A 552,612-nucleotide genomic window follows, 5' to 3' on the forward strand; every position below is an offset into this window, starting at 1 on the left:
GCAGAAGACCAGACAGTCAGGAGATGGCAACCCATCAACATGGAGGATTCATTCCAGGGAGCAGTGGAGGCCATCCCTTCTCCACCAGTGATGATTGCCCAGCCAGCAAAGACTCATCAGGGCCTTTTTGGGGTGGTGACCAGACTAGGGTTTCACCTGGGACCTAAACCCACGCACCCATCGTGTACATTAGCCCAGGGACAGTTTGCAAAGTACGTATCTCCTGCTTTAAGAGTCTCTTCTGCACACAGCAAAAGGTGCCCAGAAGGTGCCTCAGGACCGGACTGTCATGCCTATGCACCATAACAACATCACGGGGAGGAAGACCACGCCTGACCATGAAGTCAAAACTCGATCTGACTGTAATTTAAAAAGGATCCCCCAGCATAGGGATCCTCCTCCAGTACCCAGCTACCTGCTGACCTCTCAAATACTGGCCCTCCTGCCACCACCGAGCAGCCACCAGCAAGGGAGGTGTGGCAGGCGCACCTGCCCCGATAAAGGCCGAAACTTCTCAACCGCGGGAAGGAAAGAGTTAAACTAGAAGGTTTGGGGTCGAGCCGGCCAGCCAGCCAGCAACTGGAGTCACGTCCATGTGCCCCAGCTACCCAAGCCCGCCAAAAACACCTCAACCAGCGAAACCCCTCGGTTGAGAGAAGTTTCCAGACCACTGACCATCTATGACCACGAGCCCCGATCCCACCTAGGGTATAACTGGAGCCCCGCCGGAGGGCACATGGAGCCAGTCCTCCTTGGAGCAGCGGGTCTGCAGCCGGGGACTCTCCCCGTGGGTCGGGATGCCGCCCACGGAAACTCCTGCAGGTTGAGAGCCTCGCCTTATCGGTGAGTGAGTGCGCATTTTGAGTCATCATTCTAAGCTTAGATTTGGTTACAGTTCGGGTAGTGCTAGTTCCCAACTGACGTCCTGAACCCATAAACAAGTTGTGTTCGTCGCAGTGTTATGACCTAATATTCCTGTTTCATCCGGCCATTATACCTCAATACAACAGAACATTCCTGTTGAATTTGACCGTTACATATTCATAGCATTAAAGAAAACTGACTTTCAAAATACGTTGCTATCCGTCTAGTGTTTCTGCAACAATAATTGGCATAGTCGGCAGGATGTCGATCGAGGAACTATTACGGAGGCACGGCTGTGCGCCTTCTCCCCCGGGACTCGCCTGGGCAAAGGAGAAGTGGTACCACCCAGCAGCGGTCGTGGAGAAAATAGAACAATGCCGCGGTAAACGTCGGGATGGCAAGGGGAAAGGAACTGTGTGTGCTGACCTCGGCGCCTGCCTGACTCAGGCACAAGATCATTCTCAATACGTCGAAAAATTAGAAGAAAAAAATCTAAAACAACAGCTAGAGGTAGATTGCCTGAAAGATAAATTAAAGAGAGAGGAGGAGCGTACGTGTTTGGTAGAACAAAGGATTGAACTCACGCTAGCACAAGCAGAAAAGCCCCCCAGTGTTGTCCAAATCCAGAAATTGATTACAGGCACGGACCCAGAGGAATGGGATGGTGTCCTGGTTTCGGCTGGGACAGAGTTAACTTTCTTTTTAGTAGCTGGTACAGTGCTGTGTTTTGGATTTAGTGTGAGAATGATGTTGATAACACACTGATGTTTTAGTTGTTGCTAAGTAGCGCTTATCTTAAGCCAAGGACTTTTCAGTTTCCCATGCTCTGCCAGCAAGCAGGTGTGCAAGGAGCTGGGAGGGAGCACGGCCGGGGCAGCTGACCCCAACTAGCCAAAGGGGTATTCCATACCATGGAACGTCATGCCCAGTATATAAACTGGGGGGAGTTGGCCGGGCGGCGTGGATCGTGGCTCGGGAACTAACTGGGCATCGGTCAGCGGGTGGTGAGCAATTGCATTGTGCATCACTGGTGGTTTTGTTTGTTTGTTTGTTTGTTTTCCCTTCCTCCCCCTCCTTTTTTGTTATATTCCTTTTCATTACTATTATTATTATTATATTTCATTATTACTATTGTTAGTATTACATTTCACTTCAGTTATTAAACTGTTCTTATCTCAACCCATGAGTTTTACTTTTTTTCCCCTCTTTCCTCCTCCTCACCCCACTGGGAGGGGAAAGGGGGAAGCGGCTGCGTGGGGCTTAGTTGCTGGCTGGGGTTAAACCACGACAGCTGGGGACATCTGGGGAGACCCCAATGAAAATAACTGTAGAGAGCCAGAGGAAAGGGCCTCCGAGGAGGTGGAGGAATTGGAAGAAAAGGACGTACGGCCACTTATTAAGACAGAGAGACATACGGGCCCCCATGGCGGCAATCCCCGCACTACCATTTGCACGACCCCCTGGACAGGACCTGAGCTTAGTGAGCTCCAAGCCAGGTTTTGGCGCAAGCTGGGCGAAACCCAAACGGAGTACTTGTGGAGAGCTTCTTTGGCGGGGGGAGATCGGATACTGTTAAGCGAGGACGAGGCGAATGGGTATTGGGGTATTGGGGACCGGGAGTGTTTTTGAGTGACGGGCCAGCGGGTGATCGGTCGATAACGTCTCAAGTAGCGTATTAGGCTGGTGGACCCCAAGGAGAGAGGAGAGCCTGTTATTATTCAGGTAAAGGGATTGTCGGAGTTGGCAGAAGGAATGCAAAGAGCCGCCTGTGTTCAGGCGATGTATGAAAGGGGGCAGCACGGGATGCCCATGGCTGCACCGGTGGACCCCAGTCACCTTAGACCCCTCATTAGGGGACTACTGGACGCTTTAAAAATACCTGTCCAGTCCCTTAGGGAAAGGATTCAAGGGACCATAGAACGTAACCGGCGGGGCCCCAAGATCCAGAGCATGTACTCACTGGGGGGGAAGTGCTGCACCGTATAGTTACTTACGGGTGCAAGATGGAGTGGAGCGATCTGGGTGGCGGTGCCGACGGGAACAAGAGGGTCCAGCAAACTATTCGAAACTCTCTTTCGAAGCAGACCCCCTCCCCGGCCCCCCGACAGACTGAGCCCTCTCGAAGGAAGTCTGAGAAAGCCCATGACCTGGAGAGGAATGATCTCTGGAGAAAGGCATTAGCCCTAGGGGCACCTCGATGCTGCACGGGCAGCCCACCAGCCACATCCGCTGGCTAGTGACATTGCTGGAGGGGAAAGATAAGGGCCCGGGAAGCAAAGGGGTGACCGCCCCTCCTCACCACCCTACTGCCAACCCTTTTGCACCTCTGCAAGAGGAACTAAACAAACTAAAAAACTAGAGGTTGCAGTTTGGGATGCGGGCCGCCCACTCCGCATGGTAAATTCCTGCCAATGGTCCGCTGATAAGCAACCTTATATACATATCCCCGTGGGCCCAAGGCGAATAAGTTTAGAATTTTTAATTGATACAGGGGCCCAAATTAGCGTTCTGAACAGACAACAAGCTGATGAGCTAGGAATCAAACCATCGAGAAAGACTGTAAACATATTAGGTGTGACAGGGGTGGCAGAGAAATGTCCCATAGCTCGAACTCAGCTCTGGCTACCTGGGGAAAAGAGAATGATGGCTGTGGAAGTGGCTGTGAGTCCTTATAAGGGAAATATACTGGGATTCGATGTGCTAGCAGGTAGACAGTGGTGCCTGCCTGGTGGCGGGTGTGGAGTTTTGGAAGCAGAGAGGCAGAAGCCACGGATGTAAGAGTTCTGCAAACTGCTCCTGCACTACCACACTCCAAATTAACTTGCATTCCTCAATACCCTCTGCCCAGCGCAGCAAGACGGGGTATTACAGAACTACTTGATGATCTTGAGAGGAGGCAAATTATAAGCCGAACCCACTGTCCCTATAACTCCCCGGTTTGTCCAGTCCGCAAACCCGATGGACGGTGGTGCTTAACTATTGATTACCAGAAACTGAATAATAATACTCTGGCATTGACTGCCACCGTGCCAAGCATAGCCTCCATAGTGACTACAATACAAGCTGCTGCCCACCCCTGGATGGCTACCCTAGATATAAAGGATATGTTTTTCATGGTTCCTCTAAGGGAAGAGGACAAGCCCCAGTTTGCCTTCACCCGGGAGGGGACACAATACACCTTCAACCGCCTCCCACAGGGATACAAACACTCTCCCACCATCGCCCACAATGCCCTGGCTAAACTCCTTAATACATTAAAAGTGCCAGCGGGCATCCACATCTATCAATACATAGACGACATCTTGATTGGTGGGGATGAGAGAGAACAAGTGAGACAAACGGCCGAAGCCATATGGGACTTGTTAACCAAGAATGGGCTGGACTTCCAAATGTCAGGGTCCTGGACAGGAAATTAAATTCCTGGGAGCTTGGTGGATAGCTGGAGCGGTAGCAGTGCCCGATGACATTTTATCCGCCATAGAGAAGGGGCTAATCCCAAACAACAAAACAGAGTTACAACAATTACTAGGGACACTGAGTTATTGGAGGAAACATATACCGGGGTTTTTGGTAATCGCCCGCCCACTCTATAACTTGCTGCGGAAAGGCAGGGAATGGAACTGGACCTCACAGCACACTGAAGCCCTTAACATTTTAAAGGACGAGCTTAAAACCCACCAAAGATTAGGCCCCTTACATCCACAAGACCCACTGAGAGTGGAATGGGGATTTGCCACCCACGCCTCGTATGGCAACGAGTTCCAGAAGGGACCATGAGGACCAGCTAGACCATTATTGTTCTCCTCCACATCATTTAAGCAGACCGAGCTGCGATACTCAGACTGGGAGAAGGGAGTTCTCTCCCCTTACCAGGGCAATCAAAGAGGCGGAAAAATTGCGTACCTCGCAGGATGTTGTAGTGCAAGGCCTTTTTCCCCTTTTAAATTCCATCCTCAGTGGATCACCCCCGCCTGAGGGTGTAGCCCAAAAGGCCACAGTTCGGAAGTGGTATGCATATGTAGAGGGTGTTAGCCAGCTACTGCCCCTGAAGGAGGGCCCAGCCAAAGTGTCCAAACTGCAGCAACCCATAAACCCAGATCCAGCCCTATTAAACCAATCCTGTAAGCCCTCCCCCATCAAGGAGGCACCTGAATTCACAACTGACTCAGAAACGGAGGGGGGGTGGTTCACTGATGCATCTGCCAGGCGGATAGGGTTAAAATGGCAATACAAAGCAGTAGCACTAGAAATTGGTACCGGGAGGACTGTTCAGGAAGAGGGAGAAGGCAGTGCGCAAGTCGGAGAGCTACGAGCTCTCCTACTAGCCGCCGAAAATGGTGCCACTACTATTTATGCTGATTCTTATGCAGCCTATAAGGGCGCTACTGAGTGGATATGCCACTGGGAATCTAACAAGTGGGAAACAGGCCATACTAAGGTGTGGAGAGCGGAGGACTGGCAGTGTCTATTGGAAATAGGAAGATCACGACCCTTAAAAATAGGGTGGGTGAAAGGCCACGCGTGGGATGAGACCCCCGCAACTAAATGGAATCAGCAAGTAGACTATTTGGCACGAATCAGAGTAGCTGCTTGCGAAAAGGGAGACTGGGATCGCTTAGTTGAGTGGTTACACATTAAGCGAGGCCACTCAGGCAAAGCAGACCTCTACTATGAATACCGATCCCAAGGCTGGCCAATATCAATGAAAGCATGTGAGGCAACCGTTACTGCTTGCCCACAATGTCAAATAAGACTCAAAGCCAACCACCCAAACCAGGCTCCTCCCCAACACATTAGACAAGGAAAGGCCCTTTGGAGCACCTGGCAAGTCGACTATATTGGGCCCTTGAAACCATCCCACGGGAAAAGATACATCTTGGTAGGAGTAGAGGTGGTATCGGGATTGACTATGGCTACAGCAGTTAATGCCGCTACTGAGGAACAAACAGTCCGAGTCCTGAAAGAATGGTTTAGTGTTTTACCCATCCCTGAATGCATCCAAAGCGACAATGGGTCACACTTTACGGCCACCATGGTAAAGGACTGGCCATGAGGAGAAGGTATCAGATGGGTGCTTCACACACCATATTACCCCCAAGCTAATGGTATGGTCGAACGCACCAATGGTTTAATTAAGAAACATGCTGACGTGTCACGTCATAACTGGGATGCACGATTACCACAAGCGGTCTTCATTGTTAACAACCGCTGGGGAAGTTATGGAAACCCAAAAATTCAAGCCTTTTGCCCTACTGAGCCATTAACAAGTGACATCACCTCACCTGACAACCAAAGGAGTCGGCTTCCAACAGAAATACATGCAGGCCAACCCGTCATGGTAAAACTGCCCTCTGTTGGCATTGTACCTATGACCCTGACAAAGCCCAGAGGCCTGCATGCCTGGGAGGCCTTAGATAGGAATGGGAAAGGCCATCGCATAAGTGCTCGATGGATAATTCCTGATTTCTGAGACCCGGTTTGTGCTCTCTCGCAGGACCACGCAACAGCAAACCATTTGGACACTCCTGCTGATAGCAGCGACAACAGCGGGCATGGACAACAAGAATCTGGACAGCAATGTGGTGGCTCAACTGATAGTGATATTCGCGCGTATGGTAAACTTAACTTCGATAACAGCCTGTCTACCCACCCCTAAGTCAGTTGAGGACCCCCTACCAATCTTTGTGCAAAATATTAACGTATCACTAACCCTTGAACTTGCATGGCAACAGTGCAATAATCACAGCTGGGCCTGGGGAACAGATGGAAAGGATGGAGGTCACACTCACACCATCTATAGTTGGTCACCTGGCGTAATAAATGCCAATTCAGTATGGAAGGCAAAATGTAATTACCTCTTCCTACCCCCTGATAAAGCCACGGGGTGGAGTTTTAATGGTACAATGCCATGCTTCAATGTTCCCTGGGGAATTACTGAACCCAATGACCAATGGAAAACAGACGACCATTCCTTGCAATATACTGAATCGTTAAATGCCACGTGGTGCATTAAACACCCTGAGCATAATGGTAGTGATTGCCCCAACACTTGTCAAGAACCAGGGTTCAAGGGAGCCTGGGAAAAATGCCCCCTCAATTGCACATGGGGACCTGACTGCATTGGGCAAAGAAAGGGGCACCACCGGTAAAAACATCCCCACCTTGGAGTTGCCAAACGGAAATCCAGTGCAAGAACATAGATAACGTGCCATTATTGTGGTTATAAGCAGCACCCACTGCTTCTGCACCCCTGATAATGCTGACAGAGAGCATGCCACGGAAAATGTCATCATCAATGATGTCACCCAAATTATCCGTTTCAGCTCCCAAGGCCACGGGAGCATCCTCAGGGCTGCCTTCCCACCTGCCCTTCGGCCTTGCAGTCTCGCTCCGACACGTCCCAGCCCGGTCCTCTGTCTCCAGAGCAGGGAGGCAAACGGCACCAGGGTGCAGGTGCATGCACAGCTCCACAGCCGCCCCGGCTCCCGGTCCCCGGCATGGCTGGGCTTCAGGTGAGCGCACCCATCCTGACCCACCATGGGGCTGGGTTGTGCCCGGGGCGGGCAGGATCAGCCCCGGCTGGAGGAAGCATTTCCCAGCCCGGGCACGGGCTCACGACAGGGAAGGGGCTCTGCAAGGGGTCTGTCACCAGAGCAGACAGCAGGTCCCTCACCATCCAGCCCTGCTGCCAGCTCTTGAAGCCAGGCTTTGCACCTCTGCAGACACCAGTCTGCCCCTGAATCCCCCCCGGATGCCTCCTCCTTCCTCACCTGCTCCCGCACTTCCTCCTCTGCCTCCTTCCTGCCCTCCCAGTTCAACCCTTGCAGCACACACAGGTCCCGCGAGCTTCCTCAAGCAGGCTGCTGAGCAAAGGCTGCTTCCTCCATCCCACTTTCAGAGCAGAGCCCATTTGCTTGCTGCCCTCAAACCCCTTTTAGCCTTCCCTGGCGTCTCTCAAGTGATGGGAAAACGCATGAAATATGAAGCAGAAGACAAACAAGATCCCTGCTCGGTGCTGATCCCTGGCTCCCAGCCCCAGAGCTCATCAGCAAGGTCTTACCGTCTCCCTCTCACGCTCGGCAGCTCCCAGGCTGGTGTCAGCCCAGCCTCTCCCTTTATATAGCCCTCCCAGTCGCTTAGGTGGGTTGCTGCTTTCTGTTCATAGAGGCACCGAGGAGGACTTCTGCCTTACAGGAAATCTGGCCATTGCCTGGAATAGACTGTGAAAGTGAAACTTAGCAGGAGCTGCCTGCGCTGGAGCTAAGCCAGGAAGCTCAGAAGGCAGCAGCAGCCCTGGGCACCCACACCAGGCTCCCAAATTGTGTCCTGCACTCTGCACAGGGGGTGCCCGGTGGCACCCATCTGGCACCGGTGGGGTGCTGCCAAAGCTGCTGCCTGTAATCGGGGCGCAAGGCAGCAAGAGCTGGGCAGCGTTTGGGGCTCTTGGCTGGAAACCTCCCCGACCTGCTCCTCTTACTCCCGAATCATCGAATCATAGAATGGTTTAGGTGGGAGGGGACTTTCAAAGGTCACCTAGCCCAACCGCTCTGCAATAAGCAGGGACATCTTCCACTAGAGCAGGTTGCTCAGAGCCCCGTCCAACCTGACCTGGAATGTTTCCAGGGATGGGGCATCTCCCACCTCTCTGGGCAGCCTGTGCCAGTGCCTCACCACCCTCAGCGTAAACAATTTCTTCCTTATATCCAGTCTGAATCTCCCCTCTTTTGGTTTAAAACCATCAGCCCTTGTCCTATCGCTACAGGCCCTGCTAAAAAGTCTGTCCCCATCTTTCTTAGAAGCCCCTTTAGGTACTGGCAGGCTGCTATAAGGTCTCCCCGGAGCCTTCTCTTCTCCAGGCTGAACAACCCCAACTCTCTCAGCCTGTCCTCACAGCAGAGCTGCTCCAGCCCTCGGATCATCTTCGTGGCCTCCTCTGGCCCCGCTCCAACAGGTCCGTGTCTTTCCTGTCCCGAGGACCCCAGAGCTGGACACAGTGCTGCAGGGGGGGTCTCGGGAGAGCGGAGTCGAGGGGCAGAATCCCCTCCCTCGCCCTGCTGGCCACGCTGCTGGGGATGCAGCCCAGGACAGGGTTGGCTTTCTGGGCTGCGAGCGCACATTGCCGGGTCATGTCCAGCTTTTCATCCACCAGTACCCCTGAGTCCTTCTCGGCAGGGCTGCTCTCCATCCCTTCATCCCCCAGCCTGTATTGATACCGGGGGTTGCCCCGACCCACGTGCAGGACCCTGCACTTGGCCTTGTGGAACTTCACGAGTTCACACGGGCCCACTTCTCAAGCCTGTCCAGGTCCCTCGGGATGGCATCCTGTCCCTCAGGTGTGTCAGCCGCACCACTCAGCTCGGTGTCATCTGCAAATCTGCTGAGGGTGCACTCAATCCCACTGTCTATGTCGTTGATGAAGATATTAAACAGTACTGGTCCCACTACAGACCCCTGAGGGACACCACTCATCACCGATCTCCATCCGGACATCGAGCCGTTGACCACTACTCCCCGGATGCGACCACCCAGCCAATTCCTCATCCACCAAATAGTCCATCCATCAAATCCACCCCGAATCCTCCTTTCCCCATCTCCGCATCACCAGTGCCCTCTCCTCAGAGCCACCCTGCTTTGCATCCGCCATTCCGAAAGCCTTGCAGGATGTATTCACCCTCATCCCGACCGGCCTGCATCCCCTCCACTCCACGCGTTTTGTGCCGGTTTTGCACCGGTTTTGCACCGCAGCCGCTCGGGGCAGCCCCAGGGGGCTCAGCTCCCGCAGGGCAAGGGCTCGGCTGCAGAGAGGGGTCCCTCTGCCTCCACGGGAGAGTGGCTCTGGTCGGCTGCCCGCGGCGAGCTGCCTCTCGCTCCAAGCTTGGCTGAGCGAGCGTGGGTCAGGCCCCGGCGGCAGCGGGTGCTTCGCTGCATCCCTCCGGCTGCCCTGGGGGAGATGCTCCAGCCCTGCAGGTACTGGTCCCAGGGGCTGCGAGAGCACTGGGAGCACCCGGCTGGCTGGTCCCTGCAGGGAGCCCTGCCAAAGCGGCGCCTCTTGGCATCCTCCATCCTTGGGAGGGGTTTGGAGGATAAACTCTTGACCTGATTGATAAGAGAGAAAATAGGCTTTTTGCCTGAAAGCACATGAGCCTGAGGAGCAGTTTCAGTTCCATAGTCTGCCAGAGCCCTCTCCGAGAAGGGCTCTGATTTCCGAGAAACAGAGTGGCAGCGGAGTGGGCTAAGCATAAGCCAGGAGGAAAAATCAAAATTAGCTTTGAATCTGCCCGGAGTCTGTGCAAGGAGCAGCGGCCGGAGAGCGAGAGCAAACTGCTGTCTGCCTGCCCCCCAGGTCACGGCTGCAGATCACGGTCCCCCCCGTCAGCAATTAACGGGGAAGGGGGTCATTAACATCGTGAGGGGGCTCTCGAAGCCTGCCTGCAAACGTGCGTCGCCCTTTTCTCTGCCCAGGGGAGGTCGGCCAGCTCCCCGTTATTTGGCTGGAATTGCACAAGGGGAGCCCTATCAGTGCCCCGAAGCAGGAGGCGGACGGAGGGGAGCTCGGGGCCGCAGCGAGGAGCGGGGAAGGGAGCAGACAGCAGGTCCCGCAGAGGGGACAGGGATGCTCAGTGCCTCCTCCTGCCTCTGTAGGGGAAGGCTATAGGGCAGCCAGACCTATAGCCCAGGTGTAGGGGATGGAGCCGGGGAGGGAGGGATGGGGAGGGCTGCTCGCCAGCCGTGCTCAAGTCAGCAAGGTGCCTTGAACAAGCCAGGGATATCAGAGCCAATCTCCAAAACCATTAGCCATCATCCCCAAGAGCTCGTGCAGGATGGGGAAAGCCCCCGGGCTGGAACAAGGCAAAAAGAAGGAAGATGGGAACCAGGCACTCACAACCCCCCCCGGCACAGCTTCCACAGCCAGAGCCACCCAAGCAAATCATCAGACGATCGATTTATAAGCACCCCGGGGGATAATAAGGCGAGACAAAGCAGCCAACGCGGCTTTGCCAAGCCCAAATGCTGCCACGCCAACCTAAATTCCTTCCCTGTGACGTTCCTTGGCCATGGGGATGGGGAAGCAGCGGCGGGCATCCTATCCCTTGGCGCGGCGGGGCTGCCGGCCCCGGCTCCCACCACGTTTTCCAGCACGGGAAGCGGGTGCAGATAGTGCCGGCACCCAGGATCCGGGGTGCCAGGCCACGGGGTAAGGCTGCTCCCGAAAACTACCTCTCCTTTTGGGGTAGAATAGCGAGGATGATGCGCTGGGGAGGTTTGTCCTCCTCTGCGCAGCGGGGCGGGAGGGAAACCCCAGGGGCTTTGGGGCGGGGGGCAGAGAGGAGGAGGAAGGGAGAGGGTGCTCGGCGTTCCCCCAGGAACGGGTGCTCCCACGTGTCGGAGCGGGCTGAGGGCCCAGCAAAGAGCCCGCAGCAGGGCAGTGCACACACACACACACCCCGTGCACATACAAGCACACACACACACATGAACACATGCATATGTGTGCACACACATAGACACATTTGCACACACGTGCACACAGAGACATGTGTATGTACACACATGTGCGCACATGCATATGCAAACACACATACATGCATACATATGCACACACATGCAGATGCGCACATGCATGCAAATGCACGCACACACATGCACGCACATGTGCATGTGCACATGCACACGCAACATGCATTTGCACATGCACACATGCACATGTACACATGCACACGCATTTGCACATGCATACATGCGCACATGCATGCATACACACAAATGCACACACATGCGTATGCACATGCACACACATGCATATGCACACACACGCATATGCACACACACGTGCACCCGCACATGCCTGCATGCACACAAATGCCCACACATGCACAAACACACATGCACACACACGCACACCATGCATATGTGCGCACACGCATATGCACAAGCATCCACATACATATGTACACAGGCACACACGTGCACGTACACACACGCACACACACACACACACGTGTGTGTACACACCCCCCCACACCCACAGGCACCCCGGCTGCCGAGCCCTGGCTGGGCCCCCCGCCAGCACAGCCCAGGCCTCAGCCGGGCTCCGCTCCTGGACACTCTTGGGGTGGGCGCCGCGCCCCCCACCCTGCCCAGCACCCGGTGCCCCGGGGCCAGCCCCGGTTTGGGGACCAAGCACGGCCAGGGCAGGAGCTTATAGGGGCAGGACGGAGAAGAGACGAGCAGTGCGGGGGGCTGCAGCGGGGAGCAGAACCCCCGGCACCCCGCAGCCATGCCTGTCCTCCCCCTGCCCCGGGCGGCAGGGAAGGGGCCAGGAGAGAAGGGGCTGGTTTTCATGGAATCGTGCACGGAGCCGAAGAAAAGCGCGTGGGTAAAAAAAATGGTCTCCCAGCCCCTCGGTCTTCATTTGATCTTTACGGATGCTCCTTTAATCCCCCCTGGGGCTGGGCAGAGCTGGGGGGGTTCAGGCTCTCTGCGGGGGGACGGATGTCACCCAGAAGGCCACCGTCGGCTGGCACCGCAGCAGGACCCTGCTCTCCCATCCCCAGGGCCGCGGCGGTGGCTCCTCTCTGCCCTCCCTCCCTCTCTGCCAGCCACTCGCCCTGCCGAGGGGACGACGCTTCATGCTTTCACAGCCCTAAAGCACCAGCCTTTGGCCCCAGGGACCGACACGGGCTCTTGCCCCTCTGCTTCCCAAAACACCGTCTCCATCCAGCACGCGGGAGGCTGAGATGAGGCTGCAGACCAGGGCTCAGCCCCGAAATCCCCCCCCCATCATCCTCAATACATCAGCACAACCAAAATACGCCCACAGCTAACGCACAAATCACCCGGAATAATGCCTCCATGCAAACCGCCCCGGGGATGCACGGATCCGGGATAACCTCTCCCTGCGGTGGGATGGGGGCCGGGCACATCGGCCGGTGCTGGGAGGGGGATGTCCAGTCCTCTCCCCGCTTCCCTGACCACCTCCGGAGCAAGGGCTGGCGATGGGCAGGACGCGGGCAGCACCCGCGGTGCCACGGGATGCACGTTTCCCCGTGCAAACCGGCTTCACGCAGGGGACGGAGCAACAGCACTGGCAAACCATCCGGGTGCTCAGCCTTGTTTTGGAGGCGGGAGAGGAGGGACACAGACATCCAGGGGCGAGGACGGAGGCTGCTGCTCATCTCATCCCCCACGTCACCATGAAGCAGCTCACAGCAAAAACACGCTCGGTCACAAGGCTGGGGCGGGAAGAGCCAGGATCTGCCGTCGTGGCTGGCCGGCAGCAGGAAGAAGAAACACCAAAACCCAGCTTGAGGCACCGTGAGCACCGTGCACGAAGCAGGGCGATGCCGCTTACGCCCCGCTCCTGTGCCCCGCCGCTCCCCGTGGATCAGCCGTGCTTCTGCTGGCAACGGGCACATCAGCCACGAACGGGTCCGTGCCCATGCCAGGGCTGGAGAGACCCCCTCTGCCAGCCGCTTTCGGATGGGTGCCCCCACCCCAGGGTGCACCCCAAGGGCCTTTCCAGCCATGTCCCTGCGGCCACGATGTCCCTTTTGCTGAGGAAGTGGGCACGGGGTAAAGCACAGCACGGCTCCAAGCCCTCGGGGTGATGCTGTGTCCCCCGGCCCCCCCCACCATCGTCACCTCTGCACCTCACCCCGGGGAGCTGATCCGGGGAAGCCCAAAGGCACCCCATTAGGCATCACCCCCTCAACCACGGCCCTGCACCCAGGGTCCCCCCAAACCTGCTCCCCCCAGACCCATCTCTGCACTACCCAGCTGATGCTGCCTGCCCAGGGACTCCTCCACTTCCCGGACCCCCTCCCTCTTTGGGGGGTCCACAGGATCCAGCCGGAGCCTCCTGACCTCTGGGCCCACACGAGACTCGGGGTGCCACAGGAGGGTATTGCAGGGGGAAGCAGCGCTTGCCCCCGCTTCCTCCCCAGGGAATCAGGTCCCAGGGAGGGATCCTGCCCCCACAGCTCACAGGCACCCGGGAAGCCTGCCCGGTGCTGGCTGTAGCAGGGCGAGGGCTGGCCACCTTCCCTTCCCACCGCTGCAAAAGTTTAGGGCTGGGAAAATAAAAGGGGAGAGGAGGCTCCAGCCTCCCTCTCCTGGACCGCAGCAGAGCGGTGTGGTGGGCTTCGGCTTTCAGCCCCAACTGAAATTCGGGAGCAGGGACCCCTCCAGCACCATTACCAGGAAGGTGTTTATTGTGGCCGGCCGGCTCTGCGCTCCTCCTGCCAGCCCCGGGCACCGAGGCGACGGATTTCCCCAATGCAGCAACTCGGGAACTTGTTTCCCCCCCCTGGCGCCAGCCCCTCTGCCCCACGGAGGGACAGACGGACAGGCCACTGTGCCCCATTGCTGGAGGGTCCTCCTGGGGCTGGGCTGCCCCATGGTTGCAGCAGGATCGCAGGGGGCTGGGAGGGCTCCCCCCCAGCTTGCCAGAGCCGGGGGGACCCCACGGGAGCCAGCAGTGGTGCGAAGGGCAGCCACCCTCAACTTGTGCCGCCGGGGGCCCGGTGGCCACTTCTCCCTGCCTCGCCTGCCAGCACCAGCCAGGTTTGGGCTTCTTCTTTGGGGGGACGCGGTGACCTCGGGGCTCCCTCCAGCACCGCTCCTGCCTCGGGTGCTCAGTTCCAGCTGCTGCTTTGTCCTCCCGTGACGTCACCTCTCCTCCCAGAGGCTCCAGGACATCCGCAGGGACGTCATCTTCACTCTGGGGAAGAGAGGTGATGGTGACCACCATCCACCCGGGGGGAGCAGCCCATGCACCACCACCACCACCCCTCCCGCCCCCGGCACCCTGAACCCATGGTGCTGGTGTGGCGGATGCTCACCCCCAACGATGCTCAGCAGCTCCTCGAGCTCCTGCTGCAGCCGCAGCCGCAGCAGCTCCCGCAGCAGCTCCCGGCGCCGGCTCCGCGGGGCCACCCCCATGCGCCGCAGGGTCCCCTCCGTCAGCCGCAGCAGGACCCGGCCCGAGACTGCGTGTTCGCATGCCAGCTCCGCCAGCTCCTCGGCCCCGCTCCGCGCAGCCAGCCAGGCACCCACCTCCGCCACCGTCCACTGCCCCGCCGGGCGCTGCTCCCACCGCGCTCCCTCCGACACCTGCACCGGGAGGAGAAGGGTGAGCTGGGGTGTCCCCTCGTCCCCCAGCCTCTCCTTCCAGCCCCATAGAAGCTATAGGGTCAAGCTGGCTCCTCCATGCCACAGTCCCCCCTACCCAGCCTGAACGTGACCCTCGGTCCCATCCCCGCGCTGACACTGGTGGCTGCACCCACGTCCCCATCCTCCACCCGTGGGGGTCCCCCAGCCCCCGGGGCCCAGCCGCAGTTATCTGTGGGGTGTCTCCAGCCCCCGAGCCCCTGCCCACGCTCACCTCGGCCGTCGGGCATCCCTCCGGCAGCGCCTCGGCCCCATCCTGCACCCGGGTGTCCATGCGGGCAGCGGGCAGGGTGCGGGGCAGCTCCGGCTCCCTGCAAACGGGGCTTCATCAGCCGGGGGGTCCCACGGCTTGTCCCCGAACCAGCCCCCCATGTCCTGCCAGCCAAATAACCCCCCCAAACCCCCCGCCATGGCAAAGCACCCCATCCCATGGTCCCTGCCCACCGCCGCCTCCCCCGGGGGGGATGCGGGTGGCCGTCCTCCTCGATGCCACCCGCTCTGTGCCCCCCGGCCCCCCCACCAGAAGAAGAGGGCTGCTCACCGGGGCGCCAGGCCAGGGGCCGCAGCGAGGCCCCGCTGCCCGTCCCGCAGAGCCCGGCACACCCAGGAGGTGAGATCAGCCCCGGCTCGCCCCTGCCCGCTGCCTCCATGAGCCTGGCAGGGGGGGGGACACACCGGCACAGCACGGCACGGCTCCCCCAGCCCAGCCGGGACCCCTTCCCCAGCCTGACCCCCTCCTCCTCACCGCCCTTCACCTCACACCTCCGCGCCGGGTCGGTGCCAAGCACCGGGAGAGCGAAAGAAACCTTTGCCCCGTGCCCTGCCTCTGCGGGCACAGCCCCACGCGGGCCCCGACAGCCCGGCTTCCCCCGGCCGACAGCACGGCCAGGCTGCGAGGGACTCCCCGCCATTTCGGGGAGCCGAGGGTCAGCGCCAGGCCGGGTCAGAGGAGAGCTGGGCTCCGTCCGTACCGAGAGCCGGTGAAGGAGCTCTGCAAAGTCTCCTCCATCTCCCCTCCCAGTTCAATGCAGCCAGCCCGCTCCCATTTGCCCCGAGCACCTTGTCCGCACAGACCAGCACGGGATGCACCGGAGCAGCTTCGCCGACGATGACGGCGAGGGTCCCGGCGGGCGGCGGGGACACGGGACAGGCACCGGCAGAGCAAGGCGGGAGGAGCAGGATGAGCCCCAAGGATGAGTCAACATCCCGAAGGGCTGCGGCCCTGCCCTGCCGAGCGTGTAGGGACCCAGCCACCGCCTGCAACAGCCCACGGCGCGGCTCTGCCCCCGCCCCGAAACCCTGGAGGGGGATTAAATCCCCCCAAAAAAAACTGTGAAAACCATCCACCGTGGAACAGGCAGGCCAGAAGGGTCCGGCAGGGCCACGGGGCTGCAAGGGCTGCCCAGGACACCGGCAAGGCGCTGGCACCCGAGCCGTGGAAATACTTCACGCAGTATCAGCTCACCTCCCGGACAGAGCACAAACGGCATCTTCCCAGCCCCGAACACGCCAGCCCCGAGCGGCGTACATCCTTCAGCTCCCTCCGGGCCCTGCAGCAAGGCCCATCCGCAGCGTTTCCCCCAGCACAGCCACAACAGCCCCCCGCCCCGGGGCTTGCAGCGGGGGTGCTTGTGCCCCCACCTCCATCCATCGCTGCCCACGCAGGCAGGACGAGCGGGCTCAGCCTCATCAACAAAGCAAGGAGCTAACGCATTTTTTGTCGCGTGGTGCTACGTTATCTTTAAAGACAGGCAGAAAAGCCAGCGGGGCCCCTTCTCCCCCTCGCCCAGGCGGTTCCCACTTGCAGCCGCCTCCCCATCCGCGCGGAGCCACAGCATTGCACAAGATTTCCAAGCAGGAATAAACAAGAATCCACCCATGGTCGCGCCCGTCCCTTATCTCAGGTGTGCCTCCCGACTCGCGGGGCCGTACAGCAGCCGGTGGGTTGCAGAAGCCGTTTCCTTCATACAAAGGACTCGAAGGTTTTTGCAGGTTGTTTTAGAAGAATCTCTGTTTCCATCCCAGCTAACGGAACCAGAGATGAGCGAGGAAGATAACCCCGAACATTAAGCGAAAGGGCAAGAACAACCGTCTCATCTTCCCAAAATCTTGGGAGAAAGACCACAAGTCTGCACACCTGAAGTTTACCAACGACTTGATCCCGCAGAAGCATCGCGCCGCCTCTGTTTCTGAATTTTCAAAATGCCAGGCAATGGAAGTGTGTAATCCAGGCACCACAAAGAAGCAGGAGTTAGCAAAACAGTCTCAAAAGCACGTATTTCGATGATTCGTTGGGGCTCTGGAGCTCAGGGTGGGTTCCGGGCAGATTTCAGAGCAGCCGTCTCCCGTTGCAGAAAGCAGACACCTGGGGCCACCTCAGAGCACACAGCCCCCACGACAAACACCACAGAAACCGTCCCCAACGTATTTCAGGCAAGTGGAGGGAAAGAAGAAAGCCAGGCTATTTTTTTTTTTTTTCCTGATTTATTGTGGCTAACATCAGCGACACTCATTTGTCAGAAGCAACTTGCTAATTCCGATGCTGTTTGGACACTGCGCAGCAAACTTCCTCCTTACAAACCAGGTCAGCCAACTCAGTTTGAACCCATGCCTGAAAACGGTTGTTACTCCCTACAAGGACACATTAACTCGCCGACCTCCAGTACTTCACGTTCTCCTTATCGCCAAACTTAATTCTCTGTACGCAGCTTTGGAATCATTCTTCTCCGGGGGGAAGAAATCTTGCTTATCGAAGAGTTGCAGTAGAAATTACAAGGACTCTGGAGAGACTAAGAGCCACATTAACTTTTACTCTCCTGGAAGTGGAGTATTTCTTAGAGCGTGTTCATTAGCTGAAAATTACCAGCTGAGTAGCTAAACGGTATTTACAAAGGCCACCGAAAATCCTTTCCGAGAAGGACTGTACGTATGTTTTTATTAGTGCAGTAAAATGGCATTGCCAGGCCCAGGACATACGAATACCCACTCAGCAGTCCCCTGTCCCGTTACTGAGGGTAAAGCTCCACTATCATCGCGTGCCCCTGGAAGGAAGAGAAAGAGAGGGAACGGTGACCAAAGGGACTAATTATTACGGACACGCACTCAACAGGAGATGCTCATCTCCCGACTGTCTTAAAATAAAAGGGGAGATGAAAATCCAGAGCCAATTCACTCAGAGGATTCTGCAGACAGTGGTTTGACGGCTTCGGGACAGCACAGACGTGCTTCAGGCCGGCCAAGGCACCAGAGTCCACCCTGACCAACGCATCAGGCTGTCCTGAGGGCCAACCCAGGAATTCAGAGTGGAGGCAACGTCGGGAGCAGCACCCTCAGGTTACAGAGGGCCAGCCGTGCTGGGTCCCCACAGAACTGCCACCAGTCACTGCGGCCTGAACCAGGGCTCCCATCCACAGCCACAAGAGTTGTAGGAAGAGTCTCACCCCCATTTTTCTTGTAAAGACCTTTCTTCCCAAGATTAGAAGAATGATGCTCACAAGCCACAGTTTGGGAAGTCTTTGAGAGTCACCAAACGAAACCCTCAGAACATGGCAGAAATCTCTCCTTCCCTGGAGAGATTCCACTGCCCGGGGATGATTCGGAGATGAGCTGGAGAGCCTCTAAAGCGGACGAGGCGGTGGGAGCTCACTGAACTGAGCTGCGCTAAGGAGGCAGCCAGCCGAGCCGGAGGGGGTTATGAACACCCAGTGCCGCGGGACTTCAGAGGTGCCCCCACACCCGGTGTAACTGGACAGGGTTTCAGAGCACCAAGAGGAGCAGAAACGCAATCGCTGCCCCTCTCCAGAGGGAACAGCGTCAGACCGTACAGCATCGTTACCTGCCCTCCTGCAGCACAGGCAGCGACCAGGCCGTACTGTCCTCCCTCCTTCTTCAATCTGTGGGCAGCAGTGATTACCAGACGGCAGCCAGTGGCAGCGAAAGGATGTCCCAGCGAGAGGGAGCCGCCCCAGTTATTGAACTTCTCCAGAGGAGGGGCTCCGACCTGCAAGAAGACACAGAGGGACACACACAGTCCCCTGTCTGGAAGGAGACTGCCTGACCCACTCACGACAACAGCAAACCTACAGCGGTCCAGGCTGGCCGTATGAAGCGTTCCTCGGCACGTACAAGTGCCTGATGACAGGACAAAACTGTGCTCAAGGCTTTACTGCGTCGCCTGCAGCCACACAGGTATAGCCCGTGCTGTTAGAAAGCATGCAGAAGGACTGAGGCCCTCCCACTGTTTTTAATTCCCTCCTCTCCAACAATTACTATTACGGCTCTAGATCTCCGCCTCCTGCTGACAACGGGAATGCCGTCGTTCCCCAAGAAACTGCTCACATGGGGATTTGCTAACCCAGAGTTCAAGAAACACTGCTTCTCCTCACAGGACATAACAAAAGCCCTGCTTTGCAGCACTAGCATGCCCCGCTGCAAACGAGGAATTCAATTAATCCTGAAGTAAAACTAAACCAAGGACAAAAGTGTCCTGACTGCATCTTACCTTTGACTTTCTGCCCATGCAGTTTTGTGCAAACCAGTCCGAATCCATAGCTTTCAGGTTAGCCAGTATCTGCCCCTGAAAGGGAGGGGAGGGCAACGTTCACAAGGATAACGGCAGACTTCGAGGAAAGCCGACAGAGAGTACTAGCAAATAGGAGATATCCTGAGACTAGCTACAGCCACAAAACTAACACAGCCAACAGAAAAAAGCATTTTGCAGGATCAGCCCTGTCAGTCAGTGTTAGCTCAACCTCACCTGGAAGAAGATGCTGTCCAATTAACAAACCACCTCTCCATAGCAACACATATCCCCCACCCAATCAGCAGATGATGTAAAGAAGTGGTTTCCTTCAGACAGGGGCCTTGGGAAAGTAAGATTATTTTTTTACGTATTATTTTAGAAGAATCTGTATTCCTTTGGTGACTTCAAGCAACATAAGCCACTCTTAGCATGGATTGTGTCAATGTAAAAATGTTATATATTTTAAATACATACAGTACTTATATTTAGACATAAACGTAGAATTACACCTACCTACATTTAGTGAAGGTCTTAACAAGAGCTTTCACCAACACGAAAACAGATGTCTACAGAACGGCATTTTACGGTTAGAGGCATCCTTACCGTTCAGAGTACTTACAGCAAAAGCTTCGTGGAATTCAAACACATCGATATCAGCCATGGTTAGACCAGCCTTCTCCAGCACTTTGGGAGTAGCGTATGTTGGACTGAAGAAGAGTTAAGAAACAGAAGTCTTACATGAATATGCCTCCTCACATCATCGTCCCCTTTTTCCACAGCCACCCACATTACATTCCTTCTCTCTAGGGTCCGTGGTACAGCTCTCCGCCTGTCCCGCTCCAACTGAAACACAACCCCAAGTAACTACTGCTAGTACCAACTCGCTGAGATGCCCCCCAGCAAATCAGGGTGGGTATTTCTGCCACAGCTGCTCTCCTGCCTCCCCCTCCCAAGTCACACCTCACGCACCGGCTCTCCCACCTTTGCGAGAAAGCCCGAAGAGATGTAGTATCTCATGAGATACTTCCCAAAAAACCAAACACGTAATGGCAAGTCAAGGCCGCTGTGCTAGTACGGACTGTTAGGGGATGCTCTTGATCATCGCCACCTACCCCAGTAGCAGCTGGTCCTTTGGATCCTGGGACACATACACAAAGTCCCTGCACAGGAGAAACGCTATTAATAACAGAAAGAGGAGCAGAAGGAAGCAAGAGCAGACTTCAGAGGCCACGTAGAGCCGTCCCTTTTCACCTTAGGTAGGCCTTCGGTTTGTATCCCATTGCCAGAGCCTTCTCCTCGGACATGAGCAGAACTGCTGAAGCACCGTCTGTCTGAAACAGGCAGGCAGAAGTGAGGTCACTGCCTGAAGAACAAGCACATCCCGCGCACAAAACGAGCCCGAGCGCCCTCCTGCAGAGCAGCGGGCAAGAGAGGGCCCGAATATAACCAGAGCTTCCAGAACATCCCCCTATGATACGGGATAAAGAACAAGTCTGCATGACTGAGCTGACGGACGGATGGACAGATGATCTCCGAACGATGTTAGCACACACCTCGCTGAAGCACTTCCTTACAGCCCAGACCCACAACTTCCCTTGGTTTCAAACAGGACAGAGGTGCCTAAAAGCCCTGCCAGTCCTGAGGACAAGCTGGTTACCCCAAACACTCACCTGTCCGCTCCGCTCCACCCCAAAACCCGAGTATAATTCTGGGATAACACAAGCCACAGGCTCGCCACGTTGCAAAAATGAACATCATGGCTTTGGCACCGCTCCTTTCTGGGGTAACAGCCTAAGCTGGCCTACAGACCTGCGGCACAGAGCACACCAACAGCCTTTCAGCTGTCCCTAACACCAAGGCTGCGGCGTTACCAGGCTTTTGTAAGTCCCTGAGAACGCTAAGGAGTAAATAGCATTGCTGCTGAAAGAGCCCCAGCAGTAGTTACTTGCTGCCTTTGAAAGTGCTCATCACAAAAGCGTGAAACAGCCTTTTAAACACGCAAGAATCTGTCAGGGCTGCATGCAGGAACAGGACAGTCACCTCGAGCCCTCTGCGGGAGACTTTCAGTGGCAATCACCTTCTACTGAGTCTCAGGAACTGGGGCTCAGATACACCTCACCTCATTTACACTTAGACTTCAGCATCTGAAAAAGCTTCCTTTAAAAGCGCTAAAGAGAGAAAAAGGAGCATGTGCAGAAGAGAGCTCATCGTAGATGTGCTAGAGAAAGCTCTCCTTCCTCTGTGGATTACAGGGCAAGCCTTAAAGTGACAAGTTTAGACTAAAACTACTAACTTCTAGACTTACAATGTGATCAATCCCATCCTGGGACAGAATTTCTACGTGTGCCTTTGAATGATCAACCCTCATGAGGCAGCTACAGAAAAGCAAACAGGTAAGACAGACCGAAACTTCAGGGGTTTAGTTACTGATTTTAAAATGAAACAATCCAGTACCCAAGTTCACCAGATTACAATACAGTTCAAAGTTACCCTTCAAAAATCCGAAAGCAGGTGATATTACAAAGGAGAGAACTCATTCCCACAGATTATACCAGCTTGATCTACGTGCCTATGGGAGGCAGAGGGTAAACTGGACAGTTTTCCCCTCTGGCTCACAGTGATGGGAACACGCATTACCAGGAAGGAGGAGTTGGCAGCTGTGACAGTTCCGAACGGCTTGACAAAAGCCGGCTTCAGCTTGCCCATCTGCTCCATTGAGGAAGGACGGATCCCATTATCTTTGGTAACGGTATCTTTGCCTGTTGATGAAAAAAGCGTATTTAAACTCTGAAAGTCAGCAACATACATGAATTTGCACATCAGGAGTCCCGGAGGGGAGGGGGGGGGGGGGGGGGGGGGGGGGGGGGGGGGGGGGGGGGGGAAACCACCAGAAAACTGCTTTTTTATGACAAGCAGGAGGAGGAAAAAAGGGAAAAATCCATTCATGGTATCAGGATATTTAACATGGCTAAAAAACACCACTTAAAAATTGAAGCTACATTACTTTCTCTCTGAAGACTGCAAAAATGAAGTGCTGCAATCTATTTACTGTAAGAAAAAATTATCACATGGAAAACCCAGTTGATAAAAGAATTTAAATTCAGATTATAAAGCCTAAATTGGAGAACTGGGCCTAAATCAGTACACATTTATGTGCCAAGTTTTGAACCAAATACATGCATCTTCAACTATACCAACTGCTTAAATAAGCCAGTTAACAGAAAGTACCGATTTTAGGATAAAGACCATATGTAACCGTGGATCTACAAAAGGAAGGTCTCTCTAGGAAACTAACTACGGAGTAAAAGTGCCCCGAAGGAATAGGTATCACACCAAAGCGTGCCCACCGGCTGACGGGGGATGAGGGTAGAAATCAGGCCACAGAAAGGACAGCTTAAAGTTTCTCCCCAAACTGTTTCGCATCTGCGCAATGACTGTGAGGCCTGGTGAAGTGGAGTCTACCAAGCGGAACACATTTCAGCTCTTCCTATCCAGCACCTGATTTATCAGACCAGGGTTTCATTAGCCTTTCTATTTGTTGTTAATAGCTTGGGGTATAAAGATGGCTTCTCTTGTCTGACTGAAAGAGCAGGGGGATTCTTGGTCCAACCATTCTGATTCCTCTTGCTCTGTCACCACATTAGCACGGAGATGAGGTGGGTACGACAAAATATAGATATGTAAGGATATGTTTATATATTTAGATATGCATGTTTAGAAACATGCTGCTGTGTCAGTAGTTTTCCAGGGAGAAACAGACAGCATTTCAAAGACCTAAAATCCGTATCAGATACACAGAACATTATGAATCCGACCCCAGTACTTTCCCTCCTTTTCTAAACAAAATATTTCTGTATTGAACTAGCGCATGCTAGCAATGAAACGCGTGCACTTTTACCTGGCACTTTGAAGGGTACCACATCAAGTAGCAAGCCTTCATCCTGGGCTTTCTTAGCTAGCATGTGTGAGCGGAGGGCATACTCATCTTGCTCCAAACGGGAAACGGCAAAGGCAGCAGCCAAACGATCGGCGGAGTGCCCCATGGTCTCGCTGGTGGAGAACTCTGCCACAGCTGGGAGCTACAAAACAGAAAAATAAAGTCAGCACACACAAGTACCTGTTCCTGGGCAGTTACATAAAGTTCAGAAGTTGGTTAAGCCCCGCACAGTCAGCCAGCGAGGCCCTTCCGTTTATTGAGCAGTTAATATTAGAGCTATGCAATTAACACACGGTAACCATACCAGAAGTGACCCGGTCAAACATTTTAGAGGAACCATCACTTTCAAACATTTTAGAAAAAAAATGGATAAAAACGAGGTCCAGCCTGCTGCTTACTCCAGGGGTTCAAGAACTGTACTGCATTTGCACACGCAGACACAGAGCAGCTGCCTTGTGCATTTAACAAGGACTCCCCGACGAAGGGTGACCGGACTTCTTGGACTAAGGTGAAACACCACGTCCTGGGACCTTAAAACTCCTTGTCAAATACCTCCACAAGCGAAACCAGAGACAGCAGGCGATTCCAGCTTAGCTTTTATTCTTCCAGCAGCACACAGGAAATCCCTGCATGCATTTAAGTCTGCAATTTTCATATCTTATTTGGACTTTGGATCTCTCTGCTGTACGTACACTGTGCTTCGCTGCACTCACGCTAACGGCAGCCAGCAGCGGCACAGACGCACGCAGTTTTCTTTTGTGAAGAGCTCGGTGGTGGCAAGGAGGGAAGTGCTTTTCCTCCCAGCTCCACCATGTCGTAATTCACCTCTCTCATGAGCGCCAAGACAGAGAAGGGTGGCTCCCTCTACAGCAGACTCCTCACATGAACCAGCAGACTGCCGATTCTCATCAGGGCCCAAACATGGGAGCTGAACACATTCAGCACCTGGCAGGATTTGGCCAGGAACAGTAATCATAAGGCATATTTAGGATGCATTAATCAAACAACAATTACATTAATATACTGAGGATATTCCTCTCTGATATTAAGCATGTTACTTCTATTATCTAGGAAACAAATATTCTCCTGATCCTTTAGGACCCTTGCATAAGTTTTATATTTACGGGAAAAAGCTTCTACTACTAATCTCCAGCACAGTTTGTCTAGGAGTTGCAAAAGGAGAGGGAGGTTTTGAAATAAGTTAGGTTTACTGAAGACCAACATGTAAGAAGACAAAGCAGAGAGTCACGAATGCTATGAGATGCATTAATCAACTGTAGTTTTAACCTAAAGCGCAGGACAAAGATCCGATAGAGGCGAGCCACAGGCAGCCACCTTACCCTTTTTAAATCCTCTCCACTGAGGCTAAAAAATTACCTAAGCCAACATATTTTACACCTCCTTATAAAACAGTTTAGCTAAATATCTAAATGCCTGAAAAAAAATTACCTCAGGAGCAAAGTAGTCAGGGCGAATTTTGGAAATCAGGGCGAGCTTTTGGCCCAAGGTCTTGGCTCGGTTAAGAGTCAGCATAGTCTTCCTCATCTTCCTACTGTGACGAATGGGAATGTCTGACATTAACTCCACACCCCCCGCTACGACGACGTCGCACTGTCCAGCCGCAATCATACCCACGCCTGCAGAACAAGACAGAGTTTCCCATGAGAGCTGCGGGGAGAAGTGACGCTTACCCCATTAGTGCCTTGGATACGACCACATTTTATTTCCTTCTCCAGCCTCTGGCTTTGGCAGAGTTATACAACACGTGCTTAACAGAGACCGAGCAGGTTGAACAGAGATCTTCTGAACCATACTGGTTTTGCAACTTTGCTTCCACATCTCTTTGTCACACACAGCAGCTGGGAGAAGAATATCCTCCGCAATTTGAGACAGTAACCGGGTCTCAATTTTTCTGCTCTGTTTAGGCTAAGTCAAAGATGAAAGTAGCCTGAAAGGCAGCAACTTCCTTATGACGTAGTCTTTACCTCCCAAGCTAACACGGACACTGAGCAGAGACTCTTGCTGAATGCAAAGGGTGTCAAGCTGCTGGCAGGTCTACAGCAGACACTCGATTCATTTCATTGGTTCAAAAAAACTTTCCTTCCCTTCCAGAACTTCTTCAGATGCTCACCTATATTCACTAAGCAGTGCAAGTTAGACGAGGGATGTAGAGGAGTTGCTAAGCTCAGTCTCAAACCCACAGCTTGTTCTTCCAGCCAACATACCTGTGGTCATAGCCTGGTTTGAAGAAATGCAAGCCATGGTGACTGTATGGGCTGGAGTTTTGTCAGAGAAACCCGCTCCCAAGGCAGCCTATGAGCAACAAAGAACGGCTGTTAAAACCTACACCATTTGCTCCACAGGGTCAGAGCTACCTTCTGCCCAGCAACACACCTTTCCAGGCTAAGCTGAAAACAAGTACATCGAGTTTTCATTCAGCCAATGACTGCAGCAGCTCATCTCCTCCCCAGGCCCTGGGAACAGGAGGAGACGGCAGCTGCCCAGCTGCCAAGGCTCTCGATCGCATTATGCGGACAGTCACTGGCCCCCCATTAATAAAGGGACAAACTAATCACACACCTCACAATTTCAAAAGAGCTTCCAACTACTTGACATCGTCTTTGCTTCACCTTATTTGCAAAGGCAACACGCGAAAGGAATTATTTAGACCCCCTCAGCACAAGACACCGTGACTTGCTTCACACAGAACAGATAGCATTTCCTGCAGTTCAGAACGCAGCGCCTCATTTGACCCAGCTGAGAGCACGGCCTCCCATCACGGGAGAGCTGCTCACAGCAAGACCTTCCCTAGTTGAGACGTGGCCAACTAGTTTAAAGTTCAACAGTTGTTCCCAAGTTAAAATTACACCGCAGCCTCATCGGACTGGCTGGCAGGTGACCAAAGCAAGTATTTGCATATACAAGGCTAAAACTGCCGACGGAACTGGAGAGCTTCATAACCTCCTAAGTCTTTCCAGCCCAGGTTACGTCATGGTTTTGCCCAGTTGCAGAGAACAACAGCAGAGGCTCCAGGTTATGGAAAATCACATGCCGCCTCTGTAACATTCCTTCAGCGGACCAGCTTCTTTCTGTGTATAATACGCGAATTGTGTTTTCCGACTGCCAGAAAAAAGGGCAGCTAAGCTACTCCATTTCAAATCATTCAAAAGCTGCATCGGATCAGCCAACTAAAATAAAAAAAATACCACAGTAAAGCAATCTATCACAGCACGCTCTGGTCCTCTCAAGTACTTCGGACGAGCCAGCATTTGAGTCCCACTGGTAGTTAAGAGCTGAGTGACCAGCAATCGTTATCAAAAGCTTCCCTTTCAGGGAAGAATCAAGCAGAGGCTTCACAGCATTAAAATGCACTTGATCTACGGCAGATTTCAACAGGAGGCAGAGTCCCATACAGTTATTTGACAAACAATACTGCACAACTAGTTCACACTCTCAAATCACGTTTAAATGAACCATAATACTGGAATTTTTTTTTTTTTGCAAGCGTTTGTCACCTTCATACTAGTTGCAGAAATCAGACTCGCGAGGGAAACGCCGCACGTAACCCACCTCTCTGGCAACATTACTCGTTTTCACCTCCTGGATAACTGTGCCATAAACAATGTGATCAACAACATCCCTTGGGACACTGGTCCGGTTCAGCAACCCCCTAAGGAGAAGATGAAAACAAACAGAATTTGCACCATGTAAGCAATAACCTTGTCACAGTCCTCAAACATCCTCTTTCCACCAGCTTGGCTGGAGAACAAGGCAACAACGGAGCCACATCTTCTGCCCCTCGTTCAGAAGAAATCTTGTGTGCATATGTACTTAATGAAAAGTGTAATTGACTACGGAGCGCAAGTAATCATGGCGATAATATCACTACAAATGATTACATAATTTCATGAAAGCAACTACTCTGCACCCACCCCCATCCCCCCAACGACTGTTAGTATCTTCCCCAATTTGGAGTATTCTGACATCAAAATTAAAGGAAGAAGGCCTGAAGAGATAACAAAGCCAATCAACCTTCGGTGGAGGAACATGTAAAACTTCAATAAAGACACACAGAAAATAAGCAGTGTGTTTTCACAATTCATTAGAAAACATATGGCATAACTTGCCAGAACATCTTGACAAACATGCCGCCACAGCAAGTCCCATTGCAGGCAGCAACGTAAGGCCGCTGGGATTCAAATGCGGTTTCATGCTCTACAAAGCACCAAATAAAAATGAAACTAAAGGCACCTCAATCAATAACTTCTCTTCAGCAGCACACTAAAACCCGCCCAATATCCAGGACACAGCCCTCACGCATGACTAACACACTGCCTGTCAACCAAATCAGCCTGCCTCGGCTAAACATGGCATTCAGATTTGGCATGACCGCATCCAACCTCACGATCTTTCCTTGGGCCTTGAAATCTTCTTTCCCCCCCAGCCCCGGTAAAGCCTTCTCTCTTTTCAACAGCACTTTGCCCTGCTTCTCAACAAAACCAACCCACTGCTAATGACTACAGCTTTTGTCAAATCACTGCAGAACGGAAGGGACAGGCAAGATGACAGAATTAGCTTCGTTATTCTTGTTGCCGCTCAGTTTTCTCTGCATTGCCCAGATTGTTTTTCCCATGAATTGTAAGCACACCTCAACAGTAGCTATGATCTCTGTATTTAGAAAACTACAGTCAGAATTCAAATTAACTAAAATTCGTCAAGCAGGACAACAACGCCATCTCTTTGTAATAATACGCTTTAACACAAGCCTATTGTAAACCCTACCGCTTAAGCCACCTACTAAGGTGGTGGTGGACCATGAAAAATGAAGCACCCGGATGGTATCGTTCAGAGACAAAGCTAGAGCCTTCCTTGGCTTTCAAATCTGCTAAAGCCACCGTACCAACATTGGGACCCCAGCAGTTCAACGAGTTTTCTGGGCCCTTCTAGTATTCAATTTACTTACTGCAGTGCTGCTCTTGCCAAGTCATGTGGCATAAGATCCGCATACCTGGAAGTTAAAGAAGAGAGGCAGAAACTTAGGGGTGTCAGAAACCGATACAGATGTCTGCTTCACCACTGTCAGCGTGCATCAGCAGCAAAGAACCAGTGACATACCAGAAATGCTCCACTGCATTTATAATCAAACATTTCATACCCCAGGTTGTGAAGACTATCTGTGTATAGGTCAGCACACAATCGCTGTACTAAAAACACTGAAAAGCAGCAGTAACAGAATAAAGAAATCCCCTATCCATCCTAACTTTAGGTCTGGTCCTAATTCAGCTGTGAATTTGGTGGCTTAACAGTCCAGTAAGAAGAGTCTACAGCAGATTCTCTGCACCTGCCCTGCTTGTTCTGTGAAACTTGTTGCTTTATCTGCTACAGATTCACCAACAGCTTCCTCTAGACGTGCAGCATAAACCCTCATTCTTCTCAGAATTCATATACGTGGGCAAACTTCTTCAAACCACGTTTTTTAGTTAGGTAAGCCGGAATAACTGTAGCAGCCTAACTCATTGCCACTTCAGTACTTTTAGGCATAAGAATAACTACAATAAAATGAAGGAGTAAGCCAACTTTTTTCACAGAAAGATTCTACTATTACCCAAGTTAGCATGTATTTTCTTCTTATTTTATACTTACGAGGTGCCAGACTGCAAAAATGGAATACGGACACCCTCTACCACAACAATATTCTTCACGCCACTTTTGGCTAAGGTCTTCTTGCTCTTAGGCTGAACTGCTAAGAGAGAAGTGATGTTAACAAGAATACCAGCAAGCTTAAAGTAAGACCCTGTAAAAACTACTAGAAAACTAGAGAAATTGTTCTCTTTTGGTGCATGTCAGAAGCAGAGTAGGTAGGACACCTGACGTGTAATCTTGTCTCTGTCTGGCTAATTACGTGATCTGTGAAAAATGATTTAACAACTCAGTACGTCCCCCATCAGCAGAGAGATTAATCTATAGCTACACTGAGGCAATGGTACAGCTGAGAACAAAGGCACATAACTCCCAGCCTCTGTTACCACTGACAAGAATACTGCAGGAGGAGGTTCCTCTAAAAACGCTGTACAGGTTACAATATGAATGAGGCAGACCAAACTCAAAGCCTGAGTAAGATCTCTCACTTGGGGAGCAGCAAGGACTGCAAATAGCAATCCACCTTCCACAGTAACTGCCTATATATGCGCTCTTACTGCACAGTAAAGGTGAGATAATTCAAGGTAAGTCAAAACACAGTTCAAGAAGTCAACTAACTTCCACTCCCGTAGGAAAGCAGTAGCAAGAAGAGCGCATGTAGTTGCTGTGAGTAACTTGCTACTTCTCCGTAAGGTGTCCGAGCATCTCAGGTTCAAGACAAAGCATGTCATGATACAGTATGTTCAACAGGCCACTGTCAGTGCCCTTCTGGAGCGATGATTAACAAAGAGTTCAACGAGAATTTCCAATGCAATCAAGCCTGCAGATCTTAATGAGCATACACGGCAGCATGGGGCAGCTCCTTTTACAAGCAGGAAAAGGACAAAGACACGTAAAAGCAGATTAAGTCCAGCTAAATACTGTGCTCAAGCAAGCGCGAGCACCAGGATGAAACTCCAGCACTGTCTTGCGTTACAGAAAGCTCTCTGTGCAAAGCCAAGGAGACGAGGGGGAGCTGCTGTCTAGGCCCGTTTCCCAAATCCAGGCAGCTCAAAGCATTAATCACCTGAGCAACCCCCCGACAACGAATCCCAGAACACCGGATCACCCCGACCGCTCACTAAGGGCCACAGCTAAAAACCCACGCAACTGTGCACGCTCAGCGGCTCCACCGAGACCTGAGCCTCTTAGTGGTCTCGCTGGGCTTCAGAGCTAATTCCACAAGCTTCTCCTTGTCAGGGACAATCCCCTCCCCTCTGGGCAAGCGATCTGGTTATGCCCGGACAGCTTATAAACCCCAAGCTCAGCCTCTCTGTTTAGGTTCTAGAAATAGCAATCTATCGGGTGACGATGGGGACTGGGCATAGCTGCTGGGAGCGAGGGCATTCAGAGGTTGAGAGGACTCTGCAGCGAACAGTGCTTTGCCTGTAGTTTTATTTGTTTGCAACGTTCTTGAACTAAGGCAGTCTGCATTGCATTTCTGAGATTTAAGTAGAACGAGACTCTGGGAAAGGGAGGCAGCTTCAAAAATAGACCTTCTCCAGCACAGACCCACTGAGATTCCCGGTGTTTTCACTCTACCTGCGGCTTGTAACTGTGAAGAGCAGCTGAGCGATCGAGCGACTGAAAAACAAGAAAGGAAAAAACAGGGTCTGTCAAACCTGAAATGTTAAGAACATTTCTAGTTTCCCTAAGAACTGTTAAAAAAATAAGATAACGTCATAGTAAGACAACTGCACCTGAATATCTGTCACATATTTCTTAGTTTACTCTGTTCATAAAAATGACACAGTTCATATTACCTGTTAACGCGAGATTCCTCCCACATCTGATGTGGGAAGGGACAAATATGGCAACAATGGAATTAGTTATTTTAAAAAAACCATTGTCATCTTTTTTAAGATGACAACGGAACAGAAATTCAAATACAAGCACCCATTCCAAACCCAACACTTAAAACAGAAATTTATGACCTCCCAATTCAAGCTTTTAATAAATGTAAAGATACTTACAGACCCTGGCGGCCCATGCTGAGGAAGCAGGGAGGTTTCTGATGGCATGGGTCAGCATGGAACTCATTTTGATATCTAGAGAGCTGGAAAAAGACTGATATTAGTCCAATCTGGTCTATTTGGAACAATTTCAAGGTAAGCGATCCGCCTGCTTCACACAGAGCCAAAAAAGCGAAGAAAGAGAAGACACTCCAAGGGCAGCAGCACAGAGAATTACTTCCTATTACACTTTTTGAACAGCATCTAACACACGAGGAGTCTGGCTTATGACTGTGGCCTGCAAGTGTTCCTGTAAATAAATACTCACCTCCCCAGTGACCCAGCACTGTACTAACAGCAGCCAGCGCAGTTTTCGATTCCCCTCCCAATAACTGTTCCACCACTTCCCCACTGGAAAATTGTCCCAGTGCCCAGCCAATCTCGCTGCCAGCGTCACTCTCCTGATGCGCTCTCCTTGGCACAATTTCATGCCACTACCCCTCGTTTTAACTGTTGATACTAACCTCAGTAACTTCTGTTGCGTATCCCCATGGGAAGCAGAACCAGTTGGTATCCGCTACCGCAAAAACTTCCTCTGTAGCTTCCCCAAAGCTCATTCCAAAATAGGGTTTCACTACAAACAAATCCTCATCTGCAGTTTTTATTGCCCAGGGGCAAAAAAACAGTCCTCAGAGCTCCAGTTCTTTGGCTGCTTCACAGCAACGTTCACCTCACTCCGTCACGCTTTTAGCGTTCCAGCTAACAGCACTCGCTCTCCCCCAAATACACACGCTTTCCCTAGAGCGTTATGGAAACACCCGCAGTCCCAAGCCCAGCTCGCCCAGGTACTGCAGCTCCCTACAGCTTCTCAAACCTCAGCGTAAGCTGCCAGCCAACCCCTTCCACTTTTACATCTCACGCCCTGCAGCTCCTCACCTGCGACATGCCACGCAGCGTTCCTTGTTCCCCAGCCCGCTCCGCCTACGCTGGCATCCCGCAAACCAAACCTAGGCTCCTCACGTCAGTAAAGGTCCAGAAAACAGACCTCCTCCCCGGCACCTTGCTCTGTCTCATCTCTCTGCAGGGAGTGCTCTTCCTCCATCTGTGCCGAGCTCCCTCCCCACACCTCATTGAAGCTCTTCCCCAAATCTTCCCCGCCCAACTGACAAACCCAAACCAGACCCAGGCCCTGCACAGCCGCTCTCCTCGCAACGTACCTACTGGCCTCACCCCCCCACAACACACGCTATGACCCAGTTTTCAACAGTCAGCGGCTCCCCGGGCACCTCAACGAGACAGCCCTACACAAATCGATCCGGCCAAAGCTCCTTCCAGAGCCTGCAGCATCTGCCCCGCTCCCACAACGGCCACCGCTCCCCCTCCTCTCTCCACACACACAACACCCCTGACCCTTGTATGCACCGCAACACCTTTCACGTACGCGCTCACGCACTACACATCCACCCCGCGTACTCACAGCGCACACAAGCTACGCCCCCCCACACTACACACCCGCTTCTCTCACCCCTCTGTCCTGGTTTCGGCTGGGATAGAGTTAATTTTCTTCCTAGTAGCTGGTACAGTGCTGTGTTTTGGATTTAGTGTGAGAATGATGTTGATAACACACTGATGTTTTAGTTGTTGCTAAGTAGCGCTTATCTTAAGCCAAGGACTTTTCAGTTTCCCCTGCTCTGCCAGCAAGCAGGTGGGCAAGGAGCTGGGAGGGAGCACGGCCGGGGCAGCTGACCCCAACTAGCCAAAGGGCTATTCCATACCATGGAACGTCATGCCCAGTATATAAACTGGGGGGAGCTGGCCGGGAGGGGCGGATCGCTGCTGGGGTGTCGGTCAGCGGGTGGTGAGCAATTGCATTGTGCATCGCTGGGTGTTTTTCCTTCCCCCTCCCTCCTTTATTTTGTTATATTCCTTTTCATTACTATTATTATATTTCATTATTATCGCTATTAGTATTATATTTTACTTTAGTTATTAAACTGTTCTTATCTCAACCCACGAGTTCTGCCTTCTTTCCCGAGTCTCCTCCCCATCCCACTGGAGCGGCTGCGCGGTGCTTGCCTGCTGGCTGGGGTTAAACCACGACACCCCCCCACCAAACACCCCCACACACACCCCCCACGTACCCCACACCCGCTCCTCACCCCACGCACCCCCCGGAGCCACTACGCACCCACTCCTCGGCCGCACACACGCCACGCACGGGCAACCCCTCCCCAGGCACACACTCACGGGGCCCCACGCACACACACACCCCCCCCCCCAAATGAAGCAACACCCTTCCCCCACGCACCCGCCCCTCACGTACCACAACTCACCGCCCCCCCCATCCGCAACCGACCGACCGACCACCTTCCCGGCCGCCGCCCCCCCAAGCCGCCCGCTCACCTCCGCCCGTACCCAGCACCACCCCGCACTGCCGCCGCCGCCGCCGCTCGCCGCGCCGCCACTCAGAAGGACCCTGCGCCCGCCCCACCCTCCGGGCTGCCCGCTGTCCGCCTGAGGCACGCCGCCCGTCCCGCGGCCCCTACCGGCGCTCTCCCGCTCCTCCGCCCGCCGCTTCCTCTCGGTTGTGGACTAGAAACGTCCGAGGCCTTGCGGTGAGCGGAGAAGAGGGAGGGAGGGGGGAGCCGGCGGCGGCGGAGCGGACAGGCAGCGCGGCGGGCAGCCACGGGCGGGGACGGGAGGGCGGGGACGGCGCGGCCAAGCCGCCGGGCGGCCTCTCCCTCATTCGACCTCGCGCGCAGCAAAGATGGCGGCCGCGGTGCGCGCTATCGGCAGCCTGGGGCGCTTCACGGCCGCCGCCAAGTACAGCCCGTCCCGCCGCCCACCGCCCGCGGGTGAGCCGGAGCCTCCGGGGCGGCGGTTGCTGCCTCCTGCGCCGGGAGGGTTGGGGGGGAATGGGGGGAAGTGGGCGCGGTCTCTCAGGGTGGGAAATCCTCGCGTGAGCGTGTCCCGGGCGGTGTGCCCACGCGTGAGGGTGGAACTGGGCGGGGGGAAGAGGGACGGGGTGTCACTGAGGGGGGTATGCGTGAGGATGGCACTGGGGGGAGGGGGGCGGGCCTGTGAGGGGCAGCGGGTGGTGTGCCCACGCGTGAAGGTGTTGCTGGGGGGGGGGCGTGGCGGGCAGGGTGTCACGGAGGGGGTCGCTGGGCGGTGTGGCCTCGGGGGTCAGCGCGGGGGCTGCGAGGAACGGGGTGTTACCGGGGAAGGGTCTCTGAGGAACGGGGCGGGGGGGGCCGTTCCCGGTGTGCGTGTCCCTGGGGGAGCTGTGGGGCGGGGGGGGCTGCTGCCGCCCAGGTGTCCCTGCGTGTGTCTGTGTCCCACGCGAGGTGGGTTGTCCCCACGGCAGGAGGATCCCTGGCGTGTTTCTAACCGACACCCTTCCACCCCCCCCCTCCAAGGTTTCCCCAGGGCAGGGGTCCATGCCTCCGTGTCCTGGGGGGCCACGGGGCACGTGGGGGTGTGTGCGTGGGTGTGCCCCGACAAGGGAGATGCTGCCATGCCAGTCCCTGAGGCAGGCCGGCTTTCGTGTGGCCAGCCATGGTCCCTGTGTCCTCGCACATGGGCCCATTTTGGGAGTCCCTGTATGGCTCTGGGGGAGTCCCCGTGACCCTGTGCTGCGGGGCCGGGGGGGGAGGACATGGGGGACACGGACCCTCCACGCAGGATTGTCCTCGGCACTTGAGCTGATCCACAGGAAGAGACTGTCCTTGCGTCCTTACACGTGTGCGTGTCCCTGGTGCCCCCCTGTGTGCGTGCCTGGGGCGTGGGGGGGGAACGTCCCCATGTCCTTGGATGTCTGGATCCTGGGGCTGTCCTCCAGGCACGCAGGTCTATCTGTGGGAAGGGGGTGTCCCCGCGTGGGTGGGGAGAATGCCCCCAGGCGTGTTAGCATCGCCAGGTGCCCCAGGATCTGTCTTTATTTTGGTCTACAGGCACCTCAGCCCGTTGACTAACGCTCCTCCCTTGCCATCTGCCGACCCGGGCAGGCCATTGGCACTCTCCTGCCTGTTTGCGGTGCTGGGTCGTGGTGCTTCCTTGCCGAGCTACCAAAGCAAGGAGTCACCAGGTTGCCCCTAGGAAGGCCGAAGGGCACGGCTCAGAGGCATTGGAAACCGGTTCTTATTTCTGCCCTTTGAAGGACCTCAGGGTCTGGTGTCGATGTTGAGCTGAAATCTAGCAGCGTTTCATTTAAACCTGATACCTGTCTTACGGGCAGCGTGGGAGCGAGTTTTGTAGGTGAGCCGGTTGCTCCAGGAGCAGGGTTGCTGCAATCGATAACGAGCAGAACGGCGGTAACTCAGCGAGTGCTCAGGCTGTCGTTGGTTGGGCTTCTTGTCATGACTGGCAATATTCTTCATCACAAACGGTCCTGGAGCTGCTATGAGGACGCTGTCACTCACCGTAATTAATAGCGTTGTTCTGCCCTAACAAAGTGTTTGTTAAACTGGATGCAAACCTTGCCAGGGCAGGCCGAAAGGCAGCAAGCAGGCAGAAGACAGTGTGAGCTCGAGAGCTGGCCGTACCTGCTGAGCCACATGCCGTGTGCTAGCAGGTTCCCAGAGGGACAGGAAAGTTCAGTTTGTCAAAAGTTTCCCATCTCGCGGCTCGCAGTTCGACGTTCTGTGCCATCAGCTCACGGGTACAGGCTGAAAGCGTGGGCGGTTGTCGTCCTGAGCTTCAGCTGGTTCGCTCTGCTGGTGCTTGGCTTGATCCAGGACTGCAAGAAGGCTTTTCTCCGGAACCATCCATGGATGCTGTTCCCACTTCAAGTGGCATGCCGCATCTGGGTGAGTGGAAGGGTGGGAAGGAGAAGTGCTGGACAGGGAAGCAGCCGATGAAATAATAGAGAAAAGAGAAAGTGGGAAGAAGCAGGTCCTGGCTGGACTGTGTGACGGGGGCGTTTTCTGTTCTCTGCTGCATCCAAGTTCTCGGCAAAGTCCTGAGAGCAACTGTCTGAAGCGTTGGTGTCCCCGTCTCTAGACGGTCTTTTAATTGGAGTGAGTGAAATAGTGGAAATGGAGTCGATATTCGAGGCTTTTAATTCTAGAGTGAACGGTAGTGAAATGGCGGAAGCGTACATCTGGCCTGCTGCTTCCTTCAGCATTTTGAAGGAGGATTTTTCTGGCTCCGATCTTGGCAAGTTGCCATTGTACTGCTGAATGAATCAACGCCTAAAGCAGATGTGCTGTGACTGTGACCAAGTAAATGTGCTTTTCGTTTTAGACGTGTTTTCCACAAGTATTCTGGGCTCTAAAATAAAATACTGTCAGGCTAAAGACACCTCACTCGAATATTAAGCAGCTGTTACTCTAATGACAGTATCTTTCCCAAAAGAGTTTACATTAAAATGTAGTGAGATTTGTTCAGTTGTGCCCTTGATATTTTTTTTTTCCTAGTTCATATCTTTTGTTTTGCTAGAACTGAAAGGCAAAGTGGAATTCAAGGCTTACGGTTTTCATGGAAGCAGTCTGTTTGGAAACTGATATGAAAGAGGAAAGCATGTTGGACCATAGAAAGAGAAAAAATATAATTAATCCATTCACTTTTTATTTTTAATTGAGATTGTGTGTTTTGCATGCGATGTAGTTTTTACTGCATAGTCAGCGCTTTGCTTTTGGTAAGCGTTGGAGAGCGATGTGCTGCTTACCTTCCCGCATCCCAGCCTTAGCAGACGCCTGACCGAGGGTGTGGAAGGAAGACATCATCACTTGCCTTGCAGCTGAGATTTGTTTGGTCTCATTCTCCTTCCTGCCGTGCCTAGCCGCATGCAGCGATACAGGATTGAAGTGAATGAATTCAGTAAGATCAGTCCCTTGCCTTCTTTTTAAAGTAGCGGGGCTGTGTGGCTTTTATCGCGTTAAAATACTGCCATTAGAAGTGCAGCATATTCTGCTGAGGAGCGTCTGTCAGCAGGGAGATTGTTGTCAGACCACGCTTGGTTTTGTGAGAAATGAACGTTGGCGCTTATTTTCAGAAGTACCTGACTTTAGCGCATGAAAAGTTTAGGGAAATTAATGTTGGCTACAGCAATCACAATCTGGGTATTGTCCTAGTCAAGAAATACTTTGAAGTAGCTTTGGAGTGGAAACCAGTTCAATGTCTGTTTATAAAATGGTATTATGGCCACATGACACACACGCGCGCACACACAGACCTGTTTGCCGGCACAGACCGACGCTGAATTTCCATCCCCGCAGCCTCTCGCCGTGTGTCCTGGGCTCGGGGAATGGAGCACAAAGGTCAATCCCTACTGCCAGCACCGGAGACAAAGTGGAAAGAGGGCCAAAGTGCAGCGGAGCTCCAGCCCTGAGCCCGGGTCACGGGGCTGGGGGCAGCGGGAGGCACCTGTTGGTGAGGTGCAGGCTGAGGTTTTAAGCTTGTTTCCCCTGTGCTGGATTTTCTGCTTTCTTGCTGCTGGGAATGGGAATGTTTCGTTCCTAAACATTTTACCGGCGTTGAGCCGTAAATCTCCCCTAGCTAAATGGCTGCGTTCCAGTTGGTAGGTGTGCGTGCGGTGCTTAAGAAGTAACGCTTTTACTAGATTTCAGACTTAAAGCAGCTTTGGCAGGGATTCAGCCTAGATCTGCGTTAGAGGATCCTCTCAGTCAAGATCAAGGTCGCTCGAATGGAACTGAGATTCATCTGTGTACTGAGATCATCAGGCCAAATACAGTTTCTCAGCAGAAAAAGGAGATCTGGGATTTATGAGCCAGAAAAGTGGCATTTCACTTGTGGACAGAAGTTGTTCATACTGTGGCCTGAGTTTTCAGAGTGCTTTGAAACAAGACAAGTTTGTCTAGGTGCTTCCATATGTAATTAGTAGAGATGGATCAAATATTTTCATGATAGGTCAAGGCGAGAATAAATATTTTGTGTGCTCTTTTTGTGGTTCACCAGATGTACATACCCTGAGATCTGTGAAGTAATACTTGGGGTGGCACCATTCACTGGCACAAGAGTGTGTTTTTGCAGAAATATTCTAGGGCGGTTACGTTTGATTTGCGGAGAAGTTAACTTGCAGGCTTGAAACTCTCCAAAGTGCAGCAAGGTCTCTGGTTTAGCATGTGAAGAAGTGTTGAACTGTGCATGCTGACCCAAAACACCCCTGTGTGCCACCGGCTTCACCTCTTGTCAGCTCTTTGGGAAGAAGGCTTTGATTTTTATTTTTTTGCTCTCAGTTTGGCATTGCTGATGTTGGAAGCTGCGGTGTGGAATTTGTGCTGCGTAGGTCACTTCAATAGCGTGGAATCTGCTGAACTCTGGTGGTGGCACAGGTCAGGCCGTAAGAGAAGGAAGTGGCTCATACTCAGGATTTTCCGAAACACTGTACTCAGCAGATGAGGGGAGATGGGAGGATGCATTAATAAAGGAGAGTTGAGCTGAGACTACTGAGAATTCCTTTAACATCTGCAACGTCTTTTCTTTAGGTTATGCTTGCCGTACCATCTCCACCTCCACTGCTCTTCAGAGTAAGTGTAAAGCTTTTCTACGTGGGTTCATTTTCTTTCTTAAAATCCACTGAGCATAAGCTGATAACGCGTTTCTGTTTGTTTCCAGCTAGAACCCACGTTAGCTGTGATATCAAAGGAGATGTTGCTGTTGTACGCTTCAACACACCAAATTCCAAGGTACTGTTTTAGCTGGCTGTGGTTAATAGGCATATCAGTGGAAATGGCAGAAATAGCAGTCGTATGGAGAAGGCATTGAAAATTCTAATTTAAGACTAAGAACTTCCCTAACCTGCAGCCTTTCAAAGTTGCGAGCAAAGTAGAAATAGGAAAATGAGCATTTGGGCGTTTAATGAGACATCTGAAAATGCCTCATGGAAGTATTTTGTGTGTACTAAGCTAACTTGTCTCTCTCACTGGCACAAGATACCACTAAATCTTATTAAGTTCCTGGATTCAAGATGGTTAAGGAGAGTGTCTGTTAAATAGAAAAAAAAAAAACAGCTTAGAAGCTTATAAGATCTGTGTTTGAGGTCACAAACCCACTGTTGGTGAGGTTAAGGAGGAACTTCTTACTAACAGATTACTTGATGACCTGCTGCAGGGTTTCATCTTGGAGGTTTTTTCTCACTGTATTATGACACAGGATGAACTAACTTGTATAGCAAATCTGGGCTCAATTTGAGCGCCCCAGAAGTGTTATAATTGTGCCAAGCAATGGTCTGGCTGTTGGGCGAATTCCTGGATGGTCTTGTCCTGGTTTGGTTCCCCCCCCGCCCCCCCCAGAAGGCAAATCTTGGAAGGCTGTAGAGCCGCTGCTCCTACTGACTTGGAAAATCCATTCAGACCTACCATTGGCTTTGGCTTTTTGTTGTCAGTCTGTCTTCTGTGCAAGTTTTCCTGATGATACGATGGTTGAGTCCAGTACTTAATCAGAGGTTAAACTCCACTGTCTCCTGGGCTCCCTATTTACAATGCTTATTTGCCGCTTTCAGGTGAACACTCTCTCCAGACAGCTGAGCTCAGAGTTCACTGATGTAATGAATGAGATCTGGGCCAATGAAGCTGTCAAAAGTGCCGTCCTCATCTCTTCAAAGCCAGGATCTTTCATTGCTGGAGCCGATATCGAGTAAGTATGGAGGGGTTAGAAGTTACGCTGATGGAGCTTTCTCTGAAGTCCAGCATCGAGGGGCAGTGGTCTGGTGTGCTGTGAAGCCCGAGCAGTTTGTCACTGACATCTCCCCAGGGCTGAGGCAGAGGCTGGGAATGAAATCCGTGTGCGCAGCATGCCTAACTTGCTCAAATGATGTTAGGACCTTGAAAAAGAGGAACATGGCAAGTCATTAAACCCCATTTGGCTGTAACGCTTGGTCACTCCTTCCTGCGTGCTGGGGTGCAGCCAAGGAAACCCATCCTGGCTCCGGGGTGAGCATTGTCCTTTGGTCTGGGACACAAGAAGAGCAGATAATTTACATGCAGAACTTCATTTAAGCTGGGTTTGAGTGCCGGGCGGTCTGCCAGCGTGGCCCCTTGATTAGGCAGGATTCGGTGCTCTGCCATGCGGAGCATCTGAGCAGCCTCCCAGGCGATTCAGCGTGGGTAACTTTTGCAAAGTGTGGCATGACCCATGTGGGTGCTCTCACTGGGACCTGGAGTGCCATTGGCTCCTAGTCCTGACATTGGGCAGGACTGAAGAGTTGTTTAAAGACATTAAAAGCCAGAAAGCTCTGAGGAAAGAAGGTAAATTACAAACAGACCCTTCAAAACCTTATTACCTTTTTGGCTGGTCTTATTCAGGGGCAGAGACTTGATATATGTTGTGGTGGGAAGGAGGCAGTAGCTAGAGCAAAAGGGCAGGCTGTGTTTAAGAGGTGTCTGCTGGTCTCAACGCTACGAGCCTCCCGAATTGTGCCTGCCTGGCAAACGCTGCTAACCTCCGTGAGAGTAATTGGCACGGGGAGTCTCTAATTGGCGGAGTGCAACATCGGAGCAGTGGCCATCTGCTCCTCTACAAAGTGATCCCGGGCTCTCCCCTCCACCCTTCCTGGCAAGTGCTTTGAGGCTTCCTATGACCCTTCCTCCTCTCCCCCAAAGGCTTTCAAAGCTCTGACACAAGGAAACTCATTCACTGCCTGCAGGCGCAGCCCAGTGTCAGCATGCAGTGACTTAACCCACTGAATTTAGTAGTCTTCCTGTGTTGTCTGTTAATCTAAGACTGGGGGACTAAATAGCTCTTGCCTGTCAGTCAGTCACTGGAGCTTTGTGGGAAAAGAGGAACAAACTCGTTGAAGCACTCTCATTTTACTGCTGTTTTCTCAGTGCTTTTCCAATTCTGATCAGCCTTTCTGCCTCACTGCAGCATGATTGAAGCCTGCAAGACTGCTCAGGAAGTGACTCAGCTCTCTCAGGAAGGACAGAAGATGCTAGAAAAAATTGAGCGGTCTCCAAAGCCCGTAGTTGCTGCCATCAGTGGCTCCTGCCTGGGAGGAGGACTGGAGGTATTGAACAGTTCTGGGTCTGACAAGCAGGAGTGGGAGTTGATAGCGCTGGTTCTCTAAACAATCCAAATGATGCCTGCAGGACTACTTACTGTGAGAAGGATTTGAGACCTGACGTGGGCTCATTACATCCATTCAAATGAGTTTGTGGCAAGTTAATGGCTTGGTTGTGCTTCAGGGCTCTGCCATGCTAATTTTTCTGCTTCCGTTGAAACAGAGCTGATCAAATATGAATCTGTGTGGGCCAGGCTAATATTTAGATGAGAGCGTCCCAGGGAAAACCGGCTGTTTCCAGTAGCCATTGGATCTGGATAAATGCTGCTGGCAGAGTGCAGGCTGGAAATTGCTGCTTTTCAGATGAACTGAGTCTTGTATCCCAGCAACTTCTGTTCTTTAAAAGGTTGTTTAAAGGTTTTAAAGGTTGTAAAGGTTGTTGTGAGAGGGATGAGTGTGGGGAACCTGGCCAGGCTCCACCCTGGCCTGCGTGCTCTGCTCCGTCCCTTGCCACTTCAGCTGGGTGCAGTATTTGCTTCGTAGTCTCCATCTAGGATTTTGTAAACTGAAAGACTCTGTGGTAATTCCTGGAGCAAAGTTGTTACTAAAACAGGATGGCTTTGTGGGAATGGAGTCTCTTCAGTTCTGTACTGATTTCTCAAGCAGTCGCAGCTTTTTACAAGCACTGTGGTGACAGATCTGGACTTGGTGATCCAGTGATAAACCAAGTGTCATGGCTGATCTGTAAATGGGACCGTGCTCTCAGTGTAGTGAATGAATGGTCTAGATGAGATTTAAAAATAGCTTGGCTCAGTTTGGTAGTTTCATGTGCATGTCTTAGCTGCTTGCTGTCATCTGCCTGTGTGCGCGTCTTGTGCTGGAAGAAGCCATCAGTGAGCACGGAGGGAATTTGGGCAGTTGAATTAGGGAATTGGGGTAGGGTTGGGAGGAAAGTTGAGGCAGTGTATAGAAGAGACCTTTGTGATAGATGCCCGGTTCTTCTGTGGTCTTTCACAGGGAAACCTTTAGTTTTCTCTTCCTTTTTTAAGGTTGCCATTGCGTGTCACTACAGAATAGCAACAAAGGACAAGAAAACAATCTTGGGAACACCTGAAGTGTTACTGGGTCTCCTGCCAGGGGCAGGAGGTACTCAGAGGCTGCCAAAGATGGTAAGTAAGAGGAAAAACTTCACTCGATAGCCCCTTCTGCTGCATGGCACGCTCCCATTCTGAAATCCCCTTTCTGCCCTTCCAGGTAGGACTTCCTGCTGCCTTTGATATGATGCTGACTGGAAGGAACATCCGTGCTGACAGAGCAAAGAAGATGGGTCTGGTTGACCAGCTGGTGGACCCACTAGGTCAGACATGATGCCTCTCAGTTTCTTGATCTGCTGCCTGTCAGTTAACCTCTCCACCTTACTGAAATGGGTGGAGAAGCCACTGATGCAGTCAGCAGTCTAGTGGGGGCAAAGCATATGGACTGCAAGGTCCTTACTGTGCTCTGCAGTGCAATCTCCATTCCCACCTTAGAGGCATGTGCACAGGGACCTGGAAATGTCAGGCTCCTGCTAAAGTGAAGTGAATAGGGAAAGGTTAGCATAGAGGGCAGGCCTGTTGGCTCTCTTGCGTAAGCTAATTACAGATAAGGACCTGCATTCCTCATTTATCATGTCAGAGGGACAGATTGCAACCCATAATGAAAGGAGAATAGATGACCGATGTCTGCATTTATGCAGCCTGCAGATGTTAATCTCTGTGACAAGATCTTGAGAAGAAGCCAACCCCCGTGGCTTAGGCGCTCTGAATTGCCAACTGACTTTCAGTTGGATGGAGAAATTCCTTGCAAACTGCAGACTTCCAAGTGCTGAATGGGTTAGTGAATAATTTCTTGCTCCTGCTGTTCCTTCACTAGCGCGACTTTCTTGGAAGGTGACTAAATGGAGGGGCAGACCCTCCACAGCCTCCTCTGAATGGTCTGAGCAGCTACAGCCAGGAGTTAGAATGGAAACCACTGTGCCAGCTGGTGCTGCCACGCAGTTGTGCTGTGCTGAGCTTGGTTTCCCCAGGCAGAGCGTGGCCAGAGAACCCTGGTGGCCCTTAGCTCCTGAAGTTAAAGGAAATAAAATAAACAGAAAGAAAAGGTGCTGCTGCCTACCCTGAGAAATGCAAGGGTAGCCCTTGTGTCTGCTCTGTCTCACATGCCAGCGTTCAGCTGGATGAGATGTCCTTAGCTGTATTCTTGCTTATAAAACAGATCACTGGTACCCAGGCTTGAGTTAAAATTGCCTGAATAAACTTTACCACTGTATACTTGCTTAAATGTGAATTGGCTTTTAAGAGCCAGCAAATGCGACTTTTTAAACCAATGATTACACTGGCTTGCTTAAAGGAAGCCTGAATTTTTTGAAGAGCTGTTTGGAATCCTAGCTCAGACCAGATAAGCATGTAGGAGGAACACAAAAAACAAACTACATGCAAGCATTAGAGGCATTCCTTGTTCATTCAGATAGCAGCCAGTGCCAGAAGGCCTTCCGCTGAGTATTCTCATTTTCATTCTTAATGTCTGGGGGAAGGCAGCTTTAACTGGAGTGATGCTTCAACTAATCATTGAAAGCTTTCAAGGAGAGAGACAGCATTAATCAGGAGGCAATTTCATGGCGTGCAATCAGTTCTCCTTCAATAGGGAGCTCTACAGCATTCTCTTGATCTGTTTACTACTGTGCCCAGATCTGATTCTGGCGTGTGCCTTTTAAATAAGAAAGCAGATGGAAGCAGACAGCTTGGAGCTCCTGGGTTAGGACACTACAAAATGTTGAGCGGTAACCACAAGTAAAGTAAACCCACGTATGTCGGTTTGACCACCTTGCCTGAATAGTTCTTATAGCTCAGACTTACAAATAAACAGCTCTTTTCTTCAGCTGTAATATCAAAGTCCAGCGCTTGTTGACGTTGAACACCCAAGCTAATGGAAAGGGGAAATCAGGTATTCGCATCTCGTAGCACACCGGGCCACTGAAGCTGAAGGCCTTGGACGTGTTGCCTTGAAGGGGTGGGAGGAGAATTTGGAAGCTGGTAAGGTTTGAGCTTTGAAATCCTAAATGCTCTCAAATTTCCAATAAATTCTCTAAAATCCACTGGGCATTGCTGAAATGTAGATTATGCAGCAGCTCTGGGTTAAGTTTTCTCAGCTGCCTGTAAAATCATAGAATCATAGAATGGTTTGGGTTGGAAGGGACCTTCAAGATCATCTAGTTCCAACCCCCCTGCCATGGGCAGGGACTCCTTCCACCAGGCCAGGTTGCTCAAAGCCCCATCCAACCTGGCCTCAAACACTTCCAAGGATGGGGCATCCACAACCTCTCTGGGCAACCTGTGCCAGTGCCTCACCACCCTCACAGTGAAGAACTTCTTCCTTACATCTCATCTAAATCTCCCTCTTTCAGTTTAAAGCCATTACCCCTTGTCCTATCACTACCTGTCCTTGTGAAAAGTCCCTCTCCGGCTTTCTTGTAGGCCCCTTTAGGTACTGGCAGGCTGCTATAAGGTCTCCCTGGAGCCTTCTCTTCTCCAGGCTGAACAACCCCAACTCTCTCAGCCTGTCCTCATGGGAGAGGTGCTCCAGCCCTCAGATCATCTTTGTGGCCTCCTCTGGACCTGCTCCAACAGGTCCATGTCCTTCTTCTGTTGGGGGCACCAGAGCTGGACACAGTACTGCAGGTGGGGTCTCACCAGAGCAGAGTAGAGAGGGAGAATCCCCTCCCTCAACCTGGCCACGCTTCTTTTGATGCAGCCCAGGATGGGGTTGGCTTTCTGGGCTGCGAGCGCACATTGCCGGGTCATGTTGAGTTTCTTGTCAACCAACACCCCCAAGTCCTTCTCCTCAGGGCTGCTCTCAATCCACTCATCGCCCAGCCTGTATTTGTGCTTGGGATTGTCCCTGACCCATGTGCAGGACCTTGCACTTGGCTTTGTGGAACTTCATGAGGTTCGCACAGGCCCGCCTCAAGCCTGTCAGGGTCCCTCTGGATGGCATCCCTTCCCTCCAGCGTGTCGACCGCACCACACAGCTTGGTGTCATCAGCAAATTTGCTGAGAGTGCACTCGATCCCACTGTCCATGGCGCCGGCAAAGATGTTAAACAGCGCCGGTCCCAGTGCTGACCCCTGAGGAACGGCACTCATCACTGCTCTCCACTCGGACATGGAGCCGTTGACCACAACTCTTTGAGTGCGACCATCCAGCCAATTCCTTGTCCACCGAGTGGTCCATCCGTCAAATCCATGTGTCTCCAATTTAGAGACAACGATGTTCTGCGGGACAGTGTGCACATCTAACACCTCTTGTTATTCCCCATGCTATGTGCGTTTGTGTAGAGGCATTTAAGTTGGGCCCCCGATGAAGCTGACTAACTGGCTGGAGTGGCTGGAATTCCTTTGTGCTGCTCTTCAGGTGCTCTCCTGCTGACCTGTGATCCCTCTCCAGGCATCTATTGCTGGCACTGGCATCCAGCTGGTAGGAGTAGGATGGACTGAGGTTCCCCTGCCCCAGCAACTTTAGTTGAAAGCCCTCTTCACCAGCTTGGCAAGCCCATGACCGAAGATGCTCTTCCCCTTCTCTGACAGATGGACCCCATCAGCCCCCAGTTGACCAGGTGTCTCTAAGCGAGTCCCATGGTCTAAGTAGCCGAACCCCTGGCTGTGGCACCAGTCCCGTAACCATTTATTGATTCACCAGATTTGACTGGCCCTTTCAGACCCCTGTCCTTTGGCCGGGAGGACTGAGGAAAAAACTACCTGCTACGGTAGTCTCTCCATGACGTCCCTGATAGGAGCCCCCGGTAAGCAGCACACCTCTCTAGAGAGTGCGTCAGGTCAGCAAATGGGTGCCTCCGTACCTCTCAGAAGAGAGTTGCCTATTACTGTCACCCATCGCCTTTTCTTACGTTGTCTTACAATACGTTGTTTTGTTTGGACTGTTTTCCTCTAGAATGGCTCTGACATACTGCCAGGGTATGAGCGGGAGAGCTGAAGAGTGAGCTTTCATGGTCTGGTCAAAATGTACATGCTACTTTATTTGCTTCTTGCTGAGAGACCCTCCAGCAGGCAGCAGCATTTGGGGTCTGCTGAGTATATGCTCTCAAGTCTTTGTGAGAAGAGAGGTGAAACCTTAAATTTGAAGACCTTGGCTTTTGGTGGAGGGCGAGAGTAGTGGGAGGTGAAAGGAGAGGGGTTTTCTGGTTTGTTTTTGTTCTTTAACTGCCTCCTGTGTCAGGGAGTAGTTGTCTGCTGTGGTGTTTTCTTAGATCTGAAGGCTCTGTGCAGCATCTGGGTGTGGTTGGAGCAGCTTACGGTGAAGGTCAGTGAGGTTGCCCAGCTGTAAGGAGACAGAGCTGTGGCCTCATCAGGTTTGTTCTGCTAGTTCAGAGGCAGCCCAAGGCTGCACGTTTAGCTGGTGGCTCTGTGCAGAATCGCTGGGCATCGCTCTTTCATTAGTGACTCATGGTGTTTGCCTCTAGCAACTTTACACAACTGCCTTTTCAGCCCTGTACTCTATCCTCCTGTACTGATGATACAAGTCCTGCACTTGGAAATTGTGCAACCCACCCTCAGAGATTGCTAAAACTCGTTTTGCGGTGGCTTGCTTCATTGTTTGTGGGACAGCTTTAAGTTAGGCTAGGTGTTGCTGTGTGTCGCACTAGCTAAAGCAAGTGAGAGATTTCCTGCACCTGAGGTCAAAGGTTGAGGTTTCACTGGACATCAGCTCCAGTACAGGCAATTTTCAGGGACACAGTGCTTTGTAACTGTTGTCTGTATGTTTAATAGCAACAGTGTTGGTACAACGTGGTTGTGCAGACTTACTGTAGCACATAAGGGAGGGGAGGCAGAACACTGAAGTTCTGTTGAGATACAGGGGTGCCTGCAATTATGCAAAGTGAAAGGTTGAGGAATAAAGGGCACAATTTGCAACAAGATGGTCAGGCACTGAAACAGGGGTCCAGAGGGGTGACGGGACCTCCGTCCTTGGAGGTGTTCAGAGACTGGCAGAACATGGCCCTGAGCAACCTGATCTAATTCCAGAGCTGGATTTAACTTTGAGCTTGGCCCCACTTCGAGCAAGTGGGTCAGACCAGATGGCCTCCCATGTCCCCTTCCAGCCAAAGCTATTCCGTGGCTCTGTGAAAGCAGTGTTGATGTTTAAGTGGCATACTGCTGTCTGCTCCCATTAGGAGCTGGCGTTTTGGCATTTCTGTATAATGCCGTGTATGTTAAATGCCTTGGGGCCTTCATATAGTTGCCTGTTGAGCCTTTCCATCATTGTTCATAATCAAGAAAAGTCAGACGGGCGGGGGGGAATAGAGGGGTAGCGATTCAAAGGAACATCGTGTTGCTGTCTCATCCTTGCTTTTCTGCATCATCATCCATCAGTGATAACTTCTGCTGCATTTCCTTGAGACTTCTTTTTTTTTTTATTCACAGGGCCAGGTATGAAGGCTCCAGAAGCACGAACAATTGAGTACTTGGAGGAGGTAGCAATTGGCTTTGCCAGAGGACTAGCCAACAGGACTGTGTCTGCCAAAAGATCGAAAGGGCTAATACAGAGTAAGTCTGTGGGCATCACGGCCAAATCCCAAGGGACTGTAGTGAGTATAATCCAGCTTTGCTTCTCAGGGATGTGTTCGTGCTCCTACTTAATTCCATTTTCAAAACAAAGTTATTTCCTGTTGTAATCGTCTCTTGAGCCAGGTGGGTTGGTAGAGAAAACATTGCTCTGCAGATCTGATCTTCCAAGCGGCATTGCCAGAGCTGCACATGGCGGCTCCTGAAGTGTACTAGAAGGGAGCCAGGCCTCAGGGAGAGAGCAGCAGCTACCTCCAGAGGACTACCCGTCTTCAAAGTTTTAGTAGCAAGTTCTGTAGCAAGCTTGTGTAATCAAGCGGGAAGAGGCACATGGGTCTGCTCTGCACTAATCCTCTTTAGCCAAGCCCTTATGCAGTTAGCGGAGCCCAGAAATGATGACATCTTTGTGCGAGTTCTGCTCCCCAGAGCTCAGTGTGTCACCAGTTGTATTAAGAGGATACTTTAGCCCTAAATGAGACTTGTCTGTGGAATGAGCCATAGAAACCCTTCTAAGCAGACCATGCTACCTGTGGCTGAGTTTCAGGTGCTTGTTTCTGTTGCAGATATGCAACATTCACATCTATACTTTTTAACTTTCAGGTTGATCATTTAAAGGCTGATTGTGCATATAGCACCGTGCTGAAACATGTTTTGTCCCGTCTTGCAGAGATAACAGACTATGCTATGGCTCTTCCATTTGTGAGGCGGCAAGTCTACAAGACAGTGGAGAGCAAAGTTCAGAAGCAAACCAAAGGACTCTACCCTGCTCCACTGAAGATCATTGAGGTAACCCCCACCGCGAGGCCCAAGAAGCTACAGTGAAGGTGGATCTGTGGGATAACAGGGCAGCAGACAGAGGGAAGGTGGTTCCTTCCTCTGAGTCAAGCCATACGTCCTGATGTTCACAGAAGATCAGTCCTGATGAGAGCTAGCTATGTGGTATATCGAGCAAGCATGGTAAAATTCAGAATAGCTTCCCAGAATATGATCACCAATTTATGTGGGACTGGTACCGGTAAGGGGTAGATCAAGAAACCCAGTTGAGGGAAGGCTTAGCTGGAATACTTTGTCCATGAAACTTTCGGCTGCAGTTTTTCCAGGTTTCCTATACAGTTTCTAAAGAGTTGGGTGAACCTCTTGGAAGCTAGGAAAATATAAATTGCTGTTTTCATAGCACTAACCACACAATACTCTAAAAGTTAGTCCCCTGAGTTACACAGGCATTGTACTACTTACAGACACTGTCCATGGTTGAATCCTTATTTTAAAATGACCCTTCACTATTTAAGTTATTGCCAAGACTTCTCTAAAACCTGTGAATGCCCCCCTCTGACTCTGAGAGCAGTGACATTACAGGAGCACAGTCCTACTGAAAACAATTCCTGAAACCACAAGGTATGTGTAGAAATTAACCTGATGGAAAGCTCCTTGCCATCGTAGCTATTCTGTGCTAGAAGGTCAGGGTGATTCATAGCTCCGCGTTGAACAGCGTGGACAGGACCCAGAGAGTCTGACGTGTGCCTTGAATATTGGGGAGGGGTCACTTGTGAAAACAGGAGGTGCAGCTAAACAAGTAATCTCATTAAAGCATAGCCGTTGGCAGACATGACTTAGCAGCGGTGTATCTTTATTGTTCTTTGACTAGGTTGTAAAGACTGGTCTTGATCAGGGGCATGACGCTGGATACCTCACTGAATCCCAGGTAAGGAGATTAGATCCCTGGTAGTAATCAGTGAATTGTGTAGTCGGGGGGGGTTGCATTTAACTACGCACAAAGGATAATGCTCGTCACAGGCTGCTCAAAGTGGTGTCTTGCTCCCTGCCCCTTCTGGCAGTGGGGCTGTGAAGAAGGTCTGTCTTGAACAACAGAACTGTTTGTCAAGGTTCTTCATCTGTGAAAACAGTTTGTGCCTTTTCTCATTCCTGTCTGTGTTATCTTTTTGAGTGGGGAATAACCAGACAGAGTTCACCGATCTAGGTTTCACGTAACAGGACTTTGATTTCTCTGTGTGTCTGAGCACTGTTTTTTCTGATTGTCACATGGGACAGATAACCTAGAGGTGTGGCTATAGTGCTGTCAGTCTCATCAGTGTTTCCAGGCAATTTGGTGCAAACAAGTCATTTCCTCCAAGAATTAACTTCCATTTTTACCAGTGTTCTGTTTACTCTATCGCCTTTTTTCACCATCATCTTTGTTCAGGGTGTTAATTCTCCATTACTCTTGTTTTGCTGTTTGTCCTGTTTTCCAGTCCGGGTACTTTGCGCTGGTCCTTTTTCACCCATTGATAATTTTGGGTACTTCTGAAAATTAGGTGGGTTTTTTTTTTTCAGTAGTGGTTTCTCGCCCAGAACAGGACTTCTCTCTCCTTATCCCTTGGTCGAACTTACCTTATTTAGTAGCCACTCCAGTCAGCACACTGGCTAGTACTGGCCATTCAGGGGGACCTCAACAGACCAGAGAACTGGGCAGACAGGGACCTCATGAAGTTAAGCAAAGGGAAATGCCAAGTGCTGCCCCTGGGGAGGAATAACCCTGTGTACTCGTGCAGGCTGGGGGCCAGCTGACTGGAGAGAGTCCAGCGAAGGGCCACAAGGATGATTGAAGGCCTGGAGCATCTGGCACACGAGGAGAGGCTGGGAGACCTGGGACCGGAGAAGAGAAGGCTCGGGGGGATCTTATCAATGTATATAAATACCTGGTAGGAAGCAGTAAAGAAGGCATAGCTACACTCTTCTCAGTGGTATCCAGTGGCAGAATAAGAGGTAATGGGCACAGACTGAAAAGGGAAATTCCACTTAAATACGCAAACCAGCTCTTTTACTGTGAAGGTGATTGAACGCTGGAACAGATTGCCCAGAGAGACTGTGAATTCTCCCTCCGTGGCGATACTCAAAACCCAACCAGACACAGTCCTAAGCAGCCTGCTCTGGTTGATCCTGCTTTGAGCAACGGGGTGGGACAAGACAATCTCCACAGGTCTCTTCCAACCTCAACTATTCAGCGGTTCTGTGATTCTGTGAAACGAGCCTCTATTTCATTCTTCCTTTCCCTTCAATTCTTTAGTTCCCTGGCACATCGGTTAAGTCTAGCACCAGTGATGACTGTTAAGGGTAGTTAAGTCTTTTGCATTTTAAGGCCCGAAAGACTTCACCTCTTGTTCTGCTTGCTGCTTTTCCCCTTCGTAGGTCCAGCCAGTGGTGAGGCTGAGCCGATATTGCAGAGGTGTGGGTACACACACACGTGCGTTCACAAACACAGAGTACACGCACGGCTGGCCGCACAGGCAGCGCCGTGCCTTTACTGGTGACACCCATGTAAACACAAACCGCTCACAGGCATGGCCAATGATTTGTACTGGTCAGAACTGAAGTTCACGCGCGGCAATAAGTGCACATGTGCGCACACACACCCACACGCACCCCTTTAGTAGCTGGCTGTAGATGTTTCATCTGTCAGTTAGGTGGCTGCAGGGCCTGGTCTGACCAACTGCTGGCACATGGACCTCATGTCCTAAATGCCATCCAGTCCTGCTTGAGGTTTGCTAGTGACACACTTGGGAAAATAGGAATAGAGTTTAATATGGGGGTAGGACAGACTGTGGTGGGCAGATCCAGGGTCTGAGCAGGCAGGCGTACTCACCAGCAACTTGCTTATGCGTGACCCTTTTATTCCACACACACACACACAGAGTCTTTGTTTTCTCACGCTTGTTCATCCTCAACCATCTCGATCCCTCCCTTTCTCTGCCCTTGCCTCTGCCTTAATAAACAACCTGCCCCTAATTAGTTTTTCCTCGCTGGTCCCAGTTTTGCTGCATCTGTACTCAAATTTGTTATTTTTGATACTGAAGAGGTAATTCTGGCTGTGCACAGTGTCACTGGTGTGGTTACCTGGGCACTGCTGGCTCTGCAAGGCCTGACTGCCCCAGAAGACCCACAACACTCCCATCTGGTTATCTGTGCGTGTGGGTCATCTCTTACATCGCTGGGGGGAAATCCGTCTGTCCCCCGCAGTACTATCTGTAACTTTCACCAGCTTCTCACGCTGCTGTCTGTCACATCCCGCAGTCTTTCCTGCCGTGCTTAGTAGCTCCTTTTGTTGTCTTCTGGTGACAAGGTCCTGGTCTGAGATGTAGCTGTCTGCCTCCTACCTTAACAGTGACCTCCTGGGTATACCCCATCTGTTCTGGTTATGCATTCCACCACGTTTGGTCTGGTGCTGAATAAAAGGCTTGGGATACTCTGTTCTTTACAAAAAAGAATGAATGTTTTTTCCTGAGAATAGCGGCAGGATGGAGATCTTCCCAGAACCCTCTAAAGAATAATAAGTGTCAGTGTCGTGTCTTTTTTAATGCCTCCCTCTTTCCCCTAGGATAGGAGACTTGCAGATTCTCTTCCAGGCTTTGTGTTTCTGATATTTTAACAAGCCTTTAACTGACAGGACAGTGGAGAAGGAAGATACAGCCTGCTCTAAACTACATTGCGTTGGCAGCTTTCCTTAGCTGACTTGGCTCAGGCAACATTAGTTTTCTGTCGCCTTACGCTGTCTTTTGTCTTCCTGACTACTTTCCCGTTTCATGCTGAGTGCTGGGAGGTTATGCAGGCCTTAGATTTTGTTGCCTGTCTATGATCCTCCGAAAATAGTATCAGGCTACTGCTGTCAGTGAGAATTGGCCTGTTTAAAGATTTTTCTCAAAAGTCTCAGGGCAGGGCCCTTCCACCTGGAAGCCGCTGGGACAATGGCCCCGGCTGGTGCAGGATGCACATGGGGGAGAAGGGGTCTCGTGTCGGTGAAATACAGTCGTGCCACTGGGGAAGCAGAAGTGGCTCCTGCATTGATCTCGCAGGACCCTGCAGCTGCCGGCTGGCCGAGGCAGCCGGATCACTTCTGGCTCACCATCACGCCAGTGAACTGCCAGGGAATGCTCCTCCCAAAGCTGTGCTGGGAGGGTGGAAGTGAGCTGTGAATCATTCAGGGGGTAGGAATGAGATGGACATGGAAATACTGTGGCTGCTCTTGTTCCCTGGCAGAACCCCTGCCCCTCCAGACACGAGTGTTAGAGGTACACACTCTTTCAGATGCTTTAATTATATTGTTTATGGGAAAGGACATTGAATGAGCAGTTTCCTGCTGCTTTCTGGCAGCCCATATGGGAGGCAGCGGTGCAAAGTGGGCTGTGCTTAGCACAGAAGGTGCCTCTGGGCAGAGGATACATATGCCCTGTCCGTTCTTCCTTTTCTAACCAGGTTACCAGTCTGTCCAGTTGCACTGGTGGCTGTGCTCTCCCCTTGCCAATGTTTTTGACGTGTGCGTGCTGGAAGCGAGACAGCTGTTAAATGTCAAACTCTCTGCTTCCCTCTTCCCTTTCTTCCAGAGCTTTGGCCAACTTGCAGTGACTAAGGAATCCAAGGCGCTGCTTGGACTTTACCATGGGCAAGTGCACTGCAAGAAGAACAAGTTTGGAACACCTCAGCGAGAGGTCAAGTAAGTGCAAGCGTGGGATGCCTGAGGAGCAGTCGGAGGACGTCTGCTAAAAGGCTCTTGGGACCGAGTGGCCTAGAGCCCTGAAAAGCAGTGTAGCAGAGCAGAGTGATTTGCAGCCTCCAGAAGGCTAATCCTGTGCAGTTTGGAGGTCTCACCCGCAAGTGAAATCTTTTTGCATGACCTCACTAAAAATAGTGCCTGGGTGGACAGGATCTGTGCGAGTCTGACAGCAGCAACGGAAATTCAGCTATTTCTAGCTTTGAATGTGTCCCCTGGTCCTTTTCTGTGCAGGACTCTGGCAGTGCTGGGAGCAGGGCTCATGGGAGCTGGGATCGCACAGGTTTCAGTGGATAAGGGACTGAAGACCATTCTGAAGGACACATCACAGCAAGGCTTGGACAGAGGACAGCAGCAGGTCTTCAAGGGGTATGTGAGTTAAAAGGAATTTGCTCGGGATGGGATGGGGCTGCCTTTAGTCAAAATACTCCTCTGCTTTCAGGCAGTCAGGAACTCCTGACACCTCTGTTCCTTTGGAGTCTTCTGCCATCAGACGTGACAGAAATGCTTGCTTTTACAGTTGCCCTATGCAGTGTGGTGGGATATTGCTACAAAATAGGCCCAGTGTATTCAGCCTTAGCTCCTTAGGTAGGTAGATGACCTAACAGATGATTGCTTTAGCTTTTAGATTTAGCAGTAGCTTATAGACCTAAGGGGAGAGGGAGTAATCCTGGCTGCCTAGAGGCCGGTGTCAGGGGAGGCATTGGGTCAGACTTCTGAAAAGCTGGATTTCTTTCCCCTGTCCTCCTGGCTCAGCAGTAACAGTGCTTAGCTGTGCATTGTCAGGAATATCAGCGACTGACCTTCAGGCTAATGCACCAGCTGAGCTGCGTGAGCACGGCTCTCCTTTTTCTAGATGGAAGGAGGGGCCAGGAGTGACAGTCCTGCTGGACTGGAGATGGTGTTTTGGGTCCCGGCTCTGGGAGGGAGGGCTGCCCTTGGTGTTGTGGTGCACCTCCAGCAGTCTGGGCTGGCCTGCCCGGGAGCTGTGACAGAGCTGTCCTTCCCTAGGCTGAACACCAAGGTGAAGAAGAAGAGTCTGACATCATTTGAGAGGGACTCCATTCTCAGCAACCTGACGGGCCAGCTGGACTACAAGGGCTTTGAGAAGGCAGACATGGTGATCGAGGCTGTGTTCGAGGACATTAACATCAAGCACAAAGTGCTGAAGGAAGTGGAGGCCGTGAGTATCGGTTCTGAGCAGCTTGTGCTAGATGTGGCCCCTGTATGGTGGAGACTCAGGGTGTCCTGTCCTGTGCTGCTGGGTTTGTCACATCTCCTTTGTGCTGCACTTTGGTGCTTGGTGCAAGTTATTTATGTCAGTACCTGGGGGAGTGTCAAGGTTCAGCCTTCCTATTCACTAAGGGTATTCACTGTTCAATAAGCAGTCACTAGTTCTTAGCTGACTGGGGCAGTTCTGACATTCCCTGACTCCTGGGAGCTGCTCCAAAAAACCACTGATACGACAGTAACGTCTTTTGGTATCTCCACAACTTACAGTTCTTTACTTACTATCTCTAGCTTGCTGCCACTGCTCTTTTCTGTTCAAGAGCACGCTTGGGGAAATAACTGCATGGTAAAGGAGCTGTTCTGTGCGCCTTTCTGAAGCCCCACCCTGCAGTGTCTAATGTGGTTGCAATGGTTTGGCAGAAACATGGGGACTCTCAGACTAATATTGCAGACCTGGAGAGAGTTCAGGGGAAGTCAGATCTGGCTGACTTGGGCTGTTGCTTTACAATTAGTTTCTAATGCTGTCTGCCCTGACAGAGAAAATCGGGTTTGCCTTGTTTGTCGGGGTTACCAGGTGCTGGTACTGTTCTCTCGGGGCTCTGCACACCCGACTCTGGAGCCTGTGCATTTACCCTGTCTCTTCCACCCCCTGCCACAGGTGATCCCTGCTCACTGTGTCTTCGCCAGTAACACCTCTGCCCTCCCCATCAACCAAATTGCTGCTGTTAGCAAGAGGCCAGAGAAGGTGAGTACCCAGTGCCACGTGCCTGCTATGAGTCTGTGCTGTTCGTGGCAAACTGCCTTTGCTGTAGGTGAGCGCTGGGATCTTCTGCTTCCTCCTCAGAACATGAAACAGCTCAACCTTTGTCCCCAGTGCGAGCTTTGAAGAAAGAGCTTGTGATCTTTGGACAGGTAGGAGGGGGATGAAGGTAGGCTCACCCCAAGTGCGATGTTGGCGAGGCAGGGTGCAGTCGGGAGGTCAGCGCACTTCAGGAAACGTTAATGCACATGGGGGCAGAGAAGCTATGGAAGGACTCGAGCTGAGAGAATTCCAGCCAGGAAGACTTCAGTCGTTTTGATAAACTGATTAGACATAGGAGTGACTTGCCATGATGGGAAAAGGCCTTCTCAAGGAGAAGGCACTAACCTAGCAGCAAAAAGGGAAGAAAAGTCGGTGGCGGGAAGCTGAACTCAGAGGTCCTGAAACTGAAGCCTTGGTCAGCCATGGGATCAGCTCCTGAGGGGGTGGTGGGGTTTTCTCTCTGGCTCCAAATGATCCCTGTGAACAGGATACCAAGAGCAACATAGCAGCTTGTGGCAGAGGTTTGGAGCAGAGGACTTCTTCATCCCTTTGCTTGAAGTCTAAACAGCATATAAAGTAACTGCCTCCTCATCCCTTAGCCCAGGCAAGCACAGCGGAGCAGGAACACTGCTTCATGTGGAGCAGCCTGCCCTGAGGGACGTGCTTGGTGGAGTTACTATCTGAGGGGTGTGAATGCGCGGGATTGGGAGGAATCAGCTGCACACTGTTTTTCATTGCCGTCTGTGGCTGCCAAGGGTACCTGTGATACCTGCTAGCCTGAGGCTGGCAGATCTGACACGGGCCGTACAGGAGACCTGCGCCCTTCGGGGAGCAGCGGCAGGAGACCAGACGTGACACTGCAGCGTCTGAAGTAGCGTGGGGGATCTGCGTGACCAGGGGGAGTCACCTCCCGAGGGCTAAGCGTTGATCTAGGGCAGCCGTGATATAAAAAGGGGGAAACGCTTTCCCCTCATTTGAGGAATCTGCTTTGCCTACCTGGGGCTGCAGAAAATGAAGGAAAGGGCAAGCAGTTCTCCTGTGAGATAATCCCATCTCCCTCTCTAAAAAAGGTGGGACAGGGACGAAGTAGCAGCTTGGGCAGAAGGAGGGGGAAGCTCTAGAGCTCAGTTGGAAAGCGTTACACAAATGCAAAAGCAAAAGTACCCTTGGCTGGTTCCCTAAACTCCCGCAAGGGTCTCAAGCCTGCCCAGGGCAGTGCGTTGCCTCTGCTACTTGTCTTCCTGCAGAAGTTCTGTGATCATCTGCAAAGTTGGACTAGATGATCATTATAGGTCCCTTCCAACTGAAATATTCTGTTCTAAAGTCCATAGGGTGACAATGTGTGTCCCAACTGTTGGAGGTTCCTGTGACCTTCGTGATCTTCTTCCTGGTTTGCTGTCGGACCTTAGTTGCATCGGAAATGCAAACTGAGTCATTTGTTCAGACTTGCATAGAACATCCTCTGATGTATAAATTGCCTGTGTAATGGCTCTTTATGGGGAAAGTAATAGGAAATCAGTTAACTAATTAGTGTATTTTCTTTAATTAGTTTTGCAGTCTGCAGCTCTCCTGCAAGGTGCCTCTGACTTATACAGATCTTAGTGCCAAGTGTAGCTTCCAGGAGGCATGAAGGTGACATGCTGATTACATGGTCATGTTAAGAAAGTGAGGCACGCAGCCGAATACTCTCCACTTAAATGCTGTTCCCAGAGGAAGGCTGCACTTACCTCTGTAATTGGTTTCTGGAAACGTGCCGCCTTGTCCTTAGATTCACTTCATCACAAAAAAAAAAAAAAACAACAAAACAAAAAAACGCACCAAAACAAAACATTCACAAGCAGAACACAGGGACTCTGCTCAACGTGTCTCTGTGACTGCTGTTCCACTCTCATAGTTCAGAAGAAGCACCACCCAGGCGTGTGGCTGCTCTGCCAGCTCAGATAGTACCTGCAGATCACGCAGCGCTTGTCATTCGCCCGAGGACTGAGCTCGGCGAAGATTCCCAGACAGGTTTTGCTGCCAGACTATTAACAAGTACAGAGAGAGCTGAGCAGCACTCTTGGTCCTCTAAGCATTATACCTAAATCCTCACTGAGGCAAGAGCAGTGGGGCATGTGCTGTGTCCTTGGGAAAGCCGAGGAGAGAAGGGGAGTTGGAGAGCACTCCCGTCAGGGAGGGATGCAGTGGAGCACGTGGCTGAATGGGTAGCGCACTGTGGTGCCCATGCTGGCCTGCTTCCCTCTGCAGCTGGGCACTTGACTTGCCCAGCAGATTACTCTGGGAGCCAAAGTCTGTCTTAACCCTGCTTAACCCTGAGCTCTTCCTTCTGCCTAGGTGATCGGGATGCACTACTTCTCCCCTGTTGACAGAATGCAGCTGCTGGAAATCATCACCACAGACAAAACATCCCAGGACACGGCCGCTTCCGCTGTTGCTGTTGGCCTCAAACAGGGCAAGGTCGTCATCGTGGTAAAGGTGAGGGAACGCTGCACAAAATATGAGCTGGGATAGTAAATAAAAGGGCAGGCTTGTGCACTGAGAGGAGGCTGAAACATGGCTGTGAATACACCGGCATTAGCTACTTGTGCTGAGAAGTAAAAACGGAGGTTAGAAGGCGGCAGGTGCCCAGGTGATCCCTCGAGTGTCCTTTGGAGCAGCCATGGAAGGCCAGAAGGCGCAGACGCAGTCTGATCGGCTAGCACGAGGAGCTGGCAGTCCTGCTCCACACAGCTTCCAGGAGGCTGAAGTCTGTAGTGGCATCCGAGATGGAGCAGAGTCTGGGCAGGACTCTCACCTCCTCTTCTCCCTGGCAAGCTGCAAGGACAGAGGGTCAATGAGCAGTAACCCTCCTCTTTCTGGATTTGAATCTCGTGTGAGAAGGAGCAGAAATACAGACAGAAGCGCAGGGGAAGAGCTATACCAAGCAGAGGGAGAAGGCTGAGCACAGCATAGCAAGGCAGCAGTTGAGAACAAACTGCTGTGGTCTCTAGGAGGAGGCAGCAGAGCCTCAGAAAAGCCATGGGCTTTGAATGGTTTGTTAGGCTCACAGCCGCTGTTGAACACGCGGCCCTCCAAACGGAGCTGGTCTCGTGCTCCATGGTAGAAAGCATCTGTGATGCTATTTCAGCTGTGTGGGAGGTTCAGCCGGTAGGCTCAGGGCAGTTTGATGAGCATATTTTTGGATTGGTCTTTTCACTGATGTGTGAGGTTGCCAGCAATGCTGAGCAGGCCTCTCCTGTGGTGCGGGGAAAACTGGCTTGTCTAAAAGTGCTCTAGGCATCTCTGAAGGCCAGTGGAGATACAGCGCTGCTTCTCTAACACTCATCCCCACATCAGATCCTTCCCTGAATGGCAGTTTGCAGCTAACCTGTTGCTTCCTGACTTTATGAGCAATATCAGAGGTGAAACAACTGGTTTATGCCTATTTCACTTGTGCTGAGCACCCTTTCCCCCTGTCAGCCTGTTGGGCTTGGTGAAGCAAGGGGACTTCTGCAGCCTGCTTGGGACCTCCAGGCACGATGTCAAATAAAAACACTCTGGTGGGAACTTCCAGGGAGTAAGTTCATGGAAGTCTTCAAACACTGCTGAGCCCTACAGGAAAAAACTATTCTAGCAGTCGATAACGTACTGTTAGAAATGGAGTTCAGTGTGTCTGGCCTGCATGTCAGCGCCCAAACTGCAGCCTGGGCTGTGAAACGCAGTTCTTGTGCTGCCGAGAGAGGCCGTGTTCCTGCAGTTTTTACTCACCTGCCTTCCTGCCGCACTCCTCTTCCCTAGGACGGGCCTGGCTTCTACACCACCAGGTGCCTGGGGCCGATGCTGGCAGAAGTGGTCCGAGTTCTCCAGGTGTGTATCCCGTCGACTACCGAGCATCCCCCAAATAGTTGTGTAAACTCTGCTGCTTCCTTGCCCCCGACCAGGCTGACCCCAGCCCTGGCCAAGAAGGGAGGTGGGTAACCAGCCCCGGTGCTCGTGGTCGTCCCCAGCCTGCTCTTGGCTGAGCTGTGGGCTGGTGAGACCTGGTGCAGGCGGTGATGAGGCTCTTTCCTCCCCACACGGCACCAGGGGAGGGTCAGGAGCGGTGCAAGCACGATTACACTGCTCCCATCTGTAATCAAACAGCTAACGGGACTGGTCGCAGTCTGTGGCCCCAGATGAGCGAGGGCTTTCTGCCCCCACGCTGGTTTTCCAGGACCCTCACCCAGAGATACCATTGCTTCCCCTTCTGTTCTTGCAGGAGGGCATTGACCCAAAGAAAATAGATGCCATCTCTACGGCCTTCGGCTTTCCTGTGGGTGCTGCCACGCTGATCGACGAGGTGGGTGTGGATGTGGCCACGCACGTGGCTGAGGACCTCGGCAAGGCCTTTGGCGAGCGCTTTGGAGGAGGCAGTATCGAGTTGTTCAAGCTCATGGTGGAAAAAGGCTTCTTAGGTGAGACGCTAGGCTCTTTTGATCGAACACGTTTCCCCTTTGTTCAAGGAAGAGTAGTAGCGTCCATCAGCCTCTTCTGCCTCGGGTGAGGGCAGTCAGAGAACAGTCCTGGGAGTGGGTCGGGAATCCCTCCCAGCTGTACCCTGGGCAGACCTTTGGCTGCAGCCAGACCTTCCTTTGCAGAAACGGCGGCAGCAGCAGCAGGCAAAGATGCTGCCCGGAGCAAAAGCAGCAGGCAAGATCTCATGAACCTCTGTCTGACCCTTTCATTAAATCTGTACAAGTGCTCTGGGATATGGGGAGCAAGCGGCTGGAAATAAATGTGCCCAAGTGAAACAAGCCCTGAGCTGAGCTTTAGAAGCTCTGCGCAAGGACAAATTACGTCTCTGTCTGCATGGTAGAAGCTGTGCCGCGGTGGCACTGGGTGCCAGAGGCGGCTGTGCCTCTGAGCGCACACCAGGACGGAGCAGTGTCCGTCAGCGGGACCTGCGCTTGGGCCACGACAGCTCTCACCCTCCGATGACCCTTGCTGTCACCAGACCCCTGGCAGTGCGGGTTACTCAGGTGATCTTGTCGTCTCTGTCCCTTGCTCCCAGGTGTGGACAAGGACCGTGTCTTTTTGCTGCTGTAGCCACGGAAATGGTGGCGTTATGTGACTGTCCTCTGGACAGCATTAGCGCCTGGCACAGCGGCAACGTCTTGCCAAGGAGTCAGCTGGACATGGGCCCCCTTTCCTCTGTCCTTGGTGAGGCAGCAAACAGGCTCGCTCTGAAGTGCAGAGAAGCTGCCTGTGCCGGGAGGATCTGCTCGTGCTAGCAGAAGCAGGAGTTACAAGAAGATCAGAGGTGAAGGTGTCAGGAGCAAACGGGACGCGTGGCAGGATGTGACTGTCTCTTTTTATCCCTGGCAGGTCGCAAGGCAGGGAAAGGCTTTTACGTTTACCAGGAGGGGGTGAAGAACAGGAGCGTGAATTCTGGCATGGATGAGATCTTGGCGCGGTTCAAACTGCCAGCCAAACCTGAAGTGTAAGTAGCTGTGCATGCTTGAGCGGTGGTGTGGGCTGGCTCTCACCCCAGCTCCTTCTCCTGCCTCTGAGCAGCAGCATGAGGGCTGCACCAGGCAGCACGGGAGGACATTGCTGAACACGGAGTCGCTCCGGATGGCATTGGGCTGTTCCCAGCTGGCGGGCAGGGGGGCAGGCTGTTGGCTCTGGAGAGCCTGTGCTAGCAGGAATGGGGCATCCTCGAATTTATCAGCGTTTGCTTGGGCACCTTTGCAGAAAGCTTTCCTGTGGTGGGGCTCATCCCCGGGCATGCGGGTTGGTGCAGCCCCTGCTGTGACCTTCCTGGCGTTGGACCTGTTGTACAGCCTGGCACTGAAACATCTGGAGCAGCTCCCATCTGGCCTGGTCGAGCCTTTTGCCGTTCTTACGTGCCTGCTTCAGGACACGTCACAGAACTTTAGTCCTTGTCCTCATGCGGATAGGGGCAGTCTCAGTGAGAAACTGTTCTCTCCCCTACCCCAGGCCTGGCTCTGTCCCCAATCTGTGCTGGTTTCACGTGCTCCTCCATCCAGCTGCTGTGTTACCTGCACAAGCCCTTACAGGCTCTTTCCTTGCAGCTGCACTGATGAGGACATCCAGATGCGCTTGGTGACGAGGTTTGTGAACGAGGCAGCCATGTGCCTGCAGGAAGGGATCCTCAGCAACCCCGTGGAGGGAGATATTGGTGCTGTGTTCGGCTTGGGCTTCCCGCCGTGCCTGGGAGGTAAGCGGTTTCAGCTGGGGTTTGGGCTAGGCTGCATGGCTTGGCTTGAAAGCTTCATAGTGGGCTTGCCTAGTGGGCTCTAGCCACCAGAGGCGAGTGAGTCAGCTATTCAGGCCAGGTTTGAGCTGCAGTCTGACAAGCCTGAGTGTCCTTCTCCCCTATAAAGCCTGAGCCAGAGGTTGCTCCAGCGTTCCCACCCCACGAGAGGTGGCAGTGAGCCTGAGAGCTGCTGTGAGACTTTTCTGCCAGGACCCAGTGGAGTTCCTCTGCTGGGACAGCTGTTTCACAGAGCGGTGGCTGGTGGGGATCAAGGGACTCTAACCAGGCCATTTGCTGTGTCTTCAGGTTTGAATAAGAAGGCAGAGCTATGCTGGCCCCAGCCTCATCAGCACTTCCCGTGAGAACTTCAGAGAAAGAGCTTTTACCGTGCCTGATAGTCATGGGCACGTAGGTGGGATGGGAGACTTGCAAAGGCCCTACATTTTTAAGAAATCCCTGGCTTGCTTGTGTGCAGCCGTATGGTGCTTGGTGAAAAACGAGGCTCTGGTATCACATCTCTTGCCACTGCTACTTGCCTGCGTGGGCAGGCAGGCGTCTTTGCAGCACTTCTGGAAACCTGGTCTCGTGCTGCACGTAGAGTTGAGAAATGGTGGCCGACGACCCACTGTTCCCCGCCATGCCCTCACATGGCACAGATAAAGCTGAGCTGATAACCTCAGCCGTGGTGCACAGCACTTTTCAGGCCAAGGTACTTGCTGGGCCCAGCCAAGAGCATGGGCAAAGTTCTCCTGGACCCACCTGCAGCCTGCCTGGGTGGCCGTGGCCATGGCCTGGGCAGTGGATGAGGCACGAGCTGAGGTTTGGGTCACAACTGAAGGATACCAAGGGCTCTTGGGCATGGGGTAGTGCTTCTGCCAAGTACCTAGCACTTTCCCTCCTTGAGGCAAGCTCAGACTAAGGGAGCAGTCCCAATTATCTGTGCCCCAGTTTGGCCCCAGCAATCCAGTCTGCCTCTGCTCAGCGCAGGTGGGCAGGCAGGGAGCAGGGTCCTGTGTTGCCATGCCGAGAGACTGGGAGGGGGGTGTCTCTTTTGGAGGAGGACGGATCGGCTGAATCCAGCGCTCTCGCCCTTGGTGCTTCTCGCTTCCTTGGCACGGACGTGTCCCCCTGTCCCCGGCAGGTCCCTTCAGGTACGCAGACTCGTACGGAGCCAAGCAGCTGGTGGACAAGCTGCGGAAATACGAGGCCGTCTACGGCAGCCAGTTCACACCCTGCCAGCTGCTGCTGGACCACGCCAACAGCCCAAGCAAGAAATTCCACCAGTGAGCGTGGCCCGAGGCCGCCCGCCCGTGACGCACCGACAGCTCGAGCTGGGGCCACCGGCTCTCCAGCGACACCCCATTCTCTGTAGGTTAATCTGCAAAGCACCCGGGGGAGGCAGGGAAGGAAGGAGGGTGGCAGCGGATTGCCTCATGGCTTGTAGTCATTTCAAGTGCCTTATCCAGCTACTGTGTGTTGGGCACGTCCGTCCCGTGCCAGCGTGGGCCTGGTGGCTCCTCGCTGGAAGAGAGAATTTCTTCTGCATTCACCTCCGTGCTGTGACCTCCAGAGCTCCCGGTCTGGCAGGCAGCATCCACCATGCAGCTGGCCCTGAGGCCTTGCCTTTCCATAAACCTCCCAACCAAATAAATCCCCATCTCCTGGGTTTGGACTCCATGCCTGCTTCTCCTCCTGTCTCGCTGGGGCAGCAGCCTCTCGGCACCGAGGAAGGGAACCGCTCGAGTCAGAAATAAAGCGTTCAGGCAATCCTCTGGGGTCCTCTCTGTGCTTGCCGGCTGAGAGACCCACAAAGGGGCTGCTGGCAGTTGCTGGAGGGTGGGGAAAGGCAGGGGATGGCGGCAGTGCAGAACAAAGACCGGCTCTGTCACCTCTGCCATCAATCAGGGTCTGTGAGGAGCCTCCGGCTCTTTTGTCTGGCCCCGAGCGCTGCCGCCGGGGTTATCCTGGCAGATGGACCTGCCTGTAATTGCAAATCAAGCAGCCAAGGGCCAGAAGGGTCCCCCGTGGGGAGAGCTCAGTTTAAACTAAAAGGCTTTAAATCTCTGTGTACCTGTCACTAATTTCAGAGCCGGCCTGGCCTCCACCTCCCTGCCTTGCTGCGGCGCGGGGCCTCCCCAGGCTCCAGCCCTTTTTCCTGCGCCCTGGCAGGGCTTGGGCCAGGAGCTGGGTGACGCTGCTCTTTTCACGTCACGTCTGTGCTCGTTTCTCAAAAGCTAACAGGACAAAAATTAGGCTGAGACATCATCTCGTCCTGCCTCTGCTGCCTGCGGAGCTGGTAACCAGCCTTCAGCCCTCCTTGGGGGGGGGGGGTGCGGGATGCCGCAGCCCCCAGGACCTGCCCCCTGCATGGAGGGCTGCGCAGGAGCTGTGCTTGCAGGGTGCGAGCAAAGTCCGGGGCAGCCCTGCTCCCGCTCCGTGGCCGAGGGACTGGAGTCGGGGCTGGGGAGGTCTGGTCCCAGACCCTCCTGTTGCTGTGGCCCCATCGAGCTCTGTGCAGAGCAGGGTTTGGGGAGCTTGGGGATCCTTGGGGTACCTCACGCCCTGGGAGAGTCGGGTGCACTGGGTGGTGGATGCAGCCCTGAGGGCAGGTCTCTGCTTCCCTTCCCCAGCATTGGCCATGTCGGTCAGGCAGGGAACCTTCGTTCCAGGGCCATGAAATCACCCTGGGGTGTGGGCAGCCCAGAGCAGCTCTGAGAGCAATGCTTTCCCTTGCATGGAGGACACAGGTCCCTTCCCATGAGGTGGGAAGGGTATGCAAGGATGGGAGCAACCCCCGGAGCCTCCATCCCCGCCAAGAGCCCCTTTCCCCCTCCTCCCTGAGCAAGGGGCTTCTCTGGCAGCTCGTTTTTCTCCCATACCTTTATTACGCTAATCCACAAGGATTAAGTTAAACCAGTCAACGCAAACTCCAGTATTTTCCAGCCCGTTCGGGCCAAAATTACTGTCCAGTGTTAAAAGGGAAAGGAGGGAGGGCTGGGTAACAGGGCCGAGCGGCCGGGGAGGAGGAAAACCCACAGCCGGTGGGCACTGCCAGAGCGGGGCAGGGGACGGGAGTGGGGAGAGCCAGAGCCGTGGTCCAGGTGGCTGGGGGACCCCCAAGGTCCAGGGGGTCCCCAGCGTGCGGCTAGATCTTGGGACGCCAGCCCTTGATGAACTGCATGATCTTCTTCACTTGGAGCTTGGTGAGGCGGAAGTCGTCGGCCAGGATCTCCTCGCTGAGCTGCACGAAGATGCTGCCGTCGATGCGTTCGCGGGCAAAGAAGCTGACCACGTCCTCGGAGAGGCCGATGAAGCGCAGGCACTTGGAGACCTCCTCCAGCGAGAGGGCCGAGAGGTCGGCGGGGGGCAGCCAGGGAGACCCGTCCCCGCTGGGACGGGGGGCGGCCGGCGGGGCCCCCCCTCGCCCCGCGCCGCCGGCGGCACCTCGATGACGCCCTGCGCCAGGTAGACGCGGGTGACGCCGCCCTCGGCCCCACGCAGGACGGCGGGCGAGAGCGGGGCCGCCCCACGGATGACGATGCTGTCCCCCTCAAAGCCCTTGGGTGGGCGAGGCGGGGGCGCCGGCTCCTCGACGGGGGCGAAGGGCTCTGGCGAGGAGGAGGAGGAAGGGGCGGCCGGGGCCGAAGGCGGCTTGGGCCATTCCGGGCTTTCCGGCCATTCGGCCGGGCCGGCGAAAGGGTTGAGCGCCCCGAAGGGAGCGAAGCGTTTTTGGGGGTGCGGGGGCTTGAGGCGGGGGCAACTGCGGTAGGGTTTCAGGGGGGGCTCGGCCCCGGCAGCGGGGTCGAGCAGCCGCTGCCTGCCTCGGCGTACGCCCAGGGGTCCGACCAGGAGGTGGGGGTGGGCTGGGTGGCAGGGGGCAGCGCGGCGGGGGGCAGCGGGCGCCCGGGGGCCTCCCCGGCTTTGCAGTCGCCCCAGGTGCAGGGGTAGCAGTACAAGGAGTAGGCGTCGGGCGAGGGCGAGCCGCTGCCGCTCCGCGGGACCGACCTGACGGAGGAAGGGGAGCACGAGCATCACCATCACCCCGGGGCTGCGTTACCCCCCCCATCCTCAGCCTCACGCTGCAGGGACATCCCAATTCGGGGGGTGTCAACCTGCCACCCCATCCCCACCACAGCATCCCAACGTCCCCAACCGTGCCGGAGCCACTCACCCATCGTGGAGCCCTGAGGAGTAGTAGGAGAGGCTGGGGCTGGGCGAGGGAGTGGGTGCCAGCTTCGGGCAACGCAGGGGTGCCGGGGGGCTGCAGGGTGCCGGGGGGCGGCTGCCACGGGGCGGCACAGGGGGTGCGTTCAGCAGCCGGCATTCCTCCTTCACCTGGAAGGGGGGCAAGCGCCGTCAGGCCCCCAGTCACTGGTGCCGGGGGATCTGCCCCCAGGACCCCGCGGCTGGAGGGGGCGATGAGGGGCTCAGGGGCAGCCAGCCCCGGTCGAGCCACGAAGCTCTGGGTACCAACGGGGAGCCCCAGGGAACCGCATACTCCATGGTTCAGGGAGCCCCAAAAATTTGGGTACCCCAGGGTGAAGGGGAGCCTGCAATTTTGGGTACCCCGTGGTGCAGGGGAGCCCTGACTTCACAAGGCATGGTGCAGGGGAGCCCAGAGGATTTGGGTACCCCACGGTGCTGGGAAGCCCAAGAGATTCCGGTACCCCATGGTGCAGAGAGCCCTGGGGAACCAGGGACCCCACGGTACAAGGGTGTCCTGAGGATTCGGGTACCCCCTGGTGATGGGGAGCCCTGGGGAACTGGGTACCCCGTGGTGCCGGGGAGCCCAGAGGATCTGGGTGACTGAACAGACCTGGGGAGGGACCCCAAAGCCAGGGGACTGGGCTCCCAGCCCAGAGCCCTGCAGCACCCGGCGGGGGGGGACGGTCAGGCTGGCTGTGCCATGGGGCCGGCTGTGCCATGGGGCTGATGGCACGGCCCCGGGGCTGCGCACCCCCTGCCCACGGCGCAGGGCTGCCAGCGGGGCCGTGCCGGGGCTCGTGGCCCGGCTATCCCGGTGCATCGCCCCCAGCCAGGGCAGCAGGCGGGACCCCAGGATCGTCATTCCCCATCCCCAGGGGACAGGACCGTGGCTCTTACCGCCTCCGACTTGGGTGGCACGGGGGGGGGGGCATCCCCGCGGGGCTCGTCCCCGGGCACGCCGGGGCGGTGCAGGGAGCCCAGTGGGGTGACGGCCCCGAAGGAGACGAGGTCCTGCCGGCCGACGCCGCTGCCCGGCTCGCAGCAGCCCTCCGGGCTGGGGTTGCTCCAGAGCTCCTCGTAGGGGATCTCCAGCGGCTCCTGAGTCCTGAACTCGGGCTCGGCCCAGTCGGGCGTCATGTATTCCCGGTCGGGGTCGGGGAATTCGGGCAGCGGCGGGCGCGGGGTGCCCCCCACGATGCCCCGCGGTCCCTGGCAGCGGGCGGTGGGCTCCCGGGGGACCCCCGTGCCGCAGGCGCAGAGGGAGAGGCGCTGGAGGGGCTGGCTGAGCTCCTCGCGGGCGCAGGCCGGCAGGCAGAGCCGCAGGCGCCGGGGGCTGGCGCACTCCTCCGAAAAGTCAGGTTTGGCTTCCCGCACGGCCCGCGAGTACTCGTCGGGGTTGAAGCGGTCGTGGCAGTACGCGGCGCTGTCCCGCAGCAGCTTCTCCAGCTGGGGGTCCCCGGCGAGCAGCCCCTCGGGCAGCTGGAAGCGGGGCATGTCGGTCAGCAGGAGGAAGTGGAAGGGGACCAGCTCATCCCGGCGGAGGATGCAGCAGAGCACCACCGTCTTGGAGATGATGCTGACCAGCTTGTAGCAGTGGCCCTCGCGGATGGCGTGCAGGTCGTAGGGGTTGCGCGCGGGGCGGCTGGGCACGGCCACGTTGACGGGCAGCCGCACCTTCTCGATGATGCTGCGGATGGTGTGCTCGCCCTCCTGCAGCCGCAGCTCGAGGGGGCTGCGGGTGCTGAAGCGGCCCTTGCACTGGAAGGGCAGGCTGAGGCTCTCGTTGGTGCGGTGGTTCATGCAGATCAGGCAGGGCATCTTGCCCTTCACCTGCCTGGCCCCCGCCGCCGGCGCCGCCTTGCCCAGCTTCCGCAGGATGGTGTTGAAACGCGACTTCTCCTTCACCGTCTTGGCGCAGAGGATCTCCGCTTGGCCCATCAGCGTCAGCTCGTCCCCCGCGTGCAGCGTGAAGTTGTACACCTCGCTGTCCTCGCTGAACTCCCCCGACACCACCTGCCCCAGGACAGCCCCACCATGGGACCCGCTGCCGCGGCACAGTCCCCCGACCGTCCCACCACCATCCTGCAATGTGCCACCACCATCCTCTGATGCCCCACCGCCATCCCCTGCTGTCCCGCTGTTCTCTCCTGATGTCCCACCACTGACCCCCAATGTCCCACCAACAACAACCCTCAATGTCCCACCACCACCCCTGATTCCCACCACCATAGCCTGCTGTCCCACCACTATCCCTGAGGTCCCACAATCTACCCCCAATGTCCCACCACCATCCCCTGATTCCCACCACCATCCCTTGCTGTCCCACTGTCCTCTCCTGATGTCCCACCACCTACCCCCGATGTCCCACCACCAACCCTTGACTGATGTCCCACCACCATCCCTTGCTGGCCCACCATCCTCTCCTGATGTCCCACCACCATCCCCTGCTGCCTCACCACCGCTCCCTGCCATTCACCTGCTGCCCTACCAGTGTCCCCTGACGTCCCCTGACATCCCCTGCTGTCCCCATACGGACCTTCACACTGAAGGTGATGGCCTCCATGACGAAGACGCGGTCTGGGAAGATGCTGGCCACCTCCTCCACGCTGTTGAAGTACTGCACGGGCTCGCGGATGTCCCGGTCCTGGTCCAGCAGCTTGAACTTCCCTGCGTGGGACAGCCAAACCCATGGTGGTGAGAGGAGCCCATCTCCAGTGCTTGGCCCCAGGGACCTGCTGTGACCCACCTCGGGGCCAGCACGGCCCTTCGTGGGGGGCAGCCCCCCTCGAGGACGGCCTGGGGTCCCCCATCACATTTTGGGGGGGGCATTTCTGTGGGCTTCACCCAGTGTGTCCAAGTGCTGCGAGGGGACACCAGAGCATCGCCCATACCTGTACCCCACACACGCAGCATCAAGGGGGGGCTTTTGGGTGGGACAAAGCACAAAGCCCCAGGCACACGGGGCATCTCGGCGATGCTGCGCCGGCACCCCCGGCGCTGCAGGGACCACCCCAAAGCAGCCACAGAAATGCCCCGTGGATGGAGGAACCCGCCTGGAGCAGGGCCAGAGGAGCAGCCAACGTTGCAGGGAGCCCCATTGCCCCCCAAAACCCAGCTCCAGCCCCACCGGGGCCCCACAACTCCCCTCTGCCCCACGCCTCGGGCAGGAGAGCCACCGGGGAGGGGACGGGAGGGCTTTGCAGCAGGGACGGTGGCGGAGGCAAAGGCAGGAGCGGGGAGTGGGGAGGGGGGGGGGGGCTGCACCCGGCAGCGAAACTGCCGCCATTGGCATCGGCTCGGCGGGGACAGACCTGAGGGGAATATTAATCCCCCGACGCGCCCGCGCCAGCCGGCTCCGCCGCCGCCAGCCCCGTGCCGAGCGGTACCGGGGCCACGGCTGCCCCTCGCCGGGCAGGGTCCTGGCCAGGGCCACGGCACCGGGGACGCAGGAGTCGGTTGAGGCTGGAGCCGGGGTGCCTACACCAGGGGCAGCCCCACGTGCCGGGGTGGCCGGCTTGGGCACAGCCGAGCCCCCGAAGCCGGTTAACACGCTGCCCAACCCTCCCCTCCTCGGCCCCCGCCTTGGGATGGGCGATTAACCCCTCCCCCGCTCCATTTCCCATTATTTATTTATTAGCAGGACTCATTACCGACATGGCGAGCACTTAGAGTGGTCATTAAGGCTCTTGCTACAGCGGGCGCCGGCATCTCAGCACCTTCGTCTGCATCACCAGCCCCAAGCCCGTTCCCATCCCTGTCCCATCCCCATCCTCATCCTCATCCCCATTCTCACCCCATCTCATCCCTGTCCCCGTCCCCATCTCCATCTCTGTCCTCATCCCCATCCCAGCCCATCCCATCCTCATTACTCTCCCTGTCCCCATCCTATCCTTCCCCATCCCCATCCCATCTCCTCCCTGTCGCTGTCCCCATCCCATCCTCATCCCTCTCCCATCCCCACCCCATCCCATCCTATCCTGTCCCCATCCCTGCCCCTGTCCCCATCCTTGTCCCTGTCTGCATCCTATCCCATCCCATCCCATCCCATCCCATCCCATCCCATCCCATCCTGTCTCCCTGTCCCTATCCCATCCCAACCTTATCCCCATCCCCACCCCATCCCTGCCAGCCCCCCCCCCCAGCACCCCAGCTTTGGGCTGAGCGCTGGCAGGGCAGGAGGGGCAGAGAGCATCCCCCTGAACCAGAGCATCTCCTCCCCCAGACTGGGCCCTACTGGAGCACCCCCAGTTCAGCCGCCGGAGGGGGGGTGTCCCAGCCCTGATGCCCCAGGGGACACCGACACCCTTGTCCTCGCCCCTCGCGCCCCGGCCCCCCCCCACCTGGGTACTGGAGCGGGATGTCGATTTTGGGGCCGATGACGTAGTGTCCCTCCTCCAGGCTGTGAGCCGTCACCGTCGTCCACTGCCGGCAGGAGTGGACCAGCAGCACGTCCTGGGCGCTCACCCCCTCCACGCGCTCGCCTGCCGGGGGGACAGGACTGTCACCATCCCCAGGACACCCCCCACACCCTCCCCAGGGGGCACCCGGGGGTGGACGGACGGACGGATGGACGGACGGCCAGCCGGAGGGATGAGCAGGTGCCCGCTGCCAAGAGCCGCCAGTTGCCCAGGAAACAATTTCTTTGTCCCCCCTGAAAAGCCGCAGCCGCCGCAAACAACAAGTTTATTGAGACGGGGCCGGCACGGGGGCCCCCGCCGCCGCTGCACCCCACGGCCCCGGCACCCACCCCCGGCATGGCCCCGAGCACCCACCCTGCTCCGGAGGGATGGACCCTGCTCTGGGGGGGTGAGGGCCACCACCAGGGTGCCCCTGTGCACCCCACAGCGCACCCCCGCTCCCCACCCAGCCTGTGCGTGGGGGTCACAGCCAGCCCCCCCCCCCCCCCCCCCCCCCCCCCCAGCCAGGCTGTGTCCCGGGGAGGGTGGCGAGGGGACGCGGTGGCTCCGAGCCCCTGCCAGCCTGGTGCCACCACCTCCGGCGTGTCACCCGGAAAAGGGTGGCGAGGGCAACCCGCGCCCGGCCCCACGGCTGGGGGGGTGGGGGCAGCCTGGGCCCCACCCTCACACCCCCACCCTCACACCCCCACCCTCACACCCCCACCCACGCCCATGGGTGCTGGCCCAGGCAGCACATCAGGCCCGGGACAGGAGCCCCAGGGATGCAGGTGAGAGCCCCCCCGCTGCCCCCGGCCCCCTGCCCGGCGGGGGCAGCCCCGGCCCCCACGGGAGACGAGTCCGAACAGCAGCAGCCCTGGACCCGGGACAGCAGCTTGGTCACATCTCACCTGGCCCTCCAGCCTCCCTCCCTCCTCCTCACCTCTCCAGCCTTCCTACCTCCCTCCTCCTCGTCACCCCTCCAGCCTTCCTCCCTCCCTTCTCCTCCCCACTCATCCAGCCTTCCCCTCTCCCTCCTCCTTGTCCCTCCAGCCTTCCTCCCTCCTCTTCCCCATCCCTCTAGCCTCCCTCCCTCCTCCCTCTACCCTTTCTCCCTCCTCTCCATCCCTCTAGCCTTCCTCCCTCCTCCTCCTCACCTCTCCAGCCTTCCTATCTCCCTCCTCGCCCCTCCACCCTCCATCCCTCCCTCCATCCTTCCTCCCTCCTCCTCCTCATCTCTCCATCCTTCCTCCCTCCTCCTCCTTCCCATCACTCCAGCCTCCCTCCCTCCCTCCTCCTGGATCTCCTCCATCCTTCCTCCCTCTCTCCTCCTCCCTCCTCCTCCCCATCACTCCAGCCTTCCTCCCTCCCTCCTCCTCCTCTCTCCATCCTCCCTCCCTCCTCCTCCCCATCACTCCAGCCTCCTCCCTCCCTCCTCCTGGTTCCTCCAGCCTTCCTCCCTCCTCCTCCTCCTCTCTCCATCCTCCCTCCTCCTCCTCCTCCTCCCCATCACTCCAGCCTTCCTCCCTCCCTCCTCCTCCTCTCTCCATCCTCCCTCCCTCCCTCCTCCTCCTTCCTCCAGCCTTCCTCCCTCCCTCCTCCTCATCTCTCCAGCCTTCCTCCCTCCTCCTCCTCCCCATCTCCAGCCTTCCTCCCTCCTCCTCCTCCCCATCACTCCAGCCTCCCTCCCTCCCTCCTCCTGTTCCTCCAGCCTTCCTCCCTCCTCCTCCTCCTCTCTCCATCCTCCCTCCCTCCTCCTCCTCCTCCTCCCTCCCTCCTCCTCCTCATCTCCAGCCTCCTCCCTCCTCCTCCTCCTCCCCATCCCTCCAGCCTTCCTCCCTCCTCCTCCTCCTCTCTCCATCTCCCTCCCTCCTCCTCCTCCTCCTCCTCCTCCTCCTCCCCATCACTCCAGCCTCCCTCCCTCCCTTCCTCCCTCCTCCCGGTCCCTCCAGCCTTCCTCCTCCTCCTCCTCTCTCCCTCCTCCTCCTCCTCCTCCCCATCACTCCAGCCTCCCTCCCTCCCTCCTCCCGGTCCCTCCAGCCTTCCTCCCTCCTCCTCCTCCTCTCTCCCTCCTCCTCCTCCTCCTCCCCATCACTCCAGCCTCCCTCCCTCCTCCCGGTCCCTCCAGCCTCCCTCCCTCCTCCTCCTCGTCCCTCCAGCCTTCATCTCCCCTTGTGTACTTCATCCCTCCCTCCCTCCCTCCCTCCCTCCCTTCCCCCCCCCCCCCCCCCCCCCCCCCCGCCGCCCCCGGCCCCGGCGCCGCTCACCCTGCCCCAGGCAGACGAGGGTGGGCAGCCGGCACTGGCTGACGATGGCGTCGAGGGGCAGCGCCGCGGGGCTCCAGCGGAGCCGGGCCAGCCCCGCCGCCAGCTTCTCCATCGCATCGCGGCTCAGGCCGGCCCCGGGCCGCGGGGGGGGGCGGCCGCACCGGGCTCCATCGCCGCCACCGGGCCGGGGCAGCGGCGGGGCCGGGGCCGGGGGCGGGGGGCGGCGGGGAACGGGGCAGCCGGGAGCCGCCCCCCGCCCGCCCCCGGCCCCTCCTGCCCGCCCGCCCCGACAGGCGGGACCCCCCCCCACCCCCCGCGGCGGGGGCGGGGACACCCCCCACACACACCACCCCCCCTTTGGCCGGGCATCCCCCCGGCGGGGACCCCCCCGAGGAGGGGGCTGCTCCCGGGGGGACACACACACGGACAGACAGACGGACACGTTGCCCCCGGGGATGGGGGCTGCTCCGCCCGCGCTGTCCGGAGGAAGCGAGGCTCTACCGGGGGGCTCAGCCCCGCCGCCCCGGGTCCCTCCGGGGTACCGGGGGGGTCGGCTCCCTTTGGCCGCCGAGGGGAAGGGGGCGAGAGGCGAGCTGGAGCCCGGCAGCGGGGGCCGTGCAGGGCGGGGGCGGGTGGGGGGGGGGGGCTGAGACCTCGCCGGGGGTCTCCCAAGGAGACAGCAGGGCTGGAAGGGCTGAGATGCGGGTGGGGGCTGCGGGGGGCCGGGGGGTACAGAGGGCCCAGGTGGGGGACAGGCGGAGAAGCCCGATGCCGCCCTGCACCCTGATCCCCCAACGGGGACCCCCCCAACCCAGCACTTGCCGCACAGACCCGAGGCACGAGTGGCAGCAGCACAGGGAGCGGGGACCCCCCCCCGGCAGGGACATCCCCATCACACTGAGCGGGGACCCCGCACCCTGGGGACTCACGGCCACCCTGAGCTGGGGACGCCAGGCCCTGGGGGGGTCCCCGCACCCTCACTCACAGCCACGGAGGCTGAAAAAGCCCCGGCCGAGCTCAGCAGCATCGTGCACTGGCCACCGTTTTGGGGTCTCCTCCAGCCCCGCCGGTGCCGCAGCGGGGAGCAGAGGGGACACAGCACCCCCGGCCACCACCCCAGGGTGGTCAGAGACCTGGGATGAGGATGATGAAGGAGCAGAGAAAGCAGCAAGCATCTGCAGGGCCACTGCCCAGCCCTGGGGCCCTGCCACCCGGCTGTCCCCCCCCCCGAGCACCCGCAGGCAAAGCACGGGGGCTGCTGCCAGAGGCCCCCAGCGACGGGTGCTGAAGACCCCGACCCCTCCTCAAGGGCCTGACTTGGCATAGGGGTGGGGTCCTCATGCGGGCTAGCGGGGGGGGACACCCAAAGGTGCCATGGGAGCAGCAGTGGGGTCCTCTGGGGCAAAGCCCGAATGTGTTGGGACACACAAAAAACTTGCCAGAATAAGCAGGGACGGGGACGGAGCAGGGACGGGGACCGAGCAGGGATGGGGAAGGAGCAGGGACGGGAAGGAGCAGGGACAGGGATGGAGCAGGGATGGGGAAGGAGCAGGGACGGGATGGAGCAGGGATGGGGAAGGAGCAGGGACGGGGATGGAGCCGGGATGGGGATGGAGCAGGGACGGGGATGGAGCCGGGATGGGGAAGAAGCAAGGACGGGGATGGAGCAGGGATGGGGACGGAGCAGGGATGATACAGCAGGAGGAGGAGGATGGGGAAAGACTCAAGACTCACTGACAGGGACGACACCGACAAGCGGGACACTGAGAGCTGCCGGCCGGTGTCCGTGGGGGAAGGTCCCTGCCGGGCCCCCTCTCCCTGAGCCCCCCCTGGGAACCCCTCGCACAAACCCCACCGTGACGGCGATGGCTGCGCAGAGCTGGCACGCCGTGAGCCCCCGGGCCCTGCCACGGTCCACGAGGCCCCGGGCTCCTTGTGGTGGCAGCAGCCAAGCCGAGGTGACTCGGCCAGGCGTGAGCTCTTCCCTCCCTGCTGCAAAAATGCTAACGAGTCTCCGGGGATGGGGAGGATTCAGGATGGCTGAGCTGCTCCCCACGGCCTCGTCCCTCTGCGAGGGGGACCCAGGGGCTGCCGGGGGGCTGCAGCCGCAGCCTCGGCAGCATTACTGACAGCAGCACAAAAACACCCTCTCCCGGTTACCGGCACCATGGCAGCGGGAGGGAAGAAGGAGAAGCACGTCCCCGCTCTGCCATCCCATGCCACGGTGGATGGGGACAGGCCCCTCGCCGAGCTTTCGCAAGGCGGGGGGTGATGTCCCCCACCCAGGAGTGCCCAAAGGCTGTGGGAGACCCCGGGGGCACCCGCTCCCTGTGGGCAAGAGAGCTCGGGGAGACGGGACTGGGAAGTGAATGGATCCTGCTGGGTGGGGAAGGACATCAGCTCGGCTGTAAATACAGCCGGCTGCTGGCACGGCAGCGGGGGCTCTTGGAAAGCTGGCAAACCCGCCCGTAGCTCGCACCCACACCGGGACCCGGGGGTGCGCAGAGGGAAGGGCTGAAACGGCCGTGTTCCTTAAATGCGTTTGCAAAGGGCCGCTCCAAGGAGCCGGGGATTCCCGGGGTGCTGCAGTCGCGGGCCCAAGAGCCGGGTGTACCCCCACCCACGGAGGCTCCACGTTAGGAGCAGGCAGATGCCAGCCGCCTCGGACACGCCGTTGCACTTAATACAGTCCTGCCCTTGAAAAATAACAGCCTAAAGCTTTTCCGTAGAGGAGAACAGCTCGAGCCCCAGCCCGACGACGTCTTAGAAGCAGAGACCAGCTTGCGCCATCCAGGTTTTATCAGCGGTCACGGCTGCTGGGGCTGAGAGCAGCTACAGCCCAGAGGTAAAGCTTTGCAGGGCGGGCGGGAGGGGGTCTTGTCCCAGCCCCGGCACCCACCTCCTCCGAGGGGCAGCCGCAAGCGGGGCCGGTGCTCGGCCCTCTCCCCCGGCACGCAGGGCCACCGGGGCCCCGGCCAAGGCTTGGCGAAAGGGAATTTAACGGGGCCAAGGAAGTAAGCAATGCAAGTTTATAAAAGCTTTTATTTGCTCTTGGTATGACCAAGAATGGGACAGTGATCTTTTATACAATTTGATACAGTAAGTGGTACAAAAGAATGTGTTTTAAATAAAAAGCCAGAGTGGAGTAGCAAAAATATTAAAAGATTAAGTAAAAAATTGTAGGCATGGGAATTAATCCTAGACCTTAAGTTGATGCTGTTTTTCCACCATCCGAGTCCGAGAGCACGAAGCGCCGCTTTTACCCCTGCCCCGCACCGCCGCGGCACCAGCAGCTCCCCGGGGCAGAACAGAACAGGACAGAACAGAAAGCGGTTCACACACTGGTAGGATAGATTCGACCTCGGGTTTTAGTTTATCATGACCAATTTAATCAAGTTACATTTTTTTTTTTTTTTTTTGCCGTGACAAAAAGGTAGCGCTGAATCTTCCTCCGCCGGCTAGGTCGGCCTAAAGCCCCCCCAACCCCCCCCCGACCCCGCGGCAGCACCGCCGGCACCGGCGCGGCACCGGGCAAAGCCGGGCACCGGGGCGGCTGGCGCGGGGAAAGCTGCTTTCGCATCCTTTGCTAGGCTGGCCTTAGGCTTGATTCCACGCACAGGGCTGGGGAGGGGGGGTGTCTTCCAAGTAGAGGTTTCACAAGCAGTTTAGTTTGCTAGCTAGCAGGAAGTTTAGATACTGGCAGAAATAAAGTTACTGCAGATTCCTCCAACATGATTATTATTACTTTTTTTTTTTGGTTTGGTTTGTTGTTGGTTTTTTTTTTTAGCATCTGCATCGACTCTTGTTGCTCACTCCTCCTCGGCTGGGCCTTGCACTCCACAACACAAAACAAAAGCCAAGCCACATGGTTAAAATTCATGGTTTTTATATGAACAGAAGTAGACCGTCTAGAAATATTTCAGTTTATTAACTCGGTAAGGAGAATACGAAACGGAGGTGGTAGCTAGTAGTACCAGCGAGTGGCCTGTTCTCTACCTGTTGGCTTGCAACGAACACAGCGTCTACAGAGGATCCCGAGGGATTTACACAGAGGGAGCCAAGCCCCTGGAAGCAAATAAAAAGCTCACGTTGAAAACAAGGATTATACAAAAAAAAAACCCAAACCCTTGATGTATATTTCTCCATTTTTCCCTTTTTGATAACGTTAGAAAGTGCAGGTTTAACCAAAAAGTAGCCGTACTCTATTTACAACGCTGACCGGCAGGCGCGGGACGTGAGAAACGCAAGGGTGCCGATTTATCCGCCAGCCCCCGCGTCCTGCCCGACCCCAAGAGCCACTCGACTGGGAAGGGTTAACACACACGGAGACAAAAATGCCAAAATACAGAGGAAAAGGGAGACACCTCGGTCAAGTTACTACACGGGAAGCCGTTCAAAACTAGAAGTTCAATGTTGTAACACCGTCATTTCATTAAAATCGAATCAGCGTTATTGACTACTTAATTATTTACCGGAGACAGTCCAAAACCCAAGCGGACAAGAGCGAGGCACAAGCTTGTCCAACTTTAAAGGAGAACGTGAGGCTTGGGGAGGAAGAAGCGTCTATTTAAAATATCTTTTTGTCCTTGGCCGGAGCAGCTCTCCTACGTGGTATTTTAAATGCAAGGCAAGTGAACGTACAAACGCTCCTGCAGACTGAACGCCCGATTCGGCAGGAGCACTCGACAAAGTCAGACTGGCAGTCCTTAACCCCCTTCCTTTACAGAAATGACGAGGCCACGCCATCGGTGACACCGGAGCCTGGCCGGGGCAACGCAGAAGGCGAGCTGGAAAAGCAAGTTAATCCCAGGGGGGGCTCAGCAGCCCTGCTGGGATCACCCGCCGCGTTCCCACAGCACGGGATTGAGAGCAAGACTGACCCAAGTACCAGTGACTCAGCTTTTAACACTGGAAAATGGAAAGTTTTCAGGGAGGTAATAAATTAAACTGCCAACTTTTTTTTTTTCCCCCTCCTTTCTTTCTTTCTTTTTTTTTTTTAACTCTAGTTTCACTCAGCCTTTTGCTAGGCTACCGCACAACTTGTTGGAGCGGCTAACAGTAAGAGAGAACTTAAAAGTTCATGTTAACTGCTGTCAGTTTGGGAATTGCATGTTATATTCATACACATAAAGTAGACAACCACATCACCCTCCATAGAAAACTAGTGCATGCAAATAACTCTTCCATATCATAAAACCCAACGGCTATGCAGGAGGAGAGAGAAGATATACTAGTGAACTGACATTGGCTAGAGGGAAATTAGTAGGTATCGTCAACATTTTTACCTTGAAAGCTAAATCAGTGCTTTGTATTAAATTTTTGGCAAACATACCACGTTGCCATCCTTTTAATTAACACATCACACCATGAAGAAATGCAAATAAAAGCAGCATGCAGGCAAAAAGGAAAGAGCTGCAAGTGAGGAAAAAAAAATGGCAGCAGGAACAGTTCTGAATGGCTAGATCACCAAAAAGGAGACACAGCAGATTAAATGCAGTATTTTTTTTTTTTTTGCACCACCCTTTGTCCTCGATGCATTACACGAACAATTACAGAAAGCAATCACAAAAGAGTTCAGTATTTTAAAATGGTCAAGTATGGATGGTATGTCTCCTGCACATGCTTCCACCAGAAGAAAAGAAAAGGAAAAAAGTGAAAACAAAAGTTCCTTTCCACATAAGGCACAGGACAAAATAAACCCCATTCACAGACTCAAGGCGAAAATGAGTGTTTTCCTGGCTCTTCTGCTGATGCATCTAGAGAACATGGTGACTCAAGCACATTATCCATGACAGAAAATTCCACTGTTGTACAAAATAAATTGTTAATTCTAACTTTTATTCTTATACAATTTGCAGAATAGAGTTGAATATGATTGCTATATGTTTTAATGTCAGGAGGAACAGGACTATAATACAACCAAAACGTAGTGGTAAGTTGAGCAGGTACATTAAAAAATGAAGTCACGGAGATGATTTTCCTATACATGTTGTTGAGAAAATTATAGTACGCAAGCTGTCCTAAACGGAATAACAAAGGGAGACAGGAGCTTGTTAAGATGAGGAACAAAACATTGGTTTAAGGTTAAAAACGGGCAGAGTGGTTTGTTTTGCAGCGAGAAAAAAGGGGCGGTGGATGGCGATTGGGGATATAGGAGAACGTTCAGCAACACTTGCTCTTCCAGCCTGTCACCCCACCTCCACTGCTGATATCTACATTTTCACTGTTGGGCTCTTTTACAGGGGTCTGCAATGAGACAAGTAAAAAGAGTTAGATGGCTCTTGAGATATTCTGAAATAAAGTATTCAGAGCTGAAGAGACAGCGGCTTACAAAAAGACATCACCAAATAATATTACGAATAAACTCTGGACAAAGAGCTCCACAGAAACGTAGGGAATCCTCCTCCCCCCTCCAGCAGAAGTACGCAAAACCAATTTAAGCGTTTTTTTGTTTGTTTTGTTTTAAATAAACAACTGGAAAGCTGGGAAAAAACCAAAAAACTTCTGAACTTGGACCACCCCAAAGTAAACTAAAACTATTTCTAGATCCTGCTCTTAGGACTGACACTTGGACTTTGGTGGAGTAAGTAAATCACAGCGTACAACTAACACAAGCTCAAGTTAAATTATGTGAACTAATGACCTTAAAAAACCACAGAGTAATTTATGGATAAAGAGGGGTTGTTCAAAAGCATCTGCCTTCCAGTTAACCAGGACACCAGTTTCCGAGGCAGTGGACAAAACAGGCTCATCTGCGTCATGGGATGTAAACTTGGTTAGACCAAAGCAAAAATCAAAGTCAAGTGGTTTTGATCAGATGCTAACATCTACTTTCAGCTGTTTAGAAACGAACCTAAATGTTCATGAGACTACTGCAGTTTGGTCTCTCTATTCCTTTTCTGATACTCTTTGTCACAGCCTTGCAAAAGCAAATCCCCCCCCTGCTCTTCAGATAAATACGCTGAGGCCCAAAATAAAAATTTAAAGGTCAAAAGGGTCAGTAAGACTTGCTAGCCTGACCTCCTGTTTACCAAAGGCCAGGGATTGTCATCCAGTTTCTCACATAAAGCTTGTCAAAAACCAATTAAGAAACAACTCAGAACTACAACGGCAAACCAGACGTTGTTGAGCAGATGTGTATTTAAAAGGGTCGTGAAAAGATTCACCATTGACCTTGCACTAAATTCCTAGCCAATTAACTCAGACGACATTATCAATAGCATGCATGCAGGAGAGCAGTGGAAGACAGTGATGAAGGCAGCCTCAACAGGAGGCAGTCCCTACCGCCAAGATGGAGCACAGAAAAAACACGCAGGGTCATTCATTTAGGAGCAAAAGCACATACGCTAGAGTTGGCCAACCCATGTCTCTTGAGCTCCACAGAGTTTCAGCGCTGGAGAGGCAGGACCTGACCGTAGGCAGGAACGTGCTAGCACAGGGGTTACTGCGTCAATCAAGCCCTTGGCTATGGGAGCACATCAGCTAACGGGAACCAGCCCTGGAGCCACCCACGTATCCAGCCCAGCTCAACCCCGCAACAAAACAGCGGCAGCCGATGCATTTTCTACTCATGAAAGGTATCAGGGACACAAGCATAGCAGTACCCTGTAGCTCTGGGCATACAAAGATTTGGGTACAGGCCACAGAAAAGACAACCATCTTTATGGTATGCTGTACGTTTCAGGAAGGGGAGCCAACCACCAGGATGAAGTGGGGATCCACGTTCTTCTCTCGGTTGCCATATAACCATCCAATAAATCTCCAACGAAATGCAGAGGCTGAGAGGGCTAATCACTGGAAACAAGGTAGGAAGTGACAGAGCTCCTTCATCTGTTCTATCAACCACACCTAAACTCTTCCCAACAGGCGCTTAAGAGTTTTTAGACAATGTTGTGTATTGATGGAGACGGTGGCAGGGAAAGGACAATTCTCTTCCACGCCAATTGGAATGTTTTAACTCCAAGCACGTGTACGACACAACCACGAGTTTAAGGGCCAAACAACTATGAGTTGGCTCTTTGATGTATACTGCTCTCTCTACATAGTAGCCCTACAATAACGAAACATCAAACAAGCTTCAGAAGCTTAGAAGCTTTAGATGTACAATACTCCTCCTTCAGGGACTCATTTGTCTTAGCTTGCCAAAGTCAAAAGCTGCAACAATTCAGGAAAACATCAAAAGCAACAGGAGCTGAAATTTTAAGGTGTTTTTTTTCCCCAAATGAATCCTGTAAGCACCTACCTTTCGAAGAATGTCTTCTGCTAATGTGAGGAATGCCTTCTCAATGTTTATATTTGCTTTTGCACTAGTTTCGAAAAACCTAATACCATGCTCCCTAGCAATCTAAACCAAAAAAGAAAGAAGGTGGTTAGCGTTACTGTAGAGTTATTCAACTGGTGCTGCTATAACTTCAGGGATTAGCGGCATTTATAAGCATGTAATACTCTTTCGGCCGTAGCAGGCATCAGAAGTACTAGCTAGGCAAAGTGTCACAGAAGACGATTCGGAACTTAATGATTCAGAAAAAGCAATTAAAGTGTATTAAATCACAAGTCAATGTCTGACATAAGACAACAGATACCATCCAAGCCTGTCACATGGTAACTTAACAAAGGATGCCTGAAAATTTTTAGTTATCAAAGAAAGCAGAAACTGCAGCTGAACTCCTTCCATTCATGGCAGTTGTTTGCAATGCAGCTTCTGAGAAAAGATTCCCTAGACTTACAAACCATTAGCAAACCCAGCTACCTCGTTCGTTCCCTGGCACATCCCGCTGTGGCATCTCAGCCACGTGGAGACGGCGGGAAGTCTTGGCACTGATTCGCTTACTTTGATAAGCAAGTTTTTGTCTGACACTTACCTGTTCGCCTTTTGCTTTAGGGACAACTCTTTTATCTTCCATGTCACACTTGTTTCCTAACAGCATCCTCTCCACATCTTCATTGGCATGCTAAAATGAGACAAGAGACAGGTTTACACATCTCCCCCAACAAGCAGTAAATATCTACTTCACTTTTGTATTTCCAAGCTGTTTGAAGTCCAGCATGGCGTTTACAGGCCTCGGTGTCCTGCACTTGCCTGAGTTGTAACAAAGACTGCTAGAAATCATTCTTCAGGCAGTGCCTTTAGACTAAATTGCTCATATAACCTGGAAGTGGAACGAGACAACAGCTACAGGTTTGACACAGCTCTATTGCCTTCCCAATGCCAGTTATTTTCCCCCTTCCTTTTTATTTCTGTAGTTTAAGCGTGAAGTCTTCCTTTCTGAAAAAGACTAAGTGCTGTTCTGCAACACAGATCCTTCTAGTTAATGACACCAGCCTACCAAATCTTCATTAGTTTGCATTCAGTGACATGGGACAGGAATCAGCTTCCTGCCTGGCATGTAGAGGTGTCAGCTTTTATGTGTGCTAGACAAGCACATCACAGAAGTGATGCCACAAAACGTGACAGGACAAGGGCAGCCCCGCATCTACAGCTGCCAACAACCAAGCTTCATGCACTGGAGCAGCTCTAGCTGACACTACTACTTTTTTGGGGTTTAAAGGGTCCTTTGCATAGTTTTATTGTAGACAGGTAAGTCTCCTTGACAACTGCAACTATGCTTTTAGCCACCGCAAAGCCAAGTAATGGGGAAGTTAGTAAAAAACCCTTTTGCCTGTGATTTTTTTTTTTTTAGAGGAGTTACTGAGTTAACTAACAAAGGGAAATTACAGCTCTCTAGCATCATGCTGTTGCTCTGATGTCGCAATCATCAGAGCAAGACCGCATGTCAGCTTTGTGCTTTAGCTCTATCTGCTAAGTACTTCACACAGATGTTGAGAAACTCACGCAGTGAAATGGAACGCAGACTGTATACCAAGCACACATAAACCAGGACATCGCAAAGGGAAAACTGAAGTGAGCGCCATCCTAATGCTCAGGATCCAAAGAAAAGCAGGACCACATACACAGGGAATCACCTTTGTAAGGCAAACACAAGTGCCACTGCTTTCTCAAGGAATGCTGAATGAGCAAAAATACCTTGGCTGTTCAGTTATCGAAGTACTGCCAATATCCATCATAGTAAGGAAAGAATATGCCAAAGATATCTACCAGGCTAGCAGAAAAGTTCCAGCAGCCACAGCACAAAGCATCACTTAAGTGGATAACTGAAGTACTTTGAAACCTGCCATGAGAAGCTTCTTGGAAAGCCTAATCTGAATTTACTTTCACTCCAACAGCCTTAATACTACTTTACGGTAGCATTACCAGTAGAACTACAGAGGCAAGAGATCCATGTACCCAGTACTCCTGCTTACAGTAACAACCCATTTCACACTCCTCAGGAGAATCGCCTCCATTTTTTTTTTCCTTCAGGTCACAAGGCGGAAGAGCAACCAGACGGCAAAGGTAGATTAAGATATCATGTAGAATAAGACCCTGAAAATGTTAACTTTTCATGCAGACACGCTAAACTGCTTACACAGCAACAGACTTCTTTCAAATACAGCCAGCCCCAACGTACAAAACTGTGCACTTGAGCAACTCAACTAATTCCTACTAGCCCAAAGCAAAAGTGCATGGCATAGTACACCTCTGCAGAACGTGTGAACTTTAAATAATTAAGTATTTAGCAAGGATGAAGGTGCAACTTCTCCAGGTTTCCTGGCTATTTCTAAATCAAGGCTTAGGCATCCTGTAGAAGAGCCTCCTTGCACAGAATAGCAATTCAGAAGAGCAGCTGGCTTACTGAAAATTCTCCTCCTTGAGACAATATCCTCGGCAATATTAACTCCTTGTAAAACCAAAGCACTTAGTTACTTCATGCACAACTATCATTTGCAATCCTGTACGTGAGTGGGTAACACCTGCCACACATTTTAGTGAGAAGCCTCAACACTGCATCCAGAACCTCAGAACATTGACTTCACTCGCCATTTCTGCAAACACACTCCGTTAGTGAGCTTGTCCATAATAAAAAAAGCTTCCTAAGGTGTCAAACATCCCTTATAAAACTGCAGTAACCATGCAGCCTTCACAATGCACCTGAAATGAGCTGCAGAGGTTTGTGTGACACAGATTTAAAGACATGAGGTCAGCAAACATGCTCGCTTCTCAGACACAGTGGTATGAATCACATCCACTACTCAACTTCCTGGATACTACTGAATTTTTTAAACAAAGCAACTGCAGAATCTAAAGGCCTTGGTTTCAAGTTTACATTCAACTCGTCGCTGAGTCTCTTCCTGTGCTGCCTTACTTCCCTGCCCCCCGCTTCTGTACCCACCAAAATGCATACCTTTCCATAAACAGTACAGTTTCCCATTTATCATGCTAGGAAATTAAAGTTCCAATATCACATTTTTGCTCTGGAAGAACCTTTCACCAGCTTCAATGCTTCAACTAGCAATGCCTGACAGCACCCATCTGCTGACGCTCAATTCTACAGGGCCGTCTTCATGCTTTCTAGGAAAATAATTGTCGTGGTTTAACCCCAGCCAGCAGCCAAGCACCACGCAGCCGCTCCCTCACTCCCCGTCCCCGGTGGGATGGGGAGGAGAATCAGGAAAGGCGGCAGAACTCGTGGGTTGAGATAAGAACAGTTTAACAACTAAAGTAAAATATAATACTAACAGTAATAATGAAATATAATAATAGTAATGAAAAGGAATATAACAAAAAAGGGGGGGGGGAACCCAGTGGTGCACAATGCAATTGCTCACCACCCGCTGACCGATGCCCGAGCAGCGATCCGCCCCTCCCAGCCAACTCCCCCCTGTTTATATACTGGGCATGACGTTCCATGGTATGGAAGAGCCCTTTGGCTAGCTCAGGTAGATCTGGATTGGCAGCATAAGGGTGAATTATTTCTGGCTCGGTGGGCCCACGACACCTTGTCCTGGTTTTGGCACGGCATTGAGTGGGTGTATCACATCCCCTGTCATGCACCAGCCTCTGGGAAAATCGAGCGACACGATGGATTGTTAAAGACTACATTGAGAGCAATGGGTGGTGGGACCTTCAAACATTGGGATACACATCTAGCAAAGGCCACCTGGTTAGTCAACACTAGAGGATCTGTCAATCGAGCTGGCCCTGCCCAATCAGAACTTTTACGTGCTGTAGAAGGGGATAAAGTTCCTGTAGTCCACCCTTTCTATGCATACTGGCAGAGTTTTTGTACTCAGAAAAACTTTGCTTGGAAAGAGAATATGACAAAACTGAGTGAAGTGCAGTAGCAATGGAACCAGGACTGACTTCAGCATGCAACAATCCAACACCACACACCATCCTCCTGCTGCGCCCAATGTCACCCGCCCGCCGCACCACACCGAAGCCCAATCCAGTTCTGCCGACTGAGCGGACTTTGCATCATCCCTCCTGCCCAGACAGACTGTTACGACAGATGGAGCCCAAAGTCATGGACTGAATGAACTCAACAGACATTGGACAGAGATGGCCCATAGACCGCGGGAATGATATCTGTGTGTATATATATTAAAAGACAGGAAAAGTGATGGTGATTAATTGGAAATGTATCAGAAAGCATGGGATCTGGGCATAATGTAAATGGTATAGAATAAGGGGTGGATATTGTCCTGGAATTAACAGAGTTAACTTTCTTCCTAGTAGCTGGTACAGTGCTGTGTTTTGGATTTAGTGTGAGAATAATGTTGATAACACGCTGATGTTTTAGTTGTTGCTAAGTAGCGCTTATCCTAAGTGAAGGACTTTTCAGTTTCCCCTGCTCTGCCAGCAAGCAGGTGTGCAAGGAGCTGGGAGGGAGCACGGCCGGGGCAGCTGACCCCAACTAGCCAAAGGGGTATTCCATACCATGGAACGTCATGCCCAGTATATAAACTGGGGGGAGTTGGCCAGGAGGGGCGGATCGCTGCTCAGGCATCGGTCAGCGGGTGGTGAGCAATTGCATTGTGCATCACTGGGTGTTTTTCCTTCCCCCCACTCCTTTTTTTTGTTATATTCCTTTTCATTACTATTATTATTATTATATTTCATTATTATTACTGTTAATATTATATTTTACTTTAGTTATTAAACTGCTCTTATCTCAACCCACGAGTTCTGCCTTCTTTCCCAATTCTCCTCGCCATGCCAGCGGGAGCAGGGCGGGGAGACAGATGGGGAGTGAGGGAGTGGCTGTGTGGCACTTGGCTGCTGACTGGGGTTAAACCACGACAATAATGAAGCTGGAAAATCCAAACATTTATTCAATTTGGGAACAGCATAACAAAAGCAAGAACTAACAGATGTGCTGCTCTCTAACATCTCAGAACGCGTGGACAATGAACTCTTGGGGATCCAGGCACTGAATGTTTCCACATCAGTTTCTTCTGCTTCACTTGACCTTGCTTGAAATTTTACCAGCCTCCTTGTTTGGTACTCCTCTAACAAGGACAAAAATCAGCTATGCAGGTTTGAGTAGTTTGCTAACATTCAACAACAGCTATTTGCCATCCTACCTGCAGCCGCCATGATAAACTTGCAAATATTTCATGACATCAATTTTGAGGGAGCGGAGGTGGTCATATTTAATTATCTTTGAGGATTCACATAGTCGTCCTTATAAAATAGGTTGGTCCTAGAAGTGACATATTCTATAGCTACTCTACAGCTTATGGCTTAGTGTTGCTCCTCTGCACACCACCTTGTGGTGGCAGCTCCTCCTGAAGACTGCAACTCCCACTTACTGGAAGATGTATTCCTTACCTCTAAGTGTTCTCCAGCACAGAAACAAAGTTTGCTCATGTATGAATTTGACATTTTAGGACACCACTAGCCCCTGCGATCCTTCATACCATTGTTGAAGGGAGAGTTGAGGGAGGGAACATAGGACAGCCGAAGAACAGCACACAAACCCCTGTGTTAATTTACACCTTCTGCCAGGGTAGAAGCAGAAGGTGCAATCCAGAAGCTGAGTTCTGTGAGATTCATCACATGCTCTATAGGTCACAAACAAACAGCTCAATTCCGGGATCTTACAAACATTACTCACCTCATCTATGTTTCTGAGCCACTTGCTGATGTTTTCAAAGCTCTTGGCATTGGTGATGTCATATACTAGCATGATCCCCATGGCACCTCTGTAATAGGAGGTGGTGATGGTGTGAAATCGTTCCTGCCCTGCTGTGTCCCTGCAGAAAACAGACAAGAGTACACATCAGAGGCAAGCTCTGAAGAAACCAACATGGTATATCTATCAGACAAGTGTGCGATGGCCCAGCACGTGCTCTATTGCACCACTACCGAGGGATGTGCAATGTTTTCGAAGGGTGGTAGGACACACTCCAGTGTGCAGCAGCAGCAGCTTCAAGGCAGGCCCACTCCCTCCCAGATGTAGCTGAACACTCAGAGAACAAAAAGGGCAAGCTTCAGTAAGCCAGGCTCATGAGGGTACAGAAACTCTGGTTTGAAGTTTCTCTTCTGGATTTTACTTTAAAGGGGATTGTTTTTTTAAAAACACATTTCAGAGTCAACTATGACAGAGACAAAAAACACTGGACCGCTTAACTGGGCTTACACGACTAAGGTGGCAGAAGATGAAGCTATCTGTGGAACAGCAAAATGGTGAACAGCAAAGTGGTAGGTTGCAGTAGGTCTTCCAGTATCTTACCACAATAAATAAACCCAATATCAAATCATGGTAGAAGTCTGTTAATTTTAAACTTTGTATTTTTATTGACAACTTGAAACTTGCACCCAAAAGGAGAAACTTTTATTGCCAAGTCTCATATCGCAGGGAAGTGTCTCAAAGACTTCTGTCCTCGGTGGAAGCCAGTAACAGACAGCACAAAAACAGGAGCAAGAAATGCTCTACCAACATTTCAACAGGACTGTCAGCTCCACGGCACAAACCCAGCTGACTCAGTACTCAAGTTTCTGTAGGAAGTTCCCAAACATTGTAGGTTGTTTACCAGTGCTGCTGTCAAAGTCAGGAGAGACAGGAACCGTGACCAGCGATGACTTGACCAAACTATCCAGTCAACACCACCATGATGCCTGAGAAGATCCCTTTCCATTTCAGCAGCTGCTCAGCAGCCACGAAGACGATCACTCAACATTTTCTGGAACTCAGACTTAACACTGAGAGGAATTTTGTTTTCAGATCAGTTTTATAAAGCTTTAACTTGATCTTACAAATGTATATTCCTGAAATTTTTTATCAAAGTGTATGAAAAATAAATCTAGGAGATGTACTGTAAGATTAAATTGTTGATTTCTATAAGCAATCTGCTGAAAACTGATCATGCAAGATTAATGACAGTATTTATCTTCCCATCTCATTCTGAGACCTTTGATGGAATGCATGAGATTTGGTTAAAAAAACCTGCATGCCATTGAGAATTAGGAGTTAACTGCATATTCTACAGTGTCTTTCAGAGGACATAAACCTAACAGATTACATGTTTACAGACAGTTTTCAGTGACTCTATTCACATAAGAAGGACATGGACCTGTTGGAGCGGGGCCAGAGGAGGCCACGAAGATGATCCGAGGGCTGGAGCACCTCTGCTATGAGGACAGGCTGAGAGAGTTGGGGTTGTTCAGCCTGGAGAAGAGAAGGCTCCAGGGAGACCTTCTTGCGGCCTGCCAGTACTTAAAGGGGGCTTCTAAGAAAGATGGGGACAGACTTTTTAGCACAGCCTGTAGCGATAGGACAAGGGGTGATGGTTTTAAACTAAAGGAGGGGAGATTCAGACTAGATAGAAGGAAGAAATTGTTTACACTGAGGGTGGTGAGGCACTGGCACAGGTTGCCCAGAGAGGTGGGAGATGCCCCATCCCTGGAAACATTCCAGGTCAGGTTGGACGGGGCTCTGAGCAACCTGATCTAGTTGAAGATGTCCCTGCTCATCACAGGGGGGTTGGACCAGATGACCTTTAAAGGTCGCTTCCAACTCAAACCATTCTGTCATTCTATGACAAGGTAGAATCAAAGGTGTCTCCAAATTTAAGCTGGACTAAATTGAGATTACACATTTCCTAACCGCCTTCAGAAAGGCGCAGTGTTCCTCCCCAACCCACAGACCCACATTTACTTGCTCACAAACCAGTAACCTCAGAAAAGATGATGGACTGCAGCTGAACTAATTCAACTCATTTCCCTCTCAACTGTTCCTGAGGTCACAGCAAATGCCTTGGCAGAACATGGACACCACCAGGCACTGAGTCCCGTGACAACTCAGCTCTTCCCACTGCCCCATCACCTACACTCGAACCAACAAATGCTGACCATAGTTGCCAAATCAATTTGTTTAAGCACACATCAGATTTCTGGCAAAGTATCAGTTGGCAAATGGGGAGTAAATGAAAAGCCTTGAAATCGAAAGATGCCATGGAGGAAAAGTTCCTGAGATGCAGGGGAGAAGCACTACAAAGTTTCTTCTCAAAGAGTCTTATCGGCTCTGTTTGGCTCAGACCCCAGATCATGGTTTTGATTTGATTGCTCCCGAGATTTTATCTCCTCCTAGGAGATGACAATCACCAGGAAGAGGGCAAAGAGCAGAGGAGGAGGAACAGGGCCAGATCCTAAACCCGAGCACCACTTTGTTGAGAGATGTTCTAGCAGGCCGTGCTGCACAGAGGTCTGGCTCGCTGGCAGTAGCCTCAAGAGGCAATCTAGTCCATTCCCTGGCTCTACAAAATGTTGAGGGATACCCACATTATTCCTGAAAGATGCCTGATGTTCTGCTGGGGACCTCTGACGACTGCTGGCTTGAATCCCCCTCTCTCATTTCCTTTCTGTCCCATTTGGAAGTTTCTCCTGATGGCACACTTGGGTTTTCCTTAGTGCAAATTAAGGCCGTCAATCCTTGTCTTACCTTTCATAGGTAACTAGAGGAGTTCATTTCCCTTCCTTCTACAACTAATTTTGCATACGCAAACACAGCTCTTGCACCTTCTCTTGAATTCTCTCACACCACCTCAAGCTCTTTAGACCTTACTCACTGGCCAAACATCTAAGATACACAGCCTCACCTATTACTCTCTTTGGACTCCCTCCAGTTTGCCCATGTCTAACCAAAAACCAGGACACTACTCCAGCTGAAGTCTTACCAGCCTCGTACAGGAATATTTTCTAGAAGACTTGGGCATGCCTGTTTACGCATCCCATTCCCTTTCCTCATGATTAAGCAGATTTTTCTGACATTTGAGTAATTGATTACACATACTGAACTTGCTAACTTTGCATTTGTCTCTACTGAATTTCACAGAACTTTTGCCAATGACATTTCTCCAATCAGTCAAAAGCAATTTGAATTATAATCCAGTCCTCTACACAATTTATACTTCGCAACTTCATCTTTTCCTGCTTAGCTTAAATACAATAACCATACTCTCTATTCCCTTACCTCACCCATTAAAGAAAACATTGCCCATCATGAAACTCAGGACAGACTCCTGCGAAATATCTCACCAGAACTCTTACTCACACATCATTTATTTTCTCTCGCCATGAGTTTTGTATCCACTTGATAGCATCTTCACCTAAGTCATTTCCCCCTAACTTGCTCATATCAAGCAGGATAGTGTCAGAAAAGCCTTACCAAAAACATCAAGACATACAGCATCTGTGATTTCTCCCCTCCTGATAAGGCCAGTAGCTGTCACAGTAAGAATTCAGATTGATTTTACACAAGTTGGCGTTGGCAACAGTTAGTTGTTACTCATTGCTTGTCACGTCCTATGTGCCTACAACTAACTTGCTTAGTTAACTCCTCCAGTGTTTTTTCTGGCAACTGAAGCTAAGCTAATGGATGAGAAGAAAGCTGGGGAGGGAAAAAGCAAAGAACCTGGAGTGTTTCCCCCCCTTTTTTTTTTTTAAATAAGTACTATATTTGCCCTTTCCCCTTCTTAATGGATTCTCCATTCATTATTCAGAGATAACGCTTAATGGATGCAAGATTAGAGAACTGACTGAAGCAAACAGAGGAAATGAGTTATGGTTTTCAAACTGCCTACGACTGATGAATCCACCCTGAGCAAATGGCACAAGACAGTTGGAGACCGCATGTCGTGTTTACTGACCTGGCTTTCCATTCTTTTGTTCAAACCTCTAGGATGTAAGAATATGCTCCAAAGCTATGGGTGTGGAGTAAATCCTTGATGTAGGCAAAAACATTTGTGGAAGCTAGCTAGCTCTCCAAGCTAAAATAAATGTAGACAAGGACTATTAAGATAGCTAAGGAAAATGAAGCTCTACTGCACAGGAGGAAACTGAGAGAACGTGGTTTGTTTAGCTGCAAAATGAAGACAAAGAAGTTCGTCCTGTGGGACTAGGGAAAGGAGAAGCACAAGGAAAGTGAAAAATCTATTTAAATTACTCTCATGCCAACATTAAAGTATGCATAAGCTATATCATATTAGAGGTTTAACCAACAGAGAAAGGAATTTCTGGGACAGCTTTCCAGTTGACCTAGCAGAGACTAAAGAAACCTTAAAATGTACTACGATTTATGAAAGATTTACACAGATGCAACAAGAAGAGATTATAACTGATGATCTATGAAGATCCTTCCAGTCCACACAGCTCAAAATAAAGGTCGCCAACATATTAAATATTCCTAACAATTTTATTATTGTCCCACTGTTTCTTCTCGTAATATTTTTTAAAACTACACAGCAGAATACTGCATTGAAGAAACTCTACTGCTGACATCAGGCACACTCTGGAAGCTTTAGCGACTGGTCGAAGACTTTCCTTCACAAAGGAACATCTGGAAGATATTTCATGACTGGCAAATTTCAGCTTTTCTGAAAAATATTCAGCCAGGGGGAAAAAAAAAAATTATGAGTGAATTATCTAATTGTTTTATAGGAAGTCAGACTGACATGCCAAAAGAGTCTCTTCCACCTTGAGCTATGCGCATGGTGAATAGTCTCAAAAGCTCTCAGCAGCAAGAGTTAACTTCTAGATGTTCCTAGGGTAATTGCAAAAATTAATGAGACTGATCGTACACTAGTTAGTGGTGCTGTCTGCAGCTTTAGCTGTTCACCACCATACTTATTAAATGCAAGAACTTGCATATAACAGGGAATTACCACACGTATAACTATTTTGGATAGCTATGCAGCTGCACATTTCTTTCACCTGGGCAGGCGTTCCAGGTCAGATGATTATTTTTGCAACAAGCTCATTGCTGAATAAAACAAAATTCTGAGACACTTTTCTAGCCACGTAAAAGTGTTCTCAGCAAAGATGCACTGATAGAAAAATGTTACCTTATGGCCTTCTACACAGTTAAGAGCTGCATACTAAAAAAATAAGGCTGTTTCTAAAATTTTGAATCAGTCAACACGACTGTAGGAAAACAGGCTGACATACAAATTGTATGTAAAGACAGGAGGGTCAGAGTAGCAGCTAAGTAGGAAAAAAGAAAAAATTTAGGTGTCTTCGACTCTCCGAGTTAAGTGTTTTTTCAGTTTACTACAGAAGCAATTTTGTCATTGTACTGCTTCCATACTAATACAACACTATCAAGCGTGATTGTTTCATACAGCACTGAAGAGAAACAGATCATTTGTCTTACCCAGCTCTGGCAGCTCTTCAGGATCAAGCCTTTTAGATCTCAACTTTCTGGCCTTAACAATGCAAGTCACTGCCTTGCAACAAGCCTGCACAGACACTCCTGGGGCAGCAGCTCTGCAAACAAGCCTGTCCCAGATGCACAAGAATCAAGCACTTTGCTAACTTGTACCTACTGTCATTCATCTCCGTCTATCAGAGTTCCTTGTTCGGGCTTGACAATACACACTGCCCACTGACAGGCTGCCAGGAAAGCAATCTGCATGAGAACTGGTAAATGGAAAATTCACAAGTGAGGAATCAACAACTGTTAGTCCCCATGAACCCCTGCAAAACTAACTCTTCATACAGCTCTACCCATATATTTTGGTTACTCCTTAAGATCAGTTTAAGACTAGTTTAAGACTAGACCCATATACACCATGTGGCTGTTTAAGGAAACTTGGGATTACTTACTACTCTTGACTTGAAATACGGACCTCTTGAAAAGGCTAATCACTCACCACTGCTCACATAACCCCAGTCTGCTTATAATCCCTAGAAACTTGTTCCTAAATACTGCAGTTATTTCTTGAACGGCTTTCCGCCCTACCCCATCCCTCCACCATTCCACCGTCAGCATAAGGGTGTTTGGGTTTTTTTTGTTTTGGATTCACTCTCCCAATATCAACATCTTGTAAATCCACCTTCAGGATCACCTCTTACAGTTCCTAGCTGTCTCCCCAGACTGCGGAGTCTGTGAACGGACAGACCAGAAAGTGGCTGCATTTTCTGCAACCAATTTTCACAGAACATTCTTGAATGGAAAGAGGACTCCTGCAGCAAGTTCTTCTGCAACAGCAGAACAGGATCCATCATGATCCTTTTGTTTGTCACGTTCTGTTCTGAAATACCTGGCCAATCTGGGTCCCTCCACACTCCCCTTTCTCTATTTCACTTCCATTATGCTGAACTAGAGCTTCTCCCAGAGTCTCCCACTCCTGCTGGTGGATTTCCAGCAACTTTGATTTCCACTGTCCTCGAGCTTAAAGAGTCCTTCCTTCTCTTCTGTGTCTGCTACCACTATGTATTTTTTAGATGACGGTAATATTTCCTTTCAGCCTTCACTTCACCAGGATGAAAAACCTAGATTTGACTTCTGCGCGTTCTCACAAGCGCCTAAGAGCCGTACCTGGTCAGACCAGAAGTTTTCCAGCTTCCACTTCTGTGTAGTTCAAGGACTTCTGGAGCCAGAGATCACATCTGTGTATTCAACAGTCCAAAAGACTGTTGCTTCATGAAATCCCTTGTGAACCCACGTACATCTGCAGCTACCACAACATCCTGTGGTGAGGAGTTTCACAGCTTAACTTCATTTCCTTGTGTTCTGCATGTGCCACCTTCTAGCCTTATGCTAGAACTAATGTTCTGGTATTGGAAAAGGCAATGAGTTATAACAATCTCCACCTACCTTGTCCAGTATACTCATGATTTTAAAAATGTGCTTTGGTCACTTCTCTGACATCCTGATGAATCCTAATCTTTCCAGTTGTTCTTCCTAAAATAGCTATTACATCCCTCTGATCTTCCTACTTGCCCCTTTCTTTCTAGGGCACGCTAATCAAAATTGTGTATTACGTTAGACTGTGACACTTCTCTGCCCACTGGAAATGATCGCACCCACAGTATCAGAAAAATCACATTTAATTTTTCAATTGATACATTATGCTATTAAGTGTAGTGAATTACAGGATGCCTAAGCCTTTTGGTTTCCATTTCAAAGCAATTCTATACGAGTTCCTGGAGTGTATGATATTACACTCTTCACAGCTGAATTTTTAGTTCTACTACTCTATTCCTCTAAAGCATTTCATCACTTTCGCAATGATGACACCATCTTTTCCCGGAGCAGTAATCTCTCATTTTGGTTCTTTTATTCTCCCTCCCTTCTCTGTACTATGAGCATTACTGTATTAGTATTTTTCAAGACATTCATCAGTGTCAACCCTCCCAGGTCCCACCCTTCATAAGCATTTCTACCCCCAAATCTTTACTCTAATTCCTTTCTCCTAAATCCTGTACTACGCCCACCATCGGTGATTTTCCATATGGCATCGTATCATATACTGTCACATCAACAATTTTTCTAAACAGACAAGTAGTACCATAACCTAACCGAGAAGATACTCGATTCTTTTACGTGCTTCCACCCAGAATTTGACATACCAGTAGTCCTCCTGATGGATCTGCCCTGAACAAGCTCATTCCTTCAGAAGGCCAGTCCCGAGAGCTGTGTCCCATCCTCCTCCTTCTTGCAGCCCATGCACCACACCAGGCTTGCCCAGCCTAGCTGAGGCTCCTCCAGAAGCTCCCTGCACACAGACATAGGCCCACTCGCTACCCAGTCCCACCATTCTCCGCTTCCTCTTGTCCCAACCTCCCCTCTCCCCATTTTAACATTGTTTTGCAACAGGCACATTTACTTTTGGAGCAATATGAAAACATTTTAATCCTAGCTTGATCCTTACTGAACAGCAACCCTGCTTTTTAATAGCTATGAAGTATCAAGTTGCTTATCGCTTCTGGCAAGGTTTAACTCAGCTTGACCTTTGTATTCTTGCTTTACTCCTATATATATATTTTAGAGGTCAAGGCATGACTGAGATACTGCCACGTCTGCTCATTTTCCACACCCAGGAAGAGAGGTAGGTAGCTATCCCGCTGTGTAGGAAAGGAGCAGAGCTATATTAGAAAGTGCCAGTTTTATCTGTTTTCTGTAAAACTAATTGCCGGTTGCGACTGCACCCCCACCCCAGGGAGTACAAAAGCCAGTACTAGCCACAGTAAAACACAGTGACAGCTCTGCAGGCAGCCAGAGAGCAACTCCTATACCAGGACAACAGCAGCATGAGAAAGATTTAATATGTGGGTGATGGAGGATTATACGGATCAGCGAGAGGCAGGTCAATATAGCAATCTTAAACTAAGGAACAGTTTATTTCTATTGCTTTCTGTATGTGAAAAGAAATACACTTTTCACCTATGTAAATAGCAAATGCTACATAATCAAATACATAATCACTCCCACTGATGTAGAAACCTTATTCTGTGACAGGTTTGTTCAGCCATCGAACACAGTTCTTTCACAAACATTGAGCAACCCTATGTAAAGAAACTCTGTCATATTTGGGAAATGGCTAACACATACTAAGTTCTTTAAGGTACAAAATTCTGTCACCGTCTGTCATTTCGCAAACAGCTGAATGTCACTATTCTGAAAAAATAAAGAGGTTTCAATCTGAATAAGCACCAATAATAATAATGATGATGATGATAACAACAGCAACAATGACAAGACAAAACTGCCTTTGCTTCTAACAATACAAGGGACTGTTAGGAAGCAAGAAAACAGCATTACGAAAGGCTGGACAAAGATACGGTGACACTTTGAGAGCCGCGGCTGGACTTACACTCGTGGACTGGGCCGCTGTCATTGCACCCGGTATCCTGTCTCTGTAAGCAACCAGAAGCAGCTCCGACGTGCGTACAAGAAACAGGGCAAACTGACAGGCAATCTCACAAATGGGACGATAGTTTTCAGATGTTTCCCAAATGAAACAGCAGTCATTCCTCCTCTAAATTCTGAGCATGGATACGCTCCATAAATACAAGCACACCTGCAATGCAATACTAACTGAAAGCACACAAGCGCCAAGGGTCTCATCTCCTGTCCTTAACCCACAGTCTGTTTTCTCTTCACCACCCGTCTTTTGTTACCTTCTGATCAGGTTAATCAGGTATGGAGCTGTGTCCCAGTGGCAGTGCTACCTACAACTCAGAAGACATGTTCTGTTGATTCACCTACATTAGCTCCTGTGCATGTATTTCAGTTATAAAAGCACAACCCATCATCTGGACACAAGAACAGCCTCAGGTTTACAAGGGAAATGTTCCACTAAATGCATGCCTTGCTGACTAAACCGCTGCAGCGGGAGTGAAGTGTAGTTCTGGAAATACGTTACACAACTCCTAGAAGTACAGGGTGAGTTTAAATACAGGAAGCGGTGGTTAAATATAGATGCATTGCACAAAATATCTTCACCAAAAGACACTACTGTTCTAGCCACCAAACCACTGCTGGGCAAAACTCCTTGTACAGGAAAAGCTGGAAACTACAAAGCCTAGATTTCTTCATTTTTATTTTTTCCATCAAAAGTGCATGCCATAGGAACTTCATTTTCTGCTTTCCAAGTTTCTTTTCAAATGTGAAATTTTAAACTGGCAGGAACAAGAAGCTGATTCAGACAAGGACCTCCCAACTTTGCAACGTTTAAAAGTCGCAATTTCAGAAAACTCAGCTCACCCAAACCCCTCTTCATTTCCCTAAGCCACTAAAACCCACAACGCGTACAGCTTCACTACGGCTTGCTTCTTTGTCTATATACACATTAAACATCCTCAGTATTCCATATTTTCAGTTTTTACATTTCATGATGACTTTTTCCTAAATTTAATCTAACACTTCAAGTCATTCCAATGTTTTGTTCTACCTTTTTATCCCACAGTAATTCACAGCACCTACCCTGTTGGGGTAAAAAATATGGCACAAAATGATTGTTAGAAGTTATGGTTTGATCTGGGTTGAAAATCAGAACATTAACAGTCTGGTGAACTCATACAGCAAGAGCTGCCCAGCAAGTCAATGAGTGAAGCTGCATTACACCTGAATGCCTCTTTAGCCAATGCTCTCTGTTCCTTCCTTTCCACTGCTCTGCTTTCGCTTCCCAGCTGATCTACGCCCATCCTTCCTCAGGCAGCTCCATCTAAAACACTGCCCTTGCGAAGACGGTTACCCTTTGTGGCTCCCCGCTAAGACACTCCAGCGTGCTGAGTTACTTCATCATCCAAGTGCTTCCTTATCGACTGGCTGCCCAGTTTATACAACAAATCAACTTCGACAACTCTTCCCCTTGCAGGGCACAAAACAAAATAACTAAGTCAGCCAACTTCTGCTTGCTGGACTGGGATATCGAGAAACATCTGAGACCAAGGTGGATGCTCAGAGCGATGGTAACAAGATGGATTCAGAATACATTCATTAGGAAGGATAATCATTCAGCCAGTTTTCCTCAGACAGAGGAAGACCAGTGCTTCCTTCTAACTGGAACCCATCCACCTGCATCTACAAACGTCAACGTTATCAAACCATAAAAGATTTTTATTAGTGGGGGACAAAATGGACAAATTCAAGTCCTAAACAAAGTCAAGTTCTGAACTCTCAGTAAAGCTGGAGAATGCACCAGCAATACATGTACGTGGTTGAGGAGGGAGTCTAAACAAAAACAGAGGCTAGGAGAAGCCATTAGCTTTCCTGACCTGACTTGTTACAGGGCTATTAAAACAGAAGAAAAATCTCTACTTAGACATGCATAGCAAGCTAAAAGGAAAGAGTTTAAGTTTTGCCTCATGTTAGACTTTCCTACAGAAAAGCAGCCATGTTTTCAGCCAGCTGAGAAACTCTCCACAGTTTACCGTGGAAAAATATAAAATAAGTGCAGATGTGGATTACACTTTCTTGCTGACAAAAGCAAGGCTACTAGTCAATTTATATTAGATTCGAGGCAACTCCTAATTTAAGAATTCCAGTTTTAAAACACTTCCCACTAAATCACACACTGCGAGGATCCTGTCCTCCCAAACAGCAGATGTGCCAATAGCCTGTCCAAGGGAGCAGTCAGTAACAGTGGTTATAAACGCAACACACAGATCTCTTCCCTATTTCTTAAAAAATGTTTAGGGGAAACACATGGACCTTTACCGCTACCGAAAATACAAAACACAGCTACAAAATTAGATACCTGAATGTAATCTCAGAAAGAGTAAACTCTTCTCACAAAAACCTGTCTCTGAAAGAAGCCATCCAGAAGGATGCCACCCCATAGCTTCTTGGGTGTATTACTCACCATATCTGTAGCTTGATCTTCTTTCCTTGTAATTCAACAGTTTTAATCTTGAAGTCTATCCCTAAAATAAACAAACACATAAATAAGTAATTAGTATTTGTTTACAAAAAAGCAATTCCACATCAACTCAGAACTTTCTTCTGTGAACCAGCAGCTGTTTTCAGACAACAAAGAAGAAAGACCAAAGGCTGAGAGATTACCATTTTACTTTAACAGAGTAACTATGATCCAATGGAGAGGCAACCGTAGAATAAGCAAATACAACCTTGCAGGCACCTGGTGAGAAATTTCCATCCGAGGCAGGGAAATGTGAACACCATTGCATAAGACCTTGGTGAAACCTCATTTGTGCAATGTATACAACTAATCACTCTTCCCCAGAACAGATGGGCTCAGACAGAGGTGGATGCCATGGAAGACAAGCCAGGATAAGGACCTCCCCCACCAGCTCCTCCACAGCGAAGAGGCTTGAGGACCACGTCTTGTTTCAACCTTCTCTTCCCAAAACTGCCTACAAGAATTACTAGTACAGACTACATCAGAGGAGCAGGAACGCTACAAGACATCTTCTCAAAATGCTCTGACAGTAATTAGATGCCAGAGTTCTGACTTTCAATTTAAATCAGAGAAACACCACTGATAATTTTTCATGCTTTCCAAAAATCTGTTTATATTTAGACTTTTTAAATGCCAGCAGCTGCAATCACAAACTTCCCTGCTAAATCTACAAGGTCATTTTATACCAAGTAAGATTAAAGAGAATTTCTGAAACATACTATTATGTAAGAAGTCTATATGGGAAGTCTGCTTTAAACTCTACCAAGTCCAACTCCTTTTGGCTCTATATACTGCACACACTACTTCATTTTAACACTGAAATATTAAATTAGTAAAATCTTTTCACATAAAAAATCAGGATACCAGAGCCTCTCTGGGAAAGGTTACACAACTGGGGGGGGGGGGGGGGGGGGGGGGGGGGGGGGGGGGGGGGGGGGGGGGGGGGGGGGGGGGGGGGAGGCGAGGGGGGGGGGGGGGGGGGGGGGGAGAATCCCTGTCCCCACAGGCCTGTGTTGTGCAGGGGCAGGAACAGTACTTGCTAGATGGACACGTACCGCACATGCAGCCAAAAAGGAAAATGGAGAATAACCCTTAAATGAATACCAAATGCAGCTCCTCAGGGAGCCTCTTACGGTTACCAAGTACTTCATAAATATGAGTCAGAGTGTAAAGGGGCAAAATTCCCCTTTTCTAACGATTTAAAGCAGTACAGTGACTAAAGGCCAAGGTTGTCCACTAATTCTAGGACGTCAGCTTGGGACCTTCAGATCTCCGTTTCAGGTCAGGGCTCCATTTTTTTCCAATTAGCCAAAGCAGTACTTCATCATTCATGTTAAGTTAAATTTATGAATCAATATAGCTAGTATCATATGTATGTGGTTTGAAAAATAAACGCGCTGAATGATTAATAGTCAACACACAAAATTGCCCCAAACACACTTAACTATCCCCACATTTTGCAGCATTTAACCAAGTTGTTTGCTATGATGTAGTGCTCCACAGCAATGCTATCGAACAAATGAACATAGCATTTGCCAAAAGATCATAAATAAAAGTATTTTATACGGCAACACTTACTTTTAGGTTCTGCCCAGATAAAGCAGGATGTTTGACACTCACTTTTTATGCGTTAAGATAAAGTAAGCTATTAACCCAGCCAAGGAAATTAACTCTTCTCTGCACTGAGAGGGATTTAGCTAACTCTAGTATTTGGGGATAAAATAAATCTCTAATCCCATGTTATACTCAGCTTCCATTCCAATTACAATATACTACTAGTTCAGCCTTCATAACAGAAAGACTGTTATAAATAGCAACGACTATTTGCCTCTAAATACTTTCAAAGTAGTTTTAACACACTGCAAAAGCTAGACTTCTGCATCGCTATAATGCCCGTTCAGTTCTAGGCCTTTCCAAAGAAGTCGCCGGCGACAACGTGCCGGCAGAACCACAAAGGCTTCAGAGGGAAGAGATTACAGGTATGGGGAGTTTCCAGTAACATTAACTTCAGGAAAGAGTTTAAGAGGGTAACAGGCATAAAAATTGAATAGCGTGCAGAATGGACATATTACTATCACAGGAGGATAATGACAGAACTAATGAATTAAAGATGAGCATGAAATTACCCCCTCATTAAGTGTCGATAAGGTACTCATCAACTTCAACAGGGCAAACTGGAATTCACAGAAAAACCTGGAAGTATACTGCCAGCCTATTAAACACTTCATGTAACTCCATACGTTCAAATGAAAAATTAGGAAAAGTTTGTTACACTTCAGTATAGCTCACACAATTCAACCACGAAGTTTCCTTACAGGCAGATCAACCCAGGTTTCTGGCTCACTTCTGGGTCCCCTTCCAACTTCAAGTCTTGGGCCCATATATTGCTATAAGCAACTGGTATAAGTCTGACCAAAAACTGAACTCACGGCTTTAAAGAAGACAGAAGCTATTTATGGATTCTTTAGGTTACTGGTCTTTGAGCATCAAGGCTTAGGAAGTACCACTAGCTGACCTCATGGTATGTGCAAACAAGATCTGCCCTTACACAAATACTGAAAGTCACTTCTGCCTAGTCACTGTAAACACGCAGACCAAGAGGAGTTTCAGAAGCTGGACGGTCAGACTTGTGCATCAGGCCACTGAAGTCACGCTCTTCCGTCCCTACATCAGCAGAGGTTATCGTCAATGACTCCCGACAAAGCATTCCGGCTTTATTTGTCTAAATTTAAATATCTGAATGTCTTGGTGAATACAGAACTATTTGCTCAACGGTGTTGTGTTTCCATTGCTCTCGGACGAAAGACATTAATGAAGACCCAGGACTTGCGTCAGCAGAACAGTGTGTTTTAAATCCATAATCCCTGCATCCAAACAGTTCTGTATCACTTTACACCTTCTCAAGCCGCTGCCAAGGTTTTGTAAAGACCACTCTTCTGTTGCTAAATCACAAACCAACTATTCTTGAAAAGTGAAAGACAGAATGCCATCAGTACAAGAGGGAGGGAGAAAAAGTTATTTTCCAGTCCATTTCAGAGCCACAAATGATGAGCTAGCCCTTTTCAGACAGCACGAATTTTGTTTGCATTCTTTCCAAACAAAGACACCATTCAGCTCGGTGAGGACGCTGGGCGGTAGGAAGCGGAATGTAGGGCAAGAGGGGGGCAACGCTGCAGTGCTAGGAGCCTGACAGTCAACCTGCACATCAAATCACCATCAACTGCAGACCGTAAGCAGCATATAACTAAGTGCATTTTGTATTTCATTTGTTAGTAACTGCTTTGCAAATGTACTTCAACAGCACTATGTATTTTCAACTCAGGAAAGAAAAGCAACTGTGCACAGATTCACACTCAAGTCTTGTGTCTTCAAGCTGCCCACCTTTGTGCTACAGGCTCGGGCAACAGCAAGTATTTTTCTTAACAGTGTACTTAAACTGCAGCTATCTACACTCAAATGAACACAGCAGAACTCAGGCCACATTCAAATTTTCTGAGGAGCACCGGAGTCATCTGGCCGGCCCCTTTCGCCTGCACCCCTCCCAGGGGTCAGTGATCCTGAGGAAGATAAGGTTCTCCGCTGGAGCTACAGCACTTTCTCCAAGGGTTTGAAGATGCCCCTGAGTATCCCCCACGCTAATCCACTTCAAACAACTAAAGCAAGGTGGAGCTCTTGCAAGTGCTCTAATAGCCACAAAAGGATATAAACCTTATCTTTACTGCCTAACTTTTTAGAAATTCCAGCGTTAAGTAAAGAAAGTGACTGACCAGGCAAAAAGAAATCTATCTGCTATGGTTCTTTGACCTAACAACTTTCAAATTCACAAAGTCAGAAGGAACACAGCCTCATGACTTATGGCACATTAATACAAAGAGCACAAACTGTAACATAGTTAGCACATCACCACCACCACAGAAGCACAGAGAAAATCTGTATCCTTCAGGTATATGTTTACAGCTTACACAGGGCCCAATAAACAGCCCTAAAACGTTTTTATTTAAAAAGCAAAAAGGCAATAAAAGAAAAGTTACCAACAGCAGGAAAATACAGCAGTAACCTGGAAGCTTTTAAAATTACAAAATTAACTTTGGTGCAGAGACCTTTGTAGAGCTTTGTCTAGTCTTTTTACACAGAACTACTTGATCTGAGATCCCACGATTCTCGAGACAGATTTATTATATTGTAAGTCTTCCTTAAGCTTAACACCTTAATGCAGAAGATGACTTCTAAAACAAAGTCCTAAGCCAGGTACTGCTTCGGAAAGTTTATTAATGTCTAGAGCATAACACTAATAAAAAGGTGATTCTCCAAGCCCTCCCAGTAACAAGCTTTCCAAATATATCAAGTCCAGAATTATAAACTCTCCGAAGTCAACGTAAGTCTTGCAAACAAGCTTTAATACTTCAGAATGTTATTTTACTAAGAATAAACAGACATTCACATTTGTTATCAATGAAGTAGTTAAGATCAAATATTTTGTAAGAAAGCTTCTGAGGTAAATATACTTTCTCTTTCCAAAGAAAGCCCAACACAAGCGTATCAGGCAAGAGATGAGAGTTCTGCTTTCAATTAAGCTCTTAGTGGTCTCAGTTACTACTTCGGTCTTTCAAAATATTTATTCTACAAGGTATTCATACCTGCACGTTATGAATATACAACATTCCCAACCACACTCAACATTTTAAGTGCCAACACTATTTTTCAGAGGCTTTATATGAATTAGATTTCTGAAGTTTCTCTGCCTCCTTCACACCTTCAGCACAGAACAAAGTCTCAACCCTGGCTTTTCCAGGTGTCGCACCCAATACTGGGACCCGGGACTTTGCTGAGGCAATGCTTTACGCTTGGTGTGAAAGGTGTTCGAAGCACAAGATTCAGACGGAGGAGTTTATTTCGGAGGAGCAATAGCAAACCCCAGGCCAGGTGAGCATTTAGTGCCTAGGCATGCTGGCACCACTTGATTCCAGCTCTGCGGAGACCTGTGCAAGTACGCATGGATTACACAAACATATACGAACCTGTTTTAAAGAACCTTAACTCCACATCTTACTAAAAAAACAAAAAAAAAACCCCAAACAAACAAAAAACCCAAAAAACCAAATTTGCTTCTGAGTAAAACTTAAATTGAACTTCGTTTTGATCCTGCAGTGACTTCTTAAAGGCAGTTCACTTATAGTTGACAAACTTACAGATTAGATTATCCGGTAATAATCTCAATTCCCATCCCTCAGAAGGAAATCCAAGGACTGCTTTTTCTCAGGCGGTCTCTCGCCTCGCCTGCAGCAGAGCTTCTCCCCCATGCTAGATGGACTGCACTTCTTACTCTTAGCAAGTGCTGCCGGGCCCGCAGGAGCAGCCTCTCTACAGCTCCCTGGGATGTCTCCTTTCACTTGTCCATGAGACATAAGAAAGGAATAGGCATCCATTACAAAGTGCCACTTCTAAGACTCACAACTTTTTGATAGAGTATTTAGGAATACTTTGCAGGTCTGCAAACTAATCACCATTCAGACTGTTCTGGAAGAGAAACTCAAGCTATTCACAGACTCATCCTTTGGCAAAAGGTTGAGTGAAAGTGTAAGTTTTATCAGAGAGCAAAATTCAGCTGACGTGGTAAGGAACAGGAGGAAGCTTTAGGCTAGCTGGGACACGCCTCTGCAGTCACGGCAATTCTTTCTGAAATACAGATTTGCTACCTTTGGCAAAAAGCATGGCATTCAGCTACAGAGGAGAGAAAATACCAGTAACACGTCTCAAAAAGGAGCTGGAACCCACATTACCCTCCCCTATTGCCTGTGGCTTACATCTCGCATGAACTTCTCTAACAGGTGGATCTCTGTGACTATTAATTCTTTGTGAAGTCTTCTTTCTCAGGAGAAAATTGCAATAAAACAGTAAAAGGAGTCACTAGACCAAGTCTCAAGACTCTTGCTCACTAAAGCAAGTCTGAATGAGATTAATCAGAGAGACTGAGACAACGAAGAAACCTGAAAACCTGGACTACTTGGCTTCTTTTAAGCAGTACTGAGAAATCGCAGATCCAGGTAAGAAACTGATACTTCAGGTCATAACTACTTTCTCTAACAAGACATTTATTCGTCAGGAGTGAGAGATTACATTGCATTTGACTCTTCCTTGTCTTCAGCCCTGACCACATGTAGCATGGTCAGCTATTTGGGAAGGAACAGAGTGGGAAGAAGGAAAGGCAGTATGACCAGCAACAAAAACCAAGTGATCGAACCAAAACGAGAAGCCTATCGATGCTTTAGTCTGACAAGCTGCAAACACACAGTGCTCTTAGTTTAAACCTAGCTGGCAATACTAATTTTGCTTATGCCTTTGTAGGAAGATGTACAAACAGTTATGATGGCAGCTCCACACCTCTTGGGTTTACAGTACTGAATCTGCCCTCCTCTCCAGCTTTCAAATACATTTAATCTCATGAGTAAACAAGATAGTAACGAAGTAAATAAGACAGCTAGTCTTCCTCTTTCAGGAGAAAGCTCACTTCACATGCATGCTTATCTGCTGGTTTTCTTTTGTATATGTGTACACATACATACAACACAAACATATCTCCAGCCTCCCATATATACATACATGTATGTATATCAGTACTTGTGTGTATCTTTTCTACACTTAAGTGTGGCAATGGATTCTTTGAAGAAATAGAAAAAACAGTATTGTTTAACACAAACTTCCACAGAAAACAAACAGCTCCCCTCTTGCTTTGCAAAGGTGAAAACCAAGATGACTGAACACAAGGTCTGTCAAAATCACACAAGTCCTCAGGGCCCCCTTAGTGTCCCAGCCCCACCGACCCCTTTCGTAGCTCTCACGGAGAGCTGTAGTCGGTCACGGATCACCCACCGCAACACTAACTTACCGCAGGATGCAAATCAGGTCAGAGAGCCCGTGTAGGCTACTGAGGTCTCGGGACCAGGCTATCTTGAGGCAGCTCATTTCAGAGCCAGGTACCTCAGGTTTTACCCCAGTGCTTGCCCGTGCTGTGTTCTCCACCTGCGGGTGGGGAGCTGGGGAAGAGTGGGGTGAAAGGAAGGAGTTGCATGGCCAGAAGCAAAGCTCTACACAGACACACAAGTTCTGGTTAGTACAGTTACAACTGCAATCCCAGCGGCAGTTCCTCCCCTTACAAAAGCAGGGGCAAGTTACTTAGGTGTCTCAAGTCAATTTTATCATCTTCATTTCAATAAAAACAGCTAAGACAACAGCTCGAGAGTGACGCGTGGAGCAAGCTACACTCTCCAGCAAGACTTTTCCTTTTGTCTCATTTTTCTTGACCTCACACTAAAAACCTGCAAGTGCACCAACTACTGCAGGCGACTCCAAAAGCTAAAGGGACATTATCCACTACAAGCAAACACTGCTGTAAGACAAAGGAAAAATGAGGCACCTACATGAAAGAAAATTAATAATAAATTTAATAATTAATAGATTAATAGAAGTTTTTTCAAAAACTAACAAGATGTTTCTGAACCTGCCTGTTCTGGTTAGCGGAGGACAACAGGTGGGAGAGGAAAAACGAAAGAAGAAGAAAGCTGTACCAGGTAGCAACCATCAGTCAGTGACTGAGTTCTGCCCTCAAGGTAATTTTAGTTTCTCTGCAAAAACAAAATTGTATACCCTAACACAGCAAGAAGGTTATAAGTTGCTTTCCAAAAATTTAAGCTTAAGCAGTGTAATGAAACAACATAGCCAGATGCGGGGAGAACAGAGGAGGCAAACAGCTATCTCTCACCAGCTGAATACATGGAGCCAGGCAATCTGATTGCTGCTATTAGCCTAAGATAACTCCATACAAACTGCTGCAAAACAGAATAAGTTATAAATAATGCAGGGTACCCATTGCACACAGATGACAGACAACACTTAGCGGTTACATTAGACCATATTGCAGATTCCCATTCATTTTAACTAAAGGCTACTACCACACCGGTCAGACCCAAAATAAATGCTTACCAAAAAAAAAAAAACAAAACACAAACAAAAAAAAAACACAAAACCAAAAAAGACTACAATCGTTCATGATCCAAACTTAAATGAGATAGTTTCCTTACAGTCTCCAAAGTTACAATGACTCAGGACTCCTATTCAACTGCAGGCTTGGGAGCACCTATATAACTTGTTCAGACACAGCAGCCCAGTGCCAGGCCCGGTGAGCAGAGCCTCAGCAGTCGGAGCAAAGGGGCCCCAGAAAATGCATCGAGGCAGTGCAGGACTCCCAGAGCCACCACCTGGAAAAGGCTATGGGGAGAACCAGCAGCAGCCCCCCAGGACCAACACGGAGGGTATCAGGAATTGCAGAGCCCGTGATATTGAAATGGCCTCTTGGCTGTCTTTGCTGTCCTCTTCTAAACCTTTAATTCCATCATTTTTGACATTCAGCAACCAGCAGCGTAACGAAGTACTCGAGATACGAGCAGACTATGGATTTATGCAGTAGTAAAACAGAAATTCAATGAATTCATGTGTTTCAGTGTTTCACCTTCTCTGCACTAAGATTTTCCCAGTGCAGCATGTGCAAACTAGAGCAGCAACAAGAACTCACTCTTCCTGCTCTGCAAGGTTTCAAGTCGTGACAATACAGCATTTGCAGAGCACCAGAAGTTGCATCTAAATAAAGTAACACATACCTTACATGAAACCTTAGGAAACGTACACTTAGTTAATTCTAGTAGTCTAAGAAAGTTCCACAGCAACTGGGTAAGAGAAAACATCCACGAAGGTAACTGTCCTGTTTGAGAGCCCAGTTCTGATCGAGCTAGGCACTGGAGGACAATGGTAACAGAAACAAGTGATTTAATTACTTTAATTCCACCAGACGCAAATGATGTGATTAGTCCTACATTTTTTTTCCGCTCCTCTTTCCAGTCACTGTTGTCAATCTTCTCATCTTCAGATTGAGTCTATCACCTAGAGGCCTCTCCTTTCCTGAAGGAACCTTCCCCAAGCACCCTACCAGTCACCCATTCACTAAACAATGTGCCGTTTAGGTAACCCATTGCATGCTTTGTTTTAGTACCCTCATGAACTATCACTTGGCTAAACATTCACTCCTTTATCTCGAGGTCACCAGCCTCAATCCACACCACCTCGACAGCAACAGCTACACAGAACTGTTTTTCTTAGTAACATTCATAGTAACAAGCAGAGAAACTACCAGGGGAATAGCTGTATCTTCGACTGCTAGGGATCCACAGTACCTGAAGTATGCTGAAAACTGGTATTTTTGTAGAGCAGGTATCAAGAAAAATAATTATGACCAGACCTCTCTCTCTGTAAAGATAAGTTAAAGATTCTTAACCAGTGATATTTGCTAGTGTGATGGTATGTATCTTAATAAACCACTCATTTAATTCTAGCATCTATTTTCAGGAATGTAGTAGATTGTCAAAATCCAAACAATCCACTTACCTTTAGCTTTTAACACAAAATTTGCTGAACTAGAGATTCTTTAAAAAAAAAAAAAAAAAAAAAAAGGTGTATTTCCTTTTCAATAGACTGATCAAGTCCTATCAGCCCCTCCTAGTGACCCCCATGGCTCTTTCCTGAATCTTCAGTATTTCCGTATGATTTTTATAGTGCCTTTATAAAACTGTCTTTACAGGCTAAGTTTCACTAATACCATATCAATACAGATAAATTCCAGAGTTGCTAATGTAAGGGAGAACGCGGGACATTAGCAGTAGCACTGTTGCCAGATTGTCTCCTACCAATTAATCTATTCTTAACAAAGCAGATGACAATCCTGCGAGACGGCAGCTTCTTAGTGTGACCTACATTCTTCCATTCTAGATGCCTGCATTTGTTGTGCTTTCAAACGCCATCACACATCACGAACAAATAAGACTCAGTGTTGCAGGGACATTTGATTTAATGCAAATCAACACTGACTAACTGATATGGGGGACTCAGCTGAATATTCATTTTGGTGACAAATCCAGTACTCTGGCTTATATCCCCCCCAATACCTGGCTTAATCCCCCAAAACAATAGAAGGCCATTGTTATCCAGCCTGACGTCTTATCTGGGAAAGGCCACATACTGTGAATTCATTCACATCTTCACTGTTTGCAGAAACAGGGGATCCTCACGCCGCATTGCTGCCTCCTCATCTGCAGTTGCCTCGCCAGAGCTTTCCAAGCAGCCTGCCTCACATTCCACCCGCAGCCACCAGCCAGTTCAGAGACGAACAACAATGTTCAGAATTACAAGATTCAGAACTACCAGAGTGAAGGACACTTTCCTAACTTGAAATTCTTTTTGAAGTGTTCCTGCTTCCCTTCAAAGCAGCAGACAAGTTGTAAGCATGCAAGCCTCCTTTGTGCATCAATTCGTTTCAAGGATGCATATTACATCTAGGTCAAGACTACAGCCTTCTAGTGCACCAAAAATTTTCTCTCACTACTAGCCTCACTTGAAACCTCCTCAATGATCATTCTTCAGAGATTTATATTAAATCACAAGTTAACACCTACATGTTAATTCTGGAGTAAATCATTACAAAAGTCAATATTGCTACTAGAAATTCTTTAAGAGCACTTGGGGGTAGTATTAAAAAATATTTTAAAAATCAAATAATCAAGGAGAGGGAGGTGTTGCAAATTGTCTGTTCTCCATACACCAGTTTGCTGCACCTACATAACAACTGTGACCTTCCACCCCTCCACTATTCTTGACACCTATATTTTAAAAATTAATCATCTTCAGAAACAAACTTTGAGATCTCTCTCGTTCCCCTTTATTCCCCTCCAATAGAGAGAAGTCCATTACCTTGCTATTACGCACAGGATACCTGCAGATGTAAATCTTTATATTAGCTGGAACACAAGCAGTAAGACTTTTCTTTTTTTTTTTTTTAAAATACAGATTATATCCACACATTTAGGTCTCAGAAGTCACAAGGCTGTAAGGAAGCAAAGAGTATCAATACATCAAGAATTCCATGAAGCCGCTTCTCCTCAAGTGGCATTGTTCAGATGTTTAATAGATTGATTACAATGTGAAGTGCTGTTCATTCCCATACCTGGAATTAAAACAGCAAATCCAAATAATCAGAAGGTAAGAAAGGCACCACTACCATTCAGCACACAGTCAGAGTTGAGGTCCCATCGCATGTACCCGCTTGGAAGGTATTTTAAAACAGCACTGCCTCATTCAATAATGACACAGCAGTGACTTACCAAGAATTCTACATATATCTCAAGTTCCACCGCCCTTACTCCATCTACTGCATACATTTAAATACTGACCTGTAAACAAAAAGCTAGTAATGAAGTTTATTTGCAAAGATTAGTACAAAATACAATTTTTCTGTGAAGATAATGACTCCCTGCAAGGGAGGAACTAAGACATATGAGCGTAAAAACATTAATTAGGGGTGCCTGACTGGAGATCAGCAGGGAAAGGTGTCTTAACGAACTAAAACTAAATCCACAAGAGCTCAAAACAACCTGGTTTCTAGTAACCTTTCCTTGAGAGGCATCATGTCCTCCTCCATGTTCAAAGGGAGTGACAGAGGCACACACATTCACGCCTCAGCAATTCAAGCCACAATTTTGGGTGACGAACAAATGCACCACTGGTGATTTAAATGGACAGAGACGGCTGAGGCAGTACAAAAGAACAACATGGTTTTCTACCTCTGGCAAAGCAATAGGGTAGGGGACTTGGGGCGAGCTCTAACTGCCGCAGCCATGCCTGTGAACCCTCCAGGGAATGAAACGCGAACAGCATGCTATGGCCACGTCCAGCAGCGAGTCAGCTGATGGCAAGGGAAGTTCCCAGGACCAGAACTTCAGCCAGTGGGCTAAGTGTTCGTAGCATGGTTTTGATCTCATGGTTTTGATTTGAGAGCTAGCACTCTCCATATCAGGGCCTGGGCAAAGTTCAGGAGATAACCAGGGAAAGGTCCATTTCCCAATAAAATGGATGCAGGCACTAGGTTCTGGACATAAGTAACAGCCGTTGCCAACGGTTAAGAATCTGGCACATTTAACTTCAGCATCAATTCAGTAGATATGTTCAAAGCACAGCTGCCATGAATTTTGGGTGCAGTGACATTCACACCAAGTAGACTAAAATTGAGATCCCAGACAATGATGACGGTTCAGAAAGTCTCACTTTGGTACAAGTAACCTGTCACATACGACAGGGACAGAAGCCATTTCTCAGGCCAGAACCAGTTATAAAGCCTTCTCATCCTCTCCTCCCCAGCTGCCTTCATCTCGTTTATAAGCATTAATGCAACTTTTGTCTAATGAAGTCTGTGTGTTAGACAGTCCTCAATATAGCATGCTGCACAGAAAGATCTGAGGTGCCCACAGAAAGCAGGCAGATCAACCGGGGAGGGTTCAACCTCTCTTCACTTAACCATATTCCTTCAAGAGGCGGGGTTTCAGAAGTCACATGAAAGTGCAGTGTGAATTCACATGTAAAAAAATCTCTGCTCAGAAGGAAAACTAAAGCGTCCTGTTGACATCACTTACACTGCCACTTAGGTCTATGAGACCACGCACAGTTTCAACACAAGCAGTTACTTCTTCCAGAAAAAAAGAAACTTTATCATTTTGTTATTCCAGCAACTAAACCTTACACAAGGTTCCCACAAACAAAACAAAAGAAAATGAACAAAGGAACTATTTTAGTGATGTTTTATGCATACCAAGAGACAAAAGAGACAATAAGGTTCTTATTCATAAGGTAGTAAGGGGAAAAAAAAAAAAAGGAAATGAAGCTCTAGCAAGAAATAGTACTTACGTCAGAGTTCTTCCCATGCAGCAATAATCTCTGCTTAGTGCCCATTAATTCAGGTTTGAGGGCTGATTTAATTCCCTGCCATTACATCTTTCATTTTCTAAAATACTCAATAAACTTCTGGTCCAGGTAGCAGAGTTCTGCCAGCCACCTTTACCAGCACATATTTTTAGAGAGGGTGTCACATGAAGCAGCCATACCTCATAGAATCATGCAATGGTTTGGGTGAGAAGGTACCTTCAAAGGCCATCTAGTCCAACCCCCTGCCATGAGCAGGGACACCTTCAACTCGATCAGGTTGCTCAGAGCCCCGTCCAACCTGGCCTTGAACACTTCTGGGATGGGGCATCCACAACCTCTCTGGGCAACCTCTTCCAGTGCCTCACCACCCTCACAGGGAAGAACTTCCTTACATCTCATCTAAATCTCCCCTCTTTCAGTTTAAAGCCATTACCCCTTGTCCTGTCACTACATGCCCTTGTGAAAAGTCCCTCTCCAGCTTTCTTGTAGGCCCCTTTAGGTACTGGCAGGCTGCTATAAGGTCTCCCAGAGCTTGCTCATCTCCAGGCTGAACAACCCCAACTCTCTCAGCCTGTCCTCACAGCAGAGCTGCTCCAGCCCTCGGATCATCTTTGTGGCCTCCTCTGGACTCACTCCAACAGGTCCATGTCCTTCTTCTGTTGGGGGCACCAGAGCTAGATGCAGTGCTGCAGGGGGGGTCTCAGGAGAGCGGAGTCGAGGGGCAGAATCCCCTCCCTCGCCCTGCTGGCCACGCTGCTGGGGATGCAGCCCAGGACAGGGTTGGCTTTCTGGGCTGCGAGCGCACATTGCCGGGTCATGTTGAGCTTCTTGTCAACCAACACCCCCAAGTCCTTCTCCTCAGGGCTGCTCTCAAGCCACTCATCGCCCAGCCTGGATTTGTGCTTGGGATTGCCCCGACCCATGTGCAGGACCTTGCACTTGGCCTTGTGGAACTTGAGGAAGTTCGCACGGGCCCACCTCTCAGGCCTGTCAGGGTCCCTCTGGATGGCATCCCTTCCCTCCAGCGTGTCGACCGCACCACGCAGCTTGGTGTCGTTGGCAAACTTGCTGAGAGTGCACTCGATCCCACTGTCCGTGGCGCCGACAAAGATGTTAAACAGTGCTGGTCTCAAAACCAACGCGGAGTAACACCACTCATCACTGCTCTCCACTCGGACATCGAGCCGTTGACCACAACTCTTTGAGTGCGACCATCCAGCCAATTCTTCATCCACAGAGTGGTCCATCCCTCAACTCCATGTCTCTCCAATTTAGAGACAAGGATGTCGTGCGGGACAGTGTCAAATGCTTTGCACAAGTCCAGGTAGATGACGTCCATTGCTCTTCCCTTATCCACCAGTGCTGTAACCCCGTCGTAGAAGGCCACCAAACTTGTCAGGCACGATTTGCCCTTAGTGAAGCCATGTTGGCTGTCACCAATCACCTCCTTATTTTCCATGTGCCCTAGCACAGTTTCCAGGAGGATCCACTCCATGATCTCTCCAGGAACAGAGGTGAGACTGACTGGCCTGTAGCTCCCCGGGTCTTCCTTTTTTCCCGTTTTAAAAATGAGGGTTATGTTACCCCTTTTCCAGTCAGTGGGAACTCCCCCGGACTGCCACGATTTCTCAGATGTGATGGATAGTGGCTTAGCCACTTCATCCGCCAGCTCCCTCAGGACCTGTGGACGCATCTCATCAGGTCCCATGGACTTGTGCACCTTCAGGTTCCTTACATGGTCTCAAACCTGATCTTCTCCTATGGTGGGCAGTTCTTCATTCTCCCAGTCCATGCCTTTGCCTTCTGCGTCTTTGGTGGTGTGGCTGGAGCACTTGCCAGTGAAGACTGAGGCAAAAGTTGTTGAGTACCTCAGCCTTCTCCATGTCCCGGGTAACCAGGTCTCCCGTTTCCTTCCGGAGAGGCCCACATTTTCCCTAGTCTTCCTTTTATCACTGATGTACCTATAGAAGCTTTTCTGTTGCCCTTGAAGGCCGTGGCCAGATTTCATTCTGTCAGGGCTTTGGCTTTCCTAACCTGACCCCTGGCTGCTTGGACAATTTCTCTGTATTCCTCCCAGGCTACCTGTCCTTGCTTCCACCCTCTGTAGGCTTCCTCTGTGTGTCTGAGTTTGTCCAGGAGCTCCTTGTTCATCCACGCAGGCCTCCTGGCGTTTTTGCCTGACTGCCTCTTTGTTGGGACGCATCGCTCCGGAGCTTGGAGGAGGTGATCCTTGAGTATTAACCAGCTTTCTTGGGCCCCTCTTCCCTCCAGGGCTTTGTCCCATGGTACTCTACCAAGCAGATCCCTGAAGAGGCCAAAGTCTGCTCTCCTGAAGCCAGGGTAGCCAGCTTGCTGTGCGCCCTCCTCGCTGCCCTAAGGATCTTGAACTCCACCATTTCATGGTCACTGCAGCCAAGGCTGCCCTTGAGCTTCACATTCCCCACCAGCCCCTCCTTGTTGGTGAGAGCAAGGTCCAGCATAGCACCTCTCCTCGTTGGCTCCTCCATCACTTGGAGAAGGAAGTTGGCATCAACACATTCTGGGAACCTCCTGGATTGCTTATGCCCTGCTGTGTTGTCCCTCCAACAGATATTGGGGTGGCTGAAGTCCCCCATGAGGACCAGGGCTTGTGAACATGAGGCTGCTCCTGTCTGTCTATAAAGGGCCTCATCCGCTTGGTCTTCCTGGTCAGGGGGCCTGTAGCAGACCCCCGCTATAATGTCACCTGTCCCTGCCTCCCTTTAATCCTGACCCACAGCCTCTCGGTCGGCTCCTCATCCATCCCCAGGCAGAGCTCCATGTGCTCCAGCTGGTCACTGACATAGAGGGTGACACCCCCTCCTTGTCTCCCCTGCCTGTCCTTCCTCAAGAGCCTGTATCCTTCCATGCCAACACTCTAGTCATAGGAGCCATCCCACCAGGTCTCGGTGATGCCAATGAGATCACAGCCCTGCAGGCGTGCGCACGTCCCTAACTCCTCTTGTTTATTCCCCGTGCTACCTGTGTTTGCATAGAGGCATTTAAGCTGGGCCCCTGATGAAGCTGACTAACTGGCTGGAGTGGCTGGAATTCCTTTGTGCTGCTCTTCAGGTGCTCTCCTGCTGACCTGGGATTGATCTCTCTCCAGGCATCTATTGCTGGCACTGGCATCCAACTGGTAGGAGTGGGATGGACTGAGGTTCCCCTGCCCCAGCAACTTTAGTTGAAAGCCCTCTTCACCAGCCTGGCAAGCCTATGACTGAAGATGCTCTTCCCCTTCTCCGACAGATGGACCCCATCCTCCCTGTGAACCCCTTTGTCAGCAAAGCCCATTAGGTCCCGTACCTAAAAACATGGCAGGGAAAGGTCTGGATTCTAGAAAGCCAACAGTCCACACACAAATTCACAACTAATTGGAATTCTACTCTAAACCACCAAGGATGTGCACTAAGTATGTTCAAGTTCAATTACAGCCGATTAAATCAGTTTTCATGCGTGTCTTAGCCTACTTATGCTATATTTGTTAGCTAGAAAATAAATACGGTACATGAATCTGCTTTCACATAAACTGCTTCTATTTAGGAAACAGAAAATTTGTCACTACTTGCTGTAACAGTAATTTTGTCCTCAAATTGTATAAAAATAAAATTCAAGTTAACACTTACCGTGGCTAATTTATACTCAGCAGATTGACAAGACAGATAACACATAAACGAATGGAAGGAGATTCATTCAGGAAAAGCATTAGCTTTACCAAATAGGCAGGTACTGTGTCTTGGAGGTCATTAAAAAGATTCAGCCAGTCAACCCATTATAAGTAGGCAGAAGCTCAAGAAGAGCCCAGAAGCTCTCTGCCTTCCCAGCTTCCATAACGATGACTTACTGCACTGCAGAAACTCAGACCAGTTACTTCTTGGTTCAATAATTAAAACTCCTTACTGCTGGAACTACCAAAGAAAGGAAGGAGAGACCATCACTTACGTTTTCAGACCAGACAACTTGCTGGAATGTACACTCTCAGCTGAACCCACTGACCTATATTTGATTAGTTTCAGCCACACCAGCAGATGAAAGATACGAAACACACTGAAACACCCTCACAGGTACTATACAAGGATTTCAAACTTCTAACAGCAAAACTGAGGAGTCAGAGATTCTCCAATTGTTTCCAAACAGATTTTGACATTTGTTTGCATGATGCAGTCACTATCAATATTTGAGAAATAAAAGCTTGTAATGCTTTATACACTTCACAGTACGTCTGAAGTTTTTCAAAGTCAATGCAGCTTTATGAGGGCCAGGCAGTTACCGCACTTGGACTTTTAAACATTTTCTCTGGTGAAACAGTCTACCAGCTGCCTCTTCCAACTCACTGAAAAGAATGAATGTGCTTGTAGTAACTAATTCTTGCTGGAAAACCAGGTCTCTTTCATTACAAACAGAAAATATTACCATTATTTATGAAAGTACCCTAAATAAAGCTACCTAGACTACACCACAGCAGCAAGTGAAGTTTTGTCATTGTTGGCATTAGATACGCACTGACGTTACTAAAGCACTGAGCACTGCAGCCTAGATGTATCATTCCCATTTACAAGAGGGTTGGAGATAAGCTGGGACCCAGCCCTTTCTGTGTAAAATTTTCAATACGGAATTGCTAGTTAAGGACACACCTATTATTTCCTACACAGACTCCAAAGAATGGCATTGCGTCTAGTGTTAAATATACTGCGTTCAACTTTGAAGCTCCATTGCTTGCGCCACATTAGTACAATTCACTACACATTTAACTGAAGCGGCTGCCATATGATTTAGGATGTTTTGATATTAGTTACTGAATATCAACTTATACATACACTCCAATACAGAAGTTTCAGAAAAAGCTTTAATTTATTAACCCTTCAGCATCAAGAAACACAGAGACTTCACAGAGTCAAAGCACGGCAGCAGGTACTTACCTTTGGTTTACACCAAGTTCTACGAATCTGTAAGACAATTTCCACACCTCCAGCTATATGGCACAGCGTGACCATGAAAGTTGCTCCAAATCCCTGCTCTTGGAGGAGACCAACTATTATAACACCAGATGTTTCTACCCAACCTCTAAGTTCTCCAGTGAGTGAGAAGATGAATGGCAGTGTTGTCAAGCTAACTAGCAGGAAAAAAACCTTGCAGTAAAAAAAAAAAAAAAAAAGAAAAAAGCCTACTGCTACAATATTGCTCAGAAGCATCACATTTATCAGTAAGTTTTATCATCTTTTTTAGCTATTACTGTTACTGCAACACTCAAATTGAACTCATAGAAAGAGCCTGAGAAACAGGAATTATGTACCTTTGAAAGGGTGGAAAAAACTGGAAGAATGTCACACAACACACCTAGAATCAGAAGTTACTGCCACCCCAAAAGAGTGGCCCCTCCCAAGGCAGCACTGGAGGCTGTAAGACTTGTTTGGATTCTTTAGTTTGCTGTACACTGCAACAAGGTTAGCTACACCTCATCTGCAGGAAGAAAAAAGCCTCAAGCTAGCACCTCGCTACCTCTCAACTCCAGTGAAAAGGCGCTGTGCCTCAGGACGATGAGAACAGACGCTCACTTGCAAGGCAACCCCCGAGACTCCCGGTTTCAATTCTCATGGAATAAATCCATTTCCCTTTGCACTGAAGGGAGCCAGGAGTGGTCGCACAGTCAGCCATCCCGCCTCAGCAAAGGACCTGCTCTAGCTCCCTGTATCCCACATCTATTCTGCAACAAAGCATCTGACTATGATATTGAAAGGGCCTATGTTAGAAAATGACATCAGGATTTACACGGAAAGAACTGAGGTTAAAGAAGAGTTTTACCAATAGCTGGACCAGCAGCACTGTAATTTACAGGGTGAGAAACCACAATGCTGACAGCAGCTCTGACCAAAAAGGCACCTGCTGGGAGTTGGGCAGCAGGGCTGAAGCTCCTGCAAAAGCTACACGAGGAACACGTGAACTTGCTCTGAGCAAGACATCACATGCCTTCTTTATCAGCTGTTTCTTCTACCTTTTAAGAAACTACTTTGTTAGAAGCTCTTTACAAAGCTGGTGGCCATTATCTAATGTTCTGAAGATCAAAAGGAGACTTCCAGCAGGAATCTCGCCAGACTGTAGTGCTTTTGATTGGATCCAGCAGCAGCTCTGACACACACTGGGAATTCGGACCCCCAACCCAGGTCCTGTCCTGGCACCCAGGACCAACAGCGAGATTAAGGCAGGTTGTGGAGCATGGAGCTTGTGCTTCTAATGCCCCACAGCAGGGCCACGTTAACTCGACTTGCCTGGGGTCTCTTCTAGAGATATTTTCATTACCCCAAGGACAGCAATCCCATCATCTCTCTGCGTTTCTGTTCCAGTCACAGACCACCTTCATCACAATTTTTTCCTAATACCCAGGTCGAGTTTTCCCTGTCGTGACTTGTGTCCGCTGCTTCTTGTCCTCAGCAGCGGCTTCAGGCAGCACCACAGCGAACACCCAGGTCCCGAACCTGGGCAGCTGCATCCTCCTGGTTCTCCAGCTGGGTCAAGGCCTCAAGCACGCTGGGACACATGCCCTGTGGCACATGGCCACCATGACTGAGCGGACACCAGCGGTCTAACACTGTCGCAGGTGGAGTTTCTGAGCCCCCTTCCATGCAAACCACCAGCATTTCTGTTCACCAGTCCTGCTCACTGAAGTAGGAATGAGAAGCACCAGACTCTCCAGAACACTCACATTTCTGGTCCATGCTGTCCCAGACATACCAACATTTAAGTACGAAACCCAAAGAACTAGCCAGTAGTTATCTTTGTTTTTGCCATGAATTTGAGTAGCTAAAATAAATAAATTTTGTTGTTTACTGGCAAGATCAAAAAGTTATGTTGAGATGAAAGCATTTCACAGTATGCTTAATGAAACAGAAGCGTTGGGGGGATTCATTTAACCAACAATTAGCTATATTTAAGCTACACATCTAAGCCTCCTCTAAAGTGACAGAGAGGCATGCATACATACTGCCATGTTCAGGTAGATGGAGTTTCTTATTTTCCTTCGCCTCAATTACAGAAGGAGCCTAGACAGCTAGCCCATGCTGACAGTTCAGCTTTTAACGAGCTAGTTATGCTAGAGGAATCCCATTTCAGAAAAGGAAGGGAAGGGAAGAGGCTAAGACACAGACTGCAGCAAGCCTTGGAAGGTGTGAAATTAAGACTGGTACCTAAGGAACTGGAAACACCTAGATACTGCTGCCAGCATTTTCAACTTCTTTTAGTTATCAAAGTTCAGACATTTACTATAGATCTGCAATAGTACAACAGTTTAAGAAGTGCAATCAAGTTAGTTACCTACAGGGAAGTCAGCTGCCAGCGAGATTTGGTGGCAAGGAAGAACAGGTAACATGCCTATGGTTAGAAGGGCAGGAGAGAAGACACTTGGCACGTGAATACAACAGACATCAATAGGTTCATTCATATGTCCAGATGCCTGAAGTCAATAATTGAACATCTGAAGTAAAATGTAAAATCACCTTTACTCCAGAAGACTAAAATGCTGGTGAGACCAAGGTAAGACATAACCATCTCAGAGGGCAGAATAACTTTTTATTCAGGACCAGACACATACTGTTCAGTGAATGTGGCCATCAGACAGACACAAGAGTTTGATCTCATAAGCCATAGAGGAGACAACAAGACCAGCTTTAATGAGCCTTCTGATAGCCTCGTAAATCAAAGGACAGGCAAGTAAGCAGTACTGTACCCTGACCTAAAACGGGTAAACACCTGAAGTTATCACAGTACTACCCATCTTTGTAACCACGTCTTTTAAGGGTTCTGAAGCTCAGATCTTGGGCCAAGACAGCCTCCCACTGAGGACGATGTTGATCACAGCCCTGTCAGACTGCAGTGCTAAAGGCACTCACAGCGCATAAAGCAGCATGCCACACCAGGCCCACATTACTGGGAAGAGACTGTTTCCGGCACTCCCCCCAATCCAACAACTGCTTCAGCCTATCTGGTATCTGTAGAGCTAATCATTAGTCCAAGTATGAACGAACACCAGTTGGAAAAGCACCCTTGAGGAAAAAGCTCTACAGGTACGGATGTCAGTGTAGGTATTCTTAATGGCATACTTAATGGCAATCAAGCCAGCAGGCCTCTCTCAGGGAGCGTTAAGTCAGATTTTGGAAATGCAAGACACAAACAGGTTACGCAGTATAAAATAGTCACGATCCCAGTGGGAAAGAAAGCCTCGAGTTGTTTTAGCTACAGAAAAGAACAAAAACATGCAGAGACTTCTAGTTAAACCCACACAAGACTTCTAGTTAAACCCACGCAGAAAAGAAAAACCCACACAGTTAAGTTGTACTGAAACACTAAATATTCAAGACGACTTGCAGCAGCAGCTCTGGTCTCCTTCCTGTTTCCCCAGGGCCAGACAGGGAATTCCCACAGCACCGGGAATTTGACAAGCTCGTTTTTCCACAAAACATTTCTGAAGTACCTTACCCCCTCGCAAGGGTTATACAAAATCAACACCCTCTGAAACCCTTCTCCACGTGTCGTCAGAAGGTCACGTAGCAAAACAGGCGCCGGCTGCCGCTGCCAGGAGAATCCACATAACCTGCTCTCATCCAATGTCTTTCCTGGGCATTTCTCAACCCCAGGCGGGATGAAGTTTCCTGGCAGGAGCAGCCCACTCCCAGCCGCCATCCTTCCCGAGATTCTCCAGCTCTTCCTCCACTGCGCCACTAACAAGCAAGAACATGCTGCCTTTCCACGGCTCCAGAAAGGAGGAGCACAAGAGCAAGCTGTTGCCACCCGAACGGTGGAAGCAGCCCACACCCTGCTCCCGAGGGCTGCCAGGAGCAGGTACAGCGAGCATGGCCTGCCAAGACAAAACCCCACACTTGCAGCACCACTGGACTAGAGGCAGCAACATCTGCTTAGCACAACCTAAAAAAAAAAAAAAAAAACCCTTCAAGTTAGGATTTTTTTTTTCTATCCCCTGATGAAGTATTTATCAATAGACTCTCAACCGATTCTCTAATTAAATTTCAATATTAACTTTAAGGGTAGAAAAGATTAAGCATTTTCTCAGGATAAAGAGAGGGGAGTAACAGATTTTCTTTCTAAAGAGGTAAATCAAGAAGTCAAGAGGAAATCACTTCTCTGCAACCCCCAGTTGTGCTTATCACTCAACAAGGCACTAAAAAATAGTCCTTGATTTCTTAAAATGAAGGCTGTATCCCTGCTTAGCAGTTCCTGAGCAAGTTTTCTACCAACATCAACAGGCATTTCATTTGGTCTTGTAAAATTCAAGAGCAGACCACGGATTATACGTGTGACAGCCTGTCACAAGAAGCTACAGGCCTGCACTTGGAATCTGAAACACACTTTTCCCTAGAAAACATTAGCTACTTCATCCATTCTTTATCTTTGCCACTTACTGTTGACGCGACAGTTCAGTCTCCTGGACACAGTGCTGGCTTAACTGGAGCAGCCAACCTCCGGCACACTCCTTCCCATTCGTCTCCACGTCTTCTGATCATACTTAGCACATTTAGGTAACAGCTGCCTCATAGTTTCAGCTGAACATAAATAGCATGTCAGTGCAAGGACAGACAGGAAAAGGAGCAGCAGGGCTACGTGTCCTGTGCTGCCACCGCACAGGTATGTGCCCGAGTAAGGCGTTCAGCAGCGTTCTCACCCTTCACCAACTGGTTTTGTCCTGAGGCAGTGACAGTAGCAGCCACAGGGAGAGGAGCAAGCCCAGTTTAGGGTTTGTTTCATACTGGGGGCAGGGAGGAGGGAACAGTAGGCACTGGTGCTGCTGCCAAGCGCTTTGTATTGCAGAACTGCAACCCTAAATGTGAATTTTCAGTACGAGTGACACCTATTCCAGTGTTTCCACGTCCCCAGATGCCCTATGCACTCTGGCAGTACAGATTTATATGGTAACATAAGAAGCCAGATCAGGGAACTGATCGAGCTCAGCTGAACAAATAGCTATGTTGAAAAAAAAAAAAAAAAAAAAGAGGTTTCCAGCCAGCTTAGTTCCTCAGCTCTTCACCATACAGCCATCCACACACTTCTCATCAGCCCTGCGAGGCATGCACAAGCAAAACTGCGGCTCATTATCCATGTCCACAGATTAATGAAAAACAACACACTCTCAATCATACCGTATCACACCGTAAGTCCAGTTCCCTCTGTAACCCTTCTCCTGGGCATCCCAGCAGGCAGAGGTGAGGCGAACCACTCTCTGCAGGCCAAAGAATACTTGTTCAACCTCCAGCAACCAAGAGCTGAGGGGATTCCCAAGCTCGAGATCACATCCAGAGCATCACGTCCAACAGCCACCGATGGATCCACTTCAATTTTCTACTTTCATTCTGAACCCATTTATATTTTCCCCTCCAAAACTTCCCGTGACAGCAAGTTTTACAGCTCAATTACAATATAAACAAAACTCAAAGTTGTTTGCTGCTCCTACAAGCCCACAAGCAGTAGATACGAGACAAAAAAGGAATAAAAGGAAAAAGCAAGCCACTACTTTCAACTGCTGTAGTAATACTCTTTTTTTTGGACCCCAGAAACTACTTGTTTTTCAAACTTCATTGCAACCACCATACAGCTAAAAGCATTTTCACAATTCAAAACATAATTTCTACCTAGTCTGTTTTCCCACAATCGACCAAGTTTTTCCCCATTCTCTATCTGCGACCCCTTCCTTCCCAATATTAACACATCACAAATCCTCACAAGATGTACGAAGAAACTTGTTATATTTACTATTTTTAATATCTGAGGACTTATTTTTAAAAAATTTCACTGCTTAAATGCACCAATATGCAATGATTCCAAAGCAAGTGCTTAGCAACTCAAAATCACTTCTAATAAAGGCCAAAGAAATTAAAAAAAAAAAAGAGGAAAAAAAGGATTTAATCAGAAAGTAGTTTTCATATACCTTTGCATTTAAAACAATACAGTTTTGCACACTCCTAGCACAGCTTTGGCATCAAGACCTTGCTGTGTTCAGAATAAAATATGGGGTGATCAAACCTCAAAAATCATACTGCTTTTTCTCCCTCTCTTTGAATTTGTAGAGTTGCAGTCAGCGTGAGTAAAGACCAGAAATACAGAACACAACTGCATCTTCAGCATGGGTTGAGATCCATGAAAGCTTTACCTACATCAGTAGCATTTAGAGGGAATTTCACAATGATTACATAGGCTTTGTTCTCTTGAGCACATTACTAGAGGTAGTCAGATTTCATGGGAAAACATTTTTTCTGACTCATCTTAATTTGCATTTTACTTAGTCAAACAATAGCAATTATATGCTTGAGTTCAGTTTTGACATTCAAACTTTTAGACAGACATCCTTGCACGAACAGCCCTCTCTACCTGCTTATGTCCAGGCAGCAAAGGCCAGCGCTCTACCTGCTGACCCTGAACAGCTTCGCAAAGCGTGCCCGCAGAGCTCCGACAGATCATTTTTCGACGGTTCACTTCAAGCTGTCACCAACTTGACACGTTGAATGCCAATAAAAAAATTACTAAAGAAAACTAAGACCTCAAGTATACATTGACTGGAAGCTACTTATACTAACATTTTTAATATTAAAGAAAATCAGCTGGTAGCATGAGTGGCAGCAGAGAAAGTACCAAAATTAGCAGTTTGGGAGAGGGGACACCAGGCAGCAGTCTGTTTAAGAGAAGCCTCCAGCACTCAGTGCTTAGGAGCACCAGGAGCAACACCACTGCCCAGAGGAACAGCTACCACCGACAGACCTGACCCAACTGTAGAGTATCCATAGAGCACAACTGAAAAGTCACCACAATTTCTCCAAAAAAGATACCATAAAAATGATTTTTGCCCCAGAAAATTACTGAAGAGTTATTAAAATTAAAAATTGTTTGGGATAGACTAAGTCTTCTATAATTTATTCTCTTTCTGCTTGGAAACAGCAACATAGCATTTGAGGACAAGGCCCCTGCTCTCTGCAGGGAGGTTACGATGACTTAGGGATTCTTGCAGAAGAGCCATCTGGATTATTTATAGTACCTCTAGACAGGGTAATGAAATCATTCACACATGCACCTCATCACATCCAAAAGCTTAACTGCTGTTTTAGCAGGAAATATTAGATTGAAGTGATTCAAAGTCAAATGTTAAAGAGAGTATACCGAATTACAGATACAGTAAATTATATCCAAACTGCCATCATGGATCATGTTTAATCAGTCCCTAAAACGTGTGAAGATGAAAGTAAGTGAATGTAAGTTACTAATGTGAAGTAGAAATGCATTATTATTGTATCTTCACTTACATACGCAGACAAGCCTTTGGTTTTACAGAATTAAAACACTTCCCCCCCCTCATCTTTTATATACACAGGCTAGTCTCAATATTCTTTGGGACCCATCTTTTCCTATAAAGACCAGAAAGACTGAACCAGTCCCTGCTTACAGCCACCAGTACTACTGTACATTTTACGTGCTTAACTATCGCAGGTTCTCGGTGGAGCTCAGCGTAAACACAAAAGCATGAATCAGAGCTAACAAGCTACCAAATATTATTTTTTTAAAATACAAGGAGAGATTCAGCCAATAAGCCAGTCACCTTCAATGTCATCTACTGTGTACACAAGTGCTTTAGAAATAGTATTTCCGTGTTGCTACAGGTCAAAGGCTCCATCTGAGGTTTTTCCTGAAACTCTCCTCTTCCGGCTGCAAAATCAGCCCAAGTTGTGCAGCTACTGCAGGGGGATTTACCACAGCAGGTACCACCAGGCAAAGCACCTTTCCAGGCTCCGTGTTACGCTCCTGGATTTCCATTGCTGCCATCACCGCTGCAGCAGAGGAAAACCTGAGAAAGTCTAAAAACTGTAGTTACTGATGGTAATTTGAGATAACATTTTCAGACAGATTACTCAATCGCTTTGTTGTAATAATGTGGAGAACAACTAAGCAGACAGGTGTTTTAACCCAGTTCAAGATTTTTCCTTCATGGATGGGCTGCTTTTTAAAGGCGCTAACGTACAGTTCCTCTTTCCACGGATACTGCTTGCACAGGACACCCTCCCACCAGGTTCCCTCATTAACCAACTACTTGCAGAAGAACTAAGGAAATAATACATTTAAGCCACCTTTGTGCAGTTAAGCACCTGGAATTCAGCACCACACAGAAAAATCTATTTGTGCCCCAAAATCCGCTAAACCCCACCATGAAGACGCAAGTCTGACACACTCTGACACACCAACCAGTCATCAAGTGGTGTTCACAGCTACCATACCTAGGCATTTAGTTCAGAATTTAAGAAATAAAACTTGTTTGCCTTCTGGTGTATGTGCACTACAAACAGCTTCTCCAGAAATAAATACCTACTGGTCTAAATCAGTTTGACTGTTCAGAAACGCTTCCAAACTCTGCCCGTGCACACTTGCTACTAAACCTGATGATACTCTGCTTGAACGCTCAAAAACTGCAGTTAGACCAAGAACTAATACTAAATTACTAATTACTAAAGATTGCTGATCAGTAAAAGCACAAGTTCTCTGGAGCAAGAGCCACCATATATCCACTGACTTCTTAACTAAGATGTTGACTATTTTTAACTTCGAGAATTGAAATAAACCTTCCCAGCAAACTCAGAAAGCAACAAACGCCATGTGATCCAGGCGAGAATTTGCCAAGCAGCACAGAATTACACTACGGCCGTGGCAGCAAAATAAATACAGCCTTCCATAGTCAAGGTATGCACTGTTAAAGAGACAAGATTAAGCGACTGTCACACACACACACCCCAAAACAATGAAGCAAAACCCCGCGTTGAGGCCCCAAGAGCTTTTAGGCAACAACCGAGTCTTGACACTTAAATCGTCCCAAATATACTTTCTTTCACTTCCAACTACCTAAGGCTTGCTTAAAAGCGTCTTTTTATGTCTTGTAGTCTGAGCTGCAATTTTTAGGGTGACATTTCGACACCGATAAGGAAGTACACAGGAGTGTACTTACACCTAGCACTACGATTTACACTGATACCCTATGTTCTCCTACCCTCAGTGAACAGCTGTATGGCCAATCATTTAAGGGATTTATATCAAGCACAGAAAGCCAGATCCAATTCAAACCTCCCCCCCCAAAAAAAGATTTTCTTTTTTCCAGATGCGTGGTAGGTTTCTGCACACGTTACACCAGTGGGTACTGCAAGAAAGAGCGGAGGCATGAATTCTCTTAAATTGCCAGGGTCAGTCACCAAGAAGATTAGAAGCTGCTGACCTGAACTCTTCATCTGCAAAACAAGGCGGTGTTCAGTAAAAGGAAAACAAAACTCTCTGATAAACCTGGAGAGAAAGGATGTTAGGTACAAGGCCTGTCTCACAGCACAGATTAAGTGGAAAGAGGAAAGCCTAGGAAAATACACAGCTCTCCTTCACAACATCGAAGGAACTACCTTAGTCAGGAGCTGCACACCGACGACGGGCTAAAGTCAGCTTTGCCAGAAGCCCGGCGGCTTGCTCACAAACGAGGGAAGGACAGCTTTGTTGGGTGAGAAAACAGACCCCACCCACAAATGTAATCATTTCTGCTAAGCCACATCAATACCGGCTGAAGATACCGTGCAGGGACGGCAACCCCACCGCCCTCATGCGTGCAGGGGGCTAGAGATTCCCCGGTGACGGAAGGAGCCAGGTGGGCCCTCGCTGTGAGCTGGCAGCGGGTGTGGGGGACAAGCTGCCACCGCAGCCCCCAGGGGAGGGAAAGAGAGGGTCGCTCAGGGTCACCGACAGCGGAGAAAACTGCTGCGCTCAACTGCGGAGAGAAACCAAATCATCCCTCCCTGCAGCAGAGGCGAAGCCGGTGTCGGGTGTGACCAGGGCGGCCGGCTCTCCGAGGATTTCGTGTCGACAGCGAGGGCAAGGAGGCGAAAGGGTGGGGACGGGGGGGTCCCTGGGGACCCGCGGGGACACTCGGACGCGGGGGCTGACGCAAGAGAAAACATGACCAAAAGCTGCGAAGCAAAGCAGAGAGCAGGGGTGCAGCCCCCGGGGGACAGGGGAGAGCTGCGGGAGCCCACCAGAGCGGGAAGGGGGGGGGGGGCTCCGCTTGAGGGGGGCCCGGACCCCCGGGGGAGCGGGGAGGGGGGGGGTCCGGGGGAGGCACTGACCGATGGTGGAGATGAAGGTGGTGTTGAAGGCATCGTCGGAGAAGCGGAAGAGCACGCAGGTCTTGCCGACCCCCGAGTCCCCGATGAGGAGCAGCTTGAAGAGCAGGTCGTAGGTTTTCTTCGCCATGGGGAGGCGCGGCGGCCGCCGCCGCCCGCTCCGGCCCCCTGCTCGCCCCCCCCGCCGCCGCCGCCTCCCTCGTTCACCGGGCGCCCCCGCCGCGGGTCCTCCCGCCCACCCCGGCCGGCAGCACCGGCCGCGCCGCTCGCGAGGGCGGCGGCGAAGGAGGAGGAGGAGAAGGAGGAGGAGGGGGCCCACAAAATGGCTTCCTGTCGCGGGGCGGCCCCGGCGCCTCGCGCGCTCCCCGCGCCGCCACGGGCCCGCTGCTCCTCACGGGGAGGCGGCGGTGCCCGGCCTCATAACCCCGCGGCGCGGCTCGGCTCTGCCCGGCCCGGCCCGGCGCGGCGCGGCTCCCCCGGACGGCGGCGGCTCCTCACAGGCGCTGCCGAGGCTGCGCGCGCCGCTCGGTAACCGCGCAGGCCTCCAGGCGGGGGCGCGCCCGCCCTGACGTCAGCACGCACACGCGCGCGCGCGCGCGCCCGCCCGCCCTGCCCGCGCCCCTGGCGGCAACGGGGCTGCACGGCGCGGGGAGGGCGGGCGGCGCGCGCTCCCGCGGCCCGCCGCAGAACCCCGGCGTGGTGACGTCACCCGCGCGCGCGCGGGGCCGCGCGCCGGGGCGGGGCCTGAGGGAGCGGCGGCTCCGCCTTCCCACCCTTGCGCCGGCCGGCCGGCCGGCGGAAGCCCCGCCTCCCCATCTTGCTCGCCGGGCTCCCATTGGGTACGCCCGCCTGCCAGTCTCGCCTCCTCCCGGGGGTGACGTCACGGGGGGGCAGGGCGCGAGCGCGACCCTCGGCGGGGGGGGGGGCCGGCGGAGCCGAGGCCGCCCCCTGGCGGCGGGCGGGGTGCGGGGGTACCGGGGCCGGGCCGGGGTCCCCGTGAGGGCCCGGTGCCCCCCCGCCCCGGCACCGGCCCGGGGCCCGGCAGCCCTTCCGCGGTGTCCGCAGGCCCTGCCGGCCCGCAGCCCCCTCAGGGACCCTCCGCTGCAGCCGGCGGCCTCCCCAGGCCCGGGACTCGCCAGCCCGGCCGAGCCTCACGGGGGGGGCCGCCTGCGGCTCAGGCCGCAGCCACCGGGCCCGGCACGCACGGCCTGGGCCCTGGACCCCCCGGGGAAGGCGAGGGGTGGTGAGCACAGTCCCGCAGCGGCTGCCCGCCTGCTGAGAGCCGGTGTGAGCCTGGCGCCAGCTGGGGATGGGCACCGGAGAACCGAGGGCATACCGGGGCCCTTAGCACAACAGGCCAGCGGCTCCGGTGAGCGGCTGGAGCCGAGCCCTGTGCGGTGAGGCGTCCCTAGACAGCCTGGTGCAGGCTCTGCCAGAAACGGGGAGCAAAAAGCAGACAAACCGACGGGAAGGGGGTGACGCGGGGACTCGGCCGCCGCGGGAGGCCGGGTGCCTCCTGCACGCGGTGTGTGTGCGATGGGCCCGGGCGGCTGCGCCGCGGGCGCTGGGTCAAACCGCCGGCAGAAGCGAAGAGAATTCCCGGTGGCTACCTGGGCGTTTGGGGTGTTGGGTCACGGCTCCCGCTCTTCCCAGACGGGAGAGCGAACCCCCCCCCCGTGAGAGCCAACCTGCAGAGTCACCGCTGAAGCCACTTGAAATGCCCCATCGCGGGGGGGCTGCTAGGGACCCCGTCGCTTCAACGCGGGGAGGAGCAGCCCTTTCCAAACAAGCGAGCGCTCGCACACCGTCGAACCCAAGCTGTCCCGCAGTGCGATCCAGCACAACGCCCATTGTAATTCACGTACATAATTAAGCATCGTGCGATCGGTAGTTTCCCGCTGTTTGCAGGATGAGTTGCCTCACAGGGTTTAATACGAGTCGCATCCCTCCCACCCGGCCCCTCCCAAAGTACGGCTTAGCAGGTCTCTGAAGACAGACACTCGGGGTTTCTTTCCTTTGTTATTTTGATTTCTCAGCATTCACAGCTCCCGCTCGCAGGCACGCTTCCCCCACGGTGAGTGGGGTACAAGCCTCTGGCTCAGGAAACCTTGAACTCTCGCAGCGGGTTCTCTCCGGGAGCTGACACAGCAGATAGGGCAGGAGTTTGCGGCTTCACAAAGAAGGTTTATTTTTAGCGCTTTGCTAGATCAGTTTAAGGGCACCGTACGAAACGCTTCCTGTCTACGACCGAGCAGATAAGGAGGAAAACGCCAGTATTCATGGAGAGCTCCGCAGCGAAGGCACTGCCACAGATGCCGACTGGGGACCCAGGGGCAGGCGGCTTCCAGTCACTCCCCAAAGGTTTATCAGCACAAGCGCGTCGCTAGATGTTTGCACCGATGTTTACAAGAACCTTTTGTCCTAGAGAGTTTGTTAACGGACTTCAAAGAGGTTTATCTTTTAGGATCCCAGAGAGGAAGCAATACGAAGTCTCGCATATCCCACTGCGAACAAGACAAAGTGTTTTCTGTCTAGCATCTAAGACTGGCCCTGATGTTAAATGTTACCTCCTGAGGGAACCGATCCCGCAGGAGACCCCCCGCCAAGGACAAGGACACCCTTGCTCTTGGTTGCTCGCTGAGTCCCGGTCAGGAGACCATCGCTGCAGGGCTGATAGATTTGGGGATGTCCAGTGAGAGGTGGAACGGTTCTCACAGCTCTCTCCACCACATCCTCCCAAGGATCTTCTCTCCTGATCTCAAGAGGGCACCGATCTGATGTGACGAGGGATAATTACCAAATTAGGAGGAATGGGGTGGAAGGGAGAGCCAGCAGGACCCAGCAGCCTCTTCCGGCTGTCAGAGCCCGCTTGCCAGGAACAGCTGAGCAGCGGGGGTTGCAACACCGCGCCGCAGATGCATGCCCTCCGGATCTCGCCATGGGGAGGGGAAAAATGAATCACAAGCAAGTTGTGCAACAGTATTTTAAGTTTGGGGAGGTTTGCTTGAGGAGAGCGGCAACGTGCTAGGCTTGCTGGTTACTCAGATCCTCTCACAAAGCAGGGCCCAGGCCTTGGTGTGTGCGGGGATGGAAGAGATCTTTGTCATCCAGGAGGCATCAGCAGCCCTACCGCCGCAGTGAACAAGCAGCTTTGTTTTCTCCAACTCCTCCCCCAGCCGAGGCAGGGACAGGGCCTCCGCTGCTCGGCCACAGGCACGGGTCAGGCCAGCCGAGGAGGTTCTGGTCCCAGCATTTCTGGTTCCTCACCTCGAGGGACAAGCTCCCGTGGAGCCCTCCGGCACAGACCCTCCCAGCCCTCGGTCACCTCCAGCTCCCACCACTTCAGGGACGGCTGGAACCCAGAACTTGTGTAAGGACAAGAGCCCCGACGGAGCTGGCGGTAACAGCCCTGGGTGCTCAGGACGTTGTGTGAGGAGGAACAGAAAAGGGGTTGAAGTTGCTTCGCCTGCTGCCGTATGAGACACCGTTCCTCTTAGCAGCGGTGACCACGGCGTGGTCCGTGCTGCGAGTACCCTGGGCCAGACCGGGAGCTCTGAGCTCCAGCCACCTCTCCGGCTGTAGGCACATGCGGCGCCCAGCTGCCTTGTTGATTTCGCCTGTTGTTGTCATCGAGGCAGGGGAACTTAAAATAAATAAATACTAAAACTATACCCGGGAGCTGGGTGAATTTTTTGAGACGCTCCTGGAGAACCCAATGTAAGAAATAAGCTTTGTCAGGAAGGTGAATTCCTGAGGAGGGGAAGTAAAGGCGATGCAAGGGGGGTCCCCTGCGCTGCTTTTCTCTTTTGCAGATACTTACATGTGTGGTGTTGGGTCTCACCAGCCTTTCCAGCCATCCTCCTGCCTCCAGCTGATCCACCCAGCCAGACCGAGCAGCTTCCGAAAAGGCCACAGGCCGGTGTTCGGAGCGGCTCCTACCACCGCTGCCGGCGGGGTCGGGCTTTCGCCAGTTTGGATCGTACGTCCCTGCCTCTCACCCCGTCTGTCTCCCAGGCAGGGCTGTAGTGGACAGCCAGAGAATAAGAGGAACAAAAAAGGCAGCTCCGCATCCCTGAAACGGGGACCCTCTCCCCCGTTTTCTGTTCCAGCTGGCATCGCCCTGTCGAGAGCAGAAGGACTTGGTCAGCACTTCCAGGCGCAGGGAGGATGCAAAGGTCACGCAGAGCCCAGCGCCTTTGGCAGAGGGCTCGGTGTGCCCGGCACGTCTCTTATTTCTGCACAGTCACCTCGGCTCAGCTTCTGGCGAGGCAGTGCCAGCACGGGCGGCTCAGCGGGGCTCTGCCCAGCGGCGGGCAGCACGCTTGGACACATCCGAGGAACTTTTTGCCCTCGCCGCTGCCCGGTCCAGCTCTGCGCAAGGTGACGGGGCAGACCTCGGCCACGCGCTTGCAGGGGCTCCTTCCCCAGGTTTAATGCTTAAGGACCTCGGTCTTCGCTTGCCTCTGACCCCCGCCCAGGACAGCCGCCCCCCTCCAAGAGGTTCAGCCCCTCTGCCTGCTGCCAAAAGTTTCTGCCCTCCGGTCGTAGCATCGCTTGCTTACGCTGGGTCATGATCCCACGCTGCCGGCGAGCGGGGGAAGAAGCTCCGCATTGTTGTCGTCAGTGCTTTGCGGAGCCAGTCACTGCCTTGTTTTCTAAGGTTTTTCACCAGGGAGCGGAGCAGCGATTAGAACAAGGGACTGAGAAGCGGCGATTGCCCGCTCGCCGCTGAATGATGCTTTGACCTCCGGCAAGCGTCAGCACCGCTTCCCCCCGGCACCCGGGGACTCGCCGCGTACCTGGCGCAGAGGCAGCGCTGGCTCCAATTCCTTATTCTTTGTGGAGCAGCTTGAGGTCACTGAATGAAGGGCTCCTTAGAAGCACGTTAACAATAAATAAGTAGTTACCTACAAAGGAAGATGAAGCGTTAGTCCCCGGATCCGTGTAGAAAAGGGCCTGCCCCACACGCACTGGGGATTTATTCTGCTTACGGGAGGATTTGGAGGGATCTCGGGGGGAGCGTGGGAACGCCCCAGTGCATTTGTGGAGCGCTGTACAACCAGAGCTCTGCCTCTTTCAATTACATCTTGCCAGCAGATTATTAAATCCTTTAATCTCTGAGCAATGATGCTGAGCTAGTTGCCTTACAGACATTGCTCACACCACATCTGTTGAAAACCCGGATCCAAGATAAAAGCCTGCAGCCTCCCACGTGGTTGCCAGCCATCCCTTTTCCCCCCTCCCTCAGCTCCCGTGGGACGACAGCAGAGACGGGAAGAGGGACGGTGGGGCACAGCCTGGGGCTGCGAGACCTCGGCAAGCGGCTGCAGAGTTTCCCCAGGTGACGCAGGAGTCGAGGCAGAGCCGGGACACGGCTTGGGGGCCGCAGACAAGGGGCATTGGGCACGTGTAGGCTCCCAGCCTGCAGCCCCCGAAGCCGGGCAGGGCTGCAGCTCCTTCCAGCCCCCCCGTTAGCGTGGCCGGTGATTGGCAAAGTGGCACAAGATACTGCTAAGCCATCCAGCCCCGCATCCCAATTGGATTCATCCTCTGGGGCCACGTCAGAGGGTCTTCTCCTCGAGGGCAGCCCCAAGGGCCTGCAGGAGAGGCAGCACTTTGCAGTAGCTTTTATTCCTCGTCTGCCGTTCGTCAGGAGATGCAGCTCATCACTCACCCGGCTGTTTGAAGTGTCTGGGGTCATTTGGAAAATGGGCAGTTTCCTTTAACGACATGCCTGTGGATGGGAAGATGTTGGAGCTCTGCGCCCCGAGCTGGCTCCCATACCGCCGCTGCCTTCTAATTATAGAGGAGTCAGCTGCCGGCAAACTGATCCATCCTAAATCCAGGCTTAGTATGAGCTGCGCTTGCCCCTCCAGCTCCCCCCCACCTTTTGATACAGGGTGAATCTTGCACTGGAGCGATTCCCTTGCTGCCTTCCCGAGTGGCTGTGGGAGCTCCCCTTTCCCTGCCCTCCCGTGCTGTGCCCGGGCGGTCTCTGCTGCTCTACGAACGCTTGGCTCGCAGTCTGAAAAAGCCAGAAAACCTCTGATCTCAGCCCAAGGGGTGGCTGGAGGCCGAGGCCACGGCTGGTCAACACCAGGGACGCTTGTGGCAGCCACCTGCGGTCCCCATCAGCAGAGCTTGCCTTCCCCTGCTCCTGGCTCCTCCAGCCCGTCCTGCACTGACCCTGCTGCTTGCTCTCCCTCTTTCCATAGGCGTCGTGGCCGGGAGGTGGAGGCAGCCTGGTCCTGCTTGCAGGGTCCATAGGGGACAACCGGGAGCCATTTCTTCCTCCAAGCCCTGTGCAGGGAACCTGGCTCGCTGGGTTGGGGTGGCTGGGGAGAGAAGGAGGCGTTTGCGGTGCGGGTCAGGAGGATTTAGCAGAAGCTGGAGGCTCATTCCCAGATATCTTTTGCAGAAGCGGCGTGGTAGGACACATCTCTCAAGTCACAGAGATACAGAAAGGTGTTCCATGCCGAGAGGGGAGACATGCCAGGGGTGGCAGCAGGGGGACCCCAGCATGGGGTGGCCTTTGCTGTCGGAGAGGCTACGATGGGTGGCCAGAGCAGCTCCAGTTCCTGAGGAGAAGAGACCAGGCAAACATCAGCTGGGTCAAGCAACAGGCGGCTCTTGGGCAAATGGCCGAGCTCTCCGCAGCTCGGCTGCTTGGCTGTGGGATGGAGCTCAGCTGGGAACGTTGGGAGGCAGCTTGCCCCAGGAGTTGGGACGGGTGGCTCCTCGGGCACCCTCCACGCTCCCCAGCAGTGCCAGGAAGAGAGGAGCAGCCAGAGAGACTCTGCTGTTTCACAGGCTCCCCGGCCAGTGACCCGGCACGTCGAAACAGGGGCAGCACGAGGGAAGCCGGGGACAGCACGAAGGAAGCCGGGAGCACATGGCGGATGAGGAGTGACACAAGCAGACGGGGATACGGCTGAACTGAACCGCAAAAGTGCCGTGGAGGAGGGAAATGGGGAAATAAATCCGGTGGATCTCTGGGAATGCTGGTGAGCTGGTTTGGGGAGAAAGCAGTCAAATGCCTGCCGGACCCCCAGGGTCCCTTTCCCCCTGTAGAAGCCAAGAGAAGAAAGCTGAGAGCGAGAAGGGCCATCGGTGGGGGGCAAGCAAGAGGATCCAGTCTCTCAGCTGCTGCCCGAGCTGGAGACAGCATCACACAGGGACGTATCCTTTCCCCATCAGGGAGGACGGGCTTTTCTCCGGGGCTGGTCCGGCCAGCACCAATACCAGTTAGTTAAACCTCAAGGAAAAGCTTAAGTAATCTCAACCCAATGCTGCCAGCATGAAGCCATATCCCTGCTCCCAGCCCACATCCCTGCTCCCAGCCCGTCCCTGCTCCAGCCCACATCCCTGCTCCCAGCCCACGTCCCTGCTCCCAGCCCACTCCCTGCTCCCACCCTGCGTCCATGCTCCCAGCCCATGAGCTTTTCTGTCTCGCCCTGTCCCCGCAGCAGCACCCGCAGAGGGCTCAGGGCCCCCCTGGGGACAGCGGTGCCTCCTGGCTGTGGCAGGACTCTGCCCAAAGGCTGCTCGTTGAGCCCCAGCACCATTTTTCTGGTGGCAGCTGGGGAGGAAGGTTTTGGCAGCCCGGGATTGCTCCTGCTGCGACCTTGGTTTAAGCAAAGCAAGGCGCAACAGGGCTGGGCAGTGACAGCGAGCCGCGCTGAATGGCACGGGGACCTGGGAACGAGGGACTGTGGGGATGATGAGGAGCCGAGCAGGAGGAGGTGGAGGCCAAGCACCATCAGCCCCGTTCTGCTTCCCAGCTCCGAGTCGAGGCCGCAATCGGAGCAGCTTTGAGACAACCTCAGGCAAGAGTTTGGGGAGGAGGGAGCTGGCGGCACCGGCCAGCCCCATGCGGGTGCAGCCGGGGGCTGAGCACCGTCTGCCCGTGGGGACACGGGGCTGTCAGTGGGTTAGGGGAGCGCTGACCCGGGGCAGCTATTGCACCGGGGCATGTGGGGCAGGTCCCGGCACGTCCCTGGCACCCTTTCCTCACGCCCCGGCAGAAAGCCTGGGGTGGTCCAACCACCCCAGGGACCGCGGTGCTGAAGGAGATGGGACAGGGACCTCAGGGTTCCACAGGTGGCAGAGCATCACCGCCAGCACCAGCACTGGGCATCCCTTCCCTCCCACGTCTGCCCGGCTCCGGCTAGTGCTGCTGCCCAGGCCAGGCAGCCAGGGAAACCCGAGAGGCCGGGGCAGACCGTGGGAAGGGCATCGCAAGGTCTCCTGCCGCCCTGCTGCCAGCACCCGGCGCAGGCAGGGCCCTGCTGCCTGTCCATCCTTGCTGCCCTGTCGTTGCTGTGCCACAGATGTCAAGCTGGAGGGCTCTCCATCACTGTCACCCTCATCGGCACAGCCTCCGCCTCACTACGAGTGACGCTGGCGTGATTTGGCCAGGGCCACTGCCGGAAACCTGCCCGGCTTGGCAGGACTTCCCTCCCACTCCTCATTAATTCCTTAACGACTCCGGCCCGCGGGTTTGCCAAGTCTGGGCAGCCCTGGACCCCCCAGCCTCAGGGGATGCCTCACCCTGGGGGGCTGCCCCAGGATGGAGGGTGCTGGGTGTCCCAATGGCTGGGGGGGATACGGGGCCACGGCCCCCCCGGCTCCCCCCGGCCACCCACAAGGGCTGGGAATTGGCTCGCTTGGCGTTTTCCAGCATTTTTTCCAGCGCAGAGCTTCTCCCCAGAGCGGAGCTTGGCTGTCTTTCCATGGGAGTGTGGGGTGCTCGGGGGGCCATAGCCCCTTCCCATCCCATCCCATGCCAACCACCAGCACGGCCCCCCGGCACGGCCAGGGCGAGGGCAACAGCCGCTCATACCGGGGTCCCTGCCGCCGGCCGCACGTGCAGCCCCCGCCTCACCCCACGGCAGCACTGGGGACCCGGCACGGGCAGGACCGGGGGGTCCCTGGGAAGCAGCAGGGTGGGAAGAAAGCCAAGGGGAAACTGCCCCCAGCACACCTCCGTTCAGCACCCCGGGGGCTGGGGATCACTGGTGGCCAGGACGAGGCAGGGTGACGGATGGCCAGGGGTGCCAAGGTGTCCTGAAGACAGCTGTGGTGTCCCAGGGATGGCCATAGCATCCCAGGGTCATCCATGGTGTCCCAGAGGTGGCTGCAGTGTCCTTGCAGTGACCACGGTGTGCCAGAGATGACCATAGTGTTGCAGGGTCAGCCACATTGTCCCAAGGGTGGCTCCAGTGTCCCTGGGGTCACCATGGTGTCTCAGGGATGGCTGCAGTGTCCCAGAGGTGACTGTGTTGCCCCAGGGACAGCCTCGGTGGCCCAGGAGTGACCATGGTGCTGGCAGTGGTGTCTCAGGGTGGCCACGGTGTCCCAGAGATGGCTATGATGTCCCAGGGATGGCTGCAGTGTCCTGGGCGTGACCATGGTGTCCCAGGGATGGCCATAGTGTCCCAAGGATGGCTGCGGTGTCCTGGGGGTGACCGTGGTGTCCCAGGGATGGCAGTGGTGTCCCAAGGGTGGCTGTGGTGTCCCAGAGGTGGCTGTGATGTCCCAGGGATGACTGTGATTTCCCAGGGATGGCTGCAGTGTCCTGGGCATGACCATGGTGTCCCAGGGGTGGCCATGGTGTCCCAGGGATGGCAGTGGTGTCCCAGGGGTGGCCATGGTACCCAAAGCCAGCCAGATTTCCAAGGGATGGATACAGCCTCTCAGGGGTGTCTACCTTGTCCTGACAGCAGCCATGATGCCCAAGGGATGGCTGCAATGTCCCGAGGTGGCCATGGGACATGAGGACATGGGACGGGGAGGAACGGGAAAGCTGAGGCTGCGGGAACCGGGACCCCCCCAGCCCCGCTGCAGTGGCAGCAGCGTTTTGGGGCTGACCCAGGCCCACGGTCAGGCCTCGAATGGCATCCCACCCCCACGTTGCACCCAGACCGTGTCCCCTGTCCCGGCCAGCCCAGTGTCACCCTTGGGATGCTTGGTCCCACCTTGGCCGTGGCACTGACGCCAGTGCAGTACCTGCAGCAAACGAGGGAGGGGGCAGCATCCCTGGGGGGCCATAGAGACCCTCAGACCCCGGGGTCTGGGTGGGAGCGGGGTGATGCCCCACTCACCCCACATGGGGACCCACCGGGGGGGGCCAGCGGGGCCATGAGTCACCGTGCGGCTCCCTTCACCCCGGGACTCACCCTGCACCCCACCCCGTGACTCAGGGCTCGTCAATCCACCCCCACGGGTGCTCGGTCACCCACGCACCCTGTCCTGCGCCACCGGCCGCACCGGGACGCCACCAGCCACACCAGCGGCACCCCCACCTGGCCAGGGCTGCCCCAGGGTCCCCGAACCCACACCCCCTCCTCGCACATGGATGGGATAAAGCTGGTGATGGGGGTCCCACGGTGTGGCCCCCATAGGCACTGTATCCCCCCATGCAGCAAAGGGTGGGGGGCAGCGGGGGGGCTCAGGGCTCAGCTCCGCTGCTTTGGGGGCTTTTGGGGTGGGTGGCCCCATAGTGTCCCTGCCCGCGCACCCCGGGGCTGGCCCAGGAGGGGCACAATGAGGGTCCGCTGTCCCCCCGGCCCCACCGCCCCGGGGACAGCCCTGGGCTGCCCTAAAGGTCAGGCCCGAGGCCAGGCCAGAGGCCACCGGCCACCAGCACCAGCAGCACGCTCGGGTCCGGTGCTGACACCTGCGGGCGAGGGACCGTCCCTACATGGCACTCTGCCCTGCATGTCACCCTGCCCTGCTTGTACCTGTGCCCCTCCATGTCATTCTGCCCCTCCATGTCACCCCATCCCTCCGTCACCCCCTCCCTACATGTCACCCCTCCTGACATGTCACCGGTCCCTCTATGTCACTTTGCCCTTATGTCACCCCCTTCTTATGTGTCACCCCTACCCATCACCGCAGCCTGCGGGAGATTTGGGGCAGGGGCACCGCAGCCGGGGGGGCTGCTGGGGGAGCAGGGCTACGGCGCCCTTGAACCCCAACTGGCCTTGGGGACGCCGGGCCAGTGCCACAGGGCCTGGCATCCTGTCCTCTCCTGCGTCGTCCCCGGAGGCTGCGGCGGTGCCGTGGGGCAGTGCCGGGCGCTGACGGAGGCCGAGGCGAGGGGGAGCGTGGAGCCAGGGGTACGGCTGCCCTGGGTGCTCGTGGGGAGAAGTGGCATCACAGCCTGGTGGGACCCCCCCCCCAGACACACACGTGGGGTACGGTGCTGCCCAGCCCCATGCTGCAGCCTGGTGCGGGGTGAACCCGAGTCCTGCAGTGCCCTGTCCTCGTCCTCCAGCACTGGGATCGGGGCAGCCCAGGCCCCAGCAGTCACCCCCTCCATAGCCCCCACCCCCCCCCATAATCCCCTCCTTCCATTCTCTACCCCCTCCATCTCCCCATTGCCCCCTCCATCCCTTCTCCATCCCCTCTCCATCCCCGCATCGCCCCCTCCATCCCTTCTCCATCCCCTCTCCGTAGTCTCCCCATCCTCTCTGTTGCCCCTCCATCCCTCCTCCACCCTCTCCACCCCCCTCCATCCCCCATCGCCCCCTCCATCCCTCCTCCATCTCCCCTTCATCCCCTTCTATTGACCCTCCATTCCCCTCCACCCTCCCCACCATCTCCATCCTGCCTCCACCACAGCCTCCATCCCCCCTGCATTGTCCCTCCCATCCCCCTTCCACTCCCCCTCCATCCCTCCCTCCATCGCTGCTGCATCCCCCTTCCACCCCCCCATCATGCCCTCCACCGAAGCTTCCATCCCCCTCCATCCCCTCTCCATCCCTCCTCCATCCCCCTCCACCCTCCCCATCATCTTCTCCACCCTCCCCTGCATCCTCCCTCCATTGTCCCCCCATCCCACCTCCATCTCCCCTCCATCCCTGCTGCATCCCCCTTCCACCCCCCCTCCATCACGCCCTCTGTTGTCGCCTCCGTCCCCCTCCATCGCTGGGGCTGTGCCTTCGGGAGGGGACCGTCCCCCCCCCCGAAAGCTCCTCCTGGAGACAGAGGCCTTGGATTGCACCAGGCAGTCCTGCGTATGGCAGCAAATACCCTAATTAATTAATTATGGGATAATCTCTGGTTCCGGGGAACGGGCAGCTGCTGAGGCTCGATTAACCACAAGAATGTTTAATCTCCCACCAAAGCCCCGGGCTGCCTCTTCCGTAAGGCACCGGGGATTATTCCCTCTGGGCCGCAAGCGAGCCCATGCAGGGACACACCAGCCGTGCCGGAGCTGGCAGAGGGACGGGACTGGGGTCCGGGACTGGGATGCCAGGGTTTGCTGCGGTGAGGGGCACGCACAGCCTGGGGCAGCCCAGCAACCCCGAAACACCGCAGGGGCGGCTGGCGAGGGTGACGCTGCCCTGGCCCCGCAGGAGATGGGGGGGGGTGGGGTGTGGTATCCCTGTTCTGGCTGCCAGGCCCGAGGAAAGAGCTTTGTCCCTGCCAGACTGCTGGGGCTGGGCACCTCCCCCTGCCCTCTCCTGCCTCTCCTGTCCTCCATCCTGCACCCTGCATCCCAATCCTGCATCCCTTATCCCACATCATGTACCCTGCGCCCTGCATCCCGCATCCCAGTCCTGCATCCTGCAACCCACATCCTGTACCTTCCATCACACATCCCAGTCCTGCATCCTGCATCCCACCTCATGTACCCTGCATCCCACATCCCAGTCCTGAACCCGTATTCCACGTCCTGTACCCTCCATTGCACATCCCAATCCTGCATCCTGCATCCAACATCATGTACCCTGCATCCCACATCCCAATCCTGCATCCCGCATCCCTCAAAATTACTCTGCATCCCACATACAAATCCTGCATCCTGCAACCCACATCCTGCACCCTGCATCCCACATCCCAGTCCTGCATCCCAATCCTGCATTCTGTATCCTTCATCCTGCATCCCAGTCCTGCATCCCAGTCCTGCCTCCTGTATCCTGCATTCTGCATCCCAATCCTGCATCCCAGTCCTGCATCCTTCATCCTGCATCCCAATCCTGCCTTCTGCATCCCACATCCCAATCCTGCATCCTGCATCCCACATCCTAATCCTGCATCCCAGTCCTGCATTCTGCATCCTGCATCCCAGTCCTGCATCCTTCATCCTGCATCCCAATCCTGCCTTCTGCATCCTGCATCCCAATCCTGCATCCCAGTCCTGCATCCCACATCCCACTCCTGCATCCCAATCCTGCATTCTGTATCCTGCATCCTGCATCCCAGTCCTGCCTCCTGTATCCTGCATTCTGCATCCCAGTCCTGCATTCCATCCTGCCTCCTGTATCCTGCATCCTGCATCCCAGTCCTGCATCTTTCATCCCGCATCCCAATCCTGCCTTCTGCATCCCGCATCCCAGTCCTGCATCCTTGATCCTGCATCCCAATCCTGCATCCTGCATCCTGCATCCCGCATCCCGCATCCCAGCCCGGCATCCTTTATCCCACACCCTGCACCCGGCCTCCCAGCCCTGCATCCCAATCCCGCATCCCGCATCCCGCATCCCGCTCCCCCCCCCCGCCTCCCCGCCGGCTCCGGCGCAGCACAAAGGCAGGACTACAGCTCCCGGCGTGCCCGGGCGGGGGGCGGGCGGGGGCCGGGGCCGGCAGCGCACCCGCTGCCCGTGTCCCTGCCTGCGCCGCTGCCTCTGCCTGTGCGTGTGTGCCGGGCGGCAGCGAATCAGCCGCGCTGCCCGCCCCCGCCGGCAGCCGCCCTGCCCGCCCTGCCCGCCCTGCCCGTCCCCGCACACGGGCGGGGCGCAGCGGCCGCGCTGCCATGAACGAACGCCCGGCGGGGCCGCCCCGCCGCCGCCCCCCGGCCCCCCGCAACCTCCGTCCCGCCTGCCTCCGCGGCCCCCGCACGGCCCCGGCTCCGGCCCCGGTCCCGGCCCTGCCCCCGGTCCCGGTCCCGGTCCCGGTCCCGGCCCGGGGATGCTGCGGGGGCGGCGCGGCTGAGCACCCCCCCCCCCCCCGGCTCCCTCCCTCCGCCGCCGCCGCCGCCGCCGCCGCCGCGCCCGGCCCCGCCCGCCGCCGCCGCCGCCGCCGCCGCCGCCGCCATGGCCGGTAAGTCCCGCAGCGGCTGCGAGGCGCTGAAGGTGGTGGCCCGCTGCCGGCCCATGAGCAGGAAGGAGGAGGCGGCGGGCTACGAACGCGTCCTGGAGCTGGACGTGAAGCTGGGGCAGGTGAGCATCCGAAACCCCCGCGCCTCCCCCGGGGAGCTGCCCAAGACCTTCACCTTCGACGCCGTCTACGACGCCAGCTCCAAGCAGGCGGACCTCTACGACGAGACGGTCCGGCCGCTGATAGACTCCGTGCTGCAGGGCTTCAACGGCACCATCTTCGCCTACGGCCAGACCGGGACCGGCAAGACCTACACCATGCAGGGGGCCTGGGCGGAGCCGGAGAAGCGGGGCATCATCCCCATCTCCTTCGAGCACATCTTCACCCACATCTCCCGCTCGCAGAACCAGCAGTACCTGGTGAGGGCCTCGTACCTGGAGATCTACCAGGAGGAGATCAGGGACCTCCTCGCCAAGGACCAGAGCAAGAAGCTGGAGCTGAAGGAGAACCCCGAGACGGGGGTCTACATCAAGGACCTCTCCTCCTTCGTGACCAAGAACGTCAAGGAGATCGAGCACGTGATGAACCTGGGGAGCCAGACGCGCTCCGTGGGCAGCACCAACATGAACGAGCACAGCTCCCGCTCCCACGCCATCTTCCTCATCACCATCGAGTGCAGCGAGACGGGGCCGGACGGCGAGGAGCACATCCGCGTGGGCAAGCTCAACCTGGTGGACCTGGCCGGCAGCGAGCGCCAGAGCAAAATGGGGCCCACGGAGAGCGCCCCAAGGAAGCGTCCAAGATCAACCTCTCCCTCTCCGCCCTGGGCAATGTCATCTCCGCTCTCGTCGATGGCAAGAGCACGCACATCCCCTACCGGGACTCCAAGCTGACCCGCCTGCTGCAGGACTCCCTCGGGGGCAACGCCAAGACAATCATGGTGGCCACCTTGGGCCCGGCCTCTCACAGCTACGACGAGAGCCTCTCCACCCTCAGGTTCGCCAACAGGGCCAAGAACATCAAGAACAAGCCCCGGGTGAACGAGGACCCCAAGGACACCTTGCTGCGGGAGTTTCAGGAGGAGATCGTCCGGCTGAAAGCCCAGCTGGAGAAACGCGGCATGCTGGGGAAGAAGAGGAGAAGGAGCAGCCGGAGGAAGAAAGCGGTGGATGGAGAAAGCGCCACGGAGAACGAAGGGGAGGACGACAACGAGGACGGCCTGGAGAAGAACATGGAGAATTACTTGAAGGAGCAGAAGGAGAGGCTGGAAGAGGAGAAAGCCGCTATCCAGGATGACCACAGCCTGGTGAGCGAGGAGAAGCAGAAGCTGCTGCAGGAGAAGGAGAAGATGATAGAGGATCTGCGGAAGGAGCAGGAGGCCACGGAGCTGCTGGCCACCAAGTACAAGGTACGTGTCGCCACCCGCCACCTGCGAGCGATGCTGGGGGAAGACCTGCTTTGCCTCCAGCCCCTCGTGGGGTGCTTGAATGGCTCCCAAGCAGGGTGCCTGAGCAAGGTGGGCTCCCAAGCAAGGTGGGCTCCCAAGCAAGGTGGGCTCCCAAGGAAGGTGGGCTCCCAAGGAAGGTGTCCAAGCAGGGTGCCCAAGGGCAGCCCCACGCTCCTTGCGTAGGGGTGGGCTGGGGTTGCCCTCAGACATGGACCTGCAATGGGGACCTTGTGTGGAAGCTCCTGGGGGTGCGGGGTGGGAGGGGCCACGGGGGAGTGCATCACCGGCGGCACGAGTTTGCGGTGCTCGGCTCTCGTCCCCCTCAGCACAACAAAGCAGCTTGCGGTGGGGCGGGGGAGTGATGCTGCAGATTTGTCCCCGGTGGCCCCGGGAACACGCCCAGGGCCGGGGCTGGGGACGCGGCACCGCCTGCCCCCCCCCACCCCGGTCCTGTCCAGCCCCACGGCTCCTGCCCTGCCTGCAGGGCTCTGCCGGGGACCGGCAGGGCTGTGAGCCCGCAGACAGGGCCTGGCAGCTCTGCAGGGACCCCCGTCCCCCCTCCCCGCCTCAAATCCTTCCTGGCACCCCGCAGCCAGAGCGGGGTGGGTGGGGACGTGTTACTGGTGTCCTCCGAGCCACCAGCTCAGGGATGCTCAGGGATGCGGGGCTGAGCACGAGAGGGGCCGTGGCAGCCCCAGCCCAGCCCCGGGTGGCCGTGCCGGGGGTCCGGGGCTGCACCACTGCCCCCCACCCCAAGCCCTGTTCCCGTCCCTGGCGAGGCTGGGGGGTCCTGACCCCCTCCCACCTGCCCACGGCTGCTGAGGGGCCGAGGGGAGCATGGGGCTGGGATGACGGTCACGGCGGTGGGGAGGGAGCCCCGGCACTCTGACCCGCCACGTCACGCTCCGGCACAGCCCCTCCGTCACCGCGGTGGCCCGGATGCGGTGGCTGGGCTGGAGACCTAGCACGGAGCCGTCCAGGCAGGGGCATGCCTGGGGTGTCCGTCCCTGCCTGGGAATTTGGGGGCTGAGCAGGGGGATGCTCTCGTGCCCTCCTCCATGGCCAGAGCCGCGTTTGTTGCAGCCCCGGGGACGCATGGCAGTGCCCGGGGACACACGGCCATGCCCAAGGATGCATGATCATGCCCAGGGATGCGTGGCAATGCCTGGACGCCTGCACAGAGACCCGCGGGCTCACACCGGGACGTGCTGCCAGGGCAGAGCCGTGGGGGGACACACCGGTCACCGGCTGGCATGACCGGTGTCCCATGACGGGTGTCCCGGTGGAGCAGGATGCTCGACGCAGAGGTGGGCTCCCCGCAGCCGATTCCCCCCGCCGCTGCCATGGTGGAGTGCAGGTTGTTGCTGGCAGCCGTCCTGCGCGGTCTCCTCGTCCGGCACGGCACAGCGGGGCTGGCTCGGGGCCATGGCGTGTCCTGTAACTGCTGAGTAACGAGGCAGGGCCGGAGGCGAGATGATGCCGCATCCCCTTCGGTGGCCTTTGGAGCCGCTCCCCGCGCCGGAACCCTCCGGGCATGGGGGTACGGTACAGTCACACCAGCGAGGTATTGCCCCAGGGGGCAAAAATCCCCCCTGCCCCAGCGATGGAGGGGCAGAGCCTGCCACGACGCTCGCCCCAGTGGGCACTGCCAGGGGCCTGCCTGGGGGGCATGGCGGGGGACACTGGGTGGCTTCCTGGTGCCCGTGGGCAGCTCTGCCACGCAGCGGGGCCAGGCACGGAGGCACCGGTGTGAAAAGAGCCCTGTGTCCCGCTCACGCGTTTAACGGCTCCGTAGTGACCATGGCAAAGGCAGACGTAGTAACTGGGGGGGACACGGGGTGCCCCACACACACGCGGGCGATGCACGCTGGATCCCGTCTTGCCGTCACACTCGTGGACGTGGGCTCTGCCTCTGCCGTCTGGCACAGCCGGGGCCTGGCCCCACCATCCGGCTGGGACACGTGCAAAGCATCGAGCTCAGAGAGGCGGGGGCCAGCCCACCCTGGCAGATGTGCACCCTGGCACCCAGATGTGCACCCGGGCACCCAGATGTGCGCCTGGGCACCCAGGCGGACGGGCCGTGCCGTGGCGGCAGGCTGCAGGGGAACCTCTGCCCTGGCTTGGCCAGGGTGCTGGGCACGGCTGCTCCGGGCCCCTCGCCCGACGGCTCTGCCAGGTGCCGAGGCCGGGGTCAGCGGGCAGGAAAGTGCCGGGGAAGTTATTTGGGTGCCGGAAATGAATTCCCGTGAGAGGCTTAGCGTTCAATCTGTCCCACGCGTTAAAGAAGATTGGGAGTCGTCTTCGTTAGAGGGAATAAATGCTTTGGCGGGGAGCGCTAAGAAACCCCTTAATCCCACGGCGAAGGCGGTAGCCGGCGGTGAACCCCGCGGGGAGGGGTAGCAGCACCGTGCCCTGGCCGAGCATCGTCCCAGCACCCGCCTGGTCCGCCTCTGGTCCCCTCCCTGCACCCCGGTAGGGTGTAGGGGACACTCACCATCAACGGTGTGTGATTAGGACCAAGAACTGGGTTTGGAAGAGAAGGGGTGAAGGGCCCGTAGCGTCCCAGTGCCCCCAGCCTGGCTGCTCCGGGGAGCCCTGGCAGGGGACGGCACGGGGCCGGGTCGGGGGGCTGCCCTCAGGGGTCTCAGCCCCCCCACCACAGCAAGCCGGTGGCTTCCCAGCAAAACGCCCGGCCAGCAGCACCCACCCGAAGGCGGCGGGGCTGGGAGGAAGGAGGAATCCCTGGTGTCGGGGCCTGGGGGGGGGTGCAGCAGGGTTGGGGGGGGCTGGATGGGGCACCCATGGGGGGGACGCGCCCCTCAGCACTGAACGGCTGCGAGGGTCTCGCAGGGGTGGGGGAAGGTGGGAGCGGGTGGTGCGGATGCGGGGGTTGTCCCATGGGTGCTGTGGGGCGGGGGGGCTGCTTGCACGCCCCTAAAACCCCACGCTGCGCACCCCCACTGCGCACCCCCACAGCCGTCCCGCGCGGGGCCAGCAAGGGGCAAAAATAGGGGAAAAATAGGGGAAAAATAGTGGAAATAGAGTATTGTCCCGGCTAGCTGTCGGTGTGAATGGGGGTCGCCGGTTGGCCCGAGCCCCCACCTCTGTGCCCAGGGTGGTACTGGGGTACGGCCGGGGGGGGGGGGACACAGCACCCCCTGGGGAGAGCCCTGCCGAGGGGCACGTGCCGGCGGCACCGATGAATGCCATGTGCACCCCCCAAGTGCTGGCATCCCCCTGTGGCGTGGCGTGGCGTGGCGTGGCGTGGCAGCTCTCCTGCCTCGGAGGGCCTCGGCTATGGCAGCGGTGGGGCCCCGGGGGTCCGGGCACGGCGAGGAGCAGGGAGGGAGCTTTGCATTCGGGGTCCTTGATCTGGGGGGTGCAGAGAGGGACCCCGAGGGCACACAGCCGTGGGTGAGGGCAGCCGCGTGCCGGCGCGGTGGCGGTCAGCGGGGACGGCGGCGGGCGGTGCTGGCGCTGGCGCTGTGTCTGGGAGATTAATTTTTAAAGCCACGCGTGGCAGCGCAGGGGACGTCTGGGTCGGTCCCCGCTCATGCCCCTGAGCCGCAGCCGTGGGGGCACAGGGCGGCCCCCCCCCCCTCCCGCTGGTGCCAGCCACGCTGTCCCACTGGCACCCTGACACAGTAACATGGCTACAGGCATGCACGCACCCTGCACACGGGTGCACACGCATCTTGCACGGGTGTGCACAGACACCCAGTGCTTGTACGCACACCGGCACACGTGTGCACACGTATCCAGAGACACTTGGCACGTTGCGTGCACACCCCTGTGCCTGTGCACACAGATCCTGCATGCGTGTGTGCGCACAGGCCGCATATGTGTGTGGATGCACATGCTGCATGTCGGTGCACACGCATCACACGCACGTGTGCACGCACACCGCAGGAGGACTCGCACGTGCCTCACACATGGTGCAAGCCAGGGAAGGCTGGGCTGAGAGCACCGCGCTGGGGCTGGAGGGAAGGCTGCGCGTGTGTGTGTGCGCGCGCGCGCGCACGTGCACGTGTGTGTGCACGCATGTGTGTGCATGCAGAGGTGTGCGTGCATGACTGTACTAATGTGTGCATGCATGGGGGGGGCTGTACATTAACGTGTGCATGCATGGGGTAAAGGAGAGTGTGCTTCTGTGTGAGCACCAACGTCTGCATGCTTGGGCGTGCGTGTAGCAATGTGCGCACACACATGTGTGTGTACGAGTGTGTGCGTGCATGCCGGGGGGGTGACTGTGCACAGGCACGTGCATACACGGGTGCGTGCACGTACACCGAGGTGGGTGCGTGTGAGCGCTGCCGTGTGACAGGGGAGCCCCTTCCCCCAGGAAGGCAAAGGGAAACGCGGGTGGGGTGGGACGGGGTGGGATGGGGGAGTCGGGATGGGACGGGCTGGGGGGGTACGCACAGTCCCAGCGCCCGGCTGAGCCGTGGGAAGTGCTGCTGTGACTGGTTTCCCTGCGGCATCTCCCCCAGCAGGTCCCAGGGGGCTCGGGGCAGAGCCCCCCTCGCCCGGCTCGGCATGGCTTGGCACAGCTCGGCACGGCTTGGCACAGCTCGGCATGGCTTGGCGCAGCTCGGCATGGCTTGGCACAGCTTGGCACGGCTTGGCACAGCTCGGCTGGGGCTGGGTCCCCGCTGCCGGCAGCTGCTGCACATCGGCGGCGTCCTGCGGGCTCGCAGCTGTGCGGAAGGAAGCGGGACCCGAAACAGCCCGGGCTCAGCACCAGCGGCCCCGCACCACGTCCCCGTGGAGGGGGCACGTTGCTCGCATCCCCCCCTCCGGCCCCCGCCACCGTGCCCGGCGGTGCCGAATGTGCCCCAAGCTCGTCGGTGTCCACATGCGGCCCCCCTCCCCATCAGCTGGGGACCGAAGCGTGCGCCGCACCGAAAGCTCCGCCGCACCGAAAGCTCCCGCCTCCCCGAAAGCCGGGGTGAGGACAGGGTGCCCGGGACAGGGACCAGGGATGGGGGTGACCACCAGGCGAGGATGGGCTGGGGCAAACCTCGCGGGGGTGGTGGGTGGGAGAGCCATGCTCTGACCCCCCACCCCGCTCTGCACCCCCTCCCCTAGGCGATGGAGAGCAAGCTGCTCATCGGCGGCAGGACCATCGTGGACCACACCAACGAGCAGCAGAAGATGCTGGAGCTGAAGCGGCAGGAGATTGCCGAGCAGGTAACGGCGTGGGGCCTGACCCGGCTTAGGCGGGTGACGGGGTGTCCCGGGGGGCCGGTTCCCCCTCCCGGCTCTGAGCATTTCCCCCTGCGCCGCAGAAACGCCGGGAGCGGGAGATGCAGCAGGAGATGTTGCTGCGGGACGAGGAGACCATGGAGCTGCGGGAGACTTACACCTCCCTGCAGCAGGAGGTGGAGATCAAAACCAAGAAGCTGAAGAAGGTGAGAGCCTGGCAGGCGGGGATGACCGTCCCTCCGGCCGCCGGAGCCCCGGGGCTCGCCGCAGCCCCCGAGCCGCGGGGCTGAGGGGCTGCTCCTCTCCCCCAGCTGTACGCCAAGCTGCAGGCCGTGAAGGCAGAGATCCAGGACCAGCACGACGAGTACATCCGCGTGCGCCAGGACCTGGAGGAGGCACAGAACGAGCAGACGCGGGAGCTGAAGCTCAAGTAGGTGGTCGTGCGTCCCCCCTGCCCGGGCGCAGCCGTGCGGGGTGCGCAGGGCAGAGCTGGGGTGCGCAGGGCAGAGCTGGGGTGTGCAGCTGGAGGGAGTGATACGCCTGCTGACGGGGGCAACTGAGCACTTGCTGCCCCGTCAGCGGTGCCAGAAGGTGTACAACATATTTAAACCTGTTGAGCTGGTGGTGTGGTTTAACCCCAGCCAGCAGCCAAGCACCACGCGGCCGCTCCCTCACTCCTCCCTGCTCCCAGTGGGATGGGGAGGGGAATTGAAAAGAAAAGTAAAACCCGTGGGTTGAGATAAGAACGGTTTAATAACTAAAGTAAAATAAAATACATGACTAACAATAATAATAATAAAATATAATAATAACACTAATAATAATTGTAATAAAAAGGAATATAACAAAAAGAGAAATAACAGCCAAGAAAAGACAAGTGGTGCACAATGCAATTGCTCACCACCCGCTGACCGATGCCCGAGCAGCGATCCGCCCCTCCCGGCCAGCTCCCCCCAGTTTATATACTGGGCATGACGTTCCATGGTATGGAATACCCCTTTGGCTAGTTGGGGTCAGCTGCCCGGCCGTGCTCCCTCCCAGTTCCTTGCACACCTGCTTGCTGGCAGAGCATGGGAAACTGAAAAGTCCTTCACTTAGGATCAGCACTACTTAGCAACAACTAAAACATCAGCGTGTTATCAACGTCATTCTTACACTAAATCCAAAACACAGCACTGTACCAGCTGCTAAGAAGGAAATTAACTCTATCCCAGCCGAAACCGGGACAGCCGGGTGAGTTGCACATGAGAGTATTAAAAAGTTGCTGAGAAACGTGCAAAACCAGAAAATACGCAAGCAGAAACGACAGCACAGCAGCAGCGCGGGCTATGGCTGCGTTACGGGACGCGGCAGCGGTCGCTGGAGGTAGGCGTCCCCCGAGGGCACCCAGAGACCTGCTCCGGCCCCAGCACGGTCCTCGGAGGGAGAGCAGCTTCGGGGGGACGCGGGGTGAGCCCCAGCCCCGTGGGAGGTCTCGGCACAACGGTGGCAGCCAGCAAAGCTGGGAAGTGCTTTCCCTCCAGGAACCTCCCAGCAGGAGATGCAGCTTCTGGTCCACCATCGTTAGGGGGTTTGTTTTCACTTCAAGCAATTGTTTTATTCAATATCTTAAAAAAAAATCCCACCCAGACATATATAAATATTTTAGCGTTTTCAAGGTGAAATATTTATACTTTTACTAGTAACAAAATTTCATCTCAAATTTTGCTACCTTTCCCTTCAAACATGATTCACACTTTTTAAAAGCTGGCAACTCAACGAAAGCAACTCATCGGCTCGAAACAATTTTCTGCAGCTGCTCAATTTGCCCCCAAAAACGTGGGAAAAAAGATTCTGTTTGGGGTCCATTTTGCACCACTGAGCTTTCCTTTAGTTTCTGGTCGGGCAGCTGGGGGAGCAGACGGGTCCGGAGAGGAGACGGGAGGGTTCCTGCCTGGAGGAAGGCTTGCAGAGCTGCCTGAGGGTCTTCGCTCCTCTCTGATGACCATCTTCCTCTGCCCTCCCTCTCCTGCCTCTCTTGCCTCCCTGTTGGCTGGATCTATTGCTTCAACCTCTCCATTTCCATCATGTTTCCATCTTCTGGATGTTTGCTGTCTCCCTCTCCTCCTGACATCCCTTTCCTCTCCCTTTCTGACCTGTTTTCCGTCACTTGTCACATTAACTCCTTCCTCTCCTCCTCCTTCCCACCCCCTTGCTCCCGCTCCATCTCTCTCTCGGCCGGTCACTCGCTCAGGTACTTGATCATCGAGAACTTCATCCCACCAGAAGAGAAGAACAAGATCATGAACCGCCTGTACTTCGACGGTGAGGAGGACCAGTGGAAGTTCCAGCCGCTGGTGCCCACCGGAGGGTACGTCCCCGGCCCCGACCCACACTCTGCCCCAGCGCTGACGACCCGCAGGCACGAAGCCTCTGCCTGCAGGGCAGGGATGTCCCCGGGGCTGGGGGGGACAGCAGGGACCCAGGGGTGCTTGCAGGTGCCTACGGGTGGAAATCCTCTCCAAGCCAAGCCCCACCAAGAAGGGCCACCCTTCACTCACCGTAGACGAGCTCCGTTCGTCACTGTTTGGATGCGGTTTTAGTTGGTGTTTATGTTCTCTAATACATGTTCTTCTCTTAATTTATGTTTTAGAAACAGCAACCAAATGAAGAAGCGGCCTACCTCTGCGGTGGGGTACAAGAGACCCATCAGCCAATACGCCCGCGTGGCCATGGCCATGGGATCTCATCCTCGGTACCGGGTAAGTGAGAGGGCACTGGTGCGTGCCGGGGGGACCAGAAGTCATTGGATAAATGGGATGGATGGATGGGTGGGTGGGTGGGTGGGTGGATGGATGGGTGAATGGATGAGGTGGATGGGTGGATGAACAGTGGGAGAGAATATGGAGTAAACAAGTTCACGATGATTTGGGATACGTCAGTTCAAGCTCCCAGCTTTATCCTCCTACTTGGCGGGATCGGTGGCCGTGCTCTCAGCCGGCCCTTGAGCTGCTGGCTCACTGGCGCTGGCAGCTCCTGCCATTGGAAAGGACGAGGCCATTCAGCCTTGCCTGCTGGACTCAGCCCTGGGAAAGACCAGGAGAGCCTGAGCAGAGCCGTGAGCCTGCACCCCAGTTTGGAGCTTGCCCTGTGGCTGCGGCAGCCAGAGGAGGGTCCCGCTCCCCGGCGGGCTGGTCAGCTTCTCTTGGCAGCATGGACTTGCCAGAGCTGGTGCCGTGTTTTGCCATGCGGTGACTCCCCGTGTTGGTTTTCTCTTTGCCCTGTCCTGCTGCAGGCTGAGAACATCATGTTCTTGGAGCTGGACCTCTCCCCTCCGGCCATCTTCGAGTTTGAACGGAGCAGGGACCCGGCAGAGCAGGACCCCCGGGCTCTCCACCTGGAGAGGCTGATGCACCTGGACAGCCTCCTGGAGCGGCCAGCGGCCTCCCGGGTGAGGAAGTCCCGCTCCTGGTGAGTGCCGGCAGGCCGGGGGGGACGCGCGGGGGCTGCGGCGCGGCCGGGATGCTCCGTGCGGGGCGGTGCGTGGGCTTGGGGCAGGCGGAGGAGTCGCAGCGGAGCTGCAAGCCCCCCATTCCTTTTGGGGTTGAAACTGGCCGTGAGTTGTTGGGGTGTGATCGGATTTTAAAATACGGCTGACGTTGCTTTGGTAACGGTTGTTGGATGCGTATTAAAAACAGGGTGATGATGTCGTATATCATCATATACATCTCAGTACAGGAAAGACACGGACCTGTTGGAGCGGGGCCAGAGGAGGCCACAAAAATGATCCAAGGGCTGGAGCACCTCTGCTGTGAGGACAGGCTGAGAGAGTTGGGGTTGTTCAGCCTGGAGAAGAGAAGGCTCCGGGGAGCCTTATTGTGGCCTTTCAATACTTACAGGGGGCCTACAAGAAAGATGGGTGCAGACTTTTTAGCAGGGCCTGTAGTGATAGGACAAGGGGTGATGGGTTTAAACCAAAAGAGGGGAGATGTAGATGAGATGTAAGGAAGAAGTTCTTCACTGTGAGGGTGGTGAGGCACTGGCACAGGTTGTCCAGAGAGGCTGTGGATGCCCCATCCCTGGAAGTGTTCAAGGCCAGGCTGGACGGGGCTTTGAGCAAGCTGGCCTAGTGGAAGGTGTCCCTGCCCATGGCAGGGGGGTTGGAACTAGATGATCTTGAAGGTCCCTTCCAACCCAAACCATTCTATGACTCTATGATACACATATATCCCAGATGGCAAGACCCAAGGTATCATCCTGCCCAACACTGGGTGGCCTTTGGTGCTGCCTGCTTAGCTGACTGAGAAAATGGCTGGATTTTGGGGAGAGCAGGAGGCAGGTGAAGGAGAAGGAAACCAGGTTTTCTCTGCTCGTCTCCCCATCCAGGTGCCAGACGCCGCGGTCGCTGCCATCCTCAACCACGCATGTCTCCCTCACCTCCAGCTCCCCGCGCGCCGCCACGATGCCAGCTCAGGAGTGACGTCCTGGACCCCCTCGTCCCCCGCGCCGCCTCGCAGCGAGGACAGTGCCCCGCCGACACAGGCCGAGAAAGGGGCCCCAGCCGGCAGCATCTCCACTGGTCCCAGTTCGTCTTTGTCTTCAGCTACTTTGTGTGCGCGTGTGTTTGTGTGAGACGCTCACGAACAGCCCCCGGGGCGAGGGAGCTGCCCCCTCCTTCCTTCTGCCCACACACCCCCCCCCCCGCCCCGATCTGGATCTGTCACTTTATTTATTTAACGTATTTATTTATGGAGTGGTTGATGCGCAGAGTCAGGAGGTGCGTTCGGACTGGAGGACATCCAAGGCTGGCAACGGGCACCACGCCGCCCGCTCCTCGGGTACGCTCAGCTCCCAGCCCTCCCCACGCCGCCGCCGCAGCCCCTGCGCAGGGCTGGGGCACGGGGACGCCGCCGGGGTGGGCACCACCGGCGTACTGCTCACCATCGTGCTCCGCAGAGCAGGCAGGAGAGGGCCCGTGCCCCTCTCTGGTGGCTTTGGCAGAAGGTTGGGGCAGCCCTGGACTCCGGTGCTGCGTTTGCTTTGCTGGATCCCAGGGCATCTGGCAATTTCTGCAAGGATTTGGAGACTTTGTGGTGGCAGCACCTTGCGCTGGGCTCGTCAGAGGGCCAGCGGGACTGTCCAGCCTGCGTCAACACTGGCGGCAGCAATGACATCTCATTGACTTCTGGGCATGGCTGTCACTCCAGGAATGCCAGCTCCATCCACAGAGAGGGCTTGCAGATGAACCAAACCAAGTCAGTCCCGGTGGTGCGGGACTTTGTTCACCTGTGCCATGAGACGGCTGGCCCTGTCCTGTTCAGTTGCCTGACACCCAGCTTGCTCCCATCCCCGGCTAAGTGGGTGTTTAACTCCTTACAGCAAGAACAGGAGATGGAAATCTCCGTCCCCTTCCAGCCCCCCCTCCCAAAGACACACACAGTCTGGGAAGCTACACTACCTAAGTGAAACCAGAGGTGAGAGCATCCACCATCCTGGCAACTAAAGGCAGTGAAGAAATGCAGGACAAGATGGTGATGCCCAGAGGAGTGAGGTCAACATCGCTCTCCTCTGGGCCGGGTAATATCACATGGAGGTCACCTCGTAGTTGGGAGAAATTTCCTGGTGATTGCGTGGGTCGTGGAGGGATGGACGTGAAACGGGTAATGGATAAGGGGGGGCAAGCCATAAGGCCACTCTGGCGATCTGAAACCCATCCCGGGCAGCAGCACACGTAGGTGCCAGGACACGGCTCGGTGTTCCTGAGTGATTCAGCTTTCAGCAATTCGATTGAGGGAAGGTGGGTCCTTGTTGAAGAACCATTCCTGGCAGTGCCAGGCCAGCAGCTGTGGTTTCCCCGGGATGGCTTCCAGATGTGCGGAGGTGGGGGACGTCCGTTTGTTTGACAAGATCGTGATGAATGAGGGAGCAACCCCCAGGTTCACGTGGGAGGATACGGGTCTTCAAAGGGACGTACGCTGAGGCCAGTCCCTGGGAAGGCAAAGCTGAGAAGATTGCAGGTAGGGACTGTCTTCTGGCGACGAAGAGAATTTCTTCCGCTGGAGAACTGGTCACTGCTCACCTCGATGACTCCTGCATGCAAGACCCGGGGTGAGGGAAGGAGAGGGAACGAGGCACGGACACGGAGCAGAAACATCAGGAGAGGAAACATCAGCTGTGTCTACTTCAGAGCAGCACCAAGTCCCACCCAACAGGAGTGTCCCATCAACACGCTCCATGTGGCTGGGCCGGGGCATCCACAGACCTTCCCGCCCATCTCCTGACACATCCCCAGCTCTGCCGCGGGGTGTCTTCTTCTCCCCATCCCCTGTAACATCGCCCTGCCTCGTGTTCTTGATCGTTGCCCTCTGCCACCATCTTCCCCTCCCTGCCTGTGCCCCATAACACCTTCTGCTTCTCCGAAATCTTTGTCCCCTTCTCCCCTGCCCCAGCAGCTGCCTTGTAGGCTGTTTTGGAAGCTGTAGGTTGCTCCCAGGACTGAGCTCACTCCCTTTGAGCAGCAGCCAGGTCTGGGCTGGGCTCAGCCTGGGGAGGAGGGTGCAGGAGGAAGGGCATTTTAGGAGTGAGAGATGGGTCCCTTCCACGGCTTGGGGTGAGGTCCTTCTGTCCGCAGGTACCGCCAGCAGCCGGGGGGTTGTCCGTGTGCATCCCCCAGAGCAAGCTGGCTCTGGTCCTGTGAAACACGGTGGATGAGAGACCCGGTTCTTTATTTAGTTTTCAGGGTAGCATCTGGGAGTCGGGGTCAGGAAGCACAGACCTCAGAAAGGGGAGAAGCTGTCTGCAGGGTGGCCTGCAGGAACATCTTTTCCTCCCTTCCTTGTTTTCTAATTGCCCCAAGTTCACCTTCAGCCAGATCAGCAGCTCGTGGAGCCTCAAGGTGACGAACCAGCGACAGTCTCCTTTACCTCCGTTCTCTACCTGGGGCATGGGAAACAAAGCTCAAGAGCTGATGGTGTCCTCTCACCCCCCTGGCTTGCCCCAGGCCACGGAGCATCATGTTGAAGGGTAGATGTGCTCCACACCGGTCTCCCACGGCACGCCTTGGTCCTCATCTGTGTCATGGCAAAGGACAGGTCCAGGTCCAGCAGGACTGTGGTCACGGTGGGATCCACGCGGAAGCCCGTCCAGCGGAGCACAGGACAGGCGTGCATGTACCCAGTGCAGGGGACGGGCTGAGCCGCTTTCAACGTCCAAGCGCCGCTTGCAAGGCCTCTATCGTGCGCGTGGGTCCGGCAACCTCCCGTGCACTTGCTCTGTCTCTCTCCGCCGCTGCCGACGACCTCCCAACCTCCTTAGCACAAACCCCGAGGAAGGTTGTAAGCAGATGCTGGTGATTTGAGCTGAGACCGAGCGAGCTCGCGGCGGAGTTTTCCCTCTGCCTCGGGTGGCTCCGCAGCCTCTCTGCATCGCTGCAGCAACCTCAGATGTATATTTGTAATGTTCTTTGGTCTTTGTATGTTGGTGCGTGTGTATTTACATATGAGTGTGTGTAGGTGTGTGTGGGCGTGCGCGCGCGTGTAGCCAAGGGATCTATTTACCGTCAATGTGAGTGGCTGTACAGGGGGCGAATCCCAGAGGGGGGGACGGGGCTGGGCTGGGGCTTTTTTTGTTGTTGTTTAATTGTTTGTTTAGTTATTTTGGGTTTCAGGTTTGGACATTTTTTTTTTGCGAGGGGGTGGGTTCAGGTCTGTTTCGGATTGATTGACAAGGTGAGGGCCTCGATTAGGACCAAATTTTCGTGCCTGTTGCTCTGGTGATTTATTTAGAAATCAAAAGTTTACTGTATGGTGGCCCATCCTTGTCACTCTATACATATGAATATACAGGACATATTATAAATATATATATATTATACATACTGTATGGAGAGAGGTCATTAATCTCACACCCCCTCTGGCTTTGGATGGACACCTCTTCAATATGCTGTAACGTAGCTTTGACCCAGTGCTGGGAACGACCAGAAAGCGCCAGCACCCTTCAAAAACTGGCAATGACACCAATAAAGGAATGAGCATCACTGCAAAGGGCGTCTGCAGCCTCGTTCATCCGCAGCTCCGGCCGGCTGGAACCCGCTGGCACCGCGGTGCCGCAGCTGACGCCTTAATCTAAGTGCAGCTCCGCATCGCGTACCCTGCGCAGGGGGGACCTCACGGGCTGCGTGTGTTTAGAGACAAGGATTTGGGATTTGGGCTCCTGCTTCTGCGCGAACGGGGGCACCAACGCCTGCCTGCCTGGATTCCTCCATGTATTTCTCCTGTTTCGTATAAGATGGAGGGTTTGTACTAAAACAGCTGTAATTTGCAGGAAGCTTCACTAGGACAAGGTCTAAGCAGCAAAAGCTGGTTTTGCTAGGTACGAGCGCTCTCTCTCTCTCTCAAACTCAATGTATGCGCTCCAAGAGTGTGGAGAGGCCTGTGTAAAATTGGTAAGTTGATCGTGGGGGGGATTTCATTTTACGTGCTCGCCTGGTTCCTACCAGCTTAGTGACGTTGATGCCAGGAACGGGCCCCGGCACAGCCTGGTTTATCGGCGTCGGTTCAGCGAGGTCTGCAGCCTGCATTAGGCGCAGCACGGGAGGTTGGCGAAGGGGGAGGCTGGAGCCGGGCGGCAGGGCTGGCCAGGAGCAGCCGCAGGTCACGCGCGTGGGGAGGGTGGTTCTTGCAGAGGAAGGATTGAAGGATTACCTGGGGGTAAAAGCAAGAAGTGAGATTAAACGGGGACAGTTACAGCCCACGGGGAGAGCAAGGAAGGACCCACGGACATTCAAGTGAATCAAAGCTGCTGGTGGAACAGGAGTTTGGGTAGCCTCACTGTTTCAGGAGCAGCAACACTGAGCAGGGAAGAGACCGGTCACCTCCCAAGTGCCGCTGCATTTTTCCCATGCCATTGGAAAATGGGGAAATTCCTATTATTTCCCTTACACATTAACAAAGCTCTTACTAAGAAAACACTGCAAAGGCACTGAATTCCCACGCTCTGAGATTGTCCTTGGCAGCCTGACCTGTCCTGGCAACCCGCAAGGCGGGCAGCCAGGGTATGGCTCCCGGCCGCCGTCACGGCTCCCTCTGCTCCCCAGCGTGCTTTAACACCGGCCTTTCCTTGTGAGCTGCCTCCGGACACTCGTCCCACGGGTGGCCTGGGTGACCGTGGGCACAGGGGCAAGGACGTGGACAAAGTTAGGGACAAGACACATAATGAGAAGGAAAAGGAAAGGGAACAAGAAGGCAATCCATAGGTGCGTTAGTAGTAAGAGAAAAATGAAAGAAGGATTCTTCACTATGCACCTGGGAACGAATGATAGTATCAGAGGAAAAAAGGAAGCGTGCAATCATTTTTTTTGTTTCAGTCTTCATTTAAAAGGTCAGCTGCGATCAGATGGCTAACAATAAATGTCAGTGAAAAAGGGCTGAAGGCTCAGGCTAAATAAGAAAAAGGTATATTGAAGATTTCTTATACATGCTGGATGTTTCCAAATTGGCCGGGTCTGATTTAATTCATACCGATGTACGTAGGGAGGTTGGTAAAGCAATCTCGGAGCTGCACGAGAGGGGCTTTGAGAACTCATAAAGAACAGGCAAAATGTCCAAACAGGAACAGGACAAACGTAAAGAATATCTTTAAAATGAGGGAAAGGAGGACTCAGGGAATTACACACTCAACCTAACTTCAGCTCTTGAAAAGACATTGAATGGGTCAACAAAATCCATCTGTACATGTCGACAGGAGAACAGGGTGAAAAGTAACAGCCAACGTGGTTTGGTCCAAAGCGAATCACATCAAACCGACCCAATTTTCTGCTAAGAGTAAGAGACCTTGCAGATATGGAGGAGGCACGAGCTATGATATAGTGAGAGATTTTGGTGAAACTCTTTGACACGCTCACTGATGTGAGGCTGAAGTGGAGTTAACGATGGCAGATTTTTCCAAAAGAAACAGATTGTAGGGAGGCAGAGACAGAAATGGGATTTGTTCTCCTTCAGCCCGGCACTTCCAAGGGTGAGCCATGCCGGGCACCGCTTTTCAACCAAGAACGGGACCATTTGGAAAGATTTTGCAAGAAATTGATGGGAATGATGTGAAAACATGGAAGATTGAAAGAACCAGGGTGGTTTCCCCCTAGGGCTAGAAGACTGTGGAGAGAGGTAATCGTGATCTTCAAATGCTGAAAAAGACTGCTGCAAAAGGAAGAGATTATCCTGTTTCAGCTACCAAAAGGAGACAGGACAAGAATTTCTGGTCTTAAAACACAGCAAGAAAGATTTAGATTAGAATTTAGGAAAACTGTTGTAAGCCCCCAAGGATAACACAGCACTAGAATAGTTTACACACGTATGATACAGAACTGCTTCCGCTGGAGATGTTTAAGAGCAGATTAGACTGTCAGCTGTCAAGAACCGTTTATGAGGCAGTTAATCACGCTGGAGGGCAAAGGATGACGGGATAACCCCTGACCATCTCTTCCAATCCTATTTGCTGCGATTCTGTGATTTGAAATTACTGCAAGGTACAGTCTGGGCGCCTGGGAGGACAGCCGAACCCAGGGCAGAGCTGGAAGAAATGGAGAGGGATGAGATAAGGAAGGGAGAAAGTCAGGGTTTGCCATGTTCAATTTATCTCCCCGCTGCCACCCAAGGCAGCCTGCGAGCAGATCAGAGAGCGAGGTCCCTAGGTAACACAGAGAGAATAAAAGGGGGGAAATGACAAATTATAAGCATCGCCATGCCGTCAGGAGCAATACTTATTCCAAAGGAGTTCAGAAATCATGCACGAGAGGTACAGAGAAGGGCAAAGGATTTTTCCACGCGCAGTATAACTGCCATCAACATTCTGAAATGTCAGCTTTGGCAATGCACGTGGTACGTCCCACGGGGCAAGAAGGTGACTTCAGGCATGTACAAATGCTCCAGTCACCAACAATACTCTTCCCTCGCAAATCCTGCAGTGTCTGGTTAATGATGTTACAGTCTTGGGGCTGTTCGATTTTCCCTACGCCAGTGGCAGCGCGTCAGCCAGGAGAGCAGCTGCCGGTTTGGCTTAAGGAACATGAACATTTCCTCCGTCTTTGTTTCTCTCTCCTGTCCCGCACGCCGGCAATGGCAAGAGGGCACGAGCGCCTGGAGAGCGTGCGCAAGGTCTGTGCAGCGCTCGGATGCCCTCAGCCACTGCATTTCATGAATATTGATGATCCAAGTTCACATCATTTGCAACGCAGAAAATACCCAGGAGTGTCTATGTTTTCCAGCTTAGCTTGGTTTTGTTTCGTGATTTGTTTCCTCGTTCTTTGGGGTTGGTTTGTCTTTTTACAAACGTCCGCTGCTATTTCTTTAATGACGACATTCAGTGGCTTTAGCAGCGAGGAGAATCTTTTCTCAGATTCAAGATCTCTCTGCTTCCCTGGAACAACCATCCCTTGTAGTCCTGCAGGCTTACACAGAACCCTGCTGTTTTTACGAGAATATTGAACCAGGTTATAGAAACGTGATTTTAAAGAGCTATGTCCCATCTACTGACCATTCAAAACATTATAATTTTTAACTGAAATCTATAAAATTTAGGGTAAATTCACTACAACAGGTTTTGTTTCTTTCTTACTACAATTCATAGGACTTTTTCTGTCATAAATCTAAAATTTATTCCTAAGACTTGTATGGTTCTATATGCCAATATTTACATTTTCAATGATGAACATAAGTGAAAATTTTAAAGGGGCCAAACACCTACACCCCACCCTTGAAGAAAAATGCCCGTGGAGGCTCCTTGCCCTTCCGTGACTGCCGTGTCCAGGTACAACGTAGAAAAGTACAAGCCCACGAGCCACAAGCATGGTAGAAACTGAAGGGTCAAGAGAGGCAGAAGCTGAACTAGCAAAGACATAACGTATGCTATGTACACTTGGGTGGCCAGCTTGTTGTGGTGAAGATCAGGGGCCCACAGAAGTAGAGTAGCTACTTAGAACTTAAATAAATCCCGACATAACCCCCAGTGTTCAGATTCTCTTGGAGACAGAAATCCCTTCAAAGACACGGGTTGAAAGAGCTGCAGAAGAACCAGCAAGAAGCTTGTGTGACTCTAACAGAGGGTGAGTGTGATGGGATGAAGGCTACCAAGGCAAGGTCCACAGCCTGCCAGTCACTACATCTCCCTGAAGAGCAGCCAGCTCTGCTTTCAAACTGTTAGAAAATGGTTTTAGTGGGCCCAGACCTGCTGGGCAGGGTAACAGATTGCAGAGCCATGGCTGCTCCCTGCAGCTAAGACATGGGTGAGAGGTTTGGAGTAGAGAACTCTGCAAGAAAAGCGTTGGGTTACTCCACGGCCGGTGACTGCCGTAACTGGACAGTGGCAGAGCTGTTTCTAGTAGTGTTGGTCTCCAGACCAGATTCACTCTTAGAGCAACGACATTCATGGGGTCAGTGACGTGAATTTAGGACTCCGTGTCTGAAGTGGAACTGGGTGCTAGAGCCAGGGTGATCAAAATGACATCTGTGCTGGGAAGGACGGGGGAGTGACATGGCCAGCCCTCAGCCTCCCAGGCCAAGGACACAAGGATGTGTTCGGGGAAATTTATACAGCTCCTGGTTCCTCTTCTTCTTGCTCTCCTCGTGTGTGTGAAGAATGAGCCACCCAGATGGTGACTTGTTTCAAAACCTCCAAAACATTTGGAGATGTGGTTAAGATACACAAGGGTAGCTCAAAGCACAGTTTACCAGATGTTTTATATCTCGGTCTCATTCAAGAAAACTGGTAACATTTGCTGCCACTGAGCCCTGCTTCGCTTTCAGTCCTACCCTGCCACTCTTGATGGTGGTGGTAGAGGTTCTGCTGCTCTCTCATGCCTGCCCCAGGAGCACGTACAGAGGGGACACAAAGACCATCAGGACTCCTGGCTCTCAGGAGAGCTCCTCTCTCCTCTCACCCTCTTCCTGAGTCATGATCAGCAAGCTACTCTGAATCCCGATTCTCCTATTGCTAAAGCAGTGCTAAAGCTTATTATCATCTTTGTAAAGTACTTTGAGATTTACTTTTTATAACAAGTTGCAAAAGAGCTGAATGTTTTTACTACTGAGTAGATTTTAAAGTATTTCAGCACGAAGGTGACTACAGCCACTATAAATATGTTGCATGGACTTCCCAAGACAAAAGCTGTGCAGGAAGCCTTTATTCCAGAAAGGTTCTTTGGGTTTGGGTTTGGTTTTTTTTTGCTGTTCCTTGACGCTCTGATGACACCCTGTGGACTTTTCCCTGTACTACTGTAGCTGTGCAAAGACCCAAGAATTTCATTCTTTTTCTCCCCAATGGCTCTTCTACTCCGTTTCCCTACATTTTTCTCTAGTGACTTTTTTTCTTCAGGCTGTTAACTCAGTCTTTAATGGCTTTTAGCAAGGGAGCCATGTCACTAATATTATTTGGCATACGCTGTTCCTGTGCATTGCTGCCTTGCTAACGTTTGTTGTTTTGCAATGACACGGTGGAGCGACCTAGACCTCTCCGTGCCCAGGCATGCTCCACGGCACATCTTGCCATGCAGCAGCAGGTTTCAGATGCTCCAAGCGATCTGTCCACCGGCACTACGGTGATTTGAGACCTCCTCCAGAATGAATTTCCCCAGATTTAGACTCTGTCTGGAAGAATATACTTGTCCTTTTTCCCCTCGCTCCCAACTTCTGTGCCAGCAGAAGGATACAGTAATTATTTGTAGCTGTTCTGCCTTAAAATGTGGTGCCTATATGCTTATTCACATTGTGGGTATACTCACAATCAAGCGCTGATCCTTGAAGAGCAGTGTTGGTGGGGGCACACAGCAGCCACTGGCTTCCCACGCCATTCCACACTTGTCTGTACTCGGGAATTACTTTCCCTCTTAGTTTCCCTCAGTCTCAGAAGAAATATTAAAGGAAGGGAAGAAGTAGGAGTTAAACTTTATTTCTCCGATGAGTGCTCCTCTCCATTTGAATTCACACTCTGAATGCAAGCAGAACCACCCAAAGCCCACCAAATAGCTGGAAGAGAGCATCAGAGTTTTCAGTGGCAAAATATTAGGATGAGAGCATCAGAGTTTTCAGAGGACCGTCCTTCCAACAACAGCAACGTACGTGGAGACCTCAGGCATGCGATTAGGTGCAGTTAACATGTGGACAGAGTTTGAGGTAGCCACGCTACAGAATAGGGACACCTGCATAACATATGGGGGAAACATCAGACCTAGGTGTACGGAGCTTAGGGGAAAAGAATGGTCAATGTACTGACAAGGTGAGATTCAGACTAAACCTTGGATGAAAACTTAGGTTGAATTTTATCAGTAATATTGTCCCAAACGATAGCAACAGAAGAAGAGTCAATCTTACAGATTTTAATCGTCCCCTTCAGCTTGTCAGTGGTGATAGCCACCAGAAAGTCTGTCTTTATTGAAAGATGAAGACAGGGGATAGCCAAAAGCTTGCATGACAGCTCCGCTGAGGAAATGAGACTAGGCTCAAACACCGCCAAGGAATTTTGTGTGTAATGAGGGGAAACCTCTGAAGGAATATCAAACTTGTAAGCTTGGAGAAAAGAAAGAAATGTTCCTCCTGGGGGTGGGGGCAGATACAGCCACCAACTGTATGACGAGAGGCCAGTGAAGATCTCAGAGTACTTCAGCCCCAGCAGTAATTTAAAACGTTAGGTGGAATAAATTGAATGGAGACCACTGGGGTGGATGTTAATCAGGAAATAATTCCAGCCCCTTTGGTTAGATGTCCACTGGAATGTTTTCTGCTCAAAAAAGCATGCGACACCCTGCTGTGAGCTGTCAGAAGATGTAGCTCAACCGAGAGAGATGAGATGAGATGAGATGAGATGAGATGAGATGAGATGAGATGAGATGAGATGAGATGAGATGAGATGAGATGAGATGAGATGAGATGAGATGAGCAGCCAGTCAGCAGAGTTCCTGGTACAGAGATGATTTCAGACCATCAGAGACCAAAACAATTAGTCATATTGCTCCCTGCCTTATCCTCCAGCTAAGTTTGGAACAGAAGAGAAAAGCAGTTCATCAACTTCCCCTACAAAGGGAGAAACAATACCCCTGGGAGGCCCGTGGAGCCTGGCTCTGGAGGCTGCCCTTCCTCTTTCTGTGCACGGCGAAGGCAGACAGGAAAACTCCAGCTCCAGAAGACAGGTCCCATAATCCAGCTGCCCGAAACGACCCATCCGCTAACGTCTTCCAGACTCCAGACTGCGGAAAGTTGCACCTGGTGCTTAGTGCATCACTTCCCAAGGAAAGGGAAATGAAGTTTGCATCCTTTTCGTGGAAATAGAACAAAGTGATCTTATTGTTTGTTATCGTGTGTGACAATCTTGTGTGCATGAGTGAAACACCAGACCTGCTCTCATCGCTCCCTGATTTCGAGGATGCTGATGCGTCTTGTATGACAGGTGAGATCACCAACTCTGAGCTTTTATACTGTTGGAAATGAACTCACACCCCAGCGTTAAGGCACATTTCACTGTCATTTCGGATCGTGGAAGCACACTGCAAGTCATTCTGTTGCGTATCTTGTTCTAGACTTGCGCTCAGCAAAGGCAGTTGTGATTGTCTGAAGGAACACGTGATTACTAAATGACATTTAGACAATTATACTAAACAGAGTGAAACTTGTGGAGATCAGGTAAAGTCTCTCATGAGGAATCATATGGTTACAGGCAGTTCAAGGACTCAGGACTCCAAGCCAACTTTTTCACCTATAGCCTGTCAGAGCCCAATACTCTCTGAACAGGATCTTATAGATATTCCACACATGGAGGGTTTAATGTTTAATGCCATATTTACTTATTTGAAGATATTTGATGTTACATGTGATTTTGATTAAGCAGAGTGGCACAGCAATGAACTGAAATCACAATACAAGTACAAATGACAGTTAGCAGAGAACAGCAATTGCAGTATACACTTCAACAATACACAACAATTGTGTTGAGTCACAACACAAACATGATTCCCATTACCAGTCTCCATAATACGCTCACCATCATGACCCTGAGCATCCCTCGTCCCTGCAAAGGAATACATAGGTTGAGACCAGCTCAGGCCCGTTGCTCTCTTCAGAGCTCTTGTTGCTTGTCATCCAGATTCTATATTCTCTGTGGGGCTGAGCCATGGATACACTCCCCCGTTGCTGGTCTGGCTAGCTCAGGAAGGCATTCAAACCCTTTTGATTAACTCAGGGACAAACATTTACACAACCACTCGATCCGCTCAGCTGATATAGCCAGTTGGTCTAAAACAAAGGCTACCCTCCGGCTCCCTTTGTGTTGAGATCAGTTCAGGTTTGTTTGCAACAGCTGTGGTCAGTCACTCCTTCCTTCCCCGGGCTTCATCAGCCCTTGCCCTGAGCCTTCTTCCGTCGTAGGGGTTTATGGACCAGTCCCATCGCTAGGTGCACGTCTGACTGAGTCATGATTTCAAACAAACATGGAACAACTTCTGCAGTAGCAAAATCCTGTCCAAGGATGAATCCACGATAGCAGCTAGAAAGACTTATTTGAGGGAAGAAATTGGAATTTCTGCATATTCCCCTAGAACGCCACCACGATCAGAAGATCTAGGGTGAGTCCCAAAGCATCTGGCGGTCAGTCTAGGGAGGGTGTTTTGTTAATCTATTGTCTTGCCCAATGGGAATCATCAATCCCCCTTTCTTAGTTAGGTCACAGTCAATTCCATGAATTTGTGAAAATCCTTGACACTGCGAATAGACAAAATCGCAGGATGTTGTATCAGCCACACACCGAAGGGAAGATAAATCCCTACAGAGGGAGCAAACATCTTGCAGGTCAATAGGTTGTCATGGGCAAAACTGTTTCAGCTCAGGGAATTTCACCTTGTTTAATTTATTGTCAACTAACATAAACTTTTCATTACTGGTTTAGGTATTGAGAAAAACTAGAAGACAAGCAATTCAACAAACATTTAGGGAAATTCTTTTTCTCCCCTGCCGCAGGCTGAACTTCAGCCCAACAGCTTTTCTCCCTGCTAATCTCAGCTCCTCATCTTTTCACCGCACACTGCACTCACTCTCTTTGGTGAGGCAATGCAGGAGGCAATGCAGGAGGTTGGGGTCAGTGCTTAACGGTTTCTGTCTCCTCTTTTCTTCTGCTGCTCCTTGCTTCTTGCACCTCCCCTGCTCTGGTGTAGGAGCTGCAGTCCCTTTGGTGGTGTCCCTGCTCCGGTGTGGCTTATCCACTCACCACAGTCCTGTCACAAGTACCTCCTTTGGCACAAAGTGCCACCTTCCAAGAGCGTGTCTCCAGCTGTGTCCCCAGCAATGTTGCCTTCCATGTGTTTTCTTTGCTTCCTCCTTTTGCATTCCTTCTCATGTCTCCTCCTGTGCCCCAGGTTGTGTCACCACTCTGCCCTTGAATTTCTAAACAAAGAAGCTCAGCCTCCCTAAGGCCAGAATCAATCTCCAACTGCTATTCACTGCTATATCAGGAAATGGCCTTAGTAAGACTCTTTTCTGCTGAAATAAAGAGATAATAGTTCTGTAACTTCTTGGGATAAAATGACTTTCACCTGAAATAGGCATTGCGGAAAGAGTCCCTGGAAGAGGTTGAAGAGGGGTTTGGAATGGGAGGACTTGTAGGATTTGATGATGTACCCTCAGGCTGAGGAGTCCTGGTGCCCAACCGTTCAAGGTAGCAGATTGCCAGGACAGTTCATCATCTGAAACTTCTTTTCTGAATAACTGGGCATAGGTGATGGTGGGTAGGAGGGCTGGATCCTCATTCACATCCTTGGTGTAACTTCAGATTGTTGCTTCAGAGGAGTGAGGCACCGAAGGAGTGGGCCCATTTGTCATTACACCACTTGTCAATGGTACAATGTCTTTAGGAGCTCCTGGTGCATGCTGAGAGGCAGGGAAAGGTGTAGGGAGTTTTGTGAACAATGGAGATATGCTAAGATGTCTGCAAGGTAAAGGAAGGAGCTCAGATCATAATATAGCTTGCAAGTTCAAAGCTGAGTTAACAAACTCTCCCTTATCAGCACTAAACAAGGTCTTTCCTTCAAAGGGAACACTCTCCTTTTCTTTGTATGTATCTCCAGGAAAGCATGAGGCCTGAAGCCAAGAAAAGCCTCTAACTGCTTTATAAGGCTGCTTATAGTGCGAAGATATCCTCCGTAGGCACTCATCGGGGGGACAGAAAGTGCCTCTCTGTATGTCTGCTGAGGTAGAAGACCTGATGGAAAATGAAAGGCCTCTGTTCCTGGCTTTATGTTTCTTTTTCCTGACGACTCTGCCAGTAGTGCAAGTTTCAGGACTGATGATGTGCTGAGGGCACCAGAGCTTCCCCAGCATCTCACCTGGCAGCAAAGGAGGGGAATCTATTGGAAAGAGGTGGCAAAGGAGCCTTAAGGGATACTGCCAGGTGACTGGCACCTACAAAAGTCTCACTGGACTGAGCGTGGGCACTAAAGGGGGATGCTCTGAAGGCAGCACCACAGCTGGACATACATGCCAACACGATAGTCTGGGATTCGCTGAGCAAACCAAACGTGGTGAGGAAGGTCCAGGCTTCAGGAGCTTGCCTTTTGCCCTGCCCTGGTACAGATGGCATACGGGCTGTGCCCATAGCAGTATTTTGGAGCTCCGATGAGCCTCTCTCAAAGTGGCTGATGGCCATGCCTGTGGCTAGGGCCACTGGAAAGACTGAGGACTTCATCTCCCCACCACCTGCAGACCACGGTTCCTGCTACAGGAACATTAGCTTTGTCAAGCAAGAAGTATGGTTTTGCTGATACAGTTATGTCAGTGATGGGAGTTCTGCAGACATACCTCATGCCAGTAAGAAGTCATCCTCACTCTCGTCACTGACCAACAGAGAAATGCTGCCAGAAATCTTTCATTGAGCCTAGGAAGAACAATCAGTTCTTCACCACCAGAAGTAATGGAAGGTAAGGATATGAATAGTGAAGAATTCAAAGTAGAATCACAGAATCATAGAATCATTTAGGTTGGAAAAGACCTTTAAGATCATCGAGTCCAACTGTTAACCTAACACTGCCAAGTCCATCACTAAACCATGTCCCTAAGCACCACATCTACATATGTAAGTAATACAGCTATTACTTCTGCAGCAAAACTGGCTCCTAAATATTTAGCTTGATTGCCACTGCACCATATTCCCTACTATTTCATTTTCCAGAAAATATAAAGTGTCAGCTCAAGTCCAGAAGCAGTACATGGATTGAAGCAATGTGGTTCATCCAATCACACTTATATCAGATTTAATAACACAACTGTTGAGGAGCGTGCGGAGATTTCTGAGCTGATTCTGCAAGAGGCCTGCTTGGATTTCATGGGGATAATGCTTTGCCTGACCAAAGAAGTCCTGCTGGACCTGAGCTGGCTCTGCATAACCCCAGGTCAGATATCTGCATTCCTAGCAACCCAGACATCCTGCCAATGGATAGCAAGAGCCAAGAAGACAATACACCCCTCTGCTGTGAAGTGTTCATGTTATATTTCTCGTTTTCATTCAAGGTTGCATTCATTGATTTGCACAAAGATTTGGGTTCCTGGTTTTTGTATCACTTTCAGAACTTAAAATAATTATTGTAAAGCTGTAGCCCCATAACCCTCCCCCACTAGAAAGGCCATCTGCTCATTGTTTTAGCTCAGCTATCTGACATTTGCATGTTCTTTTTCCTGGCTGGAAGTATCAACCTGCAACCAGCTCACTGCCTGCTTTGAATCTGAGTTTAGAAATCGGATTTAAACGGACTTACCAATTCTGCTTCGGCATTAATTCCTGTTTAATAAATATGAATTATTTAAGCTTAAAGCAAAATGATCATAATAACCTTGCTTCTGAGTTTTACAAAGTGGGATAGTGCTGGGTTCATACGTAATAAGGTCAGTCCTTCCTTTTACTGTCAGGGATGAACTGATCCCCTTACAATGAACTATGCTTCACTTCCTCCTATACAGCTTCAAGAGATAAAATTAGATCTGAGGAGAACGACCCCTGAGAGCAGCTGGCCGACCGAGCCACTTGCTCTGAAACATCTCTAATAAGCTGTAATTTGTACTTCAGCCATGATACTTTTTGCCACACTGAGAGCTAGATAAATGATAAATTGAAAGAGGATTGAGGATATTTTTTGAAATCATAGAATCATAGAATGGTTTGGATTGGACGGGACCTTTTAAAGGTCATCTAGTCCAACCCCCTGCCATGAGCAGGGACATCTGCAACTCGATCAGGTTGCTCAGAGCCCCGTCCAACCTGACCTGGAATGTTTCCAGGGATGGGGCATCTCCCACCTCTCTGGGCAACCGGTGCCAGTGCCTCACCACCTCAGCGTAAACAATTTCTTCCTTATATCTAGTCTGAATCCCCCCTCTTTCAGTTTAAAACCATCACCCCTTGTCCTATCGCTACAGGCCCTGCTAAAAAGTCTGTCCCCATCTTTCTTAGAAGCCCCCTTTAAGTATTGAAAGGCCACAGAAAGGTCTCCCTGGAGCCTTCTCTTCTCCAGGCTGAACAACCCCAACTCTCTCAGCCTGTCCTCACAGCAGAGCTGCTCCAGCCCTCGGATCATCTTCGTGGCCTCCTCTGGCCCCGCTCCAACAGGTCCGTGTCTTTCCTGTCCCGAGGACCCCAGAGCTGGACGCAGTGCTGCAGGGGGGGTCTCAGGAGAGCGGAGTCGAGGGGCAGAATCCCCTCCCTCGCCCTGCTGGCCACGCTGCTGGGGATGCAGCCCAGGATAGGGTTGGCTTTCTGGGCTGCGAGTGCACATTGCCAGCTCACGTCCAGCTTTTCATCCACCAGTACCCCCAAGTCCTTCTCGGCAGGGCTGCTCTCCATCCCTTCATCCCCCAGCCTGTATTGGTACCGGGGGTTGCCTGACCCATGTGCAGGACCTTGCACCAGCAGTTCAATCCTGTGGCTTGCGCAGCTGCTTTTGAAAGACAGACCTGTCCAGAGCATGGGCCCTTGGAGGTGCTGGCATGCAGGGTAGCATGTCCTCTCCAGAAGCATCCAGTTGAGTGTAGTTCCTGCTTGACTTCTAGGGCTTTGCTCCATTTCCTGACATGCCAGGACTAGAGAACAGTCCTTGCGCTAGACAGACAAACCTCCTGGCTGGGCATTCAGCACTATCATCTGCCATGTAGGGACTTCTCTGTGTAGGGCTGCCCAGGTGCAGGAAGAAGAATACTGGGCAATACTATTGGAAATGGCACAAAGAAATCTGCTTTTCTCTGGTAAGGACCTCCTCAGGTCTCCAAAAGGCTTTCAGAAGTGTCTACAGTGCCCAAAGAGACGTGACGCAGCGTTCCCTGAGCTCACAATTACTGTGTTGGGTTTGGAACCAGGTAGCCCTGTCAGCACGGCACTGCACCTGAGCTACCAGCACTGCTGATGCAGCAGGTTTGTGTTCGGCTCTAACTTCTGCTAACCACGCAGCCCCTCTGGGAAGATGCAGAGCAGGGCTGTCCTTTGCAGGATAGCTTTATTGTCAAACTCATTTTGTCCCTACAGGGGAAAGTCACCAAGTATCTTCAAGAACATACTCAGCGTCTTCTGAACTTTTTGAATCACCACCGCCTTACTATTGCTTCTGTGGGCATTATCACACGGCAGGGAAGTAAAGGCAGTCTGCTAGCGAATCCGGCTCTCTGTAGGCTCTCCAATAAGCAAGGAGAAGCAAGGAAAAATGGATGAGGAGCAAAAAAAGATTCTTGATTTCTACTGCCTTTTTTTACTACTTGTGAAAAAGTGACTTCCAAAAATTGATGTTAATTTGCTCATCACAAACTGATTCTAAGTCTTACAACATTCAGATATACTCTTAAAACCCATGATCATGAAGAATAAGACTGGGTAATAATTTGAGCTTTAATATCTTAATTTCTTCTGTGAAAATAATTTTCTAGCCATTGAAACAATAGAAACAAAGTTGAAAAATGCCCAAAGCACATCTTAAAACTTCACAAACAGTAAATTTTAGCCTTGTTTCATTTTTAGCAGGCTGCTGGTTTTTTGTCTGTTTGTTGTTAGTTTTTTTGCAGATAACCCTGCTGGTATAACAGCCGTCTCTGAAAAGGCGAAATGTTGATTTGGTAGCGTTTTACACTCAGCTTGGCACAGGTGCAAATCCAGGACAAGTCAGACTTTCGGATGAGGGCATTGTATGCAAAGTTATTAACAACGGCCATCGGAGTGGGCTTTTGTAACAGGTAGAACTAAAGTCACCCGCGTGCGATGTCATTAAAAGCAGGCGGAAGTCAAATAACATATTAGAAGAAAAGCAAGTTGGGTGAATAGTGTGGCTGTTCCTGGAAGAGTCTGTGGGTACGGCTATACCACACACGGCACGCTAGCCAACCTGCAGAGTGCAGGCGTTCTAGGTAAAAAAAGCCAAAATAACTTGTGTCAGTTCTCTGAACTGCAGTGTCAAATTGGGCTTCCTGTCAGCCTGTGTGCATCGCCTAACGCTAGAATAAACTATCAGGGAAATGTGATACTGATCTTTGGGTAGGAGCAAAGAGAAACAAAATTATTTGGAACAGAATTTGTTAGACTGGCAGATTTGGGGTTTCTGAGCATGTTTTGAGCATTAGACTAAAGCAAAAGGCAGTTTTCAGCGGGCTGAAAATTATGATCTCCTTCCGCCTGCAGCTGCGGCTCCCAGTGCCCAACTCCTGTCAATCCGTTACCCGGGTGGATAAGGTCATGCCCTAAGCAGATTTTCTTGCAAGGGATAAAAATGGTGGGTTCCACCACACCCTTACAGCAAATTGTTAACGGGGTACAAAAGAGAAGAGGAACGGTGAATGCTAGAATGTGTTGTCCTGTTGACTGAAGCCATAAGGAGATGGTAAATATCATGCCCCCGCCTTAGATACCTTGGGGGACAGAATTTATCTAACAGGCTGCAAGCTGAATCAATGCACTGTTTCTTCTAGCCCTCTTGTTTTTTTTTCTTTTTGCCCTATAAATCCTTGTGTTAATCTCTTCTGAGTGGGAAGAGTGAGAGGGAAGTCTCCACTGTTAAGAAAGCCTGTGGAGCAAATTATTTTCCCCAGGTTTCCCAGGAAAGGCTCGGGTAGTTTTATTCAAGCCTCAGTGGAAGCATGTGAAAAGCAGACCCATTTTGCTACCGACAGCACTTGGTATCAGCTGTGAAGTGACACTCCTGCGCAGGCAGCGGAGCACGAGGTCCTCCGTGCAGCTGTGGATGCTCCCTGGGGAGCGCAGAGAGCTCTTCCGCCCTGATGATGCACCGAGACTTCCTGGGCAGCAAGTTCCCTCTTCGCTTGCTGACCAGGAGGTTTGTTTGGGGTTTTTGGGTTTTTTTTCTATACCTCCTCATAAGAGCTACTGGCTTTACTTCTAAAACCAGCTTTATGTGCCTTGGCTTTATGGGCTTTATCTGCTCCTCTGAACAAGGAAACTGTGGTACAGTAGATGTAGCAGTAATAACAACAATAATAAAATATATGCCTTGGTGAGTCATGCCTGTTTATGTCTATTTTTACTTTGGAAGATGAGCTTTCAGGCTCCACAGTGCAACACAGACCATGGCTACTTGAGTTTTACAGTGGCTTCCCTTCCTGGAGATACGCTCCCAGCTCAGATGCAAGGCTGAAGGAGCGTGTTAAATGCTAGCTTTGCTTTGTCACGTATGTATCACCAGGTGCCAATGTGGGGGGATGTAAACAAGGCAGTACAGAAACTTATCCTTGATTTTATACTTTAAAAGGGATAGCGTGGGGAACGTGGTAGCCAACAGCTGTGGGAGTCATGCTTTTGTGATGCATGAGCAAAAAGCGTGTCTTCTGAAAGGAATTTTGATGCCTAATTGTGTCTGTCCTAGCGTTTGAAAAATGTAGATTTGTTCCATCACAGGCACTGATCAGGACGAAAGGACGATCACGTGAACTTTATGGACCTGATTTGGAACTAGAAGTGCAGGAGGAAATTGCTGAAGTCTTGGCTCAGCAGTGTCCAGCTTTCAGCTGACTGAAAATCGGGAGATGAATATGCTGGATATGGCAGCTCAGTGCTGTGAGAAACATGAACTAAGGGCTGACTTTCTAATGCTCAACCTCAAATGATAAGTATTTGCTACTCACACTGTAGAATTCAGACCTCTTAGTTGTAGAGCAGAATTGCCCTGTGACCTCAGAAATACAGCACGCATGCAGGGGGCAACGACTAGCTAAGCATAAAAGACGAGACAACGGATAGCTATAGGAGACAAAGGTAACGTCCTGGTTTCGGCTGGGATAGAGTTAATTTTCTTCTTAGTAGCTGGTACAGTGCTGTGTTAGTGTGAGAATACTGTTGATAACACACTGATGTTTTAGTTGCTGCTAAGCAGCGCTTATCTTAAGTTAGGGATTTTCAGTCTCCCATGCTCTGCCAGCAGGCAGGTGTGCAAGGAGCTGGGAGGGAGCATGGCCAGGAGAGCTGACCCCAACTAGCCCAAGGGCTATTCCATACCATGGAACGTCATGCCCAGTATATAAACTGGGGGGAGCTGGCCGGGAGGGGCGGATTGCTGCTCGGGCATCAGTCAGTGGGTGGTGAGCAATTGCATTGTGCATCACTGGTTTTTTTCCTTGAGGTTTTTTTTTTTTTCCTTTTCTTTTTTCCCTTGTTTTTGTTATTTTCCTTTTCATTACTATTATTATTATATTTCATTATTATTATTGTTAGTATTATATTTTACTTTAGTTATTAAACCGTTCTTATCTCAGCCCACAAGTTTTATCTTTTTTCCCAATTCTCCTCCCCATCCCAGCTGCGTGGTGCTTGGCTGCTGGCTGGGGTTAAGCCACGACAGGAACATTTTAAGGCACAGAAATATGCTGGTTTGAAAATCAATCGAGTGGACAGTGGAGGCTGGCATGATGAGTTGAGTGGATTTGGGAATATATTTCAATGTTAGATGATAAGTAGGGTAGGATGTGAAAGCTTTTGAAAATGAAGAGAGGGATCTCATTTTTAACATGATAAGAGCCAGCGAAGAGCTGCATGGGGAAGAGTAATTCTGGATTAGAAAATGATGAAACGAAAATGGATGGATGTAATCAGGGCATGACTGCACTGGAGAAGGATTTTGCAGTAACTGAGGTACAGTGTGTGACAGCCGGGATGAGATTTCTATTTGATTGAGAGGAAAGCTGCTATATTAGATATTTTACACACCGCTACCATCCTTCCTGAGGAAGGTGGTATATTCCATGGTATAATTCTGCCGTGCCTAGAATCTGCTGATATAAGGTCTCTGCATCAGTGAGTTCTTACATCAAAGGTGCAAATTAAACTCTGTTCTGCTCAGAAGCCATTTTTGAACTTCTAAACGGTCACCCTGAGCAGGGTTCAAATGAGGAGGGGAGAATTCAGGCCGTGTGTTCCAGTATGACATATAGATTCAACCTGTTCAGAGGATGGCTGTACTGGGTGATGTACTTTACTTGAAGAACTCGATAGTGCAGGGGGATCAGTTCCCCAGAAATACTGAATTCAATGACACAGTAAGTTGCAAAGGACACTTTCTCACGAGACCTAATTTCTCTAGCAGTTTTAGCCAGATACAGGATTCTTGCCCAAGACTGTTGGATAGTGTGCTGAATGGCTGCAGCTGAACGGAGTCTAGCACAAACCTCACTACAGATTGGAAACATTAGGGGTACTTTCAAAAGACAGACTTATAATCAATGGTGCGTTGAGCTTTTGAAGCATGCACGTTGTGATTTTTTTTTTTTAATTTAATTAACTGGTTGTTTAAGTTAAATAAAAGTAATTCGTAAAACTGATGACATATGCCAACTATACCTAAGTAAATGAATTACCGTTTGTCTGATTTGTTTGTAAAGAGTCAGTATTTATGAAAATACGATCTCAGTATTTGTTTCTGTGCACTGACCGCATACCTCATTTTGTATCTTTGGTCTATTTTCAGGAGATAGGAGGACAGGATAGGATGACAGGAGGCTGACTTGGACCAGAATGCCCTATACTTAAAGATGTTGTCTAAGTCAAGGCAACGTGGAGATGAGACTGGAGTTCACTTACACGTGTTAATTGAATCTGGCCTCTTCGTCAGAGCAGAGAAAGCCCTGAACATTCTCAGGTTTTGAAAGGCGTTTTGGTACCTGAACCTCACTTGCATGCTCTAATTGCCTGGTGGTTTGCTACAGAATTTAAGGATCTGCAAGAATTTTTGTCATTAATCCACAGCAAAAGAGGGCAGAACGTCCAGAACTGACAAAGATAACCTCTGCTTCTTGCCGACAGTTCCCAGCTGCTGATTTGTGGAAAGAGTATAATGGTCGTAACATAAAATCTCTTAGATAAAGATTTTTAAATTCTGTTTACATATCTGGGGTAAGTGCCCCCTCATCTATCCCCTTAAAAACTTCATATTTTGTGTAAAATTTAGCAGAAAATATTTATATTCCTACTCCATCCTTTTCTGCAGTCAGTTGCTATCAGATAGGGTTGCTTGCTGCTGTGGCCATGTCATTTGTCAATCTAAAAGCCAGTGATAAATATCTTCCAGCTTGTCTGACTTCCAGTTTGGAAATTAAATGGCCTTCAGATGGTAACTTAAGATTTAGAACTCCAGGCTTAATGTAAATCCTGAGTGGAATAACACGACGGCTCACATCCTTAATATGAATCAATTGATATGTGATTATCTTACACCACAAATATTTCCTTAGCTCACTGGATGAATGATCTGTTTTTACTTTATCCAAAATGTGCACTTTTTCTTTTTTAAAACCCTGGAAGCTACTATTAAATAAGCTAGAGTGAAGCATGGATAGACAGCAGAATGCACATTAGCACGGTCCCCTTTCTAACTCATCTCCCTGGCAAGTTCGCAGTTATGATTAACAACGCTAAGCCACAAGAGATGATGAAGGCATCTCGCCAGGTACATGGGGACACGAGGAGCCCAGAGAAAAAGGTCAGATGGTTGAGTATGAGCTGGCGGTGCGACCTCACCACAAATTGGACAAGTGGCATGCTGGCTACGGGAGGAAAAATTACTGTTCCCTCTGTATTTGGCACTATTGGGGCCTCACGTTGAATAAAGTTTTGATCTGGGCTCCCTCCAGTTCAAGAGGGATGGGGAGAAACTGGAGAGAACCAGCACAGGGCTCCCGAGATGCTCGAGGTCCTGGGGCACACGACGCACAAGGAGAGGTCGGTGCAGCAGGACTTGTTCAGCCGGGTGAAAAGGGGGCACCGAGGAGCAGCCCACTACTACGTCAAGGACGGCTGTGAAGAGGGCAGAGCCAGACTGCTCTGGTACTGGGGTGTAAGGAGGGGCAGCGGCTCAAACCGCAGCTGGGAGGTTCAGGTTGGACAGGAGGAAGAACTCCTCCAGAAGGTGTAGGTGAGCACCGGTGTGGGTTACCCAGGCAGGTGGGGGAATCTCCTGGCTTGGATGATTTCAGGACACGGCCAGATAAAGCCGCAGTTAACCCAACCTAACGCTGCTGACGGTGCCGCTTTAGGTGAGATGGAACTAGAGACCTCCTGATGTCTCTTCCAGCCTAGATAGATTCGTAGACGTCTCTATGAATTTATGACTCACGACGTAAATCCTGAGGGCCGCTCTAACATCACGGGTTGGAGTACGTACCGTATTACCTTTTAGTAAAAGAAGCAAGCTGTAATTCTGGGAGTCAGTTTGAGATTCACTTAGGAGGTGGAGAAGTGGTCTTTAATCCTAGATCCTGGACTGGCTTACCTCTTTCACAGCCTCGGTAAGTGATTTTTCTTCAAAGACTAGTTCATAATGAGAACTTGCTCCTTTCCCTTGATGCTCGGTTCACCATTGTCTTGTGCGACCATTTGTGCTGTACATTTATGCCCATTACTCTGTTTCGGCTTCGTTGTCTAGCCGTTGTACACAACCTTGCAACCCACTGAAGGTGCCGTGAGAACTAAGGTGTACAAACACCTTTAAGGACACCGGCCTTAACTTTCTTTTGTCCCTGGCACGGTATTCACTGATGGTGGCTTTCCCACACAGGCACATACTACGATTTTCCACATTCTTTTCCCATAGAAACAGGAACATATGATGCTGCACGCTGTGAGAATCTGCTCATTTTTCTATGAAACCACGATACGGAAGGAGCAACCATTTGAGATGCTGCATAGACGTACGTCCTTTGCAGGTAGGTAACAAGGGCTGGCTTTCGAATAGCGTAATAATTAGTTTTTCTGTCCAGTCAATAATATCCTTCCTTTAACGGGAGAGAAGATGGCAATAAAATCGCGAGTCTGGGTGGGGTGGGAGTGTCACCTGGGAGCTCCTGGGGCTTCCAAGGGCAGAAGCGGCTTTCGATTGAGAGAAGATGGGAGTGGATTGCAACTCCGGAGGATGAGGTGGGATGGGGGGGGACAGCTGTGCCGAAAAGGGGACTGGGAGCGTACGGAGCAGCATCGCAGGGGGAGAACGGCCAACAGCTGGGCAGCACGTGGATGGGGCAGGTAATGGTGTTGGTGAGGGAGAAGGTGGTTAGTTGGTGGGCAGTGGGCTGCATGACGGGGGATGCTGCCGGTGGGAGCAAAGGGAGCTGCAGCTCAGGGCAGCGGCCGCACGAGTGGACGCGTGCAGGGTGGAGGTGCCGACAGAGGAAGATGGCACCTGGGATGCTGGCTAACCGCCACTGAGCGGAGGGAGCTCGATGCCAGCGGATGGGGACAGCAGCTCTGACTGCAGGCGCCGGTGTCGGGGAGAGGCGTGCGGATGGTCGTTCGGCGGTGGTTAGCTGGGGTACGCTCGGTAGCGCCGGAGGGAAGGGGGTGCGTGGCTGGGCGGTGGCGAGCAGCAAGGGAAGGGATGCGAGTAGCTGGGTGCCGCAGCTGCGAAGCAATGGTCGGCGAGGGGCCCAGCTTGGTGGTCTTGGGGGAAGGTGGCGCAGGTGCTGGGCAGGGGTCAGCGTGAGGAGGGGGGGGTTCGGTGGCTCCCAGTGTCTGTCGGGACCGGGAGGTGGGTGGCAGTGGTGGCACGGGGAGCGGGGAGCTGGTGGCCACCTCACGGTGACCGCCGGCCGCAGGCAGTGAGGGGGGCAGCCGGTGACCGTGAGAGGGCAGCGGGCCGCCATGGGCTGGGCAACCGGGGCTGAAGGGAGCCGCTGGCAGCCGGAGGCCGTTGGTGGCAGTTGGTGGCGGCGGGGGCAAAGGAGCCGGTGGCAGTTGGTGGCGGCGGGGCGAGGAGGAAGGAGGGGAGCCGGAGGCCGTTGGTGGCAGCGGGGGAAGGGAGCTGCCGACAGTGGGCAGCCGGGGTTGTTGTCGCTGTCGCCGGGGAGGCCGCTGTGGCACCCGGGGGAGAGGAGGGGCGGGCGGCCCTGAGGAGATCCCGCCGCCGCCATCGTCCCCCTCAGGCGGGGAGAGGCGGGACCGCGGCGAGGGGAGAAAAGGCGGGGGGGGGGGGGGGCGGCCGCGCCCTTTGGCAGCAGCCGCGGGGGCGGGGAGTACGCATGCGCGGGTCTGGGGGGCGGAGCCGCTCGGCGGATCGCTCCGCCTCCTCCTCCCCCCGCCGTCCGTACAGTAGGTGGAGTCACGCGGGCGGGGTCACATGACCGGGGCCCTTTACAGTAGGATCCCAATATGGCAGCGGCGGCGGGCGCAGGGCCCGTCGCGGTCGGGGCTGTCCGCACCTAGGGCCGCCGCCGCCGCCCGCTCCGGCTCCCCCCGCTCCCCCCCCCCTCCCCCCTTTTCCGCCTCTCCTCCCGGGCGGACGGACGTGGCGGAACCCCCAGGGTACCTCGGAGTCAGCTGCGCCCCGTCGCGTCCGACATGAGGGAGAAGGGCCGCAGGAAGAAGGGCAGGACCTGGGCAGAGGCCGCCCGGACGGTACGCGGGGCCTGCGGGCCGGGGCGGGGGGGGGGGGGGTGTGTGGGGGGAGGCGGAGGCCGCTGGGGCGGGTCAGAGGCCTCTCGGCCTCTCCGGCTCATGCGGGCTCCCTCCTGCGGGGAACGGCCGCTCCCGTCGCGCCTGGCCCCGATCAGAGCCCGGCGCGGCGGGCAGCCCCGATGGCGGCGGGGGGGGGGGGGGGGGGGGTGTCGGTGCAGCCTCGGCCTCCGGCTGCGTGCGGGGCTGCAGGGACAGCCTGGTGAGGTGCGAAGGGGTGAAGCGGCGCACGGGCTGTGGGAGCTGCTGGCCTGTCTCTGCCTGCAACTTTGTTCCAGCGCCGCGCACTTGCATAGGCAGGTTTTTTTTATTTTGACCTGTTCTCCAGTTGCTTAATGTTTCTAGGCACAAATTTATATGGGAAGCTTTGTGGGGGAGGGATTACCTCTTCGTATTTGCAAAACGCTGTCATTAATGAGGATGTAAATAATATTAGCAAACAAGTGACATGCACAATGGTTTTCTTTCAGTATTTTCAGCGTGTCAGTGTCTTTCATGCAGCAGAACTTGTTGCAGTAGGAGCTGCTGAATTGCCTCAGGACAGATAGCGAGTTGTGAACCCTAAAAGGAGAATTTTTGTCTTCTGATTTCCCAGTCTGATAGTCTTTGTTACTCTGCTGTTTTCAAGACGGACTTACCGTAGTTTCTGTGTGGGGCAGGTGCGTTAGACGGTGGATAAAGGAAAAGGGATGTTGAGTAGTGAGACAAGCGTGAGAGAGGAAACTAAACAAGTGCAGCCTGCAGGAGCTGAACAGAAGTGTTGAATTGTGAAAGTACAACACATGCTTCTGAGGTATCTGTATTTGCAGTGCGGATTCAAATCTGCCTGATGGAGAGGGGGAGGAGTTTGGGTTCTATCATAGCCGTTCTGAAAGAGGTATCTGTTAAAACAAGACTTGAAAAGTCTGGCTAGAAAGCAAATGTAAATAGACATCTGCGGCTGAGACTTGCAAGCACTATTTTAATAAATAGTAATTTATTTATATTAATAAATATTAAGTTTATTTATTTAAATTTGAAAGGCATCAAAATAGCTGCTCTTCTTTCAGGAGATATGATGCAGTTAACTATTTTAAGAATATGAGATACTGTCCCACAGGTGAATGCTTTGGTACTTCTCTGTATATGTTTTTGTGTATCTTTTTTTAACAATTTATTTTGAAAAAAGAGTTCAAGAACCTCCACTGTAGGGTATAAGTGGGACCCAATCTTTTTCAGCCTATGAGCACTGCTGTTCATCCAGTGATCTCTTACAGAATCCACTTAAAGGCTAAAACGTGTATTTAGAAAAGCTGCACTGAAAACTATCAAAACTGAAGGTTACACGTTAGCCTGGGTTGCATACCTAGATTCATGGCAGAGGCAGCCAAAACTAGGAAAAGATGAGTAAATGCCTGCCAAAACCTCAGTTTTGGCAAATATTTCTATTTGAGTATTCAGCGGGAATGTTAAAATATTCTGGTCAAACTCCAACTCCAATCTTCAAAAAGTTTCCCTGCATTTTTGGTTTGAAATAATGTCTTTTGATTCTTGTCCTAGCTTGTGTGCTTGTATTGGCTTCTCAGCTGCCGGTGGTTGAAGTTCGTAGGGTATATTATAAAACCGCGTTAAGAAACGCGGCAGCTCTCAGGTACCCTATTCTTCTGCTCCTGAAAGGTGACATAAAACTTTTCCTCAAGCTTGAGAAACCTTCCATTTTGTCTTCAGCATAGTGTTGCATCTCTGCGCTCTTTTGCAGAGGTAGTTCGCTCGCTGAGCTCTCTAAGCTGGCTTGCTGTGGAGTGAGCCCCGACAGTCACAGGTCAGCATGGAGCTGCAGGGGAAGGGGCTTGGGGTTGTAGACCTGCTTGTCCTGGCAAACTGCCCTGCGGTGGTCCCTGAACAGCAGCGTATGGTCATCACGGCTGATGTTCTGTGGCAGTTCTGTCCCCCCCTCTGCCTCCTCGCTCTCTGTCACCTCACTGCTGGCACTCGTAGGTAGTTCAGGGAGCTAGACCAGCAAAAAAGCATCGTCGTTATTATGGTGCTGATCTGGCTGCGTGCCAGTTTAGTCTTCCCAGCCAGGTATTTGGGATTAGGTGTCCTCCAGTGCAAGGGAGGTGATGGGAATGTGGCAGGGGGAGAGCACCAAGGTAATATCTACTTGATAGCTTAATCTGTTGTAGCAGTTCAGTGTTAGCTGGAAACAAGGTGGTAAGCAACAGAAGCATGGCCTTTCTGTTTGATAGAAGGATGTCAGGTAGGTATATGGATAAGGTGGATTCAGTGGGACTCAAGCTATGCTTGCTCTTAGATGTATAGGACTATTAATTGGAGCAGAATGGCAGTGTGAAGTAAGGAAAGGGTGCCCCGTGCGGGCGGCGCGTTCAGGGAGGAAGTTACTGTTGATAAACAACCTTTTTCTTATTTCCTGGCTCATTCAGTAAATTTGCAGCTGCAGATGACTGTTAACTTGTGACTTTTCTTGGGACAATGGCTGGGTGTCCCTGCAGTTAAAGTAAAAAGCTTCATTAAGGTAAGAAGCTGATACTGTATAGTACACAAGTTTAAGATAATAGTACACAATTTTAAGATAAATGCACTGCATGTGTCTCTAACCTGGAGTAACCTCTTCAGATGCAGTGGTGGAGCAACCAAACTGCAGACACACACCAATGGGACAGTGTGTCTAAAGAAAAGAGATGATTTATCTATTCTGCTGAAGACTAGAGCAGGCAGATTACATCTGTACTGGTAGACTCGAGTTTTAGGGCTTGTTTTCTGGCCCCAAGGCTGTCTCACATAATCTGTGTGTATCCATACTGCTGAACCTCCATCCTTCAAACTGGATGACCGCATTCAGGCTGGCTTTGGCAGGCTGGCCTGCGCTAGTTCTTGAACTGCACTGTAAACTGGTGTCCGGGCTCAATTTGTAATCTTGCGTACAGATCTGTGCACAGGACCTGTACTAGCCTAACGGTGCGGAGAGCCGGGCTGGTGCCTGTGCAGTGCCCTGCTGTGGCTGAGCTTAAACGTACGGCTGCGGTGGTCCAGTGGTTATCAGAAAACTGTAACTGATGCCTGTGAAGCTGGTGCAGGCAGATGAGCACAAATATTCAGTAGTACTTGCTTTAGCCTGGTTTGGGTAAGCGTTATCGTTGTAGTGTTGAATTGATATTCACAGTGGCTGTGGTTGAAGGGGGCAGGCGCCACGTTGTATGCGGCAATGGGACTTTGGTTGCGCAGCAGAGAAGTTCTGCGCTTTTGTTTTGACTGCTCAGGTCTCAGAGTTGTTGCTATTCCTCTTGTTTATGTTTAACACAGTCCTTGTGACGCAGCTTTCCAAAACAAGGAGGGACCGGAGCACAGCCGAATGCTCTGTGCATCTGCCTGCTGCCGTCCTCTGCTCTGCTGTGTGATGGAGTATGGCAGCGAACGGGCTGTTGTGGTGCGTTAGTGGCCTGTTTAGATCCAGATGAGAAGTCCTGTTGCTGGACAGAAGCCACAAACAGGCTGCCTTTGTGCTTTGTTTGCGTGGAGGAAAGTGTATGCTGTCATGTGCCAAGTTTGAAGAAATTTGGTGGTTTGTTTTTCATAGGAAGTCCCCATGTGTGACCTGACAAAACAGTTTTCTGCTGTACGGCCTCGGAGTACCAAGGCATAGGGGCTGTGCAAATGTGGGCTGGAGACGGTCTCTATAAATGCTCCTTGGCCGGCTCATCTGGGAACACAAAATGCAGTCTCTTGTGCTACCTGTTTGTGAGAGGGAGCTGCTGCAGCCGTGTTTTTTCCTGTGTGCTGATTTCCTGTTGGGTCAAACTGCCTTTGTTGGCTTCGGAGGGTGCGAGAATGCCCTTGGGAAAGCAGACAGAGCCTAAACGTGTTGCGGTGGGCGTCTCTGAAGGCGTAGATGTCCAAGTATGAGTCCTGTCATGATGCTGGCAGTTACTGTGCAGCTCTTGTGATGTGAACTCAGCTTCTCTCTTGCTGTAGGGGTTTGTTTGCATCACTTGTGTCAACTGAAGAATTAAAATGAAATGACGTGCCATCTCTGAAACTGATAGCGCAGAACATATGATCTGATCTGGTGTTCGCGGGCCCATCTGCTATGTCAAACAGAAGATAATGTAGTAAGGTCAAAAGGCGAAGTCAAGTAGAAAGCTTATTTGTTAGGGAAACAAATGGCATGCTTTTGCAAGTTGACTTTAGACTGTCCTTTTTATTAAGGTGCAATTTTCTGGGGGGCAATGAAGTAAGGAATCTGAGGGATGCCATTTTTCCCTGCTTTCTGTTAAGATGTACGCAGAAGAGCAGGTGGAAGGATCCAAATTGTAGAAGTTGCCCGCTTGTCTGCAAGTACCTGAGTCCATTTGCTCACCTGTATACGCAAACTTGAAAATCTGCAAAGGTTCCAGGACTGCTGCAAAAATATGTGGAAATTCAGGGGATTCTGTAAAACATCAGTTTGAGGGACTGATCAGCCTAGTAGATGATGCTGTTATTTTTCACTACTACATATTTCAAGTGCCCAGCTACAGCTTTCCAATGTATAGGTTGGCAGAGCTGAACTGTGTGTGCTTGCAGATTGTTTTATTGAGGGAAGCGTAGTGCTTGGTTTAACTGGGTACAAAATGCACGTAATGTCTGAGATGGATTTCTTCATTTCACCAGTCCTTCAGAGGTCTGATCGCTCAATCGGAAAAAATCTGGAGGATGATTTGGAGCACAGCAGGCCTCTCCTGGTGAATCTGAGAACTGACTTTTCAGCAAGGTATTGAATGAGGTAGCACTGTAGAAGGTTAAATGATTAATCAAAGCTTGTGTAATGAGCTGATAGTTGAAGCTGGTGAGGCTTCTTGTATTTTTTTTTTTTGAGGGGATTGTTTGTTGCTGTGTGTTAGGTTTTTTGGCGGTGGTTTTTTTTTTTAATCCCCTAAGTATTATCACAGCTTCCTTCCCTGTTCTCAGTCTGCGTCCAGGTACAAGACCTCTTTCCACTGAGGACAAGCAGCAGTGGCTAAGGTTGCTCTGTTATGTCTGTTAAATGCTTTTGCAGAGACTCCTGCGGGACAGGCATAGTGCAGTTGGTAGCCATGGCTCTGGTGACCAAGCCATTGTACGGCGTCCTTCTGCCACGTGACGTATCTACGTGTCTGCTAGCCAGGAAAATACCTTGGCAGTGTTTCTACAGAAATAGACTCGTGGCTGCACAAGACTGAACAAAAGTTGGCACAAACTTTGTCACACGTTAATAGAGAACTGCAGTTTCCCTTCACTACTTACTCATACGCATCTTTTATTGACCACAGCACTTGGATGTATTTTTCCTGCATTTTTTCAAGGTTGGGTTTTTTTTTTTTTTTAAGGACTTTACTGTAAAGTCAGCAATTGCTCTGCAAATGTGAACTCTGTTTTGGCCCAGCGTGGGTTGTATCCTCTGATATCGGCTCTTCTGGATGCTAGAACCTACAGTGAACTGAAAGTTGCTTTAAATTCATCTTGGGAATCTGTAAGAGACAAATGGAGGCTCAAAAAATTGGTTCTGATGTGGAAATAGAATTTGGAAAGGATGAGGTGTAAGAGTGATCCACTTCAATTGCTGTAGCAAGCTGGCAGACTACAGAATCTGTCCTTCTTCCAATCACAATAATCCAATTACATGCCTGCCATTTTAAAAACTAATATCCAAGTCATAGCCTGTGTTCCTGCTAGGAACTTTAACCTCTTAAAGGCATCAAAATCCCCATGAGTTACTACGCATACACGTACCTGCTGCTTTGGATGTGCAGTTGTGCTTGCTCTGGCTGGAGTTGAGTAAGCTCGTTTGCCAGCTTTGTAGCTGATCTACGGGGTTGACAACGCAATGCTGTGCTAACGTGTGGTTAATTTCATTAGTAGTAGTACAACTTTTTTTTTTTTAAAAGATAACTGAGGGGGCTGGCTCTTGGCTTGAGGGTAGTGGAGTTTGTCTCTCCCAAAGCATCAGTGCCCTTGCTAAAATCTTGAGTGTTATTTCCCTCCTGCAAAGCAGGGTGGTGGCAGATGTGCAAGCACCCAGCTCAGCAGGGCAGCACGGAAGAGGAAATGGAGGGCAGCGGTGCCAGGCGGGGAATCCCCACCAGCTGCAGAGCATCGCAGCCCTGCCCCTGAGTGCCTCTCACAGCACGCTCGGAGGTGGAGGTTCGGGCAACTGTTCACCTTGTTCTGTGTTCCAGTAGAAAAATTCAGCGCTACTGAAGGATCTCAAACGTGTTTCCTTTACTTTTGTTCTTATTTAAAACAATAAATGCAGTTTAGGTATTAATTTTAATACAGAGCTTAGATATACTTTTGCTTGGTCTCTCTCGTTAACTTTATTTTAGCACGGAAGGATTTAAAGGTATCGTGCAGACTTCCTTGAGTGAGCTCATCTCTAAAGCTGCAAGAGCATTGAAATGGCTTTTCTGCAAAAGTTGTGGTCTCCTTTCAGATCAGCTGAGAAATGTAGATGTGCAAGCATGTCTTGAGCATTTTTTGTGCGAGGCTTTTCCAAGTGAGAACATTTGAGAAAAAAAGCCAGTTTTCTTTCCTGGATATGGTCTTTGCAACATCTGCAGAAGGTGGTTTCAATGAACCTAACTGTTGTGTAGTAACCAGCGCATTATCTAGTGTCCTAAAGAAATTGAAGAATCATCTTTTACTAAAATGTAGTTGGATTCTGGGTATCATGCAAGCTCTTTCTATAAAAAGAGGGAAATTCAAATACTTTGTGCTTAAAACCCATGCTTCACAGTCTGTGTTTTTGTGCACCAAGGGCCATTCGCATTAGCGAGTAATATGGAGTGATAAAATCACGCTGCGGAGGGAAGTCGGTGGCCAGGAGGAGTTGGTATCGGTGCGATGTCTGCTGCAGGGTTTTGCATCAGGGTAGCTCTGGTTTGAACCACAGGGCTGGACTTTTGCTACTGCCTGTCCCATACTGGATGTGCTCTGAACTGAAAGGTGCTCCTCTGGCTTCATCCAAAGAGAATCCATTGTCTTCTCCACTAGCTGCTCTGGAAAGTGAGCTGAAGCACGGTAAGTGGAGACAATTGCGAGCCAGCATCGTGAGTGCTCTCCTGATCAGAGTTAAAACTATAATAATGTAGACATGACAGATGAGTGTTATTGCCCAAATACACCAATGCTGAATGAAGATCATCCTGTGGCTTTTTGGTTCAATTCTGCATGTGCATCTGTTGCCTACAATGTATGTTAAAACACACCAGAAGCGGATGCTTGATATATCTGGGTTTTTTTCTGTGATTGTCAGGTTTTCTGCTTATGTGGCTAGCTTAAACTGTTTGGAGGAGTAAAAAGAGAGCCAAGAACAGCCAAGACATTTGGTCTAATTCTTCGTGTGTCTCTAAAACATCTCTGCTGTAACCAGCTGTGGGATCTTCTCAGAGGTCTTATCTGAATTCATGTCCTGAATGAGGCAGTTTCAGTAGGTCACTGTTATTGAATAGCCTTTGAAGTAAAATGTGAGAAATTGGGTAATCATGCCTATCGCTTACGTTCTGCAGATGCTATGAAACTCTGCTTTACAGAGAAGATGAGCAGTATTACTGTTGTAGAGTTGAGTAGAGATGAAAATTTGGAGGATTACGCATGTGAGCTTATCACTTGATAGCTGGGGCAGTAAGATTATACAATTTTTTTTTTTAAATAAAAAGCCTCCAATGATGCAGCGTTCACTCTGTTTCAGTGCAGAAGCCAAGGGGTAGCAAGTGCTGTCTGCCAGCCTCGTGTTTGGAGAGCACGGAAGGAGATATAAGCTGTGGAGCTTGCTTTTGCAGGACGTTGTAGATGCTAAAGGCTTGCATGGGCTTGTGGAAATCTGTTGCAGGTTACTAAATACCTGGAAACTCCTCTTATTTTTGAAGTCCCAAGCAGCATTGAGAATGGGAGAGCAGCCTCCTGGGATGTTGGGATGCTAGACAGTCGCACAGGAGGTCCATCAACATCAGCTATGGCCCCATATGGATTGGTGTTTAAGTATTTAGTTCAACTTCAGGCTGCTAGAACGGTTTCCTGCTTTTCTGTGTAAACAAAAGATTTTCCTGGTGTGCTGAAGGGACTGGCCAACGTGATTGCATGTTGATCCTTTATTGTCCTTAAAGGGCTGTGGTGATTGGGGAAAGCTCCTTGTGAGTGGAAGAGGGAAAATGTCACACTCATCTTCAAAAGGGTGAGAAGGAGGATGTGGGGAAATAGGCCTGGTCATCCTCATTTGGGTCCTTGGCAAGGTATGGAACAAATACTCCTGGAAGCTGGTTTCTTGTGCATGTAGGAGAAGAATGGGGTTTTTTGGGGACAGCCAGCGTGGATTTACCAAAGGTAAGCTGTTGCTAAACAAGGTGATGAGATGGCTGGCTCTGTGGAGGAGGACAGAGCAGTTAAAACATGGCTTTTGGTGTGGTTTTTCCCATAGTATCCTTATGACCAAGCTGGTGAGACACAGGCTGGATAAGCAGGTGACAAAGTCGATGCTAAACTGAATGGACAGGCAGGCACCAAGGTCTGAACAGCCATGCAGAGGTCCACTGGCTACTGCGTGTCAGTGGTGGTCCTCGGGTTTTGATACTGAGACTGATACTGAGCCGATGCTTTGTGTTGGCGTTCAGATGCGTACCCAAGGTTCCTGTGGCAATGGCTAGAACCCTAATACATCGGTCATCAGGGCTTGGTGACTTAGATAACTGTCTGTGGGTGGCCAAGTTTATTGTCCTTCCTCTGCTTTTAAAACAAACTGGGAAAGTAGCATGTCCTGTGTTGTGAGGTGTGGTTTGGATCGCTGTTCTCCTGCAGAAGTATTTGTGTTGTCTGTTGTAGCCATAGTGTAACATGTTTAAATGCTTAGAATGTGGCTGTGACTTTGTCACAGGGGGACATAGGGGAAATGACAGCCCTGCTAAGACAATTGTTTTGGAGCTGGGTGTCTCTAAGATACAAAATTAGATGACATTTCAGTAACAGCTGAGTGACTCTTCTTTAGAAGTGTATGGTGTGATTATAAATGTGCATGATAACGTATTGGGTTTGCATGACAAGGTTTTGGTAGCGGGGGGGCTACCAGGGGAAGCTTCTGTGAGAAGATGCCAGAAGCTTCCCCCATGTCCGATAGAGCCCATGCCAGCCGGCTCCAAGACGGACCCGCCGCTGGCCAAGGCCGAGCCCATCAGCGACGGTGGTAGCACCTCTGGGATAACAGATTTAAGAAAGGGGGAAAAGTTACTGTGCAGCAGCAACTGCAGCCAGAGAGAGGAGTGAGAAGATGTGAGAGGAACAACTCTGCAGACACCAAGGTCAGGGAAGAAGGAGGGGGAGGAGGTGCTCCAGGCACCCCAGCAGAGATTCCCCTGCAGCCCGTGGGGAAGACCACGGTGAGGCAGGCTGTCCCCCGGCAGCCCATGGAGGTCCACGGTGGAGCAGATATCCACCTGCAGCCCGTGGAGAGAGGACCCCACGCCAGAGCAGGGGGATGCCCGAAGGAGGCTGTGACCCTGTGGGAAGCCCGCGCTGGAGCAGGCTCCTGGCAGGAGCTGTGGCCCCGTGGAGAGAGGAGCCCAGGCTGGAGCAGGTTTGCTGGCAGGGCTTGTGACCCCGCGGGGGACCCACGCTGGAGCAGTCTGCTCCTGAAGGACTGCACCCTGTGGAAGGGACCCACGCTAGAGCAGTTCGTGAAGAACTGCAGCCCGTGGGCAGGACTCACGCTGGAGAAGTTTGTGGAGGACTGTCTGCCGTGGGAGGGACCCCACGCTGGAGCCGGGGAAGAGTGTGAGGAGTCCTCCCCCTGAGGAGGAAGGAGCGGCAGAGACAGCGTGTGATGAACTGACCGCAACCCCCATTCCCCGTCCCCCTGCGCTGCTCAGGGCGAGGAGGTAGAGAACTCAGGAGTGAAGTTAAGCCCGGGAAGAAGGGAGGGGTGGGGGAAAGTGTTTTTAAGATTTAGTTTTATTTCTCATTGTCCTACTCTGATTTGATTGGTAATAAATTAATTTTTCCCCAAGTGGAGCCTGTTTTGCCCGTGACGGTAACTGGTGAGTGATCTCCCTGTCCTTATCTCGACCCATGAGCCTTTCATTATATTTCCTCTCCCCTGTCCAGCTGAGGAGGGGAGTGATGGAGCGGCTTTGGTGGGTACCTGGCCTCCAGCCAGGGCCACCCCTCCAGCCAGGGTCACCCCACCACAGGTGGAACTTCCTGATTCTTCTCAAATTAGCGTGAATTTATTTGCCTGGTTAAAACCAAGTATATACCTGTAGACTCTGCAGCTTCAGGAAGTGTGCATGAAATTACTCAGCCAGATGGGTTATGTACTTACATGAGTTTTGTTTAAATTAAAAGAATTTGCTTTTTTTTCACTGAAGTATATATAAAAAAAAAGTTCAGTAGCAGCAGGATTAGAGTCTGATTGCCAGCTCTCCAGTAGGTTCATATACTTTTATCTTCAGGTAAATTCAACTGAAAGAACCTGAGAGCATAAGAGGGCTCAGTTGAACTAAGGGCAGCAGCTCTACCTGTTTGTAATGCTTTGACGTGAGCATAAATTTTGCCTTGCATATGGACGATATTTTGACTGTGTGTGGTTCTGCAGTAGTTCCATGTAAGAACATCCAAAGGAATCCTTGCTTAAATGCATTTCTGTTCACTCTAGGCTGAACTGATGTGACCACTGGTTACTTCCAACCAGGAAGCCCTACTGATGTCATTGCAATGATGCAACTTTGGGGCAGGAACTGAACTTCTGAACTTCTCTCTTTGGGGCAGATTAAAACTTTATTTTCAAGAGCACAAAATACTGCAATGCCATTGCTGGTAACTGTATGTTCTCCTAAAACTGTTTTCAGTGGCTTTATAGCTATTAAACACTGTCTTTCCTTCTAATATCTGTACTGGCTCTGCTGGAGTCTGAGTGCACTTACTGGATTCTGAATTCAAAATTGATTTGATAAGATGACTTCATAAAAATGTCCCCGTTCTTCTTCTGGCAAGTCATGCAATTTGTGTTCTGCTGGGCAGAATTCTTCCTTCCCCACTTTCCATGTGGGGAAATTTGAATTTGCTCTTAAACCTCTTACAAGACACATTATCTCTTATGGCTTGCAGTTTTGCTGTTCAGAAGCTTTTTCTGAGCTCAGTCCACACTCTGTCCTGATACAGCATCCCCCCCAAGATCAGCAAAACCCATTTACTCCTCTCTTCCCCTGTGCTTTCTGGCACGCGATGCACAAACGGAGCATGTTGGGGGATTTGTGGCCGCTGAAGAGCTGCGGTAGGCTCGTGTTCCTGGCAGTGGTGGCTTGTGCAATCTAAAAAGACTTTACCCAGTAAATGGTCAGTAATACTTGCAGAGCACTGACTGCGCTGATCCTGTTTCCCTGTGGCAGGTGATGGATGCTTCAGCAGAATCATATTGGAAAATGACAGTCACTTCTTCATTAAAGAGCGTTTTAAACATGAAGCTTTTAGCAAACCTGGCAGATGATGCTTCAGATGGATGGAGTCTGTGTGCTGTCTGTCCAGTGGAATACAGTGTCCCCATACACCTCTGAGGGCTTTGCTCCGCTGTCACCTGGGACATCAGCTCTGAAGCCTGTGATTCTTGAGCTGCACTTGGAACGAGCCCGCCTGGATTTGTGCATTGCCACAACTCTGTCTTATAACTCCTTCCAGTAACTTCTGCAGAAATAATTCGCAGAGCAAGGTGAAGGGTTGAAAATGGCTCATCGCTGTTGTCTTGAGAGCCCACAGGCTTTTAAGCAGGATTCCTCCAGAGTCGGCTCCAGCCAAGTACTTAGCGCATGGTGCAAATACTTTGAAAGGCACCGCAGTTTGTATTATGTCTGCTTTAGTTCCCAGTGTTTAACTTGCATTTGTCTTCAGCATTTCTTCCTTCTTACCAACCTACTGTGGGACTGAGTGAGTGTGGAGAGGGGCTCCTGTAGCAGTCCTTCTTTAAAAGTACCTGCAGTATAAATGTAGTTCTGCTTTCTCCTATACAGTCTTATTAAATAGCAGTGTACTTCTGGAAATACTGAATTTGAAGTTTTCTTTGTCTTTATATAATGTGGACATAGCTCTTCTGGTGGCAGAGGGTCAGCAAGTAACTTCCTATGTGCTTTGTCATGGAAATTAAATAGCACAATCTTTGCCCTCTCCCAAGTGTGCACGTTGGTATGTCAGCCAGAATTAATTCAGCTCTCCTTAACCCCCATTGAAGGTTAGATCCTATCGCTACTGCCATGAAAAAGTCAGTGTTTGTTTCATGGTACTGTCATAACATCACTTAAATTCTCTTTCAGCAGTTAGTGGGCAGGAAAACATGAGACACTTCTGGTGCAGATTATATGAACGACTATCTGCCATTAGAGTAGTAAAATTTAAAGGTTTCAACCACGATTAAAGTCTCGCTGAGCTAAATAATCTCCGTTTTAAAGTATTAACACACACCATCACTTGAAAAGCCTGCTTCTGTCTCCTGTAAAATCTTTAAAAGGCAGCTACAGGTCTTCTGGGTCTCTTTGCTCACCTCCTTGCAGCTGTTTCCATCTGAACTTGCAGATCTCAGTTCCTGTTGGAAGGTTGAACACCAGAGTTGTTCAGAAAATGGCAAAGAAAATTGTCTCATATCAGCAATGTTGTTGCAATAATGGGTTTATCCTTAATCAGGAAGACTTTCGTTCATGCCTGAACTTGGATGTTTTTTCTTTACTAAATAAGCATCTGTTTTGGAAAGGCAGCTGAAGTAAAAACCACTCACATCTTTGCATTTGACCTTCTTGCTTTGGGACATACGGTGAATTAACAACCTGAAAACCATGTGGTGAGGCACACCTAGAGCCCTGGTTGTTATCAGTGGCTGTCTTAAATCTTGAGTGCCACTTGAAACATGCTTAAAATGTTGTTTTTCCTTACTTATGCTGAAAGTGTCTGCAGGGGATTACCTTACCTAACTTCTGCTGGAGGCTTTCAGCTCTTTGCTGTGCAAATATCAATTCTGCAAAAAAGTTCTATTTTCTGACAAAGCTTTTGAGCTGTAGATGAGCACTTAACTCCAGTAACAAACTGTTTTTATTTACATGGCTCTCTACAAATAGTGTACTTTCCTTAAGCAGCTAATGTACTTCAAATGCCTTTTATTTTGATGTTTCAGGCTGCTGAGGCTTCCTATCTTTGACCTAATGTCTCCTGCAGACCTGTGTACAGCTAAATGTTTTCCAGTCTTAAAAGGAAAGAATGAGTGTTAAGGTTTCCTCTCTGCTCTAGGGGAAGGAATATGGAAAAACGATATCCTCCAAAAGAGCTGTCCTGGTTCAAGTTATCTACCTGTTATCTTCCATGGTTACTTGAACGTGGAAATCCGGTGGCGCCAGTTAGCCCTGTCTTTTGGGGTCATCTCTTCGTCTTCTCATTTTGTGGGTGTTTCAAAAGCTGGAGCTGCAGCGACCGTACTGTCTTCTGCTACATCTGCATGGAAGTGAGCGATGGCCACTTGTCTTCTGCTTCTCCTCCTGCCTTCTGTCCCTGCAGACTTCCCACCCCTTGGCCTTTACAGTGAAGTCTTGTGAGATATTGGCATCTTGCACAAAATCTGCGTATCCCTCTGTTCCTTTCACCAAGAAACCTCTTGTATATGCCGTCTTGAGCTTTCTCTGCATTTCTGTTGCTTTTGGGGTTTTTTTGCCTGTGTAACTGGAGGAATATCATGGAGCCTTGCAGTCCAAATAATGCCTTGTAGTTGTCTGGTTTTGTGCTGATGCTGCCCTAAAACACAAGTAGATCTGAAAAGGAAACGTGGGGTCCTGGATGGTCTGCTAGTTCTGCACCAAGTGGTGGGGGGGAGTTAAGATTGTGAAAGATTTGTCTTGTGCCAGCTTCATATGCTACTCATACAGGAATACGGAAGAATGGAAAGGTGGGAGAGATGCAATTTCTTGGTATAAAACATACCACTTGATTTGGAAGCTTTGACTAGTGACTTATAAAAACACTATGTTCGTGGCTTATCAGAACGGGGAGTTATTGAACAGGGAAGAAGCCATCTCCTTTGACAGATTCAGAAGTTTGCTGCTACCTGCTGTACACCTACATTTTTTTTTTAAGCTGTATTTAAACCTCCAGTCTGTTTCAAAGAGTGCTCACCAGTGCTGACAAATCATGTAGGATTTGGTGAAAAGCATTTCTGCTGCTTGTCTTCTCTACCAGTGGCAAAATGGATGAAGTGCAAAGCCTTGGTTGCAGTGTTTAAAACAAAAAAATGAGTGTAGTTCAGCAACCTTACCTCTCATTGCTGGCTCTCCTAGCCAGATGGGAAGGTACAGAGTAGCGGTTTTGGGGTAAGATAGACATGCCTGAGCACTGACTTCAGAGCAGCTACTAAGGCTCTCTGCCAGGCAGCGTGACTAACTTGCCAACACTCAACAACTTTCTCTTATGGTAACAAGAGAGACTTTTGCATTTCATAGAATCATAGAATGGCTTGGGTGGAAGGGACCTTCAAGATCATCTAGTTCCAACCCCCCTGCCGTGGGCAGGGACACCTTCCACCAGGCCAGGTTGCTCAAAGCCCCATCCAACCTGGCCTTGAACACTTCCAGGGATGGGGCATCCACAGCGTCTCTGGGCAACCTGTGCCAGTGCCTCACCATCCTCACAGGGAAGAACAACTTCCTTACATCTCATCTAAATCTCCCCTCTTTTGGTTTAAAACCATCACCCCTTGTCCTATCGCAGCAGGCCCTGCTAAAAAGTCTGTCCCCATCTTTCTTTTAAGCCCCTTTAAGTACTGGCAGGCTGCTATAAGGTCTCCCCGGAGCCTTCTCTTCTCCAGGCTGAACAACCCCAACTCTCTCAGCCTGTCCTCACAGCAGAGCTGCTCCAGCCCTCGGATCATCTTCGTGGCCTCCTCTGGCCCCACTCCAACAGGTCCATGTCTTTCCTGTCCCGAGGACCCCAGAGCTGGACGCAGTGCTGCAGGGGGGGGTCTCACAAGAGTGGAGTCGAGGAGGGGAATCCCCTCCCTTGCCCTGCTGGCCACGCTTCTTTTGACACAGCCCAGGACAGGGTTGGCTTTCTGGGCTGCGAGCGCACGTTGCCGGGTCATGTTGAGCTTCTCATCAACCAACACCCCCAAGTCCTTCTCCTCAGGGCTGCTCTCAATCCACTCATCGCCCAGCCTGGATTTGTGCTTGGGATTGCCCCGACCCATGTGCAGGACCTTGCACTTGGCCTTGTGGAACTTCATGAGGTTCGCACAGGCCCGCCTCTCAAGCCTGTTGGGGTCCCTCTGGATGGCATCCCTTCCCTCCAGCGTGTTGACTGCACCACACAGCTTGGTGTCGTTGGCAAACTTGCTGAGAGTGCACTCGATCCCACTGTCCATGGCGCCGACAAAGATGTTAAACAGTGCTGGTCCCAATACCGACCACTGAGGAACGCCACTCGTCACTGCTCTCCACTCGGACATGGAGCTGTTGACCGCAACTCTTTGAGTGCGACCATCCAGCCAATTCCTCATCCACCGAGTGGTCCATCCATCAAATCCATGTGTCTCCAGTTTAGAGACAAGGATGTCGTACAGGACAGCATCAAATGCTTTGCACAAGTGCAGGTAGTTTCAAGGTCTGTCAAACTGTATTCGAATGAGATTGTGAGGAGCTGTAGGAGCTTCTGTTCTGAGAGATTTCTCTTCAGAAGAGAAGTTTAGCTAGATGAATAGCTTCATCATCAACTTCAAATTCAACTGAAGGTCTGTAGTGCTAGTTCTCACTTCGGGTCAGTAGGCAACGAATTTCCCATGGTGTCTCTGCTTCAGCTTTCAGACCATTGTGAAAGCTGAAATAGGAAAGAACCCTTTCTTCCAGCAAGGGTAAAAGAACGTAAAAGGTGGTAACTGTTTTACTACAGGAAAAAAGGTTGATAATTCTATCCTGGCTCTAATTATTGGACAAATTTTAGAAGTTGAAGTAGCATTGATACTCTTCTGGTAATCGGATTGATTTTTTTTTAAACACTCTTAATTATTAGGTAATTATTAGAACAAGGTGGAGTTTAAGGGTTTTCTCATGGTTGGTAATAAATATTACTCAATTGGTGCATGTTCTGGTGACTTCAGTTAAGCTGGTGCATTTAAACAACCTCAAGTGTTGTTAGTGTAATGATGTTCATGGCTAAAGACAGTTGTCAGTTGGAGATTTTGTAAATACCTGTCCAGCAGGAACAATCTGTGATGTCTTTTGTCAGTGTTGTTGCTAAAAGTCTTGCTATCTCACCTCTGGAAACAAAGAGTGCAAATCAAGTTGATCTTTCCAGACCATCCTTAATGTGAACTTGTTGACTTCATGCATCATAGCACAGGCACCCAAGGTCTGATGCGCAGGGTAAAAATAGCTGCAGTGGCTTTGGCTCGTAGCGTGCTCCTTGCATTTGAAAAACAGCCTGCAAATGTGTGCGTAAGGTCTTGAATAGTGATCTTGCATTCAGACCTTATTGCATCAAATGGTAAAACCTAAAGAGAAGTATAGTATTCTGATTGAAGGTTGACAAATCCATAAAACTACACCATGAAACTTGAGGATTTTGTCTGTACCACATGCCGCCATGAATGTTTGTTTCTTACTTTCCTCTTTGGACTCTCCTTACCTTGGTAGAAGGATGAACCTGGGCAGGATCCCAGGCTGGCACCCACAGGAGATGCAATTACCTGCTTCCTGCAGGCTCCTGTGTGATATTTCCAAGTCAAAGGCTGGCTTACGAACTGTTCAAGCAGCTGCTGCCAGGTGGGGAGGTGTGTGTCAGCGCTGCCCTTCCACTGGCCTCTTTCTCTAGTGCCACATGAGTGTATGAAGCTGCTTGGCAAACTCAACTGTAAAGCTGTTCTGGTTTTGGTTTGGTTTTTTTTTTTTTTAATTAAAAAAAAATAGGGAAAATTATTTTTAGCTCAGATTAGATCCCTGATCTTGTTTACTACTTTGCCAGCACATGTGGCTATGCAGCCTGGAGGAAGGGAGATGTGCCGAAGGTGCAGGACCATCTTTCAGCATCGGCGTGGACGCTTCAGCTCGCAGAAGTTTGGTGTTTTAATAGGACATTCAGTCATTTGAGACAAATACGGTTTCTTGGCAGTAGGTTAAGTAAAATAACTTGTCTAAGTTTAGTAGCTGGTCATGTTGGTTTTAATGTGCCCATGCTTTCATATACAAATACTGAAAACTCCTCCTTGTAGGCCTGGTGTGCTACCTGATTCAAGCAAGAGCTGGCCTCAGTTTAGCTCTTTGCCCCATGCAGGATGGCTGTCTGAGGACTATTTATTTTTGAGACTTCCTTGTTGGGCTGCTACGCACAGGTTCTGGGACTCTGACCTCTTTGGTGTTTGCTCTCCAGTTGCGTTGCCATTTATTTTCTTGTTGGGAACTGGTGACCTGCACCAGACCTGCACCACCTTGCTGCCTCCTTTCACTAACTAAATGTAGGCACTACTACAGGGCTTAAACTCAAATATTAATTTTGTTTCCACAAATACTTATTGGGAGCTTAAGACCATTTATACTTGAAGGAAGTACATATGTGCAAAGATGACAGCTTTGTAGTATTTTGCATCCGAATCCTGAACTCTTGTGCTGTGTGGGGGAGGCAAAATGTACAGCCAGGAGCAGTTCAGCAGGTCTTGCTTAATAATTGTCTCTTGCTAATAATTGTGACTGTCTCATGTCACTTTTAGATCACTGCTGTGTAACTCCTCAGCTTTCTCAAACCTTGAGAGATAATGCAGAGGGTGGTTTTTTGGTTTTTTGTTTTTTGTTTTTTTTTTTTAAAAGGCCACTCTGTTAGTCCCCACTGATAGACTTCTGCCCCTCTCCCGTCTCATACGCACGTTATTGCCGAAGGCGTGTTGCGCACAAGCCCTCACCTCAGAGGTGCTATTCCACTGTGTTTTCTGTTCTCTAAATTCAGGGATGTAAGCACCAAGTCCAGAAGCTTTGAGTTGTTTTGTAGGAATGATCACTTTTGGGTTTTCTGTACAAAAACAATCTATCCTAGACATGAAACTTCTCCTGGTCTTGGAGGTTTATATAATCCTGTTGAGCTTCTTTCAGACTGCTTGTTCTCTGCTTAAAGCTGAGCTTATCAAGCATCTGGGTGGGCATTCTGGAAGCTGGTGGGAGTACAGGGTAGTCTGCAGAATGGTCGCGTTGTCTTTTGGCAGGACAAGTTTTTCACGAATCCAGAAATGGTTTATTCGAAGCAGCACTTCAGTTTCCTCTCAGCCGTATCCTTGAAATGAAACGGTCACAAATACAGCTGATTTTGGTTCCTGTCTCTGCTGCATAGCGGTGTACAACTTTAAACCTGTGTCCCTGTTCTGCCTCGCCTCTCCAGTGGCGTACCTTAGCAGAAACAAGCAATGAGCATCCGTGGAGCTGCTGCGGCAGCGTAGCCTGGTGTCCTCCCGTGTCCTGCTCCGGGTTCGTGTTGTGCTCAGAGTGGTGCGGTTGCCTAACTGGGTCCTCAAGGTGAAACGTGACTCTTGGATCTCGCCTGTTCACGCTACTGTTCAAAGGCATTTAAAAATGACGTGACACACTCCAGTCTTAAATGCTGCATGAAATGATAACATGCACTGGCATTCAATGGCACTTGGTTTCTAATAACACGGAATTGTCCATTCTGTCTTGACCTCGTTTCTGGTTAAGACCTTGAATAGCATTTGCCTAATTGGATGAGTAGAAAAGATATTGCAATCTAGGTCAAGTCCTTCAGTCCCCTTCTTCACTCCTCTCGTTACTGCCAGAGTGAAACGGTATTTTGCATGCTGCCTCTGCCCAGCACACTGCTCTGTAGTGACTGACTGAGAAGGAATTTCACATACGCTTTGGTTTTTTTATAGCTGACCCACTTCTCTGTAAAAGGTTTGCATTGCATAAAGATTATTTCTTGCTGCAGGAGGGTATAAGGAAATTTGCAGCTATTGCTGCCTTCTGTTGCTGCAGCTGGAATTCTCCTCCTAGCAAGGAATGGCCAGGAGGTAAGAGGTCCATGTTGGATATGAGGTTGAGATGTAACCTAATGAGCAGGTATTGCTGCCTGGCCCTCCAGAACATGCAGGGGATTGAGCTAATAACTCTTCAAGTTGCTGTGGATTCATGGCTTTTATGAAGTTTAAATTCTATTTCCAGGAAGAAGCCCAAGTGTAAGTGATGATTACGTTTACAGCATTAGGTTGCCCAATTTTAATTCCTCCTTTATATAAGGGAATAATCAATAGCAAGAATTCCATGGTGCATTTTTACCAAAGTTTGCTGAAAACATTAATGAACTAAGGTGCTCTTTCATATCCAGTCTTGGAGAATCTCTTGCTTAAACCTTGATGGACAGATTGCTGTAAAAAAACCAAAACACCCCAACAAAAAAACAAACAAAAAACCCCAGCCACTTCAAACACAAGTTTCCATGGGGCTTTTATCCTCCGTAATTTTGAATACTGGCTTGATATACTGTCATAGTTACATGGGCAGAACTTACTCTGATCACTTAGAGCTTTCTTAAATTGAAAAGTACGGCCAACTCTTACTTCTGGCAAAGGATGAGCTAGAAAAGAAAGCTTAACAGTATCACCCAGTAAGAGTCGTTTTATGCTGGACAGGTCTGGGGGAGGGGATGTCTTTTTTTTTTTTTTAATTCCCTTAACAAGGGTTTCAGCTCCTGTATTCATGAATGATTCATTGCAGCCTTCTAAGGAGCTGCTTGCCTGTGGTGTAACTGCATTTTAGTGAGGTGCATGCTAATTTGGTGCCCTGAGAATGCTCTGAAGCTATTAACTAGCCTTGAACCTTGGTATGTGTGAATTAAGGTGTTGATTAGTTTCATATGATAAATGGAGTGGGTTCACTGTCATAATATTCGTCCTTCTTTGCCTAGTAATCAGCACCAAACGTTTGGTTTTGTTCAGCAATTGTTAAATTTCCTGAAGACCTGATGTTGAAACTGGAAAGAGCTCGTTCCTGATGTCATCTGCTGGAAAAGACACAGCAGTGGAAGTGTTCAAAGCCTTGCTTCCAGCTTGGAGTTTCTAACAGTATATTTTAATTCTCTATTAGCTTTTTTCATAAGGTAGCAATGTAATGGAGACACGCGGATAACTTGGTGGTGTGGCACTTTTAGGGTGGGGGAAATGGTCGTGTACTGCTTCAACAAAACTTAATATGGATGCTATTAGTATTTCTGAAACTTAATGTTCCTATTTTGTCAGTAAAATACCAGACCATAACAAGAACTGTAGAAATTCTTCATACAGAAGGGTGTTGAAAGCTGAGCTGCATTGAGAAAATCCTCCTCTTCCAACTTTCGAGAGCCACAAATAGCGAGGCAAGGCAGCGAGGATATTAAAAGGCAAAGGGGAAGACTTGCTGACACATCAGATTAAAATGGCTTTGCCAAAATTGCTTTTTTTGCTCCACTGTTCCTGCTAGTAGATGGTCAGATTCCCAGATGCTGCGGTTTTGTTCTCAGTAAAATTTAGGAGCTTGCAATGTGAAACAAGTAACAGGTAATTAGGAATCATAGATTGCTTCTGCATTACAATCCGGTAGCTTTAGAAAGGAGTGAATGGGCAGTTGGCATCAGCAAAGCTTGACCTCTGGCAAGTTCCCCATGCCTTGACAGTGAAGCGGTGGCACTGAGGATTTAGGTGGAGTTGAGTGATACAGATTCCTTTTTTGAGAAAGTTTCACTTAACTGTTGGAAATACTAGTAGTGAAAGAGTATTGACGTGGGAGTAGGACTACTTGACAGAACTTTCTGCACCACATAGGCCTAAACATTGGCTAATGCATCGTAAGATGAAAGACTTCCCACATGGACATCCCTAAGGTACTCTCTGATTTTTGTTGAGCTTTCGCTTATGCAGATAAGAGGTGACATGAATATAGGAGGGGTGTACCTAGAAACTGTGTTTTCTACCGTTTGATTCCCATCAGGCACACTGGTAGGATGAAAAACAAATAGTATCGCATTGTCTACATCTGCATTTGTGGTACGAAGTAAGCCACAAAATGTTGTGTGTGCCAGGCAAAGGAACAGTAGAAGCTCCTTGTGTTACAAAGGCACTATAATCTTCACTTGGATGTTTGGCAAGCTTGTCAAACACAGGCTTGATGCAGCAGTAACACCATCTTTCTGATCAGCACCCGGGTGGTAAAGCTGGTAACTTTATCAGAGTTGAGGGGGTTTTTTTAAATTCAGTTAGAACAATTTCTCTTAATTCTTAAAAGTTAAATTTCTTCTATCCTTCCCTCCCCACTAATGTTGTTTCGGGAGAAGGAAGGCCGTACTGTATGGATTTGCTTTGAGTCACTCAGGCTTGCTTGTGCTTGATACCAGCCTTCAGTGAGTGGGGTTCAGCTGAGCGTGCAGGCAGCTACTCACGGGAGTTCCTGGGGTGTTTCACTTGTAAGGCTTCCTACAGTGAGTTTGCATGAAGTTTCCTTCTGCAAATGTGATATTCCACAAGCAGTGCCTGCAAAAGGATGCTTAGTTAATCTTGGAAGCAGATACGTGTTTGGTGGTGGCCTTTCTTTTGATAGTCATACTGGCGTTAAATGTTTGAGAAGCATCTATTAGCAGTAATGCTTAGGGATATACTGTCAGGTGATGTATTCGGGTATTTCACTGGAAAGCAGTATCTGATTCCCAACAACTTGGTCCTATTTGGATTGTTATGTGGTGTATTGAAATGTCAGGAGAGTGGAGTGTTTGTAGCTAATGATGGTCCATCTTTCTGGATGGAAATCCCCACTAACCAGAGCTTTGTTCACGTTGAGCAGTTAGAGCCGAGAGCGGGTGGAACTGGGAAGGGGAAAAGCAGTGGTGGGCTTAGTTAATTCCCATCTTTCGTTAGCACAAGAGGGTTCACTGCAGTGTCTTTTTAAGTTCTAAAGAAAGAGTAATTTTCCTTTTCCTAGTAAGAAGCTATAGGAGAATGACAGATGTGAGGAACCGTAAAATCTAGTCTGCGTCTTTTTAGAAAGAATCTAGATGAAATAGTATATGCGGAAATCCCTCCTAAGCTAAGAAGGGATCTTCAGCTTCTAACTACATCTCCAAGTTGACACCCTTGCTCTTACTGGTTTTGACAACTGTAGACTAAACACAAAGGTGTAAGAGCTGAGGTTCTCATTGCTTTCTTCCCAAGCTGTTTTCAGTTAATCATCAGTTGATCAATATAATCCTAGCCCTTTGTCTTGCTCTTGTGCTTTAAGATTATTTTCCTGTGGTTTCCCTCCTCCTCTTCTGTCAAAGGATTGAAGAAAGGCAAAAAATCCAAAATGGGGAGATTATCTGGTCTGTCTAGTATTGTATGAGAAGATACCATAACAGTTTTAACTGTTAAACCAGAGATGTAACTCTGCATAACCAAAGATTTCTACTCACTAGAGAGACTTGGGGTGCAGTTCAGAGGAGATAAATGTCCCACTTTTTGCAGATATAGTGGCCCAAGACACTTACATTTCTCTTCACTGTGTTAATTTAAATAGCATTGGTAACACCGGTCAGTTTGCAGCCGTGACATGCGGGTAAGTGTTTGGTGTGTTTTCAGAGCAAAACCTTCGCTGTACCAGTGTCCAGTACCAAAAATTTAATTGTGTGGACAGTCATCCCTCTTGTTCAGTCTGTGTGTGTCTCGTTTACAAGTGTGTGTTATCTTGCAGCTCGGCCAGTGCAGCACATGGGAATTGCTGTAGCTTTGGGGAGTTCCCGTTGAGAACAGACTGCTGTTAGGTGGGGCTTAGAGCAAGAAGGGTTGTTGATTTCATTTTAAAAGGTTTCTAAAAGTGAGGTGAAAGCTTTGATGTAGAGATGAGATTGTTTTGTTTTGGGGTTAACAATGCTGGAAAACGCATGCCAAACTACTCCCAAAGCAGCCAACCCTGGATAATCATGTTTAGAGGTTGGTTTGTTTGTTTTTAACTTTTAAACCCCTCCTATTTGCACGTAATGCTGATGCATCGGCACACTGATTCTTCTAAACTCTTATTACGTGAGCTCTTTGATTTTGATGGTTTCTCTCCTGTAGCTCCATGCCGTAGCACTGGGCTTGCCCACCTTACCGAAGGCATCGCTGCTGGTCACCGCAGGTCCTCTCCGAGGTCCAGCAACTGAGGTGGAGGCTGTTCCCAACGGTGGGTTGGGCCACCTGCGAGATGATGTGTGCTGGCATGCCCCCTGCTTTGCCTGCACTTCCAACCCTGTCCTCCTCCTCATCTCCATCCTTCCTCCTCCTCTGTCCTGCTGGTTGGGACCTGGATGTCCTCTCCGCTGACTTGAGCAGCAAGTTCAGATTCGTAGTAAAAATACTTTCCTTTAAGGTTAAGAGGACACTTGCTTACGGGCAAATCCTTGTCGTATAAGGGGATGCTGGAAGTGCAGCTTTCTGTGTTGGGAATCCTGGAGTCTTGCATTTTGTTCTCGGAGTCGGGAGCGCTGGTGGGCAGCACGGTCAGAGCAGAAGGGTTCCTCTGGATCGTGTTGCAATAGCTTGACCTGGAAGCAGAATATGGACTTTGGGCTTGAGTTCAGCAAAACTGTACTAAGAGACATGAACCCTGAAGTAATTTCTGTTGTGAAATCTGCTTTCCTTTTATAGGATCTCTTGCCTTGAAACATCTTCCACTCGAGTGTTCCCCTGTTTTTATCACACATTCCAGAATTGCCCCTCTGTTTTAAAGGGATACTGTAATGACAAGGATTTCATGCAGCAAGAGCCTCGACTCTTACTATTCTATTGCTCGTTTTTGGTCTCTGGTACACCTAAACCGCCCCTCAGTTCTCCCCCGTAGCTAAAGAAATATGAGAGATCTGCTTCAACAGTTTGGATGCAATTGCAAGCTTGCTTTTTTGTTCTGTAAACAGCCTGGGTAAAATGCGGTTTTGCTTATTCTGCTGTAGATTTGAGGTGTGACACAATCTTCCCCTCTTGCCAATGCTTGTAAATCAGTGATATCTGGGAAATGTGGAAAAACGGAGCTGCTTGGAAGAGCAGCGATTTTTCACGTGTTTTGTTGGAGATTGTGTTCCGATGTGGTAGGCTGGTGCTCGTAGGGGACTCTCTCACTTTTCTGGGTCCACTTGATATAGCTGCCTACCTTGCTTCTGAAACGTAATGCTTTAAATTTAATTGCAGGTGGTGTGAATAAATTTTTCACACCGTAAATACTGTAGGAGTAAGAAAGCTGCCTTTCTTCCAAGATGTGAAATTAGGAAATATCTTTTCTTCTGATGATCGTGTTTTCTTGGAAACCTTTGCAGACACCAGGACAGCTTCAGGGTGCAAAGCAATGTGTACTATAAAATAGATGACTCTATTAATGGTTTTTGTTAACAATGAGCCAACTAGAATATTTCAACACCTAAGGCAGCATAATTTGAGCATCGGCAGCACCATCTCAGGTATACGGCTTCACCGGTGCTGAACACTGACACTTTTCAGTATTAATAGCTAGGCTCAAGGAATGAGGCTTTTTCAGTACCCAGTGTTGGCACTTGTTGGTTTGTTCTTTGGATTCACCTTGGCTAATGCTGGGCATAGTATGAAGGTAGTTTATAAGTCCTGACTCTTAATTTTAAAATGCCTCTCAGATTCAGTTCTGTGGCAGGTAGTAGTAGTAGTTTTTATTTTTTTACACACAGTAACTAAAAAAGGACTCGAGAAAGATCTGATATGGGATTAAAAGGGCAGAAGAGAGAGGCGAAGGTACTTAAGGTGTATCTATTTTTTTAAGAGTCTCTTTAATCCTTGTACCTGGTTCTTCTGGATCAGCTTGTAAAGCAGCACAGAGTTATTACTGCATCTGAAGATGTGAACTGCTTTGCTTATCTAAGTAGGCTGAGAGTTAGTGTTAAACAAGTTCCTTAAAGAGCATGAGATGACAACTGTTACCAGGACAGTGCAAATGAATCTTGGTCCTGTGTAGCCGAAGCTAGTTGTTTTATCGGTTTCACCTGTGGTGGTGGTTGCCCAACACAAGAAGCTTTGATCCCACAGTGCGGGGTTAGCTGAAGGCAGCAAAACCACAGTGAGCCAAAATGGCCACGGAGCAACGCCTGGGTTAATGTCACTGGGCTGTTGTTGGCCTCTGCGCCTCTTCCTTAAAGGCAGTTACGGATAAAAGTGTGCCAGTTGTGTTTTGATATATGTGAAGCAGTCCTGCGGTGGTGTGGCTTGTGCAGATTTAAATGTTCATTACCCTTAGTTGGGGCATTTGCAGAGCTTGGCATGCTGCTTAAAGTTATTTGATGGAGGGCTGCATGCCTTTGGAAAATATGGGACTGGTGACTCAGAGTCCCCTGACCACTCTCGGGGTGGGTTGTCCAACCTCTTCGTTTCTGGTTTGTCCTTAGATCTGGTCGGGGATCAGGTTGCACAGAAGATGTGTGTGCTTTGAGGTTTCTGAGAAGCGTCTGACCACTGTAAACAAGTCTCTAAATTCTCGTGCAAACTTTTTGCTGTTAGAAGAAGCCATGGCTGTTCAACCAGAAAAGTTGTCTTTCCAGATGAGCTTGTCTAGACTGAGTTTAAGTATTGGGCGTTGCCCAAATCTTGGACCGTTCTCATGATTTTGTTCTATTTAAACCATACCTAATTGCTTAGTATTCACTGGATAAAATGTTTTCAGTGATCCAAAAGCCTTTAGACAATGACCTGTTCCTGTTCATGCTTTTGCAATAATGGTAGTGTTTTATTTTTCCTCGTTAGATGTCTTCTTGAACTTGCAGATGATGAAAGGGTTTTCAATGCCTATTTTACAGGATAGGAATAGTGAATCTGAGGAGCCTTTTCTGCAGCTATACCCTACATGTCAAAGTTACAGGTAGCCATTCAGTCTAAAATCCATAAAACTTTGAATCTGTACTTCTCTTCCTGACTGTAACTTGCTTTATTTTGTTAGACTTGCAACTTCATGTGCTAGTTTTTTCAGTATTTTGAGATGAAGAATGAGAATGCTAAGCTTTTTGAATATTTTTTTCCCCTTCTGCATCCTTCTCTCCCTCCTTCCCATGTTTCCAGTTCTGGTAAGTGAAAGTCTGAGATCCCTTCTTGCTGTGTAGCTGGTTAGATTACATGGATCACTGCTTCCATAGATACTTTCTGAAGGCTGTTTCTATCATTTTAAGAATGTCTGTATTGTCTAATCAAATTGATCTATCACAATAGTGTCTTGACAATACGTAATAACAGATGGCTAAGGAAAAATTTAAAAAAAAAAAAAGGGCAAGTGTGGAGTGATTCTTGGTTTGTTATGGTTTTTTTTCCTCAAAATATTCTCCCAGCTTTCTTTGAGTGAAGTTCCTAAACCGAAGGTGTTGATTTTGTATTAACGTCTTCGGTGAGTTTCCCATTCCTTGCCATGCATTGTTTAGCGCTCACAATAGCCTGTGGAAAGTGGTTCACAGCTTGGCTTGGGAAATACCTCCTGTGGATTTAACCTGGTCAGCTAGAAAGCACAGGGAACATAGAATTACATGGTGATACTTAACCTCAGTCCTTTAGTGACTAAATCAGCTGCTTCTGATCACTTGAGGAAGGTATGTGTCATAGAATCACAGAATAATTGAGGTTGAAAGGGACCTCTGGAGGCTGTGTAGTCCAACTGCTCTGCTGAAAGTGAGGTTCCTAGGACATTGTCCAGTCCAAGGGTGGAGACTCCACCGCTACCCTAGGCACCTTTTCCAGTGTTTGACCACTGTTGCAATAATAATTAAAAAAACCCAACAGAAAAAACCCCAAACACCACCATGCTCAACTTGTGCCCATTACCTCGTGTCCTTTCAGTGGATACCACTGAAGAGTCTGGCTTGGTTTTCTTTATGACCTATCAGGTGCTTATACACATGGGTAAGATCCCCTTGGGCCTTGTCTTCTCCAGGCTAAGCAATCCCAGGTCTGTCAGCCCCCCCCTCACATAAAAGATGCTCCAGTCCCTTAAAATGATCTTTGTTGCCATTTCCTGGACTTCTTCCAGTCTGTCTGTGTCTGTCTTGAACTGGGGAGCCCAGGACTGAACACAGCACTTCAGTTGCTGTCTTACCAGTGCTGAGCAGAGGGGAAGGATCACCTCCATCAACCCGCTGTCAGCGTTCTGCCTCATGCAGCCCAGGGTGCCGGTGGCCTTTTTTTGCCTCAATGGTACATTGCTGGCTCATGGTCAACAAGGGGCTGTTCCTCCCTGGGTGCAGGACTTGGCATTTCCCTGTGGACTTGAGATGAAGTTCTGTCTGCGTGTTTCCCCAGCCTGTCAAGGTCCCTCTGAATGGCTGCACAGCCATCTTGTGCCTCAGCTGTTCCTCCTGTTTTGTATTGTTTGTGAGCTTGTTGAGGGTGCGCTCTGTGCTGTCATCTGGTCATTAATGGAAAACAGTCTTGGACCCAGTACCAACCCCAATGTTTTGAAGGTGGCTTTTTTTACTACTTCTTGCTGAATAGCAGATAATCTGATAGCAGATAATTGTGTCTATGAAGACTATTTAAAAGTCTTTCCTCAGCAGAGATGGCCAGAGTTTTGTTTGGTTGGTTTTGGTAAGCAAAGCAACACGTTAAAAGTCTCAAGCTATGTTGTTAGCAGCATTGATTTCATGCAGTTTGTCTTTATTGGTGTGTCGTGGGTTGGGGAGAGGGGCAAAGTAAAGTTTCTCATCCATCTGTTGACCGTCCAGGGTCAAGAGTCAATGAAGGGTCTAGATGTTGGGAGCTTAGTCTTCTCTCCAAGCGGACAGGCAGCCTTTTCGGCTACTTGTGTGTTCCTGAGTAAGTGTCTTGATCCAGATTTGCATTGTTTTGAAGTCAGCATTAATGGTTAACCTGGAGTTACAAACACTTTTCTTGTGCATTTGAGAATAGGCCATTTTGTATTGATCTGTTTTTGCAGTACCCAGACTTGTGGCACTACATTAGTGGCTCTAGCAAAATGCCACAGTTCTATACTTAGAAGCCACCTCAGAGTCATGTCCTCAGATGAATATTCTTATACATCCAGCCTGATGGAAAATAAATCGGAGTTTGCACTGTGATCTGGCAGGTAAAGCTATCTTTCAAGGATACTGATAGATAAGAATGTATAAGGCATCTCTGAGCAGAATGTCAGATGAATTAAGTCAGTAAAATCTGTTGGATGCACGATGCTATTCTGTAGCTAACCATGCAGAGCTGTAAACTTCCTTTGCAAGACCAACAACGTGTGATCCTCAATTGCCTTTTGACAATTCTATTGGTATGTTCTTTGCTCTTCTAGGCTTTCTGTTCAGAAACAGCATGTTCAAGCTGAGGAGGAAGACAAGCAGCTCAAATCCCATTGTTAGCTTGCTTCAAGGGTGCTCACAGCTGTGTCACCCATTGAATCAGTCGTCTTTCATTCAGTGCCATATTTGTTATAGCCTAGAATACAAGAATACTCATGCGTATTCTTGAAGAGGATAACTGTAAGCAAGAAGAAAAAAAAAAGTGGTTCTCCTTACTACTCAGGCTCCTCTAATAAAAGTTTTTTTCTAATCTGTCTTCTTCCTGATCTAGTTTGTGTTCTTTGGTGTAATCTTACAAAAGAAAGTTCACCTTGATGCCAGGACCTTTAACACCATCAAACTGAGCTAGCAAAAATGTCTGCTTACGTAGCAGACTACTTCAGTGCTTCAGTTGGCACACCAATGATGGTGATACCACGATAGGATGTCAGTCCCTGTAGTGGCTGAACACCCCACCGCCAGTTTGTGAGAGGCCTTGTCCCAGACAAGACTGCAGAGAATGCCTGGTGCTCCTCCTGGAGGCCAGGATTGAAGATGATGGTAGCTTCAGGACTCTCCACCTGGGATGGGGTATTCCCGTTATATGTACAGATTGGGGGATGAGAGGCTGGAGAGCAGCCCTGCGGAAAGAGATCTGGGGGTTTGGGTTGACGGCAAGTTGAATATGAGTTAAGTGTGCCCTGGCAGCCAAAAGGGCCAACCATGTCCTGGGGTGCATCAAACACGGCATAGCTAGCTGGTTGAGGGAGGTGATTGTCCCACTCTACACCGCACTGGTGCGGCCCCACCTCAAGTACTGTGTGCAGTTTTGGGCGCCTTGATATAAGAAGGACATCAAACTATTAGAGTGTGTCCAGAGGAGGGCAACCAGGATGGTGAAAGGCCTCGAGGGCGAGATTTACGAGGAGCTGCTGAAGTCACTTGGCTTGTTCAGCTTGGAGAAGAGAAGGCTGAGGGGTGACCTCATTGCTGAGGGGTGACCTCATTGCAGTCTACACCTTCGTCAAGGGGGGGCAGCGGAGGGGGAGGTGCTGATCTCCTCTCTGGTGACCAGCGATAGGACACAAGGAAATGGAATGAAGCTGCGTCAGGGGAAGTTCATATTGGACATTAGGAAAAGGTTCTTCACTGACAGGGTAGTCAGTCACTGGAACAGGCTCCCCAGGTGTCCTGGACGACGCTCTTAGTCGTATGATTTAGTTTTAGGTAGTCCTGTGCAGAGCAGGGAGTTGGACTCGATGGTCCTCATGGGTCCCTTCCAACTCGAGCTATTCTATGATTCACTAGTGGACCATGGGCTCTGCTTGAGTTTCTGGTGACCTGGGAGGAGGTGAGCAGACTCTGCAGCACTAGGGAGGACAAATGGGAGATTAACCGGCTATTTGCAGAGATGCTGCAGCGCAACAGCCCAAGCCCCACACTACTCAAGAGATAAAAAAGTTGCATTCCCTTGTCAGGGACAGTGTTGAAGATGGAAGTTTTTCTTACTTTCAGCAGCAGAAAGCCTTCCTCTGCAGGCAGGCGTTTGGATGGAGAACAAATACAGGGTTCTGGCAACACAAGAGGAGCAGTCAGTTCTGACAGACTGGCAAATTTTGGGCTGCTTGTGCCTGGTCTGTGGGTATGACCCAGTGCCACCAAGAGGAAGCCGCTGGTGATAATGGCTGGAGACTTCCTTCAATGAAGGATTGAGATACCCATCCACTGTGCAGACTTGCTGTCTTGGGAAGTTTGTTGCTTGCCAGGAGACTGGATCCAGGATGTTACGGAGAAGTTGGTAGAGTTCTTCTGGTCTGTGGACTACTACGCCTTGCCACTCATGCATGTGGGCACTTACAGGATCATAGGATAATCTGGTTGGAAGAGACCTCAGGAGCTCTGTAGTCCAACCTTCCCCTTGAAGCAGGGTCACCTTGAGGTTAGACCACATTGCTTGGGGCTTTATCCAGTCAGGTCTTGTTGAAAACCTCTGAGGATGGAAATAGCACAGCCTGTTCCGTTTCTCGACTGTTCTCATCATGAAAATGTTATTCCTTACACTCACCACGGTGAAGAGTGGGGCTCTGGTTTTTTTTTTTTAATGTTCTCATAGGTGCTGGAAGGCTGTTATGATGTATCTTACCCTCAGCCTTTTTTCTTTTTTTTCTTAGCCTCCTTCAGAGGACTGAAGAAGTCCTCTGTCTCATAACTTTGTCTTCCAGGGGAAGTGGTCTTGTCCCCTGAGCATCTTGGGGGCCCACTGCTAATATCCTTCCCCCCCCCCCCCCCCCCCTTCATCAGCATCATCCCTATATTGGAAATGGAATAAAATCTCCAAAGGAGACCTTGAGCAGATAAAAGGTCAATGCCAGGCCTTAGGAGCAAGTTTCAGAGGCCTCTGGGGTTCAGGTGGTCTCCTAGATCCTGCTGGTGAATGGGAAAGGCTTAGGCAGGAGGCAGATGTTGTCTGAGTGTCAGCTTCTGCCTGCACAGTTAGTATTTATAGACAGGGTGGGGTTTTATGACTATGGGACCCTTTAAGGAATGAGGACTGATGGCAAGAGATGGGATCCATCTGATAAAGATAGGCAAAATCTTTGCCAACATGGTTGCTAACAGTGTGGAGGGCTTTAAATCAGGTTTGTTGTGGGATGGAGGCTGAAAACCAGAAGTATAGGGTGAAGAGAGGCACAGAGTGTGTCTGTGACAAGGGAGCTTCTTCCACTTTGCCAGAGAAACTCTTGCATCTCCTCAGCACACCCGTGGGCCAGCCTGAAATGCTTGTGTGTACATGCATTCAGCAGGGGACATAAGGAATTAGAGGTGTGTGTGCAGTTTTGGTACTAATAGCTTAGTTCCCTCTTGATCAGCTCTCGTTACATGCAGAGCCTCAATGTTGGTGAGATGAAACTCATGGAGGGAAGGATCATTGGAGTGCTTTAGGTGGAAGGAGAGGCATGGAAAATGAAGAAAGGTTTGCCTTCTGTGCTAAAGAACAGCTTTAGGAATGTGCAGAGCCGTGCTGTATAACTGGTGATGACTCAATTGGGAGCTTATCAGTGAAGTTCAGAGGGGAGGGTGACAAAGGGGACATCGTGGTGGGTGTTTGCTGCAGGCCAGCTGCATCAAGAAGAGGAAGTGGATCAACCCTCTTTAGACACCTGGAAAAAGCCTTATGAATGGAGAGTTGGTTCTGACTGCCCCGGCATCTGCTGGAAGCACAGGGTGATATAGGGCACAACCAGTCTAGGAGATTTCTGGAATTACTCGAGGACAGCTTTTTGAGCCAGGTGCTGGACAAACTGGCTAGAGGAGATCTAGCAGGGTTAAGAGAGCTGATTGGGAATATGAACAGTGGTGCACAGTGGTACCTTTGGTTTCAGTGACCGTGAAATGAGAGTTTAAGATCCTATGGGAAATGAAGAAAGTGAGTAAAAGGATAAAAATGCCTGGCTTTGGCTTGTTCAGCGAACTGATACGTGGGATCCTACAGGAATCTTTCCTGTAGAGCAGAGAAACCCAGGAGAGCTGGCTGATCTTCAAGAGCAGCCTTCTCAGAGCACAGGAGTGGTCCATCACGATTTGCAGGAAGGCAGGCAGGTGTGGCAGGAGGCCAGACTGCTCATCTTGCTGAGCTCAACTACAGGAAGAAGTCCTATGGAAGGAAGATGTGGGGACAGGTTACCCGGGAGAAATACACAGAAGCATCCTGTGGGCATGCAAGGATATAATTAGAGAAGCTTTTCTTCCTTTCTGCTCTTAATGATGAGATTCTCTGGTCGAACACGGTATTAGCTTGCATTGCGGTTGTGCCTAGTGAAAAATTAATGAAATGTGTTGTTGCCGCTCTAGGTATGAGCGAGATGGGACCTGTCAAGAGCACGTCCATGTAGTGAAAGTCAAGAGGAGAACACAGTGCCCCAGAAGAAAAATGCACACGTAGATTTTTCTGTGTGAGAAATGGCAAATGCCCTGAAGTTCCTTGTTAGCGGAATCATAGCAATACTTTATCTTTCTCCTAATTTGTTTTGCTAGCTGCAATGAAAAAGTTGACACCACAGATGGCAATGGAGATAACCTTAACTCTTCTTGCCCTCCGTGGCCTTTCAGCACACTGTGCAGAACAAGCTTTCAGATTTGGTTCCAAGTTAATGGTATAAAAGTATGCTGACTCTTTGGCAATGCTGAGGGAACATGAATTAGGAGCTGATATAAATCTAAAAACTGCAGTGATCTGACAAATCACTCTTCACCTTAATTTTGTATCCTTTTGCTGCGGGCATCCTTAGTTACAATGCAGCTAGAAATGAAGTGGAATGAGTCACTGAGGCTGATACCAGAGTAAGTGTAAACAAATCCCACTTAAATCTGTTTTAAACTCACTTTTTTTTATACCTGTGCTACTCTGCTGTTCAAGAAGTCACAACAGCCGAAATGCTGTGCTGCTGTTCAGTGCTGTGCTTCAGAGTGTGCTTCGTTGCAGCCAGCCAGCCTTGGCAAGAGTCACATACCAGCTTTGGAAATAGCTTAAGTAGCTGTGAAAGTCAGGCTTTAACATAACTTAAGAAGAGATTTAACATGATGAGGACATCAGCTAGGGCTTCCAAAGCTAAAGACGGTGCTAAACGTAGGTCTTTTGTTTCTCTAAGCAGAGAGATGCTGCAGTTCAGCAAGGTCTTTTCAAAGTCCTTTCCAAAGAGAGCTAAATCTGCAGCCGTCAGGATGACTTAAACGTTCCTGGAGGGAATAAGCTGCGGGGGTTTAGGAGAAGCCGGGCATTCTGCACAGCTGTTGAACAGAGAAATTAAAACTGGTAATTCCCTTCTGCAGAGTCACTTCTAGGTTTTTATACTTAACATACTGATGGTTTGTTTTCTGGTTAAAGACGTAAGTCAGAACTCAAGGGGTGATGGGCTGGGCATGGGTCAAGGGCAGATGATTCAGAAGGAAACGAGGCATTTCCTGCCCATCCCCCCAGCACCAATATTGCTTAAAATAGCCAAGTGATGTGTAGTAACTGGCATCTTCCTTCAGCACTCTTAAGCATCTCTGTCTGCTACTGTGAATTATGCTTTTGCATCTTAGCCCTCTTGAAAGGGAGGTGAGCGATGCTTAGGCACTGGGGTGTGCTTAGTGTGGGCTGGGGAAGGGGCAGGCGTGTATTTCACAATTTAATGTAGGAAGCATTTTTGTAGACCGTATTTACGAACTTTAAGCCTGAACTGTGTGCAGAGATTTTTCAAAGAACCCTAACAGTGTTAAACCCCAGATTTCCTTAAACTTCCTTAATACTTACAACCAAACTGATCGGTAGTTGTTTCAACTTTGCAAACCTTAAGGATTTGGCTTTTGGAAATTTTGTATCTGAGGTACATTGACAGTTCCTGAAGCATTCCCAAATGAAACTGATGGTTGTGAAGCCACCCTGTTACTGTGGAGCTTTTAATTCTCCAAGAAGTGTTATCTAGGGGCAGCACATTTGAAATAAAATTTGGGAATTGCACTAAAATAAGTCCTTTAGCCAATCTTCTGGAGTCTCTTTGCTCCTTATATCCTTCAGATGGAAGGGGTGGTAATGAGATGTGAGAAGGCCAGTAGTTCTTCCTCGGTTGTATCCTTGGAGAAGTCCAAACCATTATATGTAGTTTTCTGTGCAGTTGAACGTTAAAGTGAAAATGCAAATGAGTAACTTCATCTCAATCTACTTTTGCTTGCCAGGTCCTGGAGAAGTATCCTAATACACCTATGAGCCATAAAGAGATCCTTCAAGTTATCCAGAAAGAAGGACTTAAAGAAATCAGGTGAGTTAAGTACCCATACCAGTAAAACACATTCATACTTTGGTTGCAACTTAGTTTAGTTTACTGTTAACCCCTATCTTCTAAGTATTTTGGGGACTGAAATGTTACATACCTGCAGAATTGGAGCCTAGGTCCCATTTGCAAACAAGCTCCCAAGTCACTGGTACTTTTCACCAGGAAAGCTAAATAAGGGTCATACTTAATTTCCAGGTATGCGCTGCATGCCTCTTGTCTGCAGCCCTTGTGTAAGATAAACTAGGGCTGATCAGGTAGTTCAGACTCCAGGTACTGAAGTAAACTTAACTACTTTTTATTTCACCCTTTAAAAAAAAAAAAAAAGATGAATAGTCAGTTTAATGGAAATGACCTAAACCAAAACTTAAAGCTCTCCAGGAAGTAAAAAAGCAGCCTCACTTACAAATCCTTATTTAGAAAACTTTATGCCTCATGCTATTTTCTTTAGTACTATCTGGAGTAGCATGTGGGTCTGCTTTAGAGATCTTCCTGTTCCCCGCAAGGAGCAGACTGAGTGTTTGGTGTGCTGGGCAAAGGAGGGTGCCAGCCTGGGTGACACTGATCTGCTTTAGAAACAGAGCGACTCACATGACAACTCTTGAACTGCTGTTCCCATAGCTTAATTCTTGAGTCCTTGCTCATATATATTTCCCAGAAAGGCACAGGTGTATTTGCTGAGATAGGGAACAATTGTCCATATGTACTACAAAGTATTTATACTTCCAAGAGCAAAGAAAAAGGGAGGGGAAAAGAGGATTGGATGTGCCAGTTCATCTATTTTGGAATTAAATAGCCATCCTGAATTTGACTTAATTATGTTTTCCGCTCCACTTCGCCAGTTTAATACAGCAATCCATCTGCTTTGCAGGAAATATTCAAGGGCCCAAGTGTAGAAATTCTGCTGTCGATAATAACATCTTCCACTCAAGTTGTGGACAACACAAAGGTTGTTTGCTTTTTGGAAATATGAGTTTGTCTGAAAGTAAGGAAACCAAATATACTCATTTAGCTCTTAGGGAGGTGACAAAAGTGCGGTTTACTTCCCGCCCTGATGATGTGCTTTGCTTTAGGGCAGTGCTACATTCGGTCAGATCAAAGGTTTACCAGCCTTAGGGCAGCATCAGTATTGTGTTAAATACTGTTAATCCATCAAAGGCATATTCACAAACAGTAACGGCACTTGTCAGCCCCTTGTGCACACCCAAGGATAGAAATGCAGTTGTCTGTACTGGTGGTCACGCTGATGGCAAAGCACAAGTCCAGCAAACATCCAGGCCGTGGTGAACCTTTTTAGCAATTCAGAGTGCTCTTTTTGGGACAGAGCCTTAGGCAGGAGGCCAGATGTGGTGTGAAAGATCCAGTCTCTGGCTGGCCTGGCCAGATTTTGGGCAGAACGGCCAAAAAAAAAAAAAAGCAGAACAGAAATGCCATGGTGCCATATAATCCTTCTCAACCTCAAGTCCTTCTTTTAGAGTTGATTTGGGGATTTAGCCTGAGCTGATAGGAAGTTCTTTTCTTCTCTAAAAGAGCTGCTGCTGAGCATCAGGACAGCGCAAACTCCTCAGTACCTTAAATCCTAAAAGATGTTTGTGGGAGCAGTCAGATGTGAAACTCGATTTCTCTGGTTCAATTATCCACCTTACTGACAGAGCCACACTTGGATGCTGTGTAGCGGTCTTTCCCCTTAAAGGTTAGATTGATATAATAAAGCTTTATTTAGGCTAAGACCTAGAAGGTTGTCAGTTCTTAAGCAATTCAGTTCCAGTTAGTGCCAGTAATGTATTTGTGGCTGGATTGGGCTTCTGGTAAGTCATAGCCTGTGACAAGATGGACTTAACACAAATCAGCATTTACTAGAGGAAAAACCATGTTAGAGAAGGTACAAAAGCTGTCAGATGAGTGTGTTGCTCACCAGCTTTGAGTCCTCTTACGTGGAGGTTCTGGCAGGAAACGGTGGCAAAGCCTTTGACAGCAGGTTGCAGCAATTTCCCTGTCCTTGCTTGCCTTCAGACAGCAGGCAGCTGCAAGACTCTTGGGTTGGCAAAACGGTGTGTACGTTTGCAGGCAGGACTTGGGCTCTCCTGTTAGCACGTGCGTCAAGGCATTTGAGTTTTTTGAATTGTTTCTCAATGCAATTTGCTTTTAATAAACAAAATTGCAAATTTGTTTGGTAGCAAACTGTTTCCACAAACCGCATAATCTTTAAACTCTGGCAGTTTTGACTGCAGTGTGTGTTTTGTTTTTTTTTTAATTCAGCATCTGTTGCCTCAAATCCTTAGATATATCTAACTTTTAAAAATCTCTGATTTCCAGAAAGAAAATAGTTTTAGAAGTGACAACTTACTTTCCTACAGACGTGCTGAAAGGAGGCAGAGAGAACGGGGAGCCCAGCTAGTGTCCAGCAGTCATTTTTCTGTTTGGCCGCGCAGCCAGTCCACCTCCCTTTCGCTTTAATGATTCCTGGCAGAGGCTGCCCCTTGGCCAGCTGCTTGGGAGGGAGCTGGAGGGCATGTTGAAAGAGTTTAGAGGACTCAAAGCGCTGGTACTGTTGTGGAGGATTTGGAATTGCAGGGAAGAAGGGTGGCAGTTGAGATGAGCGTGGAAAAAACAGGAACACTGATTTCTGCTGCGTGCAGGACAATTTGACTATTTTTTGGACAAGGCTAGGTCTTTCATAAGATGGAGAGTTTATTGTAGCAATACAGAAACCTGGGGTGATACTGGCTGATTATCTTGCCTGTATTTCTATTATCCTAGTATTCAAGTAGTTTTAATCATGAGATTTTTAAAGGTCAACCAAGGATCAGTACTCAGAGGTGTGAGTTTTGGAGACCTAGGGCATCCTGAAGCTAGAACTATACTTTTCGCGTGATCTGTCATCCTAATTTTCTTGATTTGCCTGTTTTGACAGGCTGCCCTAATCCTGTGAGATCCTTCCCTACCTACAGGTCACTGCTTGCAAAATGTGAAAATAAAATACATGTGGATAAACACTCGATGAATTGGCAGCGTAACCATATCTGGCTCTAAGATTTGCCCAACATCCTATATTGCCTTATGTCTGTTGGCAATGTAGCTTGGGGAAGCCTGAGCATGTTGTAACACTTATACTTTCAAATGAGGCTTTGAAGATGCATGGGATAATGGTGTTAACCCAAGCAACACCAGCTGTGAACGTTCCCTAAACTTGAGTGCATGGGATAGGTGGGCACCAAGAGTTAGCAACAGAGAATCACATTTGTTTGATGATAAGTAGCTTTTTAAATCAAAATTGTTAACTTGTCATTGGATTTCATTAATCTCCTTGGGTACGTTAAAATCAGTGTAAGAGTATCTGAAGAGTTAGCATCTTTGAAAAGTATCTTTGGTAGCCTTTTCATAGCCGTGAATGTTTTGTTTTTCTTGGATTTTATAGGGGACACTGTGTAAAATACTAGCTTGTGAACCTCTGTCCAAACACAGTGACTTTTTTGCCCTAATACTAATTAAGCAAGGAAATATGTCTAAACACTAGCTCAATCTCAGTGAAAATGAAAACAGACATGGTGTTCTGGCTGCTTTTATTTCAAGTATTCACGGAATTTCTAACATTAACCAAAACAAACTCTTAAACCACTTGGGGGGGGGGGGGGGGAAGTATAGAAGCCAAAGCCCCCTTTTCACTAGTCATATTTGGGCTAGAGATAAGTCTGTCATGAACAGTTTGGTTTCAAGTTCTAGCTGGCCTCCAGGCAGTGGTTTACGCTTCTTGTTGGCAAGTCAGTCCTTCCAAATTCCTTGCAAGATACTCTGAGCATCCAGCTCAGAGCATCCTCGAGGAGGGAACTTCCTTCCAGACAAGGAGATGGTTATGTGAAGAGGGCTGGAGCTGCTCAGTCTGACTTGTATTAGCTTGTAATCAGCTTATTTTGTATTTATTGTATTTATTGTGTTTAGCTTGTATCAGCTTGTATAAATGAGCTGCCAGCATTGTAACTTTAGGCTTCTGTAAGGTTTCTTAACCAGCTTCCTGTATTTCTCCTCTCTTGCTAACTGCAAATCAGAAGCCTGCTGTATTTCTGTGGTTAGCTTGTCCTCTGTGAGTCTGGTAATGTGAACAGTCTGTCTTCCTGAGTGATGAGGAGAACTACGGTGATACTGATTTGCCCTCGCCTGGAAAGAAAACACGGGGCTTTTGGCTTCTGTGTAGTTCAGAGCAGTGTCGCCTTTGTATCACTCCTTTGTATGACTCCTCCAGTGCTATGAAATGAGGATCTCGCCTGAGTGGGGAAAAACTCTATACTTGGTCACTCTCTTGCAAGAGGAGAGAGGATGAATTTAAAAGGCAAACAGCTCTCTCGTTGCCTTCTCAAATACGAGCAAAGGTTGGGCTGGAGTCTGGACTTAGGTGGTAACTGTAGGAAGAGGGAAGCTGCGTGCTGCTAGAGGATATTCTTGCATCTCAGACTGAGTTAAGGACCAACAAAGTGATCTCTCCTCGTTCTTGGGAGAAGGCTTTGCCACTAAAATATTTCCCAGCTGTTCTTCAGTGCTTTGATTTCCTTATCTGCTGCAGAGCCAGGAAGTAAGATGGGGTTGGGGAAGCTAAGTTGCATGCTCCTCCATGCCTTGATTCTCAGGGAAGTTGTTCCTTAAACAGCTTGATGCTAGGAAATTCTTCCTCCAACATAACTCCCCTCCAAAAAATGAACAAACCCAACACCCCCCACAGGGTAGGGGTGGAAGGGCGGCTTTCAAAAGGATGCAGGGTTCTTAAATTATTTTGAAAAGGATGAAGTTGGTATTGGATCCCACTGACGCTGGGTGTAAGGACAGATTATCTCTTACAAAGAGTTTCCTCTCCCTATTAAAATCTGCCCCTATCAAAACTGTTAGACTTTCCTCTTTGTAAAAGCTGCTCTTTAAAGCCATGATGGGTCTACAATAAAAGGCTCTCCCAGGCAAAAAAAATCTCATCTAGGTGAAGAGACTTAAATTGATAACCAGTGAAAAATATATTTCTCATTTCTCTATCTTAAAAAATATTAGGAAAATGGGGAAACTGAAACTATCCAGCAATGGAAGAGACATGCATCCTGCATCTGGCAGAGAGCAGGCAAGCCTTGCTGCTGGCTAGCTGTGTTGCATGTGGAGTCTGAGCCATGCCCTTCCCCCTGCCTGGAAGGGCAGCTGTACAAAACTCAGCATGAAGATTTGCTGCTCTGAGTCTACTGTGAGACTGCAAATCTTGGATTTGAGTCTGCTAATATGGTTTTACCTCCCAAAAAGCAGATCATGGAATCATAGAATGGTTTGGGTTGGAAGGGACCTTCAAGATCATCTAGTTCCAACCGCCCTGCCATGGGCAGGGACACCTTCCACCAGGCCAGGTTGCTCAAAGCCCCATCCAACCCGGCCTTGAACACTTCCAGGGATGGGGCATCCACAGCCTCTCTGGGCAACCTGTGCCAGTGCCTCACCACCCTCACAGTGAAGAACTTCTTCCTTGCATCTCATCTAAATCTCCCCTCTTTCAGTTTAAAGCCATTACCCCTTGTCCTGTCACTACCTGCCCTTGTGAAAAGTCCCTCTCCGGCTTTCTTGTAGGCCCCTTTAGGTACTGGCAGGCTGCTATAAGGTCTCCCTGGAGCCTTCTCTTCTCCAGGCTGAACAACCCCAACTCTCTCAGCCTGTCCTCACAGCAGAGCTGCTCCAGCCCTCGGATCATCTTTGTGGCCTCCTCTGGCCCCGCTCCAACAGGTCCGTGTCTTTCCTGTCCCGAGGACCCCAGAGCTGGACGCAGTGCTGCAGGGGGGGTCTCAGGAGAGCAGAGTCGAGGGGCAGAATCCCCTCCCTCGCCCTGCTGGCCACGCTTCTTTTGATGCAGCCCAGGATAGGGTTGGCTTTCTGCGCTGCGAGCGCACATTGCCGGGTCATACACAGTTTTTCAGATCTTATGATAACTCACTTCCTCTGTAGGTTCTCCAGTTCTTCAGTGTTTTCACAAATCCAGAGGATATTACGTGTAGACTGAATCCTTCAGCAAACTTCTTAATGGCTCTGGACACTTCTATTTGCTTTCAGAAAATGAAGCATTTTCATCAGCTCGGTCTGGTTCTGATCATGGCCTTATAGTTGAAGAACATATATAGGCCATTGTCCACCTTTTAGACATGCTTAACTAATATACAGAATTATCTTGGTAGAATATTTGATAATCCATTTAATAATTTCTTGTGGAGTAAGCGTGTCCAGAGTTTTGCCTTCATCCTTGATGTCTATAGTCAAAGTGCTAAGGAAACAACTTCTTGCTACGCAGTCTGCTTGCTGTCTCTTTTTAATGAATATCTGCACATTGGCAGCTTGAAATTGTCTCTCTATTGAAGATGATATATTTTTTACTGACGAGCTAGCTATTACACAGAGCTCAAATTTTGATGAAGGAAATCGGCACAGGCCAGAGCAGCCTTCATGGTATTGCTCTTAAAATGGCTTCAGGCCACTTGACATGCTGACGAGCTCATCTTTAGTGTTTCCTTGGGGTCCTGTTATCATCTGAGCTGTTGGCTGAAAAACCCCTGGTCAGGCAGGACCCGAGAGGGCAAGGGTCTTGAGGTAGCGATGGGACCTGCTGCAGGCTTGCGTTTTCAGCTCGCTGGTGCTGCCTCCTGATTCCTCGCGACAGCAGGAAGCCGGGAACCTGGGAAGTAACGTGCTGAAGCGAGACAGCTAATCTGAAGCTTATTTTCCTGCCACTGCTGTGTTGGGAGCCTGGCGGGAGTAGGGTAGAGGAGGTGGGAACAGCTGGGAGGACCTGCCAGAAGTGCTTCAGGATGGCCCTACGGCAAAGCATCCTCAGATGGATGAGGACACTTGGGTTCCTGTAGCGCTCTCTGACCTTGGCTAACCATATAGCTGCTTGAATACAAATTAAGCACACCAATAAATTTTTTCTAGTGGCAAAGACTGTAATATGTAGCATCTTCCTGCTGTGCGAGCAGGCTTTTCTGTGCATGCGTTGTGTTGACCAGTCAGTGCTCCGTATGGGAGGTGTTTGGAGGCATGAGCAGCAAGCTCAGTACTCTGTGGGACTTGTCCTCAAGGGAACTGCAGGGACAAATCAGCCAGAGAACTCCTTTCAGTTTATACCACCTGTGCTCATATAGCCTTCCCTGAAGGCTGCTGTCTGCATCCCAGGACAAGATGAATTATTTTGGTGACAGCAGCTGATGCCTAGGCATCACAGCCCCTCGCCTGCCCTGTGCTGCAGGACCCCGTGGGGACGGGGTGCTGGAAGGAGTTGTCCTTACTGGTCATCGAGGGTTTGGCAGGCAGCAGATTTGGCATGCTTGGTTTGTTTACAGTGTTAATTTATTCAAATAAAGCTTTTCACAACTTCTTAAAATAATATTTAGGATCAAATTTGCCTGGTGATGGCTGTGGCATCCCACAGTGAGGAGGTCAGGTAACATAACGTTTGCCAAAAAACCACCTTTCTGTATAGACTGGTCTAGAGTATTTGAAACTACTCATTGCTTTGGCAGTCCGTAGTTAACCACACCAGGAACCTTCTCCTGCTTGAGCTCTTTGTATGGCAGTATGTTTAAAAGCTGCTATATCCAAACCTGCTTTTCACAATCTGGTGGTTGGCATGTCTGGTGAGCATTCACTTCTATCAATAGCTTCTATAAAATGGAGCCAGACTCTTTGTGGAGGTACACAGCGCTGGACTGAGAGGCAATGGAGCACAAATTGCGAGGTGGGAAATTCTGAATAGAATATGAGGGGAAAAAATTTTTTTCACCGTAAGGGTGATAAAACACTAGAGCAGGACCAGGGAGCGTTGTGTGACCTCCGCTTCTGGAGATATTTAGGGTTGGACTGGACAAAGCCCTGAGACACCTGATGTAGTTGCTCCTGCTTTGAGCTGGAGGTTGGACTGGTGACCTCCGGAGGTTGCTCCCAATCTAAATGACTCTAAGTCACAGTTCCCAGCCTCGTTCCTCAGCATAGTGGCCTTTTGGCTTCAGTGCCTCTTGTAAGATCGTGAGTCACTGCAATACCTCGAAGCCTTAATAGGCTTATTTGTGGACAGGGAGTACAGTTAAAAGGGCTGCTTCTAGTATGGGCAGCTGGCGTACAATATGTCAAACAAGTCATATTCTGTTAGTACAAAACAGCTTCGGTTTTCCCCCCTTTCATGGTGTGAAGTTGCAGATTGTGAGCTGGCTTGGAAGGCGCTGTAGCTAGCTGAAGCCATCAGCTGACAAACATTTAAAAACTTTACACATTCTTTAATCCACAGCTGCTTTAAAGGTAATCTTCAAATGAGCTGCAACACCTTGAGTTCATGTCTCATGGATTTGATACTGATAATGTTGAGTGTGTATGGGGGGGATAGGACAGGGGCATCCATGCTTCCTACTTAAGAACCACCAGGGTTGGGTTACCTCAAATATCCCGTTAGATTTTTTTTTTTTCATTTTGCTGGAAGATGGATATTATAAAATGTCCATAAAAGTATTACTAACCTCTTGGAGTTGTCACGTGTAAGACTTCTTACTCACAGCTGGGATTCTGGGCCTGTTTCCTGATCTTTTGCCCATGGGAAAGGAGCATTTGTTGGAAGCAGGTGCCTTAGGGCCAGCCTTACAGGCATGCACATCTTAATTGCAAGACTCTTCTTCAGTTTTGCTCTATTAATTACTGTAAGCCTTCAGGAGAAGGGGCTGGCAGCAGCAAAGGCCAATAAATGCTGGTAGTGTAAGTTCTTGCAATTTTTTCCCTTTAGTCAGCTGAAAGTTGGACTTGGGTTTTTCTGGAGAAAATAAACAGTTATCAACTTAACTTTTTTAACTGAAGACCACCAGAACATGATATTCTCTCTGAGACCTTCATCATGTCTTTAAGTGGAATTTGTGTGTGAAGTCTCTGGTGTAAAGTACAGGTTAAAGCTGGTTTTGGTCAAACGGCTGTCAAGTATTAGTCATAGTGACAGTGACAGATTAGTATTTAACGAGGTTAGCGGTATGTTCAGCGAATGTTTCTTCTGGATGTTCAGGATTTTCTCCTGTGAACCAGGCAGGGGCTCCCTACCAGGACTTTTCCTGAAATGAGGAGGAGCTGGAGATGCAGCTTCTACCCCTCGAACACTTTCTCCTGGCACCACCAGCTCCAGGCCACCTTGTCTTTTGGTTCTTTATCATGAACCTTTGTCTGCAGATAGTGCCCATACTTCATGGGGAGCCTGGTTGGTTCCGCTGTAGACCACAGAATGAAATGCTGATCTTCTTGAGGGACACCCTGGGTCGGGCAAACCCTCACAGGGCCAGTTTCTTTTTTGCTTCATTAGTATTAATTCATCTAAAAGTTGAAGTAGCCACAGGTTTCTGTACCACTCAGTGTCTGTGCAGAAGTGTGGAGACTAGTTAGTGGATGCCATAAACGATACACGTAGAGAAAAATGTCGGTTTGAAAAATAATAGTTCAAAGAGAATGGTTATGGAGAAAGATCATGTTGTTGCCATTAGCAGGGAGTGTTAAATACATTCATTATATGTAGGAGAAACTCTGACTAGGTGACTCGTTCCATATTGCTTATATAAAGGTATCAAATCCACAACTAACGAAATATTCCACTTCTCTAATCCTAACTGAGACTGCGGTAGTAGCAGTTTTTGCTGTCTCCTCAAAATAAAGTTACACATTGGTTTTCATCATGTGAAAGAGTGTATTAGCTGTTGCCAGGAGAAATGTGGGGTGTAATACTCTACTCATGAACACTGCAGGGATCTAACAGGTTGACTCTCTTCTAGAAAACGCTAGAGCCCACGTCTCAAAAAATACCTAGACTTAGGATTTATCTTCAGTATGAACTGGCTCGTGGTTCTGTAGCAGAAATACAAAGTGGGGGGAACCCAAAAACGTTGAAATTTTAACTCTGTGCCCCAAAAGCCTTAGAGAAAGGTACTCCTTTCTGGTTTCCTCCTTTAAAATCAGAAGTGGTAGTTTCTGCATAGTCCCTCAAGGATGTGAACAGCCCACGAACAGGTCTCTTATCTGTGGATGCTGTGTTAAGGTGGAGCTAATCAAGTGCTGTAAACCTGAAGGTATTGCTTACACCTGCAAACCATGTCTAAGAAAGTCAGAGGACTTGTACAAGGGTTTTTAATCTTATCCAGGACTCAGCATATGATATCAGAGTTTACTGATGTTCCTGCAGGTCAGATTCAGTTGTCATGATAGACCATTAATTAAAGCTATAAATAAAGTCCAAGTTCAGTGTGTGCCCAAGAGCTTTATAGTGTCCTCCAGGCTGATCTTCATCCCCGAGTGCCTCCTGGGCCCTCTGTTAGCCCTGTGGTCTAAGTGCGGCTCCATCTGAACTCGCTGTGATCGCCGGCTGCACTCGCGTTGTTTTGATCTTGCACAAATTCCCATGAACTTCGAGTGCTGGTGTGTTAAAATTGGCTTTATAGCATGAAACGTTTTACCTGCCCCCAGCGCCACTACTGTGGAAATATTTAAATGAGGCCAGTGGTGTATTAGTTTGCATTATTAATGACTTGGCGAGACCATGGATTACCCATGGAGGTGATGAAGCAGTCCGTGCTCGTTCCTGCACCATAACTATAGGCTTCATTAAGCTGCTAGCAGTCTGTCTCGCTCCTCTGGGTTGCAGGGCTGCTGTTTTACCCAGAGTTGTGAGCTGTGAGTAGTGCTGAGGGTGTGTGAAAGAATAAGTAAATTCCTATACCGCTGTCTGCCTGCATGTGAGATTTCCAAAGGGTCCCCCTGCCTTCTGTTAAAAACTTCATTAACTGGTGAAGGTTGAAAATAATGCATTTGGGAGTTGCCTGGGGTTGGCAGCTGTATGCCAGCTTCTTTGAAAATAGACTGAAAAAATCTGACAGGTCTACTCCATCTTCCTCCCCTGTGTCTGTTTGATGTAACCTGGTCTTAGTATTACTGCAGATCTGCCTGAAACTTTTTAAATTTGGTTCTGGTGGATGGGGGGGAGGGTTCATATTAATGATTAGACAATTGTTTTGCTCAAGTTTTTAAAGGGGTGTTTCTCTCCTTTTTTTGGGTTGCACTCCAACTCCAGAAGGTAAGAACCACTGCTGATTGTTCTAAAGCTACTCTTCTCTATTAACGCAAGCTGCAAAAGCCTTAATTAAAAGAGCAACTGCTTGTTTCACACAGACTTAGAAACCAAGTAATGGTAGTATATGTGGTGTCAATGCTTCTGTTACCTTAATCTACCTTTCCTGCATGCCGTTTGCATTAGCGCTTCAGTGCGATGCAAACTTGAAATCTTAATCTGTGTGTAAAGTCTGTGGAAAATGTCAGGCTAATAGCATGTGAATGCTTAGTGTCTTACAAATTAACCCTGCTGTCTGCAAATCTGAATTTGTGGGGAGGGGGATGCTTGATTTGCATGATGTATTTTTGTGCATCTTTTGTCTCGGGGACGTTTGGCACTGCATATTGGGTGAAGCAAAATTTAACACGTAAAATAAGCTGCTTTTCTAAATCATGAATGTGTTTAACAAGCTTGAAGTTGGTACAGTGGTGTCTGCTTACAATATCTCTCTGCTCTGACACTTCCATAGATCTGAAACTATTGTTTTTTTAAAAACATCGTATTTTAATATACTAATAAACAAAAAGCTATTTGTGTGAATGTCTGATTCAAATGGAAAGTGGGGAAGAAGGGGATGCTCAAAAGAACAAAATGAGAAAAACCCTCACCCTTAAACACAGTCCAGGCCGTTTGGGCGTTTTTATCCAGTTACATCAATGTGCAGTGACGGTGTGAAATGAAGACACTCGCTGCTGGATGCGCTTTATATTAAGCCTCCGTTTAGAGCAGAGGGCAATAATTAACTCTTCCCTGGTGCTGAGGTTGCTGGGTGCTGGGTGCTATGGTGTGAAACCAGTGAGTTCCGAGCGGTGTTTCTGTGCCCAGCAGCGTGAGCAGATGCCCCTCTGTCTGCAGGATCCCCTGGAGCCCAAAGGTGGTGGTCTTGCTCTGGAGAGGGTCCTGCGGTAGGAGGCTGCAAGGGATCTGCTGGGTCCACCATGCTGAAGACAATGCTGGTGTGCACACATGGAGAAATACTGTAAACTCTGCTAACCGAATTAAAAATGGAGCTTTAATATAAAGTAACCTTTTGATAGATAAATACACCTTGCGTGACGCTCTGAGGGCAAGGGTTTTAAGTTCGAATACATCACAATTGAAAAATTTCAATCCAGTGTCCTAGCCACATGTGACCGAACACAAGTGATTTGGTCACGCTTTGTTTTCAAGTCAGAACAAGTCAGCTCGGTCCCTGAGGTCTCAGGAGCCAGGCTGATGGGAAGGGATGCTGCAGTGGGATTGAAAGTGTGGGAAGAAACGCTCCACCTCCTTCCTCCCCTTCAACAGGCAGCTGCTCGAAGTCGAGAGTCCTCCCCTTAACCTTGTGCACATTTACCACTCTCAAAACCCTCTTTTGCTGCTCAGTCTGAAGAAACTTTGAATTTAATGTGGAGTTTAGAATGCCATGATTTAATGATGGCTTAAATTTGGCAATTCTCAGAAGGAAAATTTGGTATGTACGTGTCTGTCTGAAATGTCAAGTAGCTTAGAGAAATGCTCGGAGGGGTGAGAGCTCAGAATATGTATTTCTTCTCATGCCATTGACTGGCCTTACAATGACCTCTTAACTACAAAAATTATTATTACACTGTTTAAGCCCTTTCAGCAGTCCAACAAAATAAGTAAAGACTGTGCCCATTCTGCAGGCAGAGGGACTGTCACTTGCTGGAGATCACTTTGAGATCAGTTTTCTAACTCATTAATGAAATGAAAGTGCGGATATGGAAAATGCTAATTTTCAGAATAGAATAAATATTTAGAAGTTGCCAAAAACCCTTGTTCAGTCAACAATGTAAAAAATACAGTTTATGTAGCAGTCACAGGTTTGTAAGTATAAACAGGTTTATAAATTCCAGTAATTCTGTTCAATTTGTTGTTTTTAGCTGACAAGCTGGTATTAAAAGGGAATAATTACTAAACCACCATTTTCAGTGGAAGGCACTGCTGAGCACAGCAATAGTAGCAGAACGATTGGGAACTGAATTTGTAACTAAAATAGCCACTTCACAGGCACTTCATATTTGCCCCAACGCAGCAAAATAAGTATTGCTAAGACCCTGCTGTCGAAGGTGCTGTAGAGCTAAAAGGTCGGTGCCTGCTCTGATAATATCAGAGTTTAAGAACAGGTATTTGCTCAGCCGGCTCACTGGGTGGTCACCTGGTAAGTATTGATGGGTACTTGCTTGTATTGGACCTCTCTCTAAAACAGCATCTGTAAATGAAAGTATTCTCGATGCTGTGGTTTAAAACCTATGTCAGCACTTAAACCATTCCTTTGGCTTTTGATAAAGGTAGCTTTGAATGGGTGGATATGTTACTCCCTAGTTTTTCTCAAGCTGAAATATATTGCGAGTGAGGGTAATGCATATGGTATGGGAAAGTAAAATGACTTCAAACAGTGAACAAATCAGCGTTTCCCAGTTTTCGTGATCCTAGGTCTAGGGACGAGAACTTGGATTATGACCCTTGCACCTGCACTGTGAGTCCTATTTATGCTGAGTTTGCTGCCTGTATTTTGGCAGATTAACAGAAAGGCCGTGCTATTTTTAGCTTTTTGAGAAGTAAAAACTAGGAAGTTTCAGTATGCGCTTGTATAACACTATGGAAACCAAATTAATCCTGGTAAACGTTCTTGTAGTTCCTTTGCATCTTCTAAATTGTTGCAAATTTTTTTTTTTTACTTTAATGCAAGCTCATTTCAATGAACAAAGCCTACAGTTGACTGTTTGCATCAGCTGAATTTATCAGCCTAAGCAACTCTGTTCTGATCCGAACCATCCCAAGAAGTCTTGCTCAGCTGAGATGTGAACCAGTATAAACAAAGGGACATTTATCTTGATTTTCCCAGGGGTGCTGTTTATTTGTCAGTGGGCTGGCACTGAGCACAGGGTAACTGAAGAAGGTGAGCATCCCATTTATTATCACAGTCGTTAAAATAGGTTTTCTTTTTTTGCTGCAGCTGTCAGCTAACATGCTGTTCCCTATTTGAATAAAAAGTTTAGACAATACATTGCTGTGAGTGCATAAATGAAAATGCAACTGAAAATCCTTTCCACTCACAGAAGCACAAACTCAGCTCATGTATGCGTGCACCTAAAATGCAAAATTCTGAAAAATATTTGCACAGAAAAAGCAGCAGCGTGCTGCTACCATTGGAGGCTGAATACCTTAGCACCAGATTGTTTCCCCCAGTTGTATTTGGAGCGATATTCTTGCAATTCGTGATGAACTGCAGTAGGAATGCTTCTGCTGAAATTTTTGTCAAAAATGACTGTTAGAAGCATTAGACAAGACACCAGTAACTTTCTGGAGGTGGAGGATGTCAGAGTCAATTATTTTCTATATCAGGAATTTATCCTGTTTTCATCAGGAAGATGCTTTTGTTGTCAGGAAAGTGGCCTGATGAAACAGAAGTACGTTACTGACATAAACTACTGAAATATCTGAATAGATTTGAAAAGGGCTCGCATTACTTGACAGCTGGATAAAGTTACAGTATCTTGATTGTGCATGTTATCTATTTTCAGTGCATAAATGAGATTCGGGATGAAAACAGTTCTGGTAGATCTGGGGGCTGTGGGGATGAGCCCCTCTAGTGTTGGCACGAGCCGATGTCTGGTTCTTGGGGGGAAACCCTAGCAGTTCAGTAAAATAAAAGTGTGCCCTGTCTAGATGAAGCATCTTAATTCAAGTGCATTGGTTTATATAAAAAACTTCTAGCTGGGTGCCATAAAACTGAGTTTGGAGTTGCACCCGCTGCTTTGTTAAACAGTGTGCATCACATCCCGGGTGAGAACATCGCAAACTGAATTGGCGGAAGAAAATGTCATTTTGATTCAGGAGCCTTCCCTTGCTTCCAAAACCAAACAAAACCCCCAAAACCCGCACCCTACGTGTGGTATCGAAGGAAGCCCTAGAGGGGTTGGAGGGTGCTGTGCTGCTTGCATTCAAATTCAGCCTCCGTTCCTAAACTGCTAGGGTATGAAATAGCCGTGCTTTTAATGCAGTTGTTTGCACCACCTTGGCAGCTTCAGGACAAATATTTTGACCTTGCATTTAACTATGAGAGTGAGATCCCTTTGCTGCCAACAGCCTCTCTGTAGTGGTCGTTAATATTGGGTGAGATTAATATACTATTGGTATATTAATATTGGGTGATATTAACAGAATTATTGATATAGTATTGGGTGATATTAATAACAGGGCAGCCTGTGAGAACAGGGGAATACGGAGATTTAACACAATGGGAAAAGTAACAATTGGTCTTAGCTCATTTTGGAAGATTCTTAATTAAATCTTTAAATGAAACCAGCCCTACATGGAGAGTGGGCAGGAGAGGCAAAGCAGCCTCCGGACTCTGTGAGCGTCAGCTGTGGGAAGGTGATGGAGGGGAGCTGGTGGAAGGGATAATGTTTGTTCAGGTTTCTTTGGGAGAATTTGATGTTAATGAGTGTGGATATACCTTTCTTCTTTCTCCTCCCACCGGAACTGTGCATATGCTGTCCGTCCATGCTGCAATAAGCTGCCGAGCCAGTTGGCTGTAGAGAACTGGTAGAACAGGAGCCTGCAGTGAGACTGTCCTCAAAGCAGTAACGTAATTCCTGCCTCTCTAAACGGAGAAGTTTCGTGCATCTGCACCTCAAACCTCCCATCTTCAAGCCAAGAACCACAACTTGAGCTTATTTAGAGCCTGGGGTGATTGATGACCATGATCACAAAGCTGGGGAACATTTCAGCTCAGAAGCTTTAGAAATCGAATTAGGGATCTGAGCTTTAACATATCCGATACAGCTTCCCTTAAGGGGGACATGAAGGAGCATAGCAGTTAGAAACTAGTCGTGTCATAGTCTTGCTGAGCTCCACATAATCTTTTCTGAAGGATGAACCCTGTTTTGAGACCTCCAGAAGGACTGGTACGTTAGCGGTCACATTGATGGAAGCTGATGGTCAGTGGTATCGGAGACTGACTGTGGCTCAAGCAGTGTGGATTTGGGTGGGATGGAAGGGATTGAAGTGAAATAGTGGGTAATGATGAATCTGGAGCGGGCAGGAACTTGTCTTTCACTTCATCTGCTTCTCGAACTACTGGTTTTGAGGTGGAATGATGGGAACTGTCAGATGTGGCTGATGATACAGTGTGTGTTCCTGGCAAATGGAGGAGATGGCCTTCATCATTAAAAAAAAAAAAAGGCAATAAAATAAATGGCATAATAGCATCTGGTTCCTAAGGCTATTTTTAGGCAGCCGTTGCATTTAAAGTAACAAAAGGTAGGCTGGGTGCAAAACACAGGTATTTGGGAAAAGGAGTGAGTGAGTGTTAGGGGATTCTGAGCAAAGGGGTAACAAAGAACAAGCAAGGGGTGGATTCGTTCCCTTCAGAGCAGAACAAGTTTCATCTCCGAGAGTAAACGTAACCGCAGTCTCCCTGCACGTTGCTCTGACGTTAGCAAACTGTCGGAGCTGTGGGCAACAACACCTTTTAGAAAAGAAAAATGCCCAAAGTGCTTTCCCGTGGGATGCAGGTAGGTGTAGCACAGCCCCACGGGTTAGGGCTTCGTCTGAATTCTGGGGTGAGCATCTCGGCTTGTTTTCAGACATCTTTTTGGGTATGGGGTTTTGGTTGGGTTTGTTTGTTTGTTTGTTTTTTCAGTTTGGAGGTTTGTATGTCAAATCAAGATGCGGATCAGTGAAGTGGGAAGCTGCCGGTTAGGCAGCTCACGTAACCCTGCAGCAGCCGCCGCTCTCCTGTTCTGCAGCTGCGTTGGGGGACTCCTCTCAGAAGTGTGAGCGGCCACCCTGCACCCCGAGTGGTGGCTTAAACTGAGTGACAGTCATGAAAATAAGATGGTTCGTACAGGAAGGGTTCGGGTGCTCACAAGTACTCGCTCATAGAGGCAGAAATGATGTAATACGACGTGAAGACCATGCATCTTATACCCAAATCGAAACCCCCCCCCCCTTTTTTTTTTTTGAAAGTTAGGTGGGATTTGTCGACTGATTTTAACTTTTAAAATTTTTACAATAAGCTATATGAAAGGCTAGAATAGTGTCACATTTGTGCCAGCTTTCCAGAAGAGCCTGTAGAGGAAGGCACGTAACTAGAGATGGGTAAACATGAGAAAACAATAAAGCAAAAATAGTGGATAAGCTGTTAAACAATGGAATCAATTCAGTAGGAGCGGCGTGGATGCCAGATGAGTATAGCTTTTGTAAAGATAGGTCCTGCCAAGGCTTCATTCCTTGGTGAGCTTCCAAAGCGTAGCTCTGCCTAGACTTTTGTAAAATGCTTGGCTTAACATCGATATTCTGCTCTGATACAGTTTTTAAAAAGAATGTACTCCGTGAGCTAAAGGTCAGGTACGTGGCAGAGCTCTCCTCGCTGCCCCAGAGCTTCCGGAACATGGGAATGCTTCAGTGCCTTCAGTGCTATTCGACATGCTATTAGTGATCTGGGAAAAAAGTATAAACTGACTTCTGATGATTTTCTAGATGCAGTGATAGGAGGGATGTTGATGAACAGTGATGGAGAGAAGGACAGGTATATTGTTTATACTGCCAGATACAGCTGGGCCCGTATCGAATATACTTGTGTACAGTTCTTGCAGAGTTCGTGCATGCAGAAATCACATGCAGGAGCAAAGACGAGAAGAGGGGAAGGGTGTACCCTGGGGAGCAGTACCTTTGGAAAGAATTTGGGGTTGGTGTAGGAAATCACACTGAATTGTAGTTTCCAGGGAGACCCTGTGGCTTTCTGGAGAAGAGGATTAGCCTTGTGAAGTTAGCACGTAGCCTTGGTGAAGCCGGTGTGACAAGAGTTGTTTCCAGTTGTAGTGTTCCCATTTGCAGCAGTTGCTTCACCGTTGGGAAAGGTGCACAGAAAAGCCGTGGGTGCGGCAGGGAGTGATGAGCCAAGAGCTGGTTTCAGTGCGTTTAGTCAAGGAAGAGGTTGTCTACGGCGTGCAAACGTATTTAGGAGAAGCTTATATTCAGCGACAGGGATTCTGGCTGGAACATCAACCTAGATATGCCGTGTCTGAAGACGGGCGTGAATTCTTGACAGGGATCAAAGCGAGGTGCTCTCGTTACTGATTCCTCTGTTGTGCTGCGGTTGGCCGTCTCTCCAAAAGACGTTTGTTAGCCAGAGGAGTCGCTGGGTCAGTGTAAGGGTACCCAAATGAAACAGAGTTTTGCCATGTAAGAACCAAAACACGAGGAGTGGGTGATCCCTGGTGTGCCTGAGGCTCAGCGGCTTCTTCCAGCGCTGCTGGTTTTTGCTTGAGCATCAGGCTGAGCCGTCTGCTAACGCAGTCAGATGAGCTTTGGGCTGGGTTGGAAAATTCCCTCCTCATCACCGTTTTTGCTAGTATATATTAATGAACGGTGCTGGCAAAAACTCAGAAAGCACAAGATCCTGCAGAGCAGGGATGCGTAAGGGCAGTCTGGTGAACATGTGCTTTGGACGGGTGTCCACTCGGCTGTGACGCATCCATTTTGACACTCACCAGAGAGAATTGCATCCGGCAGCATCTGTCGATGCAAAGCATGCACTGAGGCACTGATTTGGAGAGGAAAAACCCCAGGGCAGCAGCACCCCTGCACCATTGTATTCATTAATGCCGTAGAGGCTGTTTTCTGACTCTTTGCATGTAGGTTTGAAGGTCATCGGGTCTGACTGTGGGCTGCAACACCACAGTGATCGCTGCTGGTGGGGGGTGACTGCGTGCCCCTGCTCAGGCTTATGCCCGAGCCCTGGGGCGTCCCAGTACAACCGCAAAGCTCCCACAGAAGCTTGAGTACTTCTCTAAGCCTGTTTCTCAACTGGAGGAGCGAGCAGCCTGCGGGATGCTCGGTTTGTGGTGCCGCAGGCAGAGGGGGGACCAGGACGGTGCCCTGCCAGCTCCCTGCCAGCCCGCCGGCAGCAGCGGCCCCTCAAACGGGGACTGGCATCTTGCTGTACGTTTGCATAGCAGTCAGCACAGATGGGATTGAGTCTAGCAACGTAAATACTAGCCCTCCTCTCATAATGGTGTTTCTCCCATGGGTCATGAGCTGCTGTATCTGGCCGGTGTTCTTTGTGGGCTCTCCTACCTGTTAACTGGTACGTGCTGGGGCGGAGGAGACCAGACCTGTTTCGGGACATTGGCTTCTGCTTGTACTAGACATCAGTAATTCAGCTGAGCTGTTTTGCTGCTCTTAGGCAGAGCTTGGAGCGCGTGTGCCCTGCCCAAACCATCGGAGGGCTGTGCTCATCCTCGCCTTTATTTCCCTTTGCTCCCAGGGATTATTTCACCGCTTTTGATGCAATTTGTTTGAATGGTCATAGCACAATTTCCTACAGACAAACAGCTGTATCTCCTGCTCAGGGACTGCAGTCAATCAGTCACAAATCTAGGTTTTTAGTCAATTTGATGGTTCTGGTTGCAGCCTTTGTGACAGGGTGTTGCGAGGTAAAAACTTCTTGCTTAATTTCTGTGCAGGGGTCGTGCTCGGTATCAATATGCTTTACGAGCAAGGACACCTATTTAGCAGAAGGTGCGATCAGCCGGACCCTGCAGTGGGAACAGAAGTCACCTGCCTTGCCGTGTCCACCTGATTTTGCTTCTGGCTACAGCAGGATAGGTTTAAAAAAAACAAACAAAAAACCCCCACTAGCACCAGTGAAAAGATGGATCTTCTGCCTCCGTTCTCCTGGCTGGGATCAAAGATCTCCACTCTTTTCAGGGGAAATTGCATAATTGGTTTCCATTCTTTATCCCACAACCCTCATTTCAGTATGATGCGGGGTTTTTGGTTTGGGGTTTTTTTTTGGGGGGGGGTGGGGGGTGGAAAAAACCCCACAACACAACTTTAAATATCTCTGCAGTCAGTCGTGAGCTCACAAATCTGCTCTGAGTTTCAGATGAGCAGCGTTGAGTATCTAGAGCTTTAAAAATGTGTGATCGTTGATGTTTGGCAAAGAAGCAGTGGAGAGCCTGAACTTGGGGGCTTTTTTGTTTGCTTTTTTTTCCTGGGACTGGAGCGTGGGTACGTGGACTGGTTTCACTGTTGCTTATTATGGCAGCTTCAACTTCTATTCTCCTTGGGAATAGAAGTTGGATCTGGAATTTTTCTGCTTCTGCATGCGTGATGGTCAGGTGAGGGGCCATGATTGTCTCCCAGCAGAAGATTAACGCTGACCAAATACATTCAAACATTAACCTTGTGTTTTTGTTTTCAGTGGGACTTCTCCTCTTGCATGCCTGAATGCTATGTTACATACAAACTCCCGAGGGGAAGAGGGCATTTTCTATAAGGTCCCGGGGCGCATGGGAGTGTACACTCTGAAGGTAAGTGGCTCGGCTGGGGAATCTTGTTTGAGTGCTCAGGTGACTTTTATCCATTTAAAAATATGTTGGATTAGGATAATCCTGAAGAGGGGATGTCCTGGTTTCGAAAGAGATTTCTGAAACCAGGACAGGGGACTGTTCCTCATTGGCATGAGTTGTAGCTTAAGCTTTCCCTCCAAATGCAAACACTAAGTCTTCATGTTTGCTAGTGAGCACCTGGCTGCTGAAAGTACAACTGAAGGTGTTAGGTTTTTATTCACAGTGGTGTAGTTTACTGGTATTAATTACTATCCCAGAAATGAAAGAGTAATTAAAATTTTAATGAAATTTTAGCCCTAAAAGGGTAGTTTCATCTTCACTGATCTCAACTTGTATCTAGAAATGAAAAATTACCTTATCCTCAGTCTGTGACTAGTAGGCAGAGATCATTTGTAGGAAAAAGTGTGGATTCCTTGATTTTTCTGATTGGCATCTTTAAAAATAATCCTTATTTGAAACCTTTTACCCCAGTTAAACTACTAGAAGGAAGCCTGCTTACACTGTTCTTGATTTTCTGTAAATTTGACTCTGAAGACTGCCATAAGATAGGATTCCTCTCCCTACACGTAGACCTGTTTGGTGTAGGTGTCTCCACTAGAACTGCTTTCCTTGTCTCACTCCATGCTCGATAGAGAGAAATAATAACTTCTAAGATGAGATTCATCTCATCCTAAAATACTCAAAGCGTATGAGAATCTGTGCTTTACAAGGGCCAGTTAGATTACCAATGGAATCAACTAAGAATTGCCCTGAAAAAGACGTCCTCATTGTCATCGTCAAAAATTTAGCTAGGTTGAATCCCGTTCTCACCATCTCCTCCCTCTGCCCTGTAAACTGGAAAAGCACATTATTCCTTGAGTACTTGTGTATAATGTGACAACAGAGGATGTCTCTTCGGGAGCGGTGCATTGGTGCTGATGTGCCATCAGAGCAAAACATCTTCAGAGCTTCCAAAAATGCCATTGCAAGACATCCGACAAACTTCTTTCTTTGAGCGTTGTTGTGCCAAGCAGAGGTTGGCCTGATTTCTGTGCATCTCAGTGAAAGTACATAAAATGCCATTTTGATAACGCATACGTTTAAGGTAAGGCCTATCAGAGATACAACCAACAGCGAAGGGAAGGAAGTTACCTGTTTGCTGATAAACTGGACCGAGTCTCACACAACTTGTTTCGCTACAGAAAAGTGTGAAGTTTTACATTTTAGGAATAAAGAATGCAGGTTGGGAAAAGAGCGTTTTATCAGAACATTATGACTTGGGAAAAGATTTAGATCTGGTAGTAGACAAGTAGTTGAGTCGTTGTCCATGAATTCTGTGTCATGATGTGGCAAAGCTGTGCTGAAAAGTTTCAGAGAAGAACAAAATAATTTAAGATGTACAAAAAAGTCCTTTTTGAAAGACTGCAAGCACGTTGTAAGTGGGGTAAATCATCTAAGCAAAGTCAAGTTTAAGTATGCATTTAAGCAACAAAACAGACTGTCAGGGTTACTGTGGTAGTTCAGTTTGTTTTCCTCATGAGATCTGCAAGTTAAAACTGATCTTTCTTAATGTTCAGCTTCAGCAAAACTCCAGTATTATTTAACTCAGTGTAGGAGTAAGTTGGTTAAATGTAACGATTTGTATTAATTAGGAGGCTAGACTAGCTGCTGAGTTATTCCAAAGGCATACTGTGTCCTGTGTATCTAAAGACACCGCGGTTTTGTTGTCACCTTTCCTTCCTTGGGGCCGTGTAGTCTGGAGGTGGTAACTTCCAGGGAGCATCGAGAAACCCGGTATTTCAGGACAGAGGGAGAGGTTCAGCCCTGCTGCACCAGTCCCAGGTCCCCTTTGCCATGTTTAATCCCAGCACAGTTGCCAGGAGGAGCCTGGAAATTGTGATGGTGCATTGAATGAGAAATCCTTTGGAGGATCCATGATTAACAAAACATGATGGCTTAGGGAGCGATTAGAAATAGAAAGCTTTGAAGAATGGGGCGGACCGTTCCCCAAGCGATGCGTTGTTACACCGCAGTGGAGTGAAGGAGAGCCAGGTGTCCAGTCAATCATGCTTCCTAAAAGAGAAAGCTTATGGTAAAATACTTGGTGAGTGAAGCAAAGTTGCACTTGCATGTTTGCTGGCTCACTGAACTGGATTATGGTGTCACTGAACTGAGTCGTAAGGAGACTGGTAGGCTGCCGGCATCTTCCTTTAATTTTTTTTTCTTAGGCTTGATGATAAAGATAGGTAAAACAGATTAGAGAATTATAACCAAGAGTATGTCAGTTCTGTGAAATAATGTTCAAAGGATTAGGTGCTTCTGGAGGTGTTTGCTTCATGCTGGTGGCCAGGAGATGCTCCAGAGGCGAGTTCCTAATGGCAGCTAGCAATTGAACTAAATTTCACAGTCGTTTTTATTAATGTGATTTTATTGTTCCTCTTTTTTGTCCCTTTGTTTCCAGCTTTGTTATCAAGTACCTAATCATCTCCTTTCCCCAAACCTTGTCTAATTAGAGTAGTCAGAAGTGATCTGCAGTGCACCGAGCACTCCGTGCCTCAGCGATGAGGCTGTTCGTGGTGGTGAACAGGTACTCCCCCAAAGCAGAGCGCACAAGGCATGGTTTACAGTTCTCAAGAAATGTGACTGCTTTCTCGACTAAGCTGCAAAGGTTTGTTTAAGGACTGGTGAGGTCGGGTCCCAAGCTGATGGACAGGCTTCTCTTTGCTAGGTGCGGTGTATTTTTGGCAGCAGCAAGCAGGGTGGATGTGGGGGGTGTACAACTTCGGACACATTCATGCTTGACAGTAACAATACAAACAGCAAATTGAATCCCAAAATGACTGTTTCAGTGGTTTAGAGATAATAGCCAAGCTTTGCAAGCGGAGGGGGAAGCAAAGAATAACATTTAATCTCGTTAAAAATTATTAGATGCTTCAGACTTGCTCTGCTGCTGAAGGGACGTGTAACACCCCAGATCAGCCGGTGGTGCCCCGCTGGGGCAACTCTGAATCTCGCAGCGAGTTGCGTTTGCCCTGGTGAGGATGTGTTGGTTGCTTCTCGTACAGCCTGAACAGTCTGCTTGGACCCCTGGGGGAAAATTAACTCCAAGTAGTCCTAAATACTACAGAATGAAGCAAATTGCCGTGACCTTTAAATACTTGTAGCAAAAGTGCTGAATTTCTGATGACTTCTGGTATTTGAGTTTCTTGTAATTGGTATTTTTCATGGTTTGCGAAGGCTGTGTGTGCTGGGTGAGCTTGGGGGTCTGATTTTGCTTCAGGCTATACAGGTACATGCCAAGGCTCGGCCGTGCCTGGAGGAATTCACGTTTTAAGAGAACATTTGACATATTGAGGGTCAACAGATAAATAGAGAAACTGAATGTCGTTTTGTTAAATAGAAGGCGAAGTTGCATGCCTAAGGCAGGGATTTCTAGTAGAGTGCCTGGCAAAGATGGTCTTAAGGAAAAGATTAGAGGTATTCAGTGTGTAACGGACAGTGAAATACTCCCAGAGAGGGAGGAAATTGGCAGTCGGGCAAAACTGTCAGTCTTGGCAAATCCAGACCAGGGCAAATGAGCAGAGCAGGCAAGAGAAGTGGGGTATGAGTGGGACAGGATAGGACAGACGGCAGCGACCAGGGCAGGGCTCGGTCGGGCACGCGTCCTGACCTGCTGCTGGTTACACACCACCGGCCCCTTTCCATACCCCTTTCTGTCCATTCCCCCACTTGGATCCTCCTCCATCCCCTTCCCCTCAACTTTCCTTTATAAACTTTGCATTGTCCCACAGCTCCCCCTCGCCAGTATCCCAAATCCTCGTTTTCCTCTGTTTCCCCATCGTATTACAAAGTTCACGTTGGCCCTCTCTGGAGCTATGCCGGTGGAGGGTCCTGCTGGCCCATCAGTTAGTGACTGGAGTCTCTTGGTCTTCGGTGTTGTCTCTGGTACCCTCTGCTTATCTGGGTTGTGTCTGTATTTTTATTTATTGCTTCCTCCATACCTTGCACTGAAAAGACCAATGACTGGCTAACATTAGCGAGGCCAACGCTCTCACCTTCCATGTGCACTTGTAGGATTTAGACTGAAGGTTGATGTGCTGATGCTGAGAAACTGGAGTCATTTTGGCAGGAGTTTGAAAAAGAAAAGATCAAAGAAGTAAAAAAGTAAAATAGAAAAATCTGAACAAAACCATTATGTGAGGCACACACACGTTGTGTATATTTGTCTTGGACTTTTTTCTCTTCTGAATGACTTTGTTTCTTGAATTCCTCTGCATCACTGCCATCAAGGTGGGATGCCGCGGGTATTTTTGCCCGAGGAGAGACGCGGGGTGGCTGCAGATGCTCCCTGTCCCCCTCCTTCAGCCACGCTTGCTCTTGGTGCAGCCCATGAGCTCCCTGTCCCGTGGCACGGCAGCAACCGCGCGGCCCCTGCTTGCACTGAGGTTTGCCTTTATCTCGGTGACCACCAGCCAGCCAGGTTGCTGCAAGGCGCGTTGTTTGGAAGTCCAGGACATCGGTTCGTTGACCTTCACGTAGACCTCTCGCCCCAACTGTGTTTTTAAGCTTGATGACTTCCAAGTGTGTTTCTGCCTGCCATCTTCAGGTTTGTTGGTCCCAAATTCATTGCTGATGTTGAATACAAAATAGCATCTGTCCCTATTTGGATGATCGTATTGTAGTTCTGCCCTTGTGCATTTACCTTTGAGTTTTTCCACGCTGTGTGGTGAATTTGCTGTTCGCCAGCAGCCTGGAAGATTCGAGTCTGGAGGAAGATTTTTGACGTTATATTTGGAGAAGTCTGACTACTTCAACTTTTACCACAGATAATAAAGCCAGTGCACGCCATCTTACCAGGTGCATTTATAGGACTGATAGCTAAGAGACCAGATTTTATTTGATCATTGAGTATGGTTCACTAAAAGGAATAAGTTTACTTACTGAAAGAAGAACAAATTTAATGTAGAGAAGACGGTTCTGCAGTTGAGGGTGCACTTCCGCTTCGAAAACAGAACTTGCAGTAGGGTGAGCTGCAGCTGCATGGAGGAGTTGGCGTTAAGGAAGATCTTATACCGATGTCTTGCATGGAAATGTCAAGAGAACGCAGGATCCACAGTGCGGACTGGACACCGCGTCAGAAGATAGTGGTGAGAACCTTTCGCTGGTCAGAAGAGGCCCAGCTGGAAGGAGAGCCATTGACGTTGTACGGGCTTTGTGAGCTAATGGGGCTGCTGTCTGCAGAAGCAAGGGGAGGTTGAAATCACAGGATGGTGGTGGTGGGAAGGGACCTCTGGAGATCATCTAGTCCGACCCACTGCTTAATGCAGGGTCAACTAGAGCAGGTCGCTCAGGACCGTGTCCAGTCAGGTTTTGAATGCCTACGAGGATGAAGACCTTCGCCCTCTCTGGGAACCTGTTCCAGTGTTTCATCGTTCTTGCAGTAAAGAAGTTTTTCCTTACGTGGAAGCGGAAGTTATGTGTTTGTGCCTGCTGCCTCTCGCCCTTTCTCTGGGCACCACTGCGAAGAGTCTGGCTCCGTTGTCTTTACCCCCTCCCACCAGAAATGCCAAGTCAGGAAAAGCCAAGCAGTCCAGGTTTTCCTGCTGCTCGTGTGTTCCTCCTTACCTGGCAGGAGGGGAAGGCACGCCATGCCGAGGCTTCGTCTCCTCTCAGCAGAAGACTTTGAAAGAGACATCTTGAAAAAACTGAAATAGATAAATGTGCAATTACTGCATCTCAGCTGACTAAATTATCTTGCCAAAAGTTAAGCTGTAAAGGAGGTTTAATGAAGGCAGTGTCAGCATCAGGAATACGCAAGCTTCATCTTTGTCAACTTTGGTGACACTTGATATAAGATTTTTTTTTCCTGCTTTTGGTGATATCTTCTCTTCCACTGTGGTTTACAAGTAACTTTTAATGTGCAGTTAAAAGAACTTTATTTCTGAAGTGCAGGATGAAAATACAATTGAATATCTGAACCTGTTAGTTCACCTTGCTGATGGAAGAAATCTGGAATGAATTACATTGATAACACTTGTGTTGTCTTAAGTACTTTTTGACCTCACATCTGGAAATTACTCATAGCTCTAATTTTAGAGAAAGGACAAGGAATCAATTGTCTCCAGTTAAAGGGAGAGGTGTTCTGATTTACTTTTTCCAGTGGGTATTAACAGAAGGATTTTTTCCAGTCTGATGCACACAGACGTATTCGTTTGTCCAGCTGTTACGACCACTGCCCTGTTTGCCTTGTACGGCAAACATTTAAAGTTTCAGTTACATTACTGATGAGGAATTCAGGACGATAGCGTAATTTCAGGTATGCCGCATGACTTGGCCGAGGTGACGGGACGGAAGCGGAGGGTGCCGGTATGAGGGTGGCCAGTGCCAGGCGGGGATGAGCTGGTGCCTCCCGCCTCTGTCCTGCTCTTCTTGGCTCAGCGCCTCTGCGAGGTGTCCGGAGCTGTTTGGGGTGGTTGGACAGTGGTGTCGTTAACGACGGCAACTGAAGACGTCATCAGCGGAAAGCAGTTTGTTGTCACTAATTAGCGCTAATCTGCAATGTAGGTTAAAATCTGAATCTGGCTGGATAATCACTAGAGGGCAGTCTGGGTTTAGGTGTGGACGAGGGCGAAAGCCGCTGCCGGTTCTCTCTGCTGGCTGTTAGCCGCCCGAAACCACGCAGGTGAATGCAGCGAAAGCCACCGCTGCAGCCTGGGCAGCGCAGACGTCTCACCGCGCAGCAACGCCTGCCAGGTTCGGTTTGGGAAGGACCTGTGTCGGCAGGCCAGGGGCTGCTGGGGACCCGGCTGGAAAAATAACGTTACCTGGGACTGTGGGACACTGAGCCGTCAAACTATTTTTTTTTGTTTTTTTCTATCATGAAGTTCAAAAATAGACTGGATTTCTCGTGGAAAATAATTAAAGTGGGAGTGTATGGGAGTTGGCAATTAGGGATGGCGAAGACAACTACAGCGAGTGTGTAAGGAAGGACGTACCTGCAAAGTGATGACGAGGGCGATGTGAAAGACGTGCCAGCTGGGGTTGTGTTAAATATTTTATATGGGCTCGCAGAAGGCAGCGTGAGTGTTTAAGAGGCCAGTGGCTAAGCAGTTCTGACATTGCTCTGCAGTATAAAAAAAAATCCACAATCAGTGCTTGGTAAATAAAAAAACCCGCTATTTTTAAGAATTTTGTTAATTGAGAGAGTTTATTGTGGAGTGGGTAACTATATCTGTTTCTTCCATTTGCAGAAGGATGTTCCAGATGGGTTGAAGGAGCTCTCTGATGGCTCAGAGGAGAGCAGCGACGCCCAGTCCGACTCTCAGAGCTCCGAGAACAGCAGCAGCAGCAGCAGTAGCGATGGGTGCAGTAACAAAGATGGGAAGAAAAGCAGATGGAAAAGGAAAGGTAATGTTCCTTTTCAGGAGCGATGATTTTAACATGGTCTGTGTCTGTGAAGGACTTGGAGGTTTTTATCCATCACATCTGTTGCCTTATAAAGACAGGCTGTTACTGTTAACAGCCTAAAACCTGCCGTTACCAGTGGTGCTCATGGATTGACGCAAGTGCTGATTTACTGTTGTGGGCACCGAAGGGGAGAAGGTGCCTGTAATTAAGTGTATTTAAGGCCCTGACACAAGTCACAGACCAGCACACTGTGCTTCCCGCCCAGGAACAGTGAATCTGTTTCTTCCAGGTTTTCTCTGCCATCCCCCAGCTTTCCCAAGAAGATCGCACCTTTTACTTCTGGCCTCTTTTGATGCTTTTGGATGCAACGCTGACTAGGAATGAGCACAGAATCTCTGAGGTTAAAGCCTGTTATGTGAACTGATGGGTCCCGTAGGGTTTGGGCTTGAGCCACTGCCCTCTTTTCTTCTGTCCTGTTTTGGGTTCCTTTCCCTCATAAACCAGGCAATACTTAATTATTCAATACTGTTGAATATTAAATCATTTACAACCTTAGCTAATACAGTAGAGTGCTGGTTTTTGCTCCACTGCTGTATCTGGGTGGTTGCTGAAGTTGGATGGTTCAGCAATGTTTCGAGGATATCCAGATTCTGGATTTTCTACAGAAGAATCTTTTTGGGTAGTGCAAGAGTACCAAGCAGAGGAAATAGTGGATTTCACTCTGTTTTGAATCCTGATGTCTTTGCCACTCTGAGGAGGCGATGTATCTTGTCAGATACTGCCATATCATGCTGCCATACTGTTTCAGGAACAGCAGAAATCAGCACCTCTCAGCCAATGCATTATAATACTGACATCCTGTATTGGTAATAAACTGAAGTTCCCATCTTGCCCGCCTCTAGTTTCAGCACCCATTCATTTGACCAGTGTTGTCTGAATTCTTTCCTCCTTCAAAATTCTGCTCAGGTATCTGCTTGTCTGCTTAGATGCTATGAGCCGAATTAATTTAAAAAAGCCATAACAAAATGTGAGGGTGCGACATACGTTGTTCTCTGGGTTGGGGAGAGCCTATTCACTATAATGTCGTTATTCTCTCCGTTAAAAATAAGTACGCTTCGTAACTCTCAGCTATGTGAAGAAGCAAGAAGTCCTCCCTGTAGGCAGAGGTAGCAGGCTGCAGCTCTGGCTGTTCCTGGAGAGCCGTTGGTGCAGCTGCTGATGCTGTAACTTTACCCTTCAATCCGATCTTTTCCTTTTTCCTTTTCCCCTCAGTCATGCACAGAATTTCTTGGCTGAAACGAAACATTATTTAAAACCTATTTCCAATGCCATGGGATACCCGAGTGGAAGCACGTGAGAGGTTTTCTGAAGCGGTTAAAGATTCGCGATAACCGGTGGGGTCTGCCGAAACCTTTCCATCGGTGGCAGGGTTTACAGTGAGGAGTCGGTGAACGAGAACGTGCTCTTACTGTGCGGGTGCGTGAGGCTCACGTGGACCAGACCCACCTGGAGCTTTCCCTGGAGTCACAATGCAAATCACGAAAGGAGAAGTATTATGTAGAATTTTAAGCATGTAAAGCACCATGAAAGTACAAAATGTTAAAAAGACCCTTAGAAGTAAGACTTGACTCCAAATTCATCCTTTGAAAGGAAAGCTGCAGATAGTCTAGCTAAAATATTTTCATTTCTAACAAATCCTCTCAAAATATTTGGTCAGTAAGGGGTTTGGTTTTTTGGTTTTTTTTTTTTTTTTGCGCTACTTTGCCTACACCTCCAATGTTACAATATTATGTAAAAACCTGCAAGGGAACTTAGGTATCTTTGAGAGATCTTTATGTAGAAATACATGTATACGTTCTACATAAAACTTTTATACTACGTTACTGAATGGCTGAAAAAGCAGGAGGATGCGTGGTTTAGGAACCCAGGTGAGAAGGAAGGGAAATCTTACCCGAAGCAACTGGCAAAAGGTACCCAAAACTCAAAAGCAGACGACGTGAAGACAGTGGTTTCAGTATAAATACAAAAAAGGAATTTTCCTCCTCTGTTGTCTGGTACTGATGATTTTTCTTAGGAGTGGCGTTTTGACCTTTAGCATAAAGGTCATATTTTCATAGGTTTTAATGCACTGACAGTCATGAACTTTCTGTGATTAGTAAATAAAAAATTACCAGTAAATTAGAAAAGTCATTCTGGTGAGTAGTGTTACTGAGTGTGTTCCTTCTGTTGAAAATGCCCTCCCTCAAGGGTTGCGTTCCTTTGTGTGAGCAACTCCTAATTATTAATGAACGTACCACTTAGCGTCACACCAAGGCATTACCAGCTTGCGCGGGGAAATGGCTTTCTCCTTAAGCTTCCCTTAAAGAAACTTGTGAAGAACAACGTGCTTGTTTGCTAAAGCAGGGATGGCATTTCTGGGTGATTAATTTTTGGAGCTGCAGATGTATGGAGCTGCTTCTGGAGTAAGAGAGGTTCAGTGGAGCCTTCAGCTGCCTGGATTTCACCTGTACTGGCAGGGTGCGACAGGAGCGACAGCCGAAGCACGTCCTTTCTTGTATTTACAACTCAGCTTAAATCCTGCAAGCTGGCTGGCAATATACTGCGTCTATAAGCGAATCTCTCCCAGTCTGTGCGTGCCACTGACTGCTGCCTGGGAAGTGCATCCTGTACGTCAGCCGCTGCAGGGTCTGCAGTGAACGCAAGCAGAGCTGCTCCGCCTCGCCGGGCGATTTTATTGCCTCTGTGCTTCATTTCTTACCATACACGAGAGCGAGTAGCTGTGGTGGATCTTCATGAGACAGCCAGATGCCAGGGTACGTACAGTACCTTGTTGTTTACCCTCCCAGGCACTAAACTCTCCTGTCCCCTATAGCTTTCACCTTTGCTGCTGCGGGCAGAGGTGAGCTGGTAGTGAGATATGAGACAAGTTTGTAGCAGCCTGGTTGTACACAAGCAGAGGGATAGGACTGCTCATCTTGCTCCCTGCCGGAATGCCACGTTTCAGCTGTCAGGGTAAGGCATAAAGAGAAATAAATCACCTTTGGGATGCACGGAGCCGTAGGCTGTGTTCAGTCTGAAGTGCTGAAACGTCACGGACAGGCAGGAGGGAGTTCTCCCAAAGGGAAATGTACCTTTATACTGGGGAACGGGTCAAAAGCAGGCGTACGTAGTACATCGGAGCACGTCGTCGGATGGTTCTTGTACGGTGAAAGTCAGAATGTGTCTTTAACAAATAAACCAAGCGGTTGTGCTCAGCGCTGCGGAGTTGTTGCCAGTAGGCAGAAGGACATTACCCTCACTTCGTCGGAAGTCATCCGCTGCAGTTCAGCTCGGCCTCCACCTTCGTCTGTCTTGGTTCACAATAGGATCAAGAAATGGGTGGTTAAAATATACATCTCTGTGTCGCACTGGGAAGGTAAAGCAGTGTTTCTGAATGTATTTAGGTCTCAGAGGTCAGTTGCCAAAGATGACAAACGTGAATTTCATGCTTCAGAACATAAATAAACCATGAGTTGCTTTGCACTGACCATTCCCTAGTAAAACTAAAACTTTTCTTAATGTACTAATGTACTGTAACTGCATGTCCTGCTCCACGCTGCCTGCTCCACACAAGACGCCGTGTTTGCACCCTTTGGAAGGTGTAGGATGAGAGGCTGTCGTGGTTTAACCCCAGCCGGCAACTCAGCACCACGCAGCCGCTCATTCACTCCCCCCACCCAGTGGGATGGGGGAGAGAATCGGGAAAAAAACCCACAAAAAACTTGTGGGTTGAGATAAAGACAGTTTAATAGGACAGAAAGGAAGAAAATAATAATGATGATGATAATAAAATGACAATAATAATACTAAAAGAATTAGACTATACAAAACCAGTGACGCACAAGGCAATTGCTCACCACTCGCTGACCGATGCCCAGTCAGTTCCCAAGCAGCGATCCGCCCCTCCCAGCCAACTACCCCCAGTTTATATACTGGGCATGACATCATATGGTATGGAATATCCCTTTGGCCAGCTTGGGTCAGCTGTCCTGGCTGTGTCCCCTCCCAGCTCCTTGTGCCCCTCCAGCCTTCTTGCTGGCTGGGCATGGGAAGCTGAAAAATCTTTGACTTAGTACAAACACTACTTAGCAACAACTGAAAACATCAGTGTGTTATCCACATTATTTTCCTACTAAACCCAAAACACAGCACTGTACCAGCTACTAGGAAGAAAATTAACGCTATCCCAGCCAAAACCAGGACAGAGGCATATAATGACTTACTGCTCCTTGACGTAGCTTGCGTGATGCGCAGAGCATTTCTGTTACTTCTCTTGCGAGTAATGAGCGAAGACAACTGAGAGGGAAAGAACACAGGGTTTATTTGAAAGCTGATTATGAGAGCCGAGATGAAACCTCTTTTCTTTGCAGTCAACTTTTCTCGCTTCGCCAGTTCAGGAAAAGTGCTTTCAGTTCAGAAAGTGCTTTCTTTCAAATACTAAGTGGTAGAGGCCATCCTGAACAAGAAAAATATGATGGACGGTAAGATGTGTTTGTTGTATTGTACCATATACCATGTTGCTTTTCAGCATTACGTTGATTTTTCTTTTTTATTTTCTTGGGGGCTACCAAGACTATCTAGAAGATGACAATAAAATAAATATTCTGGTTGGTAGGTAGCAGAGCAGGATGTGCCTCGCATCTCAGAGCAAACCTGACTTCATTACTAGCCATGACGCTTCTCTTACTTAAGCTGTGTGAATGGCTTTTAAAAGCTGCATTCGTGACTGTGTTGAAAATAGGGATGCTTTTTGAAAGGAAACAATTTACGGAGACTTGTTCTAGAGCAATGCAGCCTTTGTGCACCTGCCAGCAGTGCTCAGCACTCGGGTGCAGCAGCTCCCACAGCACTGGGAAACAAGGGGATGTAGCAGGAGCCATGAGGAGACCCGCAGGAGAATTAGTGCAAGGCTTCAGGATGACAGAGCCAGGACTCACAGACGATCTTGGTTCTCCTTATTTCATTTTCTGAATCTTTTTCAGTTATGCTGTATCTTTTTTGAGATCGGTGGGTGGAAATGCCCGTATGCTTCAAACGCACGTGTTCTGTGAATACACAGAATGATGTCCGTCCTCGCTTATTTTATCTTCTAACAACTCTTAACAATTTTTTGCTTATTCCTTTCCATCATATTTTGTAAGTCTTTGCTTTTTTGACTGTTGACGAGCGCTGAGTTGATGTTTTACATCTGTGGTAACTCTGGGATCCTTTTCCTGAGCAGCAATAGCTATTTCAGAGGTGTTCTTCCCTTTGGTCATTATGTTGCCTTTTAGCTTCACTGAGTCGGCTGTTTTAGTGCCCCTTCCCGTGGTATCGTGAGGTCCTTTTGCAATTCTTTGGAATCAGGTTTAACTTCTGTTATGCCAAATAACTTCTTATGCCTGCAAGCTGTGTCTCATCATGGATCACGTATGTTGGATGGTGTGGGTGGTAGCATGCTTCCTTGGACACCCCACCAGTACCCCCCCGCTGCAGGGAAACCTAGCTGGTTCTACCTCCTGTTAAGTTTAATCAGTTATTAATCTGCAGGATTTAAAGATCTGCAAGACTTAGTCTCCTTTATTCTGTTCCTAAACCAGGCAAGTTTATTTCTAAATCTTTAGTCATATTTGATACGTGATAACCACTTTCTCTAGGAATCTGTTATGTTTATTTAAATGATGTCTTTGCCACTGGCATGTGTTCTACCATTTTAGATGCTCCTTTTAATTTCTTTTCAACTTGTTTCTGTGTTTCAGTGTGGTTCTCCTTTTTATGAAGTTGAGTCTTGCTGTGACACCACATATGGTATTTTTTAGAAACTTCCTTGTAGATATAAATGTTTTCTTTATTAAAAAAAAAAACCCAACCAAAAAACCCAAAAAACAAAACCCCAAACCCAAAACTACTTAGTTCAGCTAGAAATCAGAAGCTTCATGCAAGAATAAAGTTTTCTGGCTTTTATTACACAAAAGAACATTCAAAGGCATAAATACGTTGCCTGGTTCTTTGCTCTTTAAAAGGTTTTGATATGGGGGGTTGGGGTCTTTTTGAGCAATTTGAGTAACACTGAAGTTGTAAATACTTTGTACTATTATATTATGAGAGGAAGTGAGCAACCTTTTGCTTTTATGGGGTGTTGTAGGCCAATGATGATACACTGTCCTACTGAAATCTGTGCTTGTGGATTCTGGTGTGACCTTCAGATGCGTGTGAATAGTGAGATTTTGCTTTGTGGTGGGGAGGACAGAAATACATACATACGTTTCTTTGCATTGATCCTAGCTAAATGAGCTGCTCTCATCTAAAATACAGTCTCTTGTTTCTCTTAACCTGTGGATGGCTGTTTTTGCACTACACACATGCGGAGCTTGGATTGTGGCTTGGGATATTAGCTGAATTTCACCAAGAAAAGGTCCAATCCTGCCAGTTCCAGGCATTCCCCCTCCTGTTGCGGGTCGGAGCCCAGCTGGACTGGGGTGAGCCTGCTCCAGCGAGTAGGAGGGTCCGTGGAGGGGAGCAGAGGTGCAGGCAGGAGCGCCCGGTGCATCCAGCACGGCTGGCAGTGCCCCCCAAAGCCGCAGAGGTTAGCTCGGTTCGAGAAACGCATGCTGTTGGTACTTTCTTTCCTGATAAGCTCCCTCTTACAGCAAAATAAGAAAACGGACTTGTGCGGCGTGGCCGTGCGTTATCCCTCTGCATGGGGGCAAGTTCACCCACACCAGCAAATTCGCCCTGTTCAGTGCCTGTTGGTGCTGCTGTGTCAGTGAGTCGCTGTAGGAAGGGAGCGACCGCACCGGGGGCTTTCCCCAAGGGCTTTTTGCTGTGCTAGCCATTTCTTGAGTTTTTGTTCTGCAGCTCATATTTCCTTTCTCTATTAGTCTCCCTTTCCCCTTTCTGGTCTTGCTCTGTCGGCTGTGGCAGTGAGGCTGGAGAGCAGCAGTGCCGCGCTGCTTTGACTGTCCCCAGGTGCCACCTCTGCCACCCTGCTTGCTGGGAGGCTCCCAAGCTCTTCAGAGATCCCTGGGGACTCCTGCAGTGCTTCTTGCTGAAGAGCATATTGTTCTGGTATCCAAGAAGATAGTAGTTTGTTTATTTGTTTGTTTGTTTGTTTATTAAGCTAGACAGTTTAGACTTGCTGCCACTCAGGTGCCCGTTAAGCTCCAGTACTTCAAAGCATGTCTGATGAGCACCTTTCCAAAAGCAAAAATGAATTGTAGAATCATTTAGGTTGGAAAAGACCTTTAAGATCATCGAGTCTGACCATTAACCTCACTCTGCTAAGTCCACCACTAAACCATGTCCCTAAGCACCACGTCTACACATCTTTTAAATACCCCCAGGGATGATGACTCCACCGCTTCCCTGGGCAGCCTGTTCCAGTGCTTGACAACCCTTTCGGGGAAGAAATTTTTCCTAATATCCAATCTAAACCTCCCCAGGTGCAACTTGAGGCCGTTTCCTCTCGTCCTATCGCTTGTTACTTGGGAGAAGAGCCCGACCCCCACCTCGCTACAACCTCCTTTCAGGTAGTTGTAGAGAGCGAGAAGGTCTCCCCTGAGCCTCCTTTTCTCCAGGCTAAACAACCCCGGTTCCCTCAGCCACTCCTCACAGGACTTGTTCTCCAGACCCTTCACCAGCTTCGTTGCTCCTCTTTGGACGCGCTCCAGCCCCTCAATGTCTTTCTTGTAGTGAGGGGCCCCAAACTGAACACAGGATTCGAGGTGCGGGCTCACCAGTGCCGAGTACAGGGGGACGATCCCTGCCCTAGTCCTGCTGGCCACACTATTTCTGACACAAGCCAGGATGCTCTTGGCCACCTGGGCACACTGCTGGCTCATATTCAGCTGGCTATCGGAATGTCTTCTCAATCTCTTTTGGTTTTTTCCTGCAACATAGGTTTTCTTCGGAGATTTAAAATGAAAGCACAAAAGCTGAAAAAATTAGGCATGTTTGGTGCACTCAAATAAATGCCATCAGATGTGTGATGTTCATTTTGAATGAATGGTATCCTGACCACTTGGTGTGAGACACTTGTTGGATGTTACAAGTCTGTGTCAGTCCATGTGTTTCGTGAGGGATTTCAGAAATAAGTAATGAAGGACATAAACAAAAGACACTTCTTTGCAAAAAATGTCTTTAAAAAAAGAAAAGATACACTAACCTTCCAAAAACCCTCCACATTTGTGGCACCGTTTTCCCTTCCAGGGTGTGACTACAGAAGGGGAGGTACAGGCAGAGTCAAGGCTCTCATGTTAATGGCAGAGCTGGAGGCTTTCGTAGCAGAGCTTGGCGCTGGGAGGCTGCTGTAGGGAAGTAGTCAGTTCCTGACGGATGCTTAATGGCCACAGATTTAAATGAATATCTGGACTGATTCCTCCTTTCTCAGGAAGCTTCTTTGATATTTGGTGCAGCTGTGGCATGCAGTGGAGGAGCTGTGAAGGCACCTGAAGTGTGGGAAAGAGCCTTGTTACGGATTCTCAGTAAAAGCCATCCCTGATCAGGCAGCAAACGGGAACCTGCTCATTTGTTCTGGGAAATTAAACGTGGCTGAACGTGAGGCCGATCGTGTCGTCTTCTGTCGCTAGCTACAGAAACCAGCACGCTTCCACCAAGCTGGTCAAATAGCATGTCCAGAGTTGGGTGCACCTATGATTTTTTTTTTAGGTTTGGAAACAAGGCTTGTGCTCTCGATGTCAGTCTGTTCTTAAACTGTAGCTTTTAAAGCTGATTTCGTCCAAACTTAACCGAGTAGCTAGAGGGGTTACAAAGATCGTTACATCCCTGCTTTTCACAACAGTCAGCGGCTGGGAAGGGAGAAGAGGCACTGTAGCTGCTCCAGCGGTGCAAAAGGCTGTAGCATGAAGTCATGCTTTAGTAGGCATGTGAGAGTACACGAGGGCGATGCAGCTGCCCCAGCTGCCGGAAAAACTTCTTCTGAAGCTTACCTGTTTGCAGACATTCAAATCAGTCAACGCCAGGACATAAATGTACAGCAAATTGGACTTTGCTAGTTCTAGGTCTCATTGCTTAATTTTGCTGTGATAGCTCTGTCTTCTGTCACTAAATAAGATGCCTGGTTTATCTTCCCAGCTCTGTTGCTTGGCTGTAACATAACTTTGCATGAAAATTAAATGATCCAAAACTGTTTCATGAGATCAAGTAAGGCACTATGATGGTAAATGGTTCAAAAAATCTTTGCATGAAACATTTTTAGATTCTAATATTTGTAAGGCATCTTTCTTAGGTCACATACTGTAACTCATTGATATTTTAGAAGCAGTAATTTTCACTAAGTGGAACCCACACTTCTATCAGGTTAAGTTTCTCAAAGTGCAGACCAGCTGTACTCGGAGAGCTGACAGTCTCAGAGACGTATATAAAAGAGTTGTGCCGTGAAGTCCACAGGGAAGAAAATTTTCTTTCATTTTTAGTATCTCATTTTCTTACTGTATGCATCTGGAAGGATTCTTTTGGTTTCCTCCGGCAAACCCTGCAGTTTCATGATCCTGCTATATATAAAAACTAAATTGCGTTTAATAACCAAAAAGTTGCCATGAAAAGCATAATGAAAGTAGAAAGTGCAAACGGCTTCAGCTCACTCCCAGCCGCGGTTCATCTCTGAGTTCTGCAGTCAGTAACGTTTGAAAGTGGAAGTGAATGAATCTGCACCTTGCAGGACCTCCTGGCAATGACGGTTCTGACTTCGGGGGATAAGAAGTTGTGGCGTTGATGCTGGCAGCTCTCCTCCTTGGCGCCTCCGTGCCTTTTTACTGCTGTTTTCTTCTGCGAGAGTAGAAGAGTTTCTACATCAAAACAGGTGTCATTTTTTGTCGGTACGTTTGTTTGCTCTGCTTTAAAGTAACCAGAAAAGCATTAAATTCCAATTAGAAAGATTCCTTCTGCGTTGAGCTGTGTAGCATCAGCTCTGGAATGCAGCACTCCTACACGGCCGCTTCCTGGACTGTCTGTGCGTACATGAAACACACAAAAGCCTCCTTCCTCACTTAAAAAAAAATATATATCTACTCACTGAAACTCACGAATAGCCCAAATTGCAGCCAGAATTGTCTTGTGGTGTTGCTTGGCTGCTGGCCACATTTTCACCTGTGAGATAGGGTTGTCAGCATCCACCGAGCCCTTTGTAATTTGACCGATGCCGAGAGTCTTGGTAGGAAGCGGCTAGTACAGGCTACAGCTGCTTCTTTTTTTTTTTTTTTTTTTTGCAAGGATTGGGGAGGGTAGTTTTTAGTGTGAGAATACGGAATTCTAATAAAAATCAATGAAGTGAATGCAAACTGGGGTAGACAGCAAACAGATGAGCTGTGCTCATATTATTTTGCTTAGAGGCTTTGACTTGAGCTCTTTGAGACTGCAGTTTAGCTTAACGTGACATTATTTTTGCTCATATACATATAAAACAGGAAGCGCGTTCAGATAACATCAACAGCCACTTCCTTATATGTACAAAAATAAAGTGCTCTGACAGCAGCAAAACTGACACTTTGATTTTAGAAAGGATAGAAACCTTTGTGCATTTGTAGACCCACATGGGCATTACACGGGACCAATCAGGAGCACAGGGGAAAAAGTTTGAAAACAAGCCCCATGCATTATTGCCGGTACCTCTGTGCCTGAGCAGAAGGCAGGAGGAAGCCAGGAGCAGCATTGATTGCGGAGCTTAAGAAGCAGCAGCAGCAGCAGCAGCAGCAATGTTCATGGAGCAGCTTTATGTGATTCCCCTTGAAGGTAAGATGCGGTGGTTTCAGCTGCGGCAGATTTTCGCTTTTGGGAATGAAGCGGGTGCTTTTCTGGCTGGGGTCCCTCTGTGCCGATCAGAGGTGAGACAGAGACCTTTTCTTTGGCCTTGAAGCAGCTACTCAGCTGTCGTCTTTGGAGTTTGATGATAAAAACAAAGCTTTTTTTGGATACAGTAAACAGATACTGCCAAGACTCCTTGGGTTCTGTGTTGTTTTAAATCATCCCGAAACTGAAAGTGTAAATGCCTCAATTCTGGATGCTCTTATCACGATTTCGCTATAATATGTTTTGTAGGACAGCTTGCAAATGGTTTGTTGTAATGCACTCCATGAACATGAAATATAGCTGCTCGGTATCGCTGGCTGTGTGCACACCTCATTTGTACACCTAGGGTTGTTTCTGAGCTGAAGGTTACTAATATAGTCTGCCCTTATGGTGTCTGGAAATAAAACATACATAACTTAGTCGTGTTTCTGTGATCAGCTGCAAAGCTTCGGTTGACTGGAGTGGAACCGGGATCAGTGCCTACACCTGGCTTTGCAAGCTGGTACAAATAAATAAAAGGCATTTGGTTCCGGTATAGAGCTGCCCAGACTTTCATGGCTTGTAGCAATGAAAATGCCTGTCAAAATTGGATTCTCCTATAATTTCTGCCATGTTGCATGTCTCTGGTGTACCCTTTCTAATCAGTCATCCTGAAAGAGTCAGGTCTTGTTTAGCTTCTATAACTAACACCTTCTGTGAGATCCACTGCAGTAACAGGTCTTTCCTCTAGCAAAACCCAACTTAAGTTTGCTGTGTTAAGGAAAAAAAAAGGGGAAAAAAATCAGATGGTAAAGCGAACTTTAAGGGTAAAGGGGGAAACAAACTGGGCAAGATTATCGGTAATCCTTCTCCATTAGCCAACGATCAGCTTGTCTTGCGTTTTTATACGACAGACACGTACTGGTGGGTCCTTCGTGGCTCCCAGGCAGTCAGAATTTTGTTTGACCAGATTAGTGTTCAAAGTGAAAAGTAACTATATTTTGCAAAATGTCATTTACTGAAAATAGATTAGAAGATTTTAGTAACGTTAAAATAGGATATCACCGTAAACTCTTCTTAAATAGGACAGTGAAGGAAAATAGCTGGAGTAATTAAACTTACACGCTATGTTCACTGGCAATTACCCATACTTAGGAAAACAGGAATAAGAAATAAAACACTCTTCTGTACCTGAAATTTTGTGCATTACCGTTTAATATAGAGGAAAACCTTGGGAGTCCGGAGGCACAGAAATACCAGTTCACAGTTGGAGGGCGTGACCTGCTTTTACTGTCAGAGCTTCGCTGTGACGGCGGCTCTCAGCTCCCTTAATTAACACCCCTGGCCGGATCACGGCACTGCCTTCAGCAAGCGCTTTGCTGCCGCGCACCCTTAACAGCTGCCAGAAAAAAAAGGAAAAAAAGAATTCTGTTTGGGTTATGTCATTTTGTTTCTTCCTGCTAAAAATTTGGTAGAAATATCAGCTTTTCTGAATACAGCCAATTCCTGCTTGTGCTCATGACTCATGAGGAAGCTGTTTCCCGAGTATCACGTTATGCAATTTACCAAGGAATCTGCAGACACGAAGCCAAAAATGTTCTTTTTCCTTTATTTAGGTTAGCGTATCTTCTATTTAGGCTAGTATATCATAGTATCCAGATTTTGAGTGAGCTGTAGTTTTTCATAATGGGTTATACAACCTCCGAGGGCTTACTCTCTAGCAGTCAAGAAGTTGTATTTCCATTAGACTTCACCGCAAGCACCATATTTTTTAAGTTGCATGAGCAGCGGTCATTAGGCTGTGGTCACAGGCACTTACACGTGGCTCTGCGATTGGTAGGCATTTTAGACATGTAGAAAAGTGGGTTATAAACTTAAAATCTACAGTAGAAGATTTTTTTGCCTGAATTCCCATGCATGAATTTTCCTCAGCAACTAAAAATCCTGAGGCTTGCTGAAGAAATGACAGGTCAGTTTTCTGCAGGACACCTTCAATCTGTGCTTTTACCGAGGGAACTTTTGCGATCCTTTCCCAGCACTGTAACAAACTCTCCGCTTACAGTCTTGGCCTGACTAAGCTGCGCTCGGAGCCTGTTTTACACGCCAGCCTGCTGCTCACCGCCTGCGCTCCCTCGCTGCAGAGCTCATCCCAGCTCCTGGTCCTCTTCTGTAAGGAGAAGAGCCAGCCAGAAGCCGTAGTTACTCTTGTGTTATTCAGAGCTGGTGGCATCGTAGTGCTGTTTGGTGCATGAACTGGAGAAGCCTTGGGCATCACTCCTGCCCTGTGTCCCCGACGGAGGTGGGGAGGACAGCCGTTTTGGGGTGGTTATTCCCATAAGCATGGTATTTCTAAGGTACTGTGTGGCCCCAAAATAATTCCACTGAAATGTAGGGAAATGTGATTTCTAAGTCCCTAATTTGTTTTGCAGAAAACTGAAGAGTGGGCAGCCATTTAATATGGCAAGGGTTTTTCAGACAAAAGCCGGTTTTCTCAGGGATTCTCATCGCCCCAGACAGGCGCCGTTTGGTCCCCAAAGGTGCCCATTTGGGAGGGCAGCATCAGTCCTGCGGCTCCGTCGGGCCCTGAGGGAGCTCGGCCGCTTGCGTGCGGTATCTGGGAAGGGTGCATGGTCCTCTGAGCAGCGGTCCCCCATGCTCAGCGCCGTCCCCGTGCCCTCGGGGACACCCACTTGCGCTGGAGGCATGATGAACTGGAAGGATTCAGCCAAAGAGCTGGACTTTGAGAGCAAAGAGGAATTGAAAGTTGTTGTGTGTGGCTGCAGCTGCGCAGGGCGAGCAGAGGAGCAGTAAAACCGCTGCTGTCTCAGTCCTGAGCTTTGCTGTCCTAAAGCTTTCTGATTGCGTTCAGCAGATTTCTCAGGTGCTTCTCTGAGCTCGAGGCTTAGGAAAATCCAGTCCGTGCATGTTTGTTAAGAGTCGCCGAGTATCGATATATTGTTCCATTTAATTCAGGCTTTCCAACTGTATTGCATTACAATTAGAAATATTTTTGCTGCCAAGCCTGACAGCAGGCTCTGCAGTGAGGGATGAGGCAGGAACACGTCCAGGCGTTCCTCTGCGTGGCAGCCTGCTCTGACCTCGGGAGCCCCAAAGCGATGGAAATGCTCTTGTTCAAAGCGATAACGTCTCCTCTCAGCGACAGTCTGTGAGGACATACAGGAGTTGGTTGTACAAGCTTTCACACGGAGCAGGGAAGGTTTTGCCATGTGGCACCCGCAGAAGACAGGCTCACGTCCCACCTTCTGTCACCAGTGGTACACGGGTGCGCGAAGCAAAGCGTGTACAGCCCTGTCTGAGAGCGGGGGCTGCTTTGTGAATGAGCTTTCTCATCTGGGTTGTTGTTTTTTTTTTTCCTTCATTGCTTCAGCTTCTCTGGCTTGCCTTTGTGATTTTTGCAGTTCATTCTGTCATTCCATGTCAAACAAAATCTCAGTGGCTTTGCCTTTCAGCCTTGCATGCCGTGTCATGTTCAATTTTTACCCACAAAAATGTATGCCGGGTGCGTTTCCTCTCTAGAAGAAAGGTTGCCTGTGACCTGCCGCTCCTCTAAGCTCTGTGTTGTAGGAGAAAGGGAATACAAACTTGAAAATACAAACTTCTCTTCACAAGGAGCCACATGGAGAAGACAAGGGGCAATGGGTACAAGTTGCACCAGGAGAGGTTTCATCTTCACGCAAGAAATTTTGTACAGTAAGATCAGTCATTCACTGGAACAACCTCCCCGGGGACGTGGTGGAGTCCCCGTTGCTGGAGGTTTTTGAGATGCGATTGGACAAGGTGCTAGATAATCTCATCTGGGCTGCCTTTCCCACGAAAGGTTGGACCAGATGATCTTTTGAGGTCCCTGCCAACCTGGGCTTTTCTGTGGATCTCTGGAAAGCGGCCGGGGGGCTAGGCATCTGCGTACAGCAGATGCACCCTTCACTGCCAGGTCATCAGAGAGGCTCGGGGGCCACTCGCTGGGAAAAAACAGCAGGAATTCCTGCTTTGAGGGTGGTGGCTGAAGGGCTCAAGGCCTCCCAGCCCATGGCACTTGTGTGGTTCACACATCGGTGCTGGTCCTGCCAGCCGAAGACCTGCTTCATTCTTCAAAGCAAAATGCACGTGCAGGAGGTGTTTGATCTCTCTGCATGTGAAGCCTTTTCTGAGTAAAGCCTGAATTTCTTGTTTCACCGGCATGACAAGATCCTCCTTTAACCTCTCTACATCTATTTTTTTCCTTATTCCCTTTAATCTTAAACTTGTTCTGTATTGAATCGGTACTGGGGTTTTTTTGAACTATGTGTACTGTGATACTGAGGTGGTTAGTCTTCCATGTCTGCATGCAGAAGAAACCTTGCTAGGATGGGTTGGGGTTTTTTTGAAGGCAGAAATCATGATCCTCAGCACTCACAGTCTTGACAGCTCTTAGGAATGAAGACTCCAGCTCAGTCTCAGGTGTGCTCATTGAAGCTCGGTGTGCTCAAGAACGGCAACATCTTTGTCGGCGCCACGGACAGTGGGATCGAGTGCACTCTCAGCAAGTTTGCCGACGACACCAAGCTGTGTGGTGCGGTCGACACGCTGGAGGGAAGGGATGCCATCCAGAGGGACCCGGACAGGCTTGAGAGGCGGGCCCGTGCGAACCTCATCAAGTCCCACAAGGCCAAGTGCAAGGTCCTGCACATGGGTCGGGGCAATCCCAAGCACAAATCCAGGCTGGGTGATGAGTGGATTGAGAGCAGCCCTGAGGAGAAGGACTTGGGGGTGTTGGTTGATGAGAAGCTCAACATGAGCCGGCAATGTGCGCTCACAGCCCAGAAAGCCAACCCTATCCTGGGCTGCATCCCCAGCAGCGTGGCCAGCAGGGCAAGGGAGGGGATTCTGCCCCTCGACTCCGCTCTCCTGAGACCCCCCCTGCAGCACTGCGTCCAGCTCTGGGGTCCTCGGGACAGGAAAGACACGGACCTGTTGGAGCGGGGCCAGAGGAGGCCACGAAGATGATCCGAGGGCTGGAGCACCTCTGCTGTGAGGACAGGCTGAGAGAGTTGGGGTTGTTCAGCCCGGAGAAGAGAAGGCTCCGGGGAGACCTTATAGCAGCCTGCCAGTACCTAAAGGGGCTTATAAGAAAGCTGGAGAGGGACTTTTCACAAGGGCAGGTAGTGATAGGACAAGGGGGGATGGCTTTAAACTGAAAGAGGGGAGACTTAGATGAGATGCAAGGAAGAAGTTCTTCCCTGTGAGGGTGGTGAGGCACTGGCACAGGTTGCCCAGAGAGGCTGTGGATGCCCCATCCCTGGAAGTGTTCAAGGCCAGGTTGGATGGGGCTTTGAGCAAGCTGGTCTAGTGGAAGGTGTCCCTGCCCATGGCAGGGGGGTTGGAACTAGATGATCCTGAAGGTCCCTTCCCACCCAAACCATTCTGTGATTCTATGAATAGCGAGTCTGATCAGAGGCCTGCCTAGCCTGTTAGTCTGCTCCAGTGTTGATCAACAGCAGTAACCCAGAGAGAAGGTGCAAGAAGAGCTCAAGAACGTGACAAGTGTGGTTTCATGTCATGCATCAGTCTGTGGCTCAGGGACTTTGAGCGCAAAGAGGCTTTCACTTGATGCCTGTCCATGGGTTGGCCCAGTTCCCCTTTGAGCTGTTGTACAGTTTTAGCATTTGCAGTACGGATTTCCTCTGCTTGGTGTGCTGTGCAAAGAAGTATCTCCTTTTGCTTGGTCTGGTTTTTAAAACCTAGCATTGTCTAAATTCATTTCATGCTCCCCAGCTCTTGTATTTGAGTCCGAACTGTTGCTCTGTTTGCTTTACTGTGCCGTTCAGGATTTTACAGACCCTCATCATATCACTTGTCAGTTATCTCTTCCAGGCTGAATGACCCTTCTCGTTCCTCATTTAGGGGCCAGTCCATCCTTGTTGGGCTTTTCTGGCTCACCTAGATGTATTTCGAGCCAGTATGAAAATAGCGCACAGTCTTCAAGAAGTAGGTGCATGTATGTTTTGTTTCTGTTCTGTATTTCTTTCCTGGTAATTCCTATCATTCTCCCTGCTTTGACCACTGTTGACCTGAGGCTTTTGTATAAGTGTTTATTATAATACTAGGATAACATTCCTCTGCGGTCATTGTCCCCTCGCCTACAAGTTGTCTGTCAGCCCATGTGTTTTTCCCTGAATAACTTGGTATCATCAGCAAACTTTGGCACTTCACTATTTGCTTATTTTTCCACACAGTTTATGAATATGATACTTGAATATCTTGAGAACCTCCTGATGTTCTTTGCTGTCAGATACGTTTTTGCTCTACATGTGTAATACCTGGCTGCGGAACAGGTCCTGTGAGGAGCAGCCAGGACATGCAGTACGCAGCAGTTGGGTCTGGTGGCATTCAGCCAGGCAGGCTGACCGTGACATCTTCAGACTCGGCTTCCTCCTTTCCACTGTTGCATAAACCATTAAAAAAATTAAAAAAATTTCCAGAGAGACATGCTAAGGAGATGTGTCACTGTGTAACTCAGAAATGCTGGAGGGAAACCAGGTTAAACTATATGTTAGTGATTAGAGGACCGAGTATAGCGTTGTTTTCCGCAGGTCAGTCTTTCAAGGAGATGAACCATCTCGCGCAATGAAATTGCTTGTGCCTGTGAAAACCACGTTGATGGAGCAATCGCACTGTCTTGCGTTTGGGGCAGAACCTGCCACCCTTTGAGAGCTCTGTTTATTTACATAAACCGAGGTGTATTTTAGGCAGCCGAGTGTGTTTGTATTTCAGCTAGGCTTTACAGCTGGGAAGCGTGCTGCCACTAGCACGTCAAGCTTCGGTAGCAGCGCCAGCTCCATGCAAATTGTGTGCCTCTAATGGGACTTGACCATGTTATGGTGTTTGTCATAAGCACACTGAATTTGGTTGAATTTCCTGTCCAGCCATGTATAAACTATATATATACACGTACACACACACAATGAAATGTAGGGATGTGAGGAGTCTTCATAACCGTTGATCGGTATTGCACAGTGTTTGCCCTGAGTGACCAAAACCATCTTGTTTTACCAATAGAAGATTAAAATGTTTTTAGCCTTACTGAAATTTCGTTTTTAGCAAATGGATAACATACGTTCTAAAAGTCCTGGCTAGGTAGCACTGCCCTGTGCTCACTGCAGAGGAACTGACATTTCTCCTGCACTTTGCTTTTCAAACAAGTATTGGCCGCATAACTGCCTCTTTGTATTTTTAGCGTCAGTAGTAGCAAAGTTCTAACGTGCAGTGATTACTACCAGCTTGGTAGTTATCTTCAACTGTGAAGGACTCACAGCAATATCTAATACATTTTTTAATTTAATTGCTTCCTTTGCTTCTCCTCTAGGAGAAGAATTTCCCTATTCTGTATTTCCGATGGGTAATGTGATTACCTGCGAGTTACTGATGGTCTAAGGAATGTCTCTGTAATGATCCGCAGTTTTCAATTGCACTTTTTTGGCAATGTTTTTCTTACCAGTGAGATTAGCTCGTGTTTTCATCATTTGTGGGAAATTAGATCTTTTAAAATGAAGTATGTGCATTAGTGCTTCAGGCTGTCTCTGTCCTTACTGACAACAGTACGGCCACACTCCCTGTGCCCTCAGCAGTTTGCCATCTTCTGGTTCAGTAGTTAATTCTTTCCCCCTCAAAACACGGGGGGGAAAGTAATTTTCTTTCTAAAATCCACAGTAATTTCCTGACTTTTAGAAGCATTAAAGCTTTTGCTGGTTGTCACCTAAGGCTGCATGAGCTGATGTCTTTAAAACTTTGGAGTTTCTTTTCTTATATTGTAGACAGATGCATGAGATTTAGCCTGCTGGTTACCACCTTGATTCAGAAGCAGCTGATAACTCAGAATAAAAAGATCTCAGCAAGTGCGAAGCAAACGGCTGTGTGTGATGAGGATGCTTTCCCTGCCTCTCCGTTTGTTCCTCCTCGCGCTTGTCCTAGCAGTGCTGGTGGCAGTCAGAGGGCCGCAGGGAGACCTTCCCGTTCCTTCTGCAAGCAGCACGTTCTCCTCGGTGCCGCTGGAAGGCGATGGAAGCGGGAGTGCCTGCAGCTAAGGCTGCCCAGCAATCTTCTTTTAAAGACCTTTTTCACTTGCCAAACTTTGATTTTGGGGCTTGGTTATCTGTCTGTCTGGGGAAGGGGGAGTGTCTTTTAACATCAGCAGGATCTCTTCAACTGCTGCTGAGAATGAAGTGTAGGGAAATTGATTTTTTTTTTTTTTTGTCCACTTAAAAGCCTTCCTTTACCAGTGTAATACACTGCCATGGCAGTGCCTCAGCCCAGGACTTTAAATTTGACTGCGTAGTTTCTTGCTGAACCACCTCCCCCCCCGCCCCCCCCAACAATTTTTTGTTTCCACGACATTGCGCCTGCATTTCTGAGCGTCCGAGGCTCTCGGGTTAGCCGGTTTGCAGCAATGGGCGAGGGCACAGGTCAGAACAACAGGAACAGGGAGCGCAGTCTTGGTGTCGACAGAGAGGCAAGTTTTTAAGCGCTGTTCGTTTTTCAGCAGAACCGTAAGTATCTCAGCTTGGCTCTTTCTTTGTTTTCAGTTCAGAGTTGTGGAATCCATTGTCAAAATGCGGGAGTTGCTTTTTTGGCTGGCCCCGCTGCAGCAGCCCTTGGGTGGCTGCGGAGGCTGCGCTGCAGCCTCGGCTCCAGCTGCCGATAGGCCCGATGCACACTGGGGCTGCAGCTGACAAGATTTGATGTTTGTCGGCTATTTTTAATGTACGTTTGCAAATTAATGAAAATTAGTTTGGGGTGTGAGTTGGAAGTGCTGTTGACAATTAATTCCACATGCGGACCTTGCTGTTCCTGAGTGATCGTTCCCATATGGAGTGAATCAGGAAGAGTTAATCACAAACAACTGTGTGAGGAAGAGCTGTAATGGCTTCATTTTGATATTTTTTGACAGTGGTCTCTAGAAACTGGTCGCTCAACAGCAGAGAAGAAACTTAATGTAATCTTAGCTAAGTTTCCTGCTCTCCAATAGCAAACCCTTAGCTGGACTTGTTACAGCCCTGTTTTAGCATGGCTCCTGGATCAGAGGCCGTTGTGCTGGGTGCTGTACGCAGGATTCCTGCCCCGGGGAGCTTGCAGTCACGTCACTGGAGTGACAGTAGGTAAAAGCAGGGAAGGGAATACAGGGAAACAGTTTAAGTTCATCTATACTGGCAATACTTTGACCCCTAATTTAGGACTCCGAGCCACAGGCCTGTATTTCAGCTAAGTACTCTAGAGCTGGTGTTAAATGTGATCATTGGTGTCCTATTATCTTCATCAGTTTCTCTTCATATGCATATAGTTACTAAACCATGACAGAGAATTCCTAAATGGTCTAAATCAACTGTTTCCAGGTCAACCGTGTGGTTTCACCAATGAAGGAAGATGCTACTTCATGGGGTGAAAATCAGGAAGCTTCAGTGTAGTGGGTAATTCGTGGTTCTCCAAAAAACTAAACACTTGTGCTGGTGCCGTCTCAGCAGTAAATGCATTGGCATCACTGCTGCTGCAGTCCAGGCATGACTGCTTATCACTGTCATGCGCTCATGAAACACACAATAATCAAATCATCCTCTCGCAGGCTCTTGTGCTGTCCTTGGAGGCTTGTTTTCAGGTGTGTGCATCTTGGCAAGAAACCCTCGTTACATGGATTAGTCGGTGAGACCCCTCGCGGGCAGAGGTGAGGTGGTAGCCGGGAGAGCGATGTGCAAACCCCTGCAGGCTCCAGGTTGTGCCGCTGCGTAGCTGGGTTGGAGATCCTCCGTAATCAGGATATGAGATTTTTAAACTGCTTATTTTCTTTTATTACAATGTATATTGGCAGAGACAAGCTGCGGTAACAATGATCAAAGAGACCTGAGAGCTAATGAGTTAGTTGTAAGTAGCTCTTCGGACTCAAGGAGGAGAGCAGCCGTGCTGCCCCCGATGCAGTCACGCCAAGGTGATAGGTGATGCAGGAGCCCGGAGGGGAGTTCAAAGAAACGTGACCACATCTTCCCCTCTTCGAACACCTACGTTAGCTTCCTGTACGGTTCATGTTTGGCCATCTCTAACCTGCTCTGCGTTTGAGTCAGCAACCTAGAAACGTGTTCTGTTACCCCAAATCAAAGCATCCAAAGCGCACGGTCCCGCTTACATTGGCCTCTAAGTGTCTGCTGTAAAGAGATGCTGAGGGTCAGCTGAGCTGCTCAGAAGACTCTTTCTGCCCAGGACTCTGGTCCGTGCCCTCTCTCTACTGAGCCTGGGTAGACTTGAGGAGCCGTGGGGACCCCGCTGTGAGCCAGCACTCCTCGGTAGCCCTGCGAAAATGAACCTAGCGATAAAAAGACTGGCAGCCTTGTGCCTGATTAGCAATTTGAATCAGCTCATGGAGGGACCTGATGCATGCCGGGACAGTCCGAGGGAAGGGATGGGGCTGCTCATCTGGGGTGCGAGGTGTAAGACCTCCTTTTGATGACAGCACACCATTAGATCAGTTCATTTGCTCATGTACCTTAACAAACTTGCTGTGCTCCAGATATATTGTTCTGGCTCAGGAATGCACGTGTGTTCAGTATGCTGTGGTATTAGTAGGCAGTCACAAGTAATACTCAAAAAAGAAGATATTTTACTGAAGGTTTCTGTAAAGAAGCATAAGAAGAATCTTGACTATAACTTACAAGGGGTTTTTCACAACCATATGCTGCCCAGAGGGGGTTGCTTTACAAGGAACAAAGTTGTATGGGGTGTATTTCAGTTGCAGGTGTGTTACTTCTTCAGAGCAAATACTCCCATACAGAATGAGTTATACAGTAATTGGATTCTCTTAAAAATAAATTGTTACTAAAAATACAATGATACCAGTCACAACAGTCAACAGAAGTTCCCTTGAGCTTTGTGGGCACCTCCCACTTGACACCATGAGGTAAAGCTTTGGGTTCTGACAAGCTCTTCAGGGGAGGTGGCACTGCTTGAAAAGGTACTCGACAGCAAGTGCCATCGGTGCCTTGTGTGTGTGTGTGCACTGCAATTGGTTGTATTTTTTTTAAAACCATGCATTCCTAGGAATGCAGTGACTAAAGCATGCAAATGCACTGGTACAGTTTCATATAAGCAAATGGGTTTCTCTCTTTTCTCTTGGTGTTAATTTGGTGTTACTGTTGCTGAGCCAAACTGTTGAACTGTGTTGCAAGGTGAATGTTTTAGCAAGACAAGTGCTGCATTTGTCCTGCTTCATGCTTCTTGGTAGATCTGCCTCAGTTTCTGCTTCCACGGTGCCTTAGTGATGCTGTGCTTAAATTCACATCCTTGCTTTTGAGTATGTATCAGAAGGAGTCTTATGAAGCCTGTATCTTGTGTGCACAGGATGCCGGGTTTTGGGTGACCGTGTCTGTAGAGCTGCCAAATGCTTCATGTGCCGGAGGTGGCCGTGACCTGCCCGCGTTTCCTCTCGCAGGCCGTGACAGCCAGAGCGAACCTGCTGAGTGGGCGTACTGTTGCACAATTAATCTCTCACCTTCTTCACACGTGTGATACAGAAATACCTTTCATGTTCCTTTTTTGATTGCGATGCCTGCAAAGTGAGGGAGAAGAGATGCGCTGCTGCTTCTGCCCTTATATATGTCCCTACATGACAGCAGGAGGTGCTCACATGGCCAGGTTTGTGTCCTGCCTGACCTGCAGTTACTCGACTCGATGTCTGTTTGTAGGTTGTAAATTTTCCTCCTAAAGCACTTAGAACTCGGGGAACAACCTATTGAAATGAACAATAGGAACAGCCTATTGAATGCTATTCTCTGGCTATTGCACATCAGCTGAGACCCAGAGAAAGAGAATACCTGCAAGGAATGACAAGGGTCGTTTTAGAGGCTCCTCAGAGCAGATGCCTTGTTCAGACTGAGCGACAAAACGATACCAGGAAAGTGAACGCTGTCAGCTGGGTATCGGTCACACCAAAACTGGCTGCTTTAGTAGCTGAATGTTAAAGCTAGAAGCTTTTCTGGTATGACAGCATAAAACATTGGCCTTTTTCAAAGTAATTCTTACACTGGTATGCTCAGAGGAAGATTTTCCTGCCTTCCCTTGCTTTAACGTAGACGTTCTCCCCACTTTTATATCATCACATAAAACCATCTGCATAACAAGATTTTTTCTTTGTGGGTTGACGCATCCTCCTCACTCTCCATTTCAAGGCCACCATCAGCCGTTGGTATCCAGCGCGCTCTTGGAGGGCAGAGGTCTCTCTGTGATCCCTCTTTGCACCAGCCTCACAGCAGGAGTCACCTGGCTGCCTTTGGTCGCCAGATAGGTGGCTGTGAAGAAGACAGCTCTTCCACCATGCCAGGGTAACTCTTTTCTTCATCACTGCTGTTATTCACAGCCTGTGTTTCTCTCTTTCCGTCTTATCATGAAGTGGTACAGGTATTGTTTACGAATTTGGGACCGGTTTTCTCCACTGCCTTTGTGGGGACCTGCAGGGACAGGCCTGAAGTATGTGTGTGCTCTCACCAGAAACACGAGCACCTGAATTTTCTGTGGCAGTAAGCGTTGACGGGATGGACTGCAAGATTCAATTCTTGGTTTTACACAAGTGGCTTTGACCTGAATAATTTCCCTACTGCTTCTCGGCATCCAAGAGGAGAGAACTGCTAGGTTCTGAAGGTTCTGCTAGGTTTAGGTGAACTGCTAAGTTCTTTGAGCTCTAAAGGTACTTTTTAGGGAAGAGGGAAGTGTTCTTGACATGGAAACTTGTATTTTAGGTAAAGTAAAAAGCAAACACTGCAATCTTTGCAGTAATGTGCTGAGACCAGACGGGGCAGCTGCCCAGGTCAGTTGTCAAATGACTTTCAGTGAGTGTTGGGTGTTTGTCAATGGGGGGAATGAATGATTGCTTCTGTCGGCTACCTGGGCTACTGTAATGCGTATCGTGAATAACTCGGATTTATCACTCACCCTTACAGTCTTGGCTTTTTCCTGAAGGCACACATCTGCTATAATGTTTGGTTTTTAACAAAAAAACCCTGAACAACTCATTGGCTAATTTTATGTCAGCTGAGGTAATTAGCACTTATAGCTGTAATTTTTTGACGAGTTTATGTAAAATACTTTATTTCTCTTCTTCCTTCCAGTACAACAGCTGAAAAAATGTTGTTTGGATCAGTACAATATCTCTAAATTCAGAACATTTTGATGATTGTGATTTGACTTCTTGAACACCCAGGGAGCTATGCCTTTGTCTGCCTTTGTCATCACTGTGCGTCCTCCAGAAAACTTGAAAACGCTTAAGCTTAGGAAGTGACAGGGGTACAAATTAATGAGCATTTCTTTTTACTGTTTCTTTTAGTTTCATTTGTTTTATAATTAGATTCTGAGCCTGCTGGGTTGGGGACTTCTCATTTCTTTTGCACACATACTGTCTGCAGCAGGGTCTTCCACTTTGTGGCTGGTGTTCCTAGATGTGCTGCACGCTGCGAACAATAAACGCAGTCATGTGCTCTCCCCATGCCTGGGCTGAAACCAGAACTACTTTTGTGTCATTTAGGTAAGCCTGGGGTTTGTTAACTGTGAGATCTCCATAGCTGATAAGACTTTATGACAGAGGTGTTGTCTGAAACGTTTATAATGCTGATGGACGTTCCCGTGCGCGGGCTGGAGAGTACCGCAGCCAGTCTGAAGGGCTGTGCTTGGTCCTGCATCCCAAGGAACTCCCCATTGACCCATCCTTCTGATGAAGAGCCATCATGGACACACAGAGTAAGTTCTGGTGGCAGTGTCTCAAGTATTTGACGTAGAGTCTTTGGCTACTGTTGGCAGCTCAGGTTGTCAGACCTTTTTCTAAGTGATCCAATACTACCTGTGGTGTTAAGGTACTTGGTGAGAGCTGCTTGGTGCCAGCTTTAATTCTTCACTAGGGCAGAGTGCTGTAGAGCTGTGTCTTTCCTTTTCTCTTTCTCCCTCTTTCTTAAGGTGTTTGTCAGTATTTAACTGATGTCCTTTCCTAGAGTGGAGGAATTGCCCAGTGTAACCAAGAAAGCATGTATGAAAAATTTACTCTAAGAAAGCTTTAAATTGGGAGAGAAAGAGGGTGGAGAGCTTAGGTGAGATCAGCGGAGCATGGAGACGTATAAGCGGTCAGACACAGACTTGTTGAGTACTTCAGTTTGTTTTCTCAGAGCTGCCAGTGCAAGATACACTCCAGTCTCTCCATATGAAGCAAACAGTTGATCTTTTTTGTGTTTATAAAAACGTAATCTGATAACAGGAATGTGTAATCCTCGTCAGGGCAGTACAAGTTTCAGCTTTACCCAGGGTAAGTGCAGGAGGGGGAGTTCTGGGAAGTTGCAATTGGACAGTATTTTTGGGCATTATTTCTTCCTTCATTTTAGCAAGGAACAGTCATGTGGGGAAGAGCTCTTTTTAAAATGGTTGTCTCACTTGTAAGTACGAAATTGTTTTGATATGAATCCAAGGTTGAGTTCCCATTCTCATTCTGGTAAGCTGCATACCTGTAGAAAAGAAGGGCATTGGATTAACTGGAGACATTTCTGTGCTTCTCAAAACGTGTTTTAATGGCTTTCACTAGAAGTTTTTCATGTAATACATCTGGATCCCATTAGCTGTTTAAAATTGGGTTATTTTAAGCTTATGACTGCACATAGTTGAAGGGGGGGGTACTGTATTTTTAGTTCAGCTTGACTGTACTTTCTTTCCAAATGAGTAAAGTGCAGCCTTTTCTTTCTGAATGTGTAGACTTCGAGGCAGACAACCCCATGGAAGTGCATGCAACCCCTTGAGCAGGAACTCTGGATCTACTGTTTTAATTTCTTTTCACATTGTACTGTCCCAAGTCCAAACAAAATCAGAGACAAAACCCCAGTAGAGCTCCTACTTCTGAGCTCCAGCCGGGACGCAGAGGTGAGTACCTAGTCCGTGTGCCCACGTGGCTTTGCACCGAGCTCTGCTGCAGGAGCGACGAGAGCAGGCGCAGGGCTGGCGGCAGCACCTGCCGATGGGACGTGTCTTGCATCTAGATCATGCTACATTTTGGTCCTTTTAACGGCAAAGAGTAAATATCTCATGCCTGAAGACTGTATGGAAGAGCGCTGCTTCTGTGCCAAATAATAAATCAAATTTACGCTGGCAGCGGGATTAGAGATTTCAGATTCCTAATGGGTGGAACAAATTATCAGGATGCGTTACCCGTTCATAAGATGGCATTGATTTCTGCCACGCGTGCAGCCGGAGCAGTTTGTTAGGTGATGCTCATGAAGCAGTTATCCAGCAAAAGGCTTTTTATCCCTGGTAGATTTTTTTATCTAATGCTCTGAGTATAAATTCAGCAGAACAATTTCATTGCTCCAAAATAGTTTGATTCCACTTACCCAAAGATGAGAGTTTCTTTTATTGCATGGTATATTTGAAACTATAATTAGCTCTGATCTTTAAAAGACAAAGGATGAGAGATCCAGTAAAACCCCACAGTTCCAGGAACCATCATGCGAGCGGTTCAGAAGGTTGTGCCCTTTGCTGACATCACTGAGCCTGTTGCAGTGTCAAAATACAGGGTCCCTGTGGTGTTTTTACACTAGTAGTATTTGGGTAGGTTGGTTTCGGTTGTCTTCAGCCATAGCTCATGCAAAAGACTCTTCTTGTCAGTTTAATTTTAGTTTCGCAAACTTACATCTTTTTTTTTTTTCCTCTGATTTGAAAGTATTTTGACTCCCAAATTCTCCCAACAATTGCAGATATGTATTTTTCCTTACTTCTAGCGCATTTTTAATGGTTTCATTTTGTTTCATGCTGTTAAACAGTTAGCAAGTTAGTCAAGATATCCATATGCCAGTATTTGGTAAAGTGAACTGCCAAGGTTGACCTTAAGCCGAGTGACCCTAAGAGTAATTCTCTTTTGGAGCCACTGAAATAAAACTGTAGTATAAATGCAAGGTCATTCTTTATGCTTGCTTTCTTCAGCAGTGTCCTCTGCATCTCGTCTGAAACAAGCCTGAGAAACCCAGCAGTCATTTCTGCTACATCAGTTTAAGAAAATCTTAATCTTGATTTAGGAATTGCCTGAGTGCCTGCCAAAAAAGTATGAGTTCTGTCATCATCCCCGATGTCTCGCTGTAAGATCTCCCTCTGCTTTTCTGTTCCCTCCTCTCTGGCTCAGTGCTGCTCCAGGTGTTTTCCTGCACTGGCTTAAACCACCGTGCTCGGAATAGCCCAGTCTTGCAGCTGGCTGCGCTCCATGCAGTGACAAGGGAGGATAAGGCAATAAATCAACAAGTAAATTATTGGCTGAATGAGCAAAGATCTCTATAGTTCTGTCGAACAGACATGTTGAGCTTAAAGGGACATTACAGTCGTACAGTCAATCTTGCTGCCCCAAAGCAGGATCAGCTGTGTCCATCTATTTTCTCATTGTTGTTTGTCTGACACTGTTTGTGACAGACAAATGTTAGCCAGAATATTATTATTAAATATCATCTTACGCAAGTGAGCAGATGTATACTGGAAGCCAGTGGGATTTCAAACAAATACCCTGCTACTTTCACACCCTAAAAGGTAAATAACCTGTGCAAGATGAGACATCCAAGAAGAAAAAAAAAAGAACAATATTTTGAGCATCTTCACCTTTCTGTTATTTTCAGTCTCATGCAGTGTACAGAACTGTGCTGGTACCTAACACCAGATGAGAATTATGGGTCTTAGTCCTTCTTTGGTGGTAGGATGGACTTTAGCTGGATACTGGGTAAAGTCCAGTTTCAGCGGGCCAGTCGTGCGCTGGGTGGTGACAGCAGAGAGTGCATGGTGGGATCTACGTACCGGGGCGTCAGGAGGCTTGGGGGGTTCCTTCTACCATTGCCTTTGGAAACACTGGGAAAACAGACAATGTGGCACGCTGTTAAAATGGACGTGTGGTCAAATCGTACTTCGGTTGCCTTGTTTGAGGCTGTGGTTGATCAATGCATTCCTTTATCCAAGAGGGTCAAGCAGAAAGTCCTTAGCGTTAACTGAATCGGGACTCTGCAAAGGAAGGACATGAGGCAGCGTCTTGATGAAACTGTACCAGTCTTACTATTTCTGTTAGAAGGGATCCGTAGGCTACATCCTGCGTTTAATATTTGCAGCAATTTACTGCAATTTTTCTGAAAGAATTAACCACTCATCTTCTTCAATAAATTGTTAAATCTTACTATTTCTCTTCAGTGCTGTTCTCACAGTTTCTTTATAAATGTATATAAAACCAATAGTTTAGGGTTTGCAAATCTTAAGGGAACCCAATACCTTGTAAAATGTCATCAGATCTTGCCAGACTGAAATTTCTAATTTAATTGACCTTTAACATAATTAAAGTCCTGTTATAATTCCATTTCTTAGAAGAAATGCTCTTGTGTCAATGCCATTTCAAGTAAGAAGTCTAAAGTGTAAAGGAGTCTCCGTCCCACAAATTACAGCTGTAATTGGCTGCAGACGGATCGTCCTCCGGTATTTCTTCTTGCAGCTGGGACATGGGACTGTATTGGATCCATTCTTAGTTTATCTAACAAATCGGGGTCCATGAGGTTTGGCTGACACGTGTTCCACTAGCTCATCTACTTTAATCTTAGAGAACTGTTAAAATTTCACCTGGCAAACTCCTCTCCCAGCCAAACCACCAGCAGGAAGCAGTGAAACCTCGTGAACGAACCAGCTGGCGCAGTGACTTCAGGCCAAGTGTGCAGAGTTACGGGGGTTTTTTAGCTGTCCTGGCTATGGATGCATATGTTTAATTGCTTCTCCAAGCCAGCACTCTCAAATACCCGAGGTTTTTTTTGTCGCTGCCCTTTAGTCATGTTTCTGTCCTTACCATTTATGAGCAAGGTGACGTCTCCATCCCATCTCTCGTATGCCTCTTTGGGATGAGGGGATTCTGTTCACGGTTTCTAGTTCACAAAATCCACTGGAATTCGTTTCTGTCAGATACTGGCCCACGGTCTTCCCTAATCTTTAGACAGTCAAGGAAATCCTTATTTACATAGAAACGGCGCAAAGCAACTCATCGAGTATTTTAAAACTGGAGTGTCTTACTGCATGCACTGCTTTCCCAGGTCGCTTTGCATTCTGTAATTATTTCTGCAGCTTCCCTCCAAAAGTGCTCTTAGGATTTAGGGGCATCAAGAGGTACAGTTTCAGCTCCACATGTTTTTCAAATTGCAAGAAAGCCTGAAGTGAAGACAGAACTAACTTTACTGAAACTCTGTTTAAATCTAAAGGAAACAAACTCAGCTTGTCAAGCCTCATCCTTATGGGAGCCTGAATATTTTTCTGCACGTGCACGTCTTTGTGTTACACCTCCGCTTGGCTGCGTGCAAAGTTCTTAAAAGGATGTAACCTTTCTGAGAGCTTTTGGGTCCAAGGACCCAGGGGTGCCTTCTCACAGGTTTATCCTCCCATCCGTCCCCCCTTCGCTTTGGGGGCCCACAGCTGAGCTCAAGCAGCTGTGACTTGGTTGGCTTTCTCAAGTTCTCCTGTTTGTTCTTGAGAATCCGTTGTGGTTACAGCTGTCAGTCCAACACAGCGGCCGTTGTGGCACCGAGGGCTTTTACACAGTCAGAGGATGCGCAAAATATCATAATGGGGCTTTATTGTCTCAGCTCCGGGGATGAGTTGTCTTCCCAGGTGTGGGTTTTAGCCTGTGCTGCCATTCCTGGTTTTAAAATGTTACGTTTCTTTATTCAAAGACAGCATAAAAATTAAAATGTGAATAGAATATGAGGCTGGAGAAGAGTAGCCTGTATTTGGCTTAATGTTTCTGTTTCACGCAGAACTTGTAGTTTCAGCAGTGGTAGGCTTCACAGAGGATGTGGTTTATGTTCCTGCTATTCAAATGTCTCAAAACCAGTAACAGTCAATCTGTTTCTCTGCCTGGGTTTGAAATGCTAAACCGAACGTGTGTTTTCTTCGTGTTTAACAACTACGAGCAAGGATTAGTTTTAGAAGGACAGGGACAGAGCTTTTGTCCAGCCGAGGGTTGCGTTTGCAGCGGCGGTGGACTGGGCACGAGCCTGGTTAGCGTAAGAGTGCAGCCGATGGCTCTGCTGCACCCAGGCTCTCCGGGTGACGACAGCGGCCCGGTGGCTGCGAGCACGGTGCTTTCCCCGCAGAAACGGGGCGCCCAGACGCGAAGCTGCATCGTTTCATTTTGTATGCTTCACTCATGGTCCTTCCTTTGAGAGTAATATAAAATAGCTCAGTATCCCTGGTTTTTTTCCATGTCCTTAACTGTTTGCTTTCCTGAATCCCATCAAATTTTGTTGGTGTTGTGCGATCAGCACTACAGTATGCAAGACAGTCAATGTGAATGCGCCGTAAGAATTTTACGTACTTCATCTTTCAGTCCTTACACGTAGCATCATCTTGCTGGCCATTTTCGTTCACCTGTCAGCCATAATGGAGCCCTTTCCTGAGATGACACAGTTCGTTTTGATTCCTACAAGTTCTATGAGTATCTTGGGTTTTTCCCTCCAAAAATTTACTTACTCCTTTTTTGATGTTTTACTTTGTATTTTTGGTCTTTTGTTCTCTGGATTCTCACACAATTCTCTCTGACCTTAACTAAACTAAATATTTAATATTTTACTGTTTCCTGCCTTCCTAAGCACTAAACTGCTCCCTACTTAGTACGTGACCTTGCAGAATTTTTCCTGATTTCTTGCCTGATTACCATTTGAATCTGTTCTTTGCCTTCTGTCCCATCCAGCATCAGAGTTATGCCAATTCTTTGTTTTTTAAACAATAGCCAAATAATTTTTAGAAGCCTTTTGTTGAAAATCTCTGGAAGTGTGAGTGAACTCTTAGCGACAGACTTTCTTTTCTTCCAGTTCTCTTTATCGATGCATTCAGAGAATTCCAGTGAGTTTGTGAGATCTGCTTTTCCTCTCGAGGCGCTGATCAGACTCTGATCTTTTCCAGCATCTTCTTATTCTTGAACGGCAATTTCAACCAGATTGAGAGACAAATGCAAGTTTACAAACATTCTTACTGCTATTTCAAAGTACAGATATAACCTTTGCTTTCCAGGTCTTGGTATAACAACAGGGGGGTTTTTGCCTTTTAAGTGGTACTTCTACTTGCTGTGCGACTGTGTCATCTTTTATCATATGCATGTATCATCTGGATATGGTAATCTTGTCAGTGACTTTTAAATTACCGGTTTCTTGCCATACCTTTTTATTGTTGTTGTTTTTAATGACATTTCAGAGTCTGATATTACCTCATCTCTGTTGTGCATGCCTTCTCGAAAACTTGCTCTTTTCATTTAATGTCCATGCCACATGTGAGAATTTTACTTTTTATAATTTGTTGTTACTAATTCTATGCATTTTATTGAAATGTTGCTTTCTGGTGCTTACTGCCACTGCATTACTTTTGGGAGCTTCCCCAGCTGTGGCTGTCGTTAATGAAGAGCTGTTGTCATTATCTCTTAACTCCTTTCTGTTGCAGAAGGATACTAGCTTAGCCTTGTGTATTCTAGAACCAACTGCTTCAGGAAGCAATAATTTAAATAGTTTACATGTGAATCTGTTTATTATCCTTTGTGGTAGGGGTCACCCCCACACCCCCATGATCAAACATTCTTTTACTCTTCCGTTTTGTTTCCTTGATCTTACAGTGGGCATTATTATCTACACAAATTCACGTGCAGATCTATACACAGACCATGAATTTGCTAACTTACATTGTTTTCTTTTTAACTGGCTGCCTCCATACCCCGTCTCACAGATTTACCTTTAGAGTTCCCTGCAGGGGCAGCCGTACCTCATTGATGTTCTTGGCTCTGCGTTACACAGTGTTTGTTTTGTTACGGCCATCGTGCAATGTAAGGCATTCCAATTAATGTTGTTTTGCTTTTGTCTTTTTTGGTTGTACTACTTCAGCCTCGGCAGCTAAACAGCTTTGAGTAGCCCTAGTGTGCTGACTACCTGGCTGGTTATATAGGTACATGTGGTGAGTTAGCCTTGGCTGCTGGCCAGTACAGTATATATTTGCTGAGACAATAGAGGCAAACCGGTGGTTATGAGAGACTGGGACCGAATGGTTTCCCTGGCTGGCCACGTATCCATCACCCCGCTGCTGCCAGAGCAGAGTAGTTTGAGCATCCTGTGCCAAACAGGTATACTCAAGCTACGTGACCAGCTGTTATTAATTCCCATCCCCGGTTTGTTGGCTGTAATGAGACCATTTACAAGTCTAAAACACGTGAAACCAGAAGCCTTTAGGACTCTGCATGGCTAGGACTAGATTTCATTAAGCGTCTAGGCTCATCCACTGAGAATATATGTTCATTTATTGGGATATCCTGTATATTCCCATATTTCTTTTTAGAAAGGAGCAAGTGATGTTCCACTTCCTTTGCATGTCATTTATCTTCCCGCTCTTGCGTGGGATTCAGATTTAATCTGATCAGAAACTGCTATCAATGAGGCGTCTGACCACAGGACATTCCAGATGAAGACAACCATTGCCTGTGTCTGTATTTCCAGTTAGATTTGAATTGGCTAAACCTACGTGAACCTGAAGCTTTTTCTCAAGCTGCAGTGCTGTTTGGTAGCAGCTATTTACAAGATTAATAAAAAAGAGATGGACAAGAGATGAAAAGTTTGAAGTTGGTCACAGGAATTGCTGTTGGCTTTCGGAGGAAAAACGCTGCCTTGGTGGTGGGGAGGAAATAGCAATGATTCTTCATGCAAAAAGTAACATTTGCTAGAGGTGCAGTTTTCATGAGCCTCGTGAGATGATCTGAAATGGTGCGGGCTGGCTAACGTGCTGCAGGCAAATGTATAAAGGTTGGATTATGTATATTTTTTTTTTTTTTTCTTGCAGTGTCATCTAGACTGTCACAGACATCCTCCCCTCAGTCAGGCTGCCCATCGCCTTCCATCCAGACAGGCAAAGTCATCTCCTCATCCCAGAAGCACAGCAAGAAGGCACTCAAACAGGTAAGTAGCCTAGTCTGCAACCTGGTTTAGGGATCGTTGCAGTAATTTTATTTCTCTCGTAAATCATCTTTCTCAGTGAAACTGCACTCTGCAGAGAAGTAATTCAGGCCTTCCTGGCTGTCTCATAGTAAACAGGGTTTTGCTAAAACATCCCTCTCTCTTAAAGGTTATTCAGAATATTGTGCTCCTTAGTTCTTTGCTTTTTCCCTAAATACGCATCTGAACATTTTTTAAATAATTATTTTAAAGAACGGATATAAGATGTTATTTCTTTTCACCCAACCTTTTGATGAGTGTGCTTAGCTTTCTACGGTCTGTTTTAGTAAATGGAAGGTCTTTTTGGGAAAAGAATTAAATCCACTGACTTCTTCCCCTAGTTAGTGGCATAATTTCCCTTCCAAGGAATTCTGTGGGTGCAGCGTGCATGTATATGTGGAGGGAAGAAGGGGAAGGAGAGCACGCTGACTTTGCGGTGCACCTCTACTGGGTGTTACGAGCGAAAGAGGAGGACTGATTGTTTTCCATGCTTGGGGAATGACTGTTGTGTAGATAGTGTTAATTGTGTGCACGCAGGATGGAATGGGTAAGTGTGTGTACTTCAAATGATTTGTTTCTCCTAATGAAAAATGCAAGATGAATTAGTCCCCGGAGTGTCTTATTTGCAGGTGTTTCCCCAACTGCATTGTTTAGCTTTCCATGATCCTTAGAAAGGAGATGCTTTATCAGGGTTAGATTTACTCCTTAGTAAAGTAAAAATCTGTAAGGAGTTATGAATCAAGTTGCAGAGGAGGTGCTAGTCCAGGGATTATGGAAGCTTGTCACAGACAGATGAAATCATGATGTGTTCCAGATAGGATTTACCTTTTCCAGCCCAGCCTGTTTTCCTGACTTTTTCCAGCTGAGAAGCAACACTCGGGATGGCATTCAGCTAACAGATGCCTGTGGCCCTGGGCAAAGGATCTGCAGTGAGAGAGATGTATCTAATTAGGGCATATTATTCAGGAGAATATTACAGGGAAAGATAAGCTGGATAAACTGGAGCTTTGTTTCCAGCAAGAGAGAGTTGAGTTGATGTCAAAATGAGATGCCAGCTTTAGAGAATCTTCTCGCTTCTTTCTTTTCCCACTTGGCTGTTCCTCGACAGAAGCCTCAGCGTTACTGTGACGTTGCTTGCTGCTGATAGCCGCAATAAAGAAGCGAGATTGTGTTGTCGCTTTAGGCAGATTTTCTTCTGAAGTTCAGAGTCAAGCTTCCACTTTCATTTGAATCCTCAGAAAGCTGCTTCTCACTAATTCAGCAAGATATTAATTATACTCTTTGCTTTCCCCTCCTCATCCCTCTTTAAGCCTGGCTGGCAATCATTTCTCTCCAACATCTGCAAAGGCTTTTCTCTTTTAAGAGAGTGATCAAACAGACTCAGGGTTTGTTATCAACAGTCCTCTTTCCCCTCTCGTTCTCAGCAGTTCCTCTTCATTTTCTCTGGTCTGTAAGTCCCTCTTTCACAGAATCACAGGTTGGAAGGAACCTCTGGGCAAACCTACACTCCATTTCCACACCTACAGTTTCCAAACCTACATTCCATCTACTTTTCTCCTCTCTTCCCAGCCTCTGTCCTTACGTGCCTAATAGTCTTCTCCTTTTCATCTCTGAATTCCCCATGCTCCTGCTCCCACCAGCTTTCCCCTACCTTAATATTCATTCCTCTCTGTCTCTGCTCTCTCCCTCCTCCACCCCCCGGCTTTCTTATTCTGAGGTGTCTACTTCCTGAGCATCCTTGTTCCAGCACTGTCGCTGAATGTAATGAAATATGTCAGAGCCAGTGAATTCCAAAATTTAGACAGTGTTCTCAGTTTCACTGTTAATCTCATCGGTTTGGGGAAAAAAAATGAGAAACCCTGAAAGAGAAACGGGGAACCACATGGAGGCCTGCATAGCATACCTGTTTGTACTTAACACTTCTGCAGCTCTCTGCGGGGCAAAAAGCTGTTTCTGATGGTCATCGTCTTCCACCACAACAGCTCTTCTCCCTGAACTCAACTCTTGTGTCCCAGAATAGAGCATCAAACTGTAGCATAGCGAATAACTTGCCTTCCAGGCACACAGGAAAGAAGGGTGTTGCCAAAGAACACCATAACCATTCAAGCGTTCTAACTTCCCTGCCCAAAGTTTGCTCTAGCTTTGCGTCAGATTAAGAACATTGCATGCCCAATCCATTGCTTAATTTTAGTTCCAGTGGAATTCTGCCATTTTGACTAAATATCACATCTTCCACCTCTTCCTAAACATGGTTGCCACTGTGGTCAGAAAAAGTCATAAGGAGTAGATAAAATGAGCAAATATAGATAGCAGGAAGGAGACAGCAGTGTTACGAGTAGAGTAGTAGGAAAAACATAGGATACTGAGTGAAACAAGAATTAAAGAAAGCGTTCATGTTTTTAATTATGTCTGCGACCCAGATTATTTGCTAGCGTGCACTGCAGAAGACAGCTGGCTGGATTCAGCCCTCCTATCTTAAGTGCTAAGTAATTATAATATTACTGGAGGGAAGAGAGAGCAGATTTCCAAGTGAGAACTTTTAACCCTGGAACACTACGCTGCCGCTATACTGACGATAAGTATCAGGTCCTTTAAGAAATAAGCATCAGGATTTAGTTCATAAACATATCAGAGTTAAAACTGTAAAATACAGCCAAATAATATGGCGTACACTGGTGTGCCATCACCACGCAGTATAGTAAGTAAGCAGATGGCTGCATTCTTTACAACCATTTGGAAAAATCCCGAGTTAGAGGTTTGCAATATCTGAATCTAAATTGGCAGAGACGTGTCTGTGCTCATCCTGCTGGAAAGACGAAACAATCAGGGGGAGAAATCCCCTTTGTTACAGTGAGTGTGTGCTGATACAAAAACCCACCACATTGAGACTCTGAAATTTATAATCCAGATCCAGAAAGACGGACAGTTTCTCACCCGTCACTGGAAAACGCAGGTACTACTCCAATTCTTTCCTGTGACCCTCTCCAATCCACTGACCTCATCTCATCCTTACCTAGCGTGAGCGGCCATCCCAGCGCCATCGCAATCACAGAAACCCAGACTGGTTGGGGTTGGAAGGAACCTCTGGGGTCCCTCTGCTCCAACCCCCTGGCTCAAGCGGAGTCACCCAGAGCTGGTTGCCCAGAGCCATGTCCAGACAGCTTCTGAATATCTCCAAGGAGGGAGACTCTACAACTTCTCTGAGCAACCTGTGCCAGCGCTCGATCACCCTCATAGTAAAAAAAGTGTGTTTTGCATTCAGATGGAATTTCTGATTTTGTGCCCGTTGCCTCTGGTCCTGGCACTGGGCACCCCTGGGAAGAGCCAGGCTCTCCTTTCTTCATTCCCTCCCTGCGGGTATTTATAGACATGGATTCAATCCCCCTGAGCCCTCTCTGCTCCAGGCTGAGCAGTCCCAGCTCCCTCAGCCTGTCCCCACAGCAGAGATGCTCCAGTCCTTCAGCATCTTGGTGGCCCCTCGCTGGACTCTATCCAGTCTGTCCATGTCCCTCTTTGTACTGGGGAGCCCAGCACTGGACCCAGCACTCTGGGGGTGGCCTCACCAGTGCTGAGCAGAGGGGAAGGATCCCCTCCCTCGATCCAGATCTCACCGTGGTGTTTTAAGATGAGAAATTACACCCTCTGCTCTGATAAGGTTTATACCGTTGGCTTTCATCTTTATCCATTACACTTTTATCTGTTGTTGCCACATAGATGGCATGAGTAAGGCCAGGGACTGGGTTGGGCTACACCCTACAAAAGCCCTCCGGTCAGTGAACAGTCGCTTTGTCCTTTTGTGTGAAGAAGGGAGCTGTACGACACAGGATTTTCCCCCATTAGGTGCATCCCCGTGGGTTTTTAACATTGTTATCGGTGACCGTAGGCAGGTGCAGAGCAAGAGGTGGGTGCTTGGGAGCAGCTCCTCGTCCTGCTGCCATCACTGTTGTCACCCACAGTGGATGACAGTGAGGAGCATGCTGGTGACATAAGGTCTTTGTTTAAATTACAGTTAAAGGAGGTGCCGATGATACGGAATGGCGCCATTTTGAATTAGGCTCCTTTTCAACTCTCTGTAGAATGAAGTGGTGGTTTCCGCCCTCAGCAGCGGGGTTTACCTCAGAGCTGCCCTTTGTGCAGACGCACCTGTGCGCTGAGGAACACCTGCCCTCCATTGAGGGCGGCACAGCCCCACTCAGGGACAACAAAGGACAACTGGAAGGCAAACAAAACGAAAATAACGAGCCCCTGCGCCGGGGCACTGAGGGAGCATCCACGCAGGGCAGCGTTAGAGGAGACCGGGCGAGCGGGTGCTGGCGGAGGGGTTTGCTGGGCTGCGGGCTCTCTGGAGAGACCCTTGAGGGACCCTCGGCCGCCTCCAGAGGCTTCGGCGCCTGGAAGCTGCCGCCTGATTGGTGGGTGCAGGGTAGTTAGCGCTTTCCTGATTGGCTGGTTCCTGACAGCGGCGGGCTGGCAGAGTGGGGCCTTGCACGGCTGGAGCTGAGGGGAGATGGGGCTGTTGTGGGGTGTTGTGGGGAGCTGGGTCTGGTATGGGGGAGCTGGGCTGTTGTGGGGTGTTATTGGGGAGCTGGGTCTGGTATGGGGGAGCTGGGCGTGTTGTGGGATGTTATGGTGGAGCTGGGTCTGGTATGGGGGAGTTGGGCCTGTTGTGGGGTGTTATTGGGGAGCTGGGTCTGGTATGGGGGAGCTGGGCCTGTTGTGGGGTGTTATTGGGGGAGCTGGGCCTGGTATGGGGGAGCTGGGCCTGTTGTGGGGTGTTATTGGGGAGCTGGGTCTGTATGGGGGAGCTGGGCCTGTTGTGGGGTGTTATTGGGGAGCTGGGTCTGGTATGGGGGAGCTGAGGGGAGCTGGGCCTGGTATAGTTACGGAGGAGCTGGACCTGTTGTAGGGTATTATGGGAGAGCGGGGCCTGGTATAGGGCGTTATGGGGGAGCTGGGCCTCTCCTCTTCCCCCCGCCCAGTACTTACAAGGAGGTTATCGAGAAGACGGAGCTCGGCTTGTCGCAATATGGTGAAGGGAGTGGGACGATGAGGAACAATGGGCAAAGTTGAATGGTATAAGGAAAAACAGGACATAAGGAAAAGCTTCTTCCCCATGAGGACAGTCCAGCAGTGGAGCAGGGGCCCAGAGAGGTTGTGCCTCCTCCATCCTTGGAGGCTTTCAAGACCTGACTGGCCAGAGCCCTGAGCAGGCTCGTGGAGGCCAAGCTGCCCCTGCTCTGAGCTGGAGGTTGGACTGGAGACCTCCCGAGGTCCTTTCCCACCAGAATTATTCTATGATTATGACAGGACTCAATATAAATTTAGATTTATTAAAGAAACCTCCAAATGCTTGTAACAGAGAACATAAATGCGAAGCTGACACGGAATTTAAAAAGAGGTATCTAATGAATAATAGTTTCCTCCTCTTCCCACACATGCCTCAGCCACCATTGGCGTGGGCACCTCAGGCGCTGCGTGGCCGAGAACTGAGGTGACACAAAGAACAAAAGCAGAATTATTTTACCTAAGCCGAGAAAAATGCAGCGATTAAATGGCATACAGAATAGGAGGTGAACTGAATACACTAAACCTTAAATATTTGAAGTGATTTGTGTAATGAAGTATGGGATTCACACAACCCAGTGAACATACTAGTGGTCGTCTTGGTCTAGTACTTTGACATTCACTGCTGCCTGTGGTTCATCTTCAAACCAAAGAAGAATTTGTAAAAGCTTTCTTGAACTTGTTTATGGATCTTTGTTACTCATGAATGCCAGGTCTCTCTCTTTATCTCTCTTTTTTTAAAAAAAGCTTTTGACCTCAATAATAGGAGGTTAATTGTGCATTGCAGAGGATACTTCCTCCTACTGATTTTCAGTTTTGCTGTGTTTCAGTTTGGCTGAATGTTTTTTTTTTAACCTGTGGTAGAAGTGGCTAAATAGGAACCATTTAATAAATTGGAAAATAGGAATCTAACATGTCCCTTCATTATCTGTATCCTTTTGTTGTCAGTCTCCATCATTTGTGTCTTTACAAACAGGACGTCAGTCTGTCTTCTGTTTTCCTCATGTGGCAGATTCTGCAGGTTCCTGCACATTTTTATTCTCTCTCCTAGTTCTAACTGTATTATTATTATTGTTGTTGTTGTTGTTGTTGTTATTTAAGATAGTGATGATCTCTAGTTAACAGTCCCACTCATTTGTGTATATGCAACACAACATTTCCCATTACTTTCTATTTTGCAATTCCGTGGTATACTTGATCTGTCGTAATTTATTCTGCTGTTAAGTTTATTTGGGTTTGGATTTCATTTTCTGAAAACAGACACTGTGGTTTGGGTAAATGCTGCAGTTTAACCAAATGCCTTCTTACTTCCTTGTCTTAGTCATTTGTGCCTTTTAGGCTGTATTATGGTTGCCTTAACAGTCTTTTCTGAAACAAAGGATTTTATTTTCTTCCCTTCAGTGTTTTAATCTTTGTTACTCTCCTAAGTAAAAAAAAGTCTTTCCTAATGGGTAGCATCTCTGTTGAAGGTTTTTGCTAAGTTGCTACTTGCTTCTCCAGGAGAGAGAAATGAATTACATTATGGTACTTTTACTTTGAAGTTATTTATATAATTACTTCGTGAACCAACTCCAGATTTTGAATCCTTTCTCTTTGCATTCTCTAGAGATCATTTTTCATGAAACAACACAACTTAAGATGTTCTGCAACCATTAACTTTTTGCTTTAGGTGCGAGGTAGGAAATCCGTCTGCTTGTAGTAGTGTATTTAAATAGACAGTGTCCCATGCGAACTGGATGTCTCTCAGAAGTTGTTTTGAACTTTTGACGTAGTTGGAATCCGAATGCAATGATCGGTTGCTGTAAAAAAAGCAGTTTGTACTGTGTGCTAATAATTTCTAAGAATATTTTGAATTTCTCTTTGGTCATGTTTTTCTGTCCTCTCCCCCAGGCCTTGAAACAGCAGCAGCAAAAGCAACAGCAGCAGCAATGCAGAGCAGGCATGCCTGTGTCATCTAATCAGCACGTCCTTCTGAAGGCTGTCAAGGCAGCCAGTGACTCCACACCTGCAAAATCTGGTACGTGGCAGTGACGCTCCTATGTGTTCTTTTACTGTCGTGTCTCTCTGGCTTGCCTTTTCTTCTTCTTAGGGGATGAGAGAAGAAAGTGCTCTTTTCATATGGCATTCTTTTTGTTACTGAAATAGTCTAGCTTCTATTTTGATTTTATTTATTTATTTATTTATTTATTTATTTATTATTTATTTATTATTTATTTTTAATTTTATTGGGAATGCATTCAGTTAAGAATAGATCGTGAATAGATCTTATTGTGCCATTGTCTGGTTAAAAAGCTTCTTTCTGTGACAAATGTCTTCCCCTGTAGTTGCCTGTACGCTGTGGTCAGGTACTTCAAGACTAAGCAAATTAGGTGGTGTTTCTCTTAGTATTTATTTTTTTCCAAAGTGGCTTCTCATTCTGTAGTGTGGCTTTCACGTCGTGTTCCAAAGATGTGTGTTCTGATCTGAAAGATCCCCAAGAGGTTTCCAGCATTTATGCTGCATTAGCAATTAATGAGATCACTACTTTTCTCTTGTTCATTCAACAGTGCATTAGCTCCCTTACTAGCAGCAGCATTTCACTAGTTATCATAAATTCTTGGTAGTTACTTCTAGCTAGTTTTCTCTAAATTCTTTTCAGTGTAGCTGATTTCCATTATAAGCTCCTGGTCCTGTAAGCATGACTCCAGTTGTTTTCTTTTAGATGCAAGAAATGCCTCTGTGTTTGTGTAGACTGATTTTCATGTTGTACAAGTAAATGACTTCGTCGACCAACACCGTTGTTATTTTATCAGTCCGCAATTTGTCAAGTCATCTGTAAACATTACCAGTAGTGGCTCTGTGCCGCCTCCCAGATCACTGAACACCAATTTGCTTTTGTTCATACTTAGGGCAGAAAGCAGGACAGCGGGCCTGTCAGACACATTTGGCCTGGTGACCTGTGCCCAACACTGCTGATAGCCCATGCACTGAGAAGTGTGTAAAAGCAGGGTAGGCATGTCGTAGCGCTCGGGGGCCTCCAAAGCAAGAGGAGATGTCTTTGTATTTCACAGACTCGGTGGGATTTTCTTCAGTGGATTTGCCTAACCTGGGGGGTGGGAATGTTGACTTTGTAAATGCCTTGTGGCAAACACCACACTACAAAAACTACTCATTTTTGTTTGTTTTGAGCCAGGCTCCTTATACCTTTATTTGATTTCTTGTAATTATCAACCAGGCAGTGAACAATTATTGTTTATTCAACAATTTTGCCACTCATGACTTCTGTAGACATTTCTTTTTCAATCTGAAGCATCCTACTGTATTTTCTCATTCCTCATATGGAAAGCTGTATGCTTTTTGCAATAGAGAATGAAAACTGTACACGGTATTCAGGGTGCAAGATGCATGCTGAATTTGTATAGCATCATTTTGGTATTCTATATTTTGTTCACCTTTTCTTAACAATTCCTAGCATTCAGTTTGCTTTTTTTGACCCCGCCAAAAGCAGGCATTTTCCTAGAACTGTTGAGATTCTGAGATTCTTTCCTGAGTTGTCATTGTCTGTTTTAGGGCCCAACAGTATGTATGTAGGGTTGGGGGATTTCTTCTTTTTGTACATCACTTCATGTTTCTGTACAGTGAATCATACCTGTTCTTTTATCACTCAGCCATTCATTGTCATGAAGTCCTTGTGCAGCTGTAATGGGGAGAGGGGCGGTTGGGACCTAAGAACCAGACAGAATTTAGGTGCACAGGGTTAGTATCTGTGGTACGGAGCAGGGAGAGGCAGGAGCGGGATCAGCAGCGTTGTACAAGAGGAAAAGAGGGCTGGCTTTTTGAGGCTGAGATCTCTTCCAAAAAGCAATGATCTCCTCCCCTGCTTCGCAGTCCTGCTGATTCTGATCCTGCTTCACCGTCTTCTGCAACATGTCCGGAGTCCCTGTCTGTTTAAGCTGTGTGTACTTCTGAAGTCCCTGCCCTTACACCCCATCTGTTAGACTAATTATCATGGGTAAAATGCTGTGCTATCTGTCAAACTCAGGCACTTCTGTGAGATGGAAGTTCCCTCCCCCTCAATAATTACCCTCTTTTTCCATCCTTCACCCTTGATTTACTTGACTGGTCCTGATTCATCTCAGAAGGATGATGATCATGAAAAGGTAACCGTTGAGGAAGATGCAGCAAGAACGCGCACCCGGAAAGACTTCTGTCAGGTGTCTCACAGATGGAGCGGCTGAGACTGGCAGTCATGAAGCTTGCCCAAAAGGAGAGAAAGCAATGAGATCACAACAAAATTACATCTCCAATCCCAGATCCTAAGCTGTTTTCAGTCTTCTTAAAAATGACTTTTTGGTAAAGCCTGATAACATGGGTAATACCAAACTGTTACCTTACAGAAAGAAGGTGTGCCTTCATTATTCTTATAGTATCTATTAACCTGATTCCAGTCCCAAAACTCCTTCCCCTTCCAAACAGTCAGTCCTTCAGCCAACAAGCCTGTGCTTAGAACAAGAAAGAACTGCATGTGGAGAGAGAGAAGCTGCATCTCTGCTACTGAGTTAATCATTGCCAAAGTACTGGGCACAAGAACTGGAACTCGGTCAATCCATTCTGCTAAATTCCCTGACATAGCTTTGGCTCAGGACAAGCTAGCAGTCTCCTAGGCAATCCTTGGCACGGCTTGGTGTTCAGCACAGGCCAAACATCATTCCCTGCAGGCAATTTGAACGTGGCCAACCCCGCTTGGGGGAGACAGAAAGCGTAAGGATGTGAACACGGCCAGTTTGTGCCAGTTGTTCTTAGGGCCAGGGGAATACCCAATGTCACCATTCTGCTTACTGGTGTAGAAGTAGCCAGAGAGGATTTTACAACAGCAATAAGACAATATTAGCATGAAAAACATTTTGCTCTTGCACGTTCTTGATGTAATTACGTGAAAGTTTAGCTGAAATTCACTGGTCACGTTAAGACATTTCACAGAGCCATCAGAAACTAGGCCCAGGAGTACCCTCGGGAGCTCATCTAGTCCACATCCTTTCCTCAGGGCAGGATCTATGATGCATTCCTGACGGATGTTTTCTTCAGTCTGTTCTGAGAGATGCAATCGATGCAAAGACCAAAAACTCCCAGCCAGTCTTGCCCTCCCTGCTTTGTTAACTTTATCCGTAGAATGTTTTTCTTAGCCTCTAATCAGAATCTTTTCTTGCTTCCTTGAGTTTAAACCCCAGATTTCCTGTCCTATCCACCATGGACACAGAGTGCAGGTTATTTGATTTCTTCTCCCTACCACCTTTTACGTAATTGGAGATGTTTCCTCATCTCATGCTGATTTTCTTTAGTATAAAACTCTTTCTGTGTTTCAGTGTGTTTGTTTATTCTCCCTTTCCAAATAGCTCTAAACAAATGCAAACCAAAACTAGACCAATCTGTCCTGGCTTGCTGGTTATACACTGCTGGAATGTTTCTTGTAACATCTGTTCAGACATATGCCAGGTTGCGGCTATGCGCCATATATGCAGTTGAAAGGAACAGGCATATATTTATCAGCTGTACTTCATGCATCATTTAATAGCAAAGTATTTAACAGTTGATGAGGTTGCCTGTTGTTCCCAGGCAGCTTTCTAGTTCAGATTCTTTGAAAAAGGTTAAGGGGAAAAAGGTTAATATCGTCTTGCTTGTTTGAAATTCAGTCCTAAGCTGTGCTTGTGCCCTTTACACCTAGGCTGGTGTGGTCTGAGAAGGAAGCCAAAATTAATCCAGTAGAAAATGACACATTTCCTGTGAGGGTATTAAGAAAATGGAGTGCCAGGTGTATGAAGTCTCTAGCATAAAATGATAGTTTAAAAGCCTTTTGCAATTTCTCTGCTAACTAGGATTAAACCCGAATGGTTCATTAGCACAACAGGCAGATATGGTTCCTGGAGGACCCCCTCTCCTGAGCTCCCTGCCCCAGGAGGAATTGCATCTTCACTTAGGGAAGTAGAAACAGGGGAGACCTAAGAGGGACGGAAACAGGTAGGATATTTTGTAAGATTGTTAGCTAACATAGAGTAATTATTAAAATAGACTAATGGAGTAAGTAATCCAAACTCAGAGTACTTAAAGTATTGTTTGGTGTCTTATTTTTTGTGATTCTAATGAGGCTTTTGCCTTTCCTGGGTACGGCCAGGATCCTGCTGCTGGAGGCCTGCTGTCTGGCCCTTCCCAGGCACTGCATGTCAGGCCTCTGGGGCAGGAGGTCACGGCATATCGGTTTCTCTCCCAATTTTGGATTCACACATCCCAAACTATTGCCACATCCACTTTAATCATGGGTGAACTATTTTCTTCCAGCATCTCTATTTAATTTTTGTTACTGGTTTTTTTTTCCTGACTTTCCCGTATTTTGCTGCTACGTTACAGTTGCAAGGTAGCGTACGTTCTGCGTATTTTACTCTGAAAATATGTTAGAATCATAGGACCATTTGTGTTGGTAGGGACCTCAAGGAGGTCTCCAGTCCAACCTCCTGCAGCTCAGAGCAGGGGCAGTTGGCCTCCACCAGGCTGCTCAGGGCTCTGGCCAGTCAGGGCTTGGAAACCTCCAAGGATGGAGATGACACAATCTCTCTGGGCCCCTGCTCCACTGCCAGACTGTCCTCATGGGGATAAAGTTTTTCCTTATATCCTGGCTGACTCTTGCCTGTTTTCTCTCGTCCTCCTGCCATGCAAGGACACTGTGACAAGCCTGGCTCCATCTTCCTGACAGCCTCCCTGCAGGAGCAGGGTGGTGGCTGTCAGATCCCCCTCAGCCTTTCCTTCCCCAGCCTGAAGAAGCCCCAGTCCCTCAGCCTCTCCTCACAGGGCAAGCGCTCCAGTCCCCTGAGCATCTTGGTGGCCCTCAGCTCAGCTCGCTCCTGGTTTTTGATGTCTTCCTTGTACTAGAGGCCCCGGGACAGGACACAGAATCGAGGTGTGGTCTAATGAGTGCTAAGCAGAGGGGGATAATCACTTCCCTCAGTCTGCTGGCTGTGGTCCTGTGGTCCTACAGCCCAGGATGCTGTTGGCCTTTGGTGCCAGGGCTCCAGTTCAGGTTGTGTCTGCCAGGACCGCAGGTCCCCTCCAGCAGAGCTGCCCCCAGCCTGTGTCGCTGCCAGGGGCTCTTCCTTCCCAGGGGCAGGACTTTGCATTTGTCCTTGCAAGGTTCCTGCTGGCCCCTTCCTCCAGCCTGGCTCGGTCCCGCTGGTGGCAGCTCTGCCCTCGAGCGTAGTGTGACTGGTCCCCGCAGATTTGGCATTACCTGCAAAGTGGAGGAGCAAGTGCTCCCCCAAATAAAAATGCAAACCAGGACCGGTGCCCTGAGGCACTCGCTTGTTGCCAGCCTCCAGGCAGAGTATGGAGCATGACTCTCCAAGCCTGGCCACCTCACCCGCTGCTCACCCATCTGGTTGTCCATCTGGTTGTCTGCCCATCTAGATCCTAATGTCCCAGCTCACGTACAGTATTGTGGGACACAGTGTCAAATGCCTTGCTAAAGTCAAGGTAAATGGCATCCACCTCTCTTCTCTCATCCACAAATCCAGTAGTTTGATCACAGAAGGCAATCAGGCTGGTCAGGCATGATTTACCCATGGTAAACCCATGCTGACTACTTCCAGTTATCGTTATCTCCTTTGTGTGAGCAGAAGTGTGCTCCAAGAGGAGTGACTCCATGATTTGCCCAGGGAGAAAAGTGAGGCTGACCAGTCTGTATTTTCTCAGATTGTCTTTTGGGCCCTTTTTGAAGGTGGCTGCCTTTCTTAGTTGTGGGGAATCTCCCACGATCTTCATTTCTTTTCAGAGATGACAGAGAGAGGCCTTGTAAGGACACTGGTAGGCTGCCCCAGGACCCTTGGAGTCAACTTGTGTTGTTCACAGGCTTGTGTGGGTAGAGACAACCTGCTTGACTCATCTTCCTTGCCTGTCTTTCCTGAAGAGTTGGTACCTATCCATGCCAGCATCCAGCCATGTGAGCTTTCCTACCTTAAAGATTGTGAAGGACAGAAAGAAGTTAAAGATCAAACTCATTTCACATGTGGTCTCAAGAAAGCCGTATTCCTCAGCTTTTGCTGTCACCTTATTCGACTGATTTAGGGTAGGAACAGTGTGTGTTTATGCAGCCTCCAGTTAGACAGACAATTGATTACTGTAAAAGCCTTTGAGTGTTGCTGCCACGTGAGTGGCATTTGTATGTTTTTCATCAGCATCCATGGAGTCCTTTTTTCCCTTCCTATCCACGTGGCAGTATATAGAAATAGCTCACAGCCGGGAACAGTGGGATATATTGAGATGGAGAAGTAAATTAAGCATACAAGTGGAGAGAGAGCAGTATTCTGATAGAAAGCAACAGACTAATTCCACAATTTCAGGGATGTATTTAGTCAGAACTGGAACAGCTAGTGTAAGGAAGAGAGGAAGAGGAAAGGAACCAGGCAGAGAGGAGAGTAAGAGAGGCAGATGGGGAGCAAAGCTGACACTGACTGGGTGAAGGAAGTGCAAGTCATTAATCAGAGCCAGCATTCGTTTAGTTTGTGACTTAATCACGTGTATTGCGGAGTTTCTCTTTTGAGGTATGGGACTTCAGTACCTTTCCATACCTGAGTGAGTACCTGCTATTACACGTAAACCTAAAGAGAGCGGAGGGAAGACCAGCTCTCGTTCTTAATTCATCTCACTTAAGAAGAGGAGGGAAAGGAAGGCAGCGGGAATCTAGGGAAGAAGCTCTTCCCACCGGCATTAAAAATACTGCTATGCAAAAGAGAATGTGGGTGGCAGTGATTTGTAAGGAGAAATCATAGTGGTGAAATCTGTCTGGTTTGGCTAAGTAGTGACTTTGGAGGAGGAAATGAAAATATCTCTTGAGTGTTTGAAAGAGGAGGAGGAATTACTGAGGGTGGTCTAAAAGAACAAAAGCTACAATAGTAGGTTAAAATTTAGAAAGTACACATAAAGTATGAAGAGATTTTTCCTGACAGTGAACTCGAACAGAAACTAAAGCTGCCTCCGAAAGGAAGTTTTAACAAGATCATTACTGGATTGGATATAGACGGGAAGTAAGATGAGACTAACTGGGAAGTAGACTCAAACCATAAATGAAATGGCTGGCTGTCCCTTTATTTTGTGATAGTCTGATAGCTACAAAGGGGTCTTCTACTATCAGCCTGCTGGGAAGTAAGTGCTACAAGAACAAAGGAATATAAGTATCCTAGAAGTGCTTGTCCCAGAGCTGCTGGGATTAGGGTATGCACGTTAAAGAATCTTTATTTCAGTCCAAACAGATGTCTCGTGTGATATTTCTTTGTACATCCCTGTGTTTAAATGTTTCAATTTCCTGTGCAGCTTGGGAAGCAAAGCAGTCAGATGGACAGTCAAGCAGCCCTCAGAACTCCACCTCCAGCTCCTCTCCCTCTGTTAAGCTTGATAACTCCTTGCCAGGGTTGGGGAAGAAACCATTCCAGAGATCTGACAGGCTCCATGCAAGTAAGATATTTATTTTTCTGCTTACAGAGGTTTGGTTGCTCTGATGACAGAACAAAAGCCTAAATAGCAAAATTGAGTAAAATGTGTAATTAATGCCATTGCTAAAGTGACTTCTGGACAACTCTGGAAGGTACTGGTAGTATGCTGTGTGAATTAGGATAAATAATTCAAACCTTACATATGCAAATAAGCCTCTTCTCATTTCTTATCATCAGAGATTTCTACCTGTGAATTGGCAGCTTGCTGTTTGAGAAGCAAAAAAGGACTTGCATTATTTAGCAGGCTTTTTAATGTACTTAAGACACTTTGATAACATTAAAAAGAAAAAAGAAATTCCTCCCCAATCTTTATACTTCAGACCCCGCTGTTATTTGGCTTCCTTCCCATTCATTGAAGTTAGGTCTTTCTCTGGCCTTTTGTGGTTTCTTTCACATACACCAATGATGGAATTGACCTCGGTGAACTTAAGGATATGCTGAGGTCTCTATCTGTGCTAATCATCCTAGATTTTCTTTATCACTGGTGAAAATAGGCACTTTGCAGGGCATGTTTCATTTGTCCCCTGTAATTAGGAAATTCAGCAACTTAAGTAGATTATAAACCTGAAGAGCCATTTGCTGAATGAGTTCTAATGGAGCAAACTTCCCCTAATGAAACGAGCCTCCATGGCATTTATTTTGTCAGGTACTGTTACCTTAAAAATAATTGCTGTCATCCCTGAAGTCAGGGGGAGCAGGGTCTGTCTTAATATTATCCATTTTGCTAATAATGCACTTTTAATCTAAGCTTCAAAACACATGGTATTTTGCCAGTAATAGACAGTGGATGCATCCAAAGGAAACAGAGTACATGGCACAAATGCTTTCTTCATTATTCTTCTCTGAATTTGCAGCACATACATGAAGCTGGCTGTAGCATAAGGCTTAATGCTGCACTTGCTGGCTTTCAAACACAGAAAAGGAAAGAGCATAGTTACTCATTTTTACGGCTTTGTCTAGTGTTGTGGTTTCTAGGCAAGCACGATGAGCTGATGAATTTTTCTGAAATGCTTTTGCTGAGGACAAAGTAGGAAACTCCAAGAAGAAATCCCGAGGAACAAACGGACCTTAACTAGAGGCTTAAAATAGAAAATTGATGTGGCTGAAAGCAGTTCTAGAAACCCTCCTGAAAAAGACTCCTTGCCAGTCCCTAGATAGCCAGGATTCCTACAAAAGTTAGCTGAACTGACTGGAAAGGACTTCCCACATTTTGTTTTTAACTGTATGTGCAAAGGTAAAACGTATATTTCAAGTCAAGGTTTGAAATGGATTACTAAAGTGGCATTTTGAAAATCTCAGGCACAGCGAACTCCAAAGGAGCCTTTAATCCTCTCCTAGGTAAGATGTTACTTAGGTCTTTGTGGTTCATTGCAGGGCAGCTGAAGAGAACAAAGTGTGCTGAAATTGATGTGGAGACTCCCGACTCCATCCTCGTGAACACAAACCTGCGGGCGCTGATCAACAAGCATACGTTCTCTGTTCTGCCGACAGAATGCCAGCAGCGCCTGCTGCTGCTGCTGCCGGAGGTGGACAGGCAGGTATGTCGTGGTTTCTGTTGTGGAGAGAAGCTAGGCTCTTGGGTGTCAGTAGGGAGCATCTCCAGAAGTAATCTTCAGACTGGACATCCAAATACTGCGTTTATGTCTAATGGGATAGACTTTTTCTTCTGTGCACAGTGTAAAAAAACCTGGAAAATTCTTCAGTGATTTGTTTTGGTATTTGTTGCTGCCAGAAAAAAAGAATTTGGGTTTGATAAACCAGTGGCTTAATCAACTCCATATTAATCAACTGTTTAATCAACTCCATATTCCCAGCTACAGTGAGAGCAATGTTTCTGTTAGGCTGGACTTGAAGAGGGCCAGGAGTGATGGGAATGCAGCGGTTTCAGCATCTTCCTCTCTCCTGTCCTCTCCCAGACTCTTCAGTACAGCATTAACCCTGCAGCCTTTTAGATTGGTGCCTTCCCACAGAATACCTAAACAGATGCGGCCATTTAGTTCCAGCCTCTTCTGTTTCTCGTGACCTTGTGTCGCTGCTGTCCATTCTGAATTTGGTAAAGTGAAAACTGATGGAGTTTTCTATTGCACATTGACACTGTCCAGATTGCAGAGTAGACTTGACGTGCTCCAGAGAGCTTGTGTCCTGACCTGAAACACGCACTGGATTAAAGGTACCAAGCGTGCAGTGTGAGTCCGCCTTGAGGGCACTTTAGTTTTGTGGATTGTCCGTCTAAGACCTCTTTGTGTGTGAAGAGAGGAATTTGGAAAAGCAGAGAAGTACTCAGCGGGGAGGAGTGGGTTCATTTGCTCTGGGAGTGACACAGAAGAAATCGTGAAGATTTTCACCGAGCTCTTCACTAAACAGTTGGTGGTAACTGGGACAATTAACACGAGTGACAAGGGGGTAAGAACTCAGGCTTCAGTGTTGAAAGACCAGCTAAGAGAATCTTCTGATAAGACAAGTTATTTCAGCTCAGCTGGGTCTGATGAATTTCATCCGAAGGGGCACATAAAAGAACTGCCTGAAGCAATCTCAATATCACAGCAGTTTTCTTCAGCGGCTTGCGGAAGGCAGGGATGACACCAAGAGACGAGAAAAGAACCGATGTTGCGCTGGCATGTAAAAGGAGGAAAAAAACAATGAGTTGAGGAAGTGAAGTTCAAGCTGTTTATGCTCAATACCAGAAAAGCTGTAGGTAGAACAAGGCTGCTTCCTTCCTTTTACCTTATTCGTATGTTATGTTTGTCTTCAGCATTCCTACCCGAGCCGGCTGGGAGCTTCAGAGCAAAGTGGGATTCTGTGCTATGCTTCCGCTTCAGTTGTAGGGGTATTAATTCAGATGCCTTAACATATGTGCCTAGAGCCATTTTAAATGTTCTGTAGCTATCAAAGCTGGCTTCAAGGTGCCACTCCAGATGGAAATCTTCTGTATGTCCTGCCTCAGATCTGCAAGTCCCTTGAAGCTACTTTTCTGTGTGGCGTTCAGATTAGTACTAGATGCCTGTGTCTATACACCTCAGTCACCTCCCAGGAGTCTACGTCTCAGCTAGTTACTCTGGGCTCCTCTCATAGAACGTGGAAATCCAGTTGGTACAATCAAGAGCCGGTGACCAAATACAGGTGTCTACTTCAGGACGAGATGAACGGAGTCCCCACCTCCATACACTCAGCTGACTCGATCACTATAAACTGTGAAGGGACAGCAGCTTAGACGTAGACACTTGCAGCACACCCATCCGTGTTCAGTGAAGTTATATCCATCCTCGCAGCTCTGCTGCTCTTGTGGCTCTCACAGAACGTCAGTAATGCGTACGGGTCTGGCAGCTGCGCTGTGGTCTGCTTTACAGAGGATGCGTGGCCGATAGTGTTCGTTTGGAGGTAGGAGGAGTTCTAACGTTTTATGTTGTCTCATAAATTCTAATCTCTAATCGGCATTCATCGGGGACTTGTTAGTCCAAGGCTGATCCAATAAATATTTGAAGGAATTGTTTTATAAGTCCTGTGGCCTTTGTAATAATTAGGTATGTGTCAAAATATGATGTGATGGAGTTTGCAGCTGGAGTTTACTGGCAGGAACCTCACAGCAGATGGTAAGGCATTTCTGTCCTGACTTTTAAGTTTAATTGTCCTTAAATTGAATTAGAATTTGACTGAGAACAAATTTTGACTAACTAAATAATATTGCTTGGCTCCTGAGAGGACAAATTTTACGTTTCATTGTAGCAAATCTCCTAGAGCAGCCCACCACATCAAGTGGTGATGCGTGCTTTATAAAATGTCAGACTTTGCTGTAGTAAACAGGAGAAGAGGTGAAGGCGTTGGACATGCCAGTTGTGAAAGGTCACCTATCTGCTGGGTTTTGCTTGGCAGTGACTCAGTCTGAGCCATTACAGCTGGTGCTTCTGGAGAAGAGAAAGCAGGCACGTTGGGGCGGGACCCAGTCAGCCCTGCGGTAGTTGTCTGTCCTCCAACACAAGGAACAGGCAACGCCATATGTGCAGTAGAGGATAGTCTTGTGAATTCTGCTCCCTGTAGTCGATCAATAGAGATTTGGACTAGAAAAAAAAATCTCTGCTGTTGTAGAACCCTGTAATGGCTGCTCCTAACTTAAAACTTAAGAATCTCTAACTAAACCTTACCTACAAAACCTTCTCTTAGGTCACTTCCATCATTTTAATTACCTGCATCACAAATGCTGCCTCAGGAGAAGCAGTGTTTATCAAATCCTGCACTGTTGAACGTTTGCTGTGCAGATCTCCCAGTGTAATCAGATGCATCCTACATTTGGACAGTTGGATTTTGCTTGTTTGCTCTAATTATTATTTATACAAGAAATGGAAGCACATCAGTTTTGCCCACTGCAAGTTTTTGCGACTTAATGAATAATAGGTGTATTTTTGTGTTTCTGGTAGAGAAATTCCACATTTACTTCTGTGGGATAAAGAGCAAAAGCAAACCTCATGTATATTTTATGACCATCTATGTTTTATATGATAAAAATATAATTTCCCACCGTGCTATGTTCCAGTCTTAGCCTCATGCTTTCTCATTTATGTCCTACTCTATAGCATGACTGCCCTGTTCGGTTAACGATATTTCAAAGACGGAATGGGTTTTGAGCTTCATTTGTCCCTGTTTTTCCTGAGGCATCCGTGGTTATGATTATATACATTTCAGAGTTACTTTTATACGATATGTTTTATGTCCTTGCTTTTCATTCATGCTCTTTATGTTCACCAGAAGGCAGCAGAGCTGTTGCTTTGGACGGTAATTCAGGCGATACTGTGCATACATTTTGCAGGGCAGAAGGCATCTGAAGCAGCTTTTCAGAGGCTGTGCTGTTCTGTTTCCTTCTGCTTCTCCTTGCCACCTGTACCATCTGCTGCTCATGTATGTTTGGGCAGCAGGAGGACTATAGAGGATTGGGCTGAAGCAAGGATGAGGAAAATTTATCACAGCCTCCTGGATCCAGACTTGGCTGAGCACAGCCTTAAGAAGGCTGTTTGTTTTCTTCTGAGAGAGTTAAAGGCAGATTCCAGAGAGATTTGTGGCAGTGTTGGGACTCTTGCCCTGTTCTCAGATCCTATGTGACAACTTTTGACATTTGCCTTTCCAGCTAGTTAATACTCTTTGCTTTGTCATGTATTCCAGGTTGGGGCGGATGGTTTGATGAAGCTGAGTGGCTCCGCGCTCAACAACGAGTTCTTCACTTCAGCTGCCCAAGGCTGGAAGGAGAGGTTGTCAGAAGGTAAAACGTCCCCAGACGACGAAGCGAAACGCTAGAAGGCTTTCAGCTAATGAATGTTTTGGGGAATGTGTAAAAGATATTTATGGAGATGTTGAAGCACTGGAGTGACGTGCTAGGTCAAGACAGCTGTAGTCAGTACAGCCCATGAGAGCAAATGCAAGCCTAGAACTATGTAATCTCAAGGTCACGGAGGGGGCTGCAGTAAGGAGTTCTCTTTTGAACTTAACATGTGGAAAAATGAGCAAGTCTGTGGAAGAGATGAGAAAAGAAGGAAAAATGTGTTTAAAATCTTGCTGAAATGACAGTAGAGCTGTGTTATTCTCAAGTCGTGGTAGCTAAATACAGCCCACTGCTAAGCTCAGTCGAGAAGGTAAATTATGTTCCCAGAGCGATGCACTTTGCCATCAGTGAAGTCGCCTAGCCACAGTTGGTATGGTCAGTCCTTTGAGCCGTAATTTTTTATGTAACAAAGTCAGCCACTTATACACCAAAGTCAGGTCCTAATGTATAGGACTCCTGCACCTTCAACAGTCATTTGCATCTGGAATTTAAAGGTGCTTAATTCCATGATTTGATCAAATCACATCATCAGAAGTGCGCTCGCTCATTGTGGGCAGGGACCACTTCCTCTACAGAACTGAACCACGCAGCCTGTCACCAGGGTTCTTCTAAAGACTAACGCACCGATCACGACTCCCTTTAAGAAGAAGGGAATATCATTTACTCATGCCCAGATGACTGGCTCTTAAGAGGCTTTTCCATAGAAAATGTATCCAATTCTGTATGAATAACCCTTTATGTTTTGGAGATTCTGAGTGTATCTGTGCCAGTAAAGAGGAAGGCATAGACCTCAGCTGCCTATACTGTTTAATTGTTAAAACCATCCCCCGTTTTGGCGCCCGTCACTTAGTGTTGTCCCTTCAGTGCTTCTTAGAAGACCTTTTGTCCACCCACCTCTACACATCTAGAGGGTGCAGCTACATTTACACAAAGACTTTCTCACCAGAGTAAAACTGCTGTAGAACCTGCTACGGTGGTAAAGCTCGCAACAATGAGGGTGAAGTCTGGAGATCTCCACTGACATTCTCACTGAGCACTGTATCTCTGCTCAAGTATCAAAGCACGATGCCGCTGTGGGCAGAGCAGTCCTGCAGGCTTTCTTCAGCTCCTCTTCAAGGTACCAATGATTCGTAACAGTGCTGTTTGGGGGCACCCACGGCATTATCTAACGTACGCAGGCCTGGTCAGCCTCAGTGTCATCATTGGGAAAGTCATGGAGCAAGCCCTCTTGGAGCACATCTCTGGGCGTGTGAAGAAGGTGACTGGAAACAGTCAGCATGGTTCTACCAAGGGTAAATCATGCCTGAATAGCTTGACTGCATTAAAAATGACTGAATTTGTGAACAAGGGGAGAGCAGTGGGCGTCATTACCTCAACCTAAGCAAAGCTTTTGACAACTGTCTCCCACAATACTCTTGTATCCATGCTGGGACACTCGGGTCGAGATGGGTGGGCAACCAGGTGGGTGAACAGCCGGTTAGATGGTCAGGCTTGGAGTCATGGTTCACGCCTGGAGGCTGGTGACAAGTGGAGACCGCGGGGCTCTATCCGGGCACCGGTCCTATTTGCCATCTTTATCAGTGACCCTGGAGGAGTTTGCGGAGGACACCAGACTGGGGGGACCAGTCAGTACGCTCGAGGGCAGGGCTGCCATCCAGCGGGACCAAGACAGGGCGGCGACGGGCAGGATCCTGCCCCTGGGAAGGAATTGCCGCTGGCAGCGATACAGGCTGGGGAGGGGTGACCTGATAGCAGCCCCCTGCTACCTACGGGGAGGCCGTCAGGAAGACGGAGCCAGGCTTGTCGCAGCGGTGCGTGGCAGGAGGACGAGAGAAGACAGGCGCGAGTCAGATGGGATATAAGGAGAAACTTCTTCCCCACGAGGACAGTCCGGCAGTGGAGCAGGGGCCCAGAGAGATTGTGTCATCTCCATCCATGGAGGTTTCCAAGCCCTGACTGGCCAGAGCCCTGAGCAGCCTGGTGGAGGCCAAGCTGCCCCTGCTCTGAGCTGCAGGAGGTTGGACTGGAGACCTCCCGAGGTGGCTATCAACCTTCAGGTAGACGTTCATAAGTAAATTACTTCCACTTGACAGCAAGCTACCATGTAGGTTTCCACTGTGCTTTGCGCTCAGTGCACATCAGCCCAAGCTGATGTCTCCAACTGGGAGACAAAGGTGGCATAACCACAGCAATGAAAATCCAAGAATTCACTGCTACAACAGAGACCGTTTCAAATGATTGAATGTTGTACCCTGTTGCTAAATTACTCTAAGTGAAGGCAGGCGTTCCACTGTTCTTGATGCAACAGACCTTCTGTATTTATTTACCTGACCAAGTTTATACAAAAATAGAAAAGAAAGTTGATGTACCAGGGATTGTTTTGGGCCCTCTGTACTTGCTGCAGTAAGAAGGTGACTGTCCTGATTTAATACTGACAAGGAACAGTGTACTAAAAAGGGACACACTCTTAGTTTCCTTCAGACATTATTTTGATAACTGCATGGAGAACAAACTCAGCAAGAATTTCTTGCAATCCCCTTATTTGACGGGAGAAAATTGTTGAGAAACAAACCGTGCAGTGATGGAAGTATCCAATTTCTGTTAATCTCTTCAAAGAATCCCCTCTCTTTGGTAACTGCAGTGTTGGAAAAAGATCTGATTCCAGTAACTGTTTCCTCCAGCGCTAAAGACCACAAACAGAATAGTGTGTGAACTAGATAAACCTTGAGAAGGAGTGAAGTCTTGAGACTCAAGGTCACACGTCTATCATCAGGGCACTGCAGTTGTGTCAAAAAACCAACCTTTCTTGTTGTCTCATGATGAACTCTTAAAATATTAACATACGGTCTTACAAACCTTAATGGTTCAGAGCTGCGTCGGGGAGGGTTCGGACTTGACATTAGGAAACATTTCTTACAGACCGCAATACGTGTATGTGTGAAATGTGCGCTTCAGATGTGTGAGAGGGTTTTTTTGTTTCCCACCTGCCTGCGACAGAATAGCATCCGTTGCCAGAAATATTTTCTGTCATGTGTGCTGGGCAAGAAGTCTTTGATGTTCTTGCACGCCTATTTCACCACAGCCGTCCACGACTGTTGTTTCAAGGTGCCCTATTGCTTTGCCAGCAGCATAGGCAATAGCTTCATATCCTTCAGAAAATGGCAGTTACACAGTGCGTGCACACATACAACATATGTTTGTGTATAGATTTGTATTCATTTAATAAGCGCTATTTCACATAAAGCACCTATTGGCAGCCAGAGTGGACGCTGACAGGGAAAGGAATTGTGACTGTCGGGCGTAAAGCTGTGGCCCATCCGCTGCAAGGAGCAGGCAGCAGAGAAACACTTGGCAAGCTGCGAAGGGGACTTCTGAGACAGCAGTCTCACCTGCAAGCGTGAAGGCTCCTGTGGTTATCCTGATTCATTTTATCCATAGCTTTTCTTGAAGATATCCTTTGTTGCATTTTGCAGGTGAATTTACACCAGAAATGCAGCTAAGAATACGGCAAGAAATAGAAAAGGAAAAGAAGGTCGAGCTTTGGAAGGAACGTTTTTTTGAGAGCTACTATGGTCAGAGGTAAGACATTCAACTGTCTTTTTTAATCCCGCATTGCCCGTCCAGATGTACCTGTTGCTGCGTCTGTAGCGTGCTGTCCATCGATAAACATCATTTGTCATTAGTCCTGAAACCTGGAAAAGGTCTCTAGCTTCATCTGGCTGCCACAGACCTGAGAAAATGCCGGAGTGATCTAGGTCAGAAGTGATGTGTTTGCTGTCATGACTTCTAATGCTTTAACCAGTGTAGTACTGTTTTCCTTAGGCGAGGATGTCCTTTAGACTTTGCATCTTAACTTTTCCCACTCCTTACTACGACGCTTTGAGACACTCCCCTCTTACAGTTCTTCTAGTGTCAGGATTCTGGAGATGTACAGGTGGGTGGTGGTTGAGTGTACTCTACCTTGCAGTAAGTCACCTGCTACGTAAATCTTGTGTATTTCCCCACATCTTCAGTCAGACACGTATTTGATTAAACTCCCAAGTCTGCAAGTCTTTTATTCTGTGTTTCTTTTTGCTTCAAGATTTTCCCATCCTTTTGGGCTAAGGGGAGGATTTCAGGTTTCTGTGCGAGTAACTGTACTAAGAAACTTGAAAACGAACAGACGCATATAAATAACTACTAAGGAATTTCTTATTAGTTAGCTTTATGCTTGTCCTTGGCCTGCCAGCCAGTTTTCCTCCCATTCATCTATGAGGTTTTAACCCTCTAGAGCATTTGGATTATTGCAAGCCCTGTTTCTCATTCTGTGGACTGATAGTTTGGGGTTTCATGGACGAGTAGGAGGCTGGTGTGTGTGCGTGGACATATGGCAGGCTGCAGTACCGAGTAAAGGAATACACCAGGTTGAGAACACAAGCGATGTAGTGGCATTAGCAAAGAGCTTTACTCAGCTAACTTGCCCAGTTCTCTGAGTGTTGAAAACCAGGATGTAAACGCGCATGGAGCTCTGTGCTGGAAGATAAAAGGTGACAGCCGCATTCTTGAAGCTTTAGGGGGACGGGGACAGTAGGACAGCGAGGAGGTGACATGCACAATAGCAGGACTTCAGCTCTCTCTAGCTCCTAAGAACTTGCCTGGTATAAATCAATCCCACAGATTCATCAGACTTTATGGGTTCGTGTTTGGGCAAAAAACCCAAATGCGATGTTTCGTTCAGAGGGATGAAGGAAGTTAATCCTAAATCAGACGTCTCTCTGGGAATTCGATTCCCAGCTGGTTCATTTCCTTCACAAATAAAGATGGATGAACAATACAGGGAAATGCTTGCAGCTTTTGGTGATGGAGAAAGGCAGCAACGTGGGTTCTAAGCTAAGGGTACATCCGTGGTTCTGGCACTAGCCATGTTCCTCTGGAAAAAACGGTGGGACGCTTTTCAGGAGTTCGGTCTCCCTTTCCGCAAATGTCACCGTATGAGCTGCAGTCAGATGCAAGCTGCGTGGGGTTGTTCGCATGCTGCAGAGATGTGTCTGTGGTGGCTAATAAAGGGAATATTTACCGTTGGCCAAATTCTTTTGGTTTGCAGCCTGCAAAATTTGTATCTGGGTAGAGGACTAGATCGAACCTGTGTTCCATGCATTTCATTTAGCTGGTTTTAAACTTTGCTATTAAGTTCTGTTTCATGTGGAAGTACTAACAGTACTGCAGGTTTTCAAAGGTCGTGGCACAGAATTAGGTGCGTGACACATACTTATTTAGGGTGTGGTACGTAGATAATCCTCTCTCAGTTTTCATAAGGATAGTATGCTTTCTGCAAGAATGTTTTACAAAATAAAAATTCTGTTTTTATTGATAGTTCTGGGCTAAGTCCTGAAGAGTCCAAGAGACTGACAGCAAACACCAGCCCTGCCGAGACAGAGCCTGAAAATCCAGCAGCTGAACAGCCAAAATGCACGCCAGCCTCTCTGGCACCACTCAAAGAGGAGATTACTTCTCCGTTAGAGCCTAAAGCACAAGCAGTCCAGGAAGCACCAGCGATGAAAAAAGGAGGAGAGGAGAGAAGAGAGGACGTGCAGCCGAAACCAGCCAAACCTGCAGAGGCCTCGGTTTCCCCGGATGGGTGTGCAGTGAAACCCAGCGACCATTCTCTCCCTATAAAAGAGAGAGTCCCAGGAGAATCCATTCAAGAGAAACCACAAACTGCCGCTAGTCAAAAGCCTGAAGAAGAGAGAAAGCATGCTGCCTCAAAGGAAGTGCTGGTGAAAGAGACTGTCAGTACCTCAGTTTTGGCCCTGAGTAAACCAAAGAGCCCCGAAGCAGGTGAAGTAGTAGCAAAGGTGAAAAGTCCAGCGATGACTCCAGAAACACCAGAAAAGAAGTCCTCTGTCAATGAAGAAATGGAAGTCAGCGTTGAAGCCCATAAGAGGAAGTCAGGGAGTCGCGAAGAAGCTCTAACCACTCCTGGAAAGAAGCCACGCATCATGGAGAACTGTCAGCACCACCAGGCATTTCGGACCCAGCCACAGTCCTTTCCTGCAGCGGGGACCCCGGTGCCACGGGTGCCCCCACTCAAGGTAAAGAGAAATGAAGACAGATCCACAGAGTGCCCTTACGTGGGTCAGTTCAGCTGGCGGCTCTTGCGGAAACGCTGTGTCAGTTCTAGTTATGTAGGTAAATTGTGTTACCTGCTTATTTTAGTGATGGTAATATCTGATCCAAAAATGTAAAAGCTCAGCTGTTTGCTAAAGGGAATCGACGTAACTTCAGTTAAGTATCTCTCGTACACATGCATCTGTTAAAAGATCTCTTGGGCAGGAGCTCGAACACTTGTGCAAAAGCCCAAGACTGAGTGTAACAGGGAGTACTGTCATTCACGGTGCAAACTGGGGAGAGCTGCAGAGGAACTGCGAGACTATTGTAACAAAGCACGTTGTAGCCCAGGAGTGCGCAGAACTTTGCAGATGTGTGAGCATCCCCAGCAGTACAAGAGGTCCAGAAAGAATGCTATCAGCAGCTTCCTCTATTATATCAAGTCCAGAAATTAAATTATTTACCTGTGTTTAAAAACAGACCATCTAGAAATAATGCAGTTATCATTTATACCAGCTGAATGCAGCGCAGCGCCAGACTAGGTAGCAGGGAGAGACTATTTTGGGGAACATCTCAATTCCAAAAGCCCTTTCGCTGCCGAGTCTTAGCGAGAACCCACGTAGGAAAGGAAACAGGCAGTCAGTCACCACTAGGATAGGGCAGAGGGAAAGGAAGCGTGAAAGAAATGTTCCAGACTTTGGCCTGGACGATGCCGTCCTCTTGCACTTGAGATCCCGGTCATAGGACCACACGCCTAGTACTGAACTGCCAGGACATACCCCGTTGGCAAGTAATGAACGCTCTCGATTCAGGCAGTTGGTACTCTTTCAGAAAATGATTGCAAGATGGCACGTGTACAGATAAGATGGATTCTGTCTTCAGTGATGTTACGCTCAACAGTAGGTAATAAGTGGATGAACCAGCACAGAAATTTTTTGTACAGTCGTGTGTGACTGTATGAATAGACCAGTTTGGTTTCCGTGGAGTAGGGCCTGTGCTTTTTCTGCCAGGATGTGCTCTCATTAAAGTTCAGCTCCCTGGTTTGGGGCCTTAGGCAGAAGTTGTAAATGGAAAACTGTTTAATTACTGAATTTCGCTATGTCCTAAGAATTCTACTCTCCTGTTAAGATTCTTTTATACTAGGAAGTATACAAACACAAAATTTTAAAAACGGTTTACTGTTCTCACTATGTTAATAAGTATAGCACGAAGGTAGGAAAGCATTAATAAAATTTGTTAGTGACACAAAATTGGGGGGAAACTGTCAATAAAAGAGATTTGAAATATCGTACAGGAAGAATGGTTGACCTTCCAGTGTAATAAACATGGGATTTAATTTAATAATAGAGTGAATTGAAGGGCGATTGAAAATATTCTCCCCTGTAAGGTAGACGACATGTCATTCCTCAGAAAAGAAAGAAGTGGTGAACTGGTTAATCGGAAGATGAGTGGGAGTCAGCGAGGTATTGCAGATACATGAAAACAAATGGAACCTTAAAATATTCTCGCTTAAATCCTTGCAGTGGAGACAGAAGGGCACTAACATTAGGGCACTGTTCCCATCACTTACATTAGAAAGAACAAACTTACAGAAAGTAAACTGGAATAATGAGGGGAGTGGAGAACATATTTTAGAAGAAAGGACTAAAATATTGGCATTTTATCTACAGATAGACAGTAGCGGGATTATTATTACTTTGTATAAAGACACCAAGGAGACAAGTGTAAATAGGCGGGGGTAGAAGAGCAGTGCAGCGTCAAGCAGAATGTCGATACACACCTTTAAAAGGATATAAATGACATATGAATAAAGTACGAAACTTAGAGTAAGGGACGATAGGTGTTCAGCTCTGGAACAACCTCACAGTTTTTTCTGAGGGAGCTTGATCGGCTTTCGAGCAATGGTGTACGAGGTACTAGCCTGCAACTGCAAGGGATGAGCTTCCAGTCTGAGTCACTCAGATTGTAATAGACTTAAAATAGGTGTGCCAGGCATCAAAGATCCTACACGTCTTTTATTATTTATCTCAAGTGAGGGAGATCAGGGATTTCTCCAAAGGGATTTCTCCGAAATTACAACTATTTCTCTACGACTAAACTGTAAACGCTTCAGTTCTTAAATATGTGGGTTAAATGTTCCCCGTATCTCAGCTGTGCTTTTCTCCTCCTCTGTTTCAGATTCCTGTTTCCAGAATCTCCCCAATGCCATTTCCTGCGGGCCAGGTCTCTCCCAGGGCACGTTTCCCAATCTCGCTTTCCAGTCCGGGAAGAACAGGGGCCAGAACTCTGGCAGACATCAAGGCAAAAGCCCAGCAAGCCAAGGCTCAGAGGGCAGCGGCCGCCGCCGCCGCCGCCGCTGCTGCTGCCGCCGCCTCGACGGGGGGGGCTGTCCCCGGGCCTGGACCGGGCGGTGGTGGGGGCCCGCCGGGCGGTGGAGGAGAGAAGAGTAACGCAGCAACAAGCGGAACCAACGAAACTGGAATTCGAGGAAATGCACTGGAACTGGCAGGAACTGGAAGCGGGGGAAGTTCGAGAAGGTTTCTTCCCCATTGTCCAGGGACCCATACCCAAATGGAGACCCAGGCCACGGACCAGGCACCACCTCACAATCCTTCTAGAGCACAACTACAGCAGAATTCCACACTGCAATCCCGAGCTCCAGCCAGCAATACAGGCACCGGCTCCTCCTCATCAGCGGCATCGGCATTAGAGAAAATCAACAGAATAAAGCAGAGCCCTCCCAGCATGACTGTAAATCAGGTTTCAGGCTCCCCGTATGCTGGTAGCAGCGACAAACAAGAGAAAGCACCTTCTGCTCCGGCAGGTCCAAGCCAGGCCTGCGGGGCATCAGCCGTCAGGGACGGCACAGTCTGCGTCACGGTGCCCACAGCAGATACCAGCACCAGTGTAACTAAGGTAGCACCTACGGCCTTAGGAGGGACCGGCTTAGATGTTTCTAAAAGCAAAGCTCCTTCCCCTCTGATGTCCTCACTAACATCCACGAGCTCAGAAGCCCAGGCTGGAGGTGTGGTCACGTCTGCTACGTCTGTCCCACCCTCTAACACCCCGTCAGTAGCGCCTAGCCTTAAAACTCATGCAAGTTCAAGCTCAAGTGGGGCCCTCCCAAAACCAAGCTCCAGTATTCCTGCTAACAACCCTTTGGTCACCCAACTTCTTCAAGGCAAGAACGTCCCCCTGGAGCAAATCCTGCCGAAGCCGCTCACCAAAGCAGAAATGAAAACTGTCCCATTAGCTTCTCCTGAAGAAAAAGGGGCAGCAGCAGCAGCCAGTGCTACAAGCGTAGCAGGGAACGGCACTGGAGCCGAGGGTGGTGAAAGACAATCGAGTTTACCCACACAACAGCTTGGGAAGATCTTTTGCCAGAACAGGCCTCTGCCTCACATTCCAAGGACCTTTCCGCTCTCCTCGGGAAAGGACCCCAGTCTTGACCAGCACCAGTGCCACGAGGCGCTCAGCAAAACAACCCAAGAGCAGATCCTTCAGACTCTTATCAAGAGGGTCCAGAGGCAGAATTTGTTGCCAGTCCTTCAGCCTTCACAACTGAACCTCACCCACTCAGGTTTCCAGTTAGAAAACAGCTCCACCAGCCAGAGATTTATGCTGGGTTTCATGGGCAGAAGGACATCCAAGCCTGCTATGTCTGGTCATTATCTGCTCAACATTTCCACCTATGGCCGTGGCTCAGAGAGTTTGAGGAGAGGCTTCTCCTTGAACCCTGAAAACCGCTTGTGTCTGAACAGTCCTGCTGATGCTCCAAAAACAGAGTTTGGGGAATGTGAGGAGATAGCTGGCCACGGCAGCAGCAGCGATGAAGGAGATGCAGATGATGAGAGTACTGGTGATGAACGTGAACATATCAGTGTAAAAGAGGAGCCCCAGGCTTCCGGTCAGTGTGACAAAGAGCAGGTATCACATAGCATAAATTCTTCGGATTACAGCACCCTGGCTAAAAAGGGTGTAAAGGCAGAAGCAGCCACGTCTCAGCAAGCAGCAGTCAACAAGGAGAACGTTCAGGCATTTGACGGCACTACGCTAGCACGAGATTTTATTCAAGCCGCTCAAGAGCAAATGGCACATGCAATGAGGGGGAAAATGCACAGCAATCCGGAGCTTTTCAGTACTTCCGTACCGTCCTCGGACTCTGCGCAGCAGCAGCCTCCGCTGCTTTCTCCTTCACACCCTCCGAAGCTATCTGGAAATGCTGCAGCACAGCTCATTGGGCCCAGTTACAGTGGCACAATAAACGTCTCCACCTCCCCGGACGTGAACCAAGGGTCTCTTATGACTGGGCTGTCTGAATGCAATCAGTTGGCCAGTAGCATGGGGAATGTCATGTCCTTCTCTGTGACTGTAACCACCATTCCCACCAGCCAAGCTATGAACTCTGGCAACCACGCTCAGACCATCCCCGTTCAAGCCTTCGCTGAAGACAACAGCATGGAGGATTCCCCTTCCAAATGTTACTGCAGGTTGAAAGCCATGATCATGTGCAAGGGCTGTGGTGCCTTCTGCCATGATGATTGCATTGGCCCCTCTAAGCTCTGTGTCTCCTGCCTCGTCGTGCGGTAACCGGGACGGGAAGTGGGGAAGAGGATGGCGTGGTTTTGGTTTTGCTTTCGGAAGTACGTTGGGAAGAAACAGGAAATTTACTGCCTTGCACAAGAGACACGTTACTGAATCAGGAATACAGAGTAGAGTTCTTCTTTCATTAAAGAAAGAGCACCTTCTTGTACAGTGAGTCTAAATTGAGCTCAACTACGTGAATTGTGACAAGAGTTTGCACTTAAGGAATTATGTAAATACGTCACATTATTTTGTTTAAAAATATTTTTTCAATCTTTTAGGAGATAGTGTTTGACTTGTACTGCAGTTTCATTAACCCCAGCCTGCTATCCAGCATGTTTGCTGAGCTCTGCTCTAGATGGGGGAACGAACCCCCGGCAAAACTTCAGCCTGTTGTTGGTCTTCTCTGGACAAAGAGAAGAACGGGATAATCAAGAAACTAAACATTTGTACTGACTGATCACAGAGCACCGAAGCGGGAACCCCTGAAGGGGCTCGCTTTGTTGCTCTAAATTTTAATTCAAATTTTTCAGAATTGGAAGGCGTTAACATTGTACCAGCTTTTCAAGTAATTGCCTTTCACTTGTGACCAGGCTGTTTCCAGAAGGCATACTGGGTTGTGCAATACTGGCTGGTGTTTTTGATTTGCATATCCTCTCCTCTTCAAGGAGTCAGTTGCAGTAACCTTGTTTTAAGGAAGGCAGTGTCTTGATTTGCTACTGGTAAATACTGAAAAAGGCAACTGTACTAACCATAGGATTCGAGAATTTAAATCGCTAAAACAACTCAGTAACTGTGATTATCGGTAATCCCAGGAACCATTTAAAGCAGAGATCGCAAATATGTGCTGAACTGCATTTCATTTCTGGACTGTCAGGACTCGGCAGAAATCTGCTTTCTTAGGCATTTTGAGTGAGCTGGAAAGTGCCATCCCACAGCCACGACCCATCCGCTGTTAGGGCACATGATGCAAGTGAAGTGCACTAAGTGTCACCCTCGGTCCTGCTGTTTCTAGGAAGCTTACTGTGCTCATTCAAACCTCCACGATAGTCAGACGTCTCCGATTTCTAGAGAAGATTTTATATTTAGCTAAGCGTAGGGAAAGGAAAACAAGTGTCTTGTTGGGCCTCACCGTTAGCCCGCTGTGGGTGTCTCTTTGTGTTTTAAAATACCAAATCAGGCTTGACTCAGCTTGGATTTTGCTCAGTTGAGGTCCGGGGTTGCGTTGGGGCTGGGGAAGGGGGCTGCACCGCACCCCTCATACCTGATGGTGGGACACAGCTAGTGATGCTCATCCTCACTTTCGGTGTTCGCGAATTCATTCGATTAATCGAAATTAAAGCAGTTACAAAATGGTACTCTGTTCTCAACAAGAATAATTGACGACAGGCTGGCTAATGAAGCACACGCCAATCTGCATTTTGATGTATCGCAACATGTCCGCATCACACCCAGGATCTGTATGTTATTTCTCTTCCGAAACAAAGAACATCAGGTTCGCTAATCACGTCCAGTCCCATGTTGTCGCTGTGCGGGGCGGGTGGGGGGCCATACTGCATCTTGGTCAGGTAACAGATCGATGTATCTTTTTGACGGAAAAGCACTGAATTCACTTTTAATCCAAAGGCCTTTTTAAGATGAAGCAATATTAACAAAATAGGTGGGACAGCTGTTTTGTGAGCTGGGGTCCTCAGCCTTTCTTCTCCCCATTTGACTGTACTACTGCGTTCCCCTTTCCCTTCTCCCTCGCCTGGGAACCTGCCACGCTGTTGGTAAAGATCAGAAATAATTGCCTGTGAAGCAGTGTGTTTTTCCAAGGAGCAGGTGGCCATTTATTTGGTAATGATAGAGAAAAGAGAGTTGCAGACTTAATCACGTCGTAACAGAAACGTTTCCTTCCCTGTCCAGCAGAGCATGGCGTCCTCCAAAGCAGGATTAGTGCGCATGAGTTAACGAGCTGCAGCGTATCTTGGCCTCCGTTTTGCTCATCTTTAATTTACTGGGGAGCAGTGACCCCTGCTTTCTGATTACGCATCACTGCTTAGACATCCAGTGGCGAAGAGGATTTAAGTATTAGACATAAAGTCCTTTTTTTAAATCTAAAACTGAAATCTCAAAAAAAACCCTACACAAAAATTATTCCCAATTTTTCTGTGATGCTGCAGACGCGTTGGCGGTGGTTGTAGCCCAAGAAGCACCCCCCGGTCTGGGCGTGTTCCCGCTGCCCTCTGCGTGCGTGCACATGCAGAGGAGCAGACCAGCAAACACGGGCTGGCTTCTCCCGTTGCAACCCCCGGTGCTGTCAGGGGGATAATCTCGTTTCCTGGGTTGACTTGTGCATCAGCCCCGATTCGGACAGCAGCCCATCGCTGCCTGCTTCCATCGCTCGTGCTGCAAGAGGAATATCTGCCATTTTTTTAAATCTTGGGACGCAGTGTAAAATGGTTTCAAGCTGCATGCCCTGGGGAGTCGAGTACTGAGAGCAGGGTCTGTCCGTTCCTTATTAACTCAAGCCTTGTCTAGACATGAAAGAAGTTACAGCAGTGTAATCCTCAGACAGACACATTCATTCCTAAGACAGATCCCCCAGTATAATCCAATTTAAAGGTTCTTACTAGTTACAAACTAAACTGAAAAAGTCGTTCTTGCCTCAAATAAGAGCAAAGAGGTTTTGCTGGCATAATTGGATCAATTCTGTTCACACCTTGGCTTTTATCAGTGTAATTTTTCTAGGCTGACAAGGCTGCTTAAGAGGGGGAAGGAGAAGATGATGAGGCAGCAGCAGGCTGTGATCTGCCGGCTTGCTCTTGGCGCTCACAGGCTTTTCAACCTGCTGCAGCTGCTGCTTGGAAAGGCTGTTCCATTGCTCCCCTCAGCATTTTCTAAAACAGTCACCGACCCCGGCTGTGGTTCCAGCTTGTTCCTCCCTTTAAATGTTACAGGCGTCCTCTGTAGCGCGTGGGGTCGGTTTTCTGTGCCACAGACACCTCTTGTGAGTCTGCTCTGGAAGCGCAAGAAGCTGCTGTTGCACGCGTGGTGCTGCAGGAAACGCGCCCGCTTGGCCGTGGCTGTCCCGGGTTGGGATGTACGGTGACCACGAAGATCTCGGTGGCACCAGGCTTGTATTGGACAGTGTAGGCATCTGGCGTGATGACTTGGAAGTTTACAACTCTGTTCAGTGCCTTAGTTATATTTTAACGGATCCGCACTTTTCTTGGGCTACTTTTATTCTATTTAAGAAAATAAATTCTTTTAACTGCATGTCTTTGATTTTAACATATGCTATGAGCTACTAGGTGCAACTTGATGGAAGAATCTCCACAGGTTTGCAAGAGGGCATTAGGTAGTTAGGAAATAATTAGAAATGATGAGGCTCAGTGTAATAATCACTGTAAGTACAGGTTGACGTAAAACCTTGAAAGCTTTGCATGTTTTACAGTGCTAAAGACTTTTACAGTTACTGAATAACATATTTTAGAAGGGGGAAATCCTGCAGCCTGTATAGGAGTGTTCCCTACGCGGGATCAGCCTGCTGCTGCCTTACTGCTGAGGCTCCTCCCAGCAGTCTCCACTCTTCCCATCATCTGACCTTCCCACTGTTCCTTCCAGCAAGATAATAAACCTGCCTCCACACTGGATTTACAAACGAAAGGGATGCCATGACATAGTTTAAAGCATTAGACTTTGGTTCCCCAGGTATTAAATCCATAGCACTATAGTAAACACTGTCATAAAAAAAATCTGAGATAAAATGTTTTCAAAGCCTAATGTCAAACTATGTTTGTGGCAGTAAAAGCAACTTGAGTAAGAAAAGATACTCAGATTTAAATTTTCCCTTTTGGGCCACGTCCAAGTCCTGCAGCGTGAGAACTAGAAATACAGACCGATCAACAGAGTTTAACTTCCCAGCGCAAAAAAAACCCCCCACGTACAAGTTGTTGCAATGGAGGAGCGAACGCAGCTCTATAAATGAGTTCAGGTTTTGAGACAGATTGGTAGCACAGGGAAGGAATTTTGTGTGAAATTTTAATGTCCCTTCTTAAATCAAAAGGAAAGACCAAGATGCTTAACAGTTAACGCCGCTCAGCGGAGTTGTATCTTTTTTATGTTAGTAAGAAATAGCTGATGGGGCAGCAAGTTCCTGGTCAAGTCATTAACAGCCAGGAGGTATCCTCAGGTCGTTACTTCTGACGGGTGTCGTTCACGCTGCTGCAGAGGCAGCAAAGACCATCCCGGGGCCGGTTCCTACCTGGCGTGCACGCAGCGGTAGATTGGAGCGGGACTCGGGCTTCTCTCCTCCGGGGAGGCTCAGTCTGACAGTTCATGTGACCCCACTCGAAGGTGGGGGGCCACCAGGAGGGCGAGGAGCACCAGCCCTGCCCAGGCGTCCTCCCGCCTTCTCTGGAGGTGGTCAGTCTTCAGCGTCGCGCAGCCACGCAACCATGGCAGTGGCGTGAGAGGCGGTAGGAGCGCGTGGCCTGTGGTGGGGCTGGAGGCAGAACCCACCACCGCTCTGGTGGCAGACTGCGCTTGTGTCGTCTGAAAGCAGCGCGGCTTGGAAAAAAGAAATGGGCTGGGGGTTTTTTTTTCCACTGAAAGGCCAGCAGCTTTCTTCGTTGGAACTGTCTCACCAGGGACGCTTGAAGCCCTGGGGAAACTGTTCTGTTTCGCTTGGGAGTTTTGCTTAGGCTCAGTTGTTTGAAAGCCACCGCTGGCCATCAGCGCCTGGCTTCGCCTCGGTGGCTCTGTTGGTTTCGGGGGTTAGCGGAGGAGGGTGCTCAGCTCTCCCCAGGCGGGGCTGACTGGGCTGGCGCTGGTTTGAACTTCCACAATCCCACGTCTGAAGATATGGGTGGCTGCAGTGGCGGTAGGAGGGAAAAGACGGCATGTGCGCGCCGAATTACCTCCGGCGATTAGCACGGATTAATTGCTGCGGTGGGGGAGAAGACCATTCCCAGGACGTTGCCGTGTCTGGCACCGTGCAGCGTTGAGGAGCGCCCTCGGCTCACCGGCCGCGTGCAGCGTTAACCTGGTGGGCGAGGAGGTCCCTTCCGGACGTCGGGTCTGTTTGCCGCCCGTGTCTCACAGGGAGAACAGCTCGAGCGTTTGCTAGAACGATGATATCCAGAATTTTCTTTGTTACCTAGGTTGTTTTTTTTAATGCTATACATTTGATATAACTGAAGATCAATTTTAAGAGCTTACAGTAATATATTTTAAGTAATATATATTTTAGTATCTGTAAAAAAAAATTGACAAAGGATGGTTTATGAACTAGATAAACAGGGTATTGGGAGTATGCAGTTTCTCAGCAAGGCCAAGAATAGTTTTACTAGCAGGAGAACTGAAAAGATTCAGTTTTTTCCATTAATGCAATAAAAATGGGAATTCTTAAAAAGAAGAAATCCAATACTGTTTACCACGTGCTTTTCTTGTTTTGACAACAGGCCTGTAAACACCGTTTAGAAGATACTAAACCTTTGTCTGTCTTTTGCCTTTTTAAAAGGGACTTAAATTGGAATAGAGGGTATGTACAGAAAAAATCGAGTTGACACCATTTTAAAATGTATTTTTACACAAATAATATAGAAAAATCATATTTTACATAAGAATTTTAAGTATTTGAAATATGTATATATATACTGTATGTACTTCATATATTCTTTATTTTACATTTTCAATGTATTAAAAAGTATTTGAGCTGGTTGGATTTGAGCATGTAATAATGTTTAAAAAAAAAAAAAAAAAAGGAAAAGAACAGAGGGAGAGAGGATGTGAGTACTGCACCACTGCAGGAGCTGCTGTTAGCAACTACAGGGTAGCAGAGGAACCAGAAGTTCAGGAGCAAATGAATTTTGGACGAGTTTAGCAGTTTTCGACAGAGCATACAGAACATCTTTCAGTCCTGTGTCTTGTTTGTGTTTCCGTTAATATTTGTTCATTTTGCCTCATAACCATCCAGAGTAACCTATGGTGAGAAGACAAGAAGTTGAGGTGGATCTTTTATACAAGCAATGCTACCTTTATAGCCAAAGAGACATACTGGTACAGAAGCTACTCAACCAAAACAAAATCAGAAGCTACTCAGTTTTGCTGTGCCACTGAAATTTTAATAGCTTGATTTCTTGTGTGAGCATCTTATGCCGCTTTTGGGGAACTCAAACGACATACCAAAAGTCCAATGATTTCAAGGAAACACTATCAAAGCACATTTTTATTTTTTACTTTGTAGGAATTTTGGTGAAAATCTCACTGTAGAGGATGATACATCTTTGCAGCTATTAGAAATGGAGTGAATTCTCATCAGGAATGGGAACCTAGAGATGCTCCTCTTGAGCAGCAATGATCTGATACGCACACACTGCAAAGAGCAGCTGCAGAGCGGGCCAGACAGCAAAGGGGTGCAAATCAGGAGGTCACGGCGCTGTCAGGATTAAGCTGAGATAGATACACAGCGCTGTGTATTGCAAACGATGCATCAGTTTCCCCTGCCTCCCGGTACAGCCTCATGGAACTACTTATTAGAGTAAACGGCCAATACTGCTTGTTCTGTACAGACCTGTTTCTGAAAGAGTAGGAGACCGGCAGCCCCTGTAATTGCTGGCCCCAGTTCTGCGTATAGAGAGAGAGAATACAGATCTCTACTGAGAGAAAGGTGGAAACGGCTCCACAAGGTAGGAGGCACGGTGCGCTTGCCTCATCCCCTCTTCTACGATGCCCATTTTGGCTTAGGTGAATCTCAAATGACATTTACACTATTCCACTTACTCCAGCAAGCAACTGCAGGAATCCTGTATATAAATTGGAGCAATTCTGTAAAAAAAAAAATCCTGTATATAAATTGGAGGAATTACAGCGATTCTCTGTTGCTGGGACTTACAGGGAAGGAAACTGAATGTGGGAAAAGAAGAAGCATTAACAAGTCAAGTTTTAAAAGTACAAATCTGAAACCCAAAAAGGCAGGCAACTGATATTTTTATACTGCTTCAGTTATTATTGGAATCTCTTGAAAAAACAAAACGTGGCACCCAATACTTTGTCGAAACTTGCTATCAGCACATTGAGGGGGGCTTTTACTGTATAAACAGTTGCACTATAAGAAAGTCCCGCTGTTTGGGTGTGTGTATATACATAGAATCTATATGTGGGGGGGCTGTGCAGGTGTGTGTGCATGTATACGTATGTACACACAGCTATATTTTAGCTGAGTGTACATAGTAAGACCAGCTTCATCTCAGTCTTCTGGTGACATTACACCTTGCAAAGTTACCACAGACCTGAGAGGGAATTACAGCTTTTATATTTGTTTTCATATTTAAGATATATGGGTTAGACAAAATATATAATAGCAATGTGTTTTGATCTGCTGCACTTTTTAAAAAAAAAACATTCCTTATTCCCCTGGTACTGCTGCATCTCCCATTCCTTCCTCTCCCAATTTAAAACATGAAAACCAATTGGTCTCCTGTACCTTTCAGTTAAGGCTTCTCGGATGCTGCATTATAGATTTTATATTGGAAAAGCCGGGCCAAGAGTTTAACTTCTGGAGGCCAGGCCTCCAGAGTCCTCACGGCCCAGTTCCAGGGCCAACACCAGGGACGTGACCCAACAGGCAACGCAGGCGTGGAAATGATCGCGACGCAGCTACTGCAGCTCGCTACAGGACTGTGTCCCAACTGACACAACTTTAACTGTACTGTCTGCGCAGATGCTCTCAGCCCACCGGTAGCTCAGACGGGACAGGCGTTACCTTGAACCTCAGGGACAGAGGTTTCAGTCACGATTTTTTTACCTTGTGTCCAGAGGTGTACCAAGGGTACACCCACAAACAGCCGACTTTTTGCTGGATTTACAGCGCCTTCCGTTGCCGTAAATCTTCTGTGCGACTGTAAGCCCATACCCTATCACAGTCCGTTTGCAAAGTCAAATTTAAAGAAGAAATGTGGTGAGGTTTGTATGGGAAAAAAGCAAGTGTAGTTCAGTAAGATAACTTCTAGGCATTTAAAAACAGCACGGGCCAGTTCCAGCAAAGGAGCGATACATCAGGGACAAACATGGTCCGTCGTGCTGCAGCTATGCATTCTGGCAAAGGTCGTTTTGTCAACAAGTTTTTCACTCGTTTTGCTGTATAAGATTCCACCTTAGCTTCTCACCAGCATTAAGAGGGATCTGAGGAGTGCTAAAAACAGCCTATTTCTAACCTGTCACTTGAAGATCTGTGTGCCCTTAGGAGATAGCACTTTGACAAGCAAAAGCCTGCCCTGTGGCTTACGTCTTATTGCGGATTCTGTTCCTCTTCCTCTCACTTATTTTTGTCATGTAAAACTACCTGCTTTATAAATGAATGTAAAATACAGTAGTTCTTCAGCACATGGACAAATGTGTATTTTATCTTAATGTTTCATTTTATGTTAAATAAAAAGCATATGATTTTATGGTCGTTAGTGCTGCTAATGTTGATTTTTCAATTATTCCCTTTTGTCTTTCAAGGGACCCTGACACACGATAGTGAACTACATTTTTCTGGCTTTATAAGCTGTGGAGATCTCTAAAATTTTTGACACATTTCAAGGGGAAAACTTTGGTTTAATACTAAGCCTTAATACAGACTCTGCAGTTCCCTCAGGCCTCACTTCTTGGGGTCCTGAAACACTTCAGGAGCATTGAACTGTAGATTTGAGAAAAAGAAACAAACGGGGAGAAACCTGTATCAAGTGATTGCAACCTGGTTTCTCTTAAACGGAGAGATTCAGAGATATAGGTCTGTAACCAACTTTCTTGATTCCTGTCAGGTAAACTTTGAATACACTTAACAACTTAAGTAAAGTCAGCAGGACTGAGGTGCCTGGGAATGTGTAGGAAGCCTGGGATTTCTTTTCACTGAATATATTAAAAGTATCAACAATCTCCATTTCAAGTATGGAAAGGTACTGTGAAGGGGCTGTGAACCTACTACTGTGAATAATCACGTCAGGAGCGAACACAAAAAGGAGAAGGAAAGATCTGTAAAGAAATTTGTGTCCCGCAGAGCGAAGAGCGAATACAAGAAGTCCAGCTGAGTTTTGAGTTTGCAGCCATTAGCAAAAAAGCCCCCAAATTCTACCATCTCATATAGAGAAAGACACAGAAAGAGGAAAAGAAGAAAAGATAGTGATTAAAGATAGTCTTCAGGCATGGCCCAAAAAATGCTCAAAACAAAAGTAATACTCCTCCTCTGTGCTCACTGAGGATGTTATACATACCACTGCAACCGGATGACAGGTTTTTGAAAGAGCTGACACAAAAAGCTGTGGTTCAGGTAACGCATTTTTTTGCTTATCAAGAGAACTCTGATGATAACCTGTGCAGCATAATTCTGTCTGTATTTAAGAATAAGAGAAAATTACATCACTCATATGCAAGGCTCTGCAAGTTTTGAGGTAAAGACTAATTGAAGACATGCTAGTAAATAGGACAGAAAGCAACACAATCCTGCCAAAGGTATGCGCAGACTAATTGTGTATTGTGTTGATAAATAGTTTCTCATCAGATAAAATAAGGTATATCTTCAGTAATAAAAATGATACAAGAAACTGTTATGTGGGAAATCAGTAATAAAACTTGAGAAGATGAAGATAAATAAACTAAGTATAAAGAACTGGTTCAAAGGGGCTTAACGGGTAGTCCTAACAGTGGGAAATCAGTTTGGATGAAGAAGTCTACTGAAATTCCTCCAGCGTCAGTCTGGACATGCATCTTTTTAAGATTTTTTTCATCAGTGATACTAGCACCAAAAATTGAGAGTATCCCAGCAAAACTAACTAAGTGATGACACAAACTTGGGATACATGTGCATACAGACAAAACTGTAACTCAAGAAAGAGCTGTTAAGTGAAATTCAGCCACACACACTGGTGTCACAAGGTATATAGGGACAAATAACACAAGCTTCTGCACTAGAAGTGGGTGTACAGTAACTGGAAGGAGGATGAGAAGGCCCTGGAGATATTAATTAATCATACCCCATGATTATAAGCTGTCAGTCTGATTTAGCCATTGGAAAGAAAAGCAATTCTGGAAGCCCAGTCCGTGTACTGCCAGTAGCGATGAAATCAGTGTGAATTGCACAAGGTAGTAAGATACTATGTGTGGTTCCACTCACCTGCAGGCAAGAAAAACTAATTCAAACTGGAACAAGTGCATTGAAAGACTTCTAAATAATCAGGAAGGGAGAGGCTCTGACATGGTAAGAAGCCCAAAAGTTTAAGTTAAAAAACAAAAGGTAAAAGGCTATCTATCACCAGGATAAACATTAAGGGGGAAAACCAGCTAGTCAGCACCGGTACAAGAACAAATGGGTATGCACTAGCTGTGGAGAAACTTTGTTTAGAAATCAGAAGAAAGTTGCTACTTGACAAAATGTAAACCAGAAGAGAATACGTGGAGTTACAGGGATGCTGTGTCTCTATTAAAATGTTGGGCTTAACGTTCCAGGAAGCCCTTGACAGTCCTATTTTCCTAAATAAGACTTAATTTTTTTTTCAGATGTCAACAGGAATGTCCAGATAATGTTCTTGAATAAAACACTTCATTTTAAAGCGCAGTAATTTTTATGAGTAAATTATTCCTTTCATTGTCATGTCTATGCTAAAAGTGATGTCATGTCCTCAGCACTGCTTTTTCATCTATTTTATTCTATTCATTAAAGGTTGTTATATCACATTATTACTCATCCATCCCAGTCCCACCAGTCGTGTTGTAAATGTGAATAATGTCTCCCATGCATTCATGCTCTGTTCCTCATCTAAAGGGTTCCTGCACACCTCACATTTCATTGCTGAAATGCAGTGTTTCTGAAACATTGTGCAATCAAAAGCTCTTGTGGTATCACCCATCTCTGTGCAGCCTACCGAAAGATTGGTCCTCCCCAACCAGGACAGAGACAACTATTTTTAATTTCTGGCAACAACGTCAGTTCCTCATGGGTAGATAATGCAAATTATCTGTAATTCCTTGCTGCACTAAGTACTTCCCATCCTGGAGGGACTGAGCTGGTGCCAGCACGCAACAGGCAGGCAGCGGTTCCCCCGGTATGGGTATGTGTAAGTGTATGTTAGCAACCAGAAACTGCTGCAGTGCCTCACTTCTGCACCCTGCAGGAACTGAGCTGCTGCCAGCCGGGTGTGAGCATCATAGAATCACCAAATCACACAATGGTTTGGGTGGGAAGGGACCTTCAAAGGCCATCTAGTCCAGCCCCCCTGCCATGGGCAGGGACATCTGCAACTCGATCAGGTTGCTCAGAGCCCCGTCCAACCTGACCTGGAATGTTTCCAGGGATGGGGCATCTCCCACCTCTCTGGGCAACCTGTGCCAGTGTCTCACCACCCTCAGCATAAACAATTTCTTCCTTATATCCAGTCTGAATCTCCCCTCTTTCAGTTTAAAACCATCAGCCCTTGTCCTATCGCTACAGGCCCTGCTAAAAAGTCTGTCCCCATCTTTCTTAGAAGCCCCTTTAGGTACTGGCAGGCTGCTGTAAGGTCTCCCCGGAGCCTTCTCTTCTGGGGCTGAACAACCCCAACTCTCTCAGCCTGTCCTCACAGCAGAGCTGCTCCAGCCCTCGGATCATCTTCGTGGCCTCCTCTGGACCCTCTCCAACAGGTCCGTGTCTTTCCTGTCCCGAGGACCCCAGAGCTGGACGCAGTGCTGCAGGGGGGGTCTCAGGAGAGCGGAGTCGAGGGGCAGAATCCCCTCCCTCGCCCTGCTGGCCACGCTGCTGGGGATGCAGCCCAGGACAGGGTTGGCTTTCTGGGCTGCGAGCGCACATTGCCGGGTCATGTTGAGCTTCTCATCAACCAACACCCCCAAGTCCTTCTCCTCAGGGCTGCTCTCAATCCACTCATCGCCCAGCCTGGATTTGTGCTTGGGATTGCCCCGACCCATGTGCAGGACCTTGCACTTGGCCTTGTGGAACTTCATGAGGTTCACACGGGCCAGCCTCTTAAGTGTGTCAGGGTCCCTCGGGATGGCATCCCTTCCCTCAGATATGGCAGCTGCTCCACTCAGCTTGGTGTCATCACTGGACTTTATTTTCTTCTTGAGTTTTATTCTTCTCTTCTTTAATTCATGTAACTAATTAATTGCTATATCTTGTTGTTAAATAAATAAATAAGACTCTAAGCTTTTGTTAGCCCCATAGAACTCCCCTGTGACCCTTGGGAAGAATGAGGATGGGCACAACCCACAGTTACAAAACAGTTACGAAGGGTGCATGCCCTCCACTGCATCTACTTTGGAGCCTACATCTTCTTAGTAAATGGTAGATACAGTCATAGAATCACAGAATTATAAAATCACAGAATCATTTAGGTTGGAAAAGAGCCTTAAGATCGAGTCCAACCATCAACCTAGCACTGCCAAGTCCACCACTAAACCATGTCCCTAAGCACCGCGTCTACACGTCTTTTAAATACCCCCAGGGATGATGACTCCACCGCTTCCCTGGGCAGCCTGTTCCAGTGCTTGACAACCCTTTCGGGGAAGAAATTTTTCCAAATATCCAATCTAAACCTCCCCTGGCGCAACTTGAGGCCGTTTCCTCTCGTCCTATCACTTGTTACTTGGGAGAAGAGCCCGACCCCCACCTCGCTACAACCTCCTTTCAGGTAGTTCTAGACAGCAATAAGGTCTCCCCCAGCCTCCTTTTCTCCAGGCTAAACAGCCCCAGTGCCCTCCGCCGCTCCTCACAGGACTTGTTCTCTAGACCCTAAGTCCCTGCGAAGCAGAACATTTACAACAGTTTTCATCACATCAGGCATAAAAGTGATGGTGATTATGCACTGAAACAAACTTGAAGTCCGGTATTCACTGTCTCCCACTGTCCTTAAATCACAATGGGATGACTTTCTGGATGATCAGCTTTAGCCAGTTAGTGGCGACTGGGCAACGCAATGAGAGTCTAGTGAAAAAGCAAGAATTATGGGCCAGGGAAAAAAAAATATATATCCCTGGAAATAACAAATATTTTGTGACAAAAAAGACCAGAGAATAAGGTACAAGAAATGCAAAGATACGAAGTGAAAAGTTCATTTCTTCCCACTTCTGTTGCCACTATGGAAAGACATGGAAGTAAACGTTCCTTACTTTACAATGCTGTCTCAGTTTCTCCATCTTACGTGGGGAAGGGGCAGTTTTCAAAGGTCCATCAAAGGGTGCTGCGAGGCTCTGCCATTATTCTCCCTGTAATGCAGAACAAATACTTAGAAAGGCAGACTTGTGTTATTATGCAGTGGAATGCCCTATTGCATTGAAAACCTCCCTACTATTGCTCCTAGCTGGTTATAACGAGTGAGTACTTATATCCTAAGAGCTCCGTACCTTCCCATGTCTGTTTTCTTTCAGCTCTCCAAACACCTCTTCAGTAAAGAGTCAGCTGTTGTAAGTTCTGTGCCCTGGGAGGGAGCCTTACAAAGGATGTCCTATTAAATTTAGACATTTCACCTGTATTTTAACAGAATCTGCTTCAATTTTACAATCATCACCTGGCTTGTTTTGTTCTCTGCCAAATTGCAATAAAAAACTTGTAAGTGAAAGAAAAGCTGCAGAATCCATTTCTAAATATAGATAAGGAGCATGCTTATGGCTCAAGCAAGGTAATTATCTTGTCACACTAAAGAGGAACAAAAGAGGAGATTGTTTCTCTCTCCTGAGCTCAGCTTCTGCTTTATCTCACTTACCATGTTGGCTGCTAACTGGGAATACCTGTGAGACGGAAGAGCAGCTTGTGACATGCAGTTAGCTGCAGAGCAGCAAATACTGCTTGCTAAGCCAACAGCTGGAGATACATATATACAGGGGCTATAAGGACCTTCTTTGGTACTTAAGATAGCTGCTAAAGTGCAAAATTTTACATTCAGAATTTAAAATTCTGAAATTATTATGTAAATAAAAATAGAAGGATAGCAAAAACATTATTCCAGTTTCTCAGCCAGGACATTCTCAACCTCACCTTTTTAGTTATACTTGTTTTGGACTGAACTATGTTCTCTTTACAACCATGCACAGCATAACTTCATGTAAAAGTTGAGGAAAGTTGACATTTAAGCTCAGAGCCTTCTGACTTCTGAACACTTCTTCAGATGGTGCTGCTTGCCAAGAGATCACATACAAACAACAGCACAGGCACTTGATTTCTGTGGGAGGTTCACAATGCACTTTTGTTGCTACTTGAGGAAAAAAGGAAAAATGAAGAAGGGCAAATGTAGCAGCCTGGCTGTGGAAGTTAATCAGCTAATAGCTGAAAATTAGGAATGATCTAAAAAATGAGGGGAAAAAAAAAAAGATGTGAAGATTATAGCACAACAAAGTGTAGACCAGTCTTATATGATGTGTTACAAACCACGTAGAAGTAGTAACAAGAGTTACCACCAGTTTGCAGATGAAATACCAGGAACAGTGAAAAGACAAATATGACACTGAGGCTGAGGGCATGGGCGTCAAAAGAATTCATAAATGTGTAAATGTGTACACTGTAATGGTGAAAGATACGGAGCAAAAACATGCTAGACAAGTAGAAATTAATTAAAATCAAGGTATGAGTAAAATATAAAACACTGAAAGCCATCAACAGTGAAGATGCATGTTTAGGATTTAACAAAGAATTAACACCTAACTCCTACATGAATGAAGAGGTAAGAAGAGAAAAATGGAAGAATGAAGAAATGGAACACTACAGAGAATGGGGAGTCGACAGAACAGACAAGTTCTGCTTTGTGCTTCATAAAACATTTACTAGGAGCACCAGACCAAACACTCTTGTCTTTATCTTCCCTATTATTCAGGAATCCAACAATGGAATACAGACTACAAGGTAGACTGGGACCCACACAAACAGTGTAGAGAATTTTTATTTTTAATTAAAAAAAAAAAACCTAAAAGTGCCCTTTTCTTTACTTAGACCTGGTAATCAGCCATAATTTCTAACACCAATGGGATACAGCATAAAATTAAAAGTGAGCCAGTGTTCAAACAGGAAAGTCACCTTTCATCTGGAGAAATTAAATAAAAATTATGAAAGGAATTCAGAAAGTCTAAACTATTTGAGACCAACACCACAAAAGAATGTCAAACAGATGAGTCCAGGCTGAGGAAAACATTTCGGAGTATGGATGCTTAATGACAAGAAAAGTTAATGGAAGGAGACCTAATCAGTTGGCAGGCAGTTACCGCCTCAGAAGTATGTAAGAAATGAGGACCTGCGTAAGCTGAGTAGCCTGTAATACCATACAATCACTGGGCATTTTAATAGGCCATGGTCAGTCAAGCATCCAAACAGTCGGCTGGACTTGGCAGAGGCTGTGCTAGGGGATGAGGTCTGCGTCTTCTGTCTTGTAAGAGCACTGAACCCCTCGCTGATGCTTAAGAGCTCATAATTACACAGTAATCACCACGTTCAGTCGAAAAAAGCCACTGATTTGGCACATACCAGCAAACTGGCAAGCCAGGATGCTATACACGTTTATAGTGTTCTGGGTGGTATATCTATTTTAAAATAGAGAATAAAGACAAACAAACCTGAGAAAAAGCTGGTTTAAGCCATCTGGAAGAAGAATTAAACTCTGCACTGTCAAATCTGTGGATGACAGAAAAATTACTTAGAGCTCCTTACCTGCAGAGGCTATAAAAACCTACAGAATGAGGTTACCATCTTACCATCAGTAAGTTTAATTTTTAGAATTTTTGACATAAATAACTATAAATAAGTAAATGTAATTAGTACTAGTACATTTAAACATACCTGTGCAGAGTGCAGTGCACAGCTCTGATCAGCCACAACCAAGAACAGTGAATTCATAGTGCAACAGGGTCCATGAAAGCTTTTTAGTCTAACCAGGGGAACAGAGAATCTGCCATTGACAGAAATTAAAAAAAATGAAGGTAGATCCTACTGCTCTTCATAAACAAAAACAAATTAAAAAAAGAGATAAACTAACTACTGGAACTAAAGAAACACTGGCATAGGATTGGAGTGCTCTGAACAGTGAATAAATTCAAATGAAAGTCAGAAAATGGCTTCCATCTGCACAAAAGTAGGATTTTGGAACATCTTCCAATAGATGGGCAGGTGGAAAATCTAACAGTTTTTAAACCTTATAAATTTATGAAGTGAATTATAGACATGTTGCTAGTGACATCAAGGAGCTGTTCTTGATGATCCAAGAGATTCTTTCCAGTTCTACGTTTCTAATCATTAAATAAACTTCGTGCACTATGTCACATTTGGAGATGTCATATAAATAAAACAGTCCAACTCACCCAGTGGTGGAATGTGCTGCTTTTGAGTCACCCCTTACCAACATCTTTCTTCACCATCAATTTCACCACAAGTTTAACAGAAATGCAATTTTCAGTCAATGACTGGACTGAAACCAAGTATCTGCTGAAGATCTTAAATTCACTGGTTATCTTCTGAAACATCTCATCTCTGTTTCAAGACATGAGAAGCTGCAAATTAATTTTAAGCAAATTTTGCCACATTTTGCTACTTTGCTAAGAAAGCAACAGTTGTAAAAGGGGAAGGACATAAAAGATCGTGCCACTGTCTCTTCCCCGCCGCCCCCCCTCCACTATTTTTTCCATAGTTTGCACAATTTATCTTTGAGAAAACATTTGCCCTTGAAATGACTCTGGTTTGAGTTTGCTGCCTCAGCATTAGTTGAGATTTCACTGCTGATTACTTACAGTGTCATAGTGGGCAGCTCCTACTGCCCTCCTTGTCTTGTTTCTTTGTGGTTCTTTTAGACAGAAGCCTTAATACTCTTCTACTGCTGAGAAAAACCACACAGAAGACAAATATAGCCTGTGGAAAATACTTCTTTTTACTTCAGAATAATGGAAAAAGTAAGCTATTTACATTGCTATGCAACTTCTATTATTACTGACGTTGCAAATCCTTCACCCTTTCTCCATACAAAGCTTAACCAACTCCAATGCTTTTTTCTGTTTTCATTTCTTCTTCACCTCTACTAAATTTGGTTTAGCCCTCTCCCATCACACCTACTGAAAACCTTTTCCTATCGTCCCTGAAGCTAGTCCAAAACACAGCTTCTAAAATTGTAAGTGTAGGGAAACTGAGTTGAATAGTCCTAACAGGTATTTTGTTTTTAAAATTCCATTTAGTGCTGAATATTTAGTAATGGAAAATAAAATGAACAGCTGATTCTCAGCTGGAGGTCTCTGAATACAGAGATTTGTAAATTGAAGTTATGGTAATGTTCCAAAACATGCTGGGACACTGAATTTGAGCAAAGAGGTACTGATGTATTTTATATTCTGATTCCCCTTCAGATCTGTGCTGAGCAGTTTTGAAAGGAATAGTAGGAAAAGCGTAGTAGCAGCAGTGAGCACAGACGAATGCATGTATATACAAACAATCCACCGCACTCATACAGCAGCAAGACAGGACAGGCGGCAGTGCTGTATAAGAAGATGTAGGAGTTGTTTCAGACAAACATCATACTTGAGAAAAAGGAAATCATAATACTGGGCTGCATAAAGAGAAGTATTATTTGTGAGTCTGGTGAAGTGGTTCTTTCCTGAGCACAGTATCAGGATGGCACTGACCCGGAGTACTGTATCTTGTTTTGGGAATCAAAGTTCAAGGATGAGTGGGCCAACTGGACGAGAGTCCAGAGAAGAGCAACTGAATACTTCTGCATAGAAAACATGCCCTACAAGGAGGGCTGCTGTTTAAATATGAGAAAGCTTAAGGAACGTCACAGCAATCTAGAAATAACTGTAAAGAGGAAGGGAGTCAAGTTGCTCAGTATCCAATGGAGGAAGGACAAAGAGTAGCGCAGAAATAACTCTCCAATGGTAAGGCTAATTTCACGCTGCAATAGATCGCCTAGGGAGATCATGAATTTTCCGTTGCAGAAGTGTTTTAAGCCAGGTTTGACAAGCATGTGTTATGGGCACGTGTTCCATGTCATGAGACAAACATGATGGGCATGTTTGTCTTTCCGCAGGACAGAAAGAGGTCCATTCAAGACTTAATTTCCGTGCACCATGAACACTGTATTCTAAGCAAGTAGGATGCTCTTCTACTAGAACACAAAATTAAAGAATATTATAAACCTTATACATCTCCAATCATCTACTTTTGGGTTTGCCTTTGTTCCTCTTAACATCTTTGTGACAGCCCCAAAATGCAAATTCAGTCTTGTGCTCAGATCTGAGGTGACATCATCTGAGGTCTCCTTTTATTTTTGTGTTTTGTTCACAATTGGATGAAATGACGTATGATGACACTGAAGCTGAAGATCTCAACAAGAAGGCAAATACTTCCTATGCCAAATTTCATGTTATTTTTAAACTAGTACCACTACTCTGGAATGCTAAGTACATTCTTCTGACAAAAACTCCTGTCAGAATTGTATCATCAAAGCATACTCCTACAGAAGAATGTCTTCAGCCTCTTCTGCTTTTTTATGTAGCTGTTTCTGCATCCGAAAGAGGAGCACTGTGGGCTTGCAAGAGCTGTTTGATATTACGAGCTCCAATCTACTTATTCACCATTTAAAGAAAATGACTTTTTGAATTAAGAAGTATCTGTAGGGTTTTACTCTCCTCTTGATGCACACATCCACTGCCCACAAATACAAAGAGAATTCGTATCTACACAAACTGAAGGGAAAATCCATTTTTTTAATATCTAACTTCTATACGCAGGTACTTTTAAGGTGTAACAATGGGAAGCAGTTGAAAATGACAGTGGGGTGTTTCTAAGCATTGGCACTTTCTTCATATTTATTACTTGAGTGTGGCATTTTCTGTCTCTCACAAATTCAGACCAGTAAGCTAGTACATAGATGTGAGGTAAACAGGTTCTCCAAATACTTGTTATCCCTGGTCCAGAAAACAAAGTAGCAGCAGCAGGAAAAAGCAATTTACCGAAAAATCGTAAATTTTACATTGGTGATGATAAATTTAATTCTCACTCATATAGGATGTTTCTAAGTATATTTCACTAAGTGTAAATGGTAATGCTAGATTCCATTTACTCCGGGTTGCCAGCACCTTTCACAGAGAAAAACAAGGGAATACATTTGTACTTAACTACTACACATATGCACGGGACAGATTCTGCACATGCTGAGGCTACCTCCCTAAGACATGGCAAAAGATATATATATATATGTACTATATATTATGTCACTACTCAGAACTGACAAATTAATCTAATTTTCTGGCACTACGATTAAAAATGGGAATATATTCCTGTTCCTCTTTTTTTCTAAGGAAGGAGGAAATGAGATTTCATTATAAGAACATCAAACAGAAAGATATGTCAGTGGGAAACAATATGTCCTTCAATTATGAATGAGAGATGACCAAACTGCTTTATTATTGAAAGAAGCCAGAGTTTTTTTTAAGAAAAATCCATCAGCCAAAAGAGACATGATCATTTTCTAACAAAATGCTAAAGTGACAAATGTCATAAACAGCTGCTCCCCTTCTCTATTAGTTTAATTCAAGTTTTAAATTTAAATATGTAACTTAAATAAAACAGAATGTCTGGAGGGAGAAAACTATTTTAAAAACAAACTGCAACAGCCTGATCTAACTTTAAAGCTGTCTCTATGGATCTGGTCCTCAACTGAGTAATCGCTTGGAGCAGAATGACCTCCAGAGGTCCCTTCTCACCTAAATTATGCTATGGCTCATTGAATGTAAAGACTGTAGAGCAGCATACCTGAGTCTGAATGCAGTCAGAGGATCGCAGGACAATTCAGACTGAAAGGGACCTCAAGGAGGTCTCCAGTCCAACCTCCTGCAGCTCAGAGCAGGGGCAGCTTGGCCTCCACCAGGCTGCTCAGGGCTCTGGCCAGTCAGGGCTTGGAAAATCTCCATGGATGGAGATGACACAATCTCTCTGGGCCCCTGCTCCACTGCCGGACTGTCCTCATGGGGATAAAGTTTCTCCTTATATCCTGGCTGACTCTTGCCTGTTTTCTCTCGTCCTCCTGCCGTGCAAGGACACTGTGACAAGCCTGGCTCCATCTTCCTGACAGCCTCCCTGCAGGAGCAGGGTGGTGGCTGTCAGATCCCCCTCAGCCTTTTCTTCTCCAGCCTGAAGAAGCCCCAGTCCCTCAGCCTCTCCTCACAGGGCAAGCGCTCCAGTCCCCTGAGCATCTTGGTGGCCCTCAGCTCAGCTCGCTCCTGGTTTTTGATGTCTTCCTTGTACTAGAGGCCCCGGGACAGGACACAGAATCGAGGTGTGGTCTAATGAGTGCTAAGCAGAGGGGGATAATCACTTCCCTCAGTCTGCTGGCTGTGGTCCTGTGGTCCTACAGCCCAGGATGCTGTTGGCCTTTGGTGCCAGGGCACACTGGTGGCTCAAGTTCAGCTTGTGTCTACCAAGACTCCCAGGTCCTTTCCAGCAGAGCTGCCCCCAGCCTGCACTGTTGTCAGGGACCTTCTTTCCCAGGGGTAGGACTGGATGACCTCCTGGATGGACCCTGAACCTCATTCATTGCATTGTCTGGGACTGTTGATGGATGCTGTTGAGCACCTTGCTCTGTCTGCCACGTTCATATCCTGTGGGACTATGCCCTCGTCAGCGACGGTACTGCCTGTACCGTGGTCATCCTCAGCTTCTAGCTTGTCTCCCCTTGTCAAGCAGCTGGGCATTGCTGTCCCTGACCACAGGGTCTGAATACAAAGTGAGGACTTTCTTCAAGCTCTTATCTGTCCTCTATTTTTAAATACAGTGGTACACTTCTTGGGCTTCACTCTGTCTCAACCCACTTTAAAAGCAATAGTATTTCTTTTCAAATGCTGTCACTTCATGGGACTGAATGTAGCACTGCACGATGCAATGTTTTACAGAGCACTACAATTAACTGCAGGTAGTTGATGTTGAAATTCAACACAGCAAGTAAAAAAAATAGATCTATTGATTTGGGTTATCTCAATTCAGGAAGCCATGACTGTACCTGCTACACTGCTTTAGAAATTGTTACCTGTAAGGGGGAGGCTGTAGAGTGCACTAGCTGCTGATACCATGACAGCAACACGAGATGGGATTCATTGGCCTTAACTTTGGCATCTTTAATTTAGATGTCTAACTCCAAACAAGTTATGATTTCCCTTATAGTCAATGCAGACAGACAGAATTCAGAGGGCAAATCATGTCACCATAAGACAGGTGCTTAAGGCAGGTCATACAAACTGCTGTCTGAAGGTACCTATTTACTTGACTGTGAAGGGATCCCAGGGTGTCGGGATGAGAGTTATTTATCTCATTTTTAGATTTCTCAAGTTAGATGATATGAACCCCACTCAGGGGCCTAGATTCACAAAGAAGATACAGGCATCTAAATGTCTCTTTACTCACCAAAGTCCAACGTGAGGACGCTGTTAACACTCAGAAAACCCCTATCTAGCCCTGCAGGTGCTTAAATTTTTATCATATATAATGGAAGAATTTCTTTCTAATCCATGTTAAAAAGTGGCTCCTGGTCCCCAGGTGAAGCAGAAGAAAATGCTTTGTGTCCATAGTGTCCTAAGTCTACGATCCTACACAGCAGATCAGCTGGGGGGCTCTGGAGCATGACAGCTGTTGCTTCAGCCCTTGTACCTCCGTAACACAAGCCTCTCTTGCATACACTACTAATACCCTCAGCTCATTTTCTTGAGACTACATCAACATACTCGACATAAGGAAGTACCCTCTCTGCACACTTGCCGCTGCTGTTTTTCTTTAGCTGCATAAATATCCTGTGTGCTATTGCTGCGGTTCCTCCTTCCCCCTCCCCCCGGAATGGCTTGGAGAGGCTGTGACCTGGAATGGAGCAATATCGGGCAGACGGATGTTGGCATCTTGGAGGCAACTGTACTGCAAGACCATGAGGGAATAGAAAGAGTTTTGTGCAAACCATGTCCATTAATCTCCCCTCCCAGGCAGTGAGTTCGGTTTGGGCCACAGCCCAGGCTTGGTTTCCCCTTTGTCAAGGAAAGGTTTTAAGCCAAGGGACTAAGTACACACTAGCGTGACTATATGGTCCTATTTATGCTGAGCAATCCACAGCACTTCAGAAGGGAAGAGAACAGTCTGTTCTGCCTCCACCAGGAGCTGGTGCCCACTCAAGAGGACTGAGGGAGCCAGCTGATATCAGTGCGAGGCTATTCCCAACTGTGTCTGAAAGATCATGGCGATCAGGGGATGTTCCTCAGGACTGGGCAAAAGCACATGTCATTTCGATCATCAGGGAGGGCAAGGCAGATCCAGCCTCACCTCAATCCCTGGGAAAGTGATGTAGCAAGTAAGTCTGGAACCATTTTGAAACATATGAAGGGCAAGAAGGTGATGAGGAGTAGTCAGTGAAGACAAAATCATGCCTGACCAACATTACAGCCTTCTGCAGTGAAATGACCAACCTGCTAGCCATCTATGATGAGGGAAGAGCAGTGGATGTTTACCTGGACTTTAACACAGCTTTTCAAACTCTCTCCCATAACATACTCATAGAGAAACTGGTGAAGTACAAACTAGATAAGGGGACAGTGAGGTGGACTGAACACTGGCTGAACTGCCAGGCTCAGCGGGTTACCATCAGTGGCACAAAGTCCAGTTGGAGGCCAGTCACTAGTGGTGTCCCCTGGGGCTTGGTACTGGGTCCAGACATTTAACATCTTTATTAATGATCTAGATGATAGGACAGTATACAACCTCAGCAAGTCTGCAGAGGATACAAAACTGCGAGGAGTGGTTGATCCTCCAGATGATTGTGCTACCATTTAGAGGGGCCTTAACAGGCTGGAAAAATGGGCATAGAAGAACCTCATCAAGATCAAAGGGAAACGCCAAGTCCTGCACTCAAGAGGAACAACCCCAGGTACCAGTGAGGGCTGGTGGACGACTGGCTGGAAGACAACTTGACAGAAAAGGACCTGGGGTTCTGGTGGCCAGCAGCATGCCCTTGGGACAAAGGAGGTCAACAGCATCCCGGGCTGCATTAAGCAGAGTGTGACCAGCAGATTGAGGGAGGCAATCCTTCCCCTCTCTCAGCACTGGTGAGATCACAGCTGGCATAATGCGTTCAGCGCTGGGCTCCCCAGGACAAGAAAGACTTGGACTTACTAGTGTCAGCCCAGTGAAAAGCCACAAAGATGATTAAGGCTTTGTCACAGAAGGAGAGGTTATGATCGCTGTGCTGTACACCCTGCAAAAAGCCTCAGGTAAGGCACTCCGTGTTGAGTGAGTTCAGCAGCTGCGTTTAGACTAGTGTGTGAAACCTGCCCGAGGGTTATTCACAGGCATGAGACCGTATGGCACGGAACGGGCTGCAGCCACACTACTAAAACCTGTCAGACTGCACAAAACGGTGATTCTATCCAAACTGCCTACCAGGAATGGCCCCTATCCCACGCAAGATGCCCAGAATTGCCTGGAGGATGTTTGGGAGAATAGTAATTGGGCTGAAGCTTATATATACACACTAAAATACATTGGTTGCTTAACTGTTTCAACAGTTAAACAGTACCATGAAATTCCAGTGCCAATGCCTACATCCTGCTGCTACTTAATTTACTAGTATAGATGCAGCCAGCAGAAACAATCCTCCACACCACCTCTGCCGAATCTGGTTCCACTGCTGCTAGTGGGCCTGACTCCAGGATTCGGGAAAAAAACATGTACTATCATTTGCACATATATAGCTCAGAACAAACATTAACGCAGCACTAGCTAGAACGTCTAAGCAGTGCTTTTTTCCTCTCATTTTCCTGTTCCCTCATGACAAAGTATCTCCCTCTCACACACGCAAAATCTTAGTAGTCCCTCCTCTCCACGCACAGTGCAAGAATCCTGTTCCTTTCCCACAGGCACAGAAAACATTTTGCAGACGGAATCATGGCATTTCCACACAGGAAGACTGATCAGAGAGAGACTGCATGCACAGCCTGGAACAGATGCCCGTCCTGTCCAATCTTCCTCAGAAAACACTCACGTACTAGTCATTGCTGTGACTATTTGTACTACGATTGGTTGCCAGCAAGCCAAGCTGTAACATAGCTGATTGCTATGCAATAGCAATCCAGCCAGACACAGATGGTCAAAGAATGGAGCAGGGGAGATTGTCATTTGAAAAACTTGCTATTCCTCTGGTGGGGGAATCTGTGAGACACAGCAGGGTGCTTTTAGAAGACTCCCCTGGTGTACAAGTGACACATCCTTGAAGTGCACAGTTCCTTACAAGCCAAAGTTGCCCTCCCAGCCCACGACGGCTGTTAAAGGCATAATCACAGCAAGACATACTGACAGACCTAAGGCACTACACCAGCATCTGACCTTCAGTGAGGGAGCCTGCAGACTGCTTTGGCGATGGCTGCTGAGGGGCTGGCTGTGGGCTGACTGTTGCAGGTTCCATCCCGCACCCTCACCTCCCTCCCTGGCCCCGGGCCTTTTCTGATGCAGGGCCCCAGCCCAATCCCGAAACTCGCCAACACTCCTGTGGACAAACGTGGGCCACAACTCCGCACACAGGAGCACATGCTGAGCGGCACCAGACCGACTGGCTCTGTGGGGCTTTGATACATATATATATATACACACACCACACTTTGCTTTTTGGAGTCACAGCAACACCAGGGAGTGCTCTACCAGAGCCCACCCGTGCCGGGCCTCCCCCTGTCCCACTGACAGGTCGCCCTCAGGCTCAGAAGAGGGTTTCCACAGTTACCTCCAGGCGTTTCAATGGCTTTAAGAAGCCGCCTCTCCGCTCCACACAGCTCTAGAGGCACCACAAGCGGCCCCGGACCCGGCGGCCGCCCCCGATCCTGTCAGGGCAGCCCGAGGCCGGGGCCGGGGCCGGGCCGTCTCCTCAGCGGCGCGCACTGCGCCTGCGCGTCGCCGCTGCGCCCTGACGGGAAGGAGTACGCGCTCCGGGAAGCCGGCGGCGCGCGCGCGCGCGCTGTGGCAGAGACGCGGAGCGCGCGAGGCGGCGCTGGCCGCTGATTGGCTGGAGGGCACGAGCGCTCCAGGGGCCCGTTGGCGCAAGGAGAGCGCGCGCGCCGGCGGCGCACGGCCTCGGCCGCCGATTGGCTGAGGGAAAGGGGGAGCGCGCGCCGGGTGAGCGCACGCACGTCCGCCGCCGGAGAACCGTCTGCCTCGCGATTGGCGGCCAGGCGGCGTCGCAAGGGGCGGGAGGGGCGGGGCTGGTGGCCTCGGCTGCTGATTGGCAGACGGCGGCAGAGGGGGGTGAAGCGGGCGCGGGCTCAGATTGGAGAGAGTGCGCGCGCCCCTGCGGAGGCGTGCTCGGATTGGCTGGGCGCCGCGAGGCGGCCGGAGACCGTTGGAGCGGGGAGGCTGAGGCGTTCGGCCGCCCGTGCCTGTGGAGCCGGCGGCGTTGGCGGCGAGCGGCGGCCGGAGCCCGCCCGGACGGTGCGTTCCGCGCTCCGGGCAGCCCCGGGACCCCCCGACCGCCGCCCCCGGGAGAGGTCCGTGCTCGGCGGGACGGAGGCAGGCACTAGCGGGGCCGCGGCGGGCCCGCTGCGAGCTCCGCTACCGCCCGCGGGGTGGGAGGGTACGGGGCCTTGTAGGGAGGAGGGTGCCCCTGCTCCGCCGCTGCCCGGGCAGGGTGCAGGGACCGGCGGGCGGGCAGGCCCGGGACACGCCCCTCCTGCCTGCAAGGTCTTGGCGGCAGCGCCAAGCCGGAGCCCCTCACCTCAGCCCCGGGAGCTGCGGGTGCGGTGGCGGGGTTTGCCGGGCTCCGGGCCTGGCGCGGAGGAAGTGCCGAGCGGAGCGCCCTGCGGGAGGCCTGGGAGAGAGGAGAGCTGCGCTGCAGTGTCGGGTGCTCCTAAACGGGCCCCAGATACCTTGGAGAGAGCCTCGCAGGTTTACCTGCCCCACGCTCCGTCGTCGGTGCTCTCTTTGTGGAGGCTGTTGGCAGGCAGCGGGAACAGTCCTGGCACCCAAGTGATTTTGGCTGTGTCTTATTGTTTCATCATGTAGCAGACAGATGCTCGCATAGACACAGAATCTGCAGGCTTTGTTTCTTTGTAATTAACAGGAGACACAATCAGGGCAAAAGTAGCATAATCATGGTTGTAACTGCAAAATAGGGGGGGAGGTGTTATTTTTCTGTGGAAAACCATGTCTGTCTTGGGGAAAAAACTTGTTTTTTTCCCCCATCTTTTTAGATTGTCTTTAAATGTTTGAAGAAGGAACTGAGCCCAGGAGAGTGGAAGTTGCCCTGAGAGACTTCTCAGTGTAATTCAGGTAATGTGATCTGTTGTGACTACCTGTGGTATTGAACTTAAAAACTTGTGTTACATAACGGATTTCCATTACCTGTTTGTCCACACATAACCTATATTGAAATTTTTCGTTTATGACAAGCTTCCAGCATGAAGTAGTGATTTCTGCCTCTTATGTGAGCTATTGGACATGTAAAAATATTCCTATGTGAGATGCAATCCTGTATTTAAAAAACCCACACACAATTACATTCTTGTGCAACAGATCCCTTAGCTGGGGAAGGTGAAGCCGATAGATATTCTTAGGGAGACCTAGGAGAACCTTAGTGGTACATGGAGCACCAGTGTAGTACTTTCTTCTTTCAGAGGGGATTGGTGAGCCACCAAGAATGGGCTGGACAGCACAAGGATACTTTGAAAGTTGTTTCTGTGCTGCTTGAAAATCCATGTCTAATAGAATCTGAGTTATTAAAGTCAGAATTTGGTCAATAGTTGTGCATGACTGCCCTTTAAAAATGCTTTGTACTTTCAGTTTTCTTTTCTTACTCTGGTTCCTAAAACTGACTGTATAGTCTGATGCTCTGTCTAGTGTGGCTGCCCAGTGACAAAACATTCTACGTGCCTGAACCAGTGGTTCAAAAAGTCAGAAGTCTCAGTTCCAGGTTTTAAAAGTTGGGAAATGCTGGACTGAAGACTTGGGTTTTTTTCTTCCTCCCCTCCTCCCCCCTTTCTTTTCCCTGGTAAGTGTATATGATCCTATACTGCTAGATGATATCATAAAGTACACCCAAAGGAAAGGAGGTAACCCAAAAGCGTTGGTTTAAGACTGTTGACTTTTGTGTTTCCTCTTCTCCAAAGGATATATTGAATTAATAGGGAATTTAGATAATAGGGCAAACATGCTACTGACCTGAAGACTTCCTTTTTAGGGAAGCTGGAAAGAGGAGAATCAATCACTATAGACAGTGTAGGGCAGATTGAGCAGTAATTTCTCTCACCAGAACATGTACATTTTGCGAAGGCTGTCCGCGGCCTATGCTACAGCCTTTTCTGAAGTTCTTTTCCAGACTAGTCAATTCACGTCATGTTTCCAGCAACATCATTCCTTTGACCCTTAAATTCACGCTATGCTTTCATCCGTCCAGGATGCTACTCCAGAGGTAGCTTGCTTAGGTCATTGCCTTGACCGTATTGTCCCATTTAAATCCTCTTTGGGTTTCTGCTTCTTATCATTATCATACATAGGATTCTTGTCTTTGTTTTGTAGCTGTTCGATGATTTATCCCCAATCTGCCGCTGAGGTCTTGTTCAGTACCAAGAAGGGAGCTCTCCGCTCTGGTGTTTGGGATGCCAGAGTTAGTTGCCTACTTGTTACATGATCTCACATTTAAGAGGGCACATCCAGTAGACCTCCGTGTAAGTGCCTTGTGACACCCCCCTCATTGTTCATTAAAGTTTTTGTTGTGATGAATACAGAAGCCATGACAGCATTTAGACTGCTGTCAGGCTGATCAGTGTTGTCTCAAACTCCCTGTTTGTTTGCAGCAGACTGCTTCTTGTCTCAGGCTGTAGGTTATTTAGAATGGTGAATTCCTTTATATGTTGTCTGTGTCGCAGCTAATACATTCAGGCTTCTGGTTTATCACAGAACCTAGAGGTTTCAATAATAATATAAATTTTAAAAAGTTAAGTGACGGATGGTAGAGAAAACTTAGGAAGAAGCTGTAATGCAAGAACAAGGGCTTTTGCAATATCATAAAGGGTTGATAAAAAGGCATAATTTTTCCTTCAGTTTAATTATGTTACACACTCAGTACCACAGAGTGGCATTAGGAGTGACAACTTACAATTCTTTGTAGCCATGGTCGTATGTTATCTATGGTATGTTTGTGCAAGCTGACAATTTTTGAAGAGGGAGAAAAATCAAGTCTTGAAGTTTAAACCAACGACTTGGGGATTAGTTGGTGCATTAACCAGAGTGCATGGCACATACTCTGTGTACTTCAGAGAGTCTGGCTTCATGGGGCTGGTCCCTTACAGGCTTTTATAGAACCTAAATGATGTATTCAAATGAGGCACTTTTTGCAAGTAATTTCCTAGAACTTCTTTTAAAAGGAAAGGTAGATAATTCTCTTAGCTCTGACATGGTAGTCTGTAGTGTTGATGCTACCGTTGTAGTTACAGAATGCATCACCTGATAGAAACGAAGATGATTTCCCAGCAGGTGTGAAGGGTTGGCTTTCAGCATTCCATTCGCAGCACCGCCTGATTCTCATACCATTATCTATCACTGCCACTGTTTTTTACTTTGTGGTTTCAGAGCTATGTTATCTGGTGATAAGGATTTGAATTCAAAATATTTGTATTAAGTCAATATTTCTTTTTTTTTCCCTTGAGTACCGGGGAGAAGAAATCATGATTGTATTGTGTATGTTTGGTTTAGTGTTTAAACAGGTTTCTACTGATAAACTGTGGCTAAACTTAAATAGTTTCATGGGTCTTTTCCAGTCCTGTGGGCTTTCAGGGGCTACTAGAAGGAATGCAAGTGTTTTAACTTCTCAGCTGTGCTTAAGTAATACAGATTTATAAAAATACTTACACCAGTGAAGATTTTTAGGTGACCTAAATCTGGAAGAAATGGTAGGAAACCTTATCATGTGATATCTGTTGTGGAATTTTATTTGGCCAGTTGTATATCTTTGAAAATGAATGGAATTATGACAGCAGGTACCAATTCATATTTAAATTTTAAAAAGATTGGATGTATAAAGTGTGTACTATAGTTACAAACCACTTAAAATCATTACTGTAAGTAGTTACTGACTGACTGCAAGTGTGAGGTATTTTTTAGTCTTTATCAGTCTTGCTGCTTTCAAGTGCAGCTTTTTACATTGTTTAAGAGGTGGAGGAGTGAAGAGGGCGTTTTGCCATAAAGCAAACAGTGAGGGAGCCTAGTCCCTAATTTAAATTCTTTTAAAAACAGGAAAAGTGACAACGCTAAGGGATAAAAGCTCTTAGTTTTACAGAAGACAATGGCAAGCATTATCAATTAAAGTTTCACATTTGGCTTATTTTGTTTTTCCTTTCTTAAAGAAAGAAAAAACTTCATTTGTGTCCGCAGTTGGTCAGATATTTGGAATGTTGTTGGATCATAGATGAATAGAAAAGAAGTTGACAGAGTTCTGCATGTGTTAGATGTGTATGTGGGAACAGCAATAGAAGACCATGTAGAGCTGGATGTTAAGGACTGAGTATTCTAAAAGGGATTTTTTTAATGTAGTCTGCAAAGAGAAGTTAAATGGGAGGCAGGTAAGGGATGAAGTTTCCAGTTCTACTATAATGTATTCTGTGTTACTGCTTGTAGGTCAGGTTTTTTGAACAGCGAAATAGACTTTGAGAAGAAACTTACAGCAACAGTAAACATTAAGAAGATTTGACTGAGTAGTAGTATCAGTTAACTTGCTATATGATTGTGATCCTACAGGTTGTATAGCAGAGCAGATGGCAAATTATTTGGAAGTAGGTGTGCTATTAACACATTAAAATGTTTCTTGCCCTGGTTACCTAGTGGATGCAACCAAAATATGGTTTGGGTTTTTTTTTTTAATACCTTGCAATATGAGTAAGTGTGCAAGTCTTGAGAGGCTTAACTAGGATTGCACAGTGGAGCACCCTAGCTGTGTGGGCATGGTAGGGTTGCATCTAGGGAGACAGGTGCTTTGGGGACAGGCAGAATGCCATGTAAAAAGCACAATAGTATTCTTTGAGTTTGTTTATTTATATTGAATTTTTTTTGCAGTGCTTATGGAATCTTATCTTTTAATCATTGTGAGTTATTTTATTTTTTTTTTAATAGAGTGATCACATCAAAGGAAACACTGAGGCAGTAGGGAGGCACTGGTGGTTTTGACAACTAGTTTGGGTACAGCCAAACTTTTGAAGAAGGTATTGTATGTTTCTGGCAGGTCAGACAAAATAAAGGTTACCTGAGACTATATCTGCGTTCACTTTCCCATTGACTGTGGCAAATGGCAGATACACTTGTATACTCTTACACCCTTTTAATAATGTCTAACACTTTTCAAAAAAAATGATAACTTTGTAGACTTGTGAAGTTGGTGAGGATGTTTTTACGCTTTAGATTAACGTAGGAGGTACAATTATCATTACGTAAAGAATTAAGCTTGGGTAAGCTTTTTTCCCCTAATTCAGTTGTGATAGTGAGAGTAGTTCATGTTTCCAGGTGTTTGTCACTACCCCTTTGACTGGAATTTACCATCTCTACAGGTGTGCCAAAGGAGCAGTTTGTGTGAACTTTTTCTGCTGTGCTGAAGCTTTTGATCTAAGGTGATTACATCTGAAGTGAGGTGGGAAGGGAAGGTCTTGCATGGATTACTGTTGATTGGTGAAGATGGTAGCAAGCGATAGAGAACTAGAGGTGATGACAGATACTGAAAATGGTATTACCTTCTACTGATGTGGATGGATTGGGAGGATAGTAGTGTTTATGCTCTATACTGTCATCTGCCAGCCCGAGATTGGGGTTCATTTGCATTCTGTCAGTGTTCACGTATGTATGTTAACCTGCTGGTGGTGCATTCCTTACTCTGTTCATGCTCGCTGTTAATCTAGGTTAATAGAGAAAAGGGCAAAAATGTAACTCAAAACATTTCCTAATAAATATTTCATTTTGGTGAAGAGGCAATTTTAGAATTCTCTCTTGTGCTCTAGTAAGCAGTTCTGGGAACCTGCAGATTAAACGGCTAGAGAGGGTTTTGTAAGATTCGCATTGGAAAAGCTGGGAAGCACAGATTGCACAGAAATCCCCTCCAGTGTTATAAAGAAGATGAGTCTTCCCTTCCTGAGAGGGAGAGGTAAGCTATTAATTAGGATATTTCCAACTTCTTATTGCTTGAAAATCATGGTGTAATATTTATCTTATCTAACATTAACACTGCTTTATTTTAAGGAAACAATTTTAACTGCTAAATTTGCTCTTGTTTGCAGGCTCATGGTAAAGCTTATGTATAGACATTACTTTTAAATTCGGCCTCAAAATCAACAGGGCAGGTTGTAAAAACTCAATAAAGAAAAATAAGAGTTTGTGATGGCTCTCCGGTTATACAAGAAAAGCATTTTTGTATTCTAGGCACTTTGTGTCCTCACTTCTATGCATCCTCTCCTTAGTTTGCTGGAAAACAGATCTGACTCTGCAATATGTGTTTAAACATGCAGTGTTGTCCTTAATAGCTTGCAGTTTTCCTGTTCCCCATGCTTAACGATTCCCTGTTTACTAAAAATGAATATATATTGCTATGTACCTAAAATAATACCTTGTAGCATTCTATTAAAGCTTTCTTTGTTTTTGTGACTTAAACTTCACAAGAAGTAGGCTCCTAACATACAGTGCCTACTCGTAGTCTCATCAACCCGTCTACAGTCTTGCACCTGACCTGTAAATTCTTTAGGGCAGGGATTTCTTTCTGTTCTGGGCATTGAACAAGTAGTTACATACATGAACTGAAATCTTGTTGTGTTACAGTAATTCGGATGGTTTGGAAATCTACCTGGATTTGAATTTTTTCTATTTTCTCTTGAGGTAATCTGGAGCTTCTTTTTAAAATGGTGTTAAAAGCTTTTGAAGGTTTTGAAAGAAATCCATGATTAAATAGTTATTTGTTCCATCTTTGTTTAACTTGTATCTAGTAAAATCTTTATCAATTTCTTACTAGGTGGGAAGATAAGATCGCTGGTCTCATACTGGGGCTTAGACCAATGCTGTGGTTATTTTCCATAACAGTAAATTAAGGCAATAAGGACTGGCTGAGGATGTGTTGCTGCACGCAATGTCCTGCACAAACAAAACAGATAGCATTTTATGCCTTGAAAAAAATCTTACCATTTAAACAGAAGTGGCAAGGCATGGAGTAGGGAAATGTTTAGTTCTTAGTACTAAATTTTATTTCCTAAACTACTTGATTGCCCATTCATTTTCAAGAATGTTTACTGTATAGTATGTGCATGTTTTTGCAAAATCTTCTTTAAGAGTAGCTTTTGATCCACTGTATTTATTAAAAAAAAAAAAAAGAACCATTGACTTGTATAGAATTTCACTGTAAAGTTATGATCCATTCTCTTGGTCTTAGTCTAGTGGGTTTTTTCACTTATGCCCTTCTAGACTGAAGTCAGTTTTGACTTATAAAGATCTTATGCAAGCATTTGAGTCCAATACTTGTAAGAAAGTTTTATCTTAAAAATCTGAGAGATCCAGACCTTTAAGTTTTTAGGCAACTATGCTACGATAACATGCATATCATTTCTCAAAGATGCTCTGTTACTCCTGTTGCTGTAGATACAGAACATTTTAAAGTAGTTTTAATACATTTGTGCACATTTGCTTATGCTTCAATTACTTATCCCATACAGCAATGGGAACAGAGTTTGAAATTTTAAGTTAAACTAGGAGAATTATCAGAAATGGTTAAAATATACTTTAAAAGAAAATGTTGCCAGTCTACTTGCATAAGTATAAAAGGCTTATCTTTTGTCTTCCTGGGTTTTGGTCTAAGTGCATTAGATGTGTCCCCGTGAAATAACTACTAGATCACTTTTTTTTTCCTAGTGAGAGGCATAGGGGAATGAAGGAATACTTTTAATCAATTACATATATTAGTGTTTGACTGCTGATAAAAGGGAGATTGGAATATGAACCAAGAGGAGGAAGAACAAAGAAATGAGTAAGACGGCATCAGATATTTTGGATGGAGAGGGAGATGAGGGAATGAAATCAATCTTTGTGGGTTTTTTGTTCAAATTCTTAGTAAAGAAAAAGTAAAAATTCTTCAGCATCTTTTTACTGAAATCCATCTATGATGAATAAATGTAAGCACCTTTATATCATAAATAAATTTATTTTTATACTTTAACAAAGCATTTATGACAATTTAGAAATTATTTTAATCAAATGGCAGTTGAAGCCATACAAGTTTAGAAGCCCAAAACAAATGATTGAAGTGCTAAACCAGATGTGACAGCAATAACTTTTTCTGCAAGTACAGGTATGCCCTGAATTTTTATTCAATATCTTCATCTCAATGACAGGCTCATTCAAATTTTTAAAAGTGAATGAACTGACAAGGGATGAAAACTTTTCTTTAAACCACACATCAAGATGTGTTTCTTCTAATTAGAAAATTGGCAGAAAGTTACTAAACTTCCTTCACTGTGTATCAAGTACATTTAAGATCAACATATGCCCCAAACTGGTATTCTGAATTTTTTTTTAATTACAAGTTATTTCTGAACGTAAATAGGTATAAGTACAGTTTTACCCTCACACGGCAACTGCAGTCTTCTTACCAGTGATATCAAATATTATTTCTGCTAGTAAAATGCAACATCAAGAATCTGAACAAACTCAAATTTAATAATTCACAAATTAACTTCTATTTCTGTGTTCTTCTGTTTGGCTGATGAGGCTGCATTTCAATGCAAACCAATGTCTGGAAATGGTTATCAAATCATAAAGATCAGAATTTCCTTTGGAGTATATTTTAAAGGTGGAAATACAAAATAAAACAAAATTTACTTTAAAGCAAAAAAAAAAAATCTCTAGCTAATTAACTGATTTAGTGACTAAATCAGAGTAATCAACAAGCAATGAGGAAGCACCTGAAATTGCAGATACAGAACCCAAATGACGAAGTTTAAGTTTATAGTCTCTAACATAGCAGGAAGTCAATATAATAGCAGTTAGGGAAGAATAGAAGTGTGACTTCTTAGATGGTGGCTATAGTTAGAGCAAGAGTATAAAGGCTGCTGTATTGCTGAGATTAATGACATAGTCTGTCTCCCTTTGATTTGAAGAGGGAAAGCTGCTTATTTAGGCCGTTACCTACAGCTGATGAGCTCCAAGAAGAGCGAAACCTTTTAAGATAGGTCCTGTAGTATTGGCCTAACAATCTTCAGAGTGGCTTGCTTGCGTTGTTTTGTGCTTAAGCTACAAGTGTGATCAAGAACCACAGAAGTGTGTGGTCTGGAGTCATCAGTGGCTGAACCTGTTATAGCAAGTCAAGGGGAAAACAGTCATTAGGTTTTACTTTTTATTTATATCGTTGTTTTTTATCCAGCCAGGTGTACATATATAATGCATGCATGTGTTGTGGGTGTGGGAGAGAGCTTTTAAAGGGAAGGAAAAGGGAGAACTGTGGAACAGAAGAATGGAATATAAACAGGAAAAGAAAAAAACCCAAGAGAAATAAGAGAAATGTTTGAGTTTATGGTGCTATTGAAGAGTGGTGACTGACTGTAGAATTCTCCACATTTATTGGTATGGAATTTATAAATTAGCTTTTATATTAACTCTGTCATAGAGGTTACTCATGAAGCAATCAAACAGTGCTATTGTAGCTATTGAAAGAGGGAGAAGGTGAATGGATAAAGGGAAATGGTAAACTTTTTGAAGGTTTGCATCAAACATACTCAACTGTAGTTTTGTAAGGTACTAATCTTACACAATTTTTGTGCTTTAAGGTGAACATTACTTTGCAACAAGTATATACAAATAACTGTTAGCATGTAATAATTTTTTCCTAATTTTATTTAATAATAATTAAACTATGTTTCTTTAGTGAATATTTTACTACAGTGCAGATAATTCCCTGCTGATTCTCAACATTATGAATTTAAATAATAGGCATCTTGAACTGAAATCTCCTATGGGCCTTGGGACTAGTCTTCCCGTTACAGTAAAAAAAAATCCTTTTTTATGTGTGTATATAGACATACAGATATACACACACATATGTATAAGTAAAAATAAATTATCATGATAATATTACAGTGTCTCAGCAGTTTTCAACAGCCTCAGCCTTTAATCTGAATACTTAGAAAAGCAAGTTGAGCACATGCCTTATGACAGAACTAGTTGAAATTGGAGCAGGTTGCGGCTTACTTTCGATATCTCTGAAGTTAAATCAGCAAACGCAGTCTGCATGGTGTCAGGTGCTGGCTGCAGCAGTAACTTCAACACTTAAACTTTCATTTCTGATTTCAGCTTGAGCATACTTCACTGTTAAGACTTCTAGATGGCAGTCAGTATTAGTACCAATACTGACTTGTCTGGCATGTAAAAGACAAACCCTTTGCCAATACTGGATTCATCTTACTGACTTCAGATTTTCTTTCTTTAACAAAGTTGCTGCCTCTTGACATAAAGTAGAGCCATATTCTGTGGAACCAGCACCATTCTTACTTTAAATTCAAGCACTGTTCTATCACTGCAGGGAGGAAATTCTGTATTTCACTGAGTCAGACTTGAGCAGAGCACTTGTGCACTCTCTTGCAAGTTTTCTGTACTTCCACCTTAGGTGGTGAGTGTAAATTTAGCCCATGCTGTCAGAGCAAGAACTGATGTGAAGACCAAAACCTGTGGAACTAACTTTTACTTCCAGCTCTCCGTGCTTATCAGGATCCTTGAAACTTCGGGAGACATCCAGCCAGAAGAGATTGGCTCTGGCACGCAAATTCATCTGCAGTTGGTTTTAACAGCCTTTAAGGAAAAAATGCAGTAGGTTGAACCTACTCTTAGTCCGATCCTTGAGTGAACCAAGAGCTGTCGTAGTGCAAGTGTCCTCTCTGGATTGTTGAAGGTTACAAAAAGCTTTTTGAGGAAGAAATACCTATGGAAATCATCCAGGACAGACCATGTAGACTCACTGTCACATCACCATGACTGGAAGCAGAGGCAGTTATTTGATGATACTGCTTTTGCTACAATGGCAAAACAGGATGTTCATCATGAAACACCTCTGTGTGTGAAATTCACATCTTTATCAGATTTTAGGTTTTCCTCTCTAAAGAGACTGGTGGCAATACAGTTGGTTTGTGTCCAAATGTATTTCTTTAAGCACTGGAAGTTTCAGCCTTTGGTTGAATTGAGTGTTATTAAAGCTAAAGAAATTAAATTCCAGTGTTATTCTTCATTTATATGTGCACCAATTCTATATGTTTTGAAAATCTGCTGGTCTCACTTAGCACTTGGAGCAATCTGTAGACCTCTGATTTTTCTTTTGATTCAATTGTGAGTATAGTATTTACTTTGACAATGACTTCTGTGTGTTTTTAGCAGCAAGAGAGAAAATAGATTTGTTTTATATCACACAATAGAGATTTCTAATTTGGAAAACACTGGAGTGGGGAAAGGGGAAGCAAAACAAAAACAGACTAACATTACCTTGCTGCTAAGAATGCCTCAGTATAGGGTAGAGGTAAGAAAAACATATCTTTCTACTCTAAGAGCAAGGTTACATTTTTGGGAAGAAGACAAACATAGCTAAAGAGTCAGAGATCAATTCCTTGTAGTCTCACCATCCTCAGGTTAACTCTGTCACTGTCGTAACAACAGTGTATAATCACAAATGATTACGTGACCAGAGGGTGAACAGTGAGGTGCCTGCTGAAGGAAATCATATTAAAGTACAAGCCAATTATTAAGAAGTTTAGAAGGGCTCTGTTAGCAATTGAGTTTCATCTCCTCTTTTATTGTCCAGTGTAGAGGCATGTGAAGTTATGCAAATAAAGAGGTGAGTGAGGGGAGAGGATAAACAGGCAGTCCTAGGTTTATATGTCCGCTCCTAGGCTCTGAACTGTCCCTCAGGATTGGTATCCTGATGCTTTAGTATAGTTCTGTGAAAGCTTCAGACCAATGCTCAGTCATGGTCCAAAAAAAAAAAAAGCAGCTTAATAAATATTCTTAAAAATATTCTTAATGTTCTATTAAGAATATTAAGAGTCTTAAAAAAGAAGGTGAGAATGTTATTATTGCTGCTGTATAAAGCAGTGGTTTGCCTACATATCGAATACTCTCTTCTGTTTCTCCTTCACCTCTGAAAGCAGATGATGGAACAAGAAAAGGGATGGTAGATGATGATAAAGATCAGTCATAAGTATGAGTGATTTCTATGTAAGAAACAGCTAGTCTCCAGATTCTTCTGCCTAGAAAAGAGATGATGTCTGAGGATTGTTTGTGTCTTGTCTGATACAGAAATGAGTGGAGGCAGGAGGAAGCATAAGATGGAACTAGCCAGTAATGAGTCTAAAAGAAGCAGAAAGATGATGAGGAACCATACTTTTGGCCTGATGCAGTATGGTCCTTCTCACGTTTCTATTTAAAATAAACAAAAACCATGCCCCTACAAATTTCCAAGAGTGCAGAATGGAATTTTACAGGTTTCTCGATCATAGAGAAGACAGGACTTGGTACTACAATTTTAACCCTGACCTTTAAAGCAAAATCCAGCCTTTTCAGAATAATTAAAGCATAACATCTCTGAACCTAATTAGAAATATTTTTAGAGTTTTCTGTGAAATTCAGAGGTTTTTGATTTCTAGCTTTATACAAATAGCAAGAAATATTGTCTGGATCTCAAAGTGCTTGGGTTTCAAGAAGTTGAAGTATCTGCTGGCAATTGAGACTTTTTTTGCTGCAAGGACCTTTTGGGGAACCTCACTTTTCTGTGTAATTATTCTGAGGTTCAGTGGCAATTTAGAGTGGGGGAAGGAAGAAAGCAGATTCTTTAATTAAACACTACTAATCCCAAGTCTTGGTATCTTAATGCGTAGGCTGTTTTGATGAACTTTACCTTTGAGGCACTCAAGGGGTAGATGGCAGGAAGCGTAAGGGAAGAAATAAGAAATCATTAGGCCTTGTCTATAGAAAACAATTGTACTGTCTAGCATTAGAAAGTCTCAGACTGGATAGAGGTCGGGCATTTTGTACTATGGCCAAAACCACAGAAAGCTGTCTGGCATTTTTGGTGTTTGTGTATGCAGGTTAAGACCATGCTTAAAGAAACACTGAAGTTAGGATTTAACATTTCCCTTTCAGTCTTGGCCATTCCCCTTCAAATACATGCACTAAGGTACAACGTTTACTGTTATTTTTATAGAAGTCTGATTAATACTTATGGTAGTTTTATATTAAAACTCCCTCCTAATTTCATCTTGTGAATCCATATTGATTCCTGCATAGGTTCTTCATCTGCAAGTTCTAATGTTTGTAGGCATTTGCACCTTCAGGTAGCATGTAGCTGCATGTACCGACAGCTGCAGGAAAATGAAATGCATTTTATTATGATATTTCATGGACAGAGGAAAACTTAAATTCACAGTTACTTTATTTTGGAAAAGCTGCTTTTTCTGCAGTCTGTAGCAGTTTTGATCCTTACCTCTCATCATTCAGTTTGTCCAAGTCAAATAACGTTGTGTGTGTTCTGTGTTGCTGCTCATGGCCATTCCAGTCATTCCTGTGCAAAGCTGTGATCCCCTGTTCATCTTTACTTCTCACCTCCTTGTTCAGTCTGTTGTGGTTTTCCATCCTAGGCTTTTCCTAGTTACATGCACATTAATTGCTTTAGTCGGCCCTCTTCATTTGACCTTTCCTTGGCTGCTCAGCTTTCTTGATATGCGTGTGTTGATTTGGACTCATAGGAGCACAAAGTGCATTCAGTACAAGGAATGACAAAATAAGCTGAGATCCCTCAGTGTGGAAGAGAGGCAGCTGGGGAGGAGATACGTTGGAGATCTATAAAATCATAAATGTCGGGGAGAGGGTGGATAGTGGTTGATTGTTCCGTATCTCTTGATAGAAGAACTAGGAGGCTTGTGAATCTGATAGGAGGAGGGATGTGCAGAAAATCCAGGGAGGTGATTTGTTGAGCTGTGGGTTTCATGCTCGGGAATTCTTGCTGCAGAATGTTGTGAATGTCAAAAGTTTATGGGCAGTAAAGGGACAAACACACAGGCTTGTGGGGGAAAAAGCTGTTGATGGTTACTAAATACCGAGAATCACTTTGGCTCACGAAGTCTTGGCACTGCAGACTTTTGGAACTTGAAAGGAAGTTCTTGGGAAGTTTTTCTGTATGCTTGCCCCATCCTTTTATTCTTCCCTGCACATCTGCTTTGGGTTCCTTTTGGAGATATGATACTGCATTGGCAAGCTGGATTTGGCCCAGTAGCATGCTGTTATTCTCTTAGTAGAACTTTGCAGTAAAATAATTAAGGCCTGTAAGCATGACCAAGCATGTTTTTTCTTCTAATCCCTCTTTAGTATTTTATCTGAGTTCTTTTTATGACTCAAGTCCAACAAACTTGATCTGGGTTACTGTTATGGAAATCTTCAGGTCCAAAGCTGACGTTTCGTGAATGTGTAAGAACTTTCTTCTGTTGGCAGCATAAAGTATTGACAGTTTTAGATGCATGTTGCTGCTGTCCTTTCTGTAGCATTTCTGTATATTGCGTGCCTGGTTACTGCAGGCATGGTCTTGGGACTTCTTCAGCATAGAGTGGTAATATAGTGTATGCTATATAGTTAGAACATACTAAAATGGTAGCATATGCTAAAGAGAGAGCACAAAAATGCAGTACTGTTCTCTAAGATAGGCGTTGGTCTATGTATACCACTTATCCCAAGCATTGCAGATCTGTCAGGGTTTTGAAGAATCATGAAGTAGCTACCAAGTGTTTAGAAGCAGCTCATCACGAAATATGAAGGACAAAACTGGATGACAAAAACCCCTTGTAAGTACCTGTTTAAACATGTAGTGTGATACTGGAGGATCCCTGGTACATTCACATTGTCCCCTGCTGATACATGAATATACTTGAATGTTTTTCTCCACATATGTCCATTGTAATGTGAGCATCCATCTTGAGAATTTTTGTCTGCCTTGTCATTTCAATCCGTGCATGTTTCTTGGCACTCTTCTCGTGCATTGTGCCACAACTGTTAAAAAAAAAAAACAAAACGCACAACCAGCCAAACAAAAAAAAACACCAAAAAAATCCCCATCAAAAAACCAAACCAAACACCCTCACCCCCTTCAAACAAACAAAACCAACCAAACCAAAAAACCAATGCAGAACAAACTGCAGTTTACCTTTCTTGTTTTCTGATGTTGAACACTGTAATTTGCATCCTTAGCGTAATCACAGTTATTCTGGTTTTAGTTCATTCCTGTTTTGAACTTGAGATGGGTTTAAAGTGTGAAGGTGAATATAGACTTCCCATCTTTCTTCTTCCCAGCTTCATCAGTAAGGGATCCTTCTGTATCTCATTGTTCAGGCTTTAATAACAGGTTTGTCAATTATTCTAATAGATCTTATATGACTAATGTAATTTCCACTACTTTTCCAAATATCTGCCAGGTTGTCTCCTCTTTCTCAACTCTGACTATTTGTCTTTAGAATGTGTAACTCTCTGGCCCAGAAAGATCATTTCCTAGATGTTTGCTCCCTCACAGATAATAGCAGGAAAGAATCGGCAAGGAGAGCTTGTGAATCTAAATAGTAACATTTGATTTTTCTTTTGGTGAGCAGGTACAGGATTGTTGAGCTGTTCATCTAATGAAAATTTCAAATCTTTTGCTCCCTTCAAGAAAGGCAAGAGACTTGGAGGAGGGCCTGAGACAACATTCCTTAGGACATGATTTTCCTGAGACCATACCTGAAAAATCTGTACAAGATAATTCCTGAGCTGTGGGTTAATCAGGCTTTGTTGATGTGTCCCTGCAGCACTTCATAATCGTGGAGAGACCAGTTTACTTATGCAGATCTCATTTCAAGGACATTGCTGAACAGATAATTCACTCATTTGCTTTGCAGAGAGCAAGAAGGGTAATGTTAGCTCCTGTAAAATTTTAAAGCGTGTATCTTGGTCAATCTAACCTATTTAGCTGTGAATTATGTATGATAGCGTTCTATGACCATGGTCTATGCAGCTTGAATGACCTCTTAAACTCAAATCCTGACACCTGCAAGGCAATAAAGTGTCTGTAGGGAAAGAGATTGATGTCATGGTAATATCATGACTTTAAATGTACATGTTACCAGACAGCAACAAAATTAATTGCAGCCCTTAATGTACAGTATTAGTCTCATACCCTGCTTCGTCTCTGCCTTTAGTCCTTTCCTCAGCCCCGTCTGTGCTACTTGCGCGGCCTCTCGAGTGGTGGTGGTGAATCGGAGCGTCTGGCGTTGCCATATGTTTTTTCTTGCTGGTTGGTAGCATGTCTCTGTGCCTTCTGTGAAAGCACGGTAGGAGGCCTCTCTCGTGGGTTTAGCTGGAATCCATGGGCTCCGGTAGGTAATTGCTAGGAGGAAAGATGGTTACGGTATCTCTAGTATCACTCTATCTTGCCGCTCTGATGTGAGGCAAGTTCCCCAGGGACTGCTTCCAGCTTTGCAGAAAGATGAGATTTGCTTGGAAGCTGGGGGTTAGGAAGGTGGAATGAGGGACACATGTACCCAAAGCCCAAGGACAAGAAGATCTAATATTGTCATGATTTTTTTCTTGGTGTTGCAGAAGATTCAAGTGGTATTGTCCCTTATGTCTTGATAAAATAGTCTCTACTAAAAACAATTTAAAAGATCAAATAACCAATCTACCCCTTGGAGACCATCTGTTGTGGAATTTAGAGAGGCGCTAGCACTTGAAATAAAGCTAATTACTGGTATAGTAACTGGCGTTCTTCATGATGACATGCATGTTTTATGTGATGAGGAAAGAAAGAGAATAGTAGTTAGTTCCAAAAACTCTTAAGCTTCGGGCAGTGTATGAGGATAGCTGGAACTTGTGGGTGAAAAAAATGAATCACACAGGCAAAGTTTCCCAGTGCCCAGCTCTTTGAACACCTGCTTCAGTCTACAGTGAAGTACAGCTCGAGATAATGCACTGTGAAGAACCTTGGTTGACAAGATGCTCCGTTTGCATATATTTATTTAACTTAATAAAATGAATGTATTTTAGAAAGCTGAAAAAAAGAAACTTTTACATATCTGCAAAAATGTCATTGAGGTTTTTTCCTTTAAAAAAAATACAGAAGCACGTTGGTTCTGAGTCTATGGCTTTCTAAAGTAGGAAAAAAATAAGGACATAAAATATATTTGCAGATTACTTTATACCACCATACACTGATTTTCCTTTTATGAACAGTTAAGGAAAAAGGTTTTGGTGGCTTTCAAGATGAATATGTGTTGCGAGATCTTCACCAGAGAATAATTAACAGGCAATGGACAACTGCTGAGGGAAATTGTTAATCAGAGAGTGTATATTAAGTGCCAAGACACAACTTTCTTTTCCTTGGTTGACATTTAAGCCTAATGAAATCTATCCTGCCATGTTGCATGAGGGTGAGCTCACTAACTCCATTGGAGTTAGATTCTGGTGTAATTGTAGACTAATTGTTTGGTATTTTTGATTTAAAAAAAAAAAAAAATTTAAAAACATATTTGATGAGTTGGTGAATCTGGTAACAAAAGAATCATATAATGTAATTTTAAGTGAAACTTTACACTGATACAGAATTAAGTTGCTTTTTTTTTTTTTTTTTTTGCTGGAGTTGACTGAAATTTAGCATCTGTCTTTTAGGACTACATAAGAGGTACTAAATTGTCCCTGTGCCTCCTTACCTTGAGGTATAAGTTCCACTATGTTGCTGTCACTTCTTTAATCTGTTTTCCTAAGAAAAGGAGGCCTGTGTGACCAAAATATGTGGGTTTTTTCTTTCCACCTTAATTATATTTAAGATCTTTACCTCCCTGACAAATATGATTTGACCTCTGGCATCAGGTTTCAAAGTTAAATGAATTCTTACAAATTTTGTTTAAAGAGAGCACAACGCCCTACCCCCCAAACAAACATCCCCACAAAAACCCTAGGCAGGGAAGAGGAGCGTTACTAATCTCTGTCAGCCAGGGAAAGGAATGCGATATACTTTCTCCTTTTGAACGCCAAAGTCTCTAACGTGCAAATCCGCGGGGCTCTGCACTTCATTGGCTCAACTGCTCATGGAGAGGTCTTGCTTGCAAAGACCTTTTGCAAACAAAATCTTTGAACAGAAAGGAATTCTTTACATGATATTGCTATATATATGTATGCAGCTCTGAATTTTGCAAACTTAAGATTAGCAACTAAAATGTTTAGAATTAATGTTTCCTGTACTGTGCACCACTTTAAAAGGTATTAACAAGTCTAAAGTGTATCTCTGTTATGGAATACGATCGTTATGAAGAGATGTCTGTCTTTCTACTGGTCTTTTCATTTACCAAATATAATCAAACTGTTTCAGTTGGGGGATAAAATACTGTTGTTCACAGTAAGTTGCTCTTGTAACAGAAATTCTAGCACAAACAGTGTTTGCCATTTTTGTCTCCAGAATGATTGAGGAGAGTGGGAAGAGGAGGAGGACAATGGCAGAGAAGAGACAGCTGTTCATGGAAATGAGTAAGTAAGAAATGTGAAGACATAATGTAATTTATTCTTTACTGAGAGCTTTGCTGTGATAGTTTTACCAGATGATTTACATCTTGTTTCCACAAGACCATTGCCTCATCTAGTGAAAAGCATCCTGGGTGCTCCTGGGTGCTGGTCAGGAGGAGAATACATGAGGTGGGTCACAACTGCCTAAAAGGTCATGCATTCTAGGTTTTATGAAGCTCCTTTTTTAAGGAACATTCACATTTCTCATACATGGCAATATCTAAAGTTTGTGGACAACTATTAAAATAAATGACAACAGACAGATCACCTTTTACCTTAAAAAAAAAAAAAAAAAAAAATTGCACCACAATGCTAGTGTGACTCAGAAGAGAAACAGTGTGAGGGGTTTGGGGGGTTGTTTTTTTGTACAGGACCGTTCTCTGAAAGAGATGCTGTAATTGTGACTAGAAATCAAATGCCTGTCCAGAGATAATATAATTTAAAGGAATGAGACATAGCCTTTTTAAAAAGATATGTGCAGTTAGAAGTAAAAGATTGTATGTTTGCGTGACATGATGTTATTTTATTTTCCTACGGGAACACAGAACTGAATGAAATTCCTAGATTAGGCAAGCATGTCCTGTGATGCCAATTACAGGCTGATGAAGGCCTGTCTTAAAACAGTAGTGCAGTCATGCTATTTTGTTGAAGGAATTCCAGAGTAACATTCTTACTGTGGTTATAAGCATCTTATAATTTCAGGAACAGTTTCATTCCTGGCTAATTTCTATCTGCTTCGTCTCATGTGAGACCGGTCTTAGATAGTATTTCTCCCCACTTTCCCAGCTTGCTTTGTGTTTGAGTTTATAGTCATGTCCCTTTTTTGCTTGTTCAACATATGGCATAAGCTAATTCGTGTAGTCTCCCTGCTGTACACCTCATCTCCTGTTCTTCTCTGCCTCTATGCAGTTTTACTTGAGCAAAGGTGACTGAATTGTGTGTGATGTCCTGGATGAAATCTCATTAGAACCTTTTAAAATGACAATAGTACTTCTCCACTAGAAATGCTTGGACTGGTGCATCAGAGTATTACGTTTGTCTCATCACTTTAAAGTGTTGTAGTCGTCTTGTGATCTTTTAGTACAGACATTGACTTGCTGGTTTTTAGCTTTAGCTAAATTGTTAAAAATATTCAGAATTCTTCTGATTATCTTTATACAAGGTGTCTCTCTTTGCAGCTGTGGTCCTTGCTGTTCATTATCAGTGAAAGTGCTGGTGTATAGACGTTCCGAACTGCCTTTCTCTGTAAGGCTCTTTAGCATATCAGTATGAGAAATCTAAGGTCTTCAAGCTTCACCTGTCCTGTGGTGGAATATTTCGCTATAAAGTGAACACATAAATGTTTTCCTTTCTAGGTGAGCTTCATACACAGAGTAGATGTGCGATGTGTAAAATTGATGCTTTCAGTGACCATTTGTTGTTGGTCAACATACAAATTTGCTGAAGTGTTTAGATAATAGCTCATGAGACGAGCAGACCTTGGCATTCACCCACACTGGACATGCTACCCAAGGATATGCGTGTTGGTTTTGTAGTACTTACAGAGCTGTCTGACAGGCAAGAATTCTGTGCAAGCTATTCTAATTTCTCTGAACTGCAGAATATATATGGAGTTTAACTTCTCTCAGCCCAGTGGCAGGATACAAGGCGATGGGCACAAACTGAAACACAGCAAATTCCGTGTGAACGTGAGAAAAAACATTTTTACTGTGAGGGTGGTTGAGCACTGGGAGAGGTTGCCGAGCGAAGTTGTGGAGTCTCCATCCTTGCAGATATTCAAAATTTGACTGAATACAGTCTTGGGCAAATTGCTGTGCCTGACCCTGCTTGAACAGGGAGGCTGGACGAGGTGATCTCCAGCAGTCCCTTCCAGCCTCAGCTATTCTGTGATTCTGAGCTACGTAGGTTGTCTTGAGAACACATCCCATTTTATCTTCAGATAGTTTGGATGACCTTGTCAAAGCTTTTGTGGTAATGTGACACAGGAAGACAAGAACAGAAAACGGAGACTTTTTCTTTTTGTTTTTGTTTTTGCATGTAGCTGTTAAATGACCTTTTATATACGTTTATTTTATATACATATGTTTTATATAGACAAGGCATTTTGTGAAGACTCACAGTCTGTGGAAGTGCTTTCTGTGGCTTGAAAGATAGAAGCATGCACCCTAATTGAGAGTTTTGAAAGAATATTGCATAGAAACTACAAAATGAGCTATTTTGTTGTAGCCTTTGATTTGAATACTCCAGCTTACGTTACCTGGCCAAGTACTTTCCTGAAATATATCAGAGGCTAGTTGTCTAAAGATGGTACTGTGAAATAATCCACTTAAGTTTGTTGCACCATACTATCAAGCAGAACACTCCTCAGATGTTGGCTAGTCTAGTGCCACTCTTAGGTAAGCTGTCATGGCAAGCCTTGGATTGGGAAATTGGTCAGCCTCCTCACTGATCTTATGAGAGTCTTTTCATCTTGTTCTACATCAGTGATGAAGAGAAATAATCCTTGTATGTCACTTTCAAGACACAGTACATAGGTTTCTAAGAACGTGCAGATGCTTTGGCATGTGTGCAGATGCTTTGGCATGTGTGCAGATGCTTTGGCATGTGTGCAGATGCTTTGGCATGTGTGCAGATGCTTTGGCATGTGTGCAGATGCTTTGGCATTGTATTTGTGAAATTGTAATGAAATATCTAAAAGACAAGAATACTTTCTTAAATATGCAACTGTGAGTCAGTGGGTGCATACACAAAGGTAATTCAAATGAGGTATTTGCAAGTTGGTTTCTGAATTCAGAATGTAGGAGGGAATAAGTTATCACCTTTGAGCAAGACCCCCCCAATACAGCAGTTGGATACCTTCTTTGGGAGGATGTGGGTGGTTTTTTTTGTTTTTAAGTATCTTTTAGAAGTCTGGATTCTGTAAGTCACAGTTATCCCTGTTTCTCAGTTCTCTACTCATCTAGGCTCTGGCTTTTGAGAGAAGTATGAAAGACTGCAGCAGATCCTGCTTTTATGCACTCCTGTGAGAATACAAGAGGCGCCGGAGCCATGTGCATCCATGCCGTTGCCCACGTGCAACTGGATTGTTTCAGACTACACCTTAGAACTATATTGATTATAGGACGTAGCCGCTAATGCTGTTGAAATGTGAGCCATTTAAAAGGCATTTTGGTTTATGATTAACGGGATTTTCAAGACTTGACTTGTTGACTGCTTCCAAATTAAAATTATCAATACTGGACTTTAAACCAGTATCGTTTATCATCCCCACATCATTTATCATCTCATCTGATCAGTATAGGAGGTACACAGGTCTGTTTGGCAGAGGATTAACACAACTTTCTGAAGTTGCTCAAGTTTGTAATGTTCAGAGTAATTGCTGGAACTGGGAGATGTGGTACAGACTAGTGATAGATAATAGCATTCAAATCTTTCGTGATGTGGTATTGTTTGAAGGTATTACACTGACACATCTTGAAGTGGGAGGTTGTTGGTGAAGATAAGATTTTTTTCTTCTATGCTTTTTCTTCTGCTTCTTACCTGGTTTGGATCTATTTGGGAGACCAAAAGCATGCTCCTGATGGGGCTGCAATGCAGGTGGTGGTAGGAGTACCAACCCCCTCTTTTCTTTGTCTCTTATCTTTTGTGTACGTCTTCCAACATCAGTGCAATCCTCTTCCTTACCCACTCACCACTTAATTCTTGCTCCCTTTTAAGGCACTCATATCAGTCTCAAACTTAGGTCAGTTTATAATACACTGCTGAAAATCACTTTATCATGAGATACCTAATGAAAATCTTTGTCATGTTCGTGTGACAAAGGTGATGTATGTGAAGAAACGCTCATACCATTTTTGAAGTAATTCTCTCAGATAAGCTGAATGTTATAGAGGAAAGAAAAACACAAACTTTTTTTTATTCATAGGAGCACAGAATTTTGATGTCATCAGACTTTCAACGTATCGAACAGCCTGTAAACTGCGGTTTGTACAAAAAAGATGTAATCGTAAGTTATAATTACTCTTTCTCTTAAAAAATTTCTCATGCATGATTGTTTCAAATATTCTACCCATGTGAATTTTACGTATAGCAAGAGTAAGCAAACATTTTATCAGACAATGGTAGTTGTTACTTAAACTAAAGAGAGATTAAATATATAATTAAAAAGAGGCAGTGATCTTTGTCTAATACTCTATAACATCTTCAGTTTTATTCTTTAATGTTTCAAAAATTTAAAATATATGGGCCAGTTTGACATATTTCAGTTGCCCTGTGTGTTGGATGCAGGCAGCTCAAGCTATTTGAGCTCCTGTTCCATCATGGTGTACCGCAAACCACCCGACAGCTAGGCACAGGTATGAGTTTGGTGATGCGTAATACATTCACTAGCATGAAAGTGTCTGGATCTGATCATGGTGGCATATATGAAATGTAGCAACCGTAAAGAACTTTTTAAGTTCAGACCATACTAGTCAGTGTAAGTTTTCTCATTCTCTTCCGTGGTCCTTGGATAGCTCACCAAAGCAAAGATTAATCCAGGGGTGAGTAGGTGATACTACTTTGCATTCTGCTACCGGTGTTGAATAGGACAAAGCAAAAGCGGAACAGACTGATGTATGCAGGAATAGGTCCCTCCTCCCAGTGAAGTGGAATTAGTGTGTGTCTGGTGTGGAAGAGGACGGGAGAACAGCTGAGGAGTCCTGCAGAGGACATGTGCAACTGCACACTGCAAATTGTAGCTCCTCCGTAGCGCAGCTGACCCCGGGATGTGTGTGTCTCTTGGGGCAGTTGTGGCAGTACCCGCAGTGCCTTTAGTTTGATGGATGGCTTACAACTTTTTCATTCCTGTGGAAAAGTGTTAGTTCTCGTCTGTAATTCATCCTTTTGAATTAAAAATCTCTCTTAATTAGTAGAGAGGTATTAAGAAATACTAATTATAGTACATTGCATACTTTGGGCCCAATTCACTGATGCCATGCATATGCCTTGTGTAACCTTTACCATACGTGTATGGATAGATGAGGCTGTGCATTTATGATCTTTGTCTGGACCACAGGGTGATCCAGGGGCATATGCTTGGTGTGAATAGGTAGCTTGGCTTTTATCATTGTGCGTTTTTTATGTGAGAAATATAAAGATGAGGTTTAAGTAACAAATGTTAAAGATCACACTCGTGCTTCAGGCCCTTTTTTATAAGTTAAGGAAGATAACAGAAGTTGTGAAGTTGGCAAATAAGTCTGTCCTTTGTAACTGTTGGATCACGTTCAGTTTTGACTGATGGATTACTGTTGATCCTTAGATGTCTTCTCCCACTATCATGCATACCTTTCAAGCTTTGAAACATTTTAAAATATTTAATGTGGTTCTGCAGATCACTTACTGTGGTTTTGGAAAACTTTTTCTCTACGTTGTTAACACTTCTTAGATATGCACTAAGATACGGCAGGGTAATTTAGAGAAACGCTTTGGAGTTCTAGACCCATGTTTACAAAGTATTACGCTTTGGACTCGGCAACTGGATCAACTGGAAACAGTCATAGTTTAACTGGAACATCAAGTTCCTCCTTCAATACTCAACCACTAGTCAGCATGATGATGTTCAAAATTATTGTAACCAATTTGTAGTGGATTTAGAATATGGCTGATGTCTTTCTCAAATGAAAATACCTAACTCTGCTAAAACACACTGCATGATGTTGGAAGATCGCTTTTCTCCTTTATGGAGTTTTTCTGTCAGAGCACCCAGATGTTGAAGGGTGGAATAAAAGGCATGCAAGATGTCTGGACACTGCTCTGTTACTTTAAACTAGCTGACACAAACTATGAGTGTGAATATCAAGAGTCTGTCTCTCACTTTGAATACAAATAAGTAACTGTTCATTCCAAAATAAAAGCTAACGTAGTATTCAGAAACAGTACCATAAAAGTAAGCTTGCATGCGTTACAGAATAGAAGTTAATTTTTTTTCCTTTATTTTTAGTTCATCTTGTTGATATCTGGAATATGATTGAAGCCTTCCGAGATAATGGCCTTAACACTTTGGATCATAACACAGAGATCAACGTGTCTCGACTAGAAACAATCATTTCATCCATCTACTACCAGCTAAACAAACGCCTTCCTTCTACTCACCAAATCAGTGTAGAGCAATCCATCAGCCTCCTCCTCAACTTCATGATAGCAGCATATGACAGGCTAGTAACTCCTCTAGTTGTATTCTTAAACTAATTTTCTCTTTTAGTTAGATGAATGCAGCCAACAACTGCATGAGTCTCTGGCAAACTGTCCGCATGCTATTTCTCAAGTTCATAAAATTGTGTGTTGCACATACACACACGCATATTTAATATCGTAGTAGTGCCTGCAGAGATTTACATTGCCACAGCAGCAATGCTTTGTCTTAAAAATTGCTTTCTTAAGAAAGATGAGTTAGTGCCTTCTGGAACTTGCAGACTGCTGTAAGCCGTGTATCTGAACTGAAGATGAAGTGAAACTGTTCTGCAGACTGTGATAGAACATAATGTTAACCTCATGGTGGTATAGCACTGTTTTAAAAAGTGAAAGTGTTTTATTGAATCTTGATCAACAAGACCATTTTATAATGCTACCTTGCTTTGACAGTCAGCTTGCATCCCATTCTAACATGCTGTGACCCCATAAAGGCTAATTCTCATTTCTTGGCTGGAAGAAGCTTGATTTCTTGTTCAGGGTACTATCTAGGCATTTCCTTGTGCCCAGTTTTATGAGTTTCTTTCGCAGCCTCTTTCTTCAGGGTTCAGTCTGCTAATCATCTTGAGTAGATGTGTCTCTGTGGGTTCTCTGAGTAGCAACTGCAAATCTTTCAGTGTTGTTTAGCACTTCCTACCTTTTGTCTTATCTTTTTCAGTCAGCTAGTATTTCAGCCTTATCTTTCTTCTGCTTTTGCCCTCTCTCCTAGCAGTAGAGAACTGCTTGTGGCCAGGATGCTGTCACAGAGACTGAGGAGTTTTACCCAAGACAATCTGCAGCACTGAATATGCCAAATAGTTGTTCCATTTGTAATGTCCAGACTTTGATCCTTTCCCAATGTGACGACTTCTTACTGTCACCAAACAGAAGCTAGGTTTCCCCGCAGATGGTCATGTTTTGGGGAGCTGGCTCAAAAGATTGAGGCTTTAGTTAGAGATATGTTTTTCTCCCAGCCCTGCAAGTTCTGCCTCTTCTGGAACCCAAGCAGCACGCTCGATCCCAGCACAGTACGACAGCTTCCCTTTAGCTTCCCCTATCTGGCACATGGGATTGAGAGAGAAGCTGGGATGCTGCGCTGCGTTGTGCAGTGGGAGAACCAAGAATAAGAGGAGAGGCAGGGCTGAGGCTCCCTCTCCAGGAGTTCATCAACATGGCAGACATTTATTTAAAAAAAACAAAGTGCATATCTGCGCTGGAATTGCATCATTGGGGTAGCTGTGTGGTTGCTTGAATGCACATAGTGCAGTAGCTTCTTACAACGTGGTGCTGGTGGTAACATCACAAAGTCATTAGCATTCCAGCAAACAGGTACAGGAATCAAAGATTTGACTAGCGTCTTCCCCATGGAAATATTTAACTTAGAGCTTATGTTAGGTACGTATGAAAAATGCTCACAATGAACACTTCACTGGGACCCATAGAACAAGAGTGATCATGGGGCAGAAATGATGGCTGATACTGCCTCAGTGGTGAGTTGTGAGGAGGAACGGCTGTGGTACGATGTTCTTCGCTGCTTTCTCCCACAGAGCTTGGCATGGGTGTTTGACAGTTTATTCCTGGTCTGTTTTTCCCAATAGCCTCTCATGGCTTTCCAAAGTCCCTGACCCGTTACTGGCACCCCAGAGTAACGGCTCATTCCCTGACCCCATTTGACTGTTTCAGAGCAGTCAGTTTTTTATTTCATCGTTTCTAGAAATCGCATTTAATTTGACAGTGGGTTTAGTTGCTCCAACTTCTTTTTTTCTTTTTAAATTGTGGGTGTCAAACCGCACTGTACGCTGGTAATAAAGCAGCGTGCAATAAGGGGGAGGGAGACGATGACCAACAAACAAGCGAGGAAGTGAGTTGTCGAGCGAAGTGTGTAGTGATGTGATTAGGAGGAACCTCGTAATCAGCACAGCAGAGCTGGAAGGGGCTCACTTCAAGCGTATGCATATACATAAGGAAGTGCCTACAGATGAGCATTATGCAGAAAGCTCTTGTGCCTTTTCTGGGAAATCAGCATGACCGGGTGCCTCTCTGAAGTGGCTGTACACTATTGCGTGCAGCATGGGGAACAAACAGAAGGAATTAGAGGTCTGATTCCTCTGGAGAGGACGCAGTGGGAGAGCTGACACAACTGGAGTGCTGCAGTGGGTTCTCTAGGAGGGACAGACGAGGAGGGGGAGTTGCCCTTTACGTGAGAGAGCAGCTGGAGTGCATGGAGCTCTGCCTGGGGATGGATGATGAGCCAGCTGGGAGTTTGAGTCAGGATTAGTGGGCAGATGGACATGGACATCATTGCTGTGGGCGTCTGCTACAGACCGCCTAGTTAGGAAGATGCAGAGGATGAGGCTTTCTTCAAGCAACTGGCAGAAGCCTCATGTACACAGGCCCAGTCTTTTTTAAACAAGTCCCCCAGTTCTATTTCCAATCCTGAGAACTCCTGATGGTTATAGGAGTTTCAAAATCATACTGAAAGTTTTGCCCTTTTTCCTTTTGATAGGGAGTTCAGCAGATTGAATAGCATTGGTACAAAAATCGATTTTGGCAAGTTGCTTAATAACTACACCTCCACCAGATTGCAGGGGGAGGAGTTTTGGGGTTTTTTTCTTCATTAATAAACAGAATGTCAGCAGAAGCAGACCTAATATCTGAAGGCACCATAAGATACCTTTGCAAGGATAAGTTTGTGTCCTGTGAGGAGATATTGATGGCTTTAGTTACTTGTTTTTTTCTGGAAATTAATTCAAAGCTGAACTCTCTTTGGAGAGAACATGAATGTCTATTAAAAAGAAAAGGGGGAGGGGGGGCTGAGACTATAACTTAAGGAGATTGGAACTAGTAAGATTTGCTCAGATAAAAGTGGAGGTCAAGGCTTGAAGAGGATGAGCTTTTCAGACAACCAATTTCAGATGTAGTGAAGTCTTTTTTTTTTTTTTTTTTTTACACACAGAGGGAGTGCCAACTTATTCCTTTGAGAAAGCTATTTAAGAGAAAAGGCAGAAACAAAATAGGATAGCTGAGATCTTTACCTTGTTAACTTTATAGCCTTTATATAGCTTGAAATAAATAGCTAATGTGTTTAGTTTTCTCCCTTTGTTTAGTTTCTTCAAACAGCAGTTAAAAGGGTACTGGATATCAACGAAGTGATGGCCTTTGAATCGCCATTCCTCTTCACAGATCTTCCTGCAGTTGTAGCTCTAGGAGAGATTGCCTCTCTTCTGTAGAGGGACTATTTGAAAGATACTCTGAGCCTGTATTAGAGAAATAGCATATTATATTTGAGGTACTTCTCAGCCTGAGAAAGGTTGAGAGCCTTTACCCCACCATGGAGTGTGAAATGTTACCAGAAGATAATATTTGCATGTTAACTCTGGGTGTGAAAGGGGGAAAAAAGTTATTTGGTTACTTCCTGATGTCTCCATCTGGTTGCTCGTCTGTCATTGACATCAGACCTTGTCACTACTTCAATACCATAAGCCAATATTTACTTCGAATAATTCTACTCTTAACACTTTCCAAGTGCTAGTCATCCAAGTGCAAATGTTAAATCTGCATCTCATTTCCACTGAGAAATATTCTAGAGTTTTTCTAGATCTGTTCCAATACTCATCATGTGTGTTCCCCATCATTGTATTTTCCATGATAGTACAAATTATCTGTCCGATACATTTAATTACAGTTACTTGAACTTATTTTCATTCTTTTTCTCCTTTTATATGTGACTAACTTTCTTGGTGGTTTATCAGTCTGTACCACTGTTGCTGTTTATAGTTAAGGATAATGACTCAGTACGTTTCTGTTTGGCAATAAGTTGCTCAGAATTCCAACAGCTTTTACCCATGTTTACACACATTTCTTTTGCCCTACGCACCACTAAACTGATGTTCAACCAACTTCACGGTAACAGTGGATTTACACTGAGATTGCCACACTGTGGCTGTCTTAATATCGTATATTGGAGGTTCTCTGACTCCTGTCTTTATTACTATGAAAGACAGAGAAATTCAGGAGACAGGGAGGCGGGAAGCATGCCTTGTGGGCCAGCACTAAGCCGGGAGAAACTGTTACTGATATCAACTGTGCTGTGCTTTAACCCAGCAAGCTGCCTTCTGTGTTTCTGGTGACTTAATTCCCTCGTAATTTCATCCTTATCTATCTTTCTGGTAACAGGAATAATACATGTAACATATCAGCCCGTGCTGAGTGGGCTTTTTCATGCTTTCTGTAGAGACAAATTAATTTTCTCTTGCTGATACGAGAAAATGATTCCACAAATGTGCCATCTGTTCTGATAGCACAGCAGCTTTATTAACTTAAATTAGAATAAAACATTGTTCACGTTATTCCTGTTCTGTGTGGTATACTCAGGATATCATACAACTTCTCCATTAGCTATCAATTAATGTACTATTTTTAGAATGAAATGTGTATTTGAACATCAGAGTTTAAATCAAGGAGTAAAAATTTAAAACAACTAACAAAGGGTAGCAGAGGAAAAAATGAGATGTTTTACAGTGATTAAATGTATTTTAATGGAAAAGATTAATTAACACGTGACTTTTTAATAGGACAGTTATGGGATGAACAAGACAAATGGTAGTCTCTTTATCAGTGCATTTTTCATAATTCTGCAAGAAAACTTAATTTATGATTAGCCACTTGTTAACTCTTCCAATATATTAAAAATGCTAGTGCTACCACTGTTTTAATGTTATATCAAATAGTTTTGGCAGATCTTAGTAGTTAATGGAGGGCATTTATGCATTTCCTTCCTAGGCCTCAAGTGTTTTTGTTACTTATCATTCTATGTAGTAATTACTTACCGTGTAATTTTTTTTTCACAGTGAGGGCCATGGGAAGTTGACGGTATTTTCAGTGAAAGCTATGTTAGCAACAATGTGTGGCGGTAAAATACTGGACAAACTAAGATGTAAGTATTTTCAAGCAAATCAAACAGCTTTATGAAATATCTTGTTTCCATTACTGGCTGCATAGGTTCTATTGTATTCAGTTCTGAAAGCTAACTTTTTTGCTTATTCAGCGATCTTTATACTGAAATGAAGCTTGCTACATTAATGTTTTTGTTACACATGCCATCTGCTGGCCATAAAACATACCGAGTTTGTTATTGAGTAGGCTTTACAAGTACATTTGTTTATTTTGAAATGCTTGGGCACTTCTTTAAATGTAAAACTTCAGGTCTGATTTTTCTGATAGCAGGGTCAAATTGGCTGCCATTTCCCATGTTTTGAGGATGTTGGGGGGCTTCTGTATATCTTCTGCTTCATCTGAGGTGCTCCCTGCGTCTTCTCATTCTGTAATTCCAGCTTCTCAGTTCTTATTTTTTAACTTTTTAAAATTCTCTTTTCATCAATTTTACTTCCTTTTTTTTCTTGTTTCCATGAGCCTTCTGCTGTACCAGTAGAGAATCAGTGATATCCATAAACATTGTTTTTGTCCTTTATTAGTAATTCTTGTTCCTCTGTCTTTCTTAGTGGCAAGGTGCACTGTTGTTATGGGTGTTTTTTCTATTCATTTCCACCCTGAAAGGTTGGGAAGTTAATCTTACGGTCAGTGCCAGATTTTACTATTCAGGTCTTGTCATTTTCACTTCACCCTAAATTCTCTTTATGAAAGTTATCTTGTAATAATTCATTCCTCCTAATCTCCATGGTTGTCATTCACTGTAAACAATTCTTTAGGCTTTTCTACATCATTAAGCTTCTTTATTATATTTGCTTTAAAACTAGCAACATGAAATACTAGTGTGCTGAATTCAACTGCATGACAAGGTCTGAAAAAATAGATAGTGAAAAATCATTGCATACGCATATTGATATTAAGGCTGCACATGTTTCAGTACCAGGAAATGCCGTTTTTTTGATCTGGTGGTAACTATAAAACTCTCAGATTAAAAAAAAAGCTGCAGGTGACTAAAGATTAGTGTTAAATAAAGGCGACAGGCATATATGGCAGAGGATATTTAAGACTTGTTAAGCATTTTTAACAAATGCATTACCTCTATAAAATATGCAAGATCAAATACTGGGGGGAAAAAAGATAGAGACTATCTCTCCTCAGTAAAAGATTACATTTACGATTTAATTAGGATAAGATTTGAGGAGGTTACAGTAGATGAGCAGTTCAGCACAGGCCTGGGACAGAAAAGGAGCATTATTTCTAGAATTAGCAAGACAATACCGAAATCCATCAAGAAAATGGCAACGTGACCTTTTAGTGGAAAAGGCAATTAACCACTGGAAGTAAATGTTATAGGAATGAGTAAACTTTCGATGTTTTCAGACAAAGACCTAGATATCGCTCTGGAAGTTATATTAAGCCTCAAGTTATTGATTCAAAAGGTGGCTAGTTAAGATGCTTTCACCTTAAGGACACCTCATTTAACAGGTATATCTAGTGTTAAAACTTAAAATTTGTGCATTTAAAACTTAAAATTTGTGCATTTAATGTACTGTTCTCTCTGTCTTTTCATAATGTCTGCTTTTCTTCATAGCATTTGAAGCTTCCTTTTTTCTTATTCTATTGGCTCCTGTTTCCTTTGCCACTGTAACTTTCTTCTTCATAAAAATTCTTAAGTGATGTTCATACACGTTGGAGGAAAGGCTTTTGACTACTTTCACTGAATAGTGCTGCTTCTCATAGCTTTGTTATATTCTGGTTGTCATGCCTTTCACTTATTCTTTCTTGTAGCTTATCAGCTGACCTTTAGTTTGCATTGTACTTCTGGGATCTTTCCACCAGTGTCTGCTGTCCCTTTTTTCTTGGTGCACTTCTCTTTGGATGTGGAGCATCATTTTCAAAGAGCATGTGCCTTTGTATTTGGCGTGTTTTGGACAGTAGCACTTCTGTTGTTTTGTTTTAATTCAGTGTTAAAACTCAGTTCCTCTCCTTGCCTTTTCATATGTCGCTCACACGGACTTCCCACCATTTGATGTTTCTAGGCTGGTTCTTATGACGGAGTACTAACTGCTGACCACACCTATTTAAAACCTGGTTTTCATGAGGGGTTTTTTGTTGTTCTGTCAGGTATAATATCTTATGAGTCAACTGAGAAAGAAAAATTTCTTTATCCATAACTTAACAGTAATGCTGATTTGCCACTGCTTTGTATGGTCATGGCACTTTCTTTACGTGCACCATCTGCTGTGGACACTCCTCTGTCCCCTCATGCGCTTGTTGTTGTCTCTGCTTAGTTGGAGAGGAAGTTAAAGACTGGAGCCACCTCACTATTATCCTGTAAAATGCTCACGGTTCCACGTGCAAGGTTAGACACAGAGGCAGAGTCTCGGCGCATGATTAACAAAATTGTCCAGGAAAAGGGGATTTTGGCTAATTTGCAATTGAGATTTTTAGGAGTATAGGAAATCTGTGCAGGAGGGAAAAGCTTTCTCTAAACCAGGACAGAATTAGGCTGTTGACTTTTCAGACAAGGCCATAGGACAGCTTTCTGTGGAATGTGGGAGAAAATCTGAGATTCAGGATAGTAGGATCTTGTAAACCTTCTGAGGGCAGAGAAGGGCGAAGTGTGTCGTATTGTTAGCAGAATAAATTTCTGAGTATTACCAGAACTCCAGAAAAGTAATAAGATAGCTGAACTATTAACTGTTGGTTACCTGTCTTTCTGAAAACTTTCTAAGGGGCAAGGGAATGGGAAGAAGAAAACATCATGTGAAGTTTGGGAGGGGAGATGTGGGGGACTGCAGGCCTGTATACCTGACACGCGTTCTGGGCAAGCTGTTAGTAATATAGAATTAGTTGATGCATGGATAAATGAGATTTTATTGTTGGGGGAAATGGCTTTTGTGAAGGGATGCCATATAAAACCACAGGATTTCATTAAAGGAGGGGAAAAAAAATGGACAAGGGAGTTCTGGCTAATACAGACTTCTTGGATTTCTGAAAGGCATTCAGTAAGGTCCCTTACCAAATGTTTAAAGAGATTTAAAAGTTTGATGAAAGGGATGAAAGGTGGGGTCTTTGCGTGGGTAGAAGATTGGCTAAAAGAAACCAAAAAGGAGCAATAAAGATCCTTTTTGTATATTGAGATTGGTGGATAGTGCTGGACCTAAACTGTTTTTAACAGTCATAAATGATCTGGAAAAATACAGTGAAAGGTAAGAATTTGATACAAAGTAAATCAGCGTAGTAAAAGCTAAAAGAGACTGACGAGTTATAGTACCATCTGACAACGCTGAGTAACTGAAATAAAATGGTAGGTGAAGTTCAGTGTGAATATATGTAAAGTAGTGCATGCTGGAGGAGTGAAGTGTAATCCTAATGTGATGCACAGAAAGGTGAGCTAAGTAAGTCGTTGCTCAGATGAGAGATCTTGGAGCTATACTTCTGTGAAGATGTTGACACTCTGTTTAGTAATGGCTAAAAACCATGAAATGTTACAGAGGGGAAGGACGTGAAGAACAAAGTGGAGAGGTAAAGGCACTGTGTAAATCCATGGTGTCTTTATGCTTTGCATGAGTGCTGCTCTAGTACCCCCGTCTGGTACTCTGCCCTTTCTGGTTCTGATACATCTTTTCTGAGAAGAACAACAAAGATCATAGGTAGAGAAACTTTCTGTACAAAGAACAACTAGATAGAGCAGGATTCTTCAACGTGGAAAGAAAAATGGTGGTGAAAGGATAGTATTCCATAAAATCATGAGCAATGTGTTAGTGGTGAAAAGAAAACAGCTGATCCTTTCCCCTTCCAGTACAAGAACTAAAAGGCAGTAACTGAAATTAGCAGTGACAGATTGAAACAACACAAAACAATACTTATTTAAACTTTACCAAAGGATGTTGTTGGTATCAAACATTTACACCACTCTTACTCCTTGAACCAATTTCACTGAAGTCAAATTCATCAAAGGTTGCCGAATGCAAAGATACTCTCAGTGAGTGGAAGAATATTCTGGGGAACTTGCTTGCCTGAGCCATCTGCTGTCGGGATAAACAGACTTCTGATCTGATCTGCCTCAGCTGTTCTCATATTCTTTATTTCTTTTTCTGATCGTTATGAATATGCTGTCCTGTTTTTTTCCCTTTCCTGTCTTTCCCACCTGTCTCTCTGATTACTGACCCATTTCATCACTGAACTTCTTCTGTTTCCAGTTTACCTGTTCCCCTGATTCCACCCCGACTCCTGCACTGACTCCGCTCCCTTTCCTAAGCAGGCTGTCAGCTCCGGCTCAGCTGGAACGCGAGGCTTTCTGGAAATCCTGGCAGTTGTAAATATTTTTTTTTGCCCCATCTCATAAATTATATGAATGATAGTAACTTGATCTCTGTACTTGCATATGTACAGGCTTATTTTTTTAAATTCTGAAAATGTGAACAAATGGAGTGTTTTTCAGCCTGTACAGTGTCTGACAGCACAGATGAAATGGGAGTTGTTCAATGATACCACTCTGCTGTCTCTGGAAAAGATTATTTCCTGTGACATGATACTCCTTGCAAAGGAGTTCCTTTACGTGGTGTGCAAGGTAGGAGTTGTAAACCCAGCCTACTGCTATGGACTTTATGATTTTTGTCATAGCTTTTTAAGCCCAAGAAGTGCCGTATAAAAATGTCAAATTTTGTGGATTCAGATGACTTCGTTTTGGCATTCAGGTAGATTCATTGTGAAGTAATTAGTGCTTCCTTCCATGTCATTTCTGCAAGTAAATTGCAAACAGAACTTCAAGTAAATCAAGACTCCATCCTGCTCATTTTAAGGGCTGACTGACTTCTCTAACGACTGGCTCTACCTGTGTGGTGTTCCTTGGCTCCCTCACCTCACTAGCTCCTTTTTTCCTCTCACCATCTGGCTCTGATAAGCCTTTAGTGCTTACTGAAGTTCACCCTAAAAATTGATGCAATAAGGTGTGCTAAATACTAGGTTTCACATAATAAAGGTCCTGAAAGTTAATCTGCTCTAGATGAATTAGCCTGATTGTGGGGTTTTGATTTTGGGGAGAGGGTATTTTGTTTTTTGGAGGAGTGGGGGTGAAAGGGGAGTTGCTTTGGTCCTAATCAGTGGACCAAAGTAGTAGTAGTAATAATAATATGTGTTTTGTTGTGGTATCACATTGTTGTGGTTTAACCTCAGCCGGCAACTGAGCACCACACAGCCGCTTGCTGACTCCCCCCACAGTGGGATGTGGGAGAGAATCAGAAGAGTAAAAGTGAGAAAACTTGTGGGTTGAGATAAAGACAGTTTAATAAGTAAGGCAAAAGCCGCGTGCACAAGCAAAGCAAAGCAAGGAATTCGTTCACTGCTTCCCATCGGCAGGCAGGTGTTCAGCTATCTCCAGGAAAGCAGGGCTCCATCATGCGTAATGGTTACTTGGGAATACAAACACCATAACTCCGAACGTCTCCCGCTTCCTTCTTCCCCAGCTTTATGTGCTGAGCATGATGTCCTATGGTATGGAATATCGCTTGGGTCAGTTGGGGTCAGCTGTCCCGGCTGTGTCCCCTCCCAGCTCCTTGTGCACCCCCAGCCTCCTCGCTGGTGGGGTGGGGTGAGAAGCAGAAAAGGCCTTGACGCTGTGTAAGCCCTGCTCAGCAATAACGAGAACATCCCTGTGTTATCAACACTGTTTTCAGCACAAATCCAAAACATAGCCCCATAGTAGCTACTATGCAGAAAATTAACGCTATCCCAGCTAAAACCAGCACACACATCTATTCAAACTGAACAAGCTCAGTGCATGATTTTATACAGGCTTTCTTACCTCTCATTTGTTTGTAACAAATGTTAGGAGTTGCCACAACATCTGCTGGTCTGATAGAGGTAAGGCCGCTGCAGTGTCATGTCCCCAGTCCACCAGTGGTGAGGGTAGGCACGCGTTCCCAGTAGGAACACGTGCACACAGCCACATGGATCAACACAGACAGAAAATACCCATGTGAACAGGAACAGCACCAGTGACCTGGTTCTGTTCCCCGCTCTCCCTGATCAGGATGAAAGCCTGTTAGTGGCATAAATATATATGTATATGCACATGCCTGTACAATATGGATCCCTCCAGTGACTGGCCTTAGATGCCCATCTGTCTAGTAGCTGGTCCTTAGAGCCTCTTAGATCCTCTGATCTCTCCACTATCTGTCCCAGACTTACAACCTCGCTGATACCTAGCGCTCAAACTCTAATTACTAAATTTTCCTCCCAAAGCATCTTCATAGTCCACTTGTAGGTGTTTGGGTGGTGTTATTAGGTCTTCTCAGTGTCTTATCTTCTCCAGGCTGAACAGTTGCTGTTTCCTCAGCCTGTCCTCATAGGCTAAGTGCTCCAGCATGCTGACCATCCTTGTAGCCCTCTACAGAGCTCACTTCAGTTTGTCTTTCATATTCTGTGATTCTCAGCAATTCTCTGATTCTGGGGGGGTCCCAGAACTGGACACAGTACCTAGAAGAGGTCTAACAAGTGCTGAGTGGAGGAGGATAATCACTTCCCTCTACTAGCTGAGCTCCTCTTCATACAGCCCAGGATGTTGTTTGGCCACCTTTGCTGCCAGAGTGCACTGCTGGCTCGTGTTCAGCTTGTGACCTCAAAACCCACAAGGACCTTTCCAACAGAGCTGTTCCCAAGCCAGGCAGTCCCCAGCCTGGATTGCTGCCACAGTCTTCCTTCCCACGGGCAGGACTTCGCATTTGTCCTTTCTGAATTTCGATCAGTTCCTGCCGGCCCATTCCTCTAGCCGGTCTAGGTCCTGCTGGATGGCAGCCCTTGCCCTCAAGGGTATCACCTGATCCTCCCAGTTTGGCATCATCTGCAAACTCGACAAGAGTGCACTCTGGCACCTCTCCCAGTTCATTGATAGACATGTTGAGCAGGACATGTCTCAGGACAGATTCCAGCAGTAGTCCACTTGTTATTGGTCTCCACGTAGAATTTGACCCGTTATCCACTACACTCCAAGCCTGATCATCCAACCAGCTACTTGCCCATCTGGTTGTTCACCCATGCAGACTGTGACATCCCAGGTTGGATACTGGAATGTTGTGAGGAAATAAAAAGTAAAAAGCCTTGCTCGAGTTGAGGTGAATGATACCTACAAATTCAGTCATCTTACCACAGAAGACAGTCGAGCTGGTCAGGTGTGATTCAGCCTCAGTAGATCCATACTGACGGACCCCAGTCACCTTTTCTTTCCTGTGTGCAGGAATGTGCACCGAGAAGATTTGCTTCATGATTTTCCCAGGAGCCAAAGTGGGGCTGACTGGCCTATATTTCCTTGGATTGTCCTTTTGACCTTAGTACATATTTTGGATTAATGCCAAAAAAACTGCATGCACGCACACACACACACCCCCTCCCAAAAAGCACAGTCAAACCTATTCATCTGTTAAATTTATTTTCTTGGCTTTTACTGATATTAAACCTAGTATTTAACAAATATTTTATGAATTTGTATGATAAAAATTAACAGCTTCATAGGAATTGTGAGACACAGGGTACACTCAAGGTCAAGACCCTAGAAAATGAGGGTGCCAGGTTTTTGTTGCTTTGTTTTTAACTTAATTGGAAAAATGATGAAGCCTTCAGCTGAAACTGTACAAAGCATCAGGGAAATGCCTTGATTGGAAAATGAACCATCAATTTTGGCAGTTATAAGCAACTGAAAAGAGGCTCTCGAGGGAACTGTTGGACAGGTTTAACAGATGATATTACGAGCTCTGTTCTTAATGTAGAAGTTTTACTACAAACATTTGAAAAAAGGAAATAGTGAGTTGCACAAGTACCATTTTACATTGGTATTTTGGGGACCGAGCAGTATTTTTTGCAGTTCTAAATTTTTTATTCTCTCTGGTCTGAAAAAAAGAAGTTTATAGCATAGTAGCATTGAACTGAAATTTTATGAGAATTAAAGTATAATACCTTGTCATCAGGAAATTCTATTAGCACATGCCTGTTGTGACCCTGAGGTGAGCTCTTGAGAAATTACACTGTTAGCCTCTGTTTTGCTTGAGGTTTTCTCTTTGAGGGTAATTTACTGCCCTTTAAAAGGGCAGATAACTGTATAATTATATCCTACTAATCTTTATCTTTTCCAATTTCACTGGTAATTTCCCATGTGGAAATTCCCTACGTAAATGAGTTCAACTTTACTTTGACTATAAAATCCCTTTTTTTATGACTGCAAGATATGGGTTAGTGGGTTTGGGTGGTTTTTCTATTCAGTCTGGATATAGCCTGTTCTATTTTATCTCATTTTCAATTTATTTCCATAGCTTTAATTACTTTCTCTTTAAAATCATTTAAATCTTGCATACTGTTCAGTTCAGATTAATAGACTGTATATACCCAGAAGATTTCTGTCTTTTTTTTAAATACAAGTACTGTCGTGTTCCTGTCATGTTCTACCAGTCCCACCTTGACAGATTTATTACTAGACCTTCAGTTTTTGTGCATGTGCCAGTTCTGGAGTGATTCTGATCTAGAATGGATTAGGATTCTGGAAGTTTGGCTCTCTAATTAGTTTTAGTTGTTTCCATAGTTTTCATTTGTGTGCATTTTGATCCTGACTTTTCTTCCACGTTCAGTTTTCGGGTTAAATTTAATTTTTCTGCTTGGCTTAATTTTCTAAAATACAGCATTCCCCCTGACCCCCATTTCTCTCTTTTTTTTTTTTCTTTTTTTTTTCTTTTTGCCCCCATTATTCCTGATATGGTTTATAAGATTATTCAATAAGGGCTTCAGACCTTTACTTCAAGCTTGTCTGTTTAGCCAGTGATACAGATTCCAGATAGCTTTATCACCCTTAACTTAGATATTGTAGGCTTCTTCATGAGCTCGTTTGTTCAGGAGATTGGAATAATTTCTCTAGTTTACTAGAAATATGCCGTTCTGAAATAGTCTTTTTTTACAGACCTAGTTTTGATCACTTAAATTAAGCTTATTTTCTGTCAACATATCCTTTTTGATGTTTAGTTACTGATGGTGCCTTAAATAACCTCATAGATGATTCAGTGGCTGTTTAGTGAAGAATTCTGGTATCTGTCACATCTTGGAAAATTTTAAGGTCTTACTAATATTAGTGCGCTTATTAGAGAAATCTTCCTTTACAGAGTAATCTGACTCTGCAAGTATCTCAGAGACCCAGTTTTGCTGTTTGAGAGATTTGTCTTTTCCAAAGAGATTTTTGATCCCCGGACAGTTCTGCTTGATCTGCGTGCAGCTGTCCTAATATTGTGTGTGACATCATTTTCTTATAATGCTATCTGCACATCTTCTCCTATATTTTTGCCTTTCCTGAGACATGAGAGCTGGGAGCTTTGGGTTGGGCACGTGGAATGGCTGGAGCAGAGAGGTTGGAGGAGTGGAGCTCTGTGCAGTAAGGGGATAGAGGAACTCCAGAGCAGGAGGCTCAGGAGACATCCTGCCATCCCCATGCCCATAGCATGGCATCAGAGTGAAAATACCTGCAAAGCTGCCCTTCCCTGCCACATTCTGGGACCACCCTCCCTTCCTTTCTTTTTCCATATATACACAAGATTGCTGAACATCTTGCTCGATTCTCTTTTTGGTTTCAGAAATATATTTAGCCCCACATAGCTAATTAAACAGCATACCTCATCTCATCACAAACATTTTTCTTGTGTAAGGACAAAAGTTCCTGTTCTAGCTCTTCAGTGTGCGCAACATCTCTGATATAAAATTAGATCAGATTTCCTCTTCCCCATCCGCTCAGCTGCATGGCTCATGTGTTTTAGCCTTGGAGATGGGGGTCATTGCACCCCAGTTTCTGACTTTACTTCTGATGCTCTCTTCTAATGCTGTGTTACTTACGTTCAGCATGCCGTTGACGTGCACCAGGTTTACCAGGAGTTTTGCCAGTTTTGACTTTGTGATTCTTACAAATTTTTTTAATTCTAGGAGACTTCTCAGAGGATTTTATGTAGTTTTATTTTGAAGGTGTAAACTTGAAGATGTAATGTTCTGTAACTTTTATAATGCCTCCTAGCTTCTGCTTTCTTGCTGTTACAGTTAATGCACTGGCAGAAGACTGGGTGAGATGGGATGGAGGAAACAGGAAGACTTATATCATAGCATGTTCGAATACTTTTATAAATTTATAAATTTTATCTTAATAGCAAGTGATAAGAAATTATGTTCAGAATAAAACAAAAAAATTTCTTGGGGTTTAAATGGATTGAAATAAGTTTTTTTTTCTTTTCTGTAGTAAGCATGTATTTACTGTAGGGTTTTATTATATTTTTTTACAGATATTTTCTCTCAAATATCAGATTCAAATGGACTAATGATATTTACAAAGTTTGATCAGTTTTTGAAAGAAGTTCTAAAACTTCCAACAGCTGTGTTTGAGGGGCCTTCTTTTGGATACACAGAGCATTCTGTACGGACCTGTTTCCCACAACAAGTAAGAGTTAACAAAACAGGATTTTTGTATTGCGTGTTAATGTAGTGCTTTCTTCTAAAGTCCACGGGCTGCGTTCGTTGTAGTTTGTATGGGGTTTGGAGGGGAGGGGGGTTGGTAATATATGCTATATAACCTAAGCAGTTTTAAGACAGTCTGAATAATTTAAAATAGTATGTTTAGGTTCTAGGCAATTAAAGGATTTTGCACAATTTTAGTTTGTTTCCCCTCCTTGAAGGGACACTTCTGTTCCCCATCAGAACAACAGCAAGGATGACCTATTTCTTTTCTAAAACATGAAACACAGCATTTTTACTATTTTCCTTTGATTTTTTTTAAGCTTTCTCAATGTGTTAAGAGTATTAGTTTCAACAAATCACTTGCTAGTTGGTTGAGTCTGTACAAAATACGGTGTGTTCACATAGTTTATTTTTAAATCAATTTCACTGTTGTTCTTATTGGTATAGCTGTTTTTTCCAAAATATTTCCATTGCATGTAATGTTTGGAGTAGATGTTGTAGTAATGATCTTAAAAGAGCTTTTTATTTCTTTATGCATTTTAGTTGTAATTTAATTGTTCCAAGGATTTGTTTCTAATTTGTGATAATGTAAATAGCATAAATAATCCTTAAATCAACTGTAAACATGAACCTAGATAATCTTAGGCCTAAAATTAAATGTTTAGACTCTGGTCATGATTATGGTCTGGAAGAAATATTTCTGAAGTATTTAGATTTAGAATTTATAGTCACTTTTGCTAAATTTAAGTTAATTAGCAATTAGTATATTTGAAATACAACACAGTAGGAAGCAGCCTTTGATTTAGGAAATGGTGAGGGCTCCAGCTCATCTGTGAGTTACTGAGGACAGAGTTTTGTTTTACTGATAGTGTAATTAATAAATATTTTTTTCTGTTTCCATACTGACTGAGGCATTTGTGGGCCATACGTGTTCCCACGGACATGCCACCCTTTCTGTTATGGCAGTGCAAGCTGTTTATGCACGTAGGGAAACTGATCCGATCAAATCGAGTTTCATGTAAGTGGCACTGCTGTTGAATGTAAAACCTCAGCCTCACTATGGAGCTGTAGGTCAGACGTCGGATTCTAAGCTCTACGTGCTCTTTCCATTGTCTGCAAAGGGAATGGGGATGGGGTTTCTGTTTTGTTCGGAAGCCTGCACTCTGGCAGTGACCATTTCTCTCTTACCCAGAGAGGCTAGTGTAGCTAGCTAGACTTTGACAGTTGGCTGAGATTTCTAAGACATTTGATGCAAATCTCGCCATGGTAGCCAAGTGAGGTGTAGTAACTGCCCATGAATATGAGCCAGCAGTGTGCCCAGGTGGCCAAGAAGGCCAAGAGCATCCTGGCTTGTGTCAGAAGTAGTGTGGCCAGCAGGACTAGGGCAGTGATCGTCCCCCTGTACTCGGCACTGGTGAGCCCGCACCTCGAATCCTGTGTTCAGTTTGGGGCCCCTCACTACAAGAAAGACACTGAGGGGCTGGAGCGTGTCCAAAGAGGAGCAACAAAGCTGGTGAAGGGTCTAGAGCACAAGTCTTATGGGGAGCAGCGGAGGGAACCGGGGTTGTTTAGCCTGGAGAAAAGGAGGCTGAGGGGAGACCTTCTCGCTCTCTACAACTACCTGAAAGGAGGTTGTAGCGAGGTGGGGGTCGGGCTCTTCTCCCAAGTAACAAGCGATAGGACGAGAGGAAACGGCCTCAAGTTGCGCCAGGGGAGGTTTAGATTGGATATTTGGAAAAATCTCTTCCCTGAAAGGGTTGTCAAGCACTGGAACAGGCTGCCCAGGGAAGCGGTGGAGTCATCATCCCTGGGGGTATTTAAAAGACGTGTAGACGCGGTGCTTAGGGACATGGTTTAGCGATGGACTTGGCAGTGTGAGGTTTGCGGATGGACTCGATGATCTTAAGGGTCTTTTCCAACCTAAATGATTCTACGATTCTATGATTTGCACGTGGCTTGCCTGCAGCATGTCTTAGCGCTTTTTGACTTTGGCTCCCATGAACAATAAAGCGAATTTTTCATATTGATTCACTTTTAGAAATTCCTTTGCTCTAATTTTATTCAGCAAAACAAAATCCCTATGTAAGGCCAGGTTTGTAGAGAGTGGTAATGTTTTTTTAATTAATCCAGATATACACTGTACCCCAAGACAGTTCTTTCATTTATTTGAAAACACAGAAACAAACAGGTCCTGGGAAGTAGACGGATAATCTGTCTCAGATTTAATTCCATTTTCTTATGCCTCCCAGATCTGAAAATAAGCTTCCCAGAGGTACTTCTGTGATATTCTCTTTTTATAGCCTATCATTTTGCTGAAATTCTCTCCAGATGGCATTGGTAAAGCTGTGGGGTTTCAGACTTTGGCATTTACATGACGGACATATAAGCTACATCTGTGCTAGTTAACTAAACAGTGCCTTGAGCTGTTCTGTGGTCCTAAGGCCAACTGGAATGGTCTAACCACATCCATGCTGTTAAACTCTCTTATTCCCTCAAGCAGGGTGGTTACATGGAAACTGTTTATTAAAAATGATTCCTAGCTGATATTAACACCTGATCTGGATGCTGGAATCATGTGGGAGAGTGAGTGGTTAAACCAGGCACAGGTTTAATAACATAAAAGCATGCATGATTGAGTTTTAGTGCCAGGAACATTCCCTAGTGTTACTTAAACTACCAAGAGACAAATCCTTCCTGGCCAGCTGTGGTTCCTGGCTACCCATGGAGGTCCTGGTTCTGGGAGCCACTTCTTTCAGGTGCCAAAGGCTAATAATTTACTGCTGTCTGAGTGGTGAAAGGGCAGATAGGCAAAGAAGTGTCAGTGATTGTATACACTCCACAACTCTGTTTCATTTCTTGGGTCACAGATGGAATAGTTCAAACTTGTTGCCCATGCAAAATGGAGTTTATTGGGATGCTTTTGGCAAGAGCTGCATTCTTTGTGATGGCTTCCAGATGTATAAAGAGTTTCCAGTAATAATTTCCTATTCTAGGTCAAGTGGGGGCTTCCACAGATATAAGATATCATGTCATACTTTTCTTAAGACTTTTGTTCACTTGGCTACAGTCCATCTGTTTGTCAGAGACGTTGTATCACCATGACATTCCCTGCCTTAGTCAGAATATTTCTGTGTTGATGGCACAGCCTGTCCTGTCATTGCAGAGATGTGTCCACCTTATACCAGAGCAGTTTAATTGCAATGTTTCTACTGAGCTGAGAAGTTCACTTCAGAGACTTGGTAGCCAGGAGCTTGGCTTCTGTACAGTCAAACTGCGCGTTATTCTGTTGAAACTCAGCAGCACAAATGATACAAGCAGGCCTAGATAGGCGTTGATTTGTGCATACCTTACATGAAAGCTTTGCTAAAGCATTGGCTGACTTAGGCTTCATGGATGGTATGGCTGACAGCTGAACTGACTGCACAAGCTGAACAGTGTCAGAAGGATGGTCAGGATGTACAGTCTTGTTAAAGTGCGTGATAAGGATATATTTATTAAGGACAGGTTGGTCTTGTGTATAAAGGATGGTGTAAGCATACTCTGACAGAGTTGCAGTTTAAGCACAAGATGCAGGACAGTTAGAGATACAGGTGGGGTCTAATACACAGCTGCTTAGATCGGTATAACTTGTTTTGATCACTGTAGAGTTAAAAATTGCATATGTTTGTGTTGGCTCAGGGGATGTGGTTTTGTGCCAGTCTTTTTGGGGGAAATATATGCATTAACATCTTGTTGAAACAAGCGTGTTGGCAGTGTAACAATAAAACTGGCTGAGTTTTCGGTATTGAAGCAAGCCTATGGTATTCTTCTAGATATAAGAATAGCCTGGGTATAACCTGCCACTGCACCCACCTGCAAGAATATCTGAGACTACAGAGCTATTACGACAAGTAGGTATGCTAACAGCAATTGGTAAAAACAATTATTAGAATAGAGAGTAAGCAGGCGATTACAGAGAGTATCTGTGCAGAAATGTGTTTGTTCTCCTGGGGAGCATTTGACCCTCATGACTGGTTGTGCGTTCACATTTACTAATTTTCAGTTTATGTTCTTGGAGTTTGGAACCTGCTGGCAGCTTATTTGATTGTTGTTGCATCACAAATGGTGACTGAGTGATGTTTTTGTGGTTGCTCCATGACTGGGTTCTGAACCCAGTAGGAAATGTTAGACCAGCTACAAGAAAGGGCTTTATCTAGGCTCCTTCTCTGACACATTCATAATTTCCAGGAGAAGGAGACTGCTGTTGGCTTTCCTGCCAGCTCAGCCATTACCAAAAATGCCTATGCCCAGACAGACAAGATGTAGCAGTGATAATGCTGCATGATTCTTTTTGGTCAATTAGTTGCAAAATATCCTACCTGTACTGGACAAAAAACCCCAAAGCCTGTGTCCCTACTGCCCTCTTGTGAGTTACATGGAAGTTGCATCACTCCATACACGAGCTTTGGCAACTCATAAGGTTCTCACTGCTTGAAGGGAACTCGTTTTTTTTTTCTTTGAGGAACATCCTTGTCTATAGCAGAAAGAAGCTGTCCTGCTAGGTTTAGGTTCTTCTGCCACTGTGCATATCATCTATCACTGTCTAATCATAGAGTCATAGAATCATAGAACGGTTTGGGTTGGAAGGGACCTCTGCAGATCATCTAGTCCAACCCCCTTGCCATGGGCAGCAACATCTTTCACTAGATCAGGAGGCTCAAAGCCCCATCCAACCTGACCTTGAATGCTTCCGATGACGGGGCATCCACAGCTTCTCTGGGCAACCTGTTCCAGTGCCTCACCACCCTCATCATAAAAAAATTTCTTCCTCTTGTCCAATCTAAACCTACCCTCTTTGAGTTTAAAACCATTGCCCTTTGTCCTGTTGCTACAGGCCCTGGTAAAAAGTCTTTCTCCGTCTTTCTTATAAGCCCTTTTTATATATTGAAAGGACACAATAAGATCTCCCCAGAGCCTTCTCTTCTCCAGGCTGAACAACACAAACTTTCTCCATAAGAGAGGTGTTTCAGCCCTCTAACAATTGTTGTGGCCCTCCTCTGGACCCACTCCAACAGGTCCATGTCTGTCTTGTGCCGTGGGCCCCAGAGCTGAACACCATTCTCCAGGTGGAGTCTCAGGAGAGCAGAGTGGAGAATCCCCCCCTTTGACATGCTGGCCACGCTTCTTTTGATGCAGCCCAGGACATGGTTGGCTTTCTGGGCTGCGAGCATCCATTGCAGCTCATGTCCAATTTTTTGTCCACCAGTACCGCAAGTCCTTCTCCGCAGGGCTGCTCTCAATCCCTTCATCCCCCAGCCTGTATCGATACTGGGGACTGCCCTGACCCTTGCACTTGACCTTGTTGAACTTCATGAGGTTCACACTGGCCCACTCCTCAAGCCTGTCAGGGTCCCTCTGGATGGCATCCCTTCCCTCCAGCATGTTGACCACACCACACAGCCCCAGTACAGACCCTTGAGGGACACCACTCGTTACTGGTTTCCACTTGGACATTGAGCCATTAACTGTAACTCTTTGGACACAGCCATCCAGCCAATTCCTTATCCATCTAACAGTCCATCCATCAAACTCATCTCTCTCCAATTTAGTGGCCAGAATGTTGTGGTGGACCATATCAAAGGCCTTACAGAAGTCCAGGTACATGCCATCCATAGCTCTTCTCTTGTCCACTGATGCAGTCACATCATAGAAGGCCACTAGATTAGTCAGGCATGAGTTGCACTTCATGAAGCCATGCTGGCTGTCTCTAATCACCTCCCTGACTTCCGTATGTTCCACATGTTTTCCAGGAGGATCTGCTCCATGATCTTAACAGGCATGGAGGTGAGGCTGACTGGTAGTTCCTAGGGTCCTCTTTTTTACACTTTTTAAAAATGGGTGTGATGTCTAATGGATCCTGAGTCTTGTCTCCAGAAAAGTTGTCTGTCTGAGCAGTATTTATTATTTGGAGTAACCTTAATACTCTTGTATATGAAACAGTATGAGAGATGAAAGCCAAGGCAAAATTGGGAACCTTGGAGGCATTATTATAAAGTAGTACAATACCCATACAAGAAAGCAACTAGGTAATTATGTTAAGATTTGAAACGTACAATCTGCACATCAATTACAGAGGATGCTGCCATTTAACATCATTAGCACAGTGGTTCCTGGTTACGCCCTGTCTGGTCTCAGGCATTGCATACCACAATCAGTTAATTCCCAGTTAAAAATTGTGGTTCTCCTTCTATCAGAAGGCTTGATTCAGCATATTTAGAGTGTTTCATGGCCTGACTGAGATATGCATTTGTTAAAAGATTTTGGATTTTTTCACCCAAATTGAGGGGAAGGCAGGTTGACTATGTGTAGTTATTAATAGCCCGAAGGATGACTTGGCTTCCAGGAGGAGAGAAGGCTGGGATTGCCAGGCAAGGTCCACGCATTTGTTCTTGTCCAGGTAGTGCGTCTGATGTCGTATCTGGCAAAGGAAATTCTTGGACTCTCTTGTAGGAGAAGTTAACTATTCAGGAAAAGCTTTTCATTTACTAAGCAGAGAGACTGGAACAAGGATACCTTATAAAAGTTGGAAGAAGTAAGATTAAATATTTCTTAGAATTTTCCTTAATGGTAACTAGGATAGATAATTATAATTCCATATTATCTCTCCAGGCTGGTTAGCTGCAGAGGTATTAGATGTATATATTTGCCACTAATCACAAAAATATTGATGCTTTAGATATAAACCTTCTCTTTAATTAAAAAAAAAACCAACCCAAAACAAAACCAACAAAACCCAAACAACCCACAACCAAAAAAACACCCAAACAAAAACCACCTTAATTTTTGGCATGATAGTTGCAAGTGAAAGCTGGAATTAGTTTCACAGCTTCTAGAAAACCAGACTGGCTTGTGCTCTAGCTCTGCTTACCTTCCCTGTTGTGGATGCTTTTTGGAGTAGCACTGCCATATGCTAAGGTGAGAAAAAAGTGCCATCTGACCAGCTGGTCTGCTGCCTATGAGAAGTTCTTAAGCATCTAGCTTATTGTATGCAAAAGCCAACATATTCTTTCTTTGTATCCATAATACTCTTAGCTGTTTTTCTTACCAGTTATCTCCATCTGTTTATATTTGCAGCAGATACTTTCTCTTGCTCAGTTGCATTTGAAACCTTAGAAAATATTACTCTTAACATGCCTGACTTTCTTCTCCTAATGATTTCATTTCAATTTCACTTTTATTGACAGTTGTTTAAAAGCTTAGCCTAGTTGTCCCCTTGCCTCTTTTTTTGTTATTTTGCCTTTAAAAGAAATCATTTACTGCATGGATCGTGTATGAATATTAGTTGTAATTCTCTTTTATGTGTGTCTGCTTTTTTCAGTGCTGTCTGTATGTTTGAAATGCTGTTTTCTACATTGTTAAATAACCTCCGCTCACATTTGTTGTATTCCTCTTCCAAATAAGAATCTTTAACTGCAACTCGGGAACCAATCCTGACTGACTAGTCCTCCATTTCTTGGAGTTTTCTGTTCATCTGTTTATCATTTATTTTTGTATGATTATATCATGTCTATACTAATACCTTCTTTGTGGTGTTACTGTTTGCCTAATACAGATTGAAACTCCCTGAGCAAAGAAGTTGTGATTTTTATCTCTTTATAGCATATGAAATATTCCTGGTAGACAGAAGTTGAGTCATAGAGAGATTTTAAGGCTGAAGTAATTTTTGGTATATAAAATTGAAATTTTTCTTATAATTAAGTTCTATTTCTCTTTTCTTTGCAGAAAAAGATCATGCTAAACATGTTTTTAGACACACTGATGGCTGATCCACCTCCTCAGTGCCTTGTGTGGCTGCCTCTCATGCACAGACTTGCGCATGTTGAAAATGGTAAATGGAATATTTCCTTGTTTGAAACATCTGGTCAGAGCAGGGTTTCTGTTCAACATATGTAAATATGCTGTCCTTTCTCACGTAACGAAGCACTTAATGCCTTCATTGTTCCCACTGTAACGGTCTTAGTCCCAGAGCATTTAAGCCCAGACTTTAGTTGGAGTGAAAAGTGTTCTGCGCTTCTGGGATGAAGACTGGTTCTGTATGAAATCATCAGCAACAATGCAAAACGAGATTAGTTTTAGAGTTCTAGCACTGCTAGTAGTGGAAGATGAAGAAACAAGCAGCAGAAAAATGATACTCTCTAAATGTTCATGTTTATTCTGAAACTTAAAAAACTTCACTTGAACTATGCTTTAACATACGCTTTCAAGTGCTAACTCCCAAAGATTTTGGTACCCATTCAAATGTCTGTCTTGAGTAGCATTTGAGCACATGAGTCACTGCAGTGCTCACTATGAGAGGTAAATGTGAGCTCCTCTCACTTCCAGACCTTTTCTTAGCTAAAATTTCCTGGGTTTACTGCCTATGGAAAGTATTTAAGGAGCACTAAGGGATGGAAAACTGAAGATTAACAGTGAGAAAGAGTGATGAAAGAGTCATCTGGCTGAGAGGGCTTTAAGGAGTTCAGGGAAGCAAAAAGGTTTCCTGCAGGAGGTTGTGCAAGTGTATCGAAACTCTGTTGTATTTAGTGGCCAAAAAGGTGGTGTGTTTAATTTCTTGTACAGTTGCACACAGTATATGTGTATGATGTTTTGTATGTGAATTCTAGGAAAAAAAACCAAACAACTTTTTTTCTTCACCCATGAACTAAACTTCATCTTTTGTTTCCTTCCCCACACAATAAAATCATGTTATCATCCTTCAAAACCCCTGCCCTACTAGTTGTTACCTCTTCTTCTGCTTAATGCATTTATAGTCATTTCAAGGTGTATAGACTTCTTCCTTTTAAGACACAGGTAGATAAACCCTAGGCTCTTGTTTTTGCCTAGCTGTTTACAGGCACAGCTTGGCAGTCTGTCTCTAGCTAAGTTTTCACGATTTATATTCCATTCTCTGTTTCTTGACATTTATGCCTGTGACATGGTTAAGTATTGCTGTGATTTTGATATGCTGGTTTTTGGCATTTGTTTCATTGTCTTCTCTTGATCCTCGTGCAAAGCATATCTGGTTCTGAATTTAATCTGCATTTGTTCAGCAGTGAGCTGAAGATTGGAGTTGCGATGCTCAATGGGCCTTTTCTTTATTGCAACAGAAGAGAAGGTGAATTTCCCAATTGCTCTCTATGTTTACAGGCATTTCCTGATAACTGTGGGTCTCATTAAAAAAGTGATTTTTAAAAGAATTTTGGGGGCAGCAATTTCATGGAGACAAATCTTATGGGAAAACTTACCAAAAAGGCGAGGAGGTTGATCTAGTTAAAATATTAGGTAAACTACAGTACTACAGTGTCTTTCCCATCCTTATGTGACAGGCTGCACTAATAGAAGGGCAGCAGCGACTTCTTGCTTTCTTCTTCTTCCTTTATCCTCTTACCCTTATAAACTCGTACTTCAGGAAAAGCACACAGGGTGGAATAAATACGGTAAGGAAACAGGCAGTAAAATTGTTTGTATGAGTTACAGGTCAGGATAGAATTGCACAGAGCTTAGGCAAGGGTAAAATGTTTAAACATAATGTTTGGACAGAAGTGAAATGGTGGAAAGATCTGGAGGTAATCCATAGTCTGATCTTTTTTCTGCTTGAAAATACTTGAAGGAAATTACTAGATACCCAGAATAATATCATCCTTATAGATTAGTGCACGCATTCCTATATTATCTGACAGCTTCTGTTGCCCTCATTTTGCGATATGGCTGCTCTGTAACATGCAGATCCCAATTCAACCATCTTCACTGGGAGCAGTCGCATAAGTGCCCCTTTTGCTGATGCTTTCTTCCAGGCAGCAAGAGATTCTTCCCACTCAGCTCTTCTGCCAACCAGTCCCCACATTTAATCCTATGTTACACATAGGAGTCTTGTTACACATAGGTTTAGCATTCAGATGACTTGATAGGATAAGTTTCAATGTTTGTGGCATTAAAATTATGTTTCCAATTCTTATCAGCCTCTTCTACAGCTACCTCCCAAGCTGCTTGCTGAATTATGTTACCATCGATAATTCGTGCCGGTGTTCTCGCCCTCTAAGTTACCACAATTTCTTTTTCCTCAGAAACTTTTATTCCATTGCAAGTGGTATTTTTGCTCCAGAGTCAGGCAGCAGTTCCTCTGCGTAAAAGAGCTGATGAGAAATCATTGCAGGTGATGCACAGAGGTCTGTGGCAAGCCACAGCAGGCTTAGCAGGTGGGGGAGATCAAGTCTGGATTGTGTCCCTACAGTAAAAGAAGTTAAGGGAGGCTTGGTGTTGGAGGCCTGACTATGGGAGGGTAAAAATAGCAAATTTGAAAGATAGAGACAGTAGAAGGAATGAGCTTGGGATTACTGGGACATGTGGTAGGAAAAGAAATGATGAGGGAAGACACAGCTCTGATTACAGACGTGCACGCTAAGGAAGAAGCAAGCCAGAAGCTTTTATAGTTTAAAGTCTGGGACAGGACATAGGCACGAGTTCGTTGTTGCTATGGATCTGGACTGAATAACTCCTATTAAATGGTCATTTTCAATGTTTAAAAAGCAGATCGATCAGCTTGTGCTGACAATGGCTACTGCTGTGGCTTCTGTGACTAAATTAATATGAAGTTCCTTTGTGAGAGTTGTGTATGTTTTAATATCTGCATATATATAAAAGCATAAATTTTGTTCAAATGAATGTTTCCAGAAGGTTACAGGAGTGCCTGTCTCCTTTCAGTTGAAAACTTTTCCAGAACATCGGCAAAAACATGAAAGAAACAGAAATCAATGCTGATTTAAAACAGGATCATGTTTTATTTGGATATGGTGGTGTGTTGTACTAATTAATGCCTTCAGTCAGATTTTTGTCAGCCTTACAAGCCAGCCCAAACCAATCCTCTGATTTGGAGGAAAGAGTTGGCCACAAAGATTCTCCAGTCTTTATCCATTACTTGATAATGAGCTACTGCCCCAAGTATGTGCTTCTTTGAGACATTGCCTCCGCTTCTAATCCTGACCAGTTGTTCAGCGCTGTGTGTAGGACTGCTCTGTTCCAGGACTGTCACGATGCTAACTTCAGCATTGGATTGGGTAGGAATTGGCATCTCCCTATGGCAATCTTGGAGCTGAAATCTGAGGCATTAGGTTCCCAGGCAAAATACTGGAGTTGTTTCATAGTGCTCCACAATTATTAAAAGGGCTTAAGTTTCAGACATTGATTTGGGCCCTTAATGAATTTGGTACAGTCAGTTTTTAAATTGTAAGCTACAGCTGGCACCTGGGTTTCAGCACTATGCAATTTCTTAGTGACAGGTTCTCACATCTGGTGTGAGAAATCAGCAGCAGTCACAGCAGGGAGAGTAACTCCGATATCCACCCAGATGCTGGAGCTTGCTTTACTAGGGTTGCTGCTGAAGGTCTCTCTAGCTGATGAACCGCTGTGTGTTGTGATCTGATACTAGAACTTGTGAGAACTGTGAAACCTTTCCACCTTTACCAGTGGAAATTATAAAGGCGGATCCTTCAGGTTCAGAGACAAAACTTGGACAAAAGGACAGCTCGTGATAAATAATCTCCCTGCTCAAGGTAAACTTCACTCTCTAGCATTACACAGTTGTTTGTGGGTTTTTTTTTTTTAGTTTTGTTTTTACTGCAGATGCTTTACTAGAGGTGCTGAACTGTTTCTTCAGAATAGGTTTGCAAGGCTGTGGTCGGGTATCCTGACATGTATAAGATGATTCTCCCAGTGCAGATTCATGAGAATGTGAGGTCTTACAGATAATTTTGCCTCTTTCCTCATGAGCCTCACAAAGTTCAGCACTGGGAAGGAATAACCCCATGCAACCGTGCACACTGGGGGCTGACTGGCTGGAAAACAATTTGGCAGAAAAGGACCTGGGGGTCCTGGTGGACACCAAGTTGAATGTGAGCCAGCAATGCCATCTTGAAGCAAAAAAAGGCCAACAGAGTCCTGGGCTGCATTAGGAAGAGCACAGCTAGCAGGTCGAGGGAGATGTTTATTGCCCTCTGTTCAGCACTGGTGAGACCGAATGTGGAATACTGTGCCCAGTGCTGGGCTCTCCAGTACAAGGGAGATGTGGACTTACTGGAGTGAGTCCAGCAAAGGGCCAGAAAGATGACTAAGGGACTGCAGCATGTGTGGTACGAGGATCGGATGAGAGCTGGGTCTGCTTAGCCTTGAGAAGAGGAGGCTCAGGGGGACCTTATCAATGTGTGTAAACAACTGGCGGGAAGCAGTAAAGAAGATATAACTACACTCTTCTCAGTGATATCCAGTGGCAGGCAACAGGCACAAATGGAAATACAGGAAATTCTGTTTAAACATAAGAAGAAATTTTTTTTTATTGTGAGCGTGGTCAAACTCTGCAGCAGGTTGCCCAGGCTGCGGAGTTTCCATCCTTGGAGATATTCAGAGCCCGACTGGGCAGTGGCCTGAGCAGCCTGCTCTGGCTGACCCTGCTCTGAGCAGATCGCCAGAGGTCCCTTCCCTCCTCAGCTGTGCAGTGGCTTTGTGATTCTAGGTATGATTGCAATGAAAATCCCATTAAATCATTCCCTGAAGTTCTCCTCTTCCACCGTGAGTCTGTAAACAATGTTTAGCTGATAAAAACAGGCTCAGTCCATAAAGATCCATCCTTTAAGTTTGTGTCTTTGCTACTACTATCTTGAACACTTTTCCTCATAGTATCTATTTAGTAGTAGTCTTGTTCTGGAGTCAGTTGTTAATTTCCACTGCAAGTTAGTTTTCTCTGGATTGCACCTTGTCAGAGTGTAGTGCTTTTCTTCCCTAACCTTTCCTCCCAGCCAGATGTTTGTCTCCTTCACAGGTTGTAAATATTCTCATTAATTACTCTGGCAATTACTGCTGAGTTATTCAGAGGCACTTGAACACCTCAGTTGACACCTTTAAAAAAGAAAAAATCCTGCAATTTCCTTGGTTGTCTTTTCAACTCTGATATAAGCAAAAGGCAATTAAGCTCTGAACTGAGCTTGTTTTATTGGCAAAATAACATTTACAGGTAAAAAATAACATACCTTCTTTCTCAAGGCATCAAATAAACTCCATGGATTGCTAGTATTGATCTAAACAAATAGGCCAGCATGTTATTTTTGAGAGCCATCATCTCAATTTGCATGCTAACGCGCAGCACTGTAACAGTATGCTTTTGTGCAGGCATTCTAATCTGTTTAGTCATGCTTTTGTAGAAATAGGATCCTCTGTAAATGCAAGTGGAAGCAGTCTTCAGGCTGTGGGGTTTTTTTTCCTCTCCCATTTATAACAAAAGGAAAATATAGAAAAGAATATCTAGCTTTTAAACTTGCCATTGCTGTTATCTTAAGCTTCTATTAACGTTTGTAGAAATACTTTGCTAGCTCATAGACTCTCTAGGTAAGGATTGCATCTTACCTGAAATACAATTTAAAAAAAAACAAATACGTGTGGTGGGGAGAATGCAGTTCCTGTTTAGGAGTTCCCAATTAAAAAATGTTCCGTAACGTTTTTTTAACTATGTCAGGTCGTTCTTCAGTCAGGTATTGCACATCAAGCTTTGGCCGCCTTCTGTGACAAATAAATCTTTAATTTTCCCAGAAGATCAAAATAATTTCAGTAATTTTTGAGTGGGATTGAGAATTTCTGCCTCTCCTAAAATGACAAAATTTATGTTTAGCAGCTGCTAAGCAGCCTTAGCTGGGGTAAATCTTTTACTTTTCACAAGGAAAGACAGAGCCTCGCAGTGGAATTCATTTTTGGCTTTCCTTTGAAAAAAGGGAAAAAAGAAAAAAAAAAAAAGCTAAAAAAATCCACAGGACTGCAGTGATGATGCCATTTTTCTTTTTTAGCTTTTTCACATTTCTTGAAAGGAGGCAGGTGATTTCCTAGGAAGATACACCAGAGACGCTGGTGTTTTGACAGGGATGCTGAAGTACTGTCTTTAAACTTCCCTCTAACAACGCTATTCCTTCCCCTGCGGGAGGGTGAGCGGAGCTTGGCCGAGGTCATGCTCAGTTGTTGCGGAGCTCTGACAGCTCTCGGTGGTCTGCGTCCGATCGCGACCCCCTTTCCCTTTCTTCCCCCCCTCGCTTCCAGATGGGCAGGTCAGCAGCTGAGCAGTGTTTTCAGTGTCTGGGTGGGTTGCATTGCCATTTCTCTGCCTTTCCTGAAGCACAGGGGGAACTTCCTTTCCAGAAGTACAATTGCCTTATTTTCACACTTTTCTTTCTTTCTGTGCTTCCCCAGGTTTCTGTGAATTCTAGCTTCCATTAAGAAATGTAATATAAGTTTACAGACATACTCAGGATTATTTCAGAATTATCCTGACGGTATTAAAGGAGTTCCAGTGACAGAAACTCGTGCTGAATCGTCTGTCCTTTGCTGCGCTGAATGTATCGCTGACATCCATCGAGAAACTACTCTTCCTTTTTTCCTTATTGTGATTTTGAGACAACGTTTTTATGATTACTCAGGAGCCAAATTTTTTTCAGTTTTTGCTTTAGGGAATCTGGACATTTTCATGGAGGTCTGTGTTGTCCTTGGGTTGTCAGTAGGTAAACAAAAGACTTAATAAGAAAAATGTAGCATTAAAATCTTCTGTACCAGCAATAGGTGATTTCCTGCACTGCCTGAGTTTTAAGTTGTCATTAAGGCAGACTCTTCTGATTGTGAACTCTCACCCTTAAAGACCAGTTGTAAACTGTTTAGATTCTCCAGATGATTGCTTTAAAGAGAGGGAAAGGAAGCTACAAACCATTGTAGACATCATTATAATTAGAAAGACTGATACCCCTCTAAGAGGCACAGCGTCACTTGTACGTACTAGTGATAACAAATGTTGGAAAGCACATTTCAAAAAGAAGCCTCTGCAAAGATATTTCAGTCCATGCTGCCCTGGTATGTTAATTCCTGTCTGTGGTAACTTGGGTAACGTAAGTCAGTAATTCTGTGTAGCGTTTTTACAGAGTACAGGCAGATGTTAAGCTACTACTCAGCAGAGCCTTTGCATGACTTAGGCTGGGTCTTGTGATACTCTTGTGGTTTTCTGTGCCCTGGTTAGAGCCATCATCTGACTTGGCACCTTGGAGTGTGTCCCACTAGTGGTATTCTGTGAGTTTTTAAGCCCATTATTTCTTTTCTCGATACAGATTCTGTAATGCGTTTCAGTCTTACTCTGTTTTGCTGGTCCCTAAGCTTTCCAGTGGAATGTAGATTATTTTAAAAGGTTCTTCTACATAGGCTGCTGTATAGCCCGTGCCAGATTGCTTCTGTTCATCATAACCTGCCGATGCCGGGGAAGTAGTCCATCAGATCCACGTGGTCCATAGACCACAGGTTGTAAAGCAGCGTTCCACTGCAATGAGTGGAGCAGAATGTGTTTAGTCCCAGAGATTAGCTTTTGTTTAGAGATTTGGCAGCAGAATGCAGGACCAAAGAGTATTTGGGTGTATTCAGCACTGTTAATTTAGACCAAGGGGGTCAGGGTCCTGCTTTAGTCAATAGGAAGGGGTAGAATCCTGCTCTGACTGCCACCTAAGCAGACCTCCATCCGTTGATTTTAGCGAAGGACATTAATCTCCTGGAAGAGTTCTCTTTCCACTCATTTGAATAGTTTCCATGGAAAAATCTGAAAGTCAGAGTTGAAACCTGGAGCTTGGCATGTATGTTATATACTAGACATGATTTTTGTGGTAAAATTACATACAGCTTTATAAAGAATGCAGTAGTTGGAGTAACAGGCTTTTTGTGGTTTTTTTTATTCTCATAGCTAACAGTATCATTTATATGTATTTTACACTGGAGTAATAGAATTTCGAAGTTAGGGATGTACACATCAATATTGCTGGCCTGTGTCCACTAGCACAAAGCAAAATCTTTGTATGTCTTGTTTATAGATGTAGCTGTGAGTACCACATGTAAAAGAATAGTACAATAAAAGTTTGTATTTATAGTCATGGCAAGTTCTTCAAAGCATTTCTCCTCTAACATTAATTCTTTCTTAGCCAGAGTTTTGAACAGTGGGTTTTTTCCAGGTTTTCCCTGAAACATTTTTATGTGAGAATGTTGAACTATTGCATCTTCATCATGCTTTAGCTTTCTAGTTTTATTATCTCCTCTTTGATTTCTTTTCTTGTATTTTGCAGCTGTCATATTTTCATTTTCCTTTACCTGCTAGTTTTTTTAATGTCTTTGAGAATTTCTCCTACACAATTTAATAAAGGCTCTGTTCTTTTCCTCTACTTAGTTCTGTCTACATTTTGTTATTGATACTATTCTTCCTACAGAAATACTTTGTCATGTGTAAGCAGACAACTTGGATATGCTTCTCAGTTTCAGACCAGTCTCTGATCGTTCAGTCCTGCATCTCTCATAACTCTCTCATGTACCTTTAAAATTAGGGTAATTTGAAACAGCATGTCCAAAATATGGATCCACAATTTTCCTCTAAAACTCTTCTTCATTATTTCATTTTAGCAATCTATCATGTATATTACTGTCATATTTTGGAAACCCTAATTGTATGCCCCCATGGGAAGGGCATTGTCCAGGCAGAGCAAAGACTGGTTTTTGGCATCAGCAGTCAAAATATAAGATAAAAGATGAATATATGGAGCCAGGACAGTATATGGAGACTTCAAGACAAGGAGGAAGATCGGATTTGGGGTTTGCAGCTCAAAGATTGGTGGTGGAGTAAAGATACCTGCATTTGGGTGGGAAACAGTAATAAGGGGTTTTGACCAGAACGGCTTCTGTGGAAATGTGAGAGGCAGAGGCATTTCTTAAGATCAGAACTGAAGGAGAGGGACATCAGACAGTAAGCATGCATTCAGTAAGCTTAGAGAGAGAAGGAACTTGGGGTTAGAGAAGAAAATATGGTCCAATTTTTTTGTCCTTGGAATCTGAAAACCTAAATCGTGTGTGTATTTTGATGTTGGAGAGCGAGGGGAACAGACCAAAGAAAATAATAATAAAGAAGGAACACCTATAAGGAGTCTGAGGTAAATCACAAGATGGCACAAGAAGGTCTTTGAATAAATTAGGGATTTGTAGAAGAGAGCAAATGAGAAGTATCTGTGTGATAGAGGAGGGAAGAAGAGGAGAAAGGTCACATCACGTTGTTCCGGTTTTCATTTGGAAGAATTTAACATGTCCTGATCAGAGAAGAAATGGGAATGAAAAGAGAGGAGATTTGAATAGTGACTTGAGGATTGATGATTGAAGATCTGAAGACTGATGGCAAAAATACTGTTAAGGCTTTAGCAGAGAGTTAAAGATCACTTACAGGAGAAGAATTTTGGAGGCTGGCAGAGTTGAAAGGAGAAGAGGAGACAGCTTTGATGGGTGAGGTTAGTTTTGTGAGGAGATTTCTTTCGGGGCTACTCTGCAATGCAGCAGTCTGAGCAGAGCTAGTGATGCTGGGGTGGGTCAGGTGGGATGGGAAGTAGAAGGACGTGTCCTGCAGCACGGGGCAGAACGCTTGGGAGGGAATTGAAGTAGGGTGACAGTCGCTGACTGTATCAGTTGAAGGAAAAGAAGGGAAAGCAAAAACTTGCTGAATACGGGTATGTGATCGGGAGTCAGAAAAAGGAGGAAAAGCCAGACAGGAGAGTTGGGTTCATGGTCCAATCTCTCTAGCTGCTTCCCTCTCCTGCCCTTCCTGCACTTTCCATAGGGAACTGGTCTGCTGGCAGGAGTGAAGGGAGGAAGGAGCAGGTTGTCTCTTTCAAGAAAGACCTGTAGGAAGTTTGAGTCTGGAGTACTGGCAGCCGGAAAAGGGAATGACCGAAGACTTGGAAGCAGTGAAAAGTGGAGAGAAGCTTAAAACTCCCACTCCCATATGCGGCAGGGAGCCTTGGGTAAAGGGACACCTTCAAAAGAGAAGGTGTCAACAATAAAAAAACGTTCAGATCACTGAGGCAGAGAAAACAAACCATGAGCATTTTGATTAGAACAAGTTTTTCAGAGGCAGGAGAGTAGAAAGGAGAGAAGAAAAATGGATTGGGACATGAGGTGAACTCTTGCAGTCCATAGGCAGGAGGGCTCATGGTGGCTCAAGTGTGACTTGGAGTTGGGCATGTCAGTGATGTGAAAAACATTCTCGATTGACTGCTTCATGGCAACTTCAGTCCAGTTGGGTTCATGCAGCTGGGAGCGTGGAAAGTGATCTGAACAGGAGAGAAGAGAAATAAAGTTTGCAACACCATATTTTATGGCATTCAGAAATGAACAAAAAAATGGGAAAAGAGTAATATCTACATTTGATCACGACGTACCACCTGCCAGTAAGCCAGGAAGGGGCAGACAGCAGGTTGGTACTGGGGGGAAGCATGCTGTTCCACTTCATGTATTTGTTTCCCATCCATAGCTAAACTTTGTCACTTTCAGAAAAAGAAAAAAAAGAAGGAAAAAAAAAAAAAAGCCAAGCAAACAAAACCCCACAAACAAACCAAAAACTGCACCTCTCTGGTTTCTGTCTTGATGGCCAGATACCTTGCCCATGATCTAATAATCTCTGATCCTGATTGTTTTCAATCTCTTTATCATTTTGAGAGCATGCTTTTTGCAGTACATTGAGTGCTGTCACCATTATTATTTTGCCTCGTGTTTTATTTTGTCAGAATGTTGTTATTGCTTTCCTAAATCAAGCATATCAATTTCAAGGTTTTGATCCTTTGGTTCAGGACGCTGTAGTACTTTTGTCCCCTTTTCATCAATAGTAATCTCTTCTAAATGCACGGAGTCAGAGAAGATAAGAGACATTTTTGAAAAGGTGGGGAAGAAGAGACAAGATCAAGTGGTACGCAGAGGTAGACAGAACGTGCTGCGATCAGCTGATACCAGTATATTGGCTTTCATTAAGGCAGTGACCTAATGCTCTGGCTTAGCAGGGGACAGCAGCCCTGCCACAGGCAGAAAGGATATTGCGGGGGGGAGGGTGTGCAAAAAAAAAAGCTTTGGGAACCTGTGACTTCGCCCATCTCTCTTTCCAAAGGCAAACTGGAATGTATGTAAACATTCTTGAAAGATTTGCCTCACTGCCTCTTAAAATCCTCTGTCAAAAAGTTTCAGCACCTCTTTGGACTGGAAGCTGGGGTGAGATCAGTGTTTAAATATTCTTAGGGTGAGAAAGTTTCTTCCTAATGTTCTAGCATGAGTTTTTTCTTATTGCAGTTTAAACCCTTAAGTACCTGTTTTTTGGCCAGTGGCTCTGGAGAATGTATTGCTATTTTTGTAAGTACCTCTTGCATGTTTGATGATACCTTCTCACAGTCTACTCCTATCTAAGATGTCTACTAGATATTGTTCAGACAATTCTATTGCTTTCTCCTGTACACATAATTAACCCAGATCTTCCTTGAAACGTGATGCCCCAAATCGGACATTTTTGATGATCGTTCAATATGTTTATGAAAAATATTGACCAGTGCGTGACCTGAAATAAAGCCCTTTGCTCATTAGATCTTTCAATTTTGACAGTTAACTGCTCTCTGCTCTTTTTCCAATGAGATTCACATCCAAGTTACAGTCCTTTCATCTACTGTGTATTTCCCTCTGTCGTGAGAACATCATGGGAGACCAATTTTGTAAGAATTACTGAAGTAACATGAGAAATTGATGACATCTGATGCTTGTTTCCTATGTTCAAGGTCATGGAAAAACATTAGGTTGATTTGGCAAATGTTGTCCATGGCTCATTCCTCTGTTGTTCTTCAGGTGCTTACAGTACTTTGCTTTATTATTTGTTCCAGTATGTATTCTACAAGTTAAAATAACATGAGAAGTCAGTAGTTACGTATATATAATTTCACACCCTTTTAAGGATCATAATTACAATTCGTGTAATGTCCCTTTTAAATCCCCAGCTAGTTTTCCCTCATTCTGTTTTTCTAACTTTGTCTCTGAATATTTTAACTCTCATTAATAACTTGTCCCAGTTTTCACTTCTGTAGACTTTCTTTTGAATTTTAGGTTATTGAAGAGCTCTTAAATTTTAGCCACGTTGGTCTTTTACTGCAGTCTGCTCTTTTCTTTGCACTGAGATAGTTTATGCTTGTTTCTTTAGCATAATTTTTTTAAGGAACTGACAATTCTCCTAATTCATTTTTCCTCTTAAATTGTTTCTTCTGGTAGCTTACCTACTAACTCTCATGAGTTTACTGAAATCTGCTGCATTGAAGTCATCTTTTCTCTCCTCCACTTCCTAAAACTCACAAAATTACTTGGTGGACTTGTTAAGGTCACTTGTCGTCATCTTTTTCAACCAGTTCTTTTCTACTGTTTGATACAAATCTGGAAGTCTTCCTTTTCATTGCTTTCTCTACCTTTTCTATTAAAAAAAAAAAGTCACCAGTTCCTCTACAGTCCATTCCCAATGGGCATTTGTATATTGAAATCGCCTACCACGATCAAGTCCTGTGCTTTATACAGTGTTGCTACATGCTGCAATAAAGCGTCATCCACCTGATCATCTTGGCTTAATTGTCCATGGCATTCCTGATCAGGTTAATGCTCAAGTTGTCTTTGCTTTAATTGTTGCCCCCTGTGTTTTCAACAGCTTTGGCATATGCATCCACTCTTGAGGTAGCAGGCACTTTGGCACTGTTTAGCTGGCCAAACCTTCCCGTAGAAGCCGTATCTCTCTACATTAACTTTATTGCCCTGTGCAGTATTGCACCAAGTCTCAGTTAGAACAGCTAAGTCATAATTTTTATCATAGATCAAAACTTCAGACTCTTTCTAATTATTTCTCTTACATCTTTCAGTAGTTTATAATAGATGTATCTCAGAATTTCAGCTGACTCACCAGTGAGCTGCTCTTTTTTCCTGTGGTCCTCTCCATAGCACAGTTATTTATACCTGTCTGTAATTACTTATGCTCTAGACCCACAGCAATGCTAAACCATTTGCTCCTGTAATTCACCTTCACCCTTCCATTCTATTTCCTGTGCCTCACCTTTTAAGATGCATTTGACATAGTAAGATACCTCCTTTACCTCACTCTCACATTCCTCTTGTTTATTCTGAAGACTTCTCTCTTAAACGGAGCAAGTCTGTGATTGATTGTTCGTGGGTAGAAGAACAGGGAAGAAACTTTTTTTTTTTTTTTTTTTTTTTTTTTTTTTAGCCTGCTTCTGATGGTGATTCTGCATGTCATACCTAATTTAATTTTCCATTTCTCGAGATGTTAAGATTTAGAGGTACATTGGGGATTTCTTCAGTTTAAGGTATAGAGGTACAAGAGGCAGCTCACAGTCAGCGAAGAGCAAGGGAAGTTCCTCGGGGAGAGGTGATTCAGAGTAGAAGCCCATCGTGGTGCTCTGAGTTTGCCTCTTCTGTGAAAAGCTCTCTCAGCTGACTCTAGGGCGAAGTGATCTCCTTAGGCAGAAATTAACCTTTATAGCCTTTCTGCTTTCCCTGTCCACGCATATGTATTCTCAGTGTTGTTGGACTTCCATGGAGACTTCCAGGTCTGAGTATATCTGAGGAGGGAGAAGTCTGAAGAAGAAGTATTGAACTTGTCAGATGGAACTGCTATGTTATCATCAACTTAAATTTACGGTTAATCTTACCAAAATTACATGCTCTGCACTCAAAATCCCTGACCTGCCCAGAATAACAAGTTGGTTTAGTGGTTAAGAACCTGGGGGGGGGGGGCGGTTTGGAAGCTCCAATGAAATTTGATGGTTGAGGTTTTCCTAAAGTTCACTTATTACTTTTCTTTTCTTCCCCCCCCCCCCCGCCCCCTTTCCCATCTCCACCAAGTCTTCCATCCCGTGGAATGTTCGTATTGCCGGTGTGAGAGCATGATGGGTTTCCGGTACCGATGCCAGCAGTGCCACAACTACCAGCTCTGTCAAAACTGTTTTTGGCGTGGCCATGCAAATGGTCCTCATAGCAACCAGCATCAGATGAAGGAGCATTCCTCTTGGGTAACTCATCTTTGTTTGTCATGCTGAAACAACCACCTCTGTACTCATTTATTCTGAAAGTTAAAGTTTTTATAGTAGAACTGCCCAGTAGGACTTTTAAAGGTTTTCAAATAGCAAAAGCGTATAAATAGGTAAACTGTACTGTTTTTATTACAAGTAATGTTCATTTATTGATGGTTGTCATTGTATTCAGTGCTGTTTAAAGCACATGTCCTTCTCAAGGCCTTAACACGTGTGTTTTCTTCCCCTCTTCACATCAGTCCTATTTTTCTTATATTTTCCTCTCTTCTAGCTTAAAAAGACTTAAAGGTTGCAATACCTTTCCTCCCCAGAAAGGTAAACCAGTTAGCATGAATGCTGTGCTTAGAAAGGAACTTTAGCCAAGTGGCATCTTTAAAGATAGTATTTCTTTAAGAGAAAAATGTAGTATTGTCTTTGTCCTGACAATTGTAAATATATGGATTGAAAACTCTTAACTAAAAAGCCTCAAAGAAATTATATGAGAAATACCATTCAGTTAGATGACTATATGATAATCACATCTCAAGAAATAATAGACAATTTTAGATATAAAAACCTGTTTTATGGCAAAAGATTAAGCCCAACTTTTTACTTATTCAAAGAGAAGTTCAAATGATGATTGGATTATAATTAGTAATTATCTTCATGAGGAAAAGTCATTATAGTATTACTGTTTAATTTAGAAAATTGGGGCTTAATACCATTCATTAGTTGGAAGGCAAAGATAGGAAAATTCGGTCTTAAATATTGTCCTTTTTTTAACTATGTGGGTAATAAACTTCTGGAATGTTTAATCTGAACTACCAGTAGATTATAATCCCCTTAAGTATATATAAATCCAGTCTGCATTCTTTAATACAAAGACATATCTAAATAGTAGCTCTAACTCTAACGTAGATATTTCCTTCTGAAGTCTCTGCCCTGTGTTTGCAGCAAGTCAGGTTAGACGGGCTGTGCCCCATTCTGGTACTGGGATCTGTGAATCTGTCATCCCGTTTCATTTCAGTATTAACTTTTGAGGCATTTGATTCTTACTAGGCTGTACAGAATAAGTTGATTTTAAGATAGGATGTGAATTGGAGGAGTGGGAAGTTACATAAATGGAAAAGGAGGATATTCAGACTATCACTCTTCTGGTAAATGAAACGGTGCAGGTTGTTGCATGATCTGAACTGCAGGACTGTCAGAACAATCCCTAGCTTTAGTGTGGACCAAACAGTACTCTCCCAAGCAGCTCCTAAGGTAAGGTTTAGGAGCTGACACAGGCAAGGAACCATGCCTACTAGACAACCCGGGTGCAGCCACTTTGCTTTGGAGATCAAGAATTCAAATTATCTGCCATCGGGACCAGGTAGTGGCTCTGGAACTGTTTCCTTCTGTACTCTTCATGGAGGAGGAGAAGAGGGAATTGCACATACAGAAGCAACACTAAACAAAGCACAGAACTGGAAGTAGATTACTGGAGAAAGCAGAAGGTACTGGGAAACAGAGTTTTTACAGAACAAAAGGCAAGAATGTATGAAAGAAAATAATGATGGTTGGGAACCTTGAAAGAGACTAGATTTTAATATCTTATCTGATGAAAGCATCGATACATAAAAACAATTGGTCCAGAAGTCTGTAGAAGGAACTTTAGCAGCAGCGAATCTGGCTGTCTTGTACAAAAACAAGATGTAACTCATACTAGTAAGAAATGGCAGCAGTAGGTGAAATGGAAGGAACACTTTTAAAAAGTGTGCTTATCTAAATCTGTTTGTAGGAGGTTTGATTAATACAACTATGGAGTTATGCCTAGACATGACCCAAAAGAATAAAAGACGTGAAGAGTGAAGGAGATATTTACATTTCTTGTTCAGCATACTCAGAATCCAAATCAAAGAAAGATGAAATTAAGAGGCTAAAGGTTGTCTAAAGGTGAAGCAAAGACAAAAGATGGAAATCAAGGACAAAAAAGGAGAAATTTGAGGGATTTCAGTAAACCATAAGGCAATCATAAGGAGCATTTATGTTCCTGTAGTCTAAAGTAATATTTCTGGCTCTAGCTCCAGAAACTTACTTCTGTGCCTTTTTAACCATTTGCTACTTTTTTAAGCAACACAGTATTTTAAATGGACTAAAAAATTCAGGGATATATAAAATACTACTACAGACTGGGTTGTCTCCTATGAACTGAGCATGGAAGAGGGATCTTTTGAGAGAGGTCTCTTGCATATTTTTTGTTTTATTCTTTTTTTAACTTTTGCAAGTCTTGTGTGTTAATTTTATGAAAATTGAAAATTAGTCTTTCTTAATTTTAAAAAATATGTACCTTAGTTTTGGATTTGGGACTGTATTGCTAGTTAAATGACAGACAAAGAAATCCATCAGTTGGTGAGGTCGGGGAATCTGAAGTGTGTTTTTCATGTCAGTCTTCAGTAGGACTCTTCTGTCTTCATTAGCCGGGTGACCAGTACTGCTGGTAAAGGGGCAAAGCTGAACCTGATAAAAAGATGACGAACATCCAGCAAAGGAAATGAATTTGAAGGTGTCTATTCTGGATTGCTTACTTGTTCAAAAAAGATGCGGTTCAGTACAGAAAATTGCAAAGTTCTTGGGTGGGAGTAAGCAGCCGCAAAGTTTCATGAAGGATGCATGGCTGGGGAGCAGTTCTGCAGAAGACAGTTTGGGGAATGCGGTTGCTTATGAACTGAACATGCATCAGGAATGTCAGACTGTTGTGAAAACACTGTATTGGCGTCTAGAAAGGAAGACGTGACTGCAAAATGCGCATCGTAACTCTTTCCTTCTCCTCAGCACTGGTGCAGCTTCAGCTGGAATAGCATGACCGACTTGTGTGTTTACTCAACAATAATTTCTTGAGTGAAGACCCAAAGACTCCTGCTGACCAGATCTGCAGAGATTAGCTGGTACTCTGGTACAATAAAAAAAGACATCTCTTTTTCCTGGGTTTTCAATCCAGCCAGATCTAGTTCAGTCTTGTATGGTGTATTTTCAGAGCTTTGGAGCCCTAAGACCCAGAATAAGCATTAATAATAAGTATTTTCATAGGGTTCTTTTTCCTGAAATTCTGAAGTGCCTTTGATAATTTTTTGATACTATAAATCACATAGTGTAGTAATTTTTTTAATATATATATAAATATATATATTACTATAGTGATTATATATATATGTAAGTTCAGGTAGAAACCTTTTTTTGAAAGAGGTTTTGCTGCATGAACACACTGTTTGTTGGGGCCTGTTTGAGGGGAAAAATAACTTCAAACACTTTCCAAATCTTTCCTTCTGGGCTATTTCAATTTTGTTTTTATTAAATAGGCTTAAACACTGATTCATTTAGTTACGTACACGCAGTGGAACTGAAAATCAAATTGTTCATTTTGAAAGCGTGTAGATTAGTCATTGTTCATTCTGTTTGTTTATTTTTTTGTTTAGTCTGCTAAACATAAGCAGTCTCTGTCATCTATAAATTTCAGGTAAAATGTTAAAATAGCCGCGTTACCCTAAAGGCTTATCCACTAGGGTATATAAGTTTTGATGGCTTATTATCAACTGTAGTTGAGTTAGAATGCTCTTCCTGCTATAAATAGTGGAATGTTTGTTATTTATAACCACCCTTAACATGGTGTCTTTGGAGTATGTATCAACAAACCAAACAAATGTTTAGTTGTTTCTATAGTGATAATATCTATGGTTTCCATTGGGAAGTCATTATACTGGGTACTAATATAATCTAAAACAAAAGACAGACCCTTTTATCTACCGAGTTAAAGTCTAGCAATACTGTAAGTAGCTGTTAATAAGATTTTGCTCTCAAAATGACATCTCTTATGTTTCTGGTTCATTTAATTTCCCATTTAGACTACCTTAAAGTTATTAAAAATTTTTGAACATGTTTTTATTCAGACCCCCAGAAACAAGCCGAAAGGGAACACGGTATTAAATAGCGTGCTCTGCATCCCTGTCACGCTGCTGTCTATGTGTGGACTTCCACCGCCGCATGGGCTCCTATTTTCAAATGACGTGAAAAAACCTGTTACAAGGCAGCATTTTCCAGCAGAGGGCACGCCGCCCTCACGCACAGGCACGGGCAGGCCTGGACATCTGGGGTGACCTGTACCTTCTCTGCTGAGAGCTGGAGGCAGACTGGGTGCTTTGGCTTCCTTCTCGCAATACCATCTCCCTATATGCGTTATACTCGCTTCACTTACCCTGTTGGCTTCTTTCTACTTAATCCACTTGGCTGCTCAGCACAATTCCTCTGCTGGGAGAAGAGGGAAAGTTCTCTGTGCACTGACTTTGAAATTTTTTTTTTGCTTGCTTACCCATTTGCAGTATAGAAGAAGGATGGATGTGCTGCCGTACTTCATGTTTGCATCCTGTGTAGTTTATGATATTACAAGTGATATCAGTAAAATGAGGCAGGTATTGGAGGGGAGGGGGGGAAAGAGAGAGAGAAACAGATCACTTCAAAACCTCAATTTTCAAACAAGTGTTCTTGCCAACCAAGTTTCAATTCAATTTTTATTACCTACAGATTTGTAAGCCCATCATAACCATTGTTTACTAGACCCTTTTGGTAGAGGTGGATGTGATTTATAAATAGAAAATTAGAAAAAGGTATAAAGACAACTTTTGTAATGTAGTTTGTAGTTTCCAGCTTTTTAATTCCATGATGGAAGTAGTATTTTTTTTAACAGACGTAGCCTTTGATAGGAAGGCAGGTGGACAGAAACAGGATCATAGAATCATAGAATGGTTTGGGTTGGAAGGGACCTTCAAGATCGTCTAGTTCCACTAGACCAGGTTGCTCAAAGCCTCGTCCAGCCTGGCCTTGAACACTGCCAGGGATGGGGCATCCACAGCCTCTCTGGGCAACCTGTGCCAGTGCCTCACCACCCTCACAGTGAAGAATAGGATAGGATCTATAAACCATTCTGAAATGAAAAGGATCTGGCAACACACAATACAGATGCAATGGGTTTTCAAAGATATGGAACATCACAGTTGCGTTTTACTGATAATTTCTCACGTCTTTTGCACATATAACACAATTTTTCAGTGGTATCTGTCAATAACATATTGGTTTTCCCAGCAGAAAGTGGTCAGTCCATTTGCATTTGATGCACATACCTCAGGCATGTTTGTTTGTGCAGATCTAGGCAACTCCAAGGGTAATGCTTGTCCGGATGCAGGCGCAACTCAGTTTTGTCTAAACTTGGTTAAGAACGTACACACTCAGCACTTGCCATGTTTTTGTGGGAGGTCCCTTCGTAGTATTTTCCTGATCTCCCAGGATAGCGAGCTGAATCCCCGCTATCAGAAAGCATCTGCAGAGCCGTGTTTCCAGCTGCGAGCAGTGTCCATGTCTCGCTGGCCGAGCAGAGCCAGACCCTGCACAGTGCAGCTACGTGCTGACATCTGCCTTCTGGGTCTCTGGGAGAAATTAGTTGAATAATTGTGCTCGTACTTAAAATGACTTTTATTTATAGGCTAGTTGCACACTTACGCAGGCATCACTACCTAAGTTATATTTTGTTCATGCTTTATTTATAACTAAGTTAGATAAAAACATGATTGTTTGTTAAATAAAAATGTAGAATCCAGGACAGTCCTTGACTGATGTATCGATGATACGTTTACTGAAATAACCGAACCCCGAGTGTTTGGTTTGCATTTGATTCTAACTGAGGATGAGTGCCATAGGGAGAGTGATTCAATGGTTAATAGGAAAGGTATTTTAACCTTACCTTGTGGCTATACAAGTGGAATGTGAAATTACCTGAGGAGTGTACAGTGCAGAGCCAGGGTCTCCTTCAACTTTTTACGTTACAGAAGAGAACAAACATTCCAGCCTCTAAGAAGTATTTATTTTACTTTTTTTGAGCTTTCTCTGGAACCTGGAGAAGCCAGATGTGCTTGCTGGTAGGTAGACACTGTTTCGGATCATGAAAACAGTGTCTGACTGCTGCTACTTCTGAACTTCAGTAGCACGGCTGAGGAATGCCGTTTTGCAGCTTACCACTGCAGCAGCTGCAGGAAGCGTGCATACCACCCAGTGCTGTGCCTGGAGAAAGATGACTTTTATAATATTCACCTGATCCGTTCTGACCTCCATTTCTTGTTCAGTTGAAAAATGTATTAAAATGCATCATCTGGAAAGTGGTGGTGGAAGTGATGTTATAGAAACAGTTGTGGATATCTGGATTCATACGTAATTCAGTAGTCCGCCTTTGACTCTGAACTTCAGAGGTGTTTCAGAAGACAGGAAACCCAAAAATGTATATCCCAAATAACCAGCTCAAAAGGAAGGGGAGCCACTGGGTGTCTAGTAACTGCATAGTGCATTGTAACTGTTTAGAAGATTCATTGATTCCTTAAACACTTACGGTAACTGGTGGCAAACATTTCTCACAAGTTTTATTATTCTACGCATGATGAAAAAGCAGCAGAAACTGTTTCTTTTGAATATGTATTGATAGACTTGGGAAAAAGGTAAATATCCTCCACTGATAGGTCTAGATACATAGAAGGCTGAGTTTGCTGAAGAAGGGATCTCAGAAAGGCTGTAAAATTTTAGAAGATTTGTTGTGCTGAAAAGCAGGAGTTCCACAAGAAGCGCTGCAGTTGTTCCTTGCTGATGCACTCAAAACTGCAAAGCGCTACTGGCATATTGCTAGAGCCAAACTGACACCTGCATCCCGTGCACCTTTTGGAATAATGCGGAGAAGAAACCTTTCATGAATGCTTTGGCAACTAGATGATCAGTAAAAGGGGAAAGAAAGTTGCTATATAACTTAACATTTTGGAGGAAAACCAGAAACATGAATACCTCGGTCCAGGAAGGTTGCTGAAATGTTATGTCCAGATAAAGAGCACATATTTCGTTTATGTGCCTGACTTTTTTTGGATCATCAACCACGCTTACCATCAGACTGATATAATGGCCACAGCGATGCAAATCCCGCTGAGTCATGTACCGTGCCCATTTAGGAAGTAAAACAAAATGGATTGCCTGACAGCCATTCCCAGGAGAGCGTGTGGATGAAGCTGAAGGTAGAGCAGCGCGTTGTTGGCTGGTTTCTACAGTTACGCTTCTGTAGCAGAAGGAAATGTTAAGTGGTTGAAAGCCTCTGACAATAAAGGCACACCAGACTGTTTTCCCATCTAAAGCTGAAGATAAATAAGACCATAAATTGGACGCTAGGATGTGTGAAACCTTTTTCAAAGTCTGAAATTCTTTATTAGTTTTAACTACTTATTTGGAGTTGAAATTTATTGATAGCGGGGATTTTGCAGTAGTACATCCAAGTTCCAAACTGACTGAGATCCTGTTGTGACAAAAGTTACAGATACTTCACAAAACATAGTCTGCCCCCAGCTATTTACAAATATAGATTGAAGTCAAGAAGAAACAAGATGAACAGCTGCGGGGGAAGAAGATGGTAAAAATACAGTAGTGCTAGTGATGGGCAAGTGGATGGTGTTATCTGGGGAGGTTCGCAGTGGTGGTGTCCGTGATGGGGAAGGGGATCGTGTTGTTTGTGGGTTTGCAGTGGTGGTGGTGGATGAGAGGGTTATGTTACTCGGGGGCTTTCTGTTTGTGTTTTCTGCTTTTTTGAAGGGGAGAGTATCCCATCTTTGCAGAACGCAAAGGTGCCTACAGGCAATATCAAACAGGCAGGAGGTCAGGATTGGCGACAATGATGAGAAAGAGGTGGTTTTTATTAGCAATTTCTAAAGTAGAGCTCAGCTAATTGAAAGGAAAAATAGCTATTTCTCAGGGAAACGAGATAGATACCCATAAGAGGTACCCTTGCCTGTGAAGTAGCATGCTCATTGAGCCTGCTGTGGTCTTTTCGCTGTCAGCTGCACTGGGAAGCATTATCAAAAAGTTGGGATCAATGGAAATTATCTTTCCCCTATAATTTTCGGAAAGTGAAGCTGCAGTAGTGGCTCAATTGTACGGCATTCTAGACAGCTCTGCATTTGTTTGACAAAATAAATGGTGGGGTAGCACAATAGGATATAGTGTTTGTTACCACAATGGAAAAAAACCTTTAAAATAGCCAAAAAATACTGCAAAGAGGAGGTCACAGAAAAGGCACACTGAGAATAGATGGTCTGTGCAGAAACCAAAAGATAACAGGGTAAAGAGTAAAGTAGGAAATACTCTAAAAGGAGAAGTAGTGGAGAACAAATTGAGAGAGAAATAAATGTGGAAATTTTCAACATGTAGAAGAATTAATTTAGGAAAAATAGAATTTTACTTTTGGTATCATCACATTTATGTGCATAATTTAAATTTTACTGTGGACTTAGTAAGAAGTAATATAAAGATTGGATTGTATTTTTCATAGGATTTCAAAATAATTAAAGGCTGATGATTATCTGTAGAACCTTTCATAGTGAGAGTGCCATGCACTTCAACACTGCTTGCAAGGATCATCCATTGATTGCAATCTACCAGGTTTTCTCAACACATTAAAAAAAAAAAAAAAAAGAAAAAAACCCATCAGCTTACCATCGGTAAGTCTTTTTAGCACTTACTATTTAGTGAATTAGTAAGCTTAAGTGCTTCTGAACATGCTGTTTTACAGAGCTCCCTGTAGGAGACTGGCCTGAAGCAGTTAATTATCTTGACATCCTTCCTACTGAAGCCCTTCTTGGTGAGAGGAGATAAAAATCTTACACCCATCACAAGATTTTTGCAGTGGTACATTGATAGGGCCAAGACTTTCTGTCTGCAAAAGCCAAAGATAATGTACAGGGAAGATCAGGTGCCCATTTCACCTGGTATCTGAAGGTGGTTAGATGGCTTGCTCTCCATGCATTCTGCTGCTTCACAGGTTGGATCTGTGGGCTGATGAATAAAAGTTCCAGAGTCTGAAAGGAATTAGGCTGCAACATATTGAATAATTGATTTAATTTGTGAAACAGTGTGGTCTTAATATGGTAGACAGGCCAGAGTATGCGTTGTAAAGCAGTGTTAGGTGCTGATGTAGGCATGTGACTGGAATTTGGCTGTAGCTACCGCTTGAATCTTCTCTGACGTGTACTCCAGGGAAGAATATGATCATGAGTAATTCTGTTTTTCCCAAGACTACATTCATCATGAATTCAGAGGCAGCCTCCATTCATGGTTTTTAGAGCGCTCAGTTAACATTGACTTTTGAGTTGTAAGGTAATTGAAGGAGGATAATAAATCTTCAGTTAAGAACCAGCTATCCTGATATATTCTCACAGGCGTCCAACTCATCTTTCTTTTCTAATTTGAAAGGGATTTTTCTCTTTTTTCATTGCTTTCCAATTGATGTTAGTATTTTATTTTGTACTTAAAATGCATCCCAATCTACTACAAACCATGCAAATCCATAGAGGGAACAACTTCCTCATGCATAGGTTCTGCACTCAAAAAAGCCTTTATTGCCTGTTTTATATTGCTAAAGCCAAGAGGCCCAGAGTTGAAGATTCTCACTGGTTTACTAATTACTAATTGTTTATTTTATTGTTAGTAAATATTGGTAATTGTTACTAATTGCTAGTTACTAATTTATATTAACTGTAACTGTATGTGTAAGTCCTGCCCTGGGTAGCCTTGCGTCCTATTTAAATCAGTGTTAATCTGAATTTTAATTTGAATGTGCCTTGAGAATTGGTCCTAATTCTGCTTTGGAATGTCTTACAGGAGTAGTAAAAAAATTACATAGGAGTAATTAGCCACAAGGTTACACATACGTGGACTGTTAGTGAGTTAGATCAGAAAAACAGAACTGCCAGGTTACTTCTGAGCTCTCATAAGAGCATTGTCTGGCCTCCCACATCACTGGTGTGAGTTCGGTGGATGTAATAACATTTTAAGATTTAATTTTGTGAGTCAACATTGGACTTAAAACTCATTTTAAGCGCATGACTCAGGCCAGCTATCCATTCTTGTGTGTTTGGCAGCACTTGTCACCAGCCTTTCAGTCTTCCTTAGATGATCCCAGGATAGTTGCTCCTGTGAGATTAGTTAGCACAACCAAGTGAATTTGTGAAAGAAAATAAAGAAACTGGTCGTTCCTATCTGTCTTAACACTATGTTTCATCTTGGCTTTGCCCATAATGAACAAAAAATTTGAAAGTTGTCTTTCAAAAACGATTGCCTTTGCAAAGGACAGAGGGAGGGGGCATAGCGCCAACTTTCTATTGATTCCAATAGACGGGAAATGAAAGCGATGCTGGCAGTTGGTAAGTCTGTGCATGCAGGTTATTTACCTGCTCGTGCACCGGGTCCTATGTTCTTCCCCTGCCCTCCCCTCAAAAATACAATGCCTATGTTCAGAAGATGTTGTGAGTAAGTATTAAGAAATCCCTTAATTGGATATGATTGCCCCTTGATTTAATTCCTGATAGAAATACCAGACGATTGGTTTATTTCTTCATCTTACATCCTTTTGTTAAACTACTTTCATTTTTCGATATTATAGCACAGAAAAAACCACACAAAACTTGTTCACCTGCGTAGTGTCTGTACTAATTTCTCAGATATGATATAATGTAACTGCATATTTCTGAATATTCTAGTACTATGCTTTTTTTTTTACACTTCTCTGTTATCTGATTGCACATACTACCCTGCTCTTCGTAATAGTAAACTCATTTTTGTCATTCTTTTCAAAAACAGAAATCACCTGCAAAGAAGCTGAGCCATGCAATTAGTAAATCACTTGGTTGCGTACCAAGTAGAGAACCACCTCGTCCTGTATTTCCTGAGCAGCCAGAAAAGCCACTTGATCTTGCACATATAGTGTGAGTATCTATTTAATCTACTTTTCACTTAATCAGTGATACAAAGCAAGGTATTTGTGGCTGTATGTGACTTTGGAATAGGCTAGCAGAAAGGAGCCCTTAGATTAGAATTATAAAGTTGCAATGCTGTAATTGTTAAAAGTGTTTCTCTGAAAAACTATTTGAAACATATTGTTTTGTTAAGAATATCTTGTTAACAAGAAAAGAGATACAGAATATGTTTATGTGCAGTTAGACTAAGGCCTGACTGTATATTCTACTTGCATCTATTTGCATTTCAAAGTACTAATCAATCTTACCTTTTGCACATCACCATGTTGGATCAGACTCTATTTTCTCATTTATTGTAGATTAAAATTATATAAACAAAACAATGTTAAACATATTTACTTGCAAGTTAATGTTGCCTAATATTAGCAGTAGCGGGGTTTAGCTTATTGCTGCTGCCTGGGAGCATTGGCTTTACATTCTTATTTGTCTCACTGAGAGGTTTGCTGTGTTTTTCTGCTCAATGGCATTATTGTTACCCTTTCATTCTGACCTTATTGTCGAACCGATGGAATGATTTTAATGAAATACCGTTGTACTGGTGTTGGTTTGAACAGATTTGAAATCAGTCTGCTTCCCCAATTTGCCAGTTTTCACATCAAAACTAAAACCTGAGACAAAAAAAAACCAAACAAATTCTGTTACTGTGTATGTATAATAAACTAAGCCTCCAAATAGATCTGTTCTAATGTCCTACAGAGTCTTGAGAAAAAGCCTCAGTCTTTTCATATATCTAAACTTAAGCACGTGCTATAGAGAAGAGTGAGGAGAGAGGAGCAAAGCAAAGGGATTTAATTTATGTAAAATGGAGGACTCCCATTTTCATGAGTATTGAGTAATTTGCAGTTCTGAGAGTAAGTGGAGTTGATGCTCTTCTGGTTTTCTTTCGATGTCATAAATACCAGACTCCTCTTGAACTGTTTCTCTGTCACAATTTCTGAATGGAGAACGAAGGTATTCAAATCTGAATGTCTTATAACCTCTGACAGCTCAATATTAGGATGTGCTGCTTTGGCCTTTCCTAATGCCATATGATTTTGATTGACTGGCTCTTCTATACGCTCCTTTTAACAGTTGTGGCAGTCATTAAGAAAAAGCTGGAGGCTAGCTTGTCAAAATATTGGAAAGGTGAGAATTATAAAGCTTATCGTAGTGTGGTAAAACACTCGTGTGGCTTTCTTTTGTGAAAAGCATAGAAGATCCATAACTTGACATGGAAGAGTAGTTGCAATGCTAGACTCCTTAACAACATAGTTTTGAGCTTTACCAATTTCTGCTTAGCTGTGTGATTTGTTTTTTCCAGTTCTTGCATCACTCAATATTTTCCAACTTCTATAATGCTTGCTTTAGTCCTGTGCAGTGAGGGGAGTTGATCTGATTTAATGCAATATAATTGTTCTGATTTTCTCTGTGAAATTGCACTCAAATTTAAAAAAAAAAAAAAGTCTGTTATGCTACTGTTCAATTCGGAGCTGAAGTCTGTGTTCTCCTAAATGAATGGCTTATCAGACCTACAAGGACAAGGTTGGACATTGTCTACAGAATTAGCTCCATGCCTTGGCCGGGAGGTGTTGTGGAGCTTGTCACTTAGCTTTAAATCTGGATTTTCTGTAGCAAGGGTGCTGCTCAGCCTCACAGAGAACGATTTCGTGTTTAAAATCTTATCAGATCATGAATCCGTTCACATTTTTCTTTTTAGATTTTTCTTTGTGCTGCTTCCATGTTGAAACACACTAACATTCACAAGAGAAAATTAGTAGTTTACAATGTCATACTTCTATAAAAAATAAAAGAATATGTAATTGCGTAAGTACAGTGTATGAAAATAATTCCGGCAATGCTATTGTGACTGCCTGCGTGAAGGAAGGCTGCAGAAACTGATCCCAAAACTACGAGCCCAAGTTTTACTTCTGACACAGATTACCAAGTTTGATGAATTACTTCTTTGGCTAGGACTCATTAATTTGTTAACGGATCAAACAAGTTTCAGTCCTCAGCTAGACAAGGAGTGGTAAAGGCAAAAGTGGGTGGCTTACTTTTGTGTTTTGTATTTTAATACATTGAAGGTGCTGGTAGAGAAGTGCCTCCAAGCTTGCTTTTTGCTTCCAATCAGTAGCAGACCATACCTCGGCTTACAAACACGGGAGTGCCTTTTTCCTGAGCCCGGAGGCAGTTGCATGCTGCAGCAGCAGTGGAAGCCAGCTGGGGAGATGCTTGCTGTGAGAAAATGGGCAGGAGGGTGCTCCGGGCGGTCTGGGGAGCCTGGCAGGAGTGCGTGGCCCTGGGGACATGCGGGTGGGGGTACGGCACGACACCTTCTGCAGTGACTGGGACTGCTGCCCAGACACTCTTGGCAGCAGCAAGACAACTCGGAGACATCTGCTCTGTGCTGCCAGCTTTAATTAAAAAAAAAAAAAAAAAAAAAAAAAAAAGTGTGCCCTAAGAAGTCAAAGTATTGGGAAATACTGCCTAATACTGCAAGGACGACAGCGGGAACAACAGATAATGGTCTGGTGTAAAAATAATGTAAGTAGGTGATTTATATCAAACACTATATCATATGAGAATAAAATTAACATAGGACAAAAAAGACCTACTGGGTTTTTTATATAAGTGATGTAAGACCTTTGGCATTTTCTGTATAAGTGATACCACTGAAATAAAAAAATAGAAAATTAAAAAAAAAGGCACACAAAAAAAACCCCCACAGTTTTTAAGTGTGAAAAGTGACATAGCCAGCGGAGATTCTTTGATAGAACTCAACTTATAAAAAGGAATTGCTCAGGGCCACAATGAGTCATTATTTAGGCATCAGTGATCATGACTTGATTGCATTTGTTTCATGTCAACAAGGTGCACATCAGTGTCTAACAAATGCGTTAGAGGAGACTGTGTCGCAAAGCTAAAATCAACTTCAGCTGAGTAAATAATGTGACCGTAAAAATATTAATAACTAGGAACAGTTTAAGAATACTTGGCCAAATGTTCGAGGGAAAACCAGGCTTGGAAGGGAAGAAAAACAGCTATACTTGTCAAGGGAAGGAGAAAAGACAAAAATTGGTAGCAAAGAATGTAAACTAATGGTTTAAAAGTTATTGGAGAATAGTTTTCAGGTTGTGGTTTGGCAGGGGGGCAGCAGTCGTGCAATATGCTGATGGTGAGATACTTACCTTCCAGAGATAATCCAAGAGGATGTTGAATTACACTGTCTACGTTTTCAGTCCAAACTGCATTTTGAAAGAATTTCTTGATTTGGATACTTACTGCTGATTGTTGATATGTCTTGGAGCATTGGAAAGTTCCCAGAACATGGAAAGAAATCTCATAGGATCTCACTGCTTTTTTCAAGGGCGGGGGGCGGGCGGGGAATGAAGTCAAACAGGGCAATCTCTGACATGTTATGTTTACCAACATGACTTTGATGGTGAATAACATAATTGAGCAGTAGATAAGCTGTTTTGATGATCAGTAAATAAAAAGGTAACTCATGCCAATCAAGCATAGGTTTTTGGCAATTCGGTGTAGTCAGACTCAGTTTGTATCTTTTTTTATGAGATTAATTTTGATAAATAAAGTGGTATTGCTGGCATAATGCATTTATTACGAGCATTGAATAATTTAGAAAACAATAATCAATACAGCACATATACAGCAGATTGGAAAAAAAAAATTGTTTAGCTTGTTGTCCTCAATATAACTGCAAAAAGAAGGTTGCTGAACAGGGTGTGTTTTCAAGCAGAGTCCTGCAGAGATCAAGCCTAGCTTCTGTGCTATTAACATTCATTTTCATGACCAGGAGGAAAACGTATAAAATCACTACTGATAGGCTAGATAGGCAAATGAGAAAAATATTGGAGAAGATTAAAAGGACAGTATGCTGGGCAGAATGACTCAAAAAAAATTTTTGGAGGTCATGCACATTCACGGCTGAATGTGCATTTTCAGGGCGCTTTTGTAACCAAGGATGCTAACAGGATGTGAGAGTGCAAACAGGAGAGTTTACCCGTTGTGCGTGGTGGTGGCAGGATCCTTGTCAGAAAACTCTGTAGTTGACAGCACCCACAGTCAAGACAAGTGTTGAAAGACCAAAGGGTTTGAGAAGGTCAATGAAAATGATTAAAGGACTGGAAATAGATATGGGAAGATGCATAGCTTTACATCCAAAGACTCAAGTAATGTAAGTATAACACACAGAGGTTAAGGAATGATTTGATATTTCTAAAAATATCTATCCTAGGGAAATTAAATATAATCCCAGGGAGCTTTAGCAGATAGGCTTAACGAAAGACACAGATCAGAAGTTGAAGCTAGACAAATTCAGAATAAAAGTAAGAAATATGTTTTTAATAGTGAATGTAAGTAAATAATTGTTCGAATAGATTACCAAAATCAAAAGTGGTGGTGGAATTTCCACCGCGGAAACTTTAAAACCAAGAGGAGAGTATATTTAAATCAAACAAGAATTCCAGTCAGTCTTATGTTCTCTGTTTGACAGAAGCTCAATTATTACAGTGTTTCCTTATAGTTTTATGAGATATGAAAAATGCATACAAAAATTTTAATGTAGTCTCAGAGTCAGGAATTTTACAGAATCCACTGCTAGAGCACCATGCATATGTTCCATAAAGCAGTTATGGATTTGCTTTACTTACATTTCCAAAAATAAGTGAGTGTTTCTGAAACTACCTCTACCTCTCCTTACCTGCATTCCTGCAGCCGTGCTGGGTCAGTAATGTAAAAAATGGAAATTCTGCTATTTCCTGCTATTTCAGTGCATTCTGCTTCTCTTCCCCTTATCTCTCTCCCTGCATCCTCCCCCAGATTGTAAGCTGTGTCTAGGTGGGAGTTTTCTGGCTGCTATAGAGTAATTCTGCGTGAATCATACTCTTTTTTTTTTTTAGGTGTCGGTTTTCTGAATACGATTGCTGGAACCCACAGGTTCCAAAGGCTCCCCCTTTTTTAAGGAATTACAGTCTATATGATGGAAAAAAATAATAGGCATTAAAAAACTCTTTTTAGTTTATGTTTGATAAAGCAGAGCTGGTATTTGACATGGATCACTTTTCCTGGGAGAAATCATGTAAAGTTTTCCTTCACTGCGGTGTTATTTCAGGTTATAACATGATCATTTTCCCCTGGCTCTGGACCCGTCAAATGCAAACCCCTCCCATTAATGCCGTTACTTTAAAATGTTATCTGAGATGGATCCTTTCAGTGACACAACCCTGTTGCACAGGACATGAAAAATTACCGTTCTTAACCGAAATAACTACGCCGGCAAAAGCTCCCACTACCAGTATCGTCCCGCAGTAAACATTACAGCGCTTAGGTGTTCTTGTGCTGCTGCTGAACACAGTGATTCTTGGTGGCGCGGCTGCTGCTGCGGTGACAGATGGGCTGCGTCACGCTCAGCTATGGCAAGTGATGCTGCTGCCCCGAGCCGCTCCTCTCTCCTCGCTGCGAGAAACCAGCGTCTTCATGGGAGAGGCGGCAGAATGTGGCATGTGTCACAGCCATCCCTCTTCACAGCTCGGGGGAGCTCAGCGTGACGCTAGTGAAGGTGGATTTGTGCTAATGAGTTATGCCATGGTCGGTGACAGCTGAAGAGGAAACGTACGTCCCACTCCGGTGGCTCACAGAAAGGGAGTCTGTCTGCTACGAGTCTCTCCAGGTGACAAATATGTGAGGCCACGGAGAGATAAAGGACTATGGATTACTTCAAATCAACTTTCTTACGTTAGAGGACTGGAGATGCTTCTTTAAGCCTTCAGCAGATAAGTGAAAAGGGATGAGGAGCTGTTTGTAGGGATTCACAAAGTGTTCAAGCTCCTGCTGGCAGGGCTGACAAAAAATAAAGTTAGGGGCCATATCGTGCTTATGTTAATGTGCTTTCCTTGCGGTCAGCCAAGGCCAATATCGTAAGGGAGTAATAATCTCTGATGTACAGAAGGTGCCCCCTCAGAAGGGAAGCTGAGGGCACGTGGGTTTTGTGGATGGCCCCAGCTCAGCTGGCAAGCCGCGTAGCTACGAACTGCTGCAAACCGCAGCAGGCTGCTGAGGCTGTGGATCCGTGGCTGGTTCCCTTGCGCGAGCCTTCCCCATCCCCGGCTGATTTCGCAGTGCTGACCTGGGGCTCAGGGGTTTGCGGCTGTCGGGGCAGCGCCGTCGCAAGCCTGCCTCTAGGTTCCCATCAGCGAGTCTTGGACGTGGATGCTGCGTCAGGGCTGGCTCAGCCCTTCAGAGAGCTGTCTGGTAATGGGAGAACGTGTAATGGTGTCGGTCATGTTTACTAACGTTTACTGATATTGCTATTATTTACTTCAATTCAGTGAAGAGGGGGGAAAATACTCTGCTCTGTATGCATAGAAGATGATGCGGCTGACACATGCTAGCCAGCATATATATCATATATATTGCATACAGTGCAATGTAGCCATGCCCTGGCTGTTAAGAAAGTACAATTTCTCTTTTTGATGGAAGAGCGGTGTAGCAGTGGGGTCTAAAGGGGGAAAACTGCCTACAGACTGGCTTCTTGTTCTTCCCTGTTCTGTTATTTTATTTACATGTCACGTTAAGTTAGAATTTGAATTAGATCCTGTTTCTAGCAACATGACACTTCATAGATGTACCTGAGTTAAAAAGACCAAGACAATAGGTTTAACTCTTTGAGAAAGGCAGAAATTGCTGAATTTAAAATGGAGCATAGTTCTGCATTGCCTGCGTCCCATAAGAAATCACAATGACCTTTTTGTTCTCTGCCAGCAGTGGTATGACCGCTTTGGGAAGAGATTTGGAGTTGACACTGAATATATTTTTTCCCAGAAATTTTGCAATGATAATGTGTAAAAGGTTTGCCTTTGCACATTAAAATAAATTTTGTAAGATCCTTGTGAAGAGTTATGGTAAGAATACCAGTTCGCAGGTTACAAATGTGTTTCTGGACCATCAGATATATGTGGCCAGAAGTTTTATCTTGTTTTACAATTCAAAAACTATTTATTGACTGTTCCCTTCTTTTGCCTACGAACCCTTTCTGAGGCAGCAATGACTTGGGTCTTTTTCATTGCCTTGGCTCAAAACCCTGGAGGGAGCAATGACCTGTCAAAAATCATATCCCTTTATCTACTGAAAAATATGTGGATTACAGTGAAAACCAAAAACTGATATGCTTACAAAACTGCCTGTTTCTTAGCCCAGGCTGCCTGTTGCCTCTGCAGTGGTTAACAGTGGGGCTATAAGACATCACTAGCTAATTTAGTGAGTCTGCTTTTGGTGGAAATCGTTTCTTCTTCTTGCAGTTGCCAGAAAGCTCTGAGGTTTAGAAGTGCCGAGACACCTCATTGTCTGAGGTACGGTACACCCGAGGTGCTCACGTGCCTCGAAGGAGATGCTCTTGTGAGCTGCCTGAGTGCTCTTTCCCCAGGAGAGAGAAGGGAGAGGAACGTACATGGGGGATGCTGGCCACTGGATCTCGAGTATCGTGGCCCCCTGTCCCTGGGTATCATGCGGAGGCGGCTACCGTGTGATCTTTGGCCATCAAGTTTAATGTCTTAACTTGCGCATTACTCTGCATCTGTTCCTCCTTCTAAACTGCATTGTTTTAAATATCTCAAAAAACAATACTCCTAGCAAGAAAAATAATGTTGTGTTGAATTTTGATTAACTGTACATAACTGCTGGACATGCCCATTGCAATAAATTATAGAGTGACACAAAATGCTTGGCTATTGTTTCCTGCAAGGAAACCCCCAGGAGCCCAACCCCACTCTATTTTATAATAAATTTTATATATGACAGTTGTGATTACTTAGGGTTTCCAGCCCCTCTTAGACACATCAATCCAGCCTCACTCAGTGACTGGACTTAAGTGAGAGTCACAGTCCTCAATGGAGGACTACAGGTAAAGGGAATCCAGTGGATTTCGTGTATTTGGATTTTCAAAAAACCTTTGAAAGGATAATTTGTCAAAGGCTGTGCAAGAAAAGAAGTTACCATGGGATTGGAAAAAAGGTCTTTTGATGTACTGAAAAGTGTTAAAGGTTAGGGAAGCAAAAGGTAGAGGTTAATGGTCAATTTTGGGGGTGGAGGAGGGCCGGTACTGGGGTCCATAAGCCGATCCTGAAGGCACTAGGCGGGCATGTCCCCTCTGATGTTGCCGGTACAGCAGGGCTGGTGTTTTCTGGAGCAGAGTTTTGTGAAATGTTACAGACCGCTTTGCTGCTGAAACCACCTCGCTCTGGATCACAGCAGAGACTGATCTGATCAGGAATATTTTTATACTCCTTCATCCTTGATGTGAGGCTTGTCCGTCCGACTGTTGAACGTTAGTGAAAACTGCAAACAAATCACAGGTTTTCTTCCAGTTAGGGAAGTTTTCTGGAAAACCTTCTTGTAAAAGCTTTGTGGCCTCCAAAACCTTCAAGAAAACATAGATCCTTTCTCTTAGAAGCGGGGGTTGCTGATCCAAATCGGCTTCTTAAATGTATTAAATAAAATCTAGATGAACACAAAGGAAAGGAAGGAGAAATATGCTTAGGTTGCCAGCATTTATTGCAAACATACATCAAAGATGACTTTTTATAGAAGTTAAGGTCAGAAAACATTAAATCAGCTGGTCTAACCTCCTGTATCTCATTGATCATTAAATGTTACCACCTTCCTTCTCTACTGAGCCCAGTAATTTGTATTTGGGAAAGGTTACCCTCCATAAAGGCACTCACTCTTGATCTCCAGAGGTTATAAATGCCCAGTTTCTCGAATGGTAGTTTGTTTGAATGGATAGTCTTCCTCCCTGTTTAATATTTGTGGTTTATTTCCATTTTTTTTCTCTTAAACTATGTTCTGTTTCCAGCCCTTGTTTTGTTTTTATTTTTCTACCTAAACACTAATACATTTCCATATATATATGTTCAAGGATCAGATTAGCTCTGCTTCCAGCCAGTTGCCTTCACTGTCCACTGTGGTCTATAATCCTTTTTTGTAGTCACTGCTTTTGGAAATAGAGTGCTGTTCTCTGAATCTACTCTGCATTTTTGTGTCCTAGATGTATAATTTTACATTTGGCCTTATTTAAATACAGTATAATATTAAAACAAAGTATTAAAATACAGTTTGTCAAGGCTCATTTTCTGTGTACTTTGAACCCATAATTAAAAGTCTCAAATCTTTTACAGTAGCTGTAAACACCCACTAAGATCATTTAATTTCAAAGATTATAAACTGACAGATGTTTTTGAGATCTAACAGTCCTTAATCCATTTAAAAAGACTTTGTTGATATTATGTAGTTAATATTTTCGCTTTTGTAGCAGTAAGCCACAAACTTTATGGCAAATTCCAGCACGTGTGGTTAGCGGGTACCGCAGCAGTGGTGTGCAGCGCTTCGGATGGGCAACAGAGCACGGGTAAAAGGTGGTTCGTAAAGCGGGAGGCTCAGGGTGAGCGGCAAAATCGATGTCCGAACCCTCAAGTTGCACTAGGGAGCTGTCGAAGCCCCCGGCGTTGAGCGAAGCAGCCGGAGCTTGCTCTGATCGACAGCAGCCTCCCAAGCGCTGCCTCTGCCGCCTGGGGTGTCTGAAGCGGTGCCCTTGCCGCGGCGGGTGCACGGCCGCACCGGGCGGCTCGGCAAATGCTGCTCCGGGAGACGGCCACGGCTGTGAGATAACAGCTGTCCGTGCTATAGCGTTTTTTGGGGTTTAGGACATTTTTCCCTTAGAAAAGGAAGTTGAAAGCGTGCCCGCCCTCCCTGTAATGCTCCAGCCCCTTAGCTTAGCCATGGTGCTGCTCTGGGCCGTGCCAACTGGAGGAGGCTGGGCCGGCTCCAGCGTGGCGGTGGCTGGGACGGAGTGCCAGGGAAAAGTCCCACGCGCTTTCCGCAAGTGTCTTGTGGGGATGGGGAGCGAGGAGGGAGGGCGAGGGCAGGGCTGAGGGAGCACCCGCTCACCCGTCAGAGCTCCTCAGAATCTCATCCCATCAGGCATGGGGTGTGAGGGCAGCATTTTTGGGGGTGCAGTAGCACCCCGCATCAGATAGATTCAGACTGGATATAAGGAAGAAATTGTTTACAATGCGGGTGGTGAGACACTGGCACAGGCTGCCCAGAGAGGTGGGAGGTGCCCCATCCCTGGAAACATTCCAGGTCAGGTTGGACGGGGCTCTGAGCAACCTGATCGAGTTGAAGATGTCCCTGCTCATGGCAGGGGGGTTGGACTAGATGGCCTTTGGAGGTCCCTTCCCACCCAAACCTTCTGTGATTCTGTGATCCCTCAGTGCCACTCTGGGCAGCAGCAGGAAAGGACAGAGACAAGTTCCTCCTTGGCCAGGGTGGGGAGGGCGAGGAGATTCCTCTTGAGCAGGGTTCAGTGTCCTGAACCTGCAGCATGTAAATTATTGAGAGACAGTTCCCTTTGATTACCAGGAACAGGAGAGAGAACAACCTGATACCTTTCTGTGCCTAATGGATGAGAAAAAGATAAACTGGATAACTGAGAGAATTTTCTCTCTCCTCTGAGGTGGGAGTAATGTGAAAAAAGGAGAGCACTAAGACCTCGAGGTGTGCGAGTGCTTTCCTCCCCCGTTGGTACAGGTTGTAATCAGGAACAGCCAAGAGAAACTTGCTTTCTGCACTGGGAGCTCGGAGGTTTTCTCGTTGCACCGGTGTGTGTCTGTGTGTGTATGCACACACACGCATAGGTACGTCTGCATGAGGGGTGTGTGTACAAATTTACAGGTATATGTTGCCCACTTTCTTTTTTCCCTCTGAACTTTTGTACTGGAAGCAATTCCAGTCCCCATCCTTCATGGCCACCATTTCCACTGGTATGCACAATTAATAGCAACAGCCAGCCAGCCTCCCACGGAGCAAGGAGTTGTGTGGTTATGCCCATCAGGTTGAAGAGCTCCAAGTTCTCCTGCCGCGGCCAAGCACGCTTTCCACCAGCCTGGTGTGCAAACACCAGCACGGCACCGCCTGCTTGAGAGAGAGATTAGAGAGCTCTGCTGCGGAGGTCCCGCGTGCGCCCGCCTGCGCTGAGCTCAGCGCGTGTCTTTCCACGCTTGCACTGATGCCACCATGATCTGAAGAAGGTTGAAGGAGGTGATGTGAGGCACTGAAAAGCGCGTCTTAGTTATCGTCGTTGGTTAGATGCTCACGCACAGTTGTGAGGTCTCGGCATCCTGTTGTTTTTATCTTTTTGCATTTTTTCGAAAAATTGCTCTATTTTCCTAAGAGCTGCATAAGCACTTGGTATGAATTTATTTTGCTGGAATACGATGGCTTATTTTTAACTTTCATGTTCATTCTGTCATTGCTGAGGAATGGTGTCTGCTTCTGTCATGTTATAGGCATTTTTTACCAAAATTACATAAATATACATTTTAAAAATGTAAATATGTTTAACAGAAGACAGATGACATCTTTTTTTATAAAAGGGTTATAAAGTTAAACGTGTTTGAAATGCATATTTTCCTTGATTTTGGTATTCTGTTAGGTTTTGCATTTCAATACAACACCTGCTACATTGCATTTTCCTTCGTTTCCCAGTAAAGGAGGCATGTTTCTGTATTTTCTGTAGTCGTCTTGATCATTGCTTCTTCAGAATTACAATGTTTTTAGGTATCTCCACACTGGTGGTTTGATTTGACTGATACCCCATGAACATTTTCTTAATAGTCTTAGGCTGAAATGCATTCCCAGCGTGTGTAGCAGGTTGGACTCCGGACTACGGAGGAGCTGCCTCATGTGCAAGGGATCTGTATCTCATGCCGGGAGAGGGATTCTTGCTGGATTTACATGCTTTTCTTGAGAGCGAGCTATTCTTGGAGGACAGGGCAATTTCCTGATGTTTGGTTCATAAATCGCTGCCCTGCTTTACACAGGCGACGTGTTCGTCTGGATTAACACGCAGCAGCTCTCCACCAAATTTTGTAACAGCCTTCAGTCCCGGGGACCGGCATCCCTCGCAGCCCAATGGCCCTCTAAAGGCTATTGACATTTACTGTGCCCTTTTTTTTTTCCTGAAGCATTTTGGCCACTGTTATAATTGACAAGTTCAGAGTAGAAAGGCTTGGATGCTATGCTTGTTTTGACTGCAGCTGTCCTTATTCTCCATGACAGAACAACATTTTTCTTTATTTTGCATTTTTTTGTTTGTTTGTTTCCGTGGTAGGCTGCGAGTACGTACATTTTTTTTGCTGGCTGAGAGAAAGCTCTTCTTGATTTCAGGCTGGTAGAAGGCTGTTATGAAAATTAATAGAAACCTCCAAGTGGTGGGATTATAATTCTGGTTTTTTATTTTGAGTTCTTTTTTATTCACATGGTACACCAATCTTGTAATGATCGTTTTACAGTATTAGTAAGCAGCTCTCACCTGGTCCTTGACAATGCGATATTATGACGGTACTATGTTATGTCATCAAGTTATGGGATATTGCCAATACTTATTTAATAATAATTTAACATAATACTTGTATTCACAGCCATGGTTCTGGAAATAATGCTATTGTTCTGGGACAGAATATGGAGCATTAGTTATAATTCCTTTTATACTTGAAGGAGGAGCTGAGACTTTTTTTTAATGCTTAAGCTATTGATGCTGAAGCCAAACAAATTTCAGTTAAGAATCTACTTTTTATGATCAAGATAATAATGGAATAAGCAACCAAGGGAAGTTGTTGTGACTTTTTCTTTTTGATGCCTTACATCTGAACTTGTTGAAATCAGGCTTTAGACAAAACTAAATAACTTGCCTCAATGCTGGAGTAAGTGGGTGAAATTTAAATTTTTTTGTTGTTTTTTTATATGCAGGAGGTCAGATTACATGGTGGAATAATCTCTATTATACTTACAATTTATGAATCATATTAATTTTTCTTTTAGTTCAAAATGTACAGGAGTTTGCATTTTAGTGTGTCTGTATTGGTTAGATCTGTGCTTATATTCTAGTCGGTCTTTATTTCTGTTCCTTCCTCTCTGCTGCTCTTTCCCTCGGTGCTTCCTTCCTTCATTTTAAATTTCCGTAGCTCCGCAGTGTTGCAGAGAACACGATGTCGGTGGCTCTTCTGTACCCCTTTATCTACGGGCAGTAGCAGATCAGTTACTAATGCTGCAAGTATTAAAGTCTTAGATTTACTGATGTTGCTGAAGCCTGGGATCCTGTTGAAATAGCAAGCAGTCTGATCCACTGAAGACTTTAAAATCACAAATGTCTATATGGCAAATAACTAGGGACCTAGAATTTTACAAAGGAGAGAAACTGTTCTGTACTCTCTTTAATCCACGTGGGACGTGCCATAGCTGGCTGCGAGCAGCCTCGTTAGAGAGCCACAACAATATTCTTCCTCTGAAAGCCAGCGTTTTAATCTCAGTGTGGCATTTCCTTTGTTTGTTATGTTTATGTTTCTCTTGATGAATATTGTATTTTGAAGAGTAAGCTTTGCACTTTTATATTAATTAATCCAAGGGGAAGAATGTAGTGAAATATAAAGTGTTGTTCGTTTGTTAAAAAACTTTACATATGCGTCAGTGTGCTGCTTCTGGCTGACAGGGCAGTGGGCATGTCTGTCCCTTCACCTCCAAACAGATCGAAATGGGTTAGACTTAAAAAAAAAATTTTTTTTAAAAAATCCTCAGTCCTTTTGTAGCTGGACACTTCATCCTTGACTGCCTTATCCAACCTAAAAATGTTTTGTCGGATAACATACCTTGTGCCCAGGAGATGCTGGGTCACGTGGCGGCTCCGTTTCCTTAGAGACGGCGCCGTGCCGCGCATCGGGATGCCGTGCATCGGGATGCCAGCTCGGTGGAGGACCGGAGAGGCGTTCGCCACGACCACAAAGGTTTGCTGGGTCTGCATTCCTCGCCGTTTTGCTGCTTTAGCGTGAAAACGTTAGCCAGGTCTTTGCATGCTGTCGGGATACAGGAGCGCATTGTTAAGGCAGAGTTAACTTCTCTGAACGCTATTTAAAATGTAACCCTGGGTTTTTTTGTGGTGGTTTGTGGGGAGCTGTTACGGACTGGCGAGAGGGGTGCCAGCGAGGAGTGGCAGCGTGACCGTGCTGTCAGGTTTTATTTGTTTCTGGCTGTTGTAAACAGATCGTAGGAACAGCTCGGAGAGGGGACGCGGCATGGGATGTCTTATTGCACAGCCTGGAACGGGTAACTTGCCGAATGCTTCGTTTCCATCTTTCCTGTTAGTCATTTTTGAACAGGGCAAGAACAAAGTCATTATGAAGTAATCTCACTTGGTGCCTTGTTTACAGTAAGAATTATTATTAATAGATCATTCATACCCATGTGACATTTTAGTGGAAAACAGCAGAATTCACCATGACATTTTGTCATGGTAAGTAATATGCGTATTGCAAATTACTGGAAATAAATAGGCATAATAACGAACTCATATTTGTGTCAGCGTCTCTGAGCAGTTACTGCTGTTTCATTTACATGCCAGAGAGAGCAGCCAGCTGAAGAATGCTCTTTAATGTTTTTGTTAGAGACATTGCATACAAATAAATTGACTGTTATATAAAAAAACAGTGAAGACTTCATTTTGAGATTGCTCAGAAACAATACATTATATATATTTTCACTAGGCGTTATGATAGTGCTCAGGGATTTATTTTCCTCAGTACTCATCTTTTTGTAAAATCTCAAATATCTGTATATATTTTCAGGTTTGTGGTTGGTTTTTAACTTCTTAGCATGTTTCATTTGTTTCTGATCATCTTAACAGAAGCATACACCTTAAACTATTTTTTAAATTACTACAAACCCTGTAAAATTAAAATAGTCTGTTCGTCATTCCTGCTGCTAATATAACCTAAATTTGCAGTTTTCCAGAGGACAGAGCAAAAAGATGAAATCCTTAAGTCCCCTCACCCGGGTGCATGGGAATGCAAAGCCGGGCTGAATGACAGGAGGTTGTTATCCCAGCTTTAGTAATGAGCCAGGTAGTGAAACGTTATCGTATCCAAACACGTTTAAAATGTTTCCCTTTGGCAAATATTTAGGCTGCTATTTTTAGATTATACATTTTTAACCTAAATTGCTGTTGGATTGTATGTTGTTAATTATTTTTCTGCCTTCCTTTGCATCAAGATAGCTTTTGGCTGGTTTACTACTAAGTGGCATTAGGAAAATTAGTCACAGTTAAACAGATGTAAAAGCTCCATAAAGGCATGTAGAAAACTTAGCTCAAAATTTTAAAGGGAAGCAGAGACCACATTTCTCATTCCTAGTCCACAAATAAAAAAACCACTCTTGAATAGTATAACAACAGGAATTGGCTATTTTCTACTGTAATAACAAATAACAAAGAGAACAGAGGAGTAATTAATCTGTAATATATACATGCACATTTTCTTGAAAGTTGCTCACATGGTTTGCACCGGAATGGGGTGGTGAGATCCAATTTAATACTGCAGTTGTTATGTTCCCTTTTTATAGGAAAAAAAATGTTGTCTCAGCATACCCATGGATGTATTTGCCCTTGGTGCTCTCATTGGAGAAGTGTTAGCAGCTATTTTTAAACAATTCCTAATTTTTTCTTATAAATACACTGTCAGAAAGTAGTACGTTACAATGAGGAACTGCTGACAGTCATCTTGTGCTTGGAATTTTACAAAAGTTTGTGCAGAGTAAGTGCACTTCCTGAAACTGCAGTCCTAGACAGTACTTTAACTACAATGCAATAATTCTTTAGAAATAGTTAAACAATACTATAATCTGGATAGCTTAAGGAACAGGTAAAGGGCTACAGGGAATTCTACATCTGGTTCTCTGCCATTCGGGGACAGCCACAAATGCGTTTCCATTCTCAAGTTTGTTTCATCAGCGCAATGAATTGATTTGTGTCTCCTGTAAATTCAGGTTACCCCTATTCGGGTTTTTTTTGTTCCCTGTTCAGAAAAGAAACAGTAAGTAGCAGGAACTGAGGTCTCTCTTCTCTACTGAAAGTGCACTTTGACTTTAAGCAGACTTTCTTTTTTATCTAACAGTAGAAATAACGGGTAACAATTTCCCACTTTTTGCTGGAGTTTTCTGGTATTTTATTGGGGGATCTTAAAGGTAACATCAAAGCCTAAGACTTGAACCTGACTCGCTGCTGTCCCTGACTCCCCAGTGAGATAAAATAAGCCCTTGAATAGAACAGAGGTGAGGTAAGAAGTGATATAAATTTTTCGTTGCCCTGTGGCCGTGTCTACACTTGTCTGGGAGCTGTGCACGAAGCCGGTGCAGCTCTGCCTTGAACGCAGCTCTGTAAAGTCTTGGCACCTGGGCTGGGGCTGCTCCTGAGGACGTGGTTTCATGAACCGGTTCACCTGTGGCAAAGCCAAGCCAACTGATTTTTTGAAAAGCTGCATCGTGTAATCCCCAAGTGCAATTTAACTCTGTTTCAACAGCGGCAAATTTCCTTTGGATGAATTGGAGCTGAATTTGTCGCGCTTTTAAATGTCTGTTTTCCAGCGCAGAGTCTGTTTGTTTCTGATGTTTCCTATGCACGACCTGCTCATTTCCATGAAGATAACACAGCGTTGTGTACTCTAAGTCTGTGCCTTCAGCTTTGTTGCTCCATTCATGTATTCGTAGCTTCCAGTGCCGGCACAGCTGTATCTATTCACTTCAACAAAAATAAGTGTTTATAGGCTTTTACTCCTGTTAGTTTGACGCAGCCATTATTTTTGCAGAAGAGTGAGTCATATTCTGTTGTGGCTCATGCAACGCTAACAGCACAGCAGTTGCACACACTCGCTGGAGCAAACAGTTGTGCCACTGGCACTAAAAGTAGAATTGGTCTCTGTGCAAGAGCACAGATCGGACAAAACAGATGCTTCGGTTCCAAGTCCTACCCGCCTGTGCGACAGAATGCCCTTTTTATTTGAAATTGAAGAAATCTAACCTGAAATAGTTTCAGAATAGAAATAGAACTCCAACAATTCAACTCTCATTAAAATTTTCTCATTGTAGCAGCATATTTTAATTATCAGGGTTTCCTGATGGAGAGTAGAGTAAGACTTTTAAACTTTCTGTAAAGGGGGAGGAGGTAGTTTCTTGTTTCTTAATCCAAACTCCTACCCAAGATTAAAAAAACCACAAAACCTACTAAGGAAAGATTTAATATATTTCTGGTTTGTGCATAGTACTCTAAAAAAAAAAATATTTAATACCATCAAATATTCTCCTACAAAAGTAGCCAGAAACCCTCATCTGTTTTCTAGGTGTAAGTAGCGTGCCAGCTCAGTTTTCAGCCTACAGCTGGAGTGCAGTCAGCGTTTTGAAATATTGCCTCCTAAGTCCTCCTGCCAAGAGAAATCAGAAACCTTGGGTTTGATCCTCGAGTCCAGCCGAGCCACGCACGGTGCAGGATCCAAAGTCAGCTGCCCAAGGGGTGAATCTTCTGGCTGCTTGGCGTTGGCCAGAGTTGCTCTGTGAGAGTTCTGTGGGGTGACAAAGGCTGCTGCAAGCGTGACTGCAGACCTGGCAGTGAGGTTTTGATGTATAGATGGTGAAAAGGAAAGAAAAGCGCAAAAGACAAAGAACGAGCCCTTCTTAAAATACAGTGATTTTATTTCTGAGGTCTGTTTTGCATGCTCTGCAGCATCTTCCCACTGCATTGTTCAAACCTTATTTTGTGACTATGCAAATTCAGTCTTTCTGAGACTTTATCATACAGTATATTACGTGAAGAGAAAGTACAGTGTAGTAGGAAAAGCAACAAATAGCGTGTTGCATTGCTATGTCATTTTGAAGGGACCCGCTCCCTTGCAGCATCTCGTGGTTGGTCGTTAGCTGTTTGAGAACATGGGCCTTAGCTGCCAACAAAGTGTAATTTGAATTTGCATATTTCACCCTTGAGTTTGGCTGGTAATTCTTACATTTGTGTCTGATGGATTTTCTTGTGTCATAGAGTTGTCTTCAGTCATTGTAAGAAATCACATACGTATGAGACAAACAAAAGTTTCCAAAACTTTTCCTGCTGTGAGGTTTTTCCCTCACATTTTTGGGAAAAAGAGCTCAAAACATATACACAGATGTTACTACAATTATTTCCTAATTCAGAGTTCATGGACTCCCAGTGAATCATCACAGCCGTTTAACCTCAACCACAAATAGAACAGAGATCAGAAGATTTCTTTGAATTACTTCCTGTGCAAAGTAGAAAATACCAACAAAAAATCAGATATTTTATGAAAAGCATTAAAGTTTCCAGCGTGAAGAGGGTGCCAGAGCCATGGGGGGAGTTCGTGTGCTTTGTTGCACTTTGTTCATTGCAGTTTCTGCTCTTTGGACTTTGTTATATCTTTGCTTGTGTACTGCGGTTTGGTTTTATTAGAAATAAATCAAATTTATATGGAGGTTGCCATCAAATCACCACATAATTGTCTGCTAAATAGGAGGTTTGGAATTACGATTCTCTCTGTGAAAAGAATGTTTTCCAGCTTTTAGTTGTTTCTGTGTTTCTTTGCTGAACCATCCCTGCTTTTCAGCCTCCCTCTTGAATTGTAGTTCCTAAAATTGAATGTAATTCCATTAGTATTCTTACAGAGCCAAATGCAACAGAAACCCCTCACTTCCCAGAAACTGCTCTCCTACTTTTGCACGTGGTTGTTGCATTTGGCTGGTTTGCTCCAGCGTCTCACCAGGGATGCTTCTTTAGCTGGCTGCCGTGAACCCTCATACCCTTTACAGTCATTTTCCCAAGATGAAGTCTATTTGTGTCCCCAATCTGTTAATTCTGTGAAAAAGGGTAATTCTAGCACCCCCTTCTTTGCTTTCTGTTGTGAACTTTTATTTTTCACTATCAGCTATTGCATTTTTGAGTAGGTTTTCCTTTTCTTCATTGGTCTGCCTTCAGTGCCTCCTATTGAACAGATGTATTGATGTTATATTCTACTTACTCAGGCATGTAGTCAGAGGGAAAAGGCAGCAGGAGATCATTATTTAGATTTCAGTAATAAATAATGGGCCTTATTTATGGGTGTGGTTATATATAATACACTGTACAAAAGAAGTCATTCTTTCATTTCCGCCTACTTAATGATAGTTTTTGAGTAATTAGAGGATAAGAGTTCATACAGCAAATAACAGTAAAAGAATTACCCTCTTAAATGGTAGAACAAATTTGTTCAGGAGAGAGAACATTGGACAGAAAATTCACCCATCTAGTGCTCACTGTTATCAAGAGTATGGCATGGCCTACTAATGTCGGAGCTGATGAATTTCAAAGCCAGTAGGTATCTGACCCAATTAACTTCCAGAATTGTTTCAAGTAATTGTTGAACTCTTCAGGCACATAGAGTGGAATAGCAAGGACAATGTTTAAGTAAGACCTCTGAAACCATTTTCACCTAACCTTATTTAAAAGTAGCTCTGCGGACTACTGCTGAAGCTTCAGTATCCCACAGCATTCCACAATAGCCCTGTCTCCTCATGCCAGCCCTCCTCTTATTTAATGTATGTCTATATTGCACAGTTAGCTCGTGTTATGTACGTTGTCCGCCCCAGAGTCCTTACCATTTGCACACAAAGCTCTGAAATACATGTCAATGTGTTCTTTGAAAGTATGTTCTCTTGCCTAGCATGGGTTAAAGCTTTCACTTTTAGACATTCTTTAACCTATTCCTATTTTGGATAGATAATAGCCAGTGCTTGTGTAAAGTCAGGCCTGAAAGGCCATTACGAAGTGCATGAATGGTGTATGTTCTGGTCTTCCTAGCTGGTTGCTCACCACTTGCCTCCTGAGTGTGTGTAGGTTTATAATTGTAGAATCATAGAATATCTCAAGTTGGAAGGGATCCATAAGGATCATCAAGTCCAATTCCTTTGATGCTAGTGAGTACCTTGGTGCAGACTGCTCTGTTTCTGCAGGTCAGCGCAGATCAGACCGATCAAAACCTCTGATGTAAAAAGGAAAGGCTGCCTGATTTTGGATGAAGTATGTGAGGGTAGTTGAACACTGGCATAGGTTGCTCAGAGGGGTGGTGGAATCTCCATCCTTGCAGATATTAGGAACCTGACTGGGCAACCTGCTCTGGCTGATCCAGCTTGGGCAGGGAGGTTGGATGAGGTGATCTCAAGAGGTCCCTTCCAACCTCAACGATTCTGTCATCTGAAATACCCAATTGCAGGAACCAGCTTCAAGATGCTGGGGGCAGAGTGATCGAGCAGTGCCAGAAATCATCCGTTAACTCGGGATTGTCGGTTCCTTGTCTGGTACCACTGATGCAAGGGCTTTGCCTGGATCACTGCTGCTGATCAGACACCATCCGCTGGCAGATTTCTGATTAAATGCTGTGCGGCTTTGATATCAGAGGAAAAACTGAAGACGCAAAGTCAAAGGAATAAGCCCTTAATCATGTCATAGTGCTGCGTATACTGTTAATTTGAATGTGCCTGGGACCATTCTTTGCCAGTGAAGCCAACGGGCTCTGAACTGTCACATCCATGCTATTAATCTTTCTTACCCTCCAAAAGAGTCTGGCCACATCTGAACTGCTTCCTGGGAGTCGTTCCTGGCTCCTGCTAACTCCCAAACTACTCCCAGCAATTGTTTGGGAGAGAGCTATTTGACTCAGGCCAAAACTGCGCTAGGGTCTGCTAACAATTTAAACGTGCAGATGATCCCGTTCCAGGATATTGGAAGACTCCCTGGCACTGTTTCATTTACTAATATAAGTGGGGCCAAACTGGCTCTGGATCAGGCCATCAAACTATGTTCTTGAAGATTTGTGGGACCTAAACTGTAGGAACAGTTTGAAAACGAGGCATGCTGGAGCGGGCTCTAAATCTTTAACTCAGTAAATGGTATCTCCCTTTTTTATTATTATTTCTGGAGGATTTGCAATGCAAGGAGGAAAGATTTCAATTGTATTATCAATATAGAGCATTTTGCATACAGTAAAATGGCTTTATCCTCTTTCACTGAGGGAGGACACTAACCATTTCCTTGCTCCCTTGAACCTTCTCACCCCACTCCGCCCTTCCTTTTGGTCATTTAGATCCAATGATCACTTTGCCAGAGTGAGCAGACTTGTACAGTTGCTAGCACTAGACCTCGACAGTCTGGATACGCTTTCTTTTTATGGTTGTGTCTTGTGCCTTTTTGTCCAATTGCAGTGTCTGGCATCACAGCAGGCAGGGGAGAGACTCTGTTCTCCTTAGAGCAGCCCAGTGTCCTTGTACTGCATTGAACGTATACCAAGTCTTGTCTTATTTGTGACAGATGGGGAGATTCTGAACAGGAGAAGTGGTGAGATTCTCAGGCAAAGTGCATTTCAAGTGTTTGTCTCTATATCTATCTTCCTTTGCCACTGCTCAGTAGGGTCTTCAGTCAACTAGCAAAACAAAGAATCAATCTCCTTTATATGCTAGCCTGGAAGAGTATGTCCTCCTTTGGCTTTTGGATTATTATAGAGTAAAATTGGCCGGAAAGGAAGCTTAAAAACAAAATAGTAGCAATAGATCCTGTATCTTGTCATCTTAAAGATAAACAAGACCTGCTAGAATAACAGGAAGCACAGGCAACCCACTAATCATCTTTGGTGTGAATAATGTCCTTGTTGTCCCAGTAAAATAAATGATGTATCATCCCAGCATCAAGCGTAATAATGCCTTTACTGGTGTTGAGGAACCTACCAGTCTATGCATAACGACAGCCTTTCTGAATGAAATGGGCACATGCACCTTCTGGCAAACAAACCAGCAAGTTTCTGAGTATCAAACACACATTATCTGTTTTGTTACATGTACTAGTTATCATCTGTAAAAAGGTTATAGTTTCTCATAAATCAGTACTATCCCAGCATCAGCTGAGAAGCAGTCACCACGCTGATGTGCCACAAGGTAGTAGCAATACCACCAGCTCCTGGTGGTAATATCAACCTGCTTTAGAAGTGATATCACCTCATCCTTATTTGCATCCAGATAATGAAGGGGCAAGATAATCCGTTCGTACATCGCTGTAAAACACTCTCTCTTCTTGTAAAGGTACCAGAATCGCCATTGCCTCTTCCAGGTTGGTGTCACGATGGGGTTCCCCCACATTAGGCGGTCCTTTCTAGTTGTCCTGGTCTAGAACTGCTGGTCCTCACGCACAAACCCTAAGTAACTGCAGCTGTAATACGTGTCTCCACCCTGTGAACTCCCCAGCAGGAGCCATCCCTGCCTGCCAATGACCAGAAATTGCTGCTGAAATGCTGTTTGTCACATCGCCGAGCCTTGTCTCAGTCATTCTGCAACGGTAGGACCATCACTAAGTCAGAATAAGCAGTGCTGGATCGTCCGTGGTTTGGCGTTGTGTGAAGCAGGTACAAGGAAGGAGCACTGGTCCTGAAGTTTCTCAGCCAAGAGCATTAACAAGCGGAGCACAGCGCTGCAGGGGATCCATGGAAAATGAGCGTGTTTTGCCACAGCACACTGTAGCACAGGCCCTAGCATGGCTTGAGCTGGTGACGCTGTGAGAAGAGTGATGTACGTTCCCATCAGTGTTAGCACTAAGCTTGCAAAATACGGGAGGGAGACGGGGGCAGGAGAATGGGCTCTGTCCATGTCTGCAGGCTGAGCGCTCAGGTGATATTCTTGGGAAAAATAATAATTTCACATGCACGCAATCCTGGATGTAGTATACCGCAGTGTGCTCATACCCACAGTATTTAGGTTGCTGTGAGAGAAGGAGGTTGTGGTAGTAGTAGGTAATAGTCCAGGATTATTGGAATTTGGCCTGAGCTTTTGTTAGTATGATAAACTGGCCTAGCGTCCTCAGCGATGTGGTCTCAGATGTGGATGCAGTTGTTGGCTCGTGAGAGTTTGGGAGCTCGTACATGCTTCCATCCAAAACCCAACAGCATTCCAAATGTCCGTACAAGTGATTTGACTGCAGTGATATACGGATTGCTAAAGCAGGTAAGTTAGCTAAGGAAAGCAAAGCGTCATGATTTGATTCATGGTTTCTGTGGTATGTGTCGTGTATTTGCATGTGTATGTATTAAGCAAAATGTGGTTTTGCAGCCTTAAGTTTAAATAATCAAAACCTTGTATATGGAGTTACCTAGCTACGGTTACCAGCAAGTAGGCCTTGTTTTCTAAAGAGTGGCAAGGGAGAGGTAATCTCTTTTATTAAATCAGCTGTCGTAACAGGAAAGACAGACTATGGTTTTTGGGGGCACAACCCTGCTTCTGTCACTTCAAACCATCACAACATTTGTCTTTCTGGGAGAACCGGGTGGCACTGCTAACAGACAGGGATGGTACTTAACGGTAGGTAACTTCAGTCGTGACTGTTCTTTGGAGGAATCTTTTTGGTCTCTCCTGAGAACGAAAGCTGAGACAGAGCAGGTAACGTTATTGTGCTATTATCAAAGTGTATTGACATAGTTCTTCCAGGAATATGATGTGAGAAAAGCAGGTCACGCTTCTGTTGCTTTGAATCCTTCCTGATACGTTATAATAGAAACAGATTAGTTTTTATATGGTTGTTCATGGGAGTCTCCCACCGGACTTCCAGATAGCTGTCAAGGCATTCCTTTGCTTCTGTGAAAATGCCACGCAGTAGAAAGCAAGAATTACATTAAATCAGATTGCATTTCATAGTCAACGTCTTTCTCACCTGGAGGGAAGTGTTAAGCAAAAAAGCATTAATTGTGTGTTGTTAGGAACAAACAATTCTAACGAAGTGACTTGGTCTCCCTAAACTGCTATACGAGAGTCGCAAAGTTCCCAGAAAAAGGAATCAGTCTCACTTTATTGCTTTTTCCAGTTGGCACCTTATCTGAGAGAAGTGAAAGGACTATCGTGCCAGCTGGGATGGTTTTATTTTTACAGTTTTATGCAACTATGTTTCATCAGCCATTATTTATCATTTATGGTGGAGGTTTTCAGTTAATAAACCGAACTAGGATTCCCTATGGATTTGGTTGCTATTCCTTTGTTACAATCCCTCTGTTTAACTTCAAGCAAATCTCTCTTATGATATCAAGGTCTTGACTGCAGTGTCTGCTACCTGTGATGCCAGCCTGCCTGGCACCTAGAAATGCTTTGTGTTAACCTTTACCTACAAACATCCACAAAACTGTCTTTTCCTTTAAATCTCTCCTTAAAATTCCATCAGCATGCCTGTAAAATAATAATAATAGTAGTAGTAATAATAATAATAACAACAACAATAATAATAATCAGAGACTATGGTCAACCACTCTGTAGTGTAGTGTGAAGTAATGTCAGTATGATTTTTCAGTTTCATATATCTAATATATATAATATATCCTTTGGTTTGTGCCTGCCTTTATGGGTTGGTCCAATCTCAGTTGTAATTCTTTGTAATTCTCTTAGCACAAAGAAACACAGCCTGGACTGTCAGTGGGGTTCCTAAGCAATGTCAAAAAGACTAATAATATCTGTTATAAAATCTTACTAGTTTAGAAATTCTAAGGTTATAGAGCAAAAAGCTTTAAATTTAGCAAATAAATATCTGTTCAATTTGTAGCTATGTAAGTACAATAGCTACAATTTTAGAAAAAATAACAGAAAAGACTAACGGATATCATGCAGTTATATCCCAGTAATTCCATCGCTAATTAAATAGTAGCTTAATTCCAGGCATTATTATATGATAATTGAACAAATACTGACATTTATTACAGTGCTAATCGGTGCACCTGAAAAATACTGTCTTTTTTTGTTATATGTGATGTACACACTGGTTCTTACACACAAAACATTGAATAAAGGTAGGAAACGTTATCATGTTATCAGTTACATTTTGACATGGACACACTTTTAACTTCCACTGCTTGAAATCCTTACCTGGCTCGGGACCCTTCCGACCCTACTTAATTGTCCTTCCTGAGGGCCAGTGAAATTTTTCAAATTTTGGAATTTCAGGTGTCAGTCTTTGACTTCAGACTCATCGATTCCAGATCTGACTGATGGAGCATTCTTTCTTCTTTTTTTTTTTTTTTTCCCTTTTCTTTTCCCTTGGCTGCTGTGACAGCCCTTAACCCTCAAGTATAGATTGCTTTTCCTGAGCTCTGCGTTTTCCGAGTCTCTGTACTCTGATGGAAGCCAATAAATAATGTTGCTTTGCTGCACATCAGCAGTCTCAGATAGGAGAACTGTTTAGAGCGGAAGGGAGTTTGGTAAATTTTGTTTACTGTTGCTTTTTTGTAAAGGTCCCTTTACAGGGTGATTGTCCAGCACAGCAAAAAGTCTCAAGATTTAGTTCCTTTTATTTATTGAGGTTTTATACTTCTGAGGTCTCAGAATTGTCCTGGTTTTGTTTTGGACCTTCATCAACCAAGTCTGAAAGAAGACAAGCAAGTAATTAGACCTAGGCTTAAATGTGCTTTTCTTAAGAATGCATAATGATTGATTTTCCTACTTAGGGAAACTGTTGACACAAAATAGCAGTGACTAATCTATTTCTCATTTCTCATTTTTAGACAAGATTACTCTCATATTTAGACAAGATTACTGAGAATAGATGTGACAGCAACTTCAGTTACATCTGGATCTCATAGGTTTTACTACAGGTAGAAGACAGTAGTTAATAAGAGTAAACACTGGTGATAGTGAGAAGTCAAGATCTTTGCTGACTTTATTAGAATCATGGCAATTACCCATAAAAGCTTGTTGACATGTTTAGGAAGATGATGGGGAAATGTAAGAACAGAATATCATCCATCCTGGGTTAGACCAAAAAGCTGTTTGGTCCAATGTCTTGTTTCCAGTAGTAGCCAAAACTGGACACTTAGAGACGGAGGTAGTATTCATACATAAATATGTTTTGAAAAAATAAAGGAAGATAAACAAGTGCTAGGGCTGGAAAGCTCAAACTTGTGATACCTTCTATAAAAACGATTTAAGGTATGTTAGCTTCAGAATTAACTTTATGACGTTTGTGTAAAAAAAAATTATGTGCGTGAGTAAATTGTTTAAAATGGCTCCTAAGTGATGGCATGCCTGCATTGTTCTATCAAGTCGTTATTCCTTCCTTCCCAAATTCATGCTGAATGCAGAGGACTCTCATGATCCCTGTTTTCAAGCCCTACACAAATCTCTGCTATTTATTTGTCTTCCGATAGCATCTGCCGCTGCCGTACGATGCTTCGGTACATGAAAGTGTGCAGTCCCTGGTTAGAGTTTGAATAAATTAAACCCAAGGAGATAGCGATAACAGAAGTACCCAAAGCTGTGAGTTTTCTTCTACGTATCCCTGGCCAGAGGAGCACCCCCACCATGAGCTGCTTCTCCCCAGTACAATTGTCAAGATGAGTCCTTGTCCTGGCTTTGAGCCTACGATGCTGTTATTTCCTCAACAATTTCTAGCTCTAGTTACACAGAGAGGGATAGCATTTCAGACATCGTGACTGAACAAGTTAGCACCTACCTCAGTGCTAACCAGCAATGTACTGAGTAAAATAAGCATTTTAGTTTTGCAAAGGACACTGTCATGTTTTTCAAGCTACTAAAAGTTTATGCAATATACACCTTGGACCTCACGTGGGGAATGGGAATAAAGATTGCCGATGTCTTAATTTATGCTCTCTGGCATAGGCTGACCTCTGACCTCCCAGCTGCTTGGCTAATGTCACTTTTTGTAAGCATCGTGAAAAAAGAGAGTTTAAGGAATTTGATTTCTGAGTTTCTATGGCTGCCACGTTTGTCCCAGCTCCCAGGTATCTGAAAGATTTCTCTTATTTCACTGCTTATTTTTAGGTGCTTTTCTTCCCAAGAGCACCCTAGGCTGTTTAAATACACCTTAAATACACCTTAAATACACCTTAAATGCCAGACAAGTTAAACCTGAAAAATTTAACCTAACAAAACAGAAGAAGTTGTGAAAGAAAGTTGTAACCTGTTCTTGACATACCTCGAAGCCCCTTAGTTGTTTTAATGTCTCACTACATTGTGGGCGGGAGAGGAGTTACTTCTTCTGAGTGCATCTTCTGAGTTTCTCTGCCAGCGACGGTTTGGGGATTTCTCCTGTCTCAGGTGTCGGGCTAGTTACGTTTTCTGGTGAGATTATCGAGGCAGAAAAATCTCTCCTCACTAGCTGATTCAAGAATATTTGTCTTTTCTTCTGTTATGTTGATAGGCTGTAGCAGATGCCAACTATCATGAGCATCTCAGAAGGGGAATTCAGTTACATTCCTTTTAAACTAGGAGTTTTGGTAACATACGGTTGACCTGCACTGAAAGTCCCAGGCTCATAAAAGCAGCTCTTATTACTCCAGTGCTATTGTGTACATGGTTACAGCATCCTCCTGGTTTCATGAGCAATATGATTTTTCTGTCACGGTTATACAAGAAAATACAGTGCCGTCTTGACAGAGCTACGGTTTTTGAAAAGATGTTCCCTAAAAAGGTATAAACGGCCTCAAGAAATTCTCTGGACTGGGAAAGGCTTTATTGTACATAATAAAGATGACGGAATTGTGCTATTAGAAATCTTTTGATCAGATGTTCGTGTTTAATTTTTTTCTTTGCCTTTATCACTGTTAGCAAGGATTTAGCTGGAAAATTGAGGACACTGGTATTTACAGAACTGGAATGAACTTGTGGAAATATCTCATAATGATGCTAAAACCAGATTGCAAATGGTGAATTACATCCACTCTCTTATTAGAAGAGTCATATAAAAGCAATATTGTAATAAAATAAAGAATTACCCTTCACTCAAAATAGTAGACCCACATAGGTGAGCTCCTGCAGGATAATGGAAAATGTGCCCTCACGTACAATTTGTTACTTAAAGTAAAATGAATTCTGTGAAAACTGTTGTATACGTCTCGTGGACGGTGAGTATGTGTGTGCCGTCCTCTTTGGTCTATATGCTCCACGTACCCCCCGCGCAGTCACTGAAGGCTGGCAGCAGGCTGCAGCCTGGGCTTCGGTGTCTCAGACACGCTCTGTGTGAACTTGCTTTATGCCCTCCGCTGAAATGCAGTACCGTGTGATTAAATTCACTTACCCTAAAATTATTAGGAATACCGAGGTGGTACTTGTTGTGTCTAAAAGCACAGTGTTTAAGGAAACGGCTTGTCCCTCCCAAAGGAAAAAACCCCGCTAATGCACACAGAAACTGTGAAACAAGAGCTGTCGCTGGCAAATACAGTTTGGGTTGCAAAAGCTGCTGCTTGTTGTTGCTGTTTCTCTCACAGCTGCCCGTATAGTTTTGTGGTGTGCGTGGCAGGAGAATGCAAAGCTGGTAAGTGAATCTTTAGGAAAAAAGGAGAGTTTTGCAGTGTAGATGTGGACAGAGCATTCCTTGCGTTCGGTCAAGAAGAAGTAAGTAGGGAGATAAAGGGGCAGAGGGAAAGCACTGTTAATTAACTGCTCATTACCACAGGATGTATTTGGATGTTCACTAGCAAAACAAATGGCTTCCAAACGTACCGTGGTGTGGCGCGTCTGCAGCTTTCCAGTGCGTTATAATCCTATTTCTGCTTTTTTGTACAGTACATTTTCCAAAGGAGCCCATTCAGTAAATATCTAATGACCAAATCATTTCTTGGTATAATGTTATATTCAGAACAATATTAACATTAAAACATGCAGCATAATTATTTCTGGGCAAATCTGCCCTGAGCGAGGACTGAGAACTGGAGTGCTTTTGCACTCAAATCCTACATGGAGAAGGAATGCAGTTAAGACGTACAGGGATTATGTTCTTTCTGATTGTATATGTTTGACATCCAGGTGATTTTTTTTAATGGTTGTTTGATTCTCCAGATTACTGGGCTCTGAAAATTGTTGTATTAAAGAAGCTAGTGAGTCTTAAGGCAATTCCTAGCGTTCACACATCCGAGAGAGGAGCAGGCTCCGTGCAGCTGCACTGGGAATGTCAGGCAAGGCAAAAGCTGCGAACGCTGTCGGTTCAGACGCCTTCTGCACCGTTGTACTGTAGAAAACTGAAGTTGGCAAGAATTAATTTCAGTACTATCTGCAGTAAATCTTACTGAAAGTGAATGCTAAGATGATGGCAAACACAAACCTGCGAAGAATTTAATCCATGTTCCAAGAAAGTATGCAGGAAAGTGTGGCATTTTTCTCCATTAGGATCTGCACAAGTCCTGTGTTGTCTAACGTGCAAAATGAGCTTTTATCTGTGCACAGACCACCCTGCACATTTTTGCAAGTCTCATTTTAAAGGATGATGGATGTATTTGGATATCACTGGAGGGTAAACATCAGCAAATATTGATTCTGTGATAGTAGCTGCTGTAGTTCTTCTCTCCCAGCGGCTTGAATTCAGCGGCAGAGCTGTCTGGGGACGTCCCGTGTAGGCTCTTCATGTCCTCCCACTCCCTGCACAGCCACAAGCACACAAAGCCTGGGTGGCCACAGCAGCGTGGCACTGGGAGGTTGTCAGGGTTTAAAAATGCAAATAATGGGAGCATCAGTCCACGGTTGTATTTTATAGGGCAGTAAGGAACACGAGGCTCTATCAATTTGTTTTTTCCAACTAACTTTAACTTATTAAAATAAAAACCAGACAGATGGTGTATGTGGTTGTTGTATAAATGATTGCTTGTTATAATAAATCTTTGCTTAATTTCTTTAAACATTTCAAATAATTGCCTAATTTGAATGGTTCCTACATTTGCTTGAACTACTAGGCAATGCCAAAGGTCAGTTATGTAATCACAAATGTTAGCTTTATCTTCATTTTAGTGTAACACATGAATTGTGAAAAGAATTAGACTAGAGTAGACCAAGCTTTTCAAGTATCTTTGTGCAAAGCAATTTCTGCTGCTGCTCTTTGACCCGATGTTGTCAGAGAGCGCAGCGATGTCCTTTTCCCTAGTGTTGGGTTTGTTTCCTTTTTGTTTTTTTAAATCACTAACTGGAATAAATATTTCTATTTTAGTCCTCCTCGGCCTCTGACCAACATGAATGACACCATGGTGACCCACATGTCCTCTGGAGCACCTACACCAACAAAAAGGTATGCGTGCCTTGCAATATTGGTTGTTTATTTCTGAGAGAGGTAAAAAAATACAGAGTATGGATTTTGTATCACTGGGGCTCTTCTAATATATTTCAAATAACACTGCCACTTCAAAATGTGTATGCAGCATTCATAATGTAGGGATTGTTTGCAGTGCTTCATTTTGTTCTCTCTGAAGAGTGATTTTCTTTTATTGGAATACATGTTATTACATAAGTGTGACTGAACAAATATCTAAAGCGCTGAAGAGATTTTTGTTTTTAAATAAAGCATTACTTTTCTGAGAAAGGCTGGTCTTGTTGTATCATAGGCTCCTCTGCTTACAAAGAATTATTCTGTTCTGCTGGAGACATTTCGCATAACGAGTATACTGCGTTGCCGTTGTTAAGACTTGTTCTCCACGCCAAACACAGCTAAGCTGCCAGAGTTCTTTCAAGTTGCCCATGTCTACTAGAGGCATTTAGGTTTGAGTTGAATTTGGGTTTACATTTACTTAGTTATATATATGTAAATTATGGTATGGATGTACATATGTAAACATGCAAAAAACTAGCTGAATCATTTGCACTTTTCTTTCTTGTTAAGATATGTTAGGGAGAATAGCAAGGTGGTTCGCTGGAGACTTCACTTGTCCAAAGCTGTGAATGAATAAATTTTCCCTGCAGAGAATGAGAAACTGAACTGTCACTATTTTAGTGGCAAGGTGGTACTCAAGAGGCAAGCCAGATCCCTCATGGTCAGCAGCAGTCCTTCAAACAGAACTAAGCAAAGATCCATGTACTTTCTTTCTACTTTCCTTGGCAAAATAAGTCCGTTATGTATGCAGGTTTGAACTGGCTATGTTAAAATTATCTCAAAATCTGTCTGTAAATCATTTCATGTGATGTCTACAAACACTACATAACGTGCAATACACAGTATGACTTCAAATATGGGATGTGGTAGAGTCTCCATCACTGGAGGTTTTCCGGATGCAATTGGACAAGGTGTTAGATAGGATTATCTAGGCTCCCTTTCCCACGAAAGGTTGGACGAGATGATCTTGTGAGGTCCCTTCCTTGGGACCTGGGATGTTCTATGATTCTATGAAATATGCCTTTTGCTGAATTAGAAGCGAAGAGGCTGAGAGACCAGACAATTCCCAAAGCCAGTGCTTTACAGAGTATTCGGGTAGGCAGTCCTTAAGCAACACGACCCATAACATCTTCTCATTTATTGGGTTGCAAGCCACCTTGTGGGCAAGGTCTTTTGCATTGTCTCTGCTTTTAACCTCTGTTTGGGGTCCAAGTTTGTTCACTGTAGCGCAGACAACAATTGTCTTCAGATCTCTATCAGAGAAGATCCTGCTTTAGGCACCCGTGTCCTCTGCACACAAGCTTGAAACATTTTCCAGGTAGCAATGTCTGCCAGGTTCTCCTGCAGCCTCTTCATCCTCTTGCATAAAAGGTCTTACAGAATGGAACGGTGCAACCCTCTGTCAGTTCTGAGTCAGGAGCAACAGTTAATGCAGGTAGTGATCACCTAGTTCCTTAGTTTCTACTTAGTTTCTACTTCTTTATTTAACCACCTTTTCCCATTTTCTTAATCCAAACTGGATAATTCACATTTAAAAAATCTCTTAACTCTTAATTCCACAGTCATCAAGACCATCTCACCTGTCTGGTAGGGAGAGCTTCCTGATGCCATCCTGAAACGCCCACCAGCGTTTCGCCTGTTTCCAGTACGTGATGAGTTTCTGTGCTGGCCAGGGGGCGTGATAGGTGCCTTTTTGTCTCATGGAATAACTTAGTCCCAGGAACCGTTCATTCCTCTGCTTCTTTCCATTCAGAGATTTCTTTCTTTCTCAGATTGTGTCTACTGTATTATCTATAAAAATCATGTCTGATCTGGAAGAAGAGGACAGTGAAACTGGAGTCAAGATTATCCACAGCAAGTATCTCTGTGTTTCTTGCGTTGCAAAATACCAGGAGACAGACTCGTGCAAAATATAAGCTTAGCACTGAATATTCTGGAGGATGGTCGCTGATGGAGGAGGTGAAGCAATCCTCCACAGATACGCTTCTCAGCTGCCAATTTAGTTCAAGCACACAGGAACAAATACTTTATTACTAAAAGAGGAAATGACAAGATACCAGTACTGGCTTTATTGCCAAGTACCAGTGTTGATCCGAAAGTACATTCTACATAAGGAAACACCTTTTGGGGTTTTTTTTTTCCATGTCAACATCCAGAAACTCATTCAGGATACGTCTTTCACGTCATCACCTGCCAGCTGTGCTTCTGTTCCTCTGTGGGCAGGGCCTAGCCTACCTATTCCCTTAATTTGAGAAGGGGGACGCCACAGAAAATGCTAGGAAAGTACCATAACAAGCACTAATCCAAAATAAGAGGAGGGTTGGCTATTGCCAACTTGGTTTCGTGGCCACGTGGACCTTACAATACACTGCTGAGATAAGGAATAGTGGAACAGCATTTTTGTACGGGATAATGAAAGGTAAGAAAGTCAACGACTTAGGGTAAGGAGGTATTAGTAGGTAAAGTAGTGTTGAAAGTAAACACTAATTAGATTGTAAGACCTCTACGTTGTCAGGGACTTAAGGGTACAAGAATTTCATGCTGATATTGTATCCCGTCATCCATGATGACAAGTAGCAGATGCTTTGGTAAGATTACAAGCAGTTAGTCATTACGTCAAGTCAGTAAGTCAAATTTTGCTCTTGGTTTTTGCACTTGCTCCCATCTTGCGGCACTCATCAGTTTACTTCCTGATGTGCAGTATATATAGAGACCACTGCTTTGTAAATCCAGCATCCACAAGTGAGTTCTACAATTCAGTTATGACCTGTTTAAGAAAAATCTTCCTTTTTTATTGTAATGTTCACCTGTTCACCTTCTTCATGCTATTGAAGGTTGTTTGTATCCCACCTGCTTCTAGCCTAAGAGTCCTTGTCTACTTAATTCTTCCTTGCACAGAAGGTAATCTGTAACTCGGATCATTGCTCGTTGTCCTTATCAGTACTCTTCTTCTTTTAACATTTCTTTTTGATATGGGATGGCCAGAACTGCACCTCATAGTCAAATCTGAGCCCACTTTGGTGTTCCAGTCCCATATTCTTCTGCTTACGTGAATTGCAGGGATCCGCATACCTCTTGTGAGCAGAGACCGTCCCAAAGGCACGCAACTGAAGAAATCTCTCTCTTCTCTGATGTGGGCAAGGATATGCATAGATCTGGATTTGATCACAAGAGTCCCAGAAATACTGGATATGGAAACTGTAGTGATCAAGGAAAACATAAATAGCTTTTCAACAGTGCTACCAAGATTAGTATTTTGACTAATGAGGACATGATAGAATCAGCAACAGGGCTTTAGAATCAGTAACACCCTTTGGCTTGGAGCATTTTTGTATTTATAAAGGAGCAAGGTCTCTGTTGCTGTCTGTTGTCCAAGACAGGATCAGGTAGACCAAAGATAATTCAGAAATAAAGACTTTCAGAAATCAGACCTGTTTGGACATATGGCATGTCATCTGCCTTTATGCACCCTGAAATTGTCAACTACCAAGACTTGCTTAAAAAGTTCCTCATGAGAATCAGTTATCATTTGCTAACTCAGGCCTCATATATCTGTAGAAGAGAGCTGTGTAAGATCATCAAAAAAGACTGGATGGTAATAAAAATGTCAAGATAGGGTACTTCAGCCATTGGGGACAATCCTTGGTCACAGTTATTACCGAACAACGTACCAGTTGATTGCAAGCAGCTCCTATTTTGAAAAACATGCAAGTAACTATACGTGACTTCCCATTTAAAAGCACAGAACTTTTCTGTACTCTGATAAAGAAGCCATTCGCTCAGCGATTCAAAGGCTACACTGAGGTAACTCAGGATGAAGACCTCTATAGCACATATACTTTACAGATACCATCCCCAGCAAAGGCTAAGAAAAGAAGTTGGAATAAACATCAAAGAAATGTGACCTGATTCTGCAAAATTATCATTGTGTCATCCTTTGTCTACCGTTTGCTCTTCCTGAGAGGCGAGACATTCGCAGAAGTGTGGAATGGCACTAGAGCAGTCCAGAACCAATCTTCAGAAAGCCAGAAATCATCTTACTTTCAAGCATCATCTTTATTTGGGCATCATGAGAACTCGCAGGCAGCGAATACATGGTGGATGTCATCATCTGTGATCACCATACCCGTATTAGTACCCGCCTCTTACCGAGGTCCTGGCTCATCCCTCTTCAAGGATCCCACTTCCAGAATTCTGTTACGAAAGGTTACTTCATCTAGCAGATTCTGCAAGAGTTCATGGGAGGAGGCTTCTTCTCTCTATACTTGCTTATTCCAAAGAAGGAATGGGGTATTTATCTTTTCCTGGACCTGGGGGGAACGGACAGGCTGCCTCAGGTTCAGGTAGTAATGTTTGCCTCCATCATTCCAGCTCCTCAGGCTCTCAGCTTGCAGAACGCATACTTCTCCATAACCACTCAACAAGCCCCTGGGGATGTACCTGAGGCTCGCAGTGGGACCCAAATACATCTCTGGAAAGGTATTGTCATTCAGACTCTGCTTAGTGCCTTTGTTCTTTGCAAAATACCTAGTTGTGGTGGCTACGTACGCCTATCCAAGTCTAATCAGGGTTGGTTTGTTTTTAATCGCATAATAATGAGAAATACAGGTCTTCATCAGAGCTTCTCTGTTTGTTCAGCTGAGGTTCTGCAAGGAGCGATCAGTGAAAGCCATTTCAGATTACAGCACTTGTCTGATCCAAGCTGTTTCCGTCTCTGCAAGGCTTGCCTGCTGGCGTTACTGAGTCGGAACTACACTGAAAAGTACTTCTAAAGTAGCATAGATAATCAGGCCGTGTCCACACATACCAAAGAAATGCTGCTTTCCAGGTTTTACTTGGTACTGCTAAAACTTTGGCTCAGGTCAAGTATACATATTTCAAAAAGAATATGGAAACACTGCAAAATAATTGAGAGCTATAGAAATATCTAAAAGCTGGAAATGTGATGCTAAAGGAGCATTATCTGTTTAGTTTATTAAGGAAGGTAGAGAAGTGATTTGATTGCTAGGTTACAAATATTTATACAGGGAAATATATCCAGTAGTAGTGGTTTTCTTAGCCTTGCATAGAAGGGCATTTCAGGGTCCGCTAACTTCTGCATAACCTCTGCATACGGCCAGTCAAACTGGATGGTTACAGAATCTGTGGGTTTAGTAGTAAGCACGAAAGCTAAAATACTTGGCTCTTGCCTCAGCTTGAAAGAGACTCTGTACTTGCCTCAGCATATGCCCATCCATATACGGTTTAGTATTTCCAAGTATTTTGAGACTTTTAGTGCACTGTCTGAACCACTGAATACGTTGAAGCATTATTGGTTCATCTATCATCTAGTTTGTCAGGGGCATAGAAGCACGTGTCTGTGTTGTCTTTGTATCCTCCATTTCTTTAAACCTGGGAAACGTTCAGGTGTCAGCAGTTAACAACAGAGTGAAGTAAGGCAGGAGAAACGGGTTTTTCCCCCTTTGAAAATTTCTTACATTTCTGTTTTGTCAGTTCACATATGTCTGATTACAATGTTTTCCCCAAGATTTATTACAGTTACTAGTGTTCTAGGTTAATCCATGATGTAAAAGATCATCACTGACTAAAATTAAGGGCCTCATTTCCCTAGCTGGAGGCACTGTCACATCTTGGCAGCATGAAATAAAGATAGCAGGGTCGCTGAGGTTGTTTGTGTGAGCTGAACGGGGTTCGGATCTGCATTTTAATGCACTGAAGCTGTTCAAACTGGCCACTTTTCAGTGGCTTGGCTTCTTTTTGAAAGCCAAATTTGTTCCTAAAATTGACTATATTTTATATACCTGGAATAAATGATGGATTAAAATGTTAGAAGTTACATGTTTGCCTGTCTGTGGACACAAAATTCATCCTGAAAACAGGAAGGATAGGGCTCAACCCATCTTTGAATGTCCTCAGTGCTGAAAAAGAACTGAAGGGCATCAGCAAAGCACAATAGCATCTGCTAGAAATATATTTGATTTCTGTGATAGTGATATTATAGTATGAGCAAAAGGTAGTGTCCTGCCTAAACGCTTTCCATTCTGAAGAGCATTTTACATTTGTTTATACCTTCATCAAACTTTCTTCCTTCACGCTAATATATTCCAGCTTCCACCAGTAGACTAATCCAAGAGTAAGGGGTTTTGTTTTGCTTTGCTTTCTTTCCCCAAAAGATGGAGCAAATATGGATCGATTTATTTGAAGGCAAAGTTGGAAGGGATAGTAAATGGATACCTATACATGATTTTGTTGGAAAAAGAGAACTGCTTCTGCAATTTTTTAATTGCATCCACATACTATTAGGAAGTTGCTGTTCACAGGGCTTCCTGTAGATATAGCTAGATATAGCTGTCTGGCTAGATATAGCTAGATACAGCTAACACAGAAACTCAGTGGAAGTTCATACTGATTAATGTATATAGTTTTAAAAGCCTTTGTCGTGTGCTTCCTAGTAATGTTTTTAACAAGAGAAGGAATTTGATCATAATTGTGAGTTGCACTAAATTATTTGTGAAAACCGGCCTCATTCCAGTTTTAAGCTGTTCGTCACAGATGCACACACGGAGGGTGTGGGTCTCTCTAGGAGGCACACGGGTTTTCTGCTTCGTCCCCGGGCGTCTCTGCAACCAGAGCTACTGCAGAGCTCGGCTGTGTGCCACGGCTCCTCCATACTGACCTCCAAAAAAACCCCCATATCCAGAAAATACGTTATCACTTGTGGAAGAGAGGCTGAAATCAGCAACTCTTGCTGTGGGAGAATGAGAGACTTCTCTAGCTTGTGCTTGACAGCTCTGGCCTCGAGAAACCGAGGCAGCGATTTGGCTGCTGGAGGCAGAGCGGGCACTCCTCAGGCGAGGGTCTCCCTGGGGAAGAAAGGCTGTGGCCAGCAGGGCGAGGGAGGGGATCCTGCCCCTCGACTCCGCTCTCCTGAGACCCCCCCTGCAGCACTGCGTCCAGCTCTGGGGTCCTCGGGACAGGAAAGACACGGACCTGTTGGAGCGGGGCCAGAGGAGGCCACGAAGATGATCCGAGGGCTGGAGCAGCTCTGCTGTGAGGACAGGCTGAGAGAGTTGGGGTTGTTCAGCCTGGAGAAGAGAAGGCTCCGGGGAGACCTTATAGCAGCCTGCCAGTACCTAAAGGGGGCTTCTAAGAAAGATGGGTGCAGACTTTTTAGTAGGGCCTGTAGTGATAGGACAAGGGGTGATGGCTTTAAACTGAAAGAGGGGAGTTTTAGATGAGATATTAGGAAGAAGTTCTTCACTATGAGGGTGGTGAGGCACTGGCACAGGTTGCCCAGAGATGCTGTGGATGCCCCATCCCTGGAAGTGTTCAAGGCCAGGTTGGACGGGGCTTTGAGCAAGCTGGCCTGGTGGAAGGAGTCCCTGCCCATGGCAGGGGGGTTGGACTCGATGATCTTTAAGGTGCCTTCCAACCCAGTTCTATGATTCAATGATTCTATGATTCTTGTGACGGTTGCAGCCATTCATTGCACAAGGGGTGCCAAAACACAGGACGGGGGCCAGCTGGACTGCGGAGCTTCTCGCTCTTCCAGGGCACAGTGAACGCCGCCATTCAGCAGCAGGGCAGGATGGAAACCTCTTTTTGTGATTTCCTGCTGTTAAAAACATGAAAATAACCTCCCTTTGACAACTGTTTTGTTGGGAATAAGGCTGAGCTGAAAGAACGGGATTGTAATGCCCGAGCTCACTTTTTTGTGAACTAAAAAGTGAAAAACAAACCAAAGGAGCCCTCGTCAATGCTCCTCTTCAGTCCATGCACGTCTCGGAGGAACCTCTAGCATTTCCAGCCTCCTCATCCTCTGCTTTCAGTGGGAAAATATCCAGAGGGGCAATGAACTCTTCAGATCCCACCATTTCAATAACTATATTTTGCACTAGGCAGGGAGCTTTCTGTCGTCTCTAAAATGCTGTAGACAGAATGAGGTCAGAAGAAGTTTTTTCTAGTAAGCGAGGAGTTCTGGGAACAGAAGTGTAGCTATGGCCACGCTCAGCTGTGGATTTTTTTCGCATTTACATATGTAACATCACAATTTTGATATTTTTCATCTTGCAAAATGTAAGTTTCCAAATGAAAAAAGCTGATTGATTCAATGGCATGTTTACATTTGGTAGTGTAAGTGTAATGTGGGAATGTGGGAAACAGATGTTCCATACATTTATTGAGACATTTACAAAGGGGAAATTTTAATGCAACCTTGCCTATATTTGTTACCTATGATACAACAAAACACAGTATTTCTCTGATCTTTACTGCCAGCAGGCCTTTATAAACAAATGGAGATGATTATGTCTCTTCTGTAAGACTAGGCCAAGCCCATTAAATGTGATTTGGTTAGCTAATTTATTTTAAATTACTTCAGGAATAGATTTTTTTCTTTCTATTGTGGTCAATGTGCACTATTCTTCTTTCAGTAATTCTGTTCCCAAAGACAACCTGTCCTCAATTAGGTTAATGACGTCTATTTCCCTCTTTAAATACCCTTCTACATCATTTGTTTTCTCAGCAGCCGTGGTCGGTCTGTAGGTTATGCAGCATCTTTTACATTGCAGATCCATGTTGGAATTAAATGCATTGTATTTCAGTCTTGTTAATGTATATACTACGTGAAAAGATGGATGGATCGTTCTCTGTTTTTCTCCTAAAAGGCTTGCATACGTCTCTGTTGCCATTATGGGTCCTATAAATGTGTAAGAGTGACAATCATCTCAACTGCTCAGTTGTCTACAGCGGAGACATTTCCTCCTAAGCTAGCTGCAGTAGGCTCCCTGCGTAATTTATGTGGACAAATAAACTGTTCTGGAGTGTGATAGAGCAGACCTGATTTAGATGTCCACTTTAAGATGAGAACAGTCTAGCAATGCCTGTTTTCTTTCCCGTTGACTGTAAAAGGAGTGCAGCTAGCTAGCTCATATGAAGAAGCCTCCAGTAATGTGTGTTCAGAGAGGCAGAAGTTTCTCCCTTGGACTGACAAAGGTCTTTAAAATAGAAGTCCTTTTCAACAACCTAGCTTATAAAAGCAGTCACCATACTTGGTACCTATAATACAATAAAATATTGCATTCTTTTTTTCGGATTTCTACAGCTAAGGAGCCTGGAGACTATAGACATTGCATTTGGTCAGGTGAAACATGTTCTTACAGCCTAAAAAGAAAATTATTTGCAACTTAAGAACTGACATTGAAAGGGATATGATGTCACCTGCCTAGACAATATTCAAAAGCCTTCTTTTTTTCCTGAGAGGTTTTATTTCCACTAACTCTAACTTGGATTTTTTTTCGGTCTTCTGCCCCTAAGGTCACCAGTTATCTGCTCTTCCTAGTCCCTCATACTCCTCCTGCCTTTATTTTTGTTTGTCCTTGTTTAACTTTGCTGTCTCTAGTACCATTGCTTACCTCCCAGAGTTCTGTCATTCTCTGGGTTTGCAAATGCATGCACAACTGGGTAGTTTCCAGCTTTTTGATCAGACCTCCAGAAACTTTCCTCTGCCTTCAGCTCTGCATTGATGTATTTCATATCTATGTCATTGGTGCTGTCCCTTGGTTTTTTTAAGTTCTGTAACCCAGAGTGATTTTTATTTGCTTGGCTAGCTTAATTTATCTTCTGACAATTTCCAATCTGCCTTTTTTCTCCTTTGTTCCCATGTCCACATTCATCTCTCTGACATTTCCTTCTAGCCATCCAGTCGCCAGTTCCACCTGAAAGTGAAACTGCTGTTATTATCCGCTCTGCCATTTTTCTTTGACACAGGTGGAGTACATTCATTTTCTTATATTCTGCTTCTTAGACCTGTGTGAGCTCTAGAGATCCTAGATCCATTTTAGCCGTAGTTTCAGCCACAAAAAGGTTTTGGGGAAGAGAGTTCAACAGCATGAGCCTGGGTGGATTGTGGCAGCTGGCACTGTCTGGATTGCTGTTACAGATGTAGCCAGGGGGGTCAGGCATGTTTGTGCCATGATTCATAACGCATCCCATAATACCATATATACACCTACGTGATACCAAAATAGACTTTCTTTCTAGAAAAGGGATAAAAATATCTCTTTGTCCAGAGACAAGGGGGATCCCAGCTCACATGTAACCTTGCTCAATGAAGATGTGACGACGCTTTACAACAAGATGAAAGAGAAAGGGACGGCAAGGAGGAAGGAAGGGTGAGGACAAGGCTCAGCATAATGAATCAGTCTAACAATTTCAAACAAAAAATGTGTGTTTCAGTACTAATTATTTAAACTGATATCTAGATGCCTATAGGTATTTATTTTTAACCTGTGGTTTAAAATCCTCTGGGTGCAATTGTGAGCCTGTGGGATGTGGGTTGAGGAAGATGCATTAGGTGAGAGCGTGGAGAGTTTGATGGGGAGGAAAAAATGGTCAGAAAGCGTCTGCAAGGGGAATAGTTGGGACATTTATACACTACTCTTAAGTGGCTATAAGATTCAAGATCAAGAGGAAAATATGTGAATAAAATACAAGAGAAATCTTGGGTTTGGAACCGAGATGTGAAAGGTGTTTCTCTCTTGTTGTTGGCATGCGGACGGTCTGGGGCTAACGCAGACCTCGGAGGGTGTGCAGGTACCGCACTCTGCAGACTCATCCTGCAGTCAGCAAGCGCCTCGTGGGACTACTGCGTAGGAACAGGAGACACAGGACCTGCGGGCAAGATAGCTGTGCTTAATCCTGATGCTGCTTTGATGGTATCTCCTAACCTATCTCTGTTGTGAAAGCTTTGGTCTACCTTTACACCACTTCTCACATCAGCTGCTTTCACCTCTTCTGTAGTTTTTTTCCTTTCGCCAGTAGTGCTGCTTCAGTTTATCTTATATGCTGCTGCTGAAGTAATATTTGTCATTCGTTCCAGTTCCTCCTCCCTCTGGTTCATGATGGGTTTTCCAATAACTTTATTGCAATCCAGGTGCTGTCACAGGACTGTTGGGTCCCACAGAGCGGTGGTGATACAAGCACCATCCCAGAAGGGAGGGGAACGGGGAGCAAGGCTGTCCATCAGCAGCACCCTGCAGGCAGAGCAGATCCGGAGTACTGCACTCTGAGGATTTGGATTTGCTCTCTATCACCTTTCTCATCACATTCAAACACTTAGGTGGTTCTTCAGTTCTTTTTCACTCTATTTTGCCTACACTTTTTCCACCCCCCCCCAGCTACCTGATCTTTGTCTGCTCCGAGATTTGTCAGCCTAGTTCGCCTCAATGTTTATAGTACAAAGTCACAGAAGTCACAGACTTGTTGAAGTTGGAAGGGAGCTCTTGAGATCGTCTGGTCCAACCCCTGCTCAAGCAGGGTCAGCCGGAGGAGGTTGCCCAGGACCATGTCCAGTGGGGTTTTTAATATCTCCACAGAGACTACAGCCTCTCTGGACAACCTGTGCCAGAGTGTGACCACCCTCATAGTAAAAAAGTGGGGGTTCTGTATTCAGATGGAATTTCTGATTTTGTGCCCGTTGCCTCTGGTCCTGGCACTGGGCACCCCTGGGAAGAGCCAGGCTCCCTCTTCTTCATTCCCTCCCTGCAGGTATTTATAGACACGGATTCAATCCCCCTGAGCCTTCTCTGCTCCAGGCTGAGCAGTCCCAGCTCCCTCAGCCTCTCCTCATAGCAGAGATGCTCCAGACCCTTCAGCATCTTGGTGGGCCCTCACTGGACTCTCTCCAGTCTGTCCATGTCCCTCTTTGTACTGGGGAGCCCAGCACTGGACCCAGCACTCCAGAGGTGGCCTCACCAGTGCTGAGCAGAGGCGAGGGATCCCCTCCCTCGACCTGCTGGCAACACGATGATGCTGATACTTTCATTTTTGTTCAAGTTGTCTGTTTTTACACTTCCACAGGTTCTTCCACATGGTTGGTATAAGTTTCCTGATTAAGATTTTGATTTTTTTTAACGTAACTTAACAGCAGCATACATACTCAGTCTTTATCACTGCTGTCTTCTGCAGCCACTTTGCTGGCTCTTTGTTCCTCCTTGTCCTGTATCTGCTTTAAATTCAAGTGTTACGAGATCACGTTTTTTTCCCTGTATTCTCTGCTTTAATGGTGACCATCCGGCATGCTGCTGCTGTTGGACTGCATTACATTTCCCTGCATAATTACATTGTGTGATTTTCAGCTTGGATATACGCCCCATCGTCTTTCCTGCACATGATAGCTGGAGGGTAGGGCTCTGAAAAATTAAAAGGTTGTTTAAGGTGTTCAAGGAACGTGGTGGCTTCCCCATGACTTTAAATCTTTAAGCCAGATTACATCACTGTCTGAACAGAGTGCTGCAGGTCAGTCAGAAGCGTGGCTTTGATTCAGAAATGTCTGTGCTGAATTTCATCGTCTGTATTATGCAGAGAATGGTGGTAATTATCCTTTTGGACCTTAACATCTTATTTAAATTAATCATGGGGGAAAGTAATGTGACAGAAAACAAGAGACCCCTCTAGATTACATCCTGTCAGCTCGTTCAAAAGCTCTTTCCCTTCTCAGTAGTCAGAGCAGCAGCGTGCAATTTTGTAAAGATTTACCAAGTTGTGAGCCCACATAATAGAAATTTGCAGGGATTTCTTGCTGTAAATTACAGGATTTTAAATAAATTGTCTATTTTACTTGGCTTTCCTGGTAGATTTTCAGAACAGAAATTAATTTAAGACACCAAAAGCACCGTTTAAATACCTTAGTAATTCATTGAGTTGCTTATGAAGCTGCAGAGCCAAGTCTTAGTGTGTAAAATCTGGGGCAGGAGCCAAGGAACCTTTCGAACCCCGTTCTCACTGACGTGCAGTTACGTGTTCGAGCCCCAGGCACGACTGAGCACCCAGACCCAAACCTTCAGCCATCACCCCTGAAAAGTAGGACAAGGAGGAGTATCCTGCAGCTCTGTGCAGGTTCCTCTGACCTCATTTTTCTCTTCCCGCTTAATATTGCTTCCCTCCTTCCCTCTGAAGGAGCATGGTTAACACTATTTCTTGCTATCTTTTGACTGTTGCTTTGCACGGTGTAACCTGGTTTTGCGTATGGTGGCTGTTGTTATATGAAAAGTGTGGGAAACAGACTACAAAATTACGTTTTAATGCTGCTTTGAAGAGTTCAGTTACAGCATGTGGCTAACTTGGGGGGAGGAGGTGGTATTTTGTCCTTGATACCATCTTCTGAAAACTAAAAGATTCTGTGGTTGTAGGATAGTTCTGAGTTTCTCTACCAGGGATATATTCATGTTTTTTAAAAGCAGAACAAAACAAGCCCTCAGCAGTGTGTTTGACCGCTGTCCAAATTCAGGCCGCATTAAGGGCCAGGCGTGATTCTGGGAGATGTCTAAAAATTTTCTTGGAAGATGTAGGTATGACTCAGTGCAAGATAAATAGAAAGTAACTTTCTAAAGGTGTTTTTCCAGCAATGAACTTCCCCAGACTTCAGATTTTAATGGCAATCTCAGAGAGGTGCAAATACAGCTGTGGCTGCATCTGCAGCAGAACCACGCCGAAGTGTCCCTGTCCCCAACAGCCGTCCATCCGTTAGCTGTACAGGCACCGCTGGCTGTGGGCCTTTTTCTGTACAGACGAGGAACCGAGCCACTTGTATTTTACTCATGGAAAAAAAGAAAGGAGAAAGGAGAGGGGGTGGCGTTGTGGTGTCAAGAGACGACATTGCTGTTTCTCTGCTCTCAGGCTATATAAAGAAGTATTTTTGCTGAAATATGTGTCTGAAAGAAAAAGGGATACCTTCAGATTCCTGAACACGTTATAAAACAATTGGTCCGTACCCACATAGAGGGGTAGGGATTAAAAATAGCTGACATATCTATATGGAGAACAAGTCGTGTCGAAGAATGGAAATTGGGTGGTTCTGCCTGGGTGGGTGGCCTTGTGAAGGAGGAGGAAGCACTAATTTTAAATGTATTGAGTCATAAAGCTTTTGACACTATCCCATATGGTATTTTCATAAATAAACTAGGTAAATGTGGACTGGTTGAAACTGCTGTTATGTGGGTGCAACATCAGTTGAAAAATTGCACTCAGAGAAAGCAAATATCAATATTTTCCTACCGAAGAGGGAGCACGTGTCAGGTGGGATCCCACGGGGTCTGTTCCCAGTTCAGCGTTACTCGGTTTATGTCTTGGCCGCTTGCACGATGAAATAGGGAACAGGCATACAGAAATGTCATACCGACACTGTGCAAGGGAGGTACTGGGGATTCTCCAGAGGACAAGCCTCTAATTCAGAATGGTCCTGTAGATCAATAAGATGAAATTAATAAAGACAGCTTCGAGCGACAGAAAATAAAATAAAATGCATGAATAAGAAGTAGAGGATGACCGACTAGATGGGCCTATTGCTGAAAAGTGTCTGGGGAGTGGTAGTGGGTTAGGAGCTGAATGCAAATCAACAAAGTTCCCACAAAAAAGGAGATGATAATGTGCGTGGGGTTTGTAGTAACAGGATCGCCATATCAAGGACAGCTCAGACGATGATTCAGTAGCGGTGGCTTCCACCTGATGTGCTGTCTTGACTTTTGGATGGCAGATGCTGAGAAGGCTGTAGATGCGTTGCAAGTCCAGAAGCAGCTGATAGTATTGACAGCTTGACCTTCCAGAGAAGGAGGGTCTTCTGCTTCAGCAGAGCTCTTACAGCGGTCCCCGTGGGCAAGGGATTGGTGAGAGGACTCGGTGCCCACCTGAGGAGCGGGGAGGAGAAGCACCAGATTTAATTCTCAGCAATGGAGCTTTCAGATGAGTTGTGGAAACTGTAGGTCTAGAGGTTTGTTAAGTTCTGCAGATCCATTTCAGACCAGGTTACACGGTACAGCAGTACGCTTTCTAGGAACAGTTTAGGAAAACATCTGCTATCTCATCCATTTGATCCCCCTTTGAGGAGAGGGGTGGACTGGAGACCTCCGGAGGTCCTTTCCACATCACAGTTCTAGTAAATTAATTACCAAGCCATAGAGCCATTCTGATTTTCTTTAATTTAAAGAGTATGTCTAAGTGTGTTAACTGAAACAACTTCAACAGGACACTAAATGTCCACATAATGTTCACTAGCAATATGGCTTGAGCAATATGGAGAAGCAATTCCTAAGTTTTTGTTATTTTCATTTTGCTTAAAATTATTTAGCAAATTCTATCCAAATTCATGATTGGCTTGGGCTACTCCAAAATTGCCTTTTGACGTACAAGTGATTCACTGGGAGAAAGAAGAACAGAGAATAGAGAGTCAGAACTGCATTTATCAAGGCCAGAGAGGAGAATTTGTTCTAATCAACATGTGTGATTATGAGAGTGTCCTTGGCTGTAACTCGGTGGCTGGTGACCAAGAGCTGTGTCACGGTTGTGTGGTGCAGCAGGGTTGGCTGGAGCTTGGGTCTGGTGAGATGGCGTTCAGAAAAGAGCCGGGATAATGAAGAAGGATGGAGCTGGGCTGTGATGAACAGAGAGATTACAGGGCTTTTTCTCATCCAAAGAAATGAAATGCCTCAGAACAGTTTTAATACAATGCTAATCAAGGGTATCTGATAGCCTTCCAAAATAGAGTGCCTACACTTGAAAGTCAAAACACCAGAAATGTAGAGGTTAAGGAATATATGCATCTAAACATCTGAAAGCAAGCTAATACAGAATTACGATGTAAGACGTCCCTGGATGAGGTGGGGAGAGGGAAGGAGACAAGTCAGCAGCCTTGGGGTGCGATGGGGAGAGGCGAGAAGCTGTCTGGGAGCGGGGAGGCAGCGGTCCCCGGCTCAGCCCAGGCGGTCCCCGGCTCAGCACACACCTTGCTCAGTGTTCCCAGTGTGTGAGTGGCCTTCGAGTAAATGCCTGCTTGCGAAGCGGGGCACGCAGCAGCAGAAGGCACCAGGAGCAGTTCAGGTGTAGTGATGTTACTGAGATGCCCGTTGCCTCATAGGAAGACGAGAGGACGGAGGCTGGTGATGTTGCAGGTTTGGTTACGTGCAACAGGGAACGCGGCTGGGTGGGACAGGGAAGCAGAGGGACGTACCAAACAATTTTGCACCTTAACTGAGGCCAACATGAAATAAAGTTTTAAGATCTAGGTATGTATTAGGTTTGTGATTTCTTTTCCTGGCCTGTCGGTAACACTGTCATGTATTGCTTCTCCTTTTTGCCATCCGCACTGCTGCTTAGCTGTAAATTAGCATGCTATAGCTGCTTGGGATGAGCAGTAATTGCTATACAAACATTCAGTAGGTATTATACTGACAAAGTTTACAAAGAACTAAGTTCGTCCATAGTTATCTCAGGCTTTCCTGGAGGAGCTGAATTCGGTAAAAGGCAAGCCCTTTGGAAACGAGAGTTAAAGGTACGTGTCAGCATAACTTAAATTCTGCTTTCGTTGAATAATGAGCCAGCGCTGCTGTGATGGCTCTGCTTTAGGGGACAAACGCAGTCTGCCTTTTGCAAATAGAGCAGCACGTTCAGCCAGGAAGGTACTAGGACAGTGGATATGAGCTTCATGCTTTTTTTTGAACCACGAAGCTTGTGTTTCTGTGAGTTTTGCAGATCAGTATTACCTACACTAGCTTTTATATTTTAATACTTCTTTTGCTCTGTGAAAGCAACACGCATACCTACAAGATTTGTACCATACCCTGGTGCAAGCCACAGAATGCCACTAAGCCCTGCACTTTCTCCTGCCCACTACACTTAGGTATTCTCCTCGATGAGAAAATATCTGTACGCTGTAGCTGACACAGCCTGCCAAACACAGCGATGAATTCTTCCCAGGATGCATCTGCTTCTTTTGGTGATCGATTTATCAGGAGCGGTGGGCTTCCCCCCCAGTGACCCTCTTTCTCCAGCTCTTCTGTAGTCAAAAACCTGATCTGACTGTATCTTTACTCTTTCCATTATTCCATATAGCTGCACATAACAAAGTAAAGCAGCCAGAACATATGCAGGGGATTCCTCCTATCTTAGTGCCATCCTGGGAGCAGGCAAGCTTACCTGTGTTCACAAATGTGAATGGAACATCAGATACGTCCTGGGAACAGTGTTCAGACTCACGTTAATTTAATCTAAGTCTTATTTTTCTTCCAAAACCAGGAATGCTAATCATTGTTAAAGCTATTGCCATTTTGAGTTTAAAATGTGGTCATTTCTGCTGGGCTTTTTCCTTTTCAAAAGAGCACATGTAATGAGTTATAATGAAAAAGGTCTTGGAATCTTAATTGTTGTGGTTGCAGCAATGTGCCTGCTGTAAAGCATATCTAAAATAAAGCTTTTCAGCACTTGCCAGTAGTCAGGCTTCACGAAGTGTAGATTGCTAAAAAATTCTTCTGTGCAGTGGTTTATGTTAAGTCTCTTTCTTATTACAAACCCATTATTACAAAGGTTGCTCGTTGCCTGGAGGGGTTGACGTGGGTAATTCCATTTTGCCTCTTTTTTATAAGGTCTTATTCTGCTTCTGGCAGACTTCTCTGACATGTTGCTGCACATAACAAAGAAGAAAAGAGTTTGTGTGTCTAAAAAATGTGAATTCTGTTTTCATCGTATCAGTATATTGATGCTGAAAGCAATAAATGCCATGTTTATAAAAGCTTCTGAAACAAATACTTCCTGGACATGTGTGGAGAAGGAATTAACTGCAGTTTATAAATTGAACAAGCGGCTTGAATACCTGACATAGAAATGAAAAATGGAATTTCTTGTACACTTGTATTTTAGGAAGAAATGCATATTATGCTAAAATAATAGCGATACATGTTCAAGAATCATTTTTTAGATAACAGTCTGATCTCATATCTGCACGGGACTTTTCATCTCCCAGTAGAGTGGTGCTTTCTCTACACGTGCACCATTTCATGCGGTGGAACAGCAGACTGGAGTCCTATAGGCAAAACTTCACGTGGATGTGGAGGAGATCTAGCATAGCAGAATTGGTATATCGCTCTTTTGGGTTGGAGAAGAAAATGTTGTAGCCTCTGTGTGCAATGCCTGGGATAAAAAAAGAACCATTTTGCTGTATTCTGTCAGGGGTTTTGAGATGCTGCTGTCGCAAGCGTGGTAGAAACCAGCACATTTTAATTGGACCATATAGGCAAATAGTTATTTATGTGGGATTACTTCTGACAAATATTTCTTGCGTTCAATCTCTATTCATAGAAATATTCAAAACTGTAGTAGCTTTATTTTTATGGGTCCTCAAAACAAAAAAAAACCCTACATCATTCAATGAATCCCTGTTAGAGGGTAGTTCTGTTGATACCAACCACTAATTTTTTAGTTCTTTATCACTTTCCTCATCTTTTTGTTTGGTGGACCTGTATTACGAGAGAAAGAAAAGAGACTGGACGCTTTTGGTTCTGAATTTAGCCATGGTAATGAAACTGCAACCCAAGGTGGTTTGGGGTCTTTTTGGAGCTGTTTGACAGCAGAAGGGTAAGTTCTCTTCAGGTTGGAGGCTCCAGTCCCCCCCGCCGCGGTGGCTCTGGTTGTGCTCGGCAGGCTGTTCCCAGTGGCTCCCTGAAGACTGCGGATCCTGGTGGAAATGTCACTGCTGCAATCGGAGGCTGCCTGATGCTTTTGAGCGCGTTGCTCAGGGCAGTCCCGCTCTCCCAGCGTGACAGCAGGCTCAGGGAAGCTCCACAGCTGTATCCATTGCATATTTAGGTACCCAAATGTTTCTCTAATCTGTGTTGTAATCTTTAACTGCAGAAGGTATCCTTTTCACGTGACTTGTGGAAACATATTTACATTTTTAATTACTCATCTGTTTGTTTTAATTTTTAACTGTTTGTTTCGTTAACATTCATTAATTATTCACTCTGTATTTATGTTATGTTTTGTTTGCTCTCTTTTGCCTTCATTGCTACTAGGTTACAGTGCAACCCGGATACTGCCAGCCGATTAGCTGACGAGCATGCACTGATAGCAACCTATGTGAACCGGCTGCAGAGTGGTGCACGGTTAGTGTTAGGAAAGCGTTCCTGGAGCAGGGACGGGTACAGTAACGCTGCTTCCTCTGGGGAGTGATGTTCCAATCAAAGGTATTTGGCCTCCGTTGGCAAATAGAGGGAAATGTATTTAGTGTTCTCCGAAATCTCCTGAAAGTACACAAATATGTATGCATGCATGCACACACAAATATGCACAGGGGAAAACATCAGATAGGAAGGGATCAGTTTGTGTCCATTCCCACCCTATTGCATTCACTGTGTTACAGAATCCCTTACATGAACTGATTAACATCGTTCCAAACGGGTTAGATAATTTTTCTCTCCATGACCATTCTGGAATCGCATCTTTCACCAGTAGGAAACTGTCTAATTTCATAGAATCATAGAATCATAGAATGGTTTGGGTTGGAAGGCACCTTCAGGATCATCTAGTTCCAACCCCCCTGCCACAGGCAGGGACACCTTCCACTAGACCAGGTTGCTCAAAGCCCCATCCAACCTGGCCTTGAACACTTCCAGGGATGGGGCATCCACAACCTCTCTGGGCAACCTGTGCCAGTGCCTCACCACCCTCACAGGGAAGAACTTCTTCCTTACATCTCATCTAAATCTCCCCTCTTTCAGTTTAAAGCCATTACCCCTTGTCCTGTCACTACCTGCCCTTGTGAAAAGTCCCTCTCCGGCTTTCTTATAAGCCCCTTTAGGTACTGGCAGGCTGCTGTAAGGTCTCCCCGGAGCCTTCTCTTCTCCAGGCTGAACAACCCCAACTCTCTCAGCCTGTCCTCACAGCAGAGGTGCTCCAGCCCTCGGATCATCTTCGTGGCCTCCTCTGGCCCCGCTCCAACAGGTCCGTGTCTTTCCTGTCCCGAGGACCCCAGAGCTGGACGCAGTGCTGCAGGGGGGGTCTCGGAGAGCGGAGTCGAGGGGCAGAATCCCCTCCCTCGCCCTGCTGGCCACGCTGCTGGGGATGCAGCCCAGGACAGGGTTGGCTTTCTGGGCTGCGAGCGCACATTGCTGGGTCATGCTGAGCTTCTCGTCAACCAACACCCCCAAGTCCTTCTCCTCAGGGCTGCTCTCAATCCACTCGTCGCCCAGCCTGGATTTGTGCTTGGGATTGCCCCGACCCATGTGCAGGACCTTGCACTTGGCCTTGTGGGACTTGATGAGGTTCGCACAGGCCCGCCTCTCAAGCCTGTCAGGGTCCCTCTGGATGGCATCCCTTCCCTCCAGCGTGTCGACCGCACCACACAGCTTGGTGTCGTCGGCAAACTTGCTGAGGGTGCACTCGATCCCACTGTCCATGGCGCCGACAAAGATGTTAAACAGCGCCGGTCCCAATACCGACCCCTGAGGAACGCCACTTGTCACTCGTCACTGGTCTCCACAGTCTTCCACCTTAAATTTTTTCACAGCCAGCTCATACCCATTAGTTCTTGTGCCAACATTGTCCTATAACTCTTAACTGTTCTTTCCCCTTGTTGCTTTTCCCTCTCCACCCAAAACACAGTTGCAGACAGATGTCCCATCCTGTCATCATCTTTGTTACCTGGGCTAAACAAGCAAGCTCTTTCAATCCCATCAACACGACCTGCTTAATATGACTGTTTCTTTCTGTGCCTTTCCAAAAAATGTTAATGCTTTGAAGAATTAATTTCTTTTATCTCAGCTTTAGTATTTGTGCACATTTATATTTCATGTCTGTGTCTATGTAGAGAAATTTTACCCTAAAGCCCCAAAACGCAGCTCTCCCATTTCATCATGGGACATAGCCGGGAGGTTTTCTGTATTCCAGTTTTGGACCTAATTAAATTATGCCTTTACAGAGCCAGAGCTGTGCTGGAAAGGAAAAGGAGATTTAGTGATCTGGAGGCTATATGTAAAGGCCTTGCTCTATCCATGTTGTCATCCTCTGGATAATATTTTTAGAGTCCTATTTCATCACTCTGTCATGCAGAAATTTGTATTCCACTGCTGTCTTGATGAAGTGCATTCTGGCTGTCTAGATCTCTGGGGAAAGTCAGTTTTTTTCTTGGTAGTGAATCACTGTTGTCTGCTATCACCTGCTATGAACTGAAAGCCCATAATATTGTCCACAAGACAATAAAAACCAAGGAATTTCAGACTCTCACCTTCACTCAATTACTGTAATCATAGGATTTTGAGATACAAAGGAGTGCATCTTGAAGAGTATATGACAGATTGAAATACTGTATGTGGCTCATAGCTGCCATGTTACAACCAGTTGGAGCAGAGGTTCTCAGTCTTTTAGGTCTTTAAATTTAAAAAAATCACTTGGTACTGTTACCAGAGTAACAGCATACTCCTTGAAGGAGCCAAACACAAAGAAAATAATTTAAATCCTAGTTTCATTGTGCAGTGTCTTCCAAGTCAGCACGAGAGGCTGATGAAATCTGTGCTCCATTGTCACTTCTTTTGATCTCCACCCCTCACCCCCCCAAAAAAAATCTCATATAACAGTATATCTTTCTGCTTTTGGCAGGCGGTGCGGAGATCCTCAGTGTACTCCAGCCAGCCCTTGCAGACCGTCTCTGTTTCTGACTGATTGAGATAACAGTAAATCTCAGTTACGGACAGCTCTTCCTGTAATAACCATCATTTGCTTTCTCTCTTCTGTTCTCCCATTTGCATCTGCTCTGGGCTGCTGTTGGAGACAAGGTACCGGACTGCTGTTGTGGCCCAGCTGCTGTTCTTGTGCTCCTCACGGCCCCTCTCCTGTCAGGGCAGTATAGCCTTCAGGATCAGAAGAGACCGTTAGAGCATCTTCTCTGTCATCTCACACCAGTCTCACACCAGTGTCCAGGCATTTGGACATTTAAGAGGCGTTTGGACAATGCCCTTAATAATATGCTTTAACTTTTGATCAGCCCTGAAATGATCGGTCAGTTGGGCTAGATGATTGTTGTAGGTCCCTTCCAACTGACAAAGTCTAGTCTGGTCTGGTCTGTTCTATCCTATCCTATCTTATCCTATTCATATAATCACAGACTGGTTTGGGTGGGAAGGGACCTCCAAAGGCCATCTAGTCCAACCCCCCTGCCATGAGCAGGGACATCTTCAACTCGATCAGGTTGCTCAGAGCCCCGTCCAGCCTGGCCTCGAATGTTTCCAGGGATGGGGCATCTCCCACCTCTCTGGGCAACCTGTGCCAGTGCCTCACCACCTGCATCATAAACAATTTCTTCCTTATATCCAGTCTGAATCTCCCCTCTTTCAGTTTAAAACCATCACCCCGTTCATCCCTGTGCTGAACCTAATACCTTGTTTCTCTAAAGATGTAGCTTTTAGAGAACACCATGATGGAGAAGCCACTCATTTCATTGACAATCTGTCCCAGTGATTAATTGTGGTGAGCCTTTTAAAAAAGTGTCGTGGTTTAAGCCCAGCCAGCACCTCAGCCCCGTGCAGCCGCTTCCCCCTCCCCTCTCCCAGTGGGGTGAGGAGGAGGAAAGGGAAAAAAAAAGTAAAACTCGTGGGTTGAGATAAGAACAGTTTAATAACTAAAGTAAAATATAATACTAACAATAGTAATAAAGAAATAATAGTAATGAAAAGGAATATAACAAAAAAAAAGGAGGGGGGGGAAGGAAAAACACCCAGGGATGCACAATGCAATTGCTCACCACCCGCTGACCGATGCCCGAGCAGTGATCCGCCCCTCCCGGCCAGCTCCCCCCAGTTTATATACTGGGCATGACGTTCCATGGTATGGAATACCCCTTTGGCTAGTTGGGGTCAGCTGCCCCGGCCTGCTCCCTCCCAGCTCCTTGCACACCTGCCTGCTGGCAGAGCATGGGAAACTGAAAAGTCCTTGGCTTAAGATAAGCGCTACTTAGCAACAACTAAACCATCAGCGTGTTATCAACATTATTCCACACCAAATCCAAAACCCAGCACCGTACCGGCTACTAAAAAGAAAGTTAACTCTGTCCCAGCCGAAACCAGGACAAAAAGAGCCCTAATTCAGGCTTGAACTTATCTTTCTTACACTTCCAGTCACTGATTTTCTGTGTACTTACCTTTGCTCTTTATCGCCCAGCATCTTTTCATGTCTTTCAGCCAAACTTTGAGAGCCTTTAAGCCATGGCTAGCTGGATCCCTGAGATTTTTCGTCATATTAAAAATTATTTAATTCACTGATGTCCTCCAACCAAAAAGTCCATCCAAGCTACATAAGGAATATAGCAAACAGAGCTCAGTGGACTTCATTTATCTTACAATAATATATTTTTCTTTTTTTTATTGTGGTAGCAAGCCAAATTGGTTAAGTGCTTTTCAAAGAAATAATAGAAAATCCCCACCCTAAAGGATGTGCTGCAGGCAGACAGCTGCAGAGTGCAGCAAGTTACACCGTATACAGTTAGAAAGCTTATGGAGCTGATGAGTTGTGCTTTATTACTTGGACAGTTGTTTGTTACATATTTCTTAAGCTCAGCATTCATAACTTACGTTCCACATCATTCAGCAAGCCTGCTTTTCACCAGTCCCCATGAAGCCTCTATTTCAGCTCCACTTTTCACCAGAAAAATTAAGTAGCCTCACCTGGAGTGTCATTATTTTTATGTATTATGTATTCTGCATTTCCTGCAGAAGACAGCTGGCCACAGGATTTATGTGTTTTACTTTTGGTCGGTTGATCTAGGTGGATGGATGGATGGTTAGCTGCTTGGCTGGTTTGTTTGGTTTCCTTTAAAGTCCTGACTCTGAAACTGCAATTGTCTGCAGCACTCCTGATTTTAAAGGAGAATGAAAGGAAAAAGTCACTTTTCTTGAAGATATTCTGTCCCCAAGATCCTTACTCTTGGCTCACCATCAGTTGACACCCGGGACGTGTGGGCCCTTCAGGTCAGTGCTGGAAGAATAAGCTATGCCTTCTTTTGCTGTGCTCTGCCACTTCTCAGCATCATGAATTCCTAAGCAGTTTTGGAAGGAGCCTAAGATCTCAAACCTCTCCCCATGTTGTATCATCTTCTCTTGTATCCTTTACTGATCACCTAGCCGATACTTTCATTGTCCAAGCTCATTTTTGTGTTAGTACTTGACAACAGGGCACTGCCATCGAAGCTTTCTCTTTACAGACTGCCTTTGCCTCCATTTTGCTGGGCATGGTTTCACGAAAGCCTCAAGCCAGCATAAATGCTGATTTTTCCCCTCTTTCCCCCCGCCCCGTTCATCCTGCCGGTGCACCGGCTCTCGCCTTTGTGCTGGCTCCCACGTGTGCGCAGCCGCTTGCTGAGCTGGCTCAGGGAACTGCCCTGGCAGAAAACAAGTTATTGTTTTGTCAGGCCAGTCTTAAGCCAATTCAATTTCCTTTGCTGGCTCATCACGTTGCCCCGACGCTACTGCCAGCGCAGCAGTGGAGGGCAGAGGCTGCGAACATCCCTCTCAGTGCCTGCACACGTTTGGGTCAGATCAAAGCCACTGCAGAAGCAATACTTTCTATATGCATTTATCACATTGTCTCAAATATTTCCATTGACACCTAAAAATCAGCATCACTTCAGCCTCCCTGTCTCCCCTCGGGGTGCTCGTGTTCTGTGGCTCCAATCAGTTTGATTCTGTCTCATTGTCTCAGTGCCTCTGCAACAGAGCCGGGCTGTCCCGAGGATGACGTTTCCTTGTGCATGTCAAAGCCTCCCCTAGTCAGACCTTTCCATCTGTGTTATCCGTGTGCCAGCTCTCACCTGCATCTCCGAAGGAAGAAGTGGGAGAGCTCACGGGTTGACTCATCAGTGCTGTATAAGTAGCACAACGTTGTCAAAATAGACCAAACCGCCTGGCACAGCATTTTTAAGATAGGGGAATCTATTATACTGCTTTTCCAAAATTCTGCTGCTGTGAAGTCTCTGAACTCTCACTCACGTACCCTCCTCCCTTCCGAGCTCTGGGCTTAAGCCAGGCTTATTCTTCCCCTTTGCTACCTTTCCTGTTCTTCTTGAGCTGCTCTCCTCTAGTTTGTGTGTTGGCTGTCGCTCCGGGACCTTTCCGCACAGGCAGCACTGGATACCGATGGGCTCGTTTAGGCGGGGGGAAGGTTCACAATTTGCAGTGCTGCTCCTGGCCCAAAGGACAGGGAGCTCCGCAGGACTCCTCTCAAGGAAGGGTTTTCAGGGTAGGAATCCTTTGCAATGTCTCCACAGAAATTAGAACGACGAAGTAGTGAGTTTTCCTTTGTGAAGCGATGTAAAGAATTCTGTGGTATTTTGTAGATTGTGTTTAATGCCCTCTCTGTTAATCCAACAGAGCTGTAGGTTGAGGTAGTGGTCATTTGTTCAAACTGTTTTATATTAAAGAATATGCAGGAGGGCCAGGAGATGTACTTGAACTCCACTTCCTCTCCGTCTGTAAAATATTTCTAAAAGCAAACACAAAAGGCTTTTTTTTTTTTTTTTTTTAATTACAGGCTTTCTTCAAGGAAGTAAGAAATTGTCAATAACTATTTTCTAATTCACTTAGATAAGAAGAGGTAATAGTTCCAGGAGCTGGGAAAGGTATTAGGAGATACCAGATTATGGAACGTGTAGAAGGGATGGAATGATCTGCAGTCCTATAAAAGCAGAAAAAAAACCTGCACAGGCAAAATTGCAGAGGAAAGCTAAACAAAAACAATGTCAAATTCAGCAAGTGGGATGGGAAAGATTGTTCTCCTTCAACCAAAAAAACCATCAGAAAATGAATTAGCAGGAAGGCGTGCGAGCAGTTCATCAAGCCTACTGTAAAGACTCTGTTTTTTCTTCTCTTCAATCTGTTTTCCCACTGCTTTAGCTCACCTTTCACCAGCTCCTTCCTTTGCACTGTTCCATTGAATGTCTTCAGGTCTTAATCCAGCAGGCCAAACGCAGAGGCATAATAGTGCAATTTATACTCATTGTAGACCCATCAGTGTAAATTGTAGTCGTACGTCTATTAAATTCAGTCCAGTGTTTCTATGCCATCTCAAACACATCATCTGGCAGACTTTCAGAGTCTTAAAAGAGATCAAGTTGCTAAATTTGGCACTACAAAAAAGAAATTAGATCTACATTCTTAAATAAACATAATATATGCAATATGGATTTGGTTCTTTAAATAAGGTAAACATAAATCTGTGAAATTAAGGTTAAAGAAATGTAAATTATCTTGTGAAGTGGTAATGTGGACTAAAAGTAGCTTTTGCTGTGCACTAGGTATGTGTCTCTTTTTCTTTGCTACTGTCTGTGGTGTGATCCTGACCCTGAATTTCACTGTAAGCGCGCACAGGTAGAGCGCTGTGTTATTTATGGCAGCCCACATGGTATTTGTGAATCCCACATGAAACAGCAAGGATAGCAGTAGGAAGGCTGTGTTGCTCGTTGCTCATTTCCACATTAATCCTGGTTGTTTTCAGTTAATAATGTTCTGGTTTATGTAACTAATTCAGTGGCTTCCCTTTTAAAGGGAGACTGTGATGAGAAATCTTTGTGCAGCAGTCAGACAACAAGCAACTATTGAATAGTTCGGTTGGACGTTGACTTAAAAAGCTGCTCTTTCATTTGGCTTTCCCCTGCTGATTCTTTGTGGCAAGGCCACTGTGCCACCAAAACTGAGCTGGTAATAGTTCTTAACGTTGACTGGTTTCAATTAATACAACCTGAAAATTATTGTTTGTCCCCCTGTGTGTTTTGTAGTTAAAAAGACAATTATTTGTGAATAGTAGAAACAGCACTCTAGGCACTAACTGGGTTCCCAGGCTAGATTAATCTGTTCATGATTAACATGCGCAGAGGGGATGATGCTGGTGGTAAATGTGAGAAGGCTGCAGGTGCTGCCTTTCACTTCCTAATCCTGGGGATCTGTCCCGTTTGCTGGCTCTACTTTTCCCGTTTCAAAACTCAGTGTCCCTTTCTTCTGTCACCTCGTGGTGCTGTCATTGTTGCTGATGATTATTGGAAATATTTTTTTAATACCTCTTTCAGCAACATTTCCAAGACAGCTACAGCCTGTCTGCGTGAGGCAATCCGAGGCAGCTGGAGCCGTTTCATCCTCTGCTAGCTGAGGTGTGAAGGACCAAGTCTCAAATTACCACGTTTTGTACATTGGGGTGTTGTAAGGTGGTAGTAAGTCAGGTGTAAGTCAGGCTGACTTACAAAGTACTATTTGCATCTAAGTTGATGTTGTCCAGTGACAGAGTCCGTTCTTCTCAGGTCAGCATGGTTCCCCCCGCTCTTCCTCCTGGAAGTCATCCTGACTTTGACACTTGTCATCCTACATCTCCTGAGGACAAAACTTCTCTCCTTTGTCATTCAGCTATTTGCCCCTTTTTACCTTGAGTAAGCCAAAAGGGTTTGCAGAAAAGCTCCTCAGAAACAAATTAGATTTGTTCCTAATGATACGTATTTATGAATTGTTGAAAACAGATTATTTTAATCATTTAAAACTGGAATATGTGAATCCTGGAGAGAATGCTACTAGGCAGAAAGTCTTGAGAGCAGTCCCCCCTTTGGCAGCAGAATGAAAAAGGGAATGATCTAGATTATTTCCAGTGTGACTCTTCTATTTCCCATCGCTCTCTCTTTGCAATAATATATCCTTTTCTCTGTCATCGCCCGGTATGAGTAATATCTAGAGGCGGCGGATACTGACAGGGTGTTTTGGCTTTTCCCCGGCAGTGTCCTGGACAGCCCCGGCAGGCTGGACGAGGAGCACAGGCTGATTGCCAGATACGCCGCCCGGCTGGCTGCCGAAGCTGGAAATGCAGTAAGTGAATATTCATCCCTCTTTACCGACCGTGGAACATGAAAGGTGTTTTTCAGAGTCTAATTAGTAGCGTAATGCTAATAGCTGCGTGAAATTGTCATTTTTTGTTTATTCAGCTGATGCGAAAGAGCAGTACGCTTTCCTCATTTCCAGCAGAAATACTGCATTCTCAGGCAGCGGGGGAAGCGCAGGGAAACGGGAAACGACCACACAAATTATTAGAAATGAGGTCAGAGGAGACAAGAGAATAAGCAGATTAGTCCTACTTAGTCTACAGAAGAGATAAATACATAGATACCTGAGGAAAACAAGTCATGGAACTAACATTATGGAATATATTTATTCCAGAGGGAAGGAGCCTGAGAGCGAGAAAGGAAGGTATTTTTTATGTTTGCAGTTTCTTAGAACAGAAGAAACTGAAGGAAACACCCAGCCAATTTTAAACTGGTAAAAACAAGTACTGCTTTAACAGAAAATTGCTATAGGAGATCATGGCAATTAAGAATTTACTGAAATTCCGTAGAATAATTGCAGTCGAGCTGGATGGGGAGATACCTGTCTTTGCTGGTTTATCCGTACGAAAGGAGAGCAGTGTTTGCAGGAACAATCTTCCCCGTTCCTGAGTGGCTCTCCCTCGAATGATGGCTGCCATTTTACACCGAGTATGCTGCTTAGAAGCAGCTTGGCTTAGCACCCACTCAAAAACCTCGCTGCTTGTTCTGTCTGTCGAAGGTGCCCGTCCTTAGGCCTGCTGTAACAGCTTTGAACAGGCTGCACCAACGTCTCTCCCTCATTGCTGCTCTACGTGATCGCTATTGCAAAACATTATTATTATCCATATACCATTTCAGACATAGCCCTTGGCTTCCACAGCCTCCAGCAGTAGCAATGACCTCTCCTAAGCATCTTACCACCGTGGCAGAGTGTGCGTCCTGCCACGTGTTAGCGTGGCTAGAGAAGCATCTTAACGTCAGTGTCCTCGTTCACCTTTTCATTACATATTTGTCGTATAAATACTTTCAAGTCCTTTCCAGCAAGGTTATGCCTCCTCATAATTTCCTTCAGTGTGTGTTCAGCCAATAATCTGACTTTGTCATATGGATGTGACCAGATATTTCCCTTTTATAAAACTTTAATAAAAAAGAATTATGCTTTTTAAACGTTTTTAACTGTCAGTTCCCATTATCTCTGTCAAATGGTATATTTGCATTTCTGAAGTCATTCAGTTCACTAGGACTATGTTCACGTTGAAATATTAAAGCAATACAGTGCAAACTTTCTGGTTTAGGTGGAAAAGGAGGGATTTCTGTGTAATCTTCATATAAAATTAAAGTTGTTGAGACAGTAAGTGCTGAATCAGTTTCACTCTGGAAGATGGTGGAAGAATTCTTACTCATGACTTTTTCTGGCAGTAATAAAGAAGTATTATGAAAACTAGAGAGTCACAATATTGGTTCTGAAAGAACCTGATCGTTTAAAAATCTGTAAATCACCTCAACCTGTTTCTGTGTACTTCGTAGTTCTGAAAGAGGTCAAAAATGAAGCAACTTATTTGGATGTAAAGAAAGCAGCATTTAGAGTTTACTGAGACTTTTCAAAGACCTGTGAAAAATTACTGCTTTCTTTTCATCCAAATAACTTACATCATAGGGTAGATGTCAAAGTGCTGCCAGGGATTGAAGTGTGGTAGAGAAAGGATGTAAGAGTAATAATAGTGTGTTTCCATTGCGACCGAAGCTTAGCAGCAAGGAATCTAGAGGTTATTTACTGGGTCCACTGTTTATTCACAGTCCAGAAATACAAATCAGCTGAAATGGATATATTTTTCATATTCTGAAGGAATCCGAGTTTAAAGTGCTCTGCTTCATGGCAGGTTCTAATTATTTCTTGCCAACAGGAGATCCCCCTTCCCTAGCCAGCACTTTGTATGACTGGTGTCCAAGTTGGCCATTGCAACTTGGTGGAGGAACATCCTGCTGAGCTCTGGGACGGCGTGCCGTGTCTGCGGGGCTTGCTTCTGAGGATTCGCTGTTTGTGGGAAATGGAATAGCTGAGATTTGTCAGCCACAGTCATTTTTTTTTAATATTCTTCTTATAACATTAAAACAGACAGACAGGAGGAAATTAGAGGCTAGGAAATTCAAAACCAAAAAAAAAAGAACAATTTTTTCTTCCCATATGGAATTAAAATGGGGAACATCAAATGAAAACCCCGATGTAATAAACATCTCAGAGATTCAGCAGAAGAAAGGTGCTCAATGCGTATATGGCAGCCAGGCTACCAGCTTTACAGGGATGACACAGTAGGAGGTGCAGGCAAGGGAATGGTATTGTACATAAAGGAAATACACAGCGTAACAGCATAAAAATATCACAGAAAAAGAGAAGAACTGCAGAATCCGTGTAGGTTGAAATTCCAAATTCTTAATAATAGAAAAGAAATACTGACCCCCTGATTAGATGGTGGTAGTGATCAGGAAATGTTAAGTGAGATAAGACAAGCTGCGACTTTAGGACAGGTGAGTAACAGTGGGAGATTTCAGCTACCCACACAGAGACTAAATCAATGCCTTTCCAGAGGGAGATGCAGAAACACTTTGGAACGCAATAAATGATGCTTCTTTGAACAACTAGTTTTAGAATCCACAAAAAGATGCGCTCCTGGATTTGGTCCTGAGCGGTGCACCAGGCCGAGTTTGAGTGGTGTTAACTGTGCTAGCTGATCTGTAGTAGTAACTGTCACACACTTAGCTTTAACAGCAGAGAGAGCATGCCGAGTAAATCCAGTATGCAGATATTCAGTTTTAAGAAAGGGAACTATGTAAAAATGAAACTATTAGAAAAAATCCTAAAAGGATCTGTCCAAAAAGCAGGAAGCCTGTAAGCTGCCTGGAGGCTGTTAAAAATCCTGTATTAGAAGCTCAGGAAATCTGTGTGTCAAAATTCAAAAAGAAAGCAAAACCATACAAAAAAACTCTTTTCATGGGTCAATAAGAAAGCTAAGGAGGATGTCCCAGGAAGGGATGGCATTCAAGAAATGGAGAGCTCGCCCAAATGGAAAGAAAAAGAAAGCCTATAAACATGGCTGGTTAAATGTTAACTGGAAATTCAGAGATGGGAAAAGAATTTGAAGAGCACTTCACAAGGGATGCTGAAGTCTCTGGTAAAAAGATTTTCAATACCACCAAAAGTAGAAATCTAACTAGGGAATCAGTAAGACTTTTCGGTGACCAAGATGTGCAAAAGAGTGGTCAGGAATGAAAAGACCGTAGCGAAGAAGCCCAATGAGTTGTTTGCATGAGTGTTTACTGCTGAAGGTGCATCATGTAATGTATTCTTCATAGCAGATAAGTTGGAGGAGTCAGATCCGTTCAAAATAAATATACAGGAGCTTTTAAAGCAGGTAACGCATAGGTCAGTACGTCACTGCAGCTGCGTGGCATTAACTTGAGAGTCCTTGACAGGCTGGAGAAATGAGCCGACAATTACAATGAAGTTCAACATAGCCCAGTGCCAATCCTGCGTCTGGGCCCGGCTAACACCATGCAGCAGTGCGGGCTGAGCGCCCACGGGCCAGAAGGCAGCTTTGCAGAGAGGACCCGGGCGTCCTGGTGAAAAGCAGGAGTCAGGAGTGCGCTCGTGCAGCAAAGCAGCCCACCGCTGGCAAGAGTGCAGCCAGGAGAGCGAGGGTCGCTGGCCGAGGGAAGAGACTTTCCTCTATTCGGAGCTGGTGAGGCCACGTCAGCAGTACTGTGTCTGGTTTGGGGCTCCACAGTGCAAGAAAGACATGGACATATTGGAGCAAGCCCAGCAGAGACCACCGAGGTGGTTGGTGGCTGTAGTATGTGACATACGAGGAGAGGCTGAGAGAGCTGGGTATGTTCAGGATGGAGAAGAGGAAGCCAAGGAGGATCTTACTGCTGTCTGCAGCTACCTGATGAGCCAGACATATGGGGACCTGTCAGCCAGCCAAGGTCAACCCACCACAGAGGTGCACAGTGACGGGACGCGAAGCAACAGAAACAGACAGAAGTTGCAAGAAGGGAAATCCCAACTATATATTAAGAAAAACTTTTTCACCATGATAACGGTCAAATATTGTTGTCCAAGAGGTTGTCCAGAGAAGAACTGGAATCTTCTTCCTTGGAGGCATTCAGAGCTCAACCAGACAAGTTCTTGAGCAACCTGCTGTGAATTGGTCCTGCTTTGAGCGGCGCATGGACTAGAAACCTCCAGAGGTTCCTTCCCACCTATATTTTTCTGTGAATCTGAACCTTAATGAAACTGGAGAATGGAAACAAACCACCATAAAGGAGTTATGGAATATTTGTCAATGGAGGTTTTAAAACCAAGATAGACCAGTATCTGCTGGGAATACTTGACAGAGGTTGATGTGAACAAAATTATTTCTTGATGTCCTCTCCAGCCCTACCTCTCAGATGTAATGGGCTTTGGTTTTTAACATGCTCTAACTGCTAGAAATTAAGAGGATCCCAGATACAGGCTGTTCATACTACAACAGTCTAATGCAAAGTTTCTTACTCTTCTTTGATGTAGTTGGCAGTGGTCACGGCTGGAAATTGTACAGTGGACTATGTGGCAATGGATCTGACTCCGTCCGTCGGTTTCTGCTTTTTCTCAAATTAGATAAAATGTTAGAACTGCCTTCTGCAGGCTTGTTACTATAATAAATGTCACTCGCCATATGAATGCAAATACATTCCATTAACATTTTTAGGGGAAATGCCTTTGCTTGAAGTCTTACTGGGACAAAATAATTTGAGGCAGATCTCAGGCTTAAATCTTGAAATCCAAGTCTGTTTCTTCTTAAAGAAGAAAAATAAAGGGGGAGAGAGGAGAAGAAAGGAGAATGCATCATTTGTCACTTGATACATGTGAGTTGCTCAGTGGTGCAGGAGAGGCTGATGGCATGCAACCAGGGCAATTACGCACTGCTAGATAGCAGCTTAGCCTGTGTTCGCTCAAACAAGCTCTGACTGGGCTACTCTTGTTTTCTTCAAGCCAGTCTTCAGAAGACAAAATCCCTTTTATTGAATTTAAGTTGCTCAGGGCTATGCTTGGCCTGCCGGTTTGGTCACAGCAGAGTGCTGTGCATTAAAATAGCTGTTGGCTGGCTCCGCTAGACCGGTTAGCTAGAAAGCAAAAGAGAGAAAAGCAGAAGGTGACTAGATGAATAAAGTGAAGAAATTAATGGAAAGCAAGCCAAACTTCGTTTAAATCACAATTTTCAGGATCACAACTTCATCTGTTTGTCTCCCTCTGCTGATCTGTTCAGGTGATCAGTCTGAGGTAAGAAAGAATCTGGTGTTTCCTATCAAGCATCATCTTTTTGATAAAAGCGGGGACTGAAAATGACATCCTGCGTCCCCAGCCCCCTTGCCTACTTTCCCTTACAAAGTCCCTTCCACATACATATCAGATCCCGCCTCAATGCTGCCCTGTTACTTGAATATAGGTAATCCTGCATATAAGGCAACTGCATACTTTTAAGAGAAGGGGTGATTACGTGTCTTTTAGGTGACTATATGTATATACAGCCATATATATAAAGCAGCCCTAGGCCCTCTGTTATCAATGTCCTCCACAACACCTCCCTTTCTCCAAGCCAATACCTCCTTCATCTCCTCTCCCACCTGCTCTACCTCAGCTCCCTTTTTTCCCCATTTTCTGCTGTTAGCACGCTCCCAGATCCTTCTGAGTTTCTGCTGACACACCTGGGCAGGTTGATTCGTCCAAGCACAGGTCGGTATCTGGTGTGTGAGCCAGACGTGCCTGCTGCTCCCCGATGACTTCTGATGGAGAGTGACCCACCATGGCAGGCAGCAGCCTGTGGCACTTGGCAGGAGCAGAGGTCCACAGGGACTGTGCACTCTTGGCAGGACTCTGCTGACCTGTGCAGCCTTGCTGCTAGGAAAAGCACGAGCACCTAATAAATATGAGATAATACCCAGTTATGGATGAGTGGATAATTAGGTTGAGTTATGTGGATGAGTTACGATAATTAGGTTCTTGCCCACATTGCTCTTTTTTGAAAACTGTGTGTGGTTGCTCTTCTTCCCTCAACATTAAGCACTGCTAAAAGCCTGTCATCATCTCATCTCGTTAAAGCTACCTACACCCTAAATAATATTTGTAATATTCCCTTCATGTAACTTTTCTTTTAGGCTTTAGGCGTTATTTAATAAATATTTTTTAAATAAATAAAGAACAAGTAAACCAGATTTCCTGTTGTACATCTTTGCAGGATAAATCTGTAGCTTGGTTCTTGGATCATTTCTTCTTCTCCTGGATAGACCAGTTATATGGACCATTTTTGTTATTTATTTTCTCTTCTCCTTTGTCTGTTGACCACAAAGAACACTGTGATACCAGTGTTGGGCAGGAGAAGTACTGGTTCAGACTTTCCGTGACACCATGAGGTCCTTGCACCAAGGAACCTGGAATCTGATGCCCATGAGATGCAAGCTTTACTGTTCTTTGACAGTTTCTTCCAAATCAGGGTGATGGAGGAGTGCAACGGCTTGCCAAACTGGCTTTTTGGGGCTTGATTAAACACTGTCATTAAATCCTCTTCTGTCACCCAAAAAAGGTACACTGTAGGTGAGGTCTGATTGCTCCTTATTACAAATACCAGTCTGACAGGGAGTTGGACTCAATGATCCTTACGGGTCCCTTCCAACTTAAGATATTCTATGATTCTATGACTTGAAGTTCCAGCATGGCGCTCTCTCAAGTTTAATGGCCTATTCATAGGAAAACTGAATGACAGTGCTAGAAGGTTTTACTGTTCCTATGTGATATTAAGGATTTTAAGTAGATTTTATGATCATCATCTTATGAATTTTCTTGCTGAGAGAAAACGGGGCTTGCCATTTGGATGATCTTCTCAGAACTGTTGAGGCTTCAGCATTCCTGCTGAGCACCAGGAAAGCAGAAGACAACGGTAATCGTACCTTCAGCTGTGTTGGAGAGTTTGCTTAGCTTTTAAACTTTTTGTAACATTTTAACTTTTAAAATGTTAGTCCTCGGCTCAAAAAGCTTCAGCTTTGGTCTTGCTGCCGTTTGGTATAAAACGAGAGGTCTATGTGACAATTCACTGTCAAAAAGTCTTTTTCTTTTCAAGCTCCACCATACTTCAAAATCCTTTTACCCTGGATAAACTCTATGGGTTGTTTCTGCAGGGATCGATAATGTTTTGGGGTTTGGTCATACTATGTTATTGTCAGAAAACTGGGAGCTGCATCCAATTGGGCCAAGAAAAGATCTCCGCATTGCTTCTATGCCGTAATAGTTAGGACTATTCTTTTCCTGAGATATTTGCTCTGTACTGAGAAGGAAAGCTACAGAGGACAAAATAATATAAACTCTGTTCATTTTCTCATGCACATGCAAAAATGGGGCTTGGGGGATTTTTTTGTAGTAATTTTGAAGGCCTTACATCTTATGCTGTTGACTCCCACCAGGTCTTTGTGCTCTCGTTGTAGTAGAAAGCCTTTGCAAGAGTTGAGCAGAAAGGGGATTTGTCCCTGCTGTTCAGTGCTGCTGAGCAGGTAGGGAGCTGAACCTGCTAGGCTTTTTAAAGAAAGGAATTACAGTAATAAATCTTGGAAGACACAAGTCGTTCATACCTGTCCAGTAAGATGGAGTGGAAACGTAAGAGTGCTGACTAGTAAATGAATGTTTTGGGTTGGTTTTTTTTCTTTTAAGTGCAGAGGTTTTAAGAACCACATGTAGCTTCACAGAGAGGACAGGTACCTCTCATCAAAGTAAATAGCAGCATGCAAATGCTCTAATGAATTCTGTCTCCCTGGATTTACGAGAAGAATAGCATTTGCCTTCACAATCCTATACCATACACCCAAGACTCTTCCAAAGGCGATGACAGTAAGAATTTGGTGTTAATGAAATGCTGGGCAGAAATGAGAGCAATGACTCCAGTTAGGTTTCCTTCCATGTGTTCCAGAGGAGTTCATTCACTAAAGAAATATGGGCTGTCCTACCAATGTCCAACCTGAAGCCCAGAATGGTATTTGCACATTTGAATGATACCTCATACTTTATAATTCTCTCCTAATGGTCGTATTTAGAAGATGCGTTTGAAATACTCACATCCACAAGAGGTAATGCGATACCCCTATGAATTTAATTTGAAACCCTTAGACCAATAACAGGTCCCACACCATGTCCACCAGCTTCTCAGTCATTCTTCAGAATCTTTGGGTAAACCCCAAGTAATACTGCCTCTCACCAATGGAATCTGATGTTCTCAGAAGAGTAAGGGCATCCCGAGATCGCTGCAAAGGATGAACCAGGATTCGTTAAACTGTCTGCTCCATAAAACAGCCTGCAATCCTCTAGGCTTGAGAAAGGTAGCGACAAACTTTTTCAAATCCAGGTGTCTGTTGTAAACTCTTCCATTATGACGCTGTATTTTTATACAGGCTACAGCAAGATACTTGCCTGTCACAGAGAAAATAGTTACATCTCACGGCTAGGTTGTAAAGGAACTTGGGGGATTATTGATCAACGATCAATCAAGGAAAGATTACGGCTACTGATCCTGTGAGCAAAGTAACTGATAAGAAATTTTCAGTTACTTAAATGACTTCCCATTTGTGAGAAGTGAATACAGATGCCCAGCACACTGGATGCTTGGAACTCAGGTGTGGTTTTGTGGGCAGAAGGTCAGATTTTGTACAAATGCTGCACAATTGTGCTGCGTAAGACTACCAGGCTCTTGTAGTTGGAGAAAAAAACAGTTTGAAATAAATGCAATGCTTAAGCTACTAGAAAAGCCACCTGAAATCGCAACGTAAACACAAAGACTTCTTCCCATCAACAAAAGAACTGAAAAAGAAAAAAATCTGAGTTCTTGGTTAATCTTACTTCTTTGTTACTGAGAACGTGATGGTCACTTACTTCATTAGTTTCTATGAAATACTGTGGTTTTTCTCACGGGTCTCTAGAGGTTTATAAAGCAATATGAATGAAGACGGGTAACAAGAATGATAAAAGAAAAAAGGAAGAGTGATAGAGAAAACCTAATCAAAGAGTTTGAGAAGTGATGGGAGCAGAAAGGTGTCTGGGAGTCAGATTTTTGGGGCTTTAAAGGATAGAGGAAAAAATGCCTTCAATCAAAACAGAAGAGACGGGAAGTTGTTGATTCAAATAACTATGTATCTAGTTCACAAGCCTGAAAATAGTGAAGATCTCTAATATCTTTAGATTTGATAGAAATATGATTTACAGGACATTCTGAGGTATTTTAAAGGAAAGATTCCTTTTTTAAAAGATAGGAGGAGGAGGAAGAGAAGGAGGAGGAGGAGGATAGAGGGGGTGTGAAATGTTCTGAGACATTCCTGTTTACCATACCGCAGGAAAAAATGCTCCGGGAAGGTTTCAGCTATGGAACCAGAAGGTGACATGTTTGCACACTAGATCTAAATAGAGAGAAGAAAGCTACCTAGCTTTGTTTATGGATTAGAGGAAGGTTTTCCCTTACGTTCTTTGAAAGGGAACAGTGACCTGTGAGGAATCGGCGAAGGCTGGAAATGGCCAAACAACACTGCTCTCTGCAGTAGGAAAATGAAAGCTGGCCATCACTTTTGAATATTTGATCATAGACCTTATCTCTTTGCAAGTAATAGATTGGTATAAATGTAAACACCCTACCTGCAGCCTGCACCCGCATTATCAAAGCTGGAGTGCCCTGGCACTTTAGTGGCTTTCCCGGTTCTGAATAATGACAGGCCGGCTAGGAGCTACCTACAGGCATTTTCCACTGCAGGTCAGCTCAGCTATGCATAAACCATTCTTGGGCAGATCCTTATCCAAACTATTTTTAAAAAACCTCAGTGGATGGAGTCCACTCCAGATGGAGTCCATCAAGGAAATTTCTTCCAATGTGTAAATTCATCTACCAATAAAAAGTTTTCCCTGAATCCTAACAGAATGCTTCCTTGCTCGGTTTGAGCCCACTACCCCTTCTCCTGTCTCAGGGGATACGGAGAGCAATATATTACATGCCTCTTTGCAACAAGCGTTGTATATTTGAAGTTTCTTATGTTGTCTCCTCTCATTCTTTTATTCTCTTCATTCTTTCAGTTTTTCTCCATTGTCGTGATTTACAGACCTCTTTCAGGTCTGTATATATACAGATACAGATCATTCTTCTTCACCCTCTTTCTCCACTTGACCCTTAGCTTTTTTTAAATTGTAATGCTCAGGCTGGAAACAGTAGTTCACCTGAGTCAGAGACCAGGGATAAGTCATGCATTGTAGTACATACCCTGTAGTACATACCCTGTAGTACATACTATGTAGTACATACATTGTAGTACATACCCTGCTTCAAACAACCCGTTCCTGGACTCTGCAGCAGCATGAGGTTCTTGACTCAGGTTTGGGTTGTGAACTAAACTCATTTGCAAATTCATTTTTGTAGAACTGTTGCCTTGTCCATTGGGTGTTTCTGTAGTTGACATGTTGCAAGTAAATCTGAGAGTTTGCACTTGTCTTAACAGAATGCAACCTATTTTTTCAAACCATTTCTCCAATTTCTCAAATAATTTTGTATTTTAGTATATTGTGTATTTTATCTTGTCCTGTAAAGCAGCAGGAGCTCCCCACAGTGTGATACAGTCTGCAGATGTAAGAAGTAAATACTTTATTCCATCATCCATGATATTAATGAAAATATTGAATGGTACTAAATCTAAGAGAAAAGCTGTAAAACCCCACAAGAGGATGTCAAAAGCTGAGGTGAAAGTGTATTGTGTTAATAGTTTCTCTCCTATACATAGGATTAGATTTTTTACTATAGAAGAAAAGTAGTTTGCTCTGGCATGATTTGTTCTTAAAAACTCCATGTAGACTATTACTTAGCCTATCTTCTAAGTATTTACAAGTGCTTTCATTTTGTGTTTTTTCCCCAAGAACTGAGGTTAAGCTGACTGGTCTCTAGTTGTTAGTTCCTTCTTACATTGTTTCTAGGTGTAAGCTTTATGGATAGCCTCTTCTAGCGTCTGGAGTGTCACCTTATAAAACTTAGTGCTTTCAGAGATGAACACAAAAGCTCTGAGATTGCCTCAGGTTTATTTAAGTACCAAGATCTCTGAGTACTCTGATGAATTTCCTCATGCCCTGGCTACTCGAAACATCTGTCTACGTTGTCTTCAGTCTGTTTTCTCTTTTCTAATCTGAGTTTTTACCCCAAGGCTGTAAATTCCATGTCCTGGGCAGTTAATATTTTTTAATAGTAGACCACCATTGGATTTTTTTTTTAATAAAACCTAACCCAGAGAGCACGAACCAGAATCCCAGAGCTGCCTCCTGACCACCACCGCATCTTGCACTGCTGCCTGCGGCTGGGCTTTGGCAGGAAGGATGGAGCCTGCTGCCTCCCAGGATGTCTGTTTGTTGGGGAATGTGGCACAGGAGCTGTGTCTTATTACCCATTCAAGGTCAGATATATCTAGAACTGGTGTCAGATATTTTCTGGACAAGTGCGGTAGCAATTAGGCACGAACCTGTTGTATTTTCAGCTGGCTCAATGCTGTCTCAGGTGACTCTTTGATACACTTTTGAATATGCAAGAGTTTAGATACCTCTCCTCCTGAGTCCACATTGTAGTATAGGTGAGGTGAGAGATAAGTGCTATTTCTCAATAGCTGAGTGTACGATAGACTCTTAAGCTTTGTGTATAGCAGTCATGAAAAACTTGTGGTGCCCACATTTATCGTATTGACCGCTCTCACCCTCCAGAACAGTGCAGCTGCGTACAAACCACCTGCTGCAGATAGTTCTCGGCTTAGGGTAAATCCCAAGCCATGCTGAGAATTGCTTGAGAGACCTAGTTAGTCTGGGCTAAAAATAAGGCAGGGGCCATACTAAATATCTAACAATATGAGTGATCAAATTCCAGTGCCTCTGCCTGGTGCTTTTTATTTCACCAGCGTAGGCATGCCCTTTGCAAACCTTCAGGGTGAGCATCAGGTGCCTTTTCAGTTTAGGAACCTGGAAGGTTTAGAAGTTGGTGGAGTATCAGCAGCCTGAATTTTTTTTCTGGGCTTGAGAAGGCTTTTTTTCTGGGTTTAGCCTTGAGAAGACTTGTGGGGGTCTTTTTGTGTATTAATATATGCTTGTGGCAAGTAAAACGATGGAGCCAGACTCTCTTCAGTGGTGCCCTATGAAAGGACAAGAGGCAATGGGCAGTAGCTCACTTCCATTTAAACAGAAGAAAAAACTTTCTTATGGTGTAAGTGCTCAAACACTGGGACAGGTTACCCAAGCAGGTTGTAGAGTCTTCATCCTTGGAGGTATTCAAAACTCAGCTGGACAACGTCCTGAGCAACCCGCTGTAGTTGACATTGCTTTGAGCAGGGGTTTTGGATCAGACCATCTCAAAAGGTCCTTTCCAACCCCAACGACTCTGTGATTCTGAGTTGTTAAAAAATTAAATGGACTCTTGGAAGCAATAGAACATTGAATTGTCATACAAAATAGCCACTGTACAGTTTCCAAAAGACCTCTTGACTAGCTATGTTTGAAAGTGAGCAGCATGAGGGCTGTGTCTCCTCTAAGTTCTCTGCAGTGTTGTCTTTGCTCCTGAGGACTTGAGTACTTTAGGTCATGAGGGTGATTTCAGGCTTTGGACAGGATTTCTGAAGAAAATGATTAAGGATAGGATTGTGGTTTTATAGGTACAGTCCTATTTTGCAGCAGAACAAAGGTTCATGTGCTTCGGATGGAGCCCCAGAGCCTCAGGAAGCCCCTGAGGCTGTGGGTGAAACACATCACCTGCACTTGTCCTCATAGCTGACTGTACCAGGATGCAGGGAGAGACCGTGGGACCTCGGCTTTGTGACGCACTGTTTTGGGGGACCAGTAGGTCCTATCAGTGTTACCTACACCGAGACTGTTCAGGTCACCCCAAGTTGGAGAGAGTGCTGGCAGTGCTGCTGCCTGCGCTGTGCACCTACCCCGAACGTCGAGATGAGATGAGATGAGAGCTGAGAGCTGGGGTTTTGCCCCGGCTGTATCGGCAGGTCCATCCCAGCTCCTCGCCCTGTTCCTCAGTGCGAGAGCAGAGCCCACCCTGTGCCGTGAGCTCCTCTCCGCTGCCTGGGGGAAGAGGAGCTTTTTCTGACCCTGCTGCAACGAACGGTGTTTCTGCACTTCAGTTTCTGGGTTGACTTATTTTTATTTTTCACACTGTTCATGTTAATTCCCAAGCTGTTTTGTTTCTTCTTGCCTGGGGTGTTCCTTACCAAGCAGTTTCTACACAGGCAATTTCCACATCATTAGGAGACTCCTGAAGTGGCCGTCAGATCACCCGGGAGGAAACAGAAGACGTGCTTGTAGGCATGTCATTCAAGCAAGGCTCATTTGCCACATGCAAACCCACCCACCATGTGGGTTTTGCCTAAAGAAGAGAAGCGCTATCCACACTTCAAGCCTGACTCCAGTCAGGGTTGACTCTAGATACCCACAGCGAAACAAAACTGAAAGTCCAGTGGTGTCTGTCCCCTTCGTCCTGGATCTGTCACTCTCCACCCTGTCTCCAGGAGCACCGGTGAATACCAAGCTCTTCCCTCCAACTTCTTTTTTTCTACCCAAATAGTTTCCGAAAATGGTTGTGAAACTGTCTTCTCAAACCAGGATCCGAATCTGAGGTCCTTCTGAAAACGTTGTGGTAAAAATCTGTGCAATCTTGAGATCAGATGAAAACAAAAAGGCAAAAGCAGAGCACAGAAGTGCTCTGCTGTGTCAGAAGACACCCCATTTCTCAAGTACACGGTGAGAGGCAGAGGCACCATGGCCTTAATCATCTTCGCTGCCAGTATGAACACAGCCTCTCTGCATGGGACCCAAAGACCGCCAGAATAAGGAAATCTAATTTGAGGACTGGAGCATCTCTGCTATGAGGAGAGGCTGAGGGAGCTGGGACTGCTCAGCCTGGAGCAGAGAAGGCTCAGGGGGATTGAATCCGTGTCAACAAATACCTGCAGGGAGGGTGCAAAGAGTACAGAGCCAGGCTTTTCCCAGTGGTGGCCAGCGCCAGGACCAGAGGCAATGGGCACAAACTGGACCACAGGAGGTTCCCTCTGAACATCAGGAAACACTTCTCAGTGTGAGGGTACCCGAGCACTGGCACAGGTTGCCCAGGGAGGTTGTGGAGTCTCCCACCTTGGAGATACTCAGAAGTTGTCAGGACACGGTCCTGGGAACCGGGTCTGGGTGCCCTGCTTGAGCAGATGACCTCCAGAGATCCCTTCCAACCTCAACCGTTGTGTGATTCTGTAATGACCTGGTGTTAGAAGCAGACCCTACATACCATCTCGTTCCTCAGGCATTTCTTAGCCAGGGAGACCTGTCCGTAATAAAAGATGTCTCCCCAGCTCCGAGTGGACAACTTCTTGTGTCTGATAGCCAGAAGGATAGTTCTGAGTTGTACTAGACCTGCTAAGCAGTATCTTAGGATTCCGCTGGAAAAATGCACTGAACCAGTACAAGACTCTCTAATTTTTCTCCCTCTCTCTCTTCTTGGTCCATATAACGGGCTTCTTCACCATCCAGCCCAGCTGCCAACAGGGTCTCCCAGGAACTACAGGTTCTTGTTTAATTGCCCAGTCCTTTTCTCAGTAGTGGTGATGGCTGCTGGTGGAAAGTGCCAAACGCAAGGATCACAAATCTCCCTTCAACTGATGCTTTTGAGGGGTTGAGAAGAATTAGATTTTCCAGAGGCAGTGACCATGCTTAAATTTAATGTCTGAATAATCCTGTTCATAAGCTATAAGTTATTCTAACTTTTCTTCACTAGCTGACATGTGGGAAGGTCAGTGTTTCACTAGAAGACTTTATGATAAAAGGTATAGCTCCATCTCCTCCCAGAGAAGCCTGTCAGTGCTTTAGGAACAGATAGGTATGGTGTATTTTTTTTCTGAAGGTCTTTAAAAAAAAAAGGCAAATAAAATTCTTCAGACAGATAGCGAGGCCGATGCGCCAGGTCACCCTTTCAGCAGCCACCCACCCTGAGATCAGACCAAGCCAGCTGTAAAACCACATCTCGATGTGCCCCCGTAGTCCATCTCAGCACAGCTATTTTCATGGTTTTGCAGCCCGGGCTGTAAGGATTGTACCACGGCATTCAGGGAATACGGGGCTGGATCCAAACTATGTTGTATGTGGTAACAGGTAATGAATATTTTGTCTAATTTTTCTCTGTTCCTCATCCACCAGCCTCGCCCACCAACAGACCTGGGTTTCAGCTTTGATGCCAATAAACAACAAAGACAGCTGATAGCGGAGCTGGAAAACAAAAACAGGTAAAAAGCAAGCTTTGATCAGTATTGTTTTAGCAACAACATTTGAGGAGAGAAGAGCCTTCAGTCCTTGCGCTTTGTTGTTTTTAACCTTTTGTATTATATTCACCAGATTGTTTTCCTAGATCTTTTGTTGAAAGGTGTAGCTGCCTCATTAACCACTTAGCTCAGTGCGGATGCAGCTGCAGTGCCCTTGTTCCCCAGGGACCGGGCTGAGCTTCTTCACCGATCTTCTTAAAATCATCTTAACTGGCGCTGAGCGTTGCTATCTTGCGTTGCTGTCCACACACCCAGCAAACTTCTCAGAGCAGGGTGAGCCATTCAGGTGGCAGCAGGAAAATAAATGGGCTGCAATGTAGTGGAGTGAGCAGGTTGGAAGGCTGGGGTGGGTAAATTCAGCTGGAGAAGAATGAGTGGGGTTTTTTCTTTTGCTGGAAGACAAAAAAAGTCTGAAGGAACTGGGAGGCCTGGAAGAAATAGGAGATGCACTGTAGGAGATGATTTCCTTCTTCTGGACATGACCCGGCAACGTGCGCTCGCAGCCCAGAAAGCCAACCCTGTCCTGAGCTGCATCCCCAGCAGTGTGGCCAGCAGGGCGAGGGAGGGGATTCTGCCCCTCGACTCCGCTCTGATGAGACCCACCCTGGAGCACTGCGTCCAGCTCTGGGGTCCTCGGACAGGAAAGACACGGACCTGTTGGAGCGGGGCCAGAGGAGGCCACGAAGATGATCCGAGGGCTGGAGCACCTCTGCTGTGAGGACAGGCTGAGAGAGTTGGGGTTGTTCAGCCTGGAGAAGAGAAGGCTCCAGGGAGACCTTATAGCAGCCTGCCAGTACCTAAAGGGGCTTCTAAGAAAGATGGGGACAGACTTTTTAGCACGGCCTGTAGCGATAGGACAAGGGCTGATGGTTTTAAAGTAAAGGAGGGGAGGTTGGTGGTAAGACACCAGTACAGGTTGCCCAGAGAGGTGGGAGATGCCCCATCCCTGGAAACATTCCAGGTCAGGTTGGACGGGGCTCTGAGCAACCTGATCTAGTTGAAGATGTCCCTGCTCATGGCAGGGGGGTTGGACTAGATGGCCTTTGAAGGTCCCTTCCCACCCAAACCATTCTATGCTTTGATGATTCTTCTTGCTCCAGAGGAACTGTTAAGAAGAGATCGCTCTCTTTTTACCATAATATTGCATTTGCACTTACCTGCTTCTTCAGCACCCACATTTTGAGTTCATGTTTCTCTGGCTGAGAGAAACTAAGAGGGTGCAGCTCTAAAGAGCAAGCGGTTGAGCAGCTGCGCGCCCTGTGTGCTGTACGTACAGGCAGCCCGTGGGTTACCTATGGAGCCTCTCCGGGTGCCCGATGATGTGCTCTCCGTGTAGCTGTGCTCGGGTCTCCCTGTGCTCCAGCCGCACCTCAGCTGGCGTGCGTGAGCTTGCTGCCTGCACGGCCCCTTGCCAAAGCACCCTCAGCACACCAGGTAAAAATACTTCTTCAGGTTAGTTTGGAGGAGAACCAGTTCCTGGAGAGCAGGGGAACAGCTCGATCCTTGCACCATCTTGGCTTCAATATGCTATGAAGAGACCTTGCAGGTATCTGAAATTATTCGTCGAGATCACAGATAAGGGAGATCTCAATCAGTGCTGGTATGAAACCTTGCAAGGAGAGCTGCTCAGCAGTTTTAGAAAAGCGCAGGGGGGAAGAAGTAGAGATTATAATCTTCACTCACAGAAGGATTTCATTTCCATTTTAATAAGTGAGTCCTTGGCCATCGGTGCTACATTCCCTCGCCTCCGGCTACGCAGAATGCAGTGGCCTTAATTGGGCTGCTGGCTGATCGCCTTCCCTTTGTGAGACCTCATGAGTTTGTCTCTGTTACTATGAGCTGTTATTTTCCTTATTCCTGCTGACCTGCCAGGAGCCCTTGGAAAGGTGAGCGGGAAGCTAACCGGTGCTGGCACGGCTGCGGATGCTGGCGGTGCCGCTTCAGAGCCCCTCCTACAGCATGTGCAATGCAGATTATGCTAAAAATGGAACTTTTTTCCTTTTAGAACAGTCTCTGGGCCCATTATTCATGAAAGGTTTTGGAGAGACACTGCCAGCGTATGGCACATAAGCAATTTCATACCTCTTATTAAGTAATAAATTTTCTATGTGTATTACAGCAATTCATAGGACTGCGCTAACTTACCTGTCTTGGGTTTGAGTCTGTGCCAGTCACACATGAACAAAATTGCTGTACTTGGGCTGGAGACTGACAGAAAGAGTGCTTGAAGGGCTACTGCAGTATTTAAGAGCAGTGCAGAGGCTGACCTTTTTCCTCTTTAATCTTCCCTCTGTCATTTCTGTAGAGAGATACTCCAAGAGATTCAGCGTCTCAGGCTGGAACATGAACAAGCCTCTCAACCCACCCCTGAGAAAGCCCAGCAGAACCCAACTTTACTGGCTGAACTCAGGCTTCTACGGTAAAAGAAATACCTAAAGCTCGTGTGCGTTCGGTACCTGGGCCAGTCAGCCCATGGGGTCTGCTCTGTAGCACAGACAGCACTGGCTGTTACTGGGAAAAGCGTATCTTCAGTAGCCTTAAAGTGTTATTTAAAATGCTGAATTCTGAAGACTGACAGCGTATTGCAATTTGCCTTTTTTTAAGTGGATTTAGAAGTAAATAAAAAGTCTCTTAAAATGAATTCTATTTGTATAGTTCGGAAAACTGTTTGTAAAGAAGAAACCGATAGGAAAAACTAGCAGAAAAGGCATTAACTGCTTATTATTTATTGTCCAAGGAGTGGAGCTGAAGATAAATGTCAGTTATTTGATTAGTCAGTGAAACTCTGAAAGTTCATACCTACAGATAGTCAGACATACATCCAAAGTTGGAGAACAATCTTCAAAGCCTCTTTGATTAAGTTCGCATTTTGAAGTGACAGGGAAAAATTGTCAGTATTTATAGAATAAAGTGTTTCATCGTTTGGGTAGTCACAAGGACATTCTCTGGCTATATTTTATTTCATCTTCTATTACTAGTTAATTCAGAGCTCAACCTTCAAAAATGCCAGCTGTAATCTAAAGTAGGTTCTAAAATTTAAGCTCTTGGCAGCAGCAGCTCTGTGCAAACTGCATTGTATTTCATTCGTTGGGGTAAACTTTTCCTGCCCGCTTAGGAAATGGCACGGTGGTTGTGCTTCCCAGGAATGTTTAAAGGTTTTCCATAAAGTGCGCTGCTCTTGGGATGGAGCTACTGCAACTGCAGGCAGCATCTGCAAGGTATAATCCAGCTCCGTATTGCAAAATCTAAGGTTTTCAACTTCTTTCATTACTTTTTCATACAGAATTTGCTACGTTTAGTACGTTTTGGCATCTCACTGATATTTTTCATTCTATTACCTAATGATAATAGCTCGTAGATTTTCCAGCTTTATGCTTTACATAGCTATGTATATTTTTTTTAAGTGTTTAAAAAACTGGAGAGGATGCAGAAGATACCCACAAATGTTATGCAAGAGGTGGAGAAAAAAGAGATTGCGAGGCAACTTGATATGCTCTTTGACCCAGCAGAGAAGGATATAAGAACCAAGAGCTTAAACTGGAAACCAGCCACGTTCAGACCACAAAGAAAGCACATGTTTTTTTAAAGCGAGGCAATAATCGCAAGAGCAGCGATAGAGTTTTCAGTCCCTAGATGTCTTTCCTGAAGATGTTTTTCCAAAGATACAGGTTACTGGGAACAAAACAGAGCTACCCAGGAGGAATTAGACGGCCTGTATTTTGCTAAAGAAAAAAAAGGCCATTGTAGCCATTTCTGGCCTTCAAATATGTAAACACCACTGGCAAATAGAAGAGTTACAAAAGAAAAAAAAGGTTGAATTAAGCATGTAAAGCCTGTCAAGTCATCATGATTGTCCAGTTTGGCCTTCTGTGTAACACAGGCTGGGAAATTTCTCCCTGCAGCACTCCTACCGAACCCTTTTTGACTGGGCTACAGCATCCATGTAAGACAGACGTTCAGGCTTTCGTTTTAGAGATGGAAAGAATACCATGTCCCCCGATACTGTTGATGTGATCGTCAGTTAATTCCTGTGCCTTGTCTGTGCTCAGTGGACTAAAAGTGTGCACATTATTTCTAACCTTCGTAAGCCTAGTGCCATTTTCCAAACCTTGTCTTTCCCTGTGCTTTTGTCTACTGGGCTAAAAAGGTCTTTTTCAAAATTCCTCTTTGTGTGTGAGTATTTAGAGATTCCCTCCCCTCTTAACCTCATCTTGCGTAAATAGCTTGAACTTCTTCAGTTTCTCCATAAAGCAGGTTTGCCGAATCTCCAGCTATCGCTTTAGCTTGCTGTGAAGTTCTCTCTAAGTCCTCTGCATCTCTTCTATATATAGGCTGGAGTACCTGGCTGCAGTATATCTCATACGTAGTCTCACTGGTGCTATAGATAGAACTAGTGGTAGCTTTCTTACCACCAAACATCACTCTCATTAATGAATTCGAAGTGCACGTTAATTTTCTTGACTGCATAGCATCGCACTGGAAGTTCACAATTAGCAGGTTATCTGTGATGTGAAAGTACTTCACAAAGTCACAGCTAACGAGGAGACATTCCCCGAGCCTGTGAGCAGTATGCGATGCCCTTGCCTTTGAATATGTGTAAGCACGTGGTACCAAATGATCTCAGTTGCCGTGTAGAATTTAGGCTGTGAAAGCATGAGAAAGATAATCCATGGAAAATCAACGCGTCCCTCCTTACAGGTCTCTGCCTTGTAATGCCCGTGTGCTTGGCTGCTTCTGCTTGCAAGTCCACAGGACGCTCATTGCTACGCAGGTGCCGAGGACCCGTTTGCCCCAGGCGTGTGCCTCAAACTCCATCTCTCCGTTTGTCCCCAGAGGCTGCCCTATTTTTTTTTTTTTTTTTTTTAACATTTAACACCCTTTGCCATTGCCAAACAGTACCTCCTCTTTCTTCACTGGAGGTCATTGAAAAAGAAATTGAATAACGTCAACCAAAATCAGACATACACGTTGATGTTGCTTCTTCATTAACAACTACATTTGGAGAGCTATACTTATTTAATATGTTGATTTTTACATTATTTGTAGTTGTTAACCAGAATGTTACATTAAATAACTATAGAATAAAAGCTACAGACTTTGAACTGACCTAGAGAGAGAAAAAGGACCATATGGACAGATAAAGCTATGTCTGTGGTGGGTTTTTAACACATTCAAGGTGACCAGGCATGTGTAATCTTCTCTTTATTGCCTTGTTTTTGTGATATGTTTCAGCATTTAATAACCACATTCTTCAAAATACAAAAAGGTGTTGAAAGAAATACCCAGGGTAGTTAATACTTCACAGTCTCTGTCCTTTTAAGAACCAGTATAGAAACAAGTGAATTCTGTTACGTAGTCTGAGCAGTTTTCTGGTTGGGGTGTGTGCTTATGGTGTGCCATTTTCACGGTCACCGTAATGAAAGCAAGCCATACTCAACAGATTTATTCAGTGTAAGTAAATGGCCTGTTTCTGTTCCAGATTCTGGTGTCCAATTGGTGTCTCTAAACTAGGTGGTTATTAGAATTCCCAGAATGATTTATCCATAGTATATCACGTGAGAACACAGATATAATCTAAGACATTTAAATGTCTACAAAAATAACTGTAGATGAATAAGTAAGCCTTTCTAATCTGGTTTTTTTTACAGTTATTTATCATTACCTATGATTGGGATTTGTGGGCTCCAGCATTTCTTATATCATATAAGATACTGAACTTCTGACGTGTTGACGTTCGTCTTTGAATTTCTCCTTATATTCGTCACTTCTTCATTTTTTTAAATATAAAATAAAACCAAACAGTCATATTTCCTTAAATATCTGACAGATAGGCATCTGTAGAAATACAGTGGGTTTCTGATGCCAAGGAAAGGGAAGGTCACTTATCTCCTTTTCTTGTTGCCTGGGTTCTGGTACAGCAAATATGTCAAAGATTATACGTCACGTTGGCGGACAGAAATAGCTCTGCCGAGTCTCCATCCAGACAGGTGATAGCTTTTCCTTTCCAAACATCTGCAGCCTTTTCTCCCCTTTTTTTTTTCTCTCTGTCTTTCCTCCCAGAGTTCATTCTTGCTTGTCTGAAAGCTCTGCAGGACGCCTGGGTCTGACGTTAAGAGAGTTCTTAAAAGGAAGAAAAAAGCGGGCTTTTTTTCTCAAAATGCAGTGCTCTTGAAAAGGGCTTCCGACTACCAAGGTGCTGAGTGCAGATTTCTGGATTTTAAGTGAAAAGCCTGATTGTTATATATAGGTTTCATGATCATTGTACTGTGCTTTGCTCTATTTTTCTAAATTGGAAGCAGGGGGCAGTGATGAAAACCAAAGACACAGTTATATGGGTGAATTTCCTGAAGTGGTTTTGAAATACCCAAAGTTTATTTTCTGGCTCTTTCTTTCATGTAACTTGAACAGACAGAGAAAGGATGAATTGGAACAGAGGATGTCTGCACTTCAAGAAAGCAGAAGAGAACTGATGGTGCAGCTTGAAGGCCTGATGAAACTGCTCAAAGTAAGCCATCTCCTGTCAGAAATGCAGTGCATCCTTCTCTTCCCCAGGTCTGGAATTCACTGTTGCTGCTCTGAGATTCGTGCTTTGCTGTCGTACCATTATAAATACTTCATGAGGAATAGAAGGAATTTGCAAAAAGTCATTTCCATACTGGCTCTGTGTATTGGTGCAGATGGTTAATGGGTTTTCAGGTTCATATGCTGCTGCTTTGGTTAAAATATCAAGAACTCGTAAGATTTGGAAGTCTTTAAAGAAGTATTCGATTTGGTAATCAATCAACTGCGTGCTGTTCTGGGTACCAATTCAGCTCTTCCAACTTTAACTGGAAAATAAACTGGAGACTCTGGTTACTGCAGTACAGAATACGACTCCCCAGTGGCATGGTGCTGTGTTTCACCAGGTAATATTACACTCGCCCTGCAATGCCTGTGGAGTTTCTTTGCCTTGGAGCATGATGGTATGGGCTCTGAGCTATAAAATACGTTGTTGTTCGGATTTCTGATGAGGGTCCATTATTATCTTTTATAGAGTCCTGCTAGAGTTGAGCTCATAGTTGATGACTATAGTCTGAAATACTATTATGCGTTTATTCTTTCTGTTCTTTAAATTGGACAAGAGCCTCTCTGTAAAGTGAGTGGCAAAACATTGTCCTTGCTCAAAGAGGTTTTGGTCTAAGACAAGATGCAACAAAGATACTATAGGCAATGGAAGAAGTGGGAGGGAGATCGCAGCAATGACACTGAGAGGAGCAGCACAGGGGTTTATAGATTAGCTATAGGCACATCTTGATAGTTCCAGAAAAATTTATAGCTTGTCTGCACTTGAAAGTGATAATGAATTCACATCGTCTGGAAATGTAAAGTGCAGTCGCTCTTCAGATTAGGCTTGCATTCTGGAATAGGAATGTATATACAAGAGGCTATGATCAAATACTCTTCAGAGGTGCCTGTTTTATTGAGTTTCCCTGTGCAGATGAGCACATAGTTAGTATTAACATGTGGGAAGTAATTTTTTTTTTAAGTCAGTGGTTCTGCACACTGTATTTTTCTCCTGTTCAGCCTGTTAATGTCTGTCTTCTAAAAATATTGAAGACAATCACTTGCTAAATTCACCTTGATTTCTTCAGACCTTAAACCTTTGTAAGTTGAAGTGTGATATCTCAGAAAATGGGCATCCAAAACTGAATTACAGATTTAGGAAAGTATAAAAAGTTGTTGCATCAGAAACAGTTTGATTCTTTGTGGTTCAGGTGGCCACAGTCTGAGCATTTTTCTTGCACACATTAGAGGAGCCTCTTTATAACAAAATCAGTTTGGATATCTGCTTTGACATGAGGACAGGCTCTAATGTGAGTTTTCTGTAGACCCTGTTATTTTCAAAGCACTCGTAAGCCTTCACAAATTAATTCTCCCAAACACGACCTGATGTAAATGCTATCACCTCATTAGGGCGAACGGCTGTTCTGTCGGCTGGCCTGACTTTCTGCTCTTCCACCTCGAAAGCCTTGAAGGCCAGGTGGACTATCTTTCTTGGATGCGCTGCTCAACCTGTACAACGTGCGGGCTCCAGAGCAACCTGCAGAGCTTTGCCCACCCGTAGGCAAGATGCGGCAGGCAGGCAGGCAGGCAGGCAGCACGCCTGCCTTTTCTGCCTGCTTGGCCATCATACTCTCATCTCCCAACTGCCCAGACAGTGTGTGTTTCCTCTTGCCCGACTGGTTGGACACGTGAACGTGGCATCGTGCGGAGCAGCAGAGGACATCGGTGTCAGTAACACACCGATGAGGAGAGCACGGGGGATACTGCAGGATATTGCAGAGGGAAGAGAGCACGAGCACGATTGGCGGGTGCTGCAATTGGGGAGACACAGGAGGGAGGAAAGAGGGTTGCAGAAGAGGGAAGGGAACCATAACTGACTGACATTTCATAAACTGATATTTTTAGGGCTCGTTCGCTAAGTTGAATCACGCAGTTCAATTATGAGCTTGACAGAAACTTTAATGACATCTTCTAGGCTGTATTTTACAGAAGGTTAGTTTAGAAGCTGGCTCTTACTAGACTTTTCATTTATAAATCTAGTATCTTTTAATTAACTCCCCCAGTTCCCAAAATTGTTTAAAAACTGTAAGGGCAAATAGGACTGGATATAAGGAAAAACTTCTTCCCCATGAGGATGCTCAAGCAGTGGAGCAGGGGCCCAGAGAGGCTGTGCTGTCTCCATCCTTGGAGGTTTCCAAGACCCAACTGGATAGGGCTCTAAGCAACCCGGCCTGAGATTACCTTGACCCTGTTCTGAGTAGGAGGCTGGACTTGAGACCGCCTGAGGTCCCTTCCAACCTGAATTATCCTCTGAGCCTGTGCCTATTGTAATTATTTGGTTCTACGTGTTGCATAATATGGTTCTTTGCATCTCCCCTTCTTAGCTTTCTATGGAGCCTGGCAGCTTCTCTTTGATTAAAGCATCTTCCAGAAAGACATCTGTTCTTGAACTGAAGAAATCAAAAATGGAAAATTCACTGCCAATGCAAATTTGCTTGCACAGTTAAAAATTTATGCCTCGTTTTCAGTTTTAATGTGTTTAGCTTCAGTTTACACCCATTGGCTTTGGTACATGTGGTTCTCCCTCCATTAAATTAAGGAGTACTTTAGCACCCTTGGTTTTTTCCTACGCAGATACTTACTCATCTGAGTGAAGGCACTTCTCCATCTTCTTTTTTAAATCAGTTAAACAGGTAGAGCTTTTCTGAGCTTCTCACAATTCTGTACTTCAGTACTTTTTATGGTGGATTTCTTTGCCTTCTCCAGATTCTTAATATAATTTTTTAAATTGGGAAAAAACAAACGGTATGTTGAATTCTTCTCTGAATCTTAGCAACACCATGCAGAGAGTTACAGGAGGAGCTTCGTTGTGGCCAGCAGGTCGAGGGAGGGGATTCTGCCCCTCGACTCCGCTCTCCTGAGACCCCCCCTGCAGCACTGCGTCCAGCTCTGGGGTCCTCGGGACAGGAAAGACACGGACCTGTTGGAGCGGGGCCAGAGGAGGCCACGAAGATGATCCGAAGGCTGGAGCACCTCTGCTATGAGGACAGGCTGAGAGAGTTGGGGTTGTTCAGCCTGGAGAAGAGAAGGCTCCGGGGAGACCTTACAGCAGCCTGCCAGTACCTAAAGGGGCTTCTAAGAAAGATGGGTGCAGACTTTTTAGTAGGGCCTGTAGCGATAGGACAAGGGGTGATGGTTTTAAACTAAAGGAGGGGAGATTCAGACTAGGTATAAGGAAGAAATTGTTTACGCTGAGGATGGTGAGGCACTGGCACAGGTTGCCCAGAGAGGCTGTGGATGCCCCATCCCTGGAAGTGTTCAAGGCCAGGTCGGACGGGGCTTTGAGCAACCTGGCCTGGTGGAAGGTGTCCCTGCCCATGGCAGGGGGGTTGGACTAGATGATCTTGAAGGTCCCTTCCACCCTGCCATTCTATGATTCTATGATTACTCTTCATCACTATTTTTCTTTTTGTGCCTTTCTGCACCAGTGAGTGCTTTTTGAAAGCTGTCAGTTACCCAGATCTTACTCCATGTAAAGCGCTTTATTTATTTTGTATAGTGCTAACTGGTTAATGACAATGTATTACAAGTTTGGCCTCTAAAGGAACTGCAGATATGAAAATATATTACATCTGTGCAGTTCCTTTAGAAGCCAAACTTGTAATACATTCAAATAAGAAAATCAGATTTATTTGGCAAGACCTCTTTTCCATGAAGTTACAATGCTTCGTATATTACTTATTAGTTGAGTCTTGTATCAGCATTTCTGTTACTTTGAATAAATTAATGACAAGGTAAGATGTTTATGCTTATTTAAGTTGTTAAATTATTTTAAGAATCCCAGCTGCAAGCTACCCAGGCCTGCTGATCTAAAAATATTATTTCTAGTAGATACTTTGTAACACCTTTTCTCATTATTAGTAGAAAGTAATAATGGAAAAAAGGCAGAAAGTGTTTGCTGATATAAACTACAAGGGGAAAGTACTATTAGTCAGACACAGAACAGAAATACTAATTCCTCTTCCCTTATTTAGAATTTTACCATGACTCTCAAGAAGCAGTATACACCACCTCAAGGCTTTGTTTTGTTTCTGATATTTGTGTTTGTTTCAAAGTCTCCTTTTTGGTGGTTTTAGCCCTGCCAGACACGAATTTTTCCCGCAAGGTTTTAGCTTCTCTCATCATTTGGTGCACTTCAAAAATTTTCATTTATAATTTACATCAGCTGTTAAGCTTTTATGGTTTTTTCCATTTTCTTATGCAGTATTTTTTACATTTTTAATGCTGCCTTCATTTCACCATTTAGAGCTGGATTCAGCTTACCTAACTTTGGTTATCTGAAAGTTTGGTACCTCAGCTCCCTCTGTAAAAAAAGGAGAGAGAGGAAAGCCTGTATTTGGAAGGACATAGGTGTTCTCTGGAGGTTCATCGCTTTTTCCCATGGCGAGCCATGCTGTGAGAGTTAGCCTCAGAGCAGAGAAAGGCCCTCGGCTATTTTGGGTGCTAGTGCAGAGGCAATCAAAATCCCGTGATTAGTGTCTTGCTCTGACGTTTATTAGCCCGCACAGTGACCTACCCACGCCGTTGTGATTTAGAGTTAAGGTTGATGTTTGCATCAAGTGTCCTTCCACATCTTATTGCCAACGTCTGTTGACACTCCTGTTTGTTAGGAGGTTCCAGTCACAGGAATTTGTTGGTGGTTTTCCCCAAAGGAGAAGTTCTGGCCCTTCAGCTCTTCACTAAGTGCTGTCATCGGTATCTTCTGCTGTGTTGTCCCATGCACTTGTGAGATCCCGGCTGTACCTGTCCGGGCGAGCTCGTCGGTGCCAGACGGCGTTCCTTGGACAGGCACTCACCTACCTGCTCTGCTGGTGGTGTGGTCGCTGACGTGCCTTTGGATCAGCGCTCCCAGCGCTTTCCCAAACCATCTCCAGATGTTTGGAGAGGTTATCAGGTTATCAGGTGCCCAGATCCGTTCCCAGGGGGCAGTTTGGATAAGGCCACCCCAGTCGGGGTGATAAGGGATTTTAACAGCATGGACACGTGCAGATCATGCCAGAGAACAGGCCCTTGCACAATTTCATTTAATCCTGTAGCCTCCGAGTCCGCAGGTCTGCTGCAGTGGCCACCGTAGGGCTCCCCGCTGGCTGCTAACCTCACGTCCTCCTGGCCGCTCCAGCCAGTCTTTAGTTAAGCAGATCAAGCCCCTTGCACGCGAGAGGCAGCCTGTCCCTCTGGGCTGATCGGTGGCCACAGCCTGTCAGTACTGTCGTCAGCAACTCTCTTCCAATGTTTTTTATCTTCTTTTCCTCATCCAGGCCGTTGGCTTAGCTTTCCTTTTTTTCCTGAAGTCTTCTGTGATACACCTAGTGCCATTAGCTGGCACTCTTCTAATTAGTCTGCAGTGATGATTGTCTGCCTTCTTGCAGGGCTTTTGCTTTCAGCTACACGGATATTCAGCAGACATATCCCATTTCACTTTTTCCATTTCCTCAATGGTAATTTCCTCACTAGCTGATTTGATGATTTATCTAATAGCTGCTCAGTCCTTCTAGCAAAGCTCCATGCCTCTTGAGATTTTTTTTTCACATCTGTAATTAATGCTAAAGCCTCATTTTTCAAACTAACAACTTTTTTGTAGAGTGGAGATCGTTTAAGATCTTTTCCCTGACCTGGCTCACCATCTGGTCCTGCGAGTCCCAGTGCTGGTAGGAGGAACAACTGGAAACATGTGGGAGTGTGGGGAGGGCAGCACCGGCCTCCGCTGCTGATATTGATCTGTGGTTGAGCGGAGCCAGACCCTACATCTGCTACATCACTGTCTAAATACACACCTGAAAGAACCCCAAGTCTTGGGAGAAGAAAAAAAACTATCTGCTCAGAAACGTGGAATTCTCTGCAGTCGTTCCCAGGTATCTCTGTAGTGCCCTCAGTACACGGTTAGGAAAACATCTTTTAGTGCAGTCGTCGGTGAGAAGAAGCTGCTGGAAATGAAGGTTCTGGTTAATCCTGCTGAGGTGGGAAATAAATGAGGGAAGGTGGATAAATGGGTTTATGGATTTCAAGGCCAGAAGGAGCTTTTATTCTGTGAGTTTTAATTCCATGACCTGAATTTCTGGGGAGACGTGCTTACCAGTGGTCCTGCTGCCCTCTGCACTGGCAGACCATGCAAAGCCACCGTTGGAGGGAACACACACTGTTACCCTAAAAAAGCTGTAATTGCTATTTTTGCATAGATGAGAGTCGTCAAAAACATGCTGCCAGCCTTTCTTTTAATGCACAGTGTTGCTACCCGCACCACAACTGCCGTGCTCCTCCACACAACGGAGCCCGCAGGACGTGAGCCCGCGGGACTCATCACGGTTGTTATATTTGCGAGGACAAAATCTGTGAAAACTTTTGAATTATGACAGAAATTCTCGACTGAGTGATATTTTGCTCATTCCCAGGAATGCTCATATAGTTGAAGTCAGGATGTGACCCCACTGGCCTGGCAGGATCACAGTGTATGTTTCTCTGCTTCAAAGGAGGATAAATTCATCCATATTTCACCTTTTCTGGTCTTTCAAATTAGTAGCGATCCATACTGACAAACGTTGCGTTGCAACAAAGGAATTGTTTTCTCTGCATCTTGGTCCTTACTCCGCGTCTTTGGTGCTTTTGCCTCCCAGTTTCTCCCCTCCCATTCCGGACCCAGTTGCCGGCCACTCATTAATTTGCCCTTTTGAATCGCATCTGCAGAGGTCACTGCATGCCCGGTGGTAACGGGCACGCTCTGACCAAAAAGGTGATATTTTGCCTCTCAGGCTATGACAGTTTGGATCTCTGTGATGGCAGATTTGTGCACGCAGGGAACCGAATGCCGTGCAGCGGTTGCGCGCTCCAGGTGGTATTTCCAGACTTTAGAGGATGGTAGTCTGATATTTCTTGCCTTGAGGACAGCTAGGGTGGCATTTCTGAGTCCAGGGTAGGAAGAGAAGCCAATAAAGGTTCTGCGTAGAAGAAAAGATACCCATTGGATATCCTATCCTATATCCAAGATATCCATACTGTGATATCCATCCCATGTATTCGACTTCGCCAACACTGAAGGCCATTTTAGACAAGAGTCGTCTTTTGAGAATTGAACAAATGACACCTTTGCTTTCCCGCCACGGCTGTTGTGTCTAAGGTCCTTGTTTCCTTTTGTGTCTGCAGATGTTACTACAATTTGCCGTGTTCTGTTCTTCCTCTGGGTCTGTTGTGTATTTTGTGCGTGTGTGTGTTTCCTTTTCATATGATAATTAATCTATCCTGTTTCTCTCTTCACCTTTTTCTTTTGCCAACGTTTATAGGAAGAAGAGCAAAAGCAGGCAGTAAGTTGACTTCACTTTGTAGGTGATCTAACTCTTTTTTCTTTCTGCATGAAAACAATTTTCTGTTAATTGGCTTGTATGCAAATAAACTATGGGAATGTGGGGTCTTTCTCACTTGCAAATTTGAAAGCAGCCTTCATCAGTTTCCAGTAGAGCATGTTTTTGTATATGTCCTTAAAGTTATTCCTCTTTCCCTTTCAAATTAAGTTTATTGCCATGGGTACACAACCGGTGGCTGTATTCATTAGCTTTTTATAGAATTGTGCATGACCATCCAGGGTTGAAAATGTGGATTCTCAGCTGGCTTCATAATTTATTTTGTTGGAGATTCTTTGGAGTATTTTCCATGCTAAGAAAGCTTTCTTGTCTCTTCAGGAATCCTTTAATTTGCCTCCTTGCCACATACAAGTCCATGCCTGAAAACTAATTAATGACTTAATATTCTGGGCATGAATCCATATCATTCAGACATGATATAGTCTCCTTGAATTAGTCCCAGTATGCTCATTGTAAACAGGATGAGTAAACTAACAAGAGACAAGAATGCATTTGCTTTGTTGCTGATTTTCATTTTCTCTGCCCGCCTATTAAAATCTGAATCCTGTGTTAATTTCGGAATCCACTCCAGAGGGAGCCCTTTTGCTTTTCTCGGAAATAGCCAGATGTTCCATGTCTTCTCTCCAGCAGAACAAATTTTCAGCATTTTCGAACGTGGTTTTCTTTATACACAAAGCTTTAAAGAAGATTAATCCTGTGTTTCCCATTGTTGGGGTTGTTTTTACCTGTTGTTTATCAGATACCCAAATTGGATATTGGATACATGAGTTGGAAATTCTGGTGACTGGTTTTTTGTAAGGAAAGATATATTGCTGGGTAACTTCTATTGCTGAAAACGCTTCAGCGCTACATGTGCTGAAATTGGCTTTTGGTGACTCCTGGATGGCCTTTTCTTAAAGTTCTATCATCAATTTACAAAGAAGATGGCGGTAAGTGTGCATCTTCTGTTGGAGCCCAGTTCATCTGTAGTTGATGCTGCCAGTGAAGATTTATCCCTGGGTTTGCTAAGGCACCTTGGAGAAATTCCTTGGCTTAGTGAAGGGACCAGATTGCAGCATGTGGCAGCGATCTTCAAGGAATTTCCTGGAGGAAGGAAAACAACCGAGACACCGCTGTCCCTGTCCTCCAACTTCTAACTGTGCAAGTCGAATGCTGTATCGTATATCATTCTCTTACCCAGCCTCATTGCTAGGAATGCTCCATCTGTGTGGAAATGCAGCATTGTATTAGCTCGTTTTTCCTGTGCTGTGATGTTCATCTTGATTATGGGTAAAGAAGAAGGGTAAATATGAGATCAAAGGAAGAATTTGCCCAATTTTACCTCCCTTCTTTCCCTGGAATACTATGTTAGTAGGAGGATAAGAGAGCCAAACCGATTGCTAAAATAATGTCAATACATTGTTTCGCTGCCCAGTCCCGTTCTGTTGGAATCAATGGTGAATGAGCCAAAAAGGATTTGAAACTCCAGAAGGCAGATTTTGACCAACCAAAGGACGCATTGCTGATCTGTAAGAATTGAAACTTTACATCCTTACATTGCCTGGACTGAAGTAGCTTGAAATTGCTCTCCTCTTAACTATAAAGGTGCAGCCTGAAAAAGCTGGAAGTGCCAGGATGCAATGCTCCACTTGGCTGAGAAACACAGAGTCACAGAAATCACAGAAGAGCTCAGGTGGGAAGGCAGCTCTGGAGATCATCTCATCCACCCCCCATGCTCAAAGCAGGGTCAACTAGAGCGGGCTGCTCAGGAACTTGTCCCATCAGGTTCTGAGTATCTCCAAAGATGGAGACTCCACAACCTCAATGGGCAACTGGTTTTAGTGCTTCACCAGCCTCTCCATAAGAAAGTTTTTTCTTTATTTTTAAACAGAATTTCCTATATTTACATTTGTGCCTATATTTCCATTCCATTACCTCTGGTCCTTTCACTGAATACCACAGAGAAGGGTCTGGCTCTGCTTCTTTACTCTTTCCCATTAGGGCTTTGTATGCATTGATAAGATCCCCCAGAGCCTCCTCTTCTTGAAGCTAAACAGTCCCAGGTCCTTCAGCCTCTCCTCATATGGCAGATACACTGATTCCTTAATCATCTTTTTGGCTCTTCCTTGGACTTGCTCCAGTCTTGCTCCAATTCTTTCTTCTACCGGGCTGTCCAGAACTGGACCCAGCACTCCAGATGTAGCCTTACCAGTGCTGAGTTGAGGGGAAGGATCACCTCCCTCGACCTGCTGCCAACACAGCCCGGGATGCTGTTGTCTTTCTTTGCTGGAAGGGTACATTGCTGGTTCATCAACTTCTCTGCAGGACCCCAACGTCTTTTTCTGCCAAGATGCTTTCCAGCCAGTCAGCCCCCAGAGTGCACTTGATGCACAGAGTTATTCCTTCCCAGGAGCAGGACTTTGCACCCTGTGTTGAACTTGATGAGGTCCCTTGTCTGCCCATTTCTCCAGTGTTTCAAGATCCCTCTGAATGGCAGCACAACCATCTGGTGTATCAACCACTCCTCCCAGTTTTGCGTTGTCTGCAAACTTGTTGAGGGTGCATGCTGTCCTATCACTTAGGTTGTTACCGAAGATGTTAAACGGTACTGGCTCCAGTATCAAGCTTTGAGGCACACCACTGGTAATTGGCCTCCAGCTGGACTTCATGCGGCTGATAACAACCCTACATATCACACACTGTATTGGTATCTGCACTATTCTGGCAGGGAGATAATGGCATATCTCCAGCTTGAAGTCCCGGAGAACTCCTTGAACCATACACTGGCTTCCAAATGTCTTCAGGAATTCATGGCAATCCATGTACTCCAATACTTGAATAAAGGGCTGAATGTCTGTGACAGTTAATAGACAACTGAAGAACTTTAAAAATACTATCAAACATCCCTTTGTCCTTGAGAACCTTGAGAACCACTTTTTGGTGGCTCTAGTGTCATGTCTTCCCTCTACATGTGTATAAAACCCTACACTAGCTAGGAAAGGATACCAGTCTACTGTGTGCTCAGCCAGCTCCATCCTTGTGTCCACAAGCATCTGGCTAGGAAAAAGAAGTTAGAGGAGAAGAGCCTAGTCTGGTTAGTACCTCACAAAGGTCTACAGACTAGTCCAGAAACGGCAGGACCACATATGAGGGAAAATGTGGAGCACCATCTGGATCCTGTGGAAGAGAAGGCCCAAGTGTCTTAGTGATCTAAAGCGATGATCTTCTCAGCCCTTGACGAGATGGATGGATTATGTGGTGGCAACGTGAATTTACATGAAGGGTTAAGGTAAATAACGGGCAGAATAACAGTCACTGATTCAGGACTGGCAGCACATCAAGACCAGTAGCATCAGCATCCACATTAGGAATTTCTGATTTCCCTTCACTGCTAAGGCTGCAAGTCCCATTCTGCCTTCTCCGTATTGCTAGCAAGATTTACAGAGATGGGTCAAAGAGGATCAGCTTTCTTGGCTCTGTTCAAGCAAGTTGCTTGGCAAGCAAAAAAGGCTTCCTGAACGAAAAGCCATCTCGTTCATTCTGCATTTAACTGAGACAACGTACGCTGTACTCCAGGGGCTGAAGGTGTCCAGGTTAGCATGGCCATTTTGAATGTCTTGACTGTCATCATGAGCCAGCATTCCACCTCAGGCAGCAAGACACTTAACCTGGTGGGGCAGTTTGTTCATGGATTTGCAGCCAGAGTGATTGCATGTCTAAGCATTGAGTAGAGATCTTTGCTGCTCCTGGGAGGCTAATGAGAAGTTACTTGGCTGCTGAATTTACCACCAAGTACCTACAGAAAACTGTGATAACTGACTTTCATCTCCAGCAAACGACTAGGTGAGCACAGTGACACCTGAGAGACCAAACTTCAGTCACAAAAATGTCCTCAGAAGGCCTAGAAGCTGCTGTGTCTGTTGGCCAGTCTTGGTCAGAAAATCATGGCAACCTATAAGGGATTTGTATCAGGAGAAAGCCACTATTTCTGATCCTGGTATTTACAGGGAAGTCCAGTAGCATCTGTGCCCCATGTTCAGAGCTGATCTCCTATCAAGATTTTGGAAGCTTCTGTACTGTCTTTCCTTTGCAGGACTGCCCCTTGGAATCAGTGGGGCCAGTCCTGGTCACACCCTTGAGTGCATTGTGTAGAGATATTATGCCAGTAATGGAGTATTAAGCCACATGGTATTCATAGTCCACCACGCTATTCTCTACTACTGCTAAGATTGTTGTGTCCCAGCTAATAAAGATCTTTGCCAGCGTAGATCCTAATTTACAACAGGACCATTTTCATGTCACAGCTGGTGAAAGGCTTGAATAATCTGCTAAATATTAAAACCTCTTTGTTTTATAGTCAAATGAACAGCCATTGGAGCTGTACTGTTCAATATTCAGAAGAATGTTAAAGGAATTCACAAAGATGTACATCACATGTATGATGTCTTTGGCATGTAGTACAATTCATACAACAAATCCAGAAGAGCGTCAAGCGCTCGTACTCCAATACAAGAGAACTTCTCTAATGCCAAACAGGCACAGAAATGGCTTCACAGCAGAGGAGCTCACATGGGAGTGTTTAAACACTGGAATGGAAATCTTTTCCTTTCAGAAGATGGTGGGAACCATACGCCATAGCAGAGCAGATTGGGCTCATGAATGTCGAGGTTATGTTACCAATCAGAGAAGTGGACACGCTCCCACCCAACAATCCTCGTGAAGTCATGGAAATCGTGGGAGGGTTGCTCCTTAACCCCATGGAGAGGGAGTCAGGAGTTCCCGTTTTCCTCCCGTCGTTCAGATTCAGAGTATATAGATGATACCTTTCAGTCAGCTTGAGACGCGCAAGGGCAGCAGTGCACATACCGTTAATGAGGTGAACCTTCGTAACCGATGGCTATAGCAAAGCTGAGCCCAGACAACAAGCTAGGATGATACCTGCATCCTTTCCCAGGAGATGTAGAAACCTGTGAGTGGGGAATTCCTAGCCTTGAAGAGCCCTGTAACAGCCGGAGAAGTCTCATTGTGTTGATACCTGAATCTGAGACTGCTGTTCAGTTCTGCATCCATTTTTGCATCAGCCAAAGGTCCGGTACACCTCTCCGGAGTGGATCACTGATGCGCGTCTGGGTGACTCCCGCCGTCACATACTGATGCATTTTAACAAAACTATGAAGAATTCCTCCTAATGCCTCAACACTGCAAGTCAGCTGCTTCTACTGCATGGCCTCGTTCATCTGCAGGGTGTGCCTTTGCTCTCTGTGGATGATTAGCAAGCTCTCAGCACTGATGGGTTGTGTCTGCCGGCTATATAGCTAATATGACCCAACTTGCTTGAAAGACATTTGTTTCTACTCCTAACTGAAAAACTTTTCTGAAATAAGTGGAAGACCACCTTCTGGAGGGTAGGAGCAAACAGCCCAAGTAGCATCATGTAGAGTAAGACAAAACTGTCTATTCAGGATAAATTTAAGGAAAGGACCAAATCTGGTTACCCACCACGCTGGCAGCCTTAAATGCCTTCTCTGGTTAAGCTGACAAGTATTGTAGCATGCAGGCTATGTCTGTGCTGGTAAATGCACACGGAAAAATTCTCTGACACTGAGGGCGACTGGCATGAAGATGCCTGCCTCTGTGCTAGCAGATTTTCTTAGCCTCCAAGACCTGGTAGCTGCATGCAGTGTTGGGAACGGTGTGCCTGGGAACTGCCGGGGAATGTGCTAGCTGAAATGTGTCACAACCCTGCCAGGGAGTGTTCTAACACTTAGATACTGTAAATTATCTTGTTCCAGTGCCAGAAACACTCCTGCGTATGGTTCAACTCACTAATATAGACAGACATAGCTTTAGAATAAGCTTTGAGTTGGTGCCTCCACACTAAGAGCCATGTTCATGGGCCTCCTGGAGGATATCAAACCTAGAAAGGCTCCTGAGAGCGCCATTTAGATGTTAAAGATTTAAAGTCATGTAGGGAACCAGACCTCCGTACCTGTGGAGTTTATCTGTCAGTAGACATTTTGGAAAAGAAGGATGGGTCTGTGCTGACATCGGGTATTGGAAGTGAAGAAGGCCTTCCCCTGCTCTTTAGTTGGCAGCACTGCCCCTAGCAGGTGACTTTTTCAGATATGAGGAGGAAGGCTTGGCAGGGAATAGCCATGGATACGCATCAGGGTTACTTTCTTGGAAGTCTGTTTGCTCTGATGGATCACACTGTCCTGTGGTGGTTGAGTGTCAGGTGAGAGACAAATCCCTGAATGATGTGGTGGTGCTTCCTATCGCGATGGGATGAATGCACTGAAATGTAGACCGAGGTGTGGAGCTGATGTCTGCAGAAGACCTGATTTCTGTCTGAAGAGAAAGAAAACCCCTCTCCCCACACTAGCGGAGCATTAGCGGGTTTCTCCAGGCTCACGCAGCCCTCCCCTGCCGCCTTTTGCCATCTGTGCCAAGCTCGGCGGGCAGAGCTAAGAGGATTGAACACGGCTCGGTCAGCAGCAGAGGAAAATGGGTTGCTGCTTTTCTTTCTAATGCTGTGTCTAGTGGATGGTGGAGGCCAAACGCTGCAGAAGTCTGCCAGAGCCTTCCCGAATAAACGCAGACCTGCAGTGGTTGGGTCTGGTGGCTTCGCATAAACCTGCTGCTGGAGGGGAGCAGTGAAGAGGTGCAAGAGCCTCTCCTGATTCTCGACTGGGGACTTGATGGCCTCTTGCTGTCCGTCCAGAGGGGATCTAGTCATTCCGTCCCCTTTGGAGGGCACACAAACAGCACGAGGGAGTAAGTGCTGTCAAACACAAACTAAAACAGTAGAGAGCACTTGGATGTTTTTAATCCTGAATGGTAGTAACCAGAGATATTTTCCAAAATAGCAGTTGAGAAAGTTGTCAGGGAGAAGTGTGGGTTTTCCTGTGCTCCCGCTGTCCCATGAAGAGGTAACAGCCATAAGGCAGAATGGTTTCTGCAGAGTCCCACTCCATTCATGCCTTCCCTGAATCGCATTCCTCTGTACTTAATCACATTTTGGACTGCACAGCTAGAAACAGGCAGGAGTTTGTTCACTTTCTTGTCTTCCAAGTCCTGCCTTCGCTGAGAAAGACACGTGTGCCAAGTTCCAACTTTTAAGCCGCTACCATTTTTAACAAAGCTCTGTGCAAAAGCATTGCGGCTACACTTGCTTTTGACTTGGGGGAAAAAGAGGCTTATTCGTTCTAACGTACTTCAAAACCAGCTGAAGGGATTGGTTTTCTTTTCTAAACAGATCCTCTGTCAAGAGGCTGCCCAGCGTGAAAAGTTTTCAATTTTTATCTTCTAGAGGTTTCTGTTTATTTGCATACTTTTTTGTTTTAATGCGCGTTATTTGTGAAAAGAGGATTAGAAATGAAACGGTGTTAGAGCATTTACACCAGGATGCGCAGTACTGGCACGCAGACGTTCCTATAGATTTATCGTGGGCAGTTATAAGGAAAGTCAAGGCTTGGTTGTGTGCCACGTGTGCTTAGAGGGGCTCCAAGAGCCCCAAGAGCTAATTTCTGTATTCAGCGTATTCTCACCCTCCTTCTGATGTCCCATTTTGATGTTAATAAATTTGAAACACAGCGGCTGCAGGAGAGGAGCGTCCTTGCTTTGAGAAGGCACGTCGTGCACCCCTGGACATGGCAGCTCTGCTGCTCACTGGCCATGCTGCCGGCTGGCTGTGGTGGAAGGGAAGGTGTCGAGATGCGTTTCGCTCGGGTGGAGTGACCGAGACTCTGTTTCACACACCACTTGGGTTGGAGTTCTTACCTGCAGGCTCCTGGGTCGTTGCAGAAATTGTAGGGACATCCCATCCCAAGAGACCCTCTGCCCTGGGGAGTAGGGGCGAGGGCCACAGCTTTGGAGGGAGGTTGTATGTAGGAAAGTGCGTGAAAGCTGTATATAATATATAATGTAGCGCCTGTTTTGTAGGTCTTTTCAGGACGGTGAAATACAGCCAGCTCTCCCTTATTTCTGCAGCGGGCCCTGGGGTGCCCCAGGCCCCAGAAGAACCCAGGTCTTGCAATGGGGAGGTGGTGCAGAGGCAGCCTCACGTCCTAGCGCTCTGCCAGCCTCCCTAGTGCAGGTCCAGCATCCGTCCCACCGGCCCCAGGGTAACTCCAGCAGACCTGGTGGGGTGCTCCTGCACTCCCCAGGAAGCCCGGGGTCTCAGGGGCTCCTTTAGCACCAGCGTAGCACAGGAGCACAGAGCCAGCTCAGGCATCACGATGTGCCCCAGCAAATACGTGTGGAGATCGGGGGAACTGCTGCAGGAACGATGGCTTTGCTTAGACTTAGCCTGGGTCTGACCTGCTGGGATTAATAATCCCGTTAGACCTCAGCTGCTCGCTGCAGAACCGCAAGCGCCGTCGCACAGCACCCACTTCTGGGAGCCCAGCACCCGGGCGCTGAGGCTGGACTCAGCCAGAGTGAATCCAACAGCATCTGTTAACGGGGTCACCATGTCGTGCCAAAGCAGTAGTCAGTACGCAAGAGCATCGTGTCTTCAAGCCTAAATTTACCTTGGGTGTAGAGGTGCATGGGAGCAGTGCTTGAGCTAATAACCACCACCAGGTCTGAGCTGTCTCTGCATCTTTGACATGAACAAGCTGCACGCCGGATGACATCCCAGAGACCGCAGAGTAAGAACAGTGTCTGAGAGGTGTCCGAGCATGGGCTGTCGGTTTGGGGTGTACAAACAATGGCTTTATTCCACAAGTCACTTATATGAGAAATTTTCCTTCTTGGCGGTTTAGTAATATTTTTCATATACCCAGATATATTTGTCAAATGCCCAGGGTTCAGCTTTACAATAAGCTGTCTTTGACAGCAAAGCCAGCTTGAAACATTCCTTTTCCTGTGCCAGTATTCACTGCTCCAGCAATTCTGTTCATGCAGTTTTTGAGGGGCCATGCTACAAATCAGAGCACTGAAATCGTCCTACTTAAAACCAGCATTCCTAGAAAAAAGGTGAGGCCAGAAGCTCTTGTAACTACACCTTCATTGACCTTGCATCAGATCTTCGAGGAATACCAATCCAAACTGGAAGAGGCTGGATGCAGTTCCTGAGATAGATCTTTTTGTGTCGATCATTTAAACTCCTTGGCAGAAAATAGGTAATGAGCACCCGTGGAGCAGGGAAGGCGTAGCAGCAGGGACGTGGTAAGGTACGTGCCCCTTTGGAGCCGTAAGAGAAGAGGACAGTTTGTGCAACGGCAGATCAGAAAGAAGGTTATAAAGGCTGACGAGCAATGTCTCTCCAGAGTCAGTGATTATTTAGAACCATGAATTCAGTGCTTTGGCTTATCCTATAGGAATATTTCATCGGTCACCATTAAAGATCTCACATGCAAGGTCAGAGTGGGGGTTTTTTGATGAAGACATTCTCCCACTACGTGGGTGTTTCTGTCCTTTGTCACTTCTTCATGAGAATTCACTGTGGTGTGTTGGTGGTATTTTCCATTTCACAGAGATGTTTCCACCAAAGCATTTGTTGCCACATTTGGGGATAGATATTCATGAGCCTATAGATGTGTTTCCGTTGTGGAGATATTAAGATGACTGGAGAGATGTACTACAAGGATTTGCATTTGTTTTGGCAAGATCTAATTTTACTTGATGTTTGTTTAGTCCCTAAGAAATGTGATGCTGATGATGAGTTTGGCAAGACTGAAAGCTAGAAGACAGAATTCTGGAATAATTTATTTTACCGTATTTTCTTTGAGCATGGGTTGTAACTGGTTAAATGATTATCCTTGTAGAATCCAGGATGTGAAATATTTATTGCTTCCCTGCTGAACTTCATAGCCATGCTGACTCTTCTAAAACAGTGTTTTCTTCACTTTGTAGTCAAGGACCTGCTCTACTATGTAAAGAAGCTTAAGTAAGTGCAGACAGTGTGTGCACACTCCTCCTTCAGGCTACGATCCAGTGTAATGCTTAATTCTCTGCAATTACTAATTCCTTCTGCTGTGCTGTAGCACTGGGTTGGCACCCAAATACAACTGATTGATGCCATAAATAGTGGATATGCTTAGCTTTGCCATAGCATTTTAATCTTAACCAAACTACATAACCATACATTTTCACATCTTTCTGTATCACATTGAGTGTGTCCATTTCAGAGGCAGGGAAAACCAATACTTTTTTAGACATTCAAGACTATCCAACAAGATGTTGATGAAATTCAAATGAGAGCTGTTGCCTCTATCTTGGCTGTCACTTGTAGAAAGGATTGCTTCTCATACGCAACCATGGAAAATATGGCAGAAGCCCGTGTTGCGACTGCAGATGCCGTAACTTCATCCTGAAGGACTGCCTGCTCTACACCTTGCAGGAGTGCCATCCACATAGCTGGCCTGCAGACGTGCAGTAGGGTGGAAGGTGTATAATGCTGTTAATGCCCAGTAATTCAATTGCAGAGAAATTAATATTAAACGTGTTTCTGTGTGTGCATCTGTAATACTTTCCCTCCTATCACTATCCAAGCCTGGAAGGATAATCGAAGCCACATGAAGGACATCTGGATCCAGGGTTGGTTTATATGGCACCTGGCCCTTATTAATAGTAATGAGGAAATGGCAGTTTGGGATTTCTTGACCTCACATGAAATTCATTTCACTGGGCAAAGGTTGCTAACAGATGGCAGCAATTTGGGGCTCATTTCATCATCTGTTACACAGACTATTGCTCCATTTTGGCCCTTTCCTTTGTAAGGAGCTATCCCTTTTTCCACCTCGTCTCTTTATAAGGGTTGTCTTTTTCAAAGGGAGTTCTGAAACATCTTGTTAAAGCATGTTATATGCAGCACAAGGGTTTAGGTATGGTCTGATACAACAAAATGATCCCTTTGAGCATAAATCACTCTTTTACTAACTGTGTTGTAAACTTTTATCTTTTTGAAGTTGGTAGTTTCTTCTGGGTTATTGGCCTCTCTCCAATTTGTTCTTTATTTCCCCAGCCCACAAATACACTTTTGCACTCCGGCTTGGAGCAAATGAAAGAGCTATGAGAAGACGCAACCCCATAATTGTCAACACAATGCGCTATCTCAAACCAGCGTTTGTGTCACTGAAGTCTAATTTAATAATGTACCCCAGTGAGCTGCATGCCAGCGAGCCTGGTTTTGAAGAGCACATAACACCTGGATATAGGTCCTAGATGTCATAGGTCCGTAGAAAGGATTTGCGTTTTGGCATCTACCTCGCTGTTGTCACAGCGGTGTTGATTCAGTTATCCTTAAAAAGCATCCCAGGTCGGGCGGCTGAGAGGAGATCTTTGCACAGCTTGCTCTAGCTCGTTTGTAGGTTGGCTGGAAGGTGGCTGGCTGTCCTCCCTGCTGGCCATGCGGCTAGCTGCCAAATGGGACTGTTTGTGGTGCTCCTGAAAGGGTAAAACCTTTGAGCTGTGTGTTTTGTTTTACTTCTTTTGGGTTTTTTTTTGTAGTTGTAGCTGATTTGAAGCATGCTAGAAGTCAGATAAAGAAACCTAGAAGATACAGATGCAGTGCTGTTTAGCATTAAATATTATGAATTCAAGACCTTGGAAAGGATGAGGTTTGATATTTGCTTACTCAGATGTTATGTTAGCCATTATAGTGGTAGCTTCCTCTTGTACGGTGATGGCTACTGCGACAACATGTATTTGCAACCCAGCTATCAAAAAAATCAAAATACTTCACATAGTCAAACACTGGTGTAAATATTACACTGTACTACAGAAATGAAAAAAACCCATACCTGGAATCAATTTAGCCGTCGTGCCAGATCAAAATAGTCTTACCTAAGAGCCTGATTGTATGAAATATCTGTTCCAGCTGTGGATTTGGCCTTTCATGATGCTTTCAGACTGAAGCCTTTTGGGGGTTTTATTTATCACAGTGAAATGAAAGTTGTTCTGACTACTAAAATCATCATGTAATCCAAATTGGGTTTAGAGAGAAATGCTTGTATTGTATTTGTGATTTAGTCTGACTACTGTAAATATCCCTACAATTTTGCAAGCCTAAAGCAGATGTGCTTAAATCGACAAAGAATTAAAACAGCAGAGAAATAGAATCATAGAATCATTTAGGTTGGAAAAGACCTTTAAGGTCATTGAGTCCAACCATTAACCTAGCACTGCCAAGTCCACTGCTAAACCATGTCCCTAAGCACCACGTCTACCCGTCTTTTAAATACCCCCAGGGACGGTGACTCCACCGCTTCCCTGGGCAGCCTGTTCCAGTGCTTGACAACCCTTTTGGAGAAGAAATTTTTCCTAATATCCAATCTAAACCTCCCCTGGCGCAACCTGAGGCCGTTTCCTCTCGTCCTATCGCTTGTTACTTGGGAGAAGAGCCCGACCCCCACCTCGCTACAACCTCCTTTCAGGTAGTTGTAGAGAGCGAGAAGGTCTCCCTGAGCCTCCTTTTCTCCAGGCTATACAACACCGGTTCCCTCAGCCGCTCCTCATAAGACTTGTTCTCCAGACCCTTCACCAGCTTCGTTGCTCCTCTTTGGACGCGCTCCAGCCCCTCAATGTCTTTCGTGTCGTGAGGGGCCCCAAACTGAACACAGGATTCGAGGTGTGAGCTCATCAGTGCCTGTACTCGGTATTTTAAAATCTCAGTATTTTACCTAATGTAGTTTAGGAAAAACCCTGCTCACGTGAATATTAATTTTCTTTTCTCTGAACCTTTCTCTGTTGAAATAAATTCACCAAGTGGAGGTGAGGGAGGTGCTTGCTTTAAGAAAGATCTGAATTCCAGTAGCCTCCTGGGACTGAAAAAAATAAAAGCAGCAGCGCACCCATGGTACAGTCAAACCCCATCATCTGTACTCGTTTGAAAACATTACATGTTTGCTTCTAGCAGCCTCATTCTCCAGATCATTGGCAATTTAATCCTGTGTTTCTGACAACATTAAAGAGGTCATCAGATTAAATAAAATACAGAATTTCAGGAGATCTACATCTTATAAGTTGGGTTACGCCATTATGAATGCTCTTGGTACTCATGCATGTCAAGGTCGGACTCTGCTGAACATTGCTGCACATTCAGATGTCGAGTACACCCTGTCTCTGCGTGGTCGGAGCGGTCCTGGCAGCCTCGGTCAGTACTGCCCTCTTGGCGAGACCGAATTGCCAAATTCTTAGCTCCAATTATTCCTCTCAAAGACTCCTGCAGTCTTTCTCATCCGTTGATGTACAGCCTCAGTAGTTGGCCTTGACCTGTTTGAGCTGGATGCTGACAGTCAGGTTCACTCCAGCCCAGCCTGTATCTTCAGATATCCCTTTACACATCCCTCTTCCTCAGTGTAGGAGACTGGAAACCTCTGGTCCCCGAATCTCCCACTGCTGATCGTGGCTGATATCAAGAACTTCATCATCTTGATATCAAGGATATCAAGAATTTTCACCATCAGTTTCAGATCTAAAGTCTTAACTTTCATTGTCAAGAATGGTCACAGACAATACATCACCTGTGACATGAGGAGGTGCCTCGTGGGATCATCATCTCCTTTGACTGCAGGAGTAGCCTTTGGCAAAGGCCGTCAGGAGGAAACGGGCAGGAGCTCTGAGCTCCATCACGTCCAGCCTCCCTACCAGGGAAGCCATTGCCAAAGCTCTCGATAGGTTTATAGCACAATTCCTTGATGTGGTTATACGTGATAAGAGGAGATCAGGCTTGATGTCTAGAAAGTCTTTCCCAGCTCTGTACTACCCTAAAAAACAGCAGGTGACTGAAGATTATTAGAAGAATTCATGAGTTTTAGAGACTCTATTGATAGTGGCCCTGGTCATCATCAGTGAAACCTCTTAAGAGGTTTGATAATGTGGATGACGTTCAGCCACGCTGCTGTACTGGCCTTCGAGCCACCCACGTTCAAATGGTTGGAGATCAGAGCTAAGTCCATCTGCCAGGATTTGAGTATCTTATCCCATCCCCATTCTCGCTCCCTGGATGTGTCAGGGAAAACCCATTTGCTGAAGGGCACCTTTAAAGGCTGGTGACAGAGGCCCAAGTTCTTCTGCGTCCGCGTCTGCAAGCTGCCAGACCACAATAGCCAAGCTCAGCTTTTATTTGAACCGGAGCAGGGTGATTCTCTTCCTCTTAGAACTCTGAGGTGGTCATGAGGGACGCAGGGGAGCTATCAAGGCAGCGGGGTCAGGCAGCAGGAGACATTTCTGAAACCAAGAGCAGCACGGAATGGTGATGTAGAATGTCAAGGCTGCAAGCATTGGGTTTCCCTAGAAAAGGGAATAAGGGAAAAAGTCTAGATCTTCAAGGAGTTGGTGTTTGTCGGGTGGACTGTGTGTGCTGCCACGCATGCTGTGCACTGCCTGCCTGACATCTCAGCTCCCTGCTGCAAACCCTGCGGGCCATCAGCTCAGCCAAGGCAGCAGTCACTCTTGCAGCATCGTAGGCAACTGCTGCTCTACCCACAGGGAAAAACCCAAAATACAGCAGAGATCATCAGTCTGTGTCATCCGCAGCGGTGCATGCTGCTCAGCTGACAGCTCTGCGAATTTGATGCTGTTTTTGTGAACCATCTGAGAATGAGGGAGCATGAAATTTAAGAAACTTCACTGCTCTGCCCATGGCATCAGACACGAAGGGGCAGAAGCCGTTGCCTGTGCCTCCCGTATCCATTTGTGTGCCAGTCTGTGCTTTTCATGATCCTTCTCCTCTCAAGTGATGCTTCTTACATGAACTTGTTACTAAACAGCATATGCTTGTTGCTGTAGATAGGAGCTAACGACAGTTTTTATTCCCAGTGGTTTTTTCTTTCAAAGAAGAAAGAGAGCTTTTTTCCCTGATGCTTGACCCAAGAAGACGCAAAAAAAGGTGCCTCTGTCTCAGGTTCGGGATGGTAATGCTTGCTGTGTTGCTTACTGTCCTCCAGCTCAGAAGTGATATGGCCAGTGTATGCCCTATTCTTACTTTCCTATGTAAGCTCCTGGAAAATACAAGGAACAGATCATGTTATCTTCATAGGGAACAAAATCTATAGGGGCTTGTCTGCTCTCAATCAGCAAGAAATTTCCTATCAGTAGCACAACACTTAAATTTGACCCCAGTCATCAGTATACGTTCTGTGCGTGGGACACAGAGTGATAGATCAGCATGCATGTCGTGCTTTGTATGATCAACCTGGGAGTTTTCCCTCAGAAAACACAGTCCAGAGAGGGAGGAGAGAAGCTGCACGGGCTGTTCCTTGGGCCTCGCTCTCTTCCAGTGAAGGACTAAGCCTTTCAGATTATCTCCCTTCCTTTTGCGGCTATTTGCAGCTCACTGAAAGACCACAGCATCACATCAGAGGCTCTCGTGATGCGTCATACTCCGTGTCTGTGTGTTATTAATTAGCTCGTGAGCCACTCCTTCCAAAGATCAAAGGAGCTTCGCCAGGACACGAGGAGCTTGCTTTTAAAAACATGCCTCCAGCAGCTGTAAGGCAATGGAGCAACCTACTGCCTTTTGCTACACGTGCAATCCTTGGTTTGGGTCTCGGGCAAACTTGGGGAGAGCAGTTCTTCCATCTCAAATTCACATAGCAGCTGATGCTTCTCCTGTCCATCTAGAGTGGATTCTGCTTCCTCGGATTTCTCTTAGATCTAGTCAATCTTTCACCTTTTACTAGAGGTGTAAGTCCAGTTTACTTTTTGTCAGTCCGGGAAAGCATGCTCCTCGGATTCACGCTGCCACACACCCAGAAGAAAGGAGCCAGTGCTTATCCTGCCCTCACAGGGGCTGTTGAACCAGCGTGAATCCCATGAGCATCCTTCCCATTGCTCATTTTCTAAGCCCGCAGCTAACGCGAGCACCTGCCCCGTGCTGGGAGCGGTGTCTCGGCCGCCCCGGGCGCAGCCGTGCCCATGCCGAGGAGCAGAGGGAGCCCGGGCTTGCACCCGCTCCTGGGGAGCAGAGAGAGAAGATTCCTCCCATCTAAACACCCACCCCGAGAGCCAGCCTCCCAAAGCAGCACTTTCGGTAGGTAAGTAACCATCCTCTCTTCTTCGTTTGGGGCTGCTGCCTGCCCTAAGTGCGGCAGCCAGCGTGGCCCTACTTCCCAGCCTCTGAGCATCCCTGACGTTGCTGGGCGGGGGGCAGGAGGAGGAGGAGGAGTGTGGTTCGCACTGCAGGCACAGTGTGACTGGGTGGCTTTACTGGCTCTTTCCTCTGTCGTCTCCTCACGCTTTTCTGCTCTTTGTGTAGGCCATTGCCTGTGGAGGCATACACCGAGGAGTAGCTTCACACGCAGATCATTTGATGAGGTTATTCATTTGTAAAGTATTTGCAGCGTCCTTGCGCAACAAGCCTTACAGACAACTAATCTGCATGTGTTATTGCTTCTTTTAAGAGCCAAGTATGTTAAAAAAGGATGACAAATCCTTGAGATTTTATAGGTAGCACACTTCAGAAAAGTAGTGAAAGTTGCTAAGTAACCAGCTGCTTCTTACCTATGAAAATTTGTAAGGCCGTGGCTTCAAAGAGTGTGGAAATGACTAGTTAAGGGCACTGTAAGCCTTCCATTTTCTGCATAAAAGCATAGATGTATTTATCCAGAGAACTACAGATTTGATCATAGCACAGCAATTTTTCTCAGTCCCAAAATAAATATTCATTCGTAATCACAGTCTTCCTGAAATGGGTTTAAAAAGTGTACTTTGATCAGTTTCTACAGAAATTCATAATGTTACATTAGCAATGAGATATGCTTTCCTTAAACTGTGTTCCTCATTGTATTGTATCCTTCTCATCAAACACTTCATTTATCTTTTAATCTTTTTTAACTACTTCACAGCTCTTCAGAGAAAATATTTAGATACAGAAATCAAACCGTGTACATTTTTTATTATTCAGTGGTTAGATTTAAGTTTATTGAGAGTAAAATATGCATTTCTGTATCCTTGTTAAGACTGTATTTATTATGCTGGTCTGTGGTCAGTGAAAGATACGTCTTCCTAACAATCTTTTTTTTAGTGCGTTGGCTGTGTACGTCAGCTGTATATAAGCATCACTACCGATTTAGCAAACTTACCTCGTTTTGATGGGGAAGACCAGAGACTCGAGCGGCGTCTTGCTCAAAGGTGAGACCGATGGTATTGGCTTCAGTGGCACAGCGCAGGACCCGAACACGTGGGGTCTTAGGCTAGTTCATTTTTTGTCATGGTCACTGTCTTCATGAAAGTAATGTTTTCGGAGAGAGTTCATGGCCAGAGAGGTTTCGTTATGTTTTTGTGGCCTGTAAGCTCCACATTTGACACTTGTCTTTCAGGAGGAGCGTCCTGGACGGTAGAGAGAAAAGGGACAAATCTTTCTCTAGGAAGAAGACAGAATAAAAAGAGCCTGGAAAAGAGCTCAGTGCCCTCGGCCATCGCAGCGGCAGTGTCTGGAAGGGGACGCTTGAGGGTCCTCTCCCTGCTGAGCTCCTTGGCATGGAGCAATTCATGGTCCTGCTCACATGCCTTCAGAGCGAGTCCTTGTGCTGGACCACAGGAGCATCACCCGTGGTATCTGCGGGATGTTCTTGGGTGGTTGAACCATCTGAGGCACTGCAGGGGAAGGAGCTTAGGACCGATACACAGCATCTGGCAATTTTCCTCTCAGGTAATATTTGTGGTTTGGTCTCAGTGCAGCCCATTTCCTGTCCACATCTTGGAGAAATGCAGGTTGATCCTCATGGTATTCTCATTAGCCAGGGATAAGAGCACCGTGAGCATGTCTAATTCATTTTAACTGGAAGAGGGGAATAATATTTTGCCATCTATACCTGTTTTCACAACTGAAAACGACCTGGAGCGTGACTCTCTGAGGACTTAGGTCTCTTTAGACTGGGAGAAGCTCAGGGTGAGAAGGTGCAGAGGAAGTTCAGCATCCAACTTCAGACACAGCTCAGCGCAAACACTGAAACCATCAGAGACCATGAACGTTGGGAATTCCCACATTTCTCGCAGTTGTGATGCCAGTGCTTCTCAAAGAACACGAGCTGTATTCCCAGCCATTGAGTTTAGCCGGTGAAGCTGGTGTTCATGACTCTCTTGGTGGATGAAAAAGCTGGACATGAGCCGGCAACGTGTGCTCGCAGCCCAGAAAGCCAACCCTGTCCTGGGCTGCATCCCCAGCAGCGTGGCCAGCAGGGCGAGGGAGGGGATTCTGCCCCTCGACTCCGCTCTCCTGAGACCCCCCCTGCAGCACTGCGTCCAGCTCTGGGGTCCTCGGGACAGGAAAGACACGGACCTGTTGGAGCGGGGCCAGAGGAGGCCACGAAGATGATCCGAGGGCTGGAGCAGCTCTGCTGTGAGGACAGGCTGAGAGAGTTGGGGTTGTTCAGCCTGGAGAAGAGAAGGCTCCGGGGAGACCTTATAGCAGCCTGCCAGTGCCTAAAGGGGCCTACAAGAAAGCCGGAGAGGGACTTTTCACAAGGGCATGTAGTGATAGGACAAGGGGTAATGGCTTTAAACTGAAAGAGGGGAGATTCAGACTAGATAGAAGGAAAAAATTGCTTACAATGAGGGTGGTGAGGCACTGGCACAGGTTGCCCAGAGAGGTGGGAGATGCCCCATCCCTGGAAACATTCCAGGTCAGGTTGGACGGGGCTCTGAGCAACCTGATCGAGTTGAAGATGTCCCTGCTCATGGCAGGGGGTTGGACTAGATGACCTTTAAAGGTCTCTTCCCACCCAAACCATTCTATGCTTCAGTGACTATGACTTTGCAATCTCTGGTCCTCCAAAGAGCAAGTCAGAGGCTGAACCAGCCTGCTGCTCTGAATCACTTTCCACAGGATGCTGTCCCTCCCACTGTTGACTTCAGCATGACCTCAGGAGGTCGGCCCCACTAAGTGAAACTAGATTTCACAAAAAGCCCTGTCTCCCCCAACGCTCAGCACAGTTTCTATTCTTAGTCCACTGACAAGTAGTTTTCATCTCTCTCTTCATTTTCGGCACATAAAAGGATTCGGCACTCTTCAATGGATGAAAAAGCAAAAACCTTGTGTGCGGTTCTTGGGAACACCAGAGGAGCACGTGGTTTTTCTTAGTCGCCATTTGTGGACTCTGTAGAAGTCATTTCCAGACCCTGGTATTGATGACTGTGCTTCAGTTGCGCAAAGCCACGGAGACTCTGTGGCTACTCCACCGGTGTTAACTTCTTGCGGTTTTCGTTGCATAAAGCTTCACGTAAAGCCCCAAAAGGTAAGATTTGAGGACTGTTCACAGATTCAGCTAGGGACAGCTAGCCAAAGGGGGGTCACATTTTGTTATTTCATGTCTTGACTGTTTGAGCCCAAGGAGCATAGTAACCTTCCCAGTTCGGCTCCTGGAGAGTCTCTGCAGTTTGTCAACGCTGTTGGTTGCAGACCAAGTGCTCATCTCTCTTGTGAATAATGCATTATTTTTTCACATTCCAGGCGGCTCCTATTCCCTGCCCTGCAAGCAGCGTATTGCATAGCCTTCATGTGCTCCATGCTTGTGCTGGCCTGAGTGCCTCTGTCTCAGGGCCAGCACTGGAACATGAATGTGTGGCTACAGCCTGTATTTCTAAATTAATCATGCCTGTTTCAGCCATTTCCGTGGCACAGCACAGGGCTCTGCTATTTTGGCAGCAGGTTAGGCTACAGCAACACCTGCGTTGGCAGTGTTCATCACCAAGGCAGAACTTCCCAAGCACGGTCTCCAGTGTCCTTGAGGACTGCATAAAATATTGGGAGAGTGTTCCAGGAAATGATGGAAGCCATGAAGAATTTAAATATTTTCCCGAGTTTTCTGTCCTCGCCCACATTCTGTCTTCATTGGCTTCCTCTCCTTTTTTCCAACAAACTCAAACCTTGAGCCACGTTTTTTAAGGTCCTGCAAAAACCTGGAGTGCTCTGTTGCTTTTACACTTCCTCTCTGACATGATAGCCATGTATTTAAACAACAGATGAACGACCTTGTAAATCCATCCAGTGTTTTCTCCCCTTTCAGCATCTGAAGCCGTATCATTAATTAATGATTAATTCTCAGATGCAGTTAGTAATTGTTTCCATCACCACCACACATCAGTCTCCCCCTGGGACGACTCTATACCTTTTTTCGTCTGCATACGTCAAGTAAAGTCTCAGGGGCTCAATTTGGAGCCAGAATTACTGTTCTCCTCCTTCACCAGATTGCCACTGTGGGTTCCTTTACGAGCGTGTACACACCATGACTTGTAGCAGTTACATAGTCCTCCTGGCACGTGGCGATCCCTGTTGCAAATTGCTAATGGTCCTTCCTCCTCACTCGTGAGCTGGCTCTGAAGATCTCTGGATGATTCTCCTGTAGGTGGGAGGGATCTCTGGAGCTCCCCAGTCCAACCTCCTGCCCGGAGCAGGTCCAACCACGTGTGCTGAGCAGAGAGGACGGCTCCCTTCCCTGGCTCTGCTGACTGCTAACACACCCCGGGAGGTGGTTGGCCTTTGCCACGAAGGCACACTGCTGGCTCCTCTTCCATGGGGCTTGGCTTGCACCTTCTGCGGCGAGGATGGGCAGGAGCAATGTGTCAGGGAGGCTGGGAGCCCAGCTTTGGACTTTTTCCCCTATGGCAAATTCATTCGTTGACTCAACATAGCATTACCCTGTAGCGAGTAATATATAAAATAAGTGCAGTATAACGAATAGCCCAGGAGGAACAGCATTCTCGTGGTTGGGCACCTTGTGTGCATCAAGAGGAACATGTGTTCCTGGAGATATGCATTGCTCTTAAATATGGAGCATCTCATGCTGTTGTCAGGACTGGTCAGATAAAGTCTGATGCAAACCATGAAGCAAATGTAGTTGTTTATTGGGTCTAAAAGAAATATTTTGACTTGAGAAGTCTCTTTTCTGGATGGCTTCCTTCAAGCTTTATTGAATAACACAAGAGTTGCAAGCTCAGAGAAATCAGATTTTTCAGTAATTGCATGGTACTGTAAGAAACTGTTTTCTCTTTTGAAAGTACCAATATTCTGTTAATGCATTTTTGTCATTTATCTTTTCCGTGAAGCAGGTGTTTGTTCCTCAAAGCAGCCTTTTTTAAGCGACTGAAACATTTCAATTCCTCGGGAAGACTGCTATTCCCCTACCATTGTTTTTTATGCATTCCTCCAAGTTTGTGTTGTCTAAATGTAGAAAACATCCCCAAGGCTGGGAACTTCACTTTTCAGTGAATACTTTTATGTTCAGAAGACATTTACGTTTGCATAGCAAAGGTTCTCAAATATTCAGAAACGTCAAAATTATGTCGCACGTACCGATTTCGTGGCGCTCTCAGGTTAATGCACCTGATCCTAAGGCAATATGTGACGTTGGAAATGTGTGAGATCGGAGTTTGCTTGTGCATTGAGCTCTCCCCTTTCCAAGCCCATGCTCACCAAGATGGGTGACCACCTGCACGGCTGCACCGTACCAGAGCTGGCCCTGAGCTACGCAAACCCCCGGGGAGGCAGAGGATGGGCGCAGCTTGTCGGTGCACTCGGGTCCCTGACGTCCCCATCCAGAAGACCCTTGGCTCTCTGGCTGTGCTGTGTAACACACAGTGCTCCTTAGGGAAGGGTTGGTGGTGTTCTCTCTTGGCTTTCTTCTCAGACTGGCATGGACCCTTACAGGCTCCCTCTTGTCACTTGAGTTTCTTGCCCAAAAGTCCAGATGTCCATCCTGGAAACTTGTCTGAGCAGGTCATGGACTCCTGAAGGTGAGCGACCATTTGACCAGCTAGTCTGACGTTCTTTTTATCATAGGACATTTCACCTGGTTAATTCAGGTTTTGAATCCAGTAAAATTCCATTCTGTATTAAATTGTTGAGCCAGAAATGTCTCTGATGTTATTGTGAAAACATGACGATACAAAGGATCCGTCGGTTTGCATTGCAGGTTATCCCACTGCTGCATCACGCGTTGTTGAAAAACATGTTGTCTCCATCCCAGGAGGTACGTATCTGGCTTCAGCTGGGTTTGATTTTACCTTTCCTTGCTAGATTAAACATCTCTGGTATTCTGTATTTTCATCCTGTGAATGTATGTACCTACTGAGATAAAGTCAGCTCTTAATTACCTTTTGGATAACCTGAGAAGGTAGATGTCTCCCAGGCTTTTCCAATCTTTAGCTAATGCCTCTGTTAGGCTTTTTGTCTTGTGAGCACCTTCTCCTCCTCACTCTCTGTTTTACAGTGTGGTTCTCAAAGTATTTTGCTCGGGTATTTCAGTATCATCACCATTAGCACCCTCGGTACTTATTGGCTCCACTTCTCTTTGGCTGCAGGAGCCCACTGAAAGATCCCGTTAATGATCATCAGTTATAATCCTTTAATTTTTTGCTATTATAATCTCCTATCAGCTTTGTCTATTATTTTGCCTGTTTTTAACGTTAGGCTAACTGGTGTTAGCTACCCAATCATTCTGCTTTTCCTTTTTAATATTATCCAGGAAAATGCTACTATACCATCTGGAATTTCCCTGTTACTTCAAGATTTATTAAAAATGGATATCACTAGGCCAAAAACCTCTTCAGGCAACTCTTCAGAGACTCTTAGGTTCAACTTACCCAGCCTGCTGCCTTTAAAAATAAGTATCTTCAGAGAACAGTGTGCTGAATACTGAAATACTGTGCTGTAATCAAGTCATAAAATCTGGTCCCAGAACGACGACGAGTTTCCCCAGCATCAGTTATTTCATCTTTGTTCACCATCCTGAAGTCCAGGTGGTAATCTTGTGTTGGGTATGGTGCACTTCGTAGAAGAAAACTGTTATTTCTAACCTTTCTAAACACTAGCAGGGTTCCTAGGGGAACTCGTGCAAACCCATCTCAAACTTAAATCCTCCAAAACCACGGAACTTCACTTCTGCACTTTGCGAGTAGGTGCTTAAAGAAGAGCTCATCCTGCTCCCTCGTTTGCTGTGATACTTAATTCCATTAGCACTCTTCATCCATATCAGTTATCTCGTGGATCCATTGCATTCGAGATCCTGGAGTTCCGGGTTAATGATATATCTGAAAGAAAAATATTTAAGAAGATGTGCCACCACCCACCCACATCTTTTTCTCTTTATGTTCTTCACCTTGCCTAAACGGGAAAAAGTTGGATTTTAAGATGCCAAGCATGCAAATTCTCTGTGATCACAGTGTCAGCGCCATCGGTTTCTACCGTCTTGTTAACCACGATTTCTGGGGGTTTTTGCTTCTGCTTTGGACTAGTACTTTTGGATACCCAAAGCACTTCTATATTTTTATATCTGAGTTTTCACAACACTGTTGTCCTTAGGTAGCAATAATATTTTTACTTTTGCTCAGATGGAAGACAGAGTTTGTGTCTCCCCCCATTTTCTCCTTTTTCATTTCAAATTCCTCTTTCTGGAACAGGACTAACCGGACCGTACGCGTTGTTCTGCAGGGTGTCTCGTCGGTGTTGTGGATGTTGGAATAGAGGTGAGGACACATTAATGGTAATACCTTCAGAGTGTGCCCTGGGGCTACTTAGATGACTACACTGTCCTGATAACTAGTACTTATCTTGGAATTAGTGACTAGTAACTCGCACTTGCCTGGTAACCAGTTACTAGTTCCTATCCTGTGGGCATCCGTATGCCCGGGCATCAGAAATCCTTGCTCTGTTGTGCGTGAGCGTACCCCACGCCATTGCTATTCTTCTGAGCCTCCAGTTCATGTGTAATATTCCGCTCTGCCTCTGTATTAATGATTCATCCTAACCTTTATGTCATCAGGAAGTTTCATTAGAGTGCAGTTATTTTTGTGCACGTAATTAGAATATTAAATAGATGAATCCCTGAGGAATTCCTCTTGTATCCTCCAGCCTGCAGGTTGTCTTTCAGCAGAACCCATTTTCTTCTCACTTTTACAGCAATACAGAGCCACAAATCACAACCCTGCCTTGCTAGTTGACCTGTGCTGACAACTGTTTCAGAGAACAAAACCAAATACCAGGTTTATCTCCCGTAGCCTGTTATTGCATGGTGCCTGGGGCAGATTCCTTGGTAGTTCATTTTCTGAGCATCATCTAACGACTCTGTGTTCTGGCTTGAAGATTTCACGCTTCTGTCTCCTGGTCACAAGTCGACAATCCATCTTTTCAGCTCCTCACACGATTGTTTCCCTTATCTTCCTCTTTGTTGTGTCTTTGGCAATGGTTATCACATCAGGCTAACCAAAACGCCTTTATCCTTTGGATGCGGTGTTTAAGCGTATGCTTCTAGATGTATATCTTTTTGTCTAGCGTGGCCCCCAGAAGCTGCAAGCTTTGGAAGGTTTTTTTCTGGTCTGTGAAAAGGATTTTTCCTTTTCCTGCTCATCCAGGATTACAAAGGTGCTTCTTTGTTGTCAGTATCTGTCATGCATTTAGACAGAGCTGTGGTTCGTGTCCAACTTTCTTGCAAGTCGCATGCCCTTGCCTGCTTAGAAGCTCATGTGCAAACTTGTTTATATACTGTCTTTTTAGCTTCATGCTCTTATTACCAAGGAAGAATTTCATCAGTGACTTTAAAACTGGATCTCTTGAGAGACCCACTACTTCTGGTTCTTATCCCCTAAGCTCTTTAATCGCGTGGCTTCCATCATCATAGTACCTGTATCCTGCCCAAGACCTACCCAAAGCAATACTTCACTCTAAGAGCGGTTCTGCTTGTGTGGAGGCAGAAAGAACTTGACCTTGGGAAGCGAGATGTCAGAGATGAGTGTTGTGCTATGACACGCTGATTGTTGTAGCCTCTAGATTTGTTCCCTCCTGCTGCTCGGCGGTGACACAGTGTATTGGAGCGGCTGGGCTGGTCCGTGGCCACTTGCTCATAGGTAGCCACAAATGACGAGAGACGCTTTGATCAGGCTACATGTTCGCGGAGAGATCGGTGTGGAGCCAGAGCTGCAAGAGGTGTGCTCTCAACAACCTGCTTTGTTGAGCACGAGTTCCCAATACAAGCTTTTGACGTTTTCTGGGGGAGATGGCTTCTCTCCCATGTCTGAACGGCAGTAATGGGTATATTCTCATTACACTGCTGCCGTGGTATAACCGTGCTGAAAGTCAGAGTTACAGATCGCCTTCGTACTTCTGGTAGTGCAGATTTGCCTTCTCAGCATGGGTGAACTTTTCTACCTGTTTGGTTTTTTTAACGGTAGGGAAATTGGATCCGAGGTACTTCATGTGTCCCCTGGTAATGTCTGCAGAACAGAGAAATCCCGGACCCACCGCCGCAGACAGTGGCTCCGGTCGTTGCTCTGGATGCTCCCAGAATTAGGACATTTTGCTCTGACCCCATGCAGACGCCCCCAGGCTGGGCTGCAGGACAGGGCCTGGCGTGGCTCCTGCACGGGAGCAGCTCTGCTCGCCTCCGGAGACGCGGTGGAAAGCTTTCCAGCCACGTTAGTGATGCTGATGGGTTAAAGGGATAAAAGTGCCAACTGAGAAGCCCGAAAACAAAACTCGAATAATTTTGAAAGATAACACTTGCTTTTAGCCTTTGTAATACAAGTCGGTCAGGGAATCGGATGGGAATTGAAACTGTAGGAGTCCTGGGAACCGCTGCAAGTGAGAGCGCAGAGCGGCGGGGTGGGAGGCGATGCTGGATGCCGGGGAGGGGAGCAATCTGGTACATATTGAGCGCAGTTACGGGATCCCCACATGAGGCCCCGCTGGAGGGGGAGGCAGCACATGCCCCATAACTGTGGAAATGGCGGATGAAAGCAAAAATGTCAGGCTTTGAAAGGAGCTAGGAAAAAGGAGGCATTCTGTGTGGTAACCAAGATTTTATTGTTTCCTGATCCCTGCTCTATATCCCACAGCTGGGGGGATAGAGAGGAATGAAAACAAACATTTCATGAATGGAGGAGTTCAAACAGCTATCTCGCACTCGGTGGAGCTGGGGACGGAGCAGACCTGTTTCTGCGGGGGTCTCGGAGCGGCGGCTGGGCTCCTCGGAGCGGCGGCTGGGCTCCTCGGCAGCCGGGCAGCAGAAGGCTTTTTTGTTTTCTTTTTTCTGTCAGAAAAAGCTGAACGATAGCGAAGCATAGGGAGGGCGTCCTCAGGACAATAACTGCCATGAAAAAGGCAGGAGCTGCCAATACTGATCACACCTTCTGCTTTATTGTACCAATAAAAGAAGGATTTGCTTGCTCAGTGGTAACTGCTGGAAAACATGGATTCTTCTAAATCTGACCAGTGGAAAAGTCAAGTGGAGCTTTCTCTTCTTTCTCCCCCTTTTCTCTATCATAATCCAGGGAGAATCGTCCTCATCGCTCTTCTCCTTTATAAGACACGGTGTTTAATTCTGCAGGGAGTGTGCATGGCTCTGCTACACGACTCGCCCTGCCTGGTGTGCAGGGAAGAGGCAGGGGAGGCAGGGCTGCCTGTGCGGCCGTCGCGTTCAGCAGCGCCGCGAAGCAGCTCCCCAGCTTCGATGGGTAAACGGTTTGAAAATACTCACCTCCCAAAGCAGTGACAGCGAAGTTGCATAAAATAGCTGTCCTGAAGTCACGGGTTATCCGTGCGTTAGAATTAAAGCTGAAAAAGCAAATTGTAAAAAGAGCTGAGTAATACAGGACGGTTGCCAGAACAGCAGTGGAAATAACACTGAGGCTAGATGTCTCCCAGTTTGGCAGAAGGATGCGCTGAGTCCTGCCCAGGATTAGCTGCTCGCTCTGCTGGAGGCTCTGCCGGCTCCCGGGGCACTGCCTGGATGGAGGCGATTGCCACGGGGCCCTGCCCTTGGGACGGGAAGAAGCGGGGACTCTGGCGAAGCAGTTTTAATTTAGCACTAACGATCGTAGCTGTGTTGCAGCCCGGCGGTCTCGGTCTCTGCGACGCGGCAGTCGGGTGCTACGGGGGGATTTACCAGCCTGTCCGCAGCCCCCAGCCCAGCCTGTGGCTCTCACCTGCAGCGAGGGCCGGAGCTGCGGTCAGGAGGGGAGAGCCACCTTCTTCCCAAGCAAACTAGCTGTTAATTAACACTGTGATTTAAAAACGAAGGCTGCTCCCTGCGCAGTCTTGGCCCCCTCTCGTCCCCTCTGTGTGCCCCCCCGGCACGCTCAGCCTCCCCGCCAGATTGCCTGTCTCACAGCCCACGCAGTATTGCGGGGTGGTTTTGTGTATCTAATCTAATTATGTGATTTTGAATGATTAAATGCAAACCTTTCGGTGCGATGGGCAACGTGCCGTCCAATAATCCCGTCGCCTCTGCCTGGCCTCTGCCCTGCACCGCTGGGTTAGACAGTTAGCATCACTGGGTTGGCATCGCCGAAAAGCCCAGCATCAGCGGGGATCCAAAACAGAGCAGCCTGGGTTCGGAGGTTGGTGTTTGTATATTTGTAATGCGCTCTCCCAGTCACGCCCACACGAGCCCTCTATATATAAATACCTATGTTTATTTTATATAAATAGGTGCATATGTCCATAGATAGATGTCGGGGTGCCAGCAGCACACTCCATCCGTGCAGAGAGCTTTTCTCGTGCCATGTTTTGGAGCAGCGTGTGCCTCTGCCAGCGGGGAGCGTGATGTGTTCAGACATGCTGCGGCGGGATGGAGGTCCTTGTCCCGGCGAGCCGGCTGCTCCCCGGCTGCTGCCCCGCACTGGGGGGACAGGGGGGACTGGGGGAACCGGGGGGTCCGGGGGAGCAGGTATTGCGCCTCTCTCTCTCCGTTGCCATGAAAACAGCCCTGCGTTAGATTTTAGTCGGGGGATTTTATTAACGCTTCAGAAAGGTTATTAGCCTACCCGACTAATAAGCCTTTTATGTATTCCTTGATGTGATTGTTCTTGGAGAAGGGCGGCAGGCAGCATGAGGCCTGTTGGAGCCGATAGCCCTGGCTGATGTGCCACAGAGGACAGTAAAATTCAATTTTCCTACCAGAATAAGGTTAACAGGACCAACTGGTGGGGGCTCTGATTTACTGACCTTATTTTCTGTTTTAAATATTTTCCTCAAAGAGTATTTGCGGAGAGGGGGTTGAATTATTTTTAGCACACGCTTCGATCGAGCTGGAACTATTCAGGCAGCAACGGCAATAGTTTCATTTGCAGCACTGGAAGGATTTTACTCCTCCGTTTCTGGTTAACATAAATAATTTTTAAGTTACTAGTAAAGAGGAAAACTGCAAATGGCGATACAGACCCAAATTCTGGAGAAATACCTTGCAGGGAAATTACAGCCCCGGTGTCTGCAGTCGTGATATTCAATTGCACGAGGGGCTGCGGAGCAGGAACGGGGAGGACGGCTCCGGTGGTGTCCCAGGAAAATAGGATTTGTACCCACGAGCAGCAGCAGTGCTCACTTGCATGGTCATGCTTCTAGCACCTACCTGATCTCTGCAAAATGATCTCTCTGCAAAAGCTGTAAGGACAAGACCAAACGGTCTTACACCAAACCGGCTTAACAGCATTCCAATTTTTATCACAGGCTAAAGCAATTCAAGTAAATGTGTATTAGGAAAAAGCAGCAAGGGGTGAGCATCCCCTTTGTAGTTCTCCTTTGCAGACCTACTCTAGAGCAAGCTCCTATTTTCCTCCCATAGAGCTGGAGCAGCGTAGGCTAGATGAACCTCATGCAAAGCAGTTATAAATTTGGTTGGAAAAGTTTTCTCCAAGATCAGTTGTCAAGGGTTTTCTGTTAAAATAGAAAAACGTGTAAATTGAAATTCCTCTATAGTTCATTATTTCTGTCCTGAATTAATTACTATTCAGCCTTCCTGCAAGGGACTTGGATTTGCTCTTGACATCAAGCAGGAGGAGATTGCTGGGGCTTTAGAGAAGGGGATGAGAATTCAAAATTATCCTTAAAAATTGCAGGAATATTTGGAGGAAGAAAAAAAATTGGATTTCAGTATGTACGAAGGAATGTATGCAGTATGTGTGTGGGAAAATCAGCTAAGCAAATATGAAATACGAAGCAACTGGAAGGACAGCCGTTCTGCAGAGAAGCACCTGGGGCCATGGGGGATCGCAAAGCAAACATGAGTCAATGCTCTCATGGTGTTAAAAAGAAAAGACTAGAGATGACTTTGGGGTTCACTAGACCCACAAACCAGCCTCCTACTCCACCGACCCTCGCTGTGGTCCCACCTGAAACAGGAGGTCCAGCTCTGGGCTCCAGCTCTCCAAAAAGATGCAGCAAGTCCCAAGAAGGTCGGTGAGGAAGCTCGTCTTGGCTGAACCGCTGGCTCACCGACACGGCTGAAGGACCGGCATTGTTTACCTGGAGAAGAGAGGACTGAGAGCAGGTCTAGAAGGCTTCAGACACAGAAAAGATCGCTGCACAGAGGAGGGAAGAGCTGCTGTCCTGGTCCCGCGGGGCTGGGCCATGCCGCGGGCTCCGCTTGCTGAAAAATTCATTTAGGAGTTTCATTTAGACTTTAGGAAAATCTGAATGAAGAGGTTTTTAGGAGCATGTCAGATAAACATCTGTCACGAGGGGATTGTGAAGAGCGGATCCAGCTGTGGTGCACAGGGGTGGACGAGGTGTTTTCTTACAGCTTCGTTTTCCTATGATTCTGTTCATTTCTGTGTCAGCAAATAACATCCTTTCCCTGCACCTCACCTTTGTAAACAGCAGCTTCCATAACTCTTGACTGCAGAAAAAGTGCCTGAAATTACAGTAAACACAAGTTATTTTTGGTACTGCAGTGGCGATAGTTGCAAAGTTTCCCGTAGCTCTCCAGCACGTTGGTTCTACGATAGACTCGAATGGAAGAGGTGCTCCACATCCACATTGGGTATGTCCATGCACATAAAGGATTGCTTTTGCTGCAGCGGTGGGGACGGGCAGGACATTGAAGCGTGCATGAAAACTGCAAAAAAAAACGGGGAAAATGATGCCAGCAAGTGGCCAGGATGGAGGAGGAGGTGCACAGCACATGGCTGTGGCTGGGGGAGTCAGGCAGGACTTGGGCAACACATTGCTCTGAAGACCAAACCCAAATCACCTTCGATGGGACGTGCCCTTCGGTGGTACATTTTTTTGACAGTCATCTTCTGCTTAATCTGTGCAGCGTGTGCTTTTGTGCTGCTGCCTACTGCTCACTTTTTTCATCAGAAAGTCACACATTACTAAATCAAATGCCTTATGAAGGATATTATTTCTCCATAATTATCCTCGTCAATAAAACTCATAATCTTCTCAAGGAAGGAAATCAAGTGTTATTTGGCAAGGCCTGTTTTCAGCAAAACCGACTTGTCCAACATCCGCTGCGTTTCTGTCATTTATTCCTCGTCGTTAAAAACTTCTGGGTTTGTTGGTTCATTTGAGTGGTCGTTGGCCAAGGATTGCTGTCTGCCCAGCCTGCCTGCGGTACTCCATAATATTCTGTGTAGTAAAATATTTGCACTCTTCAGGACTCATAAATTTCCCCAATATTTCAGGACGTTTCTAAACAGAATTAACCTCAGCGCAAGGAGTGTCTCAGCTCATTGTTTTCAGGCTCCTCGATGCTATTTATTAACTTGGCTCAGCCCCAAAATGAGCAGAGGAATGCAAGGGCACTGCGGCTTTTGGTCTGTATATATGCGTGAAATTTTAAACACAGATGATGTAGGCTAGACGGATGACCTATACATCCATCGAAAGAATAACTTGATTTCCTGCTTGACATTTTTTTTGGTGAAATATGCAGAAAGCATATTTTTTCTTCCCTGCTACATAATATTTTGTGGTCACGGTACATGGGCTAACGTCAGCAGAGGTTACTCTGCCCATTCGAGCAGGGTGGTGTCGATGTTATTTGAAAACATGGGGATATAGAGGGCCTGAGGGGCCGAACAAGAAGAGAGCCACAGAGAAAGCCATGGGCAGTGTCAGCTGCGGGGGGCTCGGTTCGGTGTGACCCCCCAGCCCTTGACATGGGGAGAACACCTGGGCGAGAAGAGAGGGGCTTTTGTTTCCGAGAAAGCCCCTGCAGCATGGAGAAGAGCTCCAGTTACTTACAGTGAATATTATAAAAGCTCTTCAGCTTGAGCCCCATGATACGTGACGTGAGGAAGCCGGGCTCAAGAGCCATCTCATGATTCTTAAGTAAAGACAAAGGAAAGGACGGTAAATGTGAATTACACATTGAATGTGCATGGTGTGCTGATAAAAAACCCGTTGCCATTTCACTTTCTAATGGAGACCCTTGCTTTTTCTTGGATGCCGTTTGACATCCTCTGGCTTGCTTTATCTCCTACAGCGAAGATGCAGAACAAAAAATGAGAGGTGTAGGCCATGTGTTCATATTCTCATTTTTGTTCTGTTTCTGCTGCATTTTCTGGAGTTAGTTATTTGGGGCATGATGAGATGTTTACTTGTCTAAATCACTTATCTAAAAACTGTTGGCTCTTTGTTTTTATATGTATACAAGATCCTTTTGATTTTAATCTATTCATAGGAATATGCTACATAATAAAATGCATTAAAATCAACATATATTTCTTGCAAAGCAGGATTTCTTAGTTTCTCAGTAAACATCTGTAGATTGTAGAAATGTAGGGCCTTCTGGGGGTCTTTAGCCCAACTTTCTGCTTGAAGCAGGACTGCTGCTGGCACTGGAGCAAGTCAGTTATGGCTTCGTGTGGGCAAGCTTTGAAAACCGCTAAGGACTGGAGGTCCCTTACCTCTCTGGTGACCTCCTCATGAAGAAGCTTTTCCTAATGTCCATGTTCTACAAAACCCTCTGGTCAGGGTGACATATGAGCTGGTTGTGTTCAGCCTGGAGAAGAGGAGCAAAAGGGAAATCCAGCTGTAATCTTCCATCTCCTAATGGGTGACCAAGGAGAAAGCAGAGCCAGAGCCTTCCCAGAGGTGCATGGAGAAAGCAAGAGGCAGTGGTCACACATTGACTGGGGGATTCTGGCTGGGTGTGGGAAAGAAATTCCCATGAGAGTGGTTCAACTCTCAACTGGGAGCAGGCTGCCCAGAGGGGTGGTGGGATCTCCCTTTTGGGGGATTTTCAACGATCAGCTGAAGAAGACCCTGAGTAACACTTTGAGGTTGACCTTGCTCAGTAGAGGAGGTTGGACTGGAGACCCCCTGAGGCTCCTTCCGACCTGAATTTTTCAATGCTTCTTTCATCCCATTCTCCTTTAAAACTCCCCTCTGTCATGATGATTGCAGAAAATTTGACAGCAGGTCACCAGAGAGGTGGGGGACCTCCAGTTAAGCTGCTGGGATGAGGGAGGTGATGGTGCAACAGCACTTTGAATACCTGCTAAAAGCTGTTACGTTCACTGCCTCCTGTACCTCTCTTGAACTGGCTTTGATGCACAGGCCAGAGCTCTGCCTCTCTTCTTCAGGAGGTATTAAGGGGTTTTTAGGTTAAACCTCAGAACTCTTGTATACAAGACTTGATAAGCTGGGGCCAATAAATAGAAGTCAGCTCCCAAACATTTCGGGAGCTGAGTCAGAGGTTTCCTTTTCTGTTTTTCTAAATTGAAATCCATCTTCTGTGTCCTCCCTGGTGCAGTTTCCAGGAAGAACATGCAACAAGCCAATAATTCCCAGGATTTTCTAAGGCTGCAACTCCAACAGTCAGAGAGGAGTTTACAAACCTATTCAAATCTGCCTCTGCTCTGTTTACAAAAGGCATCCTGGAGTTTCCCATCCCGTGAGCTCTGCAGTGGTGGCCGTGGAGGAGCAGAGCCATGCACGCTCCTCAGTAGATCCGTCTCCTTATCAAGCAAAGCTGCAGAAGCACTTGCCTGTGCTGGGGAACAGAGACGCTGAAACAACAGCCCCAGCACTGGCTTACTTAGAAGCATAGAATCATAGAATGGCAGGGTGGAAGGGACCTTCAAGATCATCTAGTTCCAAGCCCCCTGCCATGGGCAGGGACACCTTCCACTAGACCAGCTTGCTCAAAGCCGCGTCCAACCTGGCCTTGAACACTTCCAGGGATGGGGCATCCACAGCCTCTCTGGGCAACCTGTGCCAGTGCCTCACCACCCTCACAGTGAAGAACTTCTTCCTAATATCTAATCTAAAACTCCCCTCTTTCAGTTTAAAGCCGTCACCCCTTGTCCTATCACTACAGGCCCTACTAAAAAGTCTGCACCCATCTTTCTTGGAAGCCCCCTTTAGGTACTGGCAGGCTGCTATAAGGTCTCCCCGGAGCCTTCTCTTCTCCAGGCTGAACAACCCCAACTCTCTCAGCCTGTCCTCACAGCAGAGGTGCTCCAGCCCTCGGATCATCTTCGTGGCCTCCTCTGGCCCCGCTCCAACAGGTCCGTGTCTTTCCTGTCCCGAGGACCCCAGAGCTGGACGCAGTGCTGCAGGGGGGGTCTCAGGAGAGCGGAGTCGAGGGGCAGAATCCCCTCCCTCGCCCTGCTGGCCACGCTGCTGGGGATGCAGCCCAGGACAGGGTTGGCTTTCTGGGCTGCGAGCGCACATTGCCGGGTCATGTCCAGCTTTTCATCCACCAGTACCCCTAAGTCCTTCTCGGCAGGGCTGCTCTCCATCCCTTCATCCCCCAGCCTGTATTGATATCGGGGGTTGCCCCAACCCATGTGCAGGACCTTGCACTTGGCCTTGTTCAATTTCATGGTGAACTTCAACAGCTCCAAAAACCACGGGAACAGCCTCAACTCCAGTATTTATTGGACCTTGCCTCATTCCTTCCTTCGCTTCCTTTGCCTTCAGCCATTGGAGAAGGAAGGTTGCAAGAGTGATTTATTGAACCCCCCTCAGCGATGCCTTCTCATTCAGCCTTGGGAGCCATCCCCGAGCGTACCCATTAACGGTCGCGTGCTGCCTCCGGGCTGTCCCGGTTCACTCCCCACATCTGCAGAGGCACAGCTACACCCACCGTGTCCTCCCACAGCTTCCTTTGCCCCGAGCCGTAGCAGCCGTGGGTCGTGTGGTGTCTGCCTTTGCTGGCAGGGCTCAGTGCTGCTCCCTCTGCGTCCGCTCCAGGTGTCTGTCTTGCTTTCTCAGTAGATAAAATGCTTTCTAGGACAGGGCTGGTTTCATGCTGTGCAGTGTGAGCCCGGCTGTGAGTGAGGCTCATCGTCACCGTCAGCGTCCTTGGCTTTTACTCGTCACCTCAAGCATCCTCCATGGGGTCAGCCTCCGAGTTCCTCGTGGCTGCAGATGCTGTTGGGCAACACGCTGCCCGAGGGCCATGGGCTGAGGGGTGGTACAAATAATGTGAACGGTTAGGAAGCGCCAGCTCATACGTTCTTATTTCTGCTTTCTGTATGTATATGCATCACAATTAGAGGTCATATACCATTTTTCCACAGCACTCATCATTTCGTGCAGAGGGAAAACACACAAGCATGTTAAGACTACATGCGCTATATAAAGTACAAGATGAGAGATCAATATGTAAAATAGATTTATTTCATTTTATTTTATTTTATTTATCTGGAACTAGAGAAAAACAGGTATTTCCAGGTGCTAGAGAACCACATGCGGCCCTGACCCTGAAAAGCACCCATTCCCTCTCCTGCGGGTATTTGTTTATGCATATGCTCGCGCTGGGAGTACATCCAGCCACTGGAGACAACAGTATTTTTTGCTTCAGCGTTACCTGCAGAGTGTGTTCAGAAAGCCTTACCCAAAATACGTCAGTAGTGAACACCCCACACACCCCCCTGAGGTTTTTGCTACATTTATTGACTTGTAATTTGCTGAATGCATCATGACAAATTTGCTTTGGACTCAATCTTTCTTCCTCTCCTTCCCAAAGCTTCTGTCCGTTGCGCCCACGATGCCAGTGCTGCTTCTGGGTTTTAAGTTCTGCGGCGATGGTTGCTACTTTTCTTCACGCCTTTGATGCCTGGTGTCTGTGTGGGCCGGGGAAGGCTCCGTCAGTGCTCAGCCTGTGTCAGGTTCTGCCATGAGCAGAAAGGAGTCATCATCCCCAAAGATACTCAGTTCTTCGTTCAGCCCAGGCAGCCCAGAGAGGCTTGTGCAGGTCTCCTATCCCGTTCTAGACCTGTTCAGGTGTCGCCTTCCCTCATGAAAAATGTGGCCATCTGATGGGGACTGTGGCCTCAGAGACATCTCCCAAGAAATCGTCCATAAGGAGATCGGATTCTGTCTTTCCTCCCAGAGGTGTAACCGTGGAGGGCCTTGTAACAGCCCTTGCAGGGTTGCCCGTGCAGTGCACGTGCAGGTATAGCTCAGACCACGGCATTTCTACCTGCCTTTTGGTAGGTGCTGCACAAGAAGGTTTACTGTCGGTGTTAGCCAGGAGTTGCTTTTTCATTCGTCTTCTAGATCAGAAGTGAGAGGTCCATCTCTCCTTGGCTAGGAAGTCCATCCCAGGTCGACCTGTGAGTTTTCCTTGCTTTTGCTTTTCCACTTCTCTCCCCGGTCGCACTGGTGGGGAGTGCACAAGTGGCTGGTGGGTGCTTAGTTGCTGGCTGAGGCCAACCCACCAGTGCAGCTTCTGGAGCCAGTGGGGTCCCAGTGCAGCTTCTGGAGCCCGTGGGATCCCAGCACAGCTTCTGGAGCCCGTGGGGTCCCAGCACAGCTTCTGGAGCCAGTGGGGTCCCAGCGCAGCTCTGGGAGCACCAGCAGCCTGGGAACTGCAGCCCTGCGGTCCCGAGCAGCAGCCGTGTTTCCAGCAGGCAGCGTTTCTTGTGAAGGTGATTTTCAAGTCTTCACTGAACCGAAAACTTTCAGATCCTCCTTCCACTAGCGAGTGCTGTGGGGTGCATCGCGTGGAGTTGCTGAGCACAGTAGTGTGAGCATGCATGAGGACAGGGGTGGCAGGGGAACGCAGCTCTGCCCTGTAACTGCTCCCCGTCAAGATATGTCGTCTGTTTGTGACCTCATGAGCTGTTCTCAAAATCACTACTGTTTCCAGGAACCGCATCATCGCGGGGATGAGGGACATTCCCAGTCCCTCTGCCCCGGTGGCTGCAGTATGCAAATCGGCACGGCCCATCTGCGTGCCCAGCAGCTAAAAAAAATTTAAAAAAAAAAAAAAAAAAAGTTCAAGCGCTTGGGCACTTACTCTAAGAATATAAATGTAGACAGCGTGTCTCAAAGATAAATGACGGTGAAAAAAAGACTTCCCTCCCCCCAGGGCTGATGTCTCCGTGTGCGTGGAGGGTGTCTGGGTGCTGCTGTCCCGGCTGTTACTGCCAGCCCATCAGCGTGGGCGTTTCTGGGGCTCAGGGTCTCCCCTTGGTCCAAGGAGCGAGCACATCTGCAAAAACCGCCGTGGGCCAGATGTGGAGATGGGTGGGACGGGTCGAGTTTGCCGCGCAGGGTGAAATCTGTCCCCTCGCAGCTTAGGCAAATGTGCTTCGGGGAGAGGAGGTCAGCGGGGAGGTCTGACGCCATTAACGGCACTCTTGCTTTTCCAAATAACGAAATCTCGAGGTGGCTTTTCATTTGCAGCGCTCTCACACCTGCCACCATCAGCAGGTCTCAGGAGGTTAACAGGAACACGTGCTGAGGTCCCGCAATGCGAGATGCAACCTGGGGAATGAGCTTCAAAACATAAAATATTCCCCCTCCTCTGGCTCCCTCCTGGGGAAAGAGGAGCTCCGGCTCATCGGCCTCTGCCTCCAACGAGGGTGTTGGTGCTGGGTTTCCTCCTGGGTTTCAGTCTTAATTCACGCATGGGCTGGTTTTCCTCGCCTGAGCGGCTGTCGAGGCTGACGCTCGGTCTGGGAGGAGGAGAGGGAATGAGCCGGTTCCTCCGAACCAAAGCCATGGGATGGGTGAACACTGCCGCTTTCGCCGTGCCGTGTCTCACATGCTGGACTGGGAGCGCCGAGCGGTGGGCAGGCATCTTTTGCCACAATTTTATGCAAATTCAGACACTCCTGCCTGTTTCTGTGCATTTTCAGGTCATTTTTTTAAGGTTTTATTTGAGGTTTCGGTGCAGGGAAGTGAAGTTGCTGGTGTGGCACGTGCATTTTCTAATGATTTTACCTTCGAAAGATGTCATTTCCCTCCTGCAGCCCTCTCCCCTGCAGACACCTGTGTCACAAGAATATTTTACTCACTTCTTTAAATCCCCCTATTATTAATACAGTTTCAAAATGACAATTTTACACATGACTAGCTTTTCATGTTAATAAGAATATCAACTTTGGGCTGGCAGGGAAACAGGGATTAGCCGGAGCTGCAGCCATCCCCATGCGGTCCCAAGCAGCAATCCCATTTCTGGGTGCTCCCGTGGGAAGCAGGACCTTGCAGCAGGGCAGCGCTCGACGTAAGCACGGGTAAAACATGCCGGTGACGGATGCTGTGCCCTGCGGCAGCGCGAGGACCGGCTGTGCAGGGTGCTGGCAGTGTCACCGCTGCACTGGGTGCTGGCGGTGTCACCGTGCGGCATCGCCGCTGCGCCGGCCGGGTTGCCCCAGTAACTGATGCACGTCAAAGGGAGCAAACGATGAACAGGCTTAAAAAAAGGCGACAAACCAAACAGCACAAACAGACCAGGTATTTGCTCAGAGGGGTTGTGTGGTTTTAATGCCCTTAGTGTGTAATTCTTTATGAGTAGCTCTCCTTTAATCAACGGCAGCATAGGGACCGTGCTTAAATATAAATACAGTCACAGATCATAAACCCTTGCTAGCAAAGCCAGACAAAACTGATCACTAATAACTTTGCAGTTGAGCGAGAGGGTTCAGAGGTTGTTGACAGACACAAGTGGCTGCAGAGAACAACCAGATTATTAACAATAAAGTAGTACTGTGCACATTCAAAGCACTCGTAAATAATGGCCGATGCTCCGGGGAGGGGTGACGTCTTTGCCTCCCGGGCGGTGAGGATGAATGCTGGGGGAGCGAGCGGCTCCTGGGGACGGGGCGCCCGGCCGGGCTGCACAGACCCTCGGCCATGAACGGCCGGAGGAGGGAGATGGGGAACCGAGCTCTCTGCAAATGTCCTTAAAGACCCAGCGAGGTGCTTCACTTGGTGAATGCCTCCTTGCTCGCTCTCCTGCTGGCACCACACGCTGAGTACTTCAGTGAGATTATTTTTTTGAAAACAGGGAGCCAATAAGTGCATGTCAGTAGTCTCCTATATTTATCCCCTCCTCATACGTTCATCAGTGCCTCTCCTTTCCCTGCTCATCGCTCCGGTGCCTAACCTCAGGTTGTGCTCCGGAGGCTTTTCTGGGGCAGCATCTTCTTCGAAGCCAGTGGGAGTTTTGCCCGAGCGAATATTACAACAGTTTTCTCTGAGCCTTCAAACCACAGGGAAAAAATTATTCTCTATTTGTTTGTGATTTGCCGTGAAATTCAGCAGACTTTGAGTACATAGGCAGTATCTGAAAGACCCTTGGGACTGTCACCCACCATCCGTGGAGAGCTGTAGGGGAGCACCAGAAGCCTTCTTGAGGAAGGCACCGGCGATGCAAAGCTGCTCGCAAGGCTCTTGGAGCGGCACAAGAGAGACGGGGCGGGTTTTAGTAATAAATAAAAATATATAAAATATATAAAAATAAATTAAAAAGGGGGATGGGCCTTCAGCAGAGCCTTGGTGGCACTGCAGAGCTCTGGGGGTTTCCTCACTGCTGCCTGTGGGAAGGATGAGTAGATGCCAAGCGGTGGACAGATCCTTCTGGAGCAGACGGCTGGGAAGGTCACTCCGTGCCTTCCTGGGGTTTTTTCCAACTTGACGTTTGACCGGTGAGACACAGTACGCATGTGGTACGGAGGCCGTAGATCAGATCCTGCACCGGAGGCAGCATAGCTGTGAGTACCACGTGCAGCTCGACCTCAGGTGCTGCGGCCTGACGCGTGATGCGCTGCACCCAGCGTGCCACCACCAAGGGGTCCTCCCACAACATCTACCGATCATGCATCACACGTTACTCAAATTGAGAGTGTTTTGGTGAAGCGTCTTTCTTTATGCATTTCTTCCTTTTTTTTGCAGAATTATTTTTAGACATTGACCCAAAAAAAAGTTAAAAATTTGGAAACTGTGTCTCGTGTCTCCCGTGCAGGCGCAAGCAGCAGGCTCGGCACACTCCTCGCCCACCCACGGAGCCGGCCGCCCCATGCCCATGCCCGTCAGATCCACCTCCGCCGGCTCTACCCCAACTCACGTCCCGCAGGACTCGCTTGCAGGTGTCGGGGGAGATGTGCAGGAAGCTTTCACACAAGGTGAATATCACACAGAGCAGAACCACATCTGGTCTTAATCCTGCCGTCATCATGTAAAAGAGGGGAGATTCTGACTAGATATGAGGAAGACGTTGTTTATGCTGAGGGTGGTGAGGCACTGGCACAGGTTGCCCAGAGAGGTGGGAGATGCCCCATCCCTGGAAACATTCCAGGTCAGGTTGGACGGGGCTCTGAGCAACCTGATCGAGTTGAAGATGTCCCTGCTCATGGCAGGGGATTGGATTAGATGGCCTTTGAAGGTCCCTTCCAACCCAAACCATTCTGTGATTCGATGACTCTATGTACAGCAAAAGCGTAACTCACCAATATTGAGACAATCATGACGAACGCCTTTCCTGTGCTCTAGACCAAAGAGATTGAGGGGCACATTTTTAATCTTTACAACTTAATGGAATTATTTCTGTGATGGTGATCTTCCCTCTGGGGAAGGGATCTTCCATCCCAGAAGGTTATACCCACAAGTAACTTAACAGTTAGACATTAAAAACTGGTCGTATTTACAAATCTGTTGGTTGAACTGTGCTATGATTTGCAAGAGGAAAAAAGCAGGTTAACGACCAAAAGCAAGAAAACAAGCAGCCCTCTTATCCCGAGTATTTAGCTAACAGCTACTCACCTCTCTGCTGGTTATGAGGCAGAAAGGGAGCTGAAATTTTGCAGCGCAGCTCAAGGCTGTTCCTAATGGAGTGGTTGGCTGGCGTGCGCATCTGCAGAATGGCTCGCTTGCTCTGCTGGAGACACAGACGTGCAGCAGCCCTGTGGGGAGAAGAGAAAAAAAGTGTTAAGCATGAGAGATGGAGAAGAGAAGAGGAAAGAGAAGAGGAAAGAGAAGAGGAAAGAGAAGAGGAAAGAGAAGAGGAAAGGAGAAGAGAAGAGAAGAGAAGAGAAGAGAAGGAGAAGAGAAGAGAAGAGAAGAGAAGAGAAGAGAAGAGAAGAGAAGAGAAGAGAAGAGAAGAGGAAGAGAAAAGAGAAGAGAAGAGAAGAGAAAGAGAAGAGAAGAGAAGAGAAGAGAAGAGAAGAGAGAAGAGAAGAGAAGAGAAGAGAAGAGAAGAGAAGAGAAGAGAAGAGAAGAGAAGAGAAGAGAGAGACGAGACGAGACGAGACGAGACGAGACGAAGACCATAATGAAGACACAGAAGGACAGATGGGACAATGAACTTTTTCTTGCTCCAATGGTCGGAGCTCCTTCTTTTGCACCTTTTCTACATGTTACTCCCCTCTGCGTTTGAAAAAAATATCACTTTTTGGCCTAAACTCATTGCTGCCAGCTGCTCCATAAGTAGACATAAGAAGTGCTGGATTATCAGGTAGTTTGAGCTGTATTCCTCTCTGTCCACCTTGTCCTCTGGTTCTTTGGTAAAATCGGTGTGGTTGGATCACATGGGTAAGCTGTCCATTTGTGAATAATACAGCTTCTCGTGCTTTGTAGAAAATCAGGGCAGCAGTTGACATACATATTTTTATTCACCAACTTCTGTAGGTAGTGTGAGTTTATACTTAGCTGCTGTTGCTTTTTAAAAAAAGTTTTACAGTCACGCGTTTCAAAAAAGTCAAACTTTTCCATGTCAAAGCCATTGTCGGCTCAAGAAGGGCTCCAAAATTTGAAGACAACCAGATGAAACGGAAGTTTGTTCAGCTCAATGCAGACCACTGCTTCTTCCTCAAATACTGAAGAGGCTTGACGGTCTGGCGATGTTGGAAGGCGGCAAGCAAAGACATGACTGTCAGTCTGATGTCAAGAAACTTGGCAAATGTTTTTTTACCTTCAGGGACCATGTCACTGCAAAGGAGGGGGAAATTAGTTATTCTTCAGCCCTGCCTTCTTCAACTCTTCTCATGGTGAAGGAAGCCATTCCCAGTAGGAACGGGTGCCCATACTCTGTATTTCTCAGGAATGGTGTCACGTGGGATTTATGCGCTCTTTTCTTCTCTTTTGCCCATATTGGTCCAAAACTCCTCATCTTTAGTACTCCAGAAGCATCCCGGGATGTAGAGCTGTGAGAAAGCAGCAGCAGGACCTGGTCTCCCCAGGTACCTCTGACAGACACAGAGGCTGCTTCTGAACGTGGTCCACGTTTCTGGAGATGGATATCCACTCGTATGTTATATTCTTCTTATTGACAGTAAATAAAGAAGGACAGAAAATCCACCTCTCCCTACTGCACTGGCAAGGACTTCACCTGTTTGTGGGCAGAGACAACCAGCGGGCAGCAACTCTTCATAGGACCTCTTGGCCCATGGGAAATCCTACCGGGTATTGGACATCTTAGAGCCTGTAGTGCCAGGGTGCTGCAGCCTGTCTTGTGTATTGGTCCTTTGCAGTTACCAAGAGCCTTCGTTCGCCTTGTCGCAGAGGCCAGGTTGTTTATTTCTTTAAAAGATGACAGGTTGTATCACATGGAGTCACAAAACTGGAGGTGGTGTTTTCTCATTCTGGGTAGGGAAGATCGTGAATGTTGGTGTCAAATACCTTTGTCAGATGGACGGTCTCCTTTTCAAAACAAAGAAAACATGAAAATAAACTTACCAGAATTGATGATACGTCTCAAAACCAAACAGATTTTAAATAACAATTTGCACTTATCAGCTGCTCATCAGACATATCCCTCTAGAACGCTCTTCTTCCTTGCCTAAATGAGCTGCTGCCAGAAGAAGGTGAGGAAAGAGACTACAAAATGGTAGCAGAGGAGCAGGAAGTACCAGTGAATACTTCCAATCGGTATTTGATGCCTGGAGTGCTACAGCAAGGACTGCAAGCCCTGAGCCCCCAGCATACTCAGTAGAGGGAAAGGCTGTTACTTGTTCTCCAGAACTTCAGCTGGTGAACGGGTCAGGTGATGGAGGACATCCAGTCTGAAAACAACGAGTATCTACAACTCATCTGTGAGAAGGATATGTGTTTTTCCGATCCCATCGGTAGGAACAAGCTCCTCATCTCTCTAAACACTTCCAGAAACGACAGCAGAAGCAGGCATTTCCAGGGAGGCAAGATGCCAAATACCAGAGGCACAACACTCCATCTGTTGCTGTGGGTGGTCCAGTCGCCTCCTCTTCATCTCTACAACAAGTTTGATGGTACAGCCGAGAGCTCTCAACTGATTTCTTTGGCAGCTGCCTCTCCTTCCCCCCTTTGCAGATTGGCTTTCTTTTTCCAGGCTGCGTAAAGTGGAACAGCAGCGCAATGAGTCCTACCAGTTACTGGGAAAATCTGCTCTATCTGCCTCATCATTTTCCCCTTTCCTTTTTTAATTAGGAAAGCACAAAGAGATGAAATGATCTCCTTTCCGCTGCTAGGAGTAATGAACACATGATTATAGTAGTACATTAACTGTCCTACTTGATTTTTTTTCATTTTACAGTATTGCTTTGGCATCCAAATTTGCTCTCTATCCATCTGCTTTTTTCTTCGGAGATACAGGCAAAAGCCATGACAAAGCAAACTTCTCTCTGCACGGTTTACAATCACCAGAGCTGTCTTCCTCAAACTCCTGGCTACGGTAGAAGCTGATGTAATTAATCAAGGGCTCATTCATGCCTTTTACCTGAATGACTGGTTCATAAGGGGATAGCCTTCGTCAGGACCTGTTGATATTGCCCAAAGTGAAAACTTGGTTTTTTCGAGGTTTTTAACACCTGACAGCATCTCAAATATCTCTTGCAATGAACCAGGTGTTGTACAGAACTATTCAGGGCTGGGCTAAGGACTTGTGCAGCAGCCGCGTCACAACAGCTTGGTGTCGGTGGTGGTGACGACTCCCCAGAAGCAAAAAATCTATAGGCAATGCCTGCAGTACACTTATTTTATGGGTTGTGGGGGTTTTTTTTAACAAAAACATGTCAATTATTTTTGGTAACTTTTACATATTCACCAGATTCTTCTAAAATGTCACGGTGGGAGAGAGGAGGAAAAGGGAGTGAAGACCTCGGTGCTGTTCCACCTCTTGCTGCCGTGACCTAGGAGCAGGCAGGGATGCCAACGTCTTGTCTCTCCTCCCAGGGCACAAGTCTTCTGCGAGCTTCCCCGTCAGTGCGGGAAGGTCTAGAGAAGGAAATATTTAAAGAATTGAACCCCAGTGATCTTGATCATATAGCCTTAAGATTAGATAAGTTTCCTCCATAGGTGATCTCTTCATCTTCCGCTTGGCCAGAGGGAGAACGCAGTAATACAGCATTAGAATAAAATGCCCGGATGGTATTCCAGTTGAAATATTCAGATACAGAGGCCATCATCTAATTAGAAAACTAATGCTGCTGTTTGTCATCTTGAAAGGGAAGAAAACAGTCCCTCAGGATTTCTCAGACGCAAATACGATCCACCGCTGCCAGCAGAAAGGTGGAAGTTTCTCTCGTGATAACCACAGTGGTGGCTTATTCAACTGCTAGAAAAACTCTAGCAAGGAAAAAGTGGTCAACAGACTCCATAATAAGTTTCCTGGAATGATCCTTCCAGAAAGGCAACCTGCACAATTAGTGCTATTTCATATTAATCATGCAAAATCAGGCAAATTCAAGGCAAGTGGAGAACACAGGAAACAGAATAAAATTTCTGTGTTTTCACATAATAAAATAATTGACTGCCACCAGCCAGGAGGGCTTCGGGTGGCTTCTGCACGTAGATGTCCAGATGAGCTTGTTAACATTATTCATCTGTTTCCCAGGGGAGACGGGCTGGAATTTTACAACCTTTCACTCCCAAAAGTAACGTCGGGCAGGGCAGTGGCCGTGCTTCACTGTCACGTGCAGTGACAGGGACTCAGGACATCTGGAGACCTGGATAAAGTGGCCTCCATCGTGTAAGAGATGCAGAGGAGTCCCCTAAGTCACCAGTCCCAGACTTGTTGGCCAAAATCTGCGGTTTTTCCTGGGAATTGCACGCTGTTTGTGCGTGCACAGGAATACCCAGTGCCTTGCTGCCGCCTTGGGCATGACACTGGTCAGCTGGCAACCTGACCTGGAGGAAAAAGATGCTGATGGAAAGCACGTCAGCTCAGTAGCGTGCTCTGGCAGCGCTCAAACAGCACTAAAATCCATAGGCGAAATGTAGGAGCAGGCGACCAAGGACGGAGTAAAAGCCAGCACAGCATTTGGGAGATTAAAGCGGCACGTCTGGAATGAAAGAGACACCCGACTTCAAACAAAAGTGAATGTGTAATGTACAGTTGTCGTTACTGCAGTTCAGTACAGCTGCAAAATGTCACATCAAATGTCTCCGGCGATTCCGCATGTGTTATCTTCATGCCCTCGCTGGAGTAAATGGCAGGACGGGATCCCAAACGCCGAGATCTTAGAGCGCTGTCGGACACTCGGCATCAAAGCGGTGCTCCTGGAGGCTGCGCCGGTGCGGACATCTGGTGCCTGTGTGGGATAAGAGACCGCCTAAAGCCATTTTCTGTGAGCAGTTAAAGCACAGGGACAGCTGAGGTGGGGCCAATGAACCGTTACAGGGACCTGCTCCCAGCAAAGCTTCAGCTCGGGGCCGTCGGCTCCGCAACCTGAGAAACTGCGGCTACAGACCACCCGCCGGGGCAGAAAACCTGACCCCACGCCATCAAAGCCTCCAAATAAAAGTGAAACAGTGCAGCGCAAAAAGGTGCCGGAGGAAAGGGGGCTTCGGCGAGGATGGGGAGTCACGTCCGCAGCGTCGGCGGGCGCTGGGGCTCTGCAAAATTGGGCTGCGGTCGGCAGGATGCTCTGCCGCGAGAATATGGCTGGCTCTGCTGGAGGGACCGGCACCGGGAGCCAGAATAGATGGCAAAGAAGATCGTTATCTTCCCAGCATCAGCAAGAGGCAATAAGCATCATCCCCGACACGCGGCAGCTCCTGCTGCCCTCGCTCGTCTCTTTTTTGGGCAGCAGGCAGTTTGACGGTTCCTTTGCAGATTGTGGCCCCTCGCTGGTCCCGGTCGTTCTTGCGGAGCCGTGGCAGATGTTCAGGTTGCTGATGGGGCGAGCAGGTCCCTCGAGCAGAGGCTCGCACAAGACGAGTGCGCAGACTGGAACTAGGCAGTGTCACTGTGGGTGACAGCAAGGTGCCATGCCCCGGGCTGTGTGGCACACCGAGGAAGAGGATTGCTTCCTCCAGTGACGCAAGAGGAGAGCTCTGCAGAGGGCGAGAATTCAGTTATCTTTTATTCCGCTCAAACCTGAGCGATATCGATTGCAACAGAGAAGCCGGCAGAGATAACGACTCTGCACAAACAAAGAGCATGGATGAGCTGCGCCACGGCCAGCACCCAGCGACTGCTGTCATGGAGAGAGAAGCATCTGCCCTTGAGCTGCCGTACGAGCGCTGTCCTTGTCAAGGAGAAGAGCGGTGTGATAGCTAATTAGCCAAACAGGCGATCAGGCAGCCAAGCAGAACTGGGCTGTTCCAGAGCAAATCGCCATCTCTGGCTAAGCCGAGCTGCTTTGATGGGGCCCTGCCGTACACTGCGGCGTCCGAGCTCGGTCCCGAGGCGGGGACCGTGCTGGGGACCGGTGAGGGATGCACGGCCGAGCATCGCGGTGCGAGGAGGTTGGGCAGTTGCAGTGTGGCACGTGCGATTCCCGCTGTTTGTGTGTCTGCTCTGCTCCCAGGTACGAGGAGGAACCTCCGCAACGACCTGCTGGTAGCAGCCGATTCCATCACCAACACCATGTCATCGCTGGTGAAGGAACTTCATTCAGGTAAGAGTTAATTTAGCGGCACACGCGCGCAGCAGAAAAAGGAGAGTTTGAAGCCACAAGCTGGAGATTTGTCTTTAGATCTTTTTGTTATAAAAACTATTTAAAGCATAATGCGAGATTATGTGTTCAATTTTTCAATGATAAAATGAAGAATAATTTTTATAGCTAACATCAGCGGGAACTCCAAATACCTTCTGAACAGGCTTTCCATTGATTTTATCACTGATAGTTAAGGCGATACTCTGCGGATACAAACCTGGCTGATAGCACTGTTGGTGATTCATGAAGCAGACTCAGATCCAGCTCCCGCGCTCCTGCCCGTATTGATCCGTGCATACGTAACAGCACTAAGCAGCTTTTCCAGAGTACCCTGCAGGCATGTCCTGGACCACTTACTAGGCAGGAGAAGTGCCACTTCCCAGGCCCGCTTCTGGAAGTCAGAGCTCCTTAACAACGCAAGCCGGCAAGTCAGAAGCCGGGACGGATTTGTGAGCGAGTCTCCCCAAAGTATTGCTTAGTGACAGCGATACTTGAGCGGCGGGTGAGACTCCTCTGCAGTGAGTCCCCGTTAGATGCCGTAATCACAAATACATAGTAAACGTATGTAAGGCCAGTTGCAACCAAGGATTAAACAGCGATGTGGAAAAAAGATAATTATTCCCTTCGTGCCTTTTTACTGTGCCAGTGGAGGTAAACACCCTGATGGGACTGGAGCGGCTTCTGCTGTAGTCCAGGGACACATCCTGTGGCTCTCGAGCTTTGTCGGTGATGGAGTATGCAATAATTTAGGATTCCAGCAGCTTGTTTGTGGGCTGCCTTCTCTTTTAAGAAAGAAGTAAAGCATTCTGTATTCAGACTGAACCTCACAGTTTCTGTTTCGTGCCTTCCTCAGCCCCTTGCTGTATCCGGTAGTTGCATCGCATAATCCCCCCCATAAACTTATCAAACTCCATGTTAAAACCAGTTAGGCTTTTTGTTCCCTCTGCCCTTAATGGAGAAGTCAGAGTTATAAACCTGGTTGATATTTTACTGCTAAGCAGTAAATTCACCCAGTCTAAACCCCATGTCTTGGCTGCAAAGGCAGCTGTGAGTTAATAAAGTCTTTCATGTATGACAGCAGCATCGCTGGTGCCATTGCAGTGAAGGGCTGTGTGTTTCTTCAATAAATCACCACGCTCAAGACGCACAGCTCTCTTCCCGCTAGGCTGAAACCCGGTGAACAAACCCTCTGCCCAAAACAGATGTCTGCAGTAATTTATTTTTTGCTTTTAATAGAAGAGTGCATTTGCAGCGGTATGGCTGAGCTCAGGGCCTGGTCCGGGGTGGCTGGTGGCAGAGCTGAAGTGTCGGCTGGACCTGCGGCCCTCCTGCCCGCCTCTGAAATCCCTGAGAGTTTGGCAAAAGCAAACAGCCCGGGTTTGCACTATTGACAGCCCTTTCAGGCTTGTCAGAGATCATGCAAAGCAGTTATGGTTCACAAGGGAGTGAAAATGGAATTAATTACAGTCTCCTACTTGAGGATATGCAGATACCAAAGAAGGCTCCCTTGAAAGTATCTGAAATCATTTCATTTGTGTAAATTAGGAAAAGCATGAGTTATCCTCAGCTGATGAGAGTCAGTGGGATTTAACACATATTGTCCCGGAGGTAAGCTGTGAGAATAGACACCTCCTCCAGCCCCGGGCTCGCCCGATATAGCTGCAGGCATTGTGTTTTGAGCGTTTTGTGAGACACTGGTGCGTGCACCACCCACGCCTCTGTTTGCCTCTCCGTACCTTTGCACGAGCTCAGAAAACAGATTCCTTTGGAAAGGAAACACTGCTCCGGGTTACCCCTTCCTAGACGGGCTTCCAGAGATGCTCTGACTGTCCCCCTTCTCCTGTGCTGACAGTCTAATGCTCCCGGTGCTGCCGAGGGAACACTGACGTCATTTTTACTCCAACTGAGCTTAAAAAGACACACAGTGCTGATCTCCGGGACCGGGCGTGATGCTGCTGGAGGTGGCTCAGCCCCTGCCCCGCAAAGCTGCCCAACAGGAGGCAGGCTCAGGACCCAAAGCGGCTGCTGAGCTCCAGGGCACGTCTCGTGTTATTAAAAACGCGTTTGGTTTTGTCGGTGATCTCTTCTGCACTCGCATTAGGGACTCATCGGTAGCCATCGCTGAGTAGGCAGAGATTGTGTGACTCCCAGATGTCTCATCGGTCCTGCTGTCAAAGCAACAAAGAGAGCAAATGTTTGTAAGATCCCCTTTGATCAGATCAATTCAAAATGCTTCAGTTTTTCAAATTGTGCCTTTCATTGCAGGGTTTTCTCCCTTTCTTTGCTCTCAGCAGCATGTGAGGCAGGCAGAAGTGATATCACTGCTCATAATAACTACTACCTGTTTACACAGGTCTCATTGAAATGTTGCGCAGAGAGATATGAGCCACCATCTGCAGAAGAATGTGACCTTCTGCTCCCGCTCTCTGCTACATAAATACGAGCCTGGCCATAAACTCTCTTCAACTTAACCGGAGTTAAATATAATGAACCACCAGCTCTTCGACATAAAATGAGTGCCTGTCTCTGGGGGCACAGCCTGTCACCGGTTATGTGGCTTCGCCCCAGCGTGAGCATCAGCATCACTGAACACCTTGCCTGGGCAAACCCTGCAAGGCCAGGAGGGACCCTCCAAGGTTTTCACCTCCCCATAAGCCATTTTCTTTTTTCTTCCTTAGATTTGACCTCAGCCTAAAAGTCGTGACTTCCTTCCCACTGTGTGTGCTGTGCAGTTCTTTGTTTCTTACCGTGCTAAAGTAACAGTGCACAAGGGACTTCAGTCCCAATGTTACCTGGGCCAGGTAGTAGTCCACGAGTAGTCCACTCTCTTGGACAATGTAGACACTGCTTCCAGCTAGCACTCCGCAACCTCTCATCGTCCGATCAGGATGGAGTGGGGACTGTTCTGCCACCAGCCGTGAACAGGCACTGTGCCGTAGGAAGATGATGCTGCTTCCATCCAGGTTCTCCTTGGAAGCCTGAACACTCGTCCTCCTTCCCCTCCAATGTCAGCTATGCCTGAAAAGCCAGTTCTTCCTTGCCCCAGAGAAGTTCCCCAGGCATCTATTCTCTCACCTACTTGTCTCATGTCTGCTTTTTTTTTTCCCTTCTTTTTTTTGAAGCAGAGGAAGAAGATGAAGAAGAAACAGAAAAAATGCAGAATGGAAAGGACCGAGGTAAGGGGACAAACTACAGTCTCTGAGCTGTAAACCATTTTCTGACTTGCTCCTCTGCAGGAGCTCAGTTTGCCGTCTCCATTTGGAGTCCTGGGAGAGGGCTCTGAGCGCAGATGGCTCCGGGTGGAAGCAGCCCGCGTTGCTGCTGCTGCTGCTGCTGTTATGCCACTTGCAGACACGGCACAGGTTTATCTGCCTGCTCCGGTCATCGCCATGCTGCCGGGTCGCTCTCTCCAACATCTGCCATGGCTTGAGATGACATCATGGCCAGGGTTTCTTCGGCGTGTGTATTCAGCTTTCAAGAATGTTTTTCTTTCAGCAAAGGTCATGCACAGAAATGTGTAAGAGGAGGAGGAGTTGCTCTGAGTGCTGCGAGAAATCCAGTTCAGATGAACATATTAGAAAAAAACAAAGCGTGGGCTGGTTACCAGTGAAGTTCCTGAGCGGTGGGACCGTCATCTGCTGAACCACTGCCTCCCGTGACCTTGCCTGGACAAATGTTCAGAATTACTCTGCTGATGGTAATCCCGTGTAGGCAGTGCCATCGGCTGAACGTGGTTTCACAGGCGGTCTCTTTCATCTCTGCTATCCCTGGATCGCAGGTCTAGATACGAATCCTCCCCAGACCACATCTTCCTTTGGTGCGAGTGAATCCATGACACGTGCTAACAGAGTTATTCCCGGGGCTGGAAGTGATCATCGCAGGCATGGAGCGCAGCCTCGAGACTTGAAAACAACCATGCAGCGTACGGTTGAGTTGGAGGGGTCTGCGGGAGATCTGTTCCTCATGTCTTACTCCACAAGCGAACACAAAAGCGCCTCCCAGACCCTCCTTGGGAAGAGACCTCGCTCAGGGGTCTCTTGACTTTTGCTCTCTATGTTTTAAACCAAAGCGCGAGAAACAGACTTGGGCAGGTTTGAATCAGCCCAAGCATTTGTCTCACTTGAGCCAAACCTGATTTCAGCGTCAACAAACTGGAACTTTTTATCCTTTTTTTGTTGCACGCACGTTTTCCTTCTGGCTAAGCTGAAGGGGCAGGGCTCACGTTTCTCACCAAAAGAGCTCGTTTTCCTGAGTTTTCCTGTCCAGTGAGTTCTGCAAAGCATTCAGGTGTTTGGCAATGCTCTGCTTCCTGATGGTTTGTCCATCAGTGTTAGACATTATTATAAGTTTGTATGAAGAAGTGCATCGCTATTAGACATTATAGGTTTGTAGGAAGAAGTGCAGTAAGTTTGATTTTAGCTAAAACAGGAGTTTTCAAAGCAGAATCGCATTGGCTCTAAATCACAGGACTCTCTTTGCCCTAGAACATTCCTCTTCAGTTAAATATTTTAGATGCTTAGCAGATGACCCTTCTGCTTTTTTCCAAATGTGCACTGTATCTTGCATGGGAAACAGGGAAAGGGGGATTTTGAAGAGTTGAAATATGATGTATGGTAGCAGAGATGTAGTAAGACAAATTCAGCTCTGTTACTCATTGCAGCAGCATTGAAGTCGGGAGGGGGGGGACACTGAGACGTGTAACCAAAAGCAGAACTTGGTCCAAAAGCCTTCGTGTGGAATGTAAATATTATCTCTGCCAGAGAGTAAGTGATTTCTTAATCTCACAAAGTTAGTGAGATAAAAATCTGGCAGAAAAATCAAGGAACGATCAATATATAAGCTGCAGTCCTCCTGCAGAGCGTGTACACTACGGGAGCTCCTCCAGACACCAAAGCACGTGTGGCGATGGGGCGTCAGGCTCTGGGGTTTGTGTGGGCTACGTCAAGGACGGGCGTTAAGAAAGCGCTTGCTCTCTGCCCCATGTTACCTATAGGGACCCGTGGCCAGGATGCCACGTTCTTTGCACAGTGACTCTGTGCGCATCCCCGTCTCGGCAAAGCCCTTCCGTTACTTCCTCCCATCCTGAACGGACAAGAAGAAAAATCACTTGCAGCTCCTGTATTCCCCAAATCCTGCACTGACGTAGACAAGGGAGACGCCGGTCCTCACGGGGACTCCGCTGCCCTGTGTTTCCGAGGGACAGCATCGCCCTTGGGCTTCCTCACAAGTTTCTTCAGAAAGTTATTTCATATTTCTCTCTGTCATTAATCAACCTCAGAACTCGCTTCCCCGCTGGAGAGGCTTACGTTCATACGCTTGATATAGCAGCGGCGTGTTATGGCTTTAGCAGGATGAAATCATTCAGGAAGGCTCCAAGTTGGCTGTGTCTTTTGTGGCTAGGATTACAAATTAAGCAGCATCTCCAGAGAAGATGTCTACACGGGTTTCCAGGCACAGAAGAGCACAGTCGGGAGCTGGCAAAGCCACGTCCATCCAGTCGCGTTAGACGTCACCCCACGGCAGTTCAGCCAGCCTCGGCGCTCTCGTTGAGTTACCCTTTCTTGAAACCTGGCGTTACGTATTCCATACATTGCACGTGTGCCAGACATTATCCCAGGTCGGATGCCCGCTTGGCTAGGGCTGTCCCACAATCACTGTTCGCCGTGGTCCTGCTGCCTCTCTCCAAGACAGCATGCTCCTGTTGGTGACCAGGAGGTGAACCCATGACAATATCACCTGAACGAGACTCTCCATGAGCTGGTCCCTTCATGTATTGGCCATTTGGATTTTATAACCCCCAAACCACTAGAAAAGGGACTGAAGAGCTGTGATCCGCTCTGTCAAACTGCTGGAAGAAAGTGCATGGTTTGCAGTCCCATAAAATTTGTTAGACAGAAATATCCAGTTTGAAATACGCTTTGCCCATACTGATCAGAACTGTGGTGCGTGCGGCCATCTGTTCCCAGAGGACAGGACAGAGTCCATCCTCAGCGGGTTTGCAGATGACACCAAACTGGGAGGAGTGGCTGTACACCAGAGGGTCGTCCCTGCCATCCCGAGAGAACCTCAACAGGCTGGAGAAATGGGCCGGCAGGAACCTCACGCAGTTGGACAAGGAGAAGTGCAAAGTCCTGGGAACAACCCCAGGCAGCAGGACAGGCTGGAGGCCACCTGCACCCAGCTTTGCGGGGAAGAACCTGGGGGTCCTGGTGGGCACCGGGTTGACCATGAGGCAGCAATGTGCCCTTGTGCAACGAAGGCGAATGGTTTCCTGGGCTGGCAAAGCATTGCCAGTCGAGGGACGGGGATCCCTCCCCTCTGCTCAGCACTGGTGAGGCCACCCCCGGAGTGCTGGGTCCAGTGCTGGGCTCCCCAGTACAAGAGGGACATGGACAGACTGGAGAGAGTCCGGCGGAGGGGCCATGGCGATGATTAAGGCATTGAAGCATCTGTCACACGAGGAGAGGCTGAGAGAGCTGGGATCAAATCAGTGTGTGTAAATAACTGATGGAAAAGACTAAAGAAAACTGAGCCAGTCTTCTCAGCGACGCCCAGTGAAAAGACAAGAGGCAACGGGCACACATCAAAACACAGGAAGGAAATTCCGCTTGAACACAAAAACCAGTTTTTTACCGTGAGGGTGGTCATACACTGGCAGAGGTTGCCGTGAGAGGTTGTGGGCTCTCCACCCTTGGAGATACTCAAAACCTGATGGGACCAGGTCCTGAGCAGCCTGCGGTGGCTGATCCTGCTTTGAGGGGGGGGGTTGGACTGGGCGATCCCCGGCGGTCCCTTCCCACCTCAGCGATGCTGGGATTTCTGGGATTTGGTAAGATGAGGAGCACTTTTCTACCTGCCTTGTACTTCAGAGGACTTGCCATTTATCCCAATGCCTGGAAAGCCGTTTGCAGTCCTGAGAAGAGTGACCCATTAGAGCAACAGGAGATGGGGAGGGGAGGCTTTTCATTTCACAGGAAATAAAATTACCTACTTTCTAAACGTGCCTTTTCCCCTGTGTTGCAGGTTAGAGAGACGACCGCAGGCTGTACAGTAATTCAGGTAAGGATGGATGTATTTTGTTTTCCCATCTCCAGCAGCACTGCTCTGTACGTGCCGTTGCAATGCATAGGACCAAGTCCCGGGTCACCTCCTGCCCTTGTCCTTTATCTCCTGTTTCTGCACAAGGAAGGTTCCCCGCCTGCCCATCGCTCTGCAACCGTTCAAAAGGATGTTGAGTTTTTTCTTGTTAAGACCCAATTCTGCTCCTGCTGCAGACAGTGGGAAAATGTCATTAACTTCAGTGAGAACAGCATTATCTCCTATTTTATTAGTATTACTTCTATACTGAGAGGCCTCCGCCAGGAAATAGGACCCTATTGTGATGGACACTATCCAGATGTACTAAAAATACAATCTCTACCCTCAAAGAGCCTGCGCTTTAAGTTATAATAAGGCACAGCAGATGGATAGACAGACAGGTGGTTGGAGAGCGCGAGAGTGGTAAGGGAGAAGCCTGAGCCCGCTGGTGACAATGCCTCTGAAGGACCCGAATAGGATCCCTATCTTCCCCATCTGAAAAGCTTGTAGGAGGGCACCCGATCAGGTTTCCACGCTCCCCGTACAGTCGCTGGGTATTTGCCTTAGCCACAATGCCCGTCTTTCACCATTCCCAGTGGGAAGGAGGAGGTTCTCGTGGCAGAAAAAGGTAGCGTGGGCGCACACATAGTTAGCCAGAAAGGGATGGGGACTGGCGTAGTAGGCAGCCTTCCTTCTAGGACCTTTTCCTTGACACTGTAGGTTGGTTAGTTGTAGAAGCCAAACAGGAGAAAGTCTTTTATCTGTAACTTACCAGTTCAGACCCAGCCCACGGTGGTAGGGGGCCAGATGAATTAGTCACGATGGATCCGAAACCCAATTTTGCATGATAAAGCCACCACAGTTGTCCTCTAGAGGTAATTTGCAAAGGCGAAAAAAGGGGGTTGTCCTTTCTGCCTCCCTGCCATTTTAGTGGTGGATAGAGATAACCCGAAAGTGGCTGGAGAGTTTTTCTGGTAGTTTTTACATTAGAAATTCAAGTCCTGCCTCATCTGGGAAACAATCTGGTAACTCAAGAAGGAGAGAAATTATACCATTAGAGAGGAAGCCAGCAATGGAGAGCTGTTTATACTGCTGTGTGTGGCTTTTTCTTAATGTCCCTTTAACTCTAATGGCTTTGGAGAAAAGGATGGCTTTGACCCTGGTCACCCCTTAGCCACTGATCTGGAGATGAGAAGCTCCCTGTTCCCTGAGAAGCCCAGCAGTGCCTCCAACAACGCCAAGGACCGGCGCTGGTGAGCGCTAAATTAGAGACAACTGAAAAAATAAGAGCGAGAAACAGCGTTCAGGTTTCTTTATCCTCCAGAATGAATGAAAAAAGACATGTCAGTGAAAGAAAAAAAAAGCCTTTAAACTGCGGTGGTTCAAGTTCCTCGCGTTCCCGTTCGTGGTGCCAGGACCTGTGATGGGTCCTCCTGAGCCTTCCTGCTGGCGGTGGTGGTGTCCGGCCAAGCCGAACCGGTGGCTCCGGCTGCCCTTCGGCTCCGGCTGCCCGCCAATGATGGAGGGGGCTGGGATGGGCAGCATCGTCAGGGGTTTTCTGTTAACAGATCTTGGCTATTCTGGAGGGAAAATGCCCGGCACCAACCTCACCTTGGCTTGCAAAGTCAACTGTGTCAGCTCACGGGCCCTCGCTCACAGGACCTGGGGACCTGCCACGGCACCATGCTCCTGGTGTCCTTGACTCAGGAGCTCATGCTTCCTCTGTGTCCCGGGTTGTCTGGGGTCCAAGGTGAGGAGCTCTGGGGTCAGCAGGACGCTTGATGGCCATGGTGGGTGCCGCGCGTTTGGTCTGCTCCGAGCTTGCCAGGGACAGCCCCGGAGATGCGCAGTCCCAACCAGGAGGTTCAGGAGGTCCCAGCAGAGGAGCTTGGCTCCTGCTCTGCAACTGGTGGGAGCTGATCTCCAAACCCGTGCAGGGTCAGGCTGGAGCTCTGCTCTCTGCGGATGCTGACCGTGCGTTGTGTGTTTCTGATGATGCAGGCACGGAGGGTTACGCTTACGATCAAGAGACGTCTCCCCATCCTTTGGAAGAGGCACGTTTCAGCCGACACATTCACCATCGTGCAACTGTGACCGATCTCAACCACCTGCTGACGAAAGCGGCTTTCTCCAAACCACCCGGAGGGCTTTCCCCGTGGGCACTTGCCTCTTAGGTCATTGCATGTACTATTTTCCTCCATGTGTTTGCTAACGATCATCAGACAATGCCCCATCAAACTCAGCAATTCGTGGGAGGTTTGAAAAAAAACCAAAATCCAAAAGGAAAGCTAATACTCCCTGCTCCTGCTAAGTGTACTGCTCTGTTTTGATTTCCTCCCAAATGGTGTCGTCATTGCGTCACACGCCGGTTATCCCCTCTTGACTTCTGCCCCTCGGTATGCATGAAAAAAGGGGCGTAGAGCCTCCTGGGCCCCTTGCGTGTGACACAAAGGGGATTCTGCCTTCAAAAACCCCACCTTCTCAAAACACCGCGCTGTCTGCTGGTGTCTGGTTGCCATCGTGTGCGATGTCGCGTGTCATCCTGGCAGTAAACGGCAGGGCACGTCCCGGGTGGAGGGATGCACAACCGGAGGAGCAGCAGCGGCAGCGATGGGCCGCCAGCCGCCTGCCTCCCGGCGTTCCGGGCTCTGCTTCTCTTCAGACTGTTAAAAAATTTCCCTTTATATGCAGGGAATTCAGGGACGACCATTGCTAGGCTTAGATTAGCATCTCTGCATTCATTTTCAGGAGTCAAGTTCGGTTTTGTTTAAAATTAAGAGAAATAACCAAGTTGTGTAGTCGGAGGCTGGCGGCTCACCGCTCTCTGATCCTTGCTAGGCTTTTCTTCCATAGCTGCTTAGAAAACATTGTAATCAGTTCCAATCACTGGTGATTTTATTTCTTTTTTTTTTTCTTCTTGGTGCTTAGGAATGTTATTTTTAGTGGAAGGAGCTGAGTGCCCTAATGCATCTATAAATATTTATCAAGGGTGATGAAGGGAAAGGAGTGATAAACCCTGAAACCAGCCCTCAGCTTTTCTTCCTGTCTGAACCGATACGCGGCCTCGGTTCTCGGTGGAAAGTGCTCCTTGGGTACCTACAGCCCTTGGGGAGAGCGCAAATAAACATACGAGGTGGCCACAGATTTAGTTGAGTATAAATATTGTGAACGAGCTGTCAAGAAGGAAAGGAAAGTGATGATAACCTGGTGCAGCGTGTTAGCTTTAGCCTGCCAAACAGAGCGCGCTCGCGGGGACGGGAAGGTTTCGTGTGCGTTTTCGGCTGAATTTGCTGAATTAGGACCTGCAGCTACGGGCGGGTTCGAGCACCGAAAATAGGAATGTTTTGCTGCTGCCCGCGCTCAGGGACCTGCTGGGGTGGTGAAGGCTGTCGGCAGCGGGAGGTGTGACGGCTGGGCAGGCATCGGGGTCTTCCTCCTGCTGACCGGAGGCGCGAGCGGCCGGGAAATTTGCATCGTGCCGGTGGGATCTCCTGGCACCTCGTGCGGGCGAGAGCCTGGGGGTTCCCAGCAGGTTCCCGCCGGGTCCGGCGTCAGAGGCGTGGGCATCCTCCAGGGAGTGGGCATCTGCACCAGCGGCAGTGCCGGAGGTGGGGGGCTGTGCCGCGGGGCAGCCTGGGGCGGTGATGGGAGAGCCCGCGGCAACGTGTGGGATGGTGAGGTGGAAGTTGTCACGTCCTTAGAGGTGCCAGGGCCCAAAATGCGGCGCAGACTGGAAGGAAGGGATGAATACACAGCTCCTGTAGCCGTCGGGGAAGCACGTTACACACGAAGCCTGGATCACAGGGGAGCGTCACGTTTGCTGCTTTTTTCCTGTTATTACTCACTCTGACTTTCCCCTCTCGCTTTTGCTACCACGATTGCCGGGAGGCAAAGCCTCCTGCCGCAGCCGCCACCTCGGCCGCAAGCATCTCTCCGAGCCTGCGGTCTGGCCGCAGCTGGAGGAGGTGGAGGTGGCACCAGTGGGACCTGCTGCCACCGGCCACCACTGCTCCAGCCGGCCAGGCGCTCAGAGGGGAGACGTTGGGGAGACACCCCCACCACCACCATGCTGGGGTCTTGCAGCCAGCGCTGCCGGTCACAGGGACGGTGACAGAGCCGGGGGAGCGGGGGCATCTGGGCTTTGTTCGGAAAACCTGGCGGGATCAACGGGGTTTTGTACAGACGCAGCCAGGATATCGTCTGTGTATGTTAAATGTGACCCTGCATGCCGTGGCTCCGCATTACCTCACCCACGGTGCCATTTATTTTAGCCGGCAAAGCGTTTTAGCAGATGCTTTATATTATTGCAAGGCTGGGGCTGCAGGTTGGTGCTGGCTGCTGCCATGCTGGCTGCTGCCGGGAGGACGGCGTTCGCCCAGCAAGCTGCTGCCGGAGTGGGAGGAATCTGTGCCCCCCCCCTTATCTAAAGGGTCCTGGAAAGGCTGCGGTCCTGCGGGCACGGCTCCGGTAAGGTGCACCCTGCAGCCAGCCAGAGCAACCAGGCACTGGGAGTGATGGGGAGCGAGGGGAGCTGCTAGCCAGGCCCGGGCTGCTCGCGTGCATCGGATCACCAAGGCCTGAGCTCTAATTGCACTTGTCCTCGTCAGCCTGCTGCTGATAGCTTCCCTCTGCCATCGCTCGGAGGTGACGGGAACGATGCCGCAGGGTCCCCCCCAGCCTTCCCTTGCGGTGCATGGTGATGCCGAGGAGAGCGTGGTTAGCTGGCTTGGCGGTGCCCTGGGCAGGCTGTCGTGACATGTCACCCAAGGGTGTCATTTAGGGAGGTCACCACCAGTCCCCAGACCCTGTGGGTGAAGCCCAGCTGGTGCAGGCAGCCCCGGTGCCCCAGGGTCTGCCCTCGCCGTGCCGCTGCCCCAGGCACCAGTCTGGCACTGGGGTAGGCAGCGTGGGCTCAAAGCAGGGCTTGGGGCACAGACTGGTCCAGCAGAGCCCGGGAAGCACCGGACAAGCACGGATGCTGGGGTCCGAGCTGTGCCATGGCCGTCGAGGGGGTTCCTGCGCCAGGCAGGATGCCTGGGATTATTTTGCACCCCAGTAACACCAGGCACCTTGGCCGGTGATGTGCTGGGACATTGTGTAGGGGAAAAACCACCCAGCGCCCCAGCTCGCTTATGGTTAACTTTGAAACCTGCTTATGAACTATTGTTTGCCTTTGGAATAATCGCCTTAAACCCCCCGGGAGGAACAGGTCAGGCCGGGCTTTAATATATGTCCCCAGGCTGTGTCCTGCTCCAGCGGTACTGCACCCCGGCCCCAGTGCGTGCGGGTTCCCGAGGCCGGTGGCACCGTGCCGGAGGGAGCGGCTGCTCCCCGGCTGCTCGCCCGGGTCCTTGCTCAGCACCCGGGATGCAGCGTCCCAGAGGCTGCCGGGGAAATCTGCTCTGCCACACCAGAGAGCTCCGGGGGTCGGAGCCGGGTCTGTGTGCACGTCTGCGGGTGTGCACACGTGAGCGTGTGTGTGTGTGTGCATGTGTGCGTGTGCACGTCTGTGTGTGCCCGCATGCACTGCAGGCAGCGTGTCGCGTGCCGGTGCTGCTCTCGGGCGATCCTCTGGGTCCGAGCGTGCCTGCCGGTGCCTCCCTGCCCATCTCCGCTGCCCAGCGTCTGCCCACACCCCTGAGGCTGCCAGTAAAAATGAATAACCCCAGATATGGTTCTTTTCTTTCCAGTTTGGGGGTTTATTTTATGCAACTGGACGGTCATTTTTTTGTCAGGACCCAGTAATGGGAGTCCCCAGCAAAGAGCGGGGCCAGATCCGGAGCCCGGGGACGATGGCAGGGCCCCGCGCAGAGCCCAGCCGGGCACGGCGCTGCCAGAGCCAAGCAAGCGCAGGCAGCGGGCAGGGCGGGCAGGGCAGGGGCCGCGGTGTCGGGCATCGCTGCTGAATCCTGGGGACAGTGCGTTGAGACAGGCTGTAGGGGAATAGTTGCTGATTGCTCTCCAGTGACTTTGCCCCCTCTGTGCCGTAATTCCCTCGCCAATACTGACCAAACCGCCTGCGATCGCCCCGGCAGCCTGCAAAACCGCTGGGAACGGCACCGCTCCCTCACCCGGGTCGCCCTGGTTTTCCTGGGAGACTGCTCGGCTCCCAGGGGACGGCCGGTCCCCAGCGCAGACCCAGTGCCTTGGCAGTGACGAGAAGGCACGCCGGCACTGCGGCATAGCCACGGCGGCTGTAATTAAGCCCCTTTTTAATTCCCACGTGGGCTGAGCACGGGCTGGGGCAGAGCCGTGGGGCTCACGGCGCCTTCTCCTGCCGGGCAGAGCTGGCCGGCAGCACCCATCAAATTCAGATTGCAGTGGAACTTTGCAGTTTCCCTAAGGCAAAACCCACCTGAACGAAAAAGCAAAATGCCACCTAAAAATGTTTTCTCATGGGAAAGTTACCTGGACAGAGCCATGTCCTTGTGTTGGCATCCCCGGCCGGTGCCCCGGTGCCGGGGGTTAACGCCGGGAGAGGGAAACCCCCAGTTTGCATGGGGTAGGGAATAGGGACGGGCGCCCTGCGGTATGTCCCGCACCCGGACGGTCTGTCGGTGATGTGCGAAAGGAAGGCGGCAGCTTTGGCGTGCTCGGAGGCTCCCCGAGCCCCGGCCGTGCCCACGCAATCAGGGTGTCCCCGCAGCAGAGCCCAGCAGTCGGGGGGTCGGGGACCGCGCCAAGCTTTGGTGCCGTTCCCTATTCCTGGCACCGTCGTGAGCGCGGCGGCGGGCACGGGTGAGTGCAGGAGCGAGCGGGAACGTCCCCGGGAGCGGCTGGCAAACCCGCGCTGGAGCCGATGCTGTAAGCGTTGGGAATGTCTGTAACAGAAACCTGTAAACTGGAAGCCATGTTCTGTCATCTGCCAAATATTTAATAAATTCATCTCATCCCTAAGGGGTGTCTTGTCCCTTCACCATGTGAAAAAAGCAGAGATGTTCATGAAAAAGGGGGGGGAAAAAAGGGTTTTAATAGGAAACGACTGCTCCAAAGCAGCGCGCAGTGTGAGAGCAGCTGCCGGCACTTTGCCGTGGGTTCGTACGGAGCGGCAGAGCCAGGAGATTACCCGCATTTGTCATGGCTGCAGGTCACTGGAAGCAGACAGAGCTGCCTGTGTTCGAGGCCGCAGCGCCCGCCGCATCTGTGCCATCGGCACGGCGCCGGCGCCCCGGCCCGGCTGCCCCCACCGCACCAGATGTTCCCCCCCACTGCAAACCCTGCACCGGCGAGCACATCTGGTGGCGGCAGAAAGGGCGAGGGCCGGGCTTGGAGGGTGGGCAGGCACCGGGGGGGGGGGGAGCATCCGCACCGGAGCCCCTGTCCCCTCCCAACACAGCATTAGAAACTGTACTGGGGGAGCTGGGGTTTGGGGTGGCGGGTGCTCGACCCCCCAGCAAAGGCCCCTGCAATGGTGGGGCCATTGGCGCCGCTGCTCCCCCAGACGCGGTTGCCAGTGATGGAGGGACACTCGTGCCCATCCAGCCCCGGTGCGCTGGGTTGGCAGTGGCTTGCAGCCCGCACCAGCTCTCCCACAGGGATGCCCAGCTCCCATACTGCCGGACCCGGCGGTGATGGCTCGCACCCACACCCGGACCCTCCTGCGACCAACGCTGAGGGATGCCCCAGCTCCCACAGACCCCCGGCAGAGCCGCTGCTGGCGGGGGCTAGGCTCCGCTCACGGAGAGGAAACCTTAGCCCCCGGAATCTGCGGCTTCACGGGCGCAGATGCATCCCCTCCGCTTCCCGGCCCCAATTTGGCACGGCGCTGCCCGGCTCCAGGCGCTCATTTGTGTTAGGGATTAGGCACCTTGGTGGGAAAGACACGGACCCTTCCCATAGCCGGGGCGGCTCCCGGCTGCTGCCGGGCCTGGGGCGGCTTCGTGCTCCTTTCAGCCCGGCACGAGGTGAGAGCGGGAGTGAGAAACCCCAGGAAAGCCCAGCCCGGCTTCGCAGGGGCACGGACTGAGCACCACTGCACGCCCAGCTCTGCTGCCACGGCACCGGCATGCTGCCAGGCTCTGCCTGGGGGCAGCTGCCTGTCCTCGGCACGGGCACCGACCCCCAGCCATGGCCACCACTTCCCTGGGCCGTGCCGGCAGCGGTACCGACCTCCTTCCACGGGGACCTGGTGTTTGCCAAGCGCAGCCACCCCGCTGAGGAGGTGGCACGGGTGTTACCTGCGCTGCTGGGCTCCGCTCCCCATCCCGCATTCCTGGGGAGGCTCCACTCCCCATCCCGCATCCCCAACGGGGCTCCAATCCCCATCCCACATCCCCAGGGGAGCTCTGCTCCCCATTCCGCATCCCCGAGGGGCTCCAATCCCCATCCCACATCCCTGGGGGCTCCGCTCCCATCCCACATCCCGGGGGCTCCGCTCCCCATCGCGCATCCCCGGGGGGCTCCGCTCCCCATCCACATCCCTGGGGGGGCTCCGCTCCCCATCGCGCATCCCGGGGGGCTCCGCTCCCCATCCCACATCCCCAGGGCACCTCTGCTCCCCATCCCGCATCCCCGGGGCAGCTGTGCTTCCAATCCCACATCCCGGGGGGGCCAGCATTCCCCATCCCGAGTGTGTGCCCAGGGAGGGAGCAGTGGGTGCTGCATCCCCCAACCCCATCAGCAGTGCCCAGGACCGCCGGGGGACAGAGACGTTTGTGGTGGCAGTGTGCCAGTGCCACTTGTGTCCCCTCTGCCGGCCCCCGCCCGCCCCCCGACTGCCCCCTCCCACCCCTGTGCTGGGGGACCCGGGGGCAGCACCCCCCTTGCCCTAAATAGCGATATATAACTGTCCATCGCCGTCCCCTCGGGGGGAGCGGGTGCGCTCCCACCCCGGCTGGCACCCTTCAGAGGCCCCGAGAGCACAGCGGGTGCACATGGGACGTTGTCCCCGCTTGTAGGGGAGGATTCTTTGCCTCGTTCCCCGGCTCCCCCCTTCTCCCACGCAGCCCCCGGCAGAGGAGGGTCCCTGCGGCCGGGACGCTGCCCCTGCATCCCCAGGACCAGTCCCACTCCCCGCAGCACCCTGTGCCGCTCCCTCCCCTCCTTGGCACCCACAGCCCCCCAGGAGCTGCCCGGAGCCCGCCGGGCTCAGGCCCCTATCCGGGGGTCCCTGGGGACCCCACACGCCAGCCCACGCAGGGACGGAGGGGTGGGGAGGCTGGTGGACGGCCATGAGTATTGTGTCCATTCCCAGACCGTGCTCGCAGCCCACTGCCTCCCGCTCGCGGGGACCAGCCCCCACGGGCCCCCGGGACCCCCACCCGGGGACCCCACGCTGCCGGGCTTAGCCCTGCCTGCACCGCGGCTGCCTGCGGGCAACGGGGAGCCGAAGCCCAGGAGATGGCACGAGGGCTGCATCAGCCCCTGCTCACCCGCGGGCGTGCGCACGCTCACCAGCACAGAGCGCGTGTGCACGCTCCCCCGTGCACTGCCTGCACAGCTGCACGCACTTGCGTGTGTGCGCACACTCACGCACTGCCACGCGCGCGCTCCCCCACATGCTGCCTGCCTGCTCCTCTGCGTGCCCCTGTGCGCACACCGTGTGTGCATGCACGCTCACCCATGCACCATCCGCACGCTCACCCATGCTTTCAGGCCTGCGTCTGCTCACAGCTCGCTCTCGCGTGTGCACACTCCCACATTCCACGTGCACCTGCGGGCAGGGTCCCCACGGCGTCGTGCATGAGCGTGCACACAGGGGCACAGATGCGTGTGCCTGCCTGCGCACCCGCATACACGTGCGCGCACAGGCACGGGCATGCATTGAAACAAACGTGCGCAGAAGCACATGTAGCCTTGCACACACACGGAGCACCGTGCTCCGTGCCGGTTCCCCCATGCCGCCTGTCCCCGGCATGTCCCCAGCATCCCCAGGTACCTGTCCCCACGCACCCTGCCCTGCCTGCGCACCCTGCCAGCCATCACTTGGGGACATCGAGCCACCGTGTTGGTCCTTCCCCAGTGCTCCCAGCAGCTGCCTCGGTGCCAGGCGGGAGGGCACGAGGGGGGGACACACACGGTGTGCGCAGCACCCAGGTCCCAGCGGTGGCTGGTGGGGTCTCTGCGTGCACCGAGCTGCTCCCAGACGCAGCCCCAACACCACGTCCCCGAGGGCGGGGAGGGTCCCCCACCTGCCCTGCGCCCCTTCCCGAGGAGGATGTGGGTGCTGTGTGTCATCTGGGTGCTGTGCCGAGGGGGATGTGGGTGCTTGTGTGTGGACAGGGGACCTGTTTGCAGGCTGCAGCCAGGGTGCCTGTCCAGGGGCACCTATGTCCCTGTCCCCGTCCCCTGCCCCTCTGTTTATTCTATAGGTGATAACATTTTCACACCTCATTAACGCCGTATTTGAACCCAGTTACCCCCAGCCCAGGAGGGGGATCAGCTCCCGCTCAGCATGGGCAGCAGATGGGCTCAGCCCCGGGGAGACCCAGGGACCCCAGGGAGACCCCAGGGACCCCCTGTGCCCCACAGAGACCCCAGGAACCCCATATGCCCCATGGAGACCCCAGGGACCCCATGCACCCCACAGAGACCCCAGGGACCCTGTGCACCCCAAAGAGACCCCAGGGTCTCTATGCGCCCTGCGGAGACCTCGGGCACCCCATGCACCCCACAGAGACCCCAAGGACCCCATGTGCCTCATGAAGATCCCAGGGTCTCTGTGCACCCCAAAGAGACCTCAGGGACCCCGTGTGCCCCAGGGAGATCCCAGGGACCCCGTGAGCCCCACAGCCGGGCTCAGACCTGGGTGCCCCTTGCCGGGCTCCCCCCCAGCCAGCACCGGGAAAGGCCTCAACCCGCCGCCCACCCAGCACAGCCCGTGGGGCCCCCACCCAGCAATGGCCCCGCGTCCTGGACGGTGCTCGCGGGCACCCAACACCTTGCAGCGTGCAAGGCCAGGACTGGGGTCCATGCACCCATCCCCACCCCCAGGACCCCGCTCAGGGGGACGGGGGGCACGGCAGCGGGGCGCGCAATGCTCTCCTCTCTGTTCCCCTCCTTCCCCTCCCGCCTGGAGCACGGGGTGGGCAGGGGGTCCCACGGGTGCCAGAGCTGGGGGCCACTACCCCGATTTGGGGGGGGTGGGGAAGGCCAGCCACGGCCGGCCCCACGTCCGCATGGCTCAGACACCCATGGTGCCCTCCCCCGGGGCAGCCCCCGGTGTGGCCCCCCCGGGACATGGGCAGGGCTGGGGGCACCCGGCCTCCCCCCACGCGGGGTCGGGGGCCTCCATGTCAGCGCCTGACCCCCGGGTCCGGGGTTGCTCCTCGGTTGCACCGTTCAACGGCCACCCTGGGCCGCATCGGCCGCTCCGGCTCCATCCATCACCGGGGAATGGATTTCTCCGCTCCGCTACAAGCTGTTGGTGCGACCCGTGCCCTTCCCCTGCCCTTCCTCCCCTGCCCTCCTCCTCCTCCCTGCCCCACACCCCCCCCAGCCCGCCCCCACCCATGATTTATGGGGGAGGAAGGGGAGCGCCGAGCGCGGTTATCGGTGGGCAATCGCAGGGCAAACACCGCGCCAGGGCAGGACGCGGAGGGTGCGGCCGCGGGTGCCGGGGAACCCGCACGGTGCCTGCCCCGGGCTCTGCGGGGGGCTGCCGGCCCCTCCCCGGCGGTCCCGGTCCTCACCGCACCCGCCCGCCCTCGCACCCACCCGCGGCACACGGACGCACCCGGCTGCCTCGCACACGCGTGCCCTTGCACACATGCACCCCCGTGTGACACACGCTGCGTCCCCCTGGGGACAGGCCACCGCCACATGCTCCCAGTGCTACCAGTGCTCCCACAGCCCCGGCAGCACCTGCATTGCGGCTCCCTGTGCCCCTCGCCTGCTGCCGGGGGCCGTGGTGTGCCGGGGGGTGGCACAAGCCCCGGTGGCACTTTGGGACACAGCCCCACTGCAGCCCCCCGGGATGTCTCTGAGCCCCTTCCAGCATCCTTCACCCACAGGCACAATGCCGGGTTGGAGAAGTCCAGGCGAGGGGCCGGGGCACGCGGGGGTCCGTCCTGGCCACCCCCTGCCACGCGTTGGGACACCGGGACCGCCGGCCATTTCTGCAGGCTTGTGCAGAAATTCGGCAGGCGATTACATAACGCGGAGCCATCGGTCCTGAAAACGAGGTCAGGCGGGAGGGCGGCGGCGGCGGCGGCGGGGGGAGGCGGCGGGGAGCGGGAAGGATGGCCGGCGGCCGCTCTCCCTCCCCGGGCTGCGGCAGCTGGGAGCAGCGCTGTGGGAGCCGCACGCCGGGAATGGCACCGGGACGCGGCACGGCATGCCGGCCCTGCTCAGCAACGGGACTGCTGAGAGCATGGGGGTTCTTCAAGCCATGGTGGCATCACGCCGGCGTCCCTTGGATCCCTCTGGCCATGGTGGCATCACGCCGGCATCCCCACAGCTACCGTGGGGCTGGAGCCGTGCGGTGGGCCCCATCCCTGGAGCGGGGCTCTTGGGCTTTGCTTAGTCCGGCGGTGCTCAGAGCCGGACAGAGGGACTCTGAAAGGGAGCAAATACCCGCCGTTGCGGAGGCGGGGGGACCTGTGGGGCGCAGGCAGCGACAGGAGCCACGCCGAGTGTGGTGGTGGTGGCTGGGCTGGCGGCACCACCACAGAGCAGGGGACAAATGCAGGGCCCCACTGCAGCGGCTCTGCCTCTTCCCAGGGGGTGCCTCCCTGCCGGCACCACCGCTGCTGCCCTCGTTACCCCCACGTCACCCCCACGCAGCCCACCGGAGCCTGCGGCGAGCGCTGTCGGGGCGGCGTGCCGCGCTCCTCACGCCCTGCATCCCCGGGGCCTGGCAAAGGTGCCCGTGGGAGGGATGCCCCCCCCCACCCCGGCAAGGCCATGCACCAGCCCGGCACACCGTGCGCCAGCCCGGCACGCTGCGCCGCTGCCCGGCGCGTGACGCAGGCTCCCCCCGCGCCAAGGCAGGATCAGCTGCTGCTCCCTCCGTGGCAGCGCTGACTAACCGGCTGACCGTGTGTCAGCGGCTTAATTTGGCGCCTGCCCTCTT

At 47.1% G+C, this 552,612-nt stretch overlaps 9 protein-coding genes and 1 long non-coding RNA gene across 11 annotated transcripts in view; 4 read left to right on the plus strand and 6 right to left on the minus strand.

The window, feature by feature from the left end:
• Positions 1-14,131: 14,131 nt before the first annotated feature.
• LOC127015304 (protein aveugle-like) lies at positions 14,132-16,531 on the minus strand. Its single transcript, XM_050895150.1, has 4 exons — positions 16,499-16,531; positions 15,248-15,344; positions 14,706-14,976; positions 14,132-14,584 (listed from the first exon to the last, which is right to left on the minus strand). The coding sequence occupies exons 2-4, from the start codon at positions 15,305-15,307 to the stop codon at positions 14,580-14,582; spliced, it is 336 nt and encodes a 111-aa protein (XP_050751107.1). The 5' UTR covers positions 15,308-15,344; positions 16,499-16,531; the 3' UTR covers positions 14,132-14,579.
• Positions 16,532-16,807: 276 nt separating this feature from the next.
• Positions 16,808-31,221, minus strand: HADHB (hydroxyacyl-CoA dehydrogenase trifunctional multienzyme complex subunit beta). 2 transcript variants are annotated; one of them, XM_050895147.1, is made up of 15 exons: positions 31,145-31,221; positions 30,714-30,755; positions 29,136-29,232; positions 28,456-28,500; positions 27,063-27,162; positions 25,718-25,805; positions 24,942-25,129; positions 23,454-23,634; positions 22,193-22,314; positions 20,807-20,886; positions 20,668-20,715; positions 20,175-20,262; positions 19,535-19,609; positions 18,869-19,033; positions 16,808-18,074 (listed from the first exon to the last, which is right to left on the minus strand). In XM_050895147.1, exons 1-15 carry the CDS (start codon positions 31,209-31,211, stop codon positions 18,039-18,041), a joined length of 1,422 nt encoding a protein of 473 aa, XP_050751104.1. In that variant the 5' UTR covers positions 31,212-31,221; the 3' UTR covers positions 16,808-18,038. The 2 variants fall into 2 exon arrangements, with proteins under 2 accessions (XP_050751104.1, XP_050751103.1); XM_050895146.1 differs by having other exon boundaries at positions 29,136-29,235.
• Positions 31,222-33,890: 2,669 nt separating this feature from the next.
• Positions 33,891-63,281, plus strand: HADHA (hydroxyacyl-CoA dehydrogenase trifunctional multienzyme complex subunit alpha). The gene is made up of 20 exons (XM_050894205.1): positions 33,891-33,978; positions 38,572-38,613; positions 38,702-38,772; positions 39,588-39,721; positions 40,952-41,090; positions 42,134-42,253; positions 42,339-42,441; positions 47,560-47,682; positions 48,368-48,486; positions 49,346-49,402; positions 53,076-53,185; positions 53,477-53,611; positions 54,254-54,425; positions 55,131-55,217; positions 57,609-57,749; positions 59,052-59,120; positions 59,512-59,707; positions 60,618-60,732; positions 61,328-61,473; positions 62,654-63,281. The coding sequence occupies exons 1-20, from the start codon at positions 33,891-33,893 to the stop codon at positions 62,797-62,799; spliced, it is 2,313 nt and encodes a 770-aa protein (XP_050750162.1). The 3' UTR covers positions 62,800-63,281.
• Positions 63,282-64,657: 1,376 nt separating this feature from the next.
• GAREM2 (GRB2 associated regulator of MAPK1 subtype 2) lies at positions 64,658-72,491 on the minus strand. Its single transcript, XM_050894839.1, is given in 8 exon segments — positions 64,658-64,938; positions 64,941-65,306; positions 65,309-65,517; positions 65,684-65,847; positions 66,616-67,731; positions 68,255-68,385; positions 70,059-70,199; positions 72,380-72,491. Coding segments are annotated over 8 exon segments (2,520 nt in total).
• A 3,797-nt stretch (positions 72,492-76,288) lies between these two features.
• RAB10 (RAB10, member RAS oncogene family) lies at positions 76,289-126,000 on the minus strand. The gene is made up of 6 exons (XM_050893176.1): positions 125,860-126,000; positions 97,850-97,910; positions 86,377-86,515; positions 81,241-81,330; positions 80,622-80,723; positions 76,289-78,625 (listed from the first exon to the last, which is right to left on the minus strand). Exons 1-6 carry the CDS (start codon positions 125,984-125,986, stop codon positions 78,542-78,544), a joined length of 603 nt encoding a protein of 200 aa, XP_050749133.1. The 5' UTR covers positions 125,987-126,000; the 3' UTR covers positions 76,289-78,541.
• A 13,898-nt stretch (positions 126,001-139,898) lies between these two features.
• On the plus strand, positions 139,899-151,107 carry KIF3C (kinesin family member 3C). The gene is given in 9 exon segments (XM_050894190.1): positions 139,899-140,673; positions 140,676-141,310; positions 146,438-146,539; positions 146,638-146,760; positions 146,866-146,984; positions 148,788-148,904; positions 149,187-149,295; positions 149,829-150,004; positions 150,920-151,107. Coding segments are annotated over 9 exon segments (2,250 nt in total). The 3' UTR covers positions 151,014-151,107.
• Positions 151,108-176,273: 25,166 nt separating this feature from the next.
• ASXL2 (ASXL transcriptional regulator 2) lies at positions 176,274-303,036 on the plus strand. Its single transcript, XM_050893888.1, has 12 exons — positions 176,274-176,419; positions 210,467-210,549; positions 230,907-231,015; positions 238,284-238,440; positions 271,117-271,232; positions 278,223-278,349; positions 285,666-285,806; positions 287,219-287,382; positions 290,996-291,092; positions 294,626-294,731; positions 296,506-297,223; positions 299,418-303,036. Exons 1-12 carry the CDS (start codon positions 176,363-176,365, stop codon positions 301,827-301,829), a joined length of 4,287 nt encoding a protein of 1,428 aa, XP_050749845.1. The 5' UTR covers positions 176,274-176,362; the 3' UTR covers positions 301,830-303,036.
• A 4,440-nt stretch (positions 303,037-307,476) lies between these two features.
• On the minus strand, positions 307,477-315,040 carry LOC127014303 (uncharacterized). Its single transcript, XR_007766173.1, has 3 exons — positions 314,949-315,040; positions 308,578-308,636; positions 307,477-307,791 (listed from the first exon to the last, which is right to left on the minus strand). It is a non-coding gene; the product is annotated as an uncharacterized LOC127014303 (long non-coding RNA).
• A 12,167-nt stretch (positions 315,041-327,207) lies between these two features.
• Positions 327,208-486,740, plus strand: DTNB (dystrobrevin beta). Its single transcript, XM_050893627.1, has 19 exons — positions 327,208-327,249; positions 328,008-328,086; positions 332,352-332,411; positions 332,796-332,938; positions 345,278-345,345; positions 349,307-349,387; positions 351,362-351,575; positions 356,439-356,524; positions 366,822-366,976; positions 374,755-374,860; positions 388,753-388,919; positions 399,606-399,730; positions 429,642-429,719; positions 448,637-448,726; positions 457,363-457,450; positions 472,712-472,797; positions 475,139-475,252; positions 479,242-479,338; positions 486,711-486,740. The coding sequence occupies exons 5-19, from the start codon at positions 345,279-345,281 to the stop codon at positions 486,738-486,740; spliced, it is 1,584 nt and encodes a 527-aa protein (XP_050749584.1). The 5' UTR covers positions 327,208-327,249; positions 328,008-328,086; positions 332,352-332,411; positions 332,796-332,938; position 345,278.
• A 50,850-nt stretch (positions 486,741-537,590) lies between these two features.
• The window catches only part of GTF3C2 (general transcription factor IIIC subunit 2), a 20,344-nt gene continuing 5,322 nt past the window's right edge, over positions 537,591-552,612 (minus strand). Inside the window, exon 9 of the mRNA XM_050894025.1 lies at positions 537,591-537,605. Coding sequence (XP_050749982.1) covers positions 537,591-537,605 — 15 coding nt within the window. The remainder of the gene's footprint in view (positions 537,606-552,612) is intronic.

Source organism: Gymnogyps californianus, chromosome 3 (genome assembly GCF_018139145.2).
Source record: "Gymnogyps californianus isolate 813 chromosome 3, ASM1813914v2, whole genome shotgun sequence".
Classification (NCBI taxonomy): Eukaryota; Metazoa; Chordata; class Aves; order Accipitriformes; family Cathartidae; genus Gymnogyps; species Gymnogyps californianus.

Coding starts and splice junctions, on each gene's coding strand:
- HADHA (XM_050894205.1), top strand. CDS start 33,891: ATGGCGGCCGCGGTGCGCGCTATCGGCAGCCTGGGGCGCTTCACGGCC. Junction 47,683..48,367: donor ATCGAAAGGGCTAATACAGA/GTAAGTCTGTGG, acceptor CCCGTCTTGCAG/AGATAACAGACTATGCTATG. Junction 48,487..49,345: donor CTCCACTGAAGATCATTGAG/GTAACCCCCACC, acceptor TTCTTTGACTAG/GTTGTAAAGACTGGTCTTGA.
- DTNB (XM_050893627.1), top strand. CDS start 345,279: ATGATTGAGGAGAGTGGGAAGAGGAGGAGGACAATGGCAGAGAAGAGA. Junction 448,727..457,362: donor CGGCTGCAGAGTGGTGCACG/GTTAGTGTTAGG, acceptor TTTCCCCGGCAG/TGTCCTGGACAGCCCCGGCA. Junction 472,798..475,138: donor GAGCTGGAAAACAAAAACAG/GTAAAAAGCAAG, acceptor TCATTTCTGTAG/AGAGATACTCCAAGAGATTC.
- HADHB (XM_050895146.1), bottom strand. CDS start 31,211: ATGAGTTCCATGCTGACCCATGCCATCAGAAACCTCCCTGCTTCCTCA. Junction 30,756..31,144: donor AGCATGGGCCGCCAGGGTCT/GTAAGTATCTTT, acceptor CTTGTTTTTCAG/TCGCTCGATCGCTCAGCTGC. Junction 20,716..20,806: donor AAACCGAAGGCCTACCTAAG/GTGAAAAGGGAC, acceptor TCTCCTGTGCAG/GGACTTTGTGTATGTGTCCC.
- RAB10 (XM_050893176.1), bottom strand. CDS start 125,986: ATGGCGAAGAAAACCTACGACCTGCTCTTCAAGCTGCTCCTCATCGGG. Junction 97,911..125,859: donor CACCTTCATCTCCACCATCG/GTCAGTGCCTCC, acceptor TGTTTATTTTAG/GGATAGACTTCAAGATTAAA. Junction 86,516..97,849: donor AAGATCAAGCTACAGATATG/GTGAGTAATACA, acceptor TGTTTTCTGCAG/GGACACAGCAGGGCAGGAAC.
- LOC127015304 (XM_050895150.1), bottom strand. CDS start 15,307: ATGGACACCCGGGTGCAGGATGGGGCCGAGGCGCTGCCGGAGGGATGC. Junction 14,977..15,247: donor AGGGATGCCCGACGGCCGAG/GTGAGCGTGGGC, acceptor CTCCCGGTGCAG/GTGTCGGAGGGAGCGCGGTG.
- ASXL2 (XM_050893888.1), top strand. CDS start 176,363: ATGAGGGAGAAGGGCCGCAGGAAGAAGGGCAGGACCTGGGCAGAGGCC. Junction 176,420..210,466: donor GGGCAGAGGCCGCCCGGACG/GTACGCGGGGCC, acceptor TTTGCTTGCCAG/GTCCTGGAGAAGTATCCTAA. Junction 285,807..287,218: donor ATCTGACAGGCTCCATGCAA/GTAAGATATTTA, acceptor GGTTCATTGCAG/GGCAGCTGAAGAGAACAAAG.